Consider the following 550809-nt stretch of genomic DNA (forward strand, 5'->3'; position numbering starts at 1 on the left):
ATTATCACTGAGATTGGGGTGATGGGCACGTGTGGGGAATGGATGGCTAGTGCAGGTGGTTGTGTGATGCTGTTTATGTAATTAATGCAAAACATGTATGCAGAAATGATTAAAAGGTTAAGTTTTTCTTACCTATACTCTACCCCAATTTAAAAAATGAATAATGATATGTTATTCCAAAGCCATTGAACTGCACACTAAAACAGATGAATGGTATATCTGTATATCGAAAAAATTATTTTCTAAATGACACTAAGTCTTTTAATGATCTTACCTGCAGGCAGTTTCAGGCCTGACACATCTGTCCCCGCTGCTTATCAAGAAACTTTTATTGCTAGGTATCTGCTAGGTCGTCATTGGTACATAGAAGGCATGGCAACACCATTTAAGTGGCCTCAATCTCTTCCCTTTTGTCATATGCTGGTTTTAGCATGGAGCACCTTTATATGTCATCACTCAGGTGAACTCTCTCAGTGCTGATCCAGAGATATGTGGCTTCAGCTTGCTTGTTCCCAGCTTAATTCTGAGTCTGGGTTCATCGGCAGCACCTGAATCTGTTTGCAGACATTTTGGGGTTGAGCTCTGCCCTGAGTTCCGGTTCTATTTGCCTGACCAACCTGCAATTGTCCTGGGAGCCTCAGCATTATAGTAATAGGTCTTTTTCTAAGTAACCCAAGGGCAGTGATTCTAAACAAAATTCTATTGTCCTGTCTGGGACCTTAACATCTTATGCAGACCACACGCCCTCTGCCCATCTGTCTAAACTTCTAGTTCCACCTTCCCAAACTCACTTTAACAACATTCAATTTATCTTTCTCTCCTAGCAAATAATTTCTACAACTTTCCCATCAATTACCCTACACCTCCAACATTATCAATATCATATCCACAACACAGGTCCAAATTCCATTCTTGCAAATAGGTGCACTTTCTCATTATGTGTTCCAAGGAGGGGGAGTTGCCTCATATGGTGCTGCCTCATATTGCTTCATTGAAAACTTGACCTCAAGATATGTCAAGTGCAGTCACAGTTATGTCTGAAACTCCAGCATGTCCCTTCCTAGAGCAGGAAGTCATGATCATGAAAACACAGAGATGTCTAGAATGGAAACACCGGACTCTTTGCACATGCTAGAAACACCTGGGAAGGGCTTTGTAAAACACTGATTTTCTAGAATTTTACTCCTAATGATTTTGACTTAAGTGTTCTGGGAATATTCTTTAAAGTCCTTTGGTGACTGCTGTGGGATGGTCTGTATGTCAAATGTGTTGCTCTGATTGGTCAATAAATAAAACACTGATTGGCCAGTGGCCAAGCAGGAAGTATAGGCGGGACTAACAGAGAGGAGAATTGAGAGAACAGGAAGGCAGAAGGAGACATTGTCAGCCACCGCCATGACAAGCAGCACGTGAAGATGCAGGTAAGCCACGAGCCACATGGCAAGGTATAGATTTATAGAAATGGATTAATTTAAGACGTAAGAACTAGATAGCTAGAAGCCTGAGCCATTAGGCCAAGCAGTTTAAATAATATAAGCATCTGTGTGTTTATTTTATAAGTGGGCTGTAGGACTGCTGGGGCTTGGCGGGACCTGGAGAAAAAACTCCAGCTACAAAGGTGACTCTAAAGAATAATATATCTGTTCTAGTTTTCTTACTGTTGCTGTGATAAACAACATGACCAAAAGCAACTTGAAGAAGAACATGTGTCATATTATCATCTATCCTTGAGGGGAAGTCAGGGCAAAGACTCAAGCAGGAGCAGAGCCAGGAACCAAGGAAGAAAGCTGCTTACTGGCTTATTCACTGGCTCATGTTCAACGAGCATTCTCACATAGCCCAGGCCCACCTGCCTGGGGATGGTATGGTCCATGATGGGCTGGACTCTCCTGCATCAATTATCAATCAAGACAGGCATGCATGGATTTGACCACAGTATGGCCACAGGTCAATCTGGTCAAGACAATTCTTCAACTGAGTGCTCCTTTCCCAGGTGATTTTAGGTTATGTCAAGTTGACAAAAACTAACCCAGCACAATATCCAAATAGTAAAGTTTTAGATGGGGACAAAAGGTTTTGAAAATGAATAGTGGTGATGGGGATGGTTGTCCAATATTGTATATGTAAGTAATACCACTAAAGAAATAGATGTGTGTATATATGTATATATATGGTTTTTATATATAATATATATTATATATATGATATGTATGGTTAAAATGATAAGATTTATGTTATCTACATTAACAAGACTTTTTAAAATTAGTGTTTGTATATTATACCCCAAACTACTGAATTGTGTACTTTCAATGTGCAAAATGTATAACATATGAATTGTAGATATAAAGGAATCTACTTAACAGGCATTTATTAGTAGGTACACAGTAGCTACTGTGCACCAGCTGAAGAGTCTAAAATGCAGTAAACTAATCAGTAATAAGTCCAATTAGTGAAATCCATAAAGTTTCAAACATTCAATTTATCCAGTGAGTCAGCACTCACCCACATGTAACAAGTGGTATGAAGCTAATTTAATATTGGTGGTGAGGAATAACAAAATCCTAGGGTTTGTTACTAGCCAGTCCTCCAAGGCCTGAGATAGAAAGTCATCTTCAGATGCCCCAGTGACACCACAACCGGGATCCCATGGGAAATACCCCACCCTGGGTTTTCTAGCTCTAGAGGCTATATGTCATGCTAGGATAAGGCACTGAGGGTCATTTGCTTCTGGAGGCTGCGGGAAGCAGGAACAGAGTCCAGGCTCCTCTGGTCAGTCCTTCCCTAGATCAGCATGCTATGTCCCCAGCCTCTTCTTAGAATTATTCTTGAGCACTATAAGGTCCACAAGGGAGAAAAGAGGAGAACTGGGCTGACCCTAAGGCTACGTGGAGAACTATCTAGTAGATGTTGGGTAGTGGGGGAAAAATTAAAGGATAATAATAGCTAGAGACAGAGCAACAACAAAGTTAACTTTTCTTAGTGTGGACATAGGTGCCAGCACCCTGGTAGAAGCTCTTGCAACATGTGAGTCCATAGGCGCTAAGTGGAATTGGCATCAGCTGGATCCCACAGCATTCAAAGCCTGACCGAGAGCAGCAGAGACCCTTTGCAGAATTTCTTTCTCTCTCTCTCTTAATGAACTTAAAGCCATTCATAAAAACAAAGTGGTAGTTGCAAGGCCTGGCAGCCTTGCTTCTGTGGGGGGCAGAGATCTCTCGGAACGGGGCTTTTAAAATGGAAACAGGATAAACAGGTTTGACGACAGCTGTGGGAAGCAGAGGGGGATTGGGCGGTCCACTTCCTTCTTTCTCCAATCCACACCGCCTTTCTTTTCTCTCACTTTCAGCAGTTAAGGAGGGAAACAAATATGGAGGAAGCAGACTTTCCCACCTCATTCTTCTTCCCCCGCACTAGCAGGGTCTTGATTAGTGAGCCCAGCAGAACCAGGCTAGCTCAAACCTATTTGCCTTAAACCCAGGATGAAGTGTGGAAGTCTAGTGCTTTCTATATCTGTAGGTAACAGGTCTGCAATCAAACCCAGAACCAGTGTCCAGTTCTGCTGTGGCTGCTTTGGGGAAGTCCCCTCGTAGGCAGCTCTTGTTCTGTGGGGAACTGGCCCCTGAAGTGTGAAACAGAGCCTAGTATATTTGCAGAGAAGAGGACAGAAAGCCAAGGAGGTGCTGTTTTAGATGATGTTCTCAAGGACGCTTTTTCTAAGGAAATGACATTTGAGAAGAGACCCGAATGGAATAGAAGAATGGATTCCAAACTCCTAATAAATAGAAGTCTAGAACAGGCACAAGCCTGTCAACCTGAGTTCAGTGCCCAGAACCCACATACAGGTGGAAGAGAAGAACACCACAAACTTGACCTCTGACATTCAGAGTCTCTGTGGCATGTGCACCCATCATGCGCACACACATAATAGTAATAAACAAACAAAAAATAAGACAAAGCAGCAACCAAAACTTTTCTCCTTCAAGTAGCTCCAACCTAGTTCTCTTCCTAAGACATCACCTCCTAATGGTTCTGGCATAAGCCACCCAGATCCGGGATCTCGTTGTTACTGGCCCATTTCTCCAATCTTTAGTGACTAGCTTCCTATAACAGAGTCTATGGTATATAATTCCTGCTGCTGGTTCAAGCTTCCTCATAAAGTTGCAATGCTCCAGCAGAAAGCCATCCAAGGCCTCAGGCTAACTCTTACTGGAATTCTTAGAAGCCACCAGAAACTCCTTTGTAAATGCTTGGTTTCACCCTGTGTCACATGTAAATAGGACAGGCTAACTTCTCAGCAATGGTCACAGCCAAGTCATCAACCTTTAAGTTGTTCTATAAGTCGTGATGTGTATAAATGGAGGGGGGTACAAATGGCGTGGGAACACAGCAGTGAGGCCTTTGGAGACAGCCATCCTATCCCACGGGCCAGGCAGATGAAGCTTTGTTCTCTCCATGGACTGATGGAAAGTTCTTCTCCCTCCAGTCCCTGGTTCTGAGATCACTCATCCTATTGCCTTTGCTCGGGGTTCAGCAATGAGCCAGACAGGCAAAGGGGCAGGATTTGCCCAGACAAAATTCTCCCCCAAGCTTCTGCTTCTTCCGGCTAGTGAAGAATGGACTTGAGTGTCCTAGAAGAAGACAAAGGGAGTTCCAGGTCATAACAGCTTCTTTTCTGCAATGAAAGAGTTCAGGGCTGGTAGGCACATCACAGCCAGAACGATGATAGAGACAAATTGGATAAAACTCAGGAAAGAGAAACACACCAAAAAAAAAAAAAAAAATGATGAAGAGGCTGGAGGGATTGAATGATGAGGAAAGATTAAAAGAACTAAATATGGGCAGACTGGCTAAACGCCGATTAAAAGCCGCGATCAAAACTGTCTGCAGGCATCAGAGCACCAGCAGGCGTAGGGTACCAGGCAGGTGTGGGGTCAGGTGGGGAGGAATGAGTTGAACTGTGAGTAAACAAGGGGAAAGTGTCAAACTGTGGGGTGGTAAAGGATCTGCTATTACCAGAAGGGTTAGGGGGATGGAGGCAGTGACATTGCAGATACAGGGCACAGAAAAGGGGGTTTGTTTAGCATAGAACTCCCCTTAAGACTCCATATACACGATGATGTTGGGAGGTGTGCCTCCCAATCCTGGGAGCAGGTAAGAGGTGTCCCTAGGAGACCCTAGGTGTGTCACATGAGCTATGTCCTTAGGTAACATCTCAAGTCATCACAGCCAGTTCTTCCAGGACCAGATCAGGATGGCTGGAGGTCAAGAAAGCTAGAGCCATCCATCAGAACCTGGAGACAACAGAGATCAGACTCTGGGGTGGCTGTCCAGCTGATGCTGACCTCTTATGCCCCCTTTTGTTTTAAAAGTAAAATTCTGGCTGAGAATTGTGCCCCCCCCCCCCCTTCTGCAGAGAAGGAGGCAGCTGGTCAGCTTGACAGGCGGAAACTGCAGCTTTCTTGTTAATGTGCAATCCTGAAACGGTGATGTATGGCCGGTGATAGATCATGTTGGGTTTCCGGAGAGCAGGGAAGGCTAAAGCCGGAGCCTAATTCATGATGCATGAACGCATTGATCTTCTTGGCTCTGAAAATACAGTGTAATGAACCCCCGCTAACACATCATTTTTATTCCACTGCACCTCGCTAATATCTAATGATTTCACCTTCTACTGTGATCAAACATAATTGTATGGGAGTTTCAACTTTGTTCTTTGATACAGGGACACCACTGGCTGGCACTGTTTTGTTCTTTCCTATTGGTAGAGCTAGTGTGAAATTTATATGTGTGATAATTAACCTTTGGAGGAGCTCTGGGTGTTTACATGAACACACACATGTTGAGGGAAGGGGTAAACTCAAGCGTGCATGCATTCACTAAGCCGAAAGCTAACTGAAGGTGGTAAGAAGGATGCTCAGAGGCAGGCATCTCCTCCATGCAGTGGCTGTAACTTCTCCCATCATCTGGCTCCTGGGAAATGGCAATTACTTAGAATAGAGATTACCTTGTAAATGTTATTGTTTGCAGACTCCCATCTGCTGATTGAAATCACAGTCATAATTTGGTGTGAAGTCCATGAACCTTCCTGAGGGCCCCTGGCCAGCTTGTCCTTGACAACATCCCATCCTGGGTGTACCTCATGTCTCTTGGACAGAGCTTTCTATTGCACTGCTCTGTTTTCCACTCTGAAAGAGCTTTTTGGAGAAAAAAATTAATATTAATTTTATAACTCTAGCCATCTGGCCCAAAGGTAGTTTGTTTCTGATGAAGGAACAGACATTGCCTGTCTGTGGCTGAGCTGAGCTCTCCTTTACAAGCTCTATACTCAGAAACAGGATGCTCTGACATTAGCTGTGTGACCTTGGGTAAATCACTTCATCAGTCACCTCACCCGGATGTGTTTCTCCAACTGATCAAAAACTCTGTTGCTTTTCTTTGTCTGAATCAGATGATCCTTTAAGCGAGTTTGTTTATTTATTCAGTGTGTGTACGCATGTTCATGTGTGTGTATATGTGTGTAGCTGCACATGCACGTGTGTGCATGGATGTGTAGAGGCTGGAGACCTCCTTCAGCTGTCTTCCTCAGTCACTGTACTGTGTGTCGAGACAGGGTCTTTTACTTTTCCCCAGAATTCACTGATTCAGCTAGGTCCCAGGGATCCACCTGTCTCTCTCCCTAGCACTGGGTTCTGAGGGTTAAACTCAGGTCCTCATTCTTGCATGGTAAGCACTGTCAGGTGATTTTTTTTTAGTGTCCCCTACAACTCAAAGGTTTATGACTGTGATACCTCACCACCCCTTTTACTACTGTCTGCCTGAAAGCTCTTTTATTCTTATTGTCTGTAGAGCTGGCGTTCCTTAGAAATCCCTCCCCTTTGCATAAGAGCACAGCCTCACAACTTGGGTGAAGAGGGAGATTTGCACTTTGGGGGCCTTTTAAATTTTTTAAAAAATCTTAGTCTTGATTTTAAAAAGAATTACGTATATGGTTGCTCAATTATTTAGATCCTTTAAACAATCTGTAGCAATATTAAGTGAATGCAACACTCAGTTCTCAAGGTCAAGCTTTGGCACAGTTTAATAGGTAAAACTTTGACCCCTGTCCAGGCCTTTGATTGTGGCCCACGCTCTGTTCCATGGAGAGATGGTGGAAGGTTAATACATAAAAAGCTAGGATTCCAGAGAAATACAGTCCAAAGCTTGTGATGCAGGTCAGGGTACAGTATCTGACTGCAATCAATATGCACTTAAATATTTGGATCATCTAAACCTCCACTTGGCACAGAGGATCTCCAGAGAGACCTTTCCTAGGAGCAGAGAAATTACTATTCCAGGGCTGCGGGGTCTTCATAGCCCATTGGTGTTTCAAGGGAAATGCTGGTGAAAGGGGCAGGGAAGGTCCCTCTGGGACAAAGTGGCTGAAGAGTAAACAGCTTGGTTGGGGCAGACAGCCTTGACTGTGATGATGGCCACCACTGCCGAGAATAACCTGGCCCAGTTCCTAATGCTAACTCTATTTTCTGCATCTGCAATGTGGGTGATTATTGTGATGTGTTAACAAGATATGTTGGGACCACTGGATGGAAGGCAAATGCTGTTTATGTTCACAGACTTGACAGGGACAACAGAGAGAGAGAGAGAGAGAGAGAGAGAGAGAGAGAGAGAGAGAGAGAGAGAGAGAGAGAGAGCTCTGAAGTTCTAGCTGCCCATTCTTCTAACACCGAAACTGCAGAAGAATGGAAATGCTATCTATTTATTTAATCTCTGGACTTCCAAACCTAGTCATTTCATAGTCACAGCTGCATCCAAATTCCTTATTTTAGCTTCTAACCAGTTTTAATCCAAAGCTGATTTAGAACTAGAGTCTTTTTCTTATTACTTGGTTAATTTCTTGAGACATCAGAAATGGACAGTACCAAAGAAGCTGATAGACTCCCGAGGAGCTTTGGGCTGGTGGACAAAGTGGGGTGGGGGAGTGAAGAGCTAGGCTGTGGCTCAAGGAGAGGTGGAATATCAACTCCTTTGGGGAAGGGTAGATCTATAGCATAATGTATGTTTGTTGTGTGTATTATCTATAGATATCAGCTCACCCATACCCTTAGAAGGCTAACATGAGAAAGAAGTCTAGTTCCGAGTACAGGTCAGCAACAGTCAATACTCCAGGAAAGAGCAATATTGGTGGCAGGTGATTGTGAAAGACAAGGGGTGAATGCCACTTGTCAGGACAGGCTAGTGACAGGGTCTTAAATTGTACGGCAAGACTTGGATAACATACAAGGCTGGGTTTATTGCTCTTGCTCGGTTATTGAATACTAGCTTGAACAACTGATAAAGCCAATATCTTCTATGAAAAACGTAGAGGGTCTAGGAAGATGGCTCAGCGGTAAAATGCTTCCCGTGACCTCAGTTCAGATCCCTAGCACCCAAGTAAAAAGATGGGTGTGGCTGTGGGCACTTGTAATTCCAGCACTGTGTGAGAAGAAGGGGCAGAGCAGAGACAGGACGCGTGAGGCTTGCTGTCCAGTTAGTCTAACATTGTAATAAGTGAGTTCCAGGTTCACTGAAAGACCTCGTCAAAATAAAATAAAAAAGATGGACAGAGATTGTGTGGACACAATGTGGACTTCTGGCCTCAACGTGCACATGCATACATGTATATACATACATACAATATACACATATGCACAGAGAAATTTCAAAATGAGATACCCATTCCTATTGAGTTTGTATGTATTCTACCTAGAGAAGCAGGTAGCCAGTGAGCTCCCTTGCATAGACAGTTAATGAAGGTAAGTCCCAGCTTAGTTCTTTGAATTCTTTTGGTAGGTTCTCCCTTTCCAGCTACTACTCATTTGGTGTTTTAATATATTTTCACCCTATAAGAGTACTAAATGCATTATGAAGAAACATTTAGATGTTAATGTAAAACCTGAGGTGGGACAAAGGATGTCCAACAGCTAAGTAATACTCTAGAGGCATTCTGTCTCTACTGAAGGATTTGACCCCTGTAATCTAATTTGCTTTAAATTTGACATGATCCTTCATTCTCTTATTATAAGGCTCCATGTCGTTGGCTCATAACGATTACAGTTTCTTTTCTTCCAATTGTAATAAATCCAATTCAAGCACCCTCTTGACTTGAAATTCGTCACAACAATATGCAGAGGGCAAGGCTCCCCAGTGTACCTCTCTGGGGAGGATCTGTTCAGTTCTTTTGCTAGAGAGAGAGGCCGTAGGATTATAAAGTGAGATTCCTCCCTTCCCCCAATATAATCTGAGAAGAGAATACTGTGTCTAAATTATAGCTTATTCCTCATTATCCGGTAGTAAAAAGGTTAGGCGAGCCAGGAAGCCAGGCTGACTTCAGCTTTACATTTTATCTTTCCGCCTGGGAACAGTCCAGTTGCTCAAATCCATTTGAAAACACTTCAGCTCATTCCATCCAATCTAGGGATTTTAACCTTTTTCTTCCTTTCTTTTCTTCTTCTTTTTGAAACTGGCAGCTTAGAATTATAACTGACCAGCCCCATAGCCCACTTATCTGTCTATCTGTGTATTGATCAGTCATGGGTCTAGTGTCTTACAACAGAACTTGACTTTTGGATAACATTTGGTATTGATTCAGAGCTAAATTGGATGGATCTTTGAAGGACTCTGTTGTATTATTGAGGGCTTCTTGATTGATACATCATCATGATAATTACAGTACTTGTTATGAACTTAGCAATCATGGGGTCTCTTACACCCACAGATACATTTTTGACAGCTAGTAACTATCGTGATGTGAATGGGAAACTTGAGCTCCAAACTACCACAATTGATTACTTTAACTAATATGAAGTAAAGGAAGAGCCTGAAGATAGGAAACAAAAGACCAAGAATGAATATGAATGCGGTAGAAAGTGTCTATCATCTATACAATAAAGTTAAGCTTATAAGCACAACCATTACTAACAGAGATGATATATCTCAATGGCAAACATCTCAGTCATATGCACCACTACCAGACCTAAATATATGCAGGCAGATCTTTAGCTATACCACCTTAACTATTCCTGATCTCATCTCATTTGGGAAGCTAAGCAAGATCTTACCTGGTTAGTACTTGGATGAGAGAATATATACTAAGATGATAGCCACTACAATGAAGACCATGTAGTAGAGATACCAGTGTCTACACACACACACACACACACACACACACACACACACACACACACACACACACACAAGAATAAAGACGAAAAGGGTTGTAACCAAAATAGTGCTAAATACAACCCAAACTACAGAGAAGTAGCTAAAATAACCAAGCAAAACTCCAAAATTTAAAGTGTACTATTTCCATGATGCAGAAGGTAGAGAGGTCAATCTTGTCAGAAAACTGGAAGAAGAGAAGAGGACGAGCCCTAACCTGGTTCTCAATGTGGACTCTGCTGCTGAAGTATCAGTGGGGCTTTTAATACATTGAAAGTTTCCTTTCCAAAGATTTCTAGTCGGGAGGTCTAGGGGCGTCTCTTTCCACTAGACATTATGGTGCATATGCAGGGCTGGCAAGCAGCTCACTAGACCAACAAGAACGACAAAGCAAGACCTCCCTCAGCATGGCACCTCTGGTGACCGATGTTGAGCTTGACATATGTGACATGCACCAAAGTATGTTTGACTGACCCGATAACAACCTGGGAAACTGAATTGGTGCACAATTCTTAAATGTCCACAGGGGAAGGCTCGGTCCTAGGAGTCTTGGATGTGTATTGTCTTACATTCTTACTGCTCCCAATGAGGGTGGTATTATGCATATTTCAAAACCAGAGAATCTGTGGCTGATGAATTAAAGATGGTTCAATGGTTAAAGAACACTTGGTGCTTTTCCAGAGGACCCATCTGGTTCCCAGCACCACCCCTGGAAAATTCACAACTGCCTGTAACCCCAGCTCCAGGGGATCTGACGCCTTCTACTTACTTTGGTGGGCTTATACATACATGGCACACTAAAAATTTGTTTAAAAAAAAAATGGAGAATCCAAATCTCATGAGGGCTAAGTCACTTGTCCAATTTCATGTGCTAGACTGAAAGGAGGAACCTAATCTATAGTCATCTAAAAATAAAGGAGAAGACAGGCTTCAGGGATATTGCCAGCATTAAAAGTGATAGGTTAGGAGTTCAGATGCCAGGACATACACGTGTATAAGCACAGCAGAGACAGGAGCTGAAATATGTGAGCCCTGGTTCAGGGAGAGATCCTGCCTCAAAAGAGTGAGGTAGAGAATGAGAGTCCCTCCTCTGGCATACGCGTGTGTGTACACATGTGTGTCTATACTCAAATAAGTTATACACACATAAGTTAATAAATAAATAGTCTTTGCAAAAGACAAGTGTAACGGGAGAAGGGGGGCAACTCCAGGTTTCTATAAAGAAAGGGTCTAGAGATGGTCATTTTTTTAGGGTTTGATGGCTTGCCATACAATTCTGTTTGCAAGGTGAGCATATTGACTTCACTTGTCTGTTGACTTGATAAGCTTTGTGGGAGGTGCCTGTGGATGCTCTGGGAGCCCCTCCTCCTGCCCTATCCTATCCTATTCCCGGCAAGTCACTGGCATGCAAGAATTTGACAGTCCTGATTCATCCTTCTAATGCGTCAGGGCAAAAGAGAAGCTATCCTACGGTTTTCTTAACTTCCCTCATTTTTCTCTGTCTTCCAGATAATGCCTGAATTTTATGTTAATGAAGAAAAGTATTAGTTCTATAATTCAATAAAAAGGACTTACAGTGCAGATGTGATTGCGTATTGGAATCCATTCACACTCAAGTCAACCTGCTGGTAAGAGTGAATGACTGATGCCTTCTTACGCAAAGCAGAGGAGGGAAAGAGAACACCTGATATTTGCCATGAGGTGGAATAAGGGAATTCTCCTTGGACTTTGCAGATGTTCCCAGGATGGGCCCTATTCACATTCAACTTAGAAGGGACAAATAAACATTCTGCTGGGAGGTCATGGGCAGCTGTAAATACATGCGGCTTTTCTTTGAATGATTTATGAAGGTTTTTTTTTGTTTGTTTGTTTTTTGTTTTTTTTTTTAATGTGGACTAAAAGAGCTCCATTCCCAGAGGCTTCATTTATGGAGGTATCACCATCCCCAAAGCTGCCTGTAGAATGTGCAATGTGTTGAAAGGATCCGAACAGGAATCCACACCTGGAAAGTAAGAGGCTGCAGAGCTGAAGGCTCAGCTCCGTCTGCCTCCAGCAGGTTGGGGGTGGGTTGAGCAACTCCCTTAATTTATATTGTCTTATCTGTAGATGGAGCAATCCATGAGGGTATTTTTACCAGGTGTCAGCATTCGAAGAACTTTTTCTGCATCACCTCCATAACCCCTCACCACACTGCCATGAAGAGTTCACCCTTATTTTCCAATATTAGGAGGAATAAGAAAATGAGTCTTAGAGAGCTTAAGACAAATTATTCCAACTAACAAAACCAGCAGTTGGATGATTGTTATTTCAAATAAGCCCTGCCTGATCTTGGAGCCCACAGACTTAAACACACTGTGCTTCCAGTACCACTTCATGGGCAGTGATATACTATATACATGTGTACATACGTGATATATGTCTTCCATTGAACACTGACACATGCAGCCAAGATTCAATAAACATTATTCAGTTCTGAAATAGGTGCAGCAATCCATTTGTTGACAACCTCGGTTTTGAAAGCCTAGTACCCAGGACAGCAATATCTGCATCCCTAGGGAGTGGATGAGATTTACAAATGCAAATTCCCAAGCCCCACCCCAGAGGACTAAGTCAGAAGCACTAGGGTGGGGCCCGGTGATCAGTTTTGACAAGTCTTCCGTTTGCTTGTGATTCGAGTTTGAGCTTGAAAGCCTCAGAATGCTCTTGAGCTAACATGGCAGAAGTCACATTCTCAGCCAGTGACTAAAGACGCCAGCCTGCAAGGCAATGCATTCAGCCACCGAGTTCTGAATTGTCCCAGGTGGGGAAATGAGGACTTTTCTTCCTAATAGTTACTTTGTATTCTGGCAAATGGTTTTTACTTTCAATGGCCATAAAAACAAAATTATACATGGCATGCACCATTGGGCAAGAGAAAACGGGTATTACCATGAGAGCTGAAGACTTCATAGAGAAGTAAGGCAAGTTCAAAGGAACAGCCCAGGAAACAGAGAAATTTAGGTTGGTGGATTCTGTTTTCTTTTTCTTTTTTCCCCCCTGTTATGTAGCACATAATAAGCATTAATGGATCCTGGACCAGTTACCCAATGCTTCTAGAAAAAGTGGTAGAAAAAAAATTTGTCATAACATCTGCACATTTGAATAACTTTGAGATCCACTTCAAAGAAAAAGATACTAAAGAGAGAGAGAGAGAGAGAGAGAGAGAGAGAGAGAGAGAGAGAGAGAGAGAGAGAGAGAGAAGATTATTTATTATATAGTTGACATATAACATTGACATTGGAGTTAGTCCAAGTTCCTAACTGGTTTGTAGCAGGATCCACTGCTTATTAATGGTTACCTTGAGTAAATTATTTATTATTTCCAACCCACAGTTTCCTTGTCTGGGAAAAATGAACAAGAACACTACCTTCCCATTATAGAGACTATTAGATTTGAGATGACACTTAGCTTCAACCCTGGCATAAAATGCTCAGTGAACGTTAGTTATTATCAATAGGCACGCTGGAACTACTGATATTGTTTCCTTAAATGAGGAAAAAGATGAGTTTGCACTCCACTCGTCAGAGAGGGGAGAATGGCATCTAACAGAATACAGCATCAGGCCCCAGGAGTTTCTCTGCAGGCTTAGTAAAGGCTGATGCCTATCTTCTGTGCAGAAATACATGCTTTTTAATACTGGTTCCTTCTTCTTTCCATGGCTTGCTACATGTGGCCTCTCTCCCCCAAACATTCATGGAATCTCAACTCCTTGCCTTATTGGACACCTCAGTTCTGTTTTCTTTGCAAAATCTTCCTTCCTCTTGTTTTTATTTTGCCTCCACTCTCTGATCTCCAGCATTGGTTGTTTTCAATCATTTAGTTAGTAAAGTCTCTCTGGATTTTTAAAAATAGTCTTTGGGATGCTGTTGATGGCCTCTAAGCACTTCTGCTTCGGTGAAGCTACCCTCCAGAAGGCTGTTTCTGGAGGAAAAGCCAGGTTGGCATCTATACCCTGGCTTCACGAATGGCTGTTGCCCCTTCCATGCAGCTCAGGGGCTCACTCCTTTTGACACTGAGCTCAGCCTTGTTACAACACAAACTTTAGGGCATCGCCTTGTGTACTGTTGGTGCTTAGTGAAAGTGTTTAGCTTGAAAATACCATGTAGGTCAAGCTGGGCGGTGGTGGTGCACGCCTTTAATCCCAGCACTCGGAGGACAGAGGCAGGCAGATCTCTGAGTTTAAGGGCAGCCTAGTCTAAGGAGTGAGTTCCAAGACAGCCAGGAAATATCATGTAGGTATATATATTTTAATAGAAAAGAAAGAGTAAGAGGTCGGGAGATCAGTTCTGAAATTGAGAAAGAATTCGGAAAAGAGAGAGTACTGAGAAGGATGAAGTTAGGAGACAGAGCATACTCCATCCCTCTGCTTTCCCATGCCACAGACGACCACCCAGAAAGGGAAGTATCAACCGAGAAGACAATGTTGGCATCCCATACCTCCTATCCCCAGATGATCCTGCTTGAAGGCTGCACCACCGAGATTTGGATTTGGATTTATTGTTTGGCAGATCTCAGTGTGGAATACTCCAGGGAAAAAGTGTTGCAATAGGGCACACCTCCCAGGCTGGGGAAGAGAGGCAACAGCTCTTGAGTCTTCTGCCAGTGGTGTCTGGGCAGCTGGCATCCCCTCCTACCATGCTGTGTATTTGCCCAACTTCAAAGCCAGGGCAGCCATCAAAGCAAAGAGGGGAACACAGAGACAGGATTGACCCCCCCTTCTTCACCCCAGCCCCTCTTTCCATCAGATAGCTTCCCATGCCAAAATGTTAACTAGCAGTGAACACTGTATTAATATCTGCATGTTTACAGCAGCAGCTGGGAAGAAATTTTCACTCTGGTGCTGAGTTATAACATCTCCAGGAAGATAGGGGACAAAGGATATGGGCCTGTACCATGGGGTGACTCCTACAGTTTCTACCTACAGGAGGGCAGGGGTGTTCTGTTTGGCTTTTTTTTTTTTTTTTTTAAAGTCAGGATCTGAGAGTCTGTGATGGATAAGTCTTCTGAGACCCTGTTGGACATCTAATAGTGAAAGACACCCATACGTGTATGTGTGGAAGTAGTCATGATTCACATAAACCTGGGTTATCCTAACCCAACACAAGAATGAAAAAGGAAGGTGTTACAGCTTTTGTAAAGAACATGGACTTAAAAGGCAAAAAAGCTTTCTGCACTTTCTGAGTCTCAATTTCCTAACAACAGTTACAGCAAGAATTAAATGCAACATCTTATACAGAAAAACTGGCTCATAGCGAATGATCAATAAACATTAATGTCTGTTTTCGTTTCTTGAAGCCACTCTATCAAATCACCACAGACGTGGTAGCTTAAAATGAAAGAAGTTTATTTTTTTCACATTTGTGGAGTCCCAAAGTCCAAGATCTGCATTATTGGGCAAAATCAAGGCATCAGCAGAGCCGCTTAGTCTCTGGAGGCTCCAGGGAGAAGCTGTGCCTTGCTTCTCCCAGTTTCTATCAGCTCTTAGGCATGTCTTCTTTCCAGAGGTCACAGCCCATATCTTTTCAATCTCCTTTCTGTCTTCATATCCCCCTTTCCTCTGTGTAAACGTGAAATCTCTCTGCCTCCTACTCATGGAGATAATTGTGATTCTGTTTAAGGCCCACCTGGGTAATGTCCACATTGAAAGACCCGTACTTCAACCACATCTGCGCACACTTTTCTGTATAAAGCAACATCCACAGGTTCTAGAGATCGAACCTAGATATTGGTGCTAGTGTGTGAGTGTGCACTTGTGTGCCTGTGTGTGTGTGTGTGTGTATGTGTGTGTGTGTGTGTGTGTGTGTGTGTGTGTGTGTGTGTTGGAGCAATTCAGACCATCACAGTGTCCTTTGGAAGGAGAAGTAGAAGAAGGCACCTTTTCATGTGAATAGAAATCATATGCAAGCATAACACCAAGTTTTTAGATTCTTTTTTCCCAAGCTGACAGAATTTGAAGGAGGCAACATAAATAGGCATATTTTTTGGATATAGGAATGTGGTTATTTTTGAAATATGATTATATTTATAGTGGATTGGGTTGTATAAGAGTTTTTTTTATTTCTTTAAGGGATTTAAGCTGGCTGGACATAATTATGTTTTAATATAAGAAATCATTTAACAGATTTTAATATATTTGCATAGCTCCCCCCTCCATACATCAGCAGCTTTTCATATACAAGTTTTAGCTGTTAGTTAACTTTACAGATCTTGTCTTTAACTGGATTATATATTTTTTGAGATAAGAGATCATGTCTTGTATGGCTTTTATCTTTCTCAGTGCCAACTGTAGTATATTGGTCAATAAATATTTGCTTGACTGATTAATTTTAAAATGCCCAAGAAAGCAATTCAGAAGGAAGATGAAGCCAGGCTGTCCACCATCTGAGCTTCACGGAGAGAGAGAGAGATTAGGAGAAATATCTGAAACCTTGGGGAAATATTGATGCTTTTCTCTCTTATGCCACACTCCTCAGTTCTGATTAAAATGTGTGTACCTTTGTCAAAATGCATTTCAGACTGACCAAGGAAAAATAGCAATATAGTATTTGAATACAGATCCGATCTCTCTTATTTCCTTTATCCACTGAAGTAGTCAGACAATTCGGATCCCCTCAGCAAAAATTCAAATAATATCCCTTTAACCTTATTTAGGATCAAAATAAGTCAATTTCAATTTTTATTTTTTGCTAGAAATGAAAAGGCCTTTTATATGATATGCCCATCAGTGGAGATATAAAAGGAAATGCTCCTGAAATGAGCATATTATGCATATAAGTCAAGCAAGCCCATTTCCAGGCACACTGCACTCATTTCTTCTTGTTCTTTTTGTTTTTAATTCCCTCAGTAAACAAGTTTAATAACCAATAGAATGAGCAACAAACCTCAATAAAACGATAATTTCTTCATGAGCAAAGAGTTTAACTGAAATGCAAAGTGTTTTTAAATAATACATTGTTACAAAGGTTTAGAGTCTTAAAAAGATCTCCTAAGAAAACCTGAAATCCAGAGTCTGTTAATGGTGAGTGTATGTGGCAGGGGAGGGAGCTGTGGTAATAATCTTGCTACTGTGGGCTCTGGGTTGTTCTCTCTATGACCAGTCAGTGATTCTGATGTTTGGAGGTTTTGAAAAATCAATCTCTGTCTCTGTCTCTCTCTTTCTTTGTCTGTCTGTCTGTCTGTCTGTCTGTCTGTCTGTCTGTCTGCTGTCTGTCTGACACTCTCTCTCGCTCTGTGGTGTGTGTGTGTGTGTGTGTGTGTGTGTGTGTGTGTGTGTGTGTGTGTGTGTGTTAGGGGTATGTATGTGCACATGAGTGCAGGTGACCATGAAGGCCAGAAAAGGGTACCAGATTCCTTGAACTGGACTTTTACCAGTTGTGAACTGCCCACCATGCGTGCCACAGCTGGGCTCGGGTCCTCTGGAGGAGCAGTCTGTAAATTAGCCACAGAGCCATTTTCCCTAGCTTTTCTTTTGGTGTTTTTAAGGGAATGTTAAGGTACAAGGATGCCAAGCTACCCTTGAGTTTGTGTCTTTCTAGGAAAAAGCAAGTTTTTCTATTGTATAGTCATTTGTGTGTTTATTTATAATACTTTTCATGAGAGAAGGAATCTTTTGGAAATGATGAGAATATTGAATTAGCCATGGTAACCTGATTCGGCAAACCAGTTCCATTTGTGTGAATTGTAGCTTTCCTTTGAGAAGCAGAAACTGGCCTCCAGACCCTTGGTAATCCGGTTGAACTGATGTGTGCCGGATGTTGCCCATTAGCTTCAGAACCTCCTGTCCTCCGAAGAGTGTATCTCTTTTCTCAATGATTCAAAATAGATAAATCAGTGGGAACCTGAAAAACAGGAGGAGCTTGAGGTATAACTACCCCTCTACCTCTATACAGGGAGCAGAGTCTAAATTTCAGTGATTTTAGAGTAACTGCAGTGAGGGGGAAGGCCATCTGTATGGCTCGGCAAATTAATTTTGAATATTTGAAGATAAAAAGGCTGAGTTCCTTGGAACTGGCTTGAAAAGTCACAATCCATGGTGATCCAAGGAATTAACTGAGGAAGGACTAGTCTGTGTATTCCAAATACTCTTTTCTCGTTGGCTTTGAAAGACGGTGGTTCTCTGTAAAGCACTGCCAATTGGGAAAAGAATCGGCTAATGAAGGAGTGATGCCTCTAAGATGGCATGCCTTTAGGTCCCCAATAGGATTTCTTCTAAATCAAAAGACTTTGTTTTTATGGCTGCGTTTGATGGAGGAAAGGGAAGTGTGTGTGTGTGGTGGGGGTTATATATTTTTCTCTTTTCATCTTCATAACAAAACACATATTGCATAAAAGCCTTTGGATGAGCCACAATGCAAACCCAGAGGGTGGAAGAGATAATTTTGTAAATTGTAAATCAGAAATTCTATTTGCGGTAGATGCCAAACACATGTAATTTAGCAGCCTAACATTGTTTCCCTGAATATAAGTGTGATGGATGCCTTGTAAGTTTGAGATGAGGGGACAGTCATTTAAATATCTAGTATAATGTTTCTGGGTTCTCTAGATCTCACATTTTAACCTCTTTGGGAGCCCATGTAGGATAGAGACACTGACATGTTTTTGTTACTTGGAGATGGAGACTTGGACAAATGACCTGGGAATCCCTCTTGGTCTTGTTTCAAAAATCAAATAGGTATGGAAGCAGAAATGAGTTGCCAGTATATCCTGTTAGAATGATGGTACTTTACAAAATACATCCTTAGGAGACTAAGATACAGAGCCCTTGCCACCTTGGGATTGTTGTTTCCAACTTTGAACTGACTTCCGGGGACTTTTCTCCACCTTCACATCAGCAAGCAAGATGCATCGGTCGGGCTGGCCATGTGGACTGAGAAAGCAGACAGTTGACTCTGGTGGGAGGCCTTGAGTGGATAACAGAGTAGGATCAGTCCAAAGTCCCATGGAGTACCTCTCCAGAAAGAACAGTTAGCTCTGAGGTCCTGATCTTCATTTCTCTTTCTCTTTCTAGGGCTGTAAGCAGAGGCTGTGTACTTTCTCCACTGGCAGTGCTATTTCTAGGCCCGAGCTGATGCAGACAAGAGGAACACTTCAGATGAAAGATAAATAACAATTACTAGAAATCATAAGGACTTTTTTTTTGTAATTGAAGTCACGAACTGTACTAATTGCCTTTGAAACTATATGCGATTTACTGCATTTTATTAACTGCACTGTAGGAGAGTTTACCCCTTCTGTGTATTGACATCTCCTAGATATATTGAGAGTTTTGCATAAATGTGTTATTCATCGTGGACCAAGCCACATAAATAAAATATATAGAGAAATATTAGCACTGTGACGAAAGTCTTAGAGAAATAGCTTAGCAAGTGACAATGCCATCAGAGAGCATGAAAGACTGAAATTAAGCCTTGCTTTTCTTCAAAACACGATACTTTGAACAAACTGCATTATAGTTCTTTGCAGTCTGGGGACAGGTACAAGAAAATATTCAAAGTACCTCGTGGGGTTCCCGCTGGCTGAGGGAAGGTATCCTTGGAGAGTAGAAATAACTTTTAAAAGAGAGTGTATGTGTATGGGGGGGGGGGTGAATTTAAAGCTGCAGAAGATGCAGAAGCTGTAAGATGATCATTCCTCCTCTGGAACCCTTTTGACAAACCCCTGAATTTTCCAAGAGTTACAGAGGATTGACTAAGATGTCGACTTCAGCATGAGTTGTGCTGGGAAAATTATACACAGTGTTTTTTTTTTTTTTTTGAAACATAGTTTTTGCTGTCTGTTATAAATCAGATAAAAGTTTGGTTATTTTTAAGTATTTATGTGTTTATTATTTGTGTGTGTGTGTGTGCCTGAAGGCGTGTTAGTCACAAAGACTCAGGTCACCGGGCCTCTACCCTACCCAGTCACTTTACCAGAGAAAATTTCAGGAAGTCATAAATATGGGCATTTTGGTGCTAAAATCCACACTCTAAGTCTCCGACTGCTCAGGCAGGGGGCATTAGAAGGAAGAAACATGAGTGGATTAGCCCACGGAATATTCGTTTGGGGAAAGTAAGTACCATTTGAGACTGTGATGACAAACACAGAGCTACCCCAGGACAGCAAAAGGATGGGCTTTCTAGAATATTCTTCTATAAACCTTTTCTGTTTGAGACTTCAAGATGGATCACCAAGAGAATTTCTATTCAGAATGTGTTCTGTTTACAACCCATATTACAAAGCGTTATATTACCATTGTCATCTCAGAGCGGTATGAGGGCTACAATCTCATATTCATAGTATGGCTAGTTTATATTGCAGCTTTATGAAAATCTATAGATATCAGTGTCTGCTTTTAATGGATCTTGCTGCAATCCCTTTGCCTGGGAAGTTGTGCTGTAAGGAATTATCACAGTGCTTCATCTGACAATTGTGATATCATATCAGGAAAATGTGACTTCTAAAGTATGGGAAATAACTTTTGCAACACCTTAACCAATTTTTTTTTAGTTTGAAAATAAAAACTAAGGTCTATATGTGCTAATTAGCTGAGTTACCTCAGTTCCAACATCCCTCTATCCTACCCAAGGCTGTCTGTCAGTGCCAATGAGACTGAATGTCAAATCAGAAATGCTAAAGCTCTTTCTCCTCACTAAAGAAGCATCAGCCAGCCACATATTTTTGTTCTGCTGGCAAATAAGAGAATTACTTGATTGGTCAAACTCTAATCAAACTGTTTAAATGGATGCGAGGTCACCCTAACATGACTTTATCTCTAATGCCAACATCCAATAACCTTTGGCCTCATTGTATAACGAGGAGCATGGCTAGTCTTTCTCTTCTTTCTTTGCCTTCCTTGCTTTTCATTCCTTCCCTGCCCCATGTCCTTCAGCCTCAATGTCTATTCACCCCTAAATAATCCGTGTTTGCCAGTGGGGTGTTCTGACTTCAAACTCCTGTCTTAGGGTTTCTGTTGCTGTGATGAAACACCATGACTAAAAAGCAAGTTGGGGAAGAAAGGGTTTATTTGGACTACACTTCCACATCGCTGTGAATCATCAAAAGAAGTCAGGACAGGAACTCAAACAGGGCAGGAACCTTGAGGCAGGAGCTGATGTAGAAGCCTTGGAAAGGTGCTGCTTACTGGCCTGCTACCCCTGGTTTGCTCAGCTTGCTTTCTTATAGAACCCAGAACCAGGAGCCCAGGGTTGACACTGTGTACAATGAGCTGGACCACCCCACAAAAATAACTAATTAAGAAAATGCCTTACAGTGTAACACAAATCTTAAAAGGTCTTAATAGTAATAGTAATAGTAATAAATAATAATAATAATCTGGAACCAGATATTGGGGTAAAAGCTGAAAGATCAGAGAAACAGAACACGCCAGCCATATCCTTTTTTTTTTGTTTGGTTTTTCGAGACAGGGTTTCTTTGTGTAGCTTTGCGCCTTTCCTGGAGCTCACTTGGTAGCCCAGGCTGGCCTCGAACTCACAGAGATCTGCCTGGCTCTGCCTCCCGAGTGCTGGGATTAAAGGCATGCGCCACCACCGCCCGGCTAAGCCACATTCTTATCTTTACGAAATCCTCAGCCTCAAGAGCACAAGTTTCTGTTTCCTCACTCCTTATATACCTTTCTGTGTCCTGCCATATTACTTCCTAGGATTAAAGATGTGTGGCCTTTCTAAGCAAAGACATGAGATCTCAAGTGCTGAGATTAAAGATATGTGCCACTGTTCTGGGTCTGTTCCCAGTGTGGCCTTGAACTCACAGAGATCCAGACAGATCTTTGCCTCCCCAGTGATAGGATTAAAGCCTTGTGCCACCACTGCTTGGTCTCTGTGACTAATTTGGTAGCTGGCTTTGTCCTCTGATCCCCAGGAAAACTTTATTGAGGTACGCAATATATCACCACATTACAGCTCGGGGGACATTTTCTCAATTAAGGTACCCTCCTTTCAGATAATCCTAGCTTGTGTCAAGCTAACATAAAACTAGCACATTACCCAATATATCTTTTCTAGATTATTTCCCCACCCCATCACCCTTCTTCTCTACACATGATCCCACCTCAACGGCTGGCCTGAATTCTAGACCGTCATTTCAGCTCTCCTATTGCCTGGCTAAATAGTTTCTATTTCAAAGCCAACATGTCCAAAAGAAAACTATCATCTTCTCCCTAGTGTCCATCCCCCAAAACAAAGAGTGGGACTTCACAACGAACTGGGTTCCCTGAGTTCCTGTCTTCAATGATTGTCATCAATACTTACCGCAGCTCATCTCTAGAAAGCATTCATTTCTCCAGTGTAATATTTCTTGAATATAAATCTGGCCCTTCAGTTGAGTGAATTCCTATTACTTATAATAAAATATGAAAACATCTTAGCTTGTCAATCATGATGTTGTCTGCTCCATGTATATATAAATGTGTGTGTGCATGCGTGTGTGTGTGTGTGTGTGTGTGTGTGTGTGTTTCCAGCTTTTCTTCTCTTGATACCTGTCTTCTGTCAAGCTATATTCTAGCCATTCTATTTGTGTGTGAGTACAGGTGCCCAGGAATAGCTATTCTATTTGTAATTTTCTAAATATATATCGTGTTCTCTAAGGCTTTTGAAACTCATAAAGGACCCCTGTCTCTAACCATGCCTTTCTTTTACCCTAACATATTTCAGTCCATTGTGTGGGGTCATAATTTTTAAGACTCAGCAAAAAAGCCCTCTCCTACTAGGATGTTTTGTTGATAGGCAGGCATTATGCTTGCTCTCTGAATAGGTAAAGGCCTTTTTTTTTTTTTTTTTTTTTTTTTTGTCTTGGTAGAGCTGATTATCCAAATTATAAAAATAATTATATGTTAATAATTGTGTATCTGTTCCCCTACTGTACTGTAAATTACTGGATAGTAGATATATCTTATCTCATTTACTTAGCTTTTCAAAATATAGCAGTGATCATTTCACAAAGCCACTCCGAATTTTCCTTGTCTGTTGAATGTGTATTTGGATCTGACACTGATACCCGGGTATATGCCCACTTATTTGACTGGAACAAACTATGACTTGGATGCCAGTGGTAAGTTTCCCTTCAGTTGGGAACTGGGGCTGCTTCTTGACCCGGTATATGTGTGGTTTCCTACAACCTACTTTATTACTGACTCTTTTCCTGCCAGCTGCTATTGGACTCTTGATATTCAAGAGATTATTGTCAACTCTGATTCTAGAAGAATAAACTTTTGAGTAAAGCGTTAAATTACTCATTTAGGAATATGGATTTAGCTGGCTTTGGGTTTCATAAAGATTCATAGACGATCCTCACCAAGACGAGCTGTTCAGTGCTTAGTCTTAATCTAAGAGTACAAAAGCTTCTTACTAGGTAGGGCCCAGGGTTTATCTAGTGCAATTTGCTGCTAACTTAACCTTAATTTGTCAAATACTTTTCTGTAAGAAGTTGGCATTAAGGATACTTTAACATACCTTTGATAAGGCTCACAGATGGTTTTAGTGTACCTAGGATGCTACAACAAAATACCAGAGGCTAGGTGCTTTAAACCAGCACTTCTAAATTTTTTTCTACTTGTGATTCCTACTTGCCCAGGAAATTTCTATGCAACTGAAGGCATATAAATCTATAAAATATGTAAACAAATTAAATGCTGATCGATAAAAACAAATACAAATTAAAAAATAGTTCTTTGGTGTACATATAGTGTTACAACTTAGCAAATATTAATGCAAATTTGCACACTGATAAGATGGGTTTGATTATTCATTTTTACATAAAACCTTGAACTTTAGCTGAATATTTGATACTTTAGGATACAGACACCAATACTTTTCAGAGTTGATTGATATTGTCAATTTATAACTGTCAAAACTGAGAATGCTGCCTTGCAAAGATATGTAGTATAAAACAGCAGAAGCTTGTCTGTGGTCATTTCAGAAATTATTGGCAATTCTGCCCCAATCCCAAGCCCAAATTATTTGAATAATTTAAAAATAAAATTTAAGTCATCAATTCAAACAGTATTTTTAAAAAATATTCTAACCCCAACCAAGCCAAAGATGTACTACTAATTGAGACATGCTGAGGAATGACTGTAGCAAAATAGAAACAGTCTTGGTTTCTCCCACTTAAATCATTATGCTTCTGTAAGAGCAGAATAGAAACACACTGCAACCCATGGCCAACAGTGGTTGCAAACTTGAGCTCAGGTGTTTCTGGCAGTGTTCGTTGATATTGCACAACGTGATGGCACACACACACCATGTATACAGCAAAGTGTGTACGTTGTCTGTCAGAACTAAGGCTGTAGTGATATCATACAGGGCAACATCAGTAAGAGCTGTCTGTTAGAAACACCTCAATTTACCACAATTGATTTTGAGTTACTTTTCGATTGTTGCATGTTAAGAAATTTCAGTGTTGCCAGTTTGTTTGTTTGTTTGTTTGTTTGTTTGTTTGTTTGTTGAGACAGGGTTTCTCTGTGTAACAGTCCTGGCTGTCCTGGAACTCACTTTTCTAGACCAGGCTGGTCTCCAACTCACAGAGATCTGCCTGCCTCTGCCTCCTGAGTGCTGGGATTAAAGGCGTGCACCACCACCGCCCGGCAGCCAGTTTTTTTAAATGACCTCCACATGACTCCACAGAGGCTATGAACCACAATTTAAGAAGAAAGGGCTGAAATAACAAAAAATTATTTTCCTTCCATTCTTAAAGTCTAGTGGAGTGGTTCTCCATCTCCCTGGAGCTGTGACCCTTTAATCCAGTGCCTCATGCTGTGGTGACCCTCAACCATAAAACTATTTTCATTGCTACTTCATAACTATAATTTTGCTGTTGTTATGAATCATAAATTAAATATCTGTTTTCTAATGATCTTAGGTGACCCCTGTGAATGGGTCATTTGATTCCCCAAAGGGGTCTCAACTCTCAGGTTGACAATCACTTGTCTAGATGCTAACAGTCCAAATCAAGGTGCCAGCATTGCTATATTCTTATGAGCATCCTCTTCTTGACTTGCAAAGTCGATGTGTCAACATGAATGTACCACATTTCCTTTGCACACACTCAGAGAACTCTACTGTCTCTCTGTTCTTAAAAGGGCTTTGATGACCATGGAGACCTCATTCTCATGGTCTCATCTAAACTTAATTACCTTTCAAGGGTCCCACCCCAAAACAGCATTGCATTGGGTCTTAGTGTTTCATTGCAGGATTTTGTGTGTGTGTATGTGGGGGCAGAGATCATAGTCAGTAACATGGTTTAAAACACTTTTCTATGAATATTTAAATAACCCAGTAGCTGGGCAAATGCTGACTCCAAATACTGTTTTCCTTTTCTTAATAATTTGTCTGAGTTTCTCTTATACATGGGTATTAGAATAATTAGCATTTTAAGAGGCAAGATGTTACTAGTTGCCATTAATTATCTCTGATATATTTCCACAAACATGAATCCCCTTTAATGCTTATTTTTTCTATATGTTTATCCACATTTCTCAACTGTTTTGGTGAAGGCAAACAATATTAGATCTCTCTCTCTCTCTTTCTCTGATTTCTCATTAAAAAAGAAAGAAAGAAAGAAACCAGGCTCTTGGTGCTTCTGGCAAGTTTATTCTAACACAAGTTGCACCCAGATTGTAATTCTGATAAGTATTTCAGTTCTTTCTTGAAAAAAATTAAATTCACAAAACAATTGATTATCAGTTATAAATGGCAAAAACACCATCTGGTTTTTAAAATTGGTTCAATCCATGTAGCAAGGGGAAAAATGTTGGAAGTTGTTCTTGGCGATGAGTTCTAGTCCATGGAGCAGAAAATGACGTGCTTTACTATGAGAAAGCCAGGGTAGTCATAACTTGTACTTAGCGGCTGTGGGAATTTGATGCGTTCCTCGCATGTTCCATATGTTAAATCGCTTGGCGACATCTTCGGTGTGAAAGAGCTGGGGGGCGGGGGAGGGGGGAGAGCGTGGCTAGAAGATAGAGCAACAACCGCTTTCTTCTTCCTGAATCCTCACCTCTGGCTCCTATGCAGAGGTGTATCAGGCCTCAGTTTCCATACCTGGTAAAACCGGGTGTGCCAAGTTCCTCCATGGCAGGTAGTGTTTCTCTAAAGCTGTTTGCATTCTTCCAGTGAGGTAAGTCACACAGCATTGGCATTTCCTATAGAAATGTCCCATGTTGTTCTTTGCCAACTGGAAATTTGAGTAGGTGTTCATTTGATGTGCCAAGAGAATGAAGGGAGATGAAAACACTCCACATCTTCCAATGTCCCCATACTGTGTTCCGAGTGTGGGAGGACTGGGGCCTGGCTAGATTCTCTTGGAGCCTCAGCCTCATGAGGAATGCCTTTCCTTAGGAGTCTGCTGCAATCCTGTTATTTTCAAAAAACGTTTCTGGGTTGCTGGCATATTTTCACCTTAAGTTAAAAATACAGCTCTCCTTTGCTTATTATTCATGCATTATGATGTGAAGTTTATTCCTTCACTAACACATATTTATTGAGGCACAGTACAACATAGTGGTTAGCTGTGAGGGCTCTGTCTGTAATTTGGAAATTGTGATTTTTTTTTTTTTAAGGCTGGTGTTTAATTTTACTAACCACGTTGAATTAAAAAAAAAAGCAGAGGGAAACAATAGAATCTACTTTGAAGGTTGTTTCAATGATTCAACAAGATTATGCACAAAAATTCCTTGATAAGGACTCAAGGACAGAAGAGTAGCAGCAATCTAAAGAACATTCGAGTGTGCCTAGCTCTGTGCTATTGCGGCTGACATGTAGGCTCTGACTTTGCAATATACATTCCACTGTCAGAAATAGATAGCCTCTAATTTTTTTCATTCTGATTTTGGTAGAAATCTGCTTTGCATCAGGTCTGATCCAGGTAGTTCACTTCTGGCAATGATAAGAACACATAGGATTTTTGCCGACTGGGCATTATTCTGTTGGTCACATGGTGTTGGTTTTCTGCCTCATGTACTGTGATTTGCACACTGGAGCTTTCTCCACTTCTGGAGGACTGCCTGCAGTTCGTGCATTGGGGCCTGTAATTACAGAGCAGAAGATCCAGGGATGTGGAGACAGGGCAGTTTCGAAAATTAGTTTATGCATAATGGATAATATGAGGCTGCTTTAATGTGTAACTCATTTGATGGGTTGGCCGATCTTAACTTCCTTTTTGATACTTATTTTTTTTTTTAAATTTATTTGCAACATGAGGACAGAGGGCTTGGTACAGCTCTTCTACACTGTAGTTCAGATTCAGCAATTTACATTCAGTAATCTCTTGGTCATTTAGCCACAGATAATTTGTCATGGTTTGTTTTAGCTGTTGTGATATTGATATTTATTATGCAAATTGTATTTCCTACATCTTATTGTTCTGCATTCTATGAATACTTAAATTATTATAAACCTTTACACTTAATACGGCTCGTCCTTCAATTTGATGCTTGAGCAACAGAGGGTCAGAGCGCGCACGGTCTTCTAGAGGGGAAGTAAATAAGTAATTAAAAGGCAGACAAACAAGAGAGCTGGCTGCTTGGTTGAAAAGAAAGCAAAGATAATTTCGGGGAGGGAGAGTGTGTCCAGAGGCATACAAGTCGCTTCTGCAGGAGAACCTCTGAACACAACTGAAGCCGAGAGCACCTGTTGGTCTCTAGATGCCTTAGAAAAAGGTTTGGAAGCACAGCAGAGAAGGAAATTGGTTTGAGCCCTGGAGGAGGAACTCGGCTGACTCTCCCCATCTTTGACGCACTTGGTTCCCCACATTCCCTTCCCCACAAACCTGACGGGTAGATTTTGTGTTTTTGTGTGCGTGTAATCTTAAATGCATATCGCTTACCTGCTAAAATCTATTAAACATGGGAAGGGCACTTTCAACAAGCTGGGGAGCCCGAGCATAGCGCCCCCCACCCGCCCGATTTACCTTTCCCCAGAATCTACAGCCAAACATAGTCTTGAAAATCCCAGAACCCGACTCCACGGCTTCAGTCTCTCTACTATCCCCTAGTCTACCGCTAGGATGTTGAGCGGGCTCTCCTGCTTCGCCGGACGTGCAAAGCACGCATGCACTTCTCCCAGATTGTTTTGTCAATCCGGGGACCTGCGTTCACTCTCTCCACTCCCCGGCTTCCCAAAGATCTCATTCCTCCGTGCAAGGTGAAGGACGGAAATTTGCAAAGTGTGACTTCCACAGGCCGATGCACACGTAGTGCCCGGGCCCAGGAGCCTCGCGGCGAGACTCTCGAGGCGTGAGTCCGCCGCGGCGAATGCCGTAAATGTTCCTAATAAAGGTGCCCAGAAGCTGGAGACCCGCCTCCTGGAGCCGCAGCCCCCCTCCCCCGCCTCCACGCCAGGCACGGGGCAGTACACTTCTTCCTCCACGGGGGAAGCTAAGCCGAATTTTAACGTAAACAGATTTGCATAGGCCCCTCCCATCGGCCCCGCCCCTAGGTGGCGCGGGCGCGCGGCCGAACGCTAGCGCCAGGGGGCGGGGTGGGGGAGGGGGCTAGTCCTTCGAGAGCCGGGTTGGGCTCGCGGCGCCACGATTGGTCGGTCCTGACTCCGCCTTTAGCGCATCTCATTAGCATCTCATTAGCTGTCCGCTCGGGCTCGGGAGGCAGCCACCGCCGCCAGTCTGAGGCAGGTGCCCGACATGGCGAGTGCTGTGCTGCCGAGCGGATCCCAGTGTGCGGCGGCAGCGGCTGTGGCGGCGGCGGCAGCGCCTCCCGGGCTCCGGCTCCGGCTCCTGCTGTTGCTCCTCTCGGCCGCGGCACTGATCCCCACAGGTAGGTTGTGGACACCGGCGGGTTGGTCCCGAAATACCCCCCCCCCCCGGGCACCCCCAGGAGCCGTAGCTATGGAAGGGGGGACGTTTCCATGACAACCTCCCCCCACTTCCTAAATCCGAAGCGGCGGGAGCGTGGCAAGGAAAGTCGGGGCTGCGATGGAAAGGGCTGAGGGGTCGGCGCCCCTTCTCTCCTGCCCGCCGGCTGCGGATGGGCGCCCTCAGGGATGGCTGCACCCACACCTCTTCTTCTTGGCGTAGCGCGCGGGGTGCCGAGTGGAGTGGGCTTGGGGGGCCAGGGGCTAGCGCGTGGGGGAAGGGAAGCCCTCGGAGGCGCCCCGAACCTTCCGGACCCTCCGAAAACTCGCTCTTGTCCCTGGAACTTGCAGGTCCTCCTGTGTCCCCGGGCTTAGCCTTCGTCCCCTCCGTTCCAGCTCGGCCCCCCGGTCGATTCTCCATTCCCCGAAGCTTTCTCCCCGCGGGTCCCCAGGACATCCCCACAGTCGTGTCCTCTCCCCCGCTTGCCCGCGCTCTGCAGGTCCCCCGCCCCAGAGCTGCACGCCTCTCGTGTTTCCCTCCAGCCGAACGCAGCCCCTCGGCCCCCTCCGCTGGGCTGCGGGTCGGCTTGGCTGGAATCCAGGCAGGGAAAGTTCCCGGCTCGGGGGCGGCCGCTCGTCGCCGCGGCTGCAGAAGGGGCTCCTGGTGCCTTCAGCCGGTCCGCGCCACGAAGGCCTCTGCCGCGAGTGGGGATCCGGGATTTCCCGGCTGCGCGTCCTTCGGGCAAGCGGCCCGCAGGTGGTGGCGGGAGCGTTCGCGGCCTCTGCGGCCCGGCGCGCGCCCTGCGGGCCTCGGGGCGCTCCCCGCGTGGCCGGCCGTCTTGAGAATCTGCCCGGGTGGCGGCTCTGCGAGCGCCGCGCCTTCCCTGAAGACGCCGAGCGCTTGGCAGGAGCCCCGCGTGTGGCTGCCCCTGTGCCGGGCGCGTTGGCGCGGTCGGGAAAGAAGAGGGCAGTGTTTGCATTTGCTAACAAAAGGGAGCCGGAGCTCTTCCCCACCGGAGAGGCCGGCCGCGCTGCGCCCGCCTTCCCGCCACCTCGCCGCTCTCGCCCGCCGCGCGGCGTCCCCATGCGGCTGTGCCGCCTGCCGCTGGCTCCAGGCGGCCGGCGGGACCGAGAGGCACCGGGCGGTGGCGAGCGGGCGGCCGTGCGCGAGGGGATGCGCTAGGGCTCTGAGCCTGCAAAACCCCTCCTTGCAGCTCCGAGCTGCAGGACCTGGGAGCAACAAGTGGTGGAGGACGCCGCGAGCTCAACCCCCACCTGCGGAGCCCCCAGCCCGGGAGGATGCTGCGCTGGGACCAGCGTGCGGTTCCGGGGGCGCCTCTCTGCTTGGGTTGTGTCTTTTGTTTACACGCTAGAGGACACATAGTTATGTAAACACCGCAGGAGACACGCTGTTGGAGATAGGGATGCTTGGGAGTGCTAGCTTCGGATTTAGGGGGATGCCAGGTTGGTTGACTTACCCCCCTCAAAAAAAAAAAAACCTATGTAAAAAACAGGCTTTCGGAGGAGCTCGTCTTGAAGAACCCATTGAGGCTCTAAGGTGGGAGCCTAGCAGCACCTTCCATTCCAGCTTGAGAATTTTGTCTTCCGTGCTACAGTCTGTCTCCGGATGTTTATATGTTTTTCTTCTGTGAATTCTTAATTTATGAGTTACGAGGTAATTAGGTTTAGCCGAAGCCCGTGTGGTTACAACTTAATTTCTGGTGATGCCACTGACTGGAAGGGTTCGATAGAGTGTTCCCGAAAGAGATCCCTCGTGCTGCATTGTAAAAAGCGCCACTGTCAGTTAAACGTGAGCGTGAGTAAAGGCTGGGTAACTGGCGCATTACAGAGGCAACAATAGACTTGTATTGGCTGCAGAACGAAGGGTGGGGGTGGGAAGCGCTGGCCCGGGATACTGCCTTTCGACTAAAAATGGGAACCATGCAATGCCACTAAACCAGCAGAGTAGGATTAGATTTTTGCCTCCCTCGTCAAGCCTGCTCATTGAAGGCACCGGGTAGTAACAACAGTACTATATTTGTACTATCTCTCGGTGAGAAGTTGCCTTCCCCGTGAGAGATGTGTGCTGACTTAGAAAGGAACGGTCTGGAACTCAACCGTGCATGTCAAAGCTACAGGAAAATTCTGTTGCCAGTTACCATGGAAGCAGCTTCTTGCTCTTGTGTACATCCCTGTTTGTACGCCGCTTATCAGATTGTGTTCAAATTAGAAAGTAATTGGGTTTGATTTGTAGTGAGGGGATGAGATGACTTTCTTTAATTTTTTGAATGTGTGTGTGTGTGTGTGTGTGTGTGTGTGTGCACTTTGAGAGATGGCCAAGCCCTAGATTCCATATTGCAGGGGTCAATTTCAGGTGGGCACCAAAAGACTTCTTTTCCTCAGATGTTAAGTTAAAGCTTTCTCGGGGGCCTTTGCTTCTCATTCCCTGGTTTAAAGAAACCTGTTGGTGCTACCTTCTGACTTCATTAGGCTTGTTTGATTCTCATCCTTGCTGAGAAAGCCAAGTCCCGCTATTGTGTATTGAAGTTCTGGTTTGGTTGCCTCTGTAACTGAAGCCATCCTGCCTGCCCCCCACCCTCACCCCCATCCCTGAGAAAACCTGCTCCCATCTCTCCTGTAGTGTTTGGGTGAAACAGACCTGTATGAAATGCAGCCCAAACAGGATTGCCTGTGCTGTGTTAATCTCTCCTGTTATGTTTACGGCAGGCATGCTGTTGTTTGGGATCCTGAAGGAACCTGCAAGTAGATCACCCGGTTCTGTTCCTACCCTTTTGAGGATTAGAGGAGATGGTTGATGAGTAGGGATTTGTGGGGGTGGCAGTTAGTCCCGGCTTGCTCTAGCTGGTTGGGACTTGGTTGGAGCTTGGTTGGAGCTTGCATGCCAGGGACAGGGACTTTGCAAAAGTGACGCCCTGCTATTGTTGCCTTTCCCTGCATCAAATTGAATAGTCACAGGGGGGACTTGCACTTGCCTGTGATAGCTTCGATAAAATATCCCTCATTAATGCCACTTTATATTTACAGTGTGTCACTGGAGACGCACAAGGCTTCATTTAGTGACTTGTGTGACGAGACAAGCTTGCATTATTTGCCCGGGACATTTTGGAGGAACAAGAGACCCATTGAGCAATCTTTTGAAATGAACAAATACGAAAAAGGGGGGAATAAAAGAGCAGGCAGTTCTCCGGAACAAAGAGCTTTATTCATATGGATGTTGTACATGCTTTATCCAGTTTTCCCCAGTGGCTCTCCTGGTGAAGGGGAGTGGGACAGGGAAGGTGATAACAGGCAGGGCACTCTGGCTTCCTCTTTTACTTCCTGACTTCCTATTCTTACCGGAGTTGGTTCCCTACTCACTGCCTGCTTCTCAATCTGCACTCCCTCCCAAACCCCAGAACACAACAGGCTCTCAGGTTTCAAAGGAGATTTTGAAATCTTTTGTGCCATTGTTGGATCTCATCGGAAGAAACTGCTAGGTCTAGCTAGCTACCTGTTGACTGATCAACATTAGACAGTGTACTGGGTGAAGGGAAAGAAATGTCACTTTTCTACGACATGTGTCATGATAGTGAATGTCAGAATGGTAGGTAAGATATCTTGCAATTATCATGTTAGCCTCTCTGTGTTTATTTTTAATGGTGTTAAAATGAAAATCCTAATTTTTAAAAATCATTATTAATGGTGCTTTTGGATTTTATTTTAAAACTTTATCCTATACCTGGTACATTTCAGCTTTATAGATGATATTTTTTTCTTTTAATTCTTCAGCCCCTATTGTTAAGCGATTTTTTTTTTCTTTAAAATTGATAGTAATATGAAGATCAATGCTATGAGACTCATTCTTATTGGGTCTGTGTATGTGGTATTTTAAAGCTAATTGGCCACATAGTTTATATTTAATTTTTTAGTGTTTTGATTGATTGATTGATTGCGTGTGTGTGTGTGTGTGTGTGTGTGTGTGTGTGTGTGTGTTTAACAAAAGGGCCATTTTTATGTGGGTATTTCTTAGAAGGGGCCAAACTAATTGATACTGTGGATTGAATGGAAATTGGCCACATAGGAAGAAAATTTAAAAGGAAGAAATCCAAAGAATTAAAAATGCTGTATATCTTTCTTTGGAAGAATGCTACTGACCATTATGCTGGGCATTTTTAACAGAAAATCCAGCACAGAAAGGAGAAATCACACAGCGACATCTGTTGCAGAACTGAAAATTTGCTGCTTTGAGATGGAAGCAATTAGCCCCGTGTAACCACCTAATAGTATCAGAGTATGTGTGCTGACACAAATATGAACATGTGCACATTTACATTTGCACACACACGCATTATACAGAGGTTCACGTATTCAAATTAAAGTACAAGAAAATGTAACCTTGGAGTGCCGAAGTGCCTTAAAAACTGTTAGATATTCTCATGATTATAGAACCGTTGAAAAGGAAAGATAATTGCCATTTTCTTAGGAAATACCATTGTTTTCAGGTGAGGCCGCTGAAGCTCAGCTGAACTGAGGCTGAGTTAACTGTAGATCTTGGATGGGGATGGGTCCCTTGATGTCCAGCCAGTGGACCCTCTGTTCTTCCTCCTGGCAGGGATGCCCAGACAGAGATACGGATCATGGGAGGATACTACCTTGGCTGAAACCATTTTGTATTCTGAAGGCAGCGAGATTAATTGTTTGCTCTAGGTAATAAACCCATGGATCAGAAGGAGTGACCTCTGGGAAGAAAGGACCAGCTCTTGGTACCTTTGCCTTTAGTGTTGACAAATGATTCTGCAACCTCTGGACTTGATTTGGCAGCCACTGCGCGAATGTCGTCCAAAGTGCCTTCATATGGGAGACTGCCGGGCTGTGTTGTAATAAGTCACAGGCGAAGGCTGAGCTTCAGGACGCTCGCTCATGTTTTGGTTTTTAAGAATTTCATTCTTCTTTTCTGAAGTCTAGAACAAGAGCCTACCTTGGTTTTCTTTGTGGGTTCTCCTTTGTCATTTACAGAGAAAAAGCTAAAGGGAGTATTTTCTTTTCTTTCAAGGGAAACTTTTTTTTTTTTTTCAGGGTGACTTTCATATTGGTCTTATTTTCTCTCCCCCACCCCCAACTTGGTTATGGGAAATTTCAAATATACACAAAAGCATAAAGGATGCCCTCCTAAATTCTGCGTGGAATCACCCAGTCTCAATAGTTACCCATCCTTCCACATCTGTCCCCTCTGTGCTTTCCACTCCTCCCAGATTATTTTAAATAAATCTTGGACATCCTATAATTTTTCCACAGCCATTTCAGAATGAATCTCTAAGATGCAGCCTTCTTTCCCCACTCATAATTACAGTATTGTTATCTGAATTATACAGATTCTCAACTGGATACACAGAATCTTGCCTACTCCTCTTGCCTTTCTGAGGAAGGCGGAATGAAGGGTTGTCTCAGTGGGTAATGGCCAAGCAGACACCGGAGAATCGGAGCAATGACTGCTTGGGCTCAGGAGACCTTTCCTGTGGTTTAGTTTATTTTGAGCACGGTTTTGTTTGGATCGGGTAAGATGAGTTTTATTACGGTGTAAATATGGTTGTGTAAATATGCAGTAATTGTGGCTAATCCCTCCACTGTGGCCTGTACCCTTGGCAAAAGTGGCCATTTCCAGTTGTTCCCATAATGAATACCCGCCAGCTGCAGGCTTTTGTAGGGAAAGCTTATTTTAGTTTGATGGCTGTGAGATACCCTATTCACACACACATACACACACACACACACACACACACACACACACAGACACACAGACACACACACAGAGACACACACACATGCATGCGAACTCATGCTTGCACGCACGCATTCGGGCATGTACCTTACAGTCCTTCATGGTATAAAGGCCATTGCATTTTGTGCATATATTGCTTAAAAGAAAAATGTCTTTTTCCATTTCTAACTGGCTGTTGATTTGAGTCTATAACTGAAATGGTGAAAATGCCTTCTATGGCATGAGAAGCCCATACTACATACTGTGAGTACTCTGGTGTTATTTTTGTGGGTTGGCACTGAGGGGTAACAGGGGAGAAAAAAGACTACTAACTGTTTTTCTCACTATTTGTCCCCATTGATTTAAAATATGATCTTAACGTTTCAGCTGGAAATGTTGGACAGCCTTAGTGTTCATTTCTGAAATTCTTTGTTTCTTTTTACCCCCTGAAAATAAGTTGTTTCCATTTTCCAAAGTTTGTGACATGTGAGGTTGTCCATTCTCCCTCTTCCCCTCCATCCTTAAATCCTTTTCTTTTTGATTAAATTTTTTTAAAAGTATTTATTTTATTGTATGAGTGTTTTACTTACATGTGTGCTACAGTCACCAAGTGTGTGCCCATGTGCCTGGTACCTACCGAAGTCAGAAGTGGGCATTAGATACCCTGGAACTGGAGTTAGGGATGGCTATGAGCTGCCATGTGGGTGCTGAAAACGGAACCCAGGTCCTCTGCAAGAGCAACAAGTGCTCTTACCCTCCGATCTGTCTCTCCAGCCCCTTCACTTTTGATTTTAGTGAAGCTTCATTTTTGAAGGTTTCATTTAATACAGATACAAATCTGAAGCTTTTTGTTGTTCCCAACCAAACAAGAAATTACGTGTAAGATCATGTTTCGGGGTCTGAGTGAACCTGGCCAGGAAAAAACCCCTCTCTTGAGTTGGCCGCTGGTCAAGAAAATACATGAAGGAATTTATACATCCAGGGCTTGGGGAATTTTACCAAAACAGGGAGGAAGAAAACCTTTGTGTGGAAGCCATCAATGAAGGAAGGAACCCACTGGAATGTGTATAATCATAAGTGATACCTCCTTGTGGAATTTCAGAAGCCACAGTTCTTTTTCGGAGATTTAAATTGCAGGCTCTAGCCGGCAGCTGCTGTTGGGGTTAATGAACACTTTTTCTTTTTTTTTTTCTTTGAAGGTCTTCCAGTGCTTGTCCTCCAAAGCCTTGGTGCAGTTCTCCATGGACTAGGGATAGACAAAAGGGAGATGTAGTAGGTATTTATATGGCCAAAATGATGTGTAGCCTTGACGGTTATGCAAAAGAGAAACTCATGTTAAGTTGCCGAAAGCAGGTGCCAAGACAGCCTCTTGATGACTAGAGGGGGCCTGGGGGTCTTGAACAAAGTGATTACCCTAAGGAAGAACTGTGGTGGGAATTAAAAAAAAAAAATCTCATATTAGATATTGTACTGGAATCTAGTTACTTAACCCAATATTTCAGAGATGTTAAGCTTGAAGTAAGTGCTATGAAATATATTTAAATGCTACTCGGGGTTTGAAGTTGGTGTTCCAGTGAACGTGGACTTCTGCAAATGCTTAGAATAAATGTCTTGCTCTCGGCAGAGTTCTTTGGGAAGGTATACTGTCTAATTCCCCCTCAGCTCTCTAGCACAAGACGACACCATCAAGTTAGAATTGAGTGATGCCGTCCCTGGAGAGATGAGGACCACTCTGCCTGCAAACACAGACCAACGGCCCGTCTCTCATCATCTGCACCCATCTCTACATGGCTGGGATAGCATGCCCGAAGTGGGCCTTTGCATTGTTCTGCCACTGATAACAGCTTCCCTCAAAGACTACTTCATTACAGGGAACAGTGCCACCATTACCTTAGCCACCGTGTCCCTAAATTGGGAGTCCTTTCCCCCTTCTTTCCCCTTTTCATTATTACTATTGTCAGTTGGGACAGGGTCTCATGTTTCCAAGGCTTGCTTAAGAACTGGCTCTGTAGTCAGGAATGACCTTGAACTCCTGATCTTGCTGCTTTCATCTGCGGAGTACTAAGGTTACAGGTATCTGTCAACCATACCCAGTAGCACTGGAGATTGAACTGTGCTGCAGATGGAAGCTAGGACATTGACACAGACACTTTACTGACCAAGCTAATTTCCTTAAATTGAAATTAAATGGGCCACATCGAGAAACCTAGTGGCCATATGCCGTGTCTTCCCAGAAACTACCTAGCCACTCTACTCTCCGAACACCGTTTCTGCTACTCAGAGGCTGCCCAAGGCTGTCTGCTGCAGTTCTAATCCTTTCAGGGCGGGATCATGGAGCTTCCCTTTCTGAAACTTAATCTCAAATTCTTGTTTCTTGCTTCAGATTCTATCTCCGCACTGTTTTGTCTTTAGGTGGTTCCTTCCTCAATTGCTCTCTCATTTCCTCTCTAATTGCCCTCATTTCTTATTACTTTTCAGCCCAATCCTGATGGGACTGGAAGACTGATGATTCTGCAGTGAAACTGAGGAAGAACGTGCTTGTGCCTATCAGCCTTCATCTGCTTGCTGTGCTTAAAACGACTCTGCTTTTCCTTTAGCTCTCTGTCTTGGCTCGTAGGTGAAGGATGGCTGGCTCTCTCCATCTCCTTTGAGAGTGTCTTTCATTTTAACCAACCTGTACTTTAAAGCAGGCCTCCATGCTGGCCTTTCTTTTTCTGCTTTACAGGGGTGAGGGCTGTGTGTGTGTGTGTGTGTGTGTGTGTGTGTGTGTGTGTCTGTGTTTCTTGATTCCAGTTAGCAACTGTGGATTGTGACAAGAATTGTCATTATTGTGACCATAATTTTCATGGAATGTTTAAATATCAGAATATTGAAAATATATTGTGGCTGTTTGGTAGAGTCTGTTTGAATATTTTGCTTCTTATAGCCTAAAACAATGGTGTGAATGATTTAAATTACAGTCTGTCAAAATAATACTTTCAGCCCCAAGTGAAGTTCTTTCAAAGGAGGACCGTTACTCAAGGGTGAAAAAGCAAAATCAAAGGGCCTCGTCTGGAGCTACTGGCTTGGTATGAGATCAGCCACTGTGAAGGTGATCCAGGAAATGCCACCTTGCTGATGGCATCTTGATGCTTGCATCTCGTGTATGTGGTTACCATGAAAAACCTACCTGAGAAATGGTAGGAGAATTCTCTTAATCCTGGGCCTCTATGGGCTAATGTTCAAACACAGTCGATTTGGGAGAGAGCTGCTCACCTCAGCACAGTCATGCCAGCTTTGCCAATTTTGTGGTAGCTCTGTTGCTGTTTGGTAGGTAGCGCAGAGAACAAATTACCATTGGCTCAATAAACAGAAACATGGAGTCCTTGTTTCTCAGTGTCACTTGTGAACTTGCTGTCTTAGGGCTCCTTTCAGAGGATCTGCTGTTACCATCTGCTGTCCTCCTTGTTTTCAGTTTTCCTTGTCTGGTAGAGGTCTTGCTGGGATACAAAGGTTAGCACTGGGATGATACAGTAGTGCAGCATTGGATGGTCTTCTGATGTTCTGGAACAGCGCTGGGGAGTGGGTTGAGGGTTAGACTGTGCTTGTGTATTTGGCTCTTTGCAGCATTTGCCCATGTCAAGACAAGCTGCCCAGTCAGCCTTGCAAATCATCAGCCTTATTCTTCTGATAGAATGGGAGCATCGCCTCATTTCTCTTGCAGAAACCCTTATTTAAACAATGAAAACTTTAACGATACAGAGAAAAAAAAATCCAAGTTAATTTAGTACTAAATTACTGCTCAAATGGTTTTATCTCTTAAAAGGTTCAAGTAGAGATTAGCTTAAATGACACCCACTTTCACTTTTGCTTGTGCCTATCTTATGAGCGAGCATCCTTGTGAAGAGTCCCCTGCCCCTTGTCTCCAGCTTTGTTAGCAATCACCTGAATGTTAGCTGGTTTTTCCACTGCTCGCTCCTGGAGCAGATCCTCTCCATCCCTGGTCCAGGTTGGCAAGTGGAAGCCTTGCTTTAGGTTCCACAGCAGGAACATGAAGAATAGCAAAGCAGCCTGCCTTACGGAATTGAAGCAGTTGAAGCAGAACACACAGGGACATGTTTATGCCGGGAGTATCCATGTCTGTCCATCTCTTCATTAAAATATTTACCTAGTGGTGGTGGGTAATACCTACTAATACATATTCATTTGTAACTCCCTTGCATGTTAGGCAATAAAAGGATTAATTCAAGATCTTCTCAGTCTGCTTTGAGGGGAAGTGAAGGAATAAAGTGAGTGGAATCATGTAACATCAGAGAAACACGGTGATTATAATCTAATTATCAGGCTTTTAAACATAGACTTGATTATTTTAATCAACCTCTTATATTGTATTTGCTATATTGAATAAAGACAGGGTACTGCTAGCCCATAAGGCTAGAATGAGGTAGAAAAGCGAACATTTGATTTATGAAAATGATTATTCAATGAGTATCTACTTTTATGCCAGGAAACTGTTGGGCATATTCTTTCTATCAAAAAGGTAGTTATATGTGTTCTTTTTTTTTTCTTTTTCTCCCGCCAGTTCTTTCTGAAAATTTCAAAATGACAGGGAAATTGAAATGGGAGTACAATGACAATGCATATTTATAATCTACCTAACCTAGAGCCACCAGCTGTTAACATTTTGCCGATTTGTATTGTTGCCATCTCCCTAAATAATACATAAACATATATGCACAGTTTTTCTTTTTCTGAATCTCAGGAAAATGAATAGTAGGCATGATACTTGACTCTTGAATATTTGTCATGGAATTCCTGAAAACGAGATGATTTTCCTGTGGAGTTTCAGAAATGTTGCTACTTAAACATAACTTGACTATCACCCAGTACCTAGGACATCGTCAGGCATTGTTCTAGCCTTCCCAGTACAGACCGTGAGGTCACCAGCAAACATACGCTGGGGTTGGTTTTATGTGTCTGGGATCTTCCTTCCCTTCCTTCCTTCCTTCCTTCCTTCCTTCCTTCCTTCCTTCCTTCCTTCCTTCCTTCCTTCCTTCCTTCCTTCCTTCCTTCCTTCCTTCCTTCCTTCCTTCCTTTCCTTGGTTTTTCGAGACAGGGTTTCTCTGTGTAGCTCTGTGTCTTTCCTGGGACTTACTTGATAGCCCATCTTTCTGCCTAGAACCATTTCCCTGCTGTCCACCCTTTTCTCCTTTCCTTTGTTTCTCTTTTGTGGTGCTAGGGATCACCCTAGAGTTTCCTGAAAGCTAGAATAGTGCTCTGTCCCTGGGATGCACTTCTCACCCCATTACAAGGATTTTTTTAAAAAGAGGAGTCTTTTCATGGCCTTGGCATTTTGAGTTCTGACATGCTGTTTTCTAGAATGTTCTGTGATTGTACAGATTGTCTGATCCTTTCCCCCTGCTTTGGCTCAGATTAAGCATCTTGGATGAGAATACTGGATAAGTTGACTGATTGTCCTCTTGTAGCTTCTTGTCGATTTCCCCCTAGATCCTGGTTAAACTTCAATTTAATCACTTAGTTTAGGTAGATCACAGATTTCTCCATTGTTGCCCCAGTGTAATTAATAAAAAAGTCTGTAGGATAATTTTGAGAGTGCTAATCCTGTTCTCTTGCAGCACATCTAGAGTTAACGGGCCAGCAGCACTGATAAATGTCTGTGTCAAATATCATACTGGTGCTTACAAACTTGGCATGTTCTAATTCTGTGATTCTCTTATTAGGTGGAGGTATTCCTGTGTAGAGAAGAGCTTGTTCCTTCCCACTCCTTTTTTTGTGGGTTTAAAAAATAAAAATTGAATGTGCTTTGACAGTGGCTCATCATCATCAAAGTTGGCTCATTGAGATCCTCTTCGAACTCTGCTGTCTCATTTTGATGTAGCCTTGTTAGTTCAAAAAAGTTTAATTACATTTATTTATTTTGTGACTGTGTATACACACGTGCCTGTGTGTACATGTGTGTACTCTAGTATGTATGTATTGGTCAGAAGACAACTTGGAGGAACTGGTTATCTTCATCCACTGGTGGGACCTGGGGATTGAACTCAAGGACCTGGAATCAAGGACCTTTACTCCTTGAGCCATCTTGCTGGCCCAGGCTTCCAAGCACTTTCTCACTTTATGTCATAAGATATATAAGCTCACCTCGAGTGATTCCCACCCTCGACCTGGATTTAGCTGTTCCTCTAAGGAGTCCTGTCTGCTCTTTGTGGAGAAATGTTCAGTAAATAGAAGAGAGTTGTTCCACTCATGGCATTTGTGCTGTCCTTGTTTCTAGAGCTTTCCATTGGGCAGAACTAGGTAGGACTTGGCACCCACTTTCTTGTTTGTTAACCCCCAGCATACATTGCATAGCCTGTCCTGTATATTTAATGTCTGTTAAGTCATGGTATGTGACATCCAAGTTGTTTTTCTCCATCCCATTTCTTACTTGTCTCTTCTGCCCCAAGTGAAAACCCTGGGTTCCAGCCATATCCATATTTTATGGATTAATGTGGAGGGGTTTTGAAATTACTTCACCAAGATCACTCTGGACAATAATCTTACCAAGTAAATCTTAGGATTTTTCTCTCTATTCTTTTTATCATTAAAAGGATCCTACTTTTCCTGGTAGTGGTGGCACACACCTTAATCCCAGCACTCCAGAGGCAGAGGGGTGAATCTCTGAGTTTAACGCCAGCCAGGGCTACACAGAGAAACCCTGTCTCAACAGCCCCTCACAAAAACAAAAACAAAAACAAAAACCCTACTCACGCAGACAAAATGGTGTCGAAGTTTGAGTCTGCATGGGCGCTCCCCCCCCCCCCAGTCTGTGTGTGTGTGTGTGTGTGTGTGTGTGTGTGTGTGTGTGTGTGTGTGTGTGTGTTTGAGAGAGATTCTGCAGATTTATTTTTTGGGTAGCTAAATTAGCCACATGGCTCAAAAATCCCTTAAAATCCTTTAAAGACAAAACAACCTTCTTATAGTAGCATTTCTCTCTTTGTTTCTATTCTGCTTCCTATTTTTTTTTTTTTAAATAGGTAATGTTACTCCTTTAAAAACGTGTTATCACGTCCCTGTGTTCTCTTTGTTGACCGACCCTGGCTGCTTCCCATTGATTTAGATGATCTCCTGTCTTTCAGCTTCAGAAACCAGTTTTTCTGCCGTCTTCAACTGTATTGCTACTTCTTTCTTTCAAACTTGGGTGGAATTCTGCATATATTTTTAATTTTTCAGTGTCTTTGAACAAGGCCTGCTTTTTCATACTAATGTAATGTGTGTCTGATATTTATTGAAAAATAAGAATGATTTCTGGAAATTTGCTAGCCTCTGATGTTTGATTATGTTTTACTTTGCTTTTGATTAGTCTTTTATAAGATTCTTCTCCCATCTAATAAGTTGGATAATTATAGCTCAAGCTCCAACTCTTCCTACTTTTTTACTAATTTTTTTTTAAACAAGCTCTTGAAATTCTGGCCTGCAACTTACTATGTAGCCCAGACTGGCCTTGAACTTGTAATCCTTCTGCTTCAGTACCTTGTGTACTGGGATTACAGGTGTCTACCACCATACCCAACTCTACTTAAAATAAACAAAAAATGTAGTATAACTTACTCTAAGTTGCACAGCCAAGGTGCCTTATGTATTTAAATCTCAGACCATGTTCAAAAAACAAAGAGCCTGTGTGCTGGACATCTCCTTACAGTGTTCTGCAGTCATCCCAAACAACATGAAGCAGGAACAGCAGCTATGACTTCCTGTCTGTATTCATGAGCTCATGTCACCCTGCAAGTTCTTACTCCTGCTGATTGCTGATTTCTTTTGCAGGTAGGAACTTAGGAGGAGGAGGAGGAGGAGGAGGAGGAGGAGGAGGAGGAGGAGGAGGAGGAGGAAGAACAACAACACAAATAGCAAATAACAGAACCAGGACACCAAACAGATCAGTCTTCCAACTCTATAATTTTAAACACACAACTCTATGGTTTCAAACCATAATGTCTACAACTGAACCTAATGATCCCCCACCCCCATTCCTTCTTCTACCCTAAATGTTCCTGATGAAGTGTCTTGCTATCCACCCTGGATTTTGACTGGGCATGGTCTCAGGGTACTACTGCCTCCGTCACTGTTTTCTTCCCCTCTCAGAGTTAATAAGCTCCTCTCATCTTCATTCTGTAGATGAGGAAAGTAGATTTAAGTTGGTATAATAGCACCTTAATTGGTCCATTTACTTCTAGCCCCATCCCTTGTAATGCATCTTTAATACTGTTTCTGGATGGATCTTTCTGAAATACACATTAGATTGTCACTTTCTAGCTTAAAATCCTTAAATGTGCTCTTGGCACTTTTAGGGCAAGGCTTCCTCATTCTGCATGGCCTTCAGAGTCTTTTATCACCTACCATGACGCTTCCTCCACTCTCCCCTCCTCCCAGCCCTCCACACTTTTGGACTACAGAAGTAAATGCATCCCCCGTGCCCCGAGAGCTTTCTTGCCTCCCCACCTGATATGCATCACCAGTCTCTGGCCGATTCTTGTTATCTGGGTACCGACTCTGGAAGGAAATTTCCCTGACTGCTCAGCTTGGTTAGGTTGTATCTTATTGTTTCCCCTTTGTACTTTGTGGGGGATTTTCCCAGCTTAGCTTGTTCCTTCCCATCAAACATCCTTCATAGAGTCCAGTCTCTGGTATGTACTTGGGGAATCTTTGTTTTTCTCCAGCTTCTTTCTGTGGAGAGAAATGTCTCATTCCTTTACCAGCCTCAGGTTAGCAAATTTAAATTCCGTACAGAATGGCCTAAGCCGGCTGTTTCTTTTTCAGGTCTTATGTAATTTCCTAGGCAGGGAGATTATAATATTGTCCTTGCAATTTATTGCAGTTTCTCTGACTGTTCCATGAGATTTGACATTTAATTTTTTTGCGTGTTGACATGTGTCCATGTGTTGTGGATGGACATGCGTCCGTGTGTCTTGAACAGAGGAGTGATTTCTTATTTATATTGATAGCCTTAACAACATTGAACCCACAGACCTGTGCATAGCACACGCTCAATGTGTTGAACCAGTGAATGAGTTGGATATTAGGTGCCCATTACAACTTTTCTACATCTTTTCAGCATGCACATGGACGGGGACATGCTGACACTAGTTCAGACTTGAAGAATAACTTGAAAATCAACCAGTCCGAAGTGTGCTTATTCATTTGCCTGCTTCCAATATGTATGTGTCCTGCCCTTTGAATTCTCTTAGTTGGAATATATAATTTGTACCAGGCTTACTATTTACAAATTTAACTTAGCGGTTTTCCTATCGCCAGTTTTTAGGGCTGGGATTCTCACAAGGGTTTGATTTTTCTCTCCTAATGGATGAGGAGCTGTAGTATGTCTGACCGTTTCAAAGCTTGAAGGACTAGCGTCTGGTGTTTGGTCATACTTGTTGGGCAATCACTGGAGAGATTTAGACTGCCAGCCCAGATAAGAGACTCTCTTCCCATTTATTTAGTCCCTCCACAGTCCTGGGATAGCTGGACTTTGAGTCATTGCTGAGGTTCTAACGGCAAAACCTAGAAACTTATCTTGGAGGTCATCTCCTCCTCCTCTTGTCAGCTTTCAGGAGAATCTTGTCTTAAATCCGAGATATGTTCTCAGAAGAGGTGGTGAACATAGGGAAATTTAAACCTCAGGGTAACAATTTTCCCTGTACGGTAATAAAGATGTATGTGGAGTCAGTGGCTGCAGAATCAAAAAATAGATCACGGTAATCGGATCACACATGAGAAATGGCTTGTTGCTGTGCTTAAAAACATGGGCAAGGCAGCGCGTTTTTTCTGGGCTGTTTCCAGTCTTTGCAACTACATCGTTGGTAGGAATTAAGACTGAGGCAAAATGAAGCTTATAAAGTTAATTGCCTACAACTGGTCTCGTTTTAAACAGAAAGATTTCCTTTCAGTTATCAAGGAAGATGGGCAAATCTGCGTGCAGGAAGAGAGCAGAGTGCTTTCTGATGTTCCCTTGTAATTCAAAAGAAGTTTGGGGTTTAGTCTTTGCCTTGAGTGTCGAGGTGGAACCGCTCTAACGGGAGTTTATTGCTGTAATATTTTTTAAGTATATTTGTAACCCTGATGTACTGTGACCTTGTGAGGGTGTGGGAGAGCAGGGGGTGGCCAGCTCTCTGTCTCACTGTCAGAAGTGGTGCCTACTTATTACCCTAGCAGGCTGGGGAGGGAGGACTTGATTTTTATGGCTTCTTTCTCCAGCACTGTCTTCACAGGCACAGCTATCCACTGAGACTCCTCCTCCCTCCCCGCCTGCCTGCCCTCCCGCCCGAGGCTTGCGTCCAGCCTGGGCTGTGTCTGCCGCTTTAAGTACTTTGAGTGATGGGGAGCATGGTGTTTTACGGCTGCTTCTCCTGTAGCTCTGTACGTTCCACAGCTTGGGTTGCTTGGGCGTTGTGAGTGGTTTACACAATGAGCTGAAGTTTGGAGAGGAATGACAATTTCCCTTTACTCCTACCACGGGCCAAGTTCTCCGTCGTGGTAGATGGTTTTTTTCAGGGATTGCCCTTTTGAGAAATCTTTTAAGTTGAAGGCATTAAACCTCTTTTTTCCCTTACCATAATTCTTCAAAGAGATATCCTTATCATTGTGACCTACTGTCAAGTTAATAATGATTTGATGGCAATATCCAAGAAAAATTACACCTTTGTAATACAAATTTGGCCAGTGTATTAATGTATAGTATATGGCTGGTATTACCCAAGAAGAAAAGATGAGTTAATCAGTTTCTTCTGGAATTAGGTGGTGAATGCATCAAGTGTCCTTTTTTGAAACAATTACATCTAGATCCTGTCTGCAGGATTGCTTATTTCATTATTCTGATCATTTGCATGAAAACAAGCTGATGATTCTTTAAATAACATGTTGGTTCACTTTCCTTTTCATCCAGGATTGCTATTCTGTTCTCATCCATTCATGCAGGAGCATGAATCAATTAAAAAACTTTGAATTTTAGACTAACGTAGTAACAGACTTTACTTCACCCGTTTTTAGCCAAAAATAATCTCCCATTTTCATATTAATTTACCTGTGGTTACATCTCTTTATTCTTACTTTACAAGGTGAGTGCATACAAAGATATATTTTTTTTTTTTTTTTTTTTTGGTTTTTCGAGACAGGGTTTCTCTGTGTAGCTTTGCGCCTTTCCTGGAGCTCACTTGGTAGCCCAGGCTGGCCTCGAACTCACAGCGATCCGCCTGGCTCTGCCTCCCGAGTGCTGGGATTAAAGGCGTGCGCCACCACCGCCCGGCTACAAAGATATATTTTAATAGAATATTTTCTAGGATTTTAGGCTTTAAAAAAATGAGGTCATCACCTTCAAGATTTTGACCTGAACTTTCCATGAACTAAAGGAACTTGAAAAGGAGGGGGGGGTATATAATATACTTATAATAGAGCAACTGATTAAAGCTAAATTTCCTTTTTAACATTTATCTGGTGCTGGTGCTCAAAGCAATTCCATTTCTGCATGAGAAGCCTTCTACTTCTGTATCTGATCTACCAGAAATGTGCTTTTTGGAACAAGTACTTTGCTTTTTTTCTTACTTGTTTTGTTTCATTTTGTTTTAAAGTTTTGTACAAGTGGTTCAAACAGAATGATTCCTTCACATTCAAAATAGCAGGCCAGAGAGGAGAAAGCTCTGTGTACTGAGCAATCATGAAGGCTGAGGCTATCCTCATAGGCAGTGATGTAGAGTGCTTACTTGTCTGACATTTCCTCTCTTCCCGTTTTCTTTTGGGTCCCATAAGATGTGGCTATGGCCACAGCAGAGAATGGCAGGAGTTTTTTTCCATCACGTGGATGCCTGTCTTCCCTTCAAGAGAGAACTAGCCAGGAATGGGAGTATTGCAAAGGCTTTCCATTGAAATAAAGTTCTAAAAATGCAGGAAAGATTTCTACTGAGTAAGAGGTGAAGACCAGAGATGTGCCAGCTTGAGGAGGACTATCTGACTAAAGGCTTATGAGTAAAAACTGGAAATGGGTAGTGGAAAATGGAATTAGCAAAAGATAAGGTAGGGTGTGGAAAACCTTGGAGTTTGAGTTTAGATTAAATTTGGAAAGCCATTTGGAGCTAATGAAAGCTTTTTGAATAGTGAATTAAAACCAAGTTTTGTTTAGGATGTGGATCTGGGAGTGATTAGAAATTGAGAGATTTGATTAGACATAGCGCACTAGGTTGGGGAATAATAGTTCAGATTCTAATGAACATTTTAAGAAGGGCAGTGTTTGAAGAATGGAGGCAAAACTGACTGGATTTGGTGGCTGACTGGAAAATGGGAATTGAGGGAAAATAAAGACAGACTGTGATTTTGAGTTTTAGTGACTAGGAAAGTGGCTGTTCCAATTAAGATATAAAAATAATATATAAAGTTAGTAAGCTTGGCTTGAACATATTATTTAAGCTGTTACCAACATGTACAGGAGAAATGTTTAGGAAGCAGGTTGAAATATAGTTCCTAAATATGTGAGAGAATTTGAGAGTAGAGCTGGAGATGTGGACTTGAAAGACCTTGCTAAGAAATTTATTAATTTTCCAGTAGGTGTAAGGCCTGTTAGGGCAGGAATGTGTGTGAGAGCCCAAATGAGGTAGGTGTTGTGGGGACAAGATGAGGAACACTTGGTGGATACCAGGAAGATCTAGTCAGAGGCTTGGAAGATCCGTGGTGGAGAAGGAAGGGCTAAGGGGTGGGGAGCATTGAGATGGAAGTGTCTTCACTGAGGTGCCAGGTGTCATGAAGGTTACTGCCATCCAAGCGAAGTCTTCACCAGAGAGAAATGTGTTGTCTTGAATGTAAAGGAAATTTGAGGAAAGCCCTGTAAGCTAATGGAATGAGACCTGAATGCCATATTATGCAGTTCCCAGTATGGAAAGGCCAGAACCAGGTCCCAATTGTTTTGATTTGTATACAAGATCTAACAGATCGTGTTTTTCTGTTGTATAAAGAACCATGGAAAAGCCAGGCATAGTGATGCACAGGAGGCAGAGGTAGGCAGATCTCTGCAAGTTTGAGGCCAGCCTGATCTACATAGTGAGTTCCAGGACAGCCAGAGCTATGTAATGAGAGACCCTGTCTCCAAAAACCAAAACAGAACAACAACAAAGAACTACGGAAAGTCTGATCAGCCTGTCTGTACCACCTAAATGAATTAAAATTATTTAGGTTTTCATGTTGAATAAAAAACGAGTTGTGAAGCTCACAACTGTCCCTGTATTTCATGTGATGAATGACAGCTTTGGCCGGCTTAAGCATGAAGTGAGGATGGCTGGGAACTGTCTCTGAAAGTGTGCTGCTTTAACAACCACCGCCAGAGAACAACACAAATCCTAGTGTAGCTTGGAAAGCACTTTCAGGATGGCAGGAGGAATCGAGGTCATTAACAGCCATTACTAGTCTTTGGGTAAATGAGTGTCTACAACCCTGGTTTTCAGCTCACTATGAAAAGGCGGGAAAGACCGCAAATGGCTCCCATCTCAGTCCTTTCTTGTTGCTGTGACAGTATCCAAGGCTGGGTAATTTATAAAGAAAAGAGATTTATTTTGACTCCTGGTTCTGGAAAGCCAAAAACATGGTGTTGGCATCTGTTCAGCTACTGGTGCACACCTCATGTTGACAAGGCACATGGGCACACTAGAAGGAGGTAAACATAGGAGGTCACATTGCTTTGAAATAGCTAACTCTCCTGAGATTTGATCTGTTCGCAAGAGAACTAGTTCAGCTGGTGAAGGGAGACATTAATTTCTGTGAAAGTTACTGACTCCCAAGACCATTATGCTGGCAACCCATTTTAAATATAAACTTTGGTGATGAAAACCACTTCTAAACCATAGCAGTTCCTTAGCACACATCAATCAGTAGGGGACGTGCATTGAATTGGCATTTTGGAGCAGTTGAATCTACAGTTGAGTAGAGAGATGTAGCAACATGCCAAGTTGCAGACTGAATTTTCCCGAACTCTTCTCTGCACACTACACATAGTGGTGGGCTGGAGACAGCTTAGCGTTAAGAGCACATACTCTTCTTGCAGAGGACCCGAGTTTAGTTCCCAGCACCCTCTTCAGGAGGCTCACAACTGCTTATAACTTGTTCCAGGAGACCAGTCACTGCTGGCCTCCAAGGACACTTGCATTTAGGTGCACAAACCCCCACCCCTACATACACATAATTGAAATAATAAAGTAAAATCTTAAAAAATAAAAGATATATTTGCAAGCATTTCATGATTTCCATTAGGAGGTGTCTTTCTTAACAGTGGCTTCGTTCAGCAGCAGAACTCTGGATCTGCTGGCTAGGCCTGATTTCTTTTTCTGGCCATGCCTTTCTAGTGCTTCCCTCTGGAACATTCTGTGATGGTGGAAGTAGTCCCTGTCTGTCTTGTGTACCTGAGTCATCACTGCTGATCTGTGACCATCAAGTACTGAAAATGGGCTTAGTTGCATTTCATTTTAATTTTAGTTTAGCCACAGCCATGTTACCATATTTGACAAAATGGCAAACAAACAAACAAACACAAACAACAACAATAAAAGGTGAGAGGGTTTGAAAAAGGTTGTGTGCACAGTGGTCACTCGGGTTAGTGGGGTTTCTTAAAGGTTGGGTTCAGCCACTGTGGGCATATGAACTGTGAATTTCTCTCTCACTTTCCTGATTTGTAGATTGAAAAGTCTCTGGAATATCTTCATTGTTCTTTCTTCATTTGAAAAATTATCCTCTTTAGCCTTAAGAGGGGTGTAGGCCATCGAATGCGTGTATTAACAGCACCAGCTTTGTCCTTAGGAAGCTCAGCCTGGAAGGTCACTGTTAGGTGACTATATGGCCATTTGCCAACTCACATTGTGGTTTTTTTCCCCCTTCTTTCTTTTTCTTTCTTTCTTCTTTTTTTTTTTTATGATGCTGAAAGTGAGTGAAATGTGAAAGAAACATTATTCATTTTAAATAGTTTTGACTGCCAGGTTAATGCGACTCTTAAGCGGAGCTTCATGAGGTCTGGCCATAGTAACTGCTTTTAACTTGATTTAAAGTTCTTAAACATTCTGAATTGCCTCACCTAATCTCTTTATACTGAACGTACAATTTTCAGGCTCTTTTTTATTTTCAAATCCATAACTGACAGCTGCTCAACACCTCATTCAAATAGTTTTAAGAGTTTTAGAGAAAAGTTGGGACAGTCTGGATTTACTGACATCAGTTGGATTGAGATACTGTGGATTTAAAGATGATAGAGAGGGAGAGAGAAAAGTGGGAAATAATTATTGCATGTTCACTGCTTTCCCAATGACAGGGATTTGGAACCTAGTAACTCAGAAAACGAAGAAGCAGCAGAAGGACATTTGAGTTAACTTTCAAATCTTAACCTAAAAAGCAAAAATTCCTTTGCAAAACACAATTTGCCTGAAGTACTGCTTGTTTTATTACATTAAAACTGTGAACTCTAAGAAACGTTGTGTAGGTGTCGAACCTCAGTAGAGCCCGCTCGCTCTCCTTGTTTTTCCTGGCATGCATCTCACAGATTCCTAGCTAACTCTTCAAGGGACTCCACAGTATCCCGTGCATAGCATCTATTTCCCAGTTGAAATTTGATTGTTGTATAAGAAGAGAATGGTGTTGAAAGACAGTCGTCCACTTCCTCTCCTCTTAAGCGACTTGTAGTTCAACTCAGTGAAGTTACAGAAGCTCCAGCATGTGCTGTTTATCTAAGACTTAAAACACACGCGACTCTTAATTTTGTCTTTTTCTTCTAATGTGTTTAAGTGGTGTGCCAATGGACTTACTGTGTACTGCATGTTATGATGAGTACTAGCTGTGCAAAGATGGATTGTATGGAATCTATCCCATCAAGAGACACAGACTTGGGACTCTTATGTACTAACAACCCTGTGTGCTCAGAGGCAGGAAGCGGAAGAGTCCAGTAGAAGTATAAGGCAGGGCTGTCTTCCCAAGGATGGAGATTTAGTCAGGGAAGACTTTAGGGAGGGGTCTTGAAAGATAGACAGGTAGATGGAATGGTATAAATTGGAGTTTTTCTAAGTTGGGTGGTGATGGTGGAAAAACTTGGAAACATAAAAGGGGCGGGGGGGGGGGGTTCTGGGAACTACATGTAGTTTGCTATTTGTAAATTACTAAATTCAGAGTCTGAGGAGAAAAGTTGTTGAGGCAGCAACAGAATGGGAAGCTGGTGAGGTACCCATGCAAAGGTACACAGTAGTCAAATCATGAAAGACAAACTTGATAGAAATGGGTCTGGGCTTTGGTATTAGTCTGTGGGATATCTATGGGAGTGGGAGGTATAGACTGGGTAGGGAGATTGGAGACCAGCAATAAGGTAACAGTTAGGAGAGGCTAGGGAACAGCAGCTGAGATGTTGAGAGCCTTGGCCAAGAACTGGCCGCGCAGCTTGGAAGGAACTTGGTTTGGGGAAATGTTGGCTTGGCTAGGGAAGTCAGGTTAGGAAAAGGAAGGAGAATCAATATGGATGGAGAACAACGGGGGTTTTGTGTAATTTTAAATCAGAGACTTCACATATGAGGTATCACAGAGTGAGATGGAAGGTAAAAGAAGGGAGTTAATCAGACCTACCTGATGAGGCTCGGGAGGGGCACATGCTTCAGCCTGAATTTGTTCCCTGTGTATGTATGTATTATGTATGTATGTATGTATGTATGTATGTATGTGCGTGCATGCGTTTATTTATTTATTTTAAAATGAGGGTAATGGGAAAGGCCTAGAATTGTGGATGTAGGTAAGGTTGTCCCTGGCAGACAAATAACCCAAGGGAGAAAGGAGGACCTTTCAAGTAGTGCAGGAGCCTGCATTGTGCCCATGGGAGATGGGACTGGGATGGGAGGTATCTGGGGGGGTTCAATGTACCCTTGGACAGTACTCAGAAGATTACAGGGGCACACAGTGGAGGTTGGAAACTTGATGCTGTGGTGTCTCCAGGCTGTTTGGTCGTGCCTAAGCAGCAGACCGAATGTCCCCAGGTTAGCACTTTAATACTGGGGTGCTCTTGAAACCTTCTCTTTTTTATTAGGAAGGAGGTGCATTAACTCTTTTCTTTCTTTTTAACTTAAAAATTGTTGTGTGTTGAGTATTTGCCTGCATGTATGTGTGTGCCATTTGGATGCCTTGTGTCTGTGGAGGCTAGATGAGGGCATCGGATCCCCTGGAACAAGAGCTGTGAGGGACCATGTGGGTTCTGGGAACTGAACCTGGATCTTCTATGAGAGCAACAGGTACTGTTAACCAATGAGCCATCTCTCCAGACCACATTAGTTACTTTCTTCTTACTGTGACCAAACCCTGGACAAGTGCTGGAGCAGAGGAAAGTGTTCTTCTGGTCCATAGCTTGAAGTTCAGCTTGTTGTGGTTGAGATGTGGGGTGATGGCTAGCAGGAGCTACTCTCAGCTGTGATGACAGGAGTGCAAGCATGTTTGCTCACATCTGTGCCAGTCAAGAAACAGAACAGGAAGTGGGTGCCCACTATGAAACCTTAAGTTCCTCCTCCCCAGTAACTCCCTTCCTCCAGCTAGGCGTCACCTTCTGAAGGTTTCTCAATGTCCTCATATAGTGCCACCAGCTGGGGACCAAGTGTGAAAGTGTGGGGGACAGGCTAGTATAAGGGACATACAGAGGGGCTTGGAGAGCACTGAGGTCAACCTCTGCCTGTGGAGGAGCCACTGTCTCAGGAAAATGAGGAGCTTATCAAATAGATTCCAACCAGGGCTGAGACCATACTGTGCTTTGTAGCTGAGTGTTGTCTCTCTGCTTGCTGTCTCATTGATAAGAATGATGACATCTTGTTATAAATTCTCTTCTATACATTTTTTCTTTCTCTTCCAGTTTTATTTTTAATTTAAAATTTTTTTTGGCCAGGTTCAAGCAGGAATAACTATACTCTAGTAGTCTAAAAGTAAGTAAACATATATTTTTCCCAAGAGGAAATGTCATTTGATTTGATGAGAATATTATTGGGACTTGTAATAAACTAGATTAAATACTGAATGAAGTGCTTGATGTTTCTCTTGTTATAAACTGCTTAATTTCAAAGTCAGGTGGATTTATTTATAATTTATTCTAACTTTCATTTATACTGTATTTCTGTTGACTCTATTTCAAGAGATCTAGTATGCAGCAGGGATTATGATATAGCCATGGAGTATCCTCACGTCTGTCAAGAAATGACACACAGAGATATACTGCCACCCGAGATCAAGTTTGATATGGGCAACCTGTGAACTTTGTGGGCTCTGCCTTCCATGCCCTTAGCCTAGACAGGAACCAAGGAGCAAATACTAGCACAACTGGTAGGCAAATAGAGGTTTTTTCAGGAGCAATTTAGTATGGAGCAGGGGAACCTCAATTAATTATCATTGTTTATAATACATTTTCTCCTTTGTCTCTAAGAGTGCGAATAATGCAGCAATATGATTGATAAATAAAACATAAAAGGTCAGTTATGGTTGCCCTGGTAACTCTATTTCTCAGCAAGTATTTTGTTCGCTATGAAATGTGTCCTGAGTGAGTTACTGGATCTCAAACTCTGAATGTCATGACTTTTTGTATTTAAATTTCATATGCACTCATTCAGGGAGGAAATGGTGGTTTTGTAGGTTATTTTTTGAGTTGTGTTCTAAAGCTGTAGTTGTGATGGGGATCCGTGTCTGTGTGTCTGTGTATCTGTGCGCGCGCACGTGTGTGTGTGTGTGTGTGTGTGTGTGTGTGTGTGTGTGTGTGTGCGCGCGCGCACAAACTCTTTTTTGAAACATAAGCAAGAATCAGTGATTACAGTGAATCTATTTGAGATTAAGGAGAAGATCCAGGTCTAAAGTAGGACTGAAGAACAGAGCCATGAATCATGGAGCCACATTTTGGTCAGTGATGAGCTGCAAATGTGGTGGTCCTGTAAGCTTGCACTGGAGTCCAGAGATTCTTGTTGCCTAGCGACAATGCTGAGCACATACAATTATGTACAGGTCATCATATTTGAATAAACAAATGTTTCTGGTTTATTTGCTTATGTTAATACACCTTTATTTCAGGGTATTTTTTTCATACTACTCTATTTATTTCAGGGTATACTCTTTACTTGAAGAGTGTGCTCTACAACACTCGGTTGCATTGTACTGGCTGGCAGCATCCTAGAATGTTTCTTCATTGGACCAGTTTCACTATGACTTGATTTAATTTCATAATTTTCTTTATCATAGCCCTAGAACAGTAGGGTCATATTACACGCACGCACGCACGCACGCACGCACGCACCTCAGACTATATACTTCTAATAGACCACACCACATAGGTTGTTGTAAATTGTATCTATGAAGTAGAAGGGTGAAAGTAGCTGATGTTTTAGTTAAGGTTCTGTTGCTGTGATAAAGAACATGACCAAGGTAACGTAGTGAAGAAAGAGTTTGTCTGGGCTTACAGACCAGGGGATGAGAGTCCCTCATTGTAGAGACGTGTGGCAGCAAGGACGGCAGCAGCAGGGGTAAGAAACAGATCTCATGTCTTCAAACTGGGCGTCGTCCAGAGCTTGTAATGTCAGTGCCCTCCCCAGTGACGTCCTCCCTCCAGCAGGGCTGTGATGCCTCAACCTCCCTAAATAGCACCACCACGAGACTCTGGGGGACATTTCTCATTCAAACCACCATACATGAATATCACATTTCTTGGAACATATCCCTGTTGTACATGGCTGTATTTGAATATTTTTCTGGTAACATGAAATTTCTTCAAACGGGATTTTTTTTTTAAATATAGTATTCAGGCAAAGGACACTTTCTAATAAGTAGTCAGAAATACATTAACTGATACCTTTTGACTTAATTCCTATGCAATTACTTTTGAGTAGCATACGTTATCAAAAAAGTGCTAAAGCTGAAAATCAAAATAATTAAGCAATTAGTGCAATTGCCATCTTCTTGAAGATTTATAGTAGTATGAATTAAAATGAAATGAATGATTAAAAAAGTTTAGTACATTCTTTGATCCCTGCATCAACCCACAGTAACGTTTAACGAGTGCACAGATATAAACCTAGAAATTGCATTGTTTTTAATAATAAAAATTGGAAATAATCCAAATGCCCATCAGGAGAAGGCTGATTAAATAAATTATTTTCTGCCCACATAATGGAATATTTTGTAGCCATTAAAAAGAGCGGTATTGTACTATGTCCACAGACAGGAATAAATCTCTAGGCTCTATCAGTAAGCGAGAAATCGCCTGCTGGGGCTGGGGAGATGGTCAGTGGTTAAAGGACTTGCTGCTCAAATGAGAGGACATGAATTCAGATCCCCAGGAAAATGCTGCTTGGGTGTGGCGGCCTGCCCACAATTCCAGCCTTGGAAGATGCTGACAGGGATCCCCAAAGCAAGCTGACTTGAAAGACCAGCCGTATTGGTGAGAGCTCTGGGTTTGATTGAGGTACTCTGCCTCAAAAAAGTGAGGTGGAAGAGAAATCAGGAAGGATTCCTGATATCAACCCTGGAACTTCACATGTATCCATATGCATAAATGTCCATGCACGTCCATACACATGCAAAAACATGCATACACACATGCACATACCATATCTGCATATACCTATGGAAAATAGGAAGAAAGAAGAGCATACTACTGGAGGATATTGTAGATGTCAATAGTCATGTTATTATAATTTGTCTAGAATGGCTACTATCAAATTGGAGTATTCATTTAGCATTGGGAGAATGAACACAATCTCTTAGCAGTGGCTATCCCTGGAGAATGGGATTCTGAAGGACTTCTGTGAAAAGCTGTTGTATTTGAATATGGTTAGACTTTCTATAATGAATACGGGTTACCACCTTGGCAATTAGAGAGAAAGATGTAAAGAGTCTGCTGTTTAAGTAGGCTGAAAATCAGCTGACAGCGTGCTGCACGGCGGCTTGTGACACCCTTTTCTCTAGTGTTTGGTTTGTCTGCGTGCCTAGAAGGTTGAAGATGTGTTTCTATTTACCCTTCTTGAGCCATTCTACTGATTTTTAAAGTTACTCTTGTTTATGTGTCTGAGGTATGTATGTGTGGGTGTGTACCTGCCACGACGTGTATGGAGGCAGAGAACAACTTAGGATTCAGTTCTGTCCTAGCATGTGGGTTGTTAGTTTTGGTGGCCCGTGCCTTTACCTGCTGAACTATCTTTCTGACTCCATTATACCGATTTTAAACTTCTTAGACATCTACTGTTTGTTTCTTTCATGCCATTTGTTTTCAAAGCATATCTTTTTTTTTTAAAGGTTTTTTTTTCTTTGACTAACTTGCTTTATTGACATTATTTGGTTGTTACCTAATATTCTTTGCTGTGCATTATTTTTGGTTTAAAGCATTATTGGTGTTTTGACTGCGGGCTTTATTTTAAAATGTTATTACCTCTATGTATCAGGGATCTACAAAAGAAATTTGTAGTTCAGTATTCCTTCTGGATGTGGTTTTTCTAGATCCTGACTCTCGCACTGAATGTCTAGGTTTCTTTTGTGAGTGTGTGTGTGTGTTTCTCTGTGTGTCTAGACACGAACTGCAAGCAGAGCTGCAAGCTGGAACAGCAAGACTTCTCCAGTGCAGCCAGTTCGTCTTTGCAGCTGAGTCATTGATGCAGATAGGATCAGGGAGAAAGTGTACACGGGCTGGTGGGCATTGCTGTTTTCAATGTCTAAGCTTGGGTTCTTAGGACGAGGGGTGGAGCAGAAACAGCGATTTCAGACCCTCCCTGGGAGCCTTACTGCTTCACTACTGTGGTGATATGTGTTAGGATAGTGCTGCAGCCTGAGGTAGACCTTGGGTCACAGCGTAGACACCCTGGATGTATTTTGTGGATCTGCAGATGCAATACAAATTTAGACAAAAACTTTACGTGCAAAACATTTCTTCCCTTCTGTTCTGGCTCCGTAAACTCAATAGGTAATTCCTTTTCTTAGAGTTAGCCATTAGATTCTTGTTCTTGGGAGGATGGTAAATGTTCTTAAAGAGAGTTTGGTAGGAGCTTACTGTACCGTACATAAGATTCAAGACAGTGGTTTTTATGCTTTCTTGATGTCACAGTGCAATTGTAGGCATATTAAATTTATATGATGTGTTTATCCTGTGTGTGCTCATTGCACTTGTTTTTTTTTTTTTTTTTTTTCTTCCTATCAGTCCAAACCAGTCCATCTTGTTTCCGTGGCCATTATCTCTTCTGCCTTCTCTGTCCTGTGCTGCCCACCCCACTCTGTCCTGTTCTATCCATTTTTAGTCTAGTTCATTAAAAAGTGCTGATTGGAACTATCACATTATTTCAGGATCCAGCATTTAAAAATTATGGAAAGGAAGAATGACAGATTGCTGAAATTATAACTACCGAAGGTCTTGGATTCTGTATTTATTTGAGAATTTTCTTGTTTTCTTCAAAAGTCTGTGTGTCATTAACTTCAATTCTGGTTAGCACCCCATAGCTTGTTCCTTGGCTTGGTAGGCTTCAGGGACTTAAAGCACCTTCATTGTGAGACATGTGTAGTGCTTGATTTCTAAGCTGTCTTTCTTTCAGGACAGTTTTGAAGTAGGCAGGCTTCCTTCCTTCCTTCCTTCCTTCCTTCCTTCCTTCCTTCCTTCCTTCCTTCCTTCCTTCCTTCCTTCCTTCCTTCCTTCCTTCCTTCCTTCCCTCCCTCCCTCCCTCCCTCCCTCCCTCCCTCCCTCCCTCCCTCCCTCCCTCCCTCCCTCCTTCCCTTCCTTCCTCCCTCCTTCCCTCTATTTATTTATTAGGCAAGTTTCTCTGTGTAGCCCTGGCTGTCCTGGAACTTGCTCTGTAGATCAGGCTGGCCTTGATCTCACAGAGATCTGTCTGCCTCTGAAGTAGGTAGTCTTTAACGGGCTCTCTAGCATGAGTATTGAATAATATGCCAGAGGAGGCAGACGTGTTGATCAAATTCTAGGCTACTAGTAAGGCTTACCACTACCAAATATTTCACTCAAGGGTCACTTCAGCTATCTGTTCAGGCTTCTGTCTTCTCTTCTTCAGCCATTCACTGATGCATATTTGCAGAATGCACACCCATTGTGATATTGTCTAAGGAAAGAAAACAAGAAGCAAACAAGTCACCAGTTAGCCAAATCCATTTACAAATCCTTTGGAAATTATCTTGAATATTTAGCCTTGGCCATCTTTTTAGTTTTGATACATTAGTGTTGATTTGTTCTTAAATACATCCATAATTGAATTTTTACTTTCATTTTTGGATTTATATAACCACACATAAGTTATATTTTTAAGACTCTAGAGAGTACAGCTAGTAAAAATGTCTTGAATTTACTGTGGAAGCCAGCTCTGCACCAGGACATAATTAGTTCTTGATAAAAGTATTGATTTGATTTGAATGTGAATTGCGTATTAAAGACTGAGGCCACAGTAATGCCTCATTAATTCAAATTATTATTCTTTTAGTTTAATGAATTGGAATAGCAAAGTTAAAGGAACAGCACAGAAGACAGACAACATTAAAAACATGTCATACTTGCAAGAGACCTGTGCAAGTGTTGCTAATGGCAGGTGTCTACTGTATAAATGCATGTTTCTTTAGAACATCGTGGTAGGTACACTTAGGTTGTTATGAAGCTCAGCTGCTGACTTGTGCACTGGCTTGTTTGACTCACATTAATAGTTTGGGTCCTCGGGTTTGTGTTAAAAACCACAGAAAAACAAAAACTGAAGAACTGCCAATATCCAATTTCTGTTTGCTATTTTTCCACTGGCAATCGTGTAGTTAGTCACCCTTGACTCCATGAAAAATATACACAAGATGTAGAACTACTCATAACAGGAAGAGAGGGAAAGAGAAATCTTTTATTTGTTTGTTTGCTTGTTTGTTTGTGGATTTGTTTCCTATCATGGTGGATTTTTTTTTTTTTTTTTTTTTTTTTTTTGTTTTTTTGAGACAGGCTTTCTCTCTGTAGCTTTGTGCCTTTCCTGGAACTTGCTTTGTGGACCAGTCTGGCCTTGAACTCACCGAGTTCCGCCTGCCTCTGCCTCCCGAGTGCTGGGATTAAAGGTGTGCAACACCACCGCCTGGCTCATGGTGGATTCTTAGCACACTGCACATAATGCCTCATATTAGCTGAGGTCTTTGGGAGTAATAGTGCAGGTTAACATGGCTAATGCATGGATGGTGCCTTTAAAAAGGCCAATCAAATAAGCCTGTCTTGCTCCTGGGAAGCAATAATAGCTGCTGTCTGAAGTGCAGATCTGTAGAATTCTGGAGAAAATTCCTAGCAACAGATACTGGAAGGGGAACTTGACAGTTGCCAAGTTCAGCAGACCTCTGGTATCTTCTAATTTCAGAGCAATGCAATAAGACTGTGAGAAGTTTCTCTACCCTTTCAGTGAAGGGCACTCTTTTGCTAGTGGCTGTTGTAGCCAGTTAGTTCCTGATCATTCTGTCACACTTTGTATAGCCCAGGTGGAGTGACCTCTTCCCCTCTTTGAGCTGGACTTCTGCAAGCTCTAAGAATGTTAGAGACTGGGAGGGGCACACAACTCTACTGAGTGCTCCCTGAGATCAGGTTGCAGTCATCACCGACTGAGTGTGCACAGCTGTTCCAGGAGAAGAAACTTTGCTAGGTAAGTTTTTTGTTCAGTTGCTATTTTGAAGAATTTGTTTTCAAATCTTCCCCAAACAAAAGCTTACTTTTTTAGGGAGGTGGAATTTTGTGAGTTTTGGGAATAGAGTTAGGTAACTACCTCGTGGCAACATGTCGGCACCACAATTCATTACGAGACCTCTTCACACTGAGCCTGTAGACAGACCCCCCTGACACTCCACCCTGTGGTAGCCACTAGTTTTTCCCACATTCTTACTGTCCTAGTTTTCCTGGAATGCCACAGAAAGAGAACTGTACTGGATGTAGTCTTTTGAGTCTGGCTTCATTCACTTAACATCTTACAGTCTAAATTTCTCACTGTTATTTTTATGGATGAGTAGAATTCTGTTGTGAATGCACCATGGTGTTGACCGAGGGAGATTGATACTGTTTCCAGCTTTTGGTATTTCAGATAATGTAGCTGTAAATATTTATGTACAAGTTTTTATGGAAGTAAGTTCTCACCTTTCCTATCCAAAAGCCTAGTAGTAGGTTTTTGAGTCATATGTAAGTACTTATTTAATTTTTAAAGAAACCAGCAAGTTGTTCTCCAGAATGGCTGTACCACTTTACATTCCATTTTGGAACTGAAGTCTGATCTTCTTTCATCTTTGTAAGCATGTAATATTGTCAGGGCGTGGCTGTCTAGTCTTAGCCATTCTGATAGTTATATTGAGATGTCTTTATGGGTTTAAGCTGCATTTTCTACTGACTTGGTGGTATACATCTAATGTGCCTATTTGCTTTCTGAGTATCAGTGGTGAAATGTCTATTCAAAGATTTGACCCATTTTTTTTTAAATGGGTTGTTTTCCTACTGTCAAGCACTGAAAATGGTGGGCATAAGCCTTTTGTGAGATGTGTAATTTGTATTTTCTGTCTGTAGCTTGTCTTTTCAGTCTCCTCTTAGTGATATCTTTTGGTGAGAAAAAGCTTTTAGTTTTATGGAGTCCAGTTTTTCACTCTGTTTTATGGATTGTACTTTCCATGGGTAACTGAGAATATTTTCCCTAACCAACCATGATGGTTTTGTCCTGTTTGCTTCTTGGAGTTTTCAGGTGTGTCCTGCCATTTGACATTGTGACTCAGTGCCGTATAGTTGGTTACATACACAAAGAAGAATTTCAAAGTAAAGCAGAATCCTCAGTGTTTTAAACAAGTTTAGGATTTTGCATTGGGTGCCATTCATTGCTGTCCTGAGGCACATGTCACCCTTGGACTGCAGGTTGGGCTTGTTCCCTCATTTTTTTTGACTGTTAACCATTGAGTTAATTTTTATGTACTTGTCAGGAGGAGATTGAGGCTTATATTTTGGTATATAGATAGCCAGTTGCTTTAGAAATATCTGTTGAAAAGACTGTCCCTTTTGGCTTTCAACTGACTCCGCACCTTTGTGAAAAATCAATATCTGTTTGGTTCTATTTTTGGACTGTTTCTTTTTAATCAATGTGTCTATCTTTTTGTCAATTGAAGTAGTTACTTTTCAAGCCTCAGATTACTGATGAGGGAGCCGAGTCTTAGTCAAATTAAGCATCTTGTCTAAGGTAATTCAGCAACAGATGATTGAGCAGGACCTCATGCTAGGGGCGCGCTGTCCAGCTCCCAAAGCTGTGCTGGCCTGGGAAGTGTCTTTGGCACCTGAGATAATCTTAGGTATTTTGCTTCTTCTTAAAATGCTTGGCTTTAAGGAATGTTTGATGTCTGTGGTTTTGGAAGCATAGATTCGATGAGCAGATCTCACTGAGTTATCTGATAAGTGACTTGGAAGCTCTTTTTTTTTTTTTTTTTTTTTTTTTTTTGCTTACAAGGCCATTAGTTAGTAGACCTAATTACTTTCCAGCATCTTTAACAAGGCATAATATTCATTTTAGAAATCCAGGCACTCCATACACCATTTCCTTTACTTAAAAGAGTGGTAGAAATCTATGTTCCTTGTATGGCAAGGAAAAGATGTTTAGGATTCGTGAATTTGAGAACACAGATGGGCCAAGAGTGACTTGCCTCCAGATGGCTTATGCGAGGAACTTGGTAAGAGGTGAGAGAGTGACACTAACGTGGCAGTGAATAATAAATGAGTGTTTCAATATTGGCAAACTGGAGGATTTTGAAGAATGCCGTATTTAGTTAGCTTTTGATGATTATAACCTAAGCTCTTGTATTTAATCTGTTGAAAAACTAGGCTTGTGTGCTCATCCTCATCCTCCTCTTACATCTACACACACACACACACAGACACACACACACACACACTCACACACACACACCATGTGTAAGCGACATCTCTAGTAAGTTCAGCTAAGATAGTGTTGCTGCCATTTTTTTTTCCTTTTGTTTTTTTTGAGACAGTTTCTCTGTGTAACAGCTCTGGCTGTCTTGGAAATCAATGTTGCTGCTTTTTAAATGAAACAAAAAATGCAAAAACCCAGTCTCACTGTGTAGCCCAGGCTGGCCATGAACTTGCATTGTCCTGTCTCCAGCTCCCAAAGCCTGGGATGATAGGTGCAGACTACTGCGACTGGCCGGTGTTAATTATTTATTATTTGTTTAATACCTCCTTTCTCTGAGATGCTGGGGATTGAACCCAGGAACTTAGGCATGTTGAGGAAGCTGCATCCTCATCTACATGTCATTCTCACACACACTTTCTAGAACTTAAAAGAAATTAATCTTTTTAATGTGTGTGCGTGTTTTCCCTGTGTATATGTCTGTGCAGCACATGTGTGCAGTGCCTGCAGAGACCAGAAGAGGCTGTTGGATCCCTTGGAGCTGGAATTACAGCTGGTTGTGAGTCACCTTCTGGGTGCTGGGAATTGAATCAGGAGCTTCTGGAAGAGCAGCCAGTGTTTTTAACCACTGAGTCATTCCTCCCACCCCCTGTAAGTACGTCGTTTCTGTTTTTTGTTCTTTTTGAGAAAGGGTCTCGCTGTGTAGTCTCGGCTGGCCTGGAACTCCCTATGTGGATCAGGATCATAGAGACCCCCCTGTGTCTGCCCCTCCAGGGCTGTGATTAGGGGTGTCTGCCACCACACTGAGCTCCCTCAGTAAGTACTTTTAATTGAAGGAACATATTTAATTATGTAGTCCAACTTTCTTCAAGAGATAAACAATTCCCAAGCCCATATCTCTATCCCACTACTCTTTGTCCTAGGCTCTGATGTTTCTTAACTATATATTAGATACAACTCCTGGGATGACTTTTTGGTACTGGAAACTTATACACAAAACCAGGCTCTGTTTCCCTTTATCTTTAAAAAGAAGCAAGCATTTCCATTTTCCCTATTTATTTCTATATGATTGGCATGATCTTCATTACCTCACAGTTTTTGACTTCTCTGTCTCTGATCTGGGTGTGAGCAAATCCGTAGGTGACTTGTGCTGACTGTTAGTTTGATCTGGCTCCTTCTACCTCTTACAGGGCCCTCTTACTCCTCCCTTTAGTCTGGCTCCTTAGGTCAGTGCTTTCCTTGACTCTTGCAGGCTAGACCAAGTCTCTCTTTTTTATGGGCATTGTACTTGCTTCCTGTTCTACCCAGAGAGGTTCTCTTGTCCCCTAGTAGTTTTGTAGGTTGAAAACTAGGACATTGACAGCCTTTCCCTCTTTGAATCCCTCAATCCACTGCAATGAGCATGCTCCCTGTTTCCTTTGATCTCCTGAATGAAACAACCTGCATGAGGTCTAGGCTACCAGCATCAGCATCCCCTGGGAACTTGTTAGAAGAACCCCGCCCCAGACCCGCTGAATCATGAACTCTGGGGATGGATCCCAGAAACCCGTGCGTAACAAACACTTCAAATCATTCTTAGCATGGCAACAATCAAGAACCAGAACCCTGAGGAAGCCATCTCTTTCAGCCCCAGAGGCCCTTTGGTCTACCTCTGATGTTTAGAGCAGCTTATCTGTTAGTCTCAGTCTCAGTCTCAGTCTCAGTCTCTCTCTCTCTCTCTCTCTCTCTCTCTCTCTCTCTCTCTCTCTCTCTCTCTCTCTCTCTCTCTCTCTCTCTCTCTGTATTTTGTTCTCAACACCTACCCATTTTTCTTTTTCAGACATTTCTAATTCCTTGTTTAAAATAGACTCCAAATTTACTCCACGGAGGAAGATCTTCAACTTTTTTCCTGCACTACAGGCATCTACTTTATACTGTTCTCATTTCTCCTGGATGTTACTACTCTATAAGGACATAGGTTGATGGCTGAGTGTTCTGTATTTTCAACAGGTAGAATGGTATACCGTGTCCCCAACCCAGCACTGAGGATGTATTTCATACAAATTTTTGTTGGTTTTCGTAGTAAATTGGAGGAAAAATATTAAATGTCAGACAGTAAGTATATTGTTGTTTGGAGTAAATCATGAGCCCAGCTATTCAGTGGTGGAATGTCTATGCTCAATAACTTTTGGTTTTGTCTGGGGCCACCTAAGGTTTTCCTAACCCCTCTCCTTAGGCATTAAAGGTTGTCTCTCACTCAAGAAGCCTGCAACACTCTTGATTGGTGCATGCGCTGCTGACTGGGCAGGCATTTTTGACCTCTGGTCCTTCACCTTTTACAGTGGTTAATTTACACTCTTGGGCCTTGTTCTGTTATTTGAAAAATTGGGAATCTACAGCCTGTTCCATACAGTTCTTACTGTGCAAGGATTAAATGAGATTTCAGGGGAGGTCCTGATACAACCGCTGCCCTATATTCAGTGTTCTATCAACAGTCCCTTTAGGTACTAACACCACTAGAATAGCATATTTAAAGCAAATTCTTCCTGGGCTTAGTCCTGTCCACTCATTAAAGGCCTTTCGTGAATGCATTGCTCATAGATAAGATACTTCATGGTTCTCTTCTGTGCAGACACCCTCTTTTCTACAGAGCTTCAAGTTTTAGTGCTTTATAATTATTAATGAATGCTAAGAAATATTACTTCACTTTTTGACAAATCTGTGCATTTCTTAAAATTTATCCATTCAACTTTAGTTTTAATGGATGATAGCTTACGTTCTAATAGTATCTGAAAGGTTTTTATGGTTTTTTCTTCTTTTTTAGTAGAATAAATTAGGCTAGCTAAATGGGCTCTTTGACACAATGCCCTACCAAGACTGTTGTTTCATTGTCAATGGCTGGTTTAATCAGTATTATTTGAAGGCAATTTCAGACTATTCTGGCATTTGGTTCCTTATTTAGTTTGTGTTCTTTTCCTAACACATCTAATTAATGGAACTGTCCAGTGGTCTAACATGGAGAAGGAGAGATGACGCTGTGAAAATTTGAATCACTGTGATAGCAGCTAACACTTGTCTGACTTGCTACAGTTTGTAGAGTGCTTTAACTTGCATCACACCATATTTTGGAGATCATGTGGAACTGACAGTGCTGTTTTTGCTTTTGTTTGCTAATTAGAGAATTGACGATTTGATTGCTGACTTTCCACAAAACCAGAAGGGTAGAACAAAGGACCCTGAAGTTGAGGATAGGACATTCATACAAAGAGTTGCAGTTCTTGACTAGTGATGGAGCTCAGTTGCTAGAATGCTTGCCTAGCCTACCAGAAGCCCTGGGTTGGATCCCCACTTCCACATGCACTGGGAGTGGTAGTGCATGCTTGTAATTCTAGCCCTTGGGTGATGGAGGGAGGAGAATCAGAAGACCAAGGCCATCTTCAGCTACATAGTGAGTTTGAGGCCAGGCTGGATCCATGAGAACATGTCCAAAACAAAACAAAATTTCTAATTCTTCTTGGGCTAATACACAGAAAATGATGTACAGTTTCACGTGATTCAAAAATGCTGTCTCCCTCAGTCCATCATGTGGTACAAGAGATAATCTGCTTAGGTTCAGATTTTGGCTCTGCTTCCTTTCTTGTGACAGACCTAAGATAATCATTTCATCTTCCTGAGCCTCCTCTCCTTATTCATGAATGGGGGAGCTGAGAGTATCAGCCTAGTAGACACGTCAAAGCAGTGCCTGAGACACAGTAAGCACCCTATAAGCATTAGCTGTTATTGTTGTGGAGGAGTGGATGAAGTGCCTCCTATAAAAGGTAAGTGATTGTACTTAGACATAATTATAATTATAGAAGTGGAAACCAGAGCGTCCATAAGAGTTCATTCTGACACAGCTGTTCAGTTCTTAGGCGGGGCTCTAATAGGGTAAAATGTATATGTCCTTCTTAGTTTGGATTTTCCTATAGTCGTAGGGACATTTTGGGACTCTAGTTTAAGTGGAAAAACTGGAGCCCAGGGTGTGATTTCTATTTCTAAAAACTCAAAACCCACACCAGGACTACAATAACGTCCCACCTGGCAGGAAGAATCATCCACACATCGTCCACACAGACATACTCCACTGGGATCAAAGGCACAGTAGCCATTTCCATGAGAAGTAAGTTGTTAATTGCCTTCTTTAGAAATTGTAGTTTTCCTTTTAGGATTTTCACAAGTGAAGCAAACATTCTATTTGCGAAGTTCTGTTCTTTTCTTGTGGACTTGGCAAGTCACCTGTTCCAGGAGCCCCTTTCTGATGGCAGAGGAAGCTCAGAGTCTGGCTGGCGTCAAGCTTTTTCCTTGCCAATGTCCCTGCCTCATCTCACACAATGTGGAGCTGAGAATACAAGATTGACACTGTGCTGCCTACAGTCTTTCTGTGTAAGTTTTCTACTGCTTGATTTTTTTTTTGAGAAGTGCATCTTTTTTTTTAAATGTGGAAAACCGATTAAAATGTTGGTAAATACTAGAAACGGGATTAAAATTTGCAACATTTTGAATTAGTATTAAGGTCTGGCTGTGACTTTCCTACAGATACCATGTACAGAATGCTCTTGTATCTTTGGGTCTCCTTCTCTAGCTTACAAAATACTGGGTTTCATTATCAAAACTGCATCCTCATTCTTCTTTTCTCAAACTCCCCCAACCTATTTCTCTCCCCATCTTCCAACTCCCCCTGCTCCTTAGCATTTTTTCTTCTATTTAACATATAAGTTACAGGCTGGGAAAGAAAGTCTCTTTCTCTATAAAAGCCACAGGCTGTGTGTGACGCTGGGTAATGAAATTAGATACCTAGAGAAATCTATTCATTTTTAATTTATTGATGGCTATAATCAACACGAAAAGCTCTTCTTAATAACTAATGTTGAGAACTATAGACTTTAGACATATTTATGACTTCTTCCCAGGGGTTGCATGGGTGTGACTAGACTTAAGATTTTGAATTCTTTAGGTCCTTTGGATTTCTTTCTTTTGTTTGAAGGTTCCTATGTTTTTCTCCTTGGCTTGCTGTAGAATAAGGAGAATCCCTAGTGCACCTTTAAATTCTCCAAGTCTTAGAAGTGTGAGAGCATTTTAGACTTTGTTTTTCTTTTTTTGAAAAAAAATCTAAATTTTACTGGTCTTGGTTTAAATGGTAGGTTCCTCTTTTTCCTATGCCCAATATGACCCTGGGGAGAGAATTGGTGACAAGCCACCATTTTTTTAAGTGTGTGTGTGTGTGTGTGTGTGTGTGTACTCTCACTCTTGCATTCCTGGATGTGCAGGTCAGGAGACTAGAGGATGACAGGTGTGAGTGTGGTTCTCAGAAATCTCCTCCTTTGGGACAGGGTCTCTCACTGGCCTGGAGCTCACCAAGCAGGCTATGCTGGCCAGGCATTGAGCCCCAGAGATCCAGGTGTCTCTAACTGCTTAGCACTGTGACTATGAACATGCACTATCATATCTGGGATTTTTCCTTGGGTTCCATGATGGATTTCATATTTTCACTATCCCCTAGTTATGGGGCTATCTTTGAATGTGTTTATTTCTCCATGCCTTACTATGATCCGCACATGTCAAAATTGAAATGTCTTAGAAAGTGAGCTGCTTCATAGTTAAGTGGCCCCAGGAGCATTTAGGAAACACTGTGGAACTCTTTGCAGTCACATTTTTCTCTCATACTGGATCTGGTGTTTGCTCCAGCACATGGCATCTGAGGGGTCATGGCTTTCCTAAGGAAAGAACAACCTTGCACTCAGAAGCCTTTCTACCTTCAGTCAGTTGGGTTTGTGCATACTAGCCTTTTCCATTCTGTGATTGATAGCGTTTTTTTGTTAGGTACCCATTCTGAAGCATTCCGTACTGTGTGAAAGTTCAGAGTAGTGAGTAGTCATTAGAGACTGAAGCCTCATTTAGATTCTCAAATCGAAATCGTTCTTGAAGAATACTGCTCCTCCACTGCAGATGTCTTGTGTCGATGACGAGTGTGTTCATCAGAGAACAAGCTCTCACCCGGCCTTTCATAATATAAAAGCATTTTTAATCCTTCCAAACAGGTGCTGCCGCAGTTTATTTATAACCGATGCATTAAAATGAAAAATATTGAAAGGGTCCTAAGTGGAAGGCGGCTATTGAAATATTGCCATATTTAAATGATAGGATTTTGTCAGGCTGATTTGTGGGAAAGGACCAGTCAGTGCTGGCTGGAAAAAGTGATGTACTCTAGTCTTCTCGTAAGTTCAGGAGTGGCTTTCTGCAGGGTGAGAGTCCTGTATAGGCTGGCCCTTGCAGTCAAAATGATTGCTCCCTTGCATATTCATAATCACTTGGTCAGCTCCCACGCTCTTTGACATTTCTGATCTTTATGAAGCCTGCCATCTGTTAGGCCTTTTTGACTTTCTAGACTTCCTGCAGCATAAAGATGTGAGCTCTTCCTTGAAAGAATCGGCAGGTGTTAGCCCTTTTCTTCTCAGTCCGAATTTCATCTCACACATGGGGCAGGTAAATATGCTTCTTCACATTGGCCCAGGCCTGTTGATTTGAAAATGTCACGGGCTTATAGTTTTCCTCTGCATAGCTCTTTCTTAGGAAATCTGGCCAGAGACTAAAGTGTGGTTGGGTTGTATTAATAGGTGTTTATGTCGTCCTGCGACAGCTGCTTTCACTAATTTGTTTTTACAGGGCAGTTTAGAGTAAATGAATGGCACACTGAATATTTTACTGAGATTTCAGATTATCCAAAGAATATTTTCCGGTTTACTAATTGGTAGATAATGCTGAGTACATTGATGTTGACATGAGCAAATGGATTTAAAATGATTTGAAGTGAGCTTCATTAAAAGATGCTGTAATCATAGTCAGCAGGAAATGTCAAACTTGTTTCGCCTTCATTCACTCTGGTGGACCAGGAGCTGTTGCAGTCTTTGGGTGTTGTCAGTCTTGGTGCTTTAGTTTTGGGGTGTCAAAGTTTGGGGAAAAGATGGAGATTTGTTCATTTCTTAGTATCTTTACCAGAAAATAAACAACATAAATTTCTAATTACATGAGTGGATAAATGAACATTTCTCTGAGAATTACAGTGAATTGTATTGTGGGAGTCTTACCATCAGCTAAGGATTGGATACATGGAAATCATATATTTTTTTTGGCCTACTCTGTACTGGAAGCTAATAAATTATGTAGTACTCATTCCAGCAGAAGCCTGCTCTAGAATTAAAGCTAATGTGCTCCTTGAAACACCAAAGAAAACATAGGCAAATGCATTCTAAATTCCTAGACTGACGCTTATGATACTAGATTTACCTTTTAGTTTCAATTTATTTTAAAAGGTATACAAGGTATTTGATCAAAATTAATTACTTGGGAAAAAATCTTAGGGTGGCTGATACAGGAAGTGAATATAGCAGTGAAGAGGACAAATTCTAGAACAAGGCTATTCAGGCTTCAGATCTCACTCTTGCCCATGCCGATTGTGTGACTTTTATATAAGTGAGTCAAGCAGTCTGAACTTCATTTTTTCCTCTTCAGTCCTGGAGAGAACAATCCAGAGCCTTACACAGGACACGCAGGTTCTTTACCAGTAAGCTTCATCACTAGACTGCTTTTCTTTTTTTATACAAAGTATATGAAATCAGAGATAATGATGTCTTTCTCATGAGCTTGTAGGAGTATTTATACATCTGTATCCACAGGATGCTTTTCAAGGGCAAAGCAGCTGGTGAGGGCTCCGTCGGTGTTGGTTATTGTGACCTGAGTGAATTTATATCCTTCTTTCAGGAAACTAAGGAAATACAGTGGGTCTTAGGTGCTAACACATTAACCAAACATCTTATTTCTTCTGAGTCAAGTTTAATGAAGACTTGTCATCTCACTCAGAATATAGCTATCTAGAACACAAAGAGTGCTCTGAGGCAATGTTTTGGAACTTGGGATATGACGGGACTACCCCAAATTCCTGCTATAGGATTTTGGGGGGTGCTTATTGTAGTATTCTTGACTTTCTCTTTGACAGCCATCAACTTCATTTCTCTTCAAGCCGAAATGTGCTATGCTGAAATACTAGCCTTTCCAGGCACTGATCAAGGGGGCCTAATGATTTCACAGTAAGAATACCATGATGCAAGAGTTATACAATGCTAATGAAATCTGCTGTCTGGCAAGTGACCTGTTCATTTCAGGCTCTTCATTAGCATCATATTCACCTAGATGCCCCATAAGCATTTGTACAGTTTGTGTATCTTTTAAATAGTACCAGCATGGGTCAGCTTGACATGCTAACAGTCTGACTGGATGTGCATTAGATTAAAATGCCTCATGAAAGTCACTAGAACACACACTGCCCTAGTAGGAATAATAGAGTATACTGAAATGGAGGTAGAAGGTTCTGGACTGCCCAAGTAACATAATTAAGTAACCACTATTCTTGGTTCAGAGCTTCTGTTTGAACTGCCTGTGCGCTTGAGCAGAGAGTGGCCTCCTCATCTCTTCAGTCAGGATTCTGCAAGACAGCTGGGAGGTGATTTTTTTTTTTTAAATTTTCTCTTAATGCCATGATGCATTTTGTAGGGAGGAAAAGAAAACTTCCCACTCGAATGACCCTATTAGCTTTTCTGTGTATCCTGTAAACCATGCTGGAAATGTAATAATCTTTGGTGGCTTTGAGTATGGGATACAGCCTCTGTTGACAAATGTAAAAAATGGCTCAGCAGACTGCAGATGTGGTTTGTGGGTTAGTATGGACTTCCCTCATCAATGGGGAAATGGGGCTTAAGTCAGGCTTAGAAAATGAGAAAAATGCTTAAGGGACGTGACTAATGTCTCCAATGTGCACTACGCTACATAAACCCATTATGCGCTTTAATTTAATGTTCTCTATAAAGATTCAGGACCTGTCAGTGGAAGGAAAGAAACAAGCAATCCATCTTCAGTGAATTGTGAATAGAGTTTTATATTTTAAAAATGCACACTCACCTCACCACACTTCTCCTTCATTCAGTTTTCTCCACATCTTGTCCCTTGCCCATCTCATAGTGCCACTGCTTCTGCTTCTCAGGAATTGTTTTGTGCAGTGAAATTAGACTAATGTGTTAAATATTTAACATTGCTAATTGATTCACGATAAAGGGAAAAGGAATAGATGCAGAATCGTTCAAGCCCTCGTCAGCAGACTTGAGTGCTCAAGACTACAGAAAAATCTGTCTGGAAGAGGACCCATCTCACCGTCTCAGGGGAATGTGGCCTATGGATAACACAGCCTTCCTTGTGGTGGTGATTGTGTCACAATGGTGTGAGTGTGTGTGTGTGTTGTGTATGTTGGGGAGGGTGTTTACTTACACCTGGGAGTCAGAAAACTGTTTCATTCCATAGAAAGTTTGTGCTCTCCCTCTTATTTTCAGGCGTCTGGAGTAGATCGGAGATGACCAGATGGATGAGGTATTTTAGTGATTTTATGTCTTTCGCATGCTAGGAGTGTTAACACACTTGCCTGTACTTCACTAAAGCAAGCCAGAATTTGCCATGATTTTAGGTGATGAGAAAGGAATTAGAAACTGTACTGGGTCAGAGTAGAATTTTCCATTATGAAAACATAACCTTTCCTAGGGCACCCAGTGAAATGTCAGCTATCCAGGTTTGCCTGCCCTCCCTCCAAAGGAAAGGGAAGCGGATCTCTGCATCAGACTTTCCAGAGTCCAGTTCTAGGATGTACTTATATACTTCATTCTCTTTTTATGTTTTTTGTGGCTGCTTTATACAGATGAAAGGTACTTCTGACATCATTTTGTTGTTGTTGTTCAAATTGTTTTAAATAAGAGAAGGCTAATAGTATGTTAGGAAATATGAGAAAATATATAAATTTATGTTGTAGCAAATGTCAACACTGGGAATTAGTTTTACTTGTTCCTCTCCCCACCCTACCGTCTTAGGGAGTGACATTAGTAAAATGAGGCAGGGGCAGAATTGTTTAAAGGATGGATGAAATGTGTAGGGTGAGATACTGAAAAGTTTGGTGAGCGAGAGATGAGAACACCCACCAAGGGTCAGGGATGGCTCCCACGAGGGTGGGCTTCAGGTGGTTTGTCCATTCCTGGGGATTACCCTGGATGTTTTGTTTGTAGTTTTCTGGGAGAGTCAGTGTTTTCCTCGGTTCTTAAAGGGATGAAGAGACTGCAAGTAGGCTATTCCCACCAGTCATCTCCAGTACTGTACACTTCCCTAGTCCCACTCATAGCCCTACATCCCTGTCCTCTTGCCTTCTCTTTATCTTCTGCTCCACTGCCTCTCCTAGGTGGGACACCTTTTGGAGAGGATGATCTAGGTGGCAGCCATTTTGACTGCTCTACAGACTAAAAGGACCTTCCTTAAAGCCCTGATTGGCTCAGCCTGAACAGAAGCTGTAAGTCTTGTGATGCCAACCCTTTCCTTGTTGATAACATAATGATGGTTTACTAACTTCCCTTGCTTCCTCCCTCCCTCTCCTCTACATCAAAAATAAATTACTTGTGGAATATTTAATAGGTTCACGGGGCTCTGCTCTGGTGTTATCTGTTTTAATTCCGTCTGAGATGAGATGCGGCACTTGTCAGCAGAGGCGCCTGACGATGTCGGTACACCTTGCTGAGCACAGGTCACGGTGGCCTGCAAACCTAAATTGGGTGGTTCAGCAGAGGAAGCCTCCTGCTGCTGAGTGGGAGGACTGGAAGGCTAACCTCAGAGCTCACATTTAGCTGCTGGGTGTTATGCAGATGATCTGCCTGGCTCCACGCTCCCTGCCCACCTACTGCAGTGTCCTGGGCTGCTCTTTGGACTTTTTGTGGTCCAGAGGAAGCAGTCAGCTTTCTGAGATCTATCTTGCAAAATGATATTTTTGAAGGTCACCAAGCGTCGGTGGCCTGCAGTTAAGCATTATCTGCCGTGCCCGCCCTGTGGTATTTGGCACCATTAACTTCGGTTTCCTTTTACAAATTCCTCCATTTGTTCTGCCGCACTGCCTGGTTTTGGACAGCTTTATTTGGTGGCACTTGAGCTGGCTCTTTTTCCTTCTCCTACCAGCTAACCGTTTCCCTACATTTTGTCCTTGGCCATTTTCTTCTCTTTTGTCTGGACGTTCTGTCTTCTAGATCTTACTTCTTCACAGGCTGTTTTGCGTTCTCTCCACCTGGACCCTGTCCCCCTTTAGGAATTTCTAAAATGCATTGTCAACTGCCTTCTGTCCCTAGTTCACTGCTTCAACAAATTCCTGTTTAAAACAGAACTTAGGGCTGAGTGATAGCCCTGTCTGCAAAGTGCTTGCTTTGAGTGTGAGCACTTGACACCTACCCCCGCCTCCCCAGATCCCATGTAAGACACCCCCAAACCAGGCTTCTGGCAAGATTATAACCTGGTGCTGAGGAGGTGGAGACTGGCAGATCCCTGGGACTTACTTACTGGCCCCAGTGTAGCCTGCCTTGGTGAGTTCTAGGTGGTTGGAGATCAAACAAGGTTTATGGCTCCAGAAGAGCAGGTAAATAAACATAAACATAGCACAGCTCCATTTTATCTTTCCATCTCAGTTTCCACACATACACAGCACACCAAAAGGGTAAAATAAGAATTACAGGTATCGCCTCCACAGTCACTGCCAAAAGCAGACCCCTGAAGCAGTTGGTCCATGTTTTTCCTTCCCTTTTCTGGGCTCCCAGTCACTCTCCTGGGAGCCTCCAGGCCTGAATCTCTGCAGATGCACAGCTCTTCTCTCTGCATGTTATGTGTACATGGATCTGGTCCAGGGCTTGTTCGTCTTAATGAAGCATTTTCCATCCGGACTTTCCATTACCTTCCTTGGGTCAGCTAGTGATAATAGTCCTCTATGACAGAGGTTCTCAATCTGTGGGCTGTGACCCTTTCACAGGGGTTGCCTAAGAGCATTGGAAAACACAGACATTTACATTGGATTCATAACAGTAGCAAAATTACAGCTATGAGTAGCAACAAAATAAATTTATGGTTGGGGTCACCACAACATGAGGAACTGTATTAAAGGGTCACAGCATTAGGAAGGTTGAAAACCAATGCTCTACAGCATGATCCATCCCTATACTACAGATGGATTTGTCTGTCTCCAACTCTGTTATCACCACCATCTGGCCCTAGAGGCCAGAGTTTTCAAAACAGGATTCCTAGGCTGCCTTTTCACCTGTGTGAATACATTGTCCGAATATACTATCAACCGCTTTGCAGTTTCTCACTCTTAGGAATTTTTTTTTCAGCATTCTTCTTTTCCCGTATCTATGCTTTGAGGTTTATATTCCTATTTGAAGATCAAGTCTGCCTTGACTGCCTTTACTTTATTGGAACTATGATTCATACTCTTTGTGGGGGAGCAGGGTCTCATGTAGCCCAGGCTGCCTTTGAACTCGTTATGTTGCAGAGGATGACTTTGAACGTTTGTTCCCCTGCCTTCACCTTCCAAGTATTGGGATGACTGCCTTCTTGCTCCGCCAGACTGGGGCCTGAACCAGAGGCTAAGGGCATGGGAGGCAGCGCTCTTCCAGGTGAGCCATTTTATTCCTTATGAGGTTTGTAACTTGTGCTTTGTGCAGCACTGTTTCCATTTCATCACTCAGCTAGACTACAAATACTAACAGAGTAGAGGCTTTCTCTGCACATACTTCTCTTTCTCCATTTTGTATGCCACCCAGCACAGTGCCATGTAAATGTTAGGAACCCAATAAATATTTATTGAATGGATTAATGAACACCTACACTGAAATTCTACTTAGGTTAGCAGGCTAACTTGAAGGAACTAAAGATCTCTTCCCAGTAACGATCTTTTGTCTAATTGTTTTGGAGCCTTTCTGCTTAGCCATGCAAACTGGCATGGGTTCATGATTCCAGAACCTGAAATAATCTGTATCAGAAAGGAACCAGGTTGTAGGTGTACAGGATTTTAGTACAAGAAAAATGGGAAACACAGTGCCTGTGACCAGTTGTCAGTGTAAGCTATGTGGGTTTTTGTTTGTTTTTCCCTTTTAAAAAGAAGGCTTTTTTCCCCTAGCACTCGGCAGTCCTAGGTTTTTCTTCCCTCCTACATAGGCCTGAATCATGGCAACAGCAGGACAAGGGTGGATAGGAAGAAGAATTAAAGACAGAGAGAAAATATGGTATCTAACCATGTTCATTACCCAGGATACAATGTCATTATTATTATGGCTATTGTTATCACTTCTGCTTTCACCATTTATCATCTAAAAACACTGTGGTGACATTGTATTTTTATAAAGATTCTTAGGGAATTATGTACACCCCATAGTGAAAGGTTAATACATGGCATTTAAGCCTACAGCACTTTGGTTACCTGTGGGAGAGGATTTTGTCAGACCAGTAAAGCCATGTGTAGTTGAGATGTATTGTTCCGGGCTATTTGTAAATATTGTATTGTGTGACACACTTCCAGCACCTGGAAAGCCTGGCCTCTGGGACTGATCTGAGGAGCTGTTTACAGTTGTGGCAAACCACTACCATGGCCAAAGGGAAAAGGTCTGCTTTGAGAGTGGACTTCAATTGAAGGGGGAGTGTACGGCTCCCTTAACCCCTCCATGGAGCCTGGCTGAGCACAGCAGTGGCTGCTAGGAGGGAATGCTGGGAGGCTTCAGAGAGCCTGTACACGACAGGAGCGGCTGCTCTGGAGACAGAATCTTCTTTCTGAACCCACCTGCTAGCTGGAGGGAAAAGGTGCCAGGCGTTCAGGTCTGCTTGCTGGCGCATCCAAAATTTAAATCCTTTCTGTGGGAAATCAGTAGAGGGTTTAATAGAAGGTTAAACAAATTACACATAAACATACAGAAGTAGTCTGGCCCAAGTATGGAAAGGCCAGAGAGCTGGAGTGCTATGGTGAAGTCCTAGGAGGTAATTTATTTTTAAAATGTATTGGACCCACTGAAGCAGAAGTGTGAGGATAAGAGAAACCATATGCACGTGTGGTCCAGAATGCAATTCTCCAGATGCCTGAGATGGCTGCAACTAGTGACTAAGCCGTTTTGGAGTAACTTTGTGTCAGCCTTTCCAGTTTAGCCACTTCCAGTGCTGCAACAGGGGAATGACAACTTGTCAGTGCTACCCAGCGCTACCCTTCAGCTGCACTGCAGGAAGGGAACAAGACCCTTATCGCCCCTGAGCTGAGCATGCTCTCTCTCTCTCTCTCTCTCTCTCTCTCTCTCTCTCTCTCTCTCTCTCTCTCTCTCTCTCTCTCTTTCTCTCTCTCTCTCTCTCTCTCTCTCTGCCTTTCTGTCCTCCCCTTTCCCCTGAGACAGAGGACAAGGAGAAGAGGGTCCCTCATTTCTTCCCTCGGGATGGGGGTGGGTCTGAACAAAATTTTACTATGTAGTTTCCCCCCCCTCCCCCCAAAATGTAATCATGCTCTTGTATATTTTATGTTTGGGAAGTAGAAAATTAAACCAGATACGGTGGCACATGCTTGCAATCTCAGTACCAGGAGGCTGAAGCAGGAGAATTGCCACAAAGTTCAAGGCTATGTAGGGACAACCAAGCCCGTAAGGGCTACAAACCAAGGCCCTTCTTTAGGGGGAAAAAGTTATAATAGAAGGATAGACTTCTTTTTTGAGGGTGGTGGTGTCTTAAAGTTATTTGTTTAATCCGGATCTTATTGATTGGGGGAGTGGGTATGCATGCTAGCCATGAGAATAATCTGCAGTAACATCTAATCAGAGAGAGAATCTAAAGGAATAAAACTAGAGACAAATCACGGGCTTCAATACAGAAGTGCATTGTGTGGCAATAGCACTCCTTTCCATTCATTATTGCAGTTATAATTATGGAACCCAACATATTTAATTGGCACGGTGTACTCTTCTCTACTGAATAGATTGCATTGTTCGTGTTTGAAAAAAAGACAACCCTTATGCATCATGAATCCATGCGCATGTTGCTCTTTGGCTCTCGAGAGGTTTCTTTGTTTACATGATGAGGGATGAGTTGAACTGTGGAGCCTTGCAATTTGTCATATGCAAAGATGAAGAGGAAACTCTGCTCTAACTTTGAAAGGCTTTGGATAATTTAAGAAAAATCTGGTAGATCTTTGGGAAAATATATGTTTTAACTTAGAAAGATGTAAATGAAAATATCATTTGAGTCCAGTATATAAGCCGGTCTTTTATCTGATCCCAGAGGACCTGATGTGTGCTGAGAGGTTATTGGTCGGCATGTTTGAATTTAAACCTTAGGAGTGGTATTCCTGCAGAAGCTTCTGCTTCCTGAACCCCTAGAAATGAGAGCAGTGCTGAACCCTGTGGAAAGTAAGGGAACTCATTCGCATAGGATTTTCTAGTTAACATCAGAGACTTTTAGCTTCCCAAATCTAATGCACAGGCTCTAATGGAGGGCTAGCAATCCTCATAGCTAACATTCATGAATGTCTGCTGTCTTCCAAGCCCTGTACTAAGTAAGCATCTTCTAGTCATTGTTCTCTCAACTCTCCCAGTGTGTGCTCTGATCCCCAGGCTGGGGATCAATCACACCATTTTCTTGTTTGCTGAGCTCTGGGATGCGATCCCAGTGGCCTTTCACCTGCGTTTGCTGTCTGCTGTAGAGTGTAATGGGAAGGCAAGGCTCATTGTCTGAAAGCCTTCATCATTTTACCTACATCATTCCTCACTACATGCCTGCATTTGTACTACTGAAAATTAGAGCTCTCTCTGGAGATTGTCCCCAGAACATAGGCTGTGACCTCCACAGTTCAGGTTTGAGAACACAGCCGTAAACACATTCTGTGGGTGCCACAGGTAGGCCTGCTCTTGGATGCAGAAGGCCTCTAGTTCAATTTCTTGCTGCAATGGATTCTTCACAAATAAGGAGACTCCTTCATTTGCTGTTTACTCACATGGATTCCTTCTGTATTCTGTACTGTCCACATCAGGCTTTGCAATTTTTATATATTCTTGCCAGAATGCGCTTATTCATTAGCTGTTTTTATTAGTGTTCCGGTTGAGATGCCATTTTCCATTCGAAACTCCAATTTTCTGTGGCTTTTAATTTTACAAAACAATTACCTACTGGGCTGAAACTCCTTAGGCTGCTTCTCCTCCCGGGGAGGAGGTCTGGGGGGAGTCTGTTCCACTTTTCCTGGCAGCCTAGACATTTATATTCATGCAAGTGCTCTTTAAATAAAGTTGCAATTGCTTAATTATTTAAGTAAACGGGAACTGAATGATTTAGGAATTTTTCTAGGAGAACAAAAGGCTCTCAATTTTCTTCCTGCCCCTCACTCAGATGTTTAGTGTGTTTTTGTACTGGTCAACTAAGAGTAAGTTTGTTTCTCACTTGTGTTTTGGTATATCTAGAAATCTGGGGCTATTTAATTTGAAATACTTTTTTCTCCTTCTTTCTTCAAGACAGGATTTGTTCGTGTAGCCCTGGCTGTCCTGGAAGTTGCTTTGTATACTAGGGTGCTCTCAAACTCAGAGATCGCCTGCCTCTGCCTCCCAAGAGCTGGAATTAAAGGTGTGCACTACCAGGCCTGAGTTCTTAATCAGGCTAAACACATGGATTTTATGTCTCCTTTTTGGGGGGGGGAGTGCTGGGTTCCAAATCCAGGGTCTTACATACTAGAAAAGGGCTCTACCCCTAACTTACGTACACCTGTAGTCCCTAAACCCATGAATTTTATAAGTTAAGTTTAAATTTTTAGTTTATTTCTAAATGCTTATATTGAATAATGTCTTCTTAGGCATATGATGGTGAATATCTATGCTTTTGTCCATTTCTTGAGTACCTACTGTGTGAAATGGTGAGTAGCAGAGTAGAAGGAGTACATAGTGAGTCTGGAAGGCCTGGGCTTTGATTCTGACCTTACCTCCTACATGGGCTGTCACCTTTGTAAGTGACTTGACTTCTCTGAGTATTAGATTTCTCTGGGGTGGCCCAGCTTATTAGGGAAATGCATACAGAATCCCTTCACTGTACCTAGTGTTCCCAAGGTACTGTGGGGACTGCACAGTCTGGCCAGGCACCGTGCTAACAGGACTTCAGCAGGGGCAAGAGCTGATGGTCTGGTAAGGGCAAGGCATTTCAAGCAGTGGAAACAGTGCAAGCAGAAAGGTGTCTGTGAAACCATGGAAGTCCCTTATCTATTTGGAAAGCCATTAGTGTTCCAGTTTTCCTAACCCAAGCGTTAATGTAAGTGCAGCTACTAAGTGCAGGGATGTTCGGGAGGTTTGTGGTGTACGTGGCATCTGTTATTTCGTTTGATCTTTGCAAACCCCCATGTGACCAGCAGGGATTACCACCTCTATTTCACAAGGGATTTGAATGATTACACAGTCACATGGCTGGTGCAAGAGCTGGGATTGAAGTCCAGGTTTTGTATTTCCTGTCCAGTGCTCTTCTGTAATATTCAGAGTCGTTGGCCTTATCTGCATACACAAGTGCTAAGCCTTTAATGGTAATTTAATGAGACTTTATAATGTTCTTTTTACTTAAACATTTTTACTTAAACTCATCTGATGAGATAAAATTATATAAAATGAAATTGAGGTTATACATTAGCTTCTCTATATATGTCACTTGTGGCTGTAATTAAAAAAAAAAGTTAAAGTGTAGTTATTTTTTTCCCTGGATATGGAGACTCCAAATGTCACTTCTTTACCTCCTTGTCTGGTCTTCTTACTTTCCTTTATTCTGGCTTCACTGCCTTTCATGTCTTTTAGAATGAAGAAATCACATTCCCTTATGTGCATTCTGATTCTCTGAGAATGTAATTAAGAGTCCCACCTACCCAGGCCTTCCTCCTTTAATGACAAAAACATATTTTGGGGGAGGTTTTCTCTTTTACAGCTGTACTTAAGGACGTTAGTTTCTTGGCAAGACTATCAAAGATTATACCTTTTTGTTGTCATCTAAAATATTTTATTGATTGATTGAGCGTGCGTGCGTGCGTGCGTGTGTATCTGTGCACGCACGCACGCACATGCACGTGTTTAGAGGAAAGCTTGCTGAAGTCCATCAGGGTTCTGAGAATCTAACTCAGGGAATCATGCATGGTGGCAAGCAGCACTTTCCTCCCGAGCCTTTGAACTGATGGTTATGTCGTGTGTGTGTGTGTGTGTGTGTGTGTGTGTGTGTGTGTGTGTGTGTGTGTGTGTGTGTTCTCCACCTGTATGTGCACATGTGCTTTCTTTCCATGGTATGCATATTTGGAGGTCAGAGGTCAGTACTGGGTACCATCCTCAACCACTCACCACCTTAGTTTTGATACAGGGTCTCTTATTGAACCAGGACCATGCCTTTCAGGCAACACTGGCTGACCAGCGAGCCCTCAGTATCCTCAAATCTGTGTGTCCCCAGCACTAGTTTTACAGATGGTGACACCAGGTTTGGCTTTTTATATGGAACTCAGGTCCTCATGCTCACACATCAAATACTTTACCAACTTAATCTCCCCAGCCTTTCCCCACACCGCCTTTTAAAGCCACTGCTTGAACAAGGAATACCACCTTCCGTTCTCTTGTCTTTAGGACCTGTGCCACTGTGCCAGTTCCAAGGTATTCAACATGAAGGGCGGGAGCCCGGCCCCACTTCTCAGGAAGTACTCACTTGAACCCTGGAGTTGTTAGATCCTGCCAGTTACTGACATTTCCAAATAAGTATGCAGGGCATGTGTGTGCTTTCAACTTGATTTCTGAATACGAAGTTGCTGTGTGAGGAGAGAAATGCTAATGTCCTGGCGATCTGTGAAATGCTTCTCCCTGTTGGGTACTCTACAGACCCACAGGTTCCTTTTGCTCCCTAGGAAGAGTGCTTGGAGGATCCATCTATCCTCTTTGTTTTCTGCAGGAAAGAGCTTTTAAAGTTCCCCTAGCTGCGCAGATGTGACTCGGGCCCTCTGGTCTTCTATGTGTGGCTTTTCTGGAATATTCAGAGATTTTCCCAAAGCACTTGGCTCTTGGGTGCACTTCCACAGTTGAGAGCATCAGTTAACATGCCAGGGCTCCTTTCACACTTGGATGCTAAGTACATTATTATTTAAAGCTGCATATGGGGATTTTCTACCAGGGACTGGATTTATCTGTTTCTTCTGTTTGAGTTTTTGTCTTTGAAGTCTTTCTATTCTTAGAGATACTCCTGCTCCTCAGCACTGCTTTTATTTTTTTTCTTTTTCTTATTTTTTTCCAAAGCGTATGAAGAATTGTAAAGAAATACCTGTTAAACTTTCCAGTGTTACCTGTGATGTTTGGAACCTTCTGAATGAGACCTTTTGAGTTCTCATTCAATTGCACTCACTCAATTTTGCAATCAGTTGCAAAAAAGTGGGAAGAAACCACAGGCTGGTAGCTGAGGTCCAAGAAGGACTTGCCATTTTAATAAAACGAATTTGAAGAAGAGAGTCCAATAACACTGACCTCTGCTCCCTTGGGGCTTTCCTCAGCCTCACTAGAGAAAGTCTTTCCATGGAAGGCAAGGACAGCCTGGCACTTCCTCTCCAGCTCTTCTAAGAAAGGGGTGCTTCTTGTGCTATGACCTGGAAGGAAAGCTAGGAGAGACAGAAATGCTTTCTTTTTCTGGTACCAGAAGTTGGAGGAGGTAGGGACAAGACTGTCATTTAAAGACAGACAGATGCCCAATTTAAGAACTAGTTCCTAGGTACATCTTAGGGAATGAAGTTTCAAGGAGTGGCCTTTGGCTGTTGTGTATAGCTAGCTGCAGGGGCACTTGTGAGGATGCTGCCTTTGACTTCTGGAGGGAGGGAGCAGGGATGTTGCCTTTGACTTCTGGAGGGAACAGGGATTGTGGGCTGGTGAAGAGATGGCTCAGTGGGTCAAGGTCATGGGGTGGAAAGGAACTGAGTGCTGGAAGTTGTGCTTTGGCTTCCAAATACGATGCCCCCCCCCCCCCACACGTAAATAAATGAATAATGTTAGGTCTCATCTCCTTCGGGAACCTGTTATTTTGTATGGAGATTTCGAGGGATTTAGGAGGTAAGCTGTATGATCTTTCCATTTTGTAAGGCTACAGTGAAACTGTTCCTTGACCCTGTGGAGAAACTAGTTTGTTAAGGTGTGAGTATGTTTAAATAGCCCAAGGTTGAACTGGAAACACTGCCAGAGAAATGTCTGCCTGGCAAATTGTGATTCTGCTCCTAGAGGAGGCCTCTGCTTCCACCCTGGATTTCCCTGGCAGGAGGGGATCTTCTGCCTACTCCTCAAGTTTTTTCTTAAATTCCTCTGCTTTGTATAGTGTCTCTGGGAACCATTCATCTCTGTCACCTGCTCCACTTCCGCTATTTTTAGCCTGGTGCCAAAGACCTTACAGCTTCCTCAAGTGAAGGCTAAAGAATTAAGATCTGTTGTAAACACAGGCTCCTCATCCAAGCACTTTTATCTTCTTTCTTCAGGGGTTCTTCGGAATCAGCTTTACTCCATTAGAACCCGGAGAGGAGCACTTGGGCTCTCAAGGAAGGGGCCCCCTACTTCCTAAGAACACCCTACAAGAAATACCTAGTGAAAGGATCACTTTTTTCTTCTGCACCTATTTTCAGATTCTAGTGTTAAGGTATAAAACAGTAAAAATTATGTGGGGTACTCCCTGTGACTAGGAGGCTGTATCTGTGAGTTTGTTTAGGAATGTTCCAGAGTTTATTTAGCTCAATCCATTATTGTAGTGTTTAACTTCAGATTTTTATTGCCTTAGGCTCTTGTGTAGGTAAGTACTTTATTTTACGAGAATCTGCCTTGTTGATTTGGATTGAGAAAAACTGGCCACTTGTAGAAAAACACTGTTCTGGGCACATACCATCTGAGTACTTCTGTTTTATGTGTTTGTAACAGCTAGACTAACCAGACAAGCCATAGTTTAACTGTCCACTTAGGCAAAACTAGCCTAACTAATATTTTATCAGGCAAAGTGATACATGCCTGTAGTTGTTTTTATGACCTTGAAAGAAAATGAGGATGCTCACTCAGTCATTTCTTCTACCTCACATCAGTCACTCCCACTGTGTACCTTAAAACTTCTTTTGGAGCTTAGTGTGGTGGCACACACCTTTAGTCTCAGTATTTGTGAGGGAGAGGCAGGAGGATCTCTGTGATCTGTGAGTTGAAAGCCAAGCCTGATTTACATAATGAGTTCCAGACCAGCCATGGGTTACATTGTGAGTCTTTACCTCAAAATTAAAAAACAGCTGGGCGGTGGTGGCGCACGCCTTTAATCCCAGCACTCGGGAGACAGAGCCAGGCGGATCGCTGTGAGTTCGAGGCCAGCCTGGGCTACCAAGTGAGCTCCAGGAAAGGCACAAAACTATGCAGAGAAACCCTGTCTCGAAAAACCAAAAAAAAAAAAAAAAAAAAAAAAAAAAAGAAAGAAAAATTAAAAAACAAAGGTTGTTTTGGAGACTGAAATGTGATAGATATTTTCTAGAATGGCATTGTTCACCAATGTAAACTTTGTACCTATTTTTTTTTAAGATGAAGAAAAATGTTTAGTAAATTATTGTATGTTTTATTCTACCCTTCCCAAGTTGAGTTTTGTGCTCTTTTTATTTTTATCTCTCCATCTATGTTTGCAGGGCTGCCTTTTTCCCCCAAGTGTTAATGTAAACATATTTTATTTTGAGACAGATCAGTTCACTTCCCCCTGGAAATCCTTGCCTATGATGTGGTAAACCTCAATATAACTCTCTGGCCCGAATGACATTTCATAACTGTGTACAAATCAAACAGACTGTTGATATTAAATGACAACATTTAATGCCTATGTCAACAATTCACTTAAGTCTCATTTCATTAAAATACTCCTGATCCAGGAACAGCCGCTTGTCTAAGTAGATAAAGCACTTGACTTTCACCTCTAGTTTCCAGGAGAATCATAGTTGGTGAGCTGTAATTTGGATGGAATTTATAGGTTCTGGCCCGTGGGATTGGAACAGAAATCTAGTTCTTATGATCAGGGGAAATCCTAAGTTTCCTGGTCAAAAGAAAGCATCAAAACCAGTGATTCTCCCCACCCCTCTTTATTTTCTGTGCCATTCAGTTTTTTTGGGTGATTTCCACCCTCTCCAAACCTTTTTAACTTTAAATAAGAAACTAACATAGTTAAGAAAGTTAGTGTGAGTCATTTGAATTACTTTTCCTATCTTTTTTTTTAACAGTCACAACTGTAAAACAGTTTTTATAAGGTTTTTTTTTTGTTTCTAGTTTTTATTTTTAATTCTAATTGACTAACCAATAAACCAGTTGGGAGCCAGGGACTTCTTTTGTAACTCAGGCTGGCCTTGACCTAGTTGTCTGAGGTTGACCTTGAACTTCTGATTCTCCTGCTTTCACCTCCCAAGTGGTGGGATTCTAGGCATGCCCACCACACCAGCAGTGTTGGATTGATTGCCTGACTACCAGCTACATTCTCAGCCCAGGCCCCTCAGCTTTTCTTCTAGGTTTGAGAACATTTTAGTTTATGGATGCCTCTTGTGGACTCTTTCTAGGACTTCCTAGAAAGAGCTGGTTCTCCCTAAAAATTTGATTGATTGATTGATTGATTGATTGTGTATGTGTGTGCCTGAGTGTATGTATGTATGTGTACCATATGCCTGCAGGAACCTTTGGAAGTCAGAAGGACATTTGATCCTTTGGTACTGGTTGTAAGTGGTTGTGAGTCACCATGTGGGTGCCAGGACTTGAACCTAGGTCTTGTGCTCTTAACTGCTGAGCCACTTCTTCAGCTTAGGGGACTGTCTCTTCCTGGTTTCCAGACTGTAATAAAAGTCTGCAGATTTATGTGACAGTCTTACACACACGTTGACCCCTCTGACTCCCTTTGGCTAGGAAAGAAGGCCAGCCCTGCTAGGACCCTCTTCTTATGCTGAGATGATCAAGGGTGGTGTTTCCTGCATTTCTATGCAGGAGTGCCCCTGTCTTAATGAAGGTAGTAAGTAGTCTGCCTGTAAGTGGCCAGCCTGGATATTTGAATAAAAGGATTATTGTCTATTATTAGAACTACAGTTGCTTCTGCTCCTTTGATAATCTCATCCTGCTTCAGGCCCTGGTCCTGATCACCCACTCAGTCTTTCTGCATCGTACCTCTTGCAATGCAAGCCCTCAGCAAGTTCAGGGTAATAGAGACTATTGGCTGTGATACTGTCATCTCCAAAAGGCCACAAGTGGGAAAACACTGGGGTTGTACTAGATTTTTATATACTCTGGTGAAAGGAGAAAAACTCTGAAATGAATTACATCTTTTGCCTCGGTGAAAAGGTGTCATTTGAAATAAGTGGCTGTGTGTGTGTGGCTTCTTTCAGGTCTTGATAATTTAGGGAAGGCAGATAATTAATACAACCAAGATGACAGTGGTCTGTAATTGTCTGCATGCTATGGAAGTCAGACATCTCCCTCCCTTCTAAGTCTGGGAGAATTGCTCCAGTGTATGAGTGAAGAAGACAAAACTAGCTATAGCAGTGGTTTCATTTCTAGATTATTCCAAAAGCGATTTAAAAGTCAGCACAAAGTGTGCTTCACAGAAGCAATTTCATGGCTCCTTTAGGTTTTTTGTGTAAACCCAGATAACCAAAATGTTAGCCCTGATTGATTACTGAAAAGGAAGGAGTTACATCAAAGATGTGCTGAAGCCTGGGTACAGGATAAAGGCTCTGGGGCTGGGGTCAGGATCCCACACTAGTTGTGTTCTTTCATAGAGTCTGTTGTGATTGGGAATGAAAGGGGCATCGGAAAGATGATCATTATTTGAGGACTGTTTCTGAACTTGAACTCTGCTAGCTTTGGATCCCATTCATACACTCACTGGCTGTGATAGCCATTTTCCATTCCATGAGATCAGTTTGGAGCTTGAGCATAATTTTATTTCTGCTTCACAGTTCTTAAAATCCTGTTTGGAAATGTCATTAGGAGGATAAGGGATGTAATGAAAACTACGTTTCCTCATGTACCAAATCAAAGTGCATAGTTATGGAGCCGGCTATCTATACTTCACAACAGTTAACAAAATGAATTGGCTGCTTCCTGCATTTGAAGTTGCATAGTGGAAAATTCAATGAAACATTCAATAACTGGAAAGATCACATCAGAACCGAAGACTCATTGAGCAGGAGCCCCCCCCCCCCCCATATTATAAGGGTAAATGTTCGGTTTAGCACCAGTGAGAAAGGCTGTGAATGAAGTTAAGAATGGTGGGAGGCCTGGAGGTAGAAAGATAAGTTAGAGGCACTGTGCCTGGAAACCCAAGCTGGAGTGCCAGCAGAAGGAAACTGACGGAAAGATGGGCCTTTGGGGACCGGTATTTTATAAGAATGGTGCTCCTGTCACTACCATCCATTGGAGGCTGAAAGTTATTTTTGAAACTGTCATCTGTCAGGCTCTTCCCTAGGGCAAAAGACCTCAGGTTATTGGTTGAACTTGCTCGGACAAATCCAGTGAGTCTGCTCAATCCTTATGTTGTGTACAAAGTTACGGGGTGGAGTGAAAGGTGGTGTTTTTTTTTTTTTTTTCTTCTCTCCATACTTGGTAACAGTTGGGATTTACTCTGTAAGTAAATGAATTGAATGAGTGAACAAAAATGTAAATGACAAGGCTTATTTTTTTTCTGGAGGAGTTTCACTTACTATGAAGAGATTTGTCATGAACTTGCTTTCCCTGACACACAATGGAAAATAAAATTCAACAAAACGTATACTTTAAGGAGTATGTGTTTGCGCACCTGTGCGTGATTCAGTTTGCTCTGACATAATGAGGCTGTTAAACTCACCAGAATGGGCAACACTGTAAAGGTAAGCTGCTTTAAAATGTTGTTGTCACACACTGGCTTAATGGAATACATGTTTTCTTATAGAACATGGAGAGCATCTCGAGGTGGCATTGTAAGGAAATGCACCTTGCCATCCTAAGCAGTGGGCACACCTTTTCAGAATGCAAATGTGCAGGACCGACTGGAGAATTATGAGCAGTTTGCATATTTTTGAATTTTCTTCATCTGAGTTTATAAAGGTTGGTGGTAGGAAGAGACTGCTTCTGATTATGACTCTTTCATGGAGAAAAACAGTTTTACCCCACTGACCTTAAGTGCAAAATGGAGAGTAATTCGAAGCCCCCAGGGGGCTTAGGAAATGAAGCTGGCTTCTTGGTTTTGGCAGGCAAAGGGTTAGCTGGTAAGATCATTGAGCCCCTTAGCTGACAGTGCTGACAAGCTGAGCCTAGAGCATGTGTGCTGTACCAAGCACAATCATTATTTTCATTGGCAAATGTATCGCTCACAGTTCTGGGTAGTCTGTCCATTTTGTCAGTGATTTCATCTAGGTGGAAAAAGGCATGTGGTATGAACTGCTAGTGTCGCACATCCCTGCAGGCGTACCTGGCAGGTTCCATTCCAGCTTTTAATGAGGAGCCTTGCTTTATGTTAGGGTCCTGCTGGTGGCTTGCAATATCTTTTCTGGGGTGTTTTAAAGTGGAAGTAAGGTCTTAAATTGAACAAGGTGTCTGCAGGAAAGTTAATGAGATTCCCTTTTCCCCTCTCTTGTTTTCTGCTCCTTGTAAAATTGATAATTAGGGAAGATTTTAAGACAGACTAAAAAAAAATCTAGGTGACACAGGATCCTGTCTATGGGAATGACTGTTTTTTCAGGGCCATAATAACTTAGGAATTGCAGTAAGGAAGCTGAAGATGGAAACATCATATGTTTGAGCTGCACTGTATGTTTGCAGTGGTTTGATTCCACAGTCTGGGCCAGTGATACAGGACACTGGGAATCATGGTGTTTTTTTTTTTTGTATTCTTTCCCCAAGAATTATGCTGGCACATTTACAGGAGGAGGAGGAGGAGGAGGAGGTGCATGTTGACTTTGTACCATTGCTACAAATCCCATTCTTGTCCTTTCATTCTTTAGAGCGATGTTCTTCCTTACATTTCACATGCTTGCACCAGCCATTCTTGTCTTTACTGTGATTTTATCTTAGAATTGCAAAATGAAAATACCTACCTAAATCTAATTCTTTATATATGTTATCAATTTTCAAGATACTTTTGGAAATATTCTTGGAAAGAAAATGCAGGAATTTTCGTGCTTTGACATTCTCTTTAGATCAACTGAGGAATGTGCATTTTTTAAAGCTGCATGCATGCTGAATCAGTGAACAATTAATTATGAGGCATCCCCCCTTTTCTTAATCAGATTTTGTCAGCAGCTGTTAGGATGTCTTTTTCTTTATTCCTTCTCTATTTATACAGGTGTTTTTGTGTAGGAATGGGTCCATATTGTGGTCAATGTAAGGATGAGTAAGGGGTTGCCTTTAAGAATAAGGAATACCAGAATCTATTTATTCTAATGATATGCTATTTATTGAGCATTAACCATATTTCAGATGATAATCTAGTAATTATTAATCCATGCCTCTTCAAAAGGGAGAAATCACACTGTAACACAAAACAGGGGCACAGAACATGGAAAATATAAGGGCTTGTTAACTGCAACAAGGGGTTGGACTAATGAGATTGGCCAGTGTAAGAAGAGACTAGAATTCCAAATAATGGCAAATACAAGAGGCCACCACTGGCCAGGTGCTGAAACAGAGCACATTGAGAAGCAGGTTCCCTGGCCGACTGCAGCAGTCCGGGCCATGTGGGCGAGGCTGCAGCTGTGCTCACAGTGGCGGAAACTGCTGTGTTGTCTGAAACCTGCTGCAGTTCGGCCTGCTAGGGCATTAGGGGGACTTCCCTGAAGTTAGGGCTGTTGGAGATACTCGATACAACATTTCTGAAGCCAGCGACAGGGAAGTTGTCCTGGTGACCCAGGCAGTGGGGAGTCCCTGTTCACTGCAGTAGCTGGATGCTAGAGAGTCATACTCTGCAGTGCCCCTCTGGCGCCCTCTATCGGAAAGCCTTAACCTGGTGCTAGAGGATAAAGGAAACAACTTTTAAAAGGGCCCAGATCCATTGTCACAGAATAGGCCAAATAAAGGTGAATTGAAGCTGGGAGGCAATAAAGTGACAGCTGCCGCAGAGGCAAATGCTACTTATTTTTGGATCTCAAAGAGACCAGAAATAGTGAAAAGGGAATATTTCCCCCTTTTTACAGGCAGAAAAAAAAAAGTAAGTTCAGCTAGCTAAGTGATTTTGTTCAATGCCTACATTAGTTGCCTTTTCTCGTTGCTGTGATGAAATGCTCGACACAGAGCTGCTTAAGGAAAGGTCTCTTTTCGCTCGTGGCTTGTGAGTACGGTCAGTCTTGTCATGGTGAGGGAGGCATGGTGGCAAGAGCAACCGGTCACACTGCACCACAGTCAGGAGACAGAACTGTCTTGCTCAGTTTCTTCTCTACTTTCTCTTCAGTCAGGAACTCCAGCCCTTGGGTAGTGCTGCTCATCAGGTCAGGGCCCTACTCAGTTAAACCTCACAGATACTTTCAGAAGTTTGTTCTAGATGAATCTAAATTCTGTCGTTCAGCAGTGAAGATTGGCCATGACAGGGCCATCTAACTAACAAATGGAAGAGTCACAACTCAAACTCAAATTTGCCACTGTCTGAGGCCCTGAATTTTCTCTAGAACTCTTTCAACTGGAGATACCAGCAAACTCTAGAAAATGGCCAAACATCTCTTGTTTAGTTCCCTTCTGCCTGGTCCTACAGCTGAGTGGAGCTCTGAAGATAGTAACTGTTGTGTTTTTACCACAGGGTATCAGAGTCTGAGACATTCAGGAATGTGTAGTATTCATTTCAGTGGGGTCCCTACTGTCCCCTTTCCCCCAAATCTTGGCTGTACTCATCAGTTGAGGTTTGGGCTCCATACCTGTTTGTCCTCTTGGCAGCTCTCGGGACCTCAAATTGGATTCATTAGATTATAGGGACAGGAGGTGATGATCTTGGGTTATATAAAATTTTACCTTCTGTCCTTCAGACTGCCCCTTTAGTATACACCCCACTCCCAGCTGTCCTCTGGGTGACACTGAGCCTTGCCTTTTTGGTCCTGTGTTCTAATTTGCTTTTCTATTACTGTGATAAAGTAAACACCATGATCAAAAACACATTAGGGGAGGAAAGAGTTTATTTCATCTTATAATCCAGACTTTATTTCATCTTATGTTCCCAGGTTTCCTCATCATTGGGGAAAGCCAGGGCAGGAACTGAAGCAGAAACCATGAAGGATATCACAGCTCACATATTCATGCACTCTCTCAGTTGCTCCCTGGCTCATGCTCAGCTCTTTTATTTCCCTCCCTACAACCTGGGACTGTCTGCCTAGGAATAGTGCTGCCCTTAGTGGGCTAGGTCCTCCCACATCAATCATCAGTCAAGACAGTCTCCCACAGACATGGCCAAAGGCTAAACTGATTGAAGTAATTCTTACTTGTGGTTCCCCTGTCCCAGGGGACTCTAGGCTATGTTACCTTGACAATAAAAACTGACCATCAAATCCTGTTAGCTACATATATTTACCTCTTTTTGAATAATGGACTTATTCTCCATATTTATGTAGTATGTATTATTTTCATGCTGATTGACACTATGCTTTTTAGAACTACTTTATCATTTGACTTTGGGTGAGTTACTTAACCTCTCAGGGACTTAGTTCCTTCATCCATTCTTTAATCTATAAAGGGGATGGCCTTTCTAAAGCTCCCCTCATCTTAAAAACACTCAGTGGCTATTCCCAGTTCAACATCTTTGGCAGCAGTTCCTCACACGAGCTCTCACTTGTCTGATCCTGTCCCTGGCAAGTAGTTGATGAATCACAAGTAAATGGAGGGCAGTGTGATCTGCTAGTGAGAATGTGACTTTGGAGGCAAACCCAAGAGGGTTTGAAGCTCAGTGTTGCAACTTAGAAGTTACAGGGCCGTAGATGAGTGATTTTGTTTCCTGTGTCCCGGTCTTTTATTGATGGACTGGGAGCCACAGTTTGTGCCCTCTTGTATTCTCATGAGTAGTAAGGGAACTGACATGGGCATAGCTGGTATGCAGCACCCACTCTGTAAATGGCCTTGAGTACCACTGCCCATCAAGCTCTACGTTTTTCAAGACAGAGTCCCTCCTCTTTCTGTCATGCTTGAATTGCTGGTATTGCTCAGCACCCAACACACTTAGGGATGTTGCCAGTTTAAACAGAGATGCTCTCATCCACTACAGGAATCTCCCCAAATCTAGTCTCTTCATAAAGTAAGTACTTTGCACATGAGTAATCACCCCGAAGTTTATCTATGCCTTGATTGCACATATTCTTCTGTCTTGAAGCAGTACATTGTTATAGCTTTATTAGATTTCTTGTTAGTAATTTTCTGAGTACATGGTTCTTTGCTGTTTTTGAAGTCATGAATACATGGTATAATAGTAGTAGTAATATTATTAAGGATGTGGTATGTGCTAGGCATTATTCCAGGCAATATACACCTACCATTTCTCTAACATTCACAGTCCTGTTTTTCATCTCCATTTTCTAGATGGGAACTAAAACAGCAGGTTAGGGCAGCTGGCTCAAGGTCAGAGCCATTGAGTGGGGGGAGCAGCAGTCTATCTCCAAGGCCACTGCCCTTCACTGGGCTCTGGTATTTCTTGGTTCAACTCTAGTTTTAAAATACTTTATCAGAGGTCACTGATGAAAAGTCAGTCAAATCCATAGTAGCCCACGTCTAAAATTAGAGGGAAGGCATAATCCTGTCTCTTTTTAAACTTTCACATACATTTGGGGGTGGGGGTGGGGAGGACAGTTTCGCCTGTATATAGAGCTTCAGAAGCGAGCAGGAACCAAGCACAGCACATTTGTATTGTTAGATTAGAACTGGTTTTGACATACGAGAGCTCTTGTAGTCATCATCAGTACCCTTCCCTGCCTTGTTCTTAGCCCCTCTTAACCCCTTCTCACACCCTGTCCCTTCAAATATAACAGCAACAGTGAATTTTAGCATCATGTATTCCCTTCTTCCTCACATGTGAGGTAAGGTTAGTTTCTCCCTTTTGTGTCCTTACTTTCCTTATTGACTTTCCCCTGGCAGACTTTTGAACATGAGCAAGTGAGCATTGATTTTCTACTAATAATATGAAGTCCTACTGACTTGATTTCAAGATATTTGTAAGCAAGACAGTGGTACCAATGATGAATTTTCAGATTGCACTTAATGAAATCCCAGAGGTTGTCATCTGGCATCCACCTCTAATGCATGGGAACAGACAGATCCACAAACTGTGGAACTGGAATGAAGTGTGTGTTCAGATGCCAACAGCTTATTTCATTTCTCCTTTTATTTTAGTAACACCATTATTTTCACTGTTAGGGAAAAGATTGGCCTGGTAGACTTTAGGAACCACTTTAGTCAGTGCGGATAAATGAAAAAACACAAGTGATCAGCTTTCATTGTGACAAATGGAAACTGTCATTTAATTTTTATCCCCAATTATACAGCTCCGGGACCAATTTTTCAGGTGGAATGTTGGAGCCATTAAAAAGAAATAAGTAAACTATACTATATTCCATCATTTTTCTGGCAGCTAACCAATGATCTGTAGCCTTATTACATGTACGTTTTTATAGAGATATTTCTCTTAAGTTTGCGAGGGTTTTATTAACTCTTTGCTGATTGCTTCTGAAATGCATTTTTTTTTTCAAATGAATTTCATTTCTGTTTTTCTTGTCACCCAGTGTTGGCTTGGGTTTACTATTGTTCTTGACCTAGTGTTTTACTCAGTTTCACTTTTTAAATATTCTTTGCTTATTCCAATTGCATGGAATGGGGTCTCTCTAATTCCTACCAAAGATATGCTGGAGGTCCTAATGGTGAATATATTAAGTGTTCACAGGGATTTCAGAATCCAGTTTCTGAAAGTGCATCACAGATGTAAAATCCATTCTGCTCCCTCTCCTGCCTTAATGTGATACTGAGAAAGGTGGGCACTTCTAAAAAAAGAATGCTACCTTAGTATTGTGTACATTGTCCCATGGAGTGAACAATACATTTTCATTTCTGATCCATCTAATTGTCCTCAGTAAGTTGATATTGTAAGTATCACCTTTTCCTTCCCCCTTTCTTTACTTCTGGTGATGGGAGTTGAACCTGGAGCCTTGGGTGTGCTAGCCAAGTGCCATACCACTGAGTTACACCCCGAACCCTTTATTGCAAGTTTCAATCTCCCTGATTTACTCTTATACCCACAAACTTAGCAAAGTACTTGGCATGTGAAATATGAAATGTTTAAATGACTCACCTAATAATTTCTATTTCCAGAGGAAAATAAGAAGTTAGTAATAGTTAATAACAGTATTGAAATCCAGGGTCTTCTGAGGACACTATAAAATTCTTTTAACTATGTGTATATCTAGTCATCTTTATATTGTCTAGAAAATTTGCATGTGTCAGATAGTCTGCATTGAGAAATTAAAGGCCAGAGAAATTAAATCAAAGATTATTATTAGTATTAAGAATTTCAGAGAGAGCATCATTGTTGCTACTAGAATCATTGACTTCTGCCTTCTACATTTTCCCTTACTACACCGCTTTGGGGTTTTGTAGGCAGAGTGTTCATTCTGCCAATAATTTTATCACTGAAAATATCACTCATTTATTTTTGATGCACAATTAATATATAAAGTGACGGTGGGGATGATGATGAGATGGGCTTGTGTGGCTTTTGTAGATGCTGGCTAATGGATGGGGCCCATTAGCTCTTTACAGCTACTTGTTTCTTGGTGTTCACATCTTTTTCCTTTTCACCCAATTAGTTATTCTTGGGAGGTTTTGGCTCAGAACCAAAGAATGCTTGCATCTTCTTGACTTATCACCAAATGGTTAAACTCAGTTTTCATTAAAGAGGTACTGGAGTGTATTGTGACCAATAAGGCACTGTTGTCCTCAGATGTGTGCCTTGGCATCTGTTCAGAGGAGCAATGATACCCTGTTGTATCTACTTATAAGACTGTCATCTGGTACTATCACCATTAGAATATGCAAGTAAGCGTCTAAACATGCTGATGAGAGGATTCTGTTGGCTAGGAACCTTGTTAAGTAAAAGATGTTAAATCATGTATCCAGTCCTCAGGGGTGATGGACTAAACAGCTGCACTTATCCTTATTAATGCCTGTAGACTCCTGCTTCAGGAGCAGCAAATGACCTTCTGTAAGAGTCACTATACTGTGGAGAGTTACTTCTAGGCAAGTTCTATATAGGGAATATTAATAAGACTATCTGGCCTGGTGGTGGGGTGGGAGTGGTTTGCACACAGAAAGACCTTAGCAGTTTGCAAGTGTTTTCCCTAGTTTCTTTCTCTACTAGTTATGGATGGAGTAAACTCAATGAAACCAGCATTGTTGGTGATCTGTCATAACTCATTTCCCATGGTAGGTATTTCTTCTTAAGGCTACATTAGGTCTTCTGATGGGAGGAAGAATGCTCGGATTTGGCTAATGTACCTGCACTGATGGAGAGATGATGGTGGTTCTTCCCTCTCTTGGCTTATAAATGAGAATGTTTCCTATCCCCTCTGAGGGGAGGGGCTGGTTGGTGTATTGGGATTGGGGTCAGTCATTCAGAATTGCAGAGGTGGAAGGGACCTTAGAAATTAGTATAGCCCTTAGACTCGGTATAGAATGCCTCTGACCCCTTAGTAGCTGCAATGGTTCAGTGTTTCTTATTCCCCCTGTCATCCTTGTATTTGCTACTCTCTGTAATGTCCACTCCCCAGCATCTAATCCTTGCTGGTCTCCATCAATGAGTGACATTCCTGACTATGTCATATTTTGAGTTCCTTTGTCAAATCTCTTCTCTGTGTCCTTGTATATTCTGAGCCTTCCACCTTCCTTGTTATCCCACTTCCTGAATCACTGAGTTCCCAAGTCAGTTCCCTGCACACATGTTCCTCCAGTGGGCTTCAGAGCTCCCCATTCAGGTGGGTGCCCACTCTCCTCTCCATTCAGGTGGGTGCCCACTCTCCTCTGTCTTTTGTCTAAGTCTATTCCTCACTTAGCCCAGTCTGTTTGCACACATTTCTTGTTCACCGTGTTTTCTTTGTGTACCCTGGCTGTATGGGCGACATCTGATCTTAAGGCATTGTGGAGTTTGGGGTGCCTCAGACAGTGCTCAGTCCTTAATAGCCATACATGACCAGATACATGCCTAATGTTCCGATTACCTTTCAGCTACCAGTGTTTTCCCTATAGGTGTAACTTTTAGGTTGCCCAATTATACATTGCTCATTGAGCTCAAGATAATTGAAACTCTCAGGGCTGTCAGGGTTGTCTGATTTAGGGTTTGGGGGATTGGGAAATAATGAGAGAGGTGCTGAAAGTGCCATGGAACAACTTGTCATTGATTTCAGAGTCCATATTTCTCTCTGGAAGCATTCGCCTGAGGCGCCCAGGTGATTGGTGTGAGTGAAAGTCAGCACCTTGCTCACTCCTATAAATTTTGATTGTGTACACAAATTTAACAGCATAATAAGTAGATTTTTCCCATTCAAAACTTTTGCACCTGATCTTTGTCATGATAGAAACTTACTATTCCCAAGTGATAGATTAATTGCAATCTTTCTTCCCGTGTTTTGCAGTTCTGTGTAGGAGTTCAAATTAACACTATTAAGTATCTTGGAAGAAACGTAACAGCATTATAGTTTTTTAACCTTGTGTCTGTTTTACAGTACTATATTAGTCAGCTTTCTATTACTATAATGAAGTACCTGAGGCAATTACCCTACAAAGAGAAAGGAATTGCTTCCTCTCATGCTTGTGGAGGTTTCAGTCCAGTAGTGGGCATCTCTACTGCTTTGGGTCTTTGCCTGTCTTGCCTGAAGAGCATGGCAGAGCAAACCACTTATAAATGAGCTGGGAAGCAGAAGCAAAACACAGATGAGACGAGGATTCCACAGTCCTTTTTTGAGGGCATATCTCCAATGACCTAAGCACCTCTCTGAGGTTTCACTACTTTCCAAGAGTCCTACTGCAGGTGGTGTGCGACTTTTGTCTATTTGCCCCAGATAGGGCACTGACTACAGACCCAAGAAATGATCCCACCCAAGTCTAGTTTAGTGAACAGTGAGTTTACTGGGGTTACTTCCAGGAGTATGGGTCATTCAAAGATGGCTGTGTTGCTAGAAAGCCTGCCCCAGCATGAGTAAAAGCTGTGTCCCTGGAGCTGTCTGGGAAACTTGCTGGCTTTGCTTTTGACAGTCCGAGTCTCCTTTCCCCAGTTTTTATAATCTTTGGGTCTCCTACTTTTTAAACACTTCATAAATATCTTTTACTTCTTTAGTGTTTTGAACTTCCCCCTTCCTCCAGGAAGGGGTGATGCAGTTTGGCGGAAATCACTACACCACACTGGGGGGCAAACCTTAACACTTGGGCCTTTGGGGGTCATTTTGTCCAAACTATCACAATATTCATTATTTCTGTAGATTTTCTCCATTTTGTATTGAATAGTCAACCCTGCAAGGCTATTGAGACTCAAGTCATCATTCTCATGGACAGTATTTAATTCTTCCAGTAAGTTACAGCACACACCTTACCCTTTCCCTGTGATTGGAGAACCCTTCAGCCACATGCATGCACATGATTTCTGAGCCTACAGGGTACTCTGGAGCTCTGGACTTCACTTCACTGGTGGCAGCCACTTTTTTTACTGTTTCTGTCCCCACCCTGTGGGAGGTTAAAGAGACACCATATTCATATTGCTAAGAGCAGTGCTTACCAAACCATTGAACTGAACTTGACTTAGGTTACTGTACTTGAAGAGTGAAACCCAAAGCATCCTAAGGATCCAGTTTGTTAAACAGCTGTGAAGGAGAACACAGGAAAGCAAAATTATTTGCATCATTATTCTGATGATGGCCTTTGGGTAGCATTGAAGCTAATGCCTCCTCTACGGATTCACTGGTGTGTCCTCCAGACCCAGATACTTGTATAATTGTAAGAACAGTTCATTTCTCTCAAGTAGCAAAGCACCCTATTACATTTATTTATTTTCAGAGTTTACTGGTGAAGGTCTCTTTTTTTTTTTTTTTTTTTTTTTTTGTGTGTGTGTGTGTGTGTGTGTGTGTGCATGAGTGTAGGTGCATCTCTAGGAACATTGGTGCCAGAGGCCAGAGGAAGACCCTCTTCTTGCTCTCTCTACCATACTCCCTTGAGACAGGATCTCTCACTGAATTTAGAGCTTACAAGCTTTCAATTTTTAGACTAAGCTGTCAGTCAACAAGCCCCAGTGATCCTGTGGTCCCCACTCTTCCCCAGCCACTATTAGCTGTTTTATGTGAATGCTGGTGATCCAGACTCAGTTCCTCATGGATTGCATTGTAAGCACTCTTACGCACTGAGCCATGTCCCCACCCTTGATTTGTTTTTCACATTCAAGGTTTCAGCAAGTGTTTGTTGAGCACCTGTCATGTGCCAAGCACAGTGTTGGATTGGGAATATGATTAAGATGATGGATAGAATCCCGCCTGAGGGCTTAGAGTCTATTGAGAGCCCAGGCAATGAAACCATTACAGAGTCTCATGTACAGGAAGCATATGGGGATGAAAGGTATGCTGTTTAGCAGCGTGGTACTGTGATTATGTTTCTAAAAACTAAAGTCAGGATGCCAAAGAAATAAGATTATGCCATTTTTTTTGCCAAACCCAAATATGAATAAAAATATTAAAGGTACAATTGGGCATTCAAATATATGCATTTCTGGGACAGTGCAGTGATCTATGAGTACAGAGGGATAGAATGTTTGGAATCAGGTCTGCCTCGGCAAACCTTGGGTAAGTGTTTGCTGTGCTTCATGGTCCTTACCACTTGTAGAACTGAATTGATGACACTGTTAATATAGGGGGTGAGTTTAAATAATTTTTAGCACATAGTAAAGACATACCAGGATTTATTAAAAGTCTGATTTACTTTAGACATTCTGAGCCTCACACCTGTGTTTTGATGGAGGAAATGAAGCAGAAAGAAGGAGCGATTGTTCACGCTCTCAGTCAGAGATTATTGAAAGGCCTTCCATGCTACTGGAGTGGTATGGATTCCTTCTCTCAAATCACCACTTGGCTGTGCTTTGTCACTTGAGGTGATCTGATGGTTTCCTATAGAGAAATCTGAAATGGGCTTCCACTCCTGACTCTGTATAATAATTGTATGGTTTTAATATTGCTGAGGTCAGCATGTGGACATCGCTGCAAAACATTAGTTAAATAATTGGTCCTTTTAAGCTGCAGTCTGTCAACAGACTGTATCCGTTGAGGCCAGGAATAGAAATAGGCAATGCTTCAGTATATTAATCTATGCAAATCAGAGTTTCACAGGCCAACAAGGACCACAGTGGAATGGGAAGGCAGAGATGTTTGCATTGATCAAATAGTTCCTACAAGAGTGAGCTACCTGGTCGACCTTCCCCCCTGTAGCCATGACCCTGGTGAAGACTGGTCTAGGCTCTTTGTACAGCATTGTACTTCACAACTCCATCATCATACGAGCCCATCTCCTCTTGCTATTTAGTTGTTACTTATATATAATCATTCACTAAAAGCCCTTGTCTAGAAATAGATGTGGGAGCTCATAGATTACATATATGAAATGTCCTTGTGGTTTGGGCAAAGTTGTATAATGTTGTGAGTGGCAGCTAGAAGACCCACTGATGACTCATGGCACCCCCTTCCCTCCCAGAGTGGGTTCTCTGCCGGTAATGCTTCACCTTTAAGACTACTTGACAGGATTTAACCACACATGCAACAAATCAATGCGGTCTAGAGCACAGATGCACTTGATCTATATTGTTTGTCTTTTTTTGACTGATGCAGGCAAAAGAAACCATCAGATAGCTACTTGGTTAATACAGCTTCGTTCTGCAAAAAGGAGAGGAGCGGTATATTTGGGGATGTAAATGGCCAAGGCCTGAAACACCTGAGACTTACCTACCTGAGGGTGGGGAACATGGTCAATGTTTAGTGGAACCAGGCTACAAAATGAGCTAGCTCCCTTGGGGTAAATGACATTATGTAAACGTTCTCTAATGCTTTATTAGTATCACTGAAAAATACAGCCTACTAAAAATTCTAACTGATCATTTTAATGAAAGCTGTGTCATTTGTGAGTGGCACTTGCCTATAAATTTTTCTAGAGCAATGAAAATAAATGAGAAACAAGGCCTATCTGTGGTTGTTCCTTCTTCTTTTCTTCCTTTTCTTTTCACCCCTCCCAAACCTCCGCGAACAGCTCTGACTGGTTAGTTTCGTTGCTTCTTTCTACTGCCTGTAGAACATCTGTTGGAAAATAATGCTTGCCCTGTCAGTTTCCAGAATCAGCAGCAAAACCAGGGTGTGTGCAGGAGGTGGATGTCAGCATTATCCCGCTGCTGCCACAAGGCTTCTGGAAGACAGAAGGCAGAATCAATTCGATAATGGGAAGATTCGTTTAAAAAAAAAAAAAAGTCTGGACACCCCTCTTCAGGAATGGGAAGCTTATCCCAAAATGCTTGGAGCACACCACTAGCCGAGATGCGATTTTGAATGAAAGGCACAAATTCGGGATGATTATTGTCTGTTATTTAGTGGACGATGCTTTGTTCTGAGACTAGGTTATATACTCTTGCTGGAAGCTCACAACAGATCAATAGTAATTTTGTTATGGGCCAGATGTCAAAACAGAAATGTGCTCTCAAATCCCACTGACTTGCTATGACAACTAGCATGTTAAAATACCTTCGCCAGCCAGCAGGCCTCTCGCAAAGCTCATGTAGGCCTGTCTGCTTTCCTGTGTCTTATGGCTGTATGTCATTAGTGGGGCTTCTGTTTTGTTTTCCCTTCTTTATTACATTCTTCTTTTGATTGAGAAGAGAGACACCTCTACAAACCTCCCTCTTTCTCCACCTCTGCCATGGAGTTAGGTGTAATCTATACTGCGGCTTCCAGTTACAGGTGTCATTTAGATGGTAATGCATAAATCAAGTCTGTAGTAGAAAATGGTCGTTAAGAAAAGAAAACCATCAAGTAACACATTTTTTTAAGTTCCTTTGGAATTCTCCTTTGTAGTTTTAATTATGGCCTATTTAGGACTTAGGAGTGAAGTGTCTCCTGATGAAAGACAATCTTAATGGGCGTTGACTTGTCTGTTGAGTTCATGTCTTTGTATAGCTCTTTTACTGTGAAACTGTAGTTACCCACCAAAACAAGCAATTCCCAGGCAAGAAGATGTCTTCTTGTATTGATTTGTCTGTGTAGAAATATCTAGAATAAATCGGATGGAAACAACATGGAGTCTGGGGCAGATGCAGCTTGGAAGTGTAATTTAAAACAGAGAGTTTGCTCTTGGGCTCATGTTTGTCTAGGCTTAGCTTTCTCTTGCTACTTCCACCCAGCAGCAAGAGAAGAAAAATGAGAAAGCATTTCTGAACCTTCAGACCCGGGAGGGACCAGAGCAGTGTGGTGCCATTGTCCTTCCCAGCAGTTGGGTAGCCTGCCATCTCTCACCATTACCCTGCCATTTCTTCCAAGGGTGTGCTGTCCTGTAGAACCTGTTAGTTGGTTCTACACGTTTTTACTTAGTCTTTGCAGTTCTTCACTTGGTTTGAGCCAGGAGGCTGAGAAGTTATTGGATCATATGGTTTTGAATCTCCTCGGCCGACTCCAGTAGCCATTCTACTCGCAGGAAGACTTGCTTGGATGCTGCTGTTCTCATGTCTCTCCCGCAGTGCTGCTCAGAACATCAAAGACAACAGGAGGCAGAGCAAAGGGGATAGGCCTCAAATCTGACTGAGACCTTTCTGAAGCAGCTCTCCCACTTATCCCTGGCCAATGAAAGACCAGGGAATATACTGCTACAGCAGCACTCTAGGCCAGTAGTTCTCAACCTTCCTAATGCCATGATCCCCAGCCATAAACTTATTTCCTTGCTACTTCATAAGTATAATTTTGTTATTTTTATGAATCATAATGAGAATATCTGATGTGCAAGATGTCTGATATGTGACCTCTAAAGGAGTTGCAACCCACAGGTTGAGAACCACTGCTTTAGGCTCTATGTGAGAAACAGGAGGTAAAGCTATGATTAATAAGCCCAATCTAGTTCTTTCAGAAACATTGTCGTGCAAAGAAGCACTGTTTCTAGACCCAGTGGTGGGCTGCAACACAAGATGAATTTGCAAGCACCATCCTCGGTCCTTTAATTGATTTCTCTTGATAACTAAGTACATAAATTGCCACATCATCAGTCAGAGAAGCTAAGACATCTGAGAATTAAGTTTAATACTTGGGCTTATGGGATAGACCTAACCAACTACATGCCTTGCCATTGTTACTATATCAGCTGTATTTTAGTCCTTAGGAGTGCAGGAGTGAAAGAATGTGACCAAAGAAACAAGAAGAAGATGCTAGGTGGATCTCCCTTTCCCAAACAAAAGCGAGAACCCCAAATCCAATGGGGGTAGGGGTTAAATATGAAAGACAAAATTACTGTTTGTGAACAGACCAGCAATGACAATCAAGAAGGTGAATGGTGTTTCCAGGGTTCTACGAATGCATTTGGGAACCCTCTAACACTGTTTGTCTAAATTAAAACCATTATGTGAGGAAAACACACACACACACACACACACACACACACACACACACACACACACACACGGTGAGTAATATGGAGGAAAATGGATGAGCAGCAAAGGACTGAACACTGGGCTGGTTGACAGAGCCTGGTGCCTCTCGTGTGGCAGGCAGCTCTCCTGTCGCCACATATTGATTGCCAAGGAAAGGGATGAGCTGAAGTGATATGAAGGCATTAGGGCCTAAGGTGCAGGATGCCTGTGTCAGAGGTTCAGTTGAACCTTGCAGTCAACTTATGTCTGATCAAGACGAATATGCTTTTCAAACCAAAATGGACAAATGAAAAATGAAAGTTCAGAGAAAGTCCTGTCTTTAAAAATGTGGCAAATCACAGGCCTGGAGAACGGGGTGTGAAGGTCCTTCCTTCTGAGCTCATGAACTTCCAGTTGATAGCCAGTGTCCTGGCTTAGAAAGCCGGAGGAGATGTTTCTTGACTCATTGCCAGCCCTTTACTTACACTTAAAAGATCTTTGCATTAAAATTGCTTATTTGAAGTGCTGGCAAGCTAATAAATTCAGGGGGCTATTTTAGGCATTGTCAGTCTACAATGTAATCCTGTTAAAATAATTGAGTATTTTCTGAGTGGAGAATTCCCTATCCTCCTGTCCTCGGCTCACACGAGAACAACATGAAAGGGATCCTGGGATGTCCTCTGAACATCATTGAAGCCTCTGACGTGCTGGCACAAGGTAATTCTCTTCACTAAAGGATTTCCTTGGCTCTACTTCTTTAAAAGGCAAAACCCGACATAATGGCCGGTTTATCCTAATAATGGGAGCTGGGGATTATATTTGGAGGGGTACCTCATCGGTCCTGGGAACCCTTGGTCTGTTAATTTGTGCTCATTTCAGTGTGTGATTGAGGATCCTGTGTAACTTGAAACGTTGGCGTTTTCTTCCTTCTGTTCATTTCTTGGGCTCCTTTTCATCCAGCAGCTTGGGTTACCTTGAATTAAATTGGTTTATGGCATGCCGTTTTCGGTAAAACTCTGCAAAAGAAATGGTCACATAACTCAGAAAGGTTTGCCCTTGGAGTGATTTAGTCATGCTGGATGATAGCTGAGGAGGCTTATTGACTTTGAGCTCCCATTGGAACCAGATTCAGAAAGCTGTGCACTTCTGCGGTACCTGTGAGACACTCACTTGAATAGAGCCACAGAGCAGAGTGTTGCAGTTATTGGCATTTTTCCTAATGCATTCTGTATGTGTCTATACCACAGGGAGACATGTGTGGTTATTGTTGAAATACTATCTACATGCCTTTGCAGGAGAAGAAAAGCTACTGTTCAGTAGTCAACAGAAGATGTCTTGTAGTGTGTGGGATGGTTTGGGCTTTGGGGTCTGTGTGTCTGCCCCCTAAAACACCCACACAGGTTTATGGCTGCAGTACTTGGATAACCCTATTCGACTAACCAAGCCTATTAAAAGGACTTTGAGAGTGACAAGCTGGAGGTTGGTAATGATGATTTGGAATGTTATTTAAATACTAGCTTTCTTTCTGTTCACCTGGCTTTGATTGGGAAGTGAGGCTTTGATCCTTTGAGTACGTGTGCTGTGTGAATCCAGGATTGGAAATCAAAGTCTCAGAAATGTACGGGAGTTAATTTGCTTTTCCTTCTAAACAGGTAGGCTCCTGTTTAAATAAAAATCTGTGTGGACAGATTTTCATTTTTGTCATGTGTGTGAGTGGAGCATGTTGCATTTGTCTAAAGGGAGCAGTTTTTAGTTGCTGGATGTGAATACCCGCAGGCTATCAGAGCCACCTATTCATTTCAACAAATCCCTTCTCATCTAACAACATTGCAGGAAGTTGAGGTAATTGATTCTCCCGAGCAATACAAATAGTGGAATTCTTAATCACTCAAAGATCCAGGAAGAGAAACTGCTTTTATGTTTTAACATTTTTTGTTTATTAGTCTGGCATGTTCATTAAACAGTTATTGATGGGCAGTTCAACCTGTGCCAGGCTCTAGGCTAAATGCTGAGATGCCAGAAGGGAAAAAGGCAGAAGATATGACCTCCTAGTCCTCTGAAGAAGACAGAGCCTGAATGGGTAGTTACTATGCATGCATTCATTAATTCAAGATGTTTTAGTAAGCATGTACTAAGGTCGGGGTCTTTGGGTGAGAATAACGTAGTGATAAGTAGAGACAGGCTTAGCCCTCATGCTTCCTTCAGCCAAGGAATAGTTATTAAGTATGCTTCCTATTATTTATTAACCAGATGTACAGTTGTAAAATGATCCATTTTTCATGGAGGAGAAACCTGTGGTGCAAGACAGTCACACACCAGGAGAACTGGACCTGCCTGCGAGTCAAGGGAGGGCATCATCTCGAAAGTGATAGACAGACTATCGTTTGACCCAATGACTTAGCTAGGTTAGGCTGGCCAGGAAGGGCTTTCCAGAGGGAGCCATTGGCTGAAGTCCGTGACTTGGGGGAGAGAGAGAGGACAAGAGGCAGTGGATTGTATTAGGGGAGTGTTGAGGGCAGGGGAAGGTCGGCAAGGAGTGGGCGGAAGTGAAACATATTTAGGAGGTTAAATCTCTGTGGAGTGATTGATTCGATGTCTGTGAGGAAGTCTGAGCCAAGTGACATGGTGTGGGACATCCTAGAGCCGTGGTTCTCAACCTTCCTAAGGCTGTGACCCTTTAATACAGTTCATGTGATGGTGACCCCAACATAACATTTTCACTGCTACTTTATAACTGTAATTTTGCTACTGTTAGGAATTTTAATATAAATATCTAATATGCAGCATATCTGATATGTGACTTCCTAGGGGTCACGACTCATAGGTTGAGAACCACTGTCCTAGAGTAATGTTTAATGCTGACATTAAGTACCATGAAACAATCCTCATTTTGGTTCTTCAAGATTGGATTTGTATATTTTTATTGTAACTGTCGATTCTTTTTCTGATTTTTTTCTGAGGCCCTTTTGGTGTCTTTTGAGAAATTGCAGTTCTTCCCCTTTCTGCTCTTTTTAATGTAATGAAGACAGTCAAAGTTCTCAGCTGTGATTCCAGAAAGGATGTCATAAGAATAGGCTCAAGCAGATGATGGCACCAGAGTGAAGCATTTCCAGCCATGTGGGCAGAAACAAACTTGCTCCCTCCTGCCCTCCCTGTCCATTTGAATTCTGAAAATTTAAGTGATTATTTTTCATATCAAAAGTGAGCTGGAATACTAAGGAGCCTTTCATTTATAAACTGAATTCAGTGTAATTTATTTTATATGGAGGACAGTATTAAATTAGCTGTCAACTGGGCTACACAGGTGGATGGGAACTCTTGAATGAAATGACCAAATCTCCAGTCCCGAGGCATTCATTTTCATCTCTGCTTCTCATTGAAGAAGGTAAAACATGAAATGGTGAGATAATGGCACTAAACTCCCAAGTAATTGCTTTTGTTAGCTCCACTCATGTTTACTTCTATTAATTACTGAAATTTGATAACCCCTTTGTTTTCTACTTAGTGTGACTCTGAATGCAGAGGACAGAGCCATAAATCAGGTGGGTGGTTTTCACTAGAGGCAGGACTCCTTTGCTTTGATGTTGACAGCTTAGGGCTAATTCTCCAAGCTTGATAGGTTTATAATTCAAGGAGATGTGAGTTAATGTTGATGGAATTTACTTTCAAAACTCTTTAAAAGAAGAAACGCCTTCCAAGTAGAAAATGAAGTTTTGAGCTAAACCTTAAATAAATAAAAACTGTCAGGGTATCAACTCCTGGCATTGGAGATCTCTATAGGGTACTTGTCTTCACCCTGTAGCTGGAAGAAAATACTAACAGAAAGAACAAAGAAGACAGGAAGTTGGGGAGTCTGGCACCCAAGGAATGTCCCTGGGGTAAAGGATGCTGGCTTAGTGTTTTCCCTTGTTTCTGAATTTGGCATTGACCGCTTTTCATAAGAACAGATGTTCATGGCGTACCTCTGACAGTTTTGAGATTTAAGCTGGACTATATGGTTGTTGGGTTTGGAGAAAACTGGAGTCTATCCCTACCCCAACTTATGCATTCCATAGTTTTCTACAGCAGTTCAAGTTCTCATCTCATCTGTACTGCTGATGTTAATGAGAGACTTGGTTTTCATACAATGACCATGTTCACAGCCTCTCTAGATACTGAGGAAGACTCAGGGAACAAGCCCTGTGTAGGCCCTTCCTCGTAGCCTCTTAGACACACACACCATTGTACCACCTGAAATCACTTGATCTCTATGCGATTTGTTTTGTTTTGTTTTGGTCTCTTCATGATACTCAGTTGTGTTCAACAGACAAATTTCCTGTTCTAAAATGTTCTAAAATATAATACACAATTCTCTGCCTTTCAAAGACATAGTATATTGAATTCAGTCCTACTTAAATAAATGGCTCTGGGATCTTTTCGAATACTAAATTGTTTTCTTTAGAAACTGAATTTGGGTTGGTTGTTTTCTCCACTAGGCACTCAGAGAGAATGCTATGCATTTTTTTTTTTTTGAGTTCTCAACAGTATTTTAAAAATAGATATTCCTTTGCTTTCAGCTTTCTAGGCTCCTGTTTAAAATTTTGCTTTGGTTCTTGGGGTAGGTTAGGAATATAGGTAACTAGGATTATAATTAGTCGAAATATGTGAAGATAACAAATGACCACAGCCACTGTATTCTCCATGACTGTATCAGGGACTTTAGACTGTGGCATCTGAGTGACTTAGATATCTCTCTAGGATCTCAGATGCTGTAGAGAGCTGGGCTTAGCAGATGCCAGATAGATGAGGAGTTTTAGAAATTGTATCGTATGAGACACGTTCTGTGAAATCTTTTGCTGTAGTTAACCTCTGGCGCAAGTTGGTACAGTGTTTTATACTTTTGTCCTTTACGGGTTTCATATGTGTATATACGTGCACACACACGGTGTTAGCTCCTCCCACAGCTATACTTTAGTGATTGAAGTCTTTAAAATGATATGTCTATATTCTGTCAGTTGTGTATTAAGAATTATAACAAGGCAAGGAATTGTGAAAATAAGAATTGAGAGCTCACAGACAATTGCAAGGCTTCTAGACTAGATACTAGATTACATGAACACACAACATATTGATTTGGGGAATAAAGGCTATATATAGTTCAGAGTCAGGCTATGACAGATGGGGGTTCACTAGCAACAAATCTGATGACTTCTAGGCGTAATTCCAAACTCTTAAAAAAATTCACCAGCTGCACGGCCTCTTGCCATTCTTAATGAATTCACTTCTATATAAATGAGAACCATTTATGTATCTTTCTCCTATGGCCAAATACCCTGAAGGCATTATGAGAACTCTTACTTTCTTCTTTTTTTTTCACTTAAGGCTGTAGTACCATATGGTAGTAGGTAGTTATGTTGGCAGTGCTGGCTTTTTCCTAATGGAACTTAGAGATGTCAAGATAGTTAACACCTATATAAAGTCACACCCCAGAATTATGTTCAAAATGAACTCTTTCAGAGGCTGTAGAAGAGGCTCATCTTTAGCTCCTGGGTAGGATTTGGGAAACTCAGAGATACGTCCTTTAATTTTTTGTATTATTTGTTTTGATTAAAACCCAGCTCATTATAAATGCACTTCATCTTTAATTTCTAATTAGGAAATTAAGACATGAATATCATTCTTTCTAAAGAGTGTTTGGGGTTGGGGTGTAGCCCAGTGATAGAATCCTTGCCAAGTATGCGTGAGGGTCAGAGTTCAATACTGCAAACAAAAAAACAAACAAACAGAAACATTTCAGAAAATAGGAGAGTCCCCATTGAGGACTTTCGGTTTACCCTAGCTAACTTCTGTTTCCTTTTTTGTTTTCCTTCCCCTTCTTTCCCTGCTTGTTCTGCTGTCTGTCTGTCAGTCAGTCATCTATACATCTCTATCATTTGTCAATCACCATTCTTTCCAGTGGTGGGTAGAATCACAAAATCTGTAGAAACCTTGAGGCATAACAGCCATGATATTATACTGTCCTCATCACCCCGTGAGTTGGGTACCTTTGACATACCAGAAGCTCCGCCACATTGCTCTCAGACTTTGCTTACCTTAAATGTTGTGTTGTATTCCATAGCACATACATCCTCTGTTTATTTAGCCCTCCCCATTTGTTCCACATATAGGCTTTTGTGTCCTTTCCCTACTGTACTTGAATGAGGTTTCTTCTACATGCATCACATATGCATGTGTGAGAATTCCTTTAGGATGATGTGGTTGGATCATAGAGTATGCATGCTTTAACTTTAATTGATAGAGTCCATGCCCAGTGATCATCATTTTAAAATGTCTTTTAGGAACTTTTTAAAAGTGAACCGGGCGGTGGTGGCACACGCTTTTAATCCCAGCACTCGGGAGGCAGAGGCAGGCGGATCTCTGTGAGTTCCAGGCCAGCTTGGTCTACAGAGCGAGTTCCAGGACAGGCACCAAAACTACACAGAGAAACCCTGTCTTAAAAACAAACAAACAGGCCGGGCGGTGGTGGCGCACGCCTTTAATCCCAGCACTTGGGAGGCAGAGCCAGGTGAATCTCTGTGAGTTCGAGGCCAGCCTGGGCTACCAAGTTAGCTCCAGGAAAGGCGCAAAGCTACGCAGAGAAACCCTGTCTCGAAAAACCAAAAAAAAAAAAAAAAAACAAACAAACAAACAAACAAACAAACAAACAAACAAAACCAAAAGTGAACCAAGTTGAGCCAAATGATGTTCTCAGATAGAGATGAAGTGAAGGTGTTCTCCCTCGTTCCCCATGTTCCTGTGGTATTCCTGTCTTTCATCGAGTTTTTAGAAATAAGTATTTTTAGTATGTATTTATTCTCTCCCTTTCTCTTTCCCTGCTCTCCCTCTGCCACTCATCCCCCCCACCCCCCACCACATTCTGCCTATGGAATCCAGCCATCTTGCTGCCCCACGGAGTTTTAGATCAGTTTCACAGAGTTTATGAGGCTGCCTTGACCAATAGCAGTATTTTCCTGGCTCTTATCTCATCCATCCTGTTTCATCTCGGTCTACCCCTGTGAGCAGTTGACATGTAGTCCTGATATTTTGACTAAAATTATCCAGATTTTGAGATGAAAAGTAGGTTAAATTATGAAAGCTGTGGAGGAGCCCAGAGATGGCAAAGGAAGGTGGGTGGAGGTGAGGAAGAGCACTTTCTGGCCGAAACCCACCTCCTGTCCCGGCTAACTAGGAAAAAGCAAGTACATCCGAGAAAAGACCTGGAAGCACAGCGTTTAGCTTGCTTCTCAGCTAGAAATGAGAGTGAAACTTAGAGGCTGCTGAAGCTATGAGGTGGGTCCCACCGGCTTCTAACCAGCCATAGAAGTGAGTGTCGGCTGTACTCTTGGTGCATTGAATCTTGAGCAAACAGAGGTACAGGAGAGTGAGGGCCGGAACCCGATCCTGTGTCTCAGTGCCATTTCTTGCTAAAGTTAGTTTTTTAAGTTTTGTATCTACAAGAGAGACCATTTTATTTAGCTCCATAGCAGGTCAGGTGACAGAACACTTTAGCATCCACTAATCATGTAGGATGGAATATTCTGAAAGCTTAACAGAAAATTCATGTTTCGGAGCTGCCCAGTGCTCCTTGCTAAGATTGATTTTCTTTTGAAGATGTCAGTGTCTGCTGCCGTTCCTGCAGGTGGCCCTCCTGCCTCCTTATCACCAGAGCCCTTCAGTAGCCCAGGTTGGGGCTGCATCTGTCCCTGCAGAGCTTTCCTTTCTGCCAGCAGAAAGCTGGTTTGTTTGGCTGACAGATGGGGCTCCCGCTTTGGCCCGGATATGCCTAGTTAAAGGGTTTCTGTTCGAAGCCTGCAGGTGAAGCCCAACTCCACACAGACCCCTGCTTACAAAGTTCCCTTCATGGTCACGTAAAGCAGTAAGGAAGTTTTTAATTGACATTGTCTACTGCTAAGAGGGCATAGTACGAGTGTCTTTGGAGAGGCTTTACTTTATCTTTCTTTGAAATGTCAAGCTATCAATTCATTGGATAATGCAGTGGACTCTCCTTTGGGCAAGAGAGACTTCTTTATTGTAGTTTATCTTTTCAAATCTGGGCACATTAAAATCCCCTTAAAAACAACAATCCTGAAAACCTATGTCACAATCTAAACCAAAGCTTAAACTGCTTGAGTGATGGGAATGGTTAAAATAACAGTATTTAATGCCCAAAGCACATCAAATTTGGGTGAAGAGGATGCATTCTGCATAATGCCTGGAGATGTCTCATATGGTGTGGTTACCTAGCAACAAGTGGAAACTGTATGAAAATGAGGCGCTTATCTGTTTTTGAAGTGGGTGCAATGAAACTTATTACGCCAGCCTGCTTTGCTTGGCATGTTATTAAAATCACAGTTAATGTGGAAAGAACTGGAGCCTGTTCCCATTCGATACAGAGGCAGTGTTAAATACAGCTACTGGAAAATGCCAATGCTTTGATCAGGAAAATGAACCCACAGCCTCCTCAAATGTTCAGCATTGAGTTGTTAGAATCTGATTTGTATTATGGAAGATTTATTAATAATGAAGGAGCAGACAGGATCTGTAGTGGTGACTTTAGAAACTGCTTGTTATTTAGATTAGAAAAAAATTCAGGGAGCCATTTATAGTTTTGTCCATAAGGGTAGATTGGTAGAGTTCCGGATCTCATGGCCAGATTGTATTTAACTGTCTACTGAACATATCGATGAATTCTAACCACAGCCTTCTTAAGTTTGTTGAATTTGCTGAACTCTGATGTATGGGCTGGATCCATAGATGTTCTATTTTTATTTAGCCACTTTGAAACAAGCTCTCAATCTTTTATTCTAGATCCTGCTGCACACTTTAATGGACCCCGAAATCACCTTGTCCATACCATTGCTTGTTTGTGTTTTAGGAAAGTTTTAACTGTTGGCCTGGCTTGTCCCTTTAAAGTTCATGTAACTTCACGTTGAAGTCTTATTTCACACTTTATAAAAACAGAAAGTCACACCTAGAACTCTACCAAAATATCCTCTCTGGTAGCTTGCGATTCTAACATGAGCTAGCACCAGTGCTCCCACAGAGGAAAAAAAGTTCCTGTACTTTCTTTGCTCATCAAACACCTGTGATGACACACAGAAACCTGGCACATAGAACCCCACTCCGCTAGTCGTATCCTGACATTACTTTGGGGCTTTGGAATGTGTTTCTGTGTAGCAGATGGAGCTATTAGTTAGCCGTGCTATCTTGAAGAATTGCCTTCCCAGGTAATCAGCTCTGCTCATTTAGGATGTCGTTTCCCTACCTCGATATGTCAGCTCAAGAAGCAGGAATGATTAATCGTTGCAAGTGGACAGTGAGCTGGAATAACTCTGTAAGGGAAGTCAGCCCCTAGTGCCCCCGTACAGCGGGGACTTCAGAGTGCTGCGAAGCAAAGCAAACAAGATGGAAATGATGACCAGGGTGCTTCCTGAAGCTTACCTGTCAGTATATAGAGTTGCTGTGGCAACCTGAAGATTTGCAATTCTGAGGCAGAGGAGAGCGAGACAAAACCTTAAGTCATGGCTGTCATTACAGTGGAATGGGTGCCACCACCACCTGGCAGCCTCTATTACTTCAACTTGTTTCTTTTCACGCTTGGAGGAATAAAATGCATAAAAGATTAATATGCATAGTAAACCTTTTGGTAAAATATGTATGTGTTCTGCATTTCAGATGACTGAAAACTTGAAGAGTTCTACTGTTCTTAAGTCAACATTAGTTAATAACGCACAAAGCAAAAGGGTCATAGTATTGATAGAATTAGAACTGGGAAGCAAGAGGAAACTTACCAGATTGTCTTTCAAATTAAAAAAAGGATAAATTGCTGTGTGTTTTAAAGTTATTGTTGTTTCTGAAAATGCTCAGACTGCATCTCTCTTCTGATCCACAGGAAACAGTTCTGAGTCTAGTCAGATCTTTTCCTCCCCCTTGCTAAGTAATGAATATTTTAAGTTTGTCCAGGTGGAAGTATAATCCATGGAGATGAATGTTGAAAGATCACAGTGAAGGATTCTCTTTCTAGGGGGAAGCCAACAGAGCCACTGTGGTTTTTAAATATGGCCTCATCATTTGTGCGTGCTCTGTAATTTCGTCATTTGATGGAAACCTGGGATCTAACATCAAACTAAAGTCACAACTCCCATCCTCTGGTCTTTATGGAATGCTGGAGGCTGATGCTGCATATGTCAAGGCGCACTTTAGTTTTAGTGCATTGTTGCTGAAGCTTATATTTTGTATTTGCTGTATTAAAATGCACAAATAATGCTTTTTTTAGATGAGCAAACCCAGCTTTTAGCATTTTCAAGAGTTAGTGTATTTAGTAACCAGTTCTCTCTCTCTCTCTCTCTCTCTCTCTCTCTCTCTCTCTCTCTCTCTCTCTCTCTCCTTTCTTTGTTGCTATAGAAAGTGTTTTGCAAGTATGTGTTTTTTAAAAGCACTTCCAATGAACTTTGGGGTTGTCTTTTTAAGCTCTTCTGTTTCTGAATATCAGGAAAAAACACAGTTGCTAAAAACACAGCAGTCAGTCTTCTGACAAGCCTGGGATTAAATCGAAAGGGCTGATGTGTTGCAAAGATTAAATTTTTAATATTAAAGACCAGCTTCTAATTTTTCTCCTGTCACTTCGGAGGGCATAGTGAGCTAACGGTTCCCTTGTAAAGTGTTGCCCTTGTACAAGGACCTATTCATTTTAAACCAGGATCCAGAAATCTAGGTTATGGCTAAGAGGATGAGAAAACAAATGGATGTGCTGAGCTGCCTCAGCTGTTTGATAGCATGGCTGCCATGGGCTTATGCAGCTTGAGGCTGCTGCATCCCACATTCTCTCCACCATGGGGTTGTAATTGGAGTCAGTCTTCTTGAAGATGGAGCCTTTATTTTTGTGGCTTTCTGGGGAGTTGTAATGCCTAGCCGCTTTTCCTTTTAATCAGATGTCTCAGAGCTGCAGCTTCAGGTCAAACGAGCACATTCACACCTGGGTTTTACAGGGTTTTCAGAAACTGGAGAAGTAGGTTTATATGGAAACCTATCCTGAACGGTCCCATTTCGGTAAATGGCCAGCCTGCGCACGGCTCTCTCCAGCACTAGCCAGGCTTAGACAGTACTGACACCTATAATTTGTAACCCAGTTAAAATTGTTTATCTGACCTGGACACACCTGTAGACAGGGGAAAACAGCTCATTTTAAGTTCAGCTGTGGAATTTTGCTTGTATGCCCAGATGTCCTTTAATTCATTTTGTAGGAAACTAATAGCAGTAGCAAGATTTCAAAGTTAATTGGCAGCTTCTAGTAGAGAGTCCTGTGAACGGGTTGAGAGGATACCCCCAGGGCACAAGGCTGCGTGCAGATGTGTGACAGAGCACTAATTTTGAGTTCACATAATCATCGTACAGAAATATTTAAGATGGGGCTCTATCAAGTCTCATCTGTTGAGACGTGATCCTTTTGTGTCTGGCAGGCCTCATGCAACAAATTTTCTTTCTTTGAAGTGATCCCCGAAGCTGTCAAGTTCATTTGAGTGAACCGTACTTGAGGGAAACGTGTACAATGTCTCTGGCTATGGCATGGTGCTGATGACATATTTTTAGAATTAGAATTTTTCCCTCTTCCCCCCACCCTTGGAGAAACTGAACTTTTATTTCAGCTCCCTGCTGTTAACATTGGAGAGAAAAGTTTCCTGTGCCAATGTTTGCCCAAATGGAGGAAAATGTTTGCATTTCGTATGCAGTGTTCATAGACTCGATGAGTGGAACAGTTTGGCACCGCTGGTGAGCACGCCTGCTTGGGGTTTTGAAGGGCAGGCAGATAGTGACGTTCAGTTCTGCTGCAGCTCGGTAAACTGTGCACAGTTCTGGGCGCTTGTGCCAGGCCAGTCCGCAGAACTGATTCTCCCAGAGACTCTGAAGCTCAGTTCCCAGGACAAAGGTTTCCAGTTGGGTAAGCATTGGTGACCAAAAAGACATTGCTTCCCTCGTTCCCCTCGGGTAAGGTGAGTTGGAACCCTGGATCGATCTCATTTCCCTTGGCAAGATTGTGTTTACAAGGACTTGACCATGAGTATTTCTCTGATTTTGGCTTTAGTCATAGCAAACTTTCCAAGAGACATTATGGGCTTTAACCCCTTCCCTCTGGAAGCTGTTGCCACCAAATCAATCTGTGACGTGACTACACTCTTTAAAAAATCATTATAGGCTTGGGGATGTAGCTCAGTTGGTAAAGTGCTTGCCTAGCATGCATGAAGCCTTGGGTTTGTTCCCAGCACCAGTTAGGCCCTTGGTTCATGCCTATAATCCCAGCCCTTGTAAGGGGGAAGCAGGAGGATCTGAAGTTCAGAGTCATCTTTAGTAACATACTGAGTTCAAGGCTAACCTGTGATACATGAAACCTTGTATCAAAATAAAAATTAAAAGAAAAAAGAAAACCAGAAGAGTATAAGGGGGTGGGCTGGGGATAGAGGTAGTCAGGTGTGGTGGAACACACCTGGAATCCTAGCACTTTGGAGTGGAAGCAAGAACATCATGAGTTAAAGACCAGCCTCAGCTTACATAGTGAGTGCCTGTCCAAAAAAAAAAAAAAAATCATTGCACTTTCATTGAACAAACTCAAAAGTTTTTATATGCAAGATAGAGGTCAAGGAATAAAACATGTCTTGTCCAAGTACATGTACCCCTTAGAGATATTATGACAGCAGTGGGAATGCACTGATAAGTGTATAACAAATCACCTAGACAAGAATCCAAGTGACAACAATTTGTTCCAAGAATCCGTGCAAGACGATTTAGGAAGATACACTTTTCTTTGGCCTCTCTCTTGCAGCATCATTGAATCAGGTAAATGATACAGCTTTGGCTTTGTTCATCATCAGCAAGCCAAGAAGAACATGGCACGGGTCATTAAGATTTACAGCCCAAATGTAAATAATTCAGGACCCACAAACAATAATTAAAAACCAACTGTGGCACTGCGTGGCATCAGGTCCTCTGGGTCCCTTTGAGCAGGAACCTCTTCCATTTTGGCTGGAGACCTGTCCATCTGGGTACAGATGGTTGTAAGAGCTTTTTAATGACCTTTCCTAATGCCGGTGAACGTGTCTTTGGACACTATCAGAATCAATGGATGAGGAGGAGATAAACAGCAGGGTAGTGGCAGCTGAGGAATTAAATGTCCTGAATTTGTTAGGCATCTGTAGAAACATGCAATTTGTCAGGCAGGAAATTGTAAACAAAACAGACTGAGTCAACTATCAACACACCTGTGACACCCCAGGATGCCAGCTCCAGTAGTATAATGGCAACTTTCAGAGTCCATACCTGGAACAGCCTGTTGAATACTACAGGAATGCCAGCGCTCTTGGATGCTTCCTTTGCGCATGAGGCCAGAACTTGGCTGACAATATCATACAGTTGAGGACATGAGGAAGTTCAGTCATCAGGAGGAAGTCAGGCCTAAATTTTCTGCTATACCTTGACCCTTTTTGGGGTGAGCTCCTGTGCGGCCCTGTTTTTCCACGTTCCATACCCATTTCATTGTTCGGAACTCACTGGTTCTATGACAGCGATGTGTTGCCGAGGTGCTTAAGGCTCCAAAGAGCTGGAGAACCACAAAACATACCTCTTAGTTGTAGTGTAGGTAATTCTCAACAACACATCTGTTGAGAAATGCCCTCCTGAATATTTCAAGGGGACTCTGAAGAAAATGGGGTTTTTAAGGAGGCCATGGCAATCATAAACTAGATTTAACCTTCAAAAAAGCAACTCATTTTGTAGAGAACCATCATTCAGGACATGGACACAGTGGAGATGAAAGTGCTGAGGACAAAAATGTGTTCCCTTGATGAATCTCTATAGAAGAGCCACCCGAGTGACTGGGTTTGGATGTAAGCCACTTCTTGATTCTAGCATCTGTCCCTAGCTCTGGAGCTTCCCATTTAAGGTCCATTCTGTCATCGCGTTCACCCGGTTTAACTAATCAGATTATTGAGTCTCAGAGGCTCATTTTCAGGTTCATGGTCAAAGATTTCTTAATTCTCTAGAGGATTCCATTAATTTCCTACTTTAAAAGACCAGATGGGGTATTGGCTTTATGAACCTGAACACATAGCTTTCATTAACAGGGAGATTTTTGCAAACTAGAAATCTCTGATGATCACCATTTATAATAATTATTATGTGGAATAAAAATCCAAAACAGGATATTGTCTGTTTATGCTTCGTAGTCTTTAAGGCAAGAGGGGTGCAGCAAAGGGATCCCCGGGAGACCTTTCTTTGACACTCTCCTTGGATTGCAGAAAGTGGGAAAAGGTGGCTCTGTTGCCTGGAGTTATATGTCTTTCAGAGAGATTAAACATAATGATGAGGAAGGAGCAGGGAGGACATGAACCCCAGCCTGGCCAGGGGAAGAAGCACATGGTTGGAAGTCCTTTAGGAGTCAGAGGAGCCAAACTAGCCATTGAATAGTGTAAGGATGAGAGGAAGCATGTCTCTCACGTAAGACCTTCTAGAGGCATGTCTGCCAGGTAGGGTATGCCGCCAACAGTGGGGCCAGACAGATCAGATCCTTGTTTGATCTTTTGTTAATACATTCATATTTTCACCCATTATTTATCTTGTCTCTTACCTTAAAAAAAAACTTCATTGTGCATTCACTCCCAGGCCCCAGCTCACAGTGCCATCTCCTTTCCTTCTGTAATATTTGTATTCTAAATTATGATTGAATGGGTTCCTGAATCTTTTATCTTTAGTAGATTATAATGTTGTATAGTTTATGTAAATATTTGTCTGGAGGTGCCTTAAGTCCTGGCTCCTGTAAAGGCTCACATTTGAATTGTTTTATTGCAGTCACTCTGTTTAAATTAAACCCTAATCTCTTCAATCCTATTGTCAAGGCCTCACTCTTGGCTTGGGTTTAATGGAGGTAAAATTTGGTTAGTTCCTTCATGTGGTATATTTAATTTGATTTTTCAGGTAGTGATAAACATTGGGGTTTGGGCTATTGGTTCATTGGCATTAATATGTAAAAGCCTTGATCTCAAATATGGAACAGTTTAATGCACTTTGCAGCAGAAATGTTTTTAGGTATATAAGACAGAATGATTTTTGTTTTGGTTCTGATTGATTCTGCTGTGGCTCTCACCAGAGGCAAACTCCCAAATGGTTCATGCTTTCCTGAGGCTAATAGAAGTTTTTGGAGTCCTGGAAGGTAGCAGTTTGATTTGTATCTTTCAGTTCTCATGTTCTGTAGGAATTTTATAAATATCGCAGCCTTGAATGTAGATAGGTCACATGATGCAGCAGAAGCTAGACTGTCCATTCTTGTTCAGGCTAATAGTTCTAACCACTTGGGCGTGTTACTACTCTCATACCTCCCGGCTATGATGTTAAAGGAATTTTGTTTTCTTTTAATGGATAACAAAAGCATAGAGTTCAGCCACCACATGACAAATGACAGGCATGTCCCAGGACTGGCAAGGCAATTGTTCTCCTAAGACCTTACTTTAATGCTGCAGTAAAAACCTTCCTCGAGTTTGAAAGGTAGAAGAGGAGGGCAAACAAACATTTTTTCACACCAAATTCAGTCTGTTTGTAAGTCATGAGCACAGTGGCTTGTCCATTTCTGAAGTAGGTATTAAAGAGTCAGATCCATAACATGATATACAGTAAGAAGACAGACCTACAGCATCTTTTTAATACAGGTGTTCTCTGCTTTAAGACTTGATGTATTAACATCTACACTGTGTCTGTGAGGACACCCTAGTTACTTTTAGCACAGTAATTAATGACTTTGCAAAGATTTACCACAAGTTAACTACAAACAGAGAGCTCCCTTAGTCATGTAATGCATGATTCAATTAAAATGTTTTGATTTGCACTTAACTTTGCAGGAATTGACTGTCAAGGTGATATAACAGTTTAATGAGCTACTGGGGGTGGCAGTGCACTTGGGGGTGAGTGGGGTGGGGTGGGGTGGGGTGGGGTGGAGTGGGGTGGGGTGGGGTGGGGTGGGGGATTGTGTGGTCTCCAGCCAGACAGTTTTCAAGTGAGTTGAGATCTGTTTTTCCCCGGGATGGTTAAAGAAAGGTAGGTATAGGGCTGTATTTTTCCCTTAGTGTTTTTTCTTTTATGTTTCTGTAAACACACTGACATATAGAGCTCATGGTTTTCACATGTGTGTTTATACATAATAACTAGCCATCTCAAAGCTTCTCAAACCACTGAAAATGCTTTTGATTATATTGTTTTAGGAACTCCACATCTATCTCATCTCTGCTCTTTTATTAAATTGCATTTCCCATGGCTGACATGATTCAGTCTAAACAGTAATTATTTGAGTTCTTGAAAATATTAAATTGCATAGAATATATTCTGATTTCATTACATGCCCCCCCCCCTTTTGATGCCAAATGTTGATCCCAGGACCTTGAACATTCGAAATATGTGTACCACCAAGCTACACTTGAGCCTAATTTCATTTCTTCTACTAGTTGTTCTTACCTTATTACTTATCTGAGGTTTTGAAGTGTGAGTACAGAATCTACCCCCTCTCCACCCCGTGTAACTAGTAAAGTTAAGCAGCATGAAATGGGTCTGTGGCTTTACACTGCCTTGGACAAGAGACTACTGCAGTCAGGTAGATCTGAAGTTATGTACTGACTCTGAAAATAAGCCATGTAGTCCTAGTGCAGAATATAGTACTAGGGTCCTGGAGCACAGGATGAATTTAAATAGTGTGGTGAGCTTTATCTGTGCTTGTTGCTCCTAACTGTCTCTGCTGCTTAAATACTGATAAGGAGCATCTACAAGAATACTAGATGTGATTTGTGCTACTTGAGTTTACTGTTATCCAGCAAATTTATGCATTCCATGTTTACAATGTGAGCAGTTCGCTTCATATCAGGCTTTAGTGATTCTGATGGGCAAAAATAGAAGTATATTGTTTCATATTTTTTCACTCTGGAGATTTCATACAAGAAAGCAGCAGACAATTGGTCAAAGATGCACAGCTTTGAATATAATTTCCGATTTTCACAAAAATGTGTCTTTGATTATCTCTTCATAAATGCATGACCTGGAGCTAAACTTTTCTGTCAGTGTCTTCAATGGAATTGGGTATTAAGGGCATGACTTGGCATTATCAGCTGAGGGGCTCTGTCACGGCACTCTTAACTGCACAGAGACATGGCATCTGGCATAGCAGATACCAATGGATCGAAGGTCTTCACATGCCTCACATTGCTATCTCACCAATATTTGTGTTTTGGAGCCCCATTTATATAAGTAGAAAAGGGATTGGAATGAGCCAAATAGAGTGATGCCCTTCTAAGTTCTGCAACCCTGAGATCACTCTGGCTTTTTCTTGCATGTAGTTTCTTTCACAAAATCTCCCCTAGTTATTTCAGTTGGATCAGATTCAGTGTTAGTGTTTTAATTTTTTTCTTCCCTTTTTCAGAAACAAATCTTTTGTGACTTATTTGCCTTCTATGTTAATTTCTTTTGCATATGCCTCAGCTCATAACTTTGATTACTCATAAGCAGACTCTAAGTTGGTGCCTTTTCAGTGTGAATGCCTCATGCTGAGGGATGGACTATCCATTTGTAGAGTAAGAGGGTGAGCAATATAAGCATCAGCAACAGTTGGCTATTTGCAGACTAAAAATTGCTCTCGTATGTCACCTTGCTTGATCCCCTGAGAGTTATCTCATAATATCACCCTGAGGTGGAGGGAATATTTCACTTCTCAGGCATGAAAATGACCTGAGAGAGGTTGAGAGATCTTCTCCCAAGTCATTGCAACCACTGGGATTCAGCTGGGATTGGAAAACATTTTTCAGACTCAAAACTTCTACTTCATTTTCACCGTGTTAGAAGAGGTGTAATATCTCCCTCATTCAATTCTGAAGCTGAAGTTCCCTTGAAAATGCAGATCTTGTAAGGGAATCCTCTTTGTTAGCACCTGATAATTGATAGTGTAAAAAAGGTCACCCAAGTGAATCCACTGAAAGTGGGTATCAGAAACTTCATAGTAAATACAGATAAAGAGATTGGGTTGAACTTTACTATGCTGAGTGAAACTGAAATTTAAAATGTTACTTTATCTTATATTTAGCAGCACTGAAATTGTAATTCCACTTCTGTGCTAATTCTTACCAAGCGTAGTGAGTCAAGAGGTGCTTGTTCTCAGGGCAGTTTTCCTGACACAGCTGGCTGGTGGAATGCCACCAGAGCCCCGGTTTAGTTTATTTTCCTGTTGCCGTGATAAAGTATGCTGACACAAGCAACTGAAAGTAGAAAAAGGTTACTTTGGCTCACAGTTCAAGGTGTAACCAGCACATCATTGTTGGGAAGGCAGCAGCTGGTCAGCTCGCTTCTACCATCAAGAAACAATGCAATGATTGCATGAAGAGCTTTCCATTTTGTATAGTTCAGGATCCCTCTCGGGAATGGCCCTACTCACAATGAATGTGTTTTCCCACATCAGTGAACACAGTCAAGATAATCCTCCACAGACATACGCAGAACCTCAACTCCCCAGTGATTTTAGAATGTCAAGTTGACAGTGAACAGGAGCCATCAGAGCCTCCCTTTTCACATTTCAGCTAGGAGTCTTCATCATTGCAGGTTTCTTTTCACATTTCAGCTAGGAGTCTTCATCATTGCAGGTTTCTTTTCTACATGTCATGTTGTTTTGGTTCCATTCTGCTGGGTGCTCATTGATTTTTTTTTTAATTCTTTTGGTCATTCAAATAGTTTTATTATAATCATTGGCTTAATCAATTGCTGCATTTTTGGTAAGTTTTACCTTAATGCTGTAATCTGGTTTATTCGAATTGTAAACCATATAGAATCTTCCAGGAACCTACAAAGACTATAAGAAAAGACAGATTATTTTGCTAATTGAGTGGAGGTTAATTTTGTAAGTGTTTGATATATTATTTTTGTTATGGCTTTTATTTTTACTTTTTAATGACTGGGGCTCAAATGATTAATATTAAAATAACCAATGAAACCATTGCTTAATTAAATATTGTAAGGATGTCCTTTTCATATAGAAGCATTGGATGTTTTGTCTTCTAGTCCCAAGGCACTTATTTCATGAAAATAAAAGTCTGTCAGGTAAAGTATAGTGGAGGTAACAAAAAAAGGCCATGGTTCCAAAAGAGAACTTTATTTTAGTGTAGCATTTGCATTATTTAGCAGATTAATAATTGCATGCTTTGTGTGTATGTGTATAAATATGTAAGTGGCATTTACATAAGGAATTATTTCTCCTAAGTGTGGTATCAGGAGACTGATGGTCTGTATTAATTTTATACTGATAGATAATAACTGACTAGGAGCCAGGCTCGTAGGGTCCTGTTTTACCACTTTCATTTACTAGCTATGTGAACATTTTTAAGTTATATAATCTCTTAGTGCCATAATTTCCCTGTATGGGTAATAGAGAATGATATCTCTATGATAGATTTATTTGTGAATTGAGTTAGTACAATGTCTAGAAACATGGCTTGACACTTAGAAAGCTCTCCGTGAATGGCAGGAGGGGTGGCGATGTGATCCTCATTAGGTGGTTTTGAGGGTTAGGAGTGTACATGGTTTCTGAAGGAGAAAACCTGATAAAACTGCGTCAAGCTAGGACCAGAGTGTTACAGCCTTCTGTTGTTAGCAAAACAATAACCTCATGTCTTAGGGTGTCCGTTGCTGTGAAGAGACAAAATGACCATGGCAACTCTTTGTTTGTTTGTTTGTTTGTTTGTTTGTTTGTTTGTTTTTTTCGAGACAGGGTTTCTCTGTGTAGTTTTGCACCTGTCCTGGAACTCACTCTGTAGTCCAGGCTGGCCTCGAACTCACAGAGATCTGCCTGCCTCTGCCTCCCCAGTGCTGGGGACCATGGCAACTCTGATAAAGGAAAACATTTAATTGGGATGGCTCACTTACAGTTTCAGAGGTTCAGTCCATTATCACCAGGGCAGGGCACACCAGCCTGCAGACACATGTGGTGCTGGAACTGGGTGTGCTACATTTTGCAGGCAACAGGAAGTCCACTGAGACACTAGGTGGTATCCTGAGCATAGGAATCATCAAAGCCCACCCTCTCAGTGACACACTTCCTCCAACAAGGCCACACCCACTCCAACAAAGCCACAGCTAATAGTGCCACTCCCTATGTGATTACGGGATCCACTTACACTCAAACTACCACACCTCAGAAAGAGCTGTTTCCTTAAAAACTTAAGTGGGTTGTTGAATGGCTTGCGAGAACTCATCATAATACATTGGCACAAATATTTCCAGATCTTACAAACAGGCGAGTGTTAATTTCTGCTTATGTACAGCATTTCTTCCCTCTCATGTCTTTCTTCCTAACTCTCCCCTATAAGTAAATCAGGTATTTCTTTGGGTTTTGAACAGGAACCTTGCAGCGACTGCTTCAGTGGCTGAGTGCGATGGTAGTTTGAAATTTCCTTCCTCATGTGTAAATGCAGTAGAAGTCCAGAGAGAATTTATCTCCAGCTGATTACTTGCTCCGAGTTGTAGGAGTGATGGTGACAGATGAACAGTAATTGAGGTGTGAATAACATTTTGGAAAAGATAAATGATGCCATGTTCTGTGGAAAATGCTGCATTCCTCCATTGTGGAGCACGGCTGTTTATGAGCTCTTTGAATGGGGAGGGCTCCTGATAGTCATAGCAAAACTGTGGTTCTGGGCCGGGCGGTGGTGGCGCACGCCTTTAATCCCAGCACTCGGGAGGCAGAGCCAGGCGGATCTCTGTGAGTTCGAGGCCAGCCTGGACTACCAAGTGAGTTCCAGGAAAAGTCGCAAAGCTACACAGAGAAACCCTGTCTCAAAAAACCAAAAACCAAAACCAAACCAAAACAAAAAAAACTGGTTCTGAATGAACTTGGGAATGTTGGTGGTAAATGATGGTGTTGAAATCGAGATCTCACCGGATTGCCACTCAGGTGGCATTTGTAACTCCAGTGAGGTAGTCAGCAGCTTGTGAATCGTTACCTCCTAGGGAGGAAAGGAAAACCCAGGGAAGAGAGGGAGAAGCACGGTCTTGTTGCTAAAATTTGTCTTGTCCTAAATCCCATAGTTGAGAACCTGCTAGAAAGTCTGTGCCATTCTTCCTCCTATGGACATGCCATTGTAAATCACTGTAAGAAAGCAGATTCAGTATAGTAACAATTAAAGAGATCCAAGTTTGCTTCATAAAGCTGCTTATAAAAGCAGGTTCAGTATTTGTTTCTAAGTTGCTGAAGTCTGCTTCATAAACTTGTTTACCAGCTTTCTCAGATCAACTTAGTTTAGCCTCAGAGTCTCTCCCACCCCTAGGAAAATGCACAGATCGGGAGGAGTAAGCTAGAGTGCTTCTGAGCTGTATGCTGAAACTTTGAGGCCTGTGGTCGCAAGTTTGATGACTTTTTTAAATCTTATAAAAATGCTTCATGAAAAATCAGACAAGTCTATGGTGATATTATGTTCCCCCAAATATTGTGCACCCTAATAAACTTATCTGGGGTCAGAGAACAGAACAGCCACTAGATACAGGGGCTAGAATATGGTGGCACACACGCCTTTAATCCTAGCATTCCTAAGGCAGAGATCCATTTGGATCTCTGTGAATTTGAAGCCACACTGGAAATAGCCAGGCATGGTGACTCACGCCTTTAATCCAGGAAGTGATGGCAGAAAGCACAAAGGTATATAAGGTGTGAAAACCAGAAACTAGAAGCTTTTTGGCATGGTTAAGCTTTCAGGCTTTTGAACAGCACAGTTCAGCTGAGATGCATTCGGATGAGAACACAGAGGCTTCCAGTCTGAGGAAACAGGATCAGCTGAGGAATTGGTGAGGTGAGGTGGCTGTGGTTTGTTCTGTTTCTCTGATCTTCCAGCGTTGACCCCAGTACCTAGCATCAGGTTTGATTTTATTAATAAGACCCGTTAAGATTCGTGCTACATAAATCGAATAAAAGGACCCTAATTTCAGCCTTTAGTTACCATGTTAGAGTTCTTCTTGTATTTAAGTTGACTTTGGATTTATTGTTTTACTAAGTTCTGGCCCTCTGCAGAAACACACCTTGAGGAGTTCCCACTTACCTGTGAAGGTCTACGACACTATAAGGAGCAATGATTGCTTACAATAATGAACTCTGTCCCCACAATTCTTCCAAAATAGAATTCTACTTTCTTGGACCAAAAAAAGAATTAGACTTTTTCTTGATTACATAGAGGGAAATTAAGTCAGACTGTATGGAGTCACAAATGAGTGAGATGACTTTGTTGTGTAGATGTGACATGACAGATTGTGTAGCGGCTGTTCCAATCATTAGCATATTCTACTTTTTATTAAGCTTAAAAACGTAAACCTTTCCTATCATTCCGGAACTAAATATAGCAATGAAATTTTATCTCAAGTGAAGAACATTGTCCAAATCAGATTTGATGTGTGTAGGACACCGAACATTCATTGAGTGGTACAGATTGTGTTAAATGGGCCTGAAATAATGTTCAGGAAAGAGAATCACTTTCTATTCTTCTTGATACAAACAGTTTGTCACACATACACATCCCTCTCCCTATCTTGTTAGTGTGGTCGTTATACTTTCCATTACAAGTTTTATTCACATATTCTAGTTTTCCTTGATTAGGTTTACATGAATACATTGCAATTACAGACAAGGTGTTATTAATATATTGCAATTAAACATGTAATTAATATGTGTAATTACACAGTGAGAGGCGTGTCAGAGCTGGGCTCTATGCTAATTTATTGTCTGTTGTTGCATGCACAAACACAGGGTTTTATGCGTGGCACTTACTCCCATTGTAAATTTGCAGTGGTTTGTCATCAGTGTGTGTGCCTTTCGAGTTCAGAAAATCATTTTTATGGTTATGGAAACAACCGGATTACGATTGTCCTTTGCTGTAGCTTGATGAAATATCCCACCTAGAGAGTTCATAGAAGAAAGTTGGGTATGAAACCACAGTGTCTAGTGAGTGAACAACCACATAAAAACACATGGCTTAATTGTGTATTTAGTTTTAATTTCCTTGTTATGTTCATCTGTTAAATTACTTTGTTCTCTTCTAACTCTTACGCCTTTGATTACTTTTCCTCTTTAAATACCTAAAAGTATCTTTTCTGCATTTACTTATTTAGTTATTTATATATTGGTTCCATCAGTAGCCATTGGAGTCTTAACCCATCTCATCATTGCTCACCTGTAGCTCTGTAAGCAGGCTTGTTCTGCTCTGCCTCCCAGAAATTATTCTATGACTTTCCCCATGTTCCCAGGTCTATCACTTGACTGTATTTCTTTCTTAGAAGAGAGTTCTGAATTGAAACTATGGCAAGGAGAGAAAAACATCCAGGATCTACCATTGTATAGTACTGGAGGGAGAGAGAAGCTACCTGATGGGATTTGGATATGAGAAGAAACAAGGGTAATCAGAGTCTACTCTGTGGCTGAATACAGGTGTTGTCTAAGAGAAGTGCATACTTATGCACGACACCATTAATGAGCAAAGAAGTCCTGGTGGGAGCTGATTCTAGTCTGTTCAAAGCGTGCTGTGTGCTATTTGCAGTGTCTGGTTAGGATATTGAGATGGCCCATGGGCCGCCGGCTCATAGCTACTGGCATATAATTTTGATATGAGTGCTTAAGTAGATATACTTCCCTCCAAAAACACGAGCACTAAAGTTGACTGCTATTCGAATAGGCATGTTTCCAAGGGGGACCTGGGAACAGATGTGTTGTCTGTTCTGAATGCACTGGGATCCATCCATGCTTTGCTTACAGACCCCCGTCTGTCTGGTGCACTCTGCCCTCTAAAAGCTTCCTGAATTGCTTTGTACACAAGGCAGCTACTACAGCTGCAACTGTTGGATTTGGACATTTGCCAGCTTGAAATTTATCCCTGCCCCAATGTTATATACTGAGGAGTGGAAAAGGGAGACTTTTTAAAAAAAGCATATGGAAACATTCACTGAAAAAGACTGTGTTGAAAGTAAAAATGAGTACATATCTCCTGAAACTACAGGCATTTTGTAGACTATTTTGATTCTTTGCTACCAGATCAGATTTCAGGACCTTTCATGTCGTTTCGACCACTTACTTAGTTGGGCCATTGCTATATTAAAAAACCATTATTACAGTGTCCTTTATTTTTGGGCTTCCCTTGGCTCAAGTATACTAGAGTCAGCCCTTGAGTGAATGGAGATTATTTTCCAGAATTTTACTCTTTAGTATGCCAGTATTTAACAATTAAAAACAACAAAACAAAAACAACAAAAAGGGATAAGTAGGGAATGGGATTTCTTAAGAAATCTTGTTTTGGGATTGTCCTACCTGGCAGTTCCTTCAGTGGCTGTATGCTGCATGGATTTCACATCCCTTTGTATGTTATAGAGAGGTGTTGCAGTGCCTTCTCTGAATGTCAGAATACCAGTGTTTTTGCAAAAATTGAAGTTGAATTTTGCTTTATTATATTCTTAGCTTGTTGATGAGGTTGGCACCTAGCCTCTTTCTTCTTATCTAGCTATTGAAGTCTGCACAGGTGTATTCCTGTATGACTCCCACTAGATGAGGATTTAAAGCTCATTGTTCATCCCTGTGTGTACTCTCTGCTCTTCAGGCTGCTGCATTGACCTCTTTGGACTGATGTTGTATGGCATTGTGCAGTTAGGTTTGGCGTTATCCATTTTGTGTGCTTTTAGTTTGTTTCTCATTGCCGGATTAGGGTTAAAATCATTTTATTTTGGTAGCCACAGAAAGCGCAAAATCTTGCATCTCCTGCCAATATTCTCTTTTTGGAACAACATCAAATGTAACTTTTCTGTTGGAGTAAGTATTTTCTGGCCAACATTTTCTCCTTCCCCCAGTTTCCATTGGCTTCTTTTATCACAGGGTTTGAACTGTTCAGGAGCTCTTCTACAGAAGAAGGATGACTTAACTATTTTCCTGGAGAAGAGTTGGTTATGAATAAGTGCTAATAGTAAGAACACTCTGGAACCTTTGGCATGTAGTACACCATAGTAAAAGGGAGATTAAATGCCATTTCTCAGGAACATCATTGGATAGCTCCTTCCTGTGTTCTGTGACTTTAGATCACTTACCAACATGATTGTGAATGTCCCCACAGCTTTTGGCCACCCCACATCTTCCAAGAGTGCTGGCCTGCACAGTGGCATAGAAAACCAGGTCTTCATTGATTTATTCCTTTTGGTTTCGGTCCCAGATCTTGGATCGTGTAGGGATTTCAACTGATGGGGTCAGCCAACAAGCTGTAGGCTGAAGAAGTGAGCTATTGTGTCAGAAGGAAAAATTGTTGTTTGAGGAGTTAAAATTGACACACTTTTTTTTAAAAGCCAGAGGAAAGTTAATACATGGGAGTGTTTTTATTTTGTTTTTCAAAGGAAGACATCATTCTTTTATTTCCATTCTCATGTAAAAATAAGAAACAGCCTGTCTTCTTCCTAAGCTGTTGCCAATGTCAACATTACCACCTCCTTTAAGGTTTTATTTTTTTTAAAAGAGTCTATTTTACAATTTGTTTGGAGCTGGAACTTGTTCAGTTTTGGAGCCCACAGGACACTTTTTTAAAATTTGATAATTAACTGGTTTATTCAGCATTTGCACTGGCTTACCTTTCTTCTCTTTAGCATACAACAACTAATGTGCCATTTTTAAGTGACAGTGTTGTATTTCAGAGTTCAGTTTGAAACTAGTTGCTCTCTTGGATCCATGAGGGACCCTTGAAAACTTCCTGATGTTGCGTGCCTGTTGGGCCATGTCATGAGGTTCCTTTCTATGTTGACATGCTGCCCTGGGGCCTGGAGTCTCCATTTCCCCTTTTCCACACTCAGTGTGTCCACTCTTTAGCTTGAGAGACCATGAGCCAAGGTTAGGGAGCCTTTGGTGGTTTGAATGACCACCCCCATCCCCAGGCTTATAGAGAGTGGCAGTATTTGGAAGAATTAGGACATGTGTCCTTGTTGGAGGAGATGTGTCACTGTGAGTGGACTTTAAGGTTTCAGAAGCTGAAGCCAGGCTCAATGGATCACTCTTTCTTTCTGCTGCCAGCCAATCCAGAACTCTCAGCTAAATCTCTAGCACCATGTCTGCCAGTGTGCTGCCTTGCTTCCTGCAATGGTGACAATGGCCTAAACCTCTGGACTGTAAGCGAACCCCAGTGAAATGTTTTTATAAGAGTTGCTGTCATCATGGTGTCTCTTCACAGCAATAAAAACTCTCAGATCTGGCCAGAGAACTAATTTTTTTCAGCCTTATGGAATTAATACACGAGCAAAACTTGGTTAAGGTCTCTGGCCCTGTTCGTTCACTCAAGTGTTGACCACTAACACTTCATTTGGGAGGACGACAGCGAGTGTGGTCTTTGTAGCCCACACTCAGACCTTTGTGGCATGTCCATGGCTACTGTTGACCTTTCAGATGGGCAATCATTGCACTTGTTTACTGTGATGTCCAGCAGTTAGCTACAGCTGTTCTAATTCTGTGTAGTAGAAGAAAGTACCTTTCTTACATATATGCCCAAGAGTACTCCATTTTGACTTCATTATTGTTGTTTTTACAGTGGTTCCTTAGCCACAGGGGACATTTCATATTAGATATCACCCAACATATAGTTTGCACAGTAATGTCTATACTGATATTTATCATGGTAAATTAGATTTTATTTGGTTATGTTTAGGATCCCTGAAGTGTACTGTCAATTATCTGGGTTTTGTTATTCCTGTGTTTTGTTTTTAAAAATAAGCAACTTTAAAATTTAACATCATCAACATATTCTGATGTCTAGCACACTCAAGTAGGATTTGAGTAAATTTCTTCTCAAATAGAAATTCTTATGGAAGTGACTGGATGTGTGAATAATGAGGGAGGAAGTATCTGAGTGTTTTTAAGGAAAGAAAAAGGAAGTTCTATTTTTAGAATATGGGAATCTAAAGATACTCTTTATGTTTATATATCAATCTGATTTCAGGGGAAAATCTTGATAAGAAAACTAAAAGAAAATCCCTACCAAGTTAAAATCCAGCCAAGGAGTTGTTTAGTTCAGACCACTGTCTCTGATGCAGGTCATTTCTACAGTGTGGTTCAGATTTGTAGAGAAGCTTGTCTACAGCAATAGAGAAATGCACTACTGCACTAATAGCTTCACCGTGTTCTAACACCGCATCTGTCTTTTCACTTGCCTGTTCATCATCCTCTTTCCTAGTGCTTATCAACCCTGTGCCTATTTTAACCATTTTCTTAAAGAAAAGGTTTATTTTTAAGTGTGTGTGTGTGTGTGTGTGTGTGTGTGTGTGTGTGTGTATGTGTGTGTGTCTGTGTCTGTGTCTGTGTCTATGTCTGTGTAGGTATGTACACATGAGTGCGGATGCCTCTCAGAAGGCTTAGGAGCCCCTGGAGGTGGAGTTGCAGGTGGTTGTGAGCTGCTTGAAGTAGGTGCTGGGAACTGAACTTGGATCCTCTGCAAGAGCAGCCAGGACTCTCAGCCTTTGAGCCATCTTTCAAGTTCTTGGCCATTTCCTTGTTAGCATTTGCATGTCTATACAGGTGGTATAGTTTTTTGTGTTTTAAAATATTAAACCATCTTAGAGATACTTCATCTGGACTATGGATGTAGCTTAGGTGGAGTGCATTCTTCATGTACACTAAAAAGCTATCATACTGCTGTATTTTTAAATTTGCTTTTCAGCTTTTACTCATTTGTGTGATTTATTAATCTTGATGCATGAGGTTATGAGTTCTAATTTTCACTGCAATATGTTTTTCTATTTTGTGATCTTAGCATATTTATTTGATCTGCTAGGTCATTTCCAAATTTCGAGCCCATCTTCAGTGAAAAGGATAACATGGTACATATGGTCCTGTGTGTCTGTTCCTTTTGAATGGGCAAACATTTCTGGTGTGCAATACCAGAAATGCTTTGGGCACCCTTGGCTTTCTTGGATGACATGGCCAGCTCCTAGGCGCTGTGTGAGACTCGTATTGCTTCCTGCTTTCCCCATTACTGGTATTGCCTGGGTTGTTAATTTGATCATAGTGAAAACATATTCCTTGTTTTGGTAGGTGTTTCTCTGACTTGTGAGGCCTAGTTTCATTGCATACTTACTGGCCTTTTGGGTTTTCTTTTCTGTCAGTTGCCTTATCAGATCCCTCTTCTGTTTTACTGGTTTGTGATTCCTTTTGATGTGCAGAAGCTCTTCATGTTCCCATACTAATCTTTGGTTACTTATATGCATTTCAAGTCTGTGGCTTGTCTTTTACTCTGTTTATGCTATCTTTTGTTGAACAAAAGTTTTTAATTTTAATGCAGCCAAATTCAATCTTTTATTTCATGATTTGTATTTTTTGCCTCCTTTCAAAAATCCTCCCAAGGTCATAAAAATGTCCTCTCTGTGCCTTTGTCTTCAGAAAATTTCAGAGATTTGACCTCTTGCTTTGAGTTAACTTGTGAGGCATTTTTATGACCTAGGAAGGCTCTGGCTCACTTGCTCTCTCTCCCTTCTCTCTCTCTCTTATGATTTCTGTAGTCTCAGTGCTACACTAAGAAAAGACTCGTTTGTCTTTCTGAGTCTGGGTTACCTCACTCAGAATGATTTTTTCTAGTTCCATCCATTTGCCTGCAGACCTCATGATGTCATTGTTTTTCTCTGCTGAGTCCATTGTGTATATGTACCACATTTTCTTTATCCCTTCTGCAGTTGAAGGGCATCTAGGTTGTTTCCAGGTTCTGGCTATTACAAATAATGCTGCTATGAACATAGTTGAACATGTGTTCTTGTTGTATGATTGAACATTCCTTAGGTATATGCCCAAGAGTGGTATAGCTGGGTCTTGAGGGAGGTTGATTCCCAAATTTCTAAGAAAACACCATATTGATTTCCAAAATGGCTCTACAAGCTTGCATTCCCACCAACTGTGGAGGAGAGTTCCCTTTGCTTCACATCCTCTCCAACATAAGCTGTCTTCAGTGTTTTTGATCTTAGCCATTCTTATGGGTGTAAGATGGTATCTCAGAGTCATTTTGATTTGCATGGTATGTACTCACTCATAAGTGGATACTAGATGTAAATAAAGCAAAAGATACACAGACTGCAACTCACAACACCAGGGAGGCTACCTAGTAAAGAGGACCCTGAGAAAGACACAGGGGTCGCCCAACAACAGAGAAATGGATGAGATCTACATGAGCAAACTGGGGGTGGGGGGTAATGGAAGGCAAGGGGCGGGGCGGGGGGCCGGAAAGATAGCTTAGGGGAGCAGAAGGTCCCAACTGGATCAGGAACAGAGTGGGAGAACGGGGAGGGAGATACCATGATGAATGAAGACCCCAGGGGAATAGGAAGGAGCAGAGTGCTGGAAATCCACAGATACCTCCACTTTAGACTACTGGCAATGGTCAAGCGAGTGCCTGAGCCGGCCTGCTCTGGTGATCGGATGGCAGAACACCCTGGCTGTCATGATAGAACTCTCATCCAATGTCTGATGGAAGTGGATACAGAGATCCACACCGAGCCCCAGGTGGAGCTCCAGAAGTCCACTTGGCGAGAGAGAAGAGGGATTGTATGAGCAAGAGATATTGAGACCATGATTGGAAAAAGCACAGGGACAAATAGCCAAACTAGTGGAAACGCATGAACTGTGAACCAATGGCTGAGGAGCCCCCATGGAACTGGACCCATCCCTCTGGATAAATGGGACAGCTGATTAGCTTGAACTGTTTGGGAGGCCCCCAGGCAGTGGAGCCAGGACCTGTCCTTGGTGCATGGGCTGGCTTTTTGGAGCCTGGGGCCTATGCTGGGACACTTTGCGCAGCCTTGGTAAAAGGAGGAGGGGACTGGACCTGCCTGGGCTGAGTCTACCAGGGTGAGCTGACTCCCCAGGGGAGACCTTGGATTGGGGGAGAGAACTGGGGGGTGAGAGGAGGGAGGACAGGGGAATTTGTGGCTGATATGTGAAATCAATTAATTATAAAATAAAAATATATATGTGTATAAGAAGGAAAATACTCGTTCCCCTCTCCCTCCCTCCTTTTTTCCCTTTCCTACTTTAAAGATTTTGAAAAACACACCAGAGAGATGTGGTGGCTTTGGCCTGGAATCTCAGCCAGCCTGGTCTATAGTGAGTTCCAGACTAGCCTGGACTATGTAGTGAGGCCCAGTGTCAAAAACAAACAAACAAACAAAAATAAAACAAAACAAAAAACAGTTTAAAAAAAAACGGAAGAAAAGAAAAAACAATTTAACTCTAAAAACTGATTTTAGACTTAACCAAGAGAAGGTTTATAAAATAATACCAAACATGACCATAGACTGATCCTCCTGGTTGTCCAGATGTTGTCTTAGATAGCCATAGAGGGAGTATGAAAATCAGAGACCCACAGTGGTTCAATACTACTGGCTCTATTCAGATTTCACCATTTGTCCCCTTAATTACCTGTGTTCCTGTGGGCTAGGAGGACATACTGCAATTGACTTTGTCTTGTCCCACTTATCAATCTGTGACCCTTTCTCAGTCTGTCCTTTGTCTCTGTCAGCTTGATGTCAAAGAAAGCTAGCCGGATATTTTGAAGAGTGTCTACAATTTGTTTTTTTTCCATGATGTCTTCTTATGTGTAGATGTTTTATGCATTTGTTTAAGTAAACGTGACTATGTCCTTGCTGCGTCATGAAGAATTTGGTCTGCAGTGTCTGTTGGTCCTCTGGTTGATGGTGGTCCTTTTAGTCTCTTGGCTTCAGTAGTATATTAGTCATGGTTCTCTCAAGAAATAGAACTGATAAGGTTGGGTGTGTGTGTGTGTGTGTGTGTGTGTGTGTGTGTTAAAAGGGGATTTATCAGAGTGGCTTTTAGGCTGTGGTCCAAGTATTCCAACAGTGGGTGTCTCCTGATGAAAATGTCCTAGTTGTTGAGTCTATGAATGTGTCAGCAGTCCCAATTTGTTGCTAGAGTCCTCCCCTAGATTCCTAAAGAGGGACTGGCTCTGAGTCCACGTTGGGATCTTGAAGAAGTAGATTCTTACATTAAGCAACAGGATAGATGAAGTTGCTAGCGAGAATGCGGGCAAGAAAGCACAAAGCAAAAGCTTCACTCTCCTGTGTCCTTTTATGTGGACTGTGTGACCCGGGTTTAAGGTGGGGCTCCCCATCTCAAATGATATAATCAAGAAAATCCCTTAGAAGAATGCCCACTTGGTTGAACTTTAGTTGATTCCAGATGTAGTAATTTGACAAACCAATACTGACTATCACAAGTTGTGTGTCCATCTCTTTCCCCTCTGCTCTGCAAGCATCCATTCTTGGCTGTGATATTTGCCAGATGACTTTCTATTTTCATCATCTTTTTATACTCATTAGCAGGAGTTCTCTCAGTGTTATGGGGAAAGCCCATATTTGTCTCTTTTATATTGATATACAAATCTACCTTTACATCTCTACTAGGGGCTGCCAGGTTTCCTTTAGAGCTTTTCATCCCCATTCCTACTCTGCCAGCAATGTGCAGAGATGCTCTCAGTCAGTCTTACAAATGGACTATGCTGGATTTTTATCGAAAAACTATGTTCATTCTTGTTTTGCAAATTTGCCTTGAAAAAAGTGAGCGATTTGAGTAAAAAAAAATTTTTTTTGAGTCTTGGTTAGCCATGCTTTAGGCTTCTTTTTAGTTGTTGTCTACATATTCCTCCTTGTTCACACCTCTTACCATTGTGTTTTCTGTGGGAACCCTTTCCCATTATTTTTAAGGAGCTCTTTGTATGGTAGGCATGTTATCCTTTGATAAGATGCAAGCATTTATTTTTGTAAATATGCCATTTGTCTTTAGCTGATGGCATATTTTTGTGAATTATCATGTAGATGAAGTTATTAATCTTTTCTTGTTGCTAAATCTGTGTTTTCTTATTCTCAGTTTGTAGTAGAATCACCCATTTTGTTCAAGAGTTTTATAGATTGTGGGGAGGTGGGGTGGGTTTTATTTTTAGAAGACTGGAAAATGAAGAGAAAAGTACAGAGTTAGTTTGTGTCTCTCTCTACACACATACACACACACACACACACACACACACACACACACACACACAGCCTTTCCTGTTGTGCGTTTGTTAAAAAGGGTAAGCCCACACCGACACCTAATTATCACTCAATTTTGATGATATATTTTAGAGTTCACTCTTGGACCTTGTATGGTTTGCATACATTTGTAACAATATGTTTCACTGTTGTGGCACCATAGAGCGTGTCCGCTGCCCTGGAAGGCCTCTCTGTGTCCTCTGCTAGTTCATCCCTACTGCTGCCCCTCCTACCCAGAACAACCACAGATCTCTACTATTCTGCAGAATAAGACACAGCCATTTTGGATTGTCTCCATTCACTTACAAATCTGCAGTTGTTTTTCTTCATGGCTCGAGAGCTCATTTGCTTTTCGAAAAAAGTTGTGGTAAACATCTGCGGGTAGGTTTCTGTGTGGACACAGTTTCCAACTCCTTTGGGTAAACATGAGCATGACTGCTGGGTGGAGGGAAGTATGTTTAGTTTTCCAAGAAGCCACCACAGTTGTGGCTGCTTTGCCTCCCCATTGACAATGGCTAAGGTCTTGCTGCTTCACACCTTAGCAACATTTTTTGCTGTCTGTCAGTGTCTTGGATTTGAACCATTTTTAAAGGTGAGCAATGATACTTGGTTGTTGTAACTGGCATTTGCTTGGTGACAGATGATGCAGAGAATCTTTGCAAATGCTTGATATCTCTCTCTCTCTCTCTCTCTCTCTCTCTCTCTCTCTCACACACACACACACACACACACACACACACACACACACACACACACACAATGCTCTGGCAATCTGAATAGTTCTATTACATAATGTGAGCTATGAGTGCAACTTAACTTATCCCCAGTGGCTTTGGAGTTTTCCAATCATTTGTTTAGAATCATGTGTTTTTCCCTTATGGATGTAAGATATTGCTCATCCTATACCAAGTTTCCATGTACTATTCCTTAGCTTTTGATCTTTGTTTTGTCCCATGCTACATCACTTGATTAATGCAACTAAACCACACTATTGTACTTGGAGTAGCAACTTGATACTGTGGTTTAACCTTTAAAAAAAGATTTAACAAATTTACTGGAGATATGATGGCTCAGTGATTAAGAGCACTCACTGCTCTGCCAGAGGACCTGAGTTCTGTTCCCAACTCACAGCCACATCTAAGTCCAGTTGTAGGGGACCAGATGCTGTCTTCTGACCTCCCAGGGCACTAGGCACGTATGTGGTATACTTATTTACACGAAAAGGAACACTCAGACACATAAAATTAAAATCAATCTTTAAAAATGACTTATTATTGCTCGTATCTCTGATATATGTGTGTGCCAGAACATGTGTGGAAGTCATCAGAACTTTCTAAATCAGTTCCCACTCTCCATCCTGGTTTCCAGGGATTGTCAGGTCTCTTTGACAAGCGCTTTTACCCTCTGAAGCATCTCACTGGCCTGCTAAGGCTTGCCACAATTCCACTGTAATCTCTCTGTCTCTCGTTCCCCACCCCTACCCCCAACAGCTTTTCTTGCTCTCGTTTTCCTGGTAATTCTTAATTCATTTATAATGTATTTCAAGTTTGAATATTAAACTAACAGATTTAGTTGGTGACCAAATACTTAGCTTTCCTTCTCCAATTTCTAGAGACTTTTTTCTTTTTTTTTTTTTGGCTATTTGGTATTGATCAACTTTTTGTGTCCATGTCACATCTGCTTAACAAGAATGTGCATTTTCTGTTTGTAAGGTGCAAGACTTTGCACACATACCACAGACTTTTTAGGAATTAATTGTGTGTGTGTGTGTGTGTGTGTGTGTGTGTGTGTATAGTGTGCATATATGCATAATCAGGTATGTGTACAGGTGTGCAGATGTGCATGCCTATGTGTGTATGTGCCTGGATACATAGAAGCCCAAGTCGTTTGTTTTTCCTTGGTTGTTTATTTCTTGAGACAGGGTATTTCACTGACACTGAAGCTCATAGATTCTGATATTCTGGCTACCCAACATGCTTCAGGAATTCTCCTGTCTCCTGCCTCTCCAAGGCTGGCTCCTAGTCATGCTCCGTTGTGCTTAGCTCTTTATGTAGGTTTCAGAGATGTGAACCTGGTTCTTCCTGGTTATGCATCAGGTACGCTACTGACAGCGCCATCTCCCCAGCCCAGGAAGGCAAGGTTTATATGGGGTTCTGATGCAAATTTGAATTGTATTGTAGATTCAGAGATAATCTCATCTGGTCTCCTGTCGGACAGATGTTCATCATAAGGTCAGTGGGTAGACGGTGGAGGACAGTGAACCATGGAACTTACATGGCAAGAGGTGTCTGTGTAATTTTCTGGACAGAGGATTCATCAATTTTTAAAAAATGTTCTTTCATCTCAAAAAGATAAAGGCTGTTCCAGGTTAAAGTGAGAAAAAGAATGGAATTTAAACACCTAGCAACAGAGAATGCAAAATTGGGAGGAAGGAAAAAACAGCTCTTCTTCTGCTCCTAGGATCAGGGTGTGCTGATTATAAAATAAAGGTATCTTTTAATGTCTCCAGCAGGTATAAAGTCAGCAAGGAGTCACTGTCTACATTTACAATAATGGTATTTTCTCTCCTCTTTCTTTTAGGTAAGTGACAGTCTAATGCTTGGTTACCACAGTGTCAGAATGGATGCTTGTTTGAGACTCCACCCCTGCCTCTTCTGCCATGATAGTAAGTTCTAGTCTTTGTGTGTGTCGTGCTGCTGTGGGCAAGGAGCTGCCTCGCAAAAAGACACTAGGTAATTTCCTGCAAGTCATTTGCGTCTTTCCATCACTTGCTTTACATGTTTTTTTATTTGTTTTTAAGAGCGTTCTCTAAGATTCTACATAGGAGTAAAAAAGCAAGGCTCTCTCTGATCACAAGAATGCCCCATCTCAAGGGTGGTGCACAAGAACTTGGATTTTGGAGCTGGATTAGTGGGAACTCTGCTCCCCACTATTAATTATATGGAAGGTTGGCTGTAGTGTAGCTTTTTCCTTTCTCGGTTTTCCCATTTTTAAGTAGGTTCAGTGATGTCTGCTTGATCCCAGGAGAACTAAATCAGGGACTATTTATGCCTGTCCCAGTGTTCCAGAACACAGGTCTAGTTCCTTCTTTCTTCCAGTTCCGTTCTTTTCTCTAGATGTCTAGTAACAGTGAGGTCTCCAGTGTGGGCAAATGGAGACTGCCTCTGTGCCTGGTATCTCAAGTGGTCTTTGTCTGAGATTCTGAGAATCTTGGAAACCAGGCACCGAGGGCTTTTGTAAAGGAATCTGCAGTGGGTCTAAAGAGGCTCTTTCAAAGCAACAAACATGTCCTTGAACTTGCTCGGCACAGTAGAAAAGCCCACTTCAGGTGGGTTGAGGTGTTGTTTCTCAAGCAGCCTCTGAAGAATCGGTGACTGTCTTTGAACAGTATGTTGGGAAAAGAATGCCTTTGTTTCGTCAAAGATGGATGTATACAAATAAGTGAAGAATGTAAGCTGAGACTGTTTATGTCATGCGATTCTTTAAATACTTGTCACATGACTGTATTCAGAACCATAGAACAGTCTGGCCTTGTAAACAGATGAGCAGTTTTCCCTGGGAAGCAGAAGCGTGCACAGCCTGGTTTTTGAAAGTGGAAGTGAGTTGTGCTTGAGTTGGAAGACACAAGGCTGGAGAATTACAGGCACCCGTGCTTTACCTTGTGTGTTTCAACCCAAATGGCAAAAGCCTGAGGAGAGGCTGAGGCCAAGGGAGACCACAGTTCATTGCACGTTTAAGAGATTAAAATATCTCCAAATTAGTTCCAGTGAATCATTTCAAATTATTTTAAAAGCCCTTTATATTTTAATCAGAGCCTATTCAAGACCAGTTAATTTGGATAGAATGTTCTAAAATTACTTCCCTCCAATGATGTTTTGTGCCATTGCCATAGAATGCAGAAAGCCCATGGGAGAGGGACTTGGGGCATCAGTAAGTACCATGGAGCTGTTGATCTTAGTGGAATGTTTCCTAGTTTAATAGTGGTAACGATTTTGTTCTTGCTGCCTGATTTAGCTGGGATAATGAGGGATGCTCTTTGTAGAATGGTGCTTGATTCTACAGGAAGCCCAGAGTCCAGCCATGTGCTTCTGTCTGCACATATTTAGGGAAGCCTTGGTGATGTGACCTGGCTCTTCTCTATCTAAGTCTAGTCTCCAGCAGCCTAGTTGTCTTTATCCACCATTTTGTCTGTCTTCCTTGAAATTACTAATAAAGTTCTCGCGTGATAAATGCACAAAGCTTTTTTTAGCTATTCATGCAAACAACACAGAGAACAGTGACCTCTTGTTATTTTTGAAGGAATAAGTCTTGCACTAAATGGATTATGCGCTAATTCAAATTAAACTTTTATATTCTGTTCTTTTCCTTCAACAATAATGAAACTGAGTATCTGAGAAGAAAGGCCTGCCTGGGGCTACATGGCAGTTTGGTGGTGGGTCCAAACCCTTGCTTTCCTGATGGTAGCCTTCTTCAGCCTGCTTGGGTTGGGGAGGGGCCTTGTGCTTAGTGTTGGCATTCTTCATCTCCATGTCCAGACCCTCCGTTGTGGAAAACAGCCTCTCTTTGGAAGCTATTCCAAGGTAGAGGGGCCAGGAGTGCTCACAATTCCTCTCCCTAATATGTTGGCTGAAGATAACAGCATCCATTTTGGGATGTTGTGTAGTACCCATTAGTTACCAGCCTTCTGCAGCGAAAGATGTAAGGAAGATGGACAGGGTAGGCTTTTACATTGCACTACTGAGGAACAACTGCTAGTAAAGGACTTTTTGGCAGTTGGTTAGAATCTCATTGTAAAGCAATAACACACTCAGAGTTGTATTCAAACACTGAGATAAAGGCAGCAACCTAAATTCATGGTTTTGTTTTTTTCCATGTAGCTGCTAATTATTGAACATAACGAGGCTTATTCATAATTTCTTTTCTTTTGCTTGATAGCCATAATCCTGTATTTGTGCTACTGTCATTCCCATGGTAACAGACTAATGTCAGAAGCATAAGATTATTAAATACAGAGCAGTACATTAAAATAATGTGAAGGTTCTGACTTACAGAGAGACTTCACATTGGGGCAAACTTTAAAAAAGAGAATACTTAGACAAAAAGCAATTTACTTGGCCAGTAATGTTTAATATTCACATTGCTATTATGGAAGAGATTTGTTTGAATTATAGCCTCTTTCTTCCCGGCCCATCATCTCCTCTGGCTTTGCAGCCAAGTCTTAATCTGGTGTTTATGATGTCAGCCAGTTGCCAGGAGAGTTATTCTGTCACAGATGGATTGTGACTTCACTGCATGATAGAGGCAGAAAAGGATGTAGGATGGAAGAGAACTGTCAAGTTATTCTTGGGTAGATTTGTTCTGCAGTGTAGTATTTCCTTTACCTTGTATCTTCTTCTTCAGAAAATGTTGAGCTAAGTGATACCTTGCCAAGGATTGGCCCATCATAAATGTTGAAATGACCCAAAGTGACAGAAGCCAACACTGAGGAAATGTTCCATAGCTGGACCTTAAGTCCTGAGATGTTGTCATAATTTGTTTAGTTCTGTGCTATAATAATGAAGCACAACCATTTTTGTGACAGAAATTGATAGGCCACTCCCCAACCTGCTTTTCCTGTGAGGGGACTTGTTTAGTCTTCATCTAATGTGATTGCAAATCTAAGGACAGTGCCTGCCATGTACCCTTTGCCTAGACGACCAGGCTTAATAGCCACTGTCTCATTGTTCACCCATGGTTGGGGAAGCTCTGCCAAACCTAGAGGTGTCTTTGAAGCCAAATTTTGTACTGTTCATAAGCACATGTACATTATGGTCTCTCAGGGGCTCCATCATCTGGGATCTGGGACATTCTCCCATTTGGATGGCATAAAAATAATCGGCGTCTTCCAAAGGAGAAGAGATTTCTGTAGATTTAAGTGAAGTGCACAGGTGGTGCTGTGCGCACTGTCAACGCTTTGACTGTCTACTCCATACAAATGGGACGCATATACCAGAAGTGATTTTCAAAACCATGTAGTGCGGGAAGAACTGGAGGATAAGAAAATGCTGTGTGGTGAGGAAGAAATTTGGGCTGTGTTTAAATAGTATGTGTCATAGAAAATTAGCTGCGCCAAGTTTTTATATTAAAGTTGAAATTACAGGATCTAGGAAGTTTCCCACTGTCTCCCCTCTTTTATCACCCTTGAACTCAATACAGAATTTTAATGACCTTTGCCCTATTCAGAGAGGCACTGGGTAGTGGAGGCTAAACAAATTGACATTCTTCAGACATCTCTTTCTAGTTGCTGCCAATTTGTCACCTTGGAGTCTACCTAAGCTTGTTTTGGATTTGTCATAAGACACCCTTTCTCCTCTGTTCTCTCTCCCAAATCAGCAGCCTTCTTAAAGAAGTGCATGTCAGCATACTGTGCCATGTACCTTTATAATGATCTTTTCAGCATTTTGTTGAGCAAGCTTCAGAAACTGCACAGTGTGTGTGTGGAAATGACTTTCTGTACAGAGAGGAGAGATGTATGCATTGGGTTGGTGATTATTTACTTCTCTCCTTCTTTCTTTCCTCCCTTTAATTCTCTGGGCTCACAGTTATGGGAAGTTTCTAACATGAGGAAAATTTGTTTGGGGGGGCGCATAAAAAAAAGCACCGATTCTTTATTTCATTCCAAAAATCGTTATCTAATAGTTTTGGAGGTGCTTTGTCTGGGCTTTTTTGAATAATCTTTAGGTGACTGTAGTGTGCAGATTCGTTTGTCCAGCTACCGGGTTTCGCATTGATATGCCTACCAACTGAACTCAGGGCAAGTTAACACATCATGGGTGAATCAGAGTTTCTGCATTGACTCTGACCCTCCCTACTTCTTGGAGAATCTATCTAGAACTCCCATTTCCTCTTTCTTGAGTTCATACCATGAAAATAACCAAATGATTCTGACATGGCACTTGGTTGTCTTTCTTCTAGAATATAAAGGAGATGATCATTAATTCTGATGTTTCTGCACTACTGTCTTTTTTAAAAATGGCTGTAAATTTTTAAAAGATTTTAAATTACAGTTATGAAACAAAACACCAACGAACAGACATGCAACAACAACAGACCCCACAGGCTGGTAGGGAAAAGCATTAAGTCTGTGCTGGAGACTTGGCCAACACTAGAAACTGAACCTTTGTTTTCTGATGCTGGGCACCACGCCACACAACATCTCTCTGTAGTGAACTCCGCGTACATGCAAATTGTTTTCCTTAAGCTCTTTATAAATGATGTGATGACATTAAGAGAATAGTTTAATCATGTTTTGTTTTTCAAAGTGTAACGCTAGAGGAGACGAGAAAAAGTAGATTTCTTCATCTCATAAAACCAAGTCCTTTGCAATAAAGTTCTGACTAAAACTTAGTGCAGCCGGTTTTCATTTATCTTGGTTATTGCTTTTCACGTGTCTCATGGTTCTTGTAAACACAATTTTCCCTCTGGAGCTAGATACAAAGCAAAGGTTATAAAGAGAAGTGTTGGAATCTGAGTGTCTTGCTTCGGATGTCTAGCCTTAAGAAATATATTTGAGCTTAAAAGAAAAGTAATAGGTTTGCTTGAATTTTCCTACTTTTGCTTCATATTCTCTTTTACCAAATCTATGGCTAGTCCTGAAAATTTGATTTAGACAGAGATCTGAGGTAATTCCATAAAACAGCAGTGTCAGGCAAAGGATGAAGGCAAAGGATGCTCTTGCTTCTGTTGACACTTCCTTGTAGCCTCCACAGAGCATGTGCAGATGTTAAGACTGCACATCTGGATCTGGGAGCACTACCAGCATCCTATGTTGTTTGCATTTGCTTAGAGCCCTCTGAAGGACTACCTCTGTGGGGAAGAGCATCCCTGAGCTGGCTGGGATTTTCTTTTCCCTCCTGCCTCCCCTCTCCTTTCCACTGCCCCCTTCCTATGAAGTTCAGTCTTTGCCTCATGGATGATTTATCACTGTGATTGGTTACTCCATTGCTGGCTGATCATTGAAAAGTCCATTATCACTGATTTCTAGTTTATATTCAAGGTAAAGATGGTGCTAAATGCTTTGTAGTTTTTCCTTTTGCTTTGTGTATTTATGCATATGCAGGTGTGAGTGTGTAGACTCCAGGGAATAGATTGGTGTCCTTCCTCAGGAATGCTACCATGTTTTTGAGACAGGATATCTTCATTGGCCTGGAGAACTGGGCTGACCGGCCAGTGAGGCCCCAAGGCTCCGCTGTTCTCTCTCCCCAGCGCTGGGGTTCCAGGCACACACTGCTGAGACCAGCTTTTCTATGTAGGTTCTGGGGTTGAGCTCTGGACTTGGAGCTTGCTAGAGGCTCTTTCCCCACTGAGCCAGAGCCCCAGTGCATACTCCACTTTTCAGTTTCAGTCTTCTTCAGTGGATGTGTTGCTTAGGAACGAAAACGAGCAAGATTCCCTGTCTGCAGATTTCCTGCCAGATTTTATATTGAATTTGAAAAGAAAATCTTAATAATTTGATTCTGCATGAAAAGGACCCCGAGAAGCTGTTTAGCGCCATGTCTTACTTTCTGTTACTTTTAATTTAAGGGGAATAGAGTTTTCTGTTTCTTAGAACAAGTCTAATTTTTTCAGGTACAGCTAACATTTGCCCCCAAAGACTTTATTTTCTAATATTTTATTACTTTTCTTGCTGATGACAACCTTGAGAGTATATTTTATCCTAAATTATGAGATCTTCATTTTTTTCTGAATATAAAAATAAACATGTTGCTTTAATAAAAACAAAACCCATAAAAACAGATTTTAGCATATAAATTTCACCTGTAATCCTATTTCTTTTCTTCCTGATGCATATATATATCTCCAAAGTAAAAAAATACATACCATATGTGTGTGTGCATATATGTATTTTGAGACATGGTCTTATATAGCCCATGCTTCCTTTAACTCTTTATGTAGGAAAGAATGTCCTTGAATTCTTTTTCTATTTAGAAAAGAAAAACAAAAACAAACAAAAAATGGATGCTGCTATGCAGTACTGGCTATCCTGGAACTTGATATGTAGAACAGACTGGCCTTGACCTCACAGAGATCCACCTGCCTCTGCCTCCAGAGTGCTGGGATTAAAGGCGTGTGCCCGATTGCCCAGCCCAGACAGAGTTCTTGATTGTCCTTTGCCTCTGCCTTTCAGACCTGCACTGCCTTGTTCTATGACAGGAACATTTCTGCTTTCCATGCATTGACTGAGATCAGATTTCACTTTTGTTTGTTTAACACTGTAGTGTTCAGAATTATCCATCTCTTCAATAATGCTCTAGGCATACATCTGAAGCGTATATAATTAATTTCCTAATGTAGATTAATTGATTATACTACTTCTTTATTTTTTAAACCTGTACATTTGCCCCCTGAATTTTGTTCCTATAAAGAATGCTGTGATGAACATCTTTGTATTTGATGTTTGTCTATAGTTCAAAGATTTTTGAGAGTAAGGGCTTTACTATTCAAATATTTGGGTTAGAGATAAGGACATTATTTTGTTTTAGATTCCTGTTTGGTTCCAAGTGACTTTGTCTAGAATGTTTCACTGTTGTTAGGCTGTTGTTGTTGGGCTGAACTCCAACTCACTATGTAGCCAAGGATGACCCTGACCCTTCTATGTGTACCTTCCTGGTGGGGCTAGTATGGTTGTTTTAATTTTACTTCTAGCTGGGATTAACTGTTCTCTGCTGTTGTTGTGTTTGAAAATTTTCATTTTCTAAAAAGTATATGATAAATGTACTGAGGAAAATACAATTTTATTTTAATTTGTGTTTTTTATTGATTGTATTATTGGAGAAATTATTTTCCTTAAATATTTATTAACCATATGCTTTTCTTATGACTGCTTAGGTCCTGTACTGATTTATGAATCAATGTTTAAGAATTTCCTCCCTCTCTCTCTCTTTCTCTGAGTGTGTTCATGTACTGTAAATAGGCTTTTGAGAGAGAATATAATATTTGTTGTTTATTCTATTCTGATTTTTAAAAATTCTGTCCCTAATTTTTGCTTCAATTAGAAGAGCTTTGAATAATCTTTAGCTTAGTAAATGGTCTAGTCATTTAAGAAACATTTATTGAGTATCTGTTATGTGCCTGGCATTGGGGTATATTTGCAAACTCTTTCTCCTCCTGGAGAACTTCTGTGGTTGAGAGGAGGTAAGGAATGAACAAATGACGTAATAAAAGGACGAACTAAATAGTATTTTATGGGCGATAAGAACTGTGGGAAAATAAAATGGAATAAGAGGCATTGGGGAGCCAGGGGAAAAGTGAACAGTCAGCAGTGGCCATGATGAGACTGAGGTTAGAAGATTCCATTGGTTGTTTTTGCTAGTGTAGAAACATTTGCTCCTCGGGCAGTCCCGCTCTGCACTGGTCATTCCTCTTGACTTTAAAAATCAGATTTCGTTCTGTGTTATTTGGGTTCTCTTCTGTAGACAGCTAACCTGGACACCCGTTTACCTTGCTGCAGGGTTTCCTAGCAGTCTTCTTGTCCAAGAGTGCAGTGGAACTGCCTTTCACCTGGCCTCCTAGCTGCTACAGCAGGAGGGGGACTTCTGGCTGTTCAGGTCGGAATGTGCAGAGCTGTAAAAGAGGTTGTGCATATGCGGGTTAGGTGTGGAGAGCGGAAACATACAACAGGATGCAGTGTACTCACCACTTGTCGAAATTATTTGTCTGCCTTGTCCTAATGGCACTATTCTTCCAGGGAAAGCAAGAGTAGTGGTGAGGGATTATTTTATTTTATTTTATTTTATGTGCAAATGTCTGGATTTCCCCATCTTCCCCTTTCCCTCTTCACCTTTTTCTCCTTTTATTTCTTCCACGGCCTGCTTCATTTTAGAAGTTGCTAATGTCAGCGACCATTTTTTCTCTGGCATAACCATTGCAGTTGGCTTATGGTGCTGTGTCCCAAGGCCATTCATGTTTTAGAATGGAGCTGAGTTGCTTTGCCATTCGTCACTCAAGTCTGAAAGACCATTGTAACCATTTCGCTGATAAAGAACGTGAATACACAGAAGAAACAGCAGTAAACCACACAGCCTCAGAGTTGTGTTGCCATCAAAAGGAACACGGGTGCATAGAGAAGTTCTCTTTATTTTCGTTCATTCAAATTGATGAATTCTCTAAATTGTATGTCTAATTGTACTCATTTTTTTCATAGCATAATGCAGACAGGTTGTATGATTTTTAGACACTAATGCACATTGGTTTCCTTTACAAGTTTGAAGACAATTGTTGATTCATAAAACCTGACAGGAACTTTGGGTAATTGTCAATTGTATGACTGTTCTATGCATTCCTATTGCTTTGCTATCGGTAGTCATTAAAGGGATTCAATTTGAAATCTGAATGAGAAATTAGTATATTCTTATGAATGTGCCTCACATAAATTTTAAATGAAGCATTTGACTTTTTCGTCCAAATCAAGTTGGCAAAAGAATTTTAATTATTTCATTGGCTGAGTTTATGAGATTCGGTTGAAGTTGAAGATTACTCAAACCAGAGTACATTAGGAAATAAATAGAATTAAATGCTTGCAGAGGTTTGTCTGTGTCTTCAGCAGGAATTGAACTGTAATCGTGATTTCGTCTATAAACTTCCCCATGTTCTGTCCCACATGGTGCCTGGTGCTTTAGGCACTGAAGTGGGGTCCTTTCAGTTTTCTTTTCTCCTAACCAAACACTTACATCTGCCCATTACCACCTACTTGAATGAGTGATTCTACCTTTGTCCCCTCTGGGCTTCCTCCAGATCCCTACCTTTCTCTTTTTGTACTCTTGCCCTGCCTGTCCTCTCTCTGAATGTCACAGTGAATGAACTCTCTGTAGAGATGGGCACCCTGGGCTCCTTTTAGTAAGGTTGACCTGAAGAGCACCATGTCTCTCAGCTGGGCTGATTGAAAAATTTCAAATTGAATGTATAGTCTTGGACATCTGAGCAGGAGTGGGCAGAACCTTACAAGTAATACCATAGCCTCCTCCTTTGTAAGCACCCCGCTCCGTTCCCCCTAGACTCCTGTGAGGTAGGGGCAAGCAAGTGGGGATCTTATTGTCCCCAGAGAGCCTAGATTTCAAGAGCCCCAGGACTGGGATGACCACTGTGTACCTTCTGGACAGGACAGGGATGTGGCACACATGAACTCTTTAACAGTGTGATTAGGAATAGGACGGCCATACCAGCTGGCATGCCAACGTGGGAGGAGGAAATTTCATAAGGTCCCACCCTTAGATGAAGAGTTACAAGCAACCTGTGGTTGCTGAAGGGGGAAAAGCTAGGGTTTTTATTGTTTGTTAGTTTGTTTGTTTAGGAGATCACCCCAGTCCTGTGTGCTTAGCCCCAAGCACATGCAAATACAGGGAATGTTAGTGGAACTCAGAAGATGTGTGTGTGTGGGGGGGGTGGGGTGGTATAAAATATAACAAAATAATTATAGGAGAAAAGGTGGGGTGGTCGGGGGGTGTGAGAGGAGTTGGGGTAGGGAGAGTCCAGGTAGATGATGCAAATGCAGTGTCTTTTCCTGAAACCCTTGGGTAAGTCCAAACAAAGGAGAGAACGAGGAGGAGGGAAGAGCCTTTGGCCTATGAATGTGGAGTCTGCATCTTAAATGACCCCTGAGGTGAACAGGGACTCCAAGTAGCTTAGAGGAGACAGCTGGCCAGTCACCATAGAGCTGTTTATTTAGCGAAGAGGAGCTTCTTCCTATTTACTTTGAGTTGGTAACATTATATGTTTAGAGTACAGAAAGAAAGGAAAAGTGCTCACAAACCATTTCCTGAGGGGGTGTCCAATGTTGATATTTTCCTGAATTTCTTTCTAGGTTTCTCTGCGATTAATCATGGTCCTATTGCAAATGCCATGTGTCCTAATACCGTTTTTTTCCCACTTTGACTGTATGTTGTGTCCAATTGTGCTCATTTTTTCCAAACACATTTAAAGATTGTTTGTTGTTTTGTTGAGTTCACATGAGACAATTGAGGTAACTGTTCTGTTAGTTAAAAATGCATGCACTTTCAGACTTTTTGTTCTCATTAACAGTACTGTGACACACGTCATTGTGTGTATTTGCTGCACACATATGCAGTGGCCACAGAAACAGGTTGAGGGTAGTAATAATATGAATGCTATTTCAAAGTCACTAGGCCCAGAGGGAGGTGACATTAAACACAAAACCAAACTTGAAGCAGTGTTTTAAACTAAGGGGAGGGAAAGTTGCATCAGTACTCCAAACAATGCTGCTATTCCATTGGCTTCTCACAGGCTTCTCTGTCAAGTGCTTTGTCTGTCATAGAGCCTCTCCCTCCCACTCTGCCTAGTCCCCTTTCCCTGGTCACCTCCCACCTAGGAACCGTTTGAAAATAAGTTACACACATCAAGCTCCCTTGCCACCAAATGCTTCGAAGTTTATTTCCAAAGGGCAGCATTTCCTCATTCAATTACAACACAATGATTAGCTTTAGGCACTTAAACATAGAAGTGATGGATTTTTCTACTTGTCTATCTATACATCAGGTTGGCCACTTGATCTAATAATGTCCTGTACAGCATCCGACCCAGTCTGGAATAACATGCTGAAGTGAGTTGTTTGTCCTCACAGTTTCCTTTAGTGGAGAACAGTTGAGTTTGTTCATCATACATGATTTTGCCATAAAAATAGAGTCAACTCCTCACTCCTTTCGTGCAGAAAATCCTCATTTGGGTTATTCTGATGGTACGGTCTGAACAGATCAAGTCTGTATTCCTAGTCACAGTAATGCTTGTGTGTGTGTGTGTGTGTGTGTGTGTGTGTGTGTGTGTGTATCATTCTGCAATTATTGTGCCAAGAGATATGAGTGTTCTTGTGCACTGTGTTGATGATACTAATTTTGTGTATATGGTCAAGGTATCATTTGATTTCTCACTGTGTATTGAATATATCTTCTCACAACTGGTGAGTAAACACATGTAAATATAATATTCCATTAAAAAATTCCCTTTAGTTATAACATTCATCAATGGCCATTGCTTGAACTTGTCTCTCCTGTAGTGGTTTTGCAACTATAGAACCTGTCCCCATTTATTAGTCAATAGCGACCATTCTTTGGTATTGAGGACATACTGGCCACACTTGCATTGACATATAGAACACACATGCATGCACACAGACAGACAGACACACACACAGAGATAGACAGTCTCTCTCTCTCTCTCTCTCTCTCTCTCTCTCTCTCTCTCTCTCTCTCTCTCTCTCTCTCCCCCCTTTTCCCTTTTTTTTTTTTGAGACAATGTCTCACTATATGTCCATGGTATCTTCCTGCCTCAGCCTCCTAAATGGTGGGGAAATAAGCATGTGCCACTATGTGTAAGTAGGCCTCATTTTTTAATAATTTATATTTAATGCTGCTAAAATTATTTAGGTAGTCAGATTCCTCTAGACTGAAGCAGTAGAATCCATTCACCTTTGTTTGTTTCCCTTTTGACCTGCTCTTGCCTTTTTTTGGAAGTATAACTTTTTTTTTCTTGGCATGACATGTTTTAAGCTCATCTTGTGCCCTGTCCGCTGTGACTTTGCAATGAAACGTTCCCTAAGAATTCTGGTTCCTTTTAAAGGACAATAGTATTAGAAGCCATTATTGGAGTACTAGGTGTTACTAACTGGGGGTTCCCATGTAGGCTTTTTTAGGAGTCAAAAAAAAAATAATGTACGCGCTTGCGCGCACACACACACACATTTTAGGGGTCATAAATCCACATTAGTATTTCTAGTCCAAACTATCTTTACAGTGATTCTTTTTTAAAGTTTTTAAGATTTATTTTTATTATTTCTCTCTCTCTATATATGTGTGTGTGTGTGTGTGTGTGTGTGTGTGTGTGGTATTTGCATGTGAATGCAGGTTCAGAAGGGGATGTTGGATCTCTTGGAGCTGGAGTTACAGACGTTTGTGAGCTGCTGGCCTTGAGTGCTGGAGCCTGAACTTGGGTCTCTACAATAGCAGCAACTGCTGTTCACTGCCAAGTCACTGCAGCCCCTCTTTCGGGTGCTGCTCTGTCTTCCTCAGGGAAATAAATCCCCAGCTCTTTACACCTTTAGTCAGCCCTGCATCCCATCTAACGACAGGCTCAGAACTGCTTTACCCATGTCACAGTAGAAACACAGCATTTTAAAACCTGTGGTCTATTTCCTCCATGCCTTCCTGGAATGAGAATGCAGAGTGCAATGCTCAAATCCTAACTTTGCTTCTTTCTCTTTCTTCTCCCTAGTGGTTAGTTATTAATTTAAAGCACATTTGTGTTCATTTACTTCCTCTTGTTTTCAATTTGAGGTTGTTATTGTTCCCCAATTCTGATTTATTAGTTTTGTTCTTTGTATATGTAGATGAGTCACATGCTTTCCCCAGTCTGTATTTATATGATGAAAATGTAGAGGAGGCCATTTTAGATGAAAAAATCCTGAACACACATTACTGCTGGGAGTTGATCATTTGTTAAAAGGGATGATTCATTTTCAGAGTTAAAATCATTACCTTCTTTCATTCTACTAGATCTCTCTTCTCTTTCTCTTCTCCTCCCCCTCCCCTTTCTTTCTTTCCTCAGTGCACTTCTTAGGACCTGAAAGACAACACCCGATTATTGCAGGCAGTCTTAGATTTTTGCCTCTGGCTTTCATTATTTCCAACCCCTATTGTTTAACTTTACAGACATCTTTGAATGATAGATATGAGTATTTGCTCTTTTCAAGAATCAAGCTCTTGATTGCATCTTTTTAAATACTAAAGCATAGAATATATTTCATATAAAAGGTCAGGATATACCCTCACTCACATAATATGACTTTGGGTTATGATGGGATTTCTATGTTTTCTTTCTTATATTTGGAATTTGTGACCATTGCCCATGTGATATGGTTACATCTGCTTCTTGTTCAAATTAGAGTTGAGGTTTACAGAATGATGGCATCTCAGAAGTTAGTCCTGAATGCCTTAGTGGCCTGCCAAACAACTCACTTGTAGTGGTGTTCAGGAAAGATCTGGATTTGCAGAATCAAAGGCAGTAACAAACTTCTCAATTGCTTTTTTCCTTCTAGCAGGTAATTTCATTAGAGGTAACACATGTAGTCTTAAACTGAGTGTGCCCAGTTTTATTCTTCTTTTATAGGCAGTCTCAGTACAGAGACAGAAATAGGGGGTTTGTATAACAAAGAGACTCTAGAGTTAGTGAGGAGGAGTCTACCTGCCAGTTTTGCTTATGATTTGTTCCCTGTCTGTTGTGCCTCTCATAAACCAAAGAAATCAGGCATGCATATGAAAAGGAAGCCATCTTGGAGCAGCTGATTAAATGGTCTGGGCCAAATGCTTGTAAAATTAATACTTTATTTATGTGTATTTGTGAGTTTTCTTGCTAATTGTGTAATTTTTTTGATGAAGTTAACCACTTGCTGTATATATGCCCAAGGTGTCTATTTTTCTTTAATTTTTCACATTTTCCTATCCATAAATAGATTTTGTATGAATTCCATGGCAAATATTCAATATAAAGCACAGTTTTGAAAACATAAGAGAATTATCGAGATGATCCTTACGAGGGTCATGCTGATGACACTGGCTAGTCAGCACGCATCTCCACTGCCTATTTCAGCTGTGAGAGACATTAACAGACAGAGACCTGAATTAAGAGGCCTCACACACAAGAAGAGCTCGGAGACAAATCTTCCGTGTTTGATTCAGGAGCAGCAAATCCTTTTTACACAATTCAGTATTTTTAGCCTGTCATGTTGTGATCCTCCTTTTCCCACCTGCATTTAATGTACCATTTGTTTCTCCCCCATTCTTTTGTTTAAAAATTTTTTTTTAGTTGAAATTCCTTTCCTTTCAAAGCACATTTAAAGAAATGAATATATGCCGTTCAGTTAGGTGGTAGAAAGGAAGATGAGTATGAATGTGTGTTTTCTGTGAGGGTTCTGAGCACAGTAATAGGACCTTTTAAAGCTCTACTGTACAGGGAGGTGAGCGATCCATCAAAGGCACAGTCTTGGATTTGAGTCTTCTATTTAGATTAGGAATGTTAAGAAAGATGGATGGTAAATGTCTTTTAGCTGCGTTGTCCCCAAAACATGAAATGAAATCTAAAGACTCTCAAAGAAGGTTTCAATTACACTAGCAAATGACTTGAACAGGGATTGGGGAAGGGGAGGTCATGGGCCAATGGAATGCCAGTTGTGGATTTATATTGTTCCAAATGAAAACATTATTTCCATTAACCCCTTTCCACGAGCACCTCCAGCAGAGTTATTTTCAGATTGTACGTTTGTAGGTGTTAGTCACACTTGACGGAAATACCTTATCACCAGTGTGGATTGCACAGCCTTTCCATGGCTGTATTTTCTCCCTGTCCAGCACACAGTCCCAGCTCACACTTGGCTAATCCTCCAGAGGTGCACTGGCATGCCTGTGTTCTCCAGGCTCAATTTGAAAATGCAGCAGTAAGCTACCCAGTTGTAAAGAGCATTTCTAAGTGTCGTAATTAGCAGTGGGATAAATGGATTCTGATTGTGGTTTTCTGTGATAAGCTAATAGACTGCCAGATCACACTGTGAACTGGAGTTTGGGGGCAGGGGGTGGGGGGTGAGGGAGAGTGATTCCAGGTTTAAGAGCAACCCTCAGTGAATTGCCCTTAACTGTCAATTCGGGTTGCCATGTGTTTTTGCCCTCTCATGGCAAAGAGAGAAAAGAGTTGGTAAGCAGAGGCGAAAACCTCCTTGTCATGAGCCTGCTGGAGTATGCACTCAGGGCAGGCACTTTAAAAGAGCGCCATTAATTTGAATAAAACAGGAGAAGGTAGGTGCTTTGTACATCCATAAAGCACTGAAGGGGATAAATCCAATTATCTGTTCAATATTTAATGGCCATAAAGTTAAAAATTTTAAAGGCAGTACCTTGGAGACTGCTTAGTCAATTCTGTCCATATTATTTTTGACATTCAAAAGTCAAGGTAGAATAGCCATATCGACGGCTACGTTCATTGTGCTGGTCTGCTGGTTTAGTGGCAACGACCCTGGGGTTTGTGTTTCTCCATGCAGATCTGTTGCTCGGTTTGTAGCTCCGTCCCCCAGTCCATTTAGGGAATATGGGGTCTCCTGAGCTTTTGGCATGCTCCTTTTGTTTCAGGTCCTTACTGTTGTCTCTTGGTCTGAAGTGTAATTAAAGACAGTATCCAAACCAGTGGAAAAAAACCAAAGAGCCAGGATAAAAGTCCACAGCCCAGAGTCAAATGCCTTTAAAGAAAGTAGGATTTCTTTAATATTTCAAACATTCCCGTCTGAGAAACTCTGAGAAATGCCATTAAACCCAAGTCCTATCTTTATAGATGTCTTACACACCCTGTGCATTTTCTACACTAATGGTGGGATACACTATTAATGTCTTGGTTCCTTCAGATCTCTACTTAGCTTTATGCAGGTGAGCTTTGCTCTAAGTGTGGTCCAGAGGCAGCTGAAAAGCAAAGCTTCTAAGGAAATCGATGCAGTAGCCATGATCAGAATGGATGTCAATATGACAGAGTGATCTTGGGATATGGTCTTGAAGCTATATTCTTCTTGCCTATTAGCTAACACGGGAACCCAAATAGCCATTACCATGCTCTCACCTCCTATGTAGAAGCATGGCCCACTGTATTTCAGGGATGTATGTCACTGCATTCCCCCTTTTCTTATTTGGACAGTTTTTCTTTCGAATTGTCTATCCTTCAAACCCCCTTGCCCCAACCTCTCTGCCCTTTGCTTGCTGAGCATTGGATCCTTTCCATGTGGCTTCGATTATTTTTTTTTTCCTGTAGCTTTTTGCTGTTTACTTTTAAACTCGTACTATGTATAGACGAATGTTGACATGAGACAGGTGTACTGCTAAAATGTGTTGAGGGAATCACACAGAAGGCCACTCTGAAGGAGATTAAAGAAGCAAAAGTTAGTATACTGCATGGATTCTGAGGCGATGAGAGGCCTGTTTTGTCTTAATATGCGTCAGGTTGTGAAGACAGACCTGCCCCTTGTGGGCTCCTTTAAGGCACCTGTGTTTTTCCCAGGGAATACATACAAAGTCTTTTTCTTCCTTTTCTATTTTGCTACCAATCTCCCTTGAAAGGGAGTGTTGCTTTGCTCTGCTCTATTTTCAAATGCAAATTCAGCTTATTCCTGTCACATGCAAGGTCTCTCAGGATGGTACTCGATGCAATCTAAAGCCGTTTAGCTGTCCTGGATCTTCTAGTTTTAAGTAGATTGTTCCGTGTCTTGCTCCAAGAGTCTTGAGTGATTTGGCTGTTAAACCAGCAGAAACCTTTGTTTTTCTCAGTTTCCTGTAAAGAAAATGAAGGTGAGAAACTAATGATTTCTTGGATAATTCAAAGAAAAGATTTAACATACAAATCCCTAACATGCTACTGTACAAGGACTTCCAAATCAGCTTATGACATGCTCAGCAGGACAGTTGTTAAACTCATTTATTTTTAAAGAGCTTTTACATGTGATATGTGCTGGAGGAGCCAGGAGGGGTGGGATGTGACAGTGTATTCTGGACTGACACATAACCTTCTGAACTTGATCTGTTTCCCTTCTTTGATTATTCTTGATCCATACAGCGCTTGGGCTGCAAGCTTTTTGAGGGCAGGCACCCCATCTTCTGCCTTTCATATTCTCAGAACATCTTTCCACTGTCAGTATCATTTACAGACTATTTCTCTTTTAAGTTTGTTTGTTTGTTTATTTATTTATTTATTTTTCTACTCAACCTTATCTAAATCAGGGTTGGCTATGAAATCACAGATTTGTTGGGCCGTATCTTTTTATATGTTTTGAGATTAAAGTCCCAATTATTAAAATTTACGAAGCTTATTTATGTGCCACTTAAAATCCCCTCACATGTATCACACTTGAGAAACACTGTCCTAGCGTGCTTTTGCACATTGTCAAGTCTGATGAACATTGGTGCAGTTATGGAAGGAGAAGGGATAAATTTCACTGTGTAGTCCATGTGTCAAGCCCTATTTGCAGTAGCTTATGTTTTTTCTTTAATCTTTATAACACTAGTGAGGAAGATGTCCCTCAATTTCACATAAGAAAATACAAGTGCAAAATAGTTGTGGTTGCTCATCTCTGCACTGGGGAGGCTGAGGCGGGAGGATCACTATAAGTTTGAGGCCATCCTGGGCTATGTGAGAAGTTCCAGGGCAGTGTGGACTACACAGTGAAATTCTGTGTCAAGACAACACCACGGGAAAGAAAAAAACAGAAGCACTGAACAGTTGAGTGACCTTCTCAAGGTCAAATAGACAGCTTAGTGACAATTAGAGCTGAGACAAGAAAAGAAGCTGGATCCTCCGAGTTCGGTCTGCGCTTTCTTTGGTACATGCTGTTGGTTTCTAGTAATTAGTGAATTAACCGTGTGCATTCCCATAGCAGTCTTCTCTACTGATGTTAGTTCTCCGTGATTGGAGGAGCGCCACTGCAAGTGGTATTTATAGTCTGTGATTTGCCTCTGGATTGCATTTCTCACCGTTCGGAAAGTGTTGCCACCTCCTTGGAAGTCTTGGATGAAAGGGAGCCTCTTAGCACTTCTTGGAGCTGTGTGGTTCAGTTTTGATTTTTGAAAAGTTTCATAAGAGTTTCCAGCAATGACTAAGCGTGTATGTGTGTGTGTGCACACACATCTGTGTGTTGATTACTATTCCCATGAGTGCTTGGAGGCCAGAGGAAGATGTTGGTGTCCTGCTGTATCGCTCTCTACATTATTGTCTTGAGGCAGTGTCTCTCTGAACCTGGAGATAGGCCAGAAGTCAGCAAGCCTCATTAACCACTGGTGCTATAGCCACAAGAGGCCATGTTGGGCTTTTTCTGTGAATCTCAGGGATCTGAACTCAGGCCCTCATGCTTGCACAGCAAACTCTTTTACTGAGCCGTTAAATGCAGTTCAGTGACCCCTGTTGCAATCTTTTTTTAAAAAATTACCTCTAACTAGGGAGTCTCACTGTATCCTTTTAAATTGTCTGCCCCCCCCCACCAAACTGTAATCTTTTCAGATTAGTTTCTTAGTCATCCTCCTTCTCCCCTTCCTTCTCTTCCTTCTTAAGACAGTCTTGTAAGCCCAGACTGGGCTTGAACTCTATGCACCCAGGGTTGATCGTGAACTACTGATTCTCCTGCCTCGACCTCCCAAGTGCTAGGTCTATATGTGGTATGCCACCATGTCCAGCTTTAATGTTGTAAGGGGCTTAATACTTCCTTCAACTTATTTATTACGGTGGTAGGAAATAAAGTTTTTAAAAATATTGTTTGCCTAAAGATAAATTTAGAAAATCTCTTGCCCTTAAATCATTTGGTTCCCATTTCATATAATCGTTAGGCTTGTGTTTCACTCAGCTGGATGGCATATCCTGAGATTGTTTAATGGGCCCACTTATGCTGATGGATGGTGTAATATTTTGAGGATCGCACACAGTAGCACTTTTAAGAGAATAATCAGGACTGACACGTGAGGGATGTGACTTGCTGGAGTTGAACACTGCAGCCACGGAAGCTCAGCTTTGAGTTAACTTCTCTTTAGCTGCCAGCGGACCCTTTTATACTTCCCCTTCCCATGATTAGATTCTTCTTGGTTTCCTTTCGGACTTAATTGCCAAATTTACTATACATCTTCCAAATCATGGGAAATGGGGAACTAGGCAAACTGCCTGTCTTTCTTTTTGAGTATAAGGCTGCTTGGCTCCTTCGATTTTGAATAGGGAGGAGCTATGGAGCCCCAAGAATCAATGTTGAAATCCAGCATTGTCACAGGCCCTACTTCCTGTCGGCCCTTCCTATCCCACCCACCTACCACAGATCTGTTGGATTTTGATATATAGCCTAGACTGCAAGGGGAGGAAGGGGCTATACTTTTTAATTGTTTCATTGTAAAATTAATTAGCATCTTAAATAAATATTACTAAGTATACTGTATTTTATGATATACCAAAATAGTTTCACAGTGGAGTTGATATCTTGTTTGTTTATGTCAATAACCTCATAAAACCTGGAGAATGAAATGAGCCATAATCTCATTTTTAGTCTCAAAATGTGAAGTTGATAGAGGTGGTGACCACCTAGTTCCCCAGCGCTGCCAGCCAGTAAATAATAACAGCCTCCCTTCCTGCTCTAAGGGGCAGTTCAGCTTTATTGGTGCCAAAAAATCTAGTGCAGCATTTTGTCAGCTAGAGAATATTTTGAGAGTCTTCATTTTGCCTTTTGCCCCCCTTCCCCCAAATGTGTGAAATGTTAGTATCACAGAAAGACCTGGCTATTTTAGGCCCTCTAGAATGTAGCATCCCTGTCCCCATGTAGGACTGACTTTCTTTTTTTGGCGTGCTGTTTTCCTCAACCTAACCTTTCTGTAAGAAGGAATAATAAATTAATTGTCAGTAAAATTGTGGGCATTTTAATTGAAGATAAACGTGTTTTCCTTTTAAATGTCTTCAATATTACATAACTTGAATTTTATTATCCTAATTTCAGTAGATTGCCAAAGCCAGATAGGCTTAGCACCCCTAACCTGATTCAGCATTCATTACTTCTGCTAAATCAAATAAGATCTGGCTAATCGAAACATGGCTTGTGCAGTCCTTCTTCAATTGAATTAGAATATTGCACATTGCATTGCACTTACATGTGTATACCAGGGACAGAACTTTGCCATCAATTTGGAATTGCTCATGCTGTACCCTCCAGCTAAAGATATTTATCATTTATTGCAAAAATCTCCTCTTTGGGGGAAGTCTTTGAATTATTAAGTAGCAGCATTGCTTGAAGGAAGGGAGACAGAGCTAGCTCACTGAATGTGCCATCGGAAGGTTCGGAAATTAGGTGTCATCTCACCACAGATTGGCACACTTCTTCTATAAAGGGCAGGATAGTAAATATGTTAGGCTTTATGGGCCATACGGTCTCTTTCACAGTTCTTCAACTCTGCTGTTGTGGTGTGAAAGCTGCTGTAGACAATATGTAAACGAATGAGCATGGCTGTGTTCCAATAAAACTTTATTTATAGACATTGAGATTTGAATGACATAGAATTTTCATGTGTTGTGATATATTATTTTATTTCTCAACTGTTCAGAATTGGAAACTATCTTTAGCTCATGGGCTGTCCAAAAGCAGGTGGTTTTGTTGGCCTTGGACTGTGAGTCTTATTTTGCGAACCCCTGTTTTAGAGACCCCTCCCCCTACTTACTATACTAGGATTTTCTTAACTGTATGTATGCTCTTATACTTACATATCTTGGGTAATTTGCTTTTTCCTCCTTGCTTGGTCAGTTCTTCTTAATGCAGGAAGTGCAGACACAATGAATGCTTCTCTTTATTATCTACCCATCTCTGCTTGATGTGACCAAGGAGTGTCAGGAGTTCAGAGTCCAGTGAGAGTAATTTCTAGTAGCAATTGGTAGTTGCTGTTTAATTCTCAAGGTGCGACAAGGCAGTGGAATGGACTTACCTCATTTTCACATTCTGAGAGATGATCTGTTAGTCCCAAGGATGTTGTCAGTTTTCCAGTGTGGCTCTCCCTGCAGGGTCATTAGCAATAATAGAGTCCATAAATTGACCCTGGGTTTGAATCAGGACTTGTTGGCCCTGAACACTTGGTGCACAGACTTGCTGTCAGTGTTTGTGTTGAAAGAAGTCTAATGCCAGCTTTATTATTGCACCCAGCTTCCTAACACATGAGTCCTCTGATGTTTAGGCTGTGCTGTGTGAGGCTCTTGTTTCAGACATACTACCAGACATGGCACATCAGATGTTAACAGTATGATGAATCATTCATATTGGGGTTGGCAGTGTCTTTTTGAACGTGTTCACCAAGAACTAGATTAATTCATCAGCTCCAGATTTTGAGAGATTTGTTAGTAGTGAAAGTTCAATTTGTTAATCAATCAGTGGGAACTCTGTCACCTGACATTATGGATGTTTGGCTCTTTCTCATTTAGGCTTGTCATTGACCACTTTTGCAAAGTGGATGTACTTTGTAAGACAGTTTCTAATTTCATTTTAAAACCATGAGAATGCTGGTTAATGTTAATCTCCTGAAGAGTGGAACTCTAGGGTAGATTTAGGTATATGAATTATTGTGACTGCCTATTCTGAATGCTGACTTTCAGCTTTGGTGATTATAGCCAGTTTATTTCTTGAATCATTTATTCATTAAATAGAGGATTTATCAAATATGTAACTTTAGCTGAGTTCCGATCAAATGGCAACACATTTTCTTGCAGTCTTAATCTTTGTTTTTCATCATCTTGGAAGGGAATATTTTAGCCCTGGGTAATTTTGTTTATTTTTTTATTAGTTGTTTTGTGGTTTCTCACTTTGGGAACCAGACTACCTCCCTGGAAATGTTCTCTCATTTTCTTCTTCCCAAACAGCATCTTGTTTGCAAATGGCTTGGAAATCCTCCCAGGCATTGAAGAGCTTTCTTCCCAGGCACAGTGTTTTTGGTGGTACACAAAGTTCTGTAGGTCAGCTTGAAATCATAATGCTTGCAAGGAAAAAAAAATTGAAATTGACTTCAAAGGACAACTCTGACACGGTCAATTAATAATTAAAACAGTTTTTTAATGAGCTATGCAATTACCTGTGTGTCCCTGGAGATGATGGTTTATGGTATTATTCTAGTGCCCTTTCTTTAGTCATGGCACATGACATTTGTAATTTAAAGCCGGCTAGACATTAAAGTGACAGAACTTTCATTAACCTTGTCTAAAGTTTGCTGATGACAAATGACTTAAAACATGCTGTTGTCAAAATATACCACATACCTTAAAAGTCCTCTGGGCTCTGAAAAAACTGCATTCTCCAGGGAAGGCCAGAGCCACCCACGTGTCCTCAGGAATTCCCCATTGGGATCCCATGGTCTCTTCCTACTGCAGGAAATGGTTGTCCATTTGGTCAGACCTGCTGAGCATTTCATGGATGTCTGATTCAGGTGGCTTTCGATGGGTTTTATACCACATGCCTTGGTTTTTAACTAGTGGTTTATGGCCACGGAAAAATTTCCTCTAAATATGCCTTGGCATGTAAATTTTCACTTTAGAAACAGCAACTTGAAATTACAGCATTTATGTTTTGATTTGAATTGTTATTTCTTGGTCTTTACATTCTCAACCACCCAAATGTGCTATGGCCAAATGCTTCTTTAATTTTTTTTCTCCCTCTGTATTGAAATTCTCATTTTTTGAGAACCCTCATATTTTGTATACTATTTTTTGAGAACTGTCTAATTTTGTGATTGCCTCATATCTCCTTTAGAGGAATATTTAGAAATGTTAACAAGCAAGGCGTTGTGTAAGGACACTTCCAACGCTGGGGTATTACTGAGTGACCGAGTATCATATACCAGGTGCTCAGCTACAAGTGCTAGCTTGTGATGTCTTCACACTACTGAGTTGGTAAGACTGTTACCATTCTGCTTGAAAGACTTCAAACTAAGTACCAAAAGATGACACTCTCGTGTGCTAGCTTACGATTTCTAGGTGAACTGGCATTCAGTTTCAAGATGTTTCAAAGGTTTGTTTCATGATGATGAGAGAGACAGCCTTTCAGTTCACTTTGCTGTATTCAAAATAACTTGAATTATTTTTTTGAATTTTTCATTGAATTTATTAAAAATCCAAGTAATTTCATCTTTATACTATATATCAATATCTACAAATACATATTAGTGTAATACTTTAAGGAAGAGTCAGAAAAACTAGGTATGGAGGGTATCATGGTTCATGTTTTTTATCCCGGCACTTAGGATGCAGAGGCAGGAAGATCTCTGTAAGTTCAAACCAACCTAGTTTAAATAGTGAGTTCTAGGCCAGCCAAGAAGACGTAGTGAGACCCTCTCTGAAAATTTAAAGGGGCGGCATGCGAGGGAGAGGAAAGGAAAGAGAAAGAGACTAATTAAAAGACCAGTTAAAGGAATTTGTAACCATCTGTTAACCCAACTAGCACATGATAGATGCTTCATAAGTATTTACAATTGTTATTACTATTCCCCAGCCTCTACACTTAATATCCTGATTTGGTTTGGGGCACTGTTTCCCATTTTACCTCCTATAAGGTTAAAAACTACAATTTTCATAACATTCTTTCTCCTGCTCAAAGTCCATACATTTCTGATGTGAATATTCTACATTATGAAGTGTTAGAGATTCCCATCTTGTTGAATAAATTCCTATCTTTGTTGCTGAGTTGTAGTCTAGATTTCTGCATACTCAGGGAGGGATTTTGATTGAAGCATAATACCAAAAAGCACATGATATATAAACATATAACTCAATAAAAAAACAAAACACAAAGTAAACACACAAGTGACCATTACTCAGATCAAGAAATAGAACTTTGCCAGCACTCTAGAATTCTCCCTCCTGGCCTCTTAAAATTACTGCTTTTCTTTCCTTTCCAAAGATAACCCAGACTTGAACTTTAATGCTATAGTTGTGTGTTTTTTGTTTGTTTTTGCTTTTGACATTTGAAAATTTCTTATTGTGGAAAATGTCAAACATACAAAAGCAGAGGGACTTGTATATTGAACCCTCATGTTCCCATCACTCAACTTCAACAATTATTAACTCACGCCCAATGTTATTTCATCTATAATATCACCTGTTCACCTACCACAGGTCATTTCACAGAGAACTGTAGACCTTATATCATCTCATCTATAAGAGTTTCAGTATAGATCTCTAAAAGACAGTCTTATTAGAAGGTGACCACAGTTCTATTTTCATACCTAAATAAACATAATTTCCATTCATGCCAACAACATCCAGCCAACGTGTAAATTTTTTATAGTTATCTTAAAGTTTTTGTTCTGAAAACATATTTTTGTTTGATTGAATGAAGAGCCAAATAAAGTCCATGAATTTTAACTACTGATAAGAATGTCAAGTCTCTTAACTTATTACTTCCACACCATCTCCCCTTTCCTTCTTGAAATGTGTTTGTTCAAGAAACTGGAACTGTCCCACAGTGTTACATGCAGCCTGACTGTGTGACCTTGCAAAGCTGTTTAGCATATTTCTATATGTCTTGATATTCTGCAAATGAAAATTGTATCAGATTCAGATTTAATTTTCATTTTAGTTTTTGGGAAATGGGTCTGTGAAGGGCAAGAATATTCTGCACATAGCATAACGCTGGTACATTCTGCATGGATGGTGTAGGTCGCTGTTTGAAGGTCATTGCTTAGAGTCATTGTTTTAGTTGGGACTGAAAATGGTGATGATCGCTGGGCGATGGTGGCACACGCCTTTAATCCCAGCACTCGGGAGGCAGAGCCAGGTGAATCTCTGTGAGTTCAAGGCCAGCCTGGGCTACAGAGTGAGTTCCAGGATAGGCTCCAAAGCTACACAGAGAAACCCTGTCTCAGTAAAAACAAACAAAAAACAAAAGAAAGGAAGAAAATGGTGATGATCTTACTCTGCCATCACTTCATCATAAAGGACAGCATCCCTGGCTATGTGCCTTAAGATGTGGTCTGTATACTAAAGGCAACAGAAGGGATTCTACATGCTGAGTTACTGGTTTTAAGATTAGTTGATTCTCTGTAGCCCATCAGATGCAATCATGAAGTCTGTGTTTTGCTTTGTTTTAGTAGAATGTGTTCTTCCCCTACGTAACCACTTAGAATTGTCACCAGCATCCATCAATGAAAACCCAAGGTGCCTAGATTCCCAAAGTATTTTCATATAACCCATTTTGGACCCTTCTGTATACTTTCAACCATTATAATACTCAATACAAGTGTTACGAAAATAATTGTTACATTGTGTTTATGGAATAATGACACCCTGCAAGTATTTGTAACCTGTGGGTGATTACCAGCTAACAGAGAAGGCTTCTGTGTTCTAAAGACAGAGTTTTAAACATTCCTGTGCTTCAACTCATTGCTACTTTTATCCATATTGATGCTCAAATTATCCCAATTTTGGCTGTGGGTGCCTCTTCACATTAGTTTCTCAGACTTTTCAGCATGGCTGCCAAGGTTGTGTTTACAGCCTTCTTCTCTGATATTGCCTGTCTTATGAAGTGTCTTTTGTCTTAGTCTTGCTTTGGGCCTGGAATCAGCTATTTCTCTTAGGAACTCATTTCTTTCCATGGGAAGTATTATTTAGAAGCCATTATCTGGTCACAGGGGATGCCTATTGCTGTTAGAGATGGGCGGGGGGGGGGGGGCGCGGGGGTCATTGTGCATCTTTTTTTATTGTGCAGAGCTAGGAAGCACACCACTTTGTGTTGAAGTTTAGATGAGTAAGGACTTGTCTTGATTCTTACAATTCAAATTCAAGACCAAATGAGCTTCACTACAACCCTGCATTTGTGTTTTCATTTGTTTATACAGAATCCTGACATCAACACTGACAGCTTACACACACACACACACACACACACACACACACACACACACACACACACACACACACACTGGTGTAGTTTCTTGGGAAGTTTTGACTTTGAATTTTTAACAAGTTGCATGAATGCCCCACAATGGATAGGAACCCCAAGCCTTTTTTTTTTAACTACTTCTTGTTTCTGAACCTCGAACCTTCCATTTTCCTCTAAGAATCATCCCCCTTGATTGACCGTATCCTTGTTGAACCATCTGTGTCCCATCTGTATTGTGTTTCTGTTTAGCTCCCCACTGACTACATCCCTAACAGAGAAGACAGCAGTCGTTTAGGTCCTGCAGGCTGCAGTTCGTTTTGACCACTTGAGTGCTAAAAGACAGGTGATCCTCGAAACTAAAGCTCTGCCCGAGGCCAGAGTCTCTTCTTTGCTTTGAGCAGAATGCCTGGTACTGTGGTAGATTTGCTCAAGGGCAACTCTGCATTTGATTAAATATCAGAGCAATTTATGTCCTTGTACCCTTGTTCCCTTTCTTTCCTCCTATGCAGAAATGTTAATTGACAATCAAAGGAATAACAAGTGCATACCTGGATTCACAAGTCTTCGGGGCCCATCTTTAATACCTCTGTGATGCCAGGCCTGGCTGGGGTCATGCCTTCTTTTATCCCCACTCATCTGAGAGTGGCACTACTTTCCTTGTTCTCTGTTCTGCATCCAGAGTTGGAATATCTGACGCTAGCTTGTCCTCTGTTGCTTCTTCCTCAGAACAGACTACAGATCAACCTTGTTCCACCAGGCCGTTATTTGACTTAGTGTTGTTCACAGAGGAAAGGATATCCTGGAATGAGCATATCAGAAAATTAAGTTTTAGTTAAAGAATATTGTCACATTGATTCTGATAATTCTTTAACTTCATTTAATATTTGCTTAGCTTTGTTATGTGGTAAATTTTCAGACATTCACATTTTGCCATCATCCCTGAGAGCAAGGCAGGGTACCCACTGTTATTTTCAATGTATGGTGTAACATGGGACTAGAGAGCAATTATGCAACTTGGGTGATGTCGGCCACACATCGTGTAAGCACTGAAGCAAGTGCTCCTGTCTGATTCTTTCTGCTATAAAGCCCAACTCTTTGGGAAAAAAAGGAGTTCAAAATAGCGTCCAATATTACAGTACAAGTAAAATAATTTTAGAAAAGGTCAAAAACCAATTAAAGAAGAGAATGAGAATCCTGCTCAGTGCCTGGGTGAATTTATTCTTAGATTTTTGGCACTGAATTTAGCTTTGAGTTTTCTGTTGGTTAGCCAAGACATAAAAGGAAAACTTTGGCTTGGGCAATGCTTATCTGATTAAGGAAAGCACATGAATTCACATGGAATACAGACATTTTCTTGGCACTGAATTCTGCGAAGAATACATTATATGATTCTACTAAGGGATGTTTGTAACAATGAATTATACCTTCAGTGGTAATTTTATAGGTTATAAACTTCAAAAGGACATTTCCTAGGTTCTTTTTAATCAGTAGCATGGGACTCCATTGGCAGTGTTTTCCATGTGAGAGACTGCAGGTACGAGACTGCATGCTTGAGGGAAGCATTTGTCCCAGATTGTAGTGTGGCTGCACCTCTTCTCAGGTTTTTACTTTTAACCTACATGTTTTTGTATTTAATGTAGCTTCCTCATAGTAAGTGTACCATTGGGTCTTGCTTTTCGCCTTTTCCAGTACGACAATCTCTGCATTTTTAATGATATTTAGACCATTTACTTTTAATGTGTGATTAGGCCAATCAAATCACCTTTGTTTTTCACTGACCCCGGTGTTGTTTGTTCTCTTTTCCACCCCTTTCCCACCTCTTTGTGCCGAGTACAGTCTAGGATACCGGTTTATCTCTTCTGATGGATTACCTGCAATAGTTTTTGTAGAACGTATTATTCATATCTTCAACTTACTAAGTTTGTCTGCACATGAGTGTGCAGTGTAATAACTTAATCTGTGTGCTATGTTTGTTCCCCCACCCTTTGTGCTACTTTTCTTCTACATTATTATATATTCAATTGTTTATTCAATAACCATCTGAAAGGAGTAACAGTTCTTCTATGTTTACTATATAAATCACATTTCCGGTATACTTTAGTCCTCTCTACATCCATTTGTGTCCAGTGTGTTTTTCCTCTTTCCTGAAGGCATTCTTCAACCTTTCTTTGGTAGGTTTATTGGTTATGTATCATGCTTCACTTTACTTTATCTTTTAAAATGGTTTTTGGTAGCAGCTTGTATTTGGTCCATATACTTAATATCCAATTGGGAAGTGAAGTTTTTAGTAATTTTAAAGATAGGTATAATTGTTAGTAGTTCATGCTGAATTGTTTAAGAGCCAGATTCTGTTGGCATTAGGCATTCACTGTTGGTGCTTTTGGCTTTCCCTTTAGAAGTTCATATATAGGAATCAAAATGAATAAAGATAAATCCCAAGTTGTGGGTCCAACTATATTGGTGTGCTTGGAATGCTGTGACCAAATACTATAGGCTGTTTAGCTTAAACAACAGAAGCTTATTTTTTATTTCTTTCTTAGAGGCAGACACAGAAGATCAGAGTGCTGGAAAGCTTGGCTTCATTTCCAGACCCATGTCCTTAGCCACCATCTTGCTTTCTAATCATATGACCTTTTCTTTGGGCACAGGCACACCCAGGTGGGAAGATGAAGCAGACTGTCTAGTACATCTTATTAGGATACTAATCCCCTATGAGAGCTCTACTCCCAGGACCTTATCTTACCCAGTTTCTTTTCAAAGCTCCTATTCCAAGTGCCATCACATTGGTAAGGACTTCAGTCTAAGAGTTTGAGGGTACACAAACATGTACATTAGCTGCCACAAGCTTTGGTCAGCATGCATCACTCTGTAAACCTGAATGTTTCCTGCTTAGGACATGTAGGCTGAGAACTAGAAGAAATACTTGCCTGGATCAGTAGACCAGAACCCTACCTGGACTTGTCCAAAGAGAGACTCTTTATTCCTATCATTCTGTTTGAGGTGCCGAGAACTTACTTAGTTCCACTGGATTAATGACAGCCAAGTGTCTGCCTGAATCAGGAGCACCTTGTAGGAGATGAGGGCCAGGAGGCCAGCAGGAAGGCCTGTACTTGTAGGATGCTTCAGTCAGGACATGTCGCATCCTAACATTTAAGACTTAAGTGGCAGGTTTGTTGCTTGAGAAAATGGCAGCAGATGGAGAAAGTGCTGTGTCTTCTTTCTGTGGCCATGGTTTAAAATTATGCAGTGCAGCTTGAGCTTGACCGTGCTTCTCCAGTCACTTCCTATTAAGAGTCAGAACCCTGATCAGATGCGATGCTGCCTTTTCTTCTTAGGCAATGAGGTAGACAAGGGAAGTTCATCGGATAGTAATGAGGAAAAAAGTGTCATGTGAGTGAGGCGGGTGGGTTTGTTTCTTTTGTTTCTAGTGTATTCTTTTAAGTAGTATTCTTTTGTTTCAGAGCTGTGGGGTGACAGTATGCCCTGAAGTTTTGCAGAATTTTGTATTTTAATTTACTCTGTTGCTTGTTACACATCTGTGAGGTTTAGAAACAAGCACTAGTCTCTGGGGTGTGCCTCATGTGTACACAAAGGTTGAGGTGGCAGGTCCTCCGGAGAGATAGGCTCGATTTTTTTAAGAGTCCCCTCTCTTACAGTAGCAGTTTTTAAATGATACTGTAATGTGATTTTACTTTATGTGTATGAGTGTTTTGCCTGTATACATGTGTGTGCAACATATACATTCCCAGTACCTGCAGAGGCCAGAGAGCACCAGAACTCCAAGAACTGAGTTGCAGATACTTGTGAGCTACCATGTGGGTATTGGGAATCACAGCCATTTCTCTGGCAGGGAGCTGGTGCTCTTCACCCTAAGCCGACTCCCCAGTCCAGACAGACACAGTTTGGCAGAGAGGTTAGGTTTTGATAGAATTTTAATTTTCTGGTTCACAGTATAATCTGCTGCTTCCAGTGACCCCCCTACTGCCTTTCTTAAGGAGCAGGGGGCCTCCATTGTTGGGAATCTCAAGCAAATTTTTACCACTTAAATATTTAAAAAAAAAAAAAAGATTCTCATTGCTCTCAGGTACTGGGTTTGCAAAGGTACAAGAAGATCTTATTTTATCTTGGTCAGCTAACCAATGGGATTGCCACTGATCACTTGTGACCATTTCAGTGTAGTGCTAGCTGAAAATTAAGTTCCTTAGGGGCATTGGCCACCTCGTAAGTGCGTGCTCAGGTGCTTGGTGGCTGGCATGCTGGACAGCACAATACCGAACATTCCTTACATTGCAGAACATTTCTTGCGTGTGACACGGGATAGAATTATCCAGATTTATGTACTCTAAAATGTGTTTGCTGTGGTAGTTTTTAGTCACGTTAACCCAAAGATGAAAAGGGAAACAAAATCGTAAACAAAAGAACACTACAAGGAAAATTCCTGTTGGGTGTTGACGTGTTCTCACTGCGTAGGCACCTTTTTATTAAGATTTTCCACCCTGGGATATTAGTCCTCAAAAAAGAAGCCATTATATATAGAATTGAGATTTTACAAAGGCTCTAATATTACGGGTAATCTTTCAATTACTTCATTTTGAACATCAAAATGGCCTCGGTGAATGCTTGCTTATGATGCTTAAAGAAGTTACTCGGCAAAATCAGATAAAGAGGGAGAAAAATTTAACACAAATTTAGTGATTTTGACATTCTCTCACAACTGCATATGTTGGGCATTATCATAAACAAGCCTTTGTAAGAACAGATAAAACAACAACCCGGTGTCTTTGCTGTGGAGAATAGAGATCCCAATTACGTGTCTGCAGGACGCGCAATAAACTGGCCTGCTACTTAAGTGAATTGGTGCTTATGGTAAATGTGTCATTCATGAATTTTAAAAAGTACTATACAGCAGACAACCTGGATGAGAAAATGATTTGCTCAGGAAAGTATCACAAGGAAAAGTGGCTCCAGTGACAATAAAGGCACTTTTGTGCCTGGAGAGTTCCTAATGAATGTGAGAAGGAAGAAACAAAGTGGTTTTCTAAATTAAATAGGCTCCATAATGTTCCATGTGAATTTGATCGTGGCTTGCAAGTAAACAAAAATACAACACAGAGTCATTTAACTCTGTCTCTGTCCTAAGAGTCAATATAAAGAAGTCGGAAGAAAGACCACCCTTAGGGCAAAAGTGAGTGAAGAAGCTTGCTGCTGACAGCCTGAGTCCAGTGCCCCAGAATCCACATGGCGGAAGGAGAGAAGCCACACCTGCAGGGTATCCTCTGACCTTCACATGGGCACTGTGGCGTATGTTAACCACCCCACCCCACCTCCAGGAAATAAAGCAAATAAATTAAAGCAAATACATTTAAAGTTTGAGGGGGAAAAAAAGGAAACCATTTTGAGGGGATCATTTCATATGGACAATTGTAGATTCTCTGATATTCAGAGACAACTTAAATTTGGACACATGTACTGTTTACTTCTGGGGATGACTGAATCCCCAGTCCCCAAAGAATTTGTTAAGGTTTGCAGAGGAGGACTGATTAAAAAGTTTTAAACCACAGAAAATGAAGTGTGAAGACAGCAGAATATAAATATATAAAATGAAATTAAAATATATAAAATTGTATGACTCTAAATGCTAGGTGTGTACAGCAAAATACAATAGAGGTTGGAGTAGAAGCAGCAGCAATAGTTAGCAACAGCTGACTCTGAGCTGTGGACGCGTGTGGCTTCTCTTTGATCCCTTATTCTTTTCTGTTTCATTTTTCTAATGAATATGCATTATTTTTATAATTAGAATAGAAGGAAAAGTGATCAGTTAAAAAGATCATATTCAAGAGAATCCTTGATGTGATTTATAGGTCTGCACTTCTAGGTTAACTGAAGTAAATGGAAATGAACCACTCTGCACAGGCACTGGATTCTGTGGGCACTGGATAAGAGAGAATGCATTGTCTCTCAGCACATCTTGTTTTCCCCATCTTTAGCAATCCCAGAGTGTCACACCCAAGATAAACCTCAGAAATGCTTCCAGACATTATTAGACCTGTCTTCTTCAGCATGCATGGGTAATGTTGTGTGATTCACCATAGGCCTGAAGAAGCCCGACTCTCATCCATCAGACTGTAGAGATCCTGGACACTAGCATTTAGCACAGTAGAAACCCCTGAAAGTGCTCAGCCTATTTTTAGACCAATATTTTTAATTCCTAGTGAAATAATGGAGACAGATAGTTTTAGGAGTAAAGGTAATTTAGGTTTGTTTTTATCTTTTGTCATTGGCTTATAATAACTTTGAAATACATGAATATATGTAATAATCAAAGAAAAAAAGAGACTATAGGCTAGGATTGAGGGAGGGCTTGGAGAGAGCAGGAATATACATGGGGCTGGAGGGAGCAAAGGGAAGGAGGAAGTGATATAATTATATTTTAATTAAATATGTAGACAAGCATTTGGTACCTTAAAAACTGCTTATTTTCAGTTTTTTAAAAAATTATTGGTTTCTTCTGGTAAATATCTGACATTTGGAAGAAATAATGTTCTGAGAAATTTGAACACGAGGCTGTCATTGGTGTGCTGTATTTCTTCTCTGGTGCAGCTTCTTGTGTTACAGACTCAGTAACGGGGGCTTCTTTCTTCACCTGCTGTACTGAATAGCTGAAAAGTGAAATCCATAGAAACCACCTTCATTTAGGAGACTCCTTAGGACAGGGGGTGTGGGGCAGGTATGAACTCCGAGTACCGGGAGATGACCCTCACTGCCCCCGACCACAGGTCTGGACAGATGTTTTGCCTGTAGACTGCACTGCTTGTTGCTCTGGACATCTGACACTAAAAAACCATGTATTTTGTGGTTTTGCATAACTGAATCTTAGCCAAAGGAATTAAAAATAAATATTTAAGTAGGTTCCTGACTTTAGGCCCTGACACAGGCAATTTGCTCAGCAAGTCTTTTCTGTTGGCCTATGTTTGTGCCGCACTGCGATCCGATGTTTGCTTCTGATGACTCCAGTGTGCCTGCATTGTGTGATCAGTGCACAGAAAATGCCAGCGCTGTCTGTGGAGGGCTGCATGATAACATGCGACCCCAGTGACAGAAATAAATGGGTCTCAGGAACAAGGAGCCATTAATCTGGATGAAAATATTACCACACACTGGTAGATTAATCCTGGCAGTTTAATGGCAGCAGCCCTCATTCCTATAACCTACTCTGCACTCTCACAAATACCAGAGCAACAGGCAGACGCATCAATGTTCACTGTGACTCTTGTGAGGCACTTGGGTAAAATCTTCCTATTTAAGGGAGACTGAACTCCGAGCTGCTACTGTCCCTGAAAATTTCAAGCAAGATTAGTATTGTAGGCATTTTTGCATTTTGTTGCTTGATGTTTAGGAAAGCTTCACAAATTTGGAGGCAAAAGAAATGAGTATTCTTTTGCTGTCCTCAGAACTCCTTAGCTGATTTATGGGACAATTAAAAAGTTAATATAAGCTGGGAGCAGTGGCACACACCTATAATCCCAGCACTTGGGAGGTTGAGCCAGGAAAATCATAAGTTTGAAAGTAGCTTGAGCTATGTAGTGAGTTCTAGCCTGGCCTGAACTAGACAGAACCTCGTCTAAAATAAAAACATTATTATAGAAGTTTTATCCAGTTTGGCTTTTGTCAGTAGTTTTTTTGTCAAAAAAAAAAGTTAAAACAAATTATAAATACATACTTTCTACTTTTGATTTTAATATCTGTGCCTATATTTGTCTATGTACATGTCTCTTTTTATTTGCTAATATTTGGTTTTAGATCAAGGCCTAGTAAGAACTCCTTACAATGTATTTTGCATAAACTATACTCACAATGCTAAATCTTTTATAATTTTCCTCTATTTATCCATGTTTATATATACATTACATGTATTCATGTGCATGTGGGTACAGTGATGCTGCTGGGAATAGAGTATAATATCTGCTAAGTTAAGCAAGAGCTTTACCAGTGAGCTATGTCCATCTCTCTTACTTAGTGAGTTTAAAGATATTGTGAAATTGTCTAAGTGCAGAATCCTTCTAGACCTTTACCAGCTTTCCCCCAGCCCTTTTCAGTTAGCTCACTATACTTGATTCAATACAGTTTTTATAATTCATCTCTATGAAGTCCTTCAAATAGTCTGCTTAATTTTGACACAGACAAATAACATTTTTTAAAAACAGTTTCACCAACGTATTTGGTGTCATGTGTTTGCATAATATTTAATTTCAAAATTGAAAGCACATAAACTGTAGAGATGGCTCAGCAGATATAGCGCTTGCTAAGCACACTGACAATCTAAGTCCAGTGCCCATTGCCCATATCAAAGAAGGATAGAACTGATACCTATAAGTTGTCCTTTGACCTCCACCTGGATGCCATGACACACAAATGCACACACACAAATAAAATGTCAAAAGTATTAAAAACTGTACTCGAGTAGAAAACCTAGAAGAAATGGGTGATTTTTTAAGACACATCTGATCTGCATACATTAAAACAAAATAATATCAATAATTTAAAAATAGACCTGTAACAAGCAAGGAGATTAATGTGGTAATAAAAAAAAATTGAAAGTTCATCAATAAACTTAACTGGCATAAACAATTTTGAGAATAAACCCAAGGAGCTTGTCAGCTTGTGATTCAGCTGGTGGGCTCTACATGCCCTGCCACCTGATAGTCCACTAGATGGAGATTCATTTAGAGCACCCCAAACATCTTTTAGCAGGCTTTGCAGAGAGAATGGAAAGCATTGTGGAGCTAAGATTGTTGCTTTCCCTGTAAACGTTTATAAATAGCTTCAGCTGAAAACTGATAAAAATTTAATTTTCACTATTGTTCCCTGTTTTCTTTTTCAAATGAAAAGCCAGAGGTAGTTGAGTAAATACTAATGAAACTATTATTTAATTTGGTCCATGCTGACATTGATCTATTATACTACTTTGTTTATTATGTAAGTTCTGTATTAATTGATTGTGATGCTGTTTAAACTTTTCAAGAGTAGAGAGCAAAATGCCATCAAATGTGCCTTGAAGTTGGAAAATGGACAGCCAAGATTGTCAGCCATTTAAGTACAGTGCTGACTGTGACAGGCTTCTAAGGTAAAATGACCAGAGTATGTCTGGCCCTATTAAACCAACTACATAAATAAAGGCCCATTCTCCTTTTTTTCAGACAGGGTCTAATATGTGTAGCCCATGCCTTAGCCTCCCAAGTGCTGGGGCTCCAGGCCTCTGCTTCTCCCCCTTATTTATCTTTTTGAAGCTTTGTGACCTTTAATGGGATCTCAGGTATCCGATGATGGCCTTGAACCCTTGGTTCTCCTGCCTCTACTTTTTTTTTTTTGTTTTTGTTTTTGTTTTTGTTTTTCGAGACAGGGTTTCTCTGTGTAGCTTTGCGCCTTTCCTGGAGCTCACTTGGTAGCCCAAGCTGGCCTCGAACTCACAGAGATCCACCTGGCTCTGCCTCCCGAGTGCTGGGATTAAAGGCGTGCGCCACCACCGCCCGGCCTGCCTCTACTTTTAAATGCTGAGGTTACAGGTGAGTGCCACCTGGCTTGTTAGACCTTGTTCCTTCTTTGTTAGTTTTTAATGTTGCCATGTAGTCAGGCTAGCCTCAAACTTGCAGTATTTCCTCCATCCTGTAAGTGCTGCAATTATAGATATGCAAGCACCATTTGCTCTGTTTTTCCCTGTTCTAGAAAATATTTGGGGACCTTTCAAAAATGGCACCATCTGTTACCATAATACATGTGTGCTTCTTCTAAACCAAGTATAGGTATTTCCCTTGTGAATAAGGGGAAGGAGTAATTTAAGTAAATGTTTACTTAAAGGGTGTGTGTGTATGTGTATGAAAGAAGAATACAATAGAATGTTAATTGGGAATGTTTTGGGTATTAAAGAGACTGAAGGATAGAGTGTAAATGAAATGTTAGGAACACGTTTGAAAGGATTAGTTGGCCTTGGAAACAAGTTTTACAAGGTAAGCAATTGAAGATCTGTAGATTTTTGAGACTGAGATGAACTTGTCAAAATATGGGACATATCTTAAATTTTACTAAGCAGGGTCCTAGATGTGTTTAAAATGATGGAATGCTGCCCCAGGGTCATTTGGTTCCGGTCCCAATGAGAGCACTAGACCAGCCTTTCCCCTTTGGGAGTGAACACATTCTTCAGCCTTCCTAGTTGAACTGATGCAATGATCAGTGGACCTTGAATGGAAGGAAACAAATTTCTGTTTATCTTAAAGCTCCTCTCTTGTGCTTTTGCATGCATTCATCTTGTTCTTTCCATTATTCTTAACTTAGTCATCCAGATTGCTGCTTAAAAAGGAAAATTACCCTCAACCAGACTTGGCAAACAAACAAATCTATCATTGTCCAGGGCTTCTGAATCCTTCTTAACAGATTTCTTGTGAGAAGGAGCTGTTTTCCTTCATGTTGACAAGACATTACTTGGAGAACCCCTAAGCAACCTTGGCCCCAAAGTTGAGTTATTCAGAAGAATTTACAGGCTCCTGACATTCAGAGAACAGCAGCCAAGTGTCACAAAAACGGTAGGAGATGGTAATAATGACCTCCATTTAAGGTCACTGGTGCTTGAATGCTTTCGGTGTGTTGGCACCAACTATGCCACATCCTGCTGATCTTGGAAGTCGTGCCAGTTTACTCTATGAGGTCAAAAGAATTTTGAGCACAGTGACAAGAGGTTAAAGAGTCTGAGCCCCTTGGCTTGTACAGTTGATCCTTAATGGAAGATTTATGTGGACTGGATGATTCTCTGTGATTTTTCTGTTTGTAGGGACTTGAAATCAATGAGTGAGATAAACCCAAAGTTCAAACACTTGAACAAATTTCAAGAACTCTTCACATGCGCCTGTTACCTGTCTTATAGTGGGAGTTTGGTTGTTGGATAAGGACCCAATGTGCACATTTTCTGAGTAGATGTACACTAGAATTAATACCTGAAGTGCGTATGTGTATGTAATGATGCTGCCAGTACACATTAGTGAGTGAGAATCACTTTCTTCAAGGTTATAGACATGAAATAGTCAATGACCTCACAGCTTTATGGTACTTATTTGTGAAAAAGGATTAAGTAGTAACTTGCCTCTTTTCCTTCACCTTTAATCCTTCATTGTTAAATGGAGGCTTATGCCATCTGTCTCTGCCAAAATCTGTACAGATATGAAAGACCATATAATTCAGATACGCTCTATATTATATGGAGAAAAATCAGCTTTCTAATAATTTGTTTACATTGTTAATTCTTCATGCTTCTTTCTAAAAACAGGTTTTAGTAAATGTCCTACCAACCAAGGCACAGGTTGATATATTAATTAATGCTATTTTGTTGACTAAGTTGCAATACTCTTGAGGCTGTGGGAATTGTACTTATTAGTCATTTCATTGGAAGATAAGATAGGAAAAGGAAATCCTATCAAGTTTAAAAGGTAAAATACAAAAGTGTCAGTTTTCTGATATCAAGGTCCATTCTTTGGAGAATGAGCATTCTAAATGGCTAATCTAATTAATTCTTAGTGGTACAAGACAGAGCAAGGGGGATTGAAGGTGTACAGGCTTGGTTTCCTTGTGTTTTATACCAAATCCTTCTTAGGCAGTTCTGTCTCATCAGTAGTCCAGAGGCATAGGCATCATTAACCTCAGTGAACAGTTTATTTCAAGTCATTGTTAGAACTTGTTTTAATAATACGACTTTAGTATTTAAATGAGACACACGAGCTACACCCAGGGTCCATTAGCAGAGTATGAGAACATTCAAGGATAAGGTTTGAGTGTGTGATTTAAGGGCAGGGGTTTTACATGCTTGTGTGACTTGGGGTATGCATATATGCTTCCCTCCATTGTGTACAGTTTGAAGACATGAGGTGTCGTCCCCCACCCCCCAAGTTAAACTTGGTTTTTAGAATTGCTTCCTTCTCAATCAAGTGTGAAGTGTTGTGAGGAATCATACACAGGTCATGCATGATGGCTGGTAGACATCATTTGGGGCCATGTAAACAAAATTCAGGTCAGTCTGTATATTCATACTGCAAATGTGTAGTTACAGGTACTATGTGAGTTAAGTGTTCTGACTGGCTGGCTGGCTGCTAGATTGGCTGCTATCTGGGCACAGCTTAAATCCCACTTCTCTCTGACAGGCGAGTACCCAGCCTTACATGTCCCCAAATCTGACAGTAGCTCTAGCTTAAAGGCCATATTTTGTTAATGACATCGCCCAGACAAGCACCAGGCACTCTTGGTGAGTCAGTGTTGGATGTTGGAGGAATGCTTGTCTTTCTCTTTCCTTACCTGGCCTCTTACTCCCCCAATGCTTCTTCTTTTCTTTGTTTGTTTTCTTTTTCAGAATGTTAGATTAAGAAGTGGAACAATCTCAGTTACAAATAGACATTACAGTTTTAGGGATTTGTAGTCAAAATGTAAATTATAAATTAAATCTAAGCTGAGTATAGAATGATGAGTACTTTTGTACTCAATAAATAATGGTAGTAATTGTCATGGGAACTGTGTCTATCAGGTTACAACCCTTTGCTATTCAATTAAAATATCCCCCCCACTCCCCGACACACACACACACACACACACACACACACACACACACACACACACACACAGCAAACAAACAAACAAAATAACTTTTGTTGGGTCTTTGGAGCCTGATGCTTCACTCCTTTAAGACTCTAAAGCAGGACAACCTTTAGAAAGGGCTCAAGGTCACAGTTGTCTGTTTTCCTTAGAAAATGTGTGAATTGCCTCCCAGACACTTTTATTCTGCCTCAAGACTGCAGCAGAAGTCTGTCTAGGGGCTGTGCTGACAACTAGACCAAATGAGTCCAGCTCCCTTTCTGTACCATCAGCACAATTGAAGATTGCAAAGGATGCCTGTGGCCTTTAGGATTTAGTCATGGAATGTAAGGAATTTTCAACAGGAAATGTATCCAGCTTTGAAAGATTTTCATCTGCTGCAGTTACTTAACCTGCATGCCTTTTGGGTGTCAGCGTTTAATTCCTGCTTCCCCTGGGACGTATGTGTGTACAGCTAGTTTTCTCCCTCACTGGAGTCACCCATCTGATGCTGTACATGTATAGGTCCCGCTCCCATTAGTCATCACATAAGCGGTGTTAGCAGGTTTTGGAAATGCTTCATTTTATGTACACCCAAGAGCGTGAGACTCTTCATCCGCAGCATAATCTGATTTCACTGTGAGATTCTGGTTCTGGTGCAACCACAAAGTCAGCAGAAAGACCTAGTTGCTTTTAGGTAGTTCATCTGTACTGTACTCACACTTATATGTGTTGACTGCTTTTGGAATCTTTAATAACAAATGTAATATCACTGTCAGCTTTTGAGTGCATGACTTAAGCAAATGTCAGAGTAGAGGGATATTATTGTATTGCCACAGAAAGGCTTACTTCTACCCTCTTCTATGTGATTAATGCTTCTGGCCAGTTGGCTGCAGAATTTGACCCAGCAGTGCCTGGCAGATAATAGGTGCACAGTGAATGGATGCAACCTTCATTGTGACTGTTATTCAAGGCTCTCAAAAATATATTTGAGTAAAGGACACTTAGAAACGGAAATGTCAGGTTATTGTGAGGTAAGTAAAGAACAGTAGGCGGAGCCTGTGGGCTGTGACATTCTGCTATTTCCGTGAATCTCAAACTTAACCTCAGTAGGCAATGCTTGATGTTAGTTTTCATGTGTGTTTGTCACATTTAAACTCAATAGATTTAGACGGTTCAGCAAAGGTAGGGCCAAGATCACTTTGTCTTGCTCATCTTCTCAGTAGTCCTGTCCTAGAATGTGATGAAGACAATGAATATTATGTATTCAGTTACCTTAGTACTAATGAATGGGGTATGTGCAGCTTTGTTAACGACCGACTGCTTGAAAATGAAGGCTATATTGTAAGTAAGTAAGGGGTTTGTTTCTCCTCTGCGTGCGTACGTGCGTGTGTGTTTAACATCCCCCCCCCCCCCCCCCCGCGCGCCTCTTTTGTAGGGCTAAACCCCACCCAGGACATTGCACCTGCTACACACAAAGCTCTGCCCCTGAGCTACCTCCTTGGCCGCTTTCTGTGTGGCCCTGCCATCTCATGGCTTGGTCTTCGGCTGATCCTCTGTCAGGGATGTCACTCTTGTTCTGATCTTATTGAGGTCCCTACTGTATGCCACCTGTTATACTTGGTGTTTAAAGATGTCATCTCATCCTGATGTGTTTAATTGGAACTGTAAGAAATTTAATATTAAAATGAAGGAAGCTTGTTTGTTTTTAATTATGTGGATATGTGGGTTCCTATGTGTAGGCTTATGTGCACACATGAATGTGTGTTCTTCCAGAGGCTAGAAGAGGGTGTTGGATCCCCTGGAGCTGGAGTTACAGGGGATTATGAGCTCCCCAGTATGGTTGCTGGGTCCTCTGGAAAGTAGTGCCTGCTTGTAACTGGTGAGCTATCTCTCTAGCCCCAGAAAGGATTTTTTAATCAATTTTTATACCCTGAAATTGCCTATTAATCTAGTACAGGGAATAGCACTCTTTGCCATCTGTACTGGTTGTCTACCAGAAGCTCATGCCTCTGAGCAGTATACTTGGTCACTCACCTGGAAATAGTCAGTCTTCATAGGAGCAATATTTAGGCCCCAGAACATCTGCAGAACATCTCAAACATTTCTGCCGTCTTGTGACAATCCACATAGATGGAGCTCTCATTTTGTAATGTATCTAAAAATTACTGCACATATACACATGCATATACATGTATGCATTTGTCTTGAGAGGGGGAGGAAGAAGAGAACACTATGCCCAGAGTCTGTTCCGATGATTCATTCAAGATTGCTCATCTTGATTTTGTATACTTGATATGGGAAGCACAAAGCATTTATCTTTATGTTCTGACAATAGACATAGTGGTTGGTGTGAAGTACTCAATGGGGATTCGAAGCAGCAACTGATGTGGAAATCATATTTAGCATGATGTGTTTGTGAAGTGAACTCTTGGAAGCACGGTTAACTTTCTTTAAATTTATTCCTCCTCCCTGGAATTCACAGGGAGAAATATGACTGCAGGGATGGCATCTGAAATAAAAGGCCTGGGCTTGTATATGATGGGATGGCCAGATGATTGTTTTTATTGTGTGTTCTGAAATTATTGATGTAACATTGATAAATGCTTATTTATTCACTTATTTATTTTTGGTTTTTTTCAAGACAGGATTTCCCTGTGTAACCACCCTGGATGCCCTGGAACTCACTTTTGTAGACCAGGCTGGCCTCTAACTCACAGAGATCTGCCTGCCTCTGCCTCCCAAGTACTGAGATTAAAGGCGTGCACCACCACCACCCAGCTTGATGAAAGCTTATTAATATGAATAGAATAAGCCAGATGAAAGACCATGTGGCATATGGTTCCTTTTGTATCAAATTCTCCAACAAGGCAATATAAAGTCTAGGGAGAAGGTAGACCAGTGTGTCTGGCTCTCACTGGTGGGGCTTGTGTGGGACAGTGGGATTGCAGATGGATCCTAGAATTTCTTGGAAGTCCTATTTATTTTTATCATCTTGCTTGTGATGATGTATGTATATTAGAAATTACTAATCTATTTATTGTATATAGCTGGAGTATCCATCTCAATTATACCTCAGTAAAGCTGTTAAAATTAAATTTCGTGTGACTAGAGAGATGGATGGTTCAACCATTAGAAGTGTTTGCTGCTCTTGCAGAGGACCATAGTTTGGTTCCCAGCACCCATGTCTGGTGGCTCACAACCACCTGTAACTCCAGCTCCAGGGACTCTGACTGCCTCTTCTGGCCTCTGTGCGTACTTGCACATACACGTACATATCACTTCTCCCACATAAATCTTTTAAAAATATGATGTTTTGTAGCATTAAACAGTTAAAATCAGCTTACTGTTTAGTATTTACTGGACTAGATTGTCCAACAAGACTGGCCCCTCTGTTCTGTGTTCTCAGTGACCAACCAGTGAGAGGTGCTTACTAAAGATTCAGCAAATAGGTTGAATGAAGAGACAGATAGGCTGTTTAACAAGCACAGACAGCTGTTATCTATTCAGCACTTGCCACCAACCACACACTACACTAAAATATGTTATTTTATGAATCATCACATTTCTAAAAGACAATTTTATTATCTCCATTTTGTGGCAAAGGAAAACAAAGCTCAGAATAGTCAATGACGTGCCCTCCACCACTGGCCAGTAAGTGGAGGGAATTCCAAAACCAGGACTGTCTGACTTAAAGTCCATGATCTTAACCTCTGCACTCAGACCCATTGTCATTCCTTTATGGTCTGCCCGACAGGACGTTTTATTAAGGCATGACAGGGAAATCTGCAAGGATATGAGACTCAGTAGCTAGCACCCTTCTTTCAACGTGAGGAGTTTCGGGAAACATGAAGGAAGAGGTGAATGTACACAGGGCTGAGCGTCTTTAGGGAAATCCTTGTCCTTTTATATACATTTCCAGGACTTGTAGCCCAAAGTTGCCACATCTTGTATGGCTCCCTTTATATGCCCTGGGACCCGAATGGGACGCAGGGTAGGGTAGAGCCTCAAACAACATGGCTTTCTGCCAAGAAATCTAGCAGAACCTTGTGGAAGCCCTGAAGGACATTTTCCCCCCTCTCCATTGTCACTTTTGAAATTCTTATGCCAGGAGGGGTATGAAAAAAGCACACACTTCAATTGTGTGCACAGTTGTAATATGTGTGGGTTCCCCCCAAAACAGTGGATTTTTTAGGCCAATATTAAATTTTCAAAGAGGGATTATGAAATATTTGCATTGCTGTACTGTAACACAGTTGGAATGTATTCCAGCTTCCTCCTGCTTTCAACATTATCTTTGAAGAATGATGGAATGTAAAGTATGTTTACATTTCTGAAAATAATACTTCAGGTGTTTTCACCAGGCAATTGGTTTTTTCTTAAGAAGGTGTTAAAACATCACTTTATCACGTATGTGTATAATTACAGTACATCAGACTTAATCACCAGCACGAGTTACAAGTTTAACTGTCATGGTTCCTCCATTATTTTTCCTACATGATTATGTGGGTGTCACACTGGAGTTTGTATGGACTGTTATTTTTCCTGTAAGTGCTACTTAAAAAAAATGCTTAGAACATTTCAGACCCCCCTTTAAAAAAATCTTTTGTAGGAAAATAGAATATGTTATTGATTTCATTAGATTTGTCATCTGTTGATACTGCTCCATTTGCTTATTTGTTTAATTAAAAAAAATCAAGACCACCCTGTGCGCTGTGTCTGTGTTAGGTGCTGGAGGCCCAGGAGGAACATTTTTGGAGGGTACCTAATTAATGCCAGGAGCTGGGTCTCTCCTGTGGCTCGACTTGTGGAGCTATTAGGTAGACCAGAATTGTTAATGCTTTTATATTGGCTGGGTAGTTCTGCCCAGATTTTAAGTATGTAGATCAAGTTGCCTGACCTGATCACCTCATTCCCCCGCTCCCCCCATGTGTGTGATATGTATGTTTGTTCTCATGTTTGTGTAGATTAACATCCATATGGGTATGGAGGCCAGTGGTTAACAATGCGTGTCCTCCTTCATCACCTTCCACTTGATTCGCTGAGACAAGGTCTTTCACTGACAGCCCCAGAGCTTGCCAAGTTTGGCTAGTCTTACTAGCCAGATTGCTCTGGGGATCCCCAGTGTCCCCCTACTCCAGCACCAAGATTGTGGGTGGGCCACTCTACCCACTCAGAGATCTGAATTGAGGTTCTCAGGCTTGCACAGCAAGCCATCTCCCCAGCCCTGACCTCCTTCCTTATCTTACAAAATGTGCTAGGAATTTCTTATCTGGTGTAAGTCATGTAAATAGCGGGTTTCAGGAAGAAAGGGGCAAAATGTGGAAAGTCTAAGAGAACAACAATTCAGTGACCAACCCAGTTTTTGAGTGTGTGTGTGTGTGTGTGTGTGTGTGTGTGTGTGTGAGAGAGAGAGAGAGAGAGAGAGAGAGAGAGACAGAGAGAGACAGAGAGAGACAGAGACAGAGAGAGACAGAGACAGACAGACAGACAGAGACACGGGGGGAGTATTGAAAGTAGAACTGAACTGGTTTAGGTTTTGATTTGTAGGTAGTTTGCCTGAACTTTGATTTCTCTTGAGATGACTTTTGGATTAATTATTTTCTTATCTTTTGTGTTCTGACTTGAAAATTGTGAAGGTTTTGAGTTTGGAAATTTGATAATTTTTATTAATGTCATTCTAGCAAATTAAACTTCTCTAAGATATGGAAGTGTGTTTTGTTCAAGTAGAAGGGAAACAGTCTTGGACAGAACTCCTTTTAACTGGCACAGGTGGGTGCATTGCAGATGTTTAGGGAAATTCTCCGAGTGCAATGGCAATGAATAAAATGAATGCAGAATATCTTATAATTAAGATAATTTGTCGAGAGTCTCTTTCTACTGATACAGAGGAAAACTCTGGAGACTGAGGTGGTTTTCTTTAATTTCAGTTTTGTTGATAGCTTCTAGTTCTTACCCTCCCATAGTTTCTAGACAGATTTAAAAAAGTCCAGAAACTTGCATTTCCCCATAACCTCCTCATACTGTTTAAGGCTCACATCACCTTATGTTGTACTTATCTGACCACCTGCAAAGCCCTTCAAGTCTAGGCTCTTGAACTGAAGTTGTGTCTCTAGCTTTGATCAGTGCTTTCAGAAAACTCCTGTGGGACCAGCTTAGCAGCCTCCTACCATTCCTTGATTCCTCTCCCTCACACTGCTTTTGTGTACTTCATTCCCAGGTTATGAGGCTTAGTGCCCTAGACAGGCATAGACTATCGTGTCCACTTGGCCCCTGTAGGTACAAACTACTATATCCACTTGGTCCCTTAGCAAGATGTAGACTTTTATGTCCACTTGGCTCTCACACAGACATAGACCACTATGTCCCCATGTCCCCTAGACAAATGTAGATTGCTGTGTGCACTGGTCCCCCAAACAGATATAGACTGCTGTGTCCGCTTGGTCCCTTTTTGGCAGCATGACCTTGAGAAACTTACCTTTCCTGTGTCCTTCAGTTTCAGGTTTTTTTTTTTTTTTTTTTTTTTTTTTGTGGTGCTGGGTTTGGGACCAGTGCCTCATGAATGCTAAGCACTTGCTGCATCACAGAGCTCCATCCCCAGCCCTGATGACTTTGTGTAGTACATCATGTGAACACATAAAAGAATAGATAGCATGGTGCTTGGGATATAGGTGCTTGGTAAATTGTAGTTTCCCTATAATTTTAATTAATTGCCTTCTCTATATTTTTAAAAATCTTTTTACTTCATACTAGATTATCATAATAGCTTCACTATCTTTCCTGACATTTTAAAGTCTCTCCTACCTCTAGGATAACTTCAGATATTGCAACCAGATTAAATATTTATAAAATCTTTACTGTGTGTTAAATATTAGGCCTTTTCTGTCCTATGGTTTAAAACAAGCAAGCAAGCAAACAAACTCATTGTGGCTTTGGACCTGGAAAGTAAATACATACTTTGGTTGACAGTTTTGCCATAAACTGTTCTGTGTGTCCCACAGTCCCCAGTTACCCACTTTCCAATCTTCTTTTCCAATGCAAGAAAGAGCAGAAGGACCCTAGTTTCCAAGGCAGGGCTCTGGTAAAGGCTAAACTCTGTGAGGGGTTCCAGCTCAAACTCGGGGGACATCTTCCCTCCTCCAAACCTGGAGCGGAATCTTCTTTTTGGCCAGGTGCAGTCAGGACTGAATCTGCAAGTTGGGCTGGCGATTGCCCTAGGCCAGGCATTGCCTGTTCCTGGTGTGCGGCTGAGGAGTGATGCCTTCTGCTGCGTTCCCTTTTACCCCAGCAGCAGAAGCCGCAGCAGAGCTGCCATGCTCCTGAAGGCAGTGAGCAAATAGTGGAGGCTTATTTCAACATGTGAGAAAGCAAAGCGGAAAATCAGCACCTTCCACAGTGAAGGAGGATGGAGTCTATACCCTTGGGTATATGGTAGTCAGGGGTAGTCTCTTTCCTGGAATAGACAGACTTTTTTAGAAACTGTTTTTACCCACAATTCAGTCTGCTATAGTTAGATGCAAGAATATATATCTTTATATATATACACACATATATATACACATATATACATATACATATACATACATATACACACACATTATATATATATATATATCTCAAGCAGTCATAAAGTTGACAGACAGTTTTACTGGGGGAAAGGGCAACAGGTACCTTGCAGATGCTCTTTGATAAGAGTTCATGGAAGCCGGCCAGAGATCTGCTTCGTTTTCCAGAGCCCTGTCTGTCCTCTTAAGTGGCCAGCATGGTTAGCTTATGTCCAGCTGCAAGTGCTCTTTTTTGCCTTCATTAGTGTTCTTGATATGGCTATTAAAAACCCTACCATTCATTTTAACTGTTTGTTTTCACCATAACACTGGTAGCAGAGGATGCCAAGAAGCAAGAGGGTCAAGAAAGCACAAAAATATGTGTCCAAAGTTTGATACTCAGGGGCCTCCCACGTGAACCTTTAGTTCCCTGAGTCTGTGCTAGCAAGATGGTTTGAAAGTCCTTTCCTGGCCGTGGTGTGGTGGCGCACACTTTTAATCCCAGCACTAGGGAGGCAGAGCAGGTGGACTTCTGAGTTTGAGGCCAGCCTGCTCTAGAAAGCGAGTTCCAGTACACAGCCAGGGCTACACAGAGAAACCCTGTCTGGAAAAACAAAACAAACAACTCCCTACAAAAAAAGAGTCCTTTCCTAGGGAGGAGTTAAGTTAGCAGGTGTCTAAAATATCTTGAACAAAATTGGATGGCATTGAACAAATGGGATGAAAGTTCCATTTTCCATACCTAAGGTAATCATTGATAATGGTAGCTATATAATCTTTAAAAAACTTTTCCTTTTCCATTTCAATAATGTATTAACTTAATTTTTAAAACTAGAGTTTAAAAATGTATTATTGTAAGTATATGCAGAACATGTGTGACATGTGCAGGTCAGAGGATAATTATGTGGCATTGGCTCCTGCCTTCCACGGGCCAGCAGGCTTTCCGGACACGTGACTTTACCTGCTGAGCTATCTTACCAGCCCCAAATTTGAACCCTTACACTCCTAGAATTTCTTCCCAATTCACCCCTTATTTCTTTCCCTGGTCATTTTGAAGCAGTTCATATGCAATTTGCCTCTGTTTTGGCAAATGGAGCTTTTATTTCTCCTGATCACACTGCTTAAATTCCAGTTGAGCCGGGCTTTGGTCACTGCTTGTTGACTGGGGGACACTGGTTAATGTTGAAGAATTCTCGCCCAAGTCTTCATTCCTTTCCATGGGAAATTTAAGGTCTATAGACATAGAAACAAGGCACTACAAGGAGCCTGTTATTTCCAGAAAACAGACTGTAGTGATGAGGCTAGAAAGATGTCCCTGGGCAGGTCACTGTTGCCCAGCTGTGGCACATCAAGTGTTCGTCCTGTAGAAGGAGCAACATGCTGAAGGACTTCAGCCTACAGCACGTTCAAATCAGACTTGAATTTAGGAATGTTGCTTCCAGAGCCTTTGCAAGGTGGATTTAAGGAATGTAATAGTGGACGAAGAAATAGAAGAGTCTGGTTCCATGATCTAAAGGAAAAATGATAAGCCCTACTGGAGTAATGTTAAGAGGGGTCAGGAATATAGAATAGCTTCAGAAAGAAATTCCTTACTTGGAGCTTGAGTGGATCAAATAAATTCAAAATGAGGGCTATGAGGGAAGATAATGCAGTTTAACCATATGCTTCTCTATGTTTAAGATTTTTGAAAATGATATCTTAATATTTGTTCCTTAGTCTGTTCTTCTTCATCTGTCTATTGACCACTTTCTGGACATAGACTATGTATTGAGTATTAGACAAAATCTTATGTATAATGGATAGTGTTGTGAGATATGTATTTTCAGATTTTTAAAATCTGTATTCTTACCTATGTCTCTTTATCCTTTCCACAATCTGGAGTAAATATCTAGTAGTACTTATTGAATACACTGTATGAAAGGCTTCTTGAAGATTGTTTCAAATGTATGACTTAAAATACCTGCTACTGCCACCGTCCCGCCTCTTCCCCAGCACAGGGTCATGCAGGTGAGATGGGGTTGTACGTCACAAAGCTCTCATAGTCTTGGCACAGTGTTCTTTGAAGGAGCATGGCTTTATCCATCTACTCACATCCTTTGAGGTGACCTCTTAAGCATTTCCTCAGCTTTGACTTGTCAACCCTTAGATATCAAATTTTCCAGAAGGGTAACACGTGGAACAGATCTTGCCTCCTATTTGCTGAACAAATTGTTTGTGTTCTAGAACTAAAATTAATTTAGGTAGCAGCATATGGCAACTTAAATGTAAAACTTTAGGGGCTTGCAATGTGGTAGAACGTCTGCTATCGTACATAGAGGTGGGTGGGTTCAATCCAGCACCACCGACAAACCGCAAACCTTCCTCCGCTGGGTGCTCTGGCCATTCTCTAAACGCTCAGCTGTGTGTGGCTGCTATCTTGAAAACTGCAGAGCTGAAGTATCCTCTATTGACACAGAAACTCTAGCAGACCCTGCCATTCTAAACATGGCATTTGTTAAAAGCAGACCGTGGGCTTGTGTTGCCCCGCCTTGAAATCTAGCTGAAGACAACGGGGTGACTGAAACCTTCCTGTGTTCTATCTCAGCTGTGACTTGGGACCGATGCCAGCATCTATTTCATACCACAGTTGCCATGATTAAGTTGGGGAAATGACAGCCAGCAGTGATCCACACAGAAGACGCTATGGCTCCACCATCCTCACCACGACCACCCCCTTCTTCCATTTTTCTTAGGAACACACATTCCTTGAATAGGGAAAAGAAAGAAATTTACTATGTTCACTCTCTCATTTTTCTTTCCTGGAGACTAGCTGGATTCTGGGAAAAGAAGACGTTTCCCTCTTTATCCTGCACTCTGTAGTCTGGCCAATTCAATAAAAATGTCAATGTGGTTGTGTTACGGCTTGTTTCTGAAGGCTGTTCCATGTAAATGGTTCATCTAGAAATGCAGGGGGGTGGTTCCATAAGAGAGGGTACTGATTTGTACGAGACGTACATCCCCACAGCCCTTTGCTGAGAGCTAGGCCCAACTTCCCCTCATGGCTTTGTTAGGAGACAGTCCCGTGAGCTGGCCATTGAATTCCCTTCTGTAGATTTATATGATTTTTGGATATTTTGTTATGGTGACTTGGGAGCTTTTAATTTGTTTTTATTAGATCATTTTCTAGACTCTTAAGGCAGTGGCCTTTTCAGCAGGACATACACACGATTTGTTATTAGAGTTATTGGGAATTGCTGATGTAAAGCATTCTGTGACTTCGGGGAATATTAATAAGCCTCTTAAAATACTTATTCAATTAGATCCCCTGACCTGCTGTCCAGAGGTGGAGCTGTCATTAACCGAGGAAGCTTTCTGCAGTTGAAGTGACAGTGGAGACCATTGTCTTTCTCCTCATCTTTTTCTTGCTAGTTTCACAGTTTTGCTGGAGCAGTTAGGGAACAGGCTGCACTATTTCAGAACTCCAAAGGCCATCTCAACTGTGGAGAAGAAGAGTCGGTTAGGTTTATATTCCTATTGTGCCAACTTTTTATAAAAAAAAGAAAACAAAAAACCTATTTTCTGTATCCACAGGTTGGAAAGATAATTTGTTTCACTTGTGTGGAGAATTGCTTCTTTCTGCCTCAAGCAGCAGGGTCAGAGGTACATACTGTGTTTGCATAAAGTGGCAAGTATTTTCCTAAACTCTCAGAGGGAAGATTCTGAGGACTGTAATTGCCCACTGGCCTGTCTGACTGAGGCTGGGCCCTAAGATGGGCCTGTTGGACTCAAAGACTAGGTTTTGAAAAATGACACCACATGCATACTTTGAGGGAGTCCAAGTGGCCATGGCATCCTTGGGTTTAACATTGGTTCTTCATGCCAGTCTGTTCTGAAACTCTCCCGCTGGCAGATCTGTAGTTTCTTCCTCCGAGAGCAGGTCATCTGGCTTAGAGAATGAAGGTACACAGCCTCCTAAGTTTCTATGACACAAAGATACTGATGGAGGAGGAGCGAAGCCAGAAACCAGAGACTAAAGCTGGCAGAAATTGCAAACATGGTGGAATTTCCAGAGCTTTCCATTTTGTGAAGTCATGGATAATTTAAAAAGTACTGGCTTTTACTTTTGTTTGTTTCTTTGCTGGCAACCACGTCTATCTGCCAACCTTTCTAAAATGTCATGATGTAATTATTTTAACAGGCACTGTATGCTCCTTTATTTGGGGGATATTAACCTTTCTAAACAAAAGGAATGTTAATATACACTGGAGACACAACTAATGGGATTTCATTTTTCTTGTTAGGCAAGAAGCTTGATTTTTTTTTTTTTAAACTTCTTGTAAAAGAATTCGGCGAGTGAAATAATTGCCTTAAGCTAATCCATGATAGCGATTTTAAACGTGACTTTCCAGATCACTTTTATATGGCTTAGAAAGAATAATGTGATTTTCTTGTTTTTGTTTGCTTTAGCTAAACACTGTTGAAAGATGATATAAATTCAATGAGTTGAAAACAAAGGAAATGCTAATTTCTAATGTGCTGAGTTCTTTTAAGGCATGAAATATAGTGTTTAATTCATTGTTTATTTTTATATAGATGTAGTTAATTTTTTGAAAGTTAGTATAGAATAAATTAGCAGCTAGCTAGCTATTTTCTTAATCACTGTATTTCTGTTTGATGTTTGCATGTATATGACCTGAATATGCTGCTGTTTATAAATCATAGCAATTAGAGCCTCTTAGACAGAGTGGTAGGATATGTTCTGGATTTCTCAGAACTCCTTCTCATCCCACATCTTTCTTCTTCCCTCTTTCTCTACCCTTCCCCCTCTCCTTTTATGATGAATATTCCACTGAACCATTTTCCTGGACTTCCTGACTCACTCTTTTGCCATAGTATATGTAAGGCAACAAAACACTTGAAAATTAATTGGCCAGTGTAGCATCAGGCCTGTAGCTTTGACCTTGTTATCATGAACCGCCTGCCCATAGTTCTGTAGACACCTCCAAACAGAACAAAATCCAAATCATTAATCCCCTGCTGATGGCTGCACCCCCAGCAGTGAAGTTGGGAAGAGAGAGAGGAGGAGGAGGCTGTGGAATTGACCCTCCATCATCTTCTCTGTCAGGTCCTTAAACAGCTTTCCCTTTAAGCAAGTGGGATGACGAGTTTTTGCTATTTTGGATTAGTGTGAGAGTATGAAATGGTTCCCTTTCCCTTCCAGGCAAAAATACCAACAGAATCTGACTTCGGAATGAAAGTGCTAATTTCATTTGGTGGCTTTCAGACTTGAAATATGGGCTCAAACCGGAATTGTGCATTAGTCAGCCAAAGCACAGGAGGTTCTTTTGACAATGCTAATTATTATTTCACGACAGGGGTTTATTTTATGTTGTCTGCCGTCTCCACCCCAAAACTAGCCATTTTGTTTGGGGAAAGAATCAGTTGGATTGTCATGCTCCTTTCCCCAGACAAGTCTCGCTATTTTATGAGTATAGACACTGTGCAATAAATAGAGCTTTATTGAAGACAGTCTTACACATGAAATGTAATCTGGATGAATATTAAAAAAAACTAATAGGTTTATATTTTAGTCTTGATTTTTAAAGTATATTTTTTCTGACATCCTAATTGCCTTGCTTTATCTCCATTAAATTTAATCTGTTGTTATTGGAATACAACTAAATTTTTGTTACTCACGTTGAACTCAGGAAGGAGTGACATATACAGTTAACAAATAAATACAAAATGAAATTGAATATAACTTCCTGATGCGTAAAGGAAGATGAGTGGAAGAAAGAGTTGATTGCGTGTCTGGAAGCATATCTGCCTGATTGATGTTCTAATTTTAGTACTGAGTTTCCTTTGAAATAGTAAAATGTCACATTAGCATGTCCCTTTTAATAATCTAATATGCTACCAGTGACAATAAATACATGCGCCAAGTCTAGCTCAAGGTATCTAACTTCATCGGCCTGTGACCCTTCCCAGTGTAGTTAAATTGCCCAGATGACCCTCTTGTCATATATTTTTAATTGTAAAGCACTTGAAATTAATCATGTTTTATTTCTTTTTAAATAAGCACCTCGAGAGCCGCGGTGAGCAGTTTTGCTCGTGGCACTTATCCACTCTTAAAGAAAATTAAAGATTGGAAAGGGTCCGTGTCTCGGAGGCAGCAAAGCCATCTACACAGGGAAAACATGGCTGGCAGGCAGGGCGCTTGCCACACCTCCGCCCGGTCTCTTGCTTTGTGGACTCAGTGAAAATTGCCGTCGGTGCACGTAACAAAGTAGAAACATTTTGAATTATTACCGCAAGTTTTCAAGTGGTCATAACCTAGGATCTGGAGGACCTCAGCGAGGACTGAGGTCTCCTCCAATCTGTGCAGCAACTGAGTGCCTTTCATTTACGCTAGGCAGAGCTAATCTTTAGGAGAATTGGACTCTGCCTCTGAACTAATTATGATTTACAGAAATTGATAATTTGTCTTCAGCATGTGTCTGCAGGAAGAAATTACTATTAAATTTGATTAACAAATGACAGATTTCAGCTCAGTAATTTACCATCTTTATTAGCAAACTTAGAAAACTTCTAACAGTCATCCTGGTAGTTCATCTAGAAAATACCATCGGTCCTTACAGCTTCAGTCCATAGCTACCTTACCTTGAACAGGTAAGTCTTGGCATGGTTTGCCTTCTGAGTCCTCAAGCACACTCCATGTGTTCAGGCTGATTTCCCATGAGAGGTGGAATTTAATAATATGTAATTAACTTCCCAAATGAAGAATCTGGCCTTCCAAATACACTCTCAACGGGCTCCCTCACAATATTTAGGATCCGACAAGAGGAGGCGGAGCTACTGTACCCGCCCTAGTTTTTCACACTCCACTGGGTCAGATGTTTTCCTTTCTTCGTGAAACAGACTGCAGACCATACATTTGTGTAAAGCTGAGCCTTAATGTACATTGACACTGGGAGTGACTGAAGCCTCCTTTGGAAGCACATCATTGAGATGTGAAACTGTTATGGCATGGCACTGAAGTGGACTGTTAAAACTTTTCTCGTGTGAGTAACATTATTTTTTTAAGTACACTACTATCCATGCTTTTATATAGTTGAGAAAATATTCCATTGTACTAAGCGATCTAGTGGAATTGTCAAGATGGTTAAAAATGCCATTTCATATTTTCCTTTCAGGAGATTCTTGACTTCTTGTATTTGAAAAAGGGAAGTTGAGAGGCTGGAGAGAGGGCTCCGTAGTTAAGAGCATTTGCTGCTCTGGAAGAGGACCCAGATCCAGTTCCCAGCACCCATATCGGCAGTTCACAATTGCTTGTTAACCCCAGCTCCAGAAAATTTAACACCCTCTTCTTGCCTCTGTGGGTACCTACATGCACATGGTGGACATCTGTATTGTGGTGTGTACACACATATACATAAAATAATACATTAATAAATCTTTTGAAAAGAGAAATTGAATGATTAATCTTTTAAAATTTAATTATGTGTATCAGTGTTTTGCCTGCATGTATATCTGTGCATCATGTGTGTGCCTAGTACCCTAGGAAGTCAGAAGAGGGTGTTGGATCCCCTGGGACTGTAGCTAAAGATAGTTGTGGGCCACTATGTGGGTGCTGGGAATCAAACCTGGGTCCTCTAGAAGAGCAGCCAGTCCTCTTAACCACTGAGCTATGTCTCCAGCCCCCAATTAGCCTTTTAAAGACCCAGAAGTAAAGCTTAATTTTATAATGACATGAAATAAATGTCCTATTATCCAAGTAATAGTTCACCAGCAATGTCTGAAATAGCCTCCTTTTTCAAAGATGCAGCTTGTTTGTGATGCTAATATTAAAATGGACCTGCCAAAGTGAGTGATGGGAGGCGCTAATAACTCCAAGTGGGGAGATGAAAACAACATATTGCACACACCTGCTCTCCGCTTTATGTCAGTCTCATCAAATTATTGAATGAGTGAGTATAATGGTGATTGAGGAGAGCCGGAGGCCAAGCGACAGCAAGGCATGTGTCCTTGGCTCTGGAAGCCTCACTCTCACTGTGGTCCATTCTTGGCCTTTGACTTGGGACGGCAAAAGAAGTCAGAACCTTTACAATAGTCTATCCTGGGGAGTTAAATTGGCGATGCTGAGTGTTTTGTTTATCTTTACTTCCAATCTTTATTAGTATTGCATTGGGAATGGATGCTTGTGTACTGATTTTGTATAATAGTTTCCATTTTGTTCTATCTCTTTGTGATTTTGTGTTCTCTTTAAAGTAGAACTGTGTGCATAATCTAATCAGGCAGAAGGGAGTGCTTTAAGCAGTTTACCAACAGTTGTTGCTGAAAATGGTCAGGATGCTGAAGAGAAACAGTTTAACAACAAACTAGACAAAACCCTGGGATGGACGTTGAGGCAAGCACTCTTAAAGTGTGATGGATTCTAAAGAACTGCAGATAGCTCTTGTGCCTTTCATCAGCCAGACACACACACACACACACACACACACACACACACACACACACACGCACACACGCACACACGCACACATGCACACCAGCAACTTCTGTTCATTTAAAAGCCAACGACCACTGGAGGTCCAAAAAGAACACTGTCATGTCCTGGTGTGCACAGAAGACTGCTCGAGTGTCCTTCCTCAGTGGGTTCCTGAAGCCCTTGAGACTTGGTGTGCCTATTCTCAACTGGTATTCTTTGTTAGTTCCTAACATTACCTTTTGAGTACAAGCCAAACCATGTAACGGGTGGCAAGGTGAGTTAATGTAGGATCAGAAGGCTATCTGAAGCTTTAACAGAGAGTGGACATTGGAAGATGACTGTATCCATTGTCTTCCCTGCTCTGAAATTTGTTCTGCAAACTAAAGATCTCTGAGAAGAGGGACTTTTAGAGATAATAGGATTCACACAGAAGGGCCCACAAGGTGGTGTGTGATTTCTGTGGAGCTGCAGTGAATCCTTAGGCATCACATGAACTAAAAAGAATGGCTACTCCCAAAACCCGATGAAGAAGGTGATTTCAGTTTATTATAGTTTCAGGGAATGAGTTAGATGCGTGTATGTTTTTCTTTTAAAACCAGAGTCCCAGAAGCCAACTAGAAATACCAACAAGAATAGAGTGAAGAAATTTTTGAACACCCGGGAGGAGAAGTGAGAGTTTTTGGTAGAGGAAGGAACACGGGTGTTTGGCTCTGACAAGTGGGATCACTGCCACTAGCCTCTGTCAGCCCAAAATGCTTCTGGGAAGGCCACTAATAGAACAAGCAGCATGTAAACATCAGCAAGTTAAGTACTTGCCAGCCCAGTGGTTAGGAGTGGAAGTCAAGCTAAAGATTAAAGACAGCTTGACAAAATCCTACATGCAATCCAGCTGGGCTTTACACATTATGAGATGTGGTCAGACAGAATGAGGGTGTTTAAAAAAATTATTGCTATTATGCAGCTGGAGGGCAGTGGGCTGAGCTGGGAATATGCCAGGAGAACTTGTGCTGCTTGTGTAGATAAACTTGCAGGACTCCGGCTTTCAACCCCATCCAATTCTTTCTGTCAGATTCTCTTAACCTTGTCCTGTCCCTTGCTGAGCTCTGACATTTCCAGAGCAGAAGAAAATCATGTTAAATTTATGTATGAGGAGGGGTATGTCTGTGTGTATTGCTGGAATCGGGTTTTCAGTGTTTGGGCTCTTCTGATTAGTTCTGTCTGTGGTTTATGTTGTAGTCGCAGAGGAACTTATAATCTCATGTTGAGTAAGAGTCTTGATACAGCTTCTCGCGTTTTGGCCATCACAGGAGCAGGCCGTTGTGGGGGCTCTGTGGAAGAGGCCCGGCCCCGCTGAGGAAAGCAGGTGAGCTTGTGCGGTCTGCCTCAGCCTACTGGAGCCCACAGTGGTAGTTCTGCCAGTGCCGTAACAGGATTCTGTTCAAGGTTTTGTTTGATGAAAGAATTACAATATGTTAAAAACTTCTGATACTGGAGAATTTTAGGAGCCGGGCTTAGAAAGGGGCATTTAGACCAGTCTGTAGACTATCTGGAGCAGATAGGAGAGGAGAGTATGTTCTTCTTATCCCTATAGACAGGTTATGGGGAGGTCACTGAGGATGATTGGGTCGTTCAGAGGTCATGTGAAAAATGAACTGGAGGAATACTTGTATCGGAGTGGTTAGGGAAGAGGGCTGTTGTAGTAGACTAGTGGTGTGACAAATGGTTTTCGTCAACCAAGCAATAGTAGTATAGGGAAAACCATAGGTCTCGCTTCACATCCAACTTTCAAGTCCATGTCTGGTGCTCCCTGAAGTGTATGATAGAAGGATCATAAAGTTATGTCTGTGATCCTTTCAGAAGGGAGATAAAAAAATGTTCTGTGATCCATTAGTCATGTCTATGGTGGGGAAAATAATAGGGGATGGTGGCCCCTCTTCCATGTAGATGGTACCTCTGGTTCTCTGCAACACGTAGGAGAAGTTTTAGGGATTAGTGACAGACTGAATGTGGAGAATCAGAATGTGTGGAGGAATGACCTGACTTAGCAGAATAACAATGAAAAGATAAATGTCCACCAAGCAGACTGGTGGTGAAGGTAAGAGCCAGAGATTTGGACTGGAAGTGATCAGCAGAGTGCTGATCATTTTACTCTCAGAGTGGGGGCCGAAGAACCAGAGTACTGCAGGTAAATAAATAGAAATCAACCTGAAACCATGTGATCATTCCAGTACTCAAACCTGAATGTGTGCCGTTTTCACATCTTAAGTCAGATTGCAGAAAACAAACCAAGAAGTGAATCTGGCAGGTGAGCTTGGAAGCCAGAAAGTATTAGGAGGTTTCGCTAAACTTATCAAGATCATATTGATAGCTTTTTTTTTTTTTAAACTTAAACTTCTAAAAGGATTTTATCTTATCTGATGAATGTTTTGTCTGCATGTGTGTATGTGCACCCTGTGCATGCCTGGCTCCCACAGAGGCCAGAACATCTGATCCTTTAGAACTGCACTTTTTCAGATGGTTGTGAACTGCAACGTGAATGCCAGGAACTGAACTCAGGTCCTCTACAACAGTCCCACATGTTTTTAACCACTGATGTATTGCTAGCTACTGTTTTTAAACTCTTACTAAACACACATGCATTAGTTAACCACATTTTAGTGTCTGTTCTCGATGTCTTGAGATGAATGGAAGCTTAATGGTAAGAAGAACCTAAGTCTTCTGCTAGGGAGAAAACGGACTTGGAGGAGTTAAGGTTTCACTCAGCATCTCACGGGTAATAAATGTCAGGATTGGGTGTTAGACTTAGGTCTGGTGATTTTCTTCCTGTGTGCTTTCTCTGTTAGCCTGTGCTATCTTCTAGAATATATATGATACAGACTTGAACTTTATATATAGAAATAAAGGATAAATGATGTGCATAATCTGACAGAATCATTTGGAGAAGTGGAGATGCTGACAGTACCCAGCTTTTGCCCTTTACATTTTGCCGCTGCGTTCATACATTCATAAATATATTTAAACCTGTCTCTGAATATTTAGGTCATTTCTAGTCATTTGCTCTTATAAATAGGAAAAGGATGGTATAAATTAGCCAGACTGCCGAGGAATAAATCCAAGCTCCACCACTTCTTACCGATGAGATCTTTGGTAAGTTTCTTAACCTTTGTGTCCCAGTTTCCTATTTGCAAAATGGGATGATAATGACTCTCCTCATGGAGTTATTGTGACAGATGCATGAGGATGGCTGTATAAAGGACTTAGAATAACTGTTGGCACATGGCAAGCTCATATATGTAAGAGCGTAATTTTGGGGTCAGACTTCTTTGGGTTTGAATTCCAGCTCCATCGCTCAATAGTTATTTGACCTTGGACATAACCTTAGCTTCTCTGGGCTTAAGATTGTAAGCCCCTCTATGGCTGCTAGAAGTGGGAATAACATGAGATAATGTTGAAAAGTTGCTTTCATGGTACTTAAACAAAGGACACCATATAAGATCATTGTTTTTTTTATTACTGTCATAATCATTGTAATTAGGACTGATGCCATAATGAACATCCATGTACATAAACCTTTGTGTATCTGTTACCTTAGGGTAAATTTTTAAAGTAGAATTGCTTTGTTTCTTTTGACTTTCAGAAATATCAAAACTATATCAAGTTTTATATATTGAAAAATAATAAACTTGTACTGAGCATGAAGTTGGTACCCTTACCAACTTGGACATAGTAAGGTTCCATAAGGCTGAATATTCTCTAGTTGAAATTAACAATGATGAAGTGTGAGGGGAATTGTCAACCTGATTGGGTATGGACTCATAGAAGAGACACCTAGGTGTGTTTTTGAGGATTTTGCAGACATCTAACTGAGGAGGGAAGATAGATCCTGAATATTGATACCATCATCCCATGGATTGGGGACCCAAACTGAATAAACATTGCTCCGCTCCCTGCTTCCTGACTGTGGATACAGTGGGACCAGCCACCCCATGCTTCCTCTTGTCATGCCTCCTTTTGCAATGGTGGCCTTTGTTCCCTCAGGCTGCGTGGTTGGCAAAATATGCCACCGCTTCTTTAGTGGCATTTGTCAGGTGTTTCATCACAGAATGAGAAAATCAACCATGCATAAAGGTTGTAACATGAGTCATGTCTGTGGAAACAAGCATTGGGGCTGAGGGAAATCAGAAAGGTTTCCTGAGAGCTTTGCCAGTATTGGCTCTGGTGGTGCGTGGAGTTCCCATAGGTCAGCTCGGCGAGGTGCTGGTAACCCTGCGCCATGGCTCTTTCTGTCTCCAGGGCCTTGACGCTTAAGTGCACGTGGCAGGCCTTGGCTTTGGAGACTTCGAGACAGGCAAGGAGCTTACCTGTCCTCTCTGCTCACGCTGTTCCTCCACCCAGACTGTCTGTCTTCCTTCCATCTCTTTCAGGTCAGTTTTTGGATTTCCTGGTTCATCTTAGAAGGGTGATGCTCTGCTGTGTGTTACTTAGCCCAGATTTGGGGCACTGTGCACATGCAGCTCTTGAGTTGTCGGGGTGGAATTCCTTCCTAGGTTCCCTGATTACTTCCATTTGATTTCTCTTAAAAAAAAAAAAAAAGTTAATCTCTTGTTCCAGTCTGATGGCAGAGCACTGCCTGCATAGCTGTTTTAATGTAGTCACAATTCTTAAGGTAAGTTAAAACCTTTTCAGTTGTGGCTTATTCTTCAGTGACAGTTATGACAAATAGCTAGCATAATTTATTTTTTTCTTTGTAGATGATATAACAGGCAGTCGTGTATAGTGGGTATGCATTTTTTTTAAAGGAATTTTTGAAATTTCAGCTTATAACACTGGATTAGATGTTAAAGCATTTCTGTTGACAAGAATGAAGTAAATTGTATTCGGATCCAGTTTGTATAATAATGTGCAACCCAATTCACTAAGTTCATATTGGGAACTCTCAGCTCTGCTGAGAGACTGAAATTACATATATGAGAGTTGACAGTCATTCAGCATGGGTTAGACTTGAACTCCACAATGCAAGGGAGATGTTGTGCTCCTTATTTGCTGTAAAAAGAAGAAGAAGAAGAAAAAACAGCGGGGAAAGAATCTTTCTATTATTTTCTCCCACGTGCCAGTTTTAAATGCACACTTGTCCCCGGTGCTGTGAGCCTCTCAAGCTGCTTGTTCCCGTCAGGGTTCCTTGTGACAAATTTATAATTTTATGTCCTATATCTAGGTCAACAGTTTGCTTAATGTTTTATCTCCTGAGCAAAGGCACAGTGCTTCTTTGTGAACTTAGCTCCCTCGAACTGCAGATTGGAAAACAAAGACTCTCCTGGTTCTAGGAGTCCTCGCGCAGAGCGGACTCTGAAGAGGTTACCCCAGCCTTGTCTCCAGCCCACTGAGCTCTAATTTGCTGCAGGTGGAGAGGCTCCTATTTAAAGCTTTCAAATCGTATTAATTAAAGTGAGTTAGTTGTCATTACTGATCATTTACTAACTTTTATTTATTTTTGCTTCATTATAGCACAGTAGGAGGTCGTTTAATTTAAGCAGAATATTGTATACCTAGTTCTGGCCACAGAAAAGCATGTAGTGATATTTGTTGAGTGAATAAATTGACCATATATCCTACCTAAGAGATATTTAATCTTTAATATTTCGTATCTTTAGTGTGTATTTTTCTAAGTTAAAACTTTCTTTATGTGTGGTGGCAGAGATTGAAAACAGGACCTCATGCCTGTTGGGCAAATCCCCTACCACCGGCTGAGCCACACTTGCCACCCTCAGAATAAAGTAAGTACAAAAAAGTTACTCAAAACTGCCACAGCTGGCAGTTTGAGAGCTGGCAATTATAGGCATTTCCCTTTTCTAATTGAAGTAGTAAGAACTGAGGTTTTTGTTGTTGTTGTTTGTTTGTTCTTTCTTTCCAGCCATGCTATGTCACTAGTCTTTGAGTAAGCATGGGGGCTCATTAGTATTGTTTTTGAAATATGCTATATACAATATATCAATATTTTCTTCCATTTGTGTAGGTATGTCCAGTGACTTGAATCGCAGACTGGGGACATTTTCTTTGCAATAAATCTCATTATCCTACATGCACTGCAGTGTAACGTTTTCTACAACTCCCTCCAAAAGCATTTCAAGCGCTATCATTAAAATTTTTCTTTAGTATTACCAATCATAGCTATTTTCAAGAATGTTCCTAGGAAAGATTGTGAAAGGGATGGACATAGAAGATTTTGAGTCTTCGTAGGAACAATGGATTGTCTGTCACCCAGATGCCATAAAAACAGAAACCACCTCAGTAAGCTTGCTCAGTCTTGTTTTCATTAAGTGAACATTTTAGGCATGTGGAGATTTGAATCTTATCTCATTTTGTTAAGAGCATTTTTAAGTCATTGAAGAAGACTTTGTAGGAGTGTCTTGAGAGGAACCAGAGATGGCACTATCTAGTGTCCTGGAAGCAGGCTGTAACATTGGATTTTAGGGTAGCTCCATAATTAGGAAGCCTGACTTTTAGCCTGGAGGTATTGGCCTGGGATGGGAGAGCCGACTTGGCGAAGAGACTGATTTTATGTTTTTGATTTAGTGGTGTTTTTGTTGTTGTTTGTTTGTTTGTATTTGCTTTATTTTTTGAGACGGGGTTCCCTGTGTAGCCTTGGTTGTTCTGTAACGCACTCTGTAGACCAGACTGGTCTTGGATTCAGATTCTTCTGCCTCTGCTTCCCCAGTGCTGGGAGTAAAGGCCTGTGCCACTACCACTCAGCAAGAGACTGATTTTAAATGTGATCCAGGTATTTTAGCATCTTATTGGAAACAAGAATACAATTTAGAATGCCCAGAAGAATCAATATTTTATCTACTACCTCTTTCTAAGTAAAATATTATGAATCTCAATTGGGCTTGATAGGTAGTAGATTGAAGAGGGCTCATGTCTGAGACCTGGTAAAACCTTCAGTGTACATGTACTTTATCACAATTGCAGGGAAATTTGTTAACTACTAGTGAAGATGCTGGCTGAACGTCACCCAGCTGGAAGATCGACTTTGGAGTTAAGATCCTTCCCTTTATTTACTGTACTCGGTTATTAGATAGCTGCGTGTATGGCCATACATCATTAAATAAGGGGACATATGCTAAAAATGAACATTTGAATACTATGGTAAGATTAGTGAAGAGGCAATGGGCAAGAGTGGCCTCTGTGGAACAAGTATGAGAAAGGTGCTTTGAAAACTGATTAACTTTGTTTGCATTTTAAAATTACAACATCTTTAGATACTTAAAGGAAACTGGGAACAAAGCTCCTTAAAGTAGAAGGTATAGGGTCTTGTGATCTCCTGCTTCCTCAGGTTTTTATACCAGGAGAAGTGCTTCTGGAGAGGAAGCAGTGTATGCTGCAGTCATCCTGTGCTAGGGTGCTGAGCTCCTCTCTAGGCTTGACCACAGTCTGGCTTCTACATTGGTCAGGGGGAGCCATCCAAAGGCTTGAGTGATTATGATCCTTGGACAGATGTTGGGCTCAAGGACTTAGAATCGTCTTTAGAGAGACAGTAAGTGCAAGTGTGATCTAGATGGTGGTGGGTCTTTTGGTCTTTTTCCAAATGACAGCGTCTCCAAAACTGAAGCCCAGAGTGTGAGTGTTAGGCAGAGGATTAGAGAGCTTCAATCGTATTGTGATCAGCTGTGCTGCTTCCCAGCTGTGTGACTTACCTTAGGCCAATTTCTCGAACCTTTCTGTCATTTCATTTTCTCACCTATAAAATACAGTGGGTAATGGTCATTACTTGGTCAAGTTTTTGTGATCACTCAAGGAACTGATACATATGAAGTGCGTACAGTAGTGTCTAACACATAGTACTGTTGCACACGTTAGCATTTATGGTGCTGGTGGCATTGTTCTCTTCCTGGACATTGGTAGATGTGTGAGCTTTGTCCCAGTTCATTCATTCATTCACTTCCTGAGGAAAGCCAGTCTTGTAGACTGGTGTTTTATAACCCAAGCTATTACACTGTTCTCCGGGCTGACTGTATGCCTCAGCTTTGTGCTTAGCTTCCCAATCTCCTAGAAGCAGAGCTGGAATTCCACTTCACTGCAGAGCTGGTAATTGTTTTTTCCTGGTCATCTCAGAGGTGATTTATGAGCAGAAGCAGCAGTGTGACCCTCTCATAACATTTTTATCTAAGTTCCCCGAGAAGTGGATTTTTAATAAACCATTATCACACTGGCATCATTATCACCACTCTATGGTGTGTTAATTCAACAACATTTGTGGGTCTCTAGTTTATATAGAGGATGGTGGTAGAAATTGTGAGAATTACAAAGAGAGTGAAAAATGAAGACAGGATAATTTTAGTTGGGATGATACAAGCTATGTATAGAAGAGCTGAACGGCATTAGGAAGGAACAATCCTGAAGAGCCCAGGGACCACTAATTTTAGATGGAGGCTCTGTAGACATGGCAAAGGCTGCATCTTAGTACTCACAGAGAAGGAGTGCACGCTGCGTGGTAGAGGAAGAGTGACTAGCATATTCCGAGAAAACATGCAGTCTGGGTGTGCTGGAAAAGATAGAGCTGGGCTCAGAGGTAGTTGGACAGAAGGTTGGTAAGCTAGGAACTTAGCAATTGTAAGAGGTGAATTTATGTTTCTGTGAGACATTGTCCATAGCATGTCTGTCAATCCAGGCACCTAGTTCCGATTATACAGCCTCCATTTCTTGGGATGCTAAGAAACCAGAGAAACATCTGGGAGCTACCTGCAGTTATAAATCATAGCTGCTGGCCCCAGGAACCTCCTGAGAAGAGGAAGGAATTAGAAAAGTCGCCTCTGGAGTCAGTCAAGGTTAAAGATGCTTGTTATACTTAGCTTCTTACTGGTTTTGTTTGTGAACAAAATAATCCCCGCCCTTGACCACCTCTTCTGTGAAATGGTGCCAATGCCACTACAAGATGGCACCTTCAGAAAGTGTGGGGATGAAAGAAATGAGATGGAGAGTGTGTGAAGCTTTTAACCATTCAAACATCTAGAGAATATTTCATGAATGGGTACTGGGAGTAACTGTGACAGAGTACACGTCAAGCAGATAGAGTAACTTCAATTCACGTTTCCTTTTCTGCTGTATTGAGATGTCGTGTAAATGCTCACTGATGCTGCACTGCTCTAAGAAGTTGGAGGAATGCGCCGTACTTATTTTTAGCTTCACTACTGTGAAATGACAGAGCTCCTGATTCTGTCTGTGAGGTCTAGTAATCTTTATAAAAGGATTAAATTGTGAATATATACATTAGGCTAGAACAGAAATCTGGTATTTCTCGACTTTCTGTTTTGTTTCTTATGAATACATACATACGTATATCTACTTTAACATTTCTGTAGTCTCATTTCTTTATTTTTTTATTTAATAGAAGTTTTTGTTAATTCTTTGGGCATTTCATACAGTGTATCTTGATTATATTCACCTCCCAAATCTACCCCATCCTTTCTATCCCCCCACTTCACGTCCCCTAATTAATACAACAATTTTATGAAGGGTGGAACTCAATAGGAGATATGGTTGTCTGGGGAGGGTGCTGATGGGTTCGAGTTTGTAAACTGAACTAACTCAGGATTTCATGGAGCACACACCCCCTCCACACACACACATGATAAACAAACTCTGGTTATTAAGGTCTGGGTATTAGGCAGATGTTTCTAGAAATAAAGTGAGCCTGTCATTTCTCAGAAATAATGGGCAGTATGTGTTGTCAGCAACAAAATTCATGCTTTGAATGGAAAACAAGAATTATTAAAAAGCTGCATCCGCCACTGTATAGTTGGTAGAGTTCCTAAGACCTGGAGATGGCTACTGAGATTGGTGGCCATAGTAATGAAAGTGATTGCCCTGATGCTGAGAAGTGGAATGGGCTGACCTAGGGAAGAGCTGTACAGCCCAGTGAATGGCCAGTTTATAAGTGACCACCGTGTGATGCTAAAATTCACAAGTAGGTAAAAGATTCCTGGGCAGAAGTGCAACAGTGGCCCTCTGACTTCATGTGACAGCATGGGAAGTTCTTTGCCATGGCTTTAGGTACCCCCCCCCCATCCATCAGAAAGCTAACACTTGCTGAGTTTGGGGTAGTATCATTGCCCATCACTATCACAAGGGACTACTAAGCCCTTTCCCCTGTCCCACTTACATAGCCGTGTGAGGCTGTGTGGTTTTTATATTTTATATACAACCAACCGCAGAAGCAAATGTGAGAACCGAGGTGTCTTCTAGTAAACCAAACATTAAAGAGCCTTACCAAAACTTCCTTTCACTAATATTCTACCCTTTGGAAAATGTAGTTATTTGTGCTAAATTACCTTTAATAGTATATAATGGATTTGTTATATCTTAATTGGATTAATAAAAATCAATTTCTTGTTTTGATTTCTAATGTGATGACAGTCTGTATACATAACCAAAGTAAACAAAGTTCTTTGGGGCCCTCAATTAACTTTAAATTAAAAGATGGTTCTGACACCACAAGACGTGTGAGCCACACCTCTAATGTACAATTAGATTTATGATTATTATAGCCTACCAGTGCATGATATTGCCATCTGCTGACAGAATAGAGAAGTGCAGGTATTTTTTGAAAAGCTCAGTTTGAAGTCTTAGGGACAATTTCTGAAACTGCTTGCTGGAAATTTATCAAGAAAAAAGAATGACATTGGCTCAAATGTCCAAGGGATATGTCTTAAGGTACTGTGTACCAAAATTTAATTTTCAGAAGGCAAGTAAAAACAATGAAATGCTTGTTTTAAAGGGCTCACAGTGTTTGCAGGCCAGCGATCAGGTCTTAATTTCTGAATGTGCATTGATTACTACAAAGATCCTAGTCTATGTTGGTATCCTTACTGTTTGACACACCAAGACTTGTGGTGCTTCAGTTAAGTGATGTTCCCTCACCTACAATTGGTTTATGGTCATTCACTGGGTAATGATACCAACTTCATCAAAGTGCTTTATTATGTGGATTTAAGGTCATTTTATAGTGAAGAGTTTGAAATGCATTGTCTTTAAAGACCATGTGTCTGCAATTCTGTATGATGAGCCTTACACAGAGACAACATGGCTCCCTACCTTCTTCCTTGAGAACCGAAGCATGCAGTGTGGTTGGGCACAGACCTGTAGAAAGACCTATGGACAAGTGAAGCTAAGCCAAGTCATGAGAGATGCAGCTGCAAGAAGCAGGCTCATGAATAAAGAGCATTTATGCTATGGAATGGCTTCAGCGTGTCTGTGTTTGCATCATTGAGCTACGTGAAAAGGAAGGAGCTTTACTGCGTTTCCATTCAGTCAGAATGAAGGCCTACTGGCCAGTTTTTTGACTCAATTCATCTGATTGTTTTCAAAATAACCTGTTCTTTTCAAACAGTTGTGCGTCAGGACAGCTGCGCTCAGATGAAATGACTGTGAGCCTGTATGCTAACTACTGTACTAATTTTCTGCCTATCTTCACTATGTGCCCAGTGACCCTGCTGATGAATATTTAGACATCTGCTTGAATAATCAGACTGCCCACAGGAGAGCCGACTGCTTGTTTGTAAGGCTAGAAATGCTGTTGAGATGATACTGCAATTCTGCGGACCCACGTGAGAGTAAGGGTTCTCAAACTGGATTGTCTTTGAGTATCCGTAGATGCCCTGAAACTGGCTGCCAGATTTTACTTGTAGGTAAAGGCGTGTATTTATGCTTTTGATAAAGTATCAGACCTTTATCAGACTCCGGAAGGATGTGACCTCATAAAGGGTAAGAACCACTGGCTAATGTTTTATAGTTTTGAAAGTTCCTCTCCATACATTTTTATTGGATCCTCCCAATGATTTTGTGAAGCCCATGGCAGGCTTTCTTTCTCTTAACACATTGTGACACAGAGTTTATGGAGCTCCCAGTAGGCCCTGAGAGCCATGGGAAGTTTTCAGCGAGGAAGTGAGTTGATGTGGCTGCTATGTAGGAGAGATGGGAGCTGTTGATGGTGCTAACAGAACCATTTAGGAAGCCATTTGGGAAATTGTGTGAGTAAAGATGATAGGCCCTAAGGGTAGAAGAGGTCAGAAGAGAAGAGAAGAGAAGGAATGGATTTGCAAAGTAGTTGGAATCCTTGGGATTTGTCCATCAGTTGGTGTTGGGGAAAGAGAGAAAGGCAAGGCAAACTAGGTTTTAGCAGGTGACTTTCTGGTGTGAGTGACCATGTGAACAGCAGCAGAGAAGAAAGATTGTAAATTCAGTTGCATTGGTATTGGTTGGGAAGAGCTGACGGGACTTCCAGGCCAGTAAGCCCCTGGGAATGCTAGAGAGGAGTGGTGAGATAAGGACCTGGTGAAGTAGAGCTGGCATTGCTTAGGGTGCATAGAGTAGGTAGAGAACACTGGGATGAGACCTCCCACATCAGGTGGGGTGTGGCCGCAATGGTGATCTGAGGGGAGAACCGAGAGTTTCCCAAGTGGCTGGGGAATGCCATCCCCTCTTCTATTCCTGCCTTGAAAAGTATGGATTATCCCCCCTCTGTGGCCCTCCTTATTTACCCTTAGCTCATTCCATTTTTATTTCTTGGTTGCTTTTACTTAATTACTCTTTAACCACAGTCTGCCAACAAATTGGTGAGAGCAGCAAGCAAAGGATGGATTGAGTGTTCCCTTGTGGAATCTCTGTGATTGCCCTCGCTCTTAGTTTTGGAAACTGACAACCAGGCATACATATTTGCTTTACATTGTTGTGACAAAATGGCTGAGATGCACTTTAAGCGGGAAAGTTCATTTGGCTTACAATTCAGAAGTGTCAGTCACTGTCACTTGGCCATTTTCCTTTGCCCAGAGCATCATGGCTAGGAGAGATGGCAGAAGTTTGCCTTGAAGGAGGAATTGGAGTGCTGATGTCCTCTTCAGTGACATGCCCCATTGTCTTAACTTCTTCCCCCGAGGCTGCACCTATAAAGGTTCCATTTTCCAACAGAGCTACATGTTGGGAATGAACGTTTTCATACACGAACCTTTGAGGAGCTTTCCGGATCAGGTTTTAAGTATTCCCACCACCCATTTCCCTTCTGTAGCAATGAAAATGGAGCCATGGTTGCTTCCAAGTAGTCTCACCCTGCCCATGAGTCACGCAGAACCCGAGGATGTATCACAATCCCTTTAATGGCTTTTCTAGTACTTGCATCCCAGTTCTCTGACTGCCTCATCTCAAATGACCTTCATCTTTATTCCACTTCAGCTGTGCCCACACATGCCACACCTAATAGATCTGCTCCACTCTCAGCATTTCAAACTCTATTAGCCTCTTCTTGAAGCAGTCTTCTACACCTGCCCCTTTCTTGTGGTTCTCTAGAAACCTCCTTCTCCTTTTATTCCTTGGACTGCCCTTGTTTTGCAGTGTGTGGAGATGAAGGAGGGATGGGCTGGTCAGCCCCTTCAGAGATCCCCCAGCATCCCACGGTGGTTGTTCTTGCCCTGTAAATCTCTTTGCACAGTGTTCTTTGAGAATTTCCAAACTAGGTCCTTTCTCTGCTGTTTTCATCCTGCTGCTTTGAAGTCAACAGAGCATTGTTAGAAAACTTTACAAAAACTAGGGCAATTGGATCAATAAATATGTTGAAGAAGGGAATTTGTCAGATTCGTCCCTCTTCACCTGGGAGAAAGGAACCTTGGTAAGCTGAAGGCTTGTATGTCATCTTAGTTATATCTGCATCCCAGTAGCTCTGCCTATGTGAATACCTGTGACTATCAGCTGGTAGTCCTCAGAAGTTTGGCACCATCTCAACTTAGTGTGCTTTTATTAGACAGTCATCCTTAGTGCCCATTTTTACCCCTTCAGAGTTACAGACTTGATAAAAATCTTGATAAAAACTTCCGCCAGACATTCACCCTTTGTGTGGTGGGGAGTAGGCTGCGTGAATGCTTTTCTCTCGAAGCAGTGAGTAATATTTATTTATTTTATTTTTGTCAGTTGTTTCCATGGTTCATGAATTCTTTATTACAGTAGGAGTCATCAGTTGGATGGAGAATCATTGAAATTGTAAGTTTAGGACATTAGTTGGAATAACCTGAACAATGCGCTTACCTTTTGGGCCCTTAATTTAATTTAAAATTAAATGAGTCTTATGATGGCAAGCTTCACAGATCTGCCTGCAGGGCTTTCTGAATGGAAATGTGTGGCTCTGTATAGGAAGCTCTTTTGTTTAGTTGGAGAGGCTAGAAAACCTTTGCCTAAAAACACTTACTGTTTGGAGAGCACAAATGGCTGAACATAATGTTAGTGAGAAGTTTCATTTGAGATTGAACTGCTGACTTCCAAGAATGTAGCAGACTGAGAGGAAGTGCTGTGAACAATGTCTTCTGTGTTTTCCTTAAAATACCCATGAAATTATGTGAAAGGCCACAAATCCCCAGAAGTAACCACAGTGAGTACCCAGCATGGAGCCCATGCTGGTTTCTGGAGGAATCCTCTCATTCTTCTAGATGGTGAAATCAGATTGCACTCCTCTGATTCAGTACCCTATCCCTACCGTTCTACTGCCTCCACTCACAGAATCCACCTCTCCATATCCTAGCCTGGAGCTCCTTTGTCTCCAGTGCTGCTGATGGTTCCAGTTGATTTGGGAAATAATGACTAGCCTGCTCAGTCTTTGATGGTCTTAGTTGCTGCATGGTGTGCCCCAGAGAGCTGTTAGCATTCTGATTCCTTGCCCCTAGGCGGGTCTTGGGTTGGTCTGTGACCTTACTTGTTCTGAAGTTGAGGACTAGAATGTGAACCTGCTGATAGCCAGGCTTGGGCTCTGCTTTAGACACTAGGACATCTGCAAGAGCCTGTTTATCAGTCTCTAGTGCACGGTAAGCTCCATGACTCCATGTTGGTGGGAAGGAAGAGTAGGGTTCGGAGATTCTTTCCAATTACATCCCCCATCCTAAGAATCTTAGCTCACTCACAGCATTGTTGAACTCGTAAATCAAATAGTATTGCTGGGAAGTAGTCTTCAAGTGTGGTACACACTGAAGACCAAGGTCAATAAGCTAAACTCAAGTATGTAAAAAAGGGAAGCTAAATCCTGTATTGTAGCTGAATGATTAAAACAGAATCCTACAGCTTCAAGACCAGATTGAGAAGATGTAACAGTCCTTTTTAACAGGCTTGATTTAAAAAATGGACAGAATAGCTCAGGCTTGTAATCTCCTGCAGATATCTAAAGGAGGTTTTGTCTACTAACTGAGGACTGACAAGGGTATCCTAAGACACAGACTACAGTAACTAAATAACTGTCCCTGTAAAGAAAAGACAATGAAAAGGAGTCAAAAGACAATGAAAAGGAGTCAACACGAGGAAGAGATGCCCAGGACATGGAGACTGGAGAGACACAGATCCAGCGCTGAAGGGAAGACAGACCAATAAAATGAACCAACTGCGATTCAGTACTGAGAGATGAACCCCTGTACCAGGCTTTTTCTTTTGGGCTACCAACCAGCTCCCAAATCATGACACAGAGCCTTACTGTTATTTTTGAATGCTCAGCCTAGCTTAGGCACGTTTCTGGCTAGCTCTTTTAAGTTAACCTGTTTCTCTATCTGCTTTCTGCCTTGGGGCTTATTACCTTCTTACTCCTGTGTATCTTACTTCCACTGCTTCTCTATGGCTGGCGGCATCTACCTGGTTTCTTGCCCCAGGCATGTCCCTCCTTCTCTCCTCGTTCCCTCCCTCCTCTGCTTCTCTTTTTCCCTTCTTTCTTCTCACTCCCTGTCAGCCCTGCCTACCCCTCTCCTGACTAGCTATTGGCCGTCCAGCTTTTTATTAGACCAATCCAGGTGCCTTGGGCAGGCAAGGCGAAACAAACGCCACACATCTTTTCATAATTAAACAAATGCAGTATAAACAAAAGTAACAGCCGGGCGGTGGTGGCGCATGCCTTTAATCCCAGCACTCGGGAGGCAGAGGCAGGCGAATCTCTGTGAGTTTGAGGCCAGCCTGGGCTACCAAGTGAGTTCCAGGAAAGGCGCAAAGCTGCACAGAGAAACCCTGTCTCGAAAAACCAAAAAAACAAAAACAAAAACAAACAAAACAAAAAAACAAAAGTAACACACCTTTACACAGTTAAAATAATATTCTGCAGCATAAACAAATGTAACATATTTGCTTAGTTAAAATAATATTCCACAACAAATCCCACACCACGCCAGCAGAGTTTCAAATTATAGTTTAACACTGAAAAATATTTCAATGATATCTTTAAACTAGAAACTGGCAGGGACAGTAAGTGAAAGCAAATGGACTAAATTGTGAATCTCCCGTTGTTGTCTTCTGGGTTTTTATTGCAAGTAGACACAGTGCTTGAAAGTTTCTGTAACTGATATAAGTTATAGATTGAATGAATATAAAACTCAGTAGTGAAAGCGAAATCAAATACAAACCCAGATCCCACCCAGCTATAGAGAAACAGAATACTTCCACATTCCTTTCTCTTCATTATTTGCAGACCCATGTTTGTATCTCATTAGCATATCCCAAAATATATGGAACACTTTCATAGGGCCCTTTTTAGTACACTTAGAATTCTTCCCCCAAAGGAGACTAGATTTGAAGATATGAATCCTACATAGCCAAATAATATTTAATTAATTGACCCTTAAAATCACAACATTCCTTTTAGACAGTATTGGTAGGAGTCAGAGTTTAGAACATAAAGTGAGTTTTTATAAAACCATATGATCCCTACTTATCATGGCACATAGTAGATGTTAAACTATCCATTGAATGAATCAGTGATGACTAGAAAACTAAACTAGCTATATACCAGGGAAATGCTATTTCATCCACAAACAATAATTTTGTAAACAGTTGTAACATTTCTTCCTCGTTATGAGAGGGAGGGAGGGAAGGAGGGAGGGGAGAGAGATTGTTCTGAAAACTGGACAGAACATCTGTTGTGATGTAAGATGCTAAGGAAATGTTGAGACAGGATGTGGCAGGGAACTTGGAGGTGATGCTGGAAAGGCATAAAGTAGAAGGGATTTCAATGAGTCCTAATTTTTAGGCTTTTAAGAGGTTAATTCCAATTGTTATTCTGGGTGTCTTTCTATCAATGAGATTTGACCAATCTGGTAAGAAGCAGAGGTCAATAGAAATGATTAAGCAGCTGGAAAAATCAGCTCAAAAGGGGGCTTAGTATATTATTTGCCCCCCCCCATCTGAATCTCTCAAAGTCTAGGGAAACAGGAGGATAATTTAGTGTGATTTGGAGAGCTGTGGAGCCAATGGCAGAAAATTGAGTAAAAAAAAAAAAATACTGAGTTTAAGACAGTTCTTAATAGAGAGACAAATGAAAGAGCTGCAGAGCCGCCCAAAGAGACGTGTTCAAGATGTTTAATAAAATATGACAGCCCCCAAAAATGATAACAAGCAGCATCTGTGAGCACACTCTGTGTCCAGCATCCTGTGAGTATTCTTTTGTTTGATCTCCTCGGTGACCTGTGACGTGGGTCCTCCCTGTTTCTGCTTCATTCTACACATGAAGACAGCAAGGCTGTTCTCATGAGGCTAATAGGCGGTGGTGTGCTTCATTTTGAACTTGGGTCCTGAACTCAGTCCCAGCTCTCCTCTGCTGCCTTCTGTGCCAGGCAGTTGGGGATGAAGAAGGTGTGTTTTACACAGTAACCCAGTTGGTTTCCCATGTGCTTCAGACAGGATCCCAATGTGCCATTTTTTAAAATAAAATAAAAGAATCCCATGTATTCTAGTCAGAACACACCTTTATTTAGTCTTCTAGGTGAACAAGTGCTTACAGAAATAAGACTTACATGTAAGACTTTTTTCCTCATGCACATGAAAAGTAAGTATTGCTAGGCTTCTCATCCCCTATAGGATGAGGAGTATCCAGCAGGTGTCAGAATGTTGGCAGGAAAAAAAAAGGGGGGGGGATCTTACCATTTTAAAATTTGCTTGTTAGCTCAAATAAGTACTGACCTCCAGAGGAATAATGCCCTTGCAAGGCAGAGTTCGATGTGGTTGTGTATGTGTAAGTATTCATGTGTGCAGTATATACACATGGTAGTGTAAAGGTTGTGTGCAAATACGATCATGTATATAAAACATGTGTTTGTAAACTGCTTAGCTTAGCACATATTCAGTGAGCAGCAGCTGACATTGTTGTTCAGATAGAGTCCTCAAGTAAATACTTGAAGACAAATAGCCAAGTGGTATTACATGGTGCTGGGTGTTTTTTGTTTTTTGTTTTTTTTAAAGACTCATTTTGTGCAGTCCTTCCAGATTGTCTATTGAGCAGTAAAATTCCACCCTCTGTGTCCCCTTTGCACAACTGGGGAATTCACAAAAGGCTTTGGTGTTGTGGAGGCGATAGTTTGTTCACTGCAAACTCGGCTTATGACAAGCTCAACGCTTGCCGTGCTCTAATATGTTAGCAGGCCATGCGTGCTTTTAATATTCATGGTCGCTAAGTGCTACCAACTGACATTCGGTACTAAATGTGCAGATCTGGGTGCTGAGCGAAACAGAGCTAGGAGGAGGACTGGCTAATTTGTATTCTAGATAGAAATCTTAAATTAGTTTCCAAGATTTTTAAATGGATTTTTAAATGCCGGGCACATAGAAGATTGAGTTCATATTAATATTTATAAGGTTTGAGAAGATATTTAGTGAAATATTTGTATAATTTAATTTTGGTCATAATCAAGAAGGAAACCATAACAAGGAGGACATTGTACTTTAGTTTGGTGGCTCTTTTGTAGCTCAGAGTTAGAAATATTTTTTTCTGGAAAAACTCCTGCTGACCTCTGTATGCTTAAAGAACATTTCTTTATTTGTACTCAGAAGTCAGGAGTTATGTGTATATAAATTCCTTGAGTTGGATTGCTTTATGCTAATTTTATATAAGCTAATTAATTAGGAAATCAGTATTGATAATGATTTTTTAAAAGCCTTTATTGACACGTCTGCAGAACTCCATAGTGTGGCTCCTTTTATATTCTGTAGTACAGGGAAGAGTGCCCTGGGTTCACCAGAAACCTGTTTCCTGTGGTTTTGCTTAGGGCTAATTGAGTTTAATGTAGTTTTGTGTGCAGAAGGTATTGACTTGTGCATAGTATTTAATTTGTGTAAATATGTGTATATGTAATGTTTTGCCCCTCTGAGTTTTATTTTAAATGTAACCCTTGAAACTGGGATAATAGAAATTCGTAGCTTAGGCCTGCTAGCAATTGCAGGTGCCAATGGTTTAAACTGCTGTAGAAATACAATTATGAGCAGCCAAGAGCAAATCTTGTTTTAAGGTCCATGTGTAATGAATGCCTGTTAGTATCATAGAATACAATTAAAAAGAGGTTTACCTCTCCTAAGCTGTGATTGGTTCTTTCTGATGGAAATGTAGAGTCCCCTGAGTAGAATGTGTATTCAGCTCCTGGTGATTTAGACACCAGTGAGCCTGGCATACTGCAGGCTTGGATAAATTCAGGGCAGTTATAGTCAGGCAGAGATGGGAAAAGACTGAAAGATTAATGAGCGAGCTTAAAACAAAGCTTCAAAAATGAGAGCAGTGCACCGCTCGGTCTTATATAATTGTGCAGAATAGAAGTTGGTTTTGGCGGCTGCTGTTAAAAAATTTTAGGAGGTTGGCAGAAACTGTTTGTTATAAAAATCCAATCTAGAGAATGCAAGTGAAAACCTGGGATGAAATACCCAGTTCCTGCTTGGCTGTAGAGCCCCAGAGACACACCCTGCACATAGCATCTTTTATTGTTAGCTTGACCATGTCTCTTTACTCTCCCTACCCCCACCCCACCCCCAGGACCTCCCCACCACTACCTCCAGGGAGTGCACATCTGAGCAGTGTTCCTGGGGGGTGCCCACTGACACTTCTGAGTCTCCCATGTCTGGCAGATCAAGAGCGTACAGAAGCAACTTACTTCTGATTACCCCGTGGATACCAGTTTCTGGCTGGTGGCTTTAAATAGCAGCTTTGTGACATTTCTTTACTAGAACTTAACACACGAGATCCTAATGGCTTTAAAACGCTCTTTACCTTTGCCAATCCTTTTAATAGCTACTGTAAAGAACCTTCCATTTACCCAACACAGCTGAGCTCTGCGGTGGAGCTGGTCAGCCTGTAATGCGAGGCTGGGCACTCAGAGGGAAAGGGCGGCTCATAAATAACGCAGTGCAGGTGAATCATCTCTGAGACTTGCCAACACAGTGAAGAAGAACTGCTTTGGAACAGAGACTGCCAACTCACAAGCAGGTTCTCCAGGGCATTGGGGTAGACAGACACTCAGCAGCCTTGCACTTTGCTTCTCCCTTTCTTCAAGGAGTTTGGCGCCACCTACAGGAAACAGGAAGCGCGGTAACCTCAGCTTCTCACAGAACCATCCAGCTTCTCCCATGTCATTCCTCACATCTAGTTTTTATAAATTTGATCACTTATTCAGCATATAGTATTTGTCAAGCTTCTCCTTGGCCATGTGATAATGCTAGGTTCTGTGGGAAGAAAGGTTACATCTGTACTAGCTGTTTTGGAAGAAGATTCCTCACCCATAATTGCTGGGTAAGGTCTGTCAGGAACCTTTTCCTTGGACACTGCAGCAATAGAGAACAGAGTTATAAATTAGGGGCTGGAGTGGATAGCCTGTAAGGGCTGCTGACTTAACTGTTTACCTTCCTTTGTTTCTTGTGGACGGAGTGCCATCCAGTTCATTATTTTATTGTTGTTTGTTTCTACTTATTTTCTTTGGAAAGAAAGGTTAAGAAGTTTAAAAAAAATTCTGCAGTCAAGGAAGTTCAAGATGCATGATTCAGTTCAGAGGCTTCTAAGGAGACAGGTGATCACTGCTACTGGTGCATTAAAGGTGTTGAAGAGATAATGAGGATCAATTATTTTCATTCATCAGCCTTTCATAACTGTATCACTGAATTAAGCTCTCCATTGTTCCAAGCTGGAAGGATTTGGCTTGAAAGGAGTTAAGACAGCAGGCTTTCTCCTTGCTGAATGAACGACTGTTCTACTCCTCTTCCACGGCCCCTCTAACCCAGACCTGTTCCTGAACTCTCAGCCTGTACCCTGCTGGGTTCTCAAGTGGCCTTACCTCCCCTGACCCTCAGTAGCACCCAGCCAGCCTCCCAGACCCACTGCAGCTCACATCAGATTGAGCATGCACTTTCTCCTTCTGTCTACAGTGGACGCCACTGTCATGGAACCTGCCCACTTTCATATTTCTAGCCCCACCCTGACCCCCACCTTCTGGACAGATGACATCATAAGCCTTTTAGGGCTTTAGGGAATAACTCCCAGGTATCAGCCACATTTCCCACCAGAAATTCAAGTCAGTTCTAAGCCTGTCTCTTTACCTCTGTAACATTTCTTAAATGTCCTTGTTTAAAACTGAATTTATGGTTAGCTTTCCTGTCACTTCATCCTCTTGAATTTCCCGCAAATCTGTATTTTCGAAGTCATTTGTCTTCTGTAGAAATGTTTACTAGTTGGCTTCTAGATTTGTGGAATGGCCCATTGGCTAGAGAGAGCTGTCTAGTCAAATGAAAAATTTCCCACTGACCCCCATGTTAAAATATACTGTTGAATTTCAACAGTTTTCTGGTTTTAGACATTTGTGTTTCTATTTAAACATAAAAATGAATTTGCAGATAAGAAAACATGTTAGCTATTTGATGGAAAAGGCCACACATGGGAGCCGAAAAGATTTTGAATATAGTATTTCATATATTTATACCAAAGAACTGATACAGGGCTTCTAAAAGTAAGTATTTAATGCCTCTCCTAAGATGATACACAGAACATGCACAAAATGTGCTTGATGTTTTCATCACTAGAGAAATGCCAATCAAAACAGTAGTAAGATAACACTTCACCATCCACCAGGATGGCTAAAGTTTTTAAAAAAATAATAATAAGTGCAGGCAAGGGTATGGAAGAACTTGCAACTTCATACATTGCTGGTAGTGATGTAAAATGGTGCAACCAATTTGGAAACAGCTTGACAGTTCCTCAAAGTATTAAATATAGTTATCAAAAGATCCATCAGTTCCACTCCTGGCAATATACTTGAGAATCAAAAGGTGTCTCCATAGAAGCATGCTAGAATGTGTTCAGGAGCACTCATTATTCATAATCACAAAACTCAGAAACAATCCAAATGCACATTACTGGACAAATAGATAAGTAATATGTGGCATATCCCCCCAATGGACTATTATGTAGTCTTTAAAAACAGTACATACTACATCATGGATGAGCCTTGAAAACGTTATGCTAAATGAGAGAAGCCCAAGTAAGCATCCCATTCCACTTATTTGAAATTTCCTGGAAAAGAAAAGCTGTAGATTCAGAAAGTAAATCACTGGTTGCCAAGATGGAGAAGAGTTCTGAGAATGACTGCTCATGGATGTGAAATTGTTTGGGGATGAAGGCAATGTTAATAACTTAGGTTGTAGTGACAGTTACAGGGCCCTGCAAACCTAGAGATTTCTGGCACATTCTAGAAACCACTGAACTGTATATGTGTTTTTCAAGTATATGAATTACCATCTCTTATATGTATAATAAAACTGTCGACAGTGACGTCACCTGCAGCTGTGCTTGTCTGAGTTTATATCTAATCATCTTCATATCACCCTAACATGCTACACTTAATGCTGGGTAAGCAACTGAAGAGTGGATGGATGAATGAATGAATTCCTATGAAAGAATTCAATGAATTCTTGTTATAGTGTGCAAGGAATTTCTTGGCAAGTGCTGTGGAAAAGATGTGAAGAGTGATGGCTAGGAATCGAACCTCTGTCCTCCTAGTCACTCATTTTGATGGGGCAGCTGTCTTGTCAATTGATCTGATGTCAGCCTGATGGAATCATGCTGTGCTTTGACGTCAGTGGGACAGAAGGGGTCCTTTTCTGTCTTCTTTTGAATGATGTTGGCCGAACACTCCAGCAACGGTACACTATGTAGATGGTACATGACACCCATGCTCTGTGGTGACCTTTGTTTTTATGAGCTGTGAGAATTAGAACCTACCAGTTTTCATTTAATTAAGCAGCAAGACACAGCAGATGGTGCATTTGTGGATGATGATTGCCTTCCTCTAGTTCCCTTAAGCAGCGTTCCAACCCTATGGTATGCTGTGCCTAGAGTGTCACACCACTGTGACAAAACTGCTAGGAAGATGAATACATGACAATGGTGCCGTCAGAAAATCTTGGAGGACCTGGACACTCCAGAAAGTTCTAGAATTAGCAGTGAACTGAACTGTAATGTTAGGAGGAGGAAGCGCTAACTGTATAGTTGTAGCATGTTACCATTCATCCATTCCAATATTTGCAAATAAAGTATATGAAGGTTTTCATTACCCTGGTGTTGTTTTGTGTAATCTGGGGCAGGCATTAAGAATGCATTGGAATATGATTTGCATGTTTTAAGGTTCTGAGAGAAGATCAGCTAGACAGAGAAGCACTGATTTTATGTCAGATTGTTCTATTATGTTTACTTTTAGTCACCACTGAGGGCCACGGAGTGTCCTAGGGTAGACATTTCCCCAGGTACTGTGTGCTTACTGCTCGAGGGTTCACTCTAGAGGATGTTAAAAGCATGCGTAAGTGAACGGAATGTGGAATGAACCCAGCGCTTTCCACTGATCATGTGGCCTTCCAGGAGGGAAATTCAATTGTTTAAGTAGAACTACTTTCATTGTTAAGGGAGACGCTATCTGTCTAGTTCAAACTCTTTTCCCTTTACTATCTTTGAAAAACTGAATTACTTGAAAGCTGGCATAAAACTTATAATTGCACAATATTTTAGATCCTAAGATAATATGCCTCGATTTTTTCTCATTAATGCAATATATGAAATCATCAAAATGAAATACATTCACTTACTGGCTGTAATGTTGTTAAAAGCATGAACTATGTGGATCTTCTAGAATATAGCAATAGTTACTTTAGATGGAATAATCCATTTGTCTCATCTTACAGAGACTATATTGGAATCCTAGTTAAAATCATGAACTTCAAAAATAATAATTTAATCAGAGCATGTAATTTCTCTTTGGCTAAAGCCCATATTTTATGTTGAAAAAATTCCCCTGAAATTCTATAAAGAAACTCTTTCCTCTGATTTTTAAGAGTGTTGTCAACCACAGAGCACATGCCTGCATCGTCCTTCCAGAGATTTTGCTTGGCAACTCAACTTTCATATTTAGCTGAATGAAGCCGTTCTCTCTGGATTCCTACCAAGCGCAAGATACTTAAGCGTTTAAGATAAAGCTGAAGGTGTAAACAGTAATTTTTGCATTTTTTGTCGTAATAAAAGACAGTTAACCTTTACTTAGTATTTACCAGCATGTAATAAAGAGAAATACGTGCACACACACTTCTCTGCAGAGGGAACACAAAACAATAACTGATTTCAACCTACAAATTATTAAAAACTCGGGTGAGAGAAGTTAAAATTATTTTTATATGGGAACAGACTTTATTGCAAAATCATTGACATTTCATTTCTTTATAGAACTGGGTTTCCTTCTAATTAAAACAGTCAAGAGGAGCTAGACTACTCACTCGATGTATGGATGGTTTGCTGCTCCTGTGGCTCTGTTAACACATGTGGGCTGGAGGCGTCAGTTAACTTAAAATCATGCCTGATAATTTTAGGGTGATACTGGAATATTTTTCCTAAAATTGGTATTATGCTAATCCTCCTTAATCACCTTTCCCCTTAATAACAATCTACTTCACATTATTTTTATCTTAGAGGAGAATTGTGATTTAGCCAATAGTGGACAAATTTAGACTTTAGCCTTGATCTGTCATGAACACCTGAACTCTTGTGCAAAAACAAAGGATTTTGACTCAACAGTTTGTGTTCATGTACTAACATGCCAGATACTCACTGTGTGACTGTGTCATTTAGGAATTCCTCATGTCTCTAAAGGAGCCCTCCCATGGTGATTTTTTTTTCTGTGCATGCATGTACATGTCCATGCATATATGTAAACATACAAGTGCTCACAGAGGCCAGAAGTCCATACTCAGATGTCAGAAAAGTGGGAAATGCTGTCTTTACTGGGGGCAGGTTAAAGAGAGGGGCTCTGTTCCCAAAGATGCAAAGAAGAAGAGAGATTTGCTAGGCAGCTAGCGTTCTCTGTCATAGTGACCTTAGGCAATTTAATCTCATTGTATCTCAGCTTTTTTGTCTCTAAAAATGGTCATAAAAACAAGATCTAATTCAGGATCCTGTTGTTTGTGGTTATCATTGGAGTTAATGCATCTAATGTGTTTAGCACAATGCCCTGCATGTTATAAGTGAGCAGTAAATGTTAATTATTCTTATTTCTTTCTACTTCTCCAGTAGCTCTAGGTTAATGTCATATAGACACTTAAAACTCGGAGCGTCAGCTGTATTACAGATCCTTGTTTTATATCCTTGCTCCACACTTGCATGCTCCTACAAGATGGGGAACCTCCGAGCCATCTTGGAGTACGTGCTTATTATATCTCTATACTTGACAATCACTGAATTCAGCTGTACTAATAAGACTGTCCATGGTATCCTCCTGCTGTCCCTTCTTGTGTGTTTACTATTTAAGCAAAAGCTGCCTCCCTCCCTTGCTTCCACGGGTCTTCACTATCTACCAGATACCACCCAGACTTCCTCCAGCAGTATCCTTGCTTTGCTATTATCTTACTGTGGTATTAAAAGCTTTATCTTAATTAAGCCACTTTTCTAGCAACAACACCCCCCACCATCCCACATGTCTTTGTACTCTGTACTTCACTGAAAACTCACTGTTCTCCAAGTGAGACCTTGTGGCTCTAGTTTTATCTCAGGGTAAATTTTTATGAATTTTCAAGTTGAAATAGGAACAATGAAGTGCAGATGTTTTTCTGCCTATAATTTGGAATGTTTGGGTGTGATTTTTGGAAACTTATTATGATTTTGTTTCTGAGGCTTATAAGTAGGTAGACCAGAACGCTCTCATTGCTGAGTATCGAAATGCATAAATATGAGGGCATGAAGGAACAAAGAACTCTTAAGTAGAAGAAACGAGTGAAGGGAGCCATCCTTCTAATGGATGGGTTGGTTGTTCAGCAGTTCTCAGAGAATAGGTTGAGAGCCAGAAACTCATTATTTTTACTTTGCAAGACAATAGCATTGGTTTGGATACTTTAATGTGAATGTTATGAATGCATTTTGCTTTCATATAAAGAATAGGGAAGGTTAGCTTTATTTTCTATCAGTGTGTGAGTGTGTGTGTTTTGTATAATGGGCTGTGTAATATAATTTCAAAGCCCTCTGATGCAATATTTTGAAACTAAGTTGGTCATACAATTAAAACATATCTTTGGTCATAGATTGCTTGGCCTTATGCCATCTTCGTAGGCAATGTCCTACTTACATAGCCTGGATTGGCTGAGAAAAATAATTGCTGCTATGAAATAATTTTGCAATTACCACTGTAATTAAGGGCAGTTTGTTAATGAAAGTGCTTGGTGAATAATGACTGCAGGGCACTCCATCTTGCAGCTTCATGCCAGATGATTGGTTCGTGTGGTGGAGGCAGTTAGGGAATTAGTGACACAGCTGTCATGGTTACAGGATGGATGTAAATATCCTTTGCAGTTGATGATGAAGAGCAGTCATTAGCCTCCTGCCCCTTGGGAACTGGTCAGAAGAACAAAAATAAACTTAACACATGATGGTAAAAGCCATTCCTTATGTCTCCTTTTCTTTGGTCTGAACAATTAACATTCTAATAGAAACCGCCGGGAGCACATGGATGAGCCCTCTCCACTTTTTAGGCATGTTAAGGTGATAGATGCGCCTCCTCGTAGGGCATTGGTTGTTCACAGTTTATAACCGCTCTTATTAGCTTACAGGCCAGTTTCAAACTGCTCTTTAGAGACCCACAGGCCCCACTGAAATCTTTCTTGTTCGTCTCCAGGTGTTGTGTATTCATTTCGACCACTTGAAGAGTGCCCTGGGTGGATTTTTGCATGCCATCTTCATGGCTGCAGGGGCAGTTGCAGATCAATTTTCTGTGTTTGGGCTTACCTTCCTGTACAAACATGATAGTGATAACTGAAGAAGGGCTGGCTGGCTGCTGACCCCACTTTACCCTATTCTCTGGAAAAAGTTATTGTTGAAGGTTGAGGATTTTTTTCCTCTCCCTTAAAGTCAGGTGTTTAAGTGCACTTCGTATTCATATTCATTCCACCTCCTTAGTGTTTTGATGTTGTTTTTCATTGTAAATTTGCTTAAGCAATCTTTTGTGGAGTAATTTCATAACATGCACACACTGTGGTTTTACACTGAGTTGTTCGTGATCTGCAGCTCATTAACTTTTGCTGACTAGGAAGTCAGAGTAGCATGTTGCATTTCTTCCACTTTGTCTTGCCATGGCCTGCTTTTCACTCCTTGTTAAAGATACTAGTAGGGCTGGGAGATAGCTCACTGGATAAAAGTCCTTGCTGCATGAACTTGAGGACCTGAGTCCAAATCACGTAGAACACGTGTAAAAAGCTGAGCATTGTAACCTGTATTCATAGGTTATGGCGGACCACAAAAGGATCTCTGAGGCCTGCTGGCCACCACCTTAGCTACAGATTCAGTGAGAGACTTTGTCTCAAGGGAATATAACTGAGAATGCTTTAACAGGACATCCCAGATCTTCCTCTGCCCTCCTCTCCTGCACACACTGGTACATACAAGTATGCATGCACCATGTACACCACCCCCTCCAGGAAGTAAATTTTACCCGACAGTAAAATAAAAGGTGCTAGCAACTCCTGCTGAGGGATGGAAGCCCAGCTTGACTGTGGTATGAGCACAGCTTAAGGGTGTCCCTGTTGCTGTTTATGCTAGGTCCTTGTGTGTGTGCATACTTAGTATCTCTGTATCCTGCTGGCTTTAGCAAGAACAGGTGCTACACAAGGGATGGGGATTGTGCCTCAAAATTTTACACCCCGTGTCCCAGACCTCTGCCTCTTCCTGTCCTCACACTCTTCAGTAGTCGCGCAGGAATTGAAAAGTACCAACAGGCTGAAGCTCCCCAGGAACGTTGTCCTGATGCCCACAGCTTCCTTCCCTACAGAGTCACTCACTCTCTCAAGATGTCTGAGTGGCCTTAGATGAGCCACTGTGTCACCTGACAATGCAGGACATAAGTCAGCTCACTTGTCCCTAAAAGCTACATAATGTAGTAAACCTCCCATACTAAGCGTTAAAACTATTATCTTATTCTAATAAAAGACAGTTTCGGGTTGAAAGAAGGAAACTATATCAGGCATGGTCATGGCTGGCAAACTCATGGCTTCGCAGAGAATATAACTTTCCAGGGTCTTCCAAGAATACTGGGGTTCCAGAAGTACCTGGACCCAGAATGTTTTCATAGTAGAGCTGTAAGGGTAATCGAGGAGGGAGGAGCGTGTACTTGTCCAGCCAGGAGCAAATGACACTGTGTGTGTGTGTGTGTGTGTGTGTGTGTGTGTGTGTGTGTGTGTGTGTGTGTGTGTTCAGACGTACGGGATTTTGCAGTGGGGTCAAAACTCTCAATAGAAAAGGAAAATACCATTGTATTTTTAATTGGTGTTGCTCAGGTAGAGGACACGGGACTTTATCCCCCTTCATGAGAGATGGGACAAGTGCAGTATTTATAGTCTGTGTTTTCATTCCTGTCTTGTTTAGTGGCATTTTGATTTATTTATTTTTTTAATTAGCATGTGAGGTTTGTATTTGGTTGAAATTCTGCAGCAGCTGTACAGACATCTTACACACAGCAGAGGGGGGTAAGCACCCTCAGACTTCGGGCAGGTAGCTGAGATTCTTAGGTGGACCTGCATGGACCATGGACCGTAGCTCCCTCCAGAACTGCCCTTGTCTGGCTTCCCTCATTCCCTCAGAACAAACCAAGGACTTTTGGTAGTTCTCCAAAACATAAATGCATCGTGTTCCATTCGGTCCTATTGTGGTCCTATCTGTCACAGCAACACTAATTATAAAAATTGAACGTAAATTTGTGCTGTTTAATAGGTTTGGGTTTAATTTTGCCTCAGTGGGAAGACATTTGATTAAAAGAGTCTTTTTTCCCCTCCTCCTTCCTCCTTTTTTCTTTTGGTAGAACAGTTAGTAAAGGCGTAGGAAATTGATTTCAGTGTCACAAAGGACATTTCTGACAGGAATGTACTTTGAAATGATTCAAGGCATCTGTTTCTCTCGAATATGCCCAACACTGCTGAGAGCTGTACCTAAATTAAACTGTTTAACGTGTCAGCTCGGAATCCATTCACGATTTACATCTCAGTGGCTTGGCTGGAATTTCCAACATTTCATGAACTCCCTCCCCTAATTTACTAAACAAGTTCTCGCTCAAAGTGACCATTTGTTCTAGATGCCAATATGTCACGGTCAGAATTGATTTAGCTTTGGAAGCCATTTGTTTGGGTATGGTCACTTTGCCTATGAGATGGAATCATCTCTCCGGCGTTGCTTCTCCTAGTGGGTGTTCTCGTTGCTGTTTGTCTTGCATTGTTGCGATGTCTGTCTCTCAGGCAAGCTGGCTCTGGGTATTCCCACAGTAAGGACTTCACAGCCCCACAGTGATGGGCACTCTGTCCGTGACTGTGTCTGTGGCGCCCAGCATCGTACCTGGAAGCACTTCAAGTCAGTTGTTCATAAATGAGCAGAGAAGGAACACTTGCACACGCCCATGCGTGTGACCCTAGTGTAGACACCACTGGGAGGGCTCATTTGTCTGCCTTGCTGTTTCTTAGAAATCAGCACTGCTCACTTCCATTAATTACGCCAAGGCATGTCCTTTGAAGTTGGAGGGCTGGGGCAATTATTTTGTGTGTGAGGGAACTTTTTATATTCATAGTAGGAATAATTCCCTGGGGATAAGGAGAAAAAGTGTCTATGTTGAGGTATAATAGGAACCTGAGCTCATTAAGGTAATTATTTAGTGGTTCTTCACCCTTCTTCTCCCCTCCAGTGTCCACCCACGTAATCCTCACACACAATTTACCAGACAGTGGAGAGTGAAGAGCCCAAGGGAGGGCTCCTTCTGTTGCCCTGCCTGTGTTTATAAGTCTGTAGTCTACCGAAGCAGCGCTGCTGTTTGTATGAGGCTGTCCTGGAAGACACTTGCCCAAGAGGGGTCCACCTCACTGATGAGCCAGCCACTGGTGACAGGCAACTGAGAGAACTATCTATGACACTGTCACCTCTCTCTGTGGCTCTTGGGGACTTTACTAGTGGAGATAGAAAGCATGAGGTAAAGAGTGGCTTGGGTAGCTGTTGGTTTATCTCTTGTTCCTATGCTAGTCTAGCATAGGTGTTCACATCTGTGGTTACCTCAGTTCCATGCAGCCATATAATAGTCAGAGATCATGGAGGCTCTGCCATCTTGTGTGTTAGCTTTGGGAGCCATCTCCTCACATTATTTTGGCTTCCCTGAAGGGGGAAAGGGAGTGTAGAAGAGAAACAGCCTTCTTAGTCACCAGGCTCAGAAAGGCACACCCCCTTCTGTTCACAAGGGAAAGAGCTTTGTCACTTGACTGATCCTATGCAAGGAAGGCTGGGAAAGGAGAAGGAAACTTTACAGATCAGCCATGTGATTGGGCCTGCATGGGAGCAGAGATGGAGTTAGTGGGGTCTCTTGAACCTTAGTCTTTCCCTAACCAATTTGCCGCCTACCATCTTTGTTTCGTAATGTTCCACAGTTGCTGTGAGACTTTAAATAACAGTTGATGCTGCCTGTGCTGCAGCTAATGCTTTAGTTTCCTTGAGTCTAACTGTTGATAAAGATGATCGTAGAAACTGGCAGCACATTTAGCTCACCTTTTTCTAGTTAACGTCAAGGGCTGGGTACTTGGCATACACACATTTTCCACTTTGAAATTACTGTGTATGTCTGTCAGGCAAATGTTTGTTGTAGAACATTTGAATGCTTCAATTCCTTCCTCTTTCGTATCTCTGGGAAGCATGGTAGAATAGGGAAATGGTGGTAGATTTGTGATCCCCCTCCCCTCTTTGGGAAGATATTGCATGTACTGCTGGCATGCTAGTCATTATACAGGAAAACCCAGAAGGCTTAATTAGTGTTGCCTGCAAATACTCTCACATAGCTTATACAGATGGCCACTGACTAATACAAAATCAGGTTTCCATTCATGATATTTCTTCACAAACAGTTCTTGTGGTGACATGAAAGATTGTAACCAGTATTATTGCCTTCTGCTTTTCTTCTGTCTTTCCTCCAAGGAGCTCAAAAAATCACCAACAGCATATTTTCCCCTACCTTGATTAGATTTAGAAGCCATGTCTGATTTTTTACATGCATTGCATAGTGGAATCCTATTCCCCACCTTCTCCTGGATACTTCAGGATGAAATATGTCCAGATCTATAGGACCTTTAAGCCTGAACTGAGATTGGCTTTAATCTCTTCTGCTACTTTCTCACAAACAAAAGCTTATCAGAGTTCTTGCTGTGCAATAAATGTTATTTTAAGGTAGGATTTAGACAGTATCATCATCGTCATCCTACTTTGTAAGTAGGAGCAAACCGGTAACTTTAGTTTTTTACAGACAAGAATCACCATGAGTTTTCTTACATTTTTGGCAGGGGAAGGACAAGAAGTGAAAGTCTAGTGTGTGCCAAGCTAAGCTTAGTGCATGCTCCCTGTGTTCTCAATGGTCTTACCCTCAGTTTGTTGCTCTAGTGTTGATATTGCATAAGATAGGAATGGTCGGGCTGGAGAGATGGCTCAGCCGTTAAAGGCTAGGCTCACAACCAAAAATATAAGATAGGAATGGTCTTAACGTGTTTTCTGAGTTTGAGTCACCTTATGCCTATAGGTTAGCTACACTGATGCTACTCATAAAGATTGTAAATGTCAGCGGCACTGTTATGGAATATCCTGCCCTCTGGCGATCAACACATGGAGTGCTAGGTGTCATAATGCTCGCTAAAGGTGATAGGAGAAAGCATACCTAGCTAGTAATATTAATCTGTTTTCAATGTCTTGCATATAAGCTTAGTGTCTAGGGCACATGAAATTGAGTTGTCCCAAATTAGAAATGTGAAGTGGCTTTGGGTCAGGAAGCAGAGCATTCCTTCTCTGATGGTGAACCTTCCCTCATCTTACTTTACTCACTTAACTCTAGCACCTCACATGGCTGCCACTGCAGTGCTCAGTGCTTTATAATTTTGTTTCTGCCTCCCATGGCTCAGTGTGAGCTTCTTGTGGGCAAAGAATGTGTTCTATTCATGTTGGGACATTCAATCAATGTGGGGTTGGTAAACAAATTAGTAATTGATGAATAAGTATCTCAAGGGAGAAAAACCTTATCCCTCCCTCACAGTTAAAACTAAAGACACCCTAATTTTGTGTTTTCTGTGTGCAGAGAATCTTGTCATTACTCTTGGCCATTTTATTATTTAATCTAGCTTTTTAAAAATGAAATTTAAAAGTAGCTTTGTGTATATTGGTCTAAAATGCTAAAGTTGTTTAACTCACCTAGCTGTAAAAACAAAAGTTTTCCCTCAAAAAACAAAAACTAAATCCAACTATCCCACTATTGGGTTTATTTTCAAAGAAAATAAAATTAGTATTTCTGAGATATGTGCATATTTGTGTTTACAGTAATACTGTTCTCAATGGGTAGATATAGAGGATCAGCAAGGTACCCATCAATGAATGAATAGATAAAGTGTAGTGGGTTCATAAAAAAGAATGAACTGCTTTGATCTGTGGCAACATGGACGGGGCTGGAGGACACTGTGTTAAGTTATATAAGCCAGGCCACATAGTCCAACTTATATGTAAAAGCTGAAAGATAGAGGCTAAAAGAGAAAGAGCTGGTGCTCCAGAGGGACCTGAGAAATGGGTACCAGAATACCACTGGATAGGAGGAGTGAGTTCTTGCATACCTCCTCAGGGTAGAGTGATTTACAGCAGTTCTTGTGTATTTTACAAGGAACTGGAAGAGAAGAATTCTGGGGTTCTCAATATAAAGAATGATTTGATTGTTACTCATTCTCATGTTCAGTGCCCCACAGTGTAGCATAATATCAATTAAGGTTCTTTTTTCTCTTTTCATAAGAAAAGAGAATTACCTTTTGGACTCCCAGGCAAGGTCTTGCCCACTATAAGCTTGTGTAACCCCTGTGAATGTGGCTCAGCAGTGGGACATAACCTGGGGTGACTGTCATAAGCTCCAAATGAGATCCTTCGTATGAAGAACTTGATCCAAGCAAGGTCAACCATGAAGGTAACAATGACACCTGTGGGTACCTTCCCTTAGGGTCAGCCATGATCATTCAGCCTTATACTCTTTTTGGTTTTTTTTTCGAGACAGGGTTTCTCTGTGTAGCTTTGCGCCTTTCTTGGAACTCACTTGGTAGCCCAGGCTGGCCTCGAACTCACAGAGATCCACCTGGCTCTGCCTCCGGAGTGCTGGGATTAAAGGCATGCACCACCACCGCCCAGCTCAGTCTTATACTCTTAAGCTGGCCCTCTGACATGATGAAGGGAACCCCAGGTAGTGCAGGCACAGTTCCACGTATTCACAGAAAACAGAAAATAGGATTGTCCTTCTCTCTACTTTCTAGGAATGTTAGATCATGGATTGTTGAACCATGTGAAGTGGCAGTTGTTTGTTTTCCAGCATACAGTGCATGTAACTAATAGAATTCTTTGCTATCAGATGATTCTGAAAGCTGCTTACAACTTAGTGAAGTGATAAGATGCTGAAGATGTGTGTGTTCCCTGCAAATATTTCTCTTCCCTTTTCCTCCATTTAAAAATTTGTGTTTCTATGTCAGAAGCTGAAAGGTATCCAAGACTATCTCCCTACCCCCAGACTCTTATTAAAACAACTGTTTCCTGTTCTTTCTAGGATCTAGTGATGGAGTTCAACCTACCTCCCTTACCTGGGAGGAGCAGTTATGTAGCAGATAACCTCAGCAGTCTGGACGTGCGTGCCCAGTCATTAAAATTTTTCTTGATCCAGCCAAGTTCTCACACACACACACACACACACACACACACACACACACACACACACACGCACGCACTCATGCACACAAGTGCATACAGGCCTATATAGTCACATTCCTTTTAAGAGGGCTGGTCCCATATAAGCTTTGGGAATATTTTCAATATAATTTAAGTGAAAATTTGTTATTCTATTATAGTGTCTGATTCCATATAAATAAAGAATCTATTAGCTATGAACCTTTATGGGTGTAGTCTTGGTTCTATGTTTTCTTAATAAGTTACCTTTATTTTTTGTGCCTGCCCCCAAACATAAATGACTCACTTCTACCATATTTTTACCCTTGAAGAAACTTAAAATCATATTTTAGAGAATAAGGAAAATGATGGTACCAAATGTAGAATTCATCAAAGTGTGTGTTTTTAGTTTTCAGTGTTTTACACACTCCACCCCACCCCGTTTTGTTTTTTGAGACCGGGTTTCTTTGTGTAGTTTTGGTGCCTGTCCTAGGTCTTGCTTTGTAGACCAGGCTAGCCTTAAACTCACAGAGATCCACCTGGCTCTGCCTCCCAAGTGCTGGGATTAAAGGCGTGCGCCACCACTGCATTACCTCCCTTTAACTCTTGTCCCACATAATAATGACCTCCGCCACCAGCATCAAACCCATCTGCATGTACGACCCACAGGCGTCATTGTTCACATGTGGGTCCAAAGAACTTGCCTCAAAGCCCAAGCTTCTCACACAAGAGAATTCCTTTTTCTTATGGAGAGAGAGAGAGAGAGAGAGAGAGAGAGAGAGAGAGAGAGAGAGAGAGAGAGAGAGAGAGAGAGAGAGAGAGAGAACATTGTACTATTGTGCTGGTGTAGTTTTGAAACATTATACTCTCTAGGTTCACCTGAGAGTGAGATGAGAAGCCAGCACCTTGCCATGTGAGTCTCAGCGCTCACTCAGGAAACCTTTGCAGCAGCCTCTAAGATAAATGCTATTTTTGTTCTCATTTACAGATGAGGGTGTGGAGGGTCAGAATGTTTAAGTGACTCGCTCAAGTCACCCTGCCAGAGGGTAGATCCAAAATGCATGTCACACCTGACTGAGCCATTGCTGATGCCACTGAGTCTATTCTGGTTGCATGGCTCGCTGCCCAGCTTCCTGAGAAGTTAGCGTTCCTGATCTGACACTTTCAGGTGTACATTCCTTAGAAGAGCTGAGAGCGGCTGGCCATGGTGGTGCATGTGCAGAAAGGCCTCGAGCTGTGCGAAGAGACCTCGTCTTCAGCCAGCCAGCTAACCAACCCTTTGGAGTTTGTTCTATAATTGATAAACAGTCAAAGAAAAAAAAAAACAGACTGGTTGAAAACGACTTTTCACAACTGAATTGGTACATCCATTTAGCTAAAAACCAGAGAATTAAGGAAAAAACTTTTAGAAAGCACTAATATTTCGTGATGCCTTTCCCCCATCATCTACTCTTTTATTTTCTTTTTCACTTTGACAGAATTCTTGGTTATGTATTGAAAACGCCCACTGGGCTGAGGCCGATCTGTATGTTTAAAATTATGCACTGCCAAGTCCTCCTTTGCAGTTCCTTTCTGAAACTTTTTTTTAGAGGGTTGACAACTTTAAAAGAAATGGTGTGTTCCTTTAACCCCGAGAACATTTTATTTAAATTTAGTCACTGGTTTGGAGAAAGAATAAACAGAACCTTCACTTAAATGTTCCCATGTCGTAGAAGAATGAATGGGTAGTGATATGATTTATGGCTGGTGGAAGAAAGAATAACGAAGATAAAAGAAAATTGAAACCCCAAATTATTGGTTTCTGCCGAGTATTTCTGATCAAATTCTCAATTGTGAATATAGTTTATGCCTTGCTTAAATGCTTCTTGCCAGGCTGTGGAAGCAAATCTCTGCCTTTTATGGAGCATGTAGCTGAATTGAATGCGTACTGGCTATATAGCAGTTTGAAGTGGAGAGGGGGAAATCATCATCTATGTTCACAGCCAACAGTGTCAGATAAATATTTCTTAATTGACTGAATGGAGGAATGAATGAATGAGTTTTATTCAGAAAATTGCAGGATGACATAGTAGCATTTGTACTGTGTATAATACAGACAGTAAGTGCTCCTGTTGATGAAGCACGGAGGAAAGACAGCTGCCTCTTGCTACAAGAGAGCTACCCCTGTGGAAGACACAGCAGAAGGCTTCATAAGGGAAGTCATGCTCTGTGGTCAGTGCGGGCTCACTGAGTCAGGTTGCTTCTTAACTAGAATGTTGGGGAGTACATTTAGTGAGACAAAGGGCAGGTTTAGAATGAGCTGTGGTTCTGGTTTCTGAATGTATGAAGCATTGTCTGCCTGGATTTCAGCCACAGGTTTCTCAAAAGTTACTTCCAGAGCACAAAGTTGCATTTCTTCATCTGATATTAGAATACTTCATACCAGTATATTAATATTAAACCTTTGTTTGTGGCTTTTATTTTACCATATCCTTCTGTAAATAAGTCAAAAAATATGTAAAGTGTCTATCTTTTATAGTAAACTCTTTGGAAGATTAGGTAAGTAGGCTTGTTTCAATGAGGGTGTATTTAGCAAATCCTATTCTTACAACTTTTATTTGGATAGCCTTAATATAGACTGAGTGGCAGAAGAGCTTCATCCTTTATGGTAATTTATTTAGGGCTGAGCCATTTGGGACTCAGGATATTAAAGTGGACACTGCTGTTGAGGATTTCAAACAAAAGAATCCTAGAAGTAACTCTGAAGCCCAAACATAAATGTGACAGGTCAACTGCCTTGCAAGGGAGTGGTCTGAGGAGTAATTGGGGGTTCGAGGGTCTTTGACAGAACATAGCTCTTCAATGCGGCTTGTGCAAAGCATATTAATTTCAAATTTTTGTCTTCGATTTCCTTGACAGTTCTAACCTTATTAATCTAAAGCCTTACTGTATACACACTTAAAAACTGACAAACAGCCATAAGACAAGAAAAGCCTTGGATACTAGGGACCTAGTTGCTCCTGTATGGCATAGATCAACGCCATCCTTGGCATTAAGACAGTCTTAGTAACTGGGCCTGAGCATTTTATCCTTGGCCTAACTATGGGAACTCCATTTAAAGTGTTTCCATGACCTCTTGCTGTTATTTATATGTTTTCTTCTCTCTTTGGAAACAAAGTAACTGCTTTTTTGGGGGGTGGGAGGTCTTCCTTACTAATATAAGGTAAGTAAGTAATTTGACCTTTGAGTAATGTTTTTAGTTTATAGGCTCTGTCTAGCTGGGACATTTATCTTTGCAAGTTACTTTTTTCAAAGAAAAAGAATGTTGTCAAAAATTATTTAGGCTCTAGTTATCATGAATGCTTACTTCTGACTGAAATTTTCTCCAAATTTGGCCAAAAAATACTTCTAGTGGGTTTGAGGTATATCTAGAGCAAATAAATATTCCTGCCATGTAGACAATGCAGTCTGCTCTCAAGTTTGAAAATCTTAATCCATAGACATGAGAACATTTAAGTCATTATCATAACTATTACGTTCATATGTTTGATTAGCCAGAGATACTTTCTGTATCCACTGAAATGCAACAGCTCTCTCTTTCATGTTCTGACTATGCATTACTCACTCTATCCATCCTGGTTGCTCCCCTACATGAAGTATTGATGGACAACTTAAATGCATCTTCTTGTTTTGAAAAGTGAAGCATGGGTGATTTAACAGTGCATCCATAAATTGGATACCAAGTTTTGACTGGGACCCAGTAAGGAATGAGAAGTGCATTAACCAAATTAAAGCTCTGGCCTGGCTATTTGCTTGGCTCTTGGCGTACCTTTGTGGATCTCCTTACAGAACAGCATAGTCATGTTCGTTACGGTGCTTCCCGGAAGGTTCCCCTCTCTTGAAGGTTAGTTAATACCTTCAGTGGTTGATGGAGATACCTCATGATGGTTTTTTTTTTTACTCACTAATGTGAAGTGATCCTAGTTTCAGATATTCAGGAAAGTAGAATATGCATAACAGGCAGTTCTCTTGTATTGTGTTCCGTACATAAATGTTTCCTCAGATTCTGTTTTATGTAAGAAACTATGAGGTTCTTTAATAATACAACACCGCGTAAGTGTGTGGTCATTCATCTTAGTAGATATTGTGTGTAATGTCTGTTCTCCCACAAATAAACCTTAATTAAAAATTTGACATTAAATAATGTTTCCTGGGGAAAAGGGGATTGATGTATGGGAAAGTGTATTTTATATCAAACCACACTTTATGCTATATAAAAGTGTGTTACATGACTTTTATGCTTTTAGAAAAATCCGACAAGAATTGAATATCTTGGAACAAGTGACTGGCCAGTCTGTTTCCATCTCTTCTCTGAGCCACTAATAAATCATTAAGGACATCCTGTGCCACATCTCTTTGAACACTTTAGAGTTGGGCTGTTGCCTATCCTCTGCACCCAGCCAAAAAAAAAAGAAAAGAAAAAAAACCTCTGAAGCCAAGATGCCAGTTTCCCATTAGTTGCAAAAAGACACAAAAGGGGGAAGGGAGCTTGTAATGGCAGAAGGAACTTGGTTTTAGTAGAACTTTAAAGAAACTTCCACTGTGGCCAGCTGATTCTCTGTTTATCCTTCCTCCACTGTGCTGCGACCCTCTAAGGTGAGAGGAGAGAAAGAATTGCTACTCAAAAGGTATATAAGCAGTGAGACTGAAAGGACCAGCAGCAGAGCCCGAGTAGAAGAAGCAGGGGCTGAAAAACATGAAAAAAGAGAGGGATTTCAAAGTCAGCATTGGACAGATGCACGTGAAGACTAGGGAGAGGAACATCCTTTGACAATGTGCCCTTGGTTGAGGTCTGTGTACATCATCAGAGACTGGCATGTGCTGGAAGGTTCCCAGAAACAGAGTATAGATAATTTTCTGGCCTTCTGGGGGTTCTATGACACTTAAGCACCTAAGGCTAGAATCTCGCCCCGCCTCTCATCTCAACATCATCTCCATTAAGCACTTGCCCAGTGGTGGCATGTGGCTCTGGATGATTTGGTTTCCAGTCCATCTCTTAGAAGTCAGTTTCCTGTCTTGCTTGAACGAGTTCTTTGAACATCTGAGCCTCCTTACATGACTCCTCTCCAGGTGCCTGGTTCCCACATGGTTGGGAGAGTCCACACAGTCTTGGCTTGCAAACCTACAAGAGTAGTTATCTTTTTTCCCTCATCTCTGCGCAGGGTGGAGGATGAGGGCTTTGCATTGCATCTGGAATTATCACATGTGGTGAGAAACAAAGGCAGTCATGTTGCTGTCACTGGATACCATGGCCACTCCAAAAGCAACAAAAGCTGTACAAAGTGAAAGTGAAGCTTGTCATAGTTCCTTTTCCTTGAGTCTCAACTTGAACCTACCTATTCGTCTCTCGCCCATTCCATTAGGATTGCTGTCTGTGTAGCAGGATCCCCAGGAAGTTTTAATTCTTTGAATATCTTTCTACCTGTTTGAAGTGTGATATCCAATCAGATTAATTCTTTGATAATTCTAGGGTGAAATAGATAGGCAGCAGATGTGTCGTTTTTTAGTACAATGTCTCTATTTAAGTTTTCTTTGAAGCCAGGAAGTTTGGGCATAAGCTGTTTATTATGCCATACTTCTATGTCCCCCCAAAGAAAACCACCATTGAATTAACTTTTGCATAGTGTATTTCTATCAAAGCATTTGATCCTTGTTTCTGCAAGATAATCCTAAGAACTTTTTATTTTGAGAATAGAAGACCATGATGGATTTAATTCATAAAGGGAAGCCGCTGCAAGGAATGTAAATGTAAGCGCTTGATAAGGTAGGATTTCCTAGTTGCTATGGCAACCTTTGGGTCATGAGCCTGAGAAAATATAAAGTAAGTCCTGGAGCTGTGAAGATGATTATAAAATTTAACTGTCATTCTTCATTTAGAGTTGATGGCAAACATTATTTACTTAAGTTTATCTCAAGGCAGGCAAGGATCCAGTTTTGAAAATCTGAGACTCCGATCACAAACGAATCCATGTTGCACATGTCTAACATTATAAAGCAGAGGCGGCATTTATTATTCTAACCAGACTGTTTGTACATAACGTCCCTGTAGATTTAGTCACCTTCCTATGGAAGCCAACACTGCTCATCTCGTGAATTCTTAATGAAAACGGTGGAATGCAGCTGTATATGTTGAGTAAATTTGCAAAAGCGTGTGTACTTTCCATGCCAAAAAAGAAGGCCTAGGGGATCGTGTGGGAAGGATGGCTTTGTGCCTTCCTTTCAGGTTCACATATAAATAGTATACTGTTTAGGGTGGACAGGTGCCAAGATGTTAATATAGTTGTGTATTTTCAAAATTTACCACAACCTGGTGATAAGGAAGGTAGGTTGGCATCTCTTTTTGGATTACACCTACCTCCGGCAGGGACCCAGGGGTGAGGATATGGGTGGTGAGACTCAATTTACTACAGTGGGGGAAGGGATTGGGAGATGTCAAGTTGCTAAATTGAAATATGATTCGGAGCTCTGCACTTTGACAGAGCACCAGTTTTTCTTGCTTTATCTTTTACAGGCTGCTCTTAGTTTGCGCTAATGACCTATGAGACCCACTGCAAATTACCCAATCTTGCAAATTAGTGAGTATGTGAACAAACACTATAAAACTATCAGATACCACATCAAACAAATGTAGTTTATTGCAGGAAGAAAAATAGACTTGCATATTGAGAGGGGATGTGTTTTCACAACCAGATAAGTGCTTTCCTGCTTGCCCATCAGGGAGTGTCAACACATTATATGGTCTGTGTCAGCCAATGGCTCACTGGCTCTCCAACAAAAACATCAGTCTTTAAAATGCAGGCACAGAAAAGCTCATGATTGCATGCATGCTGGAATCTTGCACTGAATTGTTTCCCCTATCCTTTGCCTTTATAAAAAAAAAAATCCTTTCCACCTCTCAAGAAAATAGAACAGAATTTAGGGTTATTAAGAATAGAACATATACTTGGCTGGTGTTTTCATCCTGCACCCAGTTGAGTCTGAACCTGGAGGATCCTTCAGCCCCTCCCTTGCCAAGGATGAGGTAGAATCCAGCCCACACACCCAGCAGCATGCACTCTGCTCATCAAAGCACTTTTCTCAGTTGGTTTGTTTTCATGTCTAGCAGCAGAAATAGCTGCTCTTTTTTCTTTCCTTGTTTTCTCCTAGCATCTTGTAATTGCAACTGGTAATGTGTTTTCTTCTAACCCGAGACTGGCACAGAGATGGCAGTATCTGTACCCCATAAGACTCATGGCAGGACCCCAGTGACTTGTCGATGGCACAGTGCACTTATCTCTCGTATACTAAGAACCTTACCTGGGCCAGCCAATGTCTCCACTTCTCCACCCCAACCCCCATTAGGTTTATTTTATCTGACTCCCTAATAACAACTGTATTGGTAACACACAGTCTGGTACTTACTGTATGCTAAGCACTGTGGGGAAAATCTGTGTGTGTGCTTACTGAATATCTTTTATTTATAGGTATGTATATATTTTTATATCACTTGAAAATTATCATGCAGTGCATTTTTCTGTTTGTTTCCTTTTTATATATTGTTCTCTCTAAGTCTTGCTTTAATGGATAAGTATATACAGTCAAGTGAGAGCAGTTCATTTGCTCCAAACTCCCTCATGTTGGTGTGGTGAGCCTTTATAATAGACTTGCTACTCAGTCCTCATAAAGATAAGAGGTGTGCACAGGTAGTTCTCATTTGTCCAATTTTACTTTATTTTTGTGTGTGCATGTGCACGTACACAGGTGCGTGCAGAGGCCAGAAGAGGATGCTGAGTCTCCTGGAGCTGTAATTACAGGCCATTGTGAGCACACACACCAGGTGTGTGTGCTGGGGACTGAATTCAGGTCCTCTGTGAGAGCAGCAGGATCTCTAACTGCCGAGGCATCTCTCCATCCTTCTTTTTACTTTTGCTTATTGTAAAGGAAAATGAGGACTTAAAGGAACGGAGCCACTTCGTCATGAACATACCTGGGAAGCTGGAATGGCCACCATTAGAATCCTGTTCTGAATCCAGAACTCAAACTGTCCTGTGTTATCCCATATTGTTGCTCACAGAAAATAGCAAGGGACTACATTTTCAGTGAAGCATCGGGTTATTGAGTTGGTTTTAGATGATCCAAACACGATATAGCATCTTGTCTAGGATTACAGAATAATTTTTTGTGATGTGCTTTCAAGAGATAGTAAAAGCCCTGGTTCATTGCGCCTTTTTTCAGCTGACTGTTCTGTTTGGGCTTCAGGTAAGACTGGCAACAAGACTAATCAGAACCTGTTCAAGAGTCACCTGAAAACATTCTTGCTCCTGGGGCCAAACTGCCAGTGTTTGAGTCTCCTTCATGTTGCCCTCACTTACCTCAGGCTCTATCAGGCATGCAGAGACCCAAGGCAGCCTTCCCTGTTTGCTCTGGTCAGCTCACACTCTTCTAGCTCTCTTTTGAAAAATCACCCCCTTTTCAGGAGCTGTGGCCCTGACTTTGTGGGTGAATCAGTTTTTAGAATAATAACCACAATCTTTCATCTCGGCGTTCACTCTAATGTGCTGATGCGCACACCATCGTAAATATCAATACAGAATTGTGCTTTAGACCAGGACTCTTCTGACATCACTCAGGATAAACCCCTTGAAGTGCAAAAGAAGTTATGAGCAATAACAAAAGTGCTAAAGTTCTCTTCATAGGTGGTGGGATGGGTAAAGAGGTGCAGAAAGCTTACTCCAGGGAAAGGCAGGCGTTTTGGAACTATCTCTGGAAGCTCCCTATACAAGCAGTCTGCAGCCCCAAGGTGAACAGAACAGGACTGAAATCAACCAGACTTTAGGTCCAGGGATCACAGTAGCTGTTGGGCAGTTTTGAATGGTGGCCTCCTCTCTTCAGGGGCAATGATCAGCAGTCAGCTGCAGTAGCAGTGAAGCTGGGAGAAAGCAGTCCCTTGTATCCACACTGTACTGTCCTGGGTGTCTTCGTTTAAATGATAATCAGCCCAGGCTATTGAGATGCACAGTTCAACAGAGGGTTAGCACTCCAGGATGATTTGCTTTCAAGAGTTCTTCAGGAAAGAATTTGGAAAGCACTTGTTTTGTGTGACAACCTGATTGATAGGTGCCTGAGATGTAAGATCCACCTGGTATTGGTGTGAAAAAAGGAAGGGAGCCAGATGTTAATACAGAACTGCTTTTAAGATTTTTAATTTTGATCCCTAATTTAATCTTTCAGGAGGGAGCATTGTAGAACCTCCCTCCTATTAGGAAAGGCATTTATGTATAAAGACAGATGATGGAATTTACTAGAAAAAATGTTTTTGGGGGGGTGTATGTTAGAGATGGGCCAAAGGTTAAAAGAGTGTTTTGCTCTTGCAGAAGACCCAGATTTAGTACCCAGTACCCATGTTGAGTGACTCACAACCATATGTGCCTCTAGGTCCAGAGAGATCTGTCATCTCTGGCTTCAGTAGGCACCTGCACACACATGTACATACTCACACACTTACGTATATAATTAAAAGAAAAACAAATGTTAACAAATTACATAATCTACAAAGTAATGGATTTCATTATGAGATTTTCATGCTTACATATTATCCCTTGCTTTTATTCCCCCCCCCCCACTGCCTTCCCTTCCCCTATTCTTCCCTCTTGGAAGTCCTCTTCCTCCCCCCAGATAATCCCTCTTCTGCTTCCTTGCCATATTCATGTATAGGTGGTGGTGTGTGTAGATTCTCCATATGGGAGAAAATAAAAAATATTTGTCTTTCTTTGCCCCATTATTCTCTTCCCTACTCTGCCTTTCACCCTTCACCCCAGTTGAAATCATTTTAAAGAACACATGCCTGACGTAGAAAGGCAAGCATGGTATGTTTCTCAAATATGTGAAACACAGACACACACACACACACACACACACACACACACACACACACACTGAAAGTAGAGGGGTGTGCTTTTAAAGTGAAGATGTGTGAAAAATGTAAAGGTGGGGCTGGACCAAAGTTAGGTTCCCAGCATCCACAGTAGGCATCTCACAATTGCCTATAACTTAGCTCCAAGGGCTCTCACGCCCTCTTCTGGCATCCATGGATACCTGTAGTCATTCATATGCATAGACACACATAGACATACAGTTAAAAGTAAAATCTACAAGTGTGGTGACTGGACATGATTTCTTTATAGTACTCAAAGCATTGTTTATGGTGAGGGAAGAGGAGTAATTGTAATTTAGATTTATTAAAAGACCCTGATAAGTTTTTCTGTTGAAATACACAGTTAAAAGTCATCCCAGTCAACACTGGCCACATGCTAGTACTGAGTTTGCTCCAGCTGTTTAGGTAATTTTTTTCTTCTTTCTTCCTTTGAATGTTTTACTTTCCTGATTGTTGTCTGAATTGTTGCCTCATTTAGGTTGGATCAACTAGAAGAGCCGGTTGCATTTGCTTCTTATAATACATTAGAGAGCGAATCTAAAGTCAGTTTTCAATCAGGAAGGAATATTGGATGCTTTAATGGAAAGATTACTACAAAGTCCCCACCCCTTTGTGATTTCGATTCCTTGAATTCACCTCATTAATGTCTGAGCACTGAATCAAATTGGGTATTTCTCCCAGTTTTAAACATTGAAAATTCAAGGCAGAGACCTCTCCTTCTGTCTTCAAATGAATGAGAATACTATCCTAAAGGAAGATGGCGGCTGAGGTGTCAGTGCTCTGTGTCACCTCTATCAAAGAGACTGATTACACTGTTGATGGTGATTTTCGAGGCCATCACTGTCTTGCCTCTGCTTCTTAAGAATGTATAATGCAGTCCAACCTTAAGACAAATAGGTCAAACTGCAAAACTCGGCAGGAATATGAGAATGAATCTCAAAATAATAAAGCAGTCCAACTTGGAGATAAGATAGACTGTATAAATGTCTCCTAACAGAGAGGGGACCATCCCGAGGCCTTTCCATCATGGTGTACACTCGTAGCCTGCCTTGCCATTCTCGTGTATTGCTAGTTGCTATTCTAGAATTTATTAAGAATCACTGATGTTTAATCGTTAATGGTGGTTGACAGGGGGACATATGCATATACAGTGTTCATTAGTTTTATTTTATTTTATTTTATTTTATTTTGCCTCTGATGCACTCTGAAAAAAAAATGTTCTCCTCTGGGATAGGAAAATAATATTCTTGAGGATATCCCATCTGCAGATAAAGTCATTGGCCATTTCTGGTCTTGTCAAAGATAGAAATAAATTATTTTCAACTGTATTAAATACCATACTTGGGCATAAGGGAGAACACATTTGTCGTGTTTCATTTGTCTGCCCAGTCTGTGCCCATTTAGCACTGCAATAGCAGTGAACTTCACGGGCAGTCAGGCCCACTCTTTCATGTTTCCTTCCAGTTCTAAATTGAAAATATTTTTTTTGAAAAGAACTATGACAAAAGCAATTTGAGTTAGTGATATCTTGAAAGAGAAGCCAATTTCAGATCACCTTTATGGTTGGTCATTGTTAGCTACAGCAGGCAGATGTCATGGTGATCTTCTCGATATTAGTATTCGGAGAGAGTCTGACCTGACAGTGTTCGGGTGACATCACAAATGGGACTGTAATATTGAGATTTCAAGTTGTAGAGCAGAGGGCCGCTTGTGGAAAGCCAAGGCAGACAGAACCACTGTTGGTGAGAAGTGCAGCCATTCCTCTCTTGTTCTGTATGGTGATGCTGAATGACTAATTAAAGCATGTGTTGAGAATAAGCTCTGCAGTGGAAAAACGTAGAGAAGGTTTGCAGCAAGCATGGTGTCTTAGTTGATTTTCTAACCTTTAGCTGAAAGCGTTGTGTCTCCATCTCTTCATCAGAGCCCCACCACACTGATCCTTCTAAGCTGTGCCATTCATTTGTAACAGGATTGATGATTCATGAGCACACAGTGCTGAAAGCTCTCACATGCCCAAGTGATGACTCTGGAAAGAGAACTTATGGTTCAAGAGGATCATCTGTCCCTGCCCCAGGCCATAAAAATAGGATCTAATGACTAGATCTCTTCCTCTTTCTCTCTCTGCCTTCTGCTCTTTCTCTTCCCCCTCCACTTAACCCTGGAGCCAGTCAGTCCACAGCTTCTGTAAGGAACCAGGCCCCTGTGAGTCACACTGCTCCTGACAGCATCTGAGCTGCACTCTCAAAACCCTTCCTTGACAAATAACAAGTGTTAGGATTGTTTTCGTGTCTTGGATGAGGAACCCAAGACAAGGAGGTGCACTGACATGCCCAGTACAGGAGGGTGTCAGAGACCCTGCGGAGACTTGTTCTCAAGCCTCCGTTCCTGACTTACTTGCAAACAAATCCCTAATCACCACCTCCGGCCCTGTCGGGTGCTGTGTGGCACCCACATCTGTCATTGCTGGTGAGTCTGTAACGATCCATGAGCTGTACCCTCTGCCTGTGTGTGATCAGAGAATCCGCTCTCATTTTCAGCTGTGCAGAAATGAAAGGAGAAGCCAACATGACTTCTAAGAGACCATGTGGTGCATTTTAGAGTCAAATGTGAATGACATTTAGCTCTGCCATTTTAGCTCAGCCATATTAGCGCAGCTCCCTCTCTTCTAAATAACCAAGAGTTAGTTATTCTTAAGCCTACCCATTTCACAGTTTACCTGCCTTTTCTGAATGTACCATCCTGTACTATGTTGGGCGTTTAAATCCATTTTTGGTGCTTCTACTTACTGTCATGTTCTTAGCCCTGGGGGATGTTGTGGATCACGTAGGATACACTATTGAACAGAAATTAGTTTCTTGATCCCAGTAGAGTAATGGATACTGAAACATTTCAGGAAGATGTATTCTGTAACGATTGGGAACTGCACACCCTGCCTGTGTCAGAAGCACAACATGTATGATTTTATTTGTGGCTTAATCAACAGGAAGAAATGCCAAGCAGCTTTGACTAGCTGGCAGTGGATCTGTTTGTGTTTGCCGTATTTCCTCTGTAAGACACCTGCTGGAGATGAGAGCCGGCACAAACACCGCATGGGTATCCAGGGCTTCATTATAGCAGCTTCCCTAATGATCAAAGAAGCCTTTTTATACAATCTTGTTCCTGATCATGCAGCTGAACATCTGTCTACCTGTCTGTCCACCTTTTAATTGCATCATCCGGGTCTCTCTGATCCTAGACAGCTCTGCCGATGCCGCTCTGCCTCCCACCATTTCTGATCATAGTGAACACAAAATTTTCCACAAAGCAAAAATAGTAAAACAGGGTGCTTTCTAATAAATCCGAACTGAGCCATTTTATAGAAAGTTAATTTTCGATCAGACACCCAGTGAAGCCCTTGTGCTAATTTATTCTTCAAAGCCAAACTCTGCGCAGTGAAGAATAGAGTGTGCTGTGGGAATACTTGAAGTACTATACACTTGATTCAGGAGAACCTTGAACTACCGATGTTTCATGATCTGCTAAAATTGATTTGTATTTTTAACAGGAGAGGTGTAATAATTCAGGAATTTAACTCCAATTTTATTCATCAATTCATTTGTTAAATGCTTACTAAGACCAACCTGTTATGTTTAGGATCATCCGCATGATTTAAAAGTGACATACTATTTCCACTCTAAAAAGATTTGCGGTAGAAATAGATTAATTATGATAATCACTGTAGATCAATTTCAATAAGGAGATACTTAGATAGTAGTCCCCCAGTGGATGGAGAACTCACTTCCACTTAGGGCTATCCAAACTGGCTTGGGGGAGTGGAAGCTTGGTGGCTGGGAAAGCTCTGGAGCTGAAGATCTCCTCCTCAATGGGATGAGATAAAGCATGGAAATAGAAAATCCCAAATCATGCCTAGAAAATGATAGTTGTATGTTAGTTTGATTAAACTTGGGTAGAGTCATCCTGAGAAGTTGTGCTAGAAATGTAGATTGTAGTAGATCCATGGGTAAAGATGTAGATACAGCTTTAGAGGATAAATGTGGTTATGATAAAACATGAAAAGACACAGTATGGGCTTCAGAGGGGAGAGCCTATAGGCCACAGAGCACAGGGGTCAAACAGAGAATGTTCCAGCTATGGCAGAGCAGATGCTCTGAGAGGTTGATAGGAAGGCCTCAAGAATGTAGAATGTACAAAGAGCAAATGGTGGCATGTGAAAGGAGTCAAAATGACTGTGATGGAGGGGCCAGGAAAAGGGCAAGTGGATGGATTTATGGGGTAGATTTTGTTTTTGACTTACTGAACATTCATCAACGTAGATGGAAATGTACAAGACTTATTTTCAGTATGAATAGGAATGTTACAGGAGAATTGTTTGTATGGCTATTCCACAGTGCCAATAAAGCCACCTTATTTTTGTTATCCTGTATATATGTTTCTACTCTTGCTTAAGATATTTTTGTATAGTGGTATGAATTTAAGATTATATTTGTTATACTGTATATATGTTTTTATTCTTGTTTAAGGTATTGTAACTATGCATGCTATTTGAAATTTAATGTACAGTTCTGGTCCTTGAAAGCTATTTAGGATAATAAAGAAATACAGGTTAATAGTTAGTTGTCTCTGGGTGGTGGTGGTGCACGCCTTTAGTCCCAGCACTTGGGAGGCAGAGCCAGGCAGATCTCTGTGAGTTCGAGGCCAGCCTGGTCTCCAAAGCGAGTTCCAGGAACGGCGCAAAACTGCACAGAGAAATCCTGTCTCGAAAAACCAGAAAAAAAAAAAAGTTAGTTGTCTATAACAGCCAAACTTATAGTCATGTTAGGTATATTTTTAGATCAAATAGAGATATATTTTAAATCGATAGACCTACAGAATATGATCTTTAGGGTGCTTTGACAACAGGGCTTTTCTTGACAATGAGACATGTCTGCTCCTGGCAGCACCAATTTACTTGAAGAGAGGATGATGTACATCGAAAAACCTCCATATAGAGTCTGCTTTCAATGTGGCAAAACTGGCCATTTTGGCAAGGGGCTACCCTTGGCTCAACTGCTGACAGTATACTGTCCAAACTGGACAAGTAGGACATGTACAAAAAAGAGGCTGCCGAACTCTGTCAAAACAAGGTGAATCAGTGCTTCAAAAACTCCTGCTTCACAAAAAGTTTGTCATATATTCTAGGCCTGTAGACCAAAGATGAATGCCCCAACATGGCAGAGGAATCTTGGGGTGACTGTGCAGGCAGACAATTGTCTCTGTCATTTCTATAGTTTTTGAAGTTGCTTGCTTTGCACTTGTTTACTCAGGAAATATTATATCCTTCTTGGGTCTCTGATGGGGTTGAAGATTAGATAGTTATAGTTACAGTTTTCCTTAGTTATGATGGAAAGTAAATTAGGTATGAAACTTTGGACTCACCAAGATAGATAATAGAGTATTTTCTCTGAATTTGCCAAATACTAATGGACTGGATGGACATTGTGAATATATTTCTTACTTGATAATTGTTCTTATTGTATATAGTTTTACTTTGTTAGAGTTAAAACCTTTACTTTTTGTTTAGACAAAAAAGGGAAAATATTGCAGGAGAATTGTTCTTATAGCCATTCCAGTGTGCCAATAAAGCCACCTTGAATCAAAAGACTGACTGGGATTAGCCATAGAGTACTTGGAGGGCTGAGAAATTCTGATAGAGAGAGACAGGAAGAGAGAAGTGAGAATTCCGGTATGGGGAGGGGATTCTGGGGCTGATAGAGAAAAATATGGAGAAGAGGGTCAGCCAATCAACTCTCCACTGTTCCTTTGATTTATCAGGCCTTTATCTCATTTTCTGACTACCAAGTTTTTATTATCCAAGGATAGTTGAGGTAAATTTTTATGGTAAGATGGTTGAAATGCATCAGATGTGTACACCATTAACAGCTGAATTGATAACATCTGATGAAATGTCTCTAAACAACGTGAATTTATTAAAATACCACAGCACTGCTAGGCTGTGGTAGTGGTAGTACACCTTTAATTCCAGGACTCAGAAGGCAGAGGCAGGTGGATTTCTGTGAGTTCAAGGCCAGCCTGGTCCATAGAGCAAGTTTCAGGACAGCCAGGACACAGAAAAACCCTGTCTCACAAACAAACAAAACAAAACAAAAAATACAAGCATTTCTGTCCTCTTGAGCTTCCATGAGTCTGTGGAGTGAGAAGTCTCATAACAAGTACACTCTCTGTTTAATCATTGTGAAGTTTTTATTTTCATCTGAGAGTCTGCTCTCTGCCCTCTTACTTAGTGGGGACCCTCAGGAGAATAACAGTGGACAGGAAGAGTAGGAAGCATAAAACCCCTAATAGCCAGAGGTGGGAAGAAGGCTGGGAGAGATATGTGCTTCCAAGGTTGAAGGGAACATGCCTAGGTGGGAGTGTTCAGCCAGATGTTGGATTCTCTGTAAGTTTGAGGAATAAGAAGACAGGCTGTGGGTGTATCTAGTTTACAGGAAACTATGCTTCTCAGGCTCCAACCTGAGGCCTCCTTTCTCAAATGTCTTCCCTTGAGAGAGCCTTCTAGTTCCTTGTGAGGAGGCTTTGGTAGGTGTCCCAGAGGTGTGAGGTATTTTCCTCTAGGGCTGTGTTTCACAATGGCCTGCTTATTACCCACACTGTGGAGGTGCTTTCCTCTGCTTCTCTGAATGCAGCCATGGTGGAAACCAGAAACCATTGTTAATTTCCAGTATGCTGTGCTTATAAAACAACTTAAGATATTTTCATTTTCTTATGTACTTCTCTAAATAAAGACTGCAATGGGCCTGTTGACCCAAAGGGGAAAAGGATTATAATGCTTGAAACTGGGACTTCAATAAATTGGACTGTATGTTACAAACTCAAAAGTGTATTGTAATTAAATCACAGCCAATAATATTATTAAGGCTATCAATGAATCAAATGTGACTATGGTGGTCTCATCAGTACATTGTGCATAAGTAACATTTTATATGTGCGCTTCAAGTTAATAGTTAGGATTTGGTCAGACAATAGGCTATAAACTGAAGTACCAGTTGGGTTTGGTTGTTCACGTGCTGTAGAGCTCTGTAGGGCAGAGAAGTTACCTTTCATCTTCTAGCTGTGAAGTCGTTGGAAATGTTGGTTTTCTATTTTTCTCTCTTAATGTTGTTTCCTCACAGTAGCTTAAGTGAAGGCTAATTGCTGCAGCATTTGGTAAATGTCATATATCCTACTTTTCTAAAGGCAGTGAATAGTGTAAACATGTGGTTTCTTTCTTCAGAAGATCCATCCCATAATTATCTTGAAGGCTATTACAATATGCAAATAGCAAGGGCCATCCTTGTTTCCTAAATTAGAATATCAATATTGATTCAGCATGTACAAAAAGAAAACAACATTTCTGACAAACGTGAATCCTGTTTCTAGATAGGAGAGAACTCCACTTGTCAAGGGCTGGTAAGTCTGAGGTCCAGTCCATTGAGTGCACTCCAAATATCATCTGCCACACTGCTGTTCCCTCCTGGTTTCCTTTTTCTCTTCAACCAAATGGGCATGCTAGTGTGTGCCCTGCACAGCATACAGATTCCTGAGGGATTGGACGTAGCAGCATACTTGCTCCACAGTAATACACTGCACAAGTGCAATTATTATTTCAGAAGAAACGTTGTCGTCTCTGAATTATTAACTATCACTCATGTAAAATGTACTAGGCATCTGATTTGGTCTGGCCTCCACAGAGAATTTCAGTTGAGATCATGTAAGGGTGTGTCACTCCCCTCTTTCATGTGAGGGGAACTGAGGCACACAGAAATGACTGCCTTTTCCCCGTTAAACCATTTCCCCTTGTATATAAATAAGGAGCCTAAAACACTTAGTGTACATTAAACTAGATGGCTTGACAATTACTACCTAAGATAGCAGAAATGAATTTGCTCTACCCACGAACAATAGTCTTGCAAGTATTGCATGCTAATGTAAAACTAATGTAAATATGGCGGCCTTGGAGCTGATCTGCTAATCCTCCCATCTGGGTGTGCCTGTGTGTATCTGGAGTCTCTTTGACTTTACACTTGAACAAGGTTGTCAGTGGCTGCTCAGAAACCAGTGTCTCTGCCGTCACACCAGGTCGCTGACCCCTCCAGCTGTTGTTTCGGTGGGTGGTAAGCAAACAGAAGACAAGCCTGTAGTCTGCATTACTCCAGGATGTGAAGTTTTTCAGCTGATTCTATTTGCCATAGCTTCCCAATATACAGATCACTTATAATGTCACTGGGGCACCTATAATTCCAAAAATGCCACAGATGGGCTGCTCTGCACCCTCTCAGAATTCTTTTTCCAGCTGAATTTGTCAGGCCAAATTTAAAAGCGCCGACATGCAATTAGATATTCATTTTTAATTTTTTATTCGCTCACCACTGCAAGTCACACACTTTCCAAGCTTTCTCTGGCTATGGACTACTGTATACTAAGCTGTATTTGATACAATTAATACTCCTTCCCAAGCCCAAGTAACAGTAAGGGAGATTTAGTTGGGCATTTTGGCAAAGTCACACTAATATGTAGGCCCTTTCGGAGGAGTGTTATGGAAGGGTGTAATGATAATATCAAAACTGCATTTAATTCCTGAAGAGGAAGGAAGGCTTGCATGGGAGACCCAAATCTGCTGTTCTCTTTGTGAGTGAAAGGTCACACCACTGAGCGCTGCGGGGTGGATTGGTGAGAAATGAGCTCCCGTTTGCTAGGAATTAGAATGAGTCTATCTGATTTTCCTTCACTCATGACCTTTAAAGATGCAGCTTTTAGATTGATAAGCAGGTGGATGCTTTGAGTAACCCAATGCAGAATTTGTTTCATATGAAAAGACTATCTTTGAGACACCAAAGATATTGCTTCCACAAAGGGTTTTTTCCCCCCTTTTTTTCTACAAAGCCTCCGGAGAAAGAAATTCAATAATTTTATCTTATCATGCAAAAAGAAAATTCAGAATTACTGTATGTTCAATTAGAATGGCACCTCCCCTCCCAAAGCATGAATCATTTTCTGGAACACACATCCTCCCGTGAAGGATCTCCAGGAAGGTTTGAGAGTGGGTACTCCTGGTTACTCTCCGCTCTGGGTTTCCTGTGCCACTCCACCCAGCCTCCTCCATGCTGATAAAAAGAGCTTCCCGCGTTGCTATAGTAATCCTTTCATGTTGGGCACTGCACTATCTTGAAGGCAATCAGATGAGAACAAGGAGTAGGGAGCAGGATGGAGTTAATGTCAGGCAGCCGAAGGTGATCTGTGCTTTATGTTTAGAGATGTTTTGGTATGCTGAAGAGAGGATGCCAGGAAACACAAACCAGAGCCCAGTGTGCACCCAATTTGATGTTTGGGTATTTAAATATAGATTTTTTTTTTACAGTATGTATGCATTCTAAATAAGCCTTACTTTGGACTTACAGTTGAAATCGCTCACTTTCTGTGGCCAAGAGGCTCCAGTCGCACTCCCTCACCACTTGTTTTCAGATCCTAATTACATCATCCGTCTTATTTGTTCTAATTCCCTGCTTTTATTTTCCTTATCAGTCAGCCATCAACAGCTCAAGCCCATCAGCACAGCCTTTATTTTGTCAAATCCTGGTGGTTTATTGGGGCTTCTGTGTAGTTTCGGTTTCTCGTTTGATATTCGTCCCCGATAATAAACGCTTCATAAAGCATCCCTCATCAAATACAGCAGGTCCTCATTTCTTTCCTGTGTACAGGTTTTAATTTCCTACTCAAAATCACAAATGAGGTGAAAAAATTCATTCCTCCCACACAGTGTGCCGGATTTTTTTTTTTGAGATGTTTAGAAAAAGCAGACATTAGTAGAGTTACTTCCCCCGTCTGGCGTCCTGCAGTGGTCTCTCACGAGGATGCTCGGCCCTGCAGAGGCAGCCCCCACGGACCAGAAAGTCTTCTCTAATTTGCAACTCTTCTGGTTTTTGTTGTTGTTGCTGGTTTGGTCTGGGTTTCATTTTGTTTGTTCATTTATTTGTTTTGTTTTTTTTTGAGCCCACCACAGTAGTATGCTGTACAGACTATGCAGACAGACATTCTCCTCTGAAGTATCTTGGGGTCAGCAAAATGGCTTAGTAGTACAAGTGCTTGCTTCCAATTCTGTTAGACCTGAGTTCAATCTCGAGGACCCCATTTGGTGAAAGAACCAACATCTGAAGGATGTTAACTGACCTCCACATATCCACCGGGCAGAGTCTCTGTCTCTCTGTCTGTCGTCTGTTTCTCTCTGTGTCTCTGTCTGTCTGTCTCTGTGTCTCTGTCTCTGTCTCTGTCTCTCTCTCTCTCTCTGATACACACACACAAAAATGTGTAAATAAATAAATGTAATAAGAAGTGTTTTAGGGCTTCAGAGCTCCTGTGTAGAAAGTGCCAGCTTATCCATGGACAGTATTTCCAGGCCCTGCCAACACTGAGTTTTCAAACCTCGCTCCACTTCTTTCAGACACTCTCTGAGAATCCTTCACACTGTGCCAGGCTCTGGGCATAGCACAAAGAAACTCAACCATCATGGAAAACACATTAAAATCAGTTTTGACTTATATGAAGGAGAAACAAGCCACCATTATAGAAGGCCTTTGGCCTTCACTGTGTATTACAGCTCCTGCTTAGCCCCCTGTGGTTATGTGAATCTTCATTAGGCAAATTTCAATGCAAATAAAAGTTCAGAGGCAGGACTTTCATGCACACCTATAGTCCCATTTGGATATAGGGGTGGTGGCACACCAATCCCCATTCTGAGTGGCGTATGATGGAGTGCACCTGTAATCCCATTCACGACTGGATGGAGAACACCTATAATCCCAGCACTCAAGAGGCGGAGGCAGGACTCCCAGCTTCTGGCCAGTCTGGGCTCCATACTATGCAACGGAACTTTGTCTCAACAAACCCAAAATGTCAGCTACTCATTGACTCCAGCTACACCTCAAGTGCTCAGTAGCTGCATGGTTTGTAGCCACCCTTTCTGACAGTGCAAATAGAGAATGTCTTCCCTACCCCAGGAGGTTCTAGTCTACAGTTCTACTCCAGAACATCCGCTAAAACCAAGAGGCTCTTACTCTTCATCCTTAGACTTGCTGAAGCTCCCTCAGTACCCTCACTTCTTAAAGACACCCACTATGAAGATCGTTGGGGGTGGTTATTTTGAAAGAAGGTCTCCATATATAGCCCAGTATGTCCTGAAATTGGCAGCAATCGTCCTGCCTCAGCCTCCGAGGAATTATAGCCACCATGCCCAGCTTAAGAAAAGTTGCTTTAAACAACAAGTTGTTCATCCTCATCCAGGTAGCTGGATGGCACCTGTGACCGAGGTGATCCCTAGGCTATCTGGGTCATCTGCCTCCTTTGTGGAAGATGGGAAAATTGAGCCATTTCCAGTTTCTCATTCACTCTCTTCACTTATAAGCACAGAGAGGCTCTTGCAGTGACGGTAGCCGGTATTTTATAGCTAGTAAGAGACCAAGGTCAGACAGTGACAGGGAGGCCGTGGAAGTGCCAGGACTGCAGCATGCATGAGCTCTACAGGAACGAGGAGGAACTGTGCCTGATTTCCTGAGAAATGAGGAAGAAATAGAGAAATAAGTTACCACTCAAGGGAGGATCCCAGGTTGCACTGGCCATGCAGATTCTTCTTCTCTGTCTTCCATATACCTTTCTTCACTATAAACTAGCTTAAATACATAGCACTTATAGAAACAGATTGCTAGCTATGGATTATATAAAATATGCAGTCATAAGATTCTTGACATAGCAAAGACTTATAGTAGTTTATTTGAAAGCTTACCATAAAACATGCCTGTTTTTCTCTCCCCACTTCCTAGTGTTCTGGAAGGGAGTATTTATTTCACTCCACTTGTGAGTTCCTAGAGGTTGAGCTATTCTCTCTCTGGCAACATCTCTCACCTTGGCTGTTGCTGGCTTCCTTGCTGTTTCTGGAACACACCAAACCCATTCTTCCTGTTGGACCCTTGTTTTATTGCTCATTTGCCTAGAAAGAAGCACACTTCCTCCCAGCTGTCTTCCAACTCTGCCAGGGTGCCATGTCCTCACACATACTTGCTGACCACCCTGTATGAACCACAGGCCGTCCCACACATTCCCATCTCCATTGACCTGCAATGCTTTTCAAAGCTAACATTGTCTATGTTGTCACACTTAATGATCTGATTCCCATTTCTGGAATGTAAGCCCTCTCACCCAGGACTTGTTTATGGTCCATGACCTTAAAGAGTGCCTAGTGTGGTGCATCTTGGTTCGTTGGTAGAGACTGGATCCTAGATCAGCTCTGTCTTTATCAAGAGGAATGAGTAGATTAGCCATTTCAGTGATCTGTTCCACCATTCTTCCTGAAAAGACAATTGGGATTTGGATCTTGGATTACTGAACTCACCGTTATTAGAGGCTGCCCTCACCTTGCAGTCCCACATCACCACTTGGCTACCTGGGGTTTTGCTGTCCACTGGATGCCTGGGTTGTCTGCCGTGCACTGGGTTTGCCACTTATCCCTGCTTGGATACAGCATAGTCTGTCTCCAGGACCAGTGTCATGGCACTCTCATAGGACTGTCCTGGTTTTCTGATCTTTTCCCTTTGTTACTAGTTTTTCTAAATTTAAACTAGGTACCTTCCATCACTTCTTGGCCCTTTGCCTAAGATCAATAGAAGAAAGTCCTACCTGAGCTTGCCTTTCGTCTTTCCCTCTTATCGTTTCTTCTGTCCTTTCTCCCTCCCCCTCTCCTTCCTCTCTTCCATCTGCCATACCTTTCACTAGAATAGGAAGAATTAGTACTGGAGTCATCCCTGTGGAGACCAGTGTTTGAACCCCACCCCTAGCCTACAGTCACCTTTTCAGAGCTGGAAGTTCAGCATACAGTCCTCAGAAGAAAGGCATGCTGCAAGACGCCAGCAGTGGCACACCATTCTAAATAGATCCAGGCCAGCACACTGTCACTGCCTCTTTTTGGCAATTTGGTCCTCAGTCTAACCAGGACCCAAAGGGCAAGACAATGTCTCAGAGAGGCAATGATTAGGAGAAGGGGTCTGGAGGAGAACTACTTGTCTCTTATTGATTTTGTGAAAATTGTTTGAAGAATGATTCAGCATTTGGGGGTCTAAAAATAACAGCTTTGAGTTGCTTTTCAATTAGGGGGATGGACTTTCTCTGAAAGGTTCTGTTGTTCTTTAAATGCACTTTCCCCTGTTCTTTCCAAGGCCTTTTAATCAGTGGTGATGTGACAGGAGGTACAGCCACCTCCCTGACACCCTGCCTCTCCTTCCTCTCTGTCGGGGAAGCTGAGCTCCAGGACAGCTGAATGGCAAAACTGCTGCTTAATTGGGGGAAGGTGGTTTTCTGACAACCGGCACCATGGAGCGTAATGAGTTGGACTCTACCAGAATGTGTGTTTTACCCCACTTAGCTTTTGTCTCAACCAGGAATTCCACACAGCCACCACTGGCTTTCTAGTGACATTTGTGTAACACGAACATAGGGCCGAAGTCCAGATTGTCATATCTTTAGATCATAGTGATGAGAATCTTGTTTCATGGTTTTCTAAGTAGTCAGGTCTCTATGTTTAAATTATTTTAGAAATGTGTATCATATTGGGTTTTGAATATAAGCTGAACACACTGGGTCTTGGCAAAATGGCTGTAGGTGTTTAGTGGCCTAAGAAAAGTAGAATTTAGTTTGTTATGGGGCCAATGAGATGTTGATCTGCAGGAAAGGATTATAATGTAGCCCGTTGTTACTACTTGGTGACTGTATATTACATTGAATGGTACAAACTTGCCTAATTGCTACATAAATTTTTCAGTAGGCTTGAAACAGATTTTAGGTTTACTCACAAAGAAAACTGAAGCTTTTATCCATGTCTCGGGTGACCTTTGGAAGGCCAGCTAGAAACCTGGGGTCAGCTAGTGGTTCTTGTGGTCGTTACTTTGCTTTGGGGTACGGTTTTCTCCTGTTGCTGTCATACTTGACAGGTGTCTGTGACTTTGGAGATGACAGGTGTTGTTTCTTTTCTTCTTACAGTAGTCTTTCTATGCTAACCTTATAGATGAAAATACTGAGGCCCAGAGAAGTGAACCAACACCTTTGCAGTCACTCCCTCAGAGCAGATATTGGGGGTCAAGGCTTCAGGCTGGCACTGAGGTTTGGGCATTCCTGGTGAGTCACACAAGCTCACTCCTATAAAAGATACAGGTGACTAGCGAAGTACAGAGCCCCAGAAGGAAGGACTCCCCTTGAGCCAGGGAGCCCTGGGCACTCTCCCAATGACGTATGTGCTCTTGGAGAAATTATTCAATTTCTCTTTGCTTCCTTGAGAGAAAACTAACCCCAGTTCATATTTTTGGGCCTCCCTTCCCTCCTTAATAAAATACGTGAAAACACGCTTGTCACTTGGTGAGTTAAGGTTTTCCTCATATTTCTATCCAAAGTCATTTCTTCTTCATGCCTGGCATCGCAAATGCTATACTTGTAGCTCCCTGTCAGTGATCTCAGACTTCACCCCTCACCCTCTTGGTGACCACCTTAAACCAGCTAGTAAACTCAGTTGTAGCTGAAGGTTTCCTGTGTCCACCCAGCTCCTGCAGCCACTCAGACTCAAGTAAACACACAGAGATTTATATTACTTATAAACTGTATGGCCGTGGCAGGCTTTTTGTTTGTTTGTTTGTTTGTTTGTTTGTTTTTTTGTTTTTCGAGACAGGGTTTCTCTGTGTAGCTTTACGCCTTTCCTGGAACTTGCTTTGGAGACCACGCTGGCCTGGAACTCACAGAGATCCGCCTGCCTCTGCCTCCCGAGTGCTGGGATTAAAGGCGTGCGCCACCACCGCCCGGCTCTTTTTTTTTTTTTTTTTTTTTTTTAATGGCAGGCTTCTTGCTAACTGTTCTTATATCTTAAATTAACCCATTTCTATAAATTGCCACATGACTTCTGGCTTACCAGTACTTTGACCTCTTGCTTCCTCTTTCTCTGATTGGTGACTCCTGACTCAGCCTTCCTGTTCCCAGAATTCTCCTCTTTCTTTGTTCAGCCTATACTTTCTGCCTGGCTACTGGCCAATCAGCACTTTATTAACTAGCAGAGCAACACATTGACAACATGCAGAGCAATGTCCACAGTGCTTTAATTTCCTCACTTGTACAAATGATAATAAGAATACTGCTACCTCATTGGGTTGTTAACGAGGACATAGGGACTAAGGAACCCTGAGTGCTTCAGACAATCCCTAACAGAGTCAGATGGTATGTGTTATGAGTTATAATGCTGCTTTCTCACCTTTTAAGTTATAAATTTCATCCATAATAGCCTGTGCTGTAAATTACAGTGAGTTCTATGGTGTTTGATCTGATAGTAAACCCGTAAGGTAAGATGGTATTCTCCTGACTTTCTGGACTGCATGAATCAGGGGGTTGGCAGTTTAGTTTCTGATGCCTTGGCATTGACTGATCAACATTTGGTTCATTGGTGAACATTTAAGAACCACCAGTGAGAGCAAAAGAAATTAGCAATCCTTCATACTGTCAGGAAGCATTGAGATTGAGCTGTCAGGGGCCGAGGGTGAACGTTTCATGGGACTGAGCCACCGAATCACTTGGAGTCTTTGTCTTTCTTGGCATTCTTGGACAGAGTCCATTAAACTAGGAAGCAAAGACTTTGGCCATTCCATTTAATAGGAACGAACTTAGAAAATCCTGGGTTAACCACTTAGACATATTAAAAATAGGAGAACATTAGTTATTGATTAAACGCCTTTAAAAATAAATCAGAACAGTAATCAGGCACAAAGTAATATCAACCTTCAACTTTAATGTACAACTTAAACTATTCCTTTAGAGCATTAGAAAATTTTTTCGTTTCTTTTCCTTTCTTTTAAAATTAATCACAGTGACTGTGTTTATAAGACACTGTGACAGAAGAAAATGAAAAAAGAAAAAACTAATATTTGGATTGTACTTACAAGAACAAAAATCTAAACTTGTGAATGTGTTTTATTGTTTTTTGTTTGTTGGTTTTTTTTAAGGGGGGTGTTTTTTGTTTGTTTTTAAAGCCCTGTTTTCCTTTACGTTTAAATAAGCCTTGTCTGACTGACTCTAACCTTTAAATAATTGGGAAACTGGAGCAAGGAGACTGACGTTAACATCTGTGGAAAGATATGGAGACAGGGAGCAATATTCAGCCAGGTGGTCAGACAATTGTCCCCTCTCTTGTGCCATGTGTAGAAATTATTTCTCTTCCCTCACTGACAACATTGTCAGTGGTATTCAAATGACTCACTGTTTCTATTGTTAATAATGAGTCATCTCTTGGCCCTGACACAATTGACCATTTCTAGGAGCAGAAAGTCTTCTAACTACAAATATTTCTCTGACCACCCATGTCTGCTCTACTGCCCCTCCCTGCTCTCCTATTAATGCACAGTCTGTGCTTGTGACCCTCCAGGTTTTTGTAGCTCCATCTTCTGGAATGGCTTTCCCCCCTCCATAGCTCATTCTCCTTTCCAAACTTACTAAGACCTGTCCCCCTTCACTCTCCTGTTGTGTTCAGTCCATTTCCATTTGGGAGATGTACGTTGGATGCTAGGCCCTAGAGACACTACACTAAAGGATATAGGCATAGCTTGTGCCCTCAAAAGACTTGGAAGAAGTGGGCATGTAAGCCGGTGAATGGTAGGTGCTGTGGCAAGGTATACAGAGAGCCAAGTATTGTCTGCTCTTCTGCACTGATCTCATCTTCCCTTGAGTGTCTGGAGTTGTCTTAGTAGCACCTAGGGACATTTGCACACTCCTTCCGTTTCTCTCTTCCTTATCTGTTATCTTGCTGATGGATGGTAACTACCCTGCGGTAATGACCTTTATTTTTATTGTATTTGTCTGCTGCCGTTTTCAACACTATGGTCTTACACAGCACTCAGTGGATAGTAAATACTCCAGAAATACTTCCCAAGTTGCTCCCAGTCTCACCCCTTTTCTTCACTTGCCTTTGCAGATGGATGTTTTCATCTCTCTGCTCCTTTAGATGTCATCTGTAAAGCTGGCCTGTGGGTCATGAACTCCAGCTACTGATAGTTGCTGTCGTCTGCCCCTCCATTCCTAACAGCCAGCCACCTGTCTTCCCTCTACCCTGTCCTTGTTTCCCTCAGCCCCCATCAGTTCAGTTATACCTTCCTTTGCATGGCTCTATGATGCTTTCCCCTTTCTGGTCTGTTTTCCTAATGAGGGCGGAGTATAATTTAGAGGCTTAATTTTAGAGAACTATATGAAGCAGCAGACCCATAAAATGTTATGATTCATGACCACTTGTTTTGTTCTCATAATGCAACCTAAACTAAAACACCATTCATCAAAGCTATAAAAGCCGTTCATGGCTGTCTTTAGTATATCGTGTAGAGTGTAATTCAGTCCACAGAGAGGCAAGAGATGGATTCATGGGACTGTTTGCCTTGGTGTGCATTAAAGGACAGTAATTTCTAAGCTCAGTAGAAGACCCTCTTTTACTATAAGCCCTGCATTCTTCCTTAACCTCACTTACTTTGTCTGTCCATTTTAATATCAACATATTCTCATTTCCAGACTTTCTTATCAGTAAATAATTGCCAAGTTCTGTCTCCTTGTTCTCATGACCTTTCTGGTCTTAATGGTCTTCATCTGTGCAGGAGACTGGCCTACGAAGATGTGCTAGCTAAAAACCCTGGCATAGCTTGCATAGAGAATATCTTGGTCATCCATCACATATAATAATACTTTAAGAGAGATGCTACTCCTCCCTTCTCTGCTCCCCAGAGGGAAAATTACCAACATTTTCCTTGAAATGAATGAAAGAACAAAGCCTTGGGCAGCCTAAGCTGTTTTTCTGTAGCATTACAATAAGAAAACAGTGGTGGTGGTTAACCCAGATTGTTAACTATGGTGTGCTCAAAACTTGAGGTACCTCTTGTGTTGTGATTCCTGTTTGAATACTGAGGTCTGACCTTTCACATTTCCTCATCTTCATGTATCTAGGTCATCATGCATTAGCAATTACATGTGAGACCTTGTCTTAAGTGAAGGGCTAAAGCCATCGTATATATAGCTCAGCCTTTGTTGGAACCCTGCCTAAGGCAGGTTGCTAACTTTTCAGTTTCCTGCTCTGTAAAGTAAGTTACTCAGTGTCCTGTAGGGGCCCTGGGAAGCTAACATGAGGAAATCTATGAAAGCTATCACTTTACTACGTAGTTCCTGCTAATTGGAAATACCTCCTTGAAAATCATTACTTCTTATTAGAATCTACAGTAATGATAATGATGGGGATGATGATGAAGCGTGCTCACTGAGTTCAGATAAACTGAACAGTCTCAGTAGAGCTCCAGGGGGGATGACTTTGATGCATGATTCACTGGGTAAACTAGTTCAGGCCTCTTTGTAAATAGAAGTACACCTTAAAAATGAACCAGGTATTTAACACCATGATTAAGCATCAGCTCCATGGCATTTTGTCTTTTCGGTTTCCTGTTAAATACAGCATCGTGACTTTGAACTTACCTTCTGCACCTTGGTTGTTTAGCTGAAAGGTCAATTTTTTTCTGTGTGAGGAACTAAGCTTTTTTTCATTGGAAACTGCTGCATTTAGAGACAAGCTCACGTATTCCCACTTAGGGTGCACCTTGTACTGCATATTTGCCCTGGATCCGAACATCCATCTTTTTTAGCAGACTCGTTTTAAACCCTCATGGAGCTAAATGATTTCCTTGAAGAACAAGCTTCATTGTTTGGCAGATGAAACCAGCAGTGCCCATTAGGAATCTTAAGCGGGGTAAGTTTTCAAATACTCAACAACTTTGAGAATAATTTATGCTAGGAAATAGGTTAAAATGCTTTGAGAATTGTTTTGAAAATATCATCGCCCTCCTTAAAAAAAGAGAGAAAGAAAGACTATTCCCCTTCAAGATGTAAAAATAGCATTTATAAGGATATTCTTTTCAAGTGCAGAGCCTGAGAGAGAAATATCCTCTAGAATTAAGCTCTTGCTGTTGGCTGAATTAATGCTCCTGTTATTTTTTTCTCTCTATTTTCTCTTGAGAGTTCTTAGGTCTTTTCTATAACTACAAAAGACCTGTCTCCTGTGCTCCACAAGGACAAAAATATATATGGATTTTCTTTGGTATGTGCCTGTGTATTTGTGTGTTTGCGTGTGTTCATGGTTTGTGTGTGTGTGTGTATGTGCATGTTTGTGAGGAAGGGTTTGTGTATGTGGGTGTGCCAGAAGTTAACTTCGGGCATCATTCCTTAGGAGCTATCTACTTTGTGCTTGAGATAGGGTCTTTAGTGGCCTGGGGCTCTCATGTTACAGAGACAAGCTGGCCATTGAGTTCCAGCTCTGTGATTTTAAGTGACACCACACCTAACCACCTTCTGTGGATAGTCTAGGGATCGAACTCAGCTCCTCATGTTTGCACAACCAACACTTCCCACCTGAACCTTCACTAGACAAGTACCTAGGGTCTCTTCAGAAGAGCTAGTCCTAGCTCTGGTCAGCAGTCTCCCATGGCACATAGTTATACAAGGCACAGGCAGGAGATAGAGCCTCTTGTATTTTCTGTAACCCTTTTCCATAAGGAGAGAAACACTTTCTGCCTTGAACTTGCATGGGTTTTCCCAATCCTCTGGGAGTCCAATCCATTTATAGCTAACATCAGGTCAAGGCCAGAGGGGCAATGGCCCCCGCAGTTGTCATTAGCAAGCTCTTATTTCTCTTCCATAGAGATGCTGAAATTGACAAACTGTCTAGGGAGATGCGCCGCTCTTGGCTGCCTGTTTTTAAGCAGGACGCATTAAGGATAAGTTACTTGTCAAGGTAGAATTCCTCATCATTAATCACCGAGAGACCACATTCCTAGGTAAATAAGCTCCTTGATAAAGCCACATCTTGCGAGAAAACATCCCTCCTTGACATCTTCCTGCCTGCCAGCCTGGTCAGCAGTGTGCTGCCCACTCAGAACTGGCTGCCTCATTTAATTCTGGTAGTGATGATGCACTGCAGATCTGCGAGGATCTGAGCCTTGGAGACCATGTGAGGCTTGCTTGATACGGGTACAATATGAATAAGTGTCCATATATTAAGCATGGTATAATTTTTTTCATCTCTTGCACCTACAGGGACTGTATTGCCTATCAGGGTAAAGTTCATTCTGTAGGATTGATAATTAATCCCCTGTTCCTTTTCTTTCTCTTCCTTCTCATCCAGAGACTTTTGCATTATATACAAATTCTAACATTTTTTTAATTTTAATTTAATTTTATTTTACAATATAATTTAGTTCTACATATCAGCCACAGATTCCTTTGTTCTCCCCCTCGCACCCCCTCCCCTTCCCCCCAGCCTACCCCCATTCCCTCCTCCTCCAGGGCAAAGACTCCCCCGAGGATTGAGATCAACCTGGTAGACTCAGTCCAGGCATTAAGAGCACTGATTGCTCTTCCAGAGGTCCTGAGTTCAATTCCTAGCAACCACATGGTGGCTCATAACAATCTGTAATAAGATCTGGTGCCCTCTTCTGGCCTGAAGGCATACTTGCAGGCAGAACACTGTATACATAATAAATAAATAAATCTTAAAAAAAAAAAAAAATTCTAACATTTTTCTTCCCTGTTTCAAATAAAGCTCTTTGGAGAGGCAAGCAATAAGAATCATATTTTTATAACCCTTCTAGGAGGAAGATACGCAGATTCCATTTTAGTGAAAAAGGACATTGTATTTTGTGGCCATGCTGATGACTACTATCCAAGCAGTGTTTGTTTGGGATGGGGGTTAACCAGCTTCACAGAGTCTCACAAAAAGTACTCTGCTGCCCATATTCTTGTTGTCCATGACTTTCCTCTACCCACAACCCCATCTCTATTACTTCTCTTGTTTTGTAACTTTTAAAGCAGAAGTAGGCTAGCCATAGATGTTACTAACCCATCTTTGACTGGATAGTGATTGTGTTACCAATTGGGGCCTATATTTAACTGGATTAGGTCCATTGGCTTTATGCAGTGCAACCAAGTCCCTTGTCCTTTTATGAAAAGGAGGCTAGTTGTTCAGGCATGCAGTATGTAAGTCACATGCTCATTCCAGGGTACACTGCCACGTAGGAGCTTGGTAGGAGCTAAATATTTCAGGTGTAGATAGGAATATTGTTCTAATGAAACTGAATTTGGTGCCCATGGCAAAATCTGTGCTTATTAGAGTATGTGTGGGGAAATTACCTGTATTTTCATGAGTTGGCTCCACCCCACTCTTGTCCTTGCTGAGGGTTACTAGTCAGATATTGTTTACTGCAGGAGAATTATTATCTTACTGATCTGAACTGCACAACAAATGCTGAAGCATCATAAGTTCCATGGCCCTTAAATGTTTCTTTTTGGGAGAGAAAAAGAACATAAAGTTGGATGGATAAGAATGTGAGGACCTGGGAGGGGTTGGGGAAGGGAGAAAACATGCTCAAAATATATTGCATGTAGATTTTGGTTTGGGGTTTTTTTTATGTTTTTTTTTTTTTTTTCATTTTGTCTTAGTCACTATTCTATTGCTATGAAGAGACATCATGACCAAGGCAACTCTTACACAGAAAGCATTTAATTGGAGCTTGCTTACAGTTTCAAAGTTTTAGTCCATTATCATGGTGGGGAGCATGGTAGCACACAGACAGATGTACTAGAGAAATAGCTGAGAGTTATACATCTGGATCTGCAGGAAGAGAAAAAGACACTGGGCATGGCTTGAGCATTTGAAACCTCATAACCCACCCTGACACTTCCTCCAACAAAGCCACACTTACTCCAACAAGGTTACACCTCCTAATCCTTCTCCCTGATGACTAAATATTCAAATATGTGAACCTATGGAGGCCATTCTTTGAACCATCACACAATTAAAGGAACTGTTTCTTTTAGAAATTACATGAAGAGTTCCGTTGTCTCCTATAACTTGTAATACAAAAGAGCCAGTCTTTGAGTTCCTGGTACAAACCCCTGCTTTTCTAACTGATGATCTTTGCACAAAGAAAAGCAATTACATTATCCTTACCCTTGAGCTCAGGTCTGACTGTACCGTTAGAGACGGTTTGAGTGGTTATGTATATCACCTACTAGCCCAGCCCACTTTCACCTTTATTGGAAAGGCCTGGCCCTTCAGACTCAGTCTTATCACTTGGCTTCATTGCCCCTCCCCTCCACAACTGGCTTTCAACCACCAGGTATCAACTGTCTTTGTATACTAGGGCATGGCCTTTCCTATTCATGTCTACCAGGTTGAGGCAGTATCACTCTCTTGCTCATTTTCCATTAACCTCCTAACTGGTTATTTCACTCTTCTCTCCATACTGTGTCAAAAACATGCAATCCATCTTAGAATCCTGTGATATGTGCATTCTTCTTGGGGTAAAAGTTGTGTTATACATTATCTCCCTCTGCCTTTCTCTTCCATACTCATTTTTCAGCATCTACAGAATGAAGTCTTTTTCTTAGCCCACCATTCAGAGCCTTTTTTTCATCTTAGCATCTACTACTTCATTCATATGTATTCATGTAATCTAGATCATATCTTGTCCTTCATCTTAGTTTACTGAGCACCTTTCTCATCTAACCTGTGAAATCCTAAATAGCTAGAGGACAAACTTAACTTTCTTAACTTGTTTATACCTACTTCATGCAATTACAATAAATTATGACTAGTATTAATTATAACTAACATCTACTGAATGTGTACTATGTGATGGTTACTTTCTAAGTCCTTTACACAGTCCCCCTCATTTTAGCTCATGTAACAGCCATTATTCCTGTTGCTATTATTCCCATTTATAACAGTGTATATAGAATTCAAGAGGCAGAAGAGAGCATGCCTATGCAACATAATCAGACAAGGCTTCATGGCCACCCGCAGGGACTAGTTGAGAGGGGATTTATTATAGAGATGGGCAGCCATGAGCTAGATGTGGTTGGGAGGGAGTGAGAATTCCTGGGTAGATAGAAAGATGCATGGTCACTGTAAGTGTGGTAACAGATGACAGACACTGGTGACAGGAATGCATATTCTAAGGTCATTGAAGAAGAGGACCATGGCTTATTCTTTTGTGTCTTCAGCATTTAGTATGTGGTAAAGGCATGATCAGTAACATGATGATGGGTGGAATAAAGAATGGTTCAGCCCCTGAATTCCTTCCACAATAGAAACTCCTGTGAGCCAAGCATGAGCATGGTAGCTGAAGTCTATCTGGAGCAGGAGTTTTATGGGGCATAGAGAGGATTCTTAGTCTCCCTGTTTCCCAGTTTGACCTTGGTAACCACATTGCTTTGTTCTCTGGCTTCAAATAGGATACAGGGAAGCGATCCTGGTTAGTCAGGCTCTGCTTCTGCTTACATACTCGGTAGAATAGCCACCCCACTTTCAGCAGACTGCAGCACTACTGTGAGTAGTCCTAGTAGAGTGAGTTTCCTGCAGATTCTCTTATCAAATTAAGGAAGAGAGTATGCCTTGCTCTTTAGCATGTCCTTCCGGGAGCTGGAAGCCCAGTGGATTTTGTCAGGCTATGGCTTTCATTAAGTCCTGGGAACAACATTAAAGCTTGGTGGCTGCTCATGAGCTTTGGGGTGTTAGTACTGCTTAAGGATCCCAGTAGGTGAATCAAAACAGAAACTTGCCAGGGCAAAAGATGTCTCCGCAGCAGATCTTAGGGTGGGACATGTGTTGCTGGTCAGCAATATGTCCCCGTCTACTCAAGCTGGCTATTGGCTACCAACTGTGAGGTGTCTCCTTGCTGACAAGCCTCCCCCATTCTGTACTTTACCCTCAGGCTGGCAATTTACTGCATGCAATCTCGTTGAGAAAATGTGGTCTTTATTAGTGTTCGGCACAGATCGACTTTCCTTTGTCCGGATCTGCAGAGCTAGTTGGATGCTTGGTGCTAGGGGGAAAGAAAAGGAAAACAAAACAAAAAACAACAGGGGACAGATGACAGTATGAGGACAGGAGAAGGGGTGTTCTCGGGTATTGAGAATCACAGTGCAGTCCTCATATGGAGAAAGATGCAAGCAGAATGAGTAGAAATAGTTAGAAATGGTTTGTTTATACCCACAGAGTGTTTGGGCGCATTCTGGTCAACAACTAATTGTCAAAGAAATATTCTTGGAAACAGAAGTGCAATGTGTTGGTTTCTACAAGTATAAAAAATAAACACACTTAATGGAAAAGGCAGTTCTTCCCCTCCAGGTGTTGATTCCTCCCCTACAGTGTGTGCAAATTTCCATACATTTCATGTGTCACTGTGAGCAGGTAAGCACATATTCTTGTACTTATTTTTCCTTCTGTCTCTTCGTTCTGTCTGTTGAATTGGCTCCGTCTTACTGGTCTAATATATTCAACTGAGGGATTTGGGAGTGGCCAAGTCCCAGCTCTCTCTTTTCCATCTCCCATATGCTGTCTCTGCCCACATGTGTGACTTCTTCGCCTCCTAATCCTGATGGTGCCTATTGTTTCAAGTAGTTCTTCGGTTCCTAGGTGCTACTGGGTTGCTTTTTAAGCACAAACGCAAATGCCTTGCCAGTAGAAATTAAATGCCAGAGTGTCGGTAACAAATATAAATCATAGTCATTTAAAGTAGTCATTTTGTAAAGAACTGTAGAAAGCTAGCCTGAGCATTAAATATTCACTGCCCACTACTTCTGAAATGGTAAAATAGCTTCGTTTTTTAAAAACCGATGGGTAATAATAAGACACATCAAGTTTAAATAACCTGTTTTCTTTTTTCCTCCTTCCAAAGGTATGACTTGGCAAGCTTGAAATTAAATACAAGTAAGGGTGATAACTAAGCTGCCACTAACTCTGGTCGTGGGCTACACTCTCTTCTGCTGTTTTCTGGATGCACTGTGGCTATTTGAAGAGACTGTTCAATTGAAAATTGCTGCTAATGGGATCAGCTTGAATTTAAAGAAAAAATACATCTCTGTTAGTGGAAACAAGTAATGCGGACCCTTAAGTAGCAAGTGTGTGATTATCCTCTAATGCATTCTGATTTGTCTCCCTATTAAGTCTCACTGGGTCTTCTTGGAATAGTTAAAACAAACCTTTAACTAAATGTATCCCTGCTCCCCCTCCCTTCAGAACACCCTCAGTTCAGCTGCGCGTCCCATGTTCTCAAACAAGTTACTTGCAAATACAAGGGTGGGATCAAAGAGCAAATCATGATATATTTTGAATTCATATGGCCCCTTGTTATCAAAGAGCTATATACACCTTTTATCTTCAGTCTTATATGTAGCACACATTTAATTGACAGTGAGTTTTCTCTTTATGCCATACATGGGAAATACTGAAGCAGTGTTTCCCTAGGTCACATTTTAAAACAGTTTAAGAGCACACCAATCCTGTGACTGGAAGAAAGAGTATCGTGTCTGGGTCTTTCCGGGGAGAGTGGAGCCAGGTAAGGCCCTCTCAGGAAATAGTAACTAAGTTAGGATCTGTGAAGTGATTTGGAATTGGGCAGGCAGCGAGGGGTAAGCAGGAAGTGTGTGAGAGGGGTTGTTTCTAATTCACATGGAAATGACTATACCCCTTGTGACTGTAGCCATGGGGGACCCAAAGGCACAGTACAGCGCCATAGTGGTGCTGGTTCTAGATAGTGATGCCACAGGGAAGAGACTTGTGCAACTGAAACAAGCAGATTTTTCTCAGAGTTTTCTTTGTAGTTCCTCTTGAACTAGTTAAGAAATGACGGACAACCATTTATAATGACTGAAATATAATCCTAACTAAAGGGGGAACTTACTTCAGATGGAAAGGGCTATGGGGGTAGAGGGTCCTGAGTCAAATTCATGGGAAGGGGATTTCAAGAGGAGCCAGAATACAAAGAACAGTCAACACAGAGACCAGGGGGAGGGATCTCTAGTGAAGCCAGCTCAGATCTGGAGATAGACACAAGCTCTGCATTTCTGATGCAACTGTGGGGTCCCTGGGCAGCATCCCCACCTAATGCTGGTGTATATAGCTGCATTAAGTACTCAAAGAGAAATGTACAATGAGGTTATTACTAACATGAGGACTGCATAAAAAAAAAAAATGGCTTTAGGAACTCTAGCCTCCTCAGCCGGTTCAGGAGATGGCTGCTATCCTTCCAGATTTTTGGGTGCTGCCGTTCTTAACTCCCTTGATTTTTAGCCACTACAAAGAACAGGAGTGGCTCAGACAGAAACATTGCCAATGGCATTATTACCCTGGACCATTGTCAAGATTTTATATTAACACGTTGTGTGAGGCGGAAAGGAGGACAAGGGAAGACGGAGATTTTTTAAGCCCAGCCATTTTGTTTTTCAAGGGACAAATCTCCCTGGGCGATAACTAGCAGATTGATGTGGATAGTGAAATGGCACTCAGAGAGGAGAACTTTTAACACAGTGTGCTAGCAGAGCCTGGTGCTCGTGCTTAAGCACCTGTGCTGTTCTGTGACTCCAAGCAAGAAATACGAAACAAACCCCCGTTGTCTAACGGGAACCTAGCAGGAATAGTCCCTGGGTTTCCATCTGAACAGAACTCCATTAAGAGATTACTAAGAAGCACTAAGGTTTGTGGCTGAATAAGCAATTGAAATCCAACCCTAAAGCTCATCTAGATGAATTCACACATTCCTCCCTCTGCAGAAGTTGGCTGGAATTATGCACACCTTATGTGGGCGTTTAAAAGCATGGGGTTGGAGGTGTGTGAAGAAAATAGGCCTCGAAGCCCCACCAAAATGTTCTGTAAACTGGGCCCTTTTCTAGAAGAGATGATACCTTTCTTCTACTAAGTGGGTGTGAAGACCCCAGAATACCACTTTACCTTGCCAGTGTGTATAGGGTAACGTTCCTTTTGTCATTCATTTCCAAGATGGTATTGAATTTGTCACAAGCCGTAGCCATCTCATTCTTTCTCCAGGCAATGTTTTTTTGATAAATGTTGATGAGTTTATAACTGTAAAACCAAATGACATTTCTAGTGTGATACACGATTTACTCCTTGCATAATTATATCTAATGGCTTTGCATGTAGAAAGGCATTTACCATTTACTTTTGTGTAAAATGACAATCTAAACCCCCAGGCCTGAGTTTTTAAATTTTTTTTAACACAAAGATAAAGACTTAATTAAAAACCAAACACAATTTATTTTTGTAACCAGCATTTAAGGTACCTAGTTCTTTCGTTAAATATGTGATAAAAATCACAATGCTTTCAGTAGCAAAGATCAGTGGGTTTCATTTTCCCTCTGTCTTTGAAACACTGACGAACCCATTTAATTATCAAGCTGATATCCAGGATGGCTTCTTGTTTCTCATTTCTAGTTAAAAGAGCTTTTTTGAAATTTAGCAGAGAATTGAATAATGTGTTCAGTTAATGAGGAACATTTAAGAGATGTTTCTGAATTCAGTGTGATAGGCCAGATGATAAACTGCCACTGCTGTGTAGACAGATTATCTAGGCAGTAATGACATTTTGGCCCCATTGATGGTGGGCAAGCCTAGTTTTATTTTGCTTTTTTGGTCTTTTTATTTTGGGTATTCTGGTATGTGGAGTAGAAATGGCCATTTGTATATTTTAAGATATTTATTGTCATAAAGTAGATGGCTTCCTAGAGAAAACCAGCTTTGTTATTTACCCTTCCTTCCTATGGGAGCTATGCTCGTGGACAGAAACTGGATGGCTTTCCAGCCAGAAGCCTGCTCTAGCTCCAGGTCTATAACTAGCTGGGATTGACCATGTCTGTCTTGACATCAAGGCTCCATGGTCTGCTTAGCAGTGAGAAGTTCAAGCGCTCTGTTTCCACAGGCAAACATCCTGGTGTTGTTTTTTACTCAAGAAATAAGACTAGGCAGCTGGAGAGATAGATCAGTGTGTCAGAGCACTGACTGCTCTTACAGAGGATCTAGATCTGGGTTCGAGTCCCAGCGGCCACATAATCAGCTCAGCAAAACTGCCAGTCAATCCAGTCCCAGGAGATTTGACATACTTTTCTGGCCTCTGAGGTCACCTTAGATACATGGTGCTTGGACATACATGTAGGCAGAACACCTGTAAGTAAATGAACAAATAAATAAATTCATTCATTTTTAAAAATGAGAGGAGAACTAAATCTTTGGGATTTGAAGCAATGTTCTTATTTTATGTCTCAATATTTCTCAAAAACATATTCCTGAAAAATTGTAATCATCATTTAGTTTCTCCATTTCAAACTGCTATTAGGAAATGGCATTTGCAGAATATTTTGGAGTTAGTGGTTGTTTTTTTTTGTTGTTGTTGTTTTAGAGTTTGTTTTTTAGGCTAAACTATGGCATAAATAAATTCACCAAAAAAATTAAATGCTTTTTTTTTTCCTTTTTCTCTTTTTTAGACATGGTCTCTCTGTGTAGTTGAGACTAACTTCCAGGTTTTGATCCTCCTGTTCTTGCCTCCTTAGTACTAGTTACAGGCATGCACCATCACCCCAGACTCTTGATGTTTTTTGTCTGGCTTTGGGCATAGGTGGGCATTGCTAGTGATCAAACTAAGGGCCAGGCCCTCGGCTTCATAGACAAGTTCTCTACGACTCACCTAGACTCTGCTTCTTACTTCTAAGTGATTTTTTTAAGTTAATTTCATTTTTTGTGAAAATGATTGTTTTAAAATATGTCCAACACTTATCTAGGTTCACCTGACCAAATCAAAAGGCAGAAACACTTTCGGGAAGGAAGAGAAGGGTAGGGCAAGGAAGTAGGGAATCTCTTTATTACAGTATGGGTTCCTGGTTAACTGAGGCCTCAGCTGGGTTTCAAACTGCAGAAAAACATTGTAGCCAAATCTAATCCAGGTTCACCTGACCAAATCAAAAGGCAGAAACACTTTTGGGAAGGAAGAGAAGGGTAGGGCAAGGAAGTAGGGAATCTCTTTATCACAGTATGGGTTCATGGTTAACTGAGGCCTAGGCTGGGTTTCAAACTGCAGAGAAACATTGTAGCCAAATCTAATCCTTGGGTTGGGAGAAGTGAGGGATGCACTGACTTATAATTAAAATGCTGGGGGGAAACTCTAGCTTGTATCTCAGGTCAGGATTTTAATAATGTATCTGTGAACTGCTTTCTATTGTTTTTAACAAAATTATACAGCCATAGTCACTGCAAGTTTCTTTTTAAAACTCTGTAACGAACCAGTTGGGAGGGGGGCACGTATCTTAGGGTTACTATTGCTATAAAGAGAGACCGTGACCATGGCAGCTCTTATAAAGGAAAATATTTAATTGGGTGGTTCGCTTATAGTTTCAGAGGTTTCGTCCTTTATCATGAAGGGGGTATGGCAGTCTGCAGGCAAATATGATGCTGGAGTAGCTGAGAGTCCTACATCTTGCAGGCAACAGGAAGTCAACTGAGACATTGGGAAGTATCCTGAGCATAGGAAATCTTAAAGCCCGCCCCCACAGTGACATACTTCTTCAACAAAGCCATACCCACTCCAACAAAGCCACACCTCCTAATAGTGCCACTCCCTGAGATTATAGGGGCCAATTACATTTAAAGTACCACAAGGGGTAATGTTAAACTAACATTTAAGACCTTCCAGAAGGCCTTCAGAATTTGTTGGAGGAAGGTACAGGGTAATTTTCTATGGAAGAGTGGCCAAGAAGAAGCACTTTCATGCTTTTAGTCTGCGACAGGTGGTATAGATTAATGTTGAATACATACAGAATCTATTGAGACTAATTAAAGATGCATATCCACATGGAATACCACATCTCAATGGTTCTTTGGCAGCCAGTCTAACCAGCACATGGAATGTTTATACCAAGCATTTTTCAAAATTAGCCAGGAATGATTGCAGTGAAACTCCTCAACTGCCCTAAAAATATCCGTCGTTTCTTTGTACTCTAGAGAATCCCTGAGAGTTTCTGGTTCTGAGCGGTACTTCTTGGAAAGTACTTCTTAGAAAGGGTTATAACCTGTGCTCACCTCTGACAGTACAGTGATGTGCAGTAGCCTGTAAAATACTACACAACAGTACAGAACTGGGGCTGACTGGATCTAGCCAAAGATCTTATATGCAGAACTCAGTTTAGCTGCTTAGCATTGACTTGTAATAATGCATCTAGGACCTTTACTTCCTAGGAGGGCATCCATTTCTAACCTGATAAGGTGTGACGGAAGGGCCTATGGCTGGTGTTTAATTCAGGAGAGTGAATTAACACATCAGCTCCTAGCCCTCCACCCCTCCCCAGGCTGGCTGAATACCCTTTGGTGACTTGACTGTTTCTCACAAATGCTAATGAGCAGTTCACTTTGACACTGTAGACAAACACAATCTGCTGGTTGTGTTCAGATGGTTTTCCTTCCTGTTAATGAATAAACTCCCAGTGGCTCCCAGTTAGCTGAGGTAAGCAGTAACTTGAGGTGTACCCCCAAAATGATTTATTAACTGTGCCATAAATGGAATGAGCTGGATGTTAGAGAAAGTAGTGTTTTCTTGACCTCAAAAATTCAAGGTAAAAAGATAATTTAAATAAATGAACTTAATACTTTTAGAGCATATTCCATACTGAAGCTTTTATTTGAGACCAAGGATGTTTCTCTAGCAGTGGTACAGCACGTGTGAAGCACATTGTGAATTCAAACCTGGATTCAAACCTCAGCACAAATAAATAAATAAGTAAATAAATGAATAAAATAAAGAATCTTGAGAGTGGGAATTGTGGAACTGAGAGTAGGAGCTACATACACAGATAGGTAAAATTTCCTGGTTCTCCACTGACCAAAGTGACGTCAATGAAGAGCTTTCCTTTTTAGTAAGCCCCGAGTTGAACTTGGCTGGGCTGCCAACTACCTGCTCTGTAATAAGCTGCAGAGAGTCAGTTTCTCCATCCCTTTTATGATTTGAACGGAGAAAGCAAATCCTGTAGACTTCAGCAAGTGTGTGTGTGTGTGTGTGTGTGTGTGTGTGTGTGTGTGTGTGTGTGTATGTGTGTGTGTATGGGGGGGTGTCTGGAAGAAAAGGGGAGGGGCATCTAGAACTTATGGCAAAGAGATTAATATTTATAGACATCAGCATTGGGCTCTCACCGGCATTTATAACTCTAGCAGTGGCAGATTGAGGGCTGAATCAACATTTTTCCCCCTCTGTAAAATAATAAATACGGTAAAGTAGCTCTCAGAACTGCCTTTATCATAGGGATAAATCAGGACAGTTTGTGTTGCAGGAGAGACTTAAAACTTATAAATATGTTGCCCTTTAGGCTACTATTCATCAAATTGTCTGATATGAAATCTAGACTAAAGGCTTTTGTTATTGTGTGTCTGCTTATTCTCTTTTAGAAGTATAAATTGGAAAGAGCGCTGTCATTTTGGTCATACTGGCCTGCTGTGCTACTTAAATGCATGTCCCTTTTGGGATGAATTTGAAGAGAAGGAAATAGTGGGAGTTGACGACTGCACACTTTTATACAAATCCTTTGGTTGCCTAAACTTCCCTCGCAGAAGGCAGAATTTCCAGCTGGAAAAATACAGCAAATAACTGCTTGATAAATGACCTATTTTGGTGCAGCCGACTTTCTGAGACACTGGAGTAGAGACAGTATTCCTTCAAGATCTCATCAAACCCAGACAGACCTTGCTTTCCTCCTCAGTGTACCAGTGCAAATGGGCACAGCCACAGTGCAAGTCTGCAGAGGGGCACTCAGGCCAAGCTAGTGACAGATGCTGTGGGTCACATGGCTCTAGGTCTGAGTGCATCTGAAATCTCACTCGACTTTGCAGTTCTGCAGCTGAAGTTCCTGGCTTCTGTGGTTTGGAGTCATAGTTGAAGCTCCAATCCTACCTTGCACTCCCCTTGGTACCTTTAGCTATTGAATGGCATATGGTGTGTGGAATCACCTGCCGTTAGGAGGCCCCCACAGAGTATGTACTAAGCAGTTTTCCTTTTTTTAGTGTGTAGTACAGCTCCTAGTTTTCAAGAATAACTAATTGGGACCATAAACCTCACTTTGCCCTTGAATAGTTTGCAGTTTAGGAGACCTGAATAATGGAAGTGGCGGACCTATAAGGCAGGCAGTGGGGTATGCTGCAGCTTGAGTGTTTGTTTGCCCAGTTGGCCAGGGGAAGCTGTTGGTGGAGAATTGCCCTGGGAAGAAATGACAGGCCCTTAGGTATTAGAAGCTTGTTGTGATGGTGATTTGGGGGATCTTGAAAGGTGTGGGAGTTTCTCATGACCACCTAAGGCCTCTATCTTACCATGTCAAGATGTATACAAAGACAATAGAATTGCCTGAACGTCATTTTGTGGCCACACTAGAGTGCACGGTTTGTGTTCGTACACAGACATAGTCCTTGGGAGTCCAGCCTGGAAGGCCTGGCAAGGTAGAGAGTTTCTTTGAACCAGATAGCCCAAGAAATCTCGTGCCAGTCCCTCATGCCCAAGCATTTTTATTACCTCCATTGGTAAAGTTGGAGTGCAGCCAGCCAGGACACAGTGTGGTGATGTCAAACTCTACCTGCACATGGCTGCAAAGACTGCGGCTCTGGAGCCCCACTCAGCCTGTTGAGGTGGTGGCAGTTTGACTTGCCAAGTCAGATTTCTTGTACTTTGTACAAGTCAGAATGCCCAACCTTATCACTGGTAACTGACTCTAAAGAGGGGCTCAGGAACGGGAGAGCACAGGTTTTCTCTTTATCAGATGCCTTTAAAGCCGCTTCACATCCCTGTGATGGCTAACACCATTATGAAGATTGACAGTTTCATCAAGAAAGCAAAGAAGAAAATCTGCAGACAATAAATGGGGGCTATGCTGGGCCCTGCTCTGTTTATCTCCATAGTGCTTCCTGGGCACTGAGCTGGGAGCTGGGGGGCCCTTCCTCAGGACTTGAGGACATGTGTCTTGTGTGTGTGTGTGTGTGTGTGTGTGTGTGTGTGTGTGTGTGTGTGTACCTTTGAGCAGTAATAGGTAACTTGAAAACTTACTGAGGGAAAGCTCAGGAAAGTGTATAGACAGACAGACCTGGGGGTGGGGGTGGCTTGCCTTCCCTTACATGAGCAAACTGGCAGGGTTGTTCAGCCTCTCTTCCTCCTCTCAAGCTGAAATCCATCTCACACTGCAAATATCTTAGCAAAGCGGTCAAACCAGAGGCGCTCAAGTGTAAAACTCAAACATGAATTTATAGACACACAACTTCTCGGAATTGTTACCAGTCACCTCCAGCTAGTGACTGAGCCCCCAGCCTCTTTCTTACCCCCAAGTCAGCTGCAAGTGAGGTCAGTGGTCTCTGTGATTCCATACCACACTAACCTTCCGAGGCCACTGGAAACCCATTCTCACTAAATACTTATCAAGGATCACTAGGCACCATTGCTGGCAGCAGAAGGAGCAGTGTGGTCCCCAGGACTGAATCTTGTTGCTAACACTCATCTTCCCCTGAGGCTTGAGTTTAGCCCAGTGACCCTTCATAAATGAGATGGTGACCTCCATGGGGCTATTCCTAAAGCTTCTTTTGGAAAGTGTCCTTCTCACACTCAGACGTGATGCTTGCCACCCAGTCTTACTCATAAACATCACATTCTTTTATAGAAACAAAGGGGAGAATTGGATGCTTCAGGAAGGAGACTTTTGCCAACGAAAGCAATTCTGGGTTAGTTTGTGTGGTAGCCAGGGAAATGCATTGAGCAGGGTAGAACATGTCTGTTGTTCACATAACCTACATACTGCTTCAGAAATGTGTGATTTCCAGCATGTCTTAAAATAAGAAGCGGTTGTTTGATTTATCTCCCACAATGGTATGGTATTCTCCTTCTAAGTGGCATTTCATTTGCAAGCCAGGCACTGTAAATTTGAACTGAATATGTAAGTAAATACTCCTTAAGGAGATGGCATGCTGGCTGGCCTCGCCAGAGAAGATGCTACTGAAAATGAAGTTGGTTTGGGCGAAAGCTTAGGCATCTGACATACTTTGGAATCCGAAGGGGTCATGGTAGTTCCGGTGCCAGCCAAGCAAATTCAGAGTTAGTCTGAGCTATAATTATGGAGGGTTGCACAAACAAAGTAGTATTGGGGTTGTAGCTCCCACATTTGCCCCCAAGCACTCAGAAGTACATTGGAGCCGTTAGGAGTTTGCTTTGAACTTCACGTTTGGGCACGTTGCCTGGTTGCACGGCAGCTTGGTGCATTATAGCTATTACTGTGGCATCTCTGCGTGGCAGTGACAAAGACAGTGACAGTGTTTTATCAAGTCCTAACAAGATTGCCTCCGTGCATAATTGTTAAACTAAAGGGCTGTCGATCCACTGATGTGGAACAGGCGAGAAGCTTAAAGAATAGAGAAAACCCATAATCGCAGAGTAACTTGTATTTCTGATTTATTCTGATTTATTATTTATCACATCACGGTTAAAACAATTTCCTACGGTTTTGTGTATTTTTAATATTATTTTGACATTGAATTTTCACCTAATGCAAAGAAAGGTTTCAGCAACTTTTTGAGCATTTATATATGCAGGTAGTTAGGGGGGTGGAAATCCCTTTTTTATTAAGATACAGGATGCATGTTTATCAAAATTCATCTCAGATTCCATTTAGAAATAGAGATATCTTGGGTTTGAAAGAGCTTACTGAGCTGCGAAGAATGACAGATATTCCTGACAGAACAAAGTTCTGAATGATAAAAGAGCCCAACAAATGTGTATACCCATGTGGCTATAAATTAAGCAGCAGAAGAAAGAGTGGTGGTGGTGGTGGTGGTGGTGGTGGGCACAGAGCAAGCATTAAGTCAGAACATGAAGGAGGGAATACCTAGCGAGCATCCCTTTTTGCTTCTTGGGGAAGTGTGTCGCTCCTTGGCAGCCTGGTCCCGCATGGTGGCTGGTGTGAGAGCCCACCACCCTGCTGGAGTTCTACCAGCAGACATACAGAAAAGCTACAGCCCTCAAGGAAGCCACAGGCACAGCAGCAGCACAGTGGGTCCTGCAGAGAGCCCAGCTGAGAAAGTCATACTTCCGAGAAAAATGAAGAGTTATAAATGTTAGCTTAGGGTTCGGAAATGTTAAATTTCGCCGCTATGAGCAGCATCTGTCAAAGCCCCTCTGAAGAATGGCTACCAAATATGAAGACAGAGCTGACTAATGTCACCTTTATTTTAAGCACAGTAACTGGCTCCCTGGAATAATGGGTATGGGGTAGCCATTTGACAAATCCTGCTGGTGACAAGCACAGCATTCTGAATGCAGGGGGGTAAAGAGTGCCCTTTCCACCAGACTTCAGGAGGCCACAGAATCACCTGGAAGCGTATTCAAACAGATTGCGGGCTCCACTCCTATGGTAACTGAACCAGTAGAACTGTAAGAGAGCCTGGGAGTTTGTATTCGACAAGTTTCTCCATGGAGTGATTCAGGGGTGATCATTTGGGGACCTAGTTGAGTGACATGCTTACTGAGTTGGTTTTATTGGTGCCCAGACTAGTCTAAGAAAAGATCTGGACTTTACACCAAAAGATTTGGTTTTCTTTTCCTGATTCTTCACTTCTATCATCTTCCTGGTGAAGCCAGTTCTTCAAATACATCAGTGTAGACAGCCTGTGCTGCATGCTGCACTTGCCCCAAGGACACAGAGTAGTCGTCAGGGATGGGATGGCAGGTGAGTCCAGGAGCAAGAATATTAGACATCGGCAATGGACGTACTCTTCTTAGAGGTGGAAACAGCTGAATGTCCAAGGGATGATGAAAAGCAAGAGGGGAGAAAAAAAGCAGAAGAGCCAGAATTCACTGGCCAGGGTACCTGGATTGACTCAGCCCTCAGCAGACAGATAAGAACCTGACCTCCCACCCCTCAAAGATTGGGCCAGGTTCCTTCTCTTCCTGACGTTCAGTCGTCCCCCCCCCCCCCGTCCCTCCCCCCCACCCTCCCGTCGGCCAAGAAAACACAAACTTTCAGCAGTGGTATTGAACTCCTAAAAATAGAGTGGCAGAATTCTGTGTTTTGGCAAATGGGCAGAGCAGCTTTCTGGCTAAAGTGTGATCGGGAAGGACAGAAGTGTGGAAGATTGCAATTCATCTAGTGCCCTCTACTTCAAAGCAAACATCAGCTAATGGATGTTTTCATATTTTCTTACAGTTTACTGACTTTTCCCTCTTCACATATGCTTACATGTGCACTGTCCTCCCAAAGAGATGGAGAAATCACTACTCACCTCTGTGGAATTCCTTTCTGGTCAGCAGTAGACTTTCAACCATCTTCCCACCAGTCCCGCTAATTCTTGTTTTTAGATTTGGAAACTAGGTCATAGAGAGATAATCATTAGCATAAGATGGCCGGCATTTCTCGAACCTTCCAAAGGTCAGCACATGCATTGTCTCGTTTAACCCCCGCATCAACCTTCTAGAGCCACTCTTAAAATCTCCTTTTTTTATAGATGACAAGATGGGGGTAGGTTAGAGAATTGACTCAAGGTCATGGAGCCTCATAAATTGAACCAGGCTCAAACTTAGCTTCTTCAGCACCGCTTTAGGGTCCCATTATTACTGTGAACAGCCTTGCTTAGGATCCTTCATTGTGTTCAGAGAAAAGCGAGGGCCCTAAAACCTTGATTTTGCAGAGCCTGTTTGTCTGTGGTCTCAAGATAGGGTGCACCTGTCCTTGGTCACGACAAGAGAAGACAAATGAAAGTGACTGTTTTAGACCTGAATGTGCTATCCCTTTGCCCATAGAAAGGAAACATTTTTGAATGTTTGTTTTTCCTAATTGTGTGTGTTAAGTAAAGTGATTGGACAAACAGTCCTCTCCTCCTGCCTGGTAATCTGTCATAAATCAACCTTCAGATGTTAATAAAACAAGTCAAGACTGACAAAGGAAGTTCCATTTGTATTTTAAACTCCCAATTCATCAGGGTCTCCTCCTTCAGATCTTCTGTGAGAGTGTCCTTGGTCTTAATGTAGCTGCAAGATAAAACGCAGATAAAAGAGCCATTGTCTCAGAAGAGCATTAATAAAAAATGAATGTTGATCCTAATTGAGGAGTATTTAAACATACAGATGGAAGCAGTAGTCTGCAGGGAGCAGCTGAGTCTGTTAGCATCTGACTCTAGCTAGTCTTCGTCCTCTTACTACAGTGCCCTCACTGGGCAGATACCTTGTGAGAATGCAAGCTGTCACCGTGAAACTAGAAAGGAAGTGTGTGTGTGTGTGTGTACGTGTGTGTGTGTGTGTGTACGTGTGTGTGTGTGTGTGTGTACGTACGTGTGTACTACCACAAATAGCTAGCTTGATAGCTGTTGTTCTTATTTCTAAAAAAAAAAAAAGTGCTGTTTTCCTCTCTCCTCTGTCTTTTCCTAAAGTATTTAATTGACTCATCTTCTACTATTTGTCTATTTACATTTATTTGTCCCTATAAACCTGGTTTTGAGTTCCCCTTACATCTGTTTGGATGGATGAAACAGGGGGCTTCCAGGGGCCAAAGGTAGGCCAGTCTGAATAGCATCTACAGTGGACTATAAGCCAAAGAACAAAACAAATATCCAGGAGTCTATATTAGTATAAATAAATTATTGAGTAAATAAATAAACAGGAGAAAAGAAAAGGCTCGCCTTGAGAATAATTTCAATTAAAAAGTAAAAGGATTTTTTTTAAGATTACCACTTGAATTCTACTGTAATAATCGCTATATGCAAGATCCACCAGTGAACGCTCTATTATGAGTGAAAGTTTAAGGAGAGATGTGATAGGTACACTGCCCAAGTATCTCCCCCATTTACATATTGATGCTTCAGAGGTTGTGAGGTGTGCACATATCTACCAAGTCTTTGATGCTTCTTTCTCTAGGAGGTGGAACTTCATTCCTTTACCAGAGTGTGGACTGGACTTTAGCATGTACCACCTTAGCCAGGAGACCCAGGTTGCCATCATCAATAGTAAGATATTGGCATCATGCACTCTGTTATGTGATGCAGGGAGTGGACACAGCACCTCTTCACTATTCTCCCCCTAAGTCTATAGTCTCAGAACAAACGTAAGCTGGTGGGTGTTGTGCTAGACCATCATTCATCAGATTGTCAAGGTCACGCAGTAGTGTGGGACCCATGCTCATTGCTTTGCTGTGTAAGTAAATGTCAACATTAGAGGAAAGCAGGCTCAGGGTTGACAGAACTTGCTGCTTGTAAGTTTTCAAATCCATCTTTCAGAATGTTAAAAGTAAACTAAAAGTAAGACCCATTAAGGACATAAGAAAGCTAAGGCAAAGGAGAATTTAAAATGAATCCTATTCGTCCACTCATTTATTTATTAGTTTGTTCATTCATTTGTTCATTTATTGAAGTAGTTCCTGTCAGACATTGCTGGCTGCTGAGGGCATAGTGGCTGAGAGCTTCAGCACAGGATCTTCCTCTGCGGCTCTCTCCATGGTGCTTGCTTTCAAGAAGACTTCTGATCCCTGCTTACTTTGATTGATGCCATAGCCAAGTGGGGCATGGAGAGACTTGACCAAGTGCTGAAATGGGTCAAGTGGATGCTTCCAGAAGCACACAGGAGAGGAGGTTCACCTGGTTTGTCAGAGACCAGGCGGGATGAGCCCGCTTGTTGTTTGGTCCTTCGTTTCAAGGGGTCAGTGTTTTCTGTGGGACTGGCATATTCATTACTTATTTTCAAGGTCATTTCACCCTAATAGCTTCCAAATACTTTAGAATAATACTGAAGTGCTTCCTATGTGCCTCAAGTCCTGGATGCTGCAGTCTTAGGGATTGTGTTGTTGTTTTATTTGGGGGAAGAATTTTTGGGGGTTGGAATCAGTTATTTAGGGTTTTGTATGGCAACAAAAACAATAATGCCTTAAAGCATATAGATAACAGCTGTGGTTTAAAAAATTTGCATATCAAAAATATATTAGTCTTATTAGAGTACATGAAAATTTGATGCTAATTCACTAGCTGAAACCAGTGCAAATATTTACCTAAAAGTCTTTTCACTGCAGTAATTTTGGAGCAAAAAACTTAGAAATGATCTAAACATAGTGAGAAAATGATAAAAGTGATCTCTGGCATATCTATATGATAACATAGGCATTAAAAATATGAGACACATATGTATATTGATACACACATGTATGACCATATGTGAAAACAAGACTGATAATTACATGAGTAGAGGTATTGAGGTATTTTTTGTTTTTAATTTTTTCTAAATTTTGTGCCATCAGTATGTATAATTTTATAATTAAGATGAAACAGTAAGGTATTAATTTTTTGAGGTATATTCTCTGTTTATTTTTGAGACAGGATCTCATTAGACTAGCCTTGAACTTGAGATCTTCCAGCCTCAGCCTCCCGAGTACTAGATTTCAGGCATCCACCAACATGCACAGACCCTATCTCCCAATGCTGGAAATTGAACTTGGGACCAAATACATGCTAGGCAAGTGTTCTATCACTGAGCAATATCACTAGACTTCCTAAAAACCCTTTTTCTTTTGAGACGGGGTCTTGCAAAGTTGGCCTTGAAGCATCTGCTCTACTTGTAGCTCAAGCAGGCCTGGAATTTACCATTCTCCTACCTCAGCCTTCTGAGTGGCTGGGATTAGAGGTCTCTCTTACCAGCCTTGACTGAATGGTGTCCATAAAGTTAGTGGTAGAAAAGTCTCGGGATTTCTAATACATGGGTTGAATAATGTTTAATACTGTAATTAAAACGAGTCCTTCTAGAGCTCTGGAAATGTAGCTTCAGTCTTCTGTCATAGATGATATTTTCAGATTAACTGTTTCTGTATGCTGTTTCTTCGTGCACTTCTAAATATATCTTTGATGGTTTTCCACAGGGAAAAAAAAGCATTGTGTCCAAAATAGATATAACTTCATGGCATGGCATTTAGCCCACCAAATGTTTTCTCTCTCACTGCTTACAAGTTGCACACATTGCAACGTATTTGGCCTGTGTAGCAAGTGAGTACAAGTATCTCAAAGTACTGATAGTCTTATTAAAAACATCTGGAAATCCTTTGCTTGAGATTGAATATAAATTGGAAAACAGTACATTTCTGTGTTGGCCATTCTCGTGTGGCCATCTGATCTAATGGGAGCAGCTACACCCATCATGATTCTGAAAACTTGACCTGGCCTAGGCCATTAGGCATACTGGGGAACACCTGATACCAAGCACTCAGGTGACAAGTCCAGTATGGAAACACCAGTTCTTAGACTGCCCAGCCCCATTTGCAGGAGGGTGAAGACTGTCACCAGAGTAGAGATGCCGGGGGCAGCAAGGTCAGTGACAGCAATACCACAGCCTGGGATGAGCCTGGACCCAGAGTGAGATGGGGTGGGGAGACCCAGGGCCACGACTAGGAGAGGGAGTCGGCATGCACAGGAGTTCTGGAAGTGGTCTTGGGAGGCATGATTCTGCATTCTTTGCAGACACCCCCCCTCTTCCCCTTGGGATGTATTCAGCTGTAGCAAGGCAGACTCCTAACCCTTAACCCTGGCTTGTTCTGTTCTCTTGAAAGAAAATGAACAAGTTGAGTTACATGGTCTTTTAAAAATAATAATAATTCAATTTATCTTTCTTAATGCCTTTGGGCTATAGAATTTTGAAAACAAAAGTAGGACTGTAGAGATGGTTTAGACCATAACATGAGGATGTAGTTTTGATCCCCAGAACCCACATAAAAATGATGGGCATGGTGCTGTGTGCTTGAAATCCTGGTGTCAGTCAGATAGAGCCAGACAGACATCTGGGGCTTGCTGGCTAGCCAGTCTAGATTATTTCGTGGGACCTAGGCTAATGAGAAACTCTGTCTCAAGAAAAACAAAATATGGGTGATGCCTGAGGAATGATGCCCAGGTCTGTCCTCTAGCCTCTACACACATGTGCATGCACACTTATTCTCACATGCTTGCACACACAAACACACACTGAATGAATAAACAAATGGAATCTGTGCATTTTATTTATACCCTCCCCCCATAAACTGGATGAAGTAAATGAACAGTGTAAATTAAGTTGCCCATTCTCCTTGGGTTTATTTAATACTTGCCTCAAAAAAATTCAAATATGAGTTTGATCCTAGGAAAATATACACTACAGATAGAGCTTTAGTCACATGGCCTTAGCTCCCAGTGTCCAGAACAAGGGTCACCAGAAGTAGTGTTGCACTCCAGGCCTTCTTCTCAACATCTCTTTATCATATGTCCTCAAACTGAGACCATTGAGAGTCAAGCAAGACTGGGTTCTGGAGTAGGTCAGGAAACAGAGCAGGTACCACCAAGCATCATGGAGTTCTCTCTGACCTGCTCACGGCCTCTCATTGAGCCTTGTTTACCATGCTTTTCTTGTGGTTTGTGACAGATAAGAACCGTATTGATTCCCAGCATCTGCTGGCAGTAACCTTTGAAAGGGCAGGCAATGCATCACCACAGAATTTTATCTATCAATATTGGAGTAATAGAAAGACAGGGATGACATCTAATCACAACAGGGCTGGCAGATCATAAATCTGAGCTGATATGGGACTAGTAATGGGCAGTAGGAAAAAAAGGAGGACATGGATTAACATCTGGATAAAGTCGGGAAAGGACAGGACATTCAGATGGAAAGGACAAGATTTGGCTGTAGGAGAAATACTAAATGGTGATGGTCATCCTCACAGAGGCCCAGAGATGTTCAGTCTTTACAGCCTTAGTCTTCTCAGCCTGTAAAATTGCTTTGACAATGCTCTAGGGGATTATACAGAGTTTGGGGAGATTGTGTGTTCTCAGAGTGTGGTCCCTGATTCGGCAGCATCCTCATAACTTGGAAAACTCTTTGTTCTTGGACCCCACCCCTTACCTGAGCTGAGACCCAGCAGAAAATCTCAAGGTAACCTTGAGACAAACAAAATGAGAAAACTCAGGAACCCAACTGGTTCCTGGAATAGGGCTAGTGTTCAAAAAAGTAGCATAGAATTGATGATTCACTATTTCTGTACTTTATTCTACCATTAATGCCCAATAATCTACTCTATGTATGAGCCCCTCATTCCTCTAGCATTTTTTATTCACAAGGGAATCATGCAAGGAATGGAGAAATTAATGGTGAAAGCAAACATTTTTAATATATCAACAATGTCATAAAATTAAATATATGATTCCTAGGCTAGCAAGATGTTTCAACAGGCAAAGGTGCTTTCTGTCAAGTCTAAATTCAATCCCTAGAATCCCCATGGTAGAAGAATACATATTCCTCTAGGTGTCCTCTGACTACTACCTGCATGCCATGGCCTGCTTGTACAAACTCCCACATGTGTTCTCTCCTTCCCTCCCTCCCTCCCTCCCTCCCTCCCTCCCTCCCTCCTTCTCTCTCTCTCTCTCTCTCTCTCTCTCTCTCTCTCTCTCTCTCTCTCTCTCTCTCTCTTCATTAATTAATTAAAATATAACAAAAATAAATAAATATACTGATTCCTGCACTTCTCTGGATGATGTGGCTGGAGGAGGCTAGCATTCTAGAGGTTAAGTTCTATGTGTGCTTTGGACATATTTAGTGCTTTTGACATGCCGGGAAGCTTCCATCCTGGACAGTGAATAGTGCTACAATTTAATAACATAAATGGAGTCTGTCTGATTCTGCAAAGGAACAGCCTTCCTTGGGGCTCAGAATATATAGTCCCTTCTGCAGTTACACTCACAGTATTTTTAATCATTTCATGTTTTTATTATAGTCCAAGTACAAGGTGCTACAAAGAGTCCCTGGTGCTGGCAGTCACTCAAAAATTGACAAATCTAAAAAGTGAATAGCACAGCAAGTAGCCCATTAGGGATTTTCTTTTTCTTTTTCTTTCCCTTCTTTTTCTTTATTTAAAAAAAAAAACTTTTTAAAAACGAAAAACTACCTTATAACATTGGAAGGGTTGATTTTGGCATCTTATCCATGAAAAGTAGTCGTAATAAACTTCCCCCAATTGTTGATGCTTTCTCTGCAGAAATTATGGCTGTGCACAACTGTGAGGGTTTAACTGTTTCCGTGAAGCTCGTAATTCAGGCTCTAAATGTGACGAGCCTGACTGCCCAGAAACCTAACGACTTTTTTAAGAGACTGGAATTCAGAACATTATTCTCTCTGAAACAGCACTGGTAACCCAGCAGAAGACTGCTTGGAGATCTGCTCCTGCTGTCGTAAAGGCGTCTGGGCACGCCAGTGGATTATTTAAAAAAAAAAAAAAAAGGCTGAAATCTCTTGTATAAGAACCGCTTTGTTAAAGGAATGATGTGGGAGCCAATTGCAATTGCAGGATGAAAAGGAAGGGAAGCCAGAATCCAGGGCATGGTGGCGACTGTGTTGCTGCGCCCTCCGTGCCCAAATTAAATGTATCAGTAAACATATGTGGGAGTTAAGGTTCTGGGTCTATAAGGCTTCAGAGTGATAGAACAGACCTTCCCAAACTGAGCTTCTTACTTCTGGGTGAATTCTTTGCTTTCAGAGGAAGTGTCCTTTTCTTCAGCGAGCACTTCCTAAGGATGCTATTAGCCTGCGTCCGGGTGGCAGTGTGCAGTTACTCCAGCCGTAGAGAACAAGCCAGAGGTCCAGGATGGTCTACGGATGTTCATTAAGAGGCGGTGAAAAAAAGTGAAACCATTGTTTATCTTTTCTTCCCTTGAGCATTCTACCAGGCTCTTTCCAGACCTGATTCTTTCTGCCTCCAGCTGAACACGCTTATTATTTCCCTTAAACTTCTGTTTATACCGTTACCTGTATTTTTGCAGCAAATTTTATCTGCTAGGCAGAGTGAAAAGGCCTGCTGTAATGGGTACTGTCACTTCTTTTTTTTTTTTCCTCCCTCCAAATCATAGAGTTGGATTTCATCACTTGTAACAAACCTCAGCAGCCTCTTTTCAGTTTTCATTTTGGACCACTTGCTTTGTTTCCCGACTTACTGGTTTTGTCGTCACTGGCTTACTGCTCACAAGCTCGGAACAGACAGGCAAACCAAATAAGCAAAAATTTAACTAGGGTGCTGGAGCCTGTGAACTGACAAACCCCACTATGTGTGACAGCGCTGACTAGCAGTGGTTGTTTTTGTAGCTAAGTGCACAGTAATCTATTTGCTGTGGTCACAGGCAGCTGCTTAGGGAGTGGAGTTTGCAAAGGATGCTAGATTCCAGTATCTCCTGACTTGGTGAATGGTCCATGCCAATTTATCTTCTGACATATCTGTTTTTAAACATGTGTCTTCCTGGAAGCTGACCTCACTTGGTGGTGAGGATTCCCGACTCTCTTTGTCCAGTGACTTACTGAGATTTGTCGGGTCCTTAAAACAAGTTGTCTGTGTGCCTTTTCCTTGGGTCTGCCCTGCTTTAAGCTATTGATTTCATGGTTCCCGTGACACATGTGTAAGGGAGGAACAACAGTGAGAGCTACCGCACTCTGGACTGAGGTCCTCAAACTCCTGTTAAATGCAGATTCTGACTGATAGCTCTGGTTTGAATTTATGCATGTTTTACAATCACCCAGACATTATTAAAACTGCTAGTCAACCACACAGAAGACTTAAGCCACAGGGAGCAGAGGAGGCGGACTGCCTCGCTATATTTAGGTGCTAACAGATGCTACAGAAAGCAAATTGCATCTCATGACTCCACACCCTATAGCCATGAATATCTATAAGGGAAGTACAGACCAGGCTTAGTGGGTTATTAAAAAGGGAGAGAACACAAAGTCGTTGGGGTGGATCTAGGAGGAATTAAGAGGAAGGGGGGTAAATAGAGTTAAAATACATTGTATGCATGTATGAAATTTTCAAACAACTCCTAAAGTATTGTATTTAAAAAACACATCTAAGTAGTGAGCACTGGAAGTTACAAGAAGTGTGTGTCTTTTGCCATCTGACTTCTTTTATTTCTTTAATAAACTTCTTTTATTTATTTAGCCAGTGTAGCGCTGGCTAGTCTGGAACTCGGAGATCTCCCTGCCTCTGTCCCCAGGTGTTCGTGTTAAAGGGATGCAGCACCATACCCGGCTTTCTGACTTCTTTTAAAGTTAGCCCTTGCTGCCCTTCCTTAAGGATGCTGAGCGTAACTGGCGTTGAGCTGTAGGGCTAATGAAAATCGAGCTAAGGACCACTGAGCCCTTTTGCTGGAGGCTGACTGGCTGGTGGTAGTACCCTGGTGCCTAGCCCCTATGGGTCTGTCAGTTGCCCCCTTTCTCACAGCTTTTCTCTGCTCACTCTTCCATTCATGTCCTATCTCTCAGCTCTCTGGCTGATGTCCCATACTGGTCTTCCTTCTTCCAGCCCCACTCCCTGTCCATATACAACTTGTCTTCCAAAGTCCAGGTGTGATCGTATCAGTCCCTGGATTTAAATCACTCCGTGGCTCTCTATTAATAATAAGATAAAGCGTAAATTCCCTAGCCTGGCATATGATGTCCTTCAGTATCCAGCCTATGACCCCTCTTGTGCTCTTTCTTCAGGACATATTAGAATCTTTACAGTATTTTTAACAAGCCAGGATCTTCTCAAACACACCCTTCCACTCCACCCCCCACCCACCCATGCTCCCCTGTCTAGAATCCACAGTCCACTCGTGTGAGATGGGCCTACGGTTCTTAGAACACAATGATGATATACTTACATGGGGGAGGGGCAGACAAATATTAGCACATTGTTGTCTGTATATGTATGTGTGTGTAGAGCTGTCTGTCATCTCTCTCCCCTAAAACAGAGCTGTGCAACATAAAGACAGTAAAATGATATGTTTGCTTCCTTGCTTTCTAGCCTTACTAAAAAATATTCTATTGTAAATCATTTCTAAAGCTTAAAACTAAAATTATAGAAATGCTTTAAAACGTTTTAATTCAAAAGCCTATGTGGCATATAAATATCTAAAGATGTTTGGACATTATATGGCCTAGTTAATTTCAAAAATTGAGAGTGTCCAGGGCATGTGATGTCCTAACAGATTCTTATTTAGTAACCTCATTCAGGTTCGGTCATTTACTGAGCACCTGTCATATATGGTGACACTGTGTTCTATTTTAGGGATATAAAGAAAAATAAGATGACACTAAAAATACTTAAAGTAATAGCTTTGGTAAATAACTTTTTTATTTGGGGAGGATACACAAGAATGAGGAGCTAAAAATAATTAAAATAACATTAAGTAATTTGGGATATACACAACTCAAGTTTAGCATGCTGCTATATCAATTTATAAAATTGCCTCAGATCTTCAAATGAGAATCCATTGGTTCTCCACATAAAGGAGACATTTTCATGTCCTGTTTACATGTGAGGAAACCTAAGGCTTAGAGAGTTGAAGCAGCTGGCCCCAGGGCTAGCTGGTAAGGGCAGAGGTAGCATGGACCCAGTGGAAAACCAGTTCAGAACAGCACGCTATAAACAAGTGGAACAGCCAGTATAATGAAGAGTGGGACTGATGAGTACAACTCCCTGTGTGCCGGAAGTCAGGAGCAGGCTGTCAGTCACAGAACCTGTATAAAAAGCTGGTCTTGGTGTCAGCGTGTTTGCAGTCACAGCACCGTGGAAGCTGAGGCATGCAGGTTTCTGGTGCTGTCTGGCTGGCCAGCCTAGCCAGCTTAGTGAATGCCGTCCAGGGAGAGACCCTGCCTCAAATCCCAAGGGTGGCTTCTGAGGAATAGCACCCAAGGTTGACCTCTGGGCTGCGTGCACTCACACATGAACACACCCACCCACCTGTACAATAACCCCACCCCACGCGAATGAAGAGCTAGTGGTTACACTCACACCTGCAGGATGGGTGGGAATTTCTCCAGGGTCAGCTTTTCTGCTTCTGTGTTTAGGTTAGTGATGGGGGTTTGATCCAGTGATAAAGTAAGAAACTACTGTCAATAGCCAACTAGTGTCAGATGCCAATTATGTATTGATTTGTTCCTACGTGCAAGGGTGTATTTTTACCTAAGAATATCTATTAGTGTCAGAGTATAATTGTCAAGCTAAACCATATATTATTATTAAATTTTGTCTGTGCTCTTTTCTTTCCTCCAATGTCATATGAAGGGGGGAATTACACCCCCACATGCCACAGGAGAGCAGCACTTAGTGAAGGTTACATTTCTGGAGACCTCAGACATCCTAGACACACCCAGGAACTCATTAGTAAGCAGGAAAGGTCTCAGTGCCTGGTAGCTTTCTCCCAAGCTCTTGCACTTAGTAAGAAAAGAGGAAATTATGTGTGAGAAGTGACAGCCAACATTGGCCAGAAACAGCAGAGGACATAGACGGGCCTAACAGGCTAAGGTGAGTTAGAGAGGGCTCAGCCATTCCTGCTTATTTCCATATTTCATGGGGTCCTTCCTGTATTGAAGAATAGGACAAAGAAAGTGGCCGGTTTGCCAGTGTGGTGGAGTTTTTGTTTCATTTCATCTAGTTTTCGTTTTGGCATTTAGAAAGAATCAATTATGCACTCTGTAACTTTTGTACATCGTACCCCCTTGGTATGCCAGGTATCTGTGATGTTGATTGTGAAGTTTGCCAAGGAAGATGTTGTGTTGTATTGCCAGCTTAATGCTGTCTACCTGGGAAGATGGAAATTGCTCTCTGGACTTACTATAGGCTTATATAGAAATAAAGAGAGGCTACAGAGTAATTTTTGAATGCTATATATTGAGTCTAATCCCAGTGTCATCCCTCTGCCTGCATCTGTTAGTTGCCTCCTGATGTTCATATATACAGGTTAGTATGTAGTTTAACCTAAATGTTTTCTAATGAAAATGTTTAAACTTGCTCTCTGCTTTTCAGAGAATTGTGTAGTAGCGTCAGGTGGTGGTAAATGTGAATGGTCAGCTTGACAGAGTCAAGAATCACTTTTGGGTATACATGAGGGATTTTCTTGATTATATTAATTGATGTGGGATGACCTGTCTTAACTTTGGGCAGGACTATTTCCTGGGCAGGGGATCCTTAACCGTGTAAAATGAAAAACCGCAAACACTGGCGTGTGTTCATCCCTCTGTTTCCTGACTGTGGTTGCAGTGTACGCAGCGGTGACAAGTTCCTGTGCCTTGACTTACTTCCTTGACCATTACTTACTGGACTTACTTACTGGACCATAGGTCGCAGTAGGCCCTTTATCCCTTAAGTTGTTTCAGAGTGTTCTATAATCGTAACAGGAAAAGAAATTAAGACGGATGAATAACATCTAAACTTCTGAAGCTTAAAGTAAAAAGTCCAATGGATTTTAAAGATGTTAAAAATGTTAAAGATGTTAAAAAAATGCCTTAGTAATATAGACAGAGGTCATGGAGCTGATGCTGACCATGAATAGATTTGAAGGATATATAATCCTTTATTTAGCATTTTCAGAGTTGTGTTTTTTATAACACATACACTCACACCCAACATTTCTTCACTCAAGTCTCCTTATAATCCTGTTAGAGAGATACCATTTGCCCAATTTAAAAATATAGAAAAACTCAGGTTTACAGATTTCCATCACCAGGAAGCTTCCAACCATAGCACAGATCCCTGTTTTAAAGTCTAACACACTTCTCCTTTCTCCTCTGCTGCCCCCTTACTCCTGAAAAACAAGTCATGAGTAATGAATGCCCTTATCACTTATCTCTAATTTCAGTGATGATTAATCAGCAGCCCACACTTGGATGATACTAATCAAGTTATTTGTATAATGGCACCAATTTGGATCGTTACTGTGCATATCTGCCTGACATGGGCTTGGCACCGGGCAATCAGCACGCATGAGAGTGGAATCTGGAAGGAAGCTCCTTGGGCCACTGCCTGTCTCCTTTCACAATCCCATCCTCAAACTCTGGCTGAGCAGAGTTTCCTGAGTTGTGTGTCCTTCAGACTTAGCTGAGAACAGCAGCTCAAGCACCCAGAGGTTTAAAAAATAAACCACCCACCACTTGCTTTCTGACTGACAGACGATACAGTGAATCACCCACCAATAAGGGCCAATTTTCCAGCTAAGAAACTGTTGTTTCATATAATAGTCCAAAGCTGCTTGGCTTCCTGGTAGGAGATGTAAGTGGAATGTTGCGGCATTATTCAGCATGATGATTATCATGGATTTACAGCTGTTTCTCGAACAAACCACATTACACACACTTGGGACACTCTTTAGAATAAGAATGTGAAGCATCCCTCCCCTCCTGTCTCTCCACTTCTGTGTCTGTAGTAATGTCATTTGAAGCTGACATTCACCCAGAGTCCCTATCTGTTGTGCTCCAACTGAGAGCCCTACGTGCTTGTCCTGTCGGTTCTAAGCTTTAAACTTGGAAGGTTTTCAGTGGCTCTTGTTGGCAGGAAGAATGAATGAAGAGATGTTCGAAGAGACTGCTGTTACAGCCAAGTTTTGGTCACATAGACTTTTGATACTAATAAATGCCCTTGAAGCAGGTACTATAAATGCCTGAAGCTGGAGCTGAGCTGCTGAGCCTGGATCAGTCTGTAGAACTGAGCCTGGATCAGGCTGCAGAACAGACGTCTCCTCCCTAAATACTAAAGACCTGATTTGTGGGCTCTGGTTGGGGAGCTGATTTGATCAGTATTGCATATTAGAGCATGCCTATTGCTGATAGAAGGGTTGCTTGGCTTCAGATTCCTTTCTGTGCTGGGCATGTTGTTTGGTTTTATTCCTGAGTCATAAATGAGATGCTGTAGAGTCTTCCATTAGTTCCTCTGTTCTTTTAGCATCATAAAATGTAACGTCCTTTCAGTTACCTCAATGATACAGTGGGATTGTTAGTAGCAGCAGATGTAGGGCTAAACGTAGAAGATCAGATCCAACCACTTCTTAGTTTCCTTGTGTGCATATGGGGCACAATCAGAAGACAGCAAACAATGTAGGAGTATAGTAAGGTTTAAATGAGATAATATAAAAATGAAACATAATACCTAGCACATTGAAAACACCTTAAAAGTAAATTAGCTTTGGTTTTCATGCAGATGACTTGAATAGTGGTTCCTCTAGATAATAGTGGGGGTTTTCTTGATGCTAAAAAATTAATAGTAACAAGCACTTTAGAAAAATCATTTGGTTTTCTTGCCTCTAGACATAGAGAATAGCAGCCACTTCCCTTTTCTTCTGTATATATGTAGAGTTACAGTTCCTTGCTGTAACCTTGTGATTTTAAATATCTTACACTAATTGTTAATCTTTTAAGCCCCTAGGGGCAAACAAAAAGGAAAAAAAAACTTAGCTTTTAGTGAGTTGAAGCAAAAAGTGACCTAAGTTCAATCATGGTACCTTTTATCAAATGGAAAATGATATTGAGTTGGGTGTTAAAACATAGGGGAAATGCATATAACATCTCCATTGAGACTGGAGACTGGAGTTCTACAGAAATTCAATTTAGAGAATTTTTTGAGGCATAACTGGTAAGGGCAAGTGCTGAGTAGTATCCATCTCTGCTGTACTTACTGCTTAAGGGGACTGGAAAGACATGTTTCAGCCCAACTGACCCCAACATTCAGCCATGTCCACCTTGTTTGTGTGCTTTTTATTTCTAGGAAAAGTTAACATTGTATTTTTGTTGTAGCCCAGCCATGGCTACTGTGGGTGTATGTACTAAGTAGTTCTGTTCTGGGTAAGAGGAAAATCCATACAGGAACAGCAAAACATAATGTTTGTGTTTTGGGGTGGTCGTCAAGTGTTTTAACAAGTAATTTGAATCTCAGTCACATAAGCCCTTCATTTCCATTGTGGATAGCTGTGGTTTTAGAACTGGAGATAGTTCTGTTACCTAAATTAACAACAACCCTTTCCTGACATCTCAGACTTCAGCTAATCTGGGGTCCAAGGAACCATCCTGAATAGACGCTTCATCCCCTCTCAGCGGCTAGCTACACAACCCACCCCTATATTGTATGCAGTTTTCTCCTTCATGGACCCATGCCTGTGGCCAGCAGGGGCATGGACAGCCCACTCTCACTCTGCAGAGCCGTCCGTCACTCAGCAGTCCCAGGGAACGGAATATATCTTATTATCAGTTCATTAGCAAAGTGGCCGACACAGAAGATCAACAGTTGGCCTTCAGCACAGCCCCATTTTGTGTGGGAGAAGTGTACTGCATTTTGAAAGGCTGGCGTAGCAGCCAGCCTTGAGTTGGACAGAAGCAGCGCCATCTAACCCTGTCCTTTCTTCTTTCGCCATAAACGCGCATCGCAGAATCGAGCCCATTGAGGAGAAATCACTTGCTCTGCCAACACAATTAGTTTTATAAGAAGCCTCTGTCTTCAGATTGTTCTTCTCCAAAGTCCAAGTTGGATGACTGCGGTTATTTTTTAATTAATATTTTTAAGAGCCACCCTCCTTCTCCCAAGAGCCTCTAAGCAGATTTAACAGGCTTAAAAGGACTCTTTCACAAGGTGACTTCAATGCCATCTCCCAAGCAAATAAAACTCCATTTGAGGGCTATGTTTTTTTACATCTAAAGCCTATCTAGTATGCGTGTGTATGGGGGGGTGGGGGTCGTTCTTCAGGGTCAGGCAGTATTCTTTCCAAATAAACAACAACAACAAAAAAAAAATGTTATCTTGTTGCTGAAGGACGAGACCATGCTATCCAGCCAGGAGAGTAAATGAAAGGAGTTAGGGATGTCTGGGTCCCTCCCCTTTCAGCATGAACAGCAGCAGGATTCAGCAATCATTCCTAATCTTTATGGTTTATTTTTATGTTCTTGTTTCTTTTGTTGCTGTTAGTTTCTTTGGTGCATGCATTTTAATTGAAAAGCTAATTCAGACCTTCGGGTTTCATGGCTGGTACCGCTCCGTAGACACATTCAGTGTAGTGACTCACACCTCCTCCCTTTGGGGATCAGACAAGCTTAAACCTTAAGCGTCATAATTGGCTTGGCCTTTTTAGTGGTATAGGCCCTGATTAAAAAGTGATTGAACTTGGAGTCTTTCAAAGGGATGGAGGCTAATGTGATGGTTGGAATTGAAGCAGCGCAGACACACATGCTCTGTAACTACTTTCTTTGTCACCATCTTCCCTGAAAAGGCTTTTCCTGTGTCTAATCAATGTTGCCTTTCACAGAAGAGACACCCATTCCATGTAAATGCAAGGTGCACTGTACTTGACCTCAGTTCCTCAGCCTCCATGCTGAAAGCCAAGAGACGAAATGGTAAAAATAGCTGGGTGCATATTTGTCTTTAAAGTTGAGATTCCGGTCACCTTTAGTTTGGCATGGTGTAAGGATCATTCCCCTGGGAGGGAAAAGCAGAAATAACTCTTCTTGCAGCTGAGATTAAAGAGTTTCATGGGGACAAGAAAAACTTTACATAATTCCTTACAGTAACTTTTCTCCTATTTTAAAACCAGACAGACTACTTTGCAGTTTGTAAGGTCAGGGTAGAATTATCAAAAATCTCTTCAGTCTGGAAGATGTGTTGGCCTTAGATCTATGAAAACCCCAATGCAAGGGCTGTGAAGGAGAGATCTTGCTGTGCTGTTTCATAGCTACCTCCACCCCAAGGAACTTCAAAATACAAGGGAGACGGGGAGAAAGGGGATTTGCAGAAGTAAGCCTTTGTGCCCCTTGGTGAGGCAGATGTTCATGAAGACCCGAGCTGTATGCAGTGCAGCGACACCTCTGTGAGCATCTGTATTCTCTGCCTGCTCCCTGCCCTTGCATTTTGGAGTTAAAGGTGAAATTCCATCTTTAACCCCCTTGTGGTTGTCTGAGCTGTGATTAATGAACTAGATGTGATTCCCTGCAGACCTTTTCAACGTGGATGAAGGATAGAATTTAAAAAATAAATAAACAAACAAACAAACCACGCCTTTTGCTTAATACAGCTTTTAAAATTAATGTCCATTTTTTTAATGCCAAGAAAACAAAGGGAATTTCTCGCAAGTGTGTGCAGCTTGCCACAATAGGCCTTAATTGGTGTCAAGGAGATGTTAGGATGAATGAGGAAATGCCCATTTAGCTGATAAGACTGAAAAGTGGGACCTTGTTATGAGCTGTCATCTCAGCATGTATTTAAACTATAGCAAAACTGAAACATATTTGCCATATAGATCATAATGACTCCAAAGGAGCCATTATGCTCTATTATGTAATTACATAATCAAAGCATGCATAGTAATCAGCTTTTGGAATTCAATGCTAATCAAACATACCTATACTATGTGTTTAAGCTAAAATAGAGAGCGTTAATTTGCCATTAGTCAACTAAACAAGAATGTGTATACAGAATATTCATGAATAGCTTAATGTTGTGTCAGATATTTTTTGTTTTGTATTCAGGGGAAATCAACAATTTTAATTGAAGAAAAGCCAGCACCGAGGAAGATTCCTCTTTAACTTGCCGTTCAGAAATTTGCCTCACCTTTTACTGATTATAAAGGGAGATTAAGAATAAATTCCGTGTTTTTCCTTCTAAGCTCAAGTGACACAGCAGCGATTAGAGAACAGTGGGTACTTAGGAGTGTCTAGCCACCTCTGTGTGTAGGACACAGTCTTAGAAATACCGCCTAAAAACACGGCAACGCCTTCAGAACAGCAATAAAAAGTGAGCGTATCTCACTTTTACAATTAGAATAAAATCAATGCATGCTATTTAGAAACAGGCAAGAGTCCTTGGGGACTCTGTCAGGAATATGTCCTGTCCTGTTGCTTGCCCTGTGGTTTTTGGCACATCTCTGTCCAGGGCCTAGGTCTGTCAGGAAGAATTGCTCTTGGAGGTTTCTTTGGCTTCTCTGGATAAAGAGGTTGGGACAGTGTTTGGGTCAGTGTCAGAGAGATCTTTGTCCATGTAGTTACTGTTTGTCTGTAAGCTTATGGCCTGTGTGGCTTGTGGTCATAATTGTTTTGACCATTAAGAAGATGGAGCTGGTCCTTGGAGCAAACAGTCAACATTCTGATTTTACTTTGGGGGACAGAAAAACATGGATGAGGATCAAAAAGGTTAACAGAAGCCTTGTGAGCCACAGACAGATTGATTGCTTCTGATTTTAAATAAATATTCAAGTATTCATGAAGGTTGGGATATTGCCTCCCTTAAAAATAAAAAATTGTATTTGTTTTGAAGAGGTCATCCCCTTAACCTTTAACCCTGGTTGATGGAACTCTCTTTTGGGACATGGCTTTCACTGTCTCTCATCAGTATGTAGCTGACTCAAAATGCTACTGTCGTGTTTAAATGGGACTGAATTCTTTCATCAAAAGCTTTCGTGGCTTGAACTTCAAATAATTTATTTTCAAATTACTTTTACTGTAATTCTTATTAATTCAAATAGGTTTCTGATTTGATATAAAACTCTGTAAATGTAGGGAACAGTTTAATGAATTGAAAGATAGGATTGAGTCTTTTAAAGGAAATGTACAAAATATGCTGACAATAATTGCTTAGATAGAAATCAAATCTTAATGGCTTTGTTAATGATTTGTAGCACATACTGTGTTTACATTGACTTGAGGGAACATATGCAGTTAGAAAGATTTCTCCCTCTGGGTTTCAACAGAATCTTAATTCTTTTGTTTCCTCTTCTGAAACATACTCATCTCTGTTCTGGCTCTTGGAAACTTTAGCTGGAACTGCAGTGCCTCTGCTTGTAATAATGGTCTTACTCGGTCAAGACGGACTCTCTTCTTCCAAGTTGGGCACATCTTTAACAGGGTAATAAAAATAGGACCCAATAGAAGTGAGCATAGGTAACAAGTTTCAGGTCACACAGGGCTCCCACAGCAATCGAAAATAAGCTTTCCAAAGACACGCAGGTGTTTTGTTTCTTTGAAAGTTTCAAACTTTGATGCCTCTTGGAGAATAAGAGTGAGTCTTTGATTGCTGTAAAGCTTCCAGAACTGGGCCTGGGGAGATGGTGGGAAAGAGTGCTTGCTGGTCAAGCATGGGGCCCCGAGTCTGAATCCTCATAACCCACATAAGAGCTGGGTGTGGCTACTAGTGCCTATATCGGTGGCTAGGGAGAGCCAAGCAGTCCTGGGTGCCCACTGACCACCAGTCTAGCAAAAACATGGTGAGCTCCAGGTTCAGTAGGAACCCCTGCATCCAGGGAGATTGGTGGAGTGATAGAGCATGGCACCCCATCCTCCTTTGGCCTCCACACCTGCTGCACTGGCTAATGTGCACTGGCTAATGTTCCTGCACACAAGTACATGCATACACAGTATATTTAAGAAATCTACTTTTGGGGACCATAGTAAGGGCTTTAAGTCCCTGACTTCATCATCATCAATGTGGGTTTTCTTTTAGCCATCTACATTTGGGGCTTGGGTGCCTCCTGTTTAGACAGTAACCCTGCCAAGTTAATGCTACAGTTTCAGTTTTTCCTAGAGCCGGGATGGAGACAGTTTCTCTAATATGATTTAGCTGCTGAGGGAGAAGGCCAAGGGCTTTATGTATTGCTTCTTTGTGCAAACCACCCTCCCAGTTAAGTGTCATGGTGCCCCTCTGTGTGTGTGGGTAGGTGGGAGTTTCCATAGCTGCCACGGCATTCGCTGAAATCTGTTTTAACAGTGACTTGACCTTTCATTATGGGCCTGACTGGGAAAACTCCCCCAGTTTTATTTGTTTTATTGTTTTAAGTGTTGTATTTGTTAGCAGCCAGGCAGCAAGGGCGAGAGCTCTGGGCATTGGCAAATGCCCACCGTGCCCTGGTAATAAAGGCTTTCTCTGGGGGCAGAGTGCGCTGTGTGCTGAAAGGAGGAGGCAGTAGTAAACAGGTACTTTGCATTCAGGACGACCTCTCTCTCATCTTGAAGTGTGTAATTGTGTTCAGGATAAATTATGGAAATAAAAAAAAATCACAAGTTGCTTATAAGGAAATAACCCTCTTTAAAAACAAGCAATATTTCCAAGGCAGAACCAGAGGGACCTTAGCAACCAGTCCTGAGATGTTGGTTGGTGAGCAGGGCCAGGAGAAGGGAGTTATCTTCCAGAACAAGGTTCTACCACCTCTTAGCTCAGCCACTTAGCTGAATCATGCTAGGCAACTTCCTCAAATCAGACTCTGGAGTTGAATCTTTATGGCAGAAGTACTGAAAACCCCAGAAGACTAGGAAAGGGAATGCAGCCAGTGCCCCGTCCAGCACTGGGGACATCTTAGTTCTTCTTCCTGTTTCTCACTTCCACCTTTGAGATCTTGTCACTTGTCACTTCTGTATGGACATATTGCTGATTAAATGGACAGGAATGGAGTCTAGCATTTTGTGCAATGCCACCTAAAGGGAGTATTTAACAAAATGATGTTTTAGAAAAGAGTCTCTGAGCATTTATTTATATAAGTTAGAAACTGCTAATAAGGAACTTATGTCCCAACACCAGTCCTATCAAGATGCCATAAGGGTCACTGGTAGTCATCCAAGGTAGTTTTACCTTTTGTAGACAATAAGCTTTCTTGTCTTTGTAACTGTCCAAGAAGTGTCTGGTTTTTGGAGGATGCTTGCTCCTGAATGAAAGGCTCTCTTTAATTTAGGTCTTTGTTTTTAGGAATTACAGAGCAACTCTGAAAGTTAACCAGGTGTGGTAGGGCATGTCTGTAATCCCAGCACACTTAAGTATGAAGCATTTGTGGGTAGCCTGTGCTACCTAGCCAGGAGCAGACCATTCAAGGGGACACAGCAAGACTCTTTCTGGAAGAGCGAACTACAGGGCTATCAGGATGAGGCACCTACCACCAAGCCTGAGTACTTTGATCCCTGGAACTCACTTGATGGAAGGAAATGCCTGACTCCAGCAAGTCATCCTCTGATGTCCACATGCACACACGAAGAAGTAAATGGAAGTGTGTGAAGAGAAATAGACAACAAAAAAACCCTGAAAGTTATAGGAAGCACCACTGTGATACTACAACTTCTGGTATAAATTAAAATTCAGTTTGATTCTGTCTCCCAAACTTCATCCAAATGCACCAATTAGCAGTTGGAAATGTCTACACATGCCAGCCATTGCTCCACCCTTAAAATAAATTACCTGGCTGTTAACAGCTTCATTTAATGACTAGATATTGTACCTGTTTGATTTCTTTTCCCCTGAACATGTACTGTTCCTGCCTTGACAGTATGTCAGCTAATTGAGTTTTAGAAAACTCTGAAGGGTTTTTAAATGCATTCTTTAAGGAAGATACCAAAGTTTCGTGTTTCGCTCCTGCTACACATGAGATTGCATTTTGTGACAACCTAATTGTCTCAACATTCATTTCAAGGGGGAAATTTATCAAGTCATAGTGTGTACTCTTCCTTTTGGAAGACATATTTGAGGATGTGAGCAGAAATCATTTTTACATAAAGGCTTCAGGCAGTAGGGTACTGACATACGTACTGTATTTTCCTCGCTGTCATTCAAGTCCTTTGCCGCAAATAAATAGGTCATTATTATCCTATTGCAGCCATCCATGGTGCCTCAAAGTATGGGGCTCTGTTTAATATAACTGCCATCCAGCTGACCTGTCTAATTTATTGGTGATTTTTTTAAAAGAATGACATCCTTGGGCCACCACCATCAGCCAAAGCACTTCGATGTCTTTCAGCCAAATATTTCATTATCACATAATTTTCCATATTGGTACGACAACCATATTATAGCATAGCTAGAAGTTGGCGTTTTTTTTCTTTCAGGCATTGGATTTTGGTCTTAATAATTAAAAAATAATAACTCCATGATGTTGACAACATCACCATGGGTTTGCAAATTAGCAAGCCAAGGCAAAAAGTTTACCTGAGTGACTTGGTCAATGGACTGGTCATAGAGTACCCCATTTTAAGTAATAATTAGGAACATGTAGATTGTGTTATCAAAACAAAACAAAACAAAAAACAAAAACTTTGACTTGATGTTGTCACTACCTTTGTTCTTAAAAATGCAAAACCATGCTTCACTCCTCTTGGTTCCCAACCCCCTACATTAAGGCTGCTATAAATATAGTAGCCTCTTCTCAGGGTACACTGTCCATAGAACTTCCATGAAGAACTAAAATTAAAGCCAATAGTACTTCCACAGAAACTGTCAGGACTGAATTAGCAGTAGCTTTAAGTCTCAGGAGCTGCAGAGTAGTCATTGGTATCCAAAGGGATTGATGCCTGTCAGCAGGCAGCCTCTGCACATGTACCTTCTACCGGTTGAAGACTTGTTTGTGTTACTAATACATTCCCTGCAGATGGAAGCAATCCCTTCCTGCCCCAAGAAGAGCCTGTTTGATATTCTGGTCCCCTCAATGCAAACCCCTTGGCTTTAACATGGTTTTACTCTCCCATTACAGTGTAATTTTTCCTTAATTGCCTTACCTGACTAAGTTACCCTGCAAACATACAGTGTCCAGTGTCCTGCTTTCTATTCACATTTATCCAAGGCCAGCAAGTCAACCTTGAAAAGCTGGCCTGATTGGCAGGAATTCCTGTCACCTTGGTCTTTGCTCATATCTGGGAATAACCCATTCCTTCCTACTGGGTTCTGACTTCTGTGTTTGTTACAGTAATCCACAGGAGGAAAACAATAAACACCCCCCTCAGTTGTTTTTTCTGATCATCCCCACTCCATTGTTACTCTGTAACAGTATCCCCCCCCCAGCTTCCCAGTCCTCCACTCCATTGTTACTCTGTAACAGTATCCCCCCCCAGCTTCCCAGTCCTCCACTCCATTGTTACTCTGTAACAGTATCTCCCCCCCCAGCTTCCCAGTCCTCCGCTCTGCTGTTACTCTGTAACAGTATCCCCCCCACCAGCTTCCCAGTCCTCCACTCCATTGTTACTCTGTAACAGTATCCCCCCCCCCCAGCTTCCCAGTCCTCCACTCCATTGTTACTCTGTAACAGTATTCCCACCCCAGCTTCCCAGTCCTCCGCTCTGCTGTTACTCTGTAACAGTATCCCCCCCCCAGCTTCCCAGTCCTCCGCTCTGCTGTTACTCTGTAACAGTATCCCCCCCCAGCTTCCCAGTCCTCCACTCCATTGTTACTCTGTAACAGTATCCCCCACCCCAGCTTCCCAGTCCTCCGCTCTGCTGTTACTCTGTAACAGCTTTCGCCCCCCCATCCCTCCCTCCCTGCTTCCCAGGTTCAGTCTCCTTCCAGCCATATAGGCCTGTGTCCTCACAGCAGGGCTACTTTCAGGGGTCATGGAGCTCAAGGTCAAGTTTCTTTTGGGGTTGCTCTACAAGCACCAGGCATTTTGTTTATCTGCAGCTCTTATGATTCCCCCCGCCCCTTATTCTTCTAGTTTCCTCTCTTCTAGTCCTCTGCCAGGGGCTGGTCTATTTCTAGGTGGATTTGGCTTTAAGCCATTTTAGACACCCCATCACACTTACCTACTGTGTCCTGCCAAGAAAGGCTCCTTCAGAAGAAATGTGATCGCAGGTGGAAATCCTCCACTTATTCTAATTGTACTCTCTTTGTGCTGTCTCGATTTTTTATTCTTTAAAGTAGCATTTATCTTTGACCTTTGCTTCTTGATGTGACAACATTTCTTCAAGGAGTGAAGAAGACACCCTAAGCTGATACATGCCAGCTACACAGAGAGCTCCTGCAGAGCAGGGACCCTAAGGCTGCATTCTTGCATGCTCTACTCCCACATGTGATAATGGCTTCCTAAGTGTGGGGATTTCTGGTCTAGAGAAATGATGAGGGTGATGGGGTGGTGGTGATGGGGTGGTGGTGGGATGGTGATGACGATGTGATGGTGACGGTAGTAGTGATGATCGTGTAGCAGTAACCATCTGTTTAGTCTGAGAAGCTGGACATGGTGAGAACTGCTTTGTGTTTATAACAACTCTGTGGGATAGCTTTTAATTACGGCCCCATTTTGTAGATGGGAAACTGATGTAAGAGCGGGGTCTGTCTTCTCCCTTCTGGACTGACTGTCACATCTGCTGCCTGTACACACGCTTTTTGTGGGGGAAGTAGCTATTAGATGCCTGTTTTATGTACATCTCAGCTCCTTAAAGGCTAAGGCAGTGTCCAGGACTTCTCTGTCTCCTGTTAGGCCAACCACAGAATCGAACACTTCACAATTCCTTATCTTCTGCATCTAAATTGAACTTCCACCTTGTGCTGTGGATCTTTTCACACATTTAGGAGATGCTCTGGCTCCTGGAACAAATCTTGAGCTGCAAACTAGCGCAGATCTGGAGATAAGCCTTGTATCAGTGGATCTGAGAGCGCTCACATTTTGACTTGTTCTGAAAACCTTTTAGTGGCTGAAGGGGTTATCTGCAGGGAGGGTGGTGAGCTCAGAGCTGCCTAAGGCTTTGGGTGAGTTATGAAGGTATGTTTTTGAAAGCAGAGTCAGACTCTCAACTGTAGGCCTTCTGGGTTGTATTAAGAGCCAGTTTGGTCCTCCCTCCCACACATGACAAAATGACCTGCCTGTACATTGGGAATGTCAGCCTCTGCTAACTAGACAGGGTCATTTATTGAGCCTTCCTCCCTCAGTTAACTGACCATTGAATTTAGCGTGGCTCAAGGCCATGTGGTCTAGGCTTGGCCATAGCTCCCCTCTTCTAGGTGGGGGGTCTTCAATGTCCACAGCAATCAGTACCCTGGTCTTTCTGGTTCCACCTCAGCACACTGGTTGACAGTTCAAAATACTGGAAGTTGGGACCTCAGTACCCCTTACTTTGAGCCATGGCAATTCCAAGCTTACTTGTATCTTAACCCAGATTCACCTCAGCTTGATGACTCCTTTTGTGAGCTAGGAAGAGAAGTATTTAGGGCCATATCAGACATTACTTTTGTAGTGCGTTTCTCACTTCTTGCTTTAATGGGTCTCACTGACTAAATTTTAAATGATGAGAGTTCCAGCTGACCTTTTTCTCCCTTTTTTTTTAAAGGTGATGGACAGAATCTGTTTACTAAAGATGTGACAGTGATCGAGGGAGAAGTTGCAACCATCAGCTGCCAAGTCAATAAGAGTGACGACTCCGTGATTCAACTGCTGAACCCCAACAGGCAGACCATTTACTTCAAGGACTTCAGGCGTAAGTTTCCACCCCACAGGAGTAGATGGCAACTTTTTTTTACGTATGTGTTGTCTTGATAAAGAGATTGCCAAGGCCACCTTTTTCTAATTTAATGTTAGATGCTTAAAGTTTAGTCAATTCTTTAGAGAGAAGAAGAGACAGGCAATCATAATCTTTCTACTTAATAGAAACCTTGAATGGTCCCCTTTAAAAGTCTTACTTTGCAATAGGAATTGATTGTAGTAATTCAAGGTGAATTGCAATCGAGTCCCAAATACTTAGCTGACACAAACAACTCAAATAGGGTAAGGCAAGGAAAATATAGCATTCTGATAGGGAATCTGTTTGGTTTAAAGATTAGCATTTCCAAGGCAATCTATATCTGTAATGACAGGACCAGATCTTTCACCATAGCCTCTGCTGTACAGAGATGGCCAGATGCTGAGATCCATTCAAATGCAATTTAACAAAAGGCAGCCTTTGAAACTGAATTGTATATGACACCAATGGCTCATATGGTTGCTGTAGCTTGGCAAGACACCTAACTGTGAAGGAAGTATCTATCATGCCTGTTTTCGCTGGCTTGCCTCCTGTTCACTCCCAGTATTTTGAGTCATTCTGTGGACAGAGCTGATAAACAAGGAACATTTGAAGGGACTAAAGAAAGGCCAGTGACATGGCTCAGAGGCTAAAGGTGCTTGTACCAAGCCTGACCACCTTAGTTCCATTCCTAAAACCCACATGGTGGAAGGAGAAACCAGCTCTACAAAGTGGTCCTCTGAATTTCACATGCATATGGCACTGATAGCCTTTGCTAAAATTAATAAGACATTGAAAAAGACTTTTTGCATTAAATAATAATCCCACATATGGTGCATTTTGGTAATTCCAAGTTCTTGTTTGGTGTCCGATCAATTTCCTACTGTAAGGTGGACTTACCTAGAAAACTGTATAACCAGCTAAGGCCTCAAAAAGCCTTGGATCAGGCTGCCCCACCTCAATTCATATCCAAGTAAAGAGTCTGCTATAACATGTTAAAAATCAGTATTTTACTTTGAAATTACCTTTTTTGTTTTGTTTTATCTCATAATTTGGACCCACTGTTTGTTTGTTTGTTTGTTTGTTTGTTTGTTTTTTGGATTTGTGTTTTCTTTCTAAAAGTACTTTTGTTTCTGAACCTTGCTGCCCACCTCAGAGAGTCTGGCATGTTGTACAGTGCACTCAAAGCCTGCCCCTGCCTAAGTCTCTTTAGAATAGGTCACTGGGGTTATTTGTCTGCATGTAGCTACTGCAGAAACCTAAAATAGTATCATACACATACAGAAAGACTTAAATTATTTCCACTCTGTGGCTTTTTTTTTTTTTTCTAGCATCTGACTTTTTCTCTTGCCTAGTTAAAGAAAATAGATTGTTCGTCATCTTTTGCACAATCACTGACTGTGTTTTGTTTCACAGCTTTGAAGGACAGCAGGTTTCAGCTGCTCAATTTTTCTAGCAGTGAACTCAAAGTGTCACTGACAAACGTCTCAATTTCGGATGAAGGGAGATACTTCTGCCAACTCTACACTGACCCCCCACAGGAGAGTTACACCACCATCACAGTCCTGGGTAAGAAATGCTTGTGAGTCACGGGAAGCCAGTGGGATGGCTCAGGCTACCAAGTGCCTTCCAGTAACAAGGAAGGGGTTAAGAGTGGATCTCACTTTTCCAAGTTGTTTTAGGGAGAATCACCACTCATCTTGCTGAATTTTAAAAATAGCCTGTTTCACCAAACACTCTAAGAAATAGCAGTCGGCAGCTATAGATTCCACCTGTTCTTGGGTTTCAGACCTCAGACTTCAGAATCGAAGATCAAGAGAAGTTAGAGCCCTAAAATGAGTCACTCACCACATGAAATGACCTTGCTTCTAACTGCCCCAAGGTTTTTGCCTCTGTGCAAGAGAAGGGAAAATGGGCTCCCATATCTACACCCATGGCAAAGCTCAGATACCTTGTGATAATTTTTCCTTCTGACTGACATCCTCATTTGAATTTGGCTTTGTTTATATATTGCCCTATTTATTACTGATAGCCCAGCTCATGCTACAGAACAGACAGCCATACCCATGAACACAGGCCTTGATACCAGTTGCGGTCATCAGACATAGGCAGTTGAGACTGGTTTACCTAGAAAAAGCAGAGAACTATTGGCAGGCTGTGAGGTCACCTCCAGTGACTTGAGCATCGTCATTTGTGGTCACCAGGTTGTGATGTTCAGAGATCCCAGTGGTCAGGGTGACGGTTTTGTTTTGATGCAGTCAGCAGGTATTTCTCTACTGAAGGGTCTGAGTTCGTTGCAGTTTACACAGACATACACTCTGGTGCATGACAGGAGCTGATACAGGGTGTTGGGAACTGAATTTTCAAGGACATAATCCCATAGAGTGAGGCAGGATCTCTGATTTACACCTTCAGGAAGATGATGAATCAAAATCTATTGGAGCCAGCAGGCTTCAGCTTTTTGGTGTAATGATATGAAGATTAAAGAGGAAAGATAAATATGAAGGACATTTTCGCTGGGTGTGTGCACATGTATGTATTTATGAATGTACATATTGAGCTGCTTCCTCATTGCTTTATTTAAACACAGCTGTAAAAAGAAAAATATTTTTAATTCATCAAGCCAAACCATGTGCCCAAAGCCTGCATGTATTCTTGATATGACTGTGCTTTTAGAAAGTCAGACTTAACGTCTGGCCACACAGTTTCTAGTGTGGACTGTGTGCAAGGGTCCATAGCTTACACGCATATGTCTGTCACTTCCAGATTTAATCTATACAAGATCTGCTTGGAAAGTTCTGCCGGAGTGAGTATTTTGGTATTGTGCAGGTGAACCAGATTCACCAGGAAGCATTTGAAGTTTCCCATTTCTGCTTGTCTACACGTGTGTGAAGCACACATGTGTGAGGTGACCATCTACATTTGAGCTGCCATCACTTGCAGCCTCTCCACAGGAGTGATGGCAACGAAACAGAATGTACCCATGACATTTTGAATTTTCAGGATGCTTTTTTACTACATGGACCTTTAGGTTTTGATATTTTAATTTCATAGAAAAAATAATATTAACAGAGATAAGCCATTCTGCCAAGGTTACAAAGCACACAATAAAAATTAGTAATCTGAGGACCTGGGGAGATAGCTTAGTTGGTGAAAGGACTTGAGTTCAATCCCCACAATAGACAGGATAGCATGCACTTATAATTCACACATTAGAGAGGCAGGCAGATGGATCCCTGGGGCTGGCCAGCCAGAGAATCCCATGCCAGGGAGACACTTGTTTGAAAAACAAGGTAGATGGTGCCTGAGGAACAGTGTCTGAGGTCTAGTCTGTACATATATGTGTTGTACATAAAGATAGGCATGAATACACACACTCACACACACAGCATTTAAACTCTAGGGACTCCAACAGACCTTACTAATCTGCCTGACAAGTGCTGTGTCTGGTAGTGCAGATCCTTTTCAGTGAAAGCTCAAGTGCTGTTTCAGGGCTTTTCTGGAGCTTCACAATTTTTCAAGAGCATGTCTTTTGGACCATTGGCAAGACACTGCTTCCTGTCAGTTATCCGTGTCTGGTGCATTTATTCTAAGTCACTGTGCTGGACCAGTTCAGCTGTGTACTTGGAGTCAACTACCAACATGTAGACTAGGGAGAGGCATCCTGCATGCAATCCATTTGGAGGTCTCATTATTCTAGAAGTAATAGGTTCCTGCTTGTATTTTATAGAGGCATTAACTTAAGTGTACTTGAAAGTAATACTAGTCAGTGTTCTCTTTGCAGATATTATGCATTCATTTAATCTTCTTTCCATTGAAGTTATCTAGGATTCCTTGACAGAGTAAAATTGTTGTCATCAGTGTGAGAGTCTTTCATATTCCAAAATCTGACAATTTCCACTGATACACATTCAAGCCTTCCTCCTAAGGTTTAGAGTTTTAGATATTATAATGAATGGAGAATGATGTCTTTGCATCTCCGTTGCTATCCATGGCTCTCTGAAAAGGATTCCGTATGTACTTACACAGCTGTCAGTCTCCTCGATAGGTTGAAGATGCTCGTTTTAGTGATATGACTATTAGTTATTAATGCATTCAGCAAAAACTTTAGCGTAGTTACAAAATACAGAGATGAGTGTTTGTTAATGGTTTCTATGCTGTTCTGTAGTTACATTATGTGTAGATCTCATCTATATAAAAACCCAAAAACTCTCCTGTGATAGTTTCTGTGTATTCAGGTGCCATGTGGGCCATTCAGTCTTCCATTTGTGACGAGTCCGTGTCCTTATCCCAGCACACAATGTAGGACTCTTTCTATTCTGTTCATAAGAGGAGATGAACAAGAGACACAAGACTGTGCTGAGATGAATGCAGTTACTGATAATAGTAGCTAATATTATTACAGTCCTGTCCGCCTAAGATTAGTGCTCACTCTTCAGACTCCAGGAACGCGAGACCTAATTATTTTAGAGGGTCTTAGAATGAGATTTCACATACTGATCAGGTTTAAGACTCCTCTTTTGTGGTAATTAATGTGACTCATCTTGATAGTGCTGATTTTTTTTAATGTTGTAGGCGTAATGTTTATAATTAGCACTCTTTTAGGTTTTAGGTTAGCTAAAAGGAACCTTGACATTCCAGGCTGTTTTCTAGTGCTTCCCTGTGTGTGATTTTTTTTTTCCATTCAGATTTTCCTCTGCATGCTCCTTCCCAGAAAGGTCTGTGTTGTTTTCATTAATGGCTGCAGGCAGTTCTTACTAGCTGTGTCTGCTTAGTGGCTCGTGTATACACGTGTGTTCTCTGGCTAGCAACAGTTTTCATTCATTTTTCTAGAAATGGATTAAAGACTTTGCTAACTCCTTTGTATTACAATAGACATTATGAAATCAGGATGAAGTGAAAGGAAAAAATAATGGGATAGGATTAATAGGCCAAAAGAAATTTTTCTTCTCCAACCTTCTGTTCTCTGAAAGGCAAATTTAAATCACCTCAGTTATATTATCCAATTGTTCATTGCTCTTTAAAAGTCCCAAGAAATGTAGACCTCTGTGAGTGTTTCTCATTCAGACCAAATAAGGGTTTCTACATAGGGAAAGAGTCTGGGAGAAGTGTCTTTATAGCATCCAAAATGTAACTCATCCTCAAATTTCATACTTGTAACCCGACGACTCCCACCCCACTTGCCTCTTTCTTCTGATCTCAGCAAAGGAGGAGCAATACTGATCTCAACCTTGAGAAAACTGTTTATGGGCTTGGGGAAAATCATTGAGCTATTTCTCAAAATGATGACCTCAGCAATATGTAAGTCCATTGTTTTTTACACGGGGTGATTTTCCAGCTTTTGGAGTTTCTACACTTTCCCTTTGGCTTAAGGTAAAGAAGATGCCTGCAGTACAGGAAGGTAATCCTGGGACCCAGATTACTGAGATTACTGCAGGTGATAGGGACATAGAGTGTGACTGTGACAACAGAGGGAAAGGAAGAAAGCTGAGACCCACAGGGGAACATCAGATACAAACCTTAACGCCTGTCAAGCTCTCAGACCCCAAAGCCTAAAGGTGCTACTTGTGGATTTTCCTGTCCTGTGTACACCCATCTTTCTGGATCTCCTTGCTTTGAATTAGCAGACACTGTTGTTGATATGGGAGGATCAGATGCCATCTTTAGGACCAAATGAAGGCAGTAAAGGCTCTCCACCAAGAGATGCCACTGGAGATTGTTACAATTTGAATGTGACTCGTCTCTTATGGCTTCGTGTATCCTGAGCTTTTTCACTACCTGGCATGCTTTGGGGAAGTGATTATGTCTTGAGGTCTCTGACTTAATCAATGAATTTATCCTTGGATTGATTTATAACATGATAGCACTTGTGAGAGAGGTAAAAAAGTGGAAGATAGTGCCTCACTGAAAGAAACATGCCATGGGACGCATGCCCTTGGGGCTACATCTTCTTGCCCTGGCCCCGTCTAGGTCCATTCTACTTGCTTCCTATTTGCCATGACATCCTCCACAAGCTCCATCCCTGTATTGTTCTGTCCAGCCCAGAAACACAGAGCCCTGTGACCAGGGACTGCAGCTTTTGAAACTGTGCACTGAAAGAACTAGTCCTGCTGTAGTCTGTGGGTGAGAAGAAATGAGCAGGTGATGGAGGCTATGAGAGCACTGGGCTGAGGAGTCTCTGTGTGTCTTCAGACACACCATAAAAAAGGAGAGAACGGGAGCAAGATGCCCAGAACACAAGCATGACTGACAGACAGCATGGATACCAGGTTCCACTGCGACTTAGTCATCCGAGTGGAGTCCCAGCAACACCTGGATCTATTCCCATTAAGAAAGGCCCTAGATTCTGAATGCCCATCAAGGTGTTTCTCCCAGAGGCATGAGGTGGGAGAAATACTCCATTTCAGAGAGAATCCCAACACTGTCAGTAGTTTTAGCCGATTGCTCTCTCTTGACAATGATATTAGTAATTACAGTTCTTATCAGGAAATATCGAGCATATCAATTTCAAGAACTGCTTTTTTCACTGTTTTCATTTCCACCCAGACCCCAAGAGATGGTCTTTTCTGTGCCTCGGTTTGGTTGTGATGGCCCGCTGTTGCCTTTTGCTCCTTCATCATTACCTTTTTTGTTTCTCTTGTGCTGTCACTTACCAAGATCTTAGTTTCTTTAGGCTTAGACAGTTGTTTCCACTGACATTTGATCCAACAGTGGCATTTCCCCTTCGCTATTCCTACCATCCAGTAGTATTTGCTTATTCTGAGTATGTACTGCCTGTGTATTCCTGTATGCTATCTAGATGTACAGAATGGCAATCTGAAACCCATCTGAGTATCATTCTCACAGACTATGAAAAGGACACAGCCAGCCAAAGCACCCTGCTTTGTTTTGTTTTGTTGTCACTGCCTTTCTGTGTCTCTAAAAATTCCATCAGGTGCACACCCTTAAACTGGATGCTAAACTGTTCCTTCTGCTAAGTTTTTAGAATGTTCTCTGCCATGAGTAAGTACTCCTTTGGGCCATACCACATTAGCAACCCACCCAACTGAACAAACGCGATGTTTTCCTCGCACATGGGAACAGAGAACAGCGCCTCTGCTCCAGCGGTTACCCCCTCCCTGCCTCCACAGTGCACCATCTTGCTGAGAAACATATGCAACAAATCATTTTGTTTTTTCCTCTTTCATCATTCTCTATAAGAATTTTCAATCGCTCTAATTCAGTATGAAAGTCTTCCTGTGGACAGAATTTTCACATTGGACTGGAACAGTTGGAAATCCCAAATAACATGGTTTAATCCCATAATTTATTGAAGCGGTATCAGAGATGTATTATTCAACTTGATGGTCAGGATGGCATGTTTATACATATTTAATTTCTTGTTTCTCTTCTGAGTTGAGAAACTTATTAATCATAAGTCTCAGCCCTGTCTTTGCTTATTCATGGTGGTCAGGGCTCATATTCTTAGATTCACACTACTGAATTCTGTATTCTTACTGATTTTTATTTCAGGAGGCTCAGTCTTGAGGTAGGACTGCACATTATATGAAGTTTTACTGTCAACTCATCTCATTAAAAGACAAAAATTTAACTCCCGTCATCATCATCACTGCTGACATGCACACACTGTTCAGGATGTCAGCCCTCAAGTCTTCTGTTTTGACTATTTCATTATAGGGATATTTAATATGCTTATAGAAAAGTGGTTTTAATTCTGATATCTGAGTGTCTTTCAAGCACTTAGGAATCTCGTTTACCTTTGGTTTCTAAGATCTGAGCATTGGAATTCGGGGTATGGTAAATGCCTGCACATACCTGGCATTTCCTATATGTCAAACCTTTCTTTTAATGGCACTCCACCCACTGAAGGACAGTGTCCTGACTCATAAAAATCGCTGTAGTTCAAGTTCAGTGTAACTGGTTCTGAGGCATACTTTTTCTGTGCATGTTTGTGGTGAGTGATTCTTCTAAGGGGCCCCAAGCTTTTTATCTTTGTTAGTAGACTTTGAAGTCTTTCCTATGAAGATTGAAATCCAAGGGTTGAGTTCAAGGAGAATTATTGCTTTCAGGGGCTTCCAGGTAAGGACATTAATTTCAATAGTGTGTACTCCTCTTGATTTTATACCTATTTCCTTATCCATTTTCTAATGACTAATACCTGGATTGTTAATCTTAGGTTGGTGATAATTCAGGAATTGGAGACTGGTCACTAAATAGGATACATTTAGAAAAGACATTCTGAATTATCTGATTATGTCTGATCCACTTTACATGACATTGTCTATTTAGTTCTTCCCCTCCTCTGGCAGTTTATTTTGCCATCAGGATGTGATCCTAACAGCAGTGTCCCTTGTCTGCCTTTTGTTGGTAGTAGCCACGCTGATTCCTAGTGAGGAGAAGAATCTGTCCATAAACGGGTCCTGTGTTTATAAAGTGTGTGTGTTTAATTTGTAGTCCCACCACGTAACTTGATGATCGACATCCAGAAAGACACGGCCGTTGAAGGGGAGGAGATTGAAGTCAACTGCACTGCCATGGCCAGCAAGCCAGCCACCACCATCAGATGGTTCAAAGGGAACAAGGAACTGAAAGGTAGGGGGCAGACTGCCCAGACAGGAAGCAGTTAGCTGACACTCGGCTCGAGCAAGTAGGCCTTTGTGAAAATTATCAACAGATGCCCCTCAAACAAAAGTCTTGATCCAGATACAGTTTCTAATCAATTAGCAAAAGCATCTGAGGCCAGAAGAGAACAGCTTTCATTGTTTTCGTTCATAGCCTCCCTCTGTGGTTTGAGAGTCTCTGAGGAACCAAACCTGTAAACTCAAACTCTTCATACCAGGAGGAGCTTGTGCTAGGGATATCCCACAATCTAAGGCTGTCTCTGTCTGTACCTCAAGTGTCATTGCTTTTATCCTCTGCTCTGTTGTGACTTAATGGTTCAGAACCCCACATTTTCATGGTACGCGGTTTTTTAAATCCCAAGTCATCCTGCCATGCACCACAGCCCCGGCTGTTGGTTGCTATGTGCTTTCCTGCTAGAGTGGTGACATTGCAGGCCAAGAGCTCAAGTTAATTATGAATTCACAGGGACTGCCTTGCTGGTGACCCTGTAATTCTGTTGCCTGATTTGCCAGCCCATTCTTTTGCAAAGTCTCTGGTTTTGGGGTGACACTACAGACAATTTCTATAGCCCTGCTCCTTTTTGGCCAATTTCTATTGTTTCTCCTGTCTCTCATACCTGTCAGCATTTGTCTCTCTCTTTTTTATCTTGCCCTGAAAGTAGTACCTGAACAAAGGACCCTGGAGTTCACCTCTGTATAACAGAAATACTAGCTCTGTGCCTCAGTTTCCTATGAAGTAGGAACAGTAATTATAGGGTATTATTATGAAGATGAAATGAGTGAATATTTACAAAGCATTAGGGAAGCGCCTGAGACAGAGTAAGTGCACTCATTAAATAAAGAAACAGTGCAAGGAAGAAAATAGCCCTTTTAGAAAGGTGATATGGAAATCTATATCCTGAAACAGAGAATTCTGTAGAGAGCAGCAAGTTTCCAAAAGCTTGTTCTGTTTAAATCTCCTATTTCCTAAGTATGGTTTTAGAAGGAAGGAGTTTCTCATTTCCCCTCTGTCTAAGTGAATTGAGCCATTAAATGTGGACCGATAAGTACAAAACATTCAAAGAAAGTTAATGGTGTGCCATGCTCCTGGGAGTGCTGGGTTCAGGAAGGGACTGCCTAGGCCTATTCATTCCCTCCGGAAACCTCCTCCCTCCTTCTCTGGGTGTTCTTGGACGTGTCTCCCATCTGGCCCAAAGCCCTATATCTTACTTTGCTCTAGCCCACTGCCGCTGCACTTTTTGTGGTCTTCCAGAAGTCTCTGAGTTTAAACATTTCAATTACAATTTCAATTATGTAAATCCATTTAGTTACTTTCCCTCTTAATTGTTGATGATGGGGTGGGCAAAGGGGGTTGTTTATATCTCTGCTGCTGATTGAATTGCTTAGGGGATTTGGATGATGCCCTGGGATTTTTCAGAGGCATGACAGCCTTGTAGATATTTGAAGTTCAGATGGTTGTAGGGGTGCAAAGCTTTTTTCCTTCCTCCTCCCAATACCACAAGCAGCCAGATGTCAAAATGGTTGAATTTGCAATTGACTTGGCAGGAAGTTCGAAGATAGAAGAAATATACATAAAATATTTGAATAAAAATAATGTTATTGTTTAGGTTTGGAATATATCTGAAGTTCTGTTATACAAGGCTGAAAAGAAAGAAACTAAGGAAATAATCATTTTATGGGGTCCCTAGCCACAGATTGCCATGACCAGCAACACAACACCACCATCATCATGTTAGGTAGATAACACTGTTGGGGTTGGGGAGACAAGCTTGATATATGTTGTCTCCCGCAGGCAAATCGGAGGTGGAAGAGTGGTCGGACATGTACACTGTGACCAGTCAGCTGATGCTGAAGGTGCACAAGGAGGATGATGGGGTCCCAGTGATCTGTCAGGTGGAGCACCCTGCGGTCACTGGAAACCTGCAGACCCAGCGCTATCTAGAAGTGCAGTGTGAGTAGCCAAGCATCTTGTTTTGAGGCCAGTGCTTAAAAGTGCCTCAGAAGTCATTCATTGGAAGCATATATACATTTTACATGGTGTAGATGGTGTTGTCTTGGTAGAAAGATAATCTAAGAATCATTTTACTGAAACGCTACTGTATTATCAAGTGCCACTGAGAATGTGAAGATATTACAGCTAACTGTAACGTGAATCTAAAATAATGCCAATCTGCTTTAGCATGTGACTTAAGATCAGCTTCTTTCACTGTTGACTGTCGTCATTCCTAGGCCAACTAAGTCGAGTGATTCTCCTTCCTCTTCTAATCCACCAGAGACACTGGATATTTATGTTTTTATTCCCATTTCATACCAATATTTGGTTCTAAATTACATGTTCTCTTCTGTTTAGCCTTAGTGAGAATGAAGAGTTGAAAGTTAAACTCTTTGGGCTGGCACCATGTTGTGAAGGCTTCATCCGTAATGCCACACTGTAATGAGGGAGACTGTTCCTAACCATTCCCTGTAAACCAAAGAGGTTCTCCTCCAAATGCTTTTGCTTTAGATACGGGGTGGGGTTAGGGGGTGGGCATGCTTCTTTCTGTCCAAAGCCATGCTCCAACACAAGGTTGTGACCAAGTTGCCATCTTCTCTCACTTTTCATCAAAAGACTTTTTCCATCGTCTGTTCTCTGGAAAGTCCCAGGATACAGTGGAATATGTGTAGTCGACAGTTTCTTGAGGGTTTTGGGGGAGAGCAGTGATTAGAGATCTGATGGAAGAAATACATTAGCAGGTCTGGGAATTCTTGTGTTAGTGTCCCAGGGCCACTGAAACAAATGACATCACCACAGACCTGGCCTAAAAACACAGAAATTCACTCACAATTCTAGGTGCCAATGGATCAAAATCAAGGTCTCAGTTGGACCACCTTCCCTTCAGAGGCTTTAGAGAAGGTCCTTTCCTGCTTCTTCCAGGGCAAGTACTCTGGGAGTTCCCCCAAGGGATTAGGGCTTCATAGCCACAGCCATCTCTCAGGGTGTGTTTTCCTCTTTGTGTGCCCTATAGGGACACACTGTCACTGAATTTAGGGTCTACCCAGATAATCCAGAGTAGTCTGTCTCATCTTGAGATATTTAAGATTACATATACAGAAATTCTTTTTCCAAGTTAGACCATATTCACAGGTTTTTGGGGTTTGGATTTGCCTTTGGAAGCCATTTTTTAGCTGATACATTCCTTATTGTCTGTTTAAATTGTCCAAGTAGTACAAGATGTAGGGGAAGTTATGAACTTGCTCATAAGAAACCATCTTGTCCCAACCTCGTCTTGCCCTACGAGCATGGCTCAATTTACATTAGAGAATGCAGGTTTTTCTTGTTAATTCATTTCCTCTGCTTCATTATATAGCTTCATTATGAGCATCATGCTTATAATTTTCATATCACTAAAACTATTGTGGTGTAATGTCCCTATAATGGGAAAACAGAAATGATCAGATATTATCTAAATTGGCAGATACTAGATTTCTTGTGACTTTGTTAATATGTAATTCATTTAAGCAAACTTAATATCCATTAACGTTCCTTGTAGGGGCCCATTAGCTTTAATAATACATTAGCTCCTTTGTGAGTCCTGAGTGGATATCCACCCAGTTTCCACCCCTAAACCCTTTAAGTAGTTTCCCGGAGTATCTTTTAAATAGAGTGTAGCCCCTCCCACCTACAAAATTACACTCACTGCCAAATGCAGAATATTTCAAGCAGTACACCTCCTACCCCTGGAAAATGTGATAATGATTCCTAGCCTTGTTTTCATTTTCTATAGATTCAAGAGGGATTTGTCCTTCCAAGAAAATGAATACAGCTCTGTATCCGAATCCGTTTGGCTCCAATCTTACAGAGTACTGTGGGTCCTCCCTTCAGGAGAGTGACTGCAACACCTTCAAAAATGAGTTTGCGGCTACTGATCATTTCAAACCTTTACCATGGCAGCCTTTTGTAGTCAACTCTCTTCCTCCCTCAACTTAAGTTATATAAACAATATATTCTTGATGCTTTTTAAAAACTATATACGTAGGTGAAAAAACATCTTATAAAAAGGAGAGTTAAGAATTACAGAGCTTTATGTAATTCTGAAAGGGACTTGGGGATCTGGTTTGTAATCTTAATTAAGGCTCTGCGAACTTAAGAAAGTCGCCTGGCTCTTCAGTCAACGAGTATCATTCCATTCCCATGATGGTTGACCCTCATGACATCAGCCCAGAAGTCTCCAGTATCTTCAAACATAGTTGGGGTTCTCTGCACCATTCCCAAACAACTTGAGTCTGCTTAAACACCAGTAGCTCTTCCATACCAAAGGACTCCTGTCCCTGAGTCTGAGGCTCAGGTTCTCTAGACCCTAAGTCCCAGCTGTTAACCAGTGGACCAGCTCGGCTTCATTCCTTCTTAGCAGTCCTGCAGTCTGCAGACGGGCATCTTGATGCCCTGGAGAAAAGGGACAGGATTCTGAGAACAGTTGCTCCAATAACAGTCTGTGTAGACACTGAACTCTTGTGGACACCCACGTGGAATAACAGTACACTTCTCCCCCTTCTATTTTTAAATTGATTCAAATCCCTGAAGTTACCACCCTTATGGGGTCACTGACCCCTAAAAAGTCCTTAGCAATAAACCTGGGAAGGGAATAAAATCAGTCACCACATTTTGCTTGTAATATAAAGAGTTCATTTACCCATTAGAGTTTTGCTAATTTCTTCAACCATTGATAAGACCTGTTTTCCACTTTATTGCTTTAACTTAACAGATCTGTGTATTAATAGCTGTAAAAATATGTATTTTATTCATTATATGTTCACATATAAATTTTTTAAATATACCATTTTTTTTCAATGACCTCTCCTTTGTAAGCTAATATTTCTTTAGACTATCATCAGGGATCAACAGTTAGTTACCAGTTACCAGTTAGTTACTGAATCCCTTCACAGTCCTTAAATTCTACCCCAAGTAGATAAGACCTTCGGGGAGCAAATAGATCTGCATATTGTTAAGTATCCCCGGTTGCTTTCATCTTGGCCAGTTTTGGACAATGAAGGTTTGTGGGATGACCCCTCTGCCCCATCTAAGATAAATGAACGTCAACAAGGACATGAGCAGGACTGAGTGACTGATGGTAGAATTCCGTACAAGTTAGGTCCTGTTTTACAAATGACGTGCACAGGAAAATGAAATGACAACCTTCACTCTGTGCCATCGAATATCTGACTTGAAGGATGACAGAGGAAGGAGCTGAAATGAAAAGAAGTGGAGTACTTCTCCTCTTAAGCTAAGTGTCTCTATGTAGCATAGTGGACAAGGTTTGAACTACAGCTTGGCATTGCTTTTGTCTTATGGATTCAAGTCCTAATTAATCGAACCAGTATTTTGTAGTGTTTGTTTGTTAGTACCTCTATTTGTGGTACCAGGAGAAATTGTTGTGCCCAATTATGTGAAAAATCAGCCAGATGTGTATGCTGTCATACTTTTAATAACCCTTAAATTTTGGTGAGTACAGATATTAATTGTGTAGTATGCATTGAAGTGATTAACATCAATGTAATTTATCATCTGGAGATTTCTGAACATAAATAAATGAGTTGTTTTGTTCAGCAAGGTGTTGACCCCTCCAGAATCAGTGAATTAAAGCCCCCCCTCCTCTTTTTTATTATAAATATGAAAGGCACCACAATCAGCCAAGTGTTCAGTTATTTGATTTTCTGGGGCATTAGCCGCTCTTGTTTGTGACATTTCCCTGTTGGGTGCTCGTTTGCAAGCTCATTAATAAGGTTTTCTCATAGGAACATTGCTGGGAATGAAGACCATACAGTAGGGCTCCTAGTTTGCTAGCTTTCATTCCGAGACCCAGCAAGGGTACAGCAGCATGCAGCTAAATGTTTAAAACAGAAAATAATTATGTTGGCAAGGTGGAATTCAGAGCTCTGCTTTCTTAGATGTTGTGCAGAGAACAGTTGTGCCTTTTAAATATGCTGAGCTATATGACCCTGAAGTCTTTCTGCACCTTTTTTTTCCTCCCCCATCTTGCAAACTCTGTATAGGTGTGTTGCCCAGATTTACACCATGGTTGATTAGAGTGTGATACAGTCGTAGCAGGGTTAGTAGAGCATCAGATCTGAGGGAATGCACCCTTGTCGAATAACAGCCTGTTTAAACGAGACCAGTTCACTGTCTGCGTGCTAAAAGAAAACTGTCTAAATAGCATCAAGGTGGCAACACATTGCGACATAAACTGGGAATTCAAAAGGAAGCTGTGCCCCTCAGTATGGAATTCAGAGCGCTGTGAGAAGGGAAGAGAGCCCTGCTCTGGCCGCACGAGAGCGGGAGCTGGAGTGAGTGCTGCTGGCTTTCATCTCCCCCGCCGCAGTCTTCCTCTGCAGAATGTTTTGTAAGACAGCCTCATTTTGTTCAGGTTTTGTGCATGTGTGCATTTGTAAAAAGAGAAACAAATTAAGAGCTGAGTCTAGAAAGAGAAAATGAAAGGAAGCCAGAAGCTGGTATTGGAGGCTCTCCCCTGCCCGGTTCTCACCTGACAGTTAATCGTGTATGTGGGCATCGTTCTGAAAATGAGTTTTATTGACTGCATGTAGGCAGGTATTTTATAAATCCATATTCCCATCCACCCATGGTCTAGAGAAGGATGGGTGGTATTTGGTTTTTGGAATTTTTTTCCCCATTCCCTCAACTGGAGGAAAATTGAGCATTGAGGGGATGATCAAAATTTGTTCTTTATCTGTGACAAAATGAATGTTTCTGTGATATTGATAGCACCCTGTGGTGATGGAGGATGAAAAACCTGGAAATTGGAAAATCTTTCCTGTTTGGACTGGACGATAAAACTTCCCAGAGCAGCTGCTCGGCTCCACCCCACTCTCTCAGGTTAATCCTGCTCCCGGGTTGTATTCTTCAAGTCAAAACAGCTGTGCTTCAGATTGGACCTGTTGCTGCTATTTCTAGACTGTATCCAACAGGATCCAATATATGTATCATTGAGCTGGGTTCCAGAGAGGTTATGTCAGTAATTTTGTTTTTGTTTGTTTGTTTTGTTTTTGTTTTTGTTTTCTTTTTGAGACAGAGTTTCTCTTTGTAGCTTTGGCGCCTTTCCTGGAACTCACTCTGTAGCCCAAGCTGGCCTCGAACTCAAAGAGATCCGCCTGCCTCTGCCTCCCGAGTGCTGGGATTAAAGGTGTGCACCACCGCCGCCGCCGCCGCCGCCGCCGCCGCCGCCGCCGCCGCCGCCGCCGCCGCCGCCGCCGCCGCCGCCGCCGCCGCCCGTCCATGTCAGTGATTATTATTCCTTATGAGAAATCATCAAGGCAGAGAGACCTGACTGAAGCGCCATTTGTAATCTAGCAGGGACAGCTCCGAGTTCCTGGAGTTTCCTGTGGACTGTGAGTGGTACCGTCCACAGGACCAAGGCAAGCAGGACGCTCATGACAGTATTCAAGATGAAAGGGCGAGGTGAGGGCTGGGCAAGGTGTGAAGGATCTCTGAGGGAAAGGCCGTCTGTAGTTCCCCTCCAGAAACAAGCCAATGCTGCTGTCACTGAGCTGTGCTGATAAAGATGGGTGTGGTGTGGACATCAGGTACTTACATAGTGAACCCCGCCCAATGTATACTCTTTGCTTAAAGGTTTTTAACTCAGGGTCAAGTTCTGATCCTGTGGAAGGTTAAATGATCATGATACTGACCTGTAAAATGTAAAAAGAATAGTCAAACAAAACCCCTTATGGTGTCCCCAAAGATGCTAGAGATGCCAGGTAACGGTGCCATGAAATACAGATTCATCAGCCAGAATACCTGGGCTGACCTCAAATTTTAGGAGCTGGCTTGACCTTCAAAACAAACCCACAGATTTATTTTGGAGGTCTAAGATGGTTTATTATTACTGTTTACTATATGGTTTATTATCTCCTGTCTGGTTTATTATTACTGTTGTTACTATTATTTTAGTCTGTGGTAGAGCTAGGAAGAGAAGCCCTGACCTAACGCTTCACAGCTTTCTACTGCCCCCCCTGCATTGTTCACCTCTTCTGCAGATACATTGTCAGATGTTTCCTGTGTGCCAGGTGCTGACACCTTTGTAGTTGCCTGACATTTAAAACCAAGACAAGCTGGCTGGCAGCAGTGTACGCCTTTAATCCCAACACTCGGGAGGCAGAGCCAGATGGATCTCTGTGGGTTCGAGGCCAGCCAGGACAGGCACTAAAACTACACAGAGAAACCCTGTCTCAAAAAAGAGAAAAGGAAGGAAGGAAGGAAGGAAGGAAGGAAGGAAGGAAGGAAGGAAGGAAGGAAGGAAGGAAGGAAGGAAGGAAGGAAGGAAGGAAGGAAGGAAGGAAGGAAGAGAGAGAGAAAGAGAGAAAGAAAGATAAAAACAAGACAAGAGGGCTGCAGAGATGGCTAGGGGTTAAGAGCACTGACTTCTCTTCCAAAGGACCTGAGTTTGGTTCCCAGCACCCACATGGCAGCTCACAACCATTGTTAACTCCAGTTCCAGGAGACCCAACAAACACCCTTTTGTAGGCACCAGGCACACACATGGTGTGCAGATGTACATGTAAGCAGCAAAACAAAAGCCCTCTCTTCTCAAAGAGTAGCACTCTTCAGTAATACTTGCTTCTGATCCTAAATATTTCCTTAACTCTATGGGGAAGCAAGCACTCTGTGAGTATGGACCCCATTGTCAACAGAACAATGTTCCTCAAGGGGATGGAGTAAAACTGGGTTCTGTTGAGTGAGCAGTAATTTTAACAACCACAAAAAAAAAAAAAAAAAAAAAAAAAAAAAAACTGGTGCATCCTACAGGAGGAAGTGGCATTGTCCTGTGTTGCTAGTGCCCTTGCTAGTGCCCTCGGTTCCCACCCTGCCCCTAGCAGAGTTATTTCATCCTCCTCTTAATCTATTATAGCTCATCCCTCCTCAAAAAGTGTAATTGATTGTTTTAATCTGTCTTTTCTTTTTTCTTTTCTTTTCTTTTGAGGCAAATATCTCACTCAGTAACCTAGGCTTTCCTAGAAGTCACTCTGTAACCCAGGCTGACCTCCAGCTCATGGAAATCCTCCTGCCTCAGCCTCCCAGCCGCTGGGATTACAGGTAGGGAGCATAATTTTAAGTGCTGCAGTTTGTACCATACTTGTAGGAGGTCGTTTCACCTTGAGAGCAAACAACCAGCCCTGGATCAAGGGCTCACTTTTCAGCCCTTGAAATTAGTCGCGAGTGCCTTAGGACAGTAGAAAAGCAAGTGTTTTAGAAGCTGTCCTTTTTCCCTTCTCTGGGAGCTCTGGGGACCGGTCCCCAGCCAGGTGCGGTCTCCCTTTGTGCCCAGCGGTGCCCTCTTCTCATTACAAAGCTGTCTCCCCCAGCAGTTTAAACAACCATATTGTAGGGCCTGATTTTTGCTTTGAGCTCAAACAGCTTCTAATACGAACCAAATCTCGGGTTAATCTTGGCATTGTTGTTCTACTCCAAACTGCAGTAATCCTCCATGATTGACAGACTCTCCAGTCACTGCTTCCTGCAAGCTTGAGTGCACAGGGCCTGACCCAGACCCTCTCCTAGCCACGCTGGTAGCAGCAGTATGGGTGCTGCCAGTTCTCCCTGGGAGGACTTGAAAAGTGAGCCCTTGATCCATGGGCATCAAATCCCACACCCAGTGTGTTTCTGAACATTGGGTGGAAATAAAGCAAGGAACTTGGAGATTTGCACTCAAGCCCTTGTAGTTATAGGTAGAGATTTTCATGCAAACTTGTAGTAGGCATGTCAAAGAACATTTGGTGTTAGCATGCCCTGACTTAGAACTTTGAAGAAAAAGAGAGGAAGTAGCAGGTGCCCCTGGGATAGATCTGCTAAGACATCAGGACACTCCCCCTGGCTTTAGCTCTTCAGCTCTCTGCTCCATGGGAAAGATGGCATCCCAGTTAAAGACCTGATGTGCTAGTGTTGGGTTTCAGAGAGGAGACTGCATTTTCATTTGCATAGGAAGTTGACATACAGGTTACAGAATCCTGAGTTTCATCTTCTAAGAAGATCACAGAACGTAGTGCAAGGTCAGACTGGCATGAAATCAATTGTAATCTGCCAGCATGCCATTCAGACCTCTTTAAGAGTTTTCTTTTTTTATTTCACCCTTTATAGAGAGGAAAGTACATTTAAAGAATGTCTCATCAAATCAGAATATCTTCCTAAAATTATTTTTTTTAATTGGTGGCTATTATAGTGTGCCCTATGACCTCCTGGTATATTAACCCTCTGTGCAACTTTGACTAATGAACAAATTTTGTCAGCTCTAGTGGTCTTGCTAAGTGTATTTTAGAGGGATTAAAGAATTACAGTGTATTATGAAGCCCTCAGATCTTTCCACCTAATTGATTGGCTGTTGCTGATGCCATCTCTATGAGTGCCATGCTCTTAAGTACACAGGCCAAACTGTTTTTCTTACTTTTATATAGCAGTTCCATTTTATAATGACATTAAGCCATTCTGAGCAATATGTTGCTGGACAGTTACTACCCGGGTAGAAAGTGTCATCTGGCTTTTAGCCTTGTGCCTAACAACACCAACCAAGGCGTAAAATTATTCCCCCAGAAAATGTGCAAGGCTTTACCTCATTACTTAAAGATAAATCTTGGAGTCTGGTTCTGTTTCAGAAAAGATTTGGTGAGTTATAACATTTGATTTATGTATGTAATTAAAATATGAATGATAAGCTCTGGCTCTTCAATCAGCCATCTGGATAGTTTGATATTTTGACATGTCTCTGTTGTCACCAGGGTCTTTTGGGGGACAATTTAATGCCCCTGATTCCTTGAGGCATCACTGAAATCCCCATGTTGCTGTCCCACTTGTTGAAAAGCCTTAAGTTCCTCAGTTAGGACATGGGAAGGGGAATAAAATTTGCCTTTAAGTTTCCTATCACCTCAGGGACAGGTCTTGGTGCTCAGTCCTTCTGTTTGGCTTATAGGGTGTAAAGATAGCTCAGCTGCCCCTGCTCAGATAATATGCCCATAAATACTGTGTGTGTCAATGATGTGAGCTTTTCCTGCCAGCCATTGGGGTAACTGGCAGCTGTGTCCATAACAAACATGGTAGAAGCTTCTCCAGGTACCTGGACTATACATTGAGAAAATCAGTGATCAGAGCTCCTAGGGGTGTAGTTTTTGTGGCTTCAAATACAAATTTCAGGCATGGCAAGTCCTTCAGCTGCTATTTCTGATTTATGTGTGTGATTGACAACTGGTAAACAGCTCGTTGGGAACATGTGTTAAAAAAAAATAAGTTTAACTAAAACAAACAATAGTATCAAAGAGGCAGGGTGGGTTAGACATTGCCACACTCTATTATTAACGGAAGTTGAACATGGGATGACCCAGACTGAAAATACACACTTGCTGTTTGCTTGTAAATAACAGAGCAGGAAACAACAGAAATTTTGCACACAGACCGGCAAGCACATACTAGCAAGACAGACCACCAAGCGTAGACCAGCAACTGCAGACCGACAAGCATGCTCAGAAAGCACACAGCAGCCGGCATAAACCAGCAAGCGCAGACCAGGAGACCAACAGGCATGCTTTGGCAAGCACAGGCAGCCAGTGTAGATCAGCAGCCATTCTGTTCTCCTTAACTAGCAGGCTGAAGTCAGCAGTGCATGAAAATACCTAGCTCTTGTGGCTCACAGATCAACCTATAAGCAGATGTTATGCTGCTGCCTAGATTTGGGGCTCTCCTCTTATGTCAGAAGTCCTCTAAACAAGATATCTTGGGTGCTGTTAGGTTTCTCAGTGTGAACTATTAGACAGCTTATCTGTGTGTCATAACCTCCCATTTGTTTTTGTTTATCTTTTTAAAAAACAGATTTCATCAAATAGCTGTATTTCAGGCAGAAGAACTTGTATCATTAAAAATAATAGACATACAGTACACCTCAAGGTTCTGTTTAGTCTAAGATAGGATCTAAAGTGGGTGCCCAAGAGCCCTTGCTTCAGCCCCAGAGCAATGCTAGTTCAAGGTCACCCTGTTTATTCTATGCAAATATTTCTGCCTTTCTCTAACATTTATCAGGATCCTTACCATTTTGCTTTGCCAGTAAGTCCAAGGGAGGGACTGTGACTTGCAGTGGCCATCTGGAGCTTTTGTCAGTTTTATGCCCTCTGACAAGTGACATTGCTCCTCAGAAAGTACTACCAATTCCCAGTGGGCAGTGCACACCGGTGGGTGTTCAGGGGGCTCTCTTAAAAGGACCATAATGACCTGGATTCTCCATGACATAGCAAAAGGTATGTGATGGGATCGAGACTAAACATCATCCGACAACAGCTGTCCTGGGTGATGACTCCCCTGCGTGGCGTCCATAGCTGTGTGGGGGGTGAGGTTGGCGGAGCCCGGCCATAGTTCTGTCTTCTCTCTTATTCTATAGGATGAATACTAATGAGCTCACCAGTACTTGTAAAAGGCCAAAGGGCTGTTGTTTAGGTGCTGTGATTGTGTGGGAAAGTAAAGCTATGGTAATTGTTTTGACCTTTCAGCCAACTGATGTCTTGCCCTCTCACACTTATTACTCTTGGGTCTGTTTCCAAAAACACACATTTACAGAGCCACAGAATTCAATGAGGAGCGTAGGAAAATATCTGATTCCACTCAGGTTCTATTTATAAATGTCTTTGTACATCTAGCCATGCTGATTGTAACTACTTCTGCCCCCCTGCCTTAGTCCCTGAACCCCCATCGTTCATCTCCGATACCCACATGTCATCTCACCAGCAGTCTCAGCTTTAAGCCACTGTTGACTGGTGTCACTTTCCTGAATGCACGATTGAATTAGAAAGCTATACTCAGCTTTAATTATGGACTGCCATTGAGAAATGTACTTTGGAACCAGAACTCTACCCCACTCTTCAGTCTATAGGGCTATCTGGTATTATATTGTCTCTGTGACCTCCAGCTAGCTGTGTCGTTTGTGGGTACCAAAGTTGTCATTCCTAAAAGTCTTGCTTATTCCATCACAGGGAATGTTTCCTCAGATAATGGGCTCTGGGTGAATGTCAGTCCCCTTTTCCTCTTCTATGTTTATATCAGGATGGTTTCATTTGGGGCCACCCATCTCTCCACATCTTTTCTTCATAAAGCTGTTTGAGTGGAATTCAGGAAACAATTTGATAGCAAGAGCGTAGAAGAGACAACTTGTTAATATGCAGTGTCAAAACACGTTGTCACATGGTGTTATGTGATATACGATAAAATGTATCAATTCTGAGCACCACAAATATCTGCAGCTTCACCTCAGCATGAAGGCAAATGAGTTTCCCTTAGCTTGACTGAGTTTAGAGATAAAGTTCAATGTAACAAAATGTATTTCACAGGGATTGTTTGATGTGGCACAGTTGGCTTATGAATCTCTTATCTATTCAAGGTTCACTCCTTAGAGTTATTAGTCAATTTAATTTGAACAAATGCCAGGATTACTAACTAATTAGAAGGATGTTGCTGAAGGCACGTGGATGGGGAGAGAGTAAGTACTGGCCGTATGGGGTTTGTGGCAGTATGCAGGTCTCATCTACCTGGTGCTATTGTTTGCTAAACATCACACTTTGTGTCATTGTCACACAGATAAGCCGCAAGTGCATATCCAGATGACTTACCCTCTACAAGGCCTGACCCGGGAAGGGGATGCGCTTGAGTTGACGTGTGAAGCCATCGGGAAACCCCAGTAAGTTCTGAAGGCTAACGTTGGCAGAGGGTCATGAGCGGTAAATGTCACAACATGAAGCTGTGCGTTCCCAACTCATTGGCCTGTCACCTGTCTCCTGCTGTAAAAAGGATGGATGACTTTTCAGAAAACAAAGAATATTCAATGAGAGGGAAATAAATACCTGATTCTCAATGGTCAGGAATGGGAGGAAAATGCCAGCTAAAGCTGAAATCCTGGCAAATTCTGTTTTATGGTTGTCAACAGGCTGGTCAAGGCTATTTTCTCTTACATAAGATTTCAACGTACTGGGGCTGGAAAGATGGTTCAGCAGTTAAGAGCTCCACCCCCCACCCCCCTGCTAGTGTAGAGGATCCAAGTTTGATTCCCAGCATCCATATCTGGTGGCAAATCCCTCCAGCTCTAGGGTCCCAGCACCCTCTTCTGGCCTCCATAGATACCACCTACACGTGCACACACACAAAGACACACATGGATACACAGAAATAAAAAATCGTTTAAAATGTCAGTATACTCTCAGTGCAATAGAATGTCTGCTAACAATGGTGTTCTTGCCAAGCCGGAAGATGTTTAGGGCCAGATGTAGACCAAAAAAAAGGAAAAAAAAAAAATGCTTCAAAGAAAAGAGCTATACTTGACTGAGAAGCAGCTTTGTAAGTGGGGAGAGATACTGTCCTCAAGGAGAATGTGATTGCCCAGGAGGAGGGGAAAGCTGACAGACTCTCATGTTGCTGAGGAGGGTGATGGACAGGCTCTGTTTACCTCTGCACAATAATCCAGCATGAATCAGAAGAGTGGTGTGGATCACCACTAACATGGCAAACAAGCCTTGAGGCTGTGCTACTGCAGATATCTCAGTTTACTGAGAGCAGAAGGAAGAAGGGAGCAGCCTTTCACCTTTCTAGTAAAATAAAGTGTTTTTAACTCTTTGAGAGGATAAAGCAAACAAAAGCGCCGTCCATTGAATCATAAAATGGAAGGACAGGTCAAGTTGGGATTAAGGGCACTGAAATTGTGAGCAGTACTTAATGGGAAAGCAGCAATGAGCTCCCTCTGCTGTCCCCAGGGCATGATTTCTTCTGTCCCCTCAGTCGGGTAAGCGGCATCTTCACAATTTCCCTATGGAGACCTCGGAGCATCTTAGCAGTGCTTCCTCCCACGCCCTTGGAGAGAGCTCACCTTGTGCTAGTTAAGGAGCCAAGAGGACACTGTTAGAGGGGAGCCTGGCTAGGGCTAGTCCCTTCTCCTTCTCCCACCGCCCTGTATACATGGGCTAGTTAGCCTCCCCTCTGCCTGAGGAGGTAGTTATAAAGATGACCTTTAGAGGAAGGGGGATCTGGTCCTTTTTTGCTTCTTTTCTGGTGCTGTTGGGTTATTTGATCCCAGCGTTGACAAAGCAGTCTTTTTCTCTTTTAAGCCCTTCAAAAAGATTCAGATCTTTCCTTTTATAAAGTGATTTATGCCCTAATTAGCAGTTTCCCTTGTCTCCCAGACAACCCCATGGACCAAGGGAAAACACTTCTCATGGGCCTCTGACTGTTGACAGCACCTGTATTTCAACCACATCAGTTGCATTTGTACTGTTGGGCTTGCTAACCTGTATTTTGTTTCTGTCTTTTTTTCTCCTGAAGAAGGTACTGTGTTCAATTGCATGTACCACAGGGACAGTAAATTACATGTTTCCTTCAGGACATTTTTGCCAGAGAGGGTATTTGTTTGTTCCTCTCAAATTGGAAAGGGTATGTGGTTGTGTGAGCAAGCAGGCATTACTCTGTAGCAATCCCTCCTTGCATATTACCTATTTATTTTCTCAAGAAATTGCATACAATAAAAATGGTAATTTAACTTGCCATTATATATTGTGAATATTCTCAGTGCTTACCCCCACTGATTGTTTCAACTGTCAAGCAGCAGGCCGTGAGGTCTGATTGCCAGGCAGCACCATTTGCTACTGCCTACAAGGAGGACATACGCAGTACTAACTTTTAAATAATTTACTGCATTGTGATGACAAACCACGTGTAATTAAAGAAAAATTGCAACTTCACATCCCATTTGAACATTGGAATGCTACTTGGCAGGCCTAACTTGAGTATCCGTTCATCATTTATGCCTGGGTCTCTGCCAATGTCACTGCTCCTAGAGGGAGTGGTAAGGACTGGAAGAAAATTGCTTGTATGTTCAAACCCGTGTCATCCTCCCTTTCAAATAGAAGTTGGAAACTTAACAGTACAACCAGGGAGTATGTGCTTGCCCAGCACTCCCGAGGCCCTGGGTGCTGTCTCCAGCATCACACACACTGCACAAAAGAACATGTTTACAGATATACTCTTAGATATGCACTTGGTTTCTTAGGAGCATGAAAGAACCACCTTGAAGAACACAGGTTTCAAGTTCAGTGAGTGAAAGGCAGTTGGTGTCTATGCACGCTTCTCTCCAGAGCATCTTGTCAAATTTGCTTTTCCTTAATGGCTATCCTAAGATATGTGTGGTATTTATTTAAGTCACTAAAAACTTCTTTTTGATAAGCAAATTCCCTTGTTGGACCTAAAGAGTCTACATTGAGATATGTTCTTTCGTCATTAATTCAAGAACCAAATTCACTCATGGGGAAGGTCTAGCCATATCTGGGTCTAGAGGAACTAATACAGGGGGCCAATTACTGATCAGGGGCAGATAGACAAAGTGGACAGGGCCATCCAAGTGGCGTCCCAGGTGGGGAGAGTCAGACTGGAGAGAGAGGAAGTGATTGCATCTTTCCAGAATCAAAGGTAGCTTTTCCAAAAACAGACCAACAGAAAGCTCTGTTGAAGCCCAGGCTGATGGCACAGGTCTGTAATCCCAGCTGCCCTGGAAGCAGAGTCAGGAGACTCACTGCCATTTCAAGGGCAGCCTGGTCTACACACCAAGTTCTGGACCAGCTAGGGCAACCTTGAGAGCAAACGTCAAGTAAGGAAGGCTGTTGATAGAGCCAGCATGGTCAGTGCCCATCAGAGGGAGGAAGGGAGATGGCGAGGGCTGCTCGGATGTCAGGGTCCATTTATAACTCCCAAGCGGCTTCTGAGCAAGCAAACATTTGGTATGTTAGTAACCATTAGGTTGTTACATGCACCACTATCCAAGACCTTGCTTTTTTTTCCTCTCTAACTAATGAGATGATTAACAATGGGTGAGCTCTGTCCTGGCTGAATTGGTGTGAAACCACACAGCAGGGCATGTGAGTTGGGCATGTTGGGTTATTTGCTCACTTACTGAAGATGAATTGGAACTAAAAACTCCCACTTACCGAGTCTTGAAGATTTCTAAACACCTAATTATGTTTTTTAAAATAATATCCCAAGTATACGTTTGGCCATTGCATGATCTTCATTCTATGAACTTTACATCTCTTCAGTGGGTCCAGTTAACTGCATCACCCCGCATGTGATTAGTTGGCTGCACGGGTGAGAAACCGGATACAGATACCTGAGTGGGAAATGACCCTGTCTTTCTTGCCTTTGCTCTGCAGGCCTGTGATGGTAACTTGGGTGAGAGTCGATGACGAAATGCCTCAACATGCCGTACTGTCCGGGCCAAACCTGTTCATCAATAACCTAAACAAAACAGATAACGGTACTTACCGTTGTGAGGCTTCTAACACAGTGGGGAAAGCTCACTCGGACTACATGCTGTATGTATACGGTACGTGAGAAGACGAAACGCCTCCCTTCTGGCCCTCTGCATGGAGCTGCTGCCTGGGCTTCACCCCCAAAGCCTTTGGTCAAGTTGAAAACCAAAAAACCAGTTGGTGTCCTTCAGGAATTTAAAGAAGCCTGGCCTGAGGTGGACCCTGGTGGTCCCCACCTGTGTGGACAGTGACTGTTCTTTTCTCTTTCTCTAATCATGGGGGTTTCCCACAAGATCACAGTCTCTGGTCATGCTGAGTAGGAAGGATGTCCTCAGGCACAGGCCATGGAGATTATGTTAGAAGTAATGTCTGAAAAATTCAACCTTACTAATTAGTGGCGTTCAGCTCAGAAAGTTTATTCCCAGTGTTTTTTTTTTTTTTTTTTCTATGATGCCTAGGCTAACCTTTCTCCCACTTTGATGAACAGAACTATCTTATTTTCAACATGGAGCTATTAAATCCAGAAGACTGTGCAAGCCAGTAAACACTCAGAATAAATGCAAGGTCCTTGGTAGTTGCAGAGACCACCTACACCTTCTGTTTTAGACACAAATGCCAACTTTTAAAAAGATGTCATATTTTCTTAACATCTTTCTACAGGGTTATTAAAGCATATTATCATGAATTTCACTTTGGAATCAGCAGATACACATTGAACACCTATGGTTCTGGGCATTTCCCATTCATATCTTGCTGATTTTGTATATTGTGAATATCCTCTATTTAGTTGAGAAGTACACTCTCTTTATAGTCTTGTGGTATCAAATTGAATCTCTTCTGTCCAATTGAAGTCTCTTCATTTTATACTAGGAAACAGTCATGCATTGGCCCAACATATGAGTAACCAGAAGCATCGAAATCCTAATGTTATAAATATTTGAATATGGGGGCCCCATTTCTGTCTTCATGATAGCTTTGTAAATATAGGCATTGACACATAAATTATACATATGGAATAATATTTACACTGTACTGTTTCAGAACCTGGGCACCCTCCTTATGAAGGAGAGGCATCTTTAAACAGAGAGAGAGGCATCCTTTGTGCCATACCTATGTGAATATGAAATTATAATCTTTAGCCTTTACCTGAGGGATTTTTTTTTCCCTGTTAACACATGGTTCTCAACCTTCTTCATACTGCAACCCTTTAATACAGTTCCTCATGTTGTGGTGACCCCAACCATAAAATTATTTAGTTGCGAATTCTTAACTGTAATTTTGCTACTGTTATGGATCATAATGTAAATATCTGTTATGCAATGCCAAAGGGGTCAACACCCACAGATTGAGAACTGCTGCCTTAGCATAATATAAAATTAAAAGATCCTGTCAAATCCCTGCATTTGCAAGCCTTTAGAGTAGGCTGTCTTTGCATGCTGCCCAGTCTCCTAAGTGGTCCATACCCAGCTACTGTTCTCCTCAGTGGTTAAGGAAATCTACAAAAAGAGAATGGTTCTGCTGCAGAAGTGAGAAAGGGGCCTGGGCACCCAGTTTCAGCTGGCGAGGTGCAGAGCAGCTCTGTCGCACTATTTGGCAGAGATAGGAGATACTTTCTTCTCTGTGCTTTGCATACACCCCTTCCACCCTAAGGTCTAAGCCTGAAAGAAGTGCCCCTGACATTTGTGCCCAGGTTTATAGACATCAGTCTAGTTCTTTTTACAGGCTTCACATTCCAAACAACAGTGAGCACTTTCTGCCCGTCTGTGATGCACTTCTCTGATTCAGAAGACTGAAAACAGTTCAACTGTACCTACTATTCCTACATCTCAAGATGAGAAGAAGAAACATTTTTGAGGCCCTGTTTGACAAACATATTGCATAATTTGGAAAATTAGCTTATAGCCAGAATTTGTTGAGTGTTCCCTTCATGCTGTATCTGGCATTGACAGTTTTAGACGATTTCATCCAATTTCCACCACTACACCATGATCTGTGCTTATCTTTCACCCCATTCGACATGATCAAGTGAAGCTTAGAACGATCATACAACATGGCCTAGTTCACAGGGTCCCCAGATTGCCTTAGGGCCACCACACTGTCATCCCAAAACCCACTGCGAAGTTGATCTTTGCAGTTCCTCTTATTCATGGCTTTTCAAGAGACCAAGTCCCTCCAAAATAAGATTGGCCTTTTGAGATTAGCTCCCTGGACCATAATGCATTATTTGAAAAGTAAGAATTGTGGGAACTCACCTACTTAGGCAAACATACCTGTATACAGGCATATCCATGATCCATCCAGCCTCCTAGGGATTCTCTATTTCTTGGTCCCTGCTGGAAGCACCATTGGAATGGCAGGCTAGCATACTAAACCAAAGTATTGCTGGTCTAGTAACAAAACATTCTAACAATTTGGGCAGGGATAGGTAGACTGTCTTTCCAGAGCAATATACTGTGGTACTTAAGCAATTTTTAAAGTACTCTGTGCACTAAAAGTTGATACACTTCTAAAATATTTAATTCTCTGGAAGTCACTTCTCTCCTCAAAGCATCTGGCTGGTTAGAGCCTGAATCCCAGTTGGGTTTGTTCTTTTAGCATCCATGTTTCAAGCACAGCTCATTAGCTCCAGCTCTTTCTGTTTCTCCCTGTGTTTGTTATAATGCTGCACATTGATTTCAGGGCCTCTGGCATAGTGGGTAAGCACTCTCTGATGAGCTACATCCCAGCCCTCTGCTTTCGTAAATAGTGGCCTTGTGCTACCCTTCTTACTGAAAATGACCTCAGCAAGGATGTTTCACCTGATAATGGAATCTGATTCATTCAAGATTTCCTGAGCCAGATGTGAAGGACAAGATTTGCCCAGCAGTGATGGAGATCACTGAATGTGTACCATTTTTACATATTGAGAGGTCCTGGTGACCTCTCCCTGACATGTGTCCTCTTGTTCATCTTGTCTGCCTTTTGGTTCATAATTAAATCTTCAGATCACATTCACCCTCATTCTTACCGTGTGGCACACATCCTATGCTTTGTGCTATTGCATTTAGGAGTGGTTTTGAAAATAGCATTAGAGTACAGCAGGGCACGTCTTCTGAGTTATTGCTGTTCAGCACCAATGCTTTAAGTCAGACAAACAGAAAAACCACATTATTTGTCCCCTGGATGGGCAGGAGGCACTCTCTGGACAGTTTACTTGTAGTGGAAGGAGGCGGGCGGTGTCTCCCACTCTGGCTCGAGTCTCAGGGCACTCGGCTCACCTGTCTTTAGTTGGCACCTGTCATTGATGTAAATGTGTTCAAACAAGTTGCCCAATCACAAAAACAACTTCCTCACCTGTGGCTTCCATAAAACACACCAAAGGACAAGACTGAAATGATGCTCAGTCATTTCTTATCCTGTTCTTTTAAAAGGGTAATTTAAATTTTAAATTTCATCATTTCTACTTCTTAGAATGAGACTTTGCCTGGAGTCCTTTTTTTTTTAGACTCATTGGAGGCTGCATTAAACAACAGTTTAATTTGCTTGTTTCCACATCTTCAAGGAGAAAAACCTGGCACAAAGCAGAACCGTGTGCTGTTGGTCCTTCCTTATCAAGTTCATACAAGTCTGATTGTATGAGAGAAGCAGTTGGTGGAGAAAATGAAAACCTTTGATTATTGATCAATGATAGGCAGCATTTCATGCAGCCCTTGCAGCCAAGCCCAAAAGAGTCATTCCATCAACTCCCAGGAAGTTGTGCCAAACCCAGTAAAGGTGCAATATATAATTAAAGTTTTGATGTATTAATTAGACAATCCGAGAGCTCACTTGAAGATAAAAGGACACCAGATGTGTCAGGGAGAAAAAGTTGACGTGCTTTAGATAAAATTTAAAATCAAAAGCCTTCAAATCGTCCTCTGCTCTATTATAGCAGAATGATTGCTTAGTTCAAAGTCTTGCTGACAATTTAACATATTCAGTTTGATCATCTGGGCTTAGATTTTTTTTCTTTTTTGCCCTTTCCTTATCCCCAAATAATTTTTGAGATGATAGAAGATACAGTGTATCAAGTACCAGACAGAGGCATCCTCTCAGGCTCCTGGATTTGAGGGTCAAACATCGTTTATATTTAGCTCTCTTGTTTACAAGGTAGAAGATGTTCTTTCATTTTTATCATTGTGGTCCACTTAGGTCAAGCTTTTAACATGAGCAAAGGCAACTTATTAATATTTATAAGGTGTAAAAATTTATTGACTTTTAAAAAAAATAACATCTCAGTAAAATCTCACTTGCCTGGAACTTGGTCTTCAGTCCGTGGTGACATTCTCTCTTCTTTGTACTTATTATGGATACAGAAGTGGTTTTCCTTCCTGCTGGGATGTATTGATGGAGAATAATGAAGTTAGCATTTGCAGAGAGCATGTGTGCAGTGCCACGTTCATCCTTGGCTGATACAGGCCCTTTAAATGCAGCAGCTCCTTCAACTCTTTCCTCCCATCTGTGAAGTAGAAAGGGACAGCCATTGTACTTTCTTGGCACAGAGGTGACTTAGCCTTGCCTTTAAGATCTGGCGGGGTTAGGGGTTTTGAGTGTTTAGATTTTTTTTTCTCACTTTCCTATTTCCCATTTCATTTGTATTCACTTCATGAATAAGAAAGCTGTTCTTCTTTTCTTAGCTCTTCCAACTGAGGCTTTGGGATGTAGTTTCAGACCTACATCTCTGAGGGGAAGGAACTTGATGGTTTAAAGAAGGAAGCCATCCAACCAACATCTCAGTGTCTCCATGCCTTCGTTTGTCGTTACTGGTCATTGTTGTGTTCAGCATTGTGGGTTTGATTTTCCTTTTTTTTTTTATCCAGATCCCCCCACAACTATCCCTCCTCCCACAACAACCACCACCACTACCACCACCACCACCACCATCCTTACCATCATCACAGGTATGGTACCGTCATTGCCATTGGAAATGTCCTGAATGTATATTGTCTTTCTGGTATGAACAAAAAGAAGCCTAGCTGTTCCCTCTAAGTCCTGAGCTTACATGTTCCTTTACTTTGGAGCTCCAGAGACACTCGATACTATCTATGCTCTTGAGCTGAATCTTAAGGCTCTAGGAGGAACTTTAACATCTAAGCTGTTAACACATCAGATGACTCGCACCTTAGCATGAGGGAATTCTTTTTGAAGCATCACCACCCAAGGCAAAAACACTAGGGAAAATGGCAGCCTGGCTACTAAAGAGCCCTCCAGTAGCTTCTGCTTGGCCACAGCTGACATGGTAAGTATTATGGCCTGGATCCTGTCTTGATCTACATCTTAATCCACATGAAGAAAATACATGCACTAACTTTCAGCATGCCTTCTTGGGCCACACTGCAGAATGCACTGCCATCCTCCTTCCTCTCATGGGTGCCTGCTGGTAGTATGGCTGCATGGGCCTCTTGTTGCCTGGGAGACTGTCTTTTCCAAGCTGAGCACTCATATGCACCACCTCTTTTTGATATGGCCTCCCTCCTCATCCTGGTGCCCAGTGGCTCTCAAATAGTTTGATGTTGCTTGACTGGGATTCTTCTGGTCTAGCAAGAGAGGACGGCTTCATGGCTGTACCAGCTCCGTGTGCAGGACCTCTTAGACCAGGCCTTCCCCAACTGCTGCTTCCAAGTGTCCACTCTAAGAGGGGAAAGAATCTCTTGAAAAACTGACTTTGCCACCACATAGGTCTGTTACCTAGCTAGTGTCCAAGGTCCCTTTGAACCATGTGTCTGGCCATTGCATCCCTAGACTCCTTGATACCCACTGAATATCTCACGTGGTGCTCTTCACGTTCCACTCTTTAGCATTCAATGTCTAGCAACCACCTTCTAGGATCACACTGACTTTTCTGGAGATGTTTTCTTTTCCATTTGCTCAAGAGTCGATGAGACGACAGAATGCAAGGTGCTCAATGAGAGGAGGCCTCATCGGTACCGATTATGGTGGATCCTCTAATCCAGGTGTTCTTTACTTGGTAGCTGTTGCAGTGGGACAGAGGACTCTGCTGTAACCCACCGTCGAAGGGCTTCCCAAACACTGGCTACAGACACATCTGTGCCTGTGCTAAACGTTACACCTCTGAAAAATCCATCACTTGGTCTCGTGTCTCATTCTAAAGCTGGTTCCGCTAGAACATTTGCTTCCTGATTCTTGTCTGTGTGTTTCTGCTTGAGCTGTCAGTTCCCCTTGCTTCTTAGTTAACTCAGTTTTGTGCATAGTAGACGAATCGCTGGCATCTTCTGTATCATTCATTAGCATATCAAAGATGTTCCCCCTCTGCTTGGATGTCCACAGCAGCCATACTGCTGGTGCTTCATCCTAAGAATTCAGTTCCTCGCCTCTTCTCTAGTTAGTAACCTGGACTGAGTGTGTACTTTTTTATTTTGTGTTTTGTTTGGCTGGCGTTGTTGGGATGGAACCCAGGGCCTCTGAAATACTAGGCAAGCACTGGACAGCTGAAATATATCAGTCCTTTAAGCATGTGCTTCTCTTATCAGGTTTCATAGCTTCCTGTGAAAGGCCTTTTGGATGTCAGAATAAATAACCAAATTATGTAGGTATCATTAGCAGTGTGTTCGTCCTTGAAGAAGTATGACCCAGCCTTTGTACGTCCCATGCTAGAAGGTTCTATGTAGGTATCTGTATGGGTTTACTTCTGAAGCCAATAAAGTCCTCACTCATTCTGTGCATAAACTCCCCATTTTTTTGAATGTGGAACAGCACTTTTCATGTGTGACTGGCCTCATCACTGGCCTAGGGTTTTGTTTTGTTTTGTTTTTAGAGTGTTAGCATTCCCTAACTTCCCTATCACCACAGTCAATCTCCCAAGTCACCTGAGTTGCTCTAATTCACAGCTCTTTTGCTCCCAAGGACCTCCTCCTCTGAGGTCCTCCAACATCTACAACTCATCATGATCACAGTTGTGACTGCACAGATCCCATCTAAAAAGAAATTCTTAGAATAAACAACACCATATTTCTGTCCACATCAGAGATGACTTTAATTGGAATGTGTCTACTTCTGTCTCTGCCACTGTCCTCTCCATTCAAAATAACTCAGGATGATCTCACAGGTGTACTTCGGTCTGTGGGTGTTAGCACTTGAATGCTTTCTACACACAAAATGCATCAGTGGTAATGAATGCCCAGATCTTCAGTGGCACACCCAAGAGTTATTAAACTAAAATTGCTACTAAAACAGCCTTGTGGAATCCATCACCTTAATTGATGTGATCTTTCAGGGTTACTGTGTCTTAAGAAGCCACCTTCTATATATTTATCTTGCCCAGAAAGCAACCTGTAGAATTTAACGTTTGTTCCTTTCTCCAAACAGATTAAAGGTTATGGACTTGGATGGTTCTGTGTCCCATTTTAAAGGTCCAGGCTAGCCTCTAGATTTAGATAGGTTCCTAAGAATCTTCCAGATGGAATCCTGACAAATGGATAGCTAAATTAATTTCCACTCCTCCTCTCTTGTACTGTTTGGTACGTTTACAGTTGCCATTAGCCTTAAAAGCTTCAACAGCCAAACCCAGCGACAGTAACATAAAGCTGGGCTCTAAAGAGAAAAAGAGGAAGCAGCCACAGTCAGCCGTCTCTTTCCTCCTAAGTCAAGTGCAGTAATTGAAACCCATTCCCCAGGTCAGAGTGTCATTACCAGAAAAACGTACAAATGCGATAGAAAAATAGTTTTGGCCTCAAAAGGTCCTGGTTGATTTCTAATTTTTCCAAAAGAAGCATTGCATGGCTATCTTTGACCTTCCCTAAGCAGGGAAATGGAAGTGTTCCCCTTGTTAGGAAGACAGGCTGGCATTCTGTTCCGAGTCACCCAGCTCTCTCAAAACACGCTAAAGCTCCATTCTGGAGACCCTTGAAGGGAGGAATCCTATGGGCCTCCAACTCTTCTTTGCCCCCTCTCCCCCCCCCCCCCAGTTTTATGTTTCCTAGGAGAGCAGTGGCCTTTGCATAATGTCTTCTCCACTTGAAGCAGATCTGGTGACATGTCACTTGCACCTGAAGGGTAGCCATGTCTAAGGAAAATTTGCTGCAGTATGTTGAGTACCAGAACATACTTAGGCTGGGCATAGTGTGCACACCTTTAATCCCAGCACTGGAGAGGCAGAGGCAGGTGGATTTTTGTGAGTTGGAGGCCGACATGGTCTATATAGTGAGGCCTTGTCTCAAAAAAAATAGAAAATAAAAATAAAAATAAAAAAATTAGGTATCCATCTTCCATATCAGCAGAGTTGTAGCTTTTCCACTGACATTATGCTAAGACCTCTAGAACAATTTGAGGATAGAATTGGGTGAGAAGTCATGTAGAGCCTCCTTGGCATTTGTCCTAAGCTTCAAAAGTATCTCTCTTATCATTCCTGCTCATTGACATTATGATCATGTGGTTCTGTTCAGCTCTTGGCTTTGAGAAGCTCCCCCTCTCAGTGTTTTATTTCTGATCACATCAAGCTGTCCATGGGGTTTCTTCATTTAAGAGAGTATATGCCATGGCACAGGAACAAGCCAGATGAATTGTTTGAACTTTCTTCTTAGGCACCCTCGTGTTTTAGGCCAGGAGCAGCTCCTGTCTTTGTGCCTGGTGGTAGCTTTAGCCTCTTCCTCTCCATTGGGTCAGGCTTCCTTCCTGAAACTTCCTTCGGAGAGCCTCTATGCTTCTCTCCTTAATTAACCTGGATATTGTATTGTTTGTGCCTGGCGGAGTCCTGGCTGGTGCTTGATGGAGAGTGCCATGGAAAGTTCTCAACATTCACTCACACACACTCTCAACAGTTTAGATACAAAATTCAGGCCAGGGGGAGCTCAACCTGTAGGTCACACTGTACACACAACTGCCATAAATTAAAAAAAAAAATTAAAACAGCCTTAGAATAAGAATGAATAGCTATAGGCCAGATTGTGAGACGCATTTAAATATCCTTTCATAAGAATGAAGTAGGTCATTTCTAAATGAGTTTTTCTCTTTTTTTAAAGCATGTATTCAATTAAATATTTAGTGTTTCTTGGAAAAGAAATAGCATGGTTTCTCTTATTGGTGTCAAAGCACTCAAGCCAATATACCTGCGAGGAAATGACTCCTAGCCTCAGGCCTATGTTATTATTTAGGCTTTCACAGCTTGATATCATAGGCTTTTTCAATGTTAATGTGGATCAGATCCTACAAAGAAGGCAGACATAGGCTTTATCTTTCAGTGGTATTTGGAGAGTATGCCAGTAAGGGAACTTACACCCGACATGCATGTGGTATCTTAGATGTAAAGGAGAGGACATGTGTGCTTGGTGCTAAGTCTATGGTGTGGCCATCTAAGTACTAATAGAGCCTTGCTCCACATAGAGCTCTCAGTTCCCCGAGTCTGAGTCTAGTGATTCCATTTATGCTGCTGGTATTGGCAGGGTGCAAGGGCTATAAGCTGATCTGCTTTTAAGTATGCATTCCTTAAAGATTGAGCACCCACAGAGTTTTCAGAAAAGGACTTCTTAAATTCCTTCCTGTACAGTTGAGAGATGCCATGCACCTGGAGTATTGTCAAAGGCTGTTGGTGCCACAGGAGAGCATCACAGAAGTGCTCTATGCTCAGTGCTATCAAAGAACAGATAGAATGTGGATACGAAAGAATAGCATTTGGAAATTAAGCATGAAGAACCCGTAGTACTTCTAGCATCTCTCTTCAAGGTGTGTCTATTTATGTTGCCTAGAGTAAGCCTCCTATTTTTCTAGGAAACACACATCCTTCATCCTAGAACGTTTAGTGAATTGTCTTCTTCCTAGGGTTGGCATCTACTCCATTAATGCCGTCTCCCCCTCATGTGCTGAACACTTACATCAGTTACAGAGTGGAACTGATAAGCCAGTATGCCTGAGGACAACAATATTATTAGGGCCCTAATTAATATTAGTGAGCCTCTTTTTACCTACTATACCACCTTTGCATGTCCATTTCTTTTCATACTGTCCTGTCTACATTTTCATTTTGTCAGTAATTGTAAACCCACTACCTATTGCCTCATATCCAACCACATTACCCATGCTGGTTTAGGAAGGAGCAGAAGAAACTAAGAGAACCACAGATATTGAAAGTCATCAGATTCAACATTTTTTTTAACAGAATGAGGGGTGGAAAGTGAGGTGAGATGTCTTTATTCTACGATTTCCTTGGTAATTTTCCTAAGTATATGTTCTTTATTTAAACATTAGTCCTGGAGATAGAGATCCAACCAGTTTCTGTGCTCAACATCTGTCAATGAAGCACATAATAACAGTAGCACAGATATGAATTTCTTGGGATTCAGAAGCGATACCTGGAGCTCTCCCAGCAGTAGGAACATGGGAATGAAGGGCAGTCTGCCAGGATCTCCTGCAAGATGAGTCTCATCAGCCTTGAAGAGCCCCGCCCCCTTTTCTCTGTGGCCATCACTACCTGCAGCCCTTCCAGCTTTCCCTCCCTGGCCTTGTGTCCTGACCCCTTGGTCCCTTCCCACTGGCATTTAGAGACAATGCCATAGGGATTGTTTTCCCTGTTAAAGGAAGCCACTCTACAGATTCTGATTATTTTGCAGAACATCTGGTTTGCAAATGAGACGATCTCTGGGGCATGGGCTGCGCAGAGTGAACAATTTTGAAGACACTTTTAACAAAACTTGAAATTGCTTAACAACAACAACAAAATCAGCTCCCCTTCCTGCTGTTCTGGGGCTGGGGAGGCGGCTTCATGAGGAAAGTGCTTGCTCCTCAAGCATGAAAGCCTAAGTTAGGGTTCCCCAACACTCATGAAAGAAGCTGGGTGTGGCAGTCTGTACAGATAGTCCCAGCCCTTGGGAGCAGAGACAAGAGCATTCCAGGAACGCACAGCCACCCAGTCTAGACAAAACGGTGAGCTCCAGGTTTAGTGAGAGATTCTGTCTCAAAGATAGATAGATAGATAGATAGATAGATAGATAGATAGATAGATAGATAGATAGATAGATAGATAGATAGATAGATAGATAGATGAGGTGGAGAAGCAGTTGAGGACATCCTGGTCGACCCCTTGTCTCCACATGCACCCACACAGGTGAGTACACACACTCATACTTGTTAATCCCCCCTCCCTCGCCTCTCCCCCACCTCGTAAAATAGCTTTCTGTCCTAGGGCACTTGGTTTAGGCCTTTTAGCTTAGCTCTGTTCCTAGCCACTTCCTCCATCATTAAAAAATAGTAGATTAATTAAGCAGAACATAGGTGGCAAGGAAATTAATTGGAAAACTAGTAGAAAATACATTTTAAACTCAAATTTCCCAGCACTTATTTTTTCTTTCAACAGATTTCAAGTAATTTGGAGGGGGGGGAGGAAAAAGAAAAATACCTATATTTAATATATATTGGCAAGCACAGCACAGCTATGAAGTCAAATTGTCAGGGGAATTCTTTGCCTGCCCTGGTGCTGAGATTTAAAGCCCCTTCATAGCAGAGACTGAAGAGGAATTCAATTAAGAAAGCCCGTTGGTTCCGTATTGACTTTGGTTAAGAAAATAAACTAGGGGAAAGTGTATTAAAATGTTGCCAGACTGCTTGTCCCACTTCCTTCTAAGCTTACAGCTGGCAAACCAGGAGAGTTTGAATTCCTTACATCCACGCGCTGCTCCAGGGTCAGCTGGTTTCTCCAGGTTGTACCCACGGCATTTTCTAATGTCCACCCTGGTCTCACATAACCACGTGCCGCCTTACTGCGACTCTGTGTCATAATGCAAGAACAGCACAGATCAATTGGTAAGGAAAGTATTTAAGGTGGTGAATTTAATTTTGCTCTAGGATTTTCATTTTCATTTATGGCACTCGTTGTGTTTGAGACCACGGACTAATTTATGGATTAGTTTTAAGCCCCCAGTCTGTCACACTCAATGAACAATTCTAAGTTGGAGAGAATCCATCTGAAAGGATTAGAATGGGCCACAGTGGGGCTTACACATGACTGTTGCAACTAAGTATTGCCCAGCTGCCTCTCAGGCAGGTTGGATTTTTTTTCCCCTATTCTTGGCTACTTGGTTAAATGACTACTGTCTCCAATCTCACAAACTGCTGTGGCTTTTTCATTTTGCAAATATCTTATACCTCAACGTGCAATATCTGTGATTGTTTTGTGATTTGAGGCAGGGCCACATTAACTGTTTGCAGGGCTGTGAGCTTAAGAAGCAAAGTCAGTGTTGTGAAAAGAATACCTTCCAAGTCAGTGTGAGCCCTGTCTCACAATCCTACTTTTGACTGTAGACTCATAAAACAGCTAGGAAATGCCAACTATGTAAAACTGTGTACACTCGGCATTTGGGAGAACAGAGATTGGCTTGGTTTTATTTGTTTGCTTCTTTCTTTTAAACATATAAAATAATACACAAATGCATTTGCCCTCACTATAATTAAAACTAGAGACAATGGTTTAGCTAAAACCCTTTTGTATATTAGAGCCAATGTCTCCCATTCAACTTTTTGTGACCTCTTTTTCTCATAGACCTAGCTCAAAGATTTTTTTTAAAGACAACACAATAAGGTTTAAAAACCTTTTTGAGGGCAGTTAGACACTAATTTTTAAGCTATTTATTGCATTTATAACTTACATTGGAAATGTCTACATTTGCCCACCAAATTAAAATATTATAAAATGCCCTAGTGACCACCCCAGAAGCTGATACTTGGGGAGTGGACTTGCACTTTTCTCCATTTTCTGATGAAGACACTCAAATAAATCATGTTTCACAGCTCTGTAAACTCACCCCAGAGCCAAGCTGTCTATGGTTTCTGCGTGGTGTCATAATGCAATTACAAAGGAGAATTAGATCCTGTCCTAGCACCCCCACACCATGGGGTGCACACAGTCACTTCTAAAGTATTTTCCCTTCTCTCTTGACTTGAAATAGCCTCTGCTCAGGTCGCATACCAGATGCTCTGTGAGAAACAGAGTCAATAGCTCCCCAGACACACTCTTAATCCTGATTTCAACCCCATAGCCCACCTGTGTTCCTGCTGCAGCATCTCATCCTTTGCTGCTGGTAGGTTTGCCATTTCCAACTGCAGTAATCATGTTGTTTGACTTGAATATGTGTTTGCTTAACTGTTTTAGAGTGTTTTTCCTCAGTATCCCCTTTTCTCTTCTGTTGGGTTCAATTGATGGATTTCGCATCCCTAAAGTTGGGAGCAAAATGCACTATGGTTATGGCTGCATTTATTGTCTGCTGCCCATGTAAGAGCTGACGCCTGGCTTCATCTGGTTTAATTTGGTCATGAAGTTGACATAATGTTGTAATACAGGAAGACAGTAAATTGGGATCATTGGTCAATGCTCAGATCTGATTTTTGAGACTTCTAACTCTCATGTTTTAATACACCCCCTTTTTTCACTTTATACTAATGAAATTTTTACCTGGTCAAAAAAAAAGTTATGTTAGAAGTGCTACCACAAGAATAACGAGCCAAAGCATTTATTGCTTTTTCTCTTCTGTTTTGGAAAGGAGCCAATGCCTGCCCATAAAATGTATTACATGCATATGAATGTTTATACAAATATGCCTTGATCCTGCCCCTCAAATTTAAAGTGCCTCAAACCAATGTTGGACTCGGATGTCTCAACTCTAGAGATGTCTCTGTCATCTTTAAGGATCTGGTGTAGGATTTGTTTCAACTGTACAATTTCCTGTGTTGTTTTCACTGCTATTTTAGGCACACAGACTTGACTTGTAAGTATTATATTCTTCTGCAGTGTATTTTATGGTTTTCCCTCCTTCCTCTATCCTTGAGAAATTTAGTGATCAGTTATATCAAGCTGCATTGGCCTCTCAGACCTCTGGTAAATTCTGGCTCCTTAGAAGGGCTCTGATTTTTTTATGGAAATAGGGCCCCTGTTGTCCCAGAAAGCATGCCAACTGAAGGGGAACGCCAGTGTGAATTCATGTGTCATATTTATACATCAGAAGCTCCAGGCTCATTCGACACCTCCCCCCTCAAAAAAAATTCTATGTTTGATGTTCTGATGCATTTAAACATTGCCTATGTCAAGTTCGAGTCATTGGAAGCAATTGCCAGCTAAAGACCTCCATCATAAAAATGACAGGGAATTGTTTGTGATTTTTAACCCTCAACGTCCCACCTCACCAGCAGCAGCTTATGACTAGGGAGCAGCTGGTACAAGAAACACAAACTGCAGAAGTGAAAAAGAAAGCATTTCTAGTGCATTGATGTTAGAGTGAAGTTGGCTAGAAGAACTGTATTTAAGATGACTGGAAAAAGAATGCCATTGTGCACTTCGTTAACTAGTCACCCCCTTTCTGTAGCCAAAAGTAAAGAGAAAATTCATTTCTTGAGTGCTTTGGGGGAATTTTCCTGTGAAGAGAAGCCATTGCCACAACCTGATAGGAACAAACTCCAACAACTTCAACGGTAGAAGAGGCAGGCCACAAGGAAGAGAGCGCCAACCAAGGTGATGGCTTTGTCTCCTGACCCAGCCAGGACAACAGAATCCTGGCCGCCATACCTGGGGATGTGGTACTGAACCCAGGAATGGCTGGATCCTTGAGATTTGGAAATTCTCAAGCAATGTTTGTCCAGTTGTGTAAACATGTCTGTTTTTATGACAGGCTTCATAGATTATAACGTATCTTGTAGAGAGTGAAGAATCCAGGGTGTATGTGTGTGTGCATGTGCGTGTGTGTGCGCGTGCGTGTGTGTGTGTGTGTGTGTGTGTGTGTGTGTGTGTGTGTGTGTGTCTTGAACATGTTCACTCCCATGGCCTCTCCACGAATTGAACTTACCAGCTAACTTCTGATGAAATAATACAGTGGATGGAGAACCTGAATCTTTATGTTGCACATTCAGCTATGAGCATGAGCTGGAAACGTGTCTTCCTAAAAGTGGAGTTGATTCCTGTGATGCTTAATTGCCAGTCCAGAAGCCCCAACACCCGGGTGGGTTGGGTCACACAAAGGCAATGTTTGAATGTCTGAATCCATTGTTTAACCAGCCTTCCACCTGAGCTTTTCTGTGCAGTCCTGGGCTTCGATGCTTTAAGAACCATCTAGCAGTCACTGAGTTTGCACTGGTGTTTCTCATCACTTTGCATGTCCTCCTGACTATTGACTCGCAAACACGTGTCCTGGCAAGACCCCCAGAACCAAAGAATTTACTGTTTTCCTCCCTGGCTCGCAGCTTTGAGCTCAAGGCATGTCTTAAACAGTGCGCTCACTTCAGATGCTCCTTGCTTCTCATTTAGTATTGCTTGTCACGCGGTGGTCTTTGAAAGCTTGCTCATATATGATCTGTTCCATTTTTTTCCATTCTCCCTTTTTTTGCATGCCGTTCCTCCTGTTCCTCCCCTTCCTCCAACCCTCTGTTCCCGTCTGTAGACACCACGGCGACGACAGAGCCAGCAGTTCACGGTTGGTATCACATTACTGTTTATCTACTTTCTCAGCGCTGCTGAGAGGCAAGGCAAGCCTGGGGAAAAGAAAGAGAAATGCAGTCTTCAAGGGAACTCGGGCTCCAAATAGACCGAGCTCACCGTAAATGCACCGTAATTTTTTAATGCTTGATATTACACCGAGTCTTGTCATTTCTGTTGTGAGTTCAGTGGCCAGTGGTTGCAGTCTGAGATGAGGCCTCCCCTCTGGTGGCAGCGTGTCTGTCACCCATTCTTCCTACTTAGAAAGCTACACCAAACCTCGGAATAAATGAGACTTCAAAAAATTGTTTTCAGTTAAAGGGAAATAAAGTAGTATTTGTCTACAGAGCTAGCATCAGAAATAAAGGCCATATTCCTCCATGAATTCATCCACCCAGCCTCCCCAATCTCTCTTCACTTAAGCTTATGTTTATGGGTGGGAAACAGCTCCCCAGGAATGTTCCCAAGTCCATATGAAAAGCAGGAAGTAGGGTTTTAAGGAAGTTTTTGGTGTGTGGTACATTGCAAGCCAAATAATAGAAAGTGGATTAAGTTTTTTGCTTTTTTTTTTTTTTTTTTTTTTTTTTTTTTTTTAACCAAAAGGTGAATAAAACCTGAATGAATAATCTTCAGACAGGGACATCAGGATACACTATCGCCTTCTCCCTGTCAGCAGTGGACTACCAATGGGGACAGGTCAACTAACTTACTTTCCTTCCTTCCTTCCTTCCTTCCTTCCTTCCTTCCTTCCTTCCTTCCTTCCTTCCTTCCTTCCTTCCTCCTTCCTTTCTCGTTTTCCAATCAGAAAGTGAGAGTCCTGTTTCATCTGAATATTATTATTACTCAGCTCAACTCTAACCTTGGCAAGATTGTGCTTAGAGTACATATGTTATTTTAAAAGGGGGCTGCATTTTAATAACCGGATCCAAGGGAATCATCTGGGAGAGGGCCTGCTTCAATCACTTTACATGCTGTGCAGGGTGAAAATCTATCACTTAAGTGACAAGAGGTGATCAGCCAGTCCTGTAGTGTTCATTCAGCTTAAAGAATAGTATCTAGCCCACACTGACTTCCTTAGACAACTATGTCTGAGAATTTAGAAGTTGGAAACCTGTGAGTAAAACCTATATTGGGCTGTTGTTGGAGAGCATGCCTTAGTCAGGGTCAGCTCAGCAAGGTGTTCATGTTCTCTCTCTCTCTCTCTCTCTCTCTCTCTCTCTCTCTCTCTCTCTCTCTCTCTCTCTCTCTTTCTCTCTCAGCAACACGGACTTAGATAGGAAATGATGGGTCTCTCCAGCCTCCTCACACTTACATTCTGTCCTAATGTCCATTCAGTAATTAAAGGGGCCAGGTATACTCGATAGTCATGAGAAATCAGTCAGGTCTAAAATGTGCTTGTTCTAAAGTGATGTCCATAGAACTGGCTACATCTCAGCCACTGCACGACATTAAACTTAGTTATTCAGTACATTCTGACTTATTATCCTCAGAGCTTTAAGGTGATTTTAATGTAGTTCAAGAGATTTTGTTTTATTCTTTTTTGTTTGTTTGTTTGTTTTGTTTTGTTTTGTTTTGTTTTGTTTTTCGAGACAGGGTTTCTCTGTGTGGCTTTGCGCCTTTCCTGGAACTCACTTGGTAGCCCAGGCTGGCCTCGAACTCACAGAGATCCACCTGGCTCTGCCTCCCGAGTGCTAGGATTAAAGGTGTGTGCCACCACCACCCGGCTTGTTTTATTCTTTTTAAAGTCCTCTAAGTTTTGGGCTTCCTATAATAAACTCCATGGTCAGGTAACCTAGGTTCCTAAAGTTCTGTGTTTTAGGTCCCTCGATAAAATCCAAGCACTTAATGTTTGTGGAACTTGTCTTTAAACATCTGGACAGGGTATGCAAACTAGGAAATTTGTCTTCTGGTCTGAAAATAGAAAAGTCAACTAGAAACCAATTCTGATTTGGGGCTACTCATTTTAAGAAGTCTGTCTCTTTCAAGAGATGGAAAGGGAAAGGAGTCTCCGATGCTTGGATTGGGATCAGTTAGCACACTGGTGGAGGACACAGTGCTGAATGTACCACTAGAAGCAGCCACTGTCTTTTTATTTGGCAACATCACTCCAGAGATGTAGGGTAAGACTAACAGGTATGAGGAAGTAGCAAACGGCCTTCTTGATCATGGACTCCTTAGCAGCAGAGAACCAGAGAAGTAGAGGATAATCCCAGCTGTTCTCTGCATAATGCCTATAAATTTAGTCTTCCACTTGTCCCTGACCCTCACAGTCACTTCTCAGGGGGTCCCCCACCATTTTGACCAGCTGACTCTGCAGACCACAGCCAAAAGCACTAATGAAAACCAAAGTGACGTCTGAAATTTTACTTGATGAAAAGAGAAGAAATTTTCCAAGTCAGTTGTAAAGGGTAACAGGATGTGGTGGAAACTAGAGATGGAGGAAGCAGGTTAGCAAGGACATGCTACTGTAGAATTGATTTTATCCTAGTACTAGAGGGCCAGCTTCACCAGACAGCAACCATATGACTGACAATCACTTGATGATGACCTTGAGGAGGTCCTTATGATGACCTGGTCCCAGGAAAAAAAATTGAAATGGCTTGATAACTTAGCAACTTAAATGACAAGACATACTAGGTCCTCCAGATGTGGCCATCATATTGGTCTTAAAAGTGTTATGCTGCACTTTCCATATTGCTGTTTTCTTTTATTTAAAAAGAAAGAAAGAAAAGACCTTTCAAGATTTCCCTTTGAAGACTCATTAAAGTATTTTATTCAAGCTTGTGTTGCTAGAGTATGTATGAAGTTTATTCTAGTTGTTCATGTATGTTGACTGTTTGTTCTTACCAATAACTGATTGAAATAAGCATGTATTGGAAGGTTGGAAGTGCATGGGCATGATTCAAAGCCAAATGGATTTTCTCCAAAAGAAAACCAAGCAACAATTCACTACCATATGTTTTTAAGGATCTCACTGAGAGTAAAGATAAATAATAGCATAAGAATGAGATTTTTTTAGGCAAGGCTGACACAAGGGGTATCTTTGAATAAGGATCTTGAGCATTTGTGGTTTTGGAGCTCATCCTTAAAGGCCTGCACAGGGGAAAATTAAGAAAAAAAAACACAAAAACAAGAAAACCTGTGTTGTGTGTGCATGTTGAACGATACAAAAAGAAAGAAAGAAAGAAAAAAAAAACACTGCCAAATCCTGATAGCTCGTGGTCAGAAGCTGCTGGCAGACATGCATGGGTGGTTAGCGCACGGGTGGTGTGTCGTTGTCCTGATTATTTGGTGTGTGGGTGCGTGTGATGGTCTTTGTTTCCATGTGGGCACTTCTTTTTAAATGTCTTGTGCCTTGTTCTTGTCTGTCCTGTGTGTCCCTCTCCCTTCCCCTCCCCTCCCCCTGGCCCCCATGAGGGTCGGGTGACAGCATGCCCATGGACTGGAATAGCGCTTGTGCTTCTGCTGCACTGTGGCGGTCAGCTGGCTTCCGGGTTGGAGGGCGCGCTCTCTCTTTCTCTCTCTCTCTTTCTTTCTCCCTCCTCCATCTGTCTTTCTCTCCTTCCCTTCCCCCCCCCCATCCCCTTCTCTCCACTCTTTCTAACAGCCTGCCTTTTCTACCTGTTGCGGCAGTGGAGACTGACTATCTCATGGATTTTCATATCCCACATGAGTTTTTAAATAGATTAATTCATTCTGGAACTGAGAACCCCTCTGAAATATTTCTTCTTTTCCAATTTGATTTCAAAGTATTTGACCAGTGCTAGAGAACAAGCCACACCCCAGACCACTGCCTGTCTTTAGGTAACTTTCCCATGAGTCTCCCTTCCCCTGATCTGTGACTAGTGCAGACCCTGATAGATTTCTAAAAGCACTGTGTTATGTCCTTATCTTTTGTGGTGTTCAGTTGTGGGGAAATTCTTAAGCCCGTTTGAAAGAAGACTAGCCAGCAGTGCACATGATTACAACCGCTATGTCCACCGTCTGTGTATGTACCTCTGTACATCTCTCTGTATGAGTACATAACAATGGCATTCAGAGGCTGTCATTCAGTCAAGGGACTCTGCAGACATTGTATGTTCTACCCAAGAACAAAGCTAAAGAGGTTTACGAATGGCTGCAGGACCTGAAGATTGCGTTGCAGCCTTGATATGCAGCTTGGAATCTATGTGCTGCTGTTTAACGGCGTGAACCAAATTTCTGCTAATGGGAAGAAGGGAAAAACTCTCCACAAAAGCTGACAAAGCAGGAAGAACAGGATGACTGAGCTTTTAGATTAAAACTACCGGGGGCGTCTGAACTCTTATGGCTGGTGGTGGAAGTATCAGTTTCCATGACATGGCCAAGTGATCAGATGTGTGCTGCGTAGGTAAGAGAGAGACCATCGCCTACTTTGTTCTTCCTAATGAGAATGGTACTAAGGCCAGTGGGCCGAGGGTTTCTTTCCTTGGGATTTTATTTAATTGTTCTTTTTCATAATTTTCTGTAATATCTGTATATGATAACCTGATGAATCGAACCCAGGAGCCTCTTTAGATATACTTGATTTTTGCATTTATTGAAATGGCTAAGATTTCTGACTGATTCTAATTCTTTGAAGTTTTTCTTCTGGTTTAAAACTGCCACGTTATAACCATTTGAGAAGCCAGCAGGTACTGTCAAGAAGGAGAAACAAAAACTCCAGATGTGCACAGTGCTTAGCCTGAACCACAGCACCTATAACACCAGAGAAAGCCAAACATGAGTCTCTTCAGAAGAGATAGCATAAATTAAATTATGTCTGCACCTTAGGACTTCCTTCATTGCAAAAAAAAAAAAAAAAAAAAAAAATCCATATGTAACAAAAGTAAACTTTCATTTGTTTAACAGAGTTTAAAGAAATGCATTGCATGCATTTTAATTAAAAGTGACTAGAAAGAGCTTGAATAGATGATAGGAAATTTTGAATAGAAGAACCAAGAAGTAATTTCCCACTTATTATTAAATCACAATGTTTCCTTTTGAGAAATATTCTCTGCTTCATAAAATGCATCTTTGTCATTTTCTTTGAGAAAATGAGAGGAGTCTAATTTTTAACATAAAAGAAAAATACCTAAGCCAAAGCAATTCTAGGAGGTAGATTTTGTGTTTCCTCACTTGTACACCCAGTGCTATGGTAAACTCCTCTAATTATATTTATTCAGAAATTATCCAACTATGACAATGTGCTATAGATTCATAAAAAACAATTGCACTGCAAAAACAAATTTAACACCACTGGCCTAAATGGCTTCTCAGTTTGGAACATAATCTAAGCAGGGGATTCCAGATGATTTGGTATATTTTAAAATTTATGTCATTAAAAATGACAGTTTCAGCTTTAATGAGGTGTATATCAACTGTCTGTCACTTCTTAATGGAAAACTTTGCATATCAATGATACTTCATAAACATATTTCTATATTTTTTAAAATTAGCTTTCTAGTGTTGTCCCCAAGGAAACAAGCCTTCATCAGTAAAGTTGCCTACTTGAAACATCCTTGTTTAATGTGGTTCAGTGGGCACCAAGCATGTATGTAGAACACTGATATTCATCGGGCCACGTAGAAGTGAGGGATTAGCCTTCTGAGAACCACAAATTCATAATTAACTACAGAGAACTACTCTATGTTGCTCATTTATAATAGTTATTCAAATAATTGTGTTCATTAGTCTTTATACAATGGATAAAGCCAATTAGAACTAGAAACACTTTCAGCCAATCAGATTTCAGGACAAAGGGCTAGCATTTCTCCTCAGCTGCCCCTATAATTTATTACATTACCACGTTCTCTTTAGTTGCCTGGTTCCATAGCTTCGGAACCCCTGTGAACTCTGAGGGTTTTCACTTTGATTTGGCTTCTGCTCAGAGCACTTGGCACCCGGGGTTCAAGTGAGAAGCTCTCCTCTCTTAGGACTGATAGTGGGACTCACATACTCAACCGGCTCACCATGCTCATTTGGCTTCTTTGTAAATCACCTTAGAAAAAACTGAAGCTTTAATGACCACTCATATAAGCTTGTTTTGGTTCATTTGAAATAAATATAAATGGCAACCCATCTCTATTTCCAGAGCATTTATTTTGGTTGCCTTTAGGCTTTGGTCAGTAATTGACCAAGGATGACTCTCAAAACATTATTCAGCAAATACTTAACTGACAATACAGTTTGTGTGAGCTCCAGGGAGGGGAAAGATACAGAAATAAACAAAACTTGTGTCTCTCTCCAAAGACCTTACAGCTGAATTAGATCGACGACCATCTTCAAAACAAGAGACACAGACTGTAAGACAGCTCTGGTCGGGTAGAGGTCCTGGGGCAATAAGATGGGGTTGGGGGAGAATAGCAAAGAATAAGCAAAGGCCACCTGGGCCGCCTCACCATTCTCTGTGTTTAATAAACTTCCTTAGAAGATCAGAAATGAGCATGAGCAAATGGAAGCCATCTCTTGAGGAAATCTCTGTTTAGTTATGCCCCCCTTTGCCTCACTCACTTCAGAGCAGAGCTGATGGAGAACTGGCCCAGCTGGCCAACAATGGGGTGGACTTGGATACAGGCATTTCAAGCCCCACTCAATTTTCTCCTGACCTAACTGCTTTTTCAGCTTTGAGGGTTTTATTTTTCCAGAATACCATTGATTTATGAAATTATTCTTTTTTAAAAAAATGAGTGGCAAGTCTGATTTTTCTGATGAAGGCATAACCTGCAATCTGCAGTTAGCAGATGCTGTACCATTTTGAAATATGTGATCCAAGATCATGCTAAATTGATAAATGAACTATGTTTGTCAGTATTGGCAAAGGATTTCAATTTTCAGCGAAAAGCGAGATAGAACTTACATATGTCAGTATGTGGCATCTAAATACATTCATATTTAAGAGATATATCAGAGTGTCCACGGCTAACAACCCAGCTTTACTTTTTTCTTTCTGCATGCTTATTTGAATGAGTGATTTTTTTAAACATTCACCCTCATGTTTCATGTGCTTTCAACAGTGGAGGCTGAGGACTCTTTCTACCTTGATTGTGTGTCGATAACGGTTACATAATTAAAGAAATGAACATATGGATTAATATATTCAAGCTCTCAAAAAATGTGAGAGATAGCAAGAGATTTGGCTCATGTTTTCTTTTTTTAAACAAAATCCATCCTCAGTTCTTAAGTGTTTTGTTTATGTCCCTCGAGGAATGAAAAGAAAAACGATTTGTTTTTACTTGTAAGGCCTTACTCAGTTGCCCAATTCCGCAGAAGAACTGGACAGTGAGGACCTCTCAGGTAAGGGCTAGTCATAGGTAAGGTGCTGCAGTGTACAACCTGTGGCTGCTTTGTCCACTGTGGCTCAATAACCACTTGGTTTGCTGAGCAATCAGTGTGGATTCTGAGACCAAGAAAAGAACAAATTTGTGTAGATAATGTCTTCCAGGTTCTCTCACCACCTTTCTCTCCTATGGTAACAATGTGTCTATTGCAGACCATGGCCTGTGCTGCTGACGCAGGAGAGACCCAAATGCTGAGGCCACTCTGCTTGGTGGCTTGAAGTCATGTTGCCATCCTAGATATGTAATGGCTCGGGAGAAATTTGGTTGCGCTATATAAAGCAGTTGATGTTGGATTATGTGACACGATCTGAAAGTCATATTGACTGTCTACTGCAGTGGAATAGACTAGAAAGCCACATCGTACACTTTGAAGTAGGTGGTAGAGCAGGGCAAGGAGGAAGGGGACAATTGTCTTGTCACACACCAGGCTGTAAACTAATTATCCACCTCAGACCTTTTTCACAGCATACTGAGCTCTTGCAAAAAGTAGGTTTCATGCTTGATTCCAGGATTTAGGTGTTACTAATCCAGAATAAGAAGCATGTCCTAAAAAGGCAGGAGGAAGGAGATTTAAAGTGGTCAGAGCTAAACAATTATACGAGCTCCCATGATGTCATGAGACGAGTGACAGCTACCTACAGCTTCTGAAGCGCGTTGATTGGTCACTTAGTGAATCGGTAAGCAAGCCCTTGGACATTGCAGTGGAGAAACCAAGGCACCAGCAAGTGGTTGCTGATTGGAGCCCGCTGGAAAACAAGGTTCCATATTCCCCCCTTCCTAAATAGCATTCACTACAGTTGTTTTGAATGACTGGCGCTTGAGGGGCCATCCTTAACTACTTCAGTGAAAACACAAGCTAGTCCTCCCCCCAGATCTCAGATCACACTGGATGTATTTCCAGCTGTGTGCTTCTGTCTACCTCAGGGATACCTTCACTTTGCTGCTCTGCCCCATGTGCCAGGGGAGCTGAGCTGTTGGCATTTCCCAGAGTAGCCACATCCAGGAAGCTACTCACTGGGTCTGTCCCCTGCTTGTACCTGTCTTGCAGTAAGTGCCAAGCTAATACTTTCTGGATAAATGAATGAATTCTAAATATCTGTGAATTTCAGCAAATAAATAGATTAGAAAGGTAGCCACCTATTAACCATGCCATTCATTTGCCTCTTATTTGTGATAGATACATATGAAGAAGTTGTAAAAAGATGAAAACAAAACATTAACTTTACTTTCTTTTAAAGTAGAAGTAGGTAAGTCCTGCCTGGCTCTGACATAATGCCAGTGTAAACAACCACTTGCTGGGGAAGGTGCTCTCTGTTTTGGCCCTCACCTGAGAGCAACCCCAGATACAGTGACCCTGCACAGTTGCATCTTTCAAGAATCCTGAGAAAGTTCTCCTAGGTTGACTGGCCCTGATCTCTCTAGGCATATTTTCCAGACAAGGATCACTCAGACAGGCAAAAGGAACTTTTATCCCCTTTAGGAAAACATGAGTCAGCCAGGTGCCTCTTCTCCCAGAATCATCAATTAGGAACACTGCAGGTCTCAGCCCTGCAGCATGTTAGATGGGTCCCCACTGCAGTTCTATCAATCACCCAAGTCAGGAGCAATAAACCAACAACTGTTTGTGTTCATAATAATTCGGTTAAATTAATAATTACATCTCCCCCCCTATTCCCTCCAGGACCCAGGCTCTCGCCTATTGCTAGAAGTCATAAGTCATGTAGAAGGCTGATGAACTAGCGGGCTGGGCTGGGTTGCCTTTGCATCTGGTTTGATGAACTAATCAAAAACTGATTAGCACCTTTGTTCAAAGGGGATGCTGATTAATCAATTACTATTGATTGTGAGCTTGGCTTCTCTAGGCAGCAAAAAGACATCTAAAGGGAGAAAAAAACAACCAATAAAAATTGAGCAGCTGTCATAGTGTTTAAATTTATTAAAACAAAATACATTATTTTTTATGAAGCTGTCTTGAAATGGGTCACTGAAGGGGAGCATATTGATTGAGAAAGGATGAACTTCTCAAATTTCTGTAGCCTGGAGACTGAATTCAATTATAATACAAGACAAACAGGTTAACACCCGCCTTAAACAGCCCATCAATAAATTAGAGTAGGTGTTGCCCATTTAATGCTAAACTGTGATAATGAATAATGCTACCTACTCCCTGCTGTATTGGGTAGAAAGTCCATCCTTTCCACATTAGGGATTAATGTTTCACACTTCCAGATCTTCCCCCACCCCGCCCCCAGCCCTCATCCTCCATTCACCGGTGCCTGCCTCAGTTAATGAGAGTTTCATAGCCAGCATATGGTGTGCAGCCCTCAACCAGCAACTTGGGATTGCCCAGCTGATCCTCCTTTGTAATCTACATTTTAAAAAAAGATTCAGTGCCTAGTTCACTGACTCAATTATTGGCCAACTTGGGGGGCTTATCTGGCTCTTCCTCGAACCCTTTTATTTACTTTTTGGGTGTTAATTTTATTGATGATAGAGCCTCACTCGTTTTGAATTGTTTTATCAATTACATCTGCCGTTTCCCAGTGACAGCTGGTGGTTATTGCCACCCATGTGGAATAGAATAGCTTTAAGCATATTTAGCCTTCTATTTTATTTTAAAACTTTAACAAAAATGTCTCCAACTGCCTCCCCCTCTTCAGCAGTGGCGGGGCCTGCGGGAACTCTTGAGTGGAGGGAGGTGGTAAATAGTATGCCAGAGCATGGCCCACAGCCCCTGCTTTAGAAGCAGAGGCACCGACAAGGCATTCCAGTGCTGCTTTTAATTCTTGTTACCCTCCAAATGAGAATGTGATTGGAAGATCCTTCATGCCCTTCACAAGCCACAAAAACGTACTGGGAAGGGGCAGGATTCTGCTTGACTTCCATAACCCTTGCATAGACGTTAGGAGAGATCCTGGTGAACCAGCTCTTGGCTCCCTTGGTAAATTGCAGAGGCAACCTGGGCTTTACATCCTAGGCTTCCCGTATCCAGGAATTCTCAGGCAAGGGGAAATATATGGGCACTTGCTCCTGCACACATGCGTCCACCGCACGGGTGAACACATTCACACATACATGCCCTAACACAGGCACAGACACTTAGTAGCCACTGCCTTTGGAGGAACTCTTCAGTTAGCACCACATGAAGTGTGACCCTGATTTGGCAAACAGGCTCTTTAATTTCCTTGATAGATAATATGTCGAGAAAAAAAAAGATACAAAGAGAGACAGTTAAGGTATGGCCATGAATCTTAGGTTGTGTTATCATTTAGCTTGTATTAATATACTCTACAGCTTAGAAAGTTCTTTCATATACATTTGTTCTGTTTCGCAATCCTGAGGATTGACTCTAGGGCCTCACATATGCTAAGTAATTAAGTACTAGCACTAAGGATATATTGCCTAATTTTTATTCTACAGGAGTATTTGAGCTCCATGTGCTTGGCTCTGGGCTAGCCCCTAAGACACAGTAGTAAGTGAATAAGGCCCAGTAGGACTTGAAGCAGTCTTGGATTTCACAGGCTAACCCTGCCACCCCATAATAACTTTCCAGTAGGGAACACAGACTGGATACCCAAACTGATCGTGACTATGGGAAATTAATCCAAGTAGCTGCAGATGAAGGGCTAAGACAGGAGGAAGTCGAGGCCAGTTTAGAAAAGCGCACCAGAGGCCAGGGCTGGGAAGACATGATGGATGAAAATAAGCCAACAGCTCGGGGCCGGGGGGTGGGGGGAATCCTCTTGAAGTTCCTGCAGGATAGTAAAAGAAGGGGTGTTAATTTACAAGTGAAGAAAGTAGGCACCCATAGGAGATCCAGACAATTTATGTGGACAGAATTGAAACATGCTCCTCCTGCCTGCAGAAAGAAATGGAGCCCTTTGGCTGAGGGTTCCCAGCTCTGAGAACTCCACAGCTCCCTTTACTCTGGAGTCTCTTGAGCTTGCAATTGCTTCTGGCCCTTTTCACTTTGGTGCGGCCGTCAGGGAAGGTGTAGGAGAAAGCTGGGCTCTGAGTGGCCTGTCAGACACAGCTGTGTGCTATCTGACATGAAGGTTATCTTAGTCATGAAGTCGGTGCCTTCCCCCTCAGAGAAGATCCATCCATGCTCTGCTCTGATGTTTCCAGTGCCACTGCTCCATGGAGTCTCCAAAATGATGGATTAGTTCCCCCTGAGGTGGCCCTAAATGCCACTGTAAAGTAATGCTTAAGAAGGGTTAGGACACAGATGTCTCCTTCTTTGAAAGCTGTTCTCTGTGGTATGTACCTGTGGCCTCAGAGCTCGGGGGCTGAAGCAGAAGGACCTTGAGTTTAGTGGGAATCAGTGCATTGAGAACTCTCATGGGGCCCATGGTCAGCGACGTTCCCACACATGGGATTCTGGATGTCCCCCCTAGTGCGGATCTTTCCCATAATCCAACATGCTACTGTTTTCACCATGGAGAGGAAGGTGGGCCACCACCAAACAGATAAACTTTTTCCTTCAGACTGAAAAGCTGTTAGCCACAGTGTGAAGTGTGAGTTCCAGTTCCACAGGTTGGACACTGCTTTGGGGTAACTTCACCATATTCATGATTCCATCCTTCTCACACCTCCAAATGCCTGAGGCCCACTGAAGCATCTACCTATAGAGACAGATTCTAGTGGGAATGCCTTCTGGAAACACTACAGTCTGTCCTCTTCACCAGGCTCCTAAAAGGAAAACTCCAGTGTCGTCCTCGGTGCCTCCCCAGTGCTTAAAGTAGAAAAGTCACCCACTGCCAGGGGTCCTGTTACAAGATGAGCAGGGCAGGGGTCTCTCTGAAGATGCTAAATGCCCTGGGATTAGCATCCTGTTTCATGAGTCATTTCTGCTGATGGTGAATTAACTAAACCATGTGACTGGAAAAGGGAGAGGAAACAACATTTTAAAAGACTTGTCCTAATCTTCAGCTGCAGAATATTTAACATTACAGTCCTCAGATGGTGTTCCTGACTCATAACGTGCATCCGATGGCCCTGTGCTTCCTTCCTCACCATAGAGAACAGCGAAGCCATTGGAGACGGCTTGTGTCCGTTCTATATAAGTGAAATGAAAGCTTGATCATCATTGCTCCTAAAGAGCTGACAAATATTGACCTAGGGTCAGTGATAAGAACCAAAAAGATCCTCCTGGGGTGTTCATAAAACAGACTGAAGCTCAGCAGACACTGAGTCCTAATGACATGTCAGACCCTAAGCCAGACAGGCACTTTCATGTACAGTCATGCTCTGGCCCCTGACAACAACCCTGGCAGAATATCATTGGGGCCAATGCCTCCAAGTAGGTGATTGGCCTGCCTCAGGTTACACAAGAAAGAATTGAAGTTCAGCTTCTGGCCCAGGTCTAATAGCAAGTCTGGTGCACTTTCCCACAGTCCATGCCGATGAGGTCCTAACTGGTCCCCTGTGCCTTGGTAGTGACAGGCAGGGAGAGCCCTGATCACTGAGAGTGATGGTGAACAGCCACTGTCTGTGCAAAGTTGTCGTTTAAATGAGCATATGCTGAGCTCCCGGGTGCACACTGAGGATGACTACTGCAGTTTCCCTTAGTGGCCTTGCACAGCCCCCCAAATGTCAGAATAGCAGCATGACACTGCTGGAATGGAATGCAGCTGATAGCTGACACTGGCCCCTGGCATGCTGTGTGGGAATCTTCATGACTTTCTTGCCTTACGTTGATTCCTTCCCTTCCTTTCTCTGAGAAGACAGAAAGGAAAGGTTATGCCGCATAAAGGCTAGTGTGCTCCAATATATATTAACATCTTAATGGGAAAGCTGTGCATGTACTGTATACATTTACTACTCTCTGACAAGAGGGAATTAAATGTCAGAAGGATTTGTAGCATCTATAATTGAATTGGTGCTGAGAAAAGCAAATCTTAAAAGAAGAATAACATATTAGGATTAGCAAACAACGTGGCGTTTTGTCAGCGCTTGCCACTCAGTGTCTCCCCTCCAGTAATAAAGCTGTGCTCTTAAAGCGCATGCTTAGCTTGGTTGCCCTCGAGGAGAGCTACCATAGGTGATGAAAACAGGTAGCTACACCTTTCAGATGACACAGCTGGTGTGTGTGTGTGTGTGTGTGTGTGTGTGTGTGTGTGTGTGTGTGTGTGTGTGTGAGCGCAAGCGCGCGCGCTCCTGTTTGGTGTTTTGTTTTGTTTTTCTTCAGGTTTGGAAAGTGTACCTCCTCCCCCCTCTCCTCCTTAGCAAGAAGTAACAAGTGACATCACAGTCATTAAGCCTTTTCTGAGATAGACTAATCCAGCCAGCTCTAGGAAGCTGGAGGCAGCATTTCTACCACAAACACCAGTTCTGAGAGTTTTTAATTAAACTGACTTGTCCAGCAAGACCTCAGCTGCACCAAGTGACAGAGCTATTGCAGAATGTCGGCCTCAACTTCAAGCATCCCTGGGCAGGAGAGGCCCTGTGGGGGTGGGAGACCTAGAATCCATGCCCCACTTTAAATGAGACCCAAGGCACTTTTTAGCCTCAGAATAGACCGGTGGGTGCTGGAGCAGTATCTAGCCTGCACCAAGGAAGCCCGAGCTATGAGGGTACAGCAGTGCAGTTAAGGCCATCATGCCTGATGCTACACATTTCACACTCCACCTTCTCCAAAGCAGAGAGCTCTGTATCCTTTGGCAAGAAGACTGACTTTAGATTCTGCAGCCTGGGTTTCCGAATGGGCAGCCTGCAGTGGCAGTGAGGGTTCTGCTCCGTGAGTCCCTCTCCCAAAGTCCTTCCTTGCCAGGAGCCTGTCAAGAACATCCTAGCCATTCCCTGGTTATCCGTGGATCCTGCTTTGGCAACACAGCCTGCAAGACTTAGGACAGATCCACGATCGTGGTATTCTCCTGGCAGATCGTATGGCACGTCTCCTGCCAGGTGGTAAAGTAGCCATAGAAACCAGGGCCCCTTACAGATGCCTGCACCACACAGGCAGCAGAGCTGAGGGAGTGCTTTGTGCAGGAAGTGCTCCGCTTTCGTTAGTGTTTAAGGAGTGAATGCAAGTGGCAAAAGAGAGAGGGGGGTCCACTGGAGGGGTGGAGAGAGACTAAACGGCAAATCCTGCCTGCAGAATCACCCCATTCGCATTGCCCTTGAGGAGTGGGGGGGGGGTCAACTGCCCTGAGCTGAAGAATGCGGAGCAGTTTGGGACATTCCTGGGATTTGATGGAAGTAGTTTGTTGTTGTTATTGTTGTTTTTAATTCTTTTATTGTTGTTGTTATTCTGAGATTTCTGAGACGCTAAAACCACGGCCAGGGTAGTTGAAGCGATGACACAGGATTTTCCATTGTTGTTGTCTCCTGTTTAATTTTTGTTTCTTTTTTCTTTTTCTTTTTTTTTTCTTTTTTTTGGGGGAGGGGGCGAACTTGACATTCTGCAAGGGACTTATAAATCTCACTTGGAGCCAAGTTGTTTCAGCCTTTTGTCAAAAGAAAAGCTAACTCCCAGCTCTAACCAGCTCATGATGTATAAACTGATTTGGAGTTATAAAATGGTGCAGCATGGTGGGGGTGGGGTGGCAGACCAGGGTTGGTGCCACAGTAGTGTTGTCACACTCAGCCTTCAGTGTTGTCTGAGTTAGACTTAGCCAGCTCACTCATTCCCCTGAGTATGTGTATGAAGTTATTTGGATGAGGTTAACTACACAGACCGTGGTTATCGAAAACTGGAATGACTGTTTTATATGCATGTACCAAGCCTGTGCTTGGCGTTCCTCCCCAGTACAGCAAGGACACAGCTTTATCCCACAGTAGACACACTAACACCCGTGACTGCACAAGAGGCTTTCCTTTACCTGAAGACTGGGCTCCTTTAGAAGACCTCCGCACCCTCACCTCGTTTCACTTAAGCTGCAGCAGCTGGAGAGTTTGCCTCCAATGTCTTTGTTTGACTACAAAAAGGAGGAAGAAATCCGGAGAGGTGTTCCCAGGAAAAGGAGCAACAAATGGGGCGGTACCCACAGGGATGCATCTCCTCCCTCAGAGGAGCAAGACCTTCAGATGATGGTGACAGCCGTGGCCTTTCCACTTAGTAATTCCTCAAGAGAATTCCTAGTCTGAATTCTCACCTCTTGTGCAAGATAGGAGAGATGGAGGCTGGTGGACATTGCCAAAGATCCACCTGTGGGTCATCTGTATTGCACACAGACTCCTGTTTTTATCTGACTCTGACAGCCAAATGCATCCGTTGCTTTTTGTGACCATGGAGGCATCAGCTGCCGGTGCAGGTAGATCTTACCAGATGGCAGCCAGCCAGCATCACCCCCAGCACTCTGAGCCAATCCACCGCACAGTTGGAACTGCCTCCCACCCCACAAGAGGAAACCAGAGATGAATGAGAAAGAACTGTTCTCCACAGGGGAGGCCGGACCGTGACAGGCACTTAGGAACAGTCACAGCTCTATTACTGCCTCCCATGGTCAACCAGGGGTGGGAGCTGGGTGGAGGAGAGGTGGGAAGAGGCGGCCAGGAGCTCATAACCAGCAGTGTTCCCTGTAAATTAAACATCAGTTACCTTCTGTGTCCATCTGCCATAATTGAAGGCGGGAAAAGTGTCTTGGTGATTAACTAGCAGTAGTAAACTTTCTGATCCAAGTGAGTATCAGAAGGTAGCTAGAGATTGCACTTACAAATATCTGCAAAGGCTGTGTGTCCCTGAAGGTGGGAAAGAGCTGAAACATAGGTGTTTAGTGTAGGCTAAGTCCAGGGGGAAACAGCTAGACTAAGCACATTTGGAGAGCAAAGGTCAACTGAATAGTTGGGCTTAAGTAAGGAATCCCGAGATGACGGGTTTTTCTGGGTTATTTTGTTTTTGTTTTTAACCTTGTTTTGAGAGGATTTTCCTTCTTCCTGTCTTTCTTTTCTTTTTTTTCTTTCTTCTTCTCCCCACCCCTAAGCACAAACATACCAGCACATCTCTTGGGCTGTTCTATGCCTGAAGTTGGAGTAATTAGTCTTTTAATAGTGGATAAGAGTTGCCTGCCTCCAGATGGGTAGGGGCTGTGTCTTCAACAGCTTCTAGAAACTTCTGTCTGCTTTCAGCCCTAACAAAGTGGCACCTCCCCCTCCCTTGCCTCATGTAACTTTTTCTGCATCTGTATCACTTTTCCCAAATCTAAGACACACGGAGTTTATTGAAGTAAAGTCAAACATTCAGTTTGAAGCCCACGGCAACTAAAGATATCATTCATTGAATGATAGTTGATATCATTCAAACACAACTAACAAGTTTTACTATTACTTGGTCTTTGTGAGAACATTTGAGTGTTTGCAGTGAGGTGTATCTACACAATGTAAAGTGTGGTCCTCCAGCAGGCACCAGAATCCAGTACCACCCTGTGATGGTTACACTTCATCATCGGCTTGACTGGTTTTAGGATCGCCATGGAAACACACTCATGGATGTGTCTGATGATGTCTCCAGAAAGGTTTAACTGAAGAGAGAAGCCCAATTCTAAATGTGGGTGGCACCATTCCATGATTCTAGACCAAATTAAAAAAAAAAAAAAAAAAAAAAAAAAAAGCAAGCCCAGTACCAGCGTTCACCTCTCTCTGCTTCTGACTGGGATGCCATGCAAACCAGCTGCCCCGCTCAGTCCTGCCGCCATTCCTTCCCTGCCTCGATGTACTGTATCGTCAGAATGGGAACCAAAACAAGCCTTTCCTTCAGTTATTTGTGGCAGGTATTTTGTCTCTGAAGAACAATTAATGCACACCCCACAAACAGTACTTCCCATCAACAAGCTGTTTCCTAAAAGACAAAGTTTCCATGAACCCAGTCTGCCGGTCAAAAGGACTTCCAGGACACCGGGAGCCCAGGACACCGGGAGCCGTATTGTCTTCAGTCAGCAGCACTTGGGCTGAGGCAGGGGATTCCTCTCCACTACATTTCAAGTGGAGCTTATTAAACACGTTGCTGGAGGGGCTTGCTCATCACGGAGTAGACTAATTGGCTGCAGCACTCTGCCTCCGACCCATCTCCATCCTCCAATTAAACTCCCATCATCCTGTTGTCCAGGCGACCTGCCGCTGCCTCTGACTTGGCATTTCTGTTGGGGTTTGGGGTTTGAGTTATTCTGTAGTTCTTCCCAAGCTAACTCCATGGAACACTTTAAATACTCCACGTTCTAATTGAGGCCCTTTTAATTAAAGCTCTTTCCATGGGAGCCTTAGTCACGAGTTATTTCCCCACATCCTTCAGTGCCTAGTCTCCAAGCAGAATTGGAAATATCGATAGAAAGTGTAAGCCCTGCCCTCCCGCTGAAAACGTTGTATCAGGTTTCGGCTCAAAAGAGTACCATTACCTTTAGCTGTCACGGATCTGTACACTTGATCGATAAACTTCAAATATTATTAGAGGTGGAGGCTTCAGAGATTTGCTCTGTTCTTTGGAGAGAGACAGAGATAAATCTTTCTTAGAAATTGACTTGAGTTTGCACTCGGTCTTCCCGGTGAAATGCATTTCTCTTAGGCATCCAGCAGCTACAAGGGGGGCAGATTTATAGGCCATGTGCTTCATGTACTGAAAGATTTAAATGGTAAATCCTTCACATATGACTTCACAAATCATGTAAAGTTAAAAGATTTTTACCGTTTCTGTTGCTGCTGTGCTTAAATTGTAAGGTACAGCCAGTAAATCATTTTAATGGAGGTGTCGTACTTGACTCAATAAAAAGAAGAAAAAAAAAAGACAATGGTTTAGCTTCCATTCCAAAATGTTAATGTATTAATCAACGGGAGAATAATTGTTTTTTACTATGTTATAAATCTCGGGTGCCATTAGGATTTCAGCAAGGGGTGATGTAGCCACATTCCTAAATTAAAATTGTTTACCCTGCCATACATCCATTCTGCATCGCCATAGCTCATTCCGGGTTCATTCTGAAGTTGTTCCCCAGCCAAAAACTCAAAAAGGGAAATCCTGAGGGAGCGAGGCTTATAAGAGAAAACTAATTGCATTTCAAGGTGTTAAATAAATAACATAAAAACCGTCTGTGGCGATGGACAAGTATTCCTTCCTGTCTTAACGTTTTCTCTCTCCCTCTCTCTCGCCCTCCCCTCCTCTCTGAATTGGGCTTTTGGTTTTAAATTGAGGCTTTACCCCTCCTCACATCTTGTAAATGTGGCAACCATGTCATAAGTCTTTAGTCTCATAAGCCTGGTTTTATCTCTACACAGCCTTGCTTTCCCTATGCGTGTTTCCTTATGAGTGAGCTATGCCCCCCACACACACCCCGTTCTTCTGATAGCCTAAAGATACCATCTGTGGTGCCCATAAATAGTTAAGTCAGCCTCCTTAATTATTAGTAGCTGTAAGTTCCAGGATGTGTATAGTGAGTGCTAAGAATGGGTGAGAACAGGCAGGATCCAACACACACACACACACACACACACACACACAGCTCCCTAAGTTTCTTTCACACACAGTAGCACTCCTCTGCTGCCTCTAATGAAATTGCCTTGTGGGGAGAACAGATCAATTCAGCACTGGACAGGTCAGTCTGTTCCCTCTATGTAACTTGATCCACCTGGTTTGTTCTCGCTGACTCCTCCATTAAAAAAGAAGGTAACCTTCTGACCCTGGAGGCGGTGTCCCTGGGGCTCCTGGTGTCTTACAATAAGTTCTACATCCCTGTTCCTCTTCTGGTTCCAACAGACTCTCGAGCAGGTGAAGAGGGCGCCATTGGGGCAGTGGACCACGCGGTGATCGGCGGCGTCGTAGCTGTGGTCGTGTTTGCCATGCTTTGCTTGCTCATCATTCTGGGCCGCTATTTTGCCAGACATAAAGGTAAGCAAGGCGCTTTGGCAGGCTGGAGCAACATGTCGCCACAGCCCTGGAATTGGGGGACCTCACTGTTTTCATTAGTAGGCAGCTTGCTGTAAAGGATGACTCAGAATATATGTTCCCTGAAATGGGAAGAAGTGTGGTTGGGTGGGTGAAGAAACCTTAGCAAATATTGCTGAAGACTGCATGAAGAGATTTGGATTCCCTGTAAATACAAAGCTGTACAGCTCTGCTGTTCCCCAGTCTACATTTGGGGATAGAGTCAAAATAATAAGGTAGGGGCTGGTGTGACGAGTGGCCTGAGCCCTGGATGATTGTATGCATGGCAAACATCCACAGCCTGCTCATTTCCCTGGAGACAGGAGGACCAGTTTGCTGACCCTGAACTCTGAGTAAGCTGGTCCCCAGGGCCAGAATATTTCCTCCTTGATGTGATGTGCCCAGGTTTAAAAAAAGAAAAAGAAAAAGGAAAAAAATCCTTTGCGTTAAAAGCCACATAAATATGTATTTTTTAAATTATCAGGGCAATTGATTTAAATTGCCATTAATCATCACACTTACCAACTGTGCAGACTGGATGGGCAATCATCTTTGCCAATGCTCTTCCTCTCTGCCTCATGCTGCTCTGAGCCTCTTCTCCCCTCCTGGTAATTTAGTCTTCCTTTTCTTTGTCGGCCCTTGTCTTTCTCAGTTGTTTTTCTCAAGCACTGGGCAATGAGCTTTGGGGGTTTTGTGGGCGCTTGCATACTGCTTGATTGTGACTTGGGTTTGGGGAGGGTCCCTGGAGCCCAGCAGTGGAGGGCCAGGGTGCTTAACAGCAAACTTTAGGATCCGGAAGTGTCTTGGCTGGAGCACAGAACAACTGGGGACTCTTGGAGCTGTGTGGCCCAGAACCTCCAACTTAGAGTGCTTAACTTGATAGAGCTGGGAAGGTAAAGCCAGGGCGCCAAGCAGAGTGTGCACAGCACCTGTGGAGGATCAGAGGGCAGGGGTAACATGTCTCTGCAAGAGAGATGACTCAGGAAGGAAGCGTTTGACCACCTGCTTGCTCGGCTTATCACTTTAAAATCTGAAAATTCAGCAAAATGTCTCAGGCTTTTTGGAGTATCAGAATCTTTAGAGTCAGAACATAATGGGAAGAAAGCTATCAGATTGTACCAGGCAGTTGGAGTTCTACCTGCCTGCTATTCTGAGGTGAAGTCTTGTCTTCCTCCGTGTAAACCCTTGGGATTTGGTGATAGAAATGTCACCAACTTGGTTAATGTTCTGTCTATTGTCATTATAAAGTGGCTGTGCCAATTAGCAAATCCATGAATCCGGGTCCAGGCTCCAGTCACATGGTGAGAAAGAATCCCTTGGTCATGAAGACAGAGCCCAAGCCTCCATTGTAGTTTTTACAATGTCAAATTATACCTCTGTCTGATGCCCTGCTCTGAAGTGGAAGGCGTAGAGAAAGCAGCCCTTCTATAAGTTCAAGACAGTTTCACCTGTGGGTAGCCAATAGCAGTCCTGAAGCCAGGAAGACTGTGGTCGGAGTAACTGATCCAAGCCGACAGTAGAAGCGTCACTGGGGCCCTCATTCATTTATTGGCTAATTGCTTTCCTTGCTTTGGTCTTTACCCATGTGCGAACATCTCTGGTCATCGGTCTTTGGTGTTTACTGTCTGTGCGTTAGTCAGCAGCTCTCCAGCTCTCTGCATTTGAGCCCCACTCCGTCTTCTTCTCTGGTCATAACCACTGCTCTAATGTCTCTTTGCTGAATTGCACCGCAGCGGCTCAGTTGGAGTGGTACCTTTGGAGCCCCGGATCCCATCTGTCTCACCCACCTCGCTCTCTTCTTCCAACTGTTTTTTTTTCCCCTCTGCTGCCTGCACACCACTTCGGCTGATGATGGCCATAAGGCAACTTGCCATCTCTGTACCGCTTCACCCAGAGGCCATCAGAGAGTCACAGTGCTTTACCCCTTCATCTTTCAGGTACATACTTCACTCATGAAGCCAAAGGAGCCGATGACGCAGCAGACGCAGACACAGCTATAATCAATGCAGAAGGAGGACAGAACAACTCGGAAGAAAAGAAAGAGTACTTCATCTAGAGCAGCCTTTTTGTCCCAATGAGGTGTCCAACGGGCCCGTTTAGATGATAAAGAGACAGTGATACTGGAACTTGCAAGAAGCTCGTGTGTTTTTTATGAGTGGGTGGAAAGATGTGAGACTGGGAAGGCTTGGGATTTGCTATGTAAAAACAAAAAGAAAAAAATGTTCTTTGAAAAGTACGCTCCGCTGTTTGACACCTCTTTTTATCTGGTTTTAATTTGGTTTGGGTTTTGGTTTTTTAATTTTTATTTCTTCCTACCAAGTCAAACTTGGGTTTTGGTAGATTGCAGAAAATTCTGTGCCTTGTTTTTCATTTGTTTGTCGTGTTTCTTTCCCCTTTTCCTTTTTATGCATTTATTTTTCCCCAAATCAATTTTTTTCCCTCCCGAACCTCCCCTTTTTTGGAATTGACCTGCTGGGATTCCTAAGACTTTCCCCCATTGTTGTCGATTTCTGCTTTCATTTGTTTTTGTGTTGCCGGTGACTGCTTTCTGTTCCAAATTCAGTTGCATAAAAGGAAAACCAGCACAGTTTAGATTTCATAGTTCAGAATTTAGTGTCTCCATGATGCATTCTTCTCTGTTGTCGTCAAGATTTGGGTGAAAAAAAAAATGAAAAAAAAAAAAAGAAAAAAACAGTGAAAACTCTTTGCTGCTGCCCATGTTTCAATACTTAGAGCAGCGAAGACTAGAAAAGTAGACTGTGACTCCGAAACTGTTGTTTGCTGTGGATCTTCATTACTGTACAGGGTTATCTGCAAGTGAGGTGTGTCGCAATGAGATTGAATCTGTCTTTAATTCTGTATCTGTAGGCGGCTCAGTATAGATTACCCCACGCTGTGCAGAAAGGTTTGGGGTGGAAAGTCTCCTCCTCCCTCGTTGCCCTAAACAGACCCAATAGGTGAGGTCTGTCCATTTGATGTCAGTGGACAAATTTGAGTTGCCCCAGGAGGGGAAGCAGGAAGGGGATAAAGCAGTCCTGCTCTGGTTGTTTCTACTCCAAACAACTCCATCCACCTTTCCCAATTGGCCTTACTGCTCAGTGATGTGCAGGAGAGAGCAAGTCCGTGTGTTGTGTGAGTGACGGAAGGGGGCAGGTTTTTGTTTGGGGTTTTTGTTTGTTTTTGTTTCTGTTTCTGTTTTCCTTTGTGCTTACTTAAGAGGGCAGTAGGATGTGGCCTGCATGTACTGTATATTACAGACACTGTCCTGCTGGGACTCGCGTCCTGCTGGGGCTTCCAACTCCGATCCCTGTGCAGCTCTCATTCCTTCAGATTTGGCTAGACAAAGGCAGGAGGTACAAAAGAAGGGCCGGTATTGTTCTCGAAAGGTCAGAGCCTAGGTGGAGAAGCAGCCTGTAGAGACTTTCAGTTACTTAATCAAAACTCAAATGTGAGTGTTTTTATCTTTCTACCTTTCCTACACTAGCCTTGGCCTCTTTCCTCAGCCTTAAGAACCATCTGCCAAAAATTCCTCATCTCGCATGATGGCAGCCATAGCGCACAGCTACTAAACTAAGTTACCTTGAACATATCTCAGACTGGAGCCTGGGGGACGGTAGAGAGTCCAGTTACCGTTTGCATTCTTTAGAGCTAAGTAGGGCTTTGTCGCTGATGTGTTGAGGAAATCCAGAAGTAGTTCTGAAGGATGAAAACCTAAACTCTTACCCTATGTGTTGGTAGGCTCCAGACTCCAAATAACAGTCCCTTATGGAAAGGTGGCATCAGAAAAGATAGATCTATCTATATATATAAATATATAAATATATATTATATAACATTTTCAGTCAGTACTTTTGGATTTTGCAAGGTGCATTTTTACTATTGTTACATTATGTGGGAAACTTACGCTGATTTATTTAAGGGGAAAAAGTGTCGACTCTGTTATTTGAAAGTATATTTCTTTTTCTTGTCTTTATTTTCACTTCTGATAGAACCATTGCAATATGGGGGCCTTTTGGGAACGGACTGGTATGTAAAGGAAAATTCATTATTGAGCAGTGTTTTGTTGACCCCCCTCTCCTGTCCCTAGGCACTTAACCAAGACAAAAAGCCACAAGGAACATCCCTTTTTCAAGAATTTTATAATGTGCATCTATTCCGAGCCCTTAGCACCCATCCTGAACATAGTGTGACCATATCAAAGGGTGAGAACCAGTTAGCATGTCGTTGAAAGGATTTTTCAGCTGTTCTTTTTAGAAAAAAAAATACAAAAAAAAAAAAAATAAAAAAACAAAAAACCAACAAACAAAAAAAAACTACCATTGTTCACAGAATTGGCATCTCATTTTCGGGACCGCCCATCTTTCTGTTTTGACAAGTGTACAGTAGTGCAGCGTTCTGATGTAACTTGATGACTTACAATGTTGACATGTCTCAGGTTCCTGTGTTTTGATTGGTGTTTTTCCGTCTCAGGTAGATTGCAAAGTGTAGGCCCCACACATTGGAAAAAAATAATAAATAATAATTATAATTATAATAAAACAAAGCAAAAACAGGAAATTACGGATTTTAGTTGTATATTGGTTTACGTATTTTTCTTAAGTATACAGTGCACTGTTTGAAATGTATTGTTGAGTATTACTTTGTACAGGTTGATCACTTTTTTTAGAGTGAAGAAAGAACAAACTTGGTTTTTCGTGTTTTTTTAAAGGAATATAAAATAATGAAGGATGTATAATTGATGCCAAATAAGCTTGTTCTTTAGTCACGAGGACGTCTTGTTTTTCCCTCTAGGCCAGTTCTGTTTCTAAGGTGTACAAGGACCATGTTACAGTGTAAGAAACTCCACATCCGTGTGTTCCCATTCGCATTTTGTATCGGTTCATGTATACCATTTTTACAAAAAGAAAAAAGAAAAAAAAAGAAGTACTATAAAATATCTGTCTTCTTAATAAAAAAAATTAATGTTACAAGTGATCCTTCAAATCTCTTTCTGGATTCTTACAACACCCGGCCTCTGGTCCCAGCTTCCTCTCCTAGGACCTTGTGTGGGGGCCCAGAACCCTGGCAGTAGGTGGCTGGGAAGTAGCTGCCAGCTGGGTTTGTCTCCCTTGTCTATTCATCCTTGTCCTGTCCTCTTCTCCCCTCACAGTAGACAGGGCCTGAGTCCGGTGCTTGGCTGAAGGAGTCACTCCAGTGGGCGCGGCGATTTGTGCAGGTGTACATGCGGCTGCCGGGGACGGCATCTCCCATGGACGTGTCCACCACTACCCTCCCTGCTCTCACCCACCGACTTCCCCGTGTTGCCTGCTCCACCATCTCTTTCTTTGGGGTTCCTTGTCCTAACAATTCACACTGCCTTCTTCCTTTTAATACTCTCTCTCTCCTTGCACAAAAATGAAGAGGTGAGCTGCTGAGGGCTAACAGTTTGGCTGCCTGCGGGTTGTTCTCACTTACCATTTAGGTTTTGGAGACTTCCGGGCCCAGGTGGACTGCGAGATTCAGCAGCATGGTATCAACGTCCTTGCCTTGCAGGCGAAGGTAGCAAGGACCACACTTGAGCAGAAATCCATGAGCAGAAGTCTGACCACCCCAAAGTGCCCTTTCTCACCTTCCCCTACCTCTCCTTGGGTCCCCCTCTGTCTCGGTGAGGTAACCAGGAAGATTTGGCAGGGAGAGACAAGGTAAGCTCCAGAAAAGACTTCGGTTTCTTCCATCATGGTCTGTCTGTCCCTGAGCAAAACAGCACCCACAGAAGCAATTTTGCAGTCATTGCGTGTGTGGACATGGACATTGTGGGGGACACAGAAAGTGTACATGGTCACTAGAGGCTGACTAAGGTGCCAGTTACACCAGTGACCTCACTTGTGAGTGCCACATCCCACGTAATGGTGGCAGAAGCTGGGTGGAGGTGGGGAACGAGCAGAGGCTGGCAAGTCAGCTCAATGTGAAGAGCTGGGAGCTTGGCCGGGTTTCCAAGGACATGAGAGAAGAAAATTGAGTCAGCTGCAGGGGGCAATGAACCTAGCCAGCAGGCAGACGGGAGGAGGAAGGTGCTCTGTGAATGGGATCCATCTTGTGGCGGTCCTCAGAGTCTAGGCGGAAGCTTTGGGCGTTCACTGGCCTCTCCCAACTTCTGCCAAAAGGAAAAAAAAAAAAAAACGGGGAAGATGATCTACCATATCTCTAGTGGACCCAAAAGGGCAATTTAGGATAGCACTCAAGATCAAGAGCTAGAGTGGACCAGCCTTGAGTTTCAATAACTATCTTTACTAGCTGGGAAGCCAGTGCACCTGCTCTTGGTCTTCTGCTGGGTAAGGTAGAGTTTGTTATAACCTCCAAGACCATTAGGAAAGAGAGATACACACCACGGCCTGGGGTATAACTCAATGGTGAGGCCTATGCTTAGCATGCAGTGGACCTTGAGTTTGATCTTCAACTCCACCAAAAAGATAAGAAACTGGTGCTTAGGCAGTAAGGTGGCAGACAGGAAGTAAGCACCCATTACGTGTTCATTAGACTATAATGTTGATTTAGAGGACAAGGTGGCCCGTGGCTTTAAGAGCTGGCTACTCCTTCGAGAGAACTGTGTGGATTTTTCCGTAGAATATTGAAGGATTTTCCCATCATGATTCCTCAGTGTACTTACTTGTAGCTGTTTTGAGCCACATGCCATGCTCTATGTGCAATGTCCTCACCCATCTCCTCGCCTATGGTGTGAGGCTCCAGATTCAGCCTTAACATACAGAGCAAGGGACCCAGGTGGTCAGTGAACTGAGGCAGACAAGGTGGCAGCTTGGCTCATAAAGCACCGTAGGGCTTGTACATAAGAAAATGCCGAAGCAGCTAAGTTAGTATGCGCTTGGGAAGTTTCCTGTGTGCCTCTTAGTGTAGTACAAAAACTGCCCCTGCTTCCTCCAGAGGGTTCTCAAAAGTGTTTGGCATGGTTGCGTTCTCCAAATACATCAACTGGAACCCCAAGGTGATGCCCACATGTTAATTGGTGCAGTCTTTCACTGTCTCCTGTCTGGTTGAAATGTGACCCTTACAGTGTGGATTTGCTCTATGGAGAGCTGTTCCTTTGAGTCTGTCTTCCAGAGCCTTTAAAGCAATCATGTGGTCCCCACATGACAAGTAGAAAGACCCTCCTTCCATGAGGCATTTCTGTTGCATTGCAAAATGTGGCCTCAGATTACTAATAAATCTTTTCGCCGAGATGCCACAAATATTTAATCATGAAGAACTGGCAGCCAGATTCCTTCAGTGAATTCTGTATTTGCACAGAAAAAAAAAAAAAAAAAAACCTAAGATGCAGCTGAAATGGCCTGACCCCCCCTCTACAGCCGATGAGAGAAGAGACCCTCTGCTATCCCAGACAGGCTCACAGCCCCTCTGTCACGGTCATAGCAGGGACATAGTAAACTCTCAGCGGGGCATTAAAGGACCAGCAGTCAAGGGCTGGTTGCCTGATTTTGACTTTGCAAGTCCATCCCCACCTAGGTAGTTCCTGGAAGGCCTCGAAGATAGGTGCTTGTCCTCCCCACGTTTAGCACTCTTGGGCCCATCTGTCCCCAAGGCCCGTCTGCATTGGTGTTTGTTCCTCCTTTGGGGGAGGATGGCCTCTTGGGTAACGGCTGAGCAAAGCTGTAAGGTAACAATGTCATATATCTTAAGGGTCCTTCAGAATGAGGTACCACAGGTTAGAAAAATTGAAAATATGTTCCTTCCTTTATTTGTGCTCATATAAAAATGCTAAAGTGTGCTTCTGACAGGGGCTATGGGGTAATGCAGTCCCCACACCACTTTGCCTGGTAGGAAGAGGAGAGTGGCCATCAAGATAATGTGAGCACCCCAAAGCCTAGACCTAAACATGACAAGAGTCATGTTAAGGCTTTCACGTCTTACTGTCCTCCGCAGCTGGGCTCTTTTGTACAATATGAAACTAACATGCTTTGGTGGTGGGTTTTGTTTTTGCTGTTGTTTAGTGTTTTAGGGTTTTGGTTTGTTTTTGGTTTGTTTTGGTTTTTGGTTTTGTTTTGTTTTTTCAGGACAAGTTTTCTCTGTATAACAGCCCTGGCTGTCCTGGAACTCACGTTGTAGATCAGGCTGGCCTCAAACTCACAGAGATCTTGTGCCTCTGCCTCCCTCGTGTTGGGATTAAAGGCATGCGCCCTGACCCACCACCACCTGACTAATGGTGGGTTTTTGGTTTGTTTGTTTTTTGTTTACTTGGTTTGATTTGGTTTAGCTTGGGTTTTATTTTTTGTTTTTGTTTTGTTTTTCATTGCCAAGATACTATATTGTGTAGCTCCCCTGGTGGCCAGAGTAGGAACTGCAGCCCTTGCTTATTTAAAAATAGAATTAATTTCAAGACTTTTCTCTGGCACACACGCACATCCACCCACATTCCCCGCTTTGCTCCCTCCTAATCCTTTAAAATATTGGGCTGGAGAGTCAGAACCACTACTGAGGAGCAAAACAACCCACGCCCTGGGCCGAGACCTCTCCGGCTGTCCTGCATACATGTGCTGGCTCATGCTCATATTTCAGACATGCTCGCCTTAAATCTTCCTAAGTGCTATCTTCTCAGGTTAATTAATCACCAGGCTTAAACTTGCTGTTACCAGCAGGAAGTCCATCCTGAAGTCAGCAATGTTACGATTGCATCTTCTAATACTGTTTATCCTGCATTAGTGTTTACTTAGGGGGAAAATTGATCCGTAATTGATATTTCAGTCTTCCAGAGCTGGTGTTGGAAGAGCCTAATGCAAGCCTTTAATAGCAAGCAAATATTTAAATCCCTTAATGGCTGCTGAATATTGAAATGTGTGACTTTATTACTCTTTTCAGTTTGTTTTCCCTGTACTTGTGTATTTCATCCTTTAAACTTGCAACGGATGCTGGCAGGCTCCAGTCTAGCTAATCCACAAAAGCTGTTTGCTCAGACACAGCAGTCCTGATTAAAAAGTATTGCTATGGATGGGGTCTTCTACACTAATCGGTCTCTGTTAGCTAGTGACAAAATTACTCTCCGTCTCTCTCTCTCTTTCTCTCCCTCTCTCTAGGCCTGTTTTCTCTAACCTCCTCTCCCAGAATAAAGTGATGGGGGCAGCTGTAGTGTCGCAGTTAGGAAGGAGCATGAATCTTTTATCGTTTGGACAAGGAAGGGGAAATGCCATTACTGTCAACTGAAATGTCCTACTTGGTTTTTTTGCTCCTACTTCGCTGCCAAAGCCCATTGCTGCAGCTCACAGCTGTCCTTGGTGGCTTGGTCCTTAACACAGCCAGAAATGCGGCCGGGAGACACTTAAGACAGTTTATGGAAAATAATAGATTTCCTTGCAGAGACACCAAAACCTCCAGAAGGGCCTGGATTCGAGTATAGACCCAGCCAAGATCACCGGTTCTCTCCCTTTCTGGCCTCGGTTACAAAGCCTCTTGCTCAAAACGCACAGGCCCTCTTGAATTCTCTGTTTTCCTGGTTGGTTTCTGTCAGCACCCGCAAGTCTGGCTCTGGAGCCCTCTGTCTCGCCACTCGCCCGCAGCCGCGTGAGATCCGAGAAGAAACAGTGCCTCCACACGTGGACAGAAAGGATGCTACGATGTGGAAAAGAACCTCCAGGAAAGCCAGCGGAGGCGAGCTGAGACTCAGCTCAGCAGCCTGGGCGCCCCAGAGACAGCCGCCTATATTGGAGGCCACCACTGCCCTCCCAGCACAAGGGTGGGACCCTTCCTTCCCCATGTGGCATCCCCGTGTGGCCAATCAGGAATGCCAAGAAGTGGTGTAGTTAGCTCTGCTCCCTTCAGCCGCCTATGCAGCCCCATCACCTTGCCAACTCTCAGCCAGCCTTTAGTCAGGAGCCTCTGGGAAGGGCTTTCCCTTGGGCCGTCCGGAAGGAAGTGGCTTCTTGCTGACCCATCCTGGGAGAGCGGCAAGAAGGGCAGGACCGCAGGCTTGCGGCTCCCAGAAGGTTGATGCAAATTCAGGTCAAAAGCCATGAGTCTTTTCCCCAGCGTGCCTGGAAGTGAAGGTAGAGGGGAGTGGCCGGCAGGCTCCGGCCGGCGTCTCTCTCCCTTTCCCCCTGCAGTTGCCAGCGTCCCCAGCCCTGCGCCATCACTCCCCCACTGTTTTATTCTCAGCTCCTCCTAAATGGAAACCATTAATCATACTAAATTGTGCAATGATTCCACGATAGGGAGAACGCTGATGGCAAAAATCATTCTCCTTTGTTGTGCCAGGCAGGCAAAAGGCAGAAGTATTAGTTTGTCTTTTGCAAGAGCCTGGCTCCTTGCAAATGCTGACCATGTGTTTGCCCAGGCAGCTGCCTCTATGTGCACAGCTTATTTTAGCATCGGACGAAGGCACCCCAACTGTTGACAGAAAACAAGGCTCCTAGCCTCCTCTCCTTTATTCCAAGGGCTGCCAGGAATCCTTAAATCTGCGGGCGCCTTCGCCCAAGGTCTTTCCCGTGTCAAGGTCCTCAGATGGGGGGAGGGCTGGGATGGGTGGAATGTGACAGGGTGGTAAACCCAAAGGTGGTCTCAAATGGGGTAAGCTCTCTGTCCACCCTCCCTCCCCCCCCCCCCACACACACTTCTGCCAGCTGGATTGTAGGAGAAGCCAAGTGTGGGTACCAAGGAGCTTTTTTTTTTTTTTTTTTTTCTTTTCAGAATTTGATGTCTGCTTCGCTTTCGACAAGCCTCTTTGTAAGCCACCCCTTCTGAATTAGAATCGTTTTCCAAAAGCTCTTAAGCTATGATTAATGCCAGGGCTGTTTTTAACAATCATCCTGCCAGTCTTAAGCTGTAGTCATTTTCAATAATTTGGAGCGCTCAAAGGCAAGCCAGGGGTTTGTTGACAACAAAACCCAGAAGAGCGCAGGCAGGCAGCCACAAAAGATGGAGAAGCAGAGGGACCACTTGGGCTTAGCTGGCTTTCTGCTCCTAGAGTTTTGCCACTAAAAGTTTGATTGAATGCTCACAATGCATTAAGGATCCAACTGTGAACATGGCTGGGCAAGAGGGCTGCCAGCCTGGCTTTTGTGTGAACAGACGAGCAGCATGTTTGGAGGGCTTCTGGTTTACTTATGGACACGTGGTTCATTCATGCCGTCCCCAAACCAAAGCCTCCTGTGTCTTCCTTCTGCCAACCTGGAAGACCGAGAGAGAAACGCCATCCCTTTTGCTTTGGAGACTGCTTCCCAGGAATGCCGAACAGGTCTCTGGTTAGGATTTGGGAGAGCCGACCATCCCCCCAGCCATGTTAGGATTTGGGAGAGCTGGCCGTCTCTCCAGCTCTCTTTTTAATCTTGGCAATTTCATATGAGAGTTTCCACCTGTTTAAAGCCCAGACCAAATGAAGCTGTTGCAAACAATGCCATGATCACAGGTTTCCTTAGATCAGACTTCCATGGCTAAACTTTTTAGTTCATTGCTTTCTCCAGTAGGAAAATGGGTGATTGGAGTTTAACCCAGTGAGTTAGGTGTGATTGGTAGAGTTGTGTCTCAGTTCAACCCCGCCCCCCAGGTGTGTCGCCAGTGAGAGAACCCCAGGAGAGCTGGGGTGTTCACGAGCTGACTTCCAATACTTCCACCAACCATGAATGACAGCAGGGTCCCTAGCATATGCCTATGCTTTGCACTTCAAGATGCTTCCTTCTGAGGCAGAGTGAACGGACTCATAGTGGCTGCTGGTCTCTGGAGCCATGTTTCTGGCGTAGCTAGTGCCACTCCAAAAGGTATCAAAATCTTCCAGGGATACTCCAAGGCCTTGAAGGAGCTTTCATGGGGATCCCTGGCAAGTTTTCAGTGGACACTGTCCTGCTGTAGGTATCCTGCCAGGGGTCCTGAGCCTCTGGGGAAATGGCATTTCCTCAAGAGTGCTTGTTCCCTTATATACCCTGTGTCAGCTACTCCCCCAAACTAGAGACTCCGGCATCATTCTCAAGTCTCTCCACTCCATCACCCACCTCCAGTGGTTACCAGCTCCTGCCCATTGCCCTCTAGATGCTTCTCAGACTCCTTCTAAACTTGTATATGCATGTCACCAACCTGGCCTGTGCCTCTTCAACTCAAAGAATGTGACAGCCTCCCCCCTGGCTTCCCCGCTGTCTGCCCACTAACTCCATCACTAGACCTAATGACCTACCCCGGGTTCCTCCCCTGCTCAGGCAAAGCTCCTGCTTGATTTTGGGTTTACCATCAACTCGATGCTCACAACATGCCTTCACTTCACTCTGGCCCTCAGCCCTACTCCATGACCCTCAGCTACATGGTCTGTGCTGTTCTGTGCACTCTGACTGCTTCAGCACCCTCCCCACCTCTGTGCCTTGGAAAATAGGGGAGTCCCCCTCCAGGAGGGGGTGCTGATTCAGGATGCTTCCCTTTGCCTTCTCGGTCCCTCATTCTGACCTCAAGTTCTGTCCTTATCTCATATCCGAACTATTTGTTTACTTTTCTGTCTCCCTCAATAAAACAGTAAATTCCTTGAAATTAGAGACAGAATCAAATCCAGCTCTGTATCTCGAAAACCAAGTGTGGTATCTGGCTCTGTGCTCAATAAATTATTGGATAGTAAAAGACTATTTTTTTTTTTCATCTGTGGTTGGATGGGTCTTCTTCTGTCGGCCTCTTTTCTGGAAACAGGCGGATATGGCCTGTTCTCTTCTTATTAACCAGCAGTTCTCAAATATCTCCAACTCCTCCTGCCTGCTTTGTGGAATTTGGGTTTTGCTCCTTCCTGTCACAGTCAAAGTTGTTGGCTGTTTTCCGTTTTCTCTTTCCCATCCTGACCTGTTCTCTCTCTAGGCTGCTTTATCCGTTGAGGTCCATACTAGCTAACACCTTCAGGGTTTGTGAATGTATTTGATGCCTGGAAAGGAAATAAATTGGAGCTCCAAAATCCAGAGGACACAAGAAAAACTGCCCCCTCAAATGTGTTAAGTGTTCAATTAAACACCTACAAAACTACGACATTGTCAACCAATCAGCAGTCCACAATAAAACTGAGTTTTTACACTCCAGGCCTTAAGTGTAAGCAGTGGAGGCTGCAGGCTCGCACGGGGTGGAAGCAAGCTTCCGTTTTGAGGTTCTAGGCCTTGTAAAGATTTCCAAACTACCACTGCCCCCGTTTCTTTTCTTTCCTCCCCTCTTCCTTCTCCCCATCCCTGGTCTCGTCATCTTTTTCTTCTCTCTCCCACCCCTTTCTTTTCTCTTCCCCGTCCTTCTCTCTCTCTCTCTCTCTCTCTCTCTCTCTCTCTCTCTCTCTCTCTCTCTCTCTCTCTCTCTCTCTCCCCTCTGCTTCTCCTCCTCTCCCGAATCTCCCTCTCCCTAAGTCTATGAAACAAGTTCTGGAGGAAGCTGCTTGCTCAGGGAAAGGAGCAGAGCTGGCATGTAGGCAGAAGGTGACCCTTCTCACAGCTCCACCCTCACGCATCGGGAGCTCAGCGTGGCAAGCTGTTCTACTCCAGATAGTCACAGAGCGCTGCAGTTATGAAGTGTTCAATTAAACACCATCTTTAGCCATGGTTCTCCCTTGTGCAGCAAGGGCAATTGCAGTCGGTAGGGATATGTGACCTGCACACCCGAGCTTCAAGACTGCAAAAGGCAAGCTGTCCAGGTGATGCCCCCGGCTTCAGAGGGCAGCTGTCTTCCCACCCCACGGCTGTGTTCCAGCTGTGGGGTTCTCTGGTGCATGGGTAGAGGGATAGGCTGGTGCTGCGGAGCTGGAAGCCAGGGGCCTGAGTAGTGTTTCCGGCGGTACCTCTGATTCAGCCTGTGACCTTGGGCAGTCGCTGCCTCCCTGAGCCCCGCTTTTCCTCTGTAAAGAGCTTCAATCCCGAATTGTTTCCAGTCCTGTGTAAAGTGCTTTGCCCTCTTAGGTCCAAGGCACCACCTGTGAGCAAAAGGGATGCTGTTGTCCCAGGGCATTTAGAACCCCGACAAACTGTACTGCCTGCTCTTGAGTTGGAAATTAAAAAGCTGTAATACGTGATGACTAATCCCACTGCTGTTTCATGGTGTCCTTGCCATCTTGGGGTCGTCCAATTTGGGCCCCTTTTCTTTAAAAATAAATAAAACTCTTTTGTGAAGAATGGTTTCATTTGCCACATAATTTTGACTTGTATAATTACTTTTGTGACTTCTCTCCACAATTTCACTCAGGTGAAAGAGCCCCTGCTCCCCACAGCCCCCCACTGCACCCCTCCCATCGCTGGTGCTCTGTAAAGTAATTGTGCAATTAGGACGGAGAGGCCCGCGCCCCACATTTCTCTACATTGTAAGTTGGGAGTCTGACTTTGACTCCGGCTTGCTGGAGTGGGTGAGCAGCCCGTTATTAAAAAAACAATTATGCTGTTAAGAAATCAGGAGCTCCACAAGTGAAGAGCATCGATTGGCAAGAGTTGGTCAGTTATCACCAGAAGGTCCTGACAACACACTAATAGGTTTTTCTGAAGATCCAATCAAATTTTCTAGGCAGAGGCTCGAGGTGTTCCACATGGGATAATGCTTGTCCTGTGCAGTATTGATTTCAGTGTGTGGCTCGCGCCTCTCTCCCCTCTCACGGACTCCCACTTCTGCTGAGGCTACCGTTTTCCCCCCTCTCTTTCTCTCTCTCTTTCTTTTTTTTATTTTTGGTAATAAAGACTTGAGCTTTGTAGCCCAAGTTAACGGTGGGATGCGGGAGGGGGAATCTCAGATGCCTCCCTCTGCCCTTGACTGGGACCTCCACGTGCTCTCGCTTTTGTTAGTCCTCCCTTAAAGAGAGATGCATCAGGGCTGTTTCTGCTCTGCTTCTCCCTGACCTTGTGGACTATGTTCTCACAGCTGCTTCCTGCCTAGCCACTGGCCCTCTTCAAAGATTCAGTTGGAAAGCCTGCTGGGAAGGAGGGAACAAAACAGGAAAATCACAGAGGTTTCCCACCCGCATCGCCACGACCAAGGGAATACTCTGAAAATAATACACCATGGGAATATCCCTGGCCCATGCTCAGGGGTGAGTGTGTGTGTGTGTGTGTGTGTGTGTGTGTGTGTGTGTGTGTGTGTGTGTGTTACTATGGATGGTAAGAGGGACACAAGACTACCAGATACAATTATATGAACTATTTGACAAGGTTTCCAGATCACAGGAGTCCATAGAGACAGATAAGGCTCATCCTCTACCAGCCAAACTCCATGCCCTGACACTTATTGACAGTATCTTTTTGTTTGTTTGCTTGCTTGATTTTAGAGACAGGGCCCTTCTGGATAGCTCATGCTGGCTAACTCACTGTGTAGACCAGGCTAGCCTGAAACTTTTATTGGCCCTCTTGGTCCTCTGCCTTATTTTCCTGAGTGTAAAGATGACAAGTACTTACCACCGCACCCAAACAACTCACTATGTAGATCAGGCTAGCCTGGAACTCTTATCAGTCCTCTGCCATATCTACCTGAGTGCTAGGGTGGCAAGTGTTTACTGTGATACCTGAACCACATACATCTCCAAAGTCTTGTGCAGTGGTAATTTCTAATTACTACAACATGAGGTACTCTGTTATGGGATTCTGCTGAGTCTGAACTCTTGGCCATTTCCAGGATCATCCTCAGATGCAATGATCATGTTAGCACTTCTCACGGCCATTCTGTGGTCATTAGCAATCACTGTTGGCCTTTTTTTTCTTTTCTTTTTTTTTTTTTTTTTTTTTTTTTGAGACAGGGTTTCTCTGTGTAGCTCTGGCTGTCCTGGAACTCACTCTGTAGAGCAGGCTGGCCTCAAACTCACAGAGATCCACCTGCCTCTGACTCACGAGCATTAAAGGCCTGTGCTATCACCACCAGGCTCTGTTGGTTAAACCTACTTGGTCAGCATTCACCTCACCCCTCAATTAATCCAATTTAAGACACTCCACAAGGCCCGGGCAGGCTGCATGGGGCATGTCTATCCTGCCATCTTTCATTCTCCTTGTCCAACCTTTTGAAGAACACGGGCTTTGACTGACATTGGTTCGAGCTCAAGTTCTCTTCTTGAACATCAACTTAAGATGAGTCTAAGCCTGTTTCTTCATCCCCCAAATATCCACCTCACACCAGCTGATGCGGACAGTACAGGTAAGAATTCTCCATTACTGTACTAGTAAGTATCAGCTATCGGCATTGTCTAACTCAGAGCTCTGGAGCCCCAGCTCCTCTCAGGGCCTTTCCCCTCACCAGCCCCATACCCTGTGGTTAACTCTTAACCCACTCAGATCAATTAGCACATAGCTATACACACACATACACACACACACAAAAAAAAAAAATAAAAATAAAAAATAAAAAACCCTCGTTATTTCAAGTGTGTTTCCAGTGCCTTGAGCAGAAGGGCTGTCTTACACTCAGCTTGGATTCCCACAGCCAGCCAATCGGCTGAGCATACCATGGCTATGTGATAACTCCTTGACTTCTTGGGTATTTACTGTTGTGCAATTTTTAGCGTGCAGCTCTTCCCACCCATGAAGAGACTTAAATGGAATCTGTAGCTTTGGTTGAGTTCATCCACTCATACAATACAGAATGTCAGATCTGCCAAGCACCCCAGAGCTCATCCAATTTACAGACTTGGACTGTAAGGAGCCTCACAGCGGAGTACTAGGTACCAGCCTCCGAGATGTGCTACTGACCTCTGCCCTCCTCCAAGCGAGACAATGGAGCCAAGTTAAGGAGGCCAGTGAGTCAAACACCCAGAACCCAGAACTCGTTAACATGTGGCTCCTCAGCCCCACCCATTGCCACTGACTGAAAGTTCTTCGTGGTGGGGTTCAGCAATCAGCTTTTCCTGTATGCCACCAGGTGACCAGATGTCCACTCTACTGTGAGCCTTACTGTCCATCCTAGTGGAAAGGCGCTAACTTGAAATCCAAGAGCAGCCTTGGGCTTTGCTTCCTGGCGTCAGTGACTCCGTTAGCGAGGCAGGAGCCTAGCTCACCTCGCCCAGCTTTTGTGTACTCTTGCCAAAGGACACACCTGGCACACAGTAGGCACTTAAGAAGTGTTAGCAGCATTTGAGCTGCCACTTGTCTGGGGTGAGTGGCTGGATGTCTGATTGCAAAGCTGATTGGAGGACATGTAAGTTTCATCAGTTTCATCAGGAAAGACAAATCTATTAAGTGGCTAAATGCATGGCATTCTGTGAGTGACATGCAGAGGGGGAAAAGCATTCTACAAACCGGGCTAGACAAGATACAGTGCAAAGGCCAAGGGTTCTGAGTGTTAAAGGACCATGTTCTGAAGGCCAGTCGCAATCCAGTGAGCTGGCTGCGTGGCCATCGCAGACTTACACCGACACTCATCCACTCCACAGATATTTCAGGGCCTCTACTCCATGCCAAGCAATGTGCTAGGCATAGAAGACACAGAAAGAAACAAGCTTGCTAACACCTTGTTATAGATCAGAGAATCCACCAGCTCCCTGTGCTCCAGTCCCTTTATAGCAGGGCTGGGTGTGATGCTGCCTCTCAGGGGCTGAGGCTGCATGTTCCCTGCTCACACACCAGTCTCCAGCCTCTCTTCTCTGCTGCAGCCTCAGAGGAGGCCAGAGGCTCTACTTGGCGAATCCACAAAGGGCAGACGCCACCACTGCTCTGGGTCTCTGAGTGAGAAAGTGGAGTAGAGACCATTGCTCATCACCATGAGACACTGGGCAAGACAGAAACTGGATTGGAAGTTCATGATGATATTGCTCAGCTCAGCCTCTCCTAAGGAGTAAAGACTGCACCCACCTGGGTACATGCACCCACAATGCAAACACACACCCTCTGAAATATCCAACTGGTATTGAGAAGTCCTATGAGAGAGCCCAATGGATTACTGTGAAAGCATGTAGGACTGGGTCCTTACCCACCCTTGGTGGGTTGCCTCAAGGAAGATGTGGGTTTCAGCTTTCCATGAATATCACAGACACCAGAGATAATCAGCCCATGGGGGGGCAGTTTATGGCTCATTTTTGGAGGTTTCAATATGTCTTTGGTTGGTTGGTCCCATTGCTTTGGGGCAGTGTCTCATGGCACAAGAACTCATGTCTGGGAAGTAAACAAGAAGAAAAGGATGGCGTCAAGGTGCCACTATTTTTAGGGCATGCCCACCATCACGGGAAGACCACCCTTTGAGTCCCAGCTCTGAAAGTGTCCATCACTTCCCAGTAGCACGAAGTTAGGGACCAACTTTAGTATAAAGGTCTTTGGGGGGACTTATGAAAAGCTTCTCTGGAGAAAGATGAGTTGAGACACGAGAGTTGAGTGGTGATTAGGAAGACAGGGGAAAGCTCAGAAGCAGAGGCAATAGGCACAGGGAACAGTCCGACCAGGAAGATCACATGGAGGCGGCCCGAGGGTGTTATGGAATAGGCCAGGTACAAGATTTTGGATTTGATCTTAACACCAGAGACAAAGACGAAATCTTAAAATGACAACAGCAGGAGATTTGGCTTTCCTGATGCCTTGAGCTTCACTCTCTTCAACTTTCCAATGAGTGTCCTGGGGCTGCATGGCTGCTTCGAAGCCTGACGAGGCTAGGGTGGCACACCCTAGGTAAGACATGGCCCTTCTCCAGCGCCCAGCACACGGTAAACACTTGGAAGATCCAGCTGCTCTCTCTGGTCTCAAGTTCCCCCTTGCTCAGCAGGTAGGTCCCGTGCCAGTGTACTGATGATGTGTTGTTCCTTTGTGAGAGACTCTGCACCTCAGGAAGAAGCTCAAACACCATGGCAGTGAGATCATAGCTGACACCAACTGTTACTCCACGACCCCATGGGCCGAGCCTGATCACAGTGACTTTTCTTCAGGGAGAGAAACTCACAAAGAGAGTTGCTAAAACTATTTGTCAGGATCATGTAAGATTTAAATAGCTAGGTATATTGAAACTGAACTCTAGATTTGGGCCTCAGTCCTGGGGCCTTCTCTCTTAGTCACTAGGCTTCATTAACTCTTTGAAATCCATGGGATTTAGGAAATCAAAGTGGTCGGGGGGTGGGGGGGGGGTGGGGGGGGGGGGCTGGGGATCTTGGGTCAGAACCAAAGAGCTAAGTGGAAGCAATAAGCACCAGAATACCTGAGATTGGAGTCTCGGCCTACCTAGGGCATCACTTCTGTTCTATACCCCTGTGAGTGATACACCTACTGCAGGTCACCTTTATCAGCTCCAGGGAACCCTTCACAGACAAGCTCCTCCTTCCCACAGACCCCTGCTCAGCGACAGCCTCAGAGCCACAGTGAGAATACCACGGGAATGGAGCCTGGAGCATCAGCCATCAGCAGGGCCCTTGATGTGGGAAGTGGAAGAAGGTGTGGTCCTAGCTAGACCTGGAGGCAAGTGGGCAGGATGACCTCCCAGCTCCTGCCCCTCTCTGCAGTCAAGCAGAAAAGTTAAAAAAAAAAGTGCTCAGTGACCAGTGAAGCAGATGGCCGAGAATATCACTTGTATACAATATTTATGAAATGGGAGCTGAGCAGAGCTGTGGCTGAGACTGCCGTCCCGGGCAGAGTAATTCAGCCCTGTGTGATGAACAAGATTGTAATTGGGGTAGTTCCAATTTACTAACCATTTGCAAAAGATTACATACCTCTCACATTTTATCCTCTCCTAATCTCACTTTAATGAACACTACTCTATCTGGATGTATAATTTTCAGGGCGGGTTAAGGGGGGACACACACAACAATTTGTAGCCGAGAAGCCGAAGCTGTAGCTAATACATTAACATCCAAATTCGAGAAATGGGGGAGAGACTGTGAGGTTTATAGCAAAAGTCATCGGAACCCCCCCCCCTTCCATACAGTATAAAGCAAGGTGCTTCGCCTTACCACCCATGTTTTCCTGGTGGGGAAAACCCTCTCCAAGCTTCACTTGGACCCACACACTTCACCTAGAGGGGACTCCTCAAGATCACATCTCTCGGTTGGTTTTTGCTGGAGGAGATGGGCCATTCTGTGCGAAGAGGAAGCAAGGCGTACTGGTAGAAGAACTTCCATGGAGTCACAGCTGTTGGTAGACACCCCTTCCCTAATGCTTATAGTCTGCAGGAAATGAGTTAACTAACTCATTTAAGTTAACTAACTTAATTTGACAAAGGTCAAATTAAGTAGATGAAAGAAATAAAGAAAGAAAAAAGAAAGAAAGGAAGGAAGGAAAAGATAGGTAGCTCACTCCTACACTTAGTGAGCTTGTATTGGTTTTTAAAAAATCGGTAGGCTAGATTTTAAAAAATCCCTGCATTTAGAGAACTCAGAACAGAATTTTACCTCATATAAAACTGAGGAAGGAGCCAGGCAGCGGTGGCACATGCATTTAATCCCAGCACTTGGGAGGCAGAGGCAGGCAGATCTCTGTGAGTTCGAAGCCAGCCTGGTCTACAGAGTGAATTCCAGGACAGGCACCAAAACTACACAGAGAAACCCTGTCTCAAAAAAACAAAAACAAAAACAAAAACAAAAACAACTGAGGAAGGCATGAGACTTTGAGGACATCCCAGGGATCCCCTTCCTGCCTGGGCGGTGATCCAGGACGACTCGCCTACCCCCACTCCCCACCAGTTCCCTCTGTAAAATGGACACTTCCTTCCTGGAGTGCCACTGTAGAGAAGACCCTTGGCCAGGGCTCTTCTGATGAGAGGAGGAAGGTAGGAGACGCTTCACCTACACGAAGGAGGCCAAAGCACACAGACACGGAAGGGGAAGGCAGGCCTTGGCATGGTGCACACCATGTTCTGGAACCCTCTGGGAGACCCATCTGCAATGTACCGCCAGGCCATGGGAGAGAGGGCTCACTCCGCTCCTCACGAGCCCAAGCTCAACAAGCTATGAGGCACGGGACTGAGGAGAGACAGAAGAAGAGTGGGAGTCTCCATAAGGACCAGACCTCCGCCATTTTCCAGCACCTTCTGTGGGTCAGCAGGGGACATGCTCCATGATACTGGCTGCTCCTCTGCAGCCTGGGCCAGAGCCATACTGAGGACCAGGTGGAGCCCAAACATGACACTGTGACAGGCCTTTCTCTCCCAACCCTTGACCCCAAGAATGGCAGGAAGTGGGAAAACAACAGCCAAAATGGATTTACCCAGGCCTCTCCAGCCTTCCTCTGACACCTTCCCAGATCCCTTCTGCCCTTGCCGGCTTGGCCTTTGGCTAAGAACTGAGGAGGCCTGGGTGAACTAGGGCCTCTGCTTCTGGATCTTGCCCTTTGGACACATGTGGCTCATCTGCCTTCTGTCTCTATATTCTTACTCTTAAACATATACACAGAGTCACCCGTATATACACAGAGTCACCTGAGCAACAGGGCGTGGGCTGTCTAAGGCCAGCTTGAAGACACGCAATCATTGAGGCCCATGTGGGAGGAAGAGAGCTCAGGCCACAGGTTAGAAGCCCCAAGTCTTCCCAGCTTCCACCTTCTGCTCTCTCAGGACACGAGCAAGCCCAGGAAGATCTGGTTGCTGCTTGCCCCACATCAGGCAGATGCAGTTTGGACTTGAAAAGCTTTGCCCTGTCTTCCCTCACTGAAGTATTAAGAGCCTTTTGTACTGATGAGAACAATGAAGCTAAGATCTAGGACTTAGATCACTTATAGAGTATTTGTCTAGCATGGAGTAAGCCCCGGGTCCGATCCTCAGCATCATGCAAAACCATTTGTAGTGGCACACACCTGTAATCTCAGCACTTGGGAGGTGGAAGCAGGGGGATTAGAAGGTCAAGATCACCCTTGGCCACTTAGCAAGTTTGAGACTAGCCTGTGATCCATGAGACCCTGTCTCAAAAGAGAGAAAGAAAGAGAGAGAGAAAGAAAGAAAGAAAGAAAGAAAGAAAGAAAGAAAGAAAGAAAGAAAGAAAGAAAGAAAGAAAAGAAAAGAAAAATGGGCCTCCCCGCCAAACATTTATTACAATTTTACTCCTTGATATGGTGATGTTTGGGAATGGGGCCTTTGGGAGGCAGCTGGGTTTGGGAAAACTTTTGAGTACAACACCTCAGGGTGGATGGCAGCTCCATGAGGCTGAAGGGACTAGTGTTTTCTTTTTTCTTTGCACATCATCAAGAAGCAAGCTGACAATTTGGCCTTGGATGTTCCAGCCTCACAGAATTGTAAGAAATACTGTGTGTTGTTTAGATCATGCAGGCTGAAGGATCTCAATAAGACACATAGTGGGTGGGAATAAATAGACCCTTCCAAACACCAGCCCCTGCCTAGTGGTCTGACAGGTCCCCCCACCCCAACCCTATTCTTCCCAGCTGGTCCTGGTTTCTACCTGTATCAGTGTGTGTGTGCTATGCACACGCTTGAAGGGGGAGAGAGAAACCTGTACCAAACACACAGTAAAAAGGAACAAAGGAAGTGTGTGTGTGTGTGTGTGTGTGTGTGTGTGTGTGTGTGTGTGTGTGTGTGTTAGAAAATGGTTGTGAATGCCAATGTCCTGGACTCTGAGCAATTGAACTGGGGCTGCTCTAATCTTCTCAGAGGGGTGTGCTGCTCAGTCCTCTCAGCTTTCCCAGGAATGAGGGTGGTCTGGAACAGAGAACTAGTAGGATTAAACCAGGACCAGCTGGGCACAGTCTCACTCTCCAGCAGTTTGTGTTTACAACAGGCTCTCCTAAGCAGGATCCTGGAGTGGAGGAGTTGCCGCTTGGGAAATGGTTACAAAGAGAAAAGACCTCTCCTCTGTTTCCCAGCTCCTTCCTGGATGCTGCTGCTTCCTGCTCAGGGATTACGGGAAGGGTGGGGCAGTCATAACAACCATGGTGACAGCTGACACTCACGGGGTGCCATTCACACATGGCAGGCACGGCCCTAAATCCTGCAGATGAATTAACTCATCTGCCTTCCTAATGACCTCTGAAGCAGATGCTGCCATTTCCACTCTAAGAAACTGAGAATGAGAAAGGTGACTTGTGCCCCAGGACACAAAACCTGGAGGAGTTGGCTGGTGGGGGACTCAACCTACAGCCAGACCTCTGGCATGGGTTTTCCACTTAGCATGGGGGCAGCTAAGCTTCCTGTTACTATGGGAACTGGTGGGCTGGAAGAAGCAGAGGCAGGGGGCTATTTTCTGGAAGCCAATAGTTAGAGTTTCTCTTGTGACTGAGATAGAGTGACCAGGGCACAGGCCTGGGTCCTCATGGCCGTTACCTGAGCTTCTGTGGTTATGGGCAGGCTCTGGTTGGGGTTCTGGCCAACTCCCTCCCTGTCTTTCCAGGGTTAATGGCCTCTCCTCTCTCCAAGGACTTAATGACCAACCCTGCCACACTGTCAGAGAGCAGGTGGCCTCGTGGCGGCAACTCTCTGAGCCCGTGAAAAAAGCAAAGGGAATGGTTGATCACAGGTGGCTGCTGACAGCCTGACTGTCTCTGAAGTTTCAGGCTGGGAGCTTCCTGTCTTCCCACAGCCAGAGAAGCCCCTCTTCGTGTGCCTAAACCCAGCCCAGGGCACTACAGCTACCTCTGCAAAGAGAATACGCATGGGACACACCCCTCACAGACCACTAGCGATCCTGGGCTGAAATGCCTTCCTTGGTGTTGGGTTTCCCATCCCTGACTTCCCATCCCTGTGTCTGGGCCAGAGGGCAGCTTCTTAACATTTTGGTATGTGTTTTTGATGTGGGTTCTCACTCTGTAGATCAAGCAGGCCTTGAAATCACGGTCCTCATCCTGTCTCAGCCTACTCAAGTGCTGGAATTGCAAGCATGCTCTGCCACACCTGGAGAATGTGTCTTTGGCAACCAGCCAGGTTTCAGTTGCAATCCGACTCCCAAGCATAGCCCCGTGGTGACATTGGTAGTGCCACCAGACTTCTGTGTCCTTATTTTAAGACCACAATCTCCACCTGCTGCGTGTGAATCTGGGATTATATAAATACTTGTTGAGAGTGCCTGAATTTGTGTTGGGCCCACAGAAGGGGCTTGATAGGCAGTAAATATAATTAACCCAGGTCAGAAAGCTGAATGCACAGGGGGACCTTTCCCCTCAGAGGGGCCAGCACCTCAGAGGGTGACACAGTAAGGGGCATCTTTGCGGTGAGTTTTGGAGTTCTCTGGGGAAAAGGGGGTTTTTGAAGCCTCCTGATGTATCCACGTCCATGTTTTAATAACTCCCCTCTGGGATAACTCTCCTTTCGTCCAACCCGAGACCCTCAAGCTCTCACTGGGGTTAATTCTATTCATCTGCTTTTCAGAAGCGGCTGAGAAATGTCCAGGCCGTTGCACTGTGTCTTCACGAGAATGAGGTCTCTCCGGGCTGTGAAACCGTTCGGTGTGACCCTGCCTCTACCAAGCAGGGATGGATTGCCAAGGAGCACGGATTCACCCAGCCTCTCCAAAGGTGAGTCTCCAGCAGGTACCACTTCTTGCCACCCTAGTCCATCTCCATAATCCCAATCTCCCAAGATTTACATTCTAGATTTTTTTTTTTTGATTACACGAAGGGTGGGCGTAACGAAGGAAATACCATCCCAAGCACTGAATGTGTCTTCTGAACTGGGCTGTCTCCCCATTTCAGTGCCAAGATTCCAGGGAGAGAGGAGTGTGGGGACCTGAGAGGGGCGGAAGGGACCCTGCCGGGGTGCACATCTCACGGCCCTCTCCAGGAGGCCCCCACCTTCCTGCACTGGCTATGCTTCCCAGGCCACTTGCCATTCCATAATCAGCACTGTTATCTCTGGATCATTTTTCCTTCTCTCGGCAATGAGGCCTATGAAAAACACGGGAGGAAGGGACCTTTGGTTCTGGGACTATGTGAATGGGGGACTCATGCCTTGATTGCAAAAGAAAAATTAAGCCCAGGAGTCTCTGGTGGGTGCCTTGTGATCGTACCTGAGCCAAAGCACATCCCACCAGCTGCCACCCCAGCCTGAAGGGTAACGGTGGTCTGTCTACCCTTTCTTTGGCTCACCTCAAGTTTAGCAAATCTACAATGTATTTAATCTCTTGAGCTAATGGGCTTAGCTTTAAATGCCAAATTTGCTGTCAAGAGCGCTAGTAATTCTCTCCTCGCCAATGAGGATAGTTAACAAGGCTTTTGTTTGTCCAATCAGCTGTCTGCCCCTGCCCCACTCTGCCATGTGGCTAGCACCGTTGATGCCCTGGGATGGGGCAGGAAGAGGTGAGAGAAGGAGGCTGGGAGCTGATTCTCCTTTGCTCCCCACCCCTACAGGCTGCCTATGAACCCCGGGCATCCCCACCTCCCTCATCAAATATCCTGGGCCCCATACCCTTTCCACCCCATCCTCAATCTTGCACTGCCCCACCCTAACTTCCACCTCCGACTTCCTCCATCCCTATACCCCTCCCCCATCTCCCCTACCCACTCACCCCTGTCTTTTATCCACCACCTTTCCAGCCCTGTCTCCACCCTTAACTCCCATGTCCCAATCCTGCACCTCCCCCATATTCCACACCCATCCTCCATCACCCCTTCCTCCATTCCCCATCTTCCCACCTCCTCCACCCCTACCTTCCATCCTCCACCCTCTCACCCAACCCCCAACCCTGTCCCACCAAGTTCTTCCCACTCCAGAGCCATCCTGAAATCCTGCCTACAGTCATGAACAGGAAAGAACCAGTTCCTTGCAGAGGAACATCCCACCCCACCCCACTTCACCCCCTGCGGTTCCGGAAGACCAACCCACACCTCGAGGAGGACCACACAGTAGAAAAACTGTCCTGACGGAGGTGTCAAGACGATTCGCCTGGTGTAAAACTGATGAAAACTTCCCGGAAGTGCAGGGTCCACAATGGGGCTGAGCAAGTCCAAACTCACAGGTGTCGTGGCCAGGGCTGGGAGCTGGGGGTGCTCTAGGGAGGAGGTGGGGGGCAGGCTGTGGGGCAGGACTGGGGAGCAGAGAAGTCAAGAGGAAAGCAGGCCCCAATGCCAAGACTCAGGCCTTGTGTGACTGTAGAGGAGCAAGGGAGGTCTCTGTGCAAGAACATGTAGAGAACTGGGGCCCAGTGGCTTACTTCTGTAATCCCAGAAGGCTTGAGGCAGGAGGATAACTGTGAGTTTGAGGCTAGCCTGGGCTATGTATGTTTTGGGGGCCAGCCTGAGCTACGTAGTGAGATCCTGATGGAAAGTAAATAAAGAGGGCCTGGGGCGCAGTTCAGTTGGTAGGTGCTTATCTAGGAAGCATACATTTCTGGCTTCAATGCCTAGCACTGTGTAAACTGGGCATGGCGGCTCATACCACTTGGGGAGGGGACGGGATGGGAGGAAAGGGGAGAGGAGGGGAGGGGAAGAGAAAGGAGGGGAGGGAGAAGATCAGAAATTCAAGGTCATCCTCAGTTACATATGGAGTTCAAGGACAGCCTGGAAGATCCTGCTGAGAGAGATGATATCTCAGCATTAGCCATAGATCCCAGTTTGGTGGCTCTTGAGTCCTATCTCAAAGGACTACCACAAACCCTCTCCCGCCTTTTCTTTCTCTTTTGATAAGTGAGATTATAGGGGGGCTGCAGAGGTGCCTTGGTTGGGACTACGGTCTGATAAGGTGAGACCGGGAATAGCTGGAGCTGCTAAAGGGTTTCTGCTGAGATTCCTAGAAGATTCCAGGTTTATAGCGGAGCAGGGAGAAGGTCTGAGGCTGTTGACTGTGCTGACGTTCTTGCTTCCCAGCTGAAGAGCAGCCTTGACCAGACTCCCGGGTAAGGGGTTCCTTTCTCTTCCTGTGTCCTTGTCACCTTCCCTGTCTTTCTCTCATGCCTCAATTTTATCCTGGAAGCAGGACCAGGGCTGGAGCCAGACGACTCCACATTCCTTCACTATACTTTTCCCTGCCGCAGTTAGAATGTTCTGGATATAAGTGACAGATCACAAGATTTGAGTGGGCATACCTCACTAGAGGGTTCCACGGATCATGTAGCTGAATGCAGAGAGTGCCCATGTCCATGTTCTGGGATGGCTGGAAAAGAGGGATCTGCCACTCTGAAGCAAGCCTTCACTGGTGTCACATGGCTAATCTTAGTTGAAGGCCCACATCCTGGCAGGACCAAGCTCAATGTCACAGAGTTTTCGACTTGCTTACATTGCTTAACCGTCTTTGTCTCTTTGTCTCCTCTGAGCTATGCAGGACTCAGGAATGTCTGTGAAATAGCCACTGAATCCACAGAAATGACAGGCCAGTTGTAGTTGTGTCTGCCCCCGCCACAAACACACACACACACACACACACACACACACACACACACACACACACACCAAGGAATGAGTGACTCCTCAGAGAGAAACTGAAACTGAGTTCTTCTCTCCCCAAGAAGGTTTCACGGTAGCTACTTAGTTAAAGCAAATGATGTCATCACAGGCCCTGGAGCAGAATGGATGATCCTCTCATGACTGTGTAGTTCCACAATAAACCTGGCTAAAGGTGACACTAAATTTGTCTTATGATAGCTCCACTTCTTACCTAAAATAACTTCATTTCTGGAAAGTGGAAGTTTATTCAAACAGAAAGAAAACAGTTTTATTAAGCAATTAAGAAACAGACCAAGGTGATTTGGTGAGCCTTGATGTCCTGGAATTCCATCCGGTCACTTGATGGCAGTCTGCTAAGGGAGTTGCTTAGCTTCCCCCAGCTGGTCCTCTACTCCCTGACTTGAGCTGGTAAGAGCTTCTCCTTTGGCGAGATGATTTGCACAAGGTACTTAGCACATGGGTTTGACATGGGTTTGCTTTTGTTTTGAGGGAGGCCATCAAGAAATCATAGACTCACCCAGCTGCATCTCAAGTATGCTTAGCATGTCCGCAACAGATTCCAGGCAGAAAAACTGAAGCCACGCGTGAGCAGGCAACTATTTTAGTCAGAGAGATAGTAGGTTGGCATCTGAGACCATGGATTTCCAATGGAGTCAGCCTCCAGCCCCAGTCTTTGAGCACCTGTCTTTCCCAGGACGTGTCTTTGCCTCCGCAGAGACCACTGTGTGGTAAGGGGAGAGACCTGGTGTCCATAATCTAGAGGGGTGTGTGTGTGTGTGTGTGTGTGTGTGTGTGTGTGTGTGTGTGTGTGTGTGTGTGAGTGTGTGTGTATGCATAAGCGTGTGCTTGTATGTATGTGTACCCTCATGATATCAGGTCCCAAGTAAACAATACTGTGAAGAGTTACAGATTCTACGGAGGGGCTGTTCTCACCTAAACAAGGCAAGTCAAATGGTCCTATGATCCTTACGCCTCCTAAAACAGGACATACAGCTACCTCTGGCTCCATAGCGGGCAGATGAGAACCTTCAACTAGACTGAAGGCCCTTGTCCTTCAGAGAGTGCCCTGCGCTCTGTTCCCTGCAGGACTGCATGCCTGCCCGTTAGCAATCCTGTGCCCTGGGGCTAGTCCCTTACCCGGTCTTTAGTCCTTTGCTGCCTTTTTTTTTTTTTTTTTTTTTTTTTTTTTTTTTTTTTTTTTTTTTGGTTTTTCGAGACAGGGTTTCTCTGTGTAGCTTTGCGCCTTTCCTGGGACTCACTTGGTAGCCCAGGCTGGCCTCGAACTCACAGAGATCCGCCTGGCTCTGCCTCCCGAGTGCTGGGATTAAAGGCGTGCGCCACCACCGCCCGGCCCTTTGCTGCCTTTTATCCCTCCCTCCACTCCTTCTTCCTCCCTCCCCCACCTCTTTGCCTTCATCCTTCCTTCCCTTTCTTCTTCTTCTTCTTCTTCTTCTTCTTCTTCTTCTTCTTCTTCTTCTTCTTCTTCTTCTTCTTGTAAGTTGAAGTTGGCCTTGAACCCTGATCCTCCCACCTTCACTTCCGAGTGCTGGGATTATAGGCATAAATCCTCCTGCCCAGAATTTCCATCCTTCGGAGCTTTAGCTCTGGAGAAATGCAAGCTGCATCCCAGAGTTGCTGAAGAGATGGAATGAAATCATCTGTATGAAGATAGACATTAAGTGCTGTACGGTGGCCAGGATTGGATAGTAAAGGTGAGACCAGAGAAGTGACTGGTCCTGCTTCAGAGGGAAACTACGTAGCTTGTGAAGGGGAGCTGCTGCAGCTGTTCAGGTAACAATGAAGTATGTATGGAAAAGCAGAGTACCACTTTGAGATGAGAGACAAGCTATATCAGTGCCATGCTCCATCCTGTGGGGAGTTCCCTTCCCTGACACACACACACACACACACACACACACACACACACACACACACACACTCTTACATAGACAGACTACATACATACTACACACATAGCTACAGATGTTCACACAGTACATATACACACCACAAATTCATATACTTCATAAACATTCACACATAAATACAGATGGTCACACACCACATATATGTGGATATGACATAGAGATACACTATACACATGCATACACATTCCACATGCATACTATATATATATATATATATACAGACATCATATATACACTACATACACACATACAATGCTCCTATCACATACATGTTATGTACACAAACACAGATAGTCACACACCACATATGCACACATCACATACATACATACACATTCCATATGCATGCTACACACGCAAACACAGATTGTAACACACCACACACATATATACATGCCACATATATGCTACACTCACACATAAACTCAGATGTTGCATACCACATATACACAAGCACACACTACATACTACGCTCATACACATGCCATATACAAACATAGATGGTCACATACCACAGCACACCACATATGCACATCACACACATCACACCCTATGTACATACTATGTTATAACCCCACATACACAGATGCTCACACCACATGTGTGCATTGCATACACACCACATACATGCCCCACACATACATACACTTTGTACATAATACACACATACAATCAGACATACTACATACACCTGTAATCACACATCCCTTCCCCAGCAATGCCAGTTTCAACTAGATGTCATGATGAAAAGGAGTTGAGACCAGATTAAGATATCATAGTATCCCCTTTTCATCATGTGAGTGTGTGTGTGTGTGTGCATGTGCGTGTGCGTGCGTGCGTGCGTGCGTGTGTGTGTGTGTGTGTGTGTGTGTGACTTGTGTTGTCAGTTTCTCCAAGCAGACTTGGGATCTCCACGGCAGGGGCTTTCAGAAGCAGCCCAGCGTTCTGAGCATCCCAGCCTTAGCTCTGAACCGTCTCTACCAGGGCCTGCTGTAGATTGCTGCTGAGGTCAGAAATGAGCCTTCTTCAAAGATGTGTGTGGCTCTTGGCAGACAGGGCTGCCAAGCTCCTGGAAAGACTGGCGTGAGCAGTGGTGGTCTCCCCAGCCCCGCAGACAGCTGGAGCAGGCAGGGTTCCTGGAGTGGCCATGCCTGCTGGGGCTGGGCTCCCGCCTGCCGAGGCCCATGTTTACCCAGGGTGGGCTGGAGGAACCTGGACGCTGAGCAGGCTCCCCAGGAATTTGGACAGCCATCCCTGGACAGCCACCAAGGCTCTGCTTTCCAGACTGAGATGGAGTGCCACACATGGGGTGGTGGCATGAGTTCCACAGGTAAGTGACTTGGTTTCCTGGTGTTCCCTGCCAAACGGGCATCTGTCACCTTACATTATTGTCATCTTCCATTTAGGTCCCTGCTTTGTGATGCTTTTCTAAATAAGAGAAGGCAAGGGAAGCGATGTGTGGCAGAGCTCCAAGCTTCTCTTAATTGCAGATTCCCTTAAGTACCACTTCCCTGGAGCTGCAGGCCTGTCTGCTAGCCAGGCCCACTTCAGTCTGCCTCATTTTTAATAGGCTGGAGATCACTGCCAGCGTGTTCCAAACCTTCCCTTTTGTTCATCGGCACGTTCTCGTGTGCAAGGGATCTTAAATTATTAGAGAGAATGAACCTGCCCCCTTTCTTTCATTTTTAACACCAAGTGGAAAGACAGAGAAAAGGCTAGGGAGAAAGAAAGACAGAGAGAAGGGAGAGGGGTGATTGAAATCGAAGGCCAGAGTATTAGCATTCACGAGTGGGGCTGATACCATGGAGATCAGTGGGGCTGACAAGTTGACCAGATATCAAAATAGGAATGGACCCACTGCTCTGAGGTCCTCTGGAGTCTTCCCACTCCCCACTTCCATCTGTACCCTCTCCTCCTCCTCAAGGACCACACTGACTTCCAAACCAAACATGCTAAGGGATTTAATGCGGCCATGTGTATGTGTGTGTGTGTGTGTGGGGGGGGTGTTCTGCGTGGTCGGTGTTCTGGTCTTAGATCACGTTAACTTGCCAAAGCAAGGAGGTAAATGGAGTCAGAAGGAGACCGTTTTCCTTCTAGGGGGAGCAGGAAAGCAGAGTGGAGAGCAGAATATCTGGATGTGTAAATAAGTGGGCTGCACCCCAACATGGTAGGTCCTGTACTGTCTGTACCGTTTAATTTCTGCCATGGTAAGGTAGACCTGGTGATGTGTGTCATAAAAAGCCAGGAAGTGTGTCGTGAGAGGCCCCAGTCCACCACAGACACACACAGCTGCCCTCCCTGGAGGGGGTCAATTCCTCGGGCTAGCAGGGCTACCCCCAGGTGGCCACCGCTGCTGCCTCTGATAGTCAGAAGAGGTCGGGGATAGAGACAGCCAGGCAGCCTTGAGAAAGTCCGGGGAGAGTTAATATCAGAAACTGCTGGACTGATGCAAAACACACTTGCTAAATTGCCCTGGTGCCCAAGGAAACAGCTGCACGGTAATGCGAAGGGGCAGGGAGGCCCGGAGATGGGAATTGGTGTGGACACTCCATTCTTCTTGACTCACTAGAGCCTCTGTGTGGTGATTGCTGTCCAGCGACCCGGCCCGTGGGCTCCCTGCAGTACCCTCAGGGGGCTGACAGCAGGCCCTTGGCTTTCCCTCTGGAAAAACAGGCAGAAGAAGCATGTATAGGGTGGTATAGGGACACAGAGTGGAGAGAACTCTGTTCTCTGGTGCCTCAGCTCTGCTACTGGCTGTGAGGTAGCAATGAGCAAGCCCACTAGCCTCACTAGGCTCTGGGTTTTTTGGTTTTTTTTTAATGACTGGATGTGGAAAAACAGCAACAACTCTGGAGAAATGAGATTAAAAACTAAGGTGAAAGGCCTGGGGGAATAGCTTAGTTTATAAAGGGCTTGTTTTGCAAGCGTCAGGACCTGAGTTCAATACCCAGAGTCCTCATTTTAAAAAAAGCCAGATGGGTGGCATAAGCTTGCAAGCCAAGTACCAGGGAGGCAAAGGAAGGTGGACTCCTGGGTTTCCTGGCCTGGAAGCCTAGCCTACTTTGTGAGCTCAGGTGAGCGGTGAGAAACCCTTTCTCAAAAAAAAAGTGGAAAAGGTGGGGGGCAGTATCTAAGGAACCGTAACACCAGAGATTGTCCTCTGGCCACCATATGCAAGTGCCTCCATGTGCATGTGTAGACACACACACACACACACACACACACACACACACACACACACACACACACCACGAGGGTGCTTTGAGGGGGAGATTTGGTTCAGAAATCAGGAGGTTATTCTGTTACAGCCCATGTCACTCACTGTGGGTCCGTACCGGTCTTCCTTGCAGGACATGAGAAGGAAACATGAGATTGGGGACAGGATGGTCCAGTCCGTTTCTGTGTGCTCATTGGCTGGCCAAGAAGGTACTACCAAGCAGGGGCTGAATTCAGTGCCTTTCAGTCTAAATGTCCTGAGATGGCTGCATTCCTACTGGCCTGTCCCAGGCTCACTCTGAACCCCCAAGCAGGACTGGCCTGGAAAAGTTCCCCTTTCCCCTGCTGCAGACTGCCCCTTCCCTTCACATGCTGCCTCTGGAGAAGTGTAGCAGCCATGAAAGAGAGACGGGACTGGGGACTGGTCTGTGTCTGGGCTGCTGCTGCAGCAATTGCTGCAGGCCGTGTTGCATGTGAGCCATGCCGCCCGTGCTCCCTACCCCCTCCACCCCACCCCACCCTCCTCCCCCTCTGCAGAATTATGACACGGGGATGGCCTACAGCCTAGATGCCACTGGGACACAGAAAGGTTGCCAACTGTGGTGACAAGTGTTCTCCTCAAATCCCTGGACTTCTGGTCCTGCTACCTTGCATCATCTCAGGCCCTAGTGGACGGGCTAAACTCTTGTTCCCAAGCCCAGGCAAGGTTCAGTCTCTGTGACCTCAACCAAGTCATAAAGGCCACCTGAAGCTCAGTGGCACATCGTGGATCTTCCTTCTTCCTGAAGACTCTCTACAAGTCATTCCTGGGGGAAGGAGCACGGAATTATGAGTCAGACAGAAACAGGACCAATTCTTTAAACATACTGAACATACACACTCAGAGCTGGAAAGACGGCTCAGCAACCAAGAATACTTGTTGCTCTTGCAGAAGACCTCAGGTTCAATTCCTCCACCCACATGGTGGCCCACAACCATCTGTAACTCCAGTTGCAGGAGATCCAGTGCTCTCTTCTGACCTCTGTGGGCACCAGGCTTGTATGTAGTACATAGACATACATGCAAACAAAGCACTCATGTGCATAAAATAAAGTAAAGAAATCTAAAACAAAATTAAAATAAAAAATAAATGTATATATTCAACCCATAGAGTATGTACTCAATTCAGAGATTCTATGTCTAACCTAAACATAGGCTCCACCACCTAGGCAGAGCTGAGAGTAATGAATGAAACAGTCTTTGTAAGCCCTGACTTGGTTCTCATTCCTCTCCTTCGCCTCAGCCTCCCTTCCATAGTGGGTGACAGTACCCATCTTGCAAAATGAATGAGACCCTAGACGTTAATGGCCCAGCAAGGGGCTGGACCACATGAGACTTGCAGTAGACAGCATCCAGCCTTGCTTGCTGTTCCCTTGTAGCTCAATCATCTCTTGATTGATGCTAGAGGCAAGATTCTGGCTATTTGGAATTTTTCTATGTGAAATCAAGTGGGCAAGCATCTGAAAATGATCTAACTTCTGCCCCAGGCGGAAGACACACTGACCTCCTTTGCTGACCTGGGCCACTCCTGTCTCTGGCCCTGGGCCTTTCTCTGAGATGCCCACTGGGAGTAGTCTTTCAGCTGGGGTCTCAGAGCCCATTCTACCAATGATCCGGGCTCTTGGCTGCTCCACATGGAAGGCAGATGGTGTTGAGTCACCGCGCTTCTCTCCTCCCGCGGTAGGTTGGGCCAACTCAGCAGAGCTGACTTCAGCATCCTTTTGGCAGTGCAGATGAAGCTAAGCATTCTCGCTCACTGTCTGGGTGGGCACAGCCCAGGAGGCAGGGTTGACGGCTTTTGGAGTTCCTCCCTGATGCTGTAGTATTTCTGGGGAGGTTGCACTGTACGCCTCCAACGTCCCCGCCACTGAACCTCCCGGAGACATCTCTCTTTGTTTGCCTGCGTTTCACTCTGCCGCTGCCTGAAAGGCTTCTTCCATTTGCTTTTATATATTCATCTGAAATGACTCCTCCAATATTTAATCTTTATCAGAACCTGGAAGCCTGGTATTTATTTTGCGGGTCAGTTGCTCATCCATTTTCCCTGAGGCCTCTGGCAGGAGGCTGGAGAGCCTGACACCTTCAGGGGGGGTGCTGCCATCAATGTTAGTCCTGGTGACAGCAGGACAAATCAAAGCACTGCAGGCTACCAGGGAGAAGATAAATCTGGCAAAAGGCTAATGAGTGGGCTGTTCCCGAGGCCCCGCATGGCTGCCAAGAGTCTTCGGGCCTTCTAGAGGCCCAGCAGGGGTCATCTTCTGGGCTTCTGGTTGGCATGCATGAGGCAGCTGACCTGCGTGCTGAAAGCTTTGTATGACCAGGCATAGCGTTGGCAGCTGTCTGAATTCCTGGCGCTTGGTGGGTGGCGGCCGGAAATTCAGAAAACCAAGGTTGTCCTCAGCTCTGTGGTGTGTTTGAGGCTAGCCTTGGCTACATGAGAATCAGACTCCAATTAATATAGGGCTGTGTCGAAGGAAAGTGGCATTGACTCCCTGTGGCTAACAAGTCTAGTCACCCTATCACCAATATTCACGCTACATCGTGAAGGACTGGGGTGTTGTGTGATATTTTGTTTGTGTTCTGACCAATGAAGCTTGCCTGAAGATGGAGAGCAGAGCTGGCCACTAGCTAACCATAGAAGCTGGCCAGTGGTGGCTCACACTTTTAATCCCAGCATTCAGGAGGTGGAGACAGAAAGTGGTAAGGTGGGGTGGAGACAGGATCTCAGCCCTTTTGGTCCGAGGATCCGGAGAGGTAGGAGGAGGTCACTGATGGCTGCTCTTCTGTTTCTCTGGTCTTTCGTGTCATTACCCTGATATCTGACACCTGGTTTTTATTGATAAGATTAATTAAATGTAATGTTTCGCTTTACTGGAGGTAAGCAGATGAAAGCAGTTTTAGATAGCCTTGACCAGCTAACTATAAAAGTTATGAAATAGTTTTCCTTTGTAGTTTTTTGTTCATTTGTTTTGAGACTGGACCTCACTACGTAGCCCTGGATGTCCTGGAACTCCATATCTAGACCAAGCTGAGCTTGAACTCACAGAGATCCGCCTGCCTCAGCCTCCCGAGTGCTGGGATTAAGGACGTGTGCCACCACACCCAGCTCCTTTGTAGAATTAGGCGAGGTTTAAAGACGCACACTGGAGCTGGGCGTGGTGGCACACACCTTTGATCCCAGGACTCAGAGGCAAGCGGATCTCTGTGAGTTCGAGGCCAGCCTGGTTTACAAAGTGAGTTCCAGGACAGCCAGGGATGTTACACAGAGAAACCTTGTCTGGAAAAAAACAAAACAAACAAACAAAAATGAATAGACAAATAAATAAATAAATAAAATGCACACTGTGTCTATAGAAGTCATCTTCATCTCCAAAATCTGCCCAGAGCATCTATCTATGCTGAAGTACACCAACCGGTCTCTTAGAGTATAAAGGTTGCTCCTGCTCACAAAGAGAGTATATAGGTAGCTAGGAAGCAAGACAGCCCATGGTTTCTAATCCCCTTGTCAAGCTTATTTATTAGGAAGTAGCTGATTGGAGTCTCAGGGTAAGAAAACCTGGGAAAGGACATTTGGTCTCAGGAAGAAAGTGGAAAAATGATTTATTGATGCCTACATTGTTCCAGCATGGGCAATGGTACCCACTTCCTCTCCTGCCAAAGGAATGGAGCATATTCATTTCAGCAAAAGTGTTTTTGAACATCTCTACCAGTCCTGTGCTGGGCGTTTGGGGGTGGAATGGAAGCCATTGGGCAGAATCCAATCCAGCTGGGGGAGTGCGGGGAACTGGTTCGTGGCTGTGCCTTTCTAAAGTTGTCCGAATGGGAAGCTGGTGGAGTGCTGGCTCGCACAGGAGTCCTTGGAGCAGAGAGGGAGATGAGGAGCCACCGGGGGAACAGTGGCGTCTACCTGTACTATTAGCATTCCACCATCAAAAGCTGATCGTGAAGAGCTGGCAAGAAAGGATGGAGGACAGCGAAGCGCAGGTGAGCGGGTTTCTTATTCCTTCCTTTTAACTTCCTCTGCCCCTTCTCTCAGAAGCCTCAGAAGCAGATGCAGGCCGCTGTGGCGGCCCCTCCCGCCTGGGCCTGTGCATTTCAAAGCCCTGCCTGGTGAAGAAGTCGTTGCTGGACTCCCGTGCTGACCCCACTCCAGCAGGCATGTGATGAATATTTCATAGTCCAGATGTAATCCTGCCTGCATTTTCTTCATCTGCCTCTGGCCGGTAACTCTCTCTCTCTCTTCCCAGTCCTCCATTCCACCCAAGCCCCAGTCCCCAGCCTGGACCCAGTCGGGAAAAATCAGTCACAACGTTTATCAGGAATCGGTATGAACCAGCCAAGCGCTGTGAAGAGCTAATCTGTTCAGAGCTAATAAGACCGAACAAAGTCGCCACAGACTCCGCCATGGGCATCGCTGATAAGGATTTGTCAGAAGAATTGCAGGTGAGATCTGAACAGCCCCGGGAAGTGGAATGCAAATGCCTCGCGCCCCAATCAGTTTCACGGGGCCTCTGCACCCAGGGACTGCCCACAGGACAGAGTGGGAAACACACAGGGCGGGGCAGGTAGAGGACTGCCGGATGCAGGCGAGCAGAATCACAGAGCACAGTCAGAAAGACTAGGGCAATGGTGGGGAGAGGGATGTGGAGATGTGGAGTAAAGGATGGGTAAGGACGAGACAGGAGCCTTGGGAAAGCCTAGCCTCTTTGGGCTCCTGGGCTGAATGGATGTGGTACACTATGGGTGTTGACATTGTTTAGAGGAGGCCAGGAGACAGCTTCGGCAGCCAAAGCGCTTGCCTTGAAAGTGTGAGGATCCGAGTCTGAATCCCCACACCCCATGTAAAGGTGAGCACAGCAATGTGGGCTGTAACTCCAGTGCGCCTACTAGGAAATGGACACAGGAGAATCTGGAGGCAGGCTGGCTGGCCTCGCATAGTGACAAGTGATAGAGACAAATTGTCCTTGACCTTTATGTGTACAGTGTGGTACACTCATGCTCCCTTCCAAATAAAAACAACAAAGACAACAACAAAAGGAAAAAAGAAGGAGAGATGGAGGGAGGGAGGGAAGAAAGAAAAGAAGCTGGGCAGAAATAAGACCTCCACCATCTGGAAACTGCGAAGCTGCTGGAGACAGAAGAGGGGCTGAGAATCACTCAATGGGACCAGTAAGTGAGTGATGCTGTAGAGCTGAGGTCAGAGTGGGGTGGTGAAGTCAGGCAGACGCGGGCCTGGGTTTCCTTCTGTTGTGCCCAGCTGTTGAGACCTCCAGAAAGTTGCCCACGTGCCTTCCTGAGGCTCAGTTTCTTCAAGACTCTGCTCTGGGCACCATGGGAGGGGACACAGGAAGGCTATAAAAAAAACATTAGTTATTTTCTGTCATCAATGTTGCTTTTGTTTTTTTCTATTTTGGTACTGGGGTTGGACCCCAGTGCTTTGGGCATGCTTATACACACTGATCACCTCCTCCTGAGCATCTACCTCCTCCTGAGCACCTCCTCCACTGAATGCCTCCTCCTCTTAGTTGTTGGGCATATAACCAGAGACCATCTACAATGGAATGCTCTCATTTGACTATTGATAAACTTTTTCTGTAAAGGACATTTTCAGCTTTGAAGGCCAATCAGTGTGGATCTCAATGACTGAACTCTGTTGTTGGGTCAAAGCAGCAACAGATTGAAGAGCAAGACTGTATTCTAATAAAACTTTATTTATGGCCGGGCATGGTGGTGCACGCCTTTAATCCCAGCACTCAGGAGGCAGAGGCAGGCGGATCTCCATGAGTTCGAGGCCAGCCTGGTCTACAGAGCGAGATCCAGGAAAGGCACAAAGCTACACAGAGAGACCCTGTCTTAAAAAAAGCATAAAACAAATAAACAAACAAAAAACCTTTTATTTATATGGAGAAGGGCTGTCTTACACCTGTAATTTAGCACTCCGGAGGCAGAGGCAAGAAGAGCAATGCCAGACTGGTCTACTTCGTGAGTTCCTTGCTAGCTCTGGCTACCAAGTGAGACCCTGTGGTTTGGATTTGGTCTTTGGAACTTTCTTTACTGAGCCCTAATGAAATAGATCTGCAAAGCTATGTTAGGTCCCATCCTCAGAAAAACTCCAAAGGCAGGCCATGGGCAGGATGTCTTTGAGCCAACTGGTTTCCTGAAGAGTCTGGAGCCCTCAGGGGTTGGGGTTTGGGGGTATGTGAGACCCGGCATGAAGATGGCTGCACTGGGTTTTGGTAGGGGGCAGACTCTAAGAGACCTGCAATTTCCCTCCAAAGAAGACATCCCATCCCTGGCTTTGTTAGAGTCTGCCCTCTCTTCATCTGGCTGAAAGTTTACTGTGAGCTGATGTATTTTTACAGCATCTCTTAAAAGCAGACACGTCTTCATCTTTTTCTTGAAATACATATCGTTAAATCTCTCTCCCAATTCCTTCTGGCTTATTGGACTTGGGAGCAAGCTGTGAAGAATGATTTGTTTTTGGGCCACAAAGCTACCCCCAAGACAGGCTTCTGTCACACCCCTGTAGCCACAGGGGAACGTGAAGGCGGGGAGGGCGTGAGGCTTTGCTGTGGGGTGTAAATGAGGTTTTTGAATAACACTGGTTTCCTATCCCTCACATGTTTTAAAATCTGATAGTTTTCTCAAGTGCTAAACTCCCCACTCCCAGGGCAATAATAGTCCTGCATCTGTGTGTAGAGTTACAGCTTGGGAAATACTTTCTCTCTCTGTCTGAAAGTCTCCACTACCATAAGGAAGCAGGCGATCCATCGGATGAGGAAACGGAAGTCTGGAGGGGCTACTCAGGAGCAGAAGAGGCCAGGAGAGACGGTGCTGGGAGTGAAATAAACAGTGGCCTCTAACAGATTCAGGTCCTGATGTTTGGAGCCCGGGGTGTGACACTTGAAAAGGGGATCTTTGCATCCTGAAGAGGATTACCCCTGATTTTCCATGTGGGCCCAGAATGCCGTAGATGTTCTTAGAACAGGGAGCCAGAAGCACATACATACATGCTCATGCACCTGCCACATGCATGCTCTTCCACATGTATGTGCACACACGCTCACATATATGCTCACAACACATGCATACATGTACACATGGCTCACACATGTGGATGCACACACACACAACACATATGAGCACAAATGTTTGCACAAACCTGTTCATGTACACAAGCTCATGTCAGTGTGAGCATACAAATGCACACACATGATCACGTGTACTTACACACGAGAGTGCATGTACATACAGAAGTTGAAAATGGAGGAGAAAGAGATTGTTGACATTGAAGATAGGAGTGATGTGGCCACAAGCCAAAGACTGCCAGCTGTCAAGAGAATCTGGAAGAGAGCAGGCACAGATTCTCTCCTGCAGTCTCCGGATAGAGCGTGTCCCTGCCGACTCCTTGGTTTTGGCCTGAGCCGTGACTGTTTTCCAGTCCCATGAGAGAATCATCTCCGTCGTTGGTCACCAGGAACCAGTGCTGCGGTAAAAGAGGAGCTAAGAGGTCAGAATGTGTGGGAAGAAACCTCTACCTGCTACCCTGCTCTCTGTCAAAGGTGACCAGCCAACCAGCTGCTCCTCACTGGTCCTCACCAGTGCTTAGAGATGTGGACCCAGGGAGAACATGAGTCAGGCCCATGCCCTCAGATGATCACAGGCTGGCTGAGGGTGTAGTGCACAGTGGCACCCGAGCAGGGGGCACAGGTGGGTATGTGATGGCTTGCCTGTCTGTGTACTGTGCACAGTCATTCGTAAGGCTGTGGATCTTTCCAGCATAGCCTGCAATGTGCTCTGGCTCCTTTAAACTTGTCCCTAGAAAATGGCTCCAGGAGAGTGTGCCCCCGATGGACATGGAGGTCCTTTATCTAGGCATACAGTAGGTGTGAAGGTATCCTATAATACAATGGCATTAACCTCCTGTCCTGAGAAAGCAAGATGCCCTGTTCAGCAGGACTCCTGACCAAGAAGCAGAATGGCCAGGACCCCAGGAGAAAGTGGGAAAGTGACAACAGATGTGATCTCAAGGACCAAACAAGGATGAGAATAAAAAGATAAGTGAAAATAAATTAAAACCAAATTGATTTCTTGTGTCCAATAGAGTTTTCTTTCTGTCTTTTCCCCCTTGAAGCAACATTTGGCATATGTAACGAATACTGTCCTAAGTCACTCGAAAAGAGTTAGAACTAACTGAAGGAGTGGGGTGCAGAGCTCAGCTTCATTTGAGTCACCCTCAGAGTCTGAAGCCTCCCTAGTGCCTGGGGAGGGCTCTGTCCCCCACTTGCCCTCCCTGCTGCTCCATATTGGTATACAGTTCATTTAGGGGGGCCTCAACCCTCTGGCCCACCTCATAGAAAGCAGGCTTACCTTCAAGTTGAACCCAAAATGTAAATATCCTAATTGGCATCTTATTAGCGCAAGCAGCAAAGCCCATTGCCACAGAAGAGAAAATTCCCAAGCCCTTACCAATTAATCTTTGGCTACGGCCAGCCCCTGCTCACTCCATCAACGGGCCAGCTTCCAATGTGTGTTGGAGGTGGGGGATGGGCTGGAGGATGGGCTCCTCATGGGTGCTTACTTTAGTCAAAAGGCACAGGCTCCGGGAGAGGTAAGAGAACTTGCTGCCGGGACATCCAGATGGCTGCACAGGGGACACAGCCGTGGAAGAGTGGAGATTGAGGACGGGGGATGGACACCTGTCATCTGTGGGGTCTTGAGTGGTAGCTGTGCAGCACCACAGTCCTGGGCTCTCCTTCTGGGAGTGTGGGATCCTCTGCCCATGTACAAAAAAAAAAGAAGAAGAAGGCAGGAAGGAAGAAAGGAAAAGAAAGAAAGAAAGAAAGAAAGAAAGAAAGAAAGAAAGAAAGGAAGGAAGGAAGGAAGGAAGGAAGGAAGGAAGGAAGGAAGGAAGGAAGGAAGGAAGGAAGGAAGGAAGGAAGGGTGGTTACACATGACGCTATCCTAGGAACTGATGTTAAATTAAACTAGGCTTTGAAATCAGGAATAAAGAAAATGGCATCACCAAGCTGATGGATGATTGTCACCATGGCTGCTCATCTGAGGAGTTTGTATTTGAACTAAAGCTGGGCTTCCATTTGTGTACAGTTAAAATGAGGAGAACAATGTGGGGGAGGCACAGATAGCAATTATTTCCTTGTTCCTAACATATAGATATTGGCTCACTGCCAGAGCTTTAAAAAAAAAAAAAAGCTGAACACCAGATTTTGCCCTGCATAGAACTCTGCCTGGGATCAGCTCTTAAAATCCCATCAATTGTAAAATTCCACCTGCTCCCTTAGATGCTTGATACTAACCCAAAAGCTAAGGAGTCACGTGGTCTCTCATTGTGTGGCCACATCCCCAGTCCTGGATACCTTTTAAATAAATTCTCATTCTACTGCCAGGAACCAACACACCCCACAAAAGCAATGCATTCCACCAGACAGGACGAGGCGTGGAGGAGGAGTGTGTTATTTCTGGAGAGTCTGGCATGGGTGAGACTCGGGAACTGTCCCATTTAATCCTCACAAACCCCTTTGAAACATCTCATGAACTATTTCCATCACTCTACAGTCTAGGAAGCTGTGGGTTCAGAGCTGGTTCATCTACCTGTCCACCAGTCAGTGGCAGATCTGGCTGTGTAGCCTGCTGCCCATGCTCCATAGCTGTGCCCCTGTCAAGTGACTGGGTGCTTTTAGGCCTCTGGCTAAGTGGATAGGTTTCATCCTTAGGCTTCATGCAGCTCTGTATCACCGCTCAACTTTGGAGGCTTGATGGACATTTTCTCAAAAGATCTCCAGGATCCTGTTCCCCAAGGCCAATGTTTATGTCTCTTCCCTCTGTACCATGGCATGCCAGATGGAATCCTTTCCTAAAGATGACCCTGTCCGGCCTCCATCCTGTGAACCCACATTCTTTTCCAGAGACAGCAAGCTCCTCGAGGCCAAGGTCAAAGTCTTTGTCCCATTGATCATTACAGTAACAGGCATAAGGCATGATGTCTCTGGTTTCTCTAGGCTCATTAAACGCTTCACAAATGAACAATGATTCAGGCCTAAGAAATGCAGAGGAAGTAGAACCTCTAAGTTCATACTACCAAAAGCACCACTTATCCCAAAAGAGGAAGATCACCTTTGTGAGTTTTTTTACAAGATTGATTTTAATTTTTAATTGTCTCTGTGTGTGTATGTATCAGTGCAGCTGGTGCCTGCAGAGACCAGAAAAGGGCATCAGATCCCCTGGAGCTGGAGTTACAGGTTGTTTTGCGTTGCCTAAATGACGGTTCTGAGAATAGCGCTCTGGTCCTCTGGAGAAGCAACAAGTACTCTTCCTGCCTGAGCTCTCTTCTTGGTGTTTTAATAATACACTCAAAGTTAGTATATCAGTCAGGATCCTCCAAGAAAGAGAATCAATAAGAAATTTACATATGTATTTATTTACATATATTTATGAGACCAGTTATGGAAATTGGTTCATGGAGGGCCAAAAATGTCTTAATGGTAAGCTGTCTGCAAGCTGGAGAAACAGCAAAGTTAATGATAGAATTCAGGTAATGTCCAAAGTCCCAAGACCAGGGGCACTGGTGACTGAGGGTAGAAGGTGGTTGTCTCAGCTCAAAGCAGAGAAGGAATTTGTCCACTTACAGCTCTTTTGTTCTCTTTAGGCATTCTGGAAATTAGATGAAGTCAACCCACGATGGAGATCCCCACCTATGATGGATTTTCTTTTTTCTGTCTATAAGTTCAATGCTAATTGCCTCTGGAAATCCCCTCACAGACACACCCGGATACAATCTGGGCACCTCATAGCTCAGGCAAGTTGAGATACAAAGTCAATCATAGGCAGGAAAGGTAGGGTTATCTTTGAACCTCGGTCATTATCAAGTTAAAAGGTCTGTTCAAGGATAAATAAAGGTTGGGAATCTAACACACTTTGTTTGCCTTTAGGCTGATCCTTGGCTAAGACCCAATGAAAGATAAATCATGAGAGTGGCTGAGCCCCCCTTTCCCCACCCCTCCTAGTCAATGTTGGGCTTCACAATGAGCCCCCCATGACTACCTGATGATAATCCCTGCTGTATATTTTATATCTCCAGTGTCTTCCTATAATCCTCTAAACATGGAGCCCTTTTATGAACTCATTTGGAAAATTTATTTTGGCTTTCTTGTTGTTGTTGTTGTTTTCTCAAGCCATACTCTTACTCTGTAGCCCAGGCTAACCTGAAATTCATATAGCCCAGGCTGGTTTTGAACATGCAACAATTCTCTTGGTATGGTCTCCTGAGTGCTAGGGTTACAAACATGTGCTGCTACACACAGTTGGAGAATTAAGGGTGTGTGTGTGTGTGTGTGTGTGTGTGTGTGTGTGTGTGTGTGTACATAAGGTATATGAATTTGTTTACGTTTATATGGGTACATGCAAGTGCATATGTGTGTACATGCCTGTGGAGGCTAGCAGTTAGTGCTGAGTGTCTCCCTCAGTTGTATTCCATTTTTTGAGACAGGGTCTCTCACTGAACTTGGAGCTCACCAATCAGCTAGGCTGGCTGGTCAGCAAGCCCCAAGGAACTTGGTGTTCATTCCCCTGACTGTTACCCTTACAGAGCAGCACCTGCCACACCCAGTCCTTACATGGGTCCTGCAGACCTGAACCCCTCCCATCCAAAGGTGTGCATAGCCATCGCTTTATTACCTGAGGCATCTCTTCTGGAGAGTTATTCTATGATAACCTAGATACCAGTCAATAGATAAGTGAATAAAGAAGATACAATTTTATACAACGGAGTTCTTAATTCAGCCATAGAAAACAGAATTATATCATTGGTAGGAGGATGGGTGGAACTGGGAGGCACAATATTAAGAAAAAGGTTAAGCCAGGATCAGAATGATATAGAGTACATGCTTTTGCTTGTATGTGGAATCCAGTAAGATAAAAAGGACATTACAGTAGAAGTGAAATTGTTGCTGGGGAATTGTTGTAAGGGGAGAGATGTAGGGAAATGGGTGTGAATAACATTAAAGCATGCCTTGAGCACCTTTAATCTAGTACTTGGGAGGCAGGTGAATCTCTGGGTTCGAGGCCAGCTTGGTCTACTTAGTGAATTCCAGGGCAGCCAGGGCCACACAGAGAAACCTTGTCTAGAAAAACCAAAAGCCAAAAACAAAACAAACAACAGAAAACAAAACAAAACAAAACAAAAAACCCAAAACAAAAACAAAGCATGCTATGGACATGTATGAAAATGTCACAACGAAACCCATTATTCTCTATAATTAATACACCCTACTAAAAACATGACACCACACTGTAGGAAGATATGCAATTATTATTTCTTAATAAAAAGGTTAAGAGCAGATTCAGGCAGGTAGCCTGAAACTGTGCTAAAGCTGGCTGGAGCTCTTTGCCCTTCCATCACTCGTCCCCAGCTTCCTTGCGGGGGTCTGTGAACACGGGCTGCAGGTAGGCCTGCCTCAGCCGCTTGCCTCTGGACAGCCAGGTTTGTATTCAGATCAACTTTGATCACGTGAGTGCTCGCTCCATACACAGGACTCGAGAGCATCTCAGACCACCTGTTCTACACTGAGAGGAAGCCTTGGGAGGCAGCTCCTGCCTGAGAGAATTTACCCCCCCATTTCATTTTAAAATTCTACTTTCTGTGGCCCAAGGTCCCCACCTGCCTGGAGCCCAGCTGACTGAGGCAGGGGGAAGACTGTCCTTGGATTGTTCTCATCGTGAAATAATTTGCAGCCAGCTACGGCGGCGCCTCGGAACCACTCGAAGTGTTGTCTGGAGAAATCTTGCCCAGATATAACATTGAGACAACATTTAAAACCTCATTTAAGTGAACACAAAGAGAGGGCTCCTGGGTAAAAGAGACTTAATTAATCTCGTTTCTGTGTAGATACTTTTAATTAAATGTAACTCCACATTCCTTGCAAGTAGATTGGAAGGGCCAGGCAGTCTTGCTACTTGGTGGTGCTGAGCACAGGGGGGCTGGCAGGTGGGCTGAGGCAATCAGACGCTCTGGAAGTGCGCTGCTGCCCCAGAGCTGGAGACTGTGTCTGTCTCCGCCTCCACTCCACCTCCACCTCAAGCAACAGGTGCCTCCTGGTGAGCTCCAGTTTCGCCATCCTCTCTTGAGCGCCTCCTCCTCCTCTTTTTACAGCTCATCTTCAGTTCTAGTCCACGCTCTTGACAGTCTTTCTTGGATTATCACAGTAGACGGCTCACATTCTCCCCTCTCCATCCTGCATCCCTCCTGGTCCATTCTAATTTAGTTAGCTAACTGGCTCCTCTTCAAACCCCACTCCCATTGAAATAGCACTCCTCTGGTCAATAATTCAAAACAGCTTCCTATGTTCTCATTAAGTGTGAGCTTTTCCTCTTGGGATGGCCAAACTATGATGTCCCAGAAGACAGTTGAATCTGTGCCTGGAGCAGGGGATGAGCTAGGATGGAGCCAACAAGATGTCTCCTGGGGACAAAGAGGACCAGAGTCCGGCAGGCTGTACAAATCAATTTGACCAATCTATGAAAAGGGGAAGAATTTGGATTTGAGTCAATGGAAATCGAAGAGAGCAGAGGAGAGCCAGCACTCTCATTGAAGGAGAAGCCTCCACAAATTCAGGATCCCAGGAGGGATCAACGGAAGGAAAGCTGCTGTTGGGTGATCTGCAGCCTTGGGCACAGGAGAGTGTGTTAGAGTAGTGTGGTCACGGCAAAGACTAGTCCCTCACGGTGGTGGTGTTCTTCCTGGTGTGTGGCCTCATCCATTTCCTCCCTTCCAGATGGGTGGGGCCACTTACTTACCTGAATTTTGGCCAGTGAAATATGGGTGGAATTGCAGCGTGCTCAGATCTTCTCAGAGGTTTCTACCCTGTCTCCTTTTGCTGCACACAGCTGGAAGAAGGTCCAAGGAAGATGACAGAGATGTTAGACAGATGGACTCTGAGCCTCTGGGATGTGTGAGATTGTGACCTGAGTAACCAGTATGCCCATGGAAGGTTCCAGCGTGTCCCTTGAGAGCCACAGCCTGGAACCTTAATCCTTCAGTGTGGTGGTGCTGGGAGCCAGAGTCTAGTGTGTGCCTGTGGGGGTGTGTGTGTTTGGGTCATGGAAGGTGAATCACGGATAGAGTACTACCTACCTTGTAGGAATAAGTTAGCTGTTTTAGGCCTTGGGGCTTCTTTTCTTTCACGCATTCCTAGCCACTCTTCTTCCATTAGGCTCCCACCAAAAGCCAGACAGATGCTGATGGGATGCTCTGGAGATGCCCTAAACCCCAAAAGCATGAACCAAAACAAACTTCTGTGTGTGTGCATACATGCATATATATATATATATATATATATATATATATATATATATATATGCATATACACACTCAGTCTTGGGTGTTTTACTATAGCAACAGAAAGGGTCAGAAGACATCAAGTGACTGAGATGTGGGGACTGAGACACTAGTCACCCCTCTCATAATTAACACAATAAGCTTTGGCCATAAGGAGTCTCTTGGGAGAAAAAGGAGGCGAATCTAGACCACAGTGGGTTCCTTCAACCTGTGAAGGTCTTGTCACAACCATAGGCCCACTTGCCATGCCGATGCATGTCAGCATTCTCCTCTAACTCTGAGGGGCCTCAGGGACCAGAAGAAGAGGAAATCTAGTCTGGACTCTACTTCAAAATGGAGGTTAGGACTACAGTGGCTGCTGGATTCTGCTGGGACGTGGCTGCAAAGACCATAGGCTTGTAACAAAGGCATCTGTGCTTGTCACTCCCAGTGGTGTGTGCTGATTGGGGTAGCAGCTTTGGGCTGAGGGGTGTGCTCAGATCTGCTCCAGATGTGACTACTTGTAGATCATGGCTGACTGCAGAAATGCTAAGCACTCAGCTAAGTCATGCAAGCACACCGAAACTTCTGCTCCCTGGCGCAACACTAATGTTGTGGTGATCAAAGCAAGTGATGAGCCCAGAGTCAATGAGGTAGAACTGTTTGCTCTGGGTCCAGTGAGTCACACCACTGTGGAAAAGGAAGGAGAACTGCAGCCTTGTAGCTCAGGGGTGGAAGGCTTGCTAACAAGCAAGCAGGCTCTGGGTTTGAATCCTAGTACTGAAAAAAAAAATTCCTGCCTAGAATTCAATGCCCTATGGGCCCGGTGTTTGAGTAAGAGGCATTATATCTGCACAGTGCACCAGGGGATTGTGGGTAACAGAAACAGAACTTGGAGAAGTTGGAGGGGAAAGCGCCAGTCTCTTGTCCTGGTGCTGAGTGGCCGAGGACCTTTGGAAAGTCACTTTTCTCTGGGATGCACTTTAATTACCTGGGACGTGAGCAAGATGGGCAGAGTGATTTCTACGATCTTTTCAAGCTCACAGCCCTGAAGACCCTAAGCAAATCACCTCTGTGACCCTAAACTGTGGTCTTTCTGAGGCGGTTTTCTGCCTGCCAGGCCCACGTGCTGTGTGGCTTTTGCAGAGCTGTCCCGGGAGGGAGCTGGGGAGAGGAGCCTGAGTGCAGGCTTGAGTGTATTTCTCTAGGCTTCTAAAAGCCCTTAGATCAGGCTGCTCAGGGCCTGATAATTTTTCCATTAAGAGGAAATAATTTTCTGGGTCTGTTTTGGTTGTATTTATCTGCAGTTGACAGCGTCAGCCACCTCAGCCGTGACATACTGCCCACCCCTCAGACCAGACCATGTACTTACGGGGAGAAGAAAGGGGCAGAGGTCTTGCTTTCTCCTGGCTGGGATGAAGGGGAACACAGCCACAAAGTGACCCTGGTATCTATCTCGTGTGACCCATGGGTGACCTCAGGCACCTCCTGCTCCCTTTCATCCCCAGAAGAGAAATGTAAACAATAACTCCACCACGAAAATCCCCACTGTGCTCTCTCCGCCCCAGCCCCCACCGGCTGCCTATCGCTCCTCCTAAGCCAGCCTGACAATAACCATTCATCACCAAAAAGAAAACAAAGTACAGAGAAACAAAAACCAATCTAAGGCCGCAAATTGACGTCAAACTTTGAAAAATGGACTGTGAGATGGTGTGCGGTGTGCTCTGTCTGCCTTCCAGAGCAGACAGGGCTGGGCACCTCCTTGTCTCGAACCCTCGTGGCCTCGAGTTCAGTTTGGAGGTGATTACAGCCGGGAATTTGGCTTGACTCTCAAAGGTAACATTGGGCTAGGGACAGGGAGTCTGCCAAGCAGCCACTGAGCCACCTCTTGGGTTGGGAGGGCTGCTGTCTTGCGAATAGAGCTGCAGAGGCTGGGCTTATGACAAGGTGACATTGGCTCCATGACACCCTTCTGGATTCTGCTCTCTTGGGAGTTGGGGTATAAGATCCTGGCAGATATGGCATCAGGGGAGGAAGAGGAAAGTCGGAGATATTGATAGCTTACACTGTGTACACAGGCCTTAACCAAGCTCAGGTGCCTTTCAAAGGCATGGCCTCAAGCTGTGGGGCGGACAGTTGATCCCCCTGCATAGCGGGTAAAGTAAGGCGCTGCTGTCTTCCATATCCCACGATCCGCTCAGAATCACACAGAGTCAGCAGCCAGGATCTCCTGCTTCCTCAGTGGGCAGTCCCAGAGAAAACTGGGAATCCTTCAAAGAAGTTCCCCAGACAGAGTCTGAGATGGCAATGGGTCAGAGGCAGATGGAATTATCTTTCTCCTGGGATTCCTCTGGGGACTTCTTACCTGTTTATTATCTGTTTGTCCCTTAGATCAGCTCCAGGGCAAGATGGAGGGGGTGGTGATTGGTCCTAGAGAAAAATGTGTGAAGGTTTGTTTCTGTCTCCCAGAAAACACCGGTCTCCTTTCCTTCCTCCTCCCCCTTTTCTCTCAGTCCTCCCTCCTCCTCTCTGCCCTCCTTCTTCCTTCTCTTGGAGTCCGGTCTTAATTCTCCAAATGGGTACCCAGTGCCTTTGGCCTGTTTCCAGATGCTGTGGACTCCCTACCAACCAGCCCATGTCTTTGAAGAGTAGATTAGATACAGCAGGCATCATCCATAGTCTCTCTCCTTTCCAGCCTTCAGCCAGTCCCTTGGTCATTGTCCATTTGCTCAGGGGCCTGAACTCTGTAAGAAGAGCCAGATAATCCGACAGGCAGAACAAAGGCAGGCTACCAAGGTTCGAATCCAGGTCCCCCTATGAGCCTTCCATCTCCAGGCAAGTTAATTAACCTCTCTTAGCTTTAGTTCCCTTATCTGAGAAATGAGCATAATAGCACCTCATAGGGTTATTGGGAACTGCGAATGAATTTATGTAAAGAACTTAGCACAATGCCTGAAGCATAATAAATATTCAATAAATGTTAGTTATTTTTGGCTTTTAAACCTATTCATGATCCTGTCTTGGTAGAGGCTAATGAATCACTCCAAAGTTAAAATAGATATGTTTTTACAGCAATCTAATTAAGAACAAAGGATTTTATTCCCCGAGTTACACCTTTGGAAGAGACCCTCTTTGGTACTGGGGTCTCCTATCTAAACCTTCAGAGTTTGACCCAGGTTTCAGGTATGGATAACCACGTGGACTTCTAGATCTGTCTGTCAACATTCCCGTTTGAACCAGAGCTCACACCCTTCAGCCTATGCGCACAGCAGATTCTGGAATCACAGTATATGATAAGAGGGGCGTGAGTGGAGAGGGGCAAATGGGGAGGTGTTCTAGGTATCTGTGGCCTGGGTACCATCTCTGCAGAGAGACAGAGGATGCAGATGAAGTCTGGAATCTAAAGACCAGGATTCCAATCTTCCCACCTTCATTGTGTTCTGCTGTAGTGTGCTGGCTGTTTTTTCTCAACTTAATATAAGCCAAGCTGGCTCATGGGAGAAAAGGGACCTCAACTGAGAAAATGCCTCCATCAGTTTGGCCAGTGAGCATGTCTATGGGGCACTTTCTTGATTGATGATTGATGTGGGAGGGGCCAGTCCACTGCGTATGGTGCCACCTTTGGGGTAGGTGGTCCCAGCATGCACAAGAGAGCAAACAGAAGAAGCCACAGGGAGCAAGCCAGAAAGCAGCATTTCTCCATGGCCTCTGCTTCAGTTCCTGCCTCCAGGTTCCTCCTGTCTTGAGTTCCCAAGCTGACTTCACTTCATAATCAGGATATGTAAGCCAAACAAACCCTTCCCTCTGCTAATTCATTTAGTCATGCATGATGTTTTTTCAACAGCTGTAGAAAGCAAACCAAGACATGTAGACATCATACAGTTTCTCTGACCAATTATTTTCTCCCAGAAAATGCTAGGAATACATAACACAGACAAAAAGCACTTTGTTAGTGATCTATACCGAGGTACTATTTTTCCTTCAGATAGTGTGAGTCTGAAGTCAGGAGAACTTTAGATTTTGAAAGCTATTTGTAGCGTGCGGGAATACTCTGGCCCATTTCTTCTTTCCAGGGCCACTGGTTGTAAGAAGCAGCGATTCCAGAGTCTGGGGAGATCGCTCAGGCAGTAACGAGCTTGCTGTGTGATCACATAGACCCAAGTTTGGATCCCTAGCACCCATGTGAAAAGCTGGGCACAGTGGAGGACACCTTAACCCTAGTGCTGGGAAGGTGGAGACAGGAGACTGCCAGGAGCTTACTGGCCAGGCCGTCTAGACAATTCATGAGTTCCAGGTTTGGCAAGAGGTCTTGTTTCAAAACATAGGCTGGCGAATGATAAAGACACCTGTGATGAGGACCTCTGGCTTCCACATACACACACAGTTGCACACCCACAGGTGCACAACCCACATGGGCATAGGCATGTTGCACACACACACACACACACACACACACACGAAGTTGAGACCCCTAGGCCACCACTGCAGTGTGTATGGAGAGGAATGGTTGATGGGGATGAGGGTCTCGGGGCTGCAGAGTTGCAGGGCATTGTGGGAGGGAAGAGCTAAGTCTGGTTCAGCAGTAGCTGGCCTCTGAATCTCTGCCTTCCTGCCGGAGCTTTCTTTTCTGCCTCTGGTTTTGCCTTTCTCAGTACATCCACCCTACCCTCTCTCCACTCAGCTTACCCCACGTGCTTCTCATTTCCACACACCTTATAACCAATGTATCTGTGCCCACAGATTCCTTAGTCCTGTCTCTGTACCACCTGCTGTCACCAATGGCAGCTCCCTCTCAAAGTCCCTGCCAAACTCCAGAAGGGACCTGATCTTCACACTCCCCCCTGACCACAGACCCTTGCCACAGGCCACTTTATGGATCACCTTGAGTGTCCTGCCCACCTGACCCTCTCTCGTTTACCAGTTGCTGGAGAACAGGGTCAGGGACTCTGAGGTGAGGGGAGACCGGGCCTGAAAGGGTGCATTGACAACTTTTCTCATAATTGTGACCGAATATTTGGCAACAACCAACCAGAGAGAGGAAGGAATTTATTTGGGTCTTGGTTTGAAGGCATACAGACCACTGTGGTGGAAGGGATTGGCCTCCATCAGATTGGCACTCAGAAAGTAGGGAGGGAGGAAGCCTGAGCACAACTAGATTTCTCCTTTATCTCTTTTTATCCAGTCCAGGAAAGGACCCCACGGGGGATGGAAGCACCCATATTCAGGGTGAGTCTTCTTTCTCCCTCTGACTCCTTGCTGGGAAAGCCTTCACAAGACACATTCAGAGGTGTGCCTCATCGAGCTCTAGCTGTGTCTTAATCCAGTCAAACTGACAGTCAAAATTAACCAGCAGGAGCCAGTTCCCCTAGAATGGGCTTTGGATGGGTTAGTAGACAAGTTACCTCCTCAAAATGTCCTGGGGTCATCTGGAAAATGGGGGGTGATGTTGACTGCATGAGGGGCTTGTGGAAGGTTCCTGCCAGTCCTCTGACCTACCCCGTCCTGCCCCCTCCCAGAGGCTTTCTAGATTCAAGCGTTTCCCCCTCTCACCTGGGCCAACACAGCAGCTGGTCTCTCGCCTCCAGGTTTACCTCTTTTCCATTGGATCACATCCATTTCCCACCTATTGCCATCCTGATTTTGAAATGTGAAGTTGAGGAGCTACACCACCAACAGCTGGTAAAGATGAGACAAAACCCGGCGGCTCCTATTTTGCTGGTGGGATTGTTTAGTTAGTTCTGTGGCGTTGGGGGAAGTCAAGTCAGTGATATCTGTTATGACAAGAAGACTATAACTTTTGATTCAGCGTTACCACTTTCAACAGATCCATCCTATGGAAACAAAAGCATTGGTATGAAAGACTGCCAGATTGGGCTGCTTATTATAATGCATGACTTTAGGTAATGACATAATTGTAAATAACCTGGAGACCCAACAGTAGATATCTGAATATATTTTATTAACCCATACCCTAGAAAATAATATACATATCTTTTAATGAGTCAGTCCTGTAACTGTTGAATAGGGATGTATTACAACATGAGATAAAGAGGTTGCTTTATAGAGAGTATCATTCATTTTTTGAAAAGGCGTCCATGTGTACATGATGAGTGTGGAAGGAGGTGCTGAAAATGGCGGGTGCCTTGCATAGCATACAGCAGAAACCCTAAGCTTTAACACCATCGGTGCATTGGTTTGGGTGGAAAGTCTGCATGCTTGTGTTGCACACTTGGTGATGTTTTAGGGAGACGATAAAAACGTTAACAGAACCAGGCTAGAGGAAACAGGCCCCTTTGAAGGTTGTAGGTGACCTCTGGTCCCTTTCTCTCTATTTCCTGTCCACTGTGAGAGAGACAGACTCTTTCTCCATGTGTTCTTGCCATCCTGGTGTTCTGTCTCACCATGGGCCCACAGTCAATGGAACCAAGACTGTGAACTAAAATCTCTGTACCTGCGAGCTCAAAGGACTCTTTCTTCCTGGATTACAGATGTGAGGAACTGCCTCATACAATCATCAATACCTAGAGGGCTGCTTAGAAGGTGCTCGATGCCTGGGCCACCCCAGAGTTCCCGACCTTGCAGCGGTGGCGTGACCAACACTGGGTCTGATGAACACATACTGAGTGACATTACTGCCACCCTCCTAGGGAACACACTTCTGAGAACCATGGTGCAGCATAGAACAGGGGTGGGGGCAGCAGATGTGGGGGTGATTATGGACTTATCTTCATACATTTTATGTTCTTTCACTAGTTTTAGCATGATGATTTTGTCAAATGCTATCAAGTTTGAAGACTTTTTTTTTTTTTTTTTTAAGAGAGAATGGCTCAGAGGATAAGAGCACTGACTGCTCTTTCAGAAGTCCTGAGTTCAATTCCCAGCAACCACATGATGGCTCACAACATCTATAATGAGATCTGGTGCCCTCTTCTGGCCTGCAGACATACATGCTGTAACATAATAAAATAAATCTTTAAAAAAAAAAAAAAAAAAGAAAGAAAGAAAAGAAAACCAAAGAGCAATCTACCTAGCCCATGTCACATCTTTGCCAATTTCCTTTCCTGGCTCTCGGTGGCCTACAGAGTCAAGTCCAAACTCATCTGTGCACTCACCAGTTCGGTATCACCTGACAGTGCTCAGTAGACCTGACCAGGAGGCACAAAGCTGGCCATCCTTCCCCAGGGAGCCACGGTTCCCTACATCTGCACCTTTCTCACATACCGGCCTTAAATGAATACATAGAGGTTTCTTTCTTCTGGATTTGCTGGGATGGAACTCACAGACTCATAGGAAGCACTCACCCACTGAGCCCCACCCCAACTTAGTAGACCTCTCTGTATGTTCCTAGCACTGGGAACAGGCCTGCAAATACAGTAGGTAGGTGCTCAATACCTATTAGGGGTTGGAGAGGACAGATGAGTGAACATCTGGTCCCCAGGGAAAACCTCTGCCGTGGAACCTCCTTTTTAGGTAACCTGCTCTACTCGGCATCTTCTCCCAAGGGCTGGCTCTGCTTCCCCAGGTGCTGGTTTGTCAAGGAAGCAGCAGACAAACCCAGACAGCGGGAGGATAGGCAGGTGTGCCAGGCAGGGTGTGCTCCGGCCCACCTGTCTCTCCTCCAAGCTCTTCAGCCCGCTCAGCCTCCCGGAGCCCACTCAGTCTAAGTGGGTAATGGTGAAGAGAGGGTGGAGGACGCGGGGAGGTCCCAGCATGAGACTGTAAGCAGGCTGCATCCTTATGCTAATTTCTCTTTGGAGTGAGAATGTGTGTTTGTACGGATGAATGGGCACCTATGGATGTGGGTGTGTGAGCATGTGCATACTCATCGGTAATTAATTACAAAGCCTCACGCTTGTGTGGCACTTTACAGTTTATAAAGCATTTCACGTCCATTATCCTATTAAGTCCTCGTAAAACCCCGTGACTTAGGCTGTGATAGTTATTTACATTTTTGTAACAGGCAAAATAAACCTTAGAGAGTTTAAGTGACTTGCTTCACAGACAGCACCTTGAGCAGACCCAGGGGATAAAGAGTACAGGTATCCCTGGCCATGTGTCCTGATGCTGACGTTCCTCCCGGTACTCAGGATGACTGAGAGGAGGCATGGTAGGATTTCATAGCATCACCTAGTCACCCCACCTGGAAGGATGCTATTCCAGGTCCTCATGCCCCGATAGTCAGCATGTCACTCACTAGACCATGCCCAGGCACAGTGGGGGATTTATGTGTGTGCAGGAGGGAATGAACCTTAGTGGATAAGAGGTCACTCTCTGAAGTCCAGTAGGTTTGGGTCCCAATGTTATCGCTGTTTCTCTTCCTAGCCATGGACTGTTGGGCAAATCACTGATCCTCTTGGTTCCTTAGTGACCATATCTGGAAGAGAGAGAGAGGGGGGGCGGGAGAGAGAGAGAAATGGATCTTGCTGACTTTGACTACTGGGGTATCAATGGTGAGAGTGTGTGCAAGGTGCTTCGTGTAGGCTCTGGTGTATAGCCAGCCCTCAACCGACAACCCATGATTACCTCAGAGGATGCAGCCAGGGAGAGGCTCTCAGATGAGGGGCCTCTTTTACTGAGTCTTGCTGGGTGTCCCTGAGTTGCAGCAGCATCGGGGGTCTGGGCGAAGCCATCCCCCCGTTGTCTCTGGGACCTGGCTTTCTCTCCGACATCCTGTACTGGCAACAAACTACCAGGCATGGGGGGGGGCACAAAGGAGGAGGGCGCTGTTTGGGCTCACAGCCTCAGAAGGTATGGCTGACAGCTGACTTTGACGGAAGTGGCCATGGTCAGAAGGCAGCGGAAGTGGGCTGCAACCTCAAGGGTACCCAACCTTCAGAGTCCCCTCCCCAGGAACTGAAGGCTCCATAACTTCCCCACCATGTAGCTGAACCAGCTGAGGACCAAGTGTTCCACACACGCCTATGTGGGGCACTTCCCTGTCAAATCACAGCCAAAGGGTAAGAGCTGGTAAGCAGGAAGATCTCTGAAGGAGGCCGGGCACTGGGGCAGCCAGAGAAGGGGGATATAGGAGAGTTTGGAGAAGGTGGAGACGGAGACAGAGCAAGTGTAGGATCAGGCCTGTAGACGGCTCTGAAGCAGAAGGGTGTGAGTATTAGGAACTGCAACCCCTTAGAGGTTGGAGGGTGGAGCCCATCATAAATGGCCCTCTGCTCATAATTCTCTCCCATCCTTCATGCTGACAGGTTTTCTCAGTTCTTGGGTCTCAAAGCCAGAAGATCTGGTTGGACCGTGTTTACTTTTCATACTACCTACATCATCTTAGGCTAATCCCTGAGCCTCTCTGGGTCGCATTTTCCACCTCTGTAAAGTGGATAATGTCAACAATGCCAAGCTTGAAAGTTTATATCCTGAAGATTGGATGGAGCGATGTCCCTAGCCTGCACACAGAAGGGAAGGGACAAGTTTGAGTTATTGTCCCCTAATGAACATGACCTCCCTTCCCATCTCCTCTCTCCAGGTGTGGCAATGACCACCTGGCCACAGAAAGCCAAAGAAATGCACCTGTGTGAACAGGATTTTCCTTTCCTTTACCATCCTGGTAGAGCATCTACTATAATGAAAGCAAGGCCCTCTGGGAAGAAATCTGGTCACGGTGATGGAGACCAGGTGCCTCAGAACTGGAAGAGAAGGAAGATGGGTCCTAAGACTTCTTCCGTGAGTACTCACCTCCGGTCTGTCTGCAGTAAGTACCCTTTCAAGTAATCACTCTAGAATGTTCAAGATTATCTCTAATTCTCCTTTCTTCCTCCTAGGTTCAACCTGTGATTCTTTCAACAGATATTTTTTGGGCACCTGCTACATGACAGATGCTATTTCATGTCTGTCTGCACTTTAGACACATCTCTTCTAAGACCTCACCTTAAGGCAAACCCAAGTTTTATAGAATGCCCGTGACAAGAGGTGGGACCATCTCAGCTGATGCAGAGAACAAACACAAGGGGTGGTATCCAGTATTCTTATTCCACAGATTGAGTTTGGGGTGGGGGTGTCAGTGATTCTGAAGAACTTGCCACATCACCAGTGGGGAACTGGAATTGAACTCTGAATGTTGGGCTTTTGAGATTTAGTTCAGCTATTATTTATTCTCTGTCCCTAGCTAGGACTATTGCAGGGACATCCTCACACTGCCTCAACCTGTCATCCCCCATACTACCACCAAATCAACTTTCGGAAGTGCCACCTGCCTAGGCGACTTTCAAAGGCCCTCTTGTGGCAGCCTCCGGTCCCCAGATGTGGCCTGTGGTTTCTCTTACTTCTCCAAAAGACTAAGCACTCCGCTGCTCTGTGTCGTCCCTCCCCGTCTCCCCCCCCGCCCCCCCCCCCCCCCGCCCCCATGCCTCCAGTCATATCAGCTACAATGAGCTGGACTCTGAAGCTCGCTGCTTCCACACCCATCAGCACTGTCCGGCCTTGGGAAGTTCCTTCCCTGTGGACACCCACCCTCCCTCTCTCCTCTCTGAGAAGACTTGGCATGATCCTGCTGAGGAGCCAAGCAGGGAAAGAGTCTACCTGCAACTTCTGCTTCAGGAAGCAACTCACTGCGCCCTTGAAAAAGAGAACAGGAAGAATAAGATGCACGTTAGCAACTCCATGCATCATCTAGGTGCCCAGGCATGGGAGAGGAGGACCGAAAAGGGCAGTGCTCAGAGTCGAGAGGTTTTTTTGTTTTTCAAGATAAGGTTTCTCTGTGTAGCCCTGGGTGTCTTGGAACTCACTCTGTAGACCAGGCTGGCTTCAAACTCACAGAGATCCTCCTGCCTCTGCCTCCCAAGTGCTGGGATTAGAGGCGTGTGCCACCACTGAAGCATCCTTCTTTAAAAACTCTAAAATCTGAAAGGCTCCCAAATCTGAAACTGTGTGTGTGCGCATGTGTGTGGTGCATGTGCATGTATATGCACCCTCTTGCACATGCAAAGGCCAGAGGAGGACATAGGTGATTCCTCACCTTGCCTCCTTGTGTCTGAGTCTCTCATTGAGTCTAGAGTTGGGCAATCATCCAGCACACCCAGCAATCCTCCTGCCTCTGTCCTCTCATGGTGCACATGCTTTGATGCTTTTGAGTGCTGAGGATTCAAACTCAGGCCACAGGGCTGCACAGCAAGGAGTCTTAACCCACTGAGCCATCCCTTAGCCCCTGAATTCTGACATTTTTGAACCATGACAGTGTGAGGGTCCACACCTGACCCCAAGTGAAGAGTCAAAATTTAGTGGTTCTATGCACTGAAAATGCACAGAACCACTGTCATGCTGTGTGGTGGATGTGTGGGAAACACCTGAAATCTCATATTTAGACTTGGGTCCCCCAAACATCTCATTATGTATATGGAACTATTCCAAAATCCAGAAAAATCCAGTATCTGAAACCCATCTCGCTTAAGCATTTGGAAGAAGGGATGCTCAGTCTGTCCAGGGAGAAACATTGCTGGGGCTGTTTACCCTTCCAGCCTCCTAAGCCACCATTGGAGAGGGCTGCCCAGGAGGGGAACTGGCCTTGGCTCCTCTTCCCCCAGAGCTTGGCTAAGGTTTAACAAGGCAGAGGATTTGTTTATCGAATTTGAAATGTGGAAAGGGTCCAGGGGGAAGGTGAAGAATATCAAAATTCTTGCCAGGGCTGAGCAAAGGAAGATCTCTGTCTGTCCGTCTGTCTGGAGGTCTGGGTTTGCTCCAGTGGCACTGTGTGTGCTTTGTGTGTGTTTGTGGTGTGTGTGTGTGTGTGTGTGTGTGTGTGTGTGTGTGTGTGTGTGTGTGTGTGTTTCCATCCTCCCTGCCTGGGCTTGGGTGCTAAGGTACCTGAGAAAGGCTGTGTGCCCACCCCTTGGAATGCTACATGCTAATGAAGGAGGCATTCCAATGCTGCTCCCCCAGGGCCCTGAGCCCGGGATCACATCTCCATTAATACACCCCTGGAGTTCATTGTGATTGGCATCGCTACAATAAACAGTAAATGAGTGAATAATAATTGGCCATCTATTTGACAGTGTTTCTGAGGTTGCCATGGCAATCACACCTTTTATTAAGCTTTATTAAGCTGCAACATAGGCAGTGAGGAGGCAGCAGCCTAGCACCCTGGGCAGCTGCAGCCAATTCTGACCTGCTCTATGACCTTTTCTGTGGTGGGGTTGGGGGAGGCTTGGGGATGGTGTAGCTGTAGGTGCAGGTGCGGGATCTAGGGACACTCCCTTTTCATTGATTTAAAAAAAAATTCACCTTCTTTGGGAGCATTTGGGAGAGACTATTTAATGCCCGGCTGGAGATGTGTAAGGGTTTGTTTCTGTCTTCTCTTCAAATATCTGAGAAGTGAAAATTGAGGTTCTAGAGACCAGATGATGTTATTTTATTTTTGCCCTGAGCCTTTCCCCCTGAACCACGGTAACAATTAAACTAAGGACAAATCTGGAAATTAGAATCGTGATGGAAATCACTCAGGGAAGGTGCTCTTATCTATCCCGCCTTGAGTGTGTAGGCTCCTCCCCACCCTCTGTCAATGAGTTCCGCATCCCTCTAGGCACAGGAAAGGGATCTTGTCAAACAGCCCAGCCCACCAGATCACTGTCATCGATGTCCACCAGGGGCAAGGCTTGAAGACTTCCTGATGGCAGCGTCATTTGCACATACAGGAGGAAGGAACGTGCCTGCACCCTGGGACAGTGGCCTATTCTGTGTGCGTGTGCACGTGTGCGTGTGTGTGTGTGTGTGTGTGTGTGTGTGTGTGTGTGTGTGTGTGCGCGCGCGCACACACGTGCGCGTGTGTGTGTGTGTGTGTGTGTGTGTGTGTGTGTTCCTCCCTTTCTCTCTCTTGCTCCCCTCCCCCCATCTCTCTCACACACTGTGTGTGTATGTGTCCCCCCCCCATCTCTCTCTTTCACACACTGTGTGGGTATGTGTACCACTGTACTTGTGCAAAGGCCAGAGCAGGTTGTGAGGTGCCCACTCTACCACTTCCCACCTTGCTCCTTTGAGACAAGGTCTCTCGCTGAATTTGGGGCTCACAGTTTTAGCTAGGCTGGTGGCCAATAAGATGCAGAAATCCTCCCATCTTTACCTTTCCCCCAAAAGTGCTGGGGTGGCACCCTTGCCTTTGTCTTGTGGGTGCTAGGAATTTGAACTTGGGTCCTCATGCTTTTCTGGCAAGGGCTTACCCCCAGTGCTGAGGCTACAGGTGCATGCCAGGGTTTTTTTTTTTTTAACAGATTTTTTTAATTAATTAATTTTTAAAAAAAATTTATGTGCATTGGTATTTTTTTTTGCCATGGGTGTCAGGTGCCTTGGAACTGGAGTTACAGACAGTTATGAGCTGCCATGTAGGTGCTGGGAATTGAACCCATGTCCTCTGGAAGAGCAGCCAGTGCTCTTAAGCCCTGAGCCATCTCTCCAGGCTTTTTAGGTGGGTGCTGGGGATCTACACTTAGGTCCTTATGCTTGAGCACCAAGTACTTTGCTGATCGAGCTGATCCCCAGCTAACTTCTGTGACGAGAAGTCAAATACAGTGGGTAAAGAGCCATAGACTGCAGCCAAAATATCCATTGGTTAGAACAGGGGCTTGTTCTGACACCTACTGTAACCCTGTAGGAGAAGACTCCTGCGTGGAGGTGGTCACAGAGAAGGGGAAAACATGGTTTCTTTTTTTAATTACAAAAGGTATATATTATGTTATCTGTATATTTTAAGACTTCAATGCAGTGTAGATGAACAGGGTTGCTTGAGTTAGCAAATGAAAATACAGAACGCAGAGTAAAAATGGGAATTTCAGGTGAATATAAAAAACTTCTTAATGTAAGTCTTCCCAAATACTATACGTATTTTTACTATCTACTCCTTTCTGTTGGTGTGATAAAATGCCATGGCCAAGGGCAACTTAAGGAAAGAAGCTTACTTTGGCTCCTGGTGGCGGAGGAATAAGAGTCCATCATGGTGGGAAAGGTGGGAGCAGGCAGACATGGCGGGGGCCAGAAGCTAGAGCTCATGTGTCCAGGTCGCAAGCAGGAAGCAGAGAGAGCAAACAGGAAGTAGAGTTGGGTTTTAATCTCAAAGCCCGTTCTCAGTGATACATATCTTTTTTTTGAAAGATTTATTTATTTATTTATTTATTTATTTATTTATTTATTTATTTATTTATTTATATTTTTGGTTGTGAGCCTAGCCTTTAACGGCTGAGCCATGTCTCCAGCCCTATTTATTTATTTGTTTGTTTATTATGTGTACACTGTTCTGCCTGCACGTCAGATCCCACTATAGATGGGTCACCGTGTGGTTGCTGAGATTGAACTCAGGATCTCTGGAAGAGCAGCCAGTGCTCTTAACCTCTGAGCCATCTCTCCAGCCCAGTGATGTACATCTTCTAGCAAGGCTGCATCACCTAAGTTCCCCTAAAAGCACTACCAACCGGAGACCAAGGGTTCAATTGTCTGGGACCATGAGGGGCGGGCATTTCTCATTCAAAACACCACAACATGCCTAACTGTGCAATATCATTTGATCTAAATCCTATGGGGGTGATGAGTTAATGTGTGAGTCATCCCACAAACACACACTTCCAGGGTGCTTCAAGTAGGTAGCACATGGGATCCCAAGCTAAAGATACAATCCCTAGGCAGTTAGTGCAAATAGTTAGCTATTTTTTTGTTTCCTCAATCAATACCAGAGATTTTGCTAATTACCATAATTAGTGTCACAAAATTGTCTTCTTTGGTAAACCAAATAGAGGTCCATGTGCACACTCTACCAGAAGTGTCAAATGCGGGGCCCTTGCTGCCCTCTCCAGAAAGGTCTACAAACTTAGGAAGTCCAATGACCACACACATCCCTTAAAACAATGCCCTAAGGTTCTAAACAAGCCCATATATAGACACTCATCAGAGAATAGCTCCTAACTCAGTCAATGCCCAAGGAATGCTATGTTTTCTTGCAAGGGGCTTTCACTCAGAAGGGCCCGAATGACATTGACATCACTGGATAGATGCTTTGTTTGGGGACAGCTTGCTAATAAATATTTGTATGCATGGGAGAGCCAAGCCTGAAATGTGCTTTCACTAAACCCCCCCGGGACTGGGAGCATTCCCTCAGCACTCTACAGAAAGAACTGATTGGTTCAGGTCAGTTTGGCTCAGAAGAGAATCTTGCAGAGAAAGAAACAAAATTTTGGTTCTCAAATGGGTCTGAATAAACAGAAATGGGGGGCTTCGTAAAGCCTTGGGGGCAAAAATTATGTGCAGAAAAAAATACCACTTTTTAAAAATTACTGTTGTGGCCTGGCAAGTTGGCTCTGCAAGTGAGGACACCTGTCACCAAGACTGGGTTCCATCCTGTGATTCACAGGATTGGAAGGAGGGAATCAATAACTCCCATAAATTGTCCTGTGACTTCCACATGTGGCATGGCACACACATGCCCATACACATATACATGTACACATGAAGAAATGCCATTTAGAAATTATTATTTACCGTTGCTAACTGTACAAGTAGATAGCACAAAATATACTCATTAATTCCATGCAACCACAGCCACTCTCCCTTGTCAGGACCTTTCCATTACATAAATGATAGTCATTCACAAGCACTTCTGATTTCTACCCCTCCCCCGCCCCCGGCAACCACTATGCTATCTTTCCTCTGGGCAGATCTGCATACTCACACGGCAAGCGTCTTTTTGTGCAGAATGATCTAAGACGAGTCTTGGCAGTATTGGTGGAGTCAGAAGTTCCTTCCCCTTTAAGTCCAAATGAATTCGTTGCATGTGTACTCCATCTCTACACCCATTCACCTGTTCAGGGAAGTTTTTCTAACAACGAGGTTCCGAAGACAAACCTCAGTTCTGGTATTGCTGTGTTACCTCGGGTAAGTCCCTCAGCTACTCTGAGTCCCATTTGCCCCATCTCTACACACCCTCTTCTTGTTCCTTAGACCTTGCCTGTGAAGAGCAGAGCAGGGAATGAGTGTAAACAGCCAGGGCCTCATCGTGTACTGCAGCAAAGGAAAAAAAACAAAACAAAAACAAAACCAGAAAACAAACCCTTTTCTTCTCCAATGCTTGCAATTACTTCCGTTTTTCAAGGTTTTGCCTGTTTTCCAAACACGATTGAATGTAAATATCTCGAGGCTTCGTATCTCGCAGCTCAATTTATTACAAAACTTTGAAATATTTAAGAGTAAATTCAATTAGTAAAAGTGTAATTACTGCCGCGGAATAAACTACACTTTAAATTTTAATATGCCAAAGAGGATCGCTTTCTGAGCAGAGCAAGCGCTGTGTGATGGATTTTTAACATTCTTTAACTAGTGACACACGACCTAGAAAAGACACTAAAACAATGATTCTATATCCCCCCCAAAAATACCCCTACCCCACCCTGAATTGAAGTAAATGGACCCCTTTGATTTGATGGCGTCAGGATTCCATTCTGTGTATCTAATCAAGGTCTATTTTTCTAGGTGAAATTTCCCTGCTTCTCTAACTGGAAGGAAGGAGCCTGCAGGGGGACAGGCTCCCCAGAGGGAGGAGGGAGAAGGTGCTAGGAAGAAGCTGTATTTAGACCCTGTTCCTAGAGACGCTTGGCCCCAAGGGAGCACTCAGGTGGGGGTGAGGCTCTGATGAAGTAGGATAGACCAACAAGGCACTATGGGGCCATAGTGCATGGCTAGAGCCGGTCTTCAAAGACACCTGGACAGGTAGCAGCCTCCATGTTCTAGGCAACACATAGACCCCAGGAGCTCTCCAACAGCCTTGGGTCCAGTGCCAGAAAGAGAGGGAAAGGAAAAAGAGGGGATGACCAGACCAAGAGACAGTGCTTGGAGCAGTCTTGCCCTGGCCTCTTCACAAGGTCTACTTTTCAATGAAGCTTCCAGCTCATGGGAGCTGAGAGGTGTTATGCTGGCCAAATTCCCTCACCCGAGGCTTCCCAGACACTTGGAGGGCCAGTAATTAGTCAGTAATTACCCCGTTTATTGCCTTGTTAGAGGGACCACCTTTTGGCAAGCTTTTCCAGGAGTAGACTCTTCTCCAACGCAGGCTTCTTCACGCCAGGAAGGGAGCAGTCAGGCCTGCTGGCCCTGCTGCTGGGTGAGTGGAATTAGGCCCACCCCCACCCTCACTACTGCCATTGGCCTCCACCCAACCTTCTGCCTTTTCTTGTATCGATAACTCGCTGGGCAGAGAGGGTCCCACTAGAAGTGTGCAGCCCTCTTTCCCCTTCTATCTCACCGTGACCACGATGCATCAGATGGCTTCCCCCCAGTCCTTCCCTGACCCCACATTCCCCACCTGCATGGGACTTCAAGGGCTCGGGGCAATGGCCTCAGTTAGCGTCCTTTAGAACCCCACCCACAGGCCTGATAGTTCTAACAGCATAGGACATTCTCCCTGGGCACCGGAGAGCAACTCAGAGCACACCTTAGGCTTCTGTGAACCTTGTTTTGAAATAGTAGGAAAGGGCGCGTGGACGGGATGTGGGGAGTTGGATCTACTACTGTCTATGTCCCCATGTCTTCCAAACAAGTCACAGGCAAAAATAGGGGTGGGGGGTGTATCAGAAGGGAATGGAGCTAGAAAATTAACTCGGTTTTCTATGGAATCCAAGTGAGAACACCTTCTTTGGGGCCGAGTGAGTTTATATGGATTCACTGCCTGTGCCTTTGTCGGGGACCCTGGGGCCCACTCAGTTTAGGGCCCCACTTTACAAAGTCAAGAACAAAAGCTTGGCACAAGTGACAAAGACTCAGTGCTAGTCCTTTACCCAGCATGCATTTGTGGGTGGGCATCTTATAGGATAACCCCGTGTTCCCTGCCCTTTAGCTGCTTCTCGTGGTAGCTGGGGCTGCCAAGGCCTCCCCTTTGCTTACTTTCCTGGCCTGGAAGGACATTTCCAAAGGTGGCCTGTCCTTTGATCTCTGTGAGAATATCGCGCTTTCCCAACACTTCCAGAAAGACTAATCTTGCCTACTCTAGAGCTCCTTACACTCAGCCCAGCGGGATTTGGACCCGGTCTGGCCCTCCCGGTAGTGTCAAGACCTGCAGGATCTCCAGGCAGGGGTGCAAGCTGCTGTTTGCATGAGCTCTGCACTCAAATGTAGGGTGGGACCTGGCACCTGATCTCATTGTCTGCAGCCTCGTCTCTATGGAAGCTGGCTCTGTTGCTAAGTTACCACGGCCCCTTCCGTGCAGCTTTAGAGCCCAGCGAGGAGTGATGCACAGATGGTATCAGGGTCTTGTACAAACAGTACCCAGAGCCTTGGGCCAAGAATCTTTGTTTAGGAGGAGGGTTACATCATTCGTTTATCCATCTGTCTGTATGTCCGTATGTCCAGCCAGCCAGGAAAAAATGTATTGTGCGCTTTCCACTGCCAGGTTCCTTACTGTCGCACCATGTCAGGTAGTGAAGATGCGGGAGCAAGCCCGTTTCTCTAGCACGCCCTGCAGACCACGATCAGCTTTGTTATTAAACCCTAGCCATGTAGCTCCTTGGGACAACAGGAGTGGGCACTGGTCAGTGACTGCTGTGTTTTAAGAGCTTAAAGACTTTATTTGTATTTGTGTGTGTGTGTGTGTGTGTGTGTGTGTGTGTGTGTGTGTGTGTGAATACTGCATGTGTGTGTGCAAGGGAAGGTACCTTCAGAGGTCAGAAGAAAGCATGAGCTGCCCTGGAGCTGGAATTACAGGGGGGTTGTGAGCTGCCTGACGGTGGGTGCTGGGAACCAAACCCCAGGCATCTCCACGAGCATCACATGCTCTTAATGGCTGAGCCATCTCTCCAGCCCCAGTTCTCCAGAGCAGACCACATCTGACAACGGATTCTGCTGACTACCCCGTTAGGTGTTGGGTCCACCACAGTCTCCATTTTGCTGAGCACACAGAAGCACAGAGGTAGATGCGAGAGTTTATTAACCAACCAACATTATTATCACAAAGCAGAGCCAGGTCTGAAGCCGAAGATATTGGTTCCTAAATGTGCCCTTTGAACCCTGGGCTCTGGTGCTAAGATTGTTTTTATCCCGATCCGTGGAGAACTTTTAAGCTTGCAGTTAGGGCCAGAGGGTTTTCAAAGTCAGACTGACAGCTGGGTGGAAACTGAGCAGTCAGGGCAAGGGTGGACTAAGATGGACCAGCAAGGAGAACTTTGCAGGGGTCCAGTGAAAAGAGGATCAAATCACAGATCACCTGGGACAGATGGCAGGGGCTGAGATCAGAAATGTGGGGCTAAGAAAACTCCCTCACGCGACAATCTATAGACTTGCTTTAGATTTCTGATTTTTCTCCTGTCTGGTCTTAATAATGTCCCTTCCTCCCTCTTGGTACCTTGGCCAAAGACTTATTTATTTGACTAACGCAGTTCAGTGAAATTTAAATTTTCAATCTAAGCCAGATTTAAAATTCATATGTTCTACTTTTCTCAACTCTAACCAGGCTTTGGATTCTGACCAGAAACCTTCTCTGTAGTACCTTTCCTACTCAAGTGGTATTTTTTTTTTAATTGGAGGTGTAGGCTGGATTTGGACAGGGGACTGTTACTACCTCTTTCCTGCTCTCCTTCTGAATCTCTCCCATCTGGTGGTAAAGCCAAGCGGAGACACAGAGCTGCTGTTGGAACAGTAGATGACAAAGTATGGTACTTTCAGATGCCCATAATGTACTCAGAATGAATGCGGGACAAAATGAATTTGAAAGACATACATGAATTATGCTCCCAGTGGTAATGAGATACTGTCTGCTACAGAATGAAAACTCATGAAGGGCAAGGACTCTCATCTGTGTGCATGTGTATGTGTGCGTGCACATGTGTGAGCACATGTGTGTGTACAATTGTGTGTTTCTATGCTCGTGAGAGCATGCATGTGTGGGGGTGTGTTTGTATAGGTGTGGTGGATGTGCACGTGGAGACAGAGAAACTTGGAGCATTTTCTCCTCTACCTTGTGTTTTTGAGACAGAGTCTCTCACTAGCCTGGAATTTGCCAGCTGGCCAGGGATTCCCTAGGACTCAGCCTGTTTCCATCTCCCTGCTGGGATTGTAAGGGTGCACTGCCAGGCCAGGCCTATTAAAACCGTGCATTCTAGGGAACAAATCCAGGTTCCCATGCTTGCAGGGCATGTACTTTTTCAACTGAGCCATGTCCCTAGCCCAAGAGGTTATTTTGAGATGGATGATTCCATGTTGTGTTCCATAATCCAACCTACCTCTCCAGTTTTAACTCCTTGGCATGATTTTCTGTTCCTAATCAAATACACTGCTTTCTAGTGTGTTAGGTATGTCTTTCTTGATGGTGGGAGTAAAGTGATGTGCCTTTGAGAGTCTGTAGACAGTTTAGGATTGTCTGTTCTGTTACCAATTAAACTTTAAGGCTGGTACAGAACAGAGCTGCAAAGTCACCTTCAGGAGGCAGAATGGCTCCCTGGGTGGCATGACTTGACAGTAACCTGATTGAATGTATTAACCCACCTACAGGAAGTGTGTGTTAATCAGAAGTGACGCTGCTCAGCCATCTTGCATAACAAACAGAAAGCCACCAAGGCATGCACGGCCACATACAGGAGAAGGCTAGCGACATTCCAGCCCACCCTGCGGGTGTGGATATCATGACCATATATCAATTCACCGCTCAGACCCTCTACACCAGTACATCTTGGGGGGAAGCTGCCCTATCTTAAGCTTACCAACATCCCTTTGGATTTTACTATTTGGTGAGAATAAGAGCTTGATAAATGCTAGTTGTTTCTGTTATTCTGATTGTGAGTTGGCCTCCTATGTGTGGAGAGAACATAATCGCCAAATCAATAGAACGGCTCCATCAAGGCCAGGAGGAAATAGAGTTGATTTGGGAGTTCCTTACGGCGGAGTCTGTGTCTATGAGCATCACTTCCCTACCTGTCAAATGGGGATAATGGCAATCATGCTATAGGGTCACTAGGCAAATAACTCAAAGGGTCCATTCCAATAGACAATGTATTCAAGAGTTTCTTTTTGATGCAATTGTTATCACGATTCTTGTTTGTAGCCTCTGCTCTTCACAGCTTTGTTGCTGGTATGAGATGTATATGTGATTGTGTGGTGGTGACAAATTATGTAGCTACCTTTTCTGAAGCCATTAGAACACAGACATATGGGCTGGCACCTGACCTCCTCCAACTTTAAAACCCTCTTGAAGTGCTTCGTATTGCCCAGTGACCCTGGCCAAAGATCTGCACATCCCTGGCTCTTGGCACAGTCCACTCCCTCTGTTTGAGATACCCCCCCCCCCCCCGTAAGGCCCAATAAAATGTCTTTGTACCTGAGGTAGAAGGGGGTTGAAAGGCAACCAGGAGTTGAAAGCCACCCTTAGCTGTAGAGCAAGTTTGAGAGCAGGGTGGAGCTATGTGAGACCCTGTCTCCAAACAACAACAGTGTCACAGTGTGCCTATGTGTATGCATGCATATTCTTGGGTGTGCAGGTTCACATGTATTTGCACGTGGGTGTGAGGACCAGAGATCAACCTCAGATGTCACTCCTAGGACACCATCTACCTAGTCTTTGGAAACGCAGACCCTCAATGGCCTGGAACTCTCCAAGTAGCTAGACTGGCTGTCTCCACTTCCCCAGCACTAGGGTCATAAGAGCATCCCGCCACATCTGGCTTTATAGGACTCTCTTTGTTTTCTCAAGTGTTACTCTCTCTGCTCTTTTCACTTCTTACCTCTGCTGTGCATGCTCTTTCCATCAGTATCTCTTCCTCTGCCTTTGCGTGAATCCATCCCATGGCAGGGATCGGACATTATCGTTCACACCCAATGCATACATGTGACACATCTATATATATACACGGATATACCTGTCATAGCCAGAGGCCACAGTCCTTCCATGATTTAGGCTTCAGAGCTCAACAGCAGCTGATGTCACTTGAGAGGGTAAAGTGGCCCCATTACTTCATAGCACCTACCTGAAACTCACTTTCCAGTGACAGAATTGGGTTGCTCTGGGTTGCTGATGTAAACAATAGATAAGCCTGGCACAGAGATGACTCAGAGTAGCTCTGACATGATGTACATGCTTGTATAGAGAGAGCAGTGATACCACGGGACAGCAGGAGGAGACGGAGTAACTGTTGTGGTCACTGCTGGACTGCGCCCAATTGTCATTGCCGACCACCCCGGGAGCTGGAGCTTTCTATCTTTTGTCTGGACATCCTAGAGAATATATGGGAACCAGCTCTCCACTCTCTGATCTGGGTTGAGAGGAAAGAGAGCATATGTTTCGTTTTCTGGGCTCTCTGGACCATTAACCCTATGCAAGACCAGAGACAAGATGGTGGCTGGGAGGACGGTCAGGGAGAAGCTTGCATTGAAGAATCTTAAGGAAAAGATCATTACTGATAAACAAACCCAGCACTGCTCCAAAGCAGAGCTTGTGTTTTTCTCTCAAGGGCCCCAGGAAATCAGCCAGCAGCCCACACATCCGAGAGCAACAAGGCCACCCCTCCTGACCTCACATTACAGCTAATGATAAGGGCTGGAAGCCCAGCTCGGGGCCCCCCAAGGTGAGAGATGTACTTTATCTTTGGGGATTTTCCACAACCGATTTATTTTTAGCAAGGAGAGATTTTAAATCCCACAACTCGGTACAACTTGTTTGCTTAAACAAATTGTGTGTATGCTCGCTCCTTCTCCAGAGAGCACGGAGGAAGGAGGTTGGAACCGGTCAGCTCTGGCCCTAGGAGGGAAGGTCATTTTCACAGAAGTCACGCATGGAGAGTCCCCATCCCAGCAAGAAGCTTCAGGGTACATCTCTGAAAGATGCAGACCATTCTGCTCTGGTCTCTGGTGTCCCTCAACTTCCTCTTGTTTCTTTTTCAAAACAGAACAAGGCAGAACCTTGTTTTCCAGAGTGCTCTGGGGACTGATGGTCCCAGAAGGCATGGCCCCTTGAGGAAGTGCACTGAGCTCACGCCAGCCACCCTCAGGCACACACCTGTCTCAGGCCCTTTGCACTTACTGTACCTTCTGGTTGATAAAGTCAACTTTGAGATACCTATGTGGCCAGCTCCGTCCTTCATCTTTAATTCCTGATTCAGACGTGAGCTCTTCACTAGACACATCCACAGCCTTGTTCTCTGGTCTGAGTTTTTTTTTTTAGAGTGCTCATCACCAAGTTAATGAGCTTTTCCACTTTCTGCTCCACGGATGACATCTGTTGAGCCGTATCCTCATAGTCATCATTCCGAGAGAACATAAATATGGCAGATTATTGACTGAGTCTTAAGCTTTCAGTAGCACATACCAGTCTGGCTCATGTTTCATTGGACCAACCCAGTCCCAGTGTTCCACCTAACTTAAAAGGGAGAAGGGCATGCCTTGGTGCCCTGTTCCCAGAGGGAGAACCTAATTCTCCACCCTCAGTTGTAATGACTCCTGTACCTGTCTCACACCCTCTAGCAGCTTACCCTGGTCCATGGGATAACACACACATTGCTCTGAAGGGCTTAAATATGTCTGCATGATCTTGGACTCACGTCTCAGCTGAGAGGCCAGTTCTTCCAGGAAGTCCTACCTGACTGCAGTGTCTGGGAAAATGATTATTCACAAGCCACTGCTTCCCAGCCCATCAGCACACTTACTCAGCTCCATCTTCCACTATGAGGTCTCCGTTGATCTGTCCTTTAGTCTCTAAGCCAGTTTCACGGTGCATCAGAAAGAAATAAACAGAGCAACAGAACTCCTAGTAGCATATGTAACAAGGGTTGGTTGGATGAAAGTTTTGTCTCAGCTACGCGTGTGTGGATGGATCCTGTTGCAGAGGCTGACTTGTAAGCTGTATTTTTAAAAGATTCTATTATTTATTTATCTATTTATCTACTCATTTATTTATTTGTGTGTGTGTGTGTGTGTGTGTGTGTGTGTGTGTGTGTGTGTGTGTGTGTGTACGCACGCATCCATGTGCATACAGGTGACCATGGAAGCTACAGAAGAGGAGTCAGATCTCCCCACCCCTCCACCCCACCCTCGGCTGGAGTTGTAGGAAGTTGGGAACCACCTGTCTCAGATGCTGGGATCTGAATTCTGGTCCTCTGCAAGAGCAACAAGTGCTCTTAGTCAATAACAAACCACTCCCCAGTCCCTTACACTGTATTTCTTAATCTCTTGTGGATTAAAGTGTTTGGGACTGTGTCTTGGAGGGCATGACTTCTAGGGAACATGGGACCGTATTCATTTCCCTTATCTGAACCTATTAGCCCTCAAGGACATTTAAAATTACGTTATGAATGAATTTTCAGTGACTTTGGACAGGAGCAGCATGGAAGGCAGGACGGCTTGGTTTTAGTCTTGCTCCCCCTAGTGAATAAACACCGGCTCGAATTTCCAATGCCAGCTGACCATTGCTTCCGCAACCAGCTGAACGGATATGGGCAGCATTCTACCTACCTCCATAGCCCTCTGGCCTAAGCTGGCAAGCCTGACAGGGTCATTTTCTTGATTGAGCAAGGCAATTTATAGGGAAGGGAGGGTTTATTTGGGCTCAAATTCCAGACGGCTGAGAGTCCATCATGATAGGGAGGCATCGCAGCCAGGGTCAGGCTTGGTAGCTTGAACAGGGCCCTGAGGGCACAAAACACATAAGCACAGGACAGAGGGGAGTGTACTTGAAATGGCCCAAGTCTTAAACTCACAAAGCCCACCCCCAGGGACACACCTTCAACAAGGCCACACCTCCTAAGCCTTCCCGAAACAGCTCCACCAACTGGAGACCACATATTCAAATGTTGGAGACTGTGGGGGGACACTTCTCTCTCCCCTTCCCAATCCCCCTCCCTCCTCTCCTCTCTTTCTCTTTTGGTTTTTCAAGACAGGGTTTCTCTGTGTAGCTCTGGCTGTCCTGGAACTCACTCTGTAGACCAGGCTGGCCTCCAACTCACAGAGATCCACCTGCCTCTGTTTCCCCCAGCGCTGGGATGAAAGGCGTGCGCCACCACCGCCTGGCTTGACATTTCTCATACAAAACACCGCAGTGACGTACAGGAGCGTGGGCAACCTGGGCAGCTGCATCAGCAGAAAGCTGGCCCCAGGGTGGTCAAGGATTCCAGAAAGCCACAACCCTGGAGCAGTCTCCCCACCTCTGCATATTTACTGCTTATATGACTGTGCCCAGAGGGGCCTGGTAAGTCTCCTGAGTTGTTTGTGAGTTAAAACTCTCCTGAATTTCCTGAGCCTCTCTCACCTCCCTCCATGAGGGGATGCTTTCAATCCAGAGCAAATAGCCATATAATAAATACCACTTCCTTCTGGAAGATACTGCCATCCCTGGGCCAAGAGGCTGAGATGTTTGGAACCTCAGAGTCTTCCTCTGTAAAAGAGAGGCCAGGTACCTTCCTTGTGGAGTTGATGGAGAGCCCTGCAAGACAATCAGGGCTATTTCTCATTATCATTGTGGTCACTGACGTGTGTGTGTGTGTGTGTGTGTGTGTGTGTGTGTGTGTGTGTGTGTGTGAGTGTTTGCTGGAGATGGATCCCAGGGCTTCCCACATGCAAAGCTAGTGTGGTGAGAATCCCTCTCAGGAGCTTAAGCTTGGGGGTAAGGCATCCTTTACTCCACACTGCTCTAGCTTCTCTTGGGAGGGACAGAGATCTGACATGGTCACCGACATTTTTGTATGACTAGCACATCTTCTCTCAGTGTGAGAGCAGCTGAGGTTTGGCTTTGATGGGCAGGAAGAGGAGAAGCAGACACAGCAAAGAAGCTGGGGATGATTGGGGCGTGTGTGGCCCGAGGGACCTGGGTGCCTCGAATATAAAGATTCACACAGCTTTACTTCAGTGGCAAGAGGCAAGGAGCAGAAGATTCTCTGGGCCTTAGTTTCCCTTTATGGAGCAACAGCTGCGTATTGTTGTCTGCATACTCCAGGGAGGAGTACAGAATGCAAATACCAAAGTGTGACCCTCATCTGAAAACAAGGGCAATAACAACAACAACAACAACAACAACAATAACAACAACAACAACAATAATAAATACTGTAATAATCTCTTCTTCCCCTCCCCCTCTCCCTGGAAGAGTTTTTGGCCGAGGGAAGGAAGGAGGTGACTGTCTGGAGTCAGGACATGGAGAACTCAGACAGAGAGCTGCTGCCCGCGTCAGAGGAAAGCCCCGACAGAAGACACAAGAGGAAACGAGATAAAGCTTGCAGCTTTTTGTCATCAGCGCTGGGCTCAAGTCCCTGCTCAGATACTTCCAAAGGACCACGTACTGTTTTCTTTCTTTTCCTTTTGATGCTAGAAGGCAACCCAGCGCTGTGTACATGCTGTACGCGCACTCTCCCACTGAGCTACATCTGCACCAAAGACTCAACCTTCTTATCTGTTGAGTGGGCATAAAAATAATTCCTGTTTCATGCTCCTGATATGTTGAGCAGATAGGAAAAACAAGTGTTCTTCAGCTTGCTGTGGACTGGGAGGTGACGCAGTTGGTAAAACCTGGGAAGCTGAGTTTGAATCTCTAGCATGCACAGAAAAGGCTGAGCAAACCAGTGTGCATCTACTGTGTGGGGGCTGGAGCAGTGGAGACAGGAGGGGACCCCTGGGGCTTGCTGGCTCTATTCAGTCAGTGGGTTCTGGATCCAGTTAGAGACCACATCCCAATAAATAAGGTAGAGACATGATTGATGAAGGAGCTACCTGAAATTGACCCCTCTGACCTTCACACACATGTGGACAAATGTGCATGTGTACCTACACATACATGACCCACACATGCTCATACTCACATGAACATATTCATGCACAATCGGGTGAGCATGCACACACACACACACACACACACACACACACACACACACACACAGAGAAAGAGAGAAAGACACTGGTTAATGTTGTGGAAGGTGGCATAGAATAAGAACATAATTCACAATTATAATGCCGTTTGGGGTGTTCATGCATTATGATTCTATACTATTTTCAAATACAAAAGTCCTGATATTTTTGTTGGTACAAAATAACTGCTATTTTTATAATAGTAAAATAATAGGATTTAACTGTCATAATTTATATAATCTTATATGATTACTTGCTAGTATGTTCATATAAATAAAAATTTAAAGTAAATTATTATTATATTCTAATAAATACCCAATGCTATCATTTCCAAAGTTGTAAAGCATGAACTCTAAATTATCTGCACCCCCTAGACAAGGGAGAAGAATATGCTTTCCACATTTATGGGTTCTTTGTTTTGAGGTAGGATTTCACTCTGTAGCCTAAGCTTGTGGGGAACTCACTGGATAGCCGAGGCTGGCCTAGAACTCACTATGTAGCCCAGGTTGGCCTAGAACTCACTATGTAGCCCAGGCCTGCTTAGAACTCACTCTGTAGCCCAGGTTGGCTTCAAACTTCTGGTGATTCTCCTGCCTCAGCCTCCTGAGTTCTGAGATTACAGAGGTAAGCCACCACACCTGGCTTTCAGTTTTTAATTGGACAAAGGTGCATTGTTTTGAAAGCGTTTGATCATTAATCTTTCTCTAGGTGAGACTTCCCAGTGCAGCCTATTTTTATATTTAATGTCATTGTCTAGCATTACCAGCAGAAGCAAGGTGGCAGAGGATGAGGGGACAAGACCCTCTGCTCCCCAACACTTCACCACCGTGTGCTCCTTCCCCAGCTTTCCCCAATTCCTTTGGTCCACCAGACCCAACTTTATTCTCTTGGTGGCCAGGAGAGAGGCTACTCCGCTCTGGGATGGGGGCTGTCTTTCATTTAACCAGCATCTGAGGACTAAACTGCACAAGAATTGAGATCCTTCCTCTCCCCATTATCCAATGTCAGCATTCAATAGTAGATGAATTAACTTTGCTATTTTGGTTAATGTTGCTGCCACTATAGATAAAAGAGGAGAACTTAGGGACTGGAGAGATGGCTGGGCAGTTAAGAGCATTAGCTGCTCTTGCAAAGGACCCAGGGTCTTTCCCAGCACCCACATGGTGACTCACAACTGTCTGTAACTTCAGTTGCAGGGGATTTGATGCCCTCTTCTGGCCCCCTCAGATATCATGCACACCGTGGATGCACATACATGTAGGCAAGTTGATACACATAAATTACAAATAAATATATCGATTTTTTTAAAGGGAGAATCTGGTGACTGTTATCACTTTGGGGTTATTAGCCAGTCATGAAACATTATGCTCCAGTTACCTTCTTTTTTAAAAAAAACAAAAACAAAAAACCCTGAGTTTGTGTGTATGTACATGTGAGCTGAGCACACATTGCAAGTGTTACAGCTCTGGAGGGAAATGTACCCTGACTGTTGGAAGTCAGGCTATACCTGAAGCTGTGTTCTGGTGGGGCATGGTCTCCCCGCAGGATGTGGTGATCCTGCTCCTCTCTGAGAGAGAACCCTTAACAGCTGGGCTCTGCTCCGCTGCTCTAAGGGAATTTCGCAGCGGAGGTTTTGGTTGCTTCTCTGCTCTCTGCTCCACTGGGGAGTTTCCCAGCAGAGATTCTGCTCTGCTCTGGAGAAAGAAGGTCTTCACCCAAAACTCTTTCAAGCGATTTATTTGGGAAGGAGGAATCCAGGAGGGTGGCTGCCTCTGCCAGGGTGGAAAAGGTCAGCTGCCAACTGAACAGGCTCAGGGCTTATTAGGGGCGGAGTTTTTCCAGGGAAAAGATTTGTCAGGGTGGGAATTGGTCAGATTTCAATCCCTGAGCTTGACAAGCTCAGAGATGAGCTAGATTTCATGCTCTGGGAAAGGTTGGTTTCGTGCTTGGGAATTTGTCGGTTTTCCTGCTCGAGGATTGGTTGGTTTCACGCTCAGTTGGTCAGGGGCAGAGTGTGTTTGGTTCTGATTTCAGGGCCAAAGTGTGTTTCTTTTACTGGCCCTTTTAAAACTTTTGACTCTGGTTTCAGGATCAGGGTGTGTTTCTTTCACTGGCTCTGGTTTCAGGGTCAGGGTGTGTTTCTTTAGCTCTGGTTTCAGGGCCAAAGTGTGTTTCTTTCTCTGGCTCTGGCTTCAGGGCCAGGGTGTGTTTCTTTTACAGGCAGGCTCTAGTTTCAGGGTCAGGGTGGGGTTCTTTGGCTGGCCCCTTTACTCTACACATTATGTACATGCTTGTGTGTGTGAGTGACAGTGTGCACATTCCATGGCCTGCCTGTAGAGGTCACAGGGCAATTTTTGGTGCTGGTTGCTGTCTAAAACAGTCTCCGGCTTTGCCTCTTCATATTCCAGGCTAACCGGCCTGTGAGTTTCTATGGATCCTCTTGTCCCCTCTTGCTGTCTGCCTGTAGGAGTACTTGGGTTACAGGGACAAGTTCTACACTGGCTAAAAACAGTTTTTAAGGTTTTTTTTTTTTTTTTTTTTTTTTAAATTTAGATCCCGGTCTCATACTTGTACAGCAAGCACCTTGCCATCTCCCCAGCTTGCAATTCCCTTCTTTAAAATGGGAACGACATCAAATTGACGTGCGTCCCTGTGATAGTCAGTGTGGCATCAGGCCTGCCTGGTACCTGACCCACAGCAGACTCGCGGGGAAGACAAGCTTTCTTTCTCAACTAGACTGCATTGTTCCACACTAGCCCGAGAACCATCTAATTAGAGGTTCCCCCTTCAGCCCCACATGATGTTTAATCACCCTCTCCGACATCTCAGTTACACAGTGTTTGTGGCACTGGCTGAGGCTGTGAAATGAACTCCGATTAGCAGTTACTGGGAAGAACCTTCGGTCTTTGTAACATGGAGTGGTGTTATTTGTTTTCCTGGTCAGCAAGCAGGACTAGGAACAAAACAAGTTTTCAACCTCGTTAACGACAGGTGTTCCCTCTGTGAACACTGCACAGTCCCATTTGTAGGAAGAGCCGAGGATTCTGGGCCACGGCCTTGAAGATGGGTTCCAGAGTAAGGCTGCAGCCACTTAACAATGCTTCAGTTCCCTCTCCCTTGAGAAAACCAAGGATCAAAAGTGTCGGGGTGCAGGAGGGAGCTGCGGGAGAGGGTGCATGTGGATTCTTACATGAGAGGTTTCTAGATCATCCAAGGGGTTGGGGTTGGTTATTTGAGGATCCTCTGCAGTCAAGGGGTCTCTGAGATGTGTTCTATGGCAGCTCTCTGATGAGATTTGGGGTTCTTGTAGCCAGGCCACCACCTGAGTATGAGATGAGGGATTCCTGTAGCCAGGACACTCCCCGAATATGAGATGTGGGGTACCTGCAGCCAGGCCACTCTCTGAGTATGAGATGTGGGATACCTGTACCTAGGCCACCCTCTGAGTATGAGATGCAGGGTACCTGTAGCCAGTCCACCCTCTGAGTATGAGGTGCAGGGTATCTGTTACCAGGTCACTTTCCGAGTTTGCTGGAGCCTCCCTGGTGCTGGGATCACAGGCACATACCTTTGTGGGGGAGGGCAAAGCAGCTTGACCACACAGCTGCCATGACAGGCTCAGAGGCCCAGACACAGCTTCTGTCAGGCAACACCTGGACCCAGGAAAAGCCATAAGCTGACCCCACCCAGGGAGGCCATCTTTAGCTCTACCATAAGTTGGAGGGCAGCCTGGGCGACAAGAAATTCAGTGGGACAGGGAGGGGAGGCAAAGTACCACAGTGTCCACCATTGGAGGAATGACTTCCTGGAAGCCCAGAATCTATGTATGGGTTCTGTAGCATTTCCTGAGCTGAGAGGCTGGGTTGGCATATTCTTGAGGTCATTAGTGACCCTTCAAGGGTTATGCAGTGATCTATTAGACATAAGAACTTGGAGAGATCCTGCACACCTGGATTGCTGACTGTGCAGAGGATGCCCCAGACCGTCTGTCCAGCCACAGTTCTCCACCCTGCAGAGACCCTCTGCAGACTCCTGCTTAGTCATCATCACACCCTCCCTCCCCTGCACCCCACACTGGGACTTGTTTATGTTTCTCTCTAGAGGCATTATATCATATCTCGAGTTTTCTTTATTTGTTGACGTGAATGTTTTCCCTCTGCTTTGTGAGTTTCTCAGGGGCAGGATACAATGCTTTATTCAGCACACAGCCATTCAGCACTTGCAGTGATTTGGGAAAATTGTCCCTTTGTAGGAATCTAGACTGCTGACTCTGAACACCTGTTGTTGGATGGGAATCCTCAGTGTGTGCCCTTGGGCAGGACGCTCAACCTCTCTGTGCCTGGCCTCTATTGTCTATAAAATGAGAGTCACCATAGCACCTGCCCCTAGGGTTACTAGGAGAGAAAAGACATTAATTTTCACCTAGTGCTTAGGATAGTGACAAGCACTCAAAAATATTAGCTATTAATAGTAAGTATTATTATTCTCAGCACCTCATGAAGAATAAGTGTTTTCTGAACAGATGTCTGAGTGACTAAGTGTAGAATTCCTCTAACCTCAGCATCATCCCTAGTAATGTTTGCTAGAGAGCTGGGGTACTCCAGTTGGCAACAAAACAAAAATATACTTGTACTGGACTTGGGTTCTAGTCCAGTTCTGCTGGAAACTGGACACACATGTTGGGAAAGTCATCCGACCTCTTGTTGCCTCGTTCTTATTTTCCAGATGGAGTAAACTGAAGTGGGTGGTCACTCTTAGATTTAAAAGCATAGCCTTGGTCCTCACACTTGCCTTTAGAATCAGATGCTCTACGTAAGTGGAGTCTGGAAGCCTACAGGACAGCTCTCCTCCCCAACCCCTCCCTCTGTGACTCTCTGGCTTTGGTTAGAAGCCGTGAGGATCCTGATGCCAGATTTCTAAAGTCAGCGTTGACTGAGTGGCCTATTGTGATCGGCTCAAAATAGCCTCCTGCCTCCATGTGGGGTACCAGGCCTTTGCCTAATATCCAGTAACTTCATACTCAAAACATCAGCCCGCTATTGTGTAACTCCGATGACAGCAGGTTCTTGCTACAAATCCTGAAAGCTGTCTCTTGGATACCCTTAACGTATTCATAACATTGGTATTTATGTATTTATCTCTGAAAACCATAACCTTGGAAAAAGCATTTAGGAAAAAGAAGGCTGTAGTGATTAAAGAAAGCTCTGTTCATTTGAACAACATTAAATACAACTGGCGTAATGACGACTGCGAGATCCGATAGAATATAGAGAAGGCTGCAGATAAAGGGCTTGTATTTCCCTGATGGAACATAATGGTCACATTTTTCTTTCACAATGGTTTTGCCGAGATAAAGAACAAATTATACTGATTTGATTGCTACTTAGAAATACTTAAAATTGAAAAAGACAGCAGGTGGGCCTGGTTAGAAAGGATGGTTATTTTAGCATAACAGATGCATGCATGAGACATCGCCCCGCCAATTTTTTAATCACAAGACCCCCCCCTAAACTTTTCCCTACTTCTTTTCCTTGGGGATGTGAGCAAGTAGGGGTGGTGGTGGTAAGTAGGCCCTGTTGGAGGGCACGCTCTGGGTTCTAAGCACCAGCCGGTTTCAGAGAGCCCATGCTAGGGGTAAGTTCTGGGGCGGAAGTCAGCCCAGAGCCTGTCAAATTACAGGGCAGAACAGGGCAGAGCAGGGTAGGGAAGGGAAGGGCAGGGAAGGGCAGGGCAGGGCAGGGAAGGGCGCAGGGATGGACCCACTGACCACAGGCACTCAAGAGCCAGGGGCCTGGGACTAAGTGTTTCAAGCCACAGAAACAATGCTTTGTACATTTGTGCTTATTTTTTTTCTTCCTATGACAGGCTCTCGCTATGTAGCCCAGATCTATGTGTATCTGTGTACACACATTTTTGTGTGTATGTAGCTATATATGCACATGTGTGGGCATGCACAATATTAGATCTCTTTCCTCAGACACAGTTCTGAATATATATATATATATATATATATATATATATATATGCACACATATACTTTTTCTTTCTTTCCTTTTTCCTTTTCTCTTCCTTTTCTTTTGACAAGGTTTCCTTACATGGCCTGGAACTCACCAATTAGACTAGGCTGGCTGGCCTGTGAGCCCCAGGGATCCACCTGTCTCTGCCTCCCCAACAATGAGATTTCAAGCGAAAGCCACCCTGCCCAGCTTTTTGACACGGCTTCTGGAGACCAAACTCAGGTCCCCACGCTTGTTAGACAAGAACTTTACCAGCTAAGTGCTCTCTCTAGCCTCTTGCCTCAGCCTCCCAAGTGGCGGATTTACAGGCGAGCCTGAGCCTAAAATTCTGCTTTCTGATTACCAGGGAAAGGTTACATTTGGCTCCTCAGTCTCTCTTTCATCACGGGGGCCTCTTTCTCCCCCATGACAGAACACCATTCAACCACCCTGTTTGGCTTCGGGCTTTCTGCTCCCATGAAACATGACTTTGGGATTACAGAAGGAAGAAGTACCCATTACCTCTCTAGAGAATGCCTCATGGCCTGGCAACCTGACTCCCCAACTCCAGTGGGTTCTGTTTTCTCTGTTGGAAGGTGTATAAGTCATTGACTTGTGCAGCTCTTTGTTAAAAAAAGAAAAAAAAGAAAAGAAAGAAAGAGCGGCTTTATTCTGGGTGAGCGAATACAGTGACACTGGTGTCTGAGCGGCAGGTAGGCAGCACGTTGGCTTTGTCTTGCTTAACACAAAGCCTTCTGATCTACGGCCCTGCTTGCTCTGCTCCCAGCCGGGCGGACAATTGCGTGTAGATCTGGAGGCCTGGGGAAGCAGGGGCACTGCTGGCAGGAACCAGACCCAAACTCCAGGCTCAGGATGAAACTGGTTCCCTGGTTCTCCCGGCAAAAGCACTTTGTTCTTGGTTTCTTAATGCTGCTTCTCCATCTAGTCTGTTTCCCGTAGCCAGCTTCTACAAAGGGCTCACACAGCCCAAAGCTCTCTAATTTCTTCCCTTGACATGCTTTTGTTTTTAAATAAACTCCTTTTTTGAAGCAGAGTTGGAGTGTATTAAGAGGCTTTTTTTTTTTATTATAGATTTTATGAAGAAAGAATAAGAGAAAGGGGAGAAAGATGGCTGAGAGGACAAGCAAGGGCTTCCTGATCAAATCACAATCCAGTGTCTTTAAGTCGCCAGGGCTATCTTTACAGTAACCACAGAGACTGTTTGCGTTTATGAAGTCCATCTCAAGGATGGCTGATGATCCTGACTGAGCTCATGGGCTGGTTCCTGTGCTCTGGCTGGGAGATCATGGGCTGGTTCCTGTGCACTGGCTGGGAGCTCATGGGCTGGTTCCTGTGCTCTGGCTAGGAGATCATGGGCTGGTTCCTGTGCATTGGCTGGGAGACCATGGGGTGGTTCCTGTGCACTGGCTGGGAGCTCATGGGGTGGTTCCTATGCACTGGTTGGGAGATCATGGGGTGGTTCTTGTGCACTGGCTGGGAGCTCATGGGGTGGTTCTTGTGCACTGGCTGGGAGCTCATGGGGTGGTTCCTGTGCTCTGGCTGGGAGATCATGGGGGTGGTTCCTATGCACTGGCTGGGAGATCATGGGCTGGTTCCTATGCACTGGCTGGGAGCTCATGGGCTGGTTCCTATGCACTGGCTGGGATCTCAGCTGATGAGGCAAAGCCTAGGTCACAAAGACTGCAGGGCAAGATGTTTCTTTACTACTAATAAAAAGCTAGTCTTGCTTTTGAGTCCCAGAAAATACCTAGGAAAGGAGTAAGGCCATGCTTGAAGGTCATACAGGCTCAGGCTTGATGTGTGGTTCATTGCTATTTTATTTTATTTTTAAAAATATTTATTTATTAAAAGATTTTCATACACTACACTTTGAATATATTCTTTAGAAAATGTTTTAAAGATCTATTTATTTTTACTTTTATGTTTTGCCTGCATGTATGTATGTGCACTGTGTGTGCCCATTGGATCCCTCCCTCACCCTGTAATAGGGTTATGAACCATCATGTGGGTTCTGGGAATCAAACTTGGGACCTTCGCAAGAGCAAAACATGCTCTCAACTACTCGGCCACCTCTTTAGAATCCTTGATTATATTCTTAAATGACCTTTTGATTGTAAAATAGTTTTTGATTTACAGAAAAGTATTCAGAGATGGGTAATTCCTGGGAGGCGCTCACTAACCTAAGACAGAGTGCCTGTGTGGCCTGGGCAGGTGTCTCCATGACAGGTAAGGTGACCTGATGACATCCCATGCAACCTAAGTCAGAAGCTCATTTTTTAGTAAAAGGGGGACCTGTAGGATCCTGGCCCCTGTTTTGAGTAGCTGTTGCCTTGCTTGATGACCTTGACCTTGATATCCTCCCTATGCTAATTCCCTGCCGGGTTCCACCCTCCTGAATGCTTAAGGGAAGATCCTTGTTTGTGTATCCTGCATAATGGACGTTAACAGCTTAGATGCAAGATTGTAAAACATCGGTAGTGAACTTCTGCCCTCCGGGGTTCTCCCATTGTGCTGTAAGCCTGTATTTAAGACCTCCTCCCTCCTTCAATAAACTGCATTCAGCATTAAAAAAAAAAAAAAAAAAACAAAGCAAAACAAAACAAAAAAAAAAGAAAATTTTTTTTTCCATAAATTGTTAAATAACAACTATAAAAAAAACAGAAAAGAAAAATTAGATGACAGAAAATAAATTTCCCACATACTCTATTTCAGTTGCCATGAGATTACTATCTTATGTTTAATATGTTATTCTGGCCTTAGTTAAAAACATTGGTACATTATTATTATCAACAGTGACACGTAATTCATTCTTATTTCCTTAGTATTTATGTATGTTCCTATTCCCTCTCCCAGCCTTGCTCATGTGTGGCGTATGCATTCATGTGTGTGCCTGACTGTGAAGGTTAGAGGTCTAGGTCAGGGATCTTCTTCCTCTATGGCTTTTCATCTAAGTTTTTTTTTTTTTTTTTTTTTTTTTTTTTTTTTTTTTGGTTTTTCGAGACAGGGTTTCTCTGTGTAGCTTTGCGCCTTTCCTGGAACTCACTTGGTAGCCCAGGCTGGCCTCGAACTCACAGAGATCCGCCTGGCTCTGCCTCCCGAGTGCTGGGATTAAAGGCGTGCGCCACCAACGCCCGGCTCATCTAAGTTTTTGAGACAGCATCCATCGCTGAAACTGGAGCTCAATGATTGGCTAGACTTGTTGGCCAGTGTGCTCCCAGAATTCACCTCTCTTGCTATCCCCTCCCAAGTAAACCTCCACCCATGTCCAGCACTGGGAATATGGATGCATGCTGTTGAACTTGGCATGACAAAAGCTTTACATAGCAATCCCCCTTTCCCGTGTGTGTGTGTGTGTGTGTGTGTGTGTGTGTGTGTGTGTGTGTGCATGTTTTGAATTCCTGTCTCACTCTGTTGGCCAGGCTGGCCTCGAACTATCTGTGTAGCTCAGTCTGACCTCAAACCTAATGGCCTCCTGCCTCCACTTCCAATGCTAGGATCACAGTTATACTTGGCCACACCAAGCTTTCTTCTATTTATTTTCTATTTTTAGTCCTGCCTCCCACCAGACATATCTCATGGCATTTAGCCACTGTGTCTCCTCTTGGCTTCTAACTGTTCCTTAGCCTTTCCTATTTTGGGTGACTTGGGTGGTTCTAAGAATTGTCAGGTGAATTGTTGAAGGGCCACAGTGACAGTTTCCCATGGGGAGGGTGGCATGTGGTGGTGTGAGAAGGGAGACCTCAGGTATTTTCATCACATCTAATCAAGGCTGTCCTACCTAGTAACACATTTTGGGTGGATATAAAAAGAATTTTCTAACGGTTACTATTGCCCAAAGGCATAGATGATTTCCTGAGTAGATAATGATGCCCCTAACACAGGAGAAGGAATATAAAGTTAGACTGAGCAACCTCCAGAACAGACCATTGTAAAAAAGACCCAGAAACTGAACAGGAATGGACACCCAAGATGCCAGAACTAGGAAGTACTTAGACCTTCAAAGCTCATCTTTCCTGGTTCTTCTTTGTTTTAAAATTTTCCTCTCTGTCATTTTCCAAGGTAACATTTTTGCCCTTCCCCAGTGACCTATCATTGATTGAATCTACCTTACAACCTAGCCTTTTCCAAAGCCCCCACATAGACCCAGTAAAATAACACCAGATAGTTCTGATTAACAGCTAATGAAACAATAAGGTACACCATATGCCCACATTCTGCTCTGTCCCTCCTGTCCCCAGCCTCTTTAACAAAGACCACAGCTCCCTAATCTGGAAGTGGACCCAACCTCCACATGGTTCAAGGTAGGAATTACCTAGACCAGCCAGGATTCTTCAGAAAAGAACCCTTCATCTGAAAGCCTGAGAACGAGACAGATGCTACCCCATGTGGTTTGGTGAAGGCCAGCCATGGGCTAATACAATATGGCCCAGGGCCACACTTAGCCACATCAGTCTGCTCTTGCTTGTGTTGACTAGCCCTCCAGGTTCTGGCCATGCCCCTCCTTTCTGGCCACGCCCCTCCTTTCTGTAAACTTCTTCTTCTCCATCCTTCCCATTTCACCCTGCTCATCACCTACTCTGAAAATCATTTATGGCTTGGGTCATGACAACCATTAGGGAATTCAGCTTATGTTCACCCAAAATGTGTTTCTCTTATTGATGCTACCTGTGTCTCTCCCAGTATGATCACATAAACCAACTTAACTCCTGCTCAGCGGTCCTTCGTATTTATGAAAGTGTTTTCTTCTTCCCTTCAGTTCTAATTCTATAGAATATCATGAACATTTTCTGTCTTTAAATATCTTTTGAAAACATGATCCTTAAAGGCTTCATAATATCCCATTGTAGTTATGCACTGTAATTTATTTAACTATCCTCATTGTTGAGACCGAGATGCTTTCCAATTTGAGGTTATTATATATAATATGCAGTGAGTGTCATGTGTATCTTTGTCTGTATTTCAATGATTTCCTTGGGGTAGATTATTAGAAGTAGTGTTAGTGGGCCAGAGGGTAACTGTTAGATTGTATTTTGACAGAAAGTAGAGTCTTCCTATTATATGATGAGATCTGGGCATTGCTATGTGGTATGAATCTAGAATGCTGAGATAGATGGGCTGAATGCTTGGTGGCAGCTGAGGATCTTTGGTGGTTACTGAAACATGGTGTAACTTCTGCACTGAAGAAGTGTATTGTCCTGTGTGGAGAAGTTTAGAGCAAGCAAAGACTAATGTGACATTTTGGATGGGGCTGTATATATCTGTAGGAAAGACCCTTACAAGACAAAAGTGTCTTTTGTAGGTGGAGGAATAACAGAGGAAAGAGTATCGTGTGTGTGTGTGTGTGTGTGTGTGTGTGTGTGTGTGTGTGTGTGTGTGTGTGTGTGTTATTTAAAGCATATGCCTGTGTGTTTGAGGGTGCGCCTGCATGCGACGGTTAGAATTAATGTTGGATGTTTCCCACTGTTGTTCTCTATTTTTTGAGATAAGGGCTCTCACTGACCCCGCTGCTCACTGATTGGCTGGATCGGTTGTCCCGTCTCTGCCTCTCCCTGCAGTGCCAGGCTACACCACCTGACTCCTCCCTTGGATGCTGGGGATCTGAACTTGAGTCCTCACGCTAGCACAGTAAGCGCTCTACCCACTGAGCCACCTCCCCAGCTCTGGCATTCACAGTTTTGAAAGCAAAGTCAGGCTGTCCACAGTGGTACATGGAACAGTTACGATTTGGCACAATGGAGATACTGAAAAGATCAGAGATGTCATGATTCTAATGGGAGGATTATTGAAGAGTTAAAATTAGATAAAGGGGCAGGTTCATTCTAGAATGGAAACTGAACAGGAAGAAAGCTCTTGTTAAACTTAGCTATGGGTTTGGAGTGATGAAGAGAGTCTAGGATGCCTTGGCATTTGTTCTGACAGCTTTTTTAAAGGCTATGAGATGAAACGACACTTTTTGAAATATATAGGTGATGTTAGATGATGTGTGGTCCTGAGGAAGCATGTAGGTGTTGGCATTCGAGAAAACTAGGATTAACTTTGATCTGCCCCATAGCTAGCCAGGCAATCCAGGAAACCATGAGTTTCCTCTGTATGGTTTCTACTGCAAAGGTCCAGTGTGCGGGTTACATATGATTCAAGATAAACAATAGTTTAGCATCTACCATGTAACAGGTGTCTGGCTAATGCTTGAGGTTGCTGCCGTATCTGCTGTGAGATGGAAGCTAAGAGCCCAAGTGTGCCGCTGAGAGTTTCAACATCTGGACGGTGGCAAGCCAGAGTCAAGGCCACAAGTAGAGACAATGTTGACTTACTTCATTGACATCAACAATGCTAGTCACACAGAACTTATCTCAGAAGGTCAAGCTCTTGATGTATGCATTCTGAAGTGTTTGAAAGAGTTTGTGCTATACAAAAGAGTCCAAAGGGACCCCTTGCTTTGGAAAGGCTCTGGGGTAGAGGAAGAAGGAGAATTCTTTTTCTTGGGATTTTGAATTTTAAAATGCTTTTGATTGTACTGAGAACATTTTTCACGAGATGTCTCTTCTCAACAAATACACCCTGTGTACAACATATTATTGTTGATGGACCAACCATGTTAGTCGTTTCAGTGTGGTCTCTTTGGGAACAAGTCCTTTGCACATTCTGTCTTACTGCACCCTTAGCACAATTCTGTAAGATGCCATTTAATTGTATTTATGTTTACTTTCACAGGAATAGAAAGTTCCAGGATCACAGCCAACCTCAAAGCCCATACTCGATGCTCTACCTCAAAATCAAGGCTTACCAAAGGCAATGTAGGACGCAATCCATCCTGTGATCTTGGATCTTGGGAGAGCTCACACTTACTGTAGTTATTTGATAATGGCAACCTTGACCCTCCTCCTCAAAGCGGCTGGTACCCACAATGTGGTATTTCTCACTTTGGTCATTTGCTCTGTTCCCTGCAATGGTCTCTGAAAGATTTCAGATTGCAAACTCTAGTTATACATAGGTATATTTGTAACCTTTACTTCTCAGGCTGCATCAGCACAGAAGGGACATGGACATAGATATTTTAAAAACAAAATGACCTTCCTTCTTCTTCATAGTTACTGAGCTGTGTACTCTGAATCATCAGGGTTTTCTTTTCACGGTGGTGGAGCTAAGCTTCCTGTTCCTAGCCTCCGGATGTCTGCAGTGGCCACCCCAGGACTCTCAATCATGTGGCCCTCTTTCCTCATATCCTGTGGGTCTGATGTCTAACCCCTAAGAGGATACTGTTTACATTCCAAGACAGCTCTTGATTCCAACCATGGACTATATATCACCTGTCCCTCTCTGGAGTGATGGCACATAGAATATTTCAGTACTTTAATACTTATTTTAAAATGCACAGCCCCTTTAAGAACCAGAGGAAGAAAGGATCAAGGGTTGCAATGGGCTGCTATGAGTAGTTGGCCCTTCTCTTCCTAGCTGGGTGCTGCCTTGGAATACATCTCTCATGGCAGACAGCCTGATATTGGACCCATCGTTAGTTTTGGGATGTTGTCTGGCCTCAGCCTGCTCTTTGCTCTTTGGATGTGTTCCTCCATGACTATGTGCATGTTCAGGCCTCTGCCAGGCTTCCTCTCTCCCACAGTCATGCCCTAGACAATGATGGTGCCGCCATCACCCCCAGCTCTGGACCCACAGTATCCCCAGCTTCTCTTAGAGCTGGCGCTTGTTTAAAGGTCTTCTCGTGTCTCCTTCTCCACTTTTTTTTATGTTCTTCTCCTCCTAGACTTGGCATCTACCTCCTCTGGAGCAACACTGAAAGAGAATGCAAGCATCAGGGCTGAGGTTGAAACCATTGTTCAGCTTTCCAACAGTCTCGGTGCTGTTCTATTTTTACATAGGGACAGTGGGTCACTGCTCAAGACACAACCCCCCCCCCCCCATCTCCATCTGCCCTCTGGATAGCTCCAGAGTCTCATTTCATCTCTTTCTTTTTAAGCAGGGTCTCCTGCAGCCCAGACTGAACTTAAACTTGCTAAATAGGCAAGGGTGACCTTGAACTTCTGATCTTGCTGCCTCTGCCTCTCAATACTCCCTCTTTTGGCTATACTGGGACTTCACACATGCTAGGTAAGGACTCTGTCAACCCAGCTCCATCCCCAGCTCCCAGATTCTCGAATTTCTGATGATACCTACTAGAGCCTTATGAAAGAAAAGCCACGTGCTTCCAGCTAGCATGTCTGGATGCCTCTGGAGCCCTGCAGGAAGCCCCTTTTGGGACCTGTTTGCCCTTGAACAGAATCTATTCCAGCTCATCCCAGAACAGATGGTACAAAAAATGCTAGAGCATCATAGCCATCATTGTCAGAATAGGAAGTAGCTAATACTAACAGAGCCGGCTGACCCATGTGTCCACAGATAGACCAGCTTCTCAGTTTCCAGCTGAATAGCACTGGCAAGCCACCCAAAGCCCATGAGTCTTTGCTTCTCCACCTCTGAAATAGGGGTAGAAAGGAGAACTTTCTGGTGGTGGTGGTTTGGAAATCAAATGAAATAATGAATGGGAAGTGGATTGTGAAATGTCAAGCATGTTTTAATGTTAACTATTAATAGTGATATGTAGTATTATTAGCCTATGATTCCACAGGATGCTTTAGCAGCAGAGAACAGAAACCCAGAATCCAGCTGGTTGAACACCAGGGAGATTTATTCCCTCACATAACTAAAGATCTGAAAGTACAGCAGGCTGCAGAGTTGGTAGGCTCGGGGCCTCAAGGGGAGGACTAGGGGTCCAGGTTCCTTCTGTGTCTGTGTTCCACCACCATGGATATAAGCACCGTCTTTGGTCCTGTCTGAAATGTTTATCAGGTCTAGGCAACACGCAGATACAGCAAGCCCTGAGGAACCAAAGAGCTGTCTCCTGTGAGTGAGGAAGTTTTTCCAGGGCGCCCTGGCCGCTTTCTCTTCATGCCTGTTTTATAGAAATTGGCTCATATACCTATTTCTAGAACAATCAAGGTCTATGAGGTGTTTGGATTAGTTAGACCTACAGGTGTGGAGGCAGCATGGCCTCAGACTATTTGGGTGGAACCAGGATGTATTAGCTTTCTGTTGCTGTGAAAAAACATCCTATATATCCACTTAAAAGTTGGAGTGGTGCTGGTTTCAGCCAATAGTCCTTTGGTCCTGTTGCTCTGGGACTGGTGCTGATGCAGAAGAACATGGCGGGAGCTGGTGATGGAAGAGGATGCTCACCTCATGGCAATCAGAAAGGTTGGGAAAAAGATGGCTGTGGAAATGGGTCCTGGTATCTGGGGAATCCAACACCTTCTTCTGGCCCCCTCAAGTACACACACATGCATGGCATGCACAACACACACACACATACAGGTGTACACACACACACACACACACACACACACACACACACACACACACACACATCTTTGAGGGAAAAAAATGGTTGAGCATCTATTTTACTGAGCTTTCCCAAGCGTTGTACTAGGGGATGATCCCAAGGACCTCACTTCCTTCCACTAGGCCCCACCTATCAAAGCATTTTACTATGTCCCACAGTGCCACCTGCTGACAGACAAACCTTTGTTACATGGGCCTTTGGGGAGAACTTCCAAACCCCACCAGGGAACATGTGGGGACATAAATCCAGGGTGACTGGCTGCTGAAGATGCCACAGCAGTAACTCATAAACTAAAAACAAATCCTATATTTAGACTGCATACTCTACTCTATATGTGCCTCCCACAGCACCTAACACATTCTGATAGCTCCAGAATATTTGCTTCATTGCCTTTAATCCCAGTGCTTGGGGAGCAGAGGCAGACAGATCTCTGTGAGGCCAGCCAGAGCTACATAGTGAGGCCATGTCTCCAAAAGTAATTACTGTTGTTAAAAGAAATAAATAAGAAACAGCGTGAGATGTTGATGGGGGCCCCACTGATCCAGGAATATGCTCAGACATATCCCACTCTGTAGTAGGTGCTCCTTCCTGAATGTCAGGACTGTCTCTCATGTTTGGGGGCCCTCAGCACTGAACACAGTGTCTCCCACACACTAAGTGCACTATAAAAATAGGCTAAGGAAGAGAATGCCACATATTTGTGGAAGGAATTGGACTTTTCATGCTGACAAGAGATGTTTATATCCTGCTTCCTCCATTAAAGATGTTGGATTGCATAAGCACTGTCTAGCTCCTATAATCCTCTGAGGAGTTGGATACTGTAAACATCTCTATTTTAGGAGGGCCCAAGGTGGCCTTGAACTTGGGACCACTCAGCCTCAGCTTCCAAAGTGCTGGGATCACAGGAGGGAGGCATCCCCTGAGCACCTGCGCTAACATGGTACCTTGCAAAGCCACTTCTCTGCTCTGGCTGGCCTTTAGCTGCATACATCCAGCACAGGTCAGCCTGGGGGCTGCTTCCTGTTCTGATCCCAGGCTCTGGTAACTTCCCGTCTTCCCTTCTCAGCGAGTCTGCCCTGAAGCCGTTGCCAGAGGATCTGCCCTACATCAGTGTTTATCGCGGAATGCCCATTTCAGGCTGTCCCGATTCAGGCTGTCAGAAAGGGAGGGGAATCTCTGGGGCTGAGCTCCGTGCAGGCAGGAGGAATCAGGCTGCACCGTGGAAGTGGTGCTCTTCTCTGGCTGTCAGCCTGGGCCGAGTCCCCTGCTTGTGAGCGGAGCTAGTGTGTTGTGGGGACGAGTCTTCTGTAAGAGCTGACATTGACCCTAGATGGCTGGGCCCCCTTCTCAGGACGAGGAATTAGCCTCATTTTGAGCCTCTGCTTCCATCCCTCAGACCCAGTCACAATGTCAGAAGGATGGAAATGACTAGTATTGAGAGAAACACCAATAAGAAGCCACTCAGTGGCCATTCATTACAGGCTTGGCACTAACTTCCAATCTAAGCACTCTGCATATGTTAAAGCCATCTACTCCTAGAGGCAAGAACCTCCTTCTGTCTCTACTCTGCCGAACAGGAAACTGAGGCACTGAGAAGTTCCGATACTAGTAAGTGACCAGGCTGTGCTTCGAGGCCTGACCTCTGGTTCTGGAGCTGCACACTCAGCCACCTTCTGCATCCTCTGGGTCCTCGACACCTGCAGGGCTCCACTCCTGGGACTTCCAAGCTGTGTCTAACTCAGTTCTCAACACAGCCCCAGGTCGTCAGAACCATCGGTGTCTGAAGGAACTAAGGCCGAGACGGGGTACATGACTTGCTCTGGCCAGGGGTCAGTAAGATGTGCTAGGATTCAACTCTTGGCGCCCAGCCACAGTACCCCATGCCTCTTAGCCTCTTTCATAAGAAATACAGTCGGCTCTCAGTAGAAGCAGCTCGTCCAAGTTTGTTCCTTGGGCTTACTTTCCTCCATCATTTCAGTCTTCTCCTCTGGGAAGCCCTTCCTTGGGTCCACAAAGAATCTGTCACACAACTTAAGAATAGAACACACTCAGCATTGATTTCTCCAAGCCCGGGTTTCATGGGATCTGAGCTCCCTTTGGTTGAAAGGAGCCTCCTGAAAGCTCCATGTCTATTTCCTGCCTCTGGGCGAGACTGCCTCCAATACGCGTCTGCTGGCCTGGTGTCGTTCTTTCCAATTGTTTCCAGGGAGGGAGACAGAAATCTCTAGGAAGATACACACACAGGACTGGGTCAGGATGACAGGAGTGTCTAGAAGTGCAGGTGACCGGGGGTCATGGGCCAGGACGATCTGGGGGAGCACCGGCCCAAAACGCCCTCACTCAGCACTCAGACCCTCCCCCACCCCATCTCACTTGACCAAATGCAGGCGATAGCTTGAAAACAATTTGTCCGGTCTGTGAGTAATGTCTAGTCACTAAATGCTAATTAATTTGCTGTTGCATTTGAGTTAATTTATGGGGTGTTCTCTTCACCAAGTAAATTTTAATTAAGAAGAGTAAAACAAATGACAAAGTAATTTCCAAAAAATTAATTTTCAGTAAACACAAGCCATTGTTTCCTCTTTGTTATCGCAATGAAGAAGTCAAAGTGGAGCCTCCCTGGCACCCCCTCCTCCAAGTCTCCCATCTCGAGAGATGAAGTTTGAGCCTAAGCCAGGCTCTTGGGGTGGAAAGGCAGTGGTGTAAATTATCAGCTAGGCAAGGCCAGAGTGAACTGGGCAGACAGCCTGAGAGAAATCAAGCGGCCCGCCCCAGAGAAACGCAACAATTGCTACTTCTAGTTTGTTGTATGTAATTTTCATGGAGCTCTGTGGCTTTTTAGGGGCTCAGTAGGGAAAGGGTACCTTGTACTGGCTCAGGTAGAAACATGAAATTCGAGAGAATGAAGTAGAGATGTTTTATTGCAGTTTTAAAATGAATCAGATTGCATGAACAACTAGGAAAGAGGAAAGAAACGAGTTGAAGGCTGGAGAGAAGACTCAGTGGCTCACTGTGCGCGGTACACGCTCCAGCAGGGGGCCGGAGTTCAGTTCCCAGCACCCACACCAGGAGGCCTCTAAGGGCCAGTAACTCCAGCGCCAGGGGATCTGCTGCCCTCTTCTGGCCTAGGGAGGCACTACACTCAGGCACATGTCCACCTAATTAATTGCATGCGGCTGTTCTCACGGTCTGACATCTTTCTGAGGTAATAACCCAATACTCCCATATGACAGACCAGGAAGGTGAGCGTCAGAGAGCTAACTCCACTCCAACGTCAGATTTGACACTAATTGTAGCTCCTGAGCTGTCCACCGATGTGTGCTTTCTCGTCAACGGCATGCCCCGCAAAGCGGTTCCTGAGATGAGTTTGCCTGGCTGTGCTGGATCTGCCTGCTACGCAAGGGATGCGATCGGTGAAATTCCACCTGGAGTGAAGTTCCGGAGGGAGCCAAGTAGCTTTGATCACAGTGCAAGGCTGAGCTCGAAACAGCCTTAGGAGCTCAGAGGGGTGGACTCCTTCCACACTGCACCGCGGACGTCTGCTCCTGGAGTTCCACCCTCACCCCTAACGCCCCCGCTTTCCCAGCCCTCAGCAAGGCTGCGCTACACACACATGAGCGGAGCCTCCTCGCTCACTTGAGTAAAAAAGATGCAATCCAGTGTGGGGAGCTGGGCAGAGGTCAGGGCTGGCAGCTGCGGAGCGGGGCTGTCATGGTGGTGACACGATGCAGGCACTAACGGTAGAGCCTGCTTCTTTAGAACCCTGATTGTCCTGCTACAGTCACGGGGGGCGGGGGGGGGCTATGAAAGTATGGATTTGTGTGGGTTTCTCTGTTTAATCCCAAATCTGTCAGGCCTTGTTAAATTTGATGGGGCCTGAAAGGTCTGGTGTTAAGCAAATACTCGGTGACCAGAGTCTTTGATGAGAATCAAACTGAAGCTTAATCCTGAGGTAATGGCTTTCCCCATAATCCCAGGAGGCCGGGGATAAGTGAAGGGGAAGTGGAAGTCAGGAGGCTGCCTGAAGCAGAGCTTGCTGGGAGTGAGTTGCGGGTGGGGTGGGGTGGGGGTGAGATACGGGAGCAGCTCCCCCTCAGTTAGGAGGTCCAGAGGACCCCCCACTCCAGCCTCCTGCCTCTATCAGGTTAAATGTACAAGCCCCTCAGGGAATATATTCTGCCAGAAGTGGGGTGAGACAAGCCAAGGGCCGGGCTCCTCGCTTCCTGCTTATGTAGATGGTATTGTGATCAAGAAAGAAAACAGGAAGGTGTCCAGGAAGGAGGATAAAAATCCACTTCAGCATTTCAAGTGAGCAAAGGTTCCCTCGGCTTAGGTGTGAGATTGGAGAGGCTGTGCTGGGCACCGTCCACTCTTCTCACACGGAGACCAGGATCTACAGGTGGTGTGCCAAGAAAAACAAGGGCCCCTTTATACCACCAGATAGCAACATCTGGAATCACTTTGAGACTCTTGGCCATCTGGGGGAGTTGGGCACCCTGGTTTGGTGCAGTGGTATAGAGGTCTTTGTGTGTGTGGGGGGGGGGCGCAGGCACACAGACCATGCAGAGGCGGTGGCCACACTCCCAGCCACCCTATGTGACAAATAGGACTGATGAAGCCATCTCCAGCAGTTCTCTGAAGATGGCTGCTGTGTGCTTCGTCAAGGTACCTGATTAAAGATTCATGGGGAAAAAATAAACATTTTCAAAGAGATGCTTAAGCAATCAGGCGCTTCAGGGGGTGGGTTACCACAGCACAGCAATTGCATGCCCCAAGAGTAATCGGCATTTAATGTTACCAGCGCCTCCCGGATCCCCACATGGAGGCATGGATGCTCACATCACCCTTCTTAGAGGCCCCACCCACCAGGAGAGACTGAGATCTCCCAGCAGCTTAGGCTTGGCTGTTTATTCTTCCTCCTTCTTTGTTGTTTATTGAGCGCAGTGTAACCTGGGTGGGAGGGAGCCATTGGCTCTTGGTGGAGAAGGAAGACGGGAGACTATATAAGGACCCTTATTCCTGCAAGGAGGAGGCTTCTGGAAGCCTGGCCTGAGTGTGGTTCACAGACCCAGTTTGCCCAGTCTTCCTCTCCCAGTGAGTGAGTGTGGAGCTGTGACACAGACTGGCATGTGATCCCTGCCTTCTCACAAGTTGTGAGTCTGTAGACAGCGATGCTGCTGGTGACGGCAGGTACTTTCACACATCAGAGACTAGGGTAAGGCACTTGCCTGGAGTATCTCATTTATTTACTTATTGAGTGTGTGCATGTGTGTGCACATACTCGTGTGTGTGTGTGTGTGTGTGTGTGTGTGTGTGTGTGTGTGTGTGTGTGCATGTTCACATGCCACAGTACACATGTGGAGGTCAGATGACAACTTTCAGGAGTCATTTTTCTTCGACCATGTGGTTCCCTGGGATCAAACTCAGGTCATCAGGCTTGGCTACAAGCACCATTACCCACGGAGCCATCCCTCAGCCTTGTCAAATAATTTTGTAGATGTGAATGGCCAGGCACTGAAAGGTTAAGAACTTCCTCGGGGGATTGGAACCCAGATACCTTTTGGCTTGTGTTTTCCCATTAGCTTCATCTGATAACTGCAGACAGAATCCGGTTTTGAGTTCACTTGGAATGCAATGCACACAGTTTCAGTCACAGGCCCCCTCATGTCCCCACGAGACAGTCTCCTTAGCTCACTGCCATCGGAGGCCGGTGCCTCATGACAGCAGACAGAAGCCCCCGTTTCTCTGTGCGTGGCAGGGGGACCAATCGAGCAGCTGCCTCCTCTCTGCCGTGTGCCTCATAGGAGGGGTGATCCTGACACCCAGAAAGCTGTGCAGATGTTTGACCAGTATGTTGGTTAAAGAGGCAAATTAGCCTGGCATGCCACTCACACCTGGAATCCTAACTCTCGGAGTGTTGGGGGAGGTGGATGCCAAAGTAGGAGGATTGCTATGTCTGCAAGGCTAGCCTGAGCTACATAGCAACGCTGTCTTTAAAAAAACAATAAAAGAGAAGCGGGGATCTGTTCTGCTGAGGACCGGGGGCTGAGTGTCTGGAGGCATCATCTCTTAAAACTAGAAGAGCTTTCTTCACAAATTAAAGCAATTCACTGTGCATCTGTAGTCAACTGCACACCTGCACCCTTTTATTAATATGGCTTTCTCCATAGCTAATCATCGATTAGCAAAAGGGTTCCTCATTGCACAGAGGGCATTTACCCAGCAGGGCATGGGGGAAAAGCCAAGGTCAGAGCACCAAAGGAATTCTCACCTAAGTGTGGGACATGGGGCCAGTTGAGGTCTTGAATGTATTCTGGGAGGTGGTCACCTTGGGATGGGACAGGATATGGTAGAGGAAGAGCATCACACAGATTCCCTCAAGCTTATCCATCCATCTAGCCATCTGTCCGTCTTTGTCCTCAGTCAGGGCAGCAGCAGGGAGAGGTGGTGTCTGCAGATTTCAGCATGCCTGCTTCTAAGCAGGGGCTGGGCTTTTTCAGGGAGTGCCAATTGTTTTTCTGCACTTCATGCAGAGCAGTGGGAAGTGAACTGCTGGACAAGGGGGCTCTTAGCGCCCAAAGTGGCATTTGGTCCTACCTCTTGATTTTGCAAAGGAAGTAAAAGCCCCATGAAAACAAGCCAACTGCTTGAGGACACACTGCAAAGTGGAGTCTTGACCCCAGCTCCAGGTATCCTGACATGCATAGTGCCGGGGCTGTGTGTGTGTGTGTGTGTGTGTGTGTGTGTGTGTGTGTGTGTGTGTGTGTGTGGTGACATAAGAGGCCTGTGCAGCAGCTGGTTGAAGGGGCTGTGCTTTTCTCTTGGGCCTGCGTGCTCCTCCTCCTTTCCTTATGAAACATGGTTTCTTTCCACTGTAGGTGTCCTTGGGCAGGGGAACGGCTTGCTGTGGACTTCACTGTCAGTATCTGCCCAGCAGAGTCCATTAAGAGAGACAGGCTCCTTGGAGGTGAGTGAAGAGCGTTGCCCTCCTGTCAGAGAGGATGAGGGCTGGCCTGGTGATCCATGGTTCTGAGGGTGACATCTGAGTGAGGCAGCTAGTGAGGCCTGGGCCCTGGGAGTCACATGGGTTGATTCTTCCAGTCAGCCTGCAGAGAACCTGCTGAGCGTGTGTGTGTGTGTGTGTGTGTGTGTGTGTGTGTGTGTGTGTGTGCGTGTGCACACGCGTGCGTGAACACTTACTAGAGGACTGCCCCTGGGATGGTAAGAGTGATTTTTTTGCCTCTCTAAAGGGAATGATATTGGGTGTCTCTGCATCCTCTGCTGTTTGGTTTCAGTTCCTATCCCCGATGCCTGGTCCTCAGGCCTCTGTGTCTCCACTCTTGGGAGGAAGTGTACTGAGGACTCATTGATATACTTTCAGTTGCACAGCTGAGGGCTTAATAGAGAGTGCATGGATGCGTTCAAACCCCAGCTCTGCCTCTTTCCAGCCACCGTGGGCCACTCACCTAATCTTCCATGCCCCAGACTTCTCCTCTCTGTCACAGGACTGTGGTAAGAGGATGAGATGACAGAGCAGGATGAGTTGGGTAAAGTATTCTCTATGTGTTAGTCCTCAGGCATGTAAACTGATTTGATGTTAGTCTGTAGCCCTCAACAAACCTGATCATTTTCAGATATGACAAATAATAGGTAAGAATATACTTTGTTGGGGCTGGAGCAATGGCTCAGTGGTTAAGAGTACTGGCTGTTCTTCCAGAGGACCTGGGTTCAATTCCCGGCACTCATATGGCAGCTCACAACTATTTGTAATTCCAGTTCCAGAGTTCTAATACCCTCATACAGACATACATCCAGGCAAACCACCCTTGCACATGAAATAAAATATATTTTAAAAACAATACACTCCATTGTCTCTATAGATTAATATAATTCCACTGTGTATATGTGCCACATTTCCGTTCGTGTGTTGATGGACATTTTAGACCGTTTCCAGTTCCTTGCTATTGTGAACAGAGTAACAAAACCCACGGATGAGCAGGTGTCTTCACTGTAGAATATAGAGTCCTTTGGGTGTATGCCCAGGATTGATACCACTGGCTCATATGGTAGCTCTATTTTAATTTTTTCAATTTCCAAAATAGTTGCACCAGTTTGTACTTTGATCAGCAGTAAATATGGGCTCCTCTTTCTCTACATCCTTGCCAGCATTTGCTGCCATTTATCTTCTTGATGGTAATCATTCTGACGGGGGTGAGATGGAATTTCAAAGTAGTATGAATTTGCATTTCCCTGACGGCTGTTAAAAACGTTTATTAGCCATTTGTAGTTGATCTTTTCAGAATTATCTGTTCATTCCATTAGCCAGTTTATCAATTGGGAGTTTTGGACTTTTGTGTCTAGTATTTGCAGTTCTTTATATATTCTAGAGATTAATCCCATGACTGACGACATATAGTTATCAAAAACTTTCTCAAATTCTATAGGGTGGCTGGGATGAGTTAGAGGGAGGAGTCAGGATGAATATGATTAAATTACATTGTATGAAATTCCCAAAGAACTAAGAAAAGTGCTATATACATGTATATATATATATATATATATATTTTTTTTTTCTTTCTTTCTTTTTTTTTTTTTTTTTTTTAAGGAGTGATGTGCATTGACTAGGTGTGACTCCTCAGGAAAGCTTCTTGAATGTGCTGTATCTGTTTTCTCATCTAAAAATTAGCGATGATGAGTATCCATATCCTCCATGAGACCTAAGACTTAGCTCAGGGACAGCAGTGGGGCAGTCCTTGTGCCCAAGGGGTGCCCAAGAAGTATAAGCTGCCCTTACTTTGTAGTTTGAGTGTGAGACGGAATAAGCCTGAAGTGGCAGCTCTGTGCCTTGTGAGATGTGACCATCTGGGTTGTTAATCTCAGCCAGCCTCAGTTTCTTGACTGTTGAACATGGTGTTCATTATGCTGTCTCAGACCTGGTGGGACTGAATGACAGACGGTGTGTGGAGTGTGGGGTACAGTTTCTGGCCTGTAGCAAGTGCTCAAGGAGTCTTTCTGCTATACTTTGTGAGCTCTTCACTATCCTCAGAGATTGGCTTTTGGCTCATAGCTCTCCTACCTTCTGCCGTCCCATCCTACTCACAGTGATGGATGCCTGAGAAAATGGTCAGGGAACATCTAGAGCGCACAGATCTCCCTTTCTTTTCTGCAAGCTTGCAAGCTTGCTTTAAGTGCTCTCTCTCTCTCTCTCTCTCTCTCTCTCTCTCTGAGGGGGGGCAGAGAGTAGGGGAGGTGTGTACACATGGAGAGGCCAGAGAAGACATCAGCTGTCCTGCTCAATCACTCTGTGCCTTCTTTCCTTGAGAGAGAGTCTCTCACTGAACCTTGAGCTATGCCAGCAGCCAGAAATCCCAGCTATCCTCCTGTCTCTGTCTCCTACAGCACTAGGGATTACATACACATGTGCAGACATACACAGCTAGTTGGGTAAGGGCTGGAACTTGAACTCTGATCCTCATGCTTGTTCAGTAAATGCTCTTACCTCCTGAGCCACCTCCCCAGGTCCCTGAAACCCCGTGGTTTTGTTTTTTAAATATTCATTTATTTTTACTTCATGTGTATGAGCATCAGGTTGCATATACGCATGTGCACCATATGCATGCCTGGTCTTATGGAGGCCAGAAGAGGGATTGAATGGAATCCTCTGGAACTAGAGCTGCAAATAGTTGTGAGCCACCATGTGGGTGCTGGAAATCGAACTTGGGTCCTCTGCAAGGGCAAGCGCTCTTACCCACTGAGCCACCTCCCTAGGCTCCCACTGTCTTATTTTAAATGTCACCACCACCTTACTGGTGTGAAGCTCTTGGTATTTTTCAAGGTGATTTTGTGTCTTTGACACAAGTTGGTCTCACAGCAATCCTATAAGGTAAAGTATATATAACTTTTCTTGACTCCCAAGTGATCAGAAAAACAGTGACTCAGGGATTAAGTGACTGGCCCGAAGTCACCCAGTAAGCTAACTGCATATACTCAGGTTCATGTCCCCCATTCAGGATCCAGGAAGAATGGTAGCCCCTTCTTCACTGCTATATCAAAGACTTCATTATATATGATCTCATCTGTGGGGTAGCTTTTACCATCATCCCCCTGCTGTAGACCCAGAGAGGCTAAGTGACTCGTTCAGAAATGCCCAGCAGATAAATGATGAAAATGAATTTTCGATTCTATAGTCAGTTCTATGGTCTTTCTAACTCTTTTTTTTTTTTTTTAAGAGGCTGGTTGACCATAAAACAAACAAAACACCAGGTAAAACAAGAGCCAGCACCTCGGCTCTGACAGTCAGGCCACACCGTAACTTTTTCTGACAACAGCAAGGATCAAGATACCCAACAGGAAGCATGGAAATCTACCAGGCAGCTCCCCACTGAAGGGTGTAATTAGAGAGCTGACAGGCTGTACACGCGGCACCATTAACAGGTCCACCTGTGAGGGAGACCTGGCGAGCACAGGTAATTTGGACAGAGTATAGCACTCAAAGGAGACTCAGGCTGCAGGTGCCCAGCCTGACCCTGGGGCCAGCAGCCTCCCCAGGGAACAGGAGGAAGGGCCTGGCCTGGACTCTGCCGGTGACACAAAGCTGTTTGCCGTGGTGCTCACTGCACATTATGCTAAAAGTGTGACAGATTTTTGAGGCAGTCTGAGTGGGAACCATGGAAACAAGTTAGGGGAGAGGAAAAGCTGATTGCGGCTGCTCCTGTTAGAGAGACAGGGGTGAGTTGCAGGGCTGTATCCTCCCTCCTCCTCCACCAGCTTTGGCTTCTGCTTTCATCCCCAGCTCCCCCAGCTGCCTGCCTTCGTGACCCCTCCCAAGCACACCAACAAAGGAAGGTGGGAAACATGGGGACAGTGATAAATCGTGGGGTCTTGCAATCTCCTTTTCTGGGCTCTAACACAGAGTCTGGGCATCGTAAGAAGTACCCTTGAGCTGAATACTTACCACTTACCGTGTGCTAGGCACTGTGCGACCTGTCTCCCTGGCATTGTCTCCAGCTCTTTCACCACCTCTGAGTACCCTCATCATGTGTGTGAGAACCGGGGGGCTGAGGGACTAAGCAACTTGATGAGGCATGCAACTACTTTTGGGGCGTATGGGAATCTAGACCTGCCTTGAAGAGCCATGCTTCATTCACTGCATCACACACACCTCCATGACCCTGCAACCCTCTACAAACATTGACAAACCTGGTTTTCAACCCAGTCATTTAGGGCAGAAAAACAGATCCGTGAACTCCTTGTTTCAATATGCACAAGGTCACGGGGTTTTTCCACAGTGATGTCCTCTCTTCTGAAGAGGGTGGAGACAGCATCCACTCTCCACTTTGAAGCTGCCCTCAGACAGAAGGAATTGATGAGTTACCTTGCAATCAAAGTCCCTTCCTCTCAGAGTCTCTCCCAGCCCCCCCCCCCCCCCCCCCCGTTTTCTCTACGCTTTAGCCATGGCCATCACCATGGTTTCCAGCCTCTTGAGCAGAGAAATCTGTCTCCTCTTCAATGTCAAGAGTGCAGGGGAAGGGTGCTGGGTGTGGGGCCGAGAGAGCAGATCGTGGTCAAGCAGGGAGGGGATGGCATTCTGATAAACAGGGGCTCTGAACAGGGCAATGGCTGCCAAGGGCAGACCTAGCTCTGGATTCAGGCAGCTGCTGGATAGCGAGGGGAAAGAGGGTGGTCCAGGAGCTTGAATCCAACCCGGGAAGACACCGTACAGATGGGAAATCCCAGACAGGTGCGTTCAGTGACCACTGAGCGCCTGAACAAGCAGAACTGTGCAGGAGCACTCTAGGGGGATTAAGGAGATATACTGAGTGGGGGAAGCCTTGAGCTATTCTGATTCAACAGAGTCTGGACTTCAATGATTTTATGCAGGACTGAGTGGAGGTTACATGGAGTGGTGATGGTTTGATGAGGAATACATGTCCCCTATAGGCACATGCATTTGAACACTCAGTCCAGGGCTGGTGGCATTCTTTGGGAAGGTTGTGGAACCTTGGGAGGTGGAGCCTTGCTGGAGGATGTATGTCACTGGGGGTAGACTTTGAGCTTATAGCCTGGCCTCACTTCCTCTTTTCTCTCTGAATGAAAATGTGGTGAGGCAATTTCCTTGACTGCTATGCCCACCTCATACCCCTGATGCCATCATGCCTTGTCTGCCATGATGGACTGTAAGCCAAAGTAAACCGTTTCTCTCCAAAGCTGCAGAAAAGCAACCAATCCAGGCTTCCAGGGTAGGAGACAAAGATCTCCAGACAAGTGTTCCCTAGGGGATGGGACATGCCTTGGGTCCTATGAAGCAGAATAAAGGACCAAAACCATTTTAGGTTATATTATCGTGTTAGGTTAATATATCATGTTGGTTATATATCTCTGGGAGTGAGGTTGGAAAGAATTCACGAAGAACCCCTCATTTGTAAACTCAAGCTAAAGACGTGCCCACAGGAGTTAGGGCAGATGAGAGAACTCAGAGGGTGCTGTGACTATCTAGGACAGATGTGTGGGATCTCTTCTCTCTTGTGAGGAGAGGCAAAGCTCTCTACCTAAGCCTTGGCCGGTGTTAGCACATGCACACACCGTTCCTGTGCCATCGCATGGCTCCACTCTCCGTTGGGTCCCATTTACGCCAGCGCTCTCTAGACAAGCCTTCCCCCTGGTGATATACAGGCTGTGTCTGTAGAGGCTTACTCCCATCTAGAGAGTAAGGCAGACAGACATTGAGCCATATAACACCTACAAATGCCAGATTCTATTGATGGGAAGTGTTGAGACTTCATGAGACAAGGTATTCCATGAGTACATGGCAGGCTGGTATGATCTAACTCCTGGACCACAGATGGTGTTCAGTGATCAACTTATTAGCAAGTCCAATGATACTTGACAGTCATGAGATAACAGTCTCCCCTGAAAAGGTGCTCCAAGGGATGTTCTTGGGTGCAGATGGACTCAAACAGAATGGTGCACCATGGACTGACGAGAGAACTCCTGGCAGGACCATTTGATGTGTCTAGACCCCTTATCTGCGGTCTACCATTCACAAGACTCCTGTTTTGATTCTGAGAACTACAAAATCAAATCAAAACAAACAAAACTTGCAGTGTGCTTGAATCCACAGAACAAAAGCATTTAGGAAGGTCATTTGGGGGGCTCTTTACCCTGAATGCTTTTCTTTACCACATGATTTGCCACTGTCCTTTATTAGAACATTCAAATTACACCATTTTTTGGTGATGTCCTCCCAAATTCTCCATCACATCCCAACTGACTCATGTTAAAATCAATATTAAGTAGACTATGCCCACATTGTAGCTCTCACACGTGGGCTGGGGTTTAGTTTTGTGTGTGTTTTCCTTCCTTTCTCAGGAGTGAGGCAAGCAAGGGACTGGGCAGAATACAAAATGATTTATCTCATGCTCTTTATCTTGCCCGCCCCTCCCCTCTGCATAGCCTAGTGTGTGAAGAAGAAAGGGAAGAAACAAAGGAAGAGGAAGGATAACAGAGGAAAGTCGGAAGGGAGGATTGGTGAACAGATACAGGGACAGGCAAATGGACGGATGATGAGTGCGTTGATGGGGTGGGTGGGTAGACAGGTGGATGGATGGGGGATGGATAGGTGAGTGGGTGGAATAATGATGAGTGGGTGGATGGATGGATGGGTGGACAGATGCCTCTGAAGTTATATGAAGACACAATTTGAGAGGCAGCAAGGTGTCATTGAAGGAGCAGTGGATGAAAACCTTTAAGAAGTCCTGGGTTTGGGATCTGAATGAACCACGAAGAGTTGTATCACTATCTGCATTTTTCTTGAACCCCTGGTTCCCAATTTCCAATGGATGAAGTAAGAAAATCGAATTGTTTGATTTCTCAGGCTCCATCACACTCCGTATTTCTATGCATTCTCATTCTCACAGGGAATGATGTCATGCTCTTGGGTGGAAGTGATGTACCAGCCGATGCACACGTGGTGTTCATGGGTTCCCAACAGAAGGCTAGCAGCAGCATGGTGCTATAAGTTTTACAAAGGTAAGAAGAGGGCATGCCCCTTGCTTTCAGTGGAATTACTGTTTGTTTAGAGAGGTAAGATTGGGCAACCGTCCAGGTCAGGAACAACTGCTTTTACCAGCTTCTTTCACTCTCAGATGCTACGATAAATGCCATTTTGACCCAGTATGCACAGCTACCCCACTTCCTTAAGCAAAGCTCTGGCTTCTTCCAGCTCAGTGCCTCTGTACCAAAGATTCTGCTGTGCTTGGGAGACGTCTCTAACCTCTGTGGACCTATCCTGGTTGCTTAGTCTATAATCTAAACTGACAACAGACTTTCTGTTTTAAAATAAAGCCCTATCATTTCCATCCTCTGGGCTCCACTACTCCCCTCCTCTCCCCCTCCCTCCCCCAGCTTCATCATCCCTCTTCCGAAGTTGAAAGTGAGTCTTATTAAGTGGTGCTGTGTCATACACTGTTGAGTTGTGTCAGCTGGAAATGGAACATGATTAAGTATATAAAGGAGCCCCAGCTTTGCCTGCCACAACATTACACAACAGAAGCCTTGGCAACCTGAGAACATCTATTCTCTCTCTTTTCCTTCCTGGTGAGCGCTGTGACCTGACTCTCACTTCGTGGGTCCTGATGCTGGACCCAGCTGCCTTTGGAAGAGGTGTGCCTGGGCAGCACATTGATATAAGAATAGCCCCATTATACGAGTGCCTTGAGATCAAGTGGAGTTCATACAGAAATAGGCCTGCAGGACTTCCCCAGATATTTGCCGAACCCAGAAGAGTCTAAAGCATGTGGATAGTGTGTTCTTGAGGGCACTAGGGCCAGGTGCACTGTCGTGGCACCCTCTGGCTGGGCCATCTCTGCCTTTCACTTTCTTTACAGACTCTGCAGGAGCGTTCTGTTTTCGGATAAAATCCTCCTAAATGGCAGCCCTCACCTGAAATGCTTTAGGGACTGATCTTTCTTGAATGCTGGCCTCACCCCAATCAGCTGGTTTCAGCTCTATAGGAGAAGGCTAATATTCAGGGTGGAAGAACTTCCAGACAAACACAATGAGAAACATAGGAGAATCCATGACATTTCATTGCAGCCTTGCACCACCCATCCCCCTACTTATTTCTAACTTATTATACTTTTCTGTCTCTTGTCTTTGTACTCCTCTGGTCAAATCGTGCCCTGTATTGCTGTTGTGGGGGGTATCTGACATCTCCAGCTTAAGCTCATTCTAGTCTTGACACCTTGGTCTATGTCTGGACTTGTATGCATGTGTATGTATACACATGTCCCTGTAAGAACAGGTACGTGTATATGTTTCTATGGAAGGGTATATGTCTGTGTGCATGTGCATGTGTGTGTGCACGTGTGTAGGTCAGCGTTCAGTCTCAAGCGGTAGTCCACAGGAGCCCTCCACTTTGTTTTTTGAGACCCAGGGCTTCTTAATTAGCCTAGGCCAGCTGGTCAGAGAACGCCTGGGATCCTCTGTCTCTTCCTCTCCAGTACTGGGCTTGTGAACACTCCACTGGACCTGCCTTTTTAACATGGATTCCAGGGCTTGAACTGAGGTTCTCTTGCAGTTCTTCTGACTGAGCTACCTTGTCCCAGTCTCCCATGTTTGGACTTTTAAGCATCTTACTTGTTTCAGTCAATAGCACCTTGATTCAGTATACTACCTCTGGTTCCAGTAGCTGTCTCATTTTGAAACAAAACTGGGACATGGCAGTTGGCATAAAACCTCTGTTTCTCATCTTATTCCTTCTCTTTCACACCATAGCAATTTCTGCTTTGATTGGAGTTAGGGATTTTGAGCCATGGCAAAGAGTCATTCGCATCATGGCTGTCCTCAGGGAGACATGACAGTCTCATCTCTCTGTGACCTTGAGCAGAGGATACAGTGTCCCCAAGGTCCCCAGTACTTTGCCGAGTCTCAGACCCTGATTTTCAAAATGCCTGCTGGGTACCTCTGCGGCAGATCTGCTCTTGCATCCCCCTTCCTTATTGCTCCCGTTCAATCAACGCCAAGTGCTCCGGCTTCTACTGTCTAAATACCTCTTAAATCAATCACCGCTGAACGGGCTCCGCAGCCACAGCCTTAGCTCAGGCTTGACATTCCTTCTTGGGATTATTGCCTCTCAGCCTCCTGGCTGCTCTCCCTGCCATTGTCCTTCTCAGCTTTTTCCAACGCCTTCATATTCCTGCGATAGCTCTCTTTCTCAGAGACACACCTGCTATTGCTTGGAGGGAAAACGTCCAGTGGATCTCCATCATCTTTAGTGTGGTGTACAGGGCTGTCACAGCTTGGCCCTGTTTTCCTGGAGTTGTCTTCTGGCACACCCCCTGCACATTCTACCTCTAGCCATGTTGAACGTTACACCAATGTCTTCACAAGCTGTTTTTACCCACGTCTCTATGGCTTCTGTATAGACTTTGCCCTCAAACTGGAACACCCTCCTTGCCTTTCTAGCTCCCTACCTGGGCCACACCTCATTCTCCAGATGAGGCTGAACTGCCCCCTCTTCCATGAGAGGCCCCCTGACTCTGTGGGAGGGAGTCAGCCTCCCTCCCTCTGTTCCGCTCACATTGTTCTCTCCATCATCCACCCGATCGATTTATTTGTAATTATTTGTACATAGGCACCTCTCCCTCATCAAATAAAGACCTCCCCGAGTGCAGGAACTCAGCTCCTAGCACAGTGTCTGGCATAGACTGTAGGTGTTCGATAACCATGACTGACTGAATGCAGGACGTTTGCTAGATGAGCTGGAAGGGTTTGTGGGAAGCATGCGGAGCTGAGAGGAGACAGAAAGGACAGCTTTTGTGTCCCCCACAATGTCCCTACTGGTTATCTAGCATGGATTTTCAGGGACACTCCTAATGTAAAATATTTATTCATGCTTCCTTTTCATGTACACCTATCCACAAGTCAGATAAAATCCTTTGTCTAGCCACGTGTTTCTGGCTCAGCTTTAGATAGCAGCCTAGTGATAACCAATGGAGGATCTGAGCTGCTACAAAACAGTTCTATGCCTCTCCCCGATGCCTTCTTTTTTGCTTCTTTCTGCCTCTCCAAGCCTCTGTTCCATTTTGCAGAGCTCTGTGGGTGCCCAGAATTGGAGGTTTGAGTGATTCTGGGTTGAAGATATGATCTGAAGCACCAGAGCCCATGAGGATCCTTATTGGTTAATCTTAGTGGCTGGGGTGGCCAAGAGAAAAACCCACATGTGCTTCTGTGAGCAGGCTCTCACCTCTGCAACCCCAGGGGATTTGGCATTTAGCTGGCTTCTATTTGGCTTGCAATGTTTTTGTCCAATTCTAATACATGGGCTTTATGTGTTTAGCTTGTGTACAAAGTTTATGCTCATAAATGGCTTATATTCTGTCTAGAGGGACTCTGAGTCCTGGGCTAGAGCCTGTGAACAGAGTGTAATGTAATTCTGGTGTTTTATTAACCATAATAACCAGAAGTCTCCAGCCACTAATATATCTGCATAGAGGTTTGTCTGGATTTCCAATTATTTTCACTTTCAGCACAAACTGGACAGAAAATTCATTTCAATGCAGTTGAGCCTTTTATTCGTCCTAAGCTTAGATTAAGTCATCTGCCATGTGAACCGTGAGTCCAAGGGCAGGGAGAGTAAGTGCCTGGGCTCCTCTCCCTGGCACCGTGGGAGGTCCCTAGGGCCATGTGGGTTGCATAGGCTTAGAGGAGTTATTTTTCCATTTTCTACCACCTCTGAAACTGACATTCTTAGTACCCAGCTTCTGTCCTAGGAACTGAAAAAAAAAAATCCCAGAGATTTACTTCCAATGTTTAGGCTCACATTGGTGCCTTTTCTTTTATCTTTAAAGTAGAAAACAAAAGCAAAACAAAATGCTCTGTCTAGTGAGGTGAGGGGTGGGTGAGGGGGGTGGGACTCAGTTGGTAAAGCACTTGCCTTGGTAAGCCTGAGGACTGTGGTGTCCAGCAGTCAAGGAAAAGTACTGGGCGTGGTGGTGTAGTGGGGAAGTAGACACAGAAGGATCCTTGCACCTCACTGGCTAGCCAGTCTAGCTTAACTGGTGAGCTCCAGGCCAATGAGAGGCCCCCATCTCAAAAGAGGTAAACGGGGTTCCTGAGGGCGACATCCTTAGGCCTCTTCATGCAAGTGCACGCATGTGAATGATCACCTCCACACACAAGAACATGCACATATATGTGCATTGAAACTATCCACCCCTTCAATCAGTGACAAAATTAATTGACTCTCTGGCTGCAGATGACTTTAGACTATGACTTGGGATGTTATTGATTTTTTTTCTCTTCATAAAGCTTTTCTATAAAGTAAAAACCTGAAGACCTTAAGTTACAAAGTTTGAGTTAAATTATGAGCCTTTTAGCTTTGCATTAGAAGTGGTATCTGGAACCTGATTTGCTAGATCAGACCACATTAGTTGTGTTATGTTATTTTCTAAAAACACATTTCAGAGAAATAACTCCAATCTGCGTTGCATTTTATAGAGCAAAATAATTGAATGGCGGCTGTTTGTAATTTTAGCAATCTCTTAACCTTAATCATATTTAATGGCTTTTCTCTTCAGGCTAACAGGAGAGAGAGAGAAAAAGGTTCCAGCTCCCTTGTATAACGGCGTGACAGTAATGCACCCCGGTCCTCGGCAGCACAGTAAATTCCTCCTCTCTGAATTGTTGGTTCGGGACAATCATTCAGCAGGGAATTACTTTCTCATCTATGAAATAAATGAGATGTTAAACTAGTTTTCTGCTTCCTGTGGTACAAATGTATCAGTGTGTAGCCCCGTGCAGAGAGAAAACAAATGCCCAGGGTCTTGGATGCTGTTGGCCAGAAGGGGAGAGGCACTTGGGGTCCCTGGGATCAGAGATGGAGAACAAGGCCAGTGGGGAAAGGCTGGCCAAAAGAAATGAGATGATGAGAGAGAGTGGAAAAGTGTGCCAGCCACTAAAAGTGCCGGGGTGCAAGCCCCAGAAGCAAGGGGATCTCAACAGGGGCTTACGGACAGGAAAGGGGATACTTTAAGTTTGTGGGGGGCTCTGTGCTATTGTCTGACTCCCACGGAAAAGAACAAGCAAATGGGGTGATTGGTGACAGGTGACACTCCAGGGTATTTCTAGGTTAGAGCCCGAAAAGTATTCCCTTAGGATTCACTGGTTTTAGGTCCTCAGTGGGATTTTGGAAGGAGCACTGACTCCATGTTAGAGATGGTAAAGCCGAGAGCCAGGCAGGGGGGAGAACCAGAGCCACAGCTGCGGTGAAGATGAGGCTGAACTCAAGTGCCTCAGGAAGTATAGGCTATGAATCCCAGCTTCCTGGTTACAGATAGTTCTGGGACTGGAGTTCTGCGATTCTCCTGGAGTGTCTCTTCTCCTGGCTCAATAGCCTCACCTCCAGACTTGTATTCATTCACAGAGTCCTACTGAGGGGATTGTGTAGCCAGATGCTCTTCTCTATACCTTGTTCGGTTGTTTTGCCAAAAACTGCAGATTCCCTTTAGAGACGGGGCTCAGCTCCCTCAGGTGGGTCCCTGTGACATTGCTGAGGTAACTTGTCTGTCTCTTTATTGGGAAGAGATAGTAAAGGACTAGGCTTTGTCTCTAGATACTTCATCAGTCACAGGTTGGAAGGCTTTCTGAAATCAAAGCAATATTGTTTTTATTCACCATCTGTTATGTATCTTAAACCATGCAATGTACTATGAACACGGGATCTAATTTGATCTTTATATGGTAAACCTATCAGGTACCTATTATGTGCCCATCTTATAGGTAGAAATTTTGAGGCACAAAAATGGATAAAGCGGTACACAATCTGTATTCCTAGAACTCAGGAGGTTGGGCGATCACGACTTCAAGGCCTGCCTGGGACATAATAGCACCTTGTCCCCCAGATGAATAAAGGCCCACGGCCCAGCAGCTCTTATGCCTCAGCAGTCACTGGGGCTCTGGATCTAAGTCCAGTAAGAGACCCCAGCTTCCTACAAAGCTGTATCTGAGCATCCTAGCCATTTTGTGTGGTTGCTGTGACCCCAGAGACCCTAAACTCTACTCCTTAAGATTGCCCTCAAGTCATCCATCCCCATAGGGAGCAAGTAAAGTCCTGAGTGAATATGTATTGGTTGACACGGGAATGACCATGGCAAGAACCCTAGTGCCTCAGCCCTATGGGAGTGGCCAAGTCTTCTCTTGGTGAGTCTCAGAGGGAAGGAAAAGCCTGCAGGTCCAAGTATAAATGTAGATAGTATATGTAGGAAATGTCCACTGTGACTTTCTCTTCCTTGATGTTCACAGCCTGAAGACTGATCACCTACAGAGAGTGTTCCTACCAAGGTTAGCTGAACCTGCATCCTTATTCAGCTGTATACCATAAACCCCACATCTTTGTTCAGCTCTATGCAATAATTCCCCTCCCTGTTCAACTGTATAAATAAACATTCTGAGCTTCTTGGGTGTTGTGGCTTTTCCATCCAAGAGCTCAGGCTATCTAATCCAGTGGTTCTCAATCTGTAGATTGTGAACAGATTGTGTGTGTGGGGTCAAATGACCCTTTCACAGGGGTCATAGCAGATATTTACATTACAATTCATAACAGTAGCAAAATTACAGTTATAAAGTAGCAATGAAAATAATATTATGGTTGGGGTCACCACAACATGAGAAACTATATTAAAGGGTTGCAGCATTAGGAAGGTTGAGAACCACTGCCCTAATCCAGTTTTTGTTTTGGTGTGTGTGTGTGTGTGTGTGTGTGTGTGTGTGTGTGTCCTTTCTTCATTCCCTCATTGTCTCTAGTCAGGGCTCCTGGACCCAAGCCATGCAAGGATATGGCAGAGCCCACCACTGGAAGTCCAGCATAGTGGACTAAAATCTCATATAAATGACAACCAACACACAAGTCTCAGATGCCCAGGCCCCACTGAAAAAACACAAGCAATAAAAAAATCCCAAATAATATGTTCCCTTCCTCAAACCCCAAGAAAATCTTCCCCAAGGAGAACAACTTGGATGACATTCAAGACACATAGCTCAAAATAACAGATGCAAACATGGTCAGTGAGTTCAACTAATTCAGACAAGAGTAACTGAAGTCTAAGAAAACACAAACAAATGGTCAAAAGAAGGAATGAGGACAATTCAGGATATGAAAACTGAACTCAATAGAAACAGAAACACTGAAGAAAACATAAACTGAAATGAAACAAGAAATGAAAAACTCAGCAAGTTTAATGGAAAGGTCAGGGGAAAGTGCCTCACCAACAGAATGGATCACACAGAGAGAGAGCAGGGCTTGAATTGAGTCACTTGATTGAAGAAATGATAAACTAAAAATCTCACAAATGAGGTATGCAGCAGATTTGGGACACAATGGAAAGGCCAAGTTTTATGAACTGTGGGTCTAGAGGATGAAGAACTCCACACGAAAGACATAACAAATATTTTCAATAAAATCATAAAAGAAAATTCACCAAATTTAGAGACAGAAAGGCCATTCAAGGAAATGAGGACTACAAAACATCATATAGGTAGGATCAGGAAAGAAACTCCCCCTGGCATATTATGGTTAAAACACTAAAATCACAGAGTAAAGAAAAGCATTGAAAGTAGCAAGGGTGAAGGGCCAAGTTATACATAAAGGCAGACCCATCAGAGCACCAGCTCTCGATTTGATGGAAACTTTTTGGATCTCGCTCTGTAGATCAGGCTGGCCTCAAACTCACAGAGATCTGCCTGGCTCTGCTCCCTGAGTGCTGAGATTAGAGGCGTGTGCCACCACCGCCCAGCTTGATGGAAACTTTTAAAGCCTGCAGGCTTGAAAAGATATATTCCATCTTAAAGATCACGATGGTCAAGCCAGACCATTATTCCCAGCTAAAGTGTCTACTACAATTGCAAAAGAAGCAGAAACTTTTCCTGATAAAAACAGACTAAAGGAATATAAGACCACTAAGCCAGTTCTTCAGAGGACATTGGAGGGAAAACTTCAGACACAACCAAGAGGCCACAAAGGAAAGGTAAACAATACCAGAACAGTTCATCAGAAGTTATCTAAGAAGATACCACAAAAGACTAGAAGGACAGGAATTACTACACATTGTTTAATAATAACTCTGAAAATGAAAGGTTTTAATTCTAAAAAAAAAAACCCACAGGAGATCAGGTTGAATTAAAAAACAGTCTCCATCTTTCTTCTGCCTCTAAGAAGCACATCTCACCATCAAAGATAGTACCACCTTAGAGAAAAAAGACAGACGAGGGTGTAGGTGGAGTTTTTTTGTCAGGACTACTGTCTCCCCAATAACTGACATGGAGACTTATTATTAATTATAAATGCTTGGCTGATAGCTTAGGCTTGTTACTAACTAGATCTTTAAACTTAAATTAGCCCATATTTCTTGTCTACACTCTACCATGTGGTACTACCTTCTTTCAGCATGGCATGTTCATCTCTTGGTTCCTCTGCCTCTGGCTGGCAACTCTGTCCTCCTTCTTCCCTTCTGCTCTCTTTTTGTCTGCAAGTCCTGCCTAACCTCTACTTGCCTAGCTATTGACCATTTAGCCCTTTATTAAACCAATAAGAGCAAAAAAAAAAATAGTCACAGCGTATGAAAAAATTGTTCCACAACACAAGGGTAACCAAGCAAATGCAACTGAAAAAACAGGCAGACATATTTAGTCTAATACTTGACAAAACATACTTAAAAAAAACTAATGAGATTTTATTAAAAAAAATTGCTTCATACTCATTAAAAGAACAATCAATCAAGGAGGTATTCCAATTCTAAACATATATGCACCCAACACAGGTGCATCTAATTTCATAAGATAAATACTACTAGTTGTAAAGCAGCAGATTAACCTCAACACAGTAACAGTGGGTGACTCTAGTATCCCATTATTACCAATCCACAGGTCACCTTGACAAAAACTAAAAGGAGAAACACTGGAGTTAATTACAGCATAAGTCAAATGGACCTAATAGGCATCTACAGAGCATTCTACCCAAACACCAAAGAATACAGATTCTTCCCATAGCCCATGGAACTTCCTTCAAAATAAATGACATATTAGGGTACAAATCAAGCTTCAACAATTACATGAAAATTAAAATTACATCTTGTATTCAATTTGACCCTAGTGGAAGAAAGCTGTTGATCAACAGCAAAAGAAACTACAGAAATCACACCAACTCATAGAAATTAACAACACATTATTGAACAATGAATGATTCACTGGAGAAATTAAGGAGAGAAGAAAGAAATTCCTAGAATTCAATGAAAATGAAAGCATAACATCAAAATGTATGGGGCACAATGAAGTACTATGTGCCTACATTAAAAAAAAATCAGTGAGGTCTTAAACAAGTAACTTAACAGCACACACTAGGGTCTTGGAAAAACAGAAATAAACCAATCCCAAAAGTAGTAGATGGGGAAAATAATTAAGATCAAGGCAAAAATTAATGAAATACAAACAAGTAATACAAAGTATTAATGAAATGAAAAGTTGATTCTCTGAAAGGATAAACCTTTACCCAAATTAATCAAAAGAAACAGAAAGACAACACAAGTTAATAATATTAGTAATGAAAATAGAGATATTACAATAGCCACCAAAGAAATGTAGAAAATCACATGTAAATACCTTAAAAACCTATATTCCACTGAATTGGAGAAATGAATCCAAAAGAAATGGATGAATTTCTAGGTGCACTTGATCTGCTGAAATTAAACTAAGGAAATATTTAGACAGATCTATAACTAGTAATGAAATTGAAGCATCAATAAAAAAATGTCCTAAGAAAAACCCAGGACTAGTCATCTAATGATGCCCATTAAGGTCTTGGAAAAAGAGGAATAAACTAATTCACAAAGCAGTAGGTGGGGAAAATAATTAAGGTCAAGGCAGAAATTAATGAAATACAAACAAAAAAATCATAAGATTAATAAATGAAAAGTTGGTTTTTTGCAAGGATAAACTAGACTGGTAACCCTTAGGTAAATTAGAATTCACTGCAGAATTTTATCAGACCTCTGAAGAGGAACAAATACCAACACTGTCCAAATCATTTCATAAAATAGAGCATAAGGAACACTTCCAGACTCTTTTTATGAGGCCAACATTACTCTCATAAAGATAAAAAACAGAACACAAAAATTACAGATTGATTTCCCTGATGAATATAGATTTTTTTCTAAGTCTTGCAAATGTACTTTCCAACAAGCTTGATGACTTGAGTTCAATCCCTGGATGGGGAACACTGACTTCTGTAAATCTTTCCCCAACCTGCTTACTTACTTACCCACCTAACTACACACACACACACACACACACACACACACACACACACACACACACACACACAGAGAGAGAGAGAGAGAGAGAGAGAGAGAGAGAGAGAGAGAGAGAGAGAGAGAGAGAGACTTACAGACAGACAGAGATAGAGAAATAGAGGCTAAATATAGAAATAAAATGTAATAAAAATACTACAAACTGATGTTCAGGCCGGAGCTGCAGCCAACTCCACATGGTGCTGCCACAGTCAAGGTCTGTGTTGATGTCCATGGGTTACTACCAAAGGTAGTGCAGATGCCCAGGGTCTGGGCTGCCAACGAATCAACAGAAAATTACGTTAAAAATGACTACAAACTGAATTCAGGATTTATCATCTGTCATGATAAAGTTGCTTTTGTTCCATAGATGGTTCAACATTTGTAAACCAATAAATGTGATTCATCACCTCTGAACTCAATGACAGAAATTGAATGATCATCTAGAAAATGCAGAGAGGGACTTTGACAAAAATGCAACATCCTTTCTTGACATCAATCACGGAGAAGCTTGGGATGGAGGTGCATGTGTCAACATAATAAAGGCAACATGTGACAAACCTGTAGCCAATGTCATGCTGAATGAAAAAAAAAATCTCAAAAATTCCCTCTAAGATCAGGAGCTAAACAGGGTTGTCCACACTCTCCATTTCTATTCAATGTAATAATTGAAGTCTTAGCTAAAGCAATAAGACAAGAGAATAAAATAAAAGGGGGTACAGAGATGAAAAGACGAGGTCAAAATGTCCCAATTTGAAAATGATATGATTTTGTACATAACAGATCCTAAGGACTCCACCCAAGAACAAAACCTGTTAGAGATGACCAACACTTTATGCAAAGGGACAGGTACAAAGCAAACCTACAAAACCAAGAAGCCCTCCTTGTACACCAATGGCAGACATACTGAGAAAAATATTAAAATTTTCTCATTAAAAATATAAAATATTTCCTTATGAAGGAAACAAAAAGTCCTCTACAACAAAAGTTATTAAGATAACAAAGAAAGAAATTAATAAAGATACCTGAAGAGGGAAGGTCTTCCATATTTATGAATCAGAAGACTAAATACTGTGAAAATGACCACCCTACCAAAAGCAATCTGCAGATCAATGCAATCCCAATCAAAATTCCAGAACTGTTTCTCACATACACATAAAAAATAATCTCAGCTGGGCATGGTGGTACATGTCTTTAATCCTAGCACTAGAGAGGCAGAGACAGGTGAATCTCCGTAAGTTGGAGGCCAACCAGGACTACGTAGTGAGATCCTGTATCAAAAAACAGCAAAAAAAACATAATCTTAAAATTTATATGGGAGCACAAAAGACCCAGTATAGCCAAAGCAATCTAAACAAAAAGAATACTGAGGGAGCTATCACCATACATGATTTCAAATTATCTTACAAAACAAAACAAAACAAAACAAAACACATAGGTCAGCAGAAGAAGACTCAGATATAAATCCACACACATAAGCTGTCTGCTTTTTGACAAGGATGCCAACAATATATGCTAGAGAAAGGAAAGCATCTTCAACAAATGATGCTGGGGGCTTGGATGCATGAAGAAAAATGAGACTAGATCCCTACCTCTCACCTTTCACAAAACTCAACTCAGATGGATCAACGACTTTAATGGAAGATAACTCTGAAAACTGCTCAAGGAAAACTAGGAAGTCCACTTCAACCTATAGGCATAGGTCTTTCTGAATAGGACTTTATTTGTCCAGGAAATAAGACCAACAACATCCAATGGGGTCTCACGGTGTGGAAAAAAAGGAAAATGTCACTACAGTGAAGAGGCAGCCAACAGAATGGTAGAAAATCTTTACTGATGATGCACTGGACAACAGATTAGTGCCAAGGATGTGCAAAGACATAAAAATAATGTGGACTTTAAGAAAACAGCCCAATTTAAAAAGCAGTCTATGGATCTGAAGCAAAGTTCTCAAAAGAAGTAATGCACGTGGCTAGAAAACACTGAGAAAGTGTTCACCACAATCAGCCATCAGGGAAATGCAGATCAAAACTATGCTAAGATTCCACCTCACCCTAGTCAAAATGGCAGCCATCAAGACTATAAATGACCACAAATGCTGGCATGTGAGGCAAGTGTAACCCTTACATCATTGGTGGTATTGTAAACTCGTGTAGTCATTTTGAAAATCAATCTGGGGGTTTATTAAAAACAAACAACTGTAAATAAAACTACAGTGTGATCCAGATGTACAACTGCTAGGCATATACACAAAGGACTCTACACTATTCTACAGAAATAGTTAGACAGTCATGTTCATTGCTGCTCTATTCACAATAGCCAGGAAACAGAAGTAGCCTAGATATCCATCAACTGATGAATGGGTAATGACATGTACATCTATGCAATGGAATTTGATTCAGCTATTAAAAAAGCAAAGGTAGGAAATTTTCAGGTGAATGAACAATGGTGAAAAATTATACTGAATGGGCTAACCCAGACCTAGAAGGACAAACACCGGTGTGCTCTCCTTCATATGGGTTTCTGTGGTTACTAGCACTGGGCCTACACAAGACTAGCCCTGTCAACAGTCATGGATTGGAAAAGGGCTTTGGGGCCTCACCTCTTACTGCTAACGTACAGGCTATGGATAGTTACTGTCTTCAATTGAGTACCCTCTGCTGATCCCATCAGGCTTCAGCAGATAGCTCCAAATCCATGGTCACACAAACGGCCCTGGTTAAACTCAGCAGCACACAAAACCAAACAAATAGCAATTTGAGAGAGATTTGTAGAGAAAAGATAGGGTAGGTGGGAGCATGAAAGAGACTTAAAAAGGGGTAGGAGATGAGAATAATCAGTATTATGATACATATGTATGACATTGTCAAAGAACAATCTTAATAAAAGAAAGAAGTGAATAAAACCAGAGAAATAAAACAAAAACAATCCCATCATAAAATGGTTGGGTAGCTTAGAGAGTATGATTAATTTAGAAAAAAGTTATACCTAAGATAAGTGACATGGTTGGAATTTAAGCTCACCTCATTGTGCTTAAATATCACTTCTACTGGGAAATCCTTGCCAGCTTCTCAGTCTAGTGAGAATCCTCATGGCGGCCTGTTCTGTACGGCTCAACTGTTTGTGCAGGAATTTCACATTTTCCAGGAGACTCTAAGCTCCTCAGGGAGAAGGACTATGTCTTTTTTGGTCACATTCCTGAGGAATCCTTGATGAGCATGAAATGGATGAATGCACTCTTTGCTTACTAAGCCCAGGGAGGTACCAGACCAGCCTGTATGGGCCTCAGGGGAGGGGCAGACCTGGTGCCTGACTGTCTATGTGCCCACACTCCAATCCAAACCAAAGTCCTGAGATTTTTTTTTTTTTTTAAGAACTTGTGTCTTGGACCAGGAAGACGGTTGCTGACATATTCAAGCTTAGTATAGTCCAGGATGCAGCTCCAGCGAAGGAAGTGTTCACAGATTGCGAAGCCTTTGTGTGTCGTTACTAATTAGAAAATTGCCTTTGGAATTGAAATATGTTTCACAGTGAATTTACTGAGCTCCTTGCCGAGGTGCGATTCTCTTGTGCCTGTTGTGAGACAATCCCACTCCAAGGTGGCATATGGAGATGCCCACAGCTCTGCAAATTAAAGAATCATTGGTGTTTCAAGAAGCAGGCTGGCTTCTTGAGGGCCGGCAGTGAGCCAGGCTGACCCAGGTTTGGAGTCTGGCTCCGGCTGTGCAGAGGGGCAGCAGCTGGCTTCCACCAGATTGCCCCTTTAGTTCAAGGCTCTTTCCTTTGGTTCTGTTTCTGGCCCAGGGCTCACTGTGAGTCCTGCAAGTGTCATCTAGGAGCTTGATCTGCAGTTTACTCTTGAGCCAACAGCTGAGGTGAAAAATCACATCTTTCCTTGTTCAGAATAGTACTGGCCACACCATTAATTGAGATTCTACTCTGGGCATTATTCTAGAATCATTTCTAAATGAGTATGGCTGTATCTGAGACTCAGAGTCACCTTTTTAATTTTTTTATAATTTGTATAAACAGAAAATGGGGAAAGGTTGGGAATATGCACGAAGAATTATCACTAAGACATGGCTGGAAATAATTTTTGAGCTATTGGTCTGTGTCACAGAGCCTAGGAAAGGCACAGTGGCACATCTTTGTGGATGATAGCTGGTCATCCAAGAAGACAGCACATATGAGTTCTCTTCCTAGTGTGACCACTCTCACCACGGCACATATTATATTTTACTTTATTTCATTTTCCAATCAGCCCTCTGCCTACAGGTGGTAGTTTGGGTGTAAAATATTCCGCATAGGCTCACGCATTTGACCACTTGGCCACCAGTTGGCGGTATTGCTTTGGAAGGTGGTGGAACCTTAAGAAGGTGAAGCCTTGTTGAAGGAAGTGGACCACTGAGGGATGGGTCTTGAGTTTTTCACAGCTTGGCCCCACTGCCTATCTGTTCTCTGCTTCCTGGTGAGTAATGCAATGTGAATAGCCAATTTTTAAAATGATTTATTTATTTGCGTTGGTGTTTGCCTACATTTGTGTCTGTGTAAGGGTGTTGGATCCCCTGGAACTGGAGTTACAGACGGTTGTGAGCGGCCATGTGGGTGTTGGAAATTGAACTCGGGTCCTCTGGAAAAGCAGCCAGTACTCTTAATCGCTGAGCCATCTCTCCAGTCCCTGTGAATGGCCAATCTTAGGCTTTTGGCCACCATGCATTCTCTGCCATGACTGACTCCATTCCCTCTAGCTGGGTCAAAATTAACCTTTCATCCTTTCCGTTTTTATTGCCAGGTATTCGGTCTCAGGAAGAAGGAAAGTAACTAACACTCTACAAGTGAGGGGGGATGTCTTGGGGTGGTTAATTACCAGGTTCACACAGCTGGTCTGGGAAACAGCTTTGCTACTGAGACTACACTTTCTGCAAACCTGTGTTCTTTCCACAATGAGAAAGGACCACAGAGAACACGGTGAGAAAGCCCAGGAAAAAGCTGTGAGAGGAGATGCTGTAGAGCAGCCGTCAGAACTGGTGTCTTCTCAGGACTCCCAACCGGACAGAGCCACCACCTGGTCACCGGAATTCCTCACCTCTTCTGCGCCTTTTTATTACCTTTCCCCTCACATTCTTGTTAATAAGTGTTTGCTGGATAAGCATGTGGGAACGTCATGGATTACCACAACACCATCTTCAGAGGCTTCTCCTTGAGAAGGTGGGGAGGAGGGTGGTTCTAGGCAGTCTATGGGTTTCCTGTGGCTGCCATAGCAAAGGACCACAATCTGGGTGGCTTAAATGAATGGAAACATTCCATTACCACAATGCTGGAGGTTGAGAGTCCAGAATCTTGTTCCCCTGGACTCTAGGTGGAACTCATCTTTGTCCTTTTCTGGATGCTCATGGTGGCCAGTTCCTGGTTTGCAGCCACATCACTCCTAGAGGGTCCTGAGTGTTTCTGTCACTCTCTGGTGGTTCTCGTTTACAAGGTCATTAGTCATAGTGGATCGCAGTCTTAATCCTAAGGACCTCATTTTAACTTGATTGCTACAAAGACCCTATCTCCAAGTCATGTCACACTCTGAGGTACTGGTGTTTAGGACATATACATGTCATTTAGGACACAATTAGTCTACACATAGTGGAGTAGTCACAGCTCATCTCTTGTTCTTTCTTGGAAACCTAACAGGAGGACTCTAGAAAGACTCCTTAGGCTTCTGCAGGACTGACCTGACAATTTAATGAAGCAGGAAGTGAGGTACAATGGCAAGACAATATAACCTGGCTCCCTGAGGTTGTGTGTGTGTGTGTGTGTGTGTGTGTGTGTGTGTGTGTATGTGTGTGTTATGTATATGTGTAGGCATGAATGTGAGTGTGCATGTGTGCATATAGGTACATATGCATGCCAGTGCACACACATATGTGTGGACGTCAGCGTCTTCCTCAGTCTGTCCCACTTTATTTTTCTTTGAGACAGGGTCTCTCTCTGAATCCAGAGATCACTGATTTGCCTAGACTGACTGGGCAGCCAGGAGCCCTCAAGAATCTGTCTGTCCGTGTGCCACCCCCCCCCCCAGCACTGCCCCTCCTGGCTTTTTCCTTGGGTACTGAGGATTCAAACTCAGGCCTTCAAACTTGCACAACAAGCATTTTACCCACTGATCCATCTTCCCAGCTCCCATGAAACCTTTGCTCAGTTCCCAGGCCCCTTCTGGAAGGCAGATTCCTTGGTTTCTCCAATGTGGCTTGTATGAGAGGGCTGAGGCAGAAGCAAGGGCCCACCCATACCCCTTCCCTCGCTCACATCCTCAGTCAATTCTCAGCATCCCTTCCATGGCTCCAACCTGCTGCGCATGTCAGCAGCCCCTCTGCAGCCTTTTCATTGCAGGGTTCCTAAAGCATTAAAAATGCATCTGTCTTATTATCCTGGCGCACAGCTCATGTGTGTGAGCGTATACGCTTGCGTGCGCCTGTCTTCTCAGCTCCTGTCTGACATCAAAGGGAAAATATTAAAGAAACCAATCACCTCCCTCCCCTCGTCGAAAGTACAAACAACTTAGTTATCTGGTGAGCTAATGGCCTGGCTTCCCCCGCTCCCTCCACAGCCAGCTCTTGGAGCTACTTGCCACTGTCCTAATTGTTTTTAAATGTCTGTGCTAACCGTTTCACATGGAGAGCATCAATCTGAGTGTGGGTAACTGAGAACCACGCTGCCTCTTACAATGACATATTTTTTTTTGCAGTAATTAAAAACAAGTGTGAGAACACTCAAGCCCTCTGCTGTAGCACTCTGCTGGCTGGGGTTAGGGGTTGGAGCTGCATTTCCAGCCAGTGGGCCCTGTGGGGGGGCAGCTGAGCTCAAACCCTCCTAAGTGGGCAGGAGGAACCTGCCTGCTGGTGCAATTGCTCAGGGTAGCAATCCACGGGGCCTTTCTTCTAAAAATGGTCGGTAAGCCCCTCCGGGGCAGGGGCCGCGGGAGGTGAAGGGTTGCTATTTCCTCCCCACACCCTGGTTGCTCCTGGAGAAAGAGGGAGAGCCCTGCTCAGGCTTGGCACTCAGTGATTGTCTGCCTGCCCGCCCGAATCAGCTGCTGCTTGGCTGCCACCGACCGCTTAGGGACCCGTGCACAAAGCAGAGCCTGTGGTCGAAGCTGGGAAGCGGCAGAAGGAAATTCTGGGGTGAAGGAATGATTTCAATCTCCTCTTCTGTCTCTCGGGAGTCCCTGGAACCTCAGGGGTGCACTTTCTGTACTGTATTCGGGCCTTACACACAGGATGCGGAATGTGTCAGGATACCAGGGAGAGACCAGGGACGCGTTGGGGTTCCACATCCAGTTGCACTGGGCTTGGATGGACTTGGCTGGAACGGGCCGGGCTGGACTTGAGCTGGGCTGGCGGGGGTTGAGCTGGGCTGGGGCTAGGCTGGGCTGGAGTTAAGCTGGGCTGTGCTGGGCTGAGCTGGGCTGGGGCTAGGCTGGGCTGGAGTTAAGCTGGCCTGTGCTGGGCTGAGCTGGGCTGGGCTAGGCTGGGCTGGGACTGAGGAAAGTCAGAGGGCGACACACTTCTGGCTAGAAAGAGGTAGAGCAGCTCCAGAAACAGACAGTGTCCAGCTGGAAAAGCAGTTGTTGCCTGGCAGATCCTGATGTTCTCACCAAGAGCAAGGCCTGTGACACACTGTAGAGCCTGAGACCTGAACCCAATACCAGGCTCTCCCCTACCAAGCTGCTCCTGGCTCCAGCTGTAACAACACCTGCCGAGGCCAGAGGCCAGGCTAACAGAAAGCGGGGTCTGCATGGGGGAGTTCCCTCTCTCTGGATTTCAGGCTCAGAAAATGCCTTGTAAACACAACTTCAAGCCCAGTACCTCAAGCATATGTGTGTGTGTGTGCACAAGTGTGCATGTGAATATATATATGTGAATTCAAACAACCATAGAAGAAGACTCATACATACATTTGGTCTAACTTTCCATGAAAATTTAGTTCCACATCGGCCTCCAAGAGCACTTGAACCTCAGACGTTGTTTAAACATAAATTGCATTGGAAGCAGTACATCCCCTCAGGTCCCAGGGAACAACTAAGTAAATACAGGCAAACAGGGGTAGCGTTCACAAAGAGCAGAGCTCTGAAGTGTGTCTGTGGCTGGAAGGAGCTGACTCTGATGCCCTCGCCATCCCCACGGGGAGGTGAAGTGAATGCGGGAAGATGCATTCCAGCCCCACTCCTGAGCAGTTTTTCTTAACCAACACATTGTGCATTAACCTGTAAGACGATATGTTTTCAGAGAACCACATTCATCACCTTAGAAAAGTCATATTACCATAATTTCTGGGAAAGAACAATGGGGGGAAAATGTTAGTCATTGTTGATGGAGCAGGTAAGTTTCAGTAGCATGATCTGTTGAATATTCATTCGATATTGTTTTTGACATTTAAGAACTCAATTATCCGATGACTAATCAGTCTTTTACAGTATGTTATTTTTGTGACTAGAGTTGAAGTACTGATCGGCCCCAGGAGAGCACAGTGTTCAGATGGATTTATTAGTGTGTTTCAACCCTGGCTTCTGCTGGCATGCATGTCCAGGGGAATTTAGTACCTGTGACAGAGAGGGGCCGAGGGTCTGGCTGGAGCCTGGAAGTGCATGGAGACCAGATGCTGAGCTGATGGAGTTAGCTCTGCTGAATTTTTTCGGTTAGGGAGGGTCAGCCAACATTCTGATGTGCCCTAATGCTTTGGGCTGGGAACCAGCTCACCTTGTCCTGGCTACCATATCACGGCAGAGCAGGGGGGGAGCATGCCTGCCAGGCCCTCACCCCAACCCCCACCTTTGGGCACTGCATGATCTGCACAGCAAGGCAGTTTGCTGCTGTGACAGTTGAATGAAGTCTATTTTGGGAAGCTGCCAATGAGTTTTTTTCTTCTTCTAAAACTAAGGTCCCTGTAGTGAATCTGAAGATTGCAACAACATCTTCACTACTCATCCCATACAGAGAAAGCCTAAACTTTCCACTCTTTGTGTGCATGCGTGCGTGCGTGCGGGCGTGCGTGCGTGCGTGCGTGCGTGCGTGCGTGCGTGCGTGTGTGTGTGTGTGTGTATGTGTGTGTGTGTGTGCATTTCATGCATATAGAGGATAGAGAATAATCTTAGCTGTCATTCCTCAGATTCCATCCATTGTTTTTGAGACAGGATCTCTTTCTGGACTGGACTTCATCAAATAGGCTTGCTAGCCAGTGAGTCCCAGGAATTGACCTGTTAGCCTCTCCAAGCCTCAGTGCTGGGATTACAAGTGTGCACCACAGCACTCAGCTGTTTTTATTCAAGCACTGTGGATCAAACTTGGACCATTCTGCTTACAAAGAAAGCACTTTACCCACCGAGTTAGCCCCTAGACTTAGTTCTTCTCTTGAATCTATACTACCTTTTATGATTGGATGAGCCTATAGGATTTAGCGAAAGTGACATTCTGGAATTCTCAAGACCAGGCTGGAAGAAACCTTGCAAATCTCTTTAATATACTTGTCTGTGGAAGCCGGCACCATGTTGTGAGGAAGCCCAAGCTTCTCTATGGAGAGGTCCATGTGAGGAGGACTCCAGAACTCTTGTCAACAGTCCTGGTTGAGCTTTCCAAATGACAGCCATCACAAACGTAGAGCCCTCAGGTCTAATCAAGCTCTTCTTGCTGAGCCCACACCAACTAGAGGCCACACCAAGCCCCAGCCAACTGGCGGGCTTTGAGCAAAATCCGCGATATTTTCTGTTTTAGGTTGCTATATTCTGACATGGTTTGCTTTGTACCAAGAGCTCCCCAGAATTGTTCTCAGACAGCCAGTGGAAATTCTTTGAGTCAGAGGCTGGCTGTGTCCTTGGTTCTGCTACCACATAGCTGTCTGCATGTTTCTGAGCAAGTCTTTTCTTTCAAGGCAGCCTGCACAATGCAAAGAACTTGTGTTTCTGGGCCAAAGAACACTAAGTTCAAATCTATGTTCTGGCACTTCCATTATTTAGGGAAATCTATTTACCTCTTGTTGCTCTCTGCTTCCTTGGGCATTAAGTGGGGGCTGTCACTCTCCTGTGAAGAGTTAATTGTGAGAGCTGGCAGGCCGGAGGTTGTCTTTAGTGGTAGACCCCATGCTCTCTTCTGTAGAGGGCAGGTGCTGGTATGTTAGCAGGATGCAGGACACTTGTGGAAATGTTTGCACTCTACATCTGGGTCCCAGTGGATGATCACTTACTTGACGCCCTTGCCTGAGGAAGAGACAGGCAACGATGCCACTTAATGGGTTATGCAAAGCAAACAGACTGCACCCTTGGACAATCATCAATAGATGCACCTTCCCACAGCCTGGATCTTTTTTTTTTTTAAATATTATTTATTTTTATTTTTATTTTATGTGCACTGGTGTTTTGCCTGCATGCATGTCTGTGTGAGGATGCCAGATCTCCTGGAACTGGAGTTACAGACAGTTGTGAGCTGCCATGTGAGTGCTGGGAATTGAACCAGGGTCCTCTGGAAGAGCAGCCGTGCTCTTAACCACTGAGCCATCTCTCCAGCCCCCACAGACTGGAGTTTAACTCTTAATATCACTCTCACCACCTTCACAATTACACAAGCTGCTCCCGGACAGTTCTTAGTTACTCACAAACTACCTTTTTTTTTTTTTAAGAAAAAAGTTATTTGTTTATTTATTTATTTATGTATTTATTTATGTATTTATTTATTTATTTATTTATTTGGTGTGTGTGCGCGCGTGTGTGTGTGCATGTGTGCGCGCGCTGTGTGTATGGAGGTCAGAGAGCAACTGTCTGGAGTCTATTCTCTTCCCACTACCATGAGGGTCCCAGGGATCAATTTCAGGTTATCAGACTTGGTGGCAAGAGCCCTTTATCCACAGAGCCATCCTGTGAGCTTCCTCACTAGCGATCATCAAACAAATATTTTCTGATCTGTTTCCAGCCTCATAGAATGGAGGAAGCCGTATTTCCAAATCCCATAGAGCTATTGTGAGAATCAAATGAACAAACCTATAAAATGTCCAGGAAGGGGCCTGACACAAAGGACAGAGTTAGTTTTCTTCCCCTTCCTTCACAAAATAATGTGGAAGGCTTTAAACAAAAGCATCTCCCGACTATCTAAGAGTGAGCCATGGAAGAGAAAAGAGTTAGCATTGGCCCCTGACACGGTCAAAGGACCAGAAGAAGTGGGAGGAGGACAGGATAGGAATGTCCTGGAAGAGTCTGCCAGTTGCTTTTGGAAAACTCCATTCCTAACATTCTGTCTTCTATGGCCTACTGATGCTGAAGGTCTGTAGAGCTGGGTGTTGTCCATCAATGATGTCATTGGCCTAGTTGGGGGACCTAAGCTGGCTGAGCCAAGTCAAGAATTCATGTACATATAAGAGTCAGATGGTCACAAAAGTAAGTATCCCCCAGTATTTCTCACAGTCCCCCTTCCTTGTTTTTTATTGTTCCCATTGTCTTGTTTTGTACTGTTATTAGCTGGATGGGTTGTCCTCCACCCATGAGCACCTTGAGGGCAAGAGCTATTCATCTTTGTTTCCCCAGCACCTAGCATAATCCTGTGAATGTTTGCCTTCACAACCCAGTGCACTTGGGGATGGTGAGAGGAGCTGCTGTTTATTAGGTGGCATAAATATTCAGGAACATTACTTAAGTTATCCATTGACTCTTGACAACATCCCTATTTATGGGAAAGGAGAGAAGGGAATAACATTTGCTGAACCTGATCTATGTGCCAGGAATTCTGCAAGGGACCTTATACACATAATTTAATCCTTTAAGCAAATTTGCAGTCAGGCCTGGCAGAAGAAGCCTGTAATGGCAGCTACTTGGGAAGCTAAAGCAAAAAGATTGCAAGTTCAAGGCCAGCCTAGGCTGAAGAATTGGTTCAAGACTAGCCTGTTTCAAAGTATAAAGAGGACAGGGGACTGTAACTCAGTGGCAGAGTGCTTTTCTGTCATGCACGAGGCACTAGGTTCAATTGCAACACCAAAAACAAACAAACAAACAAACAAACATTTTGAATGATAGGTATGTTATACCGATTTCAAAGACATGCTCAGATCGGAAAAAAAAAAAAAAAAACCCGCTTACTCAAATAGACATATTTAAGGGTGGCATAACTGAAGTTTGATATCACACACCCTCCTGCAGGATAAAGCCAGAAGCTTGATGCTCCAGACACAAACACCAGAACCCAGTTTCAAAGCCAGGGAGAAACTAGAAGGGGTGAGGAGGTGAGTGCTTAGTGAGGATCTGCTTTCTGTCAGGCTCCCTGGTTATGTGGGCTGTGTCACTGAAAGTCTCTGCTATTGTTGAGCCTATAATCCACTGAGCAATATTATACAGGGGCAGGGCTGAAGGTTAGAGCCTGGGTACTTCTTGGTTTTGTTTTGTTTTTTAATGTATTTTGCCTACATATATACGTAAGGGTGTAAAGGATGCCCTGGAACTGCAGTTACAGACAGTTGTGGACTGCCGTATGGGTCCTGGGAATTGAACCCACATCTTTTGGAAGAGCAGCCAGTGCTCTTAACCACTCTTCATCCACACTGAGTGTCTATTCTAATCTGCAGAGGTTCATAGGAAGAGTTGGAGCTAGCATATTTTAAGCATACAGGAGAGTATTATTGCGGTTTAGGCTTGGTTACTACTACTGATAAAATATCAAGTAGCAAACATTCTCTGGGATCACTCTACACTGGAAAAGACAATAATTCAGTGACTTGAAATGTGAAATAAAAGTGGATGGTATAAGACAGGGAAAGACTGACTCACTAATGAGGCAAATGTGTCCTAACAGCACTGTATAGCCATTGGGATTGATCTTTTGATATCAACACAAAGGAAATGTGTGGTAGTTTGAAAGAGAATCGTCCCCATAGGCTCATATATTTGGATGTATGGTTCCCAGTTGGTGTGGAACTGTTTAGAAAGGATTAGGAGGTGCAACCTTGTTGGGGGAGGTGTGTCACAATGGGGGTGGGCTTTGAGGTTTTAAAAGATCACATCATCCCAGTTCTCTCTCTCTGCCTTGTGGCTGTTGTCTTAACATGCAAGCTCCCAGCTACTGCTCCAGCACCATGCCTGGCTGCCTTCCGGCATGTTCTCCACCATGATGATCATGGACTAATCCTCTGAAATTGTAAGCAAGGTCCCAATAAACTCTTTTTTTCTGTAAGTTGCTTGGTCATGGCATCTCTTCACAGCAAGAGAAAACTAGCTAAGATAGAATACCATGGGAGTATGTTATGGTTCGAATTAGGAATGTTCCCCATAGGCTCATGGTTTAATGTTTGCTCTATGTCTGATGTCATGGTTTTGGTGAACTATGGAGCCTTTAGGAAGTAGGGCCTGACTAGTAGAAGGATCTTGGGGGTTTGCAGGAAGACTTTTAAGGAAAGCCTTAAAGACTATACAATGTGCAATGGAGTTGAGTTCCCTGCAGGAGCCCCTGAATGGGCTATGCATGAAATTTTGAGGGGGAAGTTCAAGTTATAATGAAGACCTCAGGATGTTTTGATGTCTATAATGTGAGATGAGTGCTAAGGAGGATTGCAGGTACTGAGGGGAGTAAGCCTAAGAGATAAACCCATAGATGTTACAGGAAGTAGGGCCATAACTCACTGATGCCCAAGACCATTGGAGCCCACATCATGCCACCATGTGCCCCAGATGCTGGACATGAAGCTACAAGATTTGATGATTTTTTTCTGTTGGGCTTTAGTCTTGCTTTGGGTCATTCTTTCCTTGCAAATCTTCTGTTCCTCTCTTTTGGAATGAGAATGTTTACATGCAGCTGTATGTTGGAAGTATGCAACTGTCTTTTTGATTCTTATGGGGGCTCATGGCTAAGAGCTTGCTCTGGGTTTCAGAAGAGATTTTGGACTTTTGGAGCAGTGTTGGGGTTGTTAAAATTACAGAAACTCCTGAGGTTGAACTAAATGTATTTTCAGGTATGAGATAAGCCGTGAACCTTGGAAGCCAGGGGTGAAATGTTATGATTTTAAAGCAAAATGTCCCCCATAGGCTCACGGTTTGACATTTTGCTCTCTGGCTGGTGGTGCTATCTTGGGGGCTTTGTAAGTTTTAGGAGGTGTGGCCTGACTGGCAGAAGTAGGCTCATTGGAGGAAAGGCTTTGAAAATAATCCAGCCCCTAGTACTGACAGACACACTTCCTATTTCCTGATTAACTCTACCTCATGTTTCCTGACAAGCACAGAACCATGTCTAGCCTGCCAAGATGGTCCGAGACCCTCTGAAACTGTGAGCCAAATAAGTCTTTCCTTCAATAAACTGTTTCTTTCAAGTACTTTTAGGTCACAACAGCATAAATAACTAATCCCAGGGGCTGAGGAGATGGCTTACTGGATAAAGTACTGATATGCAGACCTGAGGTTGGGTCCCTGATCCACACGTGGAAGCTGGGTAAAATAGCATGAACTGGAAACTGCAATGTAACTGATGAGAGAAGTTGGTAACTCCAGTGACAGGTGTATCCCTGGAGCTTGCTGGCAAGCCAGTGTAGCTGAATTGGTAGGCTCCAGCTTCGGTGAAGGGTCTCTGACTCAGAAGGTAAGGTAGAGAAGGATAGAGGACACCTGACATCAACCTCTGGCCTCTGTACACATGCATACATTCACACACAAACACACATACAGCACATACACACAAATACATAACACACACACACACACACACACACACACACACACACATATACACATCAGACACAGACCATGCACACTTTAAGAGTTAAACAAATTATTGCATTTGGAAGCTCCTGGAATATGAGACCCCTCCACTGCTTAAGAATACTAGCCATGGCCACAGACCTCTCCACACTGAGAAATTGGGAACATCTACCCACTTACTCTCCCTACCCTGAACCATCACAAGCCCCTTGCAATATGAGGGGGAGAGTCTCTCTGAAGTCAAGCTGGGGGGTCTTTGTTTTATACACTGTACAAGCAAGTCATCCAGATGATCACTTCTTGATTATCTGCATGAATTTAGGTTGTCTTCCCAGCATCTCCTGGGCATAGGTAACTTAAAATAATGGGGAATCTAAAAACCATTTACATTTGGCCTTGGGATGTGTTCTGTGCTTTTATTTTTTTTCTTCCAAGCTGGTTTACTTTCATAATGATGTTTGACTTAGGATGATATTAAAATTCGTTAGCTTTCTCAGAGCACACATCATCTGGGGAGTGGGAGGAAGGAAATAGAGAGAGGCTCAGGGACGCTTGGGGAGGGGGCGGTGATGGCTGACCCTGGATTTGTAGCAGATAATCCCTGTTGCTGACAGTGCTCTATTCAGAGGCACGGGCATTTTTCTCTGGGGCTTGGGGAGGTCAATATTTGATCCCTCAGATTCAGATCCAACAAGATTTATTGGTGTGCCAGACACTGGGAGAAACGCTTTAACATCTTTATTTCATTTAATCTGCCCAATGGCCTCATCACGCAGGCATTATTACCCCCAAATTACAGAAGAGGAAATTGGGTCTCAGAGAAATGAAATGCTTCAAAGTTATGGAGCTATCAAATGGCGGGGCTAGGATTTGACCCCAGGTTTTCTCATTAGGAAGGCCACCGCTTTGCCCATGTCTGCCTCACACTTGGCAGCCAACATGCACTCAAGCGGAGCTTAGTGGACATGTCTGTGCCCGGCACAGCGGCAGGCACCAGCTGTGTGGAGACGAAGGAGCCTTGGCTTTAGGATGTTGGGCGAGGTGCTGAGCTTTGCCTCCCCTCTAAAATTCAGATGAAAGTGAGATAAATGCCATGAATTAATCATAGGGAATTTTAAGCAAGTCCCTCGGTGGCTTCTATCTAGAGGTTGAAGCTTCTTTGGGGAAAGGAAGCACACCGGTGAAGACGAAGATGGTTGACTGCTCCAGGTGACTCCTCATCTTGTCACAATCGCTCAGGCGACGGCAGACGCTGTAGCCTCCCCATCCCAAACAATTCACCCTGCTCCCATGTCCAGTTTTCATTTATAGACCCCAGAATAGGCTATTTCTCTCCCTCCGTCAAGGTGGCGAGAAAACAGATAGAAGAGGTCGGATGATGCTCTCTGGCCTTCCTCATAATGGCCAAACTGCTTTTCATTTTGTTCTGGAATCTATCCCACCAGCCCTGCTGACTTCATTATCGTCTTTACAGCCCTGAGTGAGGGGAGGGAGCCGACATTCTCCAGCTGGAGGACGGGCTGATCTCTCTCTCTCTCTAGGGCACTTTCTACTTTCTGAAGAGAAGCGAGTGGAGGTTTGGGTCTCCGTTGAAGCCACTCTGTCTTGGATAAAATGTCCTGGGGCTGTGGAAGTCAACAGGGACAGCAGCATTTACAGTAACTGCCAAGCTTAATAGCAGCTTGTGATGAAGTTTTACTGTAAACAGCCAAGAGGGCGGAGGGGGGCCGGGAGCGGGGAGGCTCATCCTGGCAGTATTGAGTGCTTTGTCCCCACTCAGAAATAACACTCCTTATGTGTGCTTCTTTATCAGCTTGTTACATCATTCCATGTATGAGAGTCCTGGGACTAATACCAGTGTCACTTGCTGATTTTGGATTTTGCTCTCTCTCTCTCTCTCTCTCTCTCTCTCTCTCTCTCTCTCTCTCTCTCTCTCTCTGAGAGTGGGGAGGGAGAGAAGGAGGGGATTTGTGGAGGTCTTTTATTGTGAACTGGACCCAGCCATTGTGAATACATGCCCCTAACTCTTTCTCCCTCCCATGTCCACCTGACCCCCCCTTGGTCAACGAGGGAGAGATTGTCAAAGACAGCAAGAGTGAGAAACCAGACAACTGCAGGTATCACTCCTGTGCTTTCAGGGACATCTGGGACCCAAGAAAGATGTACTTTCTAGATGGTTCCACCAGCCAATGAATCATTTAGAAGCGTCCGTGAAGCCCTGCCCTCTGGGCTAGCGGTTGGCATGATTCCTTGGCTGCTGGGATGGGCAGAGTATTTTCTGGAAGGAAGTTGAGAGGGGGATGGGCCACAAAAGGCTGAGTGCCCAGGATCAGTTCCAGGGCTGTCAGCAGCTGGCCTTTGCCTTTTCTGTAGACCTGCTGAGGAGGAGCCCCCATACTACCTGAGAGCTTGAGGATGCAGAAGGCAAGCTTGTCACTCAGTTCCCAACAAGACAGCTGGGATTTGGATGTCAGCTGTACTCTGAAAGTATTGCCCCTGGTTGCCATCACAGTTAGGCTCTGCTATCAGGGGCAGAGAGGCAAGAGTGCAACCCTTGGCTGATGCAGAACCGGACAAGAATAAGGAAAGAAGGCACAAGAGTCAGGCAGCTCTCTAGCACCGAGACTTCTTAAATGCTAAGAATTGACGCCAAAGAGCACCCAAGCTAGTGATTTACCTCCAAGATAGATCCACCTCCTTGATAAATCAACTTTTAAATGCTTGCCGGGTTCACAGTTTCAGAGGTGTAAGTCTGTGGTTGCTGGGTGTGGCTACCTCCAGGCTTGCGGCAAGGATGGACACCATGGTGCCAGTACATGGCAGAGGAAGACATTCATTTCATGGTGGCCAAGAAGCAATGAAAAAGATAAAAGAGGAGTTGGGACCCTGATATCATTTTGAAGGCGCACCTGAGTGACATTCATAACATCTGATGACGAAAGCTACTTCCTTCTGCTCCATGCTACCTCCAAAGGGCAGGTCACTTCCCAAGAGCACCACAGGCTGGGGACTCAGCAGTGTGTAGGCTCTTTGGGGCAAATATCCAAGGTCTAACTGCATTACTCAAGATTTCTAGTTTCTGCCCATCACAGCTATTTGTACCACTGGGCAAGGGTGGCAAAGGTCACCTTGGGGGAACAGAAGCTTCTAAGAGGAAATGGCAGCAGATACAGCCAGACCTCTGTCTGGTCATACCTAAGAGGCATCTGAAGAAACCAGAGGCAGAGTGTGGGGACTCTTGGGGCATCACTCATACAGTAGAAGAGCCACTAAAGGTAACAGTAATAATAGAAATAACAAAAATGAGCTCATACTTCTTAGGCATTTTTCTTCCTTGTCCCTGCTTCTGTCTTAGTTAGGTTTCTACTGCTGTGAAGAGACTCCATGAGCAGAGAAACTCTTATAAAGAAAAAACATTCAATTGGGTGGCTTAGTTTCAGAGATTTAGTTTATCATCATGGTGGGACATGGCAGCATGCAGGCAGACATGGTGCTGGAGAAGGGGCTGAGAGTTTTACATCTTGATATGAAGGCAACAGGAAGGGGTCTGTCTCACTGGGTGTAGTTTGAGCATTGGAGACCCCAAAACCCACTCCCAGAGTGACACACTTCCTCCAACAGGGCCACACCTACTCCAACAAGGCCACAGCTCCCATTGGTGCCACTCCTTTTGGGGGCCATTTTCTTTCAAACCACCACGGTTTCCCTTCAGAATACCAACAATTGGAAGATGGGAAGCATCTATCTTTATTATTTACATAGAAGAAAAGTAGGTCCAAGGTCATTCTGTTGATCCACAGTAGGGCCAATAAAACAATAATCTTGAACACATAACATGCCATTGAGTGCTTACTGTGTGCTGGTATCCACCTCATCGTTCCTGCAGGGCAATTGTACAATTTTCTTCCTACAGGACAGACGACCATGAAAAGGATACGGTGAGAAAAAGACAGCCTTGTTGTGGGCCCAGTCCATGTCCTTATCTCCTAGGCAACACTGCCTTGGAATCACTGCACTAATTTGTGCTGATCTTTAGGATTGGAAGGGCCCTCCTTCGTTCCCTCTAAGATACTAGGGCGAAGCAGGTGTGTCAGCCAGCTGGGGCTGCCATGATTGGGTAGCACAGACTGGAGAGCTTAAAAAAGAGAAACTCATTTTCTCTAAGTCTGGAGTCTCAATGTCCTAGATAAGAATGTCTGCAGTGCTGGCCTCTGGTGAGACCTCTCTTCCTAGTTTGAAGATGGCTACTGTCTTGGTTTTTTTGTGCTATATCATAAGTACCCTACAGAATTAAGTAATTCTTAAATGATATGACCTTATTACTCAGAGTCTTGGAGGCTGGGAAGGTTGAAGGTCAAGCCTCCAGCAGATGTGGTTTTTAGTGAAGGTTTGATCTCTGCTTCAGAGATGGTCCCTTCTTCCTAGCCCTCACCCAGAAGGAAGAGGAAGGGGCAAGGAGACCTGATCTGAGATTCTTTTAAGAGGCTACTTACCCCATCAACGAGAGTGGGGTCCTCAAGACTTAACCACTTAGTGGGGGCCTTACCTCTCAATATCACCAGCACCGGGGTTAGATTTCAACAAGGATTTTGGAGAGACATAATGCTTGTGTTCTTCACAGACACTTTCATCATGTGGCCTTTCCTTTTCTCCCAAGGTACCAGTTCATTTGGGTTAGGGTCCTGTCCCTAGGGCATTACTTAATCTCCACTGCTTCCTTAAGGGTCCTGCCTTTAAACATAGTCAAATGGGCATTGTGCAGAGATTCATCTATCCATTTCAAAGATACTCAATCCAATCTATGACAGTGGGGAACTGAGAAAGTGAAGAATTTGGGGCCTGGGATCAGTGTCATACACAAAGGGAAATGAAGGACCCCCAAATAAAGGTAGTATCAAGTGTTTATCTCCAAAACAACATCAACAACAAAAACCACGAGCCCAGCCTTCTCAAGCAGGCCTGATTTTCTCCAGGGATCAGGGACGGAACTGTGGTACAGAATCTCATTTATAGAGAACACCAGGAGTCCCACATTTCCTTCTGTATCCCCAGGCAGGCCTAACCAGAGCATTTGACAGGTGAACCCCTGCCCACTAACCCACTGCCGAGAGCTTTTAAGGGGCAATAGCATATGTCCTTTAGCCCTGTCTAAGCCCCAGACACTTACAGCCTTCTTCTGGCGAGCTTTGGCAAAGGGGAGTGGACCAGGCCTGGAGAGGCCAGCAGGACAAAGGGTCTCCTGAGACACCTGCGTGGGAGTGCAAGGGCACAAAGGTGAAATCAAGCTAACGCTCTCACTGACATGTTTTCCCAAGGAAGTTCTTCTGGATGACGTGGGCTTGATGCGTCCCACAGGAGGAGAAGCCATCAAGACTGTCCCCACAGCACTATTTGTTGCTGTTTCAGCCCCTTCACTGGGACTTCTGGAGATCTCTATGGAAGAGCAAGACCACACTCCAGGTTCTGGAAGAGGCCCAGAGGAGACAAGAGTATCACCAGCCCTTTTCTGCTTGGAACTGCTCTGCTCAATGGAGCAGCAGGGCCCCAGGACCTGCAGAGTTCTCAACCCTGTGTCTGGTTCCTTCTCTCCAGCTCTCTGTCTTCTTCCCACTCAAGAGCAAACGACGGGAAGCTCAAATAAAGGTGGCTTTTCTTTGGGGTGACTATCTGGGCCAGGAAAGAGGTCACATCTACAGGCTGCTGGGAGGTTTGGGATTGTCTGTGAGTTTTGAATACCCATGTTCTTGCCTGAGGATAAGCGAGGCAGGCTTGTTCCCGCTTTTGCGTTTACCGTGGTGACAAACCTTTCCCCGGGACAATTACTTACCCCCGTCTGCATGGCTGGAGGAAAAGCTGTCTGAAGAGAAAGCTGTGACTGCCAGCCTCGGAAAATTCCCCGTTGGTTGGTTTTAATCTATAGTAGAAAACCTCCACATTATTCTGCCATCCCGGGATGTGACAGGTATTAATAACCCTATTAGCTACAATCCCATCCGGCGCTATTTACACAGGCCTCGCCGCAGTCACAGCAGCCACGCCGATGCAAGGGACTGTGGTCGTTCAAAGCTAACGAGACGCTAGCTTCTGTTTTTCTCCTCTGAGCCCAGGGTGTTGACAAATTAGGTTTTCAGGAGGAGATTCCCCCATCCCCACGTGCACACGCTGCATATGGACCCATGCCAAAAAACTCTCACAGCTCTAAGGTGATTTCATAACTCCTAGGAAGGTTTCCCAGCCGGATCCCCCGCCTCCCCAGCCTGAGGGGCTTCTCCTGCCTCCTCCCTTTCTCCATACCTGCAAAACCTTTCTATCCTTCAAGATCCGGTTCAAAGTCACCTTTTCTCTGACACTTCCCCCGAGATCCTCAGCCCAAAGTAAGCTCCTTTTATCACTGACATCACTTCATCTGGAGCTCACTGATGGTGCTCATAAAGTTGTCAACCAGACTGGACCGTGGGATGCCCAGAGAGCTGGGCATCAGCTTCATGCCTGATTATGCCTGGGAGGGTGTTTCCTGGTAGCCTCAACGAGGGTGGGTGTGATCTACTTCACTGAGGACAGGTAGAACAAGAAACAGAGTAAAGGTTCATTTCGTCCCCTCTACCCATTTTTTGAAAATTTTTTTGGCAGTTACATACATGGAAACAATGTATTTAGATCATATCTGTCCCTACTCCCCACCCCCAACTCCTCCAAAACCTTCCCTACCTCCTCCTCCCAATCCCTTACTTAATCCATTGAGTCTAATCGATGCTGCCTCTAGGCCCATAGGTAAAGGACCATCCACTTGAGCATGGGCAACCTACCATGGGCCACACCCCTGAAGAAAAATTGCTCTTTCTCTCCCAGTAGCCAACCCCTGCCAAGAGTTAAGGGTGGAGGCTTCCAAGTCCTTCGCCCTTCCTCCATCTGTGATGGAGTGTTAACTGGTTTGATCTTGTGCGGGCAACCAGAGCTGTTGTGAGTTCACGAGGGCAACAGATCTCCTAACTAGAAGATACTGTTTCACAGCCGTCCCACCCAACTTCTGTTTCTTACCGTCTCTTCACTGGCTCTTTCACAGTGCTCCCTAATCTCAGAGTGAGAGTGTGAGATGATATGTCCAATGTCTAGTCGAAAGCCATCGTTTCTTGCCTCAGAAATCAGAGCTTCTGATTCTCCAGCCTCGGGACTCCAGGCGACCTATCCTAGTGGCCTCCCTTGGCTCTCCATGGCCATCATACCTGGACTGAATTTCATCACTGCCTTTTCAGGCTCTCCAGTTTGCAGAAGGTTGGACTCTGGGACTTCTCATTTTGCTTAAGCGCCGGAGCCCTCGTATATAGATCTCACTGCAGAGCCTTGTCTCATACAGACACCAATCACCTTCTACTCTGCATTCTTCATCCTATATGTTACCTCTCTTCTTAGGGAGAAATGAAGGCTTTGGAAGCATTTCACCCCCCCGCACCATCTGCATCCTGTTTTGCCCATCTAACACAATTGACTCATGCGTGTTGGAGGAAGAACGTGGGCAATGTAGCAGGGAGTCAATCTGGGAATGGGGCAAGACTTGCTGGAGCCGGTGGTCCTGGTGAGCTCAACACTGCTCATGGACCCACACCAAATAGCTCTTGGGCTGGGGGATTTACCCAGCAGAACACTGTCCAATCATGCTGCTGGCCTTGAGCATGAGAGAAGGCAGGGTGGGGTACTGAGAGAACATGGAAAGAGCTTAGACGGATTGGATGGTTAACACCGGAAGCAGGTAGGGCAGTTCCTTTCTCGTCTGTGTGTCTCTCTGTGCCTGTCTTGGGTAAGACAATGGCTGAGGTACGCAGAGCAGCCCCCAGATGTTACACTCGTTCTCCCTCTACAGCTCAAGAACAAAACACACGAGGGCCAGGCCCAAAGTCTAGGAGAAGGGAAAAAATGCAATTAGCCTGTGTGATGAGAGGCACCATAGTTATGTGTGAAAAGATGCAGAATTGAGGAGACCAGTGCATGGAGGTCCACATGGACAGGACATAGTATCCTGCCCACATGTTATAGCCCTTGACTGACAGCATCATTTCATCCTGTGTCTGCCTTCACCTGCCGGCTTTGCCATTCAATTGTGATGTGCACTTTTGTCCTTTCTCCCACCATCCCACCATAGCAAATCAGCCTCTGGCCACTTCTATTTGAGTCTCTGCCTCTTCTCTCCATCTAACCCTCATAAGCACCCTTTTCCCTTTCTCTCATCTCCTACTAAAGTGATGCTCACACATGATGTGTTCTGAAGGTATGTGTGTATCAGTTAGGAACTAGGAAAGAGGGACGGTAAAGGGCATCTCTGTGACGATGTGGTGTATTCCTTCTCTCTGAAAAAGAAAGATTTTGGAGCTGATTTGCAGAGTAACTTCCTGACTCCATCCCTCAAATACCACTGGTTACCAGTCTCAGGGGTTAAGACTCAGGATGTCTAGATACCCTTCCCAATACCTAGCTCTAAAGCCCATGGTTACTGAAATCTGCTCTGATTTTTTTCTTGGTCTTGGTGTGTTTTTGTTGTCCAGAAGCTATTTGATACTTAAAGCAGCTAATTTTCCTTCTTTTCTGTGAGGAAGGTATATATTTGCTGTGTGTGTGTGTGTGTGTGTGTGTGTGTGTGTGTGTGTGTGTGCGTGCGCGCGCTACCCCATCAAGTAAAGACAGGGAGTCCCATTCTTCCCACAAACACTTCTACCATGAAGTAGAGAATCCAAACATTTAATCCTTGACGTCTGGACCCCACTTTATTGCAGACCCTGATTTTGTGCACTTACCTTCTCTCAGTACGCACGATTCCTTCTTGATGGAAACTCTCGTCTGTTTTCTCAGTGGACACTTTGGGGGAATCAGGTACTTCATGCTGCTTTTTGGGTTATTACACTGTCACATTTTCCCACTTTACCGAAAGAACATATTAAGCAAAACAGAGTTCTCAGGAGCAAGGATTGCTATTGTTAGAGAAACAATACTTGGGAAATAATTCCCCCCAATTTTGTCTTCATCTTTTCTCTGCTGTGCAAAGAGAAGAACAATTTATTAACAGGAGGCAGAAAACGATGCTGCGGCTTTTGGGCACTGGGCATTTAGGGGGGCTACAATGTGTGTTGTTTTAGTAGCTTAGAAAGCAGGAGACTTTGGGAGCTGGGGGAAGGAAAAAAAAAAAACAACAACCAAAAAACCAGAATTCCCAGTGGGCAGGGTTGCTAAGGAAAAGAACCTTATTTGAATTTCACAAAGGTTTTGAAAATCGAGGCGGTGGTGCCCTTCTGTTTGTACTGTGGGCCTTTATTGTTCCAACTCTCGTCAGTTGCTGGAGAAAGGGGCTGTGGGGAGGGAACAGGTTGCCTCAGGATTCTGTTTGACTTCACCAGTACCATTAGCAAGGCTGAACCAGTATGCATCATGCAGTGACCGTCGTAAGCATCTCTGTGTCTAGTGCCTTCAAGCATGCCCTGGCTCTTTGCTATTTTGGACTGCCCCAACCCTTGACATTAATTTGATTTTTTTCCCATATCCAAACTTGACCCTGAGCCAGTGCTGGAGTGGGGGTTTCTATTTGGATAGTGGCAGCTGTTTCTTGAACACAGGTGATGCTCACATCTCTGGCTTTTATGCCTTTGATTGTTCTAGACCAGCTTAGCTCCACACACTCTGAGACTAGGGTTGCTTCTTGGCTGTGACTCAAGAAACCACATGCTTGCAAGCTTAGTTCCAGCTCCCCTCTGGAAGCTGACGACCACTTGGCCAGTGTGAGGGAGGTGACTCCTTAGGGACCTCGTCAGATGGGATAGATTTCTGCCTTAGCCTATGGAAGGTTGTTGGGTTGAAAGTCAACAAAACCACAGGTTGAGATTCAAGAGACAATGCAGATTCTTCAGCTGAGTAAGGTTTATCTTCTATTCTTTCACTAACCAGGTTCAAGACCGAGTAATTGCTAAGGTCAGATGAGATGGGATACGCTTAGGGTAAAATGGCCATAGGCTATGTGAGGCTTCTTACCATATGCACCACCATGAGTCACTGTTCAACCATCTCATTAAAGCTAAACATGCCATGGAAGGCCTTTGCTGCTGACTTTGGTCACCCTGGAGACCCTGGACTCGAAGTCAGGAACAGGTGTACTAGGGGTCTGCCTGTAGCTGGAAGCTCAAACTACATCCCAGCCCAGCGACAAAGGTTTGGAAGCAGAAGCCTTCCCCAGCTCCACAGGAGGGGCCCGTGTGACTCTATTAATGAAGCAAAAGATATTGGAATCCAATTGTTGATGGATCATCACACACCGGGAAAACTCTCAGCTGCATTGACTGGGCGAGCAGGGGGTATCATTTCGAACTTCTGGAGTTAATGAACTATGGCCTAAAATTTACAACCTGGTTGTGAGTGTTATGGATTTAACTCCAGTGCACAATTCCAGGAAGCTGGCACACTCTTTTGGCCTCTGCTCTGTGTGGGCCAGAGGCCTCCAAGGGTTTGGCTTCTGCACTCTCCCACTGTTCTATTTGTCATTAAAGGGAGCCTGTAAGACCCAGTGTGTCGTGTACCACCTCGCCACCCCCAGTGGGCATTGGTAAGAAACATTCACTTCTTCCTCGTCCCTTTACTGTGCCACAGGACAGATAATGAAAAGGGTGAACTGGGGTTACTTGTTTCAGCTGCCTTGAAAGAATTTAGAACACTAATAGTTCCTATGATTTAGAACATGCTTTTTGTTTGTCTTTTGTTTTTGTTTTTCCCTTTCAGTCTGGGCATACTCACTTAATGGACTCAGACCACAAAGCAGTTTGGAATTCTATGAGGAAGGAAAAATGAGAGAAGAGCTTGTGGAGGCTGATTGCTAACCTTGCCTGCAAACCGGTTATGTACACAGATGCTCACATTGTACCTGTTCTGGAAACAATTCTCTGACAGAATACAGAAGGACACACAGAGAGATTCACTTCCACCTGTAAAAACACTTACTACCGAAGCTGTGGTCAGTAAATGTATTATATGTATAAATAGTTAATGCTATAATAATGTTTGCCTTGGGAAGACTTGGAAAGGACTTTGGCTGCTACTATGAGGGACAGCTATATTTTGGTATCTTTCCTTTTCTGTTTGTTCCCATTGGCTTTTGATGCTCAATTTCAGGGCCAGTCAACGTCCCCTTCCTTGATGTACTTTGGTCTTGGCATCCCTCTTTCCTTGCTACTGAGTTTCATCTTTTGAAATTAACCAGTGCTCACCGCCAGGCTGAGTCCAGAGCCCTAGCCAGGCTTTAACCTGTCCCAGCGTTATTAGTTTTTGCCCCCCATCTTAAAGCTTTCCTTTCCACGGGTTGGTAAGATGATGCCCTGTCTTGAGTGTTGCCTGGGTTTCTGGCCATTTCTTGACTTGGTTTGTTCATTCGTCTTCTGCTTGTCCCATCACTATTGACATAAAAAAAAAATTAAAATTCAATTCTAGGTTTCTCTTGGCATTCTGACTTTTCCTGCCTCTCTATTCTGTTTCATCACTTTTGAAACTTCAAGCACTGCTTCTTAAAGAAAAGAATAGAGAGACCGCTCATTCTGTATTTGACCTTTCTCCCGAGCACCAACTCCATTCATTGGGGAAGCATTCACTGAGCATCTAAGAAGTACCAGGGGCTTTCCCAGGAACTGAGAAACAGAGCAAAGAACAAAACATACGATACTTCCTTCCGTGAGCAGACTTGTGTTCTGTCTGGAAAGACATACAATAAACATGACAGCCAGATGCTGGAACTCTCAGTGTTTTCTTTATGTCAGCCATTATTGTAAGTGACATGCACACCCCAGTTCAATGGCTACAACTACTCCATCTTAAGGATGAAGAAACTGAGGCACAGGAAGGATAAGTAAGTTATATAAGATCACATGACTGTCCATCAGTCGATCTGGGACACAGCTCAAGTAATTTGGCACTACGTGTGTGTGTGTGTGTGTGTGTGTGTGTGTGTGTGTGTGTGTGTGTGTGTTGCTAGGGATGAAGCATGAAGCCTAAGGCCTACGGATACTAGGCAGGTGTCCTGCTACTGTGCTCTCAGCCTGAGGTTGTGTTGCTGACCAGTTAGTTATAACACATCTCCAGATGAAGTATTATACGGTGCAAGGCACTGTTCCAAAAATCTGAAAACGAGGCAGGGAGATGTGGCGAGTATGTGCCAATACACCTGTACTTTTGGACTGGGTAGTAACAAAAGGACCTATGAGCATGTGATCTTTGGATCCTAGCGATGTGAGAGAGACAGACCCTTGAGGAGTCTGGGGAAGAGGGAGGTGAGAGAGGCTCCCAGGTGAGCCTAACCTTCCTCAGGAGACAGTGAGGGGAGGGGCAGGAAAAGAGAAAGGTAGGACTGTTTGGGGGCAGGGACAGAGCAGTCCCATGATTCAGCTTATGCTGGGTCTCAGCTTCTACCATGAGAGAGGAGCTGGGCAGAGCATGTGTGGGTGGGGCTTAGAAGATCAAATGGGAGGATTCTCAGAGCCAGTTTTAGGTGTCGGTGTGTCTCTGAGCTGGGTGACAGCAGGAAACGTGGAAGAAGAGGGTCCATTCTTGGTCTACATCTAAGGGAGAGGCAAAGGGTTCCTTGAAGGATTGGGTGTAGGGCACTGCAGTAGGAGGAGATTTGGATGACTGCAAGTCTTCCGCCAGCTAACTCAAGGATTGGAGTTGCTGTTATCTGATATAGGGACGTGTAGGGTTATGGGAGGGAATGATCTGCCAAGGTAACATGGAGTTCAGTTAGAGGCATGTTGCGGTGGGGGGCTGATACACACGCAAGTGGTGGTGACAAGTAGCAGGTTGACTACATGAGTCTGAAGTTCAGGGAAGAGTCCTAGCCTAGACATACATACAACTTTTTTTTATTGAAGAAATTTTTTACTCATTTTACATACCAACCACAGATTCTCCTCTCATCCCTCCTCCTGCTCCCCCTCAGCCTTTCTCCCTCCATATTCCATCCCCTCCTCCAAAAGGGTTAGGGCTCCCGTGGGGAGTCAGCAAAGCCTGGTACATTCAGTTGCGGCAGGACCAAGCCCCTCTTCCCTGCATCAAGGCTTAGCAAGGCGTCCCACCATAGGTAACAGGTTCCAAAACACCAGCACATGCACCAGGTATAAATTTTGATCCCACTGCCAGGGGCCCCTCAAACAGACCAAACTATGCATCCAGAGGGCATAGTCTGGTCCCATACAGGTTCCACTAAGGTTGGCCTAAAGATCGTGAGTTCCTACAAGCTTGGTTCAGTTGTCTCTGTAGCTTTTCCCATCATGATCTTGACTCCCCTTGCTCATATAATCCCTTTTCCCTCTCTTCCACTGGACCCCCAAAGCTCAGCCTGGTGCTTGGCTGAGAATCTCTGCATCTGTTTCCACCAGTTACTGGATGAAGGCTCTATGATGACAGTTAGGGTATTCACCAATCTGATTACTGGGGTAAGCCAGTTCAGGCATCCTCTCCACTATAAGCTGAGATCATTTTTGTGTATTCCTGGGAACTTTCCTAGCACCAGACAAACAACTTTTTGACATGTAGGTCCTTATATGTCATTGAGTGGTGCTTCTTAAACCTTTTCCGTTTGCAGTTCCCTTTCACCTGAGAAATGTTCACACAACCCTGGGTATCTAGGTCTATAAACTGGGTAAACAACTCATATATTTGCTTATAATAAACCGTAAAGAAATTTATTTTAAAATTCTTTGGAATGTGTATAATTTTATGACTCCTTGAAGACAAAACAGATGTGTATACTAATGGGGGATGTAACTGTTTATTTTTACATCAAGAATTTAATCTTGGCTGAACATTTGATCCTGCAGGATGTAGGACATTGTCAACACTTTTCAGAGTGGATCGATATTTTGATTTTTATAATCATCAATGCTGAGAATGTCACTGCACATAAATACATAGTACAAAAAGGCAACTCAAACAGCAATTTTAAAAATCAAACATTCTAACACAATGTAATCCGAAGACACATTAATTTGATTTTTACAAGATGAGGGATGATGGGAGGAAATGTTAAAATCTTTGTATCCCAGAAGCCATTGTTTCTATAATAACATAAAACTTTGAGGTGTGTGTGTGTGTGTGTGTGTGTCCATGTATTCATGCTTGTACGTGTATACCATGGCACTTGTGCAACATGTAAGTGTGTGGAGGCCAGAGGACAACCTCCAATGTTGATCTTTGCCTCTTGGTTCCACCTTCAATCTTGCAGGAGGAACCCAGAGATTCCAGATGCATGCTACCATGTCCAACTTTATTTGGGCTCAAGGGATCTGAACTCATGTCCTTGTGCTCATGGAGCAAGCACTTTACTCACTGAGATATCTCTTCATCCCCAGAAAATTTAGAATGTGCAGTAAAAACACTACAACTCATAATATAGAATAGTCTCAAATCTGAGTTGGCCTTGCATGATTAGAAGGTATGCACGGTGAAAATGTGCATATTGTGTGTTCAGAATCAAGGCTATGGTGAAATCATGTGATGTAACAGAGACAGGCCCTTCCAGAAACATGTGGATTCACTGGGTGCTTGATTTTGAATCAGTTTTCCATTGTTGCACAGTTAAAATCCTCTTAGTATTACATCGGGTTTTTGGAACTCCCACATTCAGTCATGTGAACCCCTATATTGACTCACAGTTTTTAAGCTGAGTTTCCTAGAAATCTAGAATAATATTCTGTTTCTTCTTTCTTACCCTGGAAATGTTTCTTATCAGGCTCCCCTTGTCCTGCTTTGATCGTTTAATCCTGACATTGACTCTTCAACGATACTGCTATTTCCATTTTACAGATGAGAAAATAGAGACACATTCTCTTCAGGATACCATTAAGTCTATCAGAAAAGATGTGAGGTCACAAGAAAATACATAACCAAGAAAAAATTGAAAGCTAGTAATATACAGACAACGTATTTAGGGTAGAGTAACAAAGAAGGGATACAATTATGCCAGAATATTTGAGTCAGACTCTACAGTCAAAAAATAAAACTAGCCCTGACCTTCTTGGCAGCAGACCTAGAAAAGCAGACAGCAGGGCCATGAGTTCATCAGGAGAGAGAGATTTTCCTTAAGTGCATAGATATTTGGTTTTTAAAATAACCTCTCCTGAGGGAGTAAATACATTCTTGGAGGGATTATTAGAAGGCAAAATAAGTTACAGAAAAGACTGAAATTGGTTAGATTAATATCCTTTTCTCTTTCTCTCTCTCTCGTTGCTCCTCTGTGTTAGTAATCATTTATTAAGCAATTATATATGCCAGGCTCTACATAAGAGTGCTAACACTGTGAGAAATGCAAAGATATTTTAAACCTGTCTTTGGCCTTCAAGGATCTTATGACCTAACTTAAAGATGACGTGCAGACATCCAAATGGAGGACAATTCAAGCAACATAAGATAAATGGACAAAGGTCTGATGCCACAGAAGAATTTTATTCCAGACCTTATGAGAGATCTTGAGCCACACTTCTGGACTCCTCTTCCAAGACTCACCCTGACAAGTGCTGTGTCCCTAAGCAGGATTGCTTTAGCTTCCCATGGTCAATTTCTTCCCCTAAAAACAGGGATGGTATTACCAGACTGTATTTTGAAAGATGCTCTTGTGATCAAATGCGTTAGTGCCATCTAGGTGGTCAGGATAGGGTACAGAATACATTGCCATGCTGTTTTCAAGTGCAAGGATGAGATGATTTGACCTCATGAAGAAGCTGAATTCCACTGCAGGAGGTGAGATTTTTAAGAGGTGACTGGGCCATTAAGAAAGAAGAGTAGCTTCTTCACAGACATGGGTTAGCTGTCTCAAGAGCACATTGCTCCAGCACAAACTCACTGCTAAACTTTCTTCTGAAGTTGCCCATGAGCCCTTTGACTTCCCATCATGAGGTCCCTCATGAGCATCATAAGGTCCTCACTATAGCTAGTGCCAGGCCTCGGACTTCCCAGGCCTCTGATTTTAAGCAAAACAAAGTGGTTTTCTTCATACATTTTTTTTGTCCTAGAAATTTTGTTAAAGCAACAGAAAACACACCAAGCTAAGACTAAGGCATCATCAGAAAAGCAATGGCAAAGGGGTGGGAGAGAGAGAGAGAGAGAGAGAGAGAGAGAGAGAGAGAGAGAGAGAGAGAGAGAGAGAGAGAGCCAGATTCATGGTAGAGATCTTTGAATGAGTCCCAAGGCCTCTGAACATGGATATGACAACCTTCTGCCCTCATGACAGGCTTGCCATCTCTAAGGGTCCCATCTCTGTTGCTATTTCTACGTTTCCAGTGCATCTTTTTGGAGCAGCTTTTTTGAGGTCAATGGGATATTAAAGTGAGCTTGTTATACACAGCTAAGGGAGGTTCCGTATCAGTTTGAATCACATCACAATGATCATGGGGAGGAAAGTTGTTTACTTCTTTGAAACCGGCTCTAGTCCCATCCTTCTGCTCCTGAACAGCAGACAATAGAGAAGCCCATGCTGAGTCGTCGTCCTGCGAAGAAGGTAGCTGTTCAAATCCCAGTGGCAGGACTCCAGATTCAGCAGTGTAGGAGGGTCCCCAGCAGGTCAATGCAAAGAGCTTTGGTTTCAGCCTCTGGGGAGCCAAGGACCACGCAGGCACACCCATCTGAAGACAGAGTCAAAGTAAGGTCTAAACAGGTACTTTGTTCTAACTCAGACAGGAATAGGTTATTAAGCAAGACCTCAAGGAGACAAGGAGTGGCAGGGAGCTCAGTGGATAAGGGTGAGAATAAGGCATAGGGGTAGTGGAGTCTGGGAGGGAAAAGGAGACCAAGGAAGAGTGAGCCTGGCAAAGCATTTTTCTGTCATTACCAAGACAACACTTTGTATCTTTTACCATCAAATGAACCAGGAAAGCTGTACCAAGAGTGGCTGGGTCTGGGACAAGTGCTCAGCGCTTGTCCTGTATACCATGCTGCTTTTCTGTTGCTGTGACAAAATACTGCCACCAAAGGCAACTTAAGGAAGAGGGAGTTTATTTTGGCTTATGGCTCCAGAGGGATGAAACTTCATCATAGCATGAAGGAGGTGTGGCAGCGAGTGGAGGGCATGGAGCAGGAGCAGAAACACGAGATCACGTCTTTGATTGCAAGCAGGAAGCAGAGAGTGAATGGGAAGTAGCTGAGACTATGAATTCCCAAAGCCCACTGTGGTGGTTTGAATGACAATGGCCCACATAGGCCCATAGGGGATGAGACTATTAGGAGGTGTGGCCTTGCTGGAGTAGGTGTGGTTTTGTTGGAGTGGGTGTGGCTTTGTTGGAGGAAGTGTGTCAATGGGGGTGGGCTCAATGTTTTCAGAAGCTCAAGCCAGGCCCAGTGTCTCACTCTCTTCCTTCTGCCTGTCCATCTAAATGTAGAACTCTCAGCTACCTCTCCAGCACCAAGTCTGCCTGCATGCCACCATGCTTCCCACCATGATGATAATAGCCTAAGCCTCTGAACTGTAAGCCAGGCCCAATGAAAGGTTTTCTTATAAGAGTTGCATGGTCTTGGTGTCTCTTCATAGTAATAGAAACCCTAAGTAAGATACTCATCCCTAGTCACTTCCTCAATCAAGGCTACATCTCCCCATAACCTCTCCAAATAGCACTGCAGACAAGAGAGCAAGTATTCAAATGCCTGAGTCTATTGGGAACATTGCTCATTCAAACCACCACACTATGTATGCAGGAAGACCTGAGTTCAGATCCCTAGCATACAGGTAAAAACCTGTGTGTGATGATGGGGCACCTGTAATCCCAGGGCTGGGGAAGCAGAGACAGGAAGATCTCTGGGGGTTGATGGCTAGCCATTCTAGCTGAATCAGTGAGCTCCAGATCTACGGAGCAACCCTGTCTCAAAAGATAATGTGTGTGTGCATGGGGGAGGTGATTGATAAAAACACCAGACATCAACCTCTAGACTCCATACACATTTACACACACACATACTCTTGCACACACTTATGTACATACAAAGAAACATATGCATTTGTGCATGTGTGTGTACACACACGCACACACACACATATACACACATACATGTTACCTTGGATGAAGCCCATCTTGTGAAGGGCTAGCTTACTTTGTTCCATGCTCTGAGCACTTACAGGATGCAGCCTGCTGTGGTGGTAGACGTGCCACACAGGAATGCCCTGCTCAGCTTTGGCCTTTGAAGCAGGAACCTTGTCTGTGGCTCACTGGAGACAGTTGCCCAGGTGTGTCTAGGAAATGGGAAATATGTGGTCAGCAGTTACAGACAGAGATGTCTTCCTCAACATGGGGCCTTTTCTGGAGTTCATAACTACTGCTGCCAGCCCAAGTGAGGGCTAGCATCACTTGAAAATGAGTTTTGGGGATGTATCAGCTCTCCAGTAAGGCCAGTTTATCATAAGTGTGGAGGGATCATAAAAGGAAAACAAGAAAAAAAATAGGATTTTTGATTTTTTTTTTTTTTGGAGTATCTTCACTTCTAAGGGGACTCCTCTCCTGCCCTGTCCTTTTTTCTTAGTTGGACATCATATGCTTGAGGCTGGGGCCGGTATAGGAGGCATCCAGTCAGTTCTAGATAGGCAGGATTTGAAAGGGATGACTTTGGGAAGGTGACCCTACCCAGCCTCTCACTTGTATACAGACTCAGCTCCTGATAGGTCAAGCCGAACTTACCGGGATTAGGAGCTAAATGTTAGTGTAGGAAGACCAGCGTCCGCCCTGGCCCGGAGTATAAACAGGCTGAGGTGGAGAGGAGTGCAGTCATACAAACTGACAGAGAAGAGGCCAACACCCTAACAAGTGAAGGAAAACCAGCTCAGAACCAAAGGGCCCAGAAAAGAGTAGAACACAGATCCAGGCTAAGGCGGGAAGCAAATGGGAGCAAACTGGAGTGGGTCCATCCTCAATAGCGGAGAGCGCAGGATCATCAGGATGTGTCTGACTAGATTCTTCACTCAAGTTGGACCGCTGGTGTGTGCTGGCGTGGAGGGATAGTAGAAATGTCCTTATCCAGAACATTCACCAGGTTAAGATGGTGGGTGGGTCATGTGCGGCCGCTAAGGATGGAGGCTGCGGAAAGCTGGCCAGCTCCGGGCAGCCCTCTCCCACCCTCCGCGGTGCCGAGAGAGTCAATACTAGTTTTAATTTTATTCATGGTGCTTGTACTTGTTCTGTGCTGCGGCTCCTCAGTGAATACTAATGCAACTCCAGATTGTTTTAAGTGAAGATCTGAGCAAGACACCTCCTTTCATCTTGTCAAGAGCTGTCATTTCCAACAGAGGGGTTCGGAGTTTCCTTTCTTAACAGATTCAATGCAAACTCCTCCCTCCAAAGAGCTGTGCGTGCCTCGCTGGCACTGGGCAACTGCAAAGCAGCTTCATGGAAAGCGAAATCGCCCTCAGCCACCTGCCCCCACCATGGCCACTGTGGATAGAGAATTCTCCTGTCGGAGGATGGAAGGAGTGAAGGAGGAGGCAGGCAGGAGGTGGCTCAGAGGGCATCTCTTCGAAGGTACTGAGAGCTGGGACTCTCCCTTGCAAGGTTGTTTTGATCATTTGAAATGTCGTTTCCATTATTTTCATAACCATGAGGCCTTTAAGGTTTAGGAGAATAGCTTCATGGCCATTTGAACTACTTCCTTAATTCCCATTGTTCCTTGTTCCAGTCCATTTTGCATACGGCTCTTGTGATTAAAAATGTTATTCATAGCTTTCACCTACTCAGAACTCCTTAAAGGTTAGAGTGTCTTTCTTACTTCTTCCCTGGCTGACCCCCTGCCTCTCCTCTCTGGCTTCCATCATCTTAACCTCCCCCATCCACCCCTGCCTCCCCCCTACCTTGCTGAGCTGAAGCCACTGCCTTCTAGGCTTAGCCCCAGTGTGGGCTCTAAAACCAATGAGAAACTGATGGGAAGTTAATGGGTTTGCTCTTCTCCCAATGAGCACAGGCTGATCAGATTTCAGTCCAGAAGCCTGGGACTATCACCCAACTACTTCCTTTCTACCCTAACCTTCACCATCCGTAGCCTTGCGACCTCATACCCAACATGATCTGAAGTACATAGAGGCTTTTTTGACTGCCATGCTGTGTGTGGTTCAGAAACAGAACACTTGAGAACTAAGGTTTCGGATTTCTTTGTTATCTTGCAGTAACTACTTAACCCGAGTCCTGTTCCCTCATTGATAAAATCAGGATAATCATAGCACCTACTTCATAAGCTTGCTAAGAAGATGGGTGTCAACTAGCCCCACAGGACACAGCTCAAGGTTAGGCATTTGAGAGATGGGAGAAACCATCCCACTGCTTCTCAGTTGGTGTTAACTGGACAATAAATGAATTAGTCAAGCTTTAATATTTGCATAGCTAGATAAAGATTTGTTGTGATATGACAGTCCCTTTTCTTCCTCAGACATACTACTTCAAACAAATAATATAAACGATGATGGTGAAGATGATGATGTAGAGCCTACAAGCAGTGTTTTCTTTTCTGACCCACCGCAACCCAGCAAGAGCTAATGTTGGTGGAATGGCCCGTTAGCCTGCTGGCGTGATACATCTGGTAGACACACTCCTTTGCCTCCTCTCTTGCCTCCCTCTTGGGGGTGATGCTGTAGGGGAAAAGTAACATCTGCCCATGTTCTCTCCCTCTAGTTAGCCAGCTGCCCCTGTAGCTGAGCAATGATCTGCTGCAATGGACCACAGCATTATGTCTCCCGGGGGTCTCTGGCATGGGAAGGCCAGGGCTGAGTAGACGTGAATGCTCAAGGGCACCGCTGGGTGGCCGCTAGCCAGAGTGGCCCATCTGTGAGGTTGGCCAGAAGGCAGGACACAGGAAGACGATTTCTCTGTTAAAAAAAAAAAAACAAAAACAAAACAAAACAAAACAAAACTCTGTGTGTGGACTGATGTTATGGGTGGGAGTGAGTGGGGTCCTCCTTGGCTGGTGGTTGTGCTGTTCCATGTTGTGAGGGATTGCTCTGGGTTCCCTCGAAGATCTGGTCTTAGGGGTTGGGGAGATAACTCAGCCAGAGAAGCTTGTCTTGCAATCATGAAAATCTAAGTTTGATCCCCAAAACCCACATAAGGAAGCTGGGCATGGTGGTGCATACATGTAACCACGGCACCTGAGAAGCCAAGAAAGGTGGGACCTTGGGGCTCACTGGCCAGCCAGTCCCATCAGTAAGCCCTAAATCTCGGTGAGAAATCCCACTTGAGACAACAAAGCAGGCACCATCCAACGAGCCACACCCTCAGTTGTCTTCTGACTTCTGTATGTAGTCCCATACTTGTGTAGGGGTGCACACACACACACACACACACACACACACACACACACACACACACACGATTTGAGGATGGTCCTTCTGCAGAAGCATTGTGTCTCCACAGAACTCAGGAACTTCATGCCTTTGTTCAGGGAAATTTCTTTGCAGTTTTCAGGTCCCTGGTTCTAACCACATCTCTGCCTTCTTTGCACCACATCTAGTCTCGCCCTCCAATTCCAAATCTACCCACTGTTAGATAAGGAACTGCCTCCAATCAAGTCACAGCTCCCAAGAGTGTGTGTGTGTGTGTGTGTGTGTGTGTGCGCGCGCGCGCGCGTGTGTGTATGGAATTTCTTAAACAACGCGCAGTTATATGTCTATTCAGATAAAAACAATCTAACATGGGTGGCACTGGTCCTCTTGCCAACTACCACCTCCTTTCTTCCTCCAGAGCCTCCTGGTTGAGAGGTTACTGCCGCCCGCAGTCGGGTGCACAGACCTATTCCACAGCCCTCCATATCTACATGGATGTAGAAGCATGTCTGACTTTTCTGAGCTTTGTGTCTTCTTCAGTTGTTACTTTCAGCGGCTTTATATGTGCATACTTCAGGGAACCAGCCATTCCTTTCGGCTCACCATGAAGTGGTGAAGCCCTTCTCCACCCACACACTCCAGCTCTCTCTATTTAGAAACAACCACTCTCAAATCTCTTAGCTGACCCTTTTTGCAGTTTCATATCTCCAAATACATTTCTTTCATTATTACATTTTGGGTATAATCCACCTTGCCCCCCCCCCCCCGCCTCCCCACCCCCCATCTCTTGTCTCTCTTGTAACATGATTTTTCCATGTTCCCCAGGCTAGCATTGAACTGGGTTCAAACGACCTTCTTACCTCAGTTTCCCGAGTAGCTCATATCACAGGTACCTACCACCCTGCCCAGCATCAGATTGCTAGATTCCCCCCCCCCCACTGCTGCACAGGAAATAAGAATTTGACTCTTTGCACACCCACACAGATGCTTTGCTTTCACAATGTTGTAACTATTTGGAAGCCCACTCTTTCTATCCTAACACAAAGTTAATAGTTACCTTAATTGTTGGTTTTTCCTGTTATTATCAATAAATCAACCTCAAATATATTCTCAACTGCTGGCAGTTCCTCTCAATTTGTTCCAACATAGTAGCTATTTAGTCTGTACCTGTTACGGACTGGATGTTTGTGCCCACCCTTGAAGTGGGGGTACTGTAATCCTAAACCCCAGGAGGTTGTGCAAGGAAGACGAGGCTTTGGGACATGATTAGTCTAAGGACAGGACCCTCAGGAATGCAATTAGTGCCCTTATTTCTTTTAAGTTCTTTGAGACTTTCTCATAAATGCATAAATGTGTTTTGATCATATCCATCCCTCACGCCCATCCGTTTCTGGGCCTCTTACCCCCACAGGTTGACTTCTGGCCTCTACATGGACACTTTCTCCCAGCAACACCCCCTTCTCCCCGCCCCCCCCCAAGTCTCTCTAGACTTTTAACGTGCTCCTGCCAGGACTGATGAGTCTCTGGACCTGTGCACCAAGAGTTTATTCATCCTCCACCCACCTTCCTTGTCCTTGGCTTCACTTTGGTCGAGCCACAGATGATTGGGAAAAACTCCAGCGGAAAGTAAACACAAGTTATCTCGATCAGTTTGGGCTGTTCTTTCCCTGTCATCCTGGGTGTGCCCTTTGCTTCTGTGACACACAATCCTAGGCGGCCCCATGCTGTGTGGAGCCCCGTCCCTCTCCATGTTATTTGATTGGCTTGTTGTCCTGAGAGTGTACATACTCCAGCTGTCTTTAAAGAAGGTCCATAGAGGGATGGACAACACCTGCTGCTCTTGCAGAGGACCTGGGTCTGGTTCCCAGCACTCTTGACTGTTTACAGCCATCAGTACCTTCAGTTCCAATGGACCCAGACACCTCTTGTGGCTTCTATGGGCTCCAAGATTTATACTGTGTACATAGACACATATGTGCAGACAAAACATTCATGAATATAAAATAAAATAAACAAATCTCTTTTTTTAAAGAAAAGAAATAAGATCTATAGAATGGAGGCATTCATTAATTCATTAAAGTTCATTGGACACATATTAGGAATTCTGGGAAGAAAGTATGTTGTACATGTTCTGGGTGTTTGAAAGACACGCCAGTCTAATATCTCTGCATTTGAAGATCTCTTAGTCCAGCAGAGCAAGTCTGATAATGAAAATAAATGTAATTAATGAGAAAGTTATGTGGCATATTAGATAAGGAAAATTCTCATAGGAAAAACAAATTGATAAGGAAAAGGAACGAGATAGGCATCTCCCTAACTGTGGGGCTTTGGAGCAAGAGTTCAGGCGAGACCCATTTACTTGACATCATCCTTGACTTATGCTGTGTCTAGACCTTCCTCTGTACAAATTTAGAGCAATGTGGATCATTTCATACTGCAAAAAAAAAAAGTTCTTCAGCTCCCATTTGCAACTGCTGCGGATATTCATCTTTTGAATTTGTGTGGACCTTGCAACCAAAAACTGGAATTCAAAGAGAAGCAAGGAAATGGACGTACAGTACACCAAGAGATGTTATTTTCTTCTGCAAAAATCTATTGCATTCATGCTATGGGAGAGAAAGGATTTGACAAGTTAATTAATTTGCCTCAAGTGTTTCTGCCGCTCAAATCCTGCTCGAACTCTCAAACAGCGTCCCTTCTTGAAGTTGGCAGGGACTCAGCCCAGAGACCTTCCAGGCATTCCGACACAGTTGCCTTATATTTCAAGGACAAGGGAAGGGAGATAGAGAGATGTATTCTCCTGGGACAAAGTGGTATCATTGCTGAGAGAGGACATTTATAGAGACAGTGGTGGGCCAGCGTATAAGGGACAAACCCATTCAGACACTCCTCGATAGACTGTGATTCCATACATTGGCTTGTAGAAAACCCAAGATCCTAGTTCGAGGCCCTCCTGCCTGGATCTTAGGAGGAAATCAAGAACACTAGGGTGGGTCACAGAAGGTGGCATGTGAGGAAAGACAAGGCAGATAGCAGGTAGTCATAATTTGAGGGTATGGGAATACTTTATATAAACATAATGACTAGTACAAAGTCCCAAGGTATGTTCAGTTCTATGCTGTAAACTGTCGATTGACAAATGGCTAGACTTCACAAGGTGAATGTCACAGATGTTCTTAAGTGGAACAGTTTTAGAAGATCAGGGCTTTTCCAGGAATATTCAGAATGAATTAAGTGAAGGAAATCAGAGGAAGCTGACCCAATTGGTAAGATCTTTGTAACTACAAGGAGAAAAATGAGATGGTAACCACAGAGGCCAAGCTTGCTCATTTATTTATTTATTCATTTATTTCTTTATTTATTATTTAAGTTGACAGAGATTTTAAAAGGTTTTGAATGCTAACTAGAAAATCATATCTTAGGTTCTGAAATTTTTTCTTTAAATTTATTTTTCTTAGTGATTACTTCTTCATGGTTTCTGTTCTCTCCTTGTGAAACGCTAGTTTAATTAGAAATTTTTATTACTTTTCTGATTTTCTTATATTTTTCTCTTAGATTTTCTATCTATTTGCCTTTGTGTTCTGATACCCCACCTCCCAGCATTTTTTCCCTCCTATGGAGGCTTTAACCTTTTTTCATCTGGGTTCCTTTCTTGTGGCATTTTGTTCTAGTTTCATGGATACAATGTAGCCACTTATTTCTCTGAGGATTTTAATGGCAGCTTAAAATGGATGTCTGTTCTTTTGAAGTACTTGGGTCTCCTCAGTTTCTTTCCTTGGTGTTGTTTGTTTGTTTGTTTGGTTAGTGAGTGGGTTGGTTTTTTATTCCCGTCACTCACAGTAAATCTTCCCTCCAACAGCCAGTGATCTGTAGTTGTCTGTTCACATCTGACAGGGGGTACTTAAGACTTAAGACCTAGGGCTCCTCTCATGTTAGTGACACCTGTCTGGGCTGTCACAGTGGGTCCCCATTGTACAGTTTTTGAGTCTTTCCTGCTTAGTGAGTGAGTGCCTGGCTGCCAGCTTCCTGGGAATCAAGTGGGACTGAGGGGGACGTCAGAGGTCAGCTCTCAACAGTCTGATATAATTTTTTATTTAATCTTTGGGCTTTTGCTATGATGTTCCTACCTACAATATGTCTTTTTAAAAAATTCTTTCCATAGAATAATTTTCTGGTTTTTAGAGAAGGGTCGGATTTACGGCTGCTGGAGTACAAAGGAGATTCGGCTTTTTGAAGACGAACTCCCAGCCGACCCTCCTCTTCCTTTAACTCTCCTCCTCTTCTCTTCAGACTATTGCTTATACCACTGTTCTCAGCAACCCCCGAGGGTCTGAAGTGTAAACTGAGCAGTTTCTCGGCTTTCCCCAGTGGCTGTTTATGAGTTAGAGCTTTGTCAGCTGCACAGTCAGGTGCTATCTGTCCCTCTGCTTTCCTGCTTTTACTGTTTTTATCACCCTGTTCTCTCCAGTGCTTAGGGGTCAGAGTCCTCCTGGGCTAGGGTGATATCTCAGGGGACAAAGCACCCGCCACACAGGCACAGTGACTGGAATCCAGATCCCCAGCGCTCATAGAAAAGCTGGGAGGGAATGGCAGCCCACCTGTAATCCCAGTGATTGGGGTATGGAGACCGGATTTCCCCAGAGCAAGTTGGCTGGCTCGATTGGCTGACTTGACAAGCTCTGGGTTCCTCGTCAAGTAAATGCAGTGGGAAATGATTAAGGGAAACTCCTGATGTCAAGTTTGGCCCTCCAACATACACACATGTGCAAGATCATCCACATATCCCTCTACACACACACACACACACACACACACACACACACACACACGCACGCACGCACGCACGCACGCACGCGCAGGAACGTGCACACACACCTTACCACAGAGGAAGATAAGGAGTATTTTAGGGTAAAGATAAATGATAACCAAATACAGTGTCTGAATCTTGATTGGATTTGGGACTGGGCTGGAAGCAAGTAGCTTTAAAGAAAATGCTTGGATCAATCAGGAATTTAACAATAGGCAGTAAGTTAAACAGGATGGTGACATCAATTCTAAATCCCTTGGGCGTGATCATGGTGTTGTTATATATGGAAACAATCTTATTCTTAGAGGAAAATTGATGACAATTTAGGGATGAAGTGTCATGATATCTGCAGCTTCCTTGCTAATCATTAAGAAATAGATGGGTGAAAAACACGGAGTTGATCAGAGCAAAAGAGACAGGGCCATCAAATGCAAAATCTGGACAAATGCTAGTCTCTGGGAAATGCAATTCAAGTGTCAAGTACCTGGGTATGAGTTTGCGTTGTAATTTTTCTATAAATTTCAATTTTTCAAAAAAAAAACCATGGAAAGAATACAAAAATCAAAAGCTGTTTTCACACAGGTAAATGAGTAAGAATCAGACTATTAATACATTTTGACATGGCTTGTACGGATAGCCATGCAAATTACTCTGAATATAAACGTGAATGAATGGCTCATGCTTACGGCAAAGAGTAATATAACTGAATGGTGTTAAAATGTTATTTTTTGAGCATTAAGAAAAAGTGCAGACTTTTAGTTGGGCATGGTGGTGCATGCCTTTAATCCCATCACTCTGGAGACTAGTGGCTATCTGTGAGTTTGAGATCAGCCTGGTTTATAGATAGTTTCAGCCAGAGCACATAGTGAGACTTTGTCTCCCAAAAGTGCGAAATTTTCATCAAGAAAATATTATTTCTTCATACTTCTGATATTTTCATATCCCTGACTTCATTTTTTTTAAATAACTTGATCATTTGGGGTTTCTCATTTAGGATGGAGGATTTGTCAGAGATGTTTAGCTTAGTACCTCACAGATTCCAGTTTTATTCTAGTTTTTGAAAAACAGCGTTATATGGGGAATGATTCTCTCTCTCTCTCTCTCTCTCTCTCTCTCTCTCTCTCTCTCTCTCTCTCAACATGTGTGTGAATGTGAGGAGTCTGAGTGTGTTAGTGTATGTGTGAATGTGTGGTGTGTGAGTGTGTGTGTGTTTGTGTGTGTCTCACAACTACATTATCTTGAAGGATCAGGGACATCTTTTCATAGTGTCTCATCATCTGGATTTGTATCATTATTTCTTTTTGTTAGGCTTTGTCTGTCTGTCTGTGTTTGTCAAGAAGAGAGGAGATGATGCTGGGGCCTCTCTCAAGTCATACCAGGAGTCTTGTGACAGCTTGTTGACATCATTGGTAAAGCCAAACTTGATGGCTTAGATCCGGAAGTACCTTTTAAAGGTAGTTCATTGTCTTTCCACCCCTGAAGTGAACTGGAGGTGAGGGAGAGGTGACACTTTGAGGTCACGTGAATATCCTGTTGTTCCCCAGCAGTCTTCAACCCAATGATTTCAGCATCCATTGGTGGTCCTTGCCCAAAGCAATTATCATATCCTGATTCTATCATTTTTCTGTCCTTATTAGATGGCTGTCTCTACTAATGAAGAATTCTCTTCTCTCAGTACCCCTCCTTTTCCCTCTCTGAGCATCACTATGATTTTATGGATTTTTGTTCAATATTATAGCTCATTACCTTCAGCAGTCATTCTGATGCTCAAATTGTGCAACGTTTTTCTAATTAGAGCCCTTTCAAACTGACTCCTTTGCCTTTTGGATGCATCCCCTTTCTGTCTCCGAGTCTCCTTTTCTTTCTAGCAAAAAAAAATATTCCAAGCTTACTTTGTACTTTCTCAGCCTCAGATCTGGAGTCAGCCATTTCTTTAGGGAGTCCTGGTTTTCTTTCAATGAGGACTGGTAATTAGAAATCGAGTCCGGGGCATCGAGTTTGACTATATGTCACCTTTTGTGCAAGGGGGAAGAAATCATGCCTCATATGTGGACGTGTGCCTGCTTATTCTGCAGAGAGAAACCAGATGAGGATGCAGGAGAAACAAATGTAAGTGGGATGGAAAGGAGGAAGACCACAGGAACGAGGCTGCTGTGTATCCCCACGTCACGTGTTTGTACGCCAGTGTCTGTTCTCCTTGGTGAGAAATCTGTCCCCCAAAATCTCCTCTATCTACTCATTTACCTATTTCCTAAACACAGTTGTTTCGGTTTTATACCGATGTTGCCTCTAAACTGCCAGCTAATGAAATGAAAGTGTGAGTTTTCTTGGCTTTTATTTATTCTTTTTTTTTTTTTTTTTTTTTTGAGACAGGGTTTTTCTGTGTAGCTTTACGCCTTTCCTGGATCTCGCTCTGTAGACCAGGCTGGCCTCGAACTCACAAAGATTCGCTTGCCTCTGCCTCCCGAGTGCTGGGATTAAAGGCGTGCGCTACCACCGCCCGGCTTTTCTTTATTCTTTATGACTCTCCACATACATGCCTCACTCTGTATGACACCGGATGCTGTGTTCAGACGCCACTTCAGAGCGTCCCTCTGTGTGGGTGCTCATGCTACTGATTTGGTACATGTTAGGTTCATTGGTTTCTTCTTGTGCCCCACCTCAGCGTTTTGTCTCTTCCTTTCCTGGTTGTAATTTAAGTTTTGAACCAGTGAAAGGATGACAGGGCTCAACAGTCAAAGCCACACGAGAGCTAGAGGAGTCTCCCTCCTCTCCTCGCTTCCCCCACTCACTTGCACCCACTGTAGATGATGACTTCTGTCTTATTTCTCCTTTATCGTTCCACATTATTTGTTTTTGCAAAACCAAGCCATTTTTCTTACACAAAAATAACATTCTACTGTTCACACAGTATAAAAGTAGAGGGTAGGAACACTGGGGACAGGAAGATTTAAGTGGCCATGGGAGAAGAAAGGTGTGGAAGAAGATGGGGGTGGGGAGCACGGCTAAATCAAACCATATATAGGTATATGGGAAGCCTTATGGAAGCTCATGACTGTAAGTCCATTAAAAAAATAAAGGAATTTGAACAGAAGTCCCTGCATGGATGGATGGATATGCTGCTCCCACAGGCCACAGCTTATTAAATGAAAATCCCAAGGCTGGAGGCCCTAAGAACAATACTGGCCACTGTCAAGACTCTTGCTTGTTCTCCAGAACTAGATGGTAAGACCCTACTGCTTCAGACACCCTTTGGTTGTAGGATCTATAGGAATTTGATGAGAACTGACCTGTAATGGTTTTCCTACTGGCTAGCTTTTGTAGTTCCAGAAGGTACTATGCAGGTCACTGGGGGGTGGGGGTGGGGGAATGTCACCACTGGTTCCACTCATCAGTGGACCATGCATGCTACAATATGGACTTGGCAGACAAGATACGCCCCATTGGCGCAACAGTGGTACAAATGTTATGGGGTTGACCAACCACTTTCTGATTGGATTTGAGACCTGCCCCACAGGAGGGAATTCATTATAGGTACTGTAAACCTGGCCAAAATCTCATGGCTGGGGAGTCAGAAGCTCTAGGAAGGTACCTATTCCTGTTGTTTTGCAAATAAATGGACATGACGTCAAACTGCCTTCTAACTATTTGTGTTTATAGCCATAGATGGGGTGGCTCTCAACCCCCCCAGAGAGAATCTTCTTTATGTAGTGGGTGGCAGTGAACGTACAGACACATAACTGGTTAAAATGCTGGGACTATGTGGCTGTTGGGGACATCTGCATTACCACTAGCATTTTGTTACTGTGGGGACTCATGTGGTCTCACCTCCAGCTGGGTGCCTATCAGTAGTTAACAGCTACTGGGGAATGGAAAATCATTTTTCTTTAGGGGTGTAGCCACAGATGAGTTGCCCCTGATCCAGTAAATAGCCCTACACCCATGAGCAGCCCCAGTTAAATTCAGGGTTATAAAACAAACAAACAAAACATGAAAATAGGAAGGGGGCATGTGGGGGAAAGAGCAGGGTTCCAGAGGGAGTGGGAGGAGGATAAGAGAGGGGACTGCAATGGTGTGGTCATGCCTTTGATCCCAGCGTGACAGGCAGAGAGAGGCAGGTGGATTCCTGTGAGTTCAAGGCCAGTCTGGTCTACATAGCAGTTTTCAGGACAGCCAAGCTACATAGAGAGACCCTGTCTCAAAACAAACAAAAAAAGAGATGGGAGAAATGTGGTGAATATGATCAAAATATGTTATATTCATGGATTAAATTGTCAATAAATAAATAAAAATTATTAAAAATAAATAAAATCTCTGTACATTATCAAAAAATTCTACTATATATACAATGCAATTCTAGTTTGGAAACAAAAGTCACCTTGGGATCCACGTATCGGGGATCCTATACTCTGATTTTTTTTTCTCCTTTCCCTTTGTGTTTCTGGAAGAAAGAGGGGGGAAGTAGCCATTTTGAATATGGACAGACTTTTCTCTTCCCCTCAATAAGGACTTCTCTCAAGGAGTATTCTGCCACTGCCTAGGTTGGGAGTGGGGCATTTAACTCAGCCCCTTACTAACCCCACCACCTCACCCAAAGCTATGGCAGAGGCAGCTGAGAGGAACTTGGGGTGATCACATTCAGCCCTCTTGTCCCTGGGGTCCAGGCTCAATAAGAGACTGGAATTAAAAGATGGCAGATGAGTTCAGATGTCTGCAAATGTCACCATCACATAGTCATGGCTTTCGTGGTACAACAAGGAATGCAAGATCAAGAGCTGCCTAAAATGTTGTCACCTGTGCCAGTGCCCAGTACCACAGGCACTAAGATCGACAGCCAATAAGTGGGACCTCGTGAAACCGAAAAGCTTCTGTAAGGCAAGGATGCCATCAATAGGACAAGACAGCAGCCTACAGAATGGGAAAAAAACTTCACCAACCCCACATCCAACAGAAGACTAATATCCAAAAATACATAAGGAACTCAAGAAACTAGACATCAACAAACCAAATAATCCAATTAAAAATGGGGTACAGATCTAAACAGAGAATTCTCACTGAGGAATCTCAAATGTCACTTAAAAAATGCTCAACATCCTAAGCCATCTGGGAAATACAAATCAAAACTACTTTGAGATTCCATCCTACACCTGTCAAAATGGCTAAGATCAAAACCACAAGTGATGGCTCATGCTGGTGAGGATGTGGAGCAAGGGGAACACTCCTCCATTGCTGGTGGGATTGTAAACTTGTACAGCCACTTTGGTAATCAATATGGCAGTTTCTCAGAAAACTGGGAATCAATATACCTCAAGACCCAGCTCTACTACTCTTGGGCATATACCCAAAGGACAGTTCATCCTACCACAATGACATTTGCTCAACTATGTTCATATAAGCTTTATTCATAATAGCTGTAAACAAAACAACCTAGATGTCCCTCTACTGAAGAATGAAGAAAATGTGGTATATTTATACAATGGAGTATTACTCAGCTGTTAAAAAAATGACATCATGAAATTTGCAGGTAAATGGATAGAACTAGAAAAAAATCATCCTGATTGAGCTAACCCAGACCCAGAGAAACAAGCATGATATGTACTTACTTATAAGTGAACATTAGCTATTAAGTAAAGGAAAATCATGCTGCAAACCACAGACCCAGAGAGGCTAAGTAACAAGGTGTGGTGGGGGGTATTCAAGGGAGGATGTGTGGATCTCCCTGGGAAAGGAAAATAGAGTAGATTTTGTGGGTGGGTTATGGGCTGTTGGGAATGGCAACAGGAGGGATCAGCCAGGGTGGGGGGAGGTGTGAAGGGAGAGAGTACTTGGAGAGACAACTGGAACTGGGAGACATTTGGGGTGGCAATGTGGAAACCTAGTGCAATGGATACTCCCTGGAATCTACCAGAGTGACCCTAGCGAATACTCCTAGTACTGGGGATATGGAGCCTGAACTGGCCATCTTCTATAACCAGGCAAGACTTCCAATAAGAAAACTGGGACACCAACCCAGCCACAAAATCTTCGACCTGTCCTGCCGGCAAGATGTGCCGAGGTAATTGTGGCCCAGAACTTGTGGAAGTCGCCAGCCAATGAAGTGGTTCAACTTGAGGCCCATGCCACAAGAGGGAACCCATGCCTGATGCTGCCTGAATGGCCAGGAACCAGAGGCTAGACAGCCCGGAGACCCAGGACAGAACCAAACAGGACTGGGAGAAATTCAACTAAATGATTATTACTGGTATTCTGCTCATAGATCAGTGTCTAGCCCAGTTGTCATCAGAGAGGCTTCAGGCAGCAGCTGATGGACACAGATGCAGAGACCCACAGTCAAGCACTAGGCAGAGCCAGGGGATCCTGCACAAGAGGGAAAGGAAGGGTCATGGGAACCAGAGGGCTTGAGGACACTATGAGAACAAGGCCCAGAGAATCAACTAAGCAGGGCTCCTAGAGAGTTCCAGAGACTGAAGAGACAAACCAACTCTCTATGGGTCTGAGCTAGGTCCCCTACATATAGGTCACGGTTGTATAGCTGGGTGTACTTGTGGGACTCACAACAATGGTAGTGAGAGGTATCTCTGACTCTTTTTCCTCCTACTTGGTTGCCTCGTCCAGCCTTGATATAAGGGGATGTGCCTAGTCTCATTGTAACTTGCTCTGCCATGTTTAGTTGATAACCCTGGCAGACCTGATCTTTTTTTGAAGGGAAAGAGGAGGTGTGGATCTGAGACGGTGGGGATGGGGGGGGCGGGGGGAGAAGGTAGGAGGAGCAGAGGGAGGGGCGACTGTGGTCCAGTTGTAAGGTATGAGAGAATTAAAGAAAGAAGAAGAAAAAGAGCTGCATGCTCCAGACCTTGTTTGAGTGACTCCAAGGAATCTCAAAGACAACAGAGAGCCAAACGCTAGCAGAAGGCTAGCAGAAGCTGGAGCCCAGGACGAACTACAAGCAATTAGCGCCTGGATTTTCCTTCTAGTGACCCATTAGTCACTAGCTGCTGTCATGGCTTCTGCCCCCAATAGGCTGCGATCCCCTGCATTAGTCCATCCTCTCCAATGTTCAGGATTGTGTTTTTGCCCCGACATTGATTTTTTTGATGGACCTAAGATGAGTTTGGTTTTGAGGGTTTTTTTTTTTTTTTCACTTGTTTTCTTGTGAGAGTGAGACCCAAGACCCATGATTTCCACATGTCAGACTGGAGGTCAAGAGTTCATTTGCATTCTGAAAGTGAATCTTAAGGCTGAAATCCTAGAACAGCATTTTGTAGTGCCAAGGATGATATGTTATGTTATTCCATGCTGCTGAACCCCTCTGTTGGGTTGTACTATTTTGCAATCTTACAAGCAATGTGTGAGAATGCTGTTCTAACAGAATGTTGTCAAGCTTTTGAATTCCTGGCAGTCTGATGGTGAGAATGGGTGGCTTAATTTAGCTTTATTTTGGATTCCTCTTATTATGAGTAAAATTAGGCATTTACTCATTTAAAAGACATTTTTATAAATTTTCCTGTTGACTTTGTTTATACTTTTTGCTCCATTCTCCACCTTTAAAAAATAGGTTTTTCTTCACAACTAAAGATCCTTTTATATACATGGATTGTTCCTTTATATGTGAGATATTTTGCATTTTTTCTAATTTGTCATTTGTTTACTAATTTTTCTTTTTGTTATGGCTATGCAAAAATTTCTTGTGCATATCTTTAATTCAGCTGGATTCTGAGTCATAGCTAGAGATATTTTGTTACTTGCACATTTTGAAGGATTTCTCTCTTGTTTTCTCTCAATGCTCGGGTAGTTTAAATTTAGATCTTCGATGCATTTAGTGTTCCACTGATTATTGTTTGTGGGATGAAGTATGTTTGTGTGTGTATAAATATAGACATGGATTCATATATTCATTTACAAATGATTAGTTTCCCATTGTCATTTATTTTTTTAAATCTTTATTTTTTTACTCAAGTCATTTGAGATATAATTTTTCCATATATTAATTACTCAAATATATCTGGGCCTATGCTTTTATTTTCTATGTTCTTTTCTCTCATGCTATATTTCATAATATTTAGTAGTACTTCCATGATATGTTTTATTTTCTGATATGTCTAGTCTGCCTTCATTTTCTTTCCATCCAGATCTTTTCTTTTGCCCTTAGTTTGGTCTTAAATTTATATATTTGGGAGACACTTCTCTAATTCAAGAAAACAAAACTAAGATATTTCATTGGAATCATATTCAATGTACATTAACCCTGGGAGAGCTAACATTCTTAAAGCATGGAGTTCTTGAACTTGTTGCTGTTGTAACAAGTGACCCCAGATGTAGTATTTTGGAACAACATAAATTCAGGCAGATGTGGGAGTCTACACCAGTAATCTCATTACTTAGGAGGTACAGTCAGGAAGATGTGAGTTTAAGGACAGCCCTGGCTGTACAGTGAGTTGGAGACAAGCCTATCTATACTCTAGGAGATCTTTCTAATAACCCCCAAACCTGTAACTGTACATTTCTGCCTTATAAACTTGTAGTCATAATTTTTCATTCTCAGCACTTGGGTTCTGTCAGGACAACCCATCCATATCCCTTTAGCACTCAAGGGCAGAAGACCATCAACAGTGCTTGAGGTCCCCCTCACTCGCCCAGCCCAGGATTTCCATCCAAGAGACAAAAAGGGCCCAGATAGTTCATCAGTGACATCCCCATTTAGTTTGCCCATTGTTGTCTTCAATTCCTCTACACTTTCCACTTAATCTTTGAACGTATTTGAACCAATTATGTCAGAGTCTTCATCTAATAAATCTTCCGTTTTCAGAAACAATTTCCAATGATTTATGTCTTCCTCTCAATGGGCCATATTTCCTGTTTGCTTCATGCTTTAGTTTTTTGTTTTGTTTTTTGTTTTTGAACCCCGGATAGTTGAATCTAATAATGCAGTAGTGCTGAAAATGAGATTCTTTCTCTCCCATAGGGTTTTCGGCTTTTTAAAAGTTGGCTTATTTTGTAGTTCTGGTTGTTGTCATTTCTCTCTGTACCAAGGACCAGCTGAAGATGCAAATGTACTGTCATGTCGGGCGTTTGTGGAATCTTATTTTTCCCTGGGCAAGCATAAGCGCACGCGCGCGCGCGCGCGAGAGAGAGAGAGAGAGAGAGAGAGAGAGAGAGAGAGAGAGAGAGAGAGAGAGAGAGAGAGAGAGAAGAGAGAGAGAGAGATTGATTCAGGATTGAGCCTGGTGCAGCACATGCTCTGCCACTGAGTTACACACTTGGCTAACAATCACTGCAGATGTCCTTGTATGGGCAGTTATTTTTTTAACCTTATTGTGTTTCCCAAGAGTGAAAAAGAAACAAATGAAGAAAGGGCAACTGGCCTGTCAGCCCTTCTAGAAATCTCTTCACACAGAGGGGAGAAGCTTGAAGCAATGGCACACCCACTCTGCGCCCCTGCACTCAGCAGCAAAAGCTCAGGTCCCCAGTGTTGTGAGGGGTCCTCGTGGCCTAACATGACACCCACAAGCTCTGCATCGGTCTCTCTAGGGACGCGTGTCCGGTGTCTTGACATGGTTGTGTGAGTGGAGTATAGGTAGCCGCTATGGTACTAAGTGCTAAAACTGGCTGAAATTAACCCAATTTATCATCCGACTCCTCTCATGGCAGTTATGAACCTATAATGGGCCTCCCAGTTCCAAAACAGTTGAAACAGGCAGATTCCACCAGCACCATCCAGATGAGGACGCAGATTCCTGGGGCAGGCCATCTCCTCTCTTCCCCTGCCTTATGCTTCATTGATTCGATTAGGAAGTGGTTTTTCTATTACATTGATTTCTTTTCTACGCGGCAGTGGTTTCATTTATTTATTACTTCTACCACTTTCTATTTTACATCTCAATAATTTCTGGTTTTATCATTTTTCATTCTTCCTGAATACTTCTTAGTAATGTATTGTTCATTTTTGGCCTTTTATGTTGGGAATTTCACATATTTTTATTCCTAATTTTAAAAAGTTTTAACAAAACTAAAAGTTTGTGTGCATATATATATATATATATATATATATATATATGCACACAAACACACACACACACACACATATGTATAAAATAGACAAATTTGTAAGACTGAAAGTGGAAAAGCCCTGGTACCAACAAGCCCTTGTAGACAACAAGAGCTACTACTACAGAAGTACCCTGGTATCCAACGTCCTCTAATTCTGCATCTACTATTGAAAGTCAGTTTTACCTGCCTTTTACCTAAATGGAGAGATATATACTCTGCAATGTTTTCTCTTTTGCCAAAAAGTATGTCTGGGATCTGACTGCAGAGTCAAGCCCTTGGGATGATGTCATATTCTACCTTTTGAATATATGCTATCCTTTATGTTTGTATTCATGACAATATATTAGTTACCTTTGCACAGCCATGACCACAAGACACAAGAGAACAACTTGAAGAGGCAGATTTATTTTGCTCACATACCAGAGGGATCATACCATGGTCACTTGGCTCTGGGCACTTGGACAAATAATCATCACAGTGGGAGAATATGGTAGGGGAGGTTATTTGCCTTTTGGAGACGGTAAGAATGTGGAGGGTCCTGGGCACCTCCTAAACTTTCCTCCATCTTCCAGAATAATGCCACCAGCTAGGAATGAATAATTCTATACATGAGCCTGTGAGGGGTGCATTTCATATTCAAACTACAACAATAAGAAAGAGCATATTTTGTATCTGTCCCCAGTTCCTGATGTCGAGGTCCCCAAAGCCTTGTGATTTCCTGATGGATAGTGTCTCTATTAGAGTCCTTAGTCTGTAGGAATCTCTTGAGTAGTAGAAACATCTTTTGTTCTGAGGAGGAGATTCTTGGTGGCTCCAGAATAGCTTCCTCATAGCTTCTGGATGAGGCTGTTAACAAGGAAGCCCTCGCCATGACTGGAGCCTTAGAACTCAGCTCACCTGCCACCCTACCTCTGTGGAGTAGAGCAAACCAAGGGACTGTTAATAATTGATTATGCCTGTGTGATGAAGTCTTCACAAAAATCCTTAAACTGCCAAGTCTGGCCAGCTCTCAAGCTGAGCACATCCACCTTATGGAGGGTTGCTACAAACCTGCCCTTGTTGCTCAGTTTTAACTAATATTTTGTTCCCCTCTAACACTTTGTTCTCTTAATTTTCAGCTAGCCGCTCTGGAGTGTATGTATTGGCAGGTGCTTGCTGTTCAGAATCCCTTCACATTCTTTTTCTTTAATGAAAATAGATTTTTTTCATACACTATATTCTGATTATGGTTTTCCCTCCCCCACTCCTCCCAGTTCCTCCCCACCTCCCCTTTCACCTAAGCCACACTGTTCTCTCATTAGAAACAAATGGGCATCTAAAGAACAATAATAAAATAAGATAATTAAAAAACAAACAAATCAGAATATGTCAAAACGACCAAACAAGAAAAAGGGTCAAAGAAACATATATAGACACAGAAACCTGTACATTTGCACATGCAGGAATTCCACAAAAACTCAAAATCAAAAGCCACGCGAGCACACACACACATATATATGCGCAAAGGACCTGTAAAGTTTAAAAAAAACAAAAACAAAGCCCCAACTTAACATGAGACAAAAAAATTTCAAAGATGCCATTGAGTTTGTTTTGTGTTGGCCACTAACTGCTGGGCGTGGCGCCTACCCTTAAGAGTGATTTGTCTCTCTGGTGAGATTCCCTTGAAGAAAACTAATTTTTCATTTGCAAATGGCTATCAACTGGGGATAGTTTCTGGGTTGGGGATGGGGCGTGTGTCTCTATCTCCTTTAGGCTCTAGGACCCCACCTGGTGTAGGCCTGTGCAGGCCCTGTGCACTCTGCCACAGTCTCTGTGAGTCCATGTGTGGTCAGCACTGTTGTGACCCCTACCTCCTGAGGCTCATACCCCTCCTCTTCTACAGAGATAGCCGAGTCCCGAGGGAAGGGACTTGATGGAGATATCCCATTTAGGGCTGTGTGTTCCCAGGTCTCTCTGACTGTTGTCTGACTGTGGGTCTCTGCGTGTGTTCACCCCTGCTGTAGGAGGAAGCTTCTCTGACAACTGCTGAGCAAGGCCTAGGTCTACAAATACAGCAGAAGGTTATTAGAAGCCATATCATTGCTACATTCCTTTAGGAGAACAGGAGTACTTGATTTCACCCTAGGTCCCTGGGCTATCTAGTTCCAGGGTGTTGGCTACCCAAGCAGCACTGGATCTGGGCTCCATCTCATAGAATGGAACTTAAATCAGATATTGGTTGGTAACTCCCACAAGCTATGTGCCAATATTGCACCAGTATATCTTGCAGGCAGATCACTCTTGTAGATTGAAGGGTTTGTAGCTGCTTTGGTGTTTACTTTCCTCCTTCGGTGGTGTTCAGAGGACCTTCCAGGACCCATTTGGTGATGAAGGTACTAGGTAGGCACCAACTTGATCTCTCTATGTTCAGTGAGTTGTGTAGGTGTTCTCTTAAGCACTAGGGCCTTGCTATCAGTTTGTGGAGAGCCACCAATAGTCTTGGCAATAGTCTGTGTTGTTTGGGGATTCCTCTGTGTCCAAGAACTCTATTAGATGTAACCCATTCCAGTACTGGAAAGCTTTGTTTGGCAATGAAAGATGTCCTGTAGGGTTCTGTCTCCTCTGTTATTTGGTGATTTCATTTAGATCACCTTCATATATGTATATATTATAAGAAGCTTCTACTGTATTAGATTTCCATAAAACCCTTCAAATGGCTCTTAGTTTTAGCTGTCCCTTCCCGTATTCCCTCCCCTACCTCTCTCTTCCTTCCCCTCCCTGTTTGGTCATCCCATTCCAGTACCCCCATTCGTCCATAATTACCTATTCTATTACCTCTTCCTAATCATTCCTAATTAATTTCCACCACCCACCTCCACGTCCAGTCCCTTATTCTCTGCCTAACCTCTGAGGTTATTCAGATTGTAGCTTGTTTATCAAGTAGTTTGGGCTGGCATCTGTGGTCTCTTAGAGTTTCTTGATCATCTGTCCAGGCCTTTTGGCTTCTAGAGTATCCATCGAAAAGTCAGGTCTTATTCTAATATTTCTGCCTTTATATGTCATTGGGTCTTTTTTCCCTTGGAGCTTTTAATATTCTTTCATTGTTCTGTATGTTTAGTGTTTTGATAATTATGTAACTTGAGGAATTTGTTTTATGGTCCAGTCTATTTGGTGTTCCATATGTGTCTTGTATCTTGATAGGCATTTCCTTTCTTCAGGTTGGGGAAATTTTCTTCGATGATTTTGTTGAAAATATTTTCTGCACCTTTGGCCTGAGTTTCTTCTCCTTCCTCTATTCCTATTATTTGTAGATTTGGTCTTTTAATAGTGTCACAGATTTCCTGGATGCTTTGTGCCTGTTTTTTTTTTTTTTTAAAAAAAAGATTTACCATTTCTTTGATGGAAGTGTCCATTTATTCTATCTTCTCTTCAATGACTGAGATTCTGTCTTCCATCTCTTGTGTTCTGTTGGTGAGACTTGCCTCTGAGTTTTCCATTTGAAACACTAATTTTCTCATCTCCAGGTTTCCTTCAGTTTGGGCTTTCTTCATTGAATTTACTTCCACTCCAAGTCTTGAGCTGTTTTCTTCATCTCATTCTGCTGTTTGTGTTATCATAGATTATAGTATTTATTAGTTTCCTCTTTAAGGACCTCTATCATATTCATAAAGGCTATTTTGAAATCCTTGTCTTGCACTTTAACTCTGTTGAATTCCTCAGGGCATGCTGTGGTAGGATAGCAGGGCTTTAGTAGAGATGTATTGTCCTGGCTGTTAATGATTGTGTTTCTAAGCTGGTGTCTAAGCACCTGACTTTGGAATGACTGTAATTCTAGGTGCTGATGTCTGGTCTTGTTGGGCAGGCATTTGTTACTTGGTTTCTGTCACCCTTTTTGGTTGTTAGGACAGTATGATGGCTGTGGGTTGCCTGGTAGGGAATTCTGAGATCCTGCCAGGTGTGGCCACTGGGGTTTCTGATTAGAATGTTTTTCTTAGTTTTGGGGGCTGACACTTAGGGATGGAGATGGGCTCGGAAGGGCAGCTGAAGGGGACAAAATCAAGGTGTGACACCAGGATCTGTTTAGTCCCCTGGGAATAGGGGCAGAGTTAGGTCAGGCCACAGCTGTTAGTCTGCTACAGAGCTGAGGATGAGGTTGGGGGGTTGGATTTGGAAAAGAGGAAGAGTGAAGATCTGAGGATCACCTACCTGCTTCCCTGGTCTATCTGCTTCCCTGGCTGGTGTGGCAGCAGGTTCCCAGGGATGTCTGCAGGAGCTGGCAGCTGAGACAAAGGAATGGGGGTGATATTTTCTGATGATAATTATGGAGTTCAGGAAGTTTGGTTTTGTTTGTTCTGGTATTTACCTTCATATCACTAACTTTCAGTGCCCCAAGTCCTCTCTGCCCTTATATGAACTAGTACTATTGGGTCTATAAACTTACATGATACCCTTTGCCTCCTATTAGCTTATATATGCCAGTCAATGCATTTGTCCTTTTATTTGTTTCTACTTCATGAAAAACTCCATCTGTATACCACCCTTATCAAGTCCATCTATGCATATTAGACTGGACATTGCTTCACCTATCTTGGATGTCTTTTTTGATTTTTTTTCCTCCACATTTTTGTCTTTGTATTTTATTCTATATACTTTAAAAAAACTTGTCTTCTAGTTCAACAATCTTTTTTTTTTCACTTGTGTACTATCTGCTGTTAATTCCATCTTCTTTTTTGGTACTGTATTTTTATTTTCAGTGATTTTATTTGATACTATTTTGTAATTTCAGGTTTCTAGCATCATATTTCATCATTTCATTCATAATTTTTTGAGACAGGTTCTCTCTTTTTTTCCCTGGATCTGACTGTGTAGACTAGGCTGACCTTGAACTTGCCTCTACCTCTACCTCTCGAATGCTGGGATTAAAGGCATGTGCCACTGCGTTGGCTACTTCATAAATCTTATTCATCCTTTAAACTAGGACTTTTCTTACAATAATTTAAAAGACTGTTTGTCCTTGAGGCCATCTCCACACCTGCTCCTATTGACTATTTCCTCTCTTGACCACATGTGTGTGAGAGATTTTAAAAAACACAATATAAAATTTTACTCAATTTATCTTTTAGAATATAGACTATTGAATCTGAATATGTTTTTAAATTAAAATATAATTACATCATTCCTCACTTTTCCCTTTCCTCCTCCCAACCCCTCCTATGAACCCTCCCCCCTCCCATCCCTCTTGAAACCATGGCCTCTTTGTCTTTAGTTGTTATTAGTATTACACACACACACACACACACACACACACACACACACACTCTTAAATATATAAATATAACCTATTCAATCTATTTACTGTTGATTGTATGTGTATAATTTCAGGGCTGACCATTTGATATTATATGTGAGTTTAAAATTATTTTTATTGCATAAAAAAGGAGGAACTGAAGTAAATAATACTTGTTTTCAGCAACAGGCCTCCTAGGGAACTGTCTCCTTGCATTTAGCCATCTTAGCACTCAGAGGTTACTAAGGCCATGGTCCAAGATCTGCCCAGTCACTGCTCAAGCTAGTGGTAGACTTTGATATCTTTTGGTGAGGACGAAAAGTATTTCTGCTAGTTTTGAAATCTTGCAGAAGTCATGAGTTGCTGGATCATGGAAACCTCCATCCCAACTTCAAAGGAAGGCTGAGAGACCAGGCAAAATGTCACAGTGTAATGTTCTCTGGGCAGACTGCTGCCTGAGTTCTGGCTATAGCTCAGAGAGTGACACCTAAGCTACAATGGAGACCCCAAAAAGCTGGGGATGGGGGAACAAGAAATATCTGCTGAGGAGAGCCAAGCATTCTTTGGACTCTCTTTAGAGTTTTGATTACCATCCATGGGTGGCTTCCTCCTCTGTATGTGGGTGTGTGTTCACCAGCACTGAGAGTAGCAATAGACCTCTTCTTTCTATGTTTTTTTTTTTTGGGGGGGGGGGTGTGGCGGGTATTTGACTTGAGTTTTCTGTGTGTTCCCTCTCATGTTTTTTTAAACCCATGTTTTTGCAGACTATGTGGACAGTGTTGATATAGTTGGGCCAAGAGGAAAACTCTTGCAAAACTTTAGCTAGGAGTAGAAGTCACAATTTTCTATATTTTTTGTTTCCTAGCTTTAGACATTTGTTTTCAAATATTCAAGCCAAAAAACTTCTTAGGAGACATATTAAAGTGTTTTAAATTTAGATAAAACATGGATTGCAGAACGCAGAGTGAATACATTTATTTTTTATGTAAATTGGAAGTGATCTAAAACCAAATTTAAAATGATCTCAAAGGAATAAAATGATGAATAGCCAATTTCTAATACACATGTACGTGTGCATACTTGCGCGCGCGCACACACACACACACAAACAAACACGCACACACATACACACACAAACATGCACACACACATAAAACACAGAGTTGGAAGAGGTCCACTAGCAAGATAAGGATCTCAACGAATTTCTAGAAGGTAGAAAACCGAAGTTATGATTGAGAAGCCTTGGATAGTGGGAACTAATACAGAAAAAAATCCTACCCAAGCGGACTCTGCTAGAAGAGTGTGGAGACACACATTGTCCCTGAGTCCTTGGGGTGAGAACAAGCAGACAGGAGATGCACTGTAGAGCCTAGGTGTCTATGTGAGGGTTCCTATTGACCATCAATTTGACAGGCTCTAGAATGATCAAGGAGACAAGCTGCAGGCACACCTATTAGGGATTATGTAGATTAGGTTAGCCTCTGGGCAGGCTTGTAAGAGTGGATCTTGATTAGGTTTATTGAGGTGGGAAAGACCTACCCTAAAGGTGGGCAGCACTATTCCATGGCCTTAGATCCTAGACTATAGAGAAAGGAGATCGTGAGTCCCACACAGGTCTTCTTTACTCTCTGCTTCTTGACTGTGGATGCAATCTGACCCCCTGTCTCAAGCTTGTGGCATCTTAATTTCCCCCACCGTGACACCCTTTGTGTAAACCAAACTTAATCCTTCCTTCTTTGAGCTCCTACACTCTGCCCTGTCCTTTGATCATTTTCAACTCACCTAAAAAGAAGATTGATTAACATATACTCAGATTCAAGCCAAGCAGACAAACAAGCCCCTAGGGTTCCTTTCTAAACCAATACCAGAGAGAGGGGTAGTTGGTGTGTGGGCCTCCCATAGCAAAATGTTTCACACTGTGGTATTTCAAATCTCTACCATAATAGCCTTGTTCAATAGTTTCTTGTTCAATCTCCTTAGAATCAAGGCTACTATCCTCATCTGCCCACCCAGGATTCTTCCAGCTATCACATTTTAAATATAAACGGGAAAATGAGATTTTTTAAAAATTTTCTTTCTGCTTAGCAAAGTATTACAAGATATAGGGGCTTCAAATAACAACTTACAGTTATTGCTGATGGTTCTCTAGGTTGCCTGGTAATTGATTACTTTTGCTTCGCTGTGACCAAAATATCCAACAGAAAATATCCTTAGAGAGGAAAGAAATGTTTATTTGGGGTCAGAGTTAGAGAGTGCTCCAGTCCGTCATGGTGGGGAATGCATGGTAGAGTTAGAGTTCATAGCAACAGAGCATGGAGCAGAGGCTCCGCAGGTCTCAACGGAACAGGAAATAGAGTAATTAGAACCAGGAGTATAGAGGTAACCTTCAAAGGCACATTATAGCGACTTGCTTTCCTCAGTAAGACCCCACCCCCAAAAGGTTCCACAGTCTCCCAGACAGCACCAGCAGTTGGGGAACACATCTTCAGAATATGGTCCTGTGAGGGACATTTCAGATTCTAACTGTGTCACTTGAGTGGGTCTCCCATGGGTGTCTAATATAGTCACAGTCAGTGGCAGCTGGGCCATCTGAAGCTCAGCTGTGCTGAGAGTCCAATAGACGCCTTGTTCAATGTCTGGTGATTTACTTCTCCTGGGTCTTTCTTCCCTTGGTAACTCCATCTTCTTGGAGCATGATGGTCTCAGAGTCACCATACTTGTTTTTCTGAGATTTATTTCCAAGAGAAAGAAAGCAGGTGTCCTAGTGATGTTTAATTTCAACGTGACACAGCCTAAAGCCATCTGAGAAAAGGAGTCTCAGTTGAGGGATTGCCTGGATCGGATTGGCCCATGGCATGTCTATGGGAGATCATCTTGGTGCTAGCTAATTTGATGTTAACTCAACATAAATGAGAGTCGTTTTGGAGGAAGGGAGCTCAACTGAGAAAATGATTCCACCAGATTGGTCTGTGAGCAAGGCTGTGTTGCATTTTTTGATTGATGACTGATGTGAGGTCCTAGCTCCCTGTGAGCAGGGCCACCATGGGGCTGGCTGTCCTGGGTACAATGAGAAAGCCATGAGGAGCAAATCAGTAAGGAACACTCCTCCATGGCTTATGCTTCATTTCCTGACTCCAGGTTCCTGCCCCAAGTTCCTACTGTGGCTTCCCTTCGTGATAGACTCATAAACTGTAAAGTGAAATAAATCCCTTTCTCCCCAAGATGCTTTTGGTCATGGTGCTGTATCACAGCAATAGGAATCCTAGTCTTAGTTGTTAATTGATTTAAGAAGCCCACTAACTGTAAGCAGGTGGTCCTGGGGCATGTAAGAAAGCTAGCTAAGTGCTAAGTATGATCCTGCTAGTGAGTGAGCTAGCAAGCAGCATTCCTCTGTGGTTTCTGCTTTAGTTCATGCTTGACTTCCTGTCTAGACTTTCCTCAATGCAATGATGGAAGTATAACGCAAATAAACTTGTTTTTCCTGTGATGGTTTAAATGAGGCTCATATATCTGAATGTTTGGTCCCTAGTTAGTGGAACTGTTTGGGAAGGATTGGGAGGTGTGACCTTGTTGGAGTGGGTGCGGCTTTGTTGGATGAGGTGTATCCCTTGGGGTGGGCTTTGATGTTTCAAAAGCACATAGCAGGCCCAGTTTCTTTCTCTCTGCCTGCAACTTAGAGATCAGATGTGAGCTCTCAGCTACTCCTCCAGCAACATGCCTGTCTACCTAAACCACTCCCTTCCCATGATTATAGACTTGCCCCTCTGAAACTAGCATGATCCCAATGAAACAATTTTTGCTTTTGTTTGTTTTGGTTTTTTGAGACAGGGTTTCACTGTGTAGGCCCAGTTGTCCTGGAACTCACTTTATAGGCCAGGCTGGCCTTGAACTCACAGAGATCTACCTGCGTCTGCCTCCGGAGTGCTGGGATTAAAGGTATGCCACCACTGCCCAGCTAAATATTTCCTTTTATAAGCTGCCCTGGTCATGGTGTTTCATCACAGTTATAGGACAGTAACTAAGACACCTCCGAGTGGTTCACAGAGTATTTTATCCTAGCAACAATGGAAACAAAAACAAAAAAACAAGCCAGAAAAGGGCTAACCCAGGAAATGGCATGTGAACCCCGCTGCATCAGTCAGATGGGTTCCCAGGTTCAGAAGGACAGAGATAGACTCCATCCACCTGCTCAGGAGAAATCAGATGACCTTGACAAAGAACATGTGGGATGTAAGATAATATGCCGGACACTTTTGGAACACGTACTTAATTATTAGAAGCCCCTGAGAAAACATGCAAGATAAGCAATTAGGAAAATAGAGTGGAGGAAATGAAGATAATTCAAGGAGCTGAAAGTCTCTGAAAAGGAGGCAAAACAAACTCTGCAAACTTCAAAACATATATTCATATCTCGGGGAAATTGAAGATAACAGTGCCACTGAACAAGAGTGGACGGCTACAAGAAAGGAAGGATCAGAAACCGGGAAAGAACTTTTGAAATTCAAAAAAGTGAGCGGTGAGATAAAAGGCTTAGTGAGGAAGGACTGCCCCCGCCCCCTGCGTGTGCCTGTGTGCGTTGGAGAACGGTCTCCACAGAGACGGAGGAAGGAAGCAGCTTGCTTTATTTCTACTTGATGATTTTGTCTACTCTGGTGAGAAAGGAATAAATTTACATGTTGGCATTTATGTTAGGAGTTTAGTGTGAAACTCTTGAGTTAAATGACCCTGTAGTTTCAATTTATTCTTCTCGTGTTTTAAGGCTCCCTCTAGGTTGGCATTCGGGGAGGCAGGTGGCTTGGCTAGCCAAGCTCACTGTTCTCTCTCTCTCTCTCTCTCTCTCTCTCTCTCTCTCTCTCTCTCTCTCTCTCTCTCCTCTCGTATTTCTTATTCTTTTACTTCCTTCTCTTTCTTTCTTTTTAAAATACATTTTTCATTAATCCTTTGAGAACATCATGCAGTGTATTTTTGTATTCCTCCCAGATCTTTCCTTCTTTCCAATCTTGTACCCCCTTCCTTTTTTTTTTTTCAATAACTCACCAGTTCTAATTTGTGATAACCATAGACTCCTGGGTGTTGAACCATGCCTTTAAAAAAAAAGTTGTCTTTCCTTCCCTCAAAAGCTATCAATTGTCAATAGCTGCGCGCTTGTGTGTGGGAACCCAGGGACCCTTCCTTCTCCATGTTAGAAGGTTGGCTGACAATTTTGTGCAGGTCTTGTGCAGGCAATCACAGCTCCCGTGCATTCATGAGGGCAGCAGTCCATCATCCCTGACCTCTGGTTCTTACAATCTTTCCACCCCTTCCTTTGGGATAGTTCAGGGACGTTTGTGGGTGGGAGGGATGACGTAGACATCTCATTTGGGGTTGAGCACTTCACTGGCAGGTAGTCTCTGCAGTTTGACCAGTGTTAACCACTGTCCACTGCACAAAGAAACGTCTGAGGGCTGCACTGTTCTACAGGTAGGGAAATACATATTCGGAAGACAGTTTGGTTACTATGTCCATTTAACAGAATGATAGTAGGTTTATCCCTGGGGCCTGTGGGTTCTCCAGCCATGGATTATGTAGTGGCTAGCCGTTCCAGCTTTGACCTGGAAGTACCATCCCCAATGAGGCTTTGGTAACTGTCACGTCTATAAGGCAGAGCCGAGAGAAGCCCCCTGAAGACCTGAGATCTGGATGGGCCGGCTCTCTTGGTTCCTGGATCCTGGATGCTGGAGGTAGACTGAGCAGAGTTCTCCAAAGAACACCACTGGACTATGCTTCACCTTTCCCAGACCCTGTAACCTATCCCTTCACTTGTAAGTTACCCCACAAAATAAACCTCCCTTTTAACCACGTGGAGTTGCCTTAATATTTAAACCAATAGTACCATACATGTTTACTCCTATAGAGAGGGCCTCAATTCTAACTGGAAAGCAATTGGTTACCTCCATAACATTCATGTCACTACTAAACCCATGGGCATATCTCAGCACACTAGTCATTGCTATATTTCACAGGGTTCTTAGCTGAGTAAGACTGTTGATGATACATGTAGCCACAACAGCCTATGTACCACCTTCTAGAACTATGAATGCTAGCCAGGAGGGAGGAAACTTCCAGGTCAGTAGCAACTTGATTTCTCCAAGTCCTATGACCAAAGTATATGTTGTCTTCAGCAATAGGGTCTTACCAACAAGTTCTGGTGGGCAATCAAGAACAATTACAATAGCTTGTATTGTTTGGGGCGGGTGTCTCTGGGGCACCCCTGACCAACAACTTGAAGGGAGATATTCTGTGTCTGGCAATGGGATTTTTATTTGTCAACCTATGTCTTCTGGTCCTCCCATTAAACACGAGAGAGAGAGAGAGAGAGAGAGAGAGAGAGAGAGAGAGAGAGAGAGAGAGAGAGAGAGAGAATCTCAAATTTGCTGTGTAGATAAATTTCTGATCCTCCTGTCTCTGTCTCCCAAGGGGTGGATTACAGTTGCTCATCACCACACTTGGCTTGTGTAATGCTACAGATCAAACCTAGGTTTTCACATGTGATAGGCAAACAGTATAACAACTGAACTATATCCCCAGCCCTTGGATAAATTCTTATTTGAAACTGCTTCATTCTTGTTGGAAGAAGTGCCTGTTGGAATAGGAAATCCCACCCATTAACTTCTTGCCTATTGTAGCTTTCCAATCAGGCCAAAATAAATAATGACATCACACAATTCTTTTTTTTTTTTTTCTTTTTTTTTTTTTTTTTTTTTCTTTTTTTTTTTTTTTCTTCTTTTTCGAGACAGGGTTTCTCTGTGTAGCTTTGCGCCTTTCCTGGGACTCACTTGGTAGCCCAGGCTGGCCTCGAACTCACAGAGATCCGCCTGCCTCTGCCTCCCGAGTGCTGGGATTAAAGGCGTGCGCCACCACCGCCCGGCTGACATCACACAATTCTATACAGAGAAAAATTCCAGAATGGCAGCTGATGGACTGACTATACAGGCTCAAAAATTAATGGCAAGGGTAGTGTGATCGTTAACTTTTAATTGCTAACTTTATACAACCAAAAATCACCTGGAAAAGGTCTCAGTAAAGGATTGTCTACAGTGGGTTAGGCTGTGGGCGTGTATGTGGGAGGAGTGTTTTAGTTAATTGATGAGGAAAGACCCAGCCCGCTGTGGGTAGCACTACTCACTGGCAGGAAATGAATAAGAGTGAAGAGTACAAGTAGGCATACGTGCATTCATTTCTTCCTGCTCTTGACTGTGGGTTGGATGGGACCAACTCTGTGAAGTTCCTACCTTGATTCCCCCACAATGTTGGACTCTAACCTACAATTGTAAGCTCAAACAAACCCCCTCTGCCTTAAGCCGCTTTTTGTCAAGGTCTTTTATCACAGCCACCTATGACCATAGAACAAGTGGCCCAAGACTTTTGACATCACTGGTGCCAGGGAGAACAGCTACTGGCTGATTGTGACACAGGAGTCTTGGGGACCACCTGTTAGGTACGCCACATTTTCCCTTTCGACACTTCCTGATCTATAATAAGTTCTCACAAACTTGGTAGTCTAAAGTAGTAGTGCATTCTGTCTCAAAATTCTGGAGGCCGGAAGACAAAGCCAGTGCTGACTGGCTGCACTGCTCCAGCAGCTCTAGAGAAGCCATGCTTGTCTTTACCAGACTCCCGACGCTTGGCTTGCAGCCAGGGATGTCAGCATTCACTTCCCACTGACTTCTGTTTCCGTCTTCTCTCTGCGTGTCCTCCCTGCTTCCTCTTGGAAGGACATTTGTCATGAACTTTAGGAGACACATGGATAACCCAGGACAGTTTCCTCATCACAAGATCCTTATTTTAATTACATTTCAGAGATTCTTTCCCCAAATTAGGGAAGAGTCAATCTTTTACCACATAAGGTAAGATTATAGTTTCTGGTCATTAGGAAGTCGATATAGTTTTGAAGTTATTATGTAACTCATTGCTAGAAGCTTGGAGCCCCAAGATTGTCACCCAGCTCCTTACACAATCCCTGGTGATCATGTTTTACGTATTAGTTTGATGGTAGTTGTCTGGCCTTTCCGTACAACCTTGTGTCTATAAGCTTGATCCCCTCTTGTATTCCAGAATAGCAGAGAGAGCAATCTGATGAGGGACTAAAATGCCCCAGGTGAGGCCAGAAGGGCAAAGTTTTGACATTGCCAAGTAGACAGTCCTTGTGAGGGGACCGCGTTCCTTCCTCTTTCTGTGAGTACAAGACGACTCAAGTTTGGCTCCCAAGGCACTCCTTTGGTGTCTGAATCCAAGATGGGAAGTACTCCACTTTGCAAAGAGGATTAATGTTTCATAACAAAGGTAATTTATTCAATTGTATGCAAAAGAGGTGGTAGTAATGGCATGCACAAAGCACGCTTATTTTTGTCTATTGTGTAGTCTGTTTAATTCCTATAAAAACACCAGTAGCTCTATCGAGTACCTTTCGGAGAACTTGACCACTTACGGAATGAATTGGATTGTGTTAATTAAATACACTTGACTTTGATGAAACTGAAACCTGATAGGCTTTCAAGGAAATGAAGCTTAGCAAGCTTTAGTGAATTTTAATAGATAGTGGATAGGATTAAACATCAGACCCGGCAACTCTGGTTTTTTATCAGTTGGAACGACAAGAAGAAACTAGTTGCTTGTGATCCTAGGACCAAGGGGTTTTATCTTTTAAGGGCTCATGTCCAAGCAGGGAATATGTTCCCATCCCCACATAAAGTACTATATATGAGCCCGACTGGGAAAAGCTTGATACTGCTATGTTTAGGGAAGGTAGCTAACATTATAGATGAAAGAATTCCAGTTTTAGCCATCACATCAGGATGGGCACAGGGTCAACAGCATGAGTCTTAAGAATTTTACTGGACTTTAATGTGAAGTCTCTAATTCAAAGAACTCAACTGTCGGGCTGAACACACTTGGCTTTGCAGTGACTCTCGCAAAACCAGGCATTCAGAATGGTCTCCACTTCAAACCTTCCAAGGGTAACGGACCTACCTAAAATACCGACCTTGTTTTGGGTGGGTATGTTTGTTTGTTTGTTTAATTTTTGTTACTGAGATTCATTAGGCAGGCATGCATGCTGGTACTGCACTAGATTTCTAGACTGGCTTCATTTTTCATTTTGAGGCAGACTCTCACTGAATTGGTAAGAAGAGCTTACACTTTTGATTCTCCTGCTTCAGCCTCTTGAGGCCTGGCTTGGGCGATATTAATAGGATAATTTGTGCTCCACGTGTAGTTCAGTCATAGATACCACCAATGTAGATACGCTTTACTTCTTCAGTCTATACGACTTAGGAAGGTCATCCACCACCAGAGAACACCCCGACAGAGTGGCCGGCTTAGAGAGGGAAAGAAGCACATTCTTAGCATTTGGAAGACCTGAGCAAGTGACCTGGAAGAGGGCCATGGCTTAGGAAGGACACGACACATACAGAGGGACAGAGGAAGCCCTGGGAGAATGAAGTCCTGGGTGAAGGAATATCTGTCCATGGGCACAACCACACCGTGGACTCCCTGAGGCCTTGTACCCATGGGATAGTTGACAAAGCCACTACCCATATGGGCCAGGCTGAAGAAGGATGGCAAAGCTCTCCTCAGGAATTTGAACGTTAAGTGTTTATGGACCAGTTCATCCGTGTGTGCCAAGACTAATGACTGCGGCTTCCTTCTCCCCGATGTTGACATCCGGAGGCTGCTCCCTACGGAGACCTCTTGCAGACACTAACCAGCCCCTCCCTCTGTGCTGTACCTAATAAATATGCCGTGGTCCTGGGTTGCTATGGTAGCACATCAGATCCCCACCTGATCCCAGCTTCACTGTATGTGTCTCTGTCTTTTCTGTCTTCCCTTGCCACACCCAGTCAGGGTTCTGGGAGCCAAGCTGCTCAGGACTCAGCAATAACAAACACTAGGAAATATCTAAAGACATACCGTGGGTAGTAGAAATCAGTGTTCTCTCTTGCTTCGGAGAACAGGTACAAGACATTGACATCCAAGACTGATTTTGTTTAGACAAAAGTGGGGACTTACTGAGTCAGGTGACAGGAGAGTCACCTGATGATCTGAATGTGACTTGATCTCCATGGAACGCTCATTCGATTCATCATTTCCACTTCTTCCCATACCACCACCATTCTGTTTTAGAATAGTATTTTAAGATGTGTTACATTCGTTTATGCTCTGGAACATTTGCTTAACGATGCAAAGATTGTTGCATTCTTTTACGTTTCATTTATTTAACTCTGTGAAGCTGTGTTACTGTGCCTGTCTAAAACACCTGATGGTCTAATAAAGAGCTGAACAGCCAATGGCAAGGCAGGAGAAAGGATAGGTGGAGTTGGCAGGGAGAGAGAATAAATAGGAGAAAAAGAGGGACTGGGAAGCAAGAGATATCAAGGAGTGAGAAGAGAAGGAGCTATTCACACAGCCACACACCTGGCCGCGGAGTAAGAGTGACAGTGCAATTATAGAAGTAAGAACAGGAAAAGTGCAGAGGCAAAAGGTAGATGGGATAATTTAATTAAGAAAAGCTGGCTAGAAACAAGCCAAGCTAAGACTGGGCATTCATAAGTAAGAATAAGCCTCCATGTGTTTATTCGGGACTTGGGTGGCGGGGCCCTTCAAAGAGCTAAGACCAAAGGAGTCCAAGAGTTAAAAACAACCCACAACATTTTGGCGTACTAAGGTGAGGCCCATATTTCCATGCAGGGCCTGAGAAAGCTGGGGGGAAAAAAGAAGAGGGACAGGGCTTCTTTAAGAGGCACTGCTGTTCAGCTGGTAGGGCAGCACTAAAAAGAAACAGCAAGCTAAGTAATTAATAAACAAACAAACAAACAAATAAAACAAAACACGCTTATGGCAAAGCAGGTACAGCATTCCTACAGCTAGGAAGGTTGAATGCAGTTCCTGGTCAAGCACCTCTGACCGGGTGGTGGGCCCCTCAAAAAGCTAACACCAAAAAAGTCAGAGTGGAAAAACCCAACAACACCATTCCCGCCCCCCCCCCCCCCCCCGCAAATTTCCAGGCTCCCATTAACCTGGACTTAGCACTGTGAAGGAAAATAATTCTTGCTCTGGCTTTCATGCAAAGGAAGAGCTCTCATACGTCTTGCATGCCCACTGCCTGCTGTCATTGTGGTGGCAGAGGTCGTTGGCAAAGGAACTTAGATAAACCCAAGATTCAACTTTCTGACGATTTATTCAAAAGGATGGCTACTACCACTGTGGCCCCAGGTTATGTGAGGAAGAGAACACAGTCAACTGGAGGAAAAAACACTTCCCCACAAACAAGGGGTAAGTATTAAGGAGGGAAGCACCAAATTCTTGTTACACAGAGAAATCTTTCTGTATGACCAACCTGTGTAAGGGAAATTCATTTTAGAGTTTGATCTCCAGGTAGTTGGTAGTCCTGTAAGTAGCCTTTCCTGAATCTTCAAGAGCTTAGCAAGAGACCATTATGGACCCCAGGGAAAGGGTGCCAGCCTGTTGTTGCTGTTTTTTTTCTTTAATCTTTGGCTCTTTGGAGGGGCCTGCCACCCAGTTACCAAATAAACACACACACACACACACACACACACACACACACACACACACACACACACGGAGGCTTATTACTAGCCAGCTTTTCTTAAATTATCCCATCTACCTTTTGCCTCTGGGCTTTTACCTTTCTCTTACTTCTTCATATCTTACTTTCACTCTTACTCTGTGGCTGGCTGTGTGGCTGGGTGTCTGGCCCCTCATGTCCTCCTCTCCTTGTTCTCTTGCTCCTTCGTCTTTCCTTCCCAGATTTCTCCTTCTATTTATTCTCTCTGCCTGCCAGTCCTGCCTATCCTTTCTCCAGCCTCACTATTGGCCGTTCATCTCTTTATTAGACCACCAGGTGTTTAAGACAGGCAAAGTACCACCACTTCACAGAGTTAAACAAATGCAACATAAAAGAATGCAACACATCTTCGCATCATTAAACAAATGTTCCAGAGCATAAACAAATGTGACACAACTTAAAATAATATTCCACAACACCAGCTTGGCATAGTCTTTGTATCTGTCCTGTGTCTAACCATATTGATCACTCTTTTCAGCCATAGATTTTCACATCCCCACTCTGTATCTCTTGGGTACAATTCAGCCTCACAGCCCTGGTCATGTACTCAAACTGCTCTATTTGGGACCCTTTCAAGTACGACCCATGGTCTGTCCCTATCTTACCCTCTCCTCAAAGATTCCTCCTTACCCTGCAAATCTTCTGACTTTGTGATTGGGCCTTGGATCGGTTTCTTCACTTGCTGGGCTTCATTAGTTCCTCTTCTCATTGCTATGATAAAACACAAAAGCAACTTAAGGCAAGAAGGGCTTCGTCTGAGTCCACAGTTCAAGGGTCCAGTCCCTCGCAGCAGGAAAGGCTCAGAGGCTGCTGGTAGAGAGATGAGTGTGATGTCAGCTCTCACTTCCCCCTTTTGTTTCAGTCCAGGACTCCAGCCCATTTAGGGTGGTTCTTCTCTCCTCAATTCACCCAATCTAGAAACTCCCTCAACAAGGCTGGATGTTTGCCTCCAAGATGATTCTAGATCCTGTTAACTGAACAATTAAGATTAGCCATCACAGGTGTCTGGTGGGTGTTCAGCTGGGGATTGGAGGCGAGCCTCTTCAGGCCTCAGCAGTGCTGCTGGGGAACTCCCCCTTCTCTCAGCCTTGAACTTGAACTCTGGCTGCCTCAGCCCCTCCAAACTCCAGTCTCTGTCTTCCCATCTCAGAAGCCTTCAGGACTCTGTTTTCTTTTTTACACACACACACACACACACACACACACACACACACACACACACACACACACACAGCAATCTTAAGGCTCACTGCTTTCTTTATCCCTCTGCCCATCTCTCAGGAGCATCATTCATCCTTAATTCTTTTGTTATTTTATTGTATTTTAAATTTTTCTTTTACTTCCATCAGGCTTGGTGGCACACACTTACAATTCCAGCACTTAGGAGGTTGAAGCAAGAGATTGCAAGTTCTAGAGCAGCCTCGGCCACATAATGAGCCCCTCCTTCCTGATTTCCATTCCCCAAACCATTTGTCTTCGGAAAGGAAAGGTAACTCCATCTTGTAAAATTCTATAACTGCTGGTTAACTATTCAAAAATATTCTAGAGTCTCTGCCACTTCTAGGTTTATTAAACAAAGACAGAACGATCTCTGAGAGTCCAGTCAAAGAGAGGGAAGAGGGATTATATGAGGAAGGGGGGGGTCAAGACCATGGTGGGGGAAATCTACAGAGACAATTGAACCAAGCTCAAAGGGACTCATGAACTTTAGACCGACAGCTGTGGAGCCTGCATGGCACCGGACTAGGCCCCCTGCATATGGGAGACAGTTGTGTATCTGGGTCTGTTTGAGAGGCCCCTGGCAGTGTGACTGGGATCTATCCCTGGGGCATGACCGACTTTCTGGATCCCATTACCTATGGCCGGACACCTTGCTCACCCCTGATAAAGTGGGGAGGGGCTTGGTCCTGCCTCAACTGAATGTACCAGGCTTAGCTGTCCCCCCATGGGAGAACTCACCCTGTTGGAGGAGGGGATGAGGGGTGGGGGGGGGACAGGAGGAGGGATGAGAGGGGAATCTGTGTTGGTATGTAAAATGAATTTAAAAAATAAAAAAAAGGAAAGACATTTCTTTTGCTTTTTATCACCAGTTGGCTCAAGTTGTCTCCAAATGGGGAAAAAAAAATTCTTTTCTACCAATTACTTCCCCATTTCCCCCCTACACTTGCATCTCTCATTCTGAATGAATACAATAATTAATTTTTTTTTTTTTGAGACTGGGTCGCATGTAGCCGAGGCTGGCCTTAAACTCACTTTATAGCCAAGGATGACTTTGGACTCCTCCTTGTCTGGACGCCACCTTTCCGGTGGAATGCTGGGATTACAGGCGTGCACGCTGGTTCCAGGGTTTGTGTACGTGTGTCTCCTATTGAATCATAAGGGCTGGTTCAAAAAAAAAGAACTAGAGATGGTTGTTTTCTTTAAAAGGCTAGAGTTACACAAAGAGGCTGTTTTTATCAGAATAAAAATAAAACTGTTATAGAGGCTCAAGCTGTGGTAAAATGGCCATTATCGGCTGTGAAAATTGTAATTTGTGAGGACCAGTGTTACTTTAATGGAAAAGAAAAACAGGCTGGGGGGTAGTGAGGAGTACAGAGGGGGTTGTTTTTGAGTTTTCCCTTCCTTCCCTCTCGTCCTCCCTCCTACTATATCTTCCTCTTTTCCTCTCTCCTTCCTCCTTCATTTCCCACCCTCTCCTCCTCCTTCCTCCCTCTCTTTCCCTCACTGCCTCCCTCTCTTTCTCTCTCCCTCTTGATCTCCCCCTCTCCCTCTCCCCCTCTCTTTTCCTCACTGCCTCCCTCCCTTTTTCCCTCCCTCCCTGAGCTTCTATAGAGTGGGGCTAAGTGGAACTGATATTTGAATATGCAAAGAAGTTGTATTAAAAATTGACAAATGTATTGCTGATTACTTCTCCTGTAATAAAATCAATTTCTTGTAAGGATCTGAAGCAAATGATTTTTTTAAAAGCAAAACTTTTAACCTCTGAATTATTTGTGCTCTACTTTGAATTAAGGGCCTACTTTTCTGTGTAGATAAGAATCATTTGTAATTAGCACATCAATTATTTGTATGCAAATGGCTATTTCTAAAGTAACAGCAAATGCTCCATTAACTTAAACAGTCTCTTCATAAATTTGTTTTAACCTTGCTGTTACTTTTTTTTTATAGACTTATAAAAGTAAATTTTAGTTAAGGCCGCTGATGAATTATCATAAATCCCAAGTGAGGAAGGTCCAAATTAATGAGGCTTTCCTATAAATTCATCCAAGGGCAGAGTGGGAGACTGTCCCGAGAGAGAGCAGATGCTCGGTTGACGGGAGACCCCGAGGAATCCTATTTATCGAGGGCTTACATGTGCCAGCCAGTCAGCCGAGTGCTCTCCATGCATGGCATCATTTAATGCTCCCAACAACATGGTGATTTAGTTGACACTCCCATTTCAGACACTAGCAGTGAGGCTCCAGACGGTTTGGTAATCCGGCCAAAGTATAGCTGTAAAAGTTCCCACCTATAGACTTAGACCCAGATCAGCCTCAGCTAATGTTCCTGCTCTTCCCTGAGAGGCGGCATGTCTGGGGCATCCAGAACCATCCCTGGTGATCTCCACACATACCTCCATCTGCTTTTGACTCTCCACCTCTTTCAGGCTCTCCATCCATCTCTAGCCTTTGAGTCTTAGTGTCTTGGGACTCTTTCAAGTCCACTGCCAAAATGGAGGAACTAAATCAGTCAGGGTTATTGGCTGTTGAAGGCCATGGAAAAAGACAGTTAAAACTCTAACGAACAGCAGCAGGGAATAGTGGAGACAGTTTGTAAAGGCATTTTTGTCAGCTGATTTATAACCAACTTTTGAAATGAAATTTAATAAATCTAGGAAGATATATGAACCTTCCAGGGATTTTTATATGAATTGTTTGTAACTGTGTGTGTGGTGTTTTGTTTTTTTTTTAAATCTCCCCAGAGAGCTTCCCTTCAGCTTTTCCCATATGTTTCCTGAATTCTTGGGAAATGAGCTCTAGGGATGAGCAATCCTGTCTAGCCTCTTACATCTCTCTCATCACTGGAGGAATGTTGACGGTTTCATGTGAGGCCAGCTTCTTTATTTTAGAGTAGGAGAGTGCAATAAGACACAGGAGACGGTGGCTGTGGCCTTCCTCTCCTGGAGCGTCATTCTGGGCACATCACATATTTCCTAAACGTCCTCACATCCCGTCCCTCTCCAATCCCTACCAGTATACTTCAGGAGTGGAGGATGCCACTATGGCTACCCCTAGCCAGTGACTGCCCAGGTAGGCCTCAGCTCTTCACTCCTCACTCGTAGATGTTTACTGAGGGACTACTGAGTGCCAGGCACTTGCCCAGTCTTCTAGGAACAGAAGAGTAAATAAGACTCCTCAATCTTTTGCTCTCCTGAAGTTTCTTCAACAGCCTGGTAAGTAGACAGATAACAACCTAAATAAATTAGAAAGATAATTTTAGCTAGCAACAGATTGCACAAAGAGCCTAGGAATGTAGATTGAGGCCATATGTGAGGAGCATGGGTTTATAGTGAGTGGTCACAAAACTTCCTAACCTTCTCTAACTTCTTGGAAGGATCCTCAAGACATGGGGGATGACTAGGGCAAAGTTCCTGAGGTTAAAAAAAAAGAAGAAGAAAGAAAACAGAAAAAACTAAATACAAAAATCAGTTGACACCAAAAAAAAAAAAAACAACTAAAAGCAAAAAAGAACCAGTGTGCATCTGGGTGTGTAGTCCCAACGCCTGGGAGACGAGGAGCTCTAGCTGTGGGTGACCCTGGGCTGCAGGATGGAATTCTGTCTCAACCGGACAAACTGACATGAAACAAAACAGCCACCACCAGAGGAACCATTGGAGCTAGGGCATAATAAGCTACGGTCCATTGTATATGGGGTCACACAGGTCCTGCTTGATATTCTGTAGTTTATTCTAAATCGGTGGTTCTCAACCTTCCTAACACTGTGACCCTTTGATACAATTCCTCATGTTGTGGTGATCCCCCCAACTATAAAATTATTTCCTTTTACTTCATAACTAAAATTTCGCCACGGTTATGAATCAGAATGTAAACATCTAACAGGCAGGATCTCTGATCTGCGCCCTCCGTGGGGGCCGTGGCCCACAGGTTGAGAACCACTGGGGTAAACGCAGCGGGTGTTTCAGAAGAATCTTCTGGCTGCCCCATGAATGAAGTCTCAAAGCAGTTGTTGTTTCTTAACTGGGTGGGTAGGGGGGAGTAGATGGGGTCAAAGTGTCACTAGCCACAGGAACAACTGGCCCTAGGCTGGAACTGCCCTAGAGCTGCTGCCGATGGGGTTGACTGAAGTAGGAGGTCTGGCAGAGGTGAGCAAAGGGAATAGATCCCTTGTGAGTCCCACTAAAACACTGATGTGTAGACGACACCAGTCAGCAGCCACAACACAGCAACAGCTTCAACAGACTTGGGGTAATTGTTTCCTTTCCTTTCCTGGCCATACCCAGCTTCTGTCTCGGTTCCTTCCGCTAAAATGACTCCATCCTCGCCTGTGACAGCCTGTGATCCCATCCTCCTCATGCCATCACGTGGTCATTGTTTGAAGGCGCCTCAACCCACCGGTGTATAGAATTTCCTGGCTTAAGGGGTTTGGCTCAGAGGTGGGCCAGTAAGAGTGGAGCTTAGCATTCTTGTTCAAGATCTGCAGGCGACACTCTCTCTGTGGGTACGATGTGTTGTGCAGCTCTGATTGTTTCTGGAAGTCATCTTTGGAGCAGCCCAAGGAAGCTGCCATGTGACGGGGGCACTAATAAGAGAATGATGGAGATCTGGAGTTGGGCTTTCTTCAAAACGTTTATGGAATGCTTTGTGACAGTGTAAACTGGTATTTCATTTTTATTTACTTATATTTGAGATAGCGTTTCATGTAGCCAAATGCTGGTTTGGCTTGAACACATTGTGTAGCTAAGGCTGGCCTTGAATTCCTGATCCTCCTGCCTCTGCCTCCCGAGTTCTGAGATTAACATTTTGCACCACCATCTGTAATTTGGTCTTTTTATTGTTTTGAAACCCAGAACTTTTCAAAATGTTCACTGCATTCACTGGAATGTAAGAACATGTGTGGTGGTATTGTGTTCCCCAAAATATTCTACACCCTAATAAACTTATCTGGGGTCAGAGGACAGAACAGCCACTAGATAGACATAGAGGCTAGAAAATGGTAGCACACACACCTTTAATCCTATCACTCGGGAAGCAGAGATCTGTCTGGATCTTTGTGAGTTTAAGGCCATACTAGAAACAGCCAAGTATGGTGACTCCACGCCTTTTATCCCAGGGAGTGGTGGCAGATAGCAGAAAGGTATATAAGGCATGAAAACTGGGAACTAGAAGCTTTTGGCTTGGTTAAGCATTCAGGCTTTTGAGCAGCAGTTCTGCTGAGATTCATTTGGATGAGGACACAGAGGCTTCCAGTCTGAGGAAACAGGATCAGCTGAGGTATTGGCAAGGTGAGGTAGCTGTGGCTTGTTCTGTATCTCTGATCATCCAGCATTCACCCCAATACCAGGCCTCAGGTTTGATTTTATTAATAAGACTCTTTAAGATTCTTGCTACAAATATGGTCTCCCTGAAGTAGAGACAGAAGGCCACTGAAGAAGAACAAGTTGGAGTGAGAGGTTTAAGTAAGAATATTACGAGACATTGTCAACTCGAAAGATTCTAGAGTCCCCTGAGGGAAGGGCCTCTGGGCTTGTCTGTGAGGAATTATCTCAATTATGTTAACTGATGATAAGAGCCATCTTCACTGTGGGCGGGACCATTCTTTACACAGGGGATCCTGACTGAATGGAAAAAGGGAGCTGAGCAACCGCTCGCATTCACTGTTTTCTGCTTCCAGAGTGTGGACACCATGTGACCCATGGCTTCATGTTTCTGCTGCCTTGAGTTCCCCACCATGATGCACTGTACCTTGAAAATGTGAATTAAAATAAAACCCGTTTTCCATTCCGTTGCTTCTTGTCAGGACAATTTTTATCACAGCAATTGAAAAAGGCATCTGAGTGAAGGGGGATTCTAGAATTATTAAGCATGCAGAATCGCAATAGAAGAATCAGAACCCACCTGGGAAGCAACAAGAAGCCTAGCTGCCATGGAGGAATTGAAAGCAGTAATGCTTTAAAAAACTGAAGGTTCTCCTCTATAGCCGAGCCATCCTAAAGACAATTAATGTCGAGGAGATAGGGCAGGATCTTCTGGTACCTTCCAGGTATAATCAGCATCAAGTTCCACAGAATTGGAACAAAATGGTGCAGAAGGCTTGGAAGAGATAAAGAAGCTGAGCGTGCAGGACATAGGGCCTCACTGTCCCAGAATAATGGAATGCATACTGCTGTCATTGACTTGGTGACCTTACCACAAAACCACACAAAGCCGTGGCCAACAGCAGAGAAGTTTGTTGGCAAAGAAGTTGGGGATGGGGACCTGCCCAATCTTTGACTTCTTTTCAACAACACTAAATACTAAATGTTTCTGTTTGTTTGTTTGTTTGTTTCTGGTTTGTCTTTCAAGACAGGGTTTCCTTTCTCTGTGTAGACTAAATGTTTCTGATGTGGATTCCCTTCCCGGAAAATGTTGCCAACTCAGAATATATGCCCCATTGCTGTTTGAGGGCATATAAATTGCATAAAATAATTATTAGTGCCTTATGTGGAGTTTCAAAATCATGAAGCTTTGATTTTAAATCCTAAAAAGGAATGATATGGCTGGCAAGATGGCTCAGGGGGTAAAGGTGATTGGTGCCAAGCTTGATGACCTGAGTTTGACCCCTGAGACCCATGTGGCAGAGGAAGAGAACTCACTCCCACAATTTCCCCCCAACTTCCACTGTGTGCCGTGGCAAAAGTGCGCACACACACACACACACACACACACACACACACACACACACACACCCCAGAGTAAATAAATATTTTAAAAATAGTTTAGCTTGCTTTAAAAGGATTGATCACAGGGTATTTAAAAACATGTCTTACATGGCTGGAGAAATAGCTTATCTGTTAAGAGCACTGGCTGATCTTCCAAAGGACCAGGTGCTGCTCTCCCAATTCCCAGCACCCACATGGCAGTTTACAACTGTCTGCATCTCCAGTTCCAGGGGATCTGGCATCCTCACACAGGCACACATACAGGCAAAACCCCAATATACATAAAAAATAAATAAACCTTTAAAAAATGTCTTGCATACCTATAACCTCCACAAAAGTTAGACATAATATCAGACATAATAATAATTATATTCTTCACTGAAAAAAAAAACTACTTGAAGATGATCCTTATTTGGTTAAAATGAAACTAAAATAAAAATTCAGGAACTGAGAATTAATTATATAGAAAAAATCCCATAAGCACCAAAACTATTTAAACATAATTGAAAGCTACATCCTCTATAATTTAAATCCATGAGAAAATTTAAATCATGATTACTTATTTTCATAACTATTCAGCATAATATACATTTATTATTTTTCCTCAGCTTTATTAAGATATAATTGACAAATAAGTTGGGTATGCTTATGGTGTGTAGTGTGGTCTTCTCTGTGTTAAATTCTTTTCCTGTTGCTGTGAGAAAACACTCTGGCAAGAGCAACTTGAAGGAGAAATGGCTTATTCTGGCTCACAATCCAGGAGTACAGACCACCCTAGCAGGGGGGTTAATGTGGCCGGAGCTTGGAACAGCTGCTCACATCACATCCACAGTCAGAAGGCCAGGAACACAGAATGTTGAATACATGCTACTGCTCAGTTCCAGTTCTCCATTTATACAGTCCACTATCACATCCAGGGAATGGTGCCACCCATAGTGGATGGATCATCTCACCCCAGTTAATGTAATGAAGATAATCTCCCACAGACATGTCCATGTTAAATTACTGTTGACATTGATCGTCACATTTGGTCTATGTATATATTGTGAAGCAATGACCACAATCCAGGTAGTCTACCCATGTACCACCTCACAGGGCTTTGTTGTTTCTAATTTTGTCTTGAAATCACCATCCAGTCTTTTGGCAAAATTTAAGTACGTATTTCAGTATTATTCAGTAAAATTACTATATTATTCATTAAAACCCTAGAAACTGTTGTCTTAGGATCAAATGTTTGCATCTTTAATCTACCTCTCCCATTTCCTCCACCTGTCAGTCCCCGGCACAATTCTGCTGTCTGCGTCTGTCCATTCAAGTCTTTAGATTTCTTCTGTAAGTAGGACCATAGTTTCATTCTAGCTTTCTCTAGCTCTTCTTTGTCATAGTGCCTTCGAGGTTCATTCAGGTCGTCAAGATGGAGGGGTTGCCTCCTTTTCAAAGGCTGAAAGTCTTCCATTGTGTACAGTTCCTTTTCTCACATTTTAACTGTTTTCTTTGTCCATTCATTCTCCAGCTGTGTCTAGGCTGCTGTGAATGATAGTGCCATAAACATGAAGTGCAGGCATCACATCAAGATATTGATTTCAGCCAGGTGGTGGTGGCGCACACCTTCAATCCCAGCACTCAGAAGGCAGAGCCAAGTGGATCTCTGTGAGTTTGAGGATAGCCTGGTCTACAGAGTGAGATCCAGAACAGGCACCAAAACTACCCAAAAACCCTGTCTTGAAAAACCAATATATATATTGATTTCAATTCCTTTGGCTATATACCCAGAAACTAGGTGGGCGAACCATATGGCCATACTATATTTAGTTTTTCAGTGAACTTCCAGTTTTCCATAATGGCTTCACCAGTTTCTAGTCCCACCCAGAACATCTAAGAGTTGCTCCTCTCTGTGTCTTTGCTAGCAGGGGGTGATACCTCATTGTAGTTTTGATTTGAATTCCATTGATTTCTAGACTCTATTGGCTTCTGCATCTCTTCTTTGGAAAAATATCTGTTTAGGTCTTTTCCCTATTAAAAAGATTTGAACCCTTTAGTTATATTGAACAAACTCTAACTTTCAGATATTAGCCCCGTATCAGAGATGTGTTTGCAAATGTTTCCTCCTAAGGAGGAGCTTTTTGTTTTTACTGTTTTTTGGTGGGTTCTTGGCAGCATATTTAAAGAAAAAAAAAATAACCAAAAATAAAAAACAAAACAACCATCCCCAGAGCAAATGTTAAGGATTCTTAACATGTTTTTCTTTTAGGAGTTTTGAAACTTTTTGTTTTGTTTTGTTTCCTGTAAGTTGTTTTCTGTGAGTGGAACACAGCAGGACCATTTCCAGCTGTTTTCCGTAAGTGGAGCGTGACAGAGACCGGACCTCACTCTTTCACTTAGGCATAGGCAGCTTGTGAAGATTCTGTCCTTTACTTTTCAGTTCTTGGTACTCTTAGCCAGATGTCAAGTGTGAGTGTGTGTGTGTGTGTGTGTGTGTGTGTGTGTGTGTGTGTGTGTGTGAGAGAGAGAGAGAGAGAGAGAGAGAGAGAGAGAGAGAGAGAGAGTTAGTTTATTTCTGGTCTCTCCGTTCTATTCCATTGGTCTCTCTGTCCCTTTTAATGGCATTGCTATATTGTGTTGATTACTATAGCTTTATAATGTAGTTTGAAACCAGAGATGATGATTCCATTTTTGCTTTTTATTCAAGATTATTCAAGTTATTCAATATTTTATTCAAGTTATTTTAGGGTCTTTTATCGTATCAAACAAGTTTCAAGGTTGATTTTTTTCTTTTGTTTTTGTATGCACCTATATGAGCATGTACATGCAGGCATAGGTAGAGGCCAGAGGTCAGCGTTAGATGCCTTTTCATCCACCTTATTTGTTTTATACACTGTCTTTCATTGAACCTGAAGCTCCTCAGCAGGATGGACTGGCTGGCCAGCGAGGCCTCCAGGAACCTCACATCTCCACTCCACAACTGCTGGTATTATAGGCTTTTTGTGAGTCCAGAGGATCTGATTCAGATGATCACACATACACGGGCTTTTTGTGAGTCCTGAGGATCTGATTCAGATGATCACACATACACGGGCTTTTTGTGAGTCCTGAGGATCTGATTCAGATGATCACACATACACAGGCTTTTTGTGGGTCCCGAGGATCTGAATTCATGATCACACATACACAGTGAGCACTGACCCACCAAGCCATTTCCTCAGCCTAGGATTGATTTTTATATTTCTGGGGAAAATGCTATTGTCATTTTCATTATTGCAATGAACCCACAGATTCTTTTGTGTGTGTAGATATTTTAACAATATTAATTCTAGCAGCCCAAAGAACACAGAGAAGCCTTTCATTTTCTGTCTCCAGTTTCATGGCTTTTAGCGTATGTATCTTTCACATCCTTCGTTACACTTACTCATAAATATTTTATTCTGTCTAATGAAGTTATAAACGAGCTTGCTTTTGGAGCTCACCTTCTGATAGTTCATTGTTAGCATACAGAGACTCAAAAGATCTCTGCACTTTTCCTTTTTACCCTTCCAGTTTACTGAACCAGGTAATCAGTGATCCGGTTTTGCTTCTTTGTGATGGACCTTTTAGAGCAGTGGTTCTCAGCCTGTGGGTCATGACCCCCTTGGGGCTCACATATCAGATATCCTGCATATCAGGTATTTATGTTACAATTCATAACAGTAGAAAATTAACTATGAAGTAGCAACAAAATAATTTTATGGTTGGGGGTCAGCACGATGTGAGGAACTGTATTAAAGGGTTGAGGCATTAGGGAGATTGAGAGTCATTGTTTTAGAGTTTTCTATAAGTCATCAGACACACTGTTCCTTCTTCCTTCTGGATCTGAGGGCACTGTCCTCTTTTCTTGCCAACTGCTGTGCCTAGGACTTCCAGTACCATGTTAAATAGAAGCAGGGAGAGTGTTCCCCATGTTAGAGAAACACTTTCAGCTTTACAGCAAGGACCATAGTGTTGGCTGTGGGCTTGTTTTGTATATCAAACCATTGTTGGACCCCAGGGACAAACCCTCCTTGATCATGGTAAGTGATTCTTCTTTTCCTTTTCCTCTTCCTCCTTTTCTCCTCTTCCTCTTCTTCTTTTCTTTATTTAGTGTGTGTGTGAATGAGTGTGTGTGTGTGTGTGTGTGTGTGTATCCATGTGCCACTAAGAACATGTGAAAGTAACAGAAAACTTGAGGGAATTGTTTTCTCCAGCCATATGTGTGTTCTGGAAATTGGACTCAGGCTATTGGGCTTGGCATGAGTGCAGCGCCTTTACCTGCTGAGTCCTGAATAATGCTTTGACTGTTTTGTTGAATTCAGTTTGTTAGTTGTTTTTTTTTTTTCCATCTATGTTGGAAAATTTTGAAGCATTGCGCTAATCTCTCTTTAAATATTTGGATACTTGGTAGAATTTATAAATGAAAATATTTTGGCATGGGATTCTCTCTCTCTCTCTCTCTCTCTCTCTCTCTCTCTCACTCTCTCTCTCTCTGTGTGTGTGTGTGTGTGTGTGTGTGTGTGTGTGTGTGCGCACACGTGTGCAACAATTCATTTCTGTCCAGCTGTCTCAGCATGGCAGACCTCATGATTGATTCCGTTTTTAATTGAAATAGAATTACATCCCTTTCCCCATCTCTCTTTCATTCCTCCAGCCCCTCCCAGCTTCCCTCGCTCCAACCCCTCCTACATCTCCCCACTTCTCAAGTTGATGATCTTATTTTCTTTAACTATTATTCTTACATATGTCTGACCCATTTTTTTATGTGTACTTGGAAATGTCCTCTGAACACCTCAATTTATTTAAAGTTTGTATGGCTTCAGCCAGGATTTCTACTGGAGGAAATCAAGAAGTCACTGATTTTTTTTCTAAAATGATTAGCTATGGATTTAAAAATAAAAAGAAAAATGATTATCAAATATGTGGTCATTCATAGACATCTCACTCGGTGGAGTTATGTGGGTGGCAGAAAATTGAGATGACAAAAATTTGGTCCAGAAACTCGATTTCTACCCCTAAACTCTTACGGCGCTGCCGAGATGCAGGATGGCAGTTGTCCCTCAATAGCCTCATAAAGTGAATTAGATAGAGTTATTGATCAATTTTGATGTTCCAGGACAATTTATATAGCACAAAGATGATGTGTTTCTTCAAAGTTGAAAATATACACTGTAAAAGTCTTGTTTGAGAACCTTTATTTCCAAGAAAACAATATTTTGGTTGACTTGTTGAACAATTGAAATATATTAAACAACTGCAAAATACTCATTCTTGTCAAGCTGAAACAGAATATTCCCCAGAATGGATCACATGTCGGGGCAGAAAACAAAGCTTAACAAATTCAAGTAGACTCAAATAGCATCAGGCGTGTGTGCCTTCTGAACACAGGGTGTTAGACTAGAAATCAGCGCAGGAAGCTCAGGACGTTCCCAAACACACTGAAATCGTATGACACCAAAGGGCCAGTCAAAGAGTCTAAACGGAAATTAAGGCTCATCCTACAAGACAGACAAAAATGGGCACAATATCCTGAAACTTATGAGCACAAAAACGGGTTTTAAAGGGAACATTTGCATTATACACGCCAACCCTTTGTGTGTGTGGGGGGAATCAGGTCTCAGACAGCCTAACTCCACAGTCAAAGGCAGTAAAAGAAGGGCGAGACAAACCCAGAGGCAGCAGGAGAGAGCAGATGGCACCAGGGCAGGAGGAAGTGAAATGGAGGACAGGGAACAGCAGAAAAGGTGGAAGATGCGGATGGTTTGCAAGAGAATCCAAACTTTTGGCTGGACTGATGACGGGGGAGGGGTGACTGAAACACAGTCATAAATGAAAGCGAGAGCATGGCACCCCAGGCTGCAGGATTTTAAGGGATCGCCAGAGGCCACGAGGACCAAGTATAGACTCACAACTATATCCCAACAAGTTAGGGAACAAAAGGAAATGGTAAAGTCCTGGAAACATGCTGTAGTCATGACAGCATCATGAAAAAAAAAAACCGTTCTACTGGACCAATAACGAGTGAGGAGACTGAATCAATAATTAAAGATCCTTCCAATAAAGAAAATCTAGGGGCCAAGGAGATAGATGGGTTGGTAAAGAGTTTGCTTCACAAGAGTGGGGACTGGAGTTTAGTTTCCAGCTCCCACAT

The 550809-nt window shown here is 43.3% G+C and overlaps 1 protein-coding gene and 1 long non-coding RNA gene across 9 annotated transcripts; both read left to right on the forward strand.

Annotated features, from left to right (window-relative positions):
• The first annotated feature begins 28726 nt into the window (after positions 1 to 28726).
• Positions 28727 to 358007, forward strand: Cadm1 (cell adhesion molecule 1). 8 transcript variants are annotated; one of them, XM_042280837.2, is made up of 13 exons: positions 114810 to 115069; positions 135861 to 135945; positions 295067 to 295213; positions 296651 to 296803; positions 303689 to 303826; positions 305648 to 305806; positions 317453 to 317552; positions 321061 to 321233; positions 325998 to 326078; positions 336549 to 336581; positions 343823 to 343876; positions 355604 to 355735; positions 357709 to 358007. In XM_042280837.2, the coding sequence occupies exons 2-13, from the start codon at positions 135876 to 135878 to the stop codon at positions 357825 to 357827; spliced, it is 1359 nt and encodes a 452-aa protein (XP_042136771.2). In that variant the 5' UTR covers positions 114810 to 115069; positions 135861 to 135875; the 3' UTR covers positions 357828 to 358007. The 8 variants fall into 8 exon arrangements, with proteins under 8 accessions (XP_042136777.1, XP_006979827.1, XP_042136779.1 ...); XM_006979764.4 differs by lacking the exons at positions 114810 to 115069; positions 135861 to 135945 and adding an exon at positions 28825 to 28996; XM_006979765.4 differs by lacking the exons at positions 114810 to 115069; positions 135861 to 135945; positions 343823 to 343876 and adding an exon at positions 28822 to 28996.
• Positions 358008 to 448411: 90404 nt separating this feature from the next.
• On the forward strand, positions 448412 to 463406 carry LOC121831096 (uncharacterized). Its single transcript, XR_006074488.2, has 5 exons — positions 448412 to 448606; positions 451533 to 451621; positions 454884 to 455120; positions 458571 to 458682; positions 463233 to 463406. It is a non-coding gene; the product is annotated as an uncharacterized LOC121831096 (long non-coding RNA).
• Positions 463407 to 550809: the final 87403 nt, after the last annotated feature.

Source organism: Peromyscus maniculatus, chromosome 7 (assembly GCF_049852395.1).
Source record: "Peromyscus maniculatus bairdii isolate BWxNUB_F1_BW_parent chromosome 7, HU_Pman_BW_mat_3.1, whole genome shotgun sequence".
NCBI lineage: Eukaryota > Metazoa > Chordata > Mammalia > Rodentia > Cricetidae > Peromyscus > Peromyscus maniculatus.

Bases quoted from the DNA above. Each gene is read 5' to 3' on its own strand.
- Cadm1 (XM_006979764.4), top strand. From the start codon at position 28,864: ATGGCGAGTGCTGTGCTGCCGAGCGGATCCCAGTGTGCGGCGGCAGCG. The intron at 28,997-295,066 runs GTAGGTTGTGGA...TTTTTTTTAAAG, and splicing joins CGCGGCACTGATCCCCACAG to GTGATGGACAGAATCTGTTT. The intron at 326,079-336,548 runs GTATGGTACCGT...TCCCGTCTGTAG, and splicing joins CATCCTTACCATCATCACAG to ACACCACGGCGACGACAGAG.